Source organism: Denticeps clupeoides, chromosome 5, assembly GCF_900700375.1.
Source record: "Denticeps clupeoides chromosome 5, fDenClu1.1, whole genome shotgun sequence".
Taxonomy (NCBI): Eukaryota; Metazoa; Chordata; class Actinopteri; order Clupeiformes; family Denticipitidae; genus Denticeps; species Denticeps clupeoides.
This window is the reverse complement of record NC_041711.1, coordinates 4,983,453-5,527,541: the sequence shown is the minus strand read 5'-3', so window position 1 is coordinate 5,527,541 and position 544,089 is coordinate 4,983,453. Positions and strand designations below refer to the sequence as shown.

The 544,089-nt window shown below is 42.5% G+C and overlaps 38 protein-coding genes and 142 non-coding genes across 234 annotated transcripts; 161 read left to right on the top strand and 19 right to left on the bottom strand.

Annotated features, from left to right (window-relative positions):
• Window positions 1–2,940: 2,940 nt before the first annotated feature.
• On the top strand, window positions 2,941–10,840 carry slc2a3b (solute carrier family 2 member 3b). The gene is made up of 11 exons (XM_028981834.1): window positions 2,941–3,202; window positions 3,789–3,876; window positions 7,777–7,878; window positions 8,368–8,528; window positions 8,690–8,930; window positions 9,048–9,210; window positions 9,302–9,489; window positions 9,574–9,678; window positions 9,757–9,858; window positions 9,950–10,153; window positions 10,279–10,840. Exons 2-11 carry the CDS (start codon window positions 3,844–3,846, stop codon window positions 10,534–10,536), a joined length of 1,557 nt encoding a protein of 518 aa, XP_028837667.1. The 5' UTR covers window positions 2,941–3,202; window positions 3,789–3,843; the 3' UTR covers window positions 10,537–10,840.
• A 4,893-nt stretch (window positions 10,841–15,733) lies between these two features.
• ephb6 (eph receptor B6) lies at window positions 15,734–44,718 on the top strand. Of its 3 annotated transcripts, XM_028981832.1 has the most exons (19): window positions 15,734–15,855; window positions 24,025–24,089; window positions 25,309–25,581; window positions 29,063–29,226; window positions 29,410–29,705; window positions 36,266–36,421; window positions 36,521–36,792; window positions 37,090–37,171; window positions 38,899–39,023; window positions 39,119–39,281; window positions 39,512–39,626; window positions 39,716–39,771; window positions 40,335–40,451; window positions 40,559–40,806; window positions 41,167–41,385; window positions 41,509–41,658; window positions 42,308–42,492; window positions 43,159–43,314; window positions 43,712–44,718. In XM_028981832.1, the coding sequence occupies exons 1-19, from the start codon at window positions 15,798–15,800 to the stop codon at window positions 43,815–43,817; spliced, it is 3,006 nt and encodes a 1,001-aa protein (XP_028837665.1). In that variant the 5' UTR covers window positions 15,734–15,797; the 3' UTR covers window positions 43,818–44,718. The 3 variants fall into 3 exon arrangements, with proteins under 3 accessions (XP_028837665.1, XP_028837664.1, XP_028837663.1); XM_028981831.1 differs by having other exon boundaries at window positions 39,515–39,626; window positions 41,167–41,658; XM_028981830.1 differs by having other exon boundaries at window positions 41,167–41,658.
• A 3,263-nt stretch (window positions 44,719–47,981) lies between these two features.
• trpv6 (transient receptor potential cation channel, subfamily V, member 6) lies at window positions 47,982–56,321 on the top strand. Its single transcript, XM_028979971.1, has 17 exons — window positions 47,982–48,057; window positions 48,285–48,436; window positions 48,542–48,639; window positions 48,970–49,092; window positions 49,218–49,358; window positions 49,477–49,575; window positions 49,817–49,992; window positions 50,760–50,906; window positions 50,989–51,068; window positions 51,153–51,288; window positions 51,374–51,460; window positions 51,901–51,977; window positions 52,082–52,247; window positions 52,332–52,398; window positions 54,722–54,990; window positions 55,745–55,851; window positions 55,926–56,321. Exons 2-17 carry the CDS (start codon window positions 48,306–48,308, stop codon window positions 56,176–56,178), a joined length of 2,157 nt encoding a protein of 718 aa, XP_028835804.1. The 5' UTR covers window positions 47,982–48,057; window positions 48,285–48,305; the 3' UTR covers window positions 56,179–56,321.
• Window positions 56,157–61,746, bottom strand: LOC114790171 (CD209 antigen-like protein A). 9 transcript variants are annotated; one of them, XM_028979978.1, is made up of 9 exons: window positions 59,745–61,746; window positions 59,235–59,332; window positions 59,032–59,129; window positions 58,848–58,958; window positions 57,506–57,595; window positions 57,328–57,414; window positions 56,986–57,140; window positions 56,808–56,911; window positions 56,157–56,734 (listed from the first exon to the last, which is right to left on the bottom strand). In XM_028979978.1, exons 3-9 carry the CDS (start codon window positions 59,108–59,110, stop codon window positions 56,611–56,613), a joined length of 750 nt encoding a protein of 249 aa, XP_028835811.1. In that variant the 5' UTR covers window positions 59,111–59,129; window positions 59,235–59,332; window positions 59,745–61,746; the 3' UTR covers window positions 56,157–56,610. The 9 variants fall into 9 exon arrangements, with proteins under 9 accessions (XP_028835811.1, XP_028835809.1, XP_028835808.1 ...); XM_028979976.1 differs by lacking the exon at window positions 59,745–61,746 and adding an exon at window positions 59,614–59,722 and having other exon boundaries at window positions 59,212–59,332; XM_028979975.1 differs by having other exon boundaries at window positions 59,032–59,332.
• A 136-nt stretch (window positions 61,747–61,882) lies between these two features.
• On the bottom strand, window positions 61,883–64,010 carry LOC114790173 (gamma-aminobutyric acid receptor-associated protein-like 1). Its single transcript, XM_028979982.1, has 5 exons — window positions 63,839–64,010; window positions 63,483–63,572; window positions 63,312–63,390; window positions 62,726–62,844; window positions 61,883–62,319 (listed from the first exon to the last, which is right to left on the bottom strand). The coding sequence occupies exons 2-5, from the start codon at window positions 63,570–63,572 to the stop codon at window positions 62,254–62,256; spliced, it is 354 nt and encodes a 117-aa protein (XP_028835815.1). The 5' UTR covers window positions 63,839–64,010; the 3' UTR covers window positions 61,883–62,253.
• A 738-nt stretch (window positions 64,011–64,748) lies between these two features.
• u2af2a (U2 small nuclear RNA auxiliary factor 2a) lies at window positions 64,749–69,532 on the top strand. 7 transcript variants are annotated; one of them, XR_003749932.1, is made up of 12 exons: window positions 65,026–65,074; window positions 65,179–65,314; window positions 65,982–66,088; window positions 66,221–66,372; window positions 67,280–67,396; window positions 67,510–67,648; window positions 67,737–67,816; window positions 67,949–68,071; window positions 68,263–68,349; window positions 68,433–68,684; window positions 68,828–69,027; window positions 69,124–69,532. XR_003749932.1 is itself a non-coding variant. In XM_028981810.1 (11 exons), exons 1-11 carry the CDS (start codon window positions 65,026–65,028, stop codon window positions 68,960–68,962), a joined length of 1,374 nt encoding a protein of 457 aa, XP_028837643.1. In that variant the 5' UTR covers window positions 64,749–65,025; the 3' UTR covers window positions 68,963–69,532. The 7 variants fall into 7 exon arrangements, 6 of the variants coding, with proteins under 6 accessions (XP_028837643.1, XP_028837642.1, XP_028837646.1 ...); XM_028981810.1 differs by having other exon boundaries at window positions 64,749–65,074; window positions 65,182–65,314; window positions 68,828–69,532; XM_028981809.1 differs by having other exon boundaries at window positions 64,749–65,074; window positions 68,828–69,532.
• A 965-nt stretch (window positions 69,533–70,497) lies between these two features.
• cacng6b (calcium channel, voltage-dependent, gamma subunit 6b) lies at window positions 70,498–80,609 on the top strand. 2 transcript variants are annotated; one of them, XM_028979489.1, is made up of 6 exons: window positions 70,498–71,184; window positions 73,027–73,095; window positions 73,547–73,909; window positions 77,302–77,376; window positions 77,569–77,706; window positions 78,216–80,609. In XM_028979489.1, the coding sequence occupies exons 3-6, from the start codon at window positions 73,555–73,557 to the stop codon at window positions 78,434–78,436; spliced, it is 789 nt and encodes a 262-aa protein (XP_028835322.1). In that variant the 5' UTR covers window positions 70,498–71,184; window positions 73,027–73,095; window positions 73,547–73,554; the 3' UTR covers window positions 78,437–80,609. The 2 variants fall into 2 exon arrangements, with proteins under 2 accessions (XP_028835322.1, XP_028835321.1); XM_028979488.1 differs by having other exon boundaries at window positions 73,027–73,248.
• Window positions 80,375–98,167, bottom strand: cacng8b (calcium channel, voltage-dependent, gamma subunit 8b). Of its 3 annotated transcripts, none has more exons than XM_028979486.1 (7): window positions 97,850–98,167; window positions 96,215–96,358; window positions 88,955–89,209; window positions 88,642–88,866; window positions 84,357–84,440; window positions 83,047–83,187; window positions 80,375–82,789 (listed from the first exon to the last, which is right to left on the bottom strand). In XM_028979486.1, the coding sequence occupies exons 4-7, from the start codon at window positions 88,862–88,864 to the stop codon at window positions 81,957–81,959; spliced, it is 1,281 nt and encodes a 426-aa protein (XP_028835319.1). In that variant the 5' UTR covers window positions 88,865–88,866; window positions 88,955–89,209; window positions 96,215–96,358; window positions 97,850–98,167; the 3' UTR covers window positions 80,375–81,956. The 3 variants fall into 3 exon arrangements, with proteins under 3 accessions (XP_028835319.1, XP_028835320.1, XP_028835318.1); XM_028979487.1 differs by lacking the exon at window positions 97,850–98,167 and adding an exon at window positions 96,716–97,254; XM_028979485.1 differs by lacking the exon at window positions 96,215–96,358.
• Window positions 98,168–102,325: 4,158 nt separating this feature from the next.
• On the bottom strand, window positions 102,326–112,913 carry cacng7b (calcium channel, voltage-dependent, gamma subunit 7b). Of its 2 annotated transcripts, XM_028981881.1 has the most exons (7): window positions 112,794–112,875; window positions 112,052–112,122; window positions 107,158–107,353; window positions 106,645–106,731; window positions 105,890–106,030; window positions 104,540–104,685; window positions 102,326–103,289 (listed from the first exon to the last, which is right to left on the bottom strand). In XM_028981881.1, the coding sequence occupies exons 2-7, from the start codon at window positions 112,067–112,069 to the stop codon at window positions 102,834–102,836; spliced, it is 1,044 nt and encodes a 347-aa protein (XP_028837714.1). In that variant the 5' UTR covers window positions 112,070–112,122; window positions 112,794–112,875; the 3' UTR covers window positions 102,326–102,833. The 2 variants fall into 2 exon arrangements, with proteins under 2 accessions (XP_028837714.1, XP_028837715.1); XM_028981882.1 differs by lacking the exon at window positions 112,052–112,122 and having other exon boundaries at window positions 112,794–112,913.
• A 1,953-nt stretch (window positions 112,914–114,866) lies between these two features.
• prkcg (protein kinase C, gamma) lies at window positions 114,867–131,779 on the bottom strand. The gene is made up of 17 exons (XM_028980051.1): window positions 131,386–131,779; window positions 130,552–130,791; window positions 129,613–129,644; window positions 129,101–129,183; window positions 127,764–127,875; window positions 126,940–127,068; window positions 126,443–126,599; window positions 126,117–126,318; window positions 125,810–125,995; window positions 123,176–123,349; window positions 121,159–121,250; window positions 120,090–120,152; window positions 119,837–119,975; window positions 119,161–119,241; window positions 118,853–118,960; window positions 117,991–118,131; window positions 114,867–117,070 (listed from the first exon to the last, which is right to left on the bottom strand). Exons 2-17 carry the CDS (start codon window positions 130,779–130,781, stop codon window positions 116,909–116,911), a joined length of 2,091 nt encoding a protein of 696 aa, XP_028835884.1. The 5' UTR covers window positions 130,782–130,791; window positions 131,386–131,779; the 3' UTR covers window positions 114,867–116,908.
• Window positions 131,780–142,175: 10,396 nt separating this feature from the next.
• grin2db (glutamate receptor, ionotropic, N-methyl D-aspartate 2D, b) lies at window positions 142,176–166,274 on the bottom strand. The gene is made up of 16 exons (XM_028979229.1): window positions 165,951–166,274; window positions 164,394–164,660; window positions 162,042–162,370; window positions 161,344–161,458; window positions 155,448–155,653; window positions 154,588–154,756; window positions 153,163–153,316; window positions 152,731–152,856; window positions 151,851–152,080; window positions 150,196–150,356; window positions 149,563–149,750; window positions 145,989–146,221; window positions 145,101–145,697; window positions 145,017–145,019; window positions 142,455–144,986; window positions 142,176–142,355 (listed from the first exon to the last, which is right to left on the bottom strand). Exons 1-16 carry the CDS (start codon window positions 166,029–166,031, stop codon window positions 142,176–142,178), a joined length of 5,571 nt encoding a protein of 1,856 aa, XP_028835062.1. The 5' UTR covers window positions 166,032–166,274.
• Window positions 166,275–177,711: 11,437 nt separating this feature from the next.
• pitpnc1b (phosphatidylinositol transfer protein cytoplasmic 1b) lies at window positions 177,712–192,450 on the top strand. 3 transcript variants are annotated; one of them, XM_028981154.1, is made up of 10 exons: window positions 177,712–177,827; window positions 185,623–185,771; window positions 187,431–187,519; window positions 187,928–187,935; window positions 188,052–188,123; window positions 189,511–189,603; window positions 190,093–190,248; window positions 190,469–190,532; window positions 190,795–190,890; window positions 191,592–192,450. In XM_028981154.1, exons 1-10 carry the CDS (start codon window positions 177,765–177,767, stop codon window positions 191,765–191,767), a joined length of 966 nt encoding a protein of 321 aa, XP_028836987.1. In that variant the 5' UTR covers window positions 177,712–177,764; the 3' UTR covers window positions 191,768–192,450. The 3 variants fall into 3 exon arrangements, with proteins under 3 accessions (XP_028836987.1, XP_028836988.1, XP_028836989.1); XM_028981155.1 differs by lacking the exon at window positions 177,712–177,827 and adding an exon at window positions 183,367–183,689; XM_028981156.1 differs by lacking the exon at window positions 177,712–177,827 and adding an exon at window positions 183,367–184,365.
• Window positions 192,451–204,374: 11,924 nt separating this feature from the next.
• On the bottom strand, window positions 204,375–218,635 carry LOC114790784 (myocardin). Its single transcript, XM_028981117.1, has 15 exons — window positions 218,341–218,635; window positions 217,520–217,687; window positions 214,975–215,031; window positions 214,829–214,884; window positions 214,640–214,712; window positions 214,077–214,202; window positions 212,259–212,452; window positions 212,010–212,150; window positions 211,585–211,889; window positions 209,135–209,279; window positions 208,619–209,053; window positions 208,253–208,354; window positions 207,958–208,095; window positions 207,364–207,418; window positions 204,375–207,257 (listed from the first exon to the last, which is right to left on the bottom strand). Exons 2-15 carry the CDS (start codon window positions 217,572–217,574, stop codon window positions 206,842–206,844), a joined length of 2,298 nt encoding a protein of 765 aa, XP_028836950.1. The 5' UTR covers window positions 217,575–217,687; window positions 218,341–218,635; the 3' UTR covers window positions 204,375–206,841.
• Window positions 218,636–220,941: 2,306 nt separating this feature from the next.
• On the bottom strand, window positions 220,942–227,153 carry LOC114790780 (C2H2 finger domain transcription factor crzA). Of its 6 annotated transcripts, none has more exons than XM_028981109.1 (2): window positions 227,022–227,153; window positions 220,942–224,810 (listed from the first exon to the last, which is right to left on the bottom strand). In XM_028981109.1, the coding sequence occupies exon 2, from the start codon at window positions 224,693–224,695 to the stop codon at window positions 222,116–222,118; it is 2,580 nt and encodes an 859-aa protein (XP_028836942.1). In that variant the 5' UTR covers window positions 224,696–224,810; window positions 227,022–227,153; the 3' UTR covers window positions 220,942–222,115. The 6 variants fall into 6 exon arrangements, with proteins under 6 accessions (XP_028836942.1, XP_028836941.1, XP_028836940.1 ...); XM_028981108.1 differs by lacking the exon at window positions 227,022–227,153 and adding an exon at window positions 226,870–227,013 and having other exon boundaries at window positions 220,942–225,960; XM_028981107.1 differs by lacking the exon at window positions 227,022–227,153 and adding an exon at window positions 226,870–227,013.
• A 68-nt stretch (window positions 227,154–227,221) lies between these two features.
• On the bottom strand, window positions 227,222–232,440 carry ntd5 (ntl-dependent gene 5). Its single transcript, XM_028979228.1, has 8 exons — window positions 232,263–232,440; window positions 231,572–231,706; window positions 231,263–231,454; window positions 229,777–229,921; window positions 229,253–229,329; window positions 228,570–228,749; window positions 228,062–228,259; window positions 227,222–227,622 (listed from the first exon to the last, which is right to left on the bottom strand). The coding sequence occupies exons 1-8, from the start codon at window positions 232,438–232,440 to the stop codon at window positions 227,534–227,536; spliced, it is 1,194 nt and encodes a 397-aa protein (XP_028835061.1). The 3' UTR covers window positions 227,222–227,533.
• A 545-nt stretch (window positions 232,441–232,985) lies between these two features.
• dbpb (D site albumin promoter binding protein b) lies at window positions 232,986–240,420 on the bottom strand. The gene is made up of 5 exons (XM_028981148.1): window positions 239,939–240,420; window positions 239,520–239,778; window positions 237,954–238,412; window positions 235,520–235,752; window positions 232,986–235,067 (listed from the first exon to the last, which is right to left on the bottom strand). Exons 2-5 carry the CDS (start codon window positions 239,710–239,712, stop codon window positions 234,855–234,857), a joined length of 1,098 nt encoding a protein of 365 aa, XP_028836981.1. The 5' UTR covers window positions 239,713–239,778; window positions 239,939–240,420; the 3' UTR covers window positions 232,986–234,854.
• Window positions 240,421–241,414: 994 nt separating this feature from the next.
• Window positions 241,415–249,827, bottom strand: LOC114790777 (zinc finger protein 865). The gene is made up of 4 exons (XM_028981101.1): window positions 248,734–249,827; window positions 248,328–248,391; window positions 245,412–248,100; window positions 241,415–245,216 (listed from the first exon to the last, which is right to left on the bottom strand). The coding sequence occupies exons 3-4, from the start codon at window positions 247,471–247,473 to the stop codon at window positions 242,803–242,805; spliced, it is 4,476 nt and encodes a 1,491-aa protein (XP_028836934.1). The 5' UTR covers window positions 247,474–248,100; window positions 248,328–248,391; window positions 248,734–249,827; the 3' UTR covers window positions 241,415–242,802.
• Window positions 249,828–250,439: 612 nt separating this feature from the next.
• On the bottom strand, window positions 250,440–260,981 carry shisa7a (shisa family member 7a). Of its 2 annotated transcripts, none has more exons than XM_028981104.1 (6): window positions 260,594–260,981; window positions 255,808–258,245; window positions 255,410–255,561; window positions 254,714–254,779; window positions 254,374–254,562; window positions 250,440–254,278 (listed from the first exon to the last, which is right to left on the bottom strand). In XM_028981104.1, the coding sequence occupies exons 2-6, from the start codon at window positions 256,989–256,991 to the stop codon at window positions 253,266–253,268; spliced, it is 2,604 nt and encodes an 867-aa protein (XP_028836937.1). In that variant the 5' UTR covers window positions 256,992–258,245; window positions 260,594–260,981; the 3' UTR covers window positions 250,440–253,265. The 2 variants fall into 2 exon arrangements, with proteins under 2 accessions (XP_028836937.1, XP_028836939.1); XM_028981106.1 differs by lacking the exon at window positions 260,594–260,981 and adding an exon at window positions 259,769–259,912.
• Window positions 260,982–263,032: 2,051 nt separating this feature from the next.
• ube2s (ubiquitin-conjugating enzyme E2S) lies at window positions 263,033–266,396 on the bottom strand. Its single transcript, XM_028981161.1, has 4 exons — window positions 265,935–266,396; window positions 265,063–265,210; window positions 263,690–263,880; window positions 263,033–263,580 (listed from the first exon to the last, which is right to left on the bottom strand). Exons 1-4 carry the CDS (start codon window positions 265,935–265,937, stop codon window positions 263,230–263,232), a joined length of 693 nt encoding a protein of 230 aa, XP_028836994.1. The 5' UTR covers window positions 265,938–266,396; the 3' UTR covers window positions 263,033–263,229.
• Window positions 265,803–272,337, top strand: josd2 (Josephin domain containing 2). Of its 3 annotated transcripts, none has more exons than XM_028981162.1 (5): window positions 265,803–265,821; window positions 269,739–269,867; window positions 270,467–270,592; window positions 270,694–270,888; window positions 271,652–272,337. In XM_028981162.1, the coding sequence occupies exons 2-5, from the start codon at window positions 269,746–269,748 to the stop codon at window positions 271,761–271,763; spliced, it is 555 nt and encodes a 184-aa protein (XP_028836995.1). In that variant the 5' UTR covers window positions 265,803–265,821; window positions 269,739–269,745; the 3' UTR covers window positions 271,764–272,337. The 3 variants fall into 3 exon arrangements, with proteins under 3 accessions (XP_028836995.1, XP_028836997.1, XP_028836998.1); XM_028981164.1 differs by lacking the exon at window positions 265,803–265,821 and adding an exon at window positions 265,822–265,952; XM_028981165.1 differs by lacking the exon at window positions 265,803–265,821 and adding an exon at window positions 266,605–266,851.
• A 62-nt stretch (window positions 272,338–272,399) lies between these two features.
• On the bottom strand, window positions 272,400–286,294 carry ttyh1 (tweety family member 1). 2 transcript variants are annotated; one of them, XM_028981129.1, is made up of 15 exons: window positions 285,096–286,294; window positions 283,353–283,511; window positions 281,585–281,811; window positions 279,789–279,900; window positions 279,122–279,450; window positions 278,627–278,722; window positions 278,245–278,317; window positions 277,126–277,201; window positions 276,950–277,005; window positions 276,317–276,409; window positions 276,022–276,114; window positions 275,476–275,615; window positions 274,835–275,002; window positions 273,746–273,824; window positions 272,400–273,397 (listed from the first exon to the last, which is right to left on the bottom strand). In XM_028981129.1, exons 2-15 carry the CDS (start codon window positions 283,476–283,478, stop codon window positions 273,314–273,316), a joined length of 1,752 nt encoding a protein of 583 aa, XP_028836962.1. In that variant the 5' UTR covers window positions 283,479–283,511; window positions 285,096–286,294; the 3' UTR covers window positions 272,400–273,313. The 2 variants fall into 2 exon arrangements, with proteins under 2 accessions (XP_028836962.1, XP_028836963.1); XM_028981130.1 differs by having other exon boundaries at window positions 274,942–275,002.
• A 128-nt stretch (window positions 286,295–286,422) lies between these two features.
• On the bottom strand, window positions 286,423–290,444 carry leng9 (leukocyte receptor cluster (LRC) member 9). 5 transcript variants are annotated; one of them, XM_028981136.1, is made up of 7 exons: window positions 289,786–290,444; window positions 289,600–289,701; window positions 288,445–288,538; window positions 288,164–288,259; window positions 287,736–288,062; window positions 287,279–287,616; window positions 286,423–287,200 (listed from the first exon to the last, which is right to left on the bottom strand). In XM_028981136.1, exons 3-7 carry the CDS (start codon window positions 288,536–288,538, stop codon window positions 286,580–286,582), a joined length of 1,476 nt encoding a protein of 491 aa, XP_028836969.1. In that variant the 5' UTR covers window positions 289,600–289,701; window positions 289,786–290,444; the 3' UTR covers window positions 286,423–286,579. The 5 variants fall into 5 exon arrangements, with proteins under 5 accessions (XP_028836969.1, XP_028836965.1, XP_028836967.1 ...); XM_028981132.1 differs by having other exon boundaries at window positions 288,164–288,282; window positions 289,786–290,442; XM_028981134.1 differs by having other exon boundaries at window positions 286,423–287,182; window positions 288,164–288,282; window positions 289,786–290,441.
• flcn (folliculin) lies at window positions 289,918–298,882 on the top strand. Its single transcript, XM_028981131.1, has 13 exons — window positions 289,918–289,936; window positions 290,438–290,563; window positions 290,893–291,102; window positions 291,189–291,335; window positions 292,048–292,269; window positions 292,684–292,850; window positions 295,085–295,176; window positions 296,353–296,516; window positions 296,746–296,859; window positions 296,985–297,108; window positions 297,770–297,895; window positions 298,066–298,168; window positions 298,393–298,882. The coding sequence occupies exons 3-13, from the start codon at window positions 290,893–290,895 to the stop codon at window positions 298,598–298,600; spliced, it is 1,677 nt and encodes a 558-aa protein (XP_028836964.1). The 5' UTR covers window positions 289,918–289,936; window positions 290,438–290,563; the 3' UTR covers window positions 298,601–298,882.
• An 802-nt stretch (window positions 298,883–299,684) lies between these two features.
• On the top strand, window positions 299,685–301,970 carry LOC114790804 (uncharacterized). The gene is made up of 4 exons (XM_028981160.1): window positions 299,685–300,124; window positions 300,209–300,280; window positions 300,649–300,780; window positions 301,167–301,970. Exons 1-4 carry the CDS (start codon window positions 299,942–299,944, stop codon window positions 301,518–301,520), a joined length of 741 nt encoding a protein of 246 aa, XP_028836993.1. The 5' UTR covers window positions 299,685–299,941; the 3' UTR covers window positions 301,521–301,970.
• A 1,936-nt stretch (window positions 301,971–303,906) lies between these two features.
• Window positions 303,907–308,156, top strand: grwd1 (glutamate-rich WD repeat containing 1). The gene is made up of 7 exons (XM_028981141.1): window positions 303,907–304,126; window positions 304,328–304,445; window positions 304,817–304,973; window positions 305,061–305,271; window positions 305,608–305,753; window positions 305,868–306,059; window positions 307,265–308,156. The coding sequence occupies exons 1-7, from the start codon at window positions 303,907–303,909 to the stop codon at window positions 307,571–307,573; spliced, it is 1,353 nt and encodes a 450-aa protein (XP_028836974.1). The 3' UTR covers window positions 307,574–308,156.
• A 634-nt stretch (window positions 308,157–308,790) lies between these two features.
• On the bottom strand, window positions 308,791–311,591 carry cdc42ep5 (CDC42 effector protein (Rho GTPase binding) 5). The gene is made up of 2 exons (XM_028981157.1): window positions 311,381–311,591; window positions 308,791–310,640 (listed from the first exon to the last, which is right to left on the bottom strand). The coding sequence occupies exon 2, from the start codon at window positions 310,633–310,635 to the stop codon at window positions 309,772–309,774; it is 864 nt and encodes a 287-aa protein (XP_028836990.1). The 5' UTR covers window positions 310,636–310,640; window positions 311,381–311,591; the 3' UTR covers window positions 308,791–309,771.
• A 1,107-nt stretch (window positions 311,592–312,698) lies between these two features.
• On the top strand, window positions 312,699–320,295 carry leng8 (leukocyte receptor cluster (LRC) member 8). Its single transcript, XM_028981116.1, is given in 16 exon segments — window positions 312,699–313,162; window positions 313,598–313,724; window positions 313,819–313,962; window positions 314,311–314,385; window positions 314,534–314,692; window positions 314,695–314,944; window positions 315,371–315,545; window positions 315,785–315,955; window positions 316,032–316,274; window positions 316,465–316,611; window positions 316,699–316,993; window positions 317,076–317,177; window positions 317,272–317,340; window positions 317,513–317,642; window positions 317,871–318,078; window positions 318,175–320,295. Coding segments are annotated over 16 exon segments (2,499 nt in total). The 5' UTR covers window positions 312,699–313,121; the 3' UTR covers window positions 318,338–320,295.
• Window positions 320,296–322,905: 2,610 nt separating this feature from the next.
• Window positions 322,906–326,763, bottom strand: tpi1b (triosephosphate isomerase 1b). The gene is made up of 7 exons (XM_028981159.1): window positions 326,579–326,763; window positions 325,583–325,706; window positions 324,899–324,983; window positions 324,285–324,417; window positions 324,112–324,197; window positions 323,485–323,572; window positions 322,906–323,365 (listed from the first exon to the last, which is right to left on the bottom strand). Exons 1-7 carry the CDS (start codon window positions 326,688–326,690, stop codon window positions 323,247–323,249), a joined length of 747 nt encoding a protein of 248 aa, XP_028836992.1. The 5' UTR covers window positions 326,691–326,763; the 3' UTR covers window positions 322,906–323,246.
• A 465-nt stretch (window positions 326,764–327,228) lies between these two features.
• LOC114791385 (U7 small nuclear RNA) lies at window positions 327,229–327,285 on the top strand. The gene has a single exon (XR_003749994.1). It is a non-coding gene; the product is annotated as a U7 small nuclear RNA (small nuclear RNA).
• Window positions 327,286–328,315: 1,030 nt separating this feature from the next.
• On the top strand, window positions 328,316–336,926 carry lpcat3 (lysophosphatidylcholine acyltransferase 3). Of its 4 annotated transcripts, XR_003749868.1 has the most exons (14): window positions 328,708–328,951; window positions 329,278–329,383; window positions 329,833–329,944; window positions 330,049–330,142; window positions 330,251–330,288; window positions 330,960–331,138; window positions 331,677–331,785; window positions 331,920–332,006; window positions 332,225–332,391; window positions 334,199–334,346; window positions 335,049–335,204; window positions 335,537–335,661; window positions 335,851–335,903; window positions 336,644–336,926. XR_003749868.1 is itself a non-coding variant. In XM_028981140.1 (13 exons), the coding sequence occupies exons 3-12, from the start codon at window positions 329,897–329,899 to the stop codon at window positions 335,651–335,653; spliced, it is 1,143 nt and encodes a 380-aa protein (XP_028836973.1). In that variant the 5' UTR covers window positions 328,316–328,596; window positions 329,278–329,385; window positions 329,838–329,896; the 3' UTR covers window positions 335,654–335,661; window positions 335,851–336,926. The 4 variants fall into 4 exon arrangements, 3 of the variants coding, with proteins under 3 accessions (XP_028836973.1, XP_028836971.1, XP_028836972.1); XM_028981140.1 differs by lacking the exon at window positions 328,708–328,951 and adding an exon at window positions 328,316–328,596 and having other exon boundaries at window positions 329,278–329,385; window positions 329,838–329,944; window positions 335,851–336,926; XM_028981138.1 differs by having other exon boundaries at window positions 328,709–328,951; window positions 335,851–336,926.
• Window positions 336,927–337,245: 319 nt separating this feature from the next.
• clstn3 (calsyntenin 3) lies at window positions 337,246–350,050 on the top strand. Of its 2 annotated transcripts, none has more exons than XM_028981102.1 (19): window positions 337,246–337,374; window positions 338,234–338,300; window positions 339,533–339,655; window positions 339,865–340,075; window positions 341,217–341,425; window positions 342,239–342,388; window positions 342,579–342,764; window positions 343,653–343,940; window positions 344,010–344,122; window positions 344,383–344,542; window positions 344,993–345,052; window positions 345,185–345,333; window positions 345,758–345,906; window positions 346,349–346,575; window positions 346,791–346,952; window positions 347,772–347,917; window positions 348,014–348,149; window positions 348,252–348,436; window positions 348,558–350,050. In XM_028981102.1, the coding sequence occupies exons 2-19, from the start codon at window positions 338,234–338,236 to the stop codon at window positions 348,705–348,707; spliced, it is 2,871 nt and encodes a 956-aa protein (XP_028836935.1). In that variant the 5' UTR covers window positions 337,246–337,374; the 3' UTR covers window positions 348,708–350,050. The 2 variants fall into 2 exon arrangements, with proteins under 2 accessions (XP_028836935.1, XP_028836936.1); XM_028981103.1 differs by lacking the exon at window positions 337,246–337,374 and adding an exon at window positions 337,475–337,497.
• Window positions 350,051–350,182: 132 nt separating this feature from the next.
• On the top strand, window positions 350,183–357,491 carry pex5 (peroxisomal biogenesis factor 5). 8 transcript variants are annotated; one of them, XM_028981123.1, is made up of 17 exons: window positions 350,183–350,314; window positions 351,418–351,559; window positions 351,688–351,726; window positions 351,862–351,979; window positions 352,071–352,217; window positions 352,749–352,839; window positions 353,074–353,164; window positions 353,476–353,598; window positions 354,003–354,116; window positions 354,618–354,701; window positions 355,137–355,256; window positions 355,332–355,475; window positions 355,587–355,657; window positions 355,756–355,977; window positions 356,096–356,261; window positions 356,465–356,622; window positions 356,719–357,491. In XM_028981123.1, exons 2-17 carry the CDS (start codon window positions 351,446–351,448, stop codon window positions 356,951–356,953), a joined length of 2,037 nt encoding a protein of 678 aa, XP_028836956.1. In that variant the 5' UTR covers window positions 350,183–350,314; window positions 351,418–351,445; the 3' UTR covers window positions 356,954–357,491. The 8 variants fall into 8 exon arrangements, with proteins under 8 accessions (XP_028836956.1, XP_028836958.1, XP_028836957.1 ...); XM_028981125.1 differs by having other exon boundaries at window positions 350,186–350,318; XM_028981124.1 differs by having other exon boundaries at window positions 350,186–350,384.
• A 366-nt stretch (window positions 357,492–357,857) lies between these two features.
• cdca3 (cell division cycle associated 3) lies at window positions 357,858–361,133 on the top strand. Of its 4 annotated transcripts, XM_028981146.1 has the most exons (6): window positions 357,858–357,977; window positions 358,269–358,419; window positions 358,536–358,629; window positions 358,729–359,517; window positions 359,634–359,713; window positions 360,898–361,133. In XM_028981146.1, exons 2-6 carry the CDS (start codon window positions 358,282–358,284, stop codon window positions 360,991–360,993), a joined length of 1,197 nt encoding a protein of 398 aa, XP_028836979.1. In that variant the 5' UTR covers window positions 357,858–357,977; window positions 358,269–358,281; the 3' UTR covers window positions 360,994–361,133. The 4 variants fall into 4 exon arrangements, with proteins under 4 accessions (XP_028836979.1, XP_028836980.1, XP_028836977.1 ...); XM_028981147.1 differs by lacking the exon at window positions 360,898–361,133 and having other exon boundaries at window positions 358,834–359,517; window positions 359,634–360,589; XM_028981144.1 differs by lacking the exon at window positions 360,898–361,133 and having other exon boundaries at window positions 359,634–360,589.
• A 58-nt stretch (window positions 361,134–361,191) lies between these two features.
• On the bottom strand, window positions 361,192–368,649 carry gnb3a (guanine nucleotide binding protein (G protein), beta polypeptide 3a). 3 transcript variants are annotated; one of them, XM_028981153.1, is made up of 10 exons: window positions 367,456–368,649; window positions 366,000–366,217; window positions 365,008–365,145; window positions 364,595–364,740; window positions 364,124–364,187; window positions 363,728–363,890; window positions 363,452–363,518; window positions 363,136–363,337; window positions 362,352–362,568; window positions 361,192–362,241 (listed from the first exon to the last, which is right to left on the bottom strand). In XM_028981153.1, exons 3-10 carry the CDS (start codon window positions 365,062–365,064, stop codon window positions 362,135–362,137), a joined length of 1,023 nt encoding a protein of 340 aa, XP_028836986.1. In that variant the 5' UTR covers window positions 365,065–365,145; window positions 366,000–366,217; window positions 367,456–368,649; the 3' UTR covers window positions 361,192–362,134. The 3 variants fall into 3 exon arrangements, with proteins under 3 accessions (XP_028836986.1, XP_028836984.1, XP_028836985.1); XM_028981151.1 differs by lacking the exon at window positions 366,000–366,217 and having other exon boundaries at window positions 367,456–368,648; XM_028981152.1 differs by lacking the exons at window positions 366,000–366,217; window positions 367,456–368,649 and having other exon boundaries at window positions 365,008–365,982.
• Window positions 368,650–370,125: 1,476 nt separating this feature from the next.
• On the bottom strand, window positions 370,126–379,705 carry p3h3 (prolyl 3-hydroxylase 3). 2 transcript variants are annotated; one of them, XM_028981118.1, is made up of 16 exons: window positions 377,994–379,705; window positions 377,190–377,374; window positions 376,947–377,105; window positions 375,960–376,152; window positions 375,427–375,558; window positions 375,198–375,340; window positions 374,477–374,566; window positions 374,347–374,399; window positions 374,196–374,272; window positions 373,987–374,114; window positions 373,302–373,397; window positions 373,029–373,179; window positions 372,442–372,559; window positions 372,227–372,302; window positions 371,460–371,600; window positions 370,126–371,322 (listed from the first exon to the last, which is right to left on the bottom strand). In XM_028981118.1, the coding sequence occupies exons 1-16, from the start codon at window positions 378,292–378,294 to the stop codon at window positions 371,155–371,157; spliced, it is 2,211 nt and encodes a 736-aa protein (XP_028836951.1). In that variant the 5' UTR covers window positions 378,295–379,705; the 3' UTR covers window positions 370,126–371,154. The 2 variants fall into 2 exon arrangements, with proteins under 2 accessions (XP_028836951.1, XP_028836953.1); XM_028981120.1 differs by having other exon boundaries at window positions 375,427–375,490; window positions 376,030–376,152.
• Window positions 378,465–387,743, top strand: usp5 (ubiquitin specific peptidase 5 (isopeptidase T)). Of its 2 annotated transcripts, none has more exons than XM_028981113.1 (20): window positions 378,465–379,204; window positions 379,434–379,562; window positions 379,650–379,716; window positions 380,343–380,470; window positions 381,416–381,561; window positions 381,769–381,953; window positions 382,130–382,224; window positions 382,301–382,494; window positions 383,204–383,275; window positions 383,785–383,869; window positions 383,963–384,088; window positions 384,173–384,326; window positions 384,429–384,603; window positions 384,687–384,775; window positions 384,865–385,050; window positions 385,322–385,465; window positions 385,598–385,740; window positions 386,749–386,899; window positions 386,995–387,079; window positions 387,157–387,743. In XM_028981113.1, exons 1-20 carry the CDS (start codon window positions 379,097–379,099, stop codon window positions 387,248–387,250), a joined length of 2,556 nt encoding a protein of 851 aa, XP_028836946.1. In that variant the 5' UTR covers window positions 378,465–379,096; the 3' UTR covers window positions 387,251–387,743. The 2 variants fall into 2 exon arrangements, with proteins under 2 accessions (XP_028836946.1, XP_028836947.1); XM_028981114.1 differs by having other exon boundaries at window positions 378,467–379,204; window positions 384,865–384,993.
• A 2,347-nt stretch (window positions 387,744–390,090) lies between these two features.
• LOC114790793 (uncharacterized) lies at window positions 390,091–394,437 on the top strand. Its single transcript, XM_028981143.1, has 10 exons — window positions 390,091–390,158; window positions 391,645–391,708; window positions 391,807–391,968; window positions 392,228–392,368; window positions 392,495–392,728; window positions 392,857–393,125; window positions 393,217–393,352; window positions 393,579–393,700; window positions 393,975–394,042; window positions 394,129–394,437. Exons 2-10 carry the CDS (start codon window positions 391,675–391,677, stop codon window positions 394,247–394,249), a joined length of 1,287 nt encoding a protein of 428 aa, XP_028836976.1. The 5' UTR covers window positions 390,091–390,158; window positions 391,645–391,674; the 3' UTR covers window positions 394,250–394,437.
• A 732-nt stretch (window positions 394,438–395,169) lies between these two features.
• cd4-1 (CD4-1 molecule) lies at window positions 395,170–410,760 on the top strand. 2 transcript variants are annotated; one of them, XM_028981149.1, is made up of 10 exons: window positions 395,170–395,253; window positions 401,547–401,657; window positions 403,510–403,572; window positions 403,903–404,064; window positions 404,147–404,293; window positions 404,397–404,657; window positions 406,061–406,306; window positions 406,471–406,577; window positions 408,340–408,386; window positions 410,350–410,760. In XM_028981149.1, exons 3-10 carry the CDS (start codon window positions 403,518–403,520, stop codon window positions 410,381–410,383), a joined length of 1,059 nt encoding a protein of 352 aa, XP_028836982.1. In that variant the 5' UTR covers window positions 395,170–395,253; window positions 401,547–401,657; window positions 403,510–403,517; the 3' UTR covers window positions 410,384–410,760. The 2 variants fall into 2 exon arrangements, with proteins under 2 accessions (XP_028836982.1, XP_028836983.1); XM_028981150.1 differs by lacking the exons at window positions 406,061–406,306; window positions 406,471–406,577; window positions 408,340–408,386; window positions 410,350–410,760 and adding an exon at window positions 404,987–406,009.
• Window positions 410,761–411,260: 500 nt separating this feature from the next.
• cldc1 (C-type lectin domain containing 1) lies at window positions 411,261–413,906 on the top strand. The gene is made up of 6 exons (XM_028981158.1): window positions 411,261–411,628; window positions 411,885–411,995; window positions 412,078–412,230; window positions 412,390–412,541; window positions 413,174–413,295; window positions 413,545–413,906. Exons 1-6 carry the CDS (start codon window positions 411,535–411,537, stop codon window positions 413,729–413,731), a joined length of 819 nt encoding a protein of 272 aa, XP_028836991.1. The 5' UTR covers window positions 411,261–411,534; the 3' UTR covers window positions 413,732–413,906.
• Window positions 413,907–423,034: 9,128 nt separating this feature from the next.
• On the top strand, window positions 423,035–423,106 carry trnac-gca (transfer RNA cysteine (anticodon GCA)). Its single transcript has one exon. It is a non-coding gene; the product is annotated as a tRNA-Cys (tRNA).
• Window positions 423,107–423,654: 548 nt separating this feature from the next.
• trnac-gca (transfer RNA cysteine (anticodon GCA)) lies at window positions 423,655–423,726 on the top strand. Its single transcript has one exon. It is a non-coding gene; the product is annotated as a tRNA-Cys (tRNA).
• A 570-nt stretch (window positions 423,727–424,296) lies between these two features.
• On the top strand, window positions 424,297–424,368 carry trnac-gca (transfer RNA cysteine (anticodon GCA)). Its single transcript has one exon. It is a non-coding gene; the product is annotated as a tRNA-Cys (tRNA).
• A 344-nt stretch (window positions 424,369–424,712) lies between these two features.
• On the top strand, window positions 424,713–424,784 carry trnac-gca (transfer RNA cysteine (anticodon GCA)). The gene has a single exon. It is a non-coding gene; the product is annotated as a tRNA-Cys (tRNA).
• Window positions 424,785–425,127: 343 nt separating this feature from the next.
• On the top strand, window positions 425,128–425,199 carry trnac-gca (transfer RNA cysteine (anticodon GCA)). Its single transcript has one exon. It is a non-coding gene; the product is annotated as a tRNA-Cys (tRNA).
• A 573-nt stretch (window positions 425,200–425,772) lies between these two features.
• trnac-gca (transfer RNA cysteine (anticodon GCA)) lies at window positions 425,773–425,844 on the top strand. Its single transcript has one exon. It is a non-coding gene; the product is annotated as a tRNA-Cys (tRNA).
• Window positions 425,845–426,188: 344 nt separating this feature from the next.
• Window positions 426,189–426,260, top strand: trnac-gca (transfer RNA cysteine (anticodon GCA)). Its single transcript has one exon. It is a non-coding gene; the product is annotated as a tRNA-Cys (tRNA).
• A 960-nt stretch (window positions 426,261–427,220) lies between these two features.
• Window positions 427,221–427,292, top strand: trnac-gca (transfer RNA cysteine (anticodon GCA)). Its single transcript has one exon. It is a non-coding gene; the product is annotated as a tRNA-Cys (tRNA).
• Window positions 427,293–427,450: 158 nt separating this feature from the next.
• trnac-gca (transfer RNA cysteine (anticodon GCA)) lies at window positions 427,451–427,522 on the top strand. The gene has a single exon. It is a non-coding gene; the product is annotated as a tRNA-Cys (tRNA).
• Window positions 427,523–427,680: 158 nt separating this feature from the next.
• Window positions 427,681–427,752, top strand: trnac-gca (transfer RNA cysteine (anticodon GCA)). Its single transcript has one exon. It is a non-coding gene; the product is annotated as a tRNA-Cys (tRNA).
• Window positions 427,753–428,513: 761 nt separating this feature from the next.
• trnac-gca (transfer RNA cysteine (anticodon GCA)) lies at window positions 428,514–428,585 on the top strand. The gene has a single exon. It is a non-coding gene; the product is annotated as a tRNA-Cys (tRNA).
• A 158-nt stretch (window positions 428,586–428,743) lies between these two features.
• Window positions 428,744–428,815, top strand: trnac-gca (transfer RNA cysteine (anticodon GCA)). The gene has a single exon. It is a non-coding gene; the product is annotated as a tRNA-Cys (tRNA).
• A 158-nt stretch (window positions 428,816–428,973) lies between these two features.
• trnac-gca (transfer RNA cysteine (anticodon GCA)) lies at window positions 428,974–429,045 on the top strand. The gene has a single exon. It is a non-coding gene; the product is annotated as a tRNA-Cys (tRNA).
• A 1,606-nt stretch (window positions 429,046–430,651) lies between these two features.
• Window positions 430,652–430,723, top strand: trnac-gca (transfer RNA cysteine (anticodon GCA)). The gene has a single exon. It is a non-coding gene; the product is annotated as a tRNA-Cys (tRNA).
• Window positions 430,724–431,483: 760 nt separating this feature from the next.
• On the top strand, window positions 431,484–431,555 carry trnac-gca (transfer RNA cysteine (anticodon GCA)). Its single transcript has one exon. It is a non-coding gene; the product is annotated as a tRNA-Cys (tRNA).
• Window positions 431,556–431,713: 158 nt separating this feature from the next.
• Window positions 431,714–431,785, top strand: trnac-gca (transfer RNA cysteine (anticodon GCA)). Its single transcript has one exon. It is a non-coding gene; the product is annotated as a tRNA-Cys (tRNA).
• Window positions 431,786–432,129: 344 nt separating this feature from the next.
• trnac-gca (transfer RNA cysteine (anticodon GCA)) lies at window positions 432,130–432,201 on the top strand. The gene has a single exon. It is a non-coding gene; the product is annotated as a tRNA-Cys (tRNA).
• A 1,835-nt stretch (window positions 432,202–434,036) lies between these two features.
• On the top strand, window positions 434,037–434,108 carry trnac-gca (transfer RNA cysteine (anticodon GCA)). Its single transcript has one exon. It is a non-coding gene; the product is annotated as a tRNA-Cys (tRNA).
• A 1,067-nt stretch (window positions 434,109–435,175) lies between these two features.
• Window positions 435,176–435,247, top strand: trnac-gca (transfer RNA cysteine (anticodon GCA)). Its single transcript has one exon. It is a non-coding gene; the product is annotated as a tRNA-Cys (tRNA).
• A 1,192-nt stretch (window positions 435,248–436,439) lies between these two features.
• On the top strand, window positions 436,440–436,511 carry trnac-gca (transfer RNA cysteine (anticodon GCA)). The gene has a single exon. It is a non-coding gene; the product is annotated as a tRNA-Cys (tRNA).
• A 344-nt stretch (window positions 436,512–436,855) lies between these two features.
• trnac-gca (transfer RNA cysteine (anticodon GCA)) lies at window positions 436,856–436,927 on the top strand. Its single transcript has one exon. It is a non-coding gene; the product is annotated as a tRNA-Cys (tRNA).
• A 962-nt stretch (window positions 436,928–437,889) lies between these two features.
• trnac-gca (transfer RNA cysteine (anticodon GCA)) lies at window positions 437,890–437,961 on the top strand. The gene has a single exon. It is a non-coding gene; the product is annotated as a tRNA-Cys (tRNA).
• Window positions 437,962–438,119: 158 nt separating this feature from the next.
• trnac-gca (transfer RNA cysteine (anticodon GCA)) lies at window positions 438,120–438,191 on the top strand. The gene has a single exon. It is a non-coding gene; the product is annotated as a tRNA-Cys (tRNA).
• A 567-nt stretch (window positions 438,192–438,758) lies between these two features.
• On the top strand, window positions 438,759–438,830 carry trnac-gca (transfer RNA cysteine (anticodon GCA)). The gene has a single exon. It is a non-coding gene; the product is annotated as a tRNA-Cys (tRNA).
• A 344-nt stretch (window positions 438,831–439,174) lies between these two features.
• Window positions 439,175–439,246, top strand: trnac-gca (transfer RNA cysteine (anticodon GCA)). Its single transcript has one exon. It is a non-coding gene; the product is annotated as a tRNA-Cys (tRNA).
• A 2,225-nt stretch (window positions 439,247–441,471) lies between these two features.
• On the top strand, window positions 441,472–441,543 carry trnac-gca (transfer RNA cysteine (anticodon GCA)). Its single transcript has one exon. It is a non-coding gene; the product is annotated as a tRNA-Cys (tRNA).
• Window positions 441,544–442,110: 567 nt separating this feature from the next.
• On the top strand, window positions 442,111–442,182 carry trnac-gca (transfer RNA cysteine (anticodon GCA)). The gene has a single exon. It is a non-coding gene; the product is annotated as a tRNA-Cys (tRNA).
• Window positions 442,183–442,526: 344 nt separating this feature from the next.
• On the top strand, window positions 442,527–442,598 carry trnac-gca (transfer RNA cysteine (anticodon GCA)). The gene has a single exon. It is a non-coding gene; the product is annotated as a tRNA-Cys (tRNA).
• Window positions 442,599–443,559: 961 nt separating this feature from the next.
• Window positions 443,560–443,631, top strand: trnac-gca (transfer RNA cysteine (anticodon GCA)). The gene has a single exon. It is a non-coding gene; the product is annotated as a tRNA-Cys (tRNA).
• Window positions 443,632–445,117: 1,486 nt separating this feature from the next.
• trnac-gca (transfer RNA cysteine (anticodon GCA)) lies at window positions 445,118–445,189 on the top strand. The gene has a single exon. It is a non-coding gene; the product is annotated as a tRNA-Cys (tRNA).
• Window positions 445,190–446,149: 960 nt separating this feature from the next.
• Window positions 446,150–446,221, top strand: trnac-gca (transfer RNA cysteine (anticodon GCA)). The gene has a single exon. It is a non-coding gene; the product is annotated as a tRNA-Cys (tRNA).
• A 1,492-nt stretch (window positions 446,222–447,713) lies between these two features.
• Window positions 447,714–447,785, top strand: trnac-gca (transfer RNA cysteine (anticodon GCA)). The gene has a single exon. It is a non-coding gene; the product is annotated as a tRNA-Cys (tRNA).
• Window positions 447,786–448,129: 344 nt separating this feature from the next.
• trnac-gca (transfer RNA cysteine (anticodon GCA)) lies at window positions 448,130–448,201 on the top strand. The gene has a single exon. It is a non-coding gene; the product is annotated as a tRNA-Cys (tRNA).
• A 1,108-nt stretch (window positions 448,202–449,309) lies between these two features.
• trnac-gca (transfer RNA cysteine (anticodon GCA)) lies at window positions 449,310–449,381 on the top strand. Its single transcript has one exon. It is a non-coding gene; the product is annotated as a tRNA-Cys (tRNA).
• Window positions 449,382–449,539: 158 nt separating this feature from the next.
• Window positions 449,540–449,611, top strand: trnac-gca (transfer RNA cysteine (anticodon GCA)). The gene has a single exon. It is a non-coding gene; the product is annotated as a tRNA-Cys (tRNA).
• A 1,374-nt stretch (window positions 449,612–450,985) lies between these two features.
• trnac-gca (transfer RNA cysteine (anticodon GCA)) lies at window positions 450,986–451,057 on the top strand. Its single transcript has one exon. It is a non-coding gene; the product is annotated as a tRNA-Cys (tRNA).
• Window positions 451,058–452,010: 953 nt separating this feature from the next.
• trnac-gca (transfer RNA cysteine (anticodon GCA)) lies at window positions 452,011–452,082 on the top strand. Its single transcript has one exon. It is a non-coding gene; the product is annotated as a tRNA-Cys (tRNA).
• A 158-nt stretch (window positions 452,083–452,240) lies between these two features.
• On the top strand, window positions 452,241–452,312 carry trnac-gca (transfer RNA cysteine (anticodon GCA)). The gene has a single exon. It is a non-coding gene; the product is annotated as a tRNA-Cys (tRNA).
• A 344-nt stretch (window positions 452,313–452,656) lies between these two features.
• On the top strand, window positions 452,657–452,728 carry trnac-gca (transfer RNA cysteine (anticodon GCA)). Its single transcript has one exon. It is a non-coding gene; the product is annotated as a tRNA-Cys (tRNA).
• Window positions 452,729–453,525: 797 nt separating this feature from the next.
• On the top strand, window positions 453,526–453,597 carry trnac-gca (transfer RNA cysteine (anticodon GCA)). The gene has a single exon. It is a non-coding gene; the product is annotated as a tRNA-Cys (tRNA).
• Window positions 453,598–453,941: 344 nt separating this feature from the next.
• On the top strand, window positions 453,942–454,013 carry trnac-gca (transfer RNA cysteine (anticodon GCA)). The gene has a single exon. It is a non-coding gene; the product is annotated as a tRNA-Cys (tRNA).
• A 961-nt stretch (window positions 454,014–454,974) lies between these two features.
• trnac-gca (transfer RNA cysteine (anticodon GCA)) lies at window positions 454,975–455,046 on the top strand. Its single transcript has one exon. It is a non-coding gene; the product is annotated as a tRNA-Cys (tRNA).
• Window positions 455,047–456,532: 1,486 nt separating this feature from the next.
• On the top strand, window positions 456,533–456,604 carry trnac-gca (transfer RNA cysteine (anticodon GCA)). Its single transcript has one exon. It is a non-coding gene; the product is annotated as a tRNA-Cys (tRNA).
• A 1,492-nt stretch (window positions 456,605–458,096) lies between these two features.
• On the top strand, window positions 458,097–458,168 carry trnac-gca (transfer RNA cysteine (anticodon GCA)). The gene has a single exon. It is a non-coding gene; the product is annotated as a tRNA-Cys (tRNA).
• Window positions 458,169–458,512: 344 nt separating this feature from the next.
• Window positions 458,513–458,584, top strand: trnac-gca (transfer RNA cysteine (anticodon GCA)). The gene has a single exon. It is a non-coding gene; the product is annotated as a tRNA-Cys (tRNA).
• Window positions 458,585–459,462: 878 nt separating this feature from the next.
• trnac-gca (transfer RNA cysteine (anticodon GCA)) lies at window positions 459,463–459,534 on the top strand. The gene has a single exon. It is a non-coding gene; the product is annotated as a tRNA-Cys (tRNA).
• A 158-nt stretch (window positions 459,535–459,692) lies between these two features.
• On the top strand, window positions 459,693–459,764 carry trnac-gca (transfer RNA cysteine (anticodon GCA)). The gene has a single exon. It is a non-coding gene; the product is annotated as a tRNA-Cys (tRNA).
• A 158-nt stretch (window positions 459,765–459,922) lies between these two features.
• Window positions 459,923–459,994, top strand: trnac-gca (transfer RNA cysteine (anticodon GCA)). Its single transcript has one exon. It is a non-coding gene; the product is annotated as a tRNA-Cys (tRNA).
• Window positions 459,995–460,336: 342 nt separating this feature from the next.
• Window positions 460,337–460,408, top strand: trnac-gca (transfer RNA cysteine (anticodon GCA)). The gene has a single exon. It is a non-coding gene; the product is annotated as a tRNA-Cys (tRNA).
• A 344-nt stretch (window positions 460,409–460,752) lies between these two features.
• On the top strand, window positions 460,753–460,824 carry trnac-gca (transfer RNA cysteine (anticodon GCA)). Its single transcript has one exon. It is a non-coding gene; the product is annotated as a tRNA-Cys (tRNA).
• Window positions 460,825–461,621: 797 nt separating this feature from the next.
• On the top strand, window positions 461,622–461,693 carry trnac-gca (transfer RNA cysteine (anticodon GCA)). The gene has a single exon. It is a non-coding gene; the product is annotated as a tRNA-Cys (tRNA).
• Window positions 461,694–462,268: 575 nt separating this feature from the next.
• On the top strand, window positions 462,269–462,340 carry trnac-gca (transfer RNA cysteine (anticodon GCA)). The gene has a single exon. It is a non-coding gene; the product is annotated as a tRNA-Cys (tRNA).
• A 572-nt stretch (window positions 462,341–462,912) lies between these two features.
• trnac-gca (transfer RNA cysteine (anticodon GCA)) lies at window positions 462,913–462,984 on the top strand. Its single transcript has one exon. It is a non-coding gene; the product is annotated as a tRNA-Cys (tRNA).
• Window positions 462,985–463,329: 345 nt separating this feature from the next.
• Window positions 463,330–463,401, top strand: trnac-gca (transfer RNA cysteine (anticodon GCA)). The gene has a single exon. It is a non-coding gene; the product is annotated as a tRNA-Cys (tRNA).
• Window positions 463,402–463,559: 158 nt separating this feature from the next.
• trnac-gca (transfer RNA cysteine (anticodon GCA)) lies at window positions 463,560–463,631 on the top strand. The gene has a single exon. It is a non-coding gene; the product is annotated as a tRNA-Cys (tRNA).
• Window positions 463,632–463,976: 345 nt separating this feature from the next.
• On the top strand, window positions 463,977–464,048 carry trnac-gca (transfer RNA cysteine (anticodon GCA)). Its single transcript has one exon. It is a non-coding gene; the product is annotated as a tRNA-Cys (tRNA).
• Window positions 464,049–464,206: 158 nt separating this feature from the next.
• Window positions 464,207–464,278, top strand: trnac-gca (transfer RNA cysteine (anticodon GCA)). Its single transcript has one exon. It is a non-coding gene; the product is annotated as a tRNA-Cys (tRNA).
• Window positions 464,279–464,845: 567 nt separating this feature from the next.
• Window positions 464,846–464,917, top strand: trnac-gca (transfer RNA cysteine (anticodon GCA)). The gene has a single exon. It is a non-coding gene; the product is annotated as a tRNA-Cys (tRNA).
• A 1,185-nt stretch (window positions 464,918–466,102) lies between these two features.
• trnac-gca (transfer RNA cysteine (anticodon GCA)) lies at window positions 466,103–466,174 on the top strand. Its single transcript has one exon. It is a non-coding gene; the product is annotated as a tRNA-Cys (tRNA).
• A 158-nt stretch (window positions 466,175–466,332) lies between these two features.
• On the top strand, window positions 466,333–466,404 carry trnac-gca (transfer RNA cysteine (anticodon GCA)). The gene has a single exon. It is a non-coding gene; the product is annotated as a tRNA-Cys (tRNA).
• Window positions 466,405–466,978: 574 nt separating this feature from the next.
• trnac-gca (transfer RNA cysteine (anticodon GCA)) lies at window positions 466,979–467,050 on the top strand. The gene has a single exon. It is a non-coding gene; the product is annotated as a tRNA-Cys (tRNA).
• A 567-nt stretch (window positions 467,051–467,617) lies between these two features.
• trnac-gca (transfer RNA cysteine (anticodon GCA)) lies at window positions 467,618–467,689 on the top strand. Its single transcript has one exon. It is a non-coding gene; the product is annotated as a tRNA-Cys (tRNA).
• Window positions 467,690–468,034: 345 nt separating this feature from the next.
• trnac-gca (transfer RNA cysteine (anticodon GCA)) lies at window positions 468,035–468,106 on the top strand. The gene has a single exon. It is a non-coding gene; the product is annotated as a tRNA-Cys (tRNA).
• Window positions 468,107–468,264: 158 nt separating this feature from the next.
• On the top strand, window positions 468,265–468,336 carry trnac-gca (transfer RNA cysteine (anticodon GCA)). The gene has a single exon. It is a non-coding gene; the product is annotated as a tRNA-Cys (tRNA).
• A 345-nt stretch (window positions 468,337–468,681) lies between these two features.
• Window positions 468,682–468,753, top strand: trnac-gca (transfer RNA cysteine (anticodon GCA)). Its single transcript has one exon. It is a non-coding gene; the product is annotated as a tRNA-Cys (tRNA).
• Window positions 468,754–468,911: 158 nt separating this feature from the next.
• trnac-gca (transfer RNA cysteine (anticodon GCA)) lies at window positions 468,912–468,983 on the top strand. The gene has a single exon. It is a non-coding gene; the product is annotated as a tRNA-Cys (tRNA).
• A 151-nt stretch (window positions 468,984–469,134) lies between these two features.
• Window positions 469,135–469,206, top strand: trnac-gca (transfer RNA cysteine (anticodon GCA)). Its single transcript has one exon. It is a non-coding gene; the product is annotated as a tRNA-Cys (tRNA).
• Window positions 469,207–469,781: 575 nt separating this feature from the next.
• Window positions 469,782–469,853, top strand: trnac-gca (transfer RNA cysteine (anticodon GCA)). Its single transcript has one exon. It is a non-coding gene; the product is annotated as a tRNA-Cys (tRNA).
• Window positions 469,854–470,197: 344 nt separating this feature from the next.
• trnac-gca (transfer RNA cysteine (anticodon GCA)) lies at window positions 470,198–470,269 on the top strand. Its single transcript has one exon. It is a non-coding gene; the product is annotated as a tRNA-Cys (tRNA).
• Window positions 470,270–470,613: 344 nt separating this feature from the next.
• trnac-gca (transfer RNA cysteine (anticodon GCA)) lies at window positions 470,614–470,685 on the top strand. Its single transcript has one exon. It is a non-coding gene; the product is annotated as a tRNA-Cys (tRNA).
• Window positions 470,686–471,876: 1,191 nt separating this feature from the next.
• trnac-gca (transfer RNA cysteine (anticodon GCA)) lies at window positions 471,877–471,948 on the top strand. The gene has a single exon. It is a non-coding gene; the product is annotated as a tRNA-Cys (tRNA).
• A 1,067-nt stretch (window positions 471,949–473,015) lies between these two features.
• trnac-gca (transfer RNA cysteine (anticodon GCA)) lies at window positions 473,016–473,087 on the top strand. Its single transcript has one exon. It is a non-coding gene; the product is annotated as a tRNA-Cys (tRNA).
• A 158-nt stretch (window positions 473,088–473,245) lies between these two features.
• Window positions 473,246–473,317, top strand: trnac-gca (transfer RNA cysteine (anticodon GCA)). The gene has a single exon. It is a non-coding gene; the product is annotated as a tRNA-Cys (tRNA).
• A 151-nt stretch (window positions 473,318–473,468) lies between these two features.
• Window positions 473,469–473,540, top strand: trnac-gca (transfer RNA cysteine (anticodon GCA)). The gene has a single exon. It is a non-coding gene; the product is annotated as a tRNA-Cys (tRNA).
• Window positions 473,541–473,884: 344 nt separating this feature from the next.
• trnac-gca (transfer RNA cysteine (anticodon GCA)) lies at window positions 473,885–473,956 on the top strand. The gene has a single exon. It is a non-coding gene; the product is annotated as a tRNA-Cys (tRNA).
• A 961-nt stretch (window positions 473,957–474,917) lies between these two features.
• trnac-gca (transfer RNA cysteine (anticodon GCA)) lies at window positions 474,918–474,989 on the top strand. Its single transcript has one exon. It is a non-coding gene; the product is annotated as a tRNA-Cys (tRNA).
• A 1,603-nt stretch (window positions 474,990–476,592) lies between these two features.
• On the top strand, window positions 476,593–476,664 carry trnac-gca (transfer RNA cysteine (anticodon GCA)). The gene has a single exon. It is a non-coding gene; the product is annotated as a tRNA-Cys (tRNA).
• A 1,376-nt stretch (window positions 476,665–478,040) lies between these two features.
• Window positions 478,041–478,112, top strand: trnac-gca (transfer RNA cysteine (anticodon GCA)). The gene has a single exon. It is a non-coding gene; the product is annotated as a tRNA-Cys (tRNA).
• Window positions 478,113–478,456: 344 nt separating this feature from the next.
• On the top strand, window positions 478,457–478,528 carry trnac-gca (transfer RNA cysteine (anticodon GCA)). The gene has a single exon. It is a non-coding gene; the product is annotated as a tRNA-Cys (tRNA).
• Window positions 478,529–479,406: 878 nt separating this feature from the next.
• On the top strand, window positions 479,407–479,478 carry trnac-gca (transfer RNA cysteine (anticodon GCA)). The gene has a single exon. It is a non-coding gene; the product is annotated as a tRNA-Cys (tRNA).
• Window positions 479,479–479,636: 158 nt separating this feature from the next.
• On the top strand, window positions 479,637–479,708 carry trnac-gca (transfer RNA cysteine (anticodon GCA)). The gene has a single exon. It is a non-coding gene; the product is annotated as a tRNA-Cys (tRNA).
• Window positions 479,709–479,866: 158 nt separating this feature from the next.
• On the top strand, window positions 479,867–479,938 carry trnac-gca (transfer RNA cysteine (anticodon GCA)). Its single transcript has one exon. It is a non-coding gene; the product is annotated as a tRNA-Cys (tRNA).
• Window positions 479,939–482,566: 2,628 nt separating this feature from the next.
• On the top strand, window positions 482,567–482,638 carry trnac-gca (transfer RNA cysteine (anticodon GCA)). Its single transcript has one exon. It is a non-coding gene; the product is annotated as a tRNA-Cys (tRNA).
• Window positions 482,639–482,796: 158 nt separating this feature from the next.
• trnac-gca (transfer RNA cysteine (anticodon GCA)) lies at window positions 482,797–482,868 on the top strand. The gene has a single exon. It is a non-coding gene; the product is annotated as a tRNA-Cys (tRNA).
• Window positions 482,869–483,212: 344 nt separating this feature from the next.
• Window positions 483,213–483,284, top strand: trnac-gca (transfer RNA cysteine (anticodon GCA)). The gene has a single exon. It is a non-coding gene; the product is annotated as a tRNA-Cys (tRNA).
• Window positions 483,285–484,081: 797 nt separating this feature from the next.
• Window positions 484,082–484,153, top strand: trnac-gca (transfer RNA cysteine (anticodon GCA)). The gene has a single exon. It is a non-coding gene; the product is annotated as a tRNA-Cys (tRNA).
• A 575-nt stretch (window positions 484,154–484,728) lies between these two features.
• On the top strand, window positions 484,729–484,800 carry trnac-gca (transfer RNA cysteine (anticodon GCA)). Its single transcript has one exon. It is a non-coding gene; the product is annotated as a tRNA-Cys (tRNA).
• Window positions 484,801–485,372: 572 nt separating this feature from the next.
• trnac-gca (transfer RNA cysteine (anticodon GCA)) lies at window positions 485,373–485,444 on the top strand. Its single transcript has one exon. It is a non-coding gene; the product is annotated as a tRNA-Cys (tRNA).
• Window positions 485,445–485,788: 344 nt separating this feature from the next.
• On the top strand, window positions 485,789–485,860 carry trnac-gca (transfer RNA cysteine (anticodon GCA)). Its single transcript has one exon. It is a non-coding gene; the product is annotated as a tRNA-Cys (tRNA).
• A 345-nt stretch (window positions 485,861–486,205) lies between these two features.
• On the top strand, window positions 486,206–486,277 carry trnac-gca (transfer RNA cysteine (anticodon GCA)). The gene has a single exon. It is a non-coding gene; the product is annotated as a tRNA-Cys (tRNA).
• Window positions 486,278–486,435: 158 nt separating this feature from the next.
• On the top strand, window positions 486,436–486,507 carry trnac-gca (transfer RNA cysteine (anticodon GCA)). The gene has a single exon. It is a non-coding gene; the product is annotated as a tRNA-Cys (tRNA).
• Window positions 486,508–487,082: 575 nt separating this feature from the next.
• Window positions 487,083–487,154, top strand: trnac-gca (transfer RNA cysteine (anticodon GCA)). The gene has a single exon. It is a non-coding gene; the product is annotated as a tRNA-Cys (tRNA).
• A 567-nt stretch (window positions 487,155–487,721) lies between these two features.
• trnac-gca (transfer RNA cysteine (anticodon GCA)) lies at window positions 487,722–487,793 on the top strand. Its single transcript has one exon. It is a non-coding gene; the product is annotated as a tRNA-Cys (tRNA).
• A 1,185-nt stretch (window positions 487,794–488,978) lies between these two features.
• Window positions 488,979–489,050, top strand: trnac-gca (transfer RNA cysteine (anticodon GCA)). The gene has a single exon. It is a non-coding gene; the product is annotated as a tRNA-Cys (tRNA).
• A 158-nt stretch (window positions 489,051–489,208) lies between these two features.
• trnac-gca (transfer RNA cysteine (anticodon GCA)) lies at window positions 489,209–489,280 on the top strand. The gene has a single exon. It is a non-coding gene; the product is annotated as a tRNA-Cys (tRNA).
• Window positions 489,281–489,624: 344 nt separating this feature from the next.
• trnac-gca (transfer RNA cysteine (anticodon GCA)) lies at window positions 489,625–489,696 on the top strand. The gene has a single exon. It is a non-coding gene; the product is annotated as a tRNA-Cys (tRNA).
• Window positions 489,697–489,854: 158 nt separating this feature from the next.
• trnac-gca (transfer RNA cysteine (anticodon GCA)) lies at window positions 489,855–489,926 on the top strand. The gene has a single exon. It is a non-coding gene; the product is annotated as a tRNA-Cys (tRNA).
• Window positions 489,927–490,491: 565 nt separating this feature from the next.
• Window positions 490,492–490,563, top strand: trnac-gca (transfer RNA cysteine (anticodon GCA)). The gene has a single exon. It is a non-coding gene; the product is annotated as a tRNA-Cys (tRNA).
• A 345-nt stretch (window positions 490,564–490,908) lies between these two features.
• On the top strand, window positions 490,909–490,980 carry trnac-gca (transfer RNA cysteine (anticodon GCA)). Its single transcript has one exon. It is a non-coding gene; the product is annotated as a tRNA-Cys (tRNA).
• Window positions 490,981–491,138: 158 nt separating this feature from the next.
• On the top strand, window positions 491,139–491,210 carry trnac-gca (transfer RNA cysteine (anticodon GCA)). Its single transcript has one exon. It is a non-coding gene; the product is annotated as a tRNA-Cys (tRNA).
• A 798-nt stretch (window positions 491,211–492,008) lies between these two features.
• On the top strand, window positions 492,009–492,080 carry trnac-gca (transfer RNA cysteine (anticodon GCA)). The gene has a single exon. It is a non-coding gene; the product is annotated as a tRNA-Cys (tRNA).
• A 2,045-nt stretch (window positions 492,081–494,125) lies between these two features.
• Window positions 494,126–494,197, top strand: trnac-gca (transfer RNA cysteine (anticodon GCA)). The gene has a single exon. It is a non-coding gene; the product is annotated as a tRNA-Cys (tRNA).
• A 344-nt stretch (window positions 494,198–494,541) lies between these two features.
• Window positions 494,542–494,613, top strand: trnac-gca (transfer RNA cysteine (anticodon GCA)). Its single transcript has one exon. It is a non-coding gene; the product is annotated as a tRNA-Cys (tRNA).
• A 1,607-nt stretch (window positions 494,614–496,220) lies between these two features.
• trnac-gca (transfer RNA cysteine (anticodon GCA)) lies at window positions 496,221–496,292 on the top strand. Its single transcript has one exon. It is a non-coding gene; the product is annotated as a tRNA-Cys (tRNA).
• Window positions 496,293–496,637: 345 nt separating this feature from the next.
• On the top strand, window positions 496,638–496,709 carry trnac-gca (transfer RNA cysteine (anticodon GCA)). The gene has a single exon. It is a non-coding gene; the product is annotated as a tRNA-Cys (tRNA).
• A 158-nt stretch (window positions 496,710–496,867) lies between these two features.
• trnac-gca (transfer RNA cysteine (anticodon GCA)) lies at window positions 496,868–496,939 on the top strand. The gene has a single exon. It is a non-coding gene; the product is annotated as a tRNA-Cys (tRNA).
• Window positions 496,940–497,284: 345 nt separating this feature from the next.
• Window positions 497,285–497,356, top strand: trnac-gca (transfer RNA cysteine (anticodon GCA)). Its single transcript has one exon. It is a non-coding gene; the product is annotated as a tRNA-Cys (tRNA).
• A 158-nt stretch (window positions 497,357–497,514) lies between these two features.
• trnac-gca (transfer RNA cysteine (anticodon GCA)) lies at window positions 497,515–497,586 on the top strand. The gene has a single exon. It is a non-coding gene; the product is annotated as a tRNA-Cys (tRNA).
• A 568-nt stretch (window positions 497,587–498,154) lies between these two features.
• On the top strand, window positions 498,155–498,226 carry trnac-gca (transfer RNA cysteine (anticodon GCA)). Its single transcript has one exon. It is a non-coding gene; the product is annotated as a tRNA-Cys (tRNA).
• Window positions 498,227–498,384: 158 nt separating this feature from the next.
• trnac-gca (transfer RNA cysteine (anticodon GCA)) lies at window positions 498,385–498,456 on the top strand. Its single transcript has one exon. It is a non-coding gene; the product is annotated as a tRNA-Cys (tRNA).
• Window positions 498,457–498,609: 153 nt separating this feature from the next.
• Window positions 498,610–498,681, top strand: trnac-gca (transfer RNA cysteine (anticodon GCA)). The gene has a single exon. It is a non-coding gene; the product is annotated as a tRNA-Cys (tRNA).
• A 344-nt stretch (window positions 498,682–499,025) lies between these two features.
• Window positions 499,026–499,097, top strand: trnac-gca (transfer RNA cysteine (anticodon GCA)). Its single transcript has one exon. It is a non-coding gene; the product is annotated as a tRNA-Cys (tRNA).
• A 962-nt stretch (window positions 499,098–500,059) lies between these two features.
• Window positions 500,060–500,131, top strand: trnac-gca (transfer RNA cysteine (anticodon GCA)). The gene has a single exon. It is a non-coding gene; the product is annotated as a tRNA-Cys (tRNA).
• A 158-nt stretch (window positions 500,132–500,289) lies between these two features.
• On the top strand, window positions 500,290–500,361 carry trnac-gca (transfer RNA cysteine (anticodon GCA)). Its single transcript has one exon. It is a non-coding gene; the product is annotated as a tRNA-Cys (tRNA).
• Window positions 500,362–500,518: 157 nt separating this feature from the next.
• Window positions 500,519–500,590, top strand: trnac-gca (transfer RNA cysteine (anticodon GCA)). Its single transcript has one exon. It is a non-coding gene; the product is annotated as a tRNA-Cys (tRNA).
• Window positions 500,591–502,843: 2,253 nt separating this feature from the next.
• trnac-gca (transfer RNA cysteine (anticodon GCA)) lies at window positions 502,844–502,915 on the top strand. Its single transcript has one exon. It is a non-coding gene; the product is annotated as a tRNA-Cys (tRNA).
• Window positions 502,916–505,058: 2,143 nt separating this feature from the next.
• On the top strand, window positions 505,059–505,130 carry trnac-gca (transfer RNA cysteine (anticodon GCA)). The gene has a single exon. It is a non-coding gene; the product is annotated as a tRNA-Cys (tRNA).
• Window positions 505,131–506,327: 1,197 nt separating this feature from the next.
• trnac-gca (transfer RNA cysteine (anticodon GCA)) lies at window positions 506,328–506,399 on the top strand. Its single transcript has one exon. It is a non-coding gene; the product is annotated as a tRNA-Cys (tRNA).
• A 1,727-nt stretch (window positions 506,400–508,126) lies between these two features.
• trnac-gca (transfer RNA cysteine (anticodon GCA)) lies at window positions 508,127–508,198 on the top strand. The gene has a single exon. It is a non-coding gene; the product is annotated as a tRNA-Cys (tRNA).
• A 568-nt stretch (window positions 508,199–508,766) lies between these two features.
• On the top strand, window positions 508,767–508,838 carry trnac-gca (transfer RNA cysteine (anticodon GCA)). The gene has a single exon. It is a non-coding gene; the product is annotated as a tRNA-Cys (tRNA).
• Window positions 508,839–510,035: 1,197 nt separating this feature from the next.
• trnac-gca (transfer RNA cysteine (anticodon GCA)) lies at window positions 510,036–510,107 on the top strand. Its single transcript has one exon. It is a non-coding gene; the product is annotated as a tRNA-Cys (tRNA).
• Window positions 510,108–510,675: 568 nt separating this feature from the next.
• On the top strand, window positions 510,676–510,747 carry trnac-gca (transfer RNA cysteine (anticodon GCA)). Its single transcript has one exon. It is a non-coding gene; the product is annotated as a tRNA-Cys (tRNA).
• A 2,604-nt stretch (window positions 510,748–513,351) lies between these two features.
• trnac-gca (transfer RNA cysteine (anticodon GCA)) lies at window positions 513,352–513,423 on the top strand. Its single transcript has one exon. It is a non-coding gene; the product is annotated as a tRNA-Cys (tRNA).
• Window positions 513,424–513,991: 568 nt separating this feature from the next.
• On the top strand, window positions 513,992–514,063 carry trnac-gca (transfer RNA cysteine (anticodon GCA)). Its single transcript has one exon. It is a non-coding gene; the product is annotated as a tRNA-Cys (tRNA).
• A 2,713-nt stretch (window positions 514,064–516,776) lies between these two features.
• trnac-gca (transfer RNA cysteine (anticodon GCA)) lies at window positions 516,777–516,848 on the top strand. Its single transcript has one exon. It is a non-coding gene; the product is annotated as a tRNA-Cys (tRNA).
• Window positions 516,849–517,348: 500 nt separating this feature from the next.
• On the top strand, window positions 517,349–517,420 carry trnac-gca (transfer RNA cysteine (anticodon GCA)). The gene has a single exon. It is a non-coding gene; the product is annotated as a tRNA-Cys (tRNA).
• A 567-nt stretch (window positions 517,421–517,987) lies between these two features.
• On the top strand, window positions 517,988–518,059 carry trnac-gca (transfer RNA cysteine (anticodon GCA)). The gene has a single exon. It is a non-coding gene; the product is annotated as a tRNA-Cys (tRNA).
• A 3,298-nt stretch (window positions 518,060–521,357) lies between these two features.
• Window positions 521,358–521,429, top strand: trnac-gca (transfer RNA cysteine (anticodon GCA)). The gene has a single exon. It is a non-coding gene; the product is annotated as a tRNA-Cys (tRNA).
• Window positions 521,430–521,774: 345 nt separating this feature from the next.
• On the top strand, window positions 521,775–521,846 carry trnac-gca (transfer RNA cysteine (anticodon GCA)). Its single transcript has one exon. It is a non-coding gene; the product is annotated as a tRNA-Cys (tRNA).
• A 1,425-nt stretch (window positions 521,847–523,271) lies between these two features.
• Window positions 523,272–523,343, top strand: trnac-gca (transfer RNA cysteine (anticodon GCA)). Its single transcript has one exon. It is a non-coding gene; the product is annotated as a tRNA-Cys (tRNA).
• Window positions 523,344–523,888: 545 nt separating this feature from the next.
• On the top strand, window positions 523,889–523,960 carry trnac-gca (transfer RNA cysteine (anticodon GCA)). The gene has a single exon. It is a non-coding gene; the product is annotated as a tRNA-Cys (tRNA).
• A 345-nt stretch (window positions 523,961–524,305) lies between these two features.
• trnac-gca (transfer RNA cysteine (anticodon GCA)) lies at window positions 524,306–524,377 on the top strand. The gene has a single exon. It is a non-coding gene; the product is annotated as a tRNA-Cys (tRNA).
• Window positions 524,378–524,722: 345 nt separating this feature from the next.
• Window positions 524,723–524,794, top strand: trnac-gca (transfer RNA cysteine (anticodon GCA)). The gene has a single exon. It is a non-coding gene; the product is annotated as a tRNA-Cys (tRNA).
• Window positions 524,795–526,219: 1,425 nt separating this feature from the next.
• On the top strand, window positions 526,220–526,291 carry trnac-gca (transfer RNA cysteine (anticodon GCA)). Its single transcript has one exon. It is a non-coding gene; the product is annotated as a tRNA-Cys (tRNA).
• Window positions 526,292–526,835: 544 nt separating this feature from the next.
• On the top strand, window positions 526,836–526,907 carry trnac-gca (transfer RNA cysteine (anticodon GCA)). Its single transcript has one exon. It is a non-coding gene; the product is annotated as a tRNA-Cys (tRNA).
• An 844-nt stretch (window positions 526,908–527,751) lies between these two features.
• trnar-gcg (transfer RNA arginine (anticodon GCG)) lies at window positions 527,752–527,823 on the top strand. Its single transcript has one exon. It is a non-coding gene; the product is annotated as a tRNA-Arg (tRNA).
• A 2,135-nt stretch (window positions 527,824–529,958) lies between these two features.
• On the top strand, window positions 529,959–530,030 carry trnastop-uca (transfer RNA opal suppressor (anticodon UCA)). The gene has a single exon. It is a non-coding gene; the product is annotated as a tRNA-Sec (tRNA).
• A 157-nt stretch (window positions 530,031–530,187) lies between these two features.
• trnac-gca (transfer RNA cysteine (anticodon GCA)) lies at window positions 530,188–530,259 on the top strand. Its single transcript has one exon. It is a non-coding gene; the product is annotated as a tRNA-Cys (tRNA).
• Window positions 530,260–530,803: 544 nt separating this feature from the next.
• On the top strand, window positions 530,804–530,875 carry trnac-gca (transfer RNA cysteine (anticodon GCA)). Its single transcript has one exon. It is a non-coding gene; the product is annotated as a tRNA-Cys (tRNA).
• A 1,254-nt stretch (window positions 530,876–532,129) lies between these two features.
• trnac-gca (transfer RNA cysteine (anticodon GCA)) lies at window positions 532,130–532,201 on the top strand. The gene has a single exon. It is a non-coding gene; the product is annotated as a tRNA-Cys (tRNA).
• Window positions 532,202–532,539: 338 nt separating this feature from the next.
• On the top strand, window positions 532,540–532,611 carry trnac-gca (transfer RNA cysteine (anticodon GCA)). Its single transcript has one exon. It is a non-coding gene; the product is annotated as a tRNA-Cys (tRNA).
• The last annotated feature ends 11,478 nt before the right edge of the window (window positions 532,612–544,089 follow it).

Sequence of the window (544,089 nt, the reverse complement as noted above, 5' to 3'; positions counted from 1 at the left end):
CAGCAGCAGAGCAGATACAGTATGTGTATGTTTGAGTTAATAAGTGCTATTGCCTGGTTGTAAAAACTGTCCTGTAAAACTGTTCTATTTGTTCTTGACCTCAGTGCCCTGAATCTCCTGCCAGAGGGCAGCATCTGAAACACTCGATGTCCCGGGTGTGTGTAGTCTCTTGTGATGCTGTGTGCCCTCTTGACACAGCGGGTGTTGTAGAGGTGTTAAGGGAAGGACCAATTATTTGCCCTGCACTGTTGATGACCGTGTGTAGTGACGTCTTGCCTGCCATCGTGCAGCTCGAGCGCCACACGGATCAGCACAATTGGGTCAAAGGTTAAAAGATCTGCCTGACATACCACTGGAACGTCAGCATCTCGGCCTACTGGCAAGATAATCTTACATGAAAGGAACAGTTTGGAAAAACTTTAGTTTTTTGTAAATGAATAATAAAAGTGAAAGAAAACTGATTAGCACCACAACAGCTAAACTATTACTGAAGGCCCAGTCAGTGTTGTCACAGCCTTCAGCCTTGAAGTCACTAGAGGGCGCTAAGGCCACGTCTGTCACCTCACCACGTGTCTGTCTCCTCTCTTTTTATCCTCCATGTGTGTATGCAGGTACTGTTTTCTGCTCTGTTGGATCTGTGTGCCTTTTTTTGTTGTGTTTTTTGTGGGTAAAGTCCTTGCAGGTTAGGGTGATATCTGAAATGTACTTATAAGCAGGGCCAGTTGTTGAGCAGATGGAAATAGTACTGTGAAGGGTTGATATCAATGAAGCAAATGAGCGAAATGTTGGATGAGGTGTAGATGTTGACCCGGGACCTGCAGAAAACATCAAGTAAGGATGTCTCTGAGAGACGGTTAGGGTTAAGGAAGCGGGCCCGTAATCTTTAGGTGGCACTGAGCAAAGATAGTCTTTGAGACAGAGCTGCAGTAAATAAAGCCACAGCATGAAGTTAAAGTTAGAAGAAGCAAGGTTAATATCAGTTTCATGCCGTGAAAGAGCAACACAGTAGGTGTATCGACCTCTTTCTATCAGGCCCGAGCCCTTTCTAGTACGCCATTTCCTACAAGCGGCGGAAGTGAGATGGAGTGAGATGTGTGTGTGCACTGCAGCACGTAGTCATCACCACAGACTATCCCTCCCCTTCCCCCACAGATGCACTACAGTTCAGTGATCCAGATGTTACTGGTGGATGTAGGTCACATGACTGCTGCCCGTGTTTCCAGTGGGATGCTGTAGTAGAGGTGAGAAGATATGATGGCCTCATGGGAAATCAGCTTCAACTGGCCCTCATTAAAACAAACCTCTGCCGAAAGCCAATGAGATAACTTGAGATGGACGGGATCTGCTTGTAAAGCACGTAAACTACAGCAACATGGAAGTGTATTTAGATAGTTTGCACCATTACTGGGACAACACATTGACATAGAAACATGTCACAGTACATCCATATGCAGTAATATAGTACATAATAACTGCTGAATTATCCACGCACCTTTCTTGGACATCTTTAAAATTCCACAGATAAGAAGTGAATTCTCAGTGAAATGAGTGGCTGCATCACATCACTTGCCTTTTTTTTTCTTTTTCTTTTTCTAGCATATTCTGCATGTCCACAACGTCACAAGGCTTTTCATCCATGGGGTGAAACAATTTTTTTTCTTCTTGTCATCAGCGGTGAAGTCAGTAAAGTATACCAGTTATGAGAGCCCTAAAACTGGTATAACAATCCTGCAAGTGACATTCACCAGGACGCACATGCAGATTAGACCAACCTGTCGATCAGTGGGCAGTCCACAGTGATGAATATATGGTAGACATATGTTAAAAGTCTAATAGTAGGTCTTTCGATGCCCTATTGTCATAGCAATGCCATGGTATGCGCTGACTCTCAGTGTGTGTCTGCGATTCTTTCCCTCGTTTGGTGACACTTGTTTGGCTTGTGTGACTAAAGAATGTCACAGACACATACTATAACACAATTCAAACATGCTGAAATTTGTCCGTAAGAGCTGTGGTTAATATCTTTTGAGGTGGAACTTCCTGTGTAATGTAGGCCGTGACGTCAATAAGAAAGGCAGATGTCAAAATTGTGGTGCTAATCTTTAAACAAGCACATTAATAGCTGGAAAAGGCATGCATTGCCTTTTGAAGACGGTTGGGAACAAGGAATGCTTGTGATTCCATCATGCTGGTTGGATTATGTGAAACTGTAACCTGGTTGGAAACTGTAACCTCAGCTCTTTGTTCACTTTTGTCTTTTGTCCCACTAATAAATGCAGATAACAGGCTATTTTATACACACTCTGAAAAGGAATCCCGAGGAATCGGCGTGTGTGGGAGAGGTTGTACGGACGTGTGTGTACTGATTGCCGCTCAAGGTCTGAACATGCCTGATAAAAATTCCCACTATTCCGTCTCTGCTGACAGTGGGATGGATGGCATGGGTCATGACCCTTAGCTCTACTTTGACTTGACTGATTGGGCAAGACGGGCCTTTGGGTTTAATGAGCGGACGATGAGTGCAAAGAGAAGGCAAGCTGGACGTCAGAAATAAAAATGAATTAACAAGACATGCTTTAATCGATTCCTCGTATTGACTGAGAAACAGCACAATCTGGGAAAAGAACCGATCACCTTCCCGGGCATGCACACGTCCGCGGTGACGCAACGCGCCGGTGACGCAGAGGACGCGGAGCGTCGCACCAGCCGCGTCGTTCTGTGCACGTGTACGGCGTTCCCACTTGAAGCTCCTGTATTAAGGTCCGCACACGTGCCTGGCGCCCACGGAGCCCCTCATGACTTGCGCGTGACCGTGTTTTGTGTTTCGCGGATTATGTCCGACAATAAAGCACCTTTGTTCGCCGGATTCCGGTGGGATTATCGGGTGGGCGAAGCGCCTCGGATTCCTCTCCTTCACCGAGAGGCGGAGGACGAGGGAGCGAAATGCGCTGCGCGTCTACCACACGCGTTACGGCCTCGGGCGCAACGCGTACGGGCACGCGTGGCGAGTGGTAATGACTCGGGAGGTGACGGGTGGCCGCTGGAAACGACGGCGAGGGGGAGTGTCGCGGTCGGCCGGGGCAGACGTGCCGGCAGTCGTGCGCCACCGCCGTATATAAGAGTTGAAGGCGAGGCAAGTGCTGAACGTCCCCCGAACAGCTGCTAGGAGTACCACAAGGAATTCGTCCTCTCTTTCAAAGCGGTAAGAGGCACTTCATTTCGCTTTTTTTATGATTTCGTAATTCATTTGAAAATGTTCTTTTAAAAATTCGTTTTTTTTTATTTTGTCACGAACCTCCACTCTAACCCGAAACCGTTATCTCTGCCCTTCAGTGTGTATATACGACAAACTATTTTTATTACGTATACGGAATACGGCGATTCGCTTCCGGCGTTTTTCCCTCGACGCACTTGTTACACTTGGGCACTTTCAGTCACTTCTGGACTCAGCCCCCCCAGAATTTTTGCACCAATTTTCTTTTCGCTTTTCTTTCAGTTTACTTTACACATTTGCACACCTTCGCCATACCTGTTACACATTGTTTATGTTTAAAAACATGCAATTTGGTTATGTTTGCAATATTTGCATATTGCAAACTTGAATACTTGCAATATTTGCAATATTGAGGTCCATAGCAGTCGCTAAAGCATTTCACTGCATATCATACCGTGTATGAGTGTGTAGGTGGCAAATAAAATTTGAATTTGATTTGAAATGTGATTAGAATTTGAAATTTACAAATGACATTGTTATAACTTGGGACATTTACTTTTACATTTCCTGACAGGAAAACAACGTATCACAGCCTCCCTGTAGCCTTTCGAAAAAACCATCCAGCCAAGATGGAGAAGATCCAGAGTGGAAGTGATCCACGGGTGAGCCTCTGCCACATCTGTTGCATCTTTAGTCCATAGATAATTTTCCGGATTAAATATGTTCAGTACAAACCTGATGTCAATCGGATGGCTCTATTTCACCAGCAGTTAAACACAAACTCTTCAAACATCTCCCTCACTTTATCGTGGCCACTCCACAACTTAGCATGACCTTCTCCCGATTTCTCTTTATGGCAATAAAGCGAATGGGGAGATTGAAAACAGAGATGGATTCTGCTCAGGTTTGCATGCCCTAACAAGAGCATCTACAGACAACCCAGCTGCTGGCTTGTTTTTGCATGTTGATGCAGGACAGAGGGGAAACAGGAGACAGATGTTGTGGCCATGCTCTCCACAGATAACATTGAACCAACCCCCTTTCTGGACGTGAATTATATGCCACAAATGAATTCCTCCCAATGATCATGTCATTTTTTTTAATAGAATTTTTCTATAATTGAATAAACTATTAAAGTTGGCCACAAAAATAATTCTATGCTAACGTCTTTAGAACGAGATCCTTCCTATTTCCGTGTTTATATTAGCTGTGCTGTGTAAGTAAGATCACATGACATTCCCTGGCCACACCCCTTTTTAATGCAGAGGCGCTACACAGAGCGATCACGTTTGTGGCGTGTGTATGTGTTCTGACACGATCCTTACTCAGACGCAACAGCTTTTTGTGTGACCAGGTCCTGTGTTCCCGAAAATCCATAGGTGATGTGTAATTTCCTCACATGAAGCTCACGGGTAAAATAATGACTCTTGTGGTTGTTTGAAGCGCTTTAATGAGTACTGGTTTAGAAATTGTTGCAGCAGGTCTGAAAAACAGAAAATGCTTTTTTTTCCACCTCCTGTTTCTATGTGATGTATAGACCTCAGAAACCTCAGGTCACCAAGCAATGGTTTATTTCTGAGAAAAATTCTCCTGGATGAGAAGTAAAAGTCGTTTCACATCGTCCACTGGCAGAACCCGGTCCTACTCTCTGTTCACTGTAAGACTGAGTTTCAAGGCCAGCCTGACCTTAAGACACAGTGTTTCCTTCATCCACTGTAATGCCGCTATTATCACTTGAATGTCAAATGGATATTTCTTCTATTATCAGAGAGTAATGTACTTTAACTTGTGTACTTTGTATCTAAGCACTGCAGGTTCTTCTAAGGTCATGCAGCTTTCCAGTGAAGAGTGAGCTGCTATTGCAGCGCGCCACGTAATCTTTATTTCAGAGCAATGTATCGTGGTGAAATACAGCATTTCCAGTCTAGTTTGCGAAGACATGTGACAGTTGATTCAGGCTGTTTCCCAACAGGCTGTTAACATAGCAATGTTGCAAAAGCCACACTAAGAGGTTATGTTTGATGTGAAGATTTGTCTGTCATCTTGTTACCAACTCAGCAAATTGCGTCCAGTTCCCAGTGCTAAGAAAAAACATTGATCTGGAGGGATCATACTGAGAAGAACATTTGCATGCGGGTTGATCAGATTAAATGCATTTTTGAAAGGTTTTGTTGGGCAAAGAGATCAAAGACCTCATTAAAGCCTGAGTAAAAGAAAATCTCTTTCCAGGTAAAACCAACACTTTGTTACGCAATTATTCTATGTAACGTTTCACTCATCGTGGTATGCTCATAATTTCACAAATGGATTATGCAAAAAAAGTAATGAAGATTAGAGCATTTTTGCTGATTTGACCACCTATGTGTGTGTGAGGGCTTAAGGGCCTAATTAATCACATTAAATAGCAAGCCCTCCAGCGGCCCAAAAATTGTGAAATGTTTGAATGTTGGTCAATACGCAATGCATCATGTGCTTTTTTGTGATTGTCACTCTGAGACACAGAAGTAGACAAAGCAGAAATAGCCCAACTCTTTGTGCTTCCGATGACAACATGAGCTTTGTGGCAACTGTGCCACAGTAGAAAGACTTTGTTTATTGTGCACTAACTCCATCCACACAGTCACATGCAAGTTAAAATATCTGTTACTGTGAAATGTTTAGGATACAAAAAAAGAACCTATCACCATAATGGCCAGAAATTCTACCCTGATACGTTTGAGGTCACTTTTACCAAGGTTACATAGCTTCATTTAACTCATTGATCTGTGGTCTGTTCACAGTCACCATTAGGAAAGGTCAGGTGGTTTCAAAGCTTCTGCCTACTTACGTATTCAAAGTAACAGAAGAACCGTGTCTAGACAGAGTTTGAGAAGTGATCATACAGTTGCATGTTAAAAAAAAGGAAACAGGTACCATGACAAACCAAATTACGATTCCTGTATCTGACATGTCTAACCAAAGAGGACCTTCCCAAAACCCTGTTTTTAAGTCAAGTGGTTGACCTAAAACATAATATTATAGAATTCTGTAATATTTTAAAAATGTAAAATGCAATTCGACAATACACAAAGTACCGTCCCCACACACTGCTCCCTGGGTGACTTTCATGGCTGCCCACTGCTCACTAAGGTGCATATAATGAAAATTTCACTTTGTCAGATTATTTAACATTAATACTATATTTAATACATTTATATGAACATTATTTAACTTTAATTGTTATGGTCTATGGTCCTGCAGTGGAATTTGTCCACTTGTGCCATCATAAGGGGAAAGGATACTTTTTATTCAAAATAGAATCTCCACTGACCATCGTTGCCTGAAAAGATGTGATGCATTGCAGTTGCTCTGTGATTGGATGTAAAAACATATACAATATCTATCAACACAGGCCATCCAGCAATTGGTTCAGTCCTTAGTAATCTCACGACTGGACTATTGCAACTCCCTTCTAGCTGGTCTACCTCTATGTACCATCCGACCTCTACAACTCATACAAAATGCAGCAGCACGACTGATCTTCATCCTTCCCAAATTGTCCCACACTACCCCTCTGCTATGTTCCCTCCACTGGCTCCCAGTAGCTGCAAGCATCAGATTCAAAATACTGATGCTGGCCTACAAAGCCAAACATGGAGTAGCACCATCCTACCTCACAGCCCTTATTACACCTCGCACTGCACCTCGTATACTCCGAGCCTCCAGTACTGCTCGCCTGGTCCCCCCATCGCTAAAGACATTCATCTAGACTCTTCTCTGTCTTGGCCCCTCGGTGGTGGAATGAACTTCCCCTCGAGGTCAGAACAGCTCAGTCACTGAGCACTTTCAAAAAGTAGCTCAAGACTTTCCTCTTTAGAGAATATTTAGAATAATTTGTAACCTTCTTATTGTCTTAATTATGTATATAAACTACAACAGAGTGAATAAAAAGATTGTATCCATAGTTGGGGGTCCTAGTGAACCAGAATTGATCACTTCATTGATTGTAACATGGAAGCACGTTGTAAGTCTCTCTGGATAAGGGCGTCTGCCAAATGCCTTAAATGTAAATGTAAAAAAATGAGTTCAAATGTATTTTTTAGTTCCATCGCGTGAGACTCTGTAGAACCAGTGGGTTAATTTTATACTTTCTTAAAAAATGCCAACAGGCCGCTCTTCTCCTCATTAGCATCTAAAGCTACAGACACCAAATTGGCGCGTGCTGGGAAAATCTCATTGTGGGACTGGATCAAAGTGGCTGTAATTGTCCACCAAGGCATTTTGGAAAGACATTTCAGATACAGGGACCACTAAAGGCAGAAATATACTTGCTGTTAACTACATACGTATGTACAGTATGTATGTATGTATGTACATCCACGGTCTGTTTCCTGCGTTCAGCACAAAGGTTAACGTAGCTCACAGCAAGAATATTTCTGGCTTTAGATCTATATAAAAGCAAAAACATCCAATGTCAGTGGACCTTTAAAGGCAGAGGACACATTTCGTTGTGTCATTGTGTGTGCTGTGCTTTTAATTGTGTTTCATAATTACAACTACTTTTATATTTCTCTCTCTTTCAGAAGAAGCAGGTGACATGTTATCTCCTTTTCTGTGTGTCAACGGCGGTTATTGGATCTTTGCAGTTTGGCTACAACACCGGCGTCATAAATGCTCCTGAGGAGGTGGGTTGTGTGTATTTTCTGTCATATTATATATATTTGTGTGTTCAGGACCATAAGGTGTGTCTGGTTCTGTGCCATTACTATTTCTTACCATTTTCTGAACAGTGAGTATCCGAGCTAATATCTAAATGGGAGTATAGTGGAAAGCAATGTTCCCTTTGCTCAACAGGAAGACGTTGTCTTTTATTGTATTAGCAGCAGAGACTGTTAATGGCCTTTTGGAAAGAAAGTCAGGCTCATAAAACACAAATAATCTCCAGTAACACAGTTATACACAGCTCCTTGATTTCTTGAGATCACAGAGCTCCACTCAACTGTTGCTGTAAAATTCAACTAGTCTTTGTTTCATTTATTGCTTCTTTGATAGTGATGATTCGTTTCTCCTTGATACCATACAGTGGCAGTGTATGTCTGTCATTGCTGTCATTGATGACCAAAGTCATCCGAGTGGCTCCAAATACACAAATACATAATTTTGTATATCTTCAGAAATTGAAGACCTTCTTCCAGAATGTGTCACTGGAACGGTACGGAGAGCCCATGAAAGAAGGCACTGTCCTAATCCTGTGGAGCTTTGCTGTGGCTATATTCAGTGTGGGCGGCATGATTGGGTCCTTCTGTGTGGGAGCTTTGGTCAACATGTTTGGGAGGTAAGAATAAATCTTGCTACCACAATTGTGTTATGAAGTAGGTGATGTTTTTTTTTTTATCTTTTTTTTATTTTTTTATTTTTACATCCCTTATCTCATCCCTAATCAATCAGATATATCTGTGCCCTAATCCTTTCTTCTGTTTTTCCTCACCTCTGCAGGCGTAAGTCCATGCTGCTGGCAAACATTTTGGCTCTAGTTGGGGCAGTACTGATGGGTTTCTCCAAATTGTGCCATTCATTTGAGATGGTGATCTGTGGGCGACTGGTTATTGGCCTTTTCTGTGGCCTCTGCACTGGCCTGACCCCAATGTATTTAGGAGAACTCTCACCAACTGCCCTGAGGGGAGCCTTTGGGACCCTGCACCAGCTTGGTGTGGTTGTGGGCATTCTTGTAGCCCAAGTAAGCTCTTATTGTTTGATCTTGTTTGTTCAGACTTTTAATTCTGTTTAAGTTTATTTCCCTGTTTACATAATCTCTGTAATAACTGACTTTTTTACTTTTTTTTCTTTTTTACAGATCTTTGGTCTGGAATCATTGCTGGGTTCAGATGAACTGTGGCCGATCCTCTTAGGACTTACTGCTTTGCCTGCAGTCATGCAGAGCATCTTACTGCCTTTCTGCCCAGAGAGTCCCCGCTACCTGCTCATCAACCTGAACCTGGAGAAGGAGGCACGTCAAGGTGAGAGCAGAAGAGGCTGCCATATAGCACTCATGCCTAATAAAAAGGAAACAAGGACATCGTTATAAATGTATATGTCTCTGTGCTGTAGCCCTGGTGCGATTGCGTGGTTCGGAGGACGTCAATGCGGACATAGATGAGATGAAGGCGGAAGGGGTTAAAATGGCCAGTGAGAAAAAAGTCACCATACTTGAGCTATTCCGAAGCCCCGCCTACAGACAGCCCATCATCATTGCCATCGTGCTCCAACTATCCCAGCAATTCTCTGGAATCAATGCTGTGAGTGAGCGATAAACTCCTAAATTCGTTCGGGCCTTAATCTTTACACTTTCCATACTCACTTCCCGCTGTTTTCTGCTGCAGGTTTTCTATTATTCTACTGGCATATTTAAAACAGCGGGTGTGAGCCAACCTATTTATGCAACTATAGGAGCAGGAGCTGTCAACACCGTGTTTACTGTGGTGTCTGTAAGTATTTTACTCAATTCATATAGATTAGTGTACCTTGAATATGTCGCTTTACATACCTATAATTTTATTTTTTAGCTTTTCCTCGTGGACAAGGCTGGGCGTCGGACACTTCATCTGATTGGTCTGTCTGGAATGGCTGTCAGTGCTGTTATCATGACTGTTTCTCTTGCCCTGATTGTAAGTATCTTGTCAGGTTGTTAAATGTCTCTTGTGTAAGCGTTCTTGGACCTCGTTTGACTTCACCTTGTCCTTCGCTTTCCCTCCTCAGAAAGTCGAATCATCTCTCAGTTACCTTGCGATTGCTGGCGTCTTTGCTTTTGTGGCGAGCTTTGAGATGGGTCCAGGTCCAATCCCTTGGTTCATTGTGGCAGAGCTCTTTGCCCAGGGACCTCGGCCAGCTGCCATTGCTGTTGCCGGATGCTCTAACTGGACAGCCAACTTCCTGGTTGGACTTGGTTTTCCCAAATTAGAGGTAAAGAAATGGATTACGTTTACTTTCCTTTGCTGCTGATTTAATGATGCTTCATTTTGCTTCATTTTGTCTTGTCACTTCATCTTATCCACCCGTTCTCTCTATTTCACTCTCAAACACTCTAGGAATTGTGTGGGCCTTACGTCTTCATCATTTTTGTTGTCCTCCTTATCGTCTTCGTTATTTTCACTTACTTCCGTGTTCCTGAGACAAAGGGCCGGACGTTTGATGACATCGCCTGTGGTTTTGCTGCCACAGTCTCTGGTCAGTCTCAGCCCGAAGGTGTGGTCACAATTCCTGTTTCACCAACAACAGAGAAGGTTCCAATGGTTGACTTCCCACCCGAGGAGAAGAGCCAGAACAATTTAAGCTCTAACCCATAGGTACTAGAGACGTCCATGAACTGTAGACACATCTGCATTGGTGTGAAATGTTACAGTTTGCTACAGAGATGGAGCATTCTTGTCATGTTTAGTGTCATGGTGCATAATATAGGTTAGAATCTGAAACTACTGAAGGGCCAAAAAGGCTTTAGAACAAGCGGTTGTGCCTCCCAAGAAGCAAGAACTGTACTGAAACTGACAATTTTTGACATAGCACATCTAAAACATACAACAAATGAGAATGAGTTTCTAATCATGTTGTAAAAGTAATCTGTTGTTTGAATACTCACTAGAATAATTGTTCTTATTTGGGCCTGTCAGCATGACAGACCACTTACTATTGTGCTGGGAGCAGCAAAAAAGGACACGTCTTACGTTCAAGGCTGCCACGCAAAAACCGTTAAACGTACAGAAACAACGGAGTGGTCAGGCCGAAGGCCTGACCACTCCGCACAATATGACGTATTGTTTATTTTGGTAGGTCGTACGGCCCGCCCACAAATCGGGTTCAAAGTGTAAAAAGTACCGTTTACTATCGTGCTATGAACAAGTTTTTGGCTCCCTGTGACCAGCCGTAAAAGCTAGAGACAAGGGAGTCGAGGCGAGGCCGAAGGCCTCGCCGAGACACACAATCTGACATATGGGACAAGTCGGTGCCACCAACGGGGGTTTGGAAAACCCGGATAAATCCGGAACACTGGGAAAAAGGCAATAAAAGGACATGTCTCACGTTCAAGGCTGCCACGCAAAAACCGTGAAACGTACAGAAACAACGGAGTGGTCAGGCCGAAGGCCTGACCACTCCGCACAATATGACGTATTGTTTATTTTGGTAAGTCGTACAGCCCGCCCACAAATCGTGTTCAAAGTGTAAAAAGTGTGGTTTACTAATGCACAGAGGAAGAGGTTTTCAGCTCCCTGTGACCAGCCGTAAAAGCTAGAGACACGGGAGTCGAGGCGAGGCCGAAGGCCTCGCCGAGACACACAATCTGACATATTGGATGTGTTGCTACCAGCAACAGTGGTCAGGAAAACATGGGACATAGGGAAGAAGGGCAAAAATGCCATGTCTCGCATTTGTGGCTGCCACGCTAAGGCCGTCAGACGCACAAAAAAAACGGAGAGGTCAGGCCGAAGGCCTGACCTCTCCGCACAAAATGACATATTGATTGCTTGTTTGGGGACTACAGGAGGGCCACAAATTGTGATCAAAACATTAAAAGTGTGAAAAAATTTGGTTTCTTAAGATTTGCGAACAAACGCTTCACAGCACACACACAAGTCTCATATCACGTCGTGCGGCTTTTCCTTCCGCACGGTTTGACGTATGGCTCGGCTCGGCCGGATTTACGGTCGGCGCGCAATTCGCCAAAAAGCGTTTTCGGAACGCGTTTATTATCCTAGTCCAAAATTGGACTTTTTTGGACTTTGTGTCCAGATGGTTTGACATAGAAAAAAGATTTTGATGTTCTATCGTAGATCTCTCCAAGACCGACGCTTTGACGTATGGTTTCTCTCTGTCTGATTTACGGATCATTGACAAATTTGAAAAAACAAAAAAGTGTCAATGGGCGAAAAAAAGTTTATTTATTTATTTATTTATTATTATTATTTCAGCCTCGCTCTTCGGCAATTAATGCGGGTCGTACCGAACCACGCACACCGGCGTGCTATATATCAAAAATTAGTACTATATTGTGTGAGGTGTGCTATTACTTTTATAAGCGATCGGAGTGGGCGTGGCCGAGCTATTAACGCTCAAACAGGGTCATTTTCCCATTAGAACGCATTGAATGCTAATTTTAGCATTGGTAGCATTGGTAAAATGGGGCCCCTTTTAAGTGGTACTGCTACTGTGTCATTGCCAGCAAAGGGGGTCCTACAAGGGGTACTGATACAGCAGCAGCGACAGCACTGTAATTCAATGGCAGATTAAACCAGCAGCTTCATTAGGATGACAATCATCCACATTATTAAGACCCCCTGGTCCTTTGGCTGCTTTATTAGGGACATTGTCCAAACATCACCAAATCTAACATGACTCATCTCGGCCACACCCTGTTAGCGGTTTTGATGTTAGCATTAGCATGCTAACATGCTAATTGTTAAACATGCTCCAAACATCACAAAATTTAACGTGACGCATCTTGGACACGCCCTGTTAGCGTTCTTGATGTTAGCATGCTAGCATTAGCATGCTAACACGCTAATTTTTAAACATGCTCCAAACGTCACCAAATTTACAGTGACGCATCTTGGCCACGCCCTGTTACCATTTTTGATGTTAGCATTAGCATGCTAACATGCTAATTGTTAAACATGCTCCAAACATCACCAAATTTCACGTCACGCATCTTGGACACGCCCTGTTAGCGTTTCTGATGTTAGCATGCTAGCATTAGCATGCTAACATGCTAATTTTTTAACATGCTCCAAACGTGACCAAATTTACAGTGACGCATCTTGGCCACACCCTGTTAGCGTTTTTGATGTTAGCATGCTAGCATTAGCATGTTAACATGCTAATTTTTAAACATGCTCCAAACAACACCAAATTTCATGTGAAGCACCTTGGCCAAGCCCTGTTAGCATTTTTGATGTTAGCATGCCCGCGCTCCTACGAAAAACGCCCGGACAGGCCCATCAAAATTTCCCCTGGAATTTTGGCTTCTAGTTCGTATTTATTATACACGCACCCACACACACACAGCAGTCTTACAGCTGACCTGCTGTCAGTTCCAGATTTCCCACATTAAAATATTTAGAAGCTTTGGTATATTATGGTCATGTCAGTTCAAACAGACGTCTTTTTCTGTGAAAAAGATACGCTGTACAAAGATGATCTTGTGCATCACAAAACTGGCAGCTCACACAAGTCAGGATATAGCTTATATAATTTGTTGTCAATTAAAAGAAAAGAATGAACTAAACACTGCTGCATGCTGTGTATTGTCAAGTATTTAAGTTTTAAAAGAGCTTCCTTTATTTATTGACGCAAATATTTTGTCATTTTATCTATGAGAACCTGCTCCCAAAGAAAATTTAGGATTGGCCTTGCTGTTATAGAGACTAAACAGTCAGTTTTGCCCTTTTAGCCTAAATTATTGTTAGATCCGCACAATGAGGCAACCTGTGGTATCAGTCAATGATAGTAAGGACTGGCACATGCCTTTTTTTCCTGATATGAATGGTGAGAACGATCAACTGGACAGGCAGTCCCTGAGTTCAGGAACTATTTCTTCCCACAGACCATCCAGTCAGAGCCCACATGTATACTGAGGGCCTGTAGATTCAGTTTGTAGCCTCAGGTTCTAATGGGCAAGGATAGAACTGAAATGTGTTAAGGGCATGAAAAAACAATACAGTATTTACAATTAAATTACATCATTTGATTTTTGCAAGATGATCAATTATGATATAGAGATGGAAAATCATCTCGTGTGTCTTTTTCTGACAGCCATGTTTTTAAAGTCACCACTATATCATACAGAGTGTTTGTGTGAATGCATTTGCACTATTTGAAAATTATATTTTGTGACTGTAAATATAGTTTTTATTTTTATTTGTATATATTGTGTTTCAGATGACTCAATTTGCATGCTTGTATTTATTGTGTTTGTTTAAAATAAATAAAATATATTGTTTGTGTGAGAGAGAGGATTATCACAAAACTGGTAGACAGTCATATCCCATACTACTGAACATAATATAATCTAACTTGAGTATTATTAATAATTACACATTAATTCATACATTTTTTTGGACAATGTTTTTTTGGGGGGATTGAGGCAGAACCAGGATTTTGAATGTAATTTAAAGTTTAACTCAGATTGAGAACAGTTATAATGATGTGTGTGTATTTAAGGTGTTCAGTGCTCATCTGCTGCTGTCATTTGTCCATCCTGATCATCCTACATAGCTTTGCTTTTAGTATGTGTTTGTGTGTAAGCCAGTGTGTGTCCTTTTATTGTGGTTTTGTAATAAAGTTACAATAAACTTACTGTCTCAGCGTGAAAACAAAAAACAGCTTCTGAAATTGTTCTTACTTAATTAATTCTCAAGAAGGAGCTGCTGGTAATTGTGGTAAAGGAAGCCTGTAGTGAAACTCTTATATTCCCTGACATGGGGGAGTTAAGTGAGAAATAGGATCCTTGGTATGCCCTGCAACTGTAATACTGTAATACAGCCCCCGATTAACTAGTTTACAGTTGACGTATGAGTCTCTTTTTGCCTTATCAAATTCCACCACGTTTAGAGCAAGAAGAAGTAAAACACCAGTAAACGCCAGCAGTTGTTTCTTGGTTTTAGAATTGCTTTGGTCAGCATAAGAAATATGCCATGCCTCTAAATAAGAAACGCTACTCGTATTGACCAGAAGGAGGCGCCAGGCTCCTAGCAAGACGACAAGATGTCGTGTGCTTATTTTCTCACTATAGGACCAGTCTTCGTTTCAGTCACTTCCATACCAATTCTTAGTGGTATTGTAACAAAGTAGAAGCAACTGGACACAACAAAAACTTATCCATTATATGTCCGCATGTGTAGGCCGTGTAAAAGTGAATAGTCTGTCATGAAACGGCAGACTGTACAACACTGACAAAAACCACGATCTCAAGTCTTCCTGAATTTTTGACGATATAAATATTACCTCGTTACAAGAACAGTTGATAGTTTGTAGCCATTGGTAAAGCGTCCGGGAGCAGCACGCGGGACGACAAGCAGCTGCAGCGCCGCTTCTGGCCAGAAGAGGGCGCAGCGCACACGACCGCCAGGCCCGGAGTCTGCAGCTTCCCTGCCCGTGGATGGTGGCTGGGAGACCGGTGTGTGAGTTGGAGGGCGACGACGGGGAAAAATGTGCCGTGGAGGGAAAAGTACGTAACCCGTCACAAGCTTATTGCTGATTTGGACCCTGACTTGAGCCGAGTCTGCTGGGTGTCTGAGAGACGTGGGCAGGGCATGTCTAGACACTTTCTTTTCCTATATCATCTGCACACGTTGGCGTGGCTTGGCTCATTAAAGCCTCCCGCGTATTCTTTCCTCCATCACCTCCATTTTTTTATTTCTTCATAGCAACATTTTTTTCATATCTTCTTCTCTCTCTCTCTCTCCATCCCTTAATCTGAGGTATGAAAAAAAAGAGCAGACAAACTCCTCCTCCACTGGCCCCTCCCCTCTATCTCTCCTTCCATCCATCTCTTTCACGCTCTTCCTCCCTCTTTCCCTCCCTCTCTCCCCCTCTCAGTACTCATTCTGTAGTGGAAATGTGGATTGTGCTCCTCTCCTTCTCTCTGCTTCTCCAGCCCAGTGTAGCTGAAGAAGGTAAGAAACCAATTCAGCGTGTGCGTCCTGTTTTGTGCGTGAATGGGAGTTTAAGTGAACTTTCTCCCTCTGTGTGTGTGTGTGTGTGTGTGTGTGTGTGTGCGCGCCCAGAGTGATGCTGCTGTGACAGTCTGAATTCGCTGGTGGATACAGTCAGCGTTGCAATACCCCCGGCGCCCTTAACAAAAGAACACAAAATGGAGGCTTTGGGCGAGATGAATAATAAGTTGCATAACCTTTGTCTCCCCTGAACCCCCCCCGCGCCCCCTTGTCCTGATGATATTATGATTGTGACAGTGGGGATCCCCCTCCCTGCCTCAGCTCCCACACAGAACTGTAGGATCTCCCTCCCTCTGCCATTCAGCTGTGCGTCCCCCTCGGCCCGCTCTTCACAACTATTTGTTTCCATGGATAGATGAAAAGTTCTTTTTGAAAATGAGATTTCAGGGCTTTTTCACGTCGCAATGATGAATGTTTACGATGTTACTCGCTCCGCATCACATGTTATTGTCACTTCTGCTCATGACAGGCGGAGAGGAGTGTGTCCACACACTGTGTGTGTTTGGCGTGTTCCCGTGAAATCTGTACTGGGCCGGATTAGGACTGTGTGTGATGAAGGGAGAGATGCGCGCAGGAATGAGGAGAAGTGGCGAGGGCGAGTGGGGGTGGGAGGCGGGGGTCAGTGGCCTAGTGACTCTCTCTGCCTATTGACTGACTGGGAGTCTACCACTAATACTGTATTAACCCAGTAGCACACTTTACACGGGAGCCGCAATAACACTCACTTTACTGATATACTCGTCTTCCCACGTTATTAAACTCTATTTAAATTAGACCTGCCAACTAGGCCTAATTAACGGCTGCTTTAGGGCTTTGGTTGACTCAGATTAGGCTGGTGTCTGTGTCGAGATGTGAGTTATGAGTTATGTATGTGTGTGTGGTCTCTCAAGTGGTGCGGTCATCTTATTATATTGTCTTAAATAATGGGTTGGGATTTTTCTCTGTGTGTATTTAACACACACCCTACTGGCTACTAACAAACACACACACATTCACACACACACACACACACACACAGTAAGTGAAAAATTAATGGAAGTGAAAGTTGCCTTAATCACAGCCGATTCACAGGATCACTTCATCCTTTCCGGGAATTTTTTTTATGCCCGAAACCCTTTTAGCACCTTTTAAAGCATGCAGAGGGGGATTCGAGTGTATTATACACACACTTGGTCTGCAACCAATAGTTTGAGCTTTTACGGATGGTTCATGCTTTGCTAAAACAAATGTTTTAATTTCTGTAGTATACATTTTTGTAGTATCATATAATTTTTTTGCCTGTGTGTGTATGAATTTAATTTTTGCGTGTGTGTGTATGAATTTAATGGGGTGAGAGATGGTATTTAGGAGCTATACCCTAATATCACCTAATACCGAATCTCCCCATCATTTTATAGAATCAACCACCAATGCGTTTTAGAGACCAGCTCCCAGTTAAATGATCAGATTTGTTTACCACTTTGTATGAGACAGCACCATTTACTCCAGCATACCGAATACCTTTCAGAAGATGTGCAAACATGCACTTTTCTAAAGTGGTGCACTGTGTGGTCTTCGTGGGATCTTGGTTGGTGGTGGTTGTGACGGGAGCCTGCAGGTGCCGGCCGAAATCACAGCTCATTTCTACACCGCAGCGCATCTGCTGCAGGCCTCATCTCGGGCTTATGGTGGCTTATGAGGAGGGGGGGGGGAGTAGAAGAAGGAAAGCAGAAGAGCAGCTTTCTGCGCCTCCCAGTTCCTGCTGAGATGCAGATCCCTTCTGTTTGCCACAGATGGGAATCGTGTTTACGCATTTGTCTTTCGCCTGCGCAGTGCATTTGTAGGCATTATCTCATACATGCATTAATGTGTTTCAGTTTCTATTTAAAAAAATAAGTAAAATGATTTTTTTTTACCTGTGGGTCAGGTGAAGACTGCTGTGTCTGTTCATTATTAAATTGCATCTTTTTCGTATTTGTGGTAGTAGCCTAGTGGGTAACACTCTTGCCTGTGAACCAGAAGACCCAGGTTCAAATCCCACTTACTACCATTGTGTCCCTGAGCAAGACACTAAGTTACTCCAGGGGGGGCGACTGTCCCTGCAACTACTGTAAGTCGCTCCTCGATAACGGTGTAAATGCTGTAAAAGTAAAAAAGTAAAAGTAATTTCGGAGTTGCTGTGAAAGTGCCGCATTGTTGTATCGGACCCTCCTGCAGGGGAAAAGGGGCTTATCTCCGCGTTAGTCCAGTCGTCTGAGGCTTAGCGCCCTAAGGTCATTGTACTGGATTTCAGACACGGCACAGTTAACCTACTATTGCATTAATTAATCAGGAGCGTGACCTAATCATGGTTGATACTGAACTGCCCTTTTAAAGAGAGAGTTGGCAGAAAGCAGGTCATGTGGTTCATGTGGCTCCTGCAGGCTCTTTTAGAGGCCTGTTAAAAGCACCCGAGGCAGTGCCAGAGCCAGGCCCGGCGTTTCATCCCTTCATCCCCGTGCCATTCGTTTCAGGAGGACCCTCTGCATGAGATCCTGCCATAATGGGGCCGTGAATCCAAAACCAACTCTTGATCTCTGCCTCTTTTAACACTGTGGGGCTGTGTGGACCACCGTCTAGATGCAAGAAGCGGCCTTTGGTTCAACCTTGCTAGAGACAGAAGAAAATCTAACAAATATATTCAGATAAATGAGTCATATCAGTTTTAAAGGACGAGAGTTGCTGTTTGATGCCCTGAGTGGGTTAAATGGTTTTGATTGTGCTGTTTAATTCCTGCAGACTACAGAGCGGGGATTTCATAACTCTGTCTGGCATGTGCATGCTTATTTCTGGAATCGTGTTAATCCCCCCTTTTCCCCGTCTCCGTTCGGATCTCACGCCGCTCCCTCTCTCCCCTCTTCTCCCTGCGGTGCTGTGGTTGAGGATAATGATGGAGAGCAGTGGGTTCTGTCCTGGGGTGACTGTCTGTGGAGAGTGGCATCTGGAGCATATTAAAGCATGGCGAGCAGGAGCAGAGACATGGCCCTTATCACGCCACTGTCCACTCACCCTCCTGTGTGTGTGGGTGTGTTTTTAGATGCATATGCTAATTATTGTGCTGTTTGGTTGTCAATTGTCATTTTCATTCATTTGTGTATTATTTTTGTGTGCACATGAATATTTGTGTGTGTTGGTCTCTATGCATGCATATTCATATGTTCACTTCCTGTTCTATATTCAATTTGATTTGTTGTGTGAATGTATAACCACATTTAGTGTTCTTTCCTCCAGTGCTGTGTTGTCACTGTTCAATCGAATGGATTTTTCCACCGTGTGTGTGTGTGTGTACGTCTGCTGCTGAAGTGAGCAGTAAAGGTGTTAAAGTGCAATCTGCTCAGCTGGAGTGTACAACACTATTAACATTGTAAGGGTTTGTAGAGTGGCTGGTGGCCTAATCAGGCGGAAACTGAGGTGAAGCACATTAACACTTCTGGGAGATGAATATGACAGACACACACACAGCAGAGACGGGCAAGCTTATTATGCATTCATAGCAGAGGCACTGCTTAAAAGAGCCAGAATAAGTCCACTCAAGTGAAAGCCAAGAGAGGAGCTAATGCAACACCCCCATACACTCAAAACGATCAACACCCAGAGAGAGCGGGGCTGGGCGGGCGGAGGCGAAGATGAGAGGAGAAAAGGCTCCTGAAGTAAAACAGCACATTCACTCGGAGTGGGGAGCCATTAATATTAAGAATCGTAAATCTAAAATCACCATCTGAACTGCTCTCCACTGTCCTTGTATCACAATCTCTCCCCAAACAAACAGTCTTCACCGTCTCTCTCGCTCCCCATCCGCCGCTTTCATCAATAATGAAACTAAATGTGCCTCCTTGTTTGAGGTCCCTCCAAAAAGCTCCTTGTCACTTCAGAAATGAATAATACAGTCACAAAGAAAGGGCCAGGCCGAGGGGTGAGTGGATGTATAGAGCTACGACGAGAGAATGACCGGACACTACAATGCATTACTGCTGCACTTAAGAGTGGAACTGCCAATACAGCACTTTTCCTCGTCCAAAGTCAGAGCTGTCCTCATGTCCCGGATGAAGTTGGACCACACTTATGACAACGGGACAGAGTGTCAGGCTGGCCTGGGCTACATGGGTGACTTTGAGGGATGGAGAGGTATTCATTAATGCCTGAGGTCTGATGGCTTTTCCTCTCTGTTAAAGGCAGTCATGGTTTTCTGCATTGGAGGTTTCACTATTATGATCATTTAGTTTTGCTTTAATATAGGTCTTAGTGGCAACTAAGGAACTCATATTAATGTTAAATAGTCTCACAAAGTGAAATATTCATAAATATGTTTCCTCATACAGTCCATTTATTAACTTTGAAGATTGACCTGCCAGCCAAAAACATTTGCATGGTTTAATGCATCCAGAAATGGGTGAGCCGATTAATGTTTTAAATTTGAAATAGACATCTACACTATATGTGCTTTCCAATTAAGAGCCGCATGGTAGTTATTGGTCACGTTCCCGTCTAGGGTGAAGGAACGTGGACAATTTTTGCAAGGTGGACAGTGGAAGGGATTAACACACAGGACAAAACAATTTTTTTTTTTTAGTGAAGTGATTGTCACATGTGATACACAGCAGCACAACACACAGTGCACACAGTGAAATTTGTCCTCTGCATTTATCCCATCACCCTTGGTGAACAGTGGGCAGCCATGACCGGCGCCCGGGGAGCAGTGTGTGGGGATGGTGCTTTGCTCAGTGGCACCTCGGTGGTACCTTGGCAGGTCGGGATTCGAACCGGCAACCTTCTGATTATGGGGCTGCTTCCTTAAATGCCAGGCCACCACTGCCCGCTGTAAATAAATGCAATAAATGTGCATTTATTTACAGAGTGAGTAGTGTTATATACAACCAAACCAACTAGTGCAATGTACACCGTCACAAAACCCTCAACCAAACTCCTCTGTGAGCACTGGGCCGCTGTCTTCCTGCCTCCTCATATGATGACAGCAGGCAATCACCAGACAGTGGGTGGAGCCAGTACTCAAGAGCTCCTCCCCTACTAGGCCTGAAAGGGGAAAACACATACACACACATACTCTATATACAGCGCTAAACACCCAGGGACATAACATTATCTATATTGGGGCAGTGGAGGTTAAGGAAGCGGCTCTGTAATCAGAAGGTTGCTGGTTCAAATCCCAAGGTGCCACTGAGGTGCCACTGAGCAAAGCACCGTCCCCACACACTTCTCCCCGGGCGCCTGTCATAGCTGCCCACTACTCACCAAGGGTAATGGTTAAAAGCAGAGGACACATTTCGTTGTGTCATTGTGTGCTGTGCTGCAATGTTTCACAAAGACAATCACTTCACTTTCACTATATCTAAACCAACTACCATTTTATTGATGTGAAGTTATTTCTATTAATCAGAATATAATCTTTAATAAAACTGGAGGAGCCTGATGATTGACAGTTCTCACATGCTTATTCCACATCACTAAAGATTATGATTCTTTCTTGCTTAGCACCATTTCAGAAATAGTGTCCTCTGTGTCTTGCATATTTGATTGCCTGAGAACACATTTGTTTGTTCATAATAAGGTGATGCTAGTGCTTCATGATATCACACTGATTGCACAGTTTGTTAATGCTTATTTATGCGAGACAATATTTCCAAGTCTAGCACTTAAAAAGCTTCTATTTGTCAAAGAGTTTTCAGATATTGTGTTTGATATACTGTCCAATCTCTATAATTTGTGCAAAAGATAATCATTGGTATCCCTAATATCATTACAAAGCTGAATATATAGAACTGGAATATGAAAGTGTGTGAGTGTGTGTGTGTGTGTGTGTGTGTGTGTGTGCGCCGGTGTGTGTGTATACATAAACATATATATGTTTTGCTTTTCTGGCCTGGGTCAAATTCATACAAAATGGCCGTGCGTTCTAGGCAGGATATTATAGGTCATATTCATATAATGTAAAATGTTTTTAATCCAAATGGATGTTTTGTATCTTACGTGTTTACGTGTATCTTACGGGCACCCTCCCCTTACATAATGTTAAATTTAATGCAACGGACCACAGTTGCAATGTTAAGTATAGCCACAGGCATTTTATACAGGACCTGAATCCATGATCAGTGCTTTACATCCACATTCTGTTTTCGTCTGAATCACATTTGATCCCAAATGGCTGCAGGACAAAGTATGCACATGCACGAATTGAAATGCGCTTGTGTAGTCCGTGCTCATTATTTTTCTGGGCGTGCTGCACTCTATTTAGGGAGGAAGGATGGATGTATTATTTAACCATGCCACCATCCACAGTTCATTATACAGGCTTATTCAAATGCAGAAAGACCATATGCGAGTGTGTTTTATTATGATAAAAATAGTAGAGAATGAGATAATGAGGTCAGGAGTCAAGAATATTAAAAACACTCTTCATGTCAAGTTGTCTATGTATGTGTGTGTGTGTGTGTGTGTGTGTGTGTGCTGGCATGCTACTGAGGTTCCCAAAGCACTAAAAGCCCAGCAGTAATATTTAATCATTTAATCTAAGAGGATCCTGGATTAGTAGACCTTTGCACACTTGTGTGTATTTGTGTGTGTGCTAAAGTACTTAAAAGTGCAGGTCTTGCCCCTTGTTTATGGCTTTTGAGGTGTGTAAATTCTGGGTTATGTGGTACACTGACTGACTCATGACCGATACAAAGAATTTTATTTTTCTTTGACACATTTTATCAGCAAAAAAAAAAAGACACCTAAGCCTCTGCTTTAGCTCAGTGACGTCTGACTAGAGATCTGATAAGGGTTTGTAGACCTCAGATGTCCAGAACTCCTGTTCTGTTCCCAAACTAGGGTCAGTGTGTCGTTTTTTTTGCCAAATAAAGTCTCTTTCTGCTGAAGCTTTTAATACGCCACCTGCTGCCTTATCAGCCTGTCCTGTTTCTCTAACGCTGACATCTCTAAAAGGCAGAATCACTCCCAGCAAACAAATGTTTCTGTCCTTGAAAGACGGCGACAGACAGAGGGAGAAAAAGATATGGACAGATTGAGACAGCCGGGAAAGTGAGGGATTGAAGGAGAGATTTGAGGGCTCTCCATCTGTGTGCATAATTTCAAAAAAGGTTCTGTTTGCATTTATGAGGGGGGATGGAGGGAAGGGATGGGGGTGGATTTAGTGCTAAGCAGCACAATAATATCAGTTCAGGGGGTTTAATAGGAAAGCAGTCTGGTAAAATTGAGGAGAGGATTGCATTACAGGTGTGTGTGAGTGTGCAAATGTGTGTATGTATACATATATATGCTTATCTGAAAATTTAACGCTAATGTTAAGTTTAGTTGCATTTTACAAATGTGCATTTGTATAAAACAAAACATGATTTGTTTTTGTGTTCAGTGATTCTTTAATGCTTAACAATCAGTGTAATAAAACACGCATACGGTATATGTATTTTGTGTGTAACACAAATATGTATGAAAACAATTTTTAATATTTTTACAGGCATATATAACACACACACACCCACACACATGCACAAATAAGCTTTTATGTGAGGTGACAGTTTCCAGTTTTGGCGGAGACTGCGAAGTGCTTAATCTGTCATCTGGGAGAATTTTATATTACATTAATTTTAATATTTATGCATTTTTATTTGCATTAAATAAATATAAAGTGCCCCTTTCTGGGAAAATGTGGCATGTGAGATGAATCCTCCCTGTCTCTTCTGTAACTTTCTGTCACCGTTAATGCTCATTGAATAAATGTCAGCTGTGATCAGATGGGACAAGGAAGTAATTTGATCCTAATCGTGTTAGAATCACCTCATAAAGTCTGTTTTAATGACCAGTGTCTTGAGTGTATGTTCTTGTGATACGTTCTGCCCATGCTTGCTTTTTGAACATTTTATATTGTGGTGCAGTGCTTCCAGTGAAGACAATAAATAAAATAATCATTTGCATGTTCGTAGAGCAGCGGGTTAGAGTTCTCATTTGTTAAACTAACACAGACTGACACTTGATTTACATATTGTGGCCTTTAAGTGATGAATAGTTGACCTTCATTTCCATCCGTATTTACCACGTCCCTTATCACTCCCAACCTCCCCTCTTCTGTCCCAGTGATGCTGCTGGACACCACAGAATCCACCAGTGAGCTGGGCTGGACCACCTACCCGGACACTGGGGTGAGAGAGCTGGCCTGCAGTATTCTTCCTTCATCAGCGCTCACCATTTTAACTATACCACACTATACCATACTGCAGTTTAAACTGTACAGCCAGCTGAAAAGCATCTTAACAATGATCATGCAGCAGCCGCAAGCAGCTTCTCATGCTCTCATATTTTTTCATAATTTTGGGAAATGATGCAATACCTAGATATATATCTGTTCATTCAATTCTAATTACCATAAATTATAAGATAAGATCATTTGTTAGGCTGCTGTTGGCCAGGCTGTCATGACTCAGCTCTGTCTACTTGGTTAATTCTGTATATGCAATTTTATGTAACTGAGCTTATTAACCTAATGGCCGTGTTTTTATGATTGTGGAGTTGTATTTTGCTTTTTTTTGAAGGTTCCACACCATGTGTCATGTCCTTTTGTCTCCAAAGCGAGCTGCTTGTGTAGGCTTGACTCAGAAGCCTGTGGATTAGCCTGAGTGTGTTTTTCACGAAGTCAAAGAGACGAGCAGCGATGCTGAGATGGAGATATGGTTATTTGACCTCAGGCACCGAGAGAAGAGCGGAGGAAGGCATAGGAAAGAGAGCGAGAGAATTTTTCAATTAACTCTTTCCCTCCCCTCACTCTCTTTCTCTCTCTGCCTTTGTGTGTGTGACCTGTTTGTAACAGTGATTTGGATCTATCATAGATCTAGATTTCAGATGAGATTAAATCAGTCTGATGAGTTGGCGAGGTTGAGACACATCGCTCTTCTTATCAATCTGTCTGTTTTTTTTGTTATCCTTTTAAAAGAGACAGTGAAATGAAAAAGGATGAACAGAACATAAACAAACATTAGATGTGTCCTATTTCATTTTTTCCAGGTCTGCAGCATTATTTTAATATTTGTGTGAAAGCCATAGATGGGCAGGCAGCCTGTGTGTACATGACTACTAGGAATAGTCTTTTCATTATTCACACTATTCTGTGTTCTGCATTACCCCCTCCTCTTTATTCCTCCATCAATGCTTTTATCATGAACAAAAGTTGTGGACATAACATCATTTCAGATGCTGTTCAGATTCAGACTGGGTAGCAATCTCTAGTTTATTATGTATTTTGTCTTGTCAGATCTGTCATGTGGTTGTTTAATCTTTAACCTCTGATCCGCAGAATGAACAGCTCCTTCTAGTTCCTGGTTAAGTTCCACTGATGTCCCTGATTCTTCTTTATCTCCTTGACAGTGGGATGAGGTGAGTGTCTTGGATGACAAAGGGAAGCTCATCCGCACGTTTGAGGTCTGCAATGTCAACCAGAACCCTCGTCTCCAGGACAACTGGCTGGCCACGCCCTTTCTGTACAGGCAGTCGGCGCCACGGATCTTTGTGATGCTGCGCTTCTCAGTGCGGGACTGTGCCAGCTTGCGCTCACCATCCCCGACTTGCCGCGAGACGCTTACGCTCTATTACAGACAGGCTGACTCTCAGAGGGAGCTGGAAAGGTCCTGGGGGGCTGATGTAAGGATGCGGCATACTGTATTTCTCATCAGGCACAATCACTGAACACAACTTTAGAAGTAAAAACACCAAAACCCCCCAAAAAACTACATTTTCATTTTCAGTATACAAATGTTATTGCAATTCCCAATGCCTGTGCCACCATCATCTGATTTGGTGCAAAACATTTACAAAAAAATATAGCTTGAAATATGTCTTTTGACTTTCAGTGATAAATTGTGAATTACTTATCTGATTTTGTTCTTAAAAGTTTATGTTTTGATTTTAGCTCATTAGAGTCAATTACAAATCCTCAATAAGCTGCATTTCATGGATGCCTCATGTGCTCACGCCTGTGATGCTACGAAGTCCACCAACAACCAAGGCCATCATTTAAGAGATGCACATGCAAGAGCAGAACCTTTTAGGTGACAGACACCTGCACTCTGATTTCTGAAGGACTTCACTTGGGAAGATCAGCCCTACCACAGAAGCATCCTTGACTTTGAGAAGAATGCAGAGTTCATCCTTGTGTTAAATTTAAACCAGCAAGACCACTTCAGAAGAATTTGTTACACAAACATAAACTGTGGAACTATAATGCCGAAAATGTCCCGACAATAAGGCAGAACAGTGAGATGAACTCTGTGACAAACAAGACCTGTAGAACATCCCATCTGTTGGTTGGCTCTCTCCTCTCTCCGCCTAGTCATTAGTTTGTGAATGGTAGTCAGAGGAGAGACTTCAGGTGAAGCCGCAGAATGCCTTCCAAACAGTCGAGACGAATTGGGATGCCCGGACATAGACGATGTGGCCTTTGAGAAGCAATCCACTATAATATAAGGCCGTCAGCTTCTGGGAGTCTAGTGACAAAGTCTACAGTGAGGTGGGTCCAGGGATGGTGAGGGATAGGTTCTGCACAACTGGAGAAGTCAGTCTCTTGGCCCGGGCACACACATTATGGGTGTCGACGTAAGCCTGTACGTCCCTGACCAGAGACGTACAGAACGCCACCAGAACGCCTGGCGAATGAAGGTGATGGGCCATTGGCATCCTGGGTGGCCAGAGAGAGTGGAGGAGTGGCCCTAGTGCAGAACGGCTGTTCAACAGCTCTCAGGGATGTACAGGTGCCCAGATGGTGGCACCGGACCTGGATCTCCAGGAGCATGTTATCGTGAGAGCCCAGCCGGTTGGACAGGGTGAAATTAAACTGTTCAAAGAAGACCGTCCACCTCGCCTGACAGGGAATGTAGCTGTTTTGGCTTACGGATGGTGATAAGATTTTGGTGGTCGGTCCAGACCAGAAAGGGGGTGTCGCAGCTGTGCAACCAGTGCCGCCACTCCTCGAGCGCCCACTTGACTGCCAGCAGGTCCTGGTCCCCCACCTCATAACGCTGCTGCGTAGGAGTGAACTTACGTGAAATGAAGCAGCACGGGTGCAGTTTCCGGTCCGGACCCCGTTGAGACAAGACGGCACCAGCACCCACATCTGATGCGTCGAACTCCACAGTGAACGGAAGTGCGAGATCTGGGTGTTAGAGGAGAGGTGCAGTGGTGAAACGGTGACAGGGGGTGTAAGTAGGAATGAATAACCCCAGAGCGGAGGACGCAAGGAGTTTGGCGAATTTCTACCGCTTTGATCTACGAACGTCAACCAGCGCAAGCCGCAACATCCACGGATGTTGACATTCATGTGAAAGCCACAAAACAAGACTGGCGGTGGACAACAAGGCAGGAAACAGTTCAGGAACGGTAGACAGGAACAGTCTTACTTTGAGTTGGAGATCGGCTGAGTCTTTAAGCAGGAATTGCAAAAATGACTGAGCAATGGTCAACGGCCATCTTGGCTATTTATAGGAGTTGCGGCGCCTCGTTTGCGCATTGCTCCCGGTCACATGGATGGAATCAGGAGACAGAAAATGCGAGGACAGTGTTTCCTCCGGACTTGTTGGTCAGCCCTGCTGTGACTTTCTTTTTTTTACCATAATAGGTTCTCAAGTTCATGTTTGTTTAGTAGCGTTACACTCTTTTTGTTTAGTTCTATTACACATATTTTATGTTTAAAAACATAAAATTGTAATATTTGGTTATGTTTGCAATATTTGCATATATATATATATATATATATATATATATATATATATATATACTTGAATATGTTGCAAAATTAGCAATATTAGGTATATAGCAGTCGCAAAAGCATTTCACTGCATATCATACCGTGTATGACTGTGTACGTGACAAATAAAATTTGGATTACATGATCAGCATTTCCCATCTTGAACCTTGTTGCTTGGTCTCGTGGGATATGTAGTTGCTATAAATTGTCACTGTTGTCGTTGAAGATGGGGGTGGATGCAGAACCTCTGCTGGTTCTTTCTGTTGGGCTGTCAAAGGGTTTATTTGTTGATGGCTACGTTGCTTCTCAGGGGGGCTGCTTTAGTCTTTAGAAATGCAATTAGACACCCAGTGGCTGTGGAACATACACTGCATGCATCTGCCCTCTGCTGCCAAGCTCTGCTTGGGTAATGTGCTCACCAGTGAGCTGGGCAGCATCAGCTGGCCTACTTTTTACAGGAGATTTCTTACGCACAAAGCACCGAAACACAGAAGAGGAAAATTTCCTACTGGGCAATATGCATTAGTGCATAGGACAGGTCCACATTCTTTAGCTGCCATTAATCAGACTGACGAGCTGCATATTTGGTTTGGGTGTGGCTACATTGCCAAAGTCACACACCTAGTGAATAGATGACATGCGATTGCAGTGGAGAATCTTTTAAAGTTGTGTTTGTTAGTTCACATTCAAATTTCTTCAGTTATTTTATGATCATTAAGAAGAAACAATTTAAATAGTGAGATACAGTTCTGGCCAAACGTTTATAGATTTTTTAGCTTTAAAAACGACACTCTAAAGGAAGGGCAGCAACATCTGTGTAGAGGGGGTCAGGAGATACAACAGCGAGTGTGTACAGTTATCTATAAAACATGCCTGAGGCTCTGTGGTGGTTTGGGGCCACATGTCAGCCAGCGCTGTTGGGAACTACAATGCACTTGGCAGGAAAGTTTCTCAACACAAACTGTGTTAGAATCTCTGTACATAATGCACTTACGAATGTTAATCGCTGTACCTGAAGGGTGATTTTTTTAGGCCCTTAAAGATCACAATCTAAAATGATGTATATATAATCTGAAATAGTGAAGTTTGACAGCCCTCCCACAAGTTCCTTCTTCGTTTTGAATGACCCACACAGAAGACACATATGACTTTACACGCAGAGCACATTGAACTGTTCCTAGTGACGGTTTGCAAATACTGCCCTTTATGTTTGAACTACACAGCTTATTCTTTTCTTCCTCTTGCCTTTCAACAGCAGCTTAGGGCACAGAAAATGCACCCCTGACCTCACCCTTGACATTAGCTTCAGTTCTGTTTGCTGGTCTGTGTAATTGTAGAGCTGTGAACTGAGTTGAGACTCTTTTACATCATGCTTGTCCTCAGCCCTCCAGCGGTGAGACCAGAGAAGGATGGATAAAGATCGACACTATTGCTGCGGATAAGAGCTTCAGCAAGGTGGAGCCCAGCCTGCCTCACCAGTACAAGCCAGAGCGCACACGGCGCATCAACATCAAGACCCGAAGCTTTGCGCCCCTCACACGAAACGGGTACCATGGCAACTGCCCTTTGACCCTTTTCTCATGTCGCCCTGGAAACCTGTAGTTGGCTCAGGGATAATGTGTTGGTCGTCTCCTCTTAATGCACGCTCTAGACGTCAGCGCCACAGAGTCCTTGTTTTCAAACGGCCTTCATGTTCTCACCTTCTCTGTCTCTCCCACCCACCTTCTCAGGTTTGTCCTGGCCGTTGTGGACAGTGGCGCATGTGTCTCTGTCATGGGCGTGTCCATATTCTATCGCCGCTGCCCCACCACCAGTCGCTACCTGGCTTACTATCCTGCCACACCTTCGGGGGCGGAGCCAACAGCTCTCGTTCCAGTCACTGGCACCTGTGTACCCCACAGCCAAGCACAGGGTGGGGTTCCACCCCGGATGCACTGCAACGCAGAAGGTGACTGGATGGTTCCGGTTGGAGGATGTGTGTGTGATGAGGGGTATGAGCCCAACCACAACAACTCCGCCTGTCTGGGTGAGTTTCAGGAGGTTCTGACGCATCCCACAACATCCCCTCTACCCTGCATTCTCATTGCCTCAATCACATCACCTTGAGCTGTGAATAGGATCCACCTTACAAGTTTTAGGATGTTCAGGTGCTAAAAGAGCAAATGTAGGACATTTGTGGGGCAGCAAATGTGGGGCAGTGGTGGCCTAGCAGGTAAGGAAGTGTACCTGTAATCAGAAGGTTTCCGGTTCGAATCCTGAGCTGCCAAGGTGCCACTGAGCAAAGTACCGTCCCCACACACTGCTCCCTGGGTGCCTTTCATGGCTGCCTGCTGCTCACCAAGGCTGAGCTGCTCATCAATTCACTTGCATGGCGAGCAACTGAAGGAAGTCCACTTCCTTTTAGAGGAAGTGGACTATCCTGCCACACCTTCGGGGTGGAGCCAACAGCTCTCCTTCCAGTCACTGGCACCTGTGTACCCCACAGCCAAGCACAGGGTGGGGTTCCACCTCGGATGTACTGCAACGCAGAAGGTGACTGGATGGTTCCGGTTGGAGGATGTGTGTGTGATGAGGGGTATGAGCCCAACCTCAACAACTCTGCCTGTCTGGGTGAGTTTCAGGAGGTTCTGACGCCATCCCACAACATCCCCTCTTCCCTGCATTCTCATTGCCTCAATCACATCACCTTGAGCTGTGAATAGGATCCACCTTACAAGTTTTAGGATGTCCAGGTGCAAAAAGAGCAAATGTGGGGCAGTGGTGGCCAGAAGGTTGTGGGTTCGAATCCTGGTGCCACTGAGCAAAGTACCGTCCTCACACACTGCTCCCCGGGCACCTTTCATGGCTGCCTGCTCACCAATTCACTTGCACGGCGAGCAACTGAAGGAAGTCCACTTCCTTTTTGAGGAAAGCTTGCAAGTTAAAATGCTCAGCAATCCAATGTAATTGGCGCCTAAATTCACTGACATTCCATGACCTTCCTGTGGATATGATGCCTCATATATCACAGATATACACTCTGCTAATGTTTTTTATGGAAATGCAAACATTGAGGTCAAGCAGAAACCATCTGTTCCCATTTCTTATTGTTCCCTTCCTGGTGTAAAATGCCATGTGCCGTAGCCCTGGGTTAATTAAAACACACAGGCAGGAGTACACACACAACACACACACACTCCAACGGATGAGGACAAAGCGAGGAGACACACACCGGCACAACAATTTAGGCACAAGCAGATGCACAAAGACAAAGCGGAAAAGTTTCTGTGACTCCCGTCTCCTTCGGGCTCTGGCTTCCTGGTGTCAGTAGTGATCTGGATCAATAGTGCGTGGGGCGCAAGTCATCCCAACCAGCCTGTGGGGACTGGCGCAGGAACTGGGATGGAGAGACTACACTGGTCGTCTTTAAAAGAGCAAGTGATTGCTGGGAGTTTATCTGTTTTAATATGATCAGTTTGTTTCAGGATAAAAGTAGGGAAGTGATACTACATTACAGCTAGATGATTATAGGGTGGGGCGTGGGGAGGGGCAGGAAGGTTGTAGAAGGAGATGGTGAGCGAGATGACAGCAGAAGGATTAAATCTCAGGGGGTGATGGGTGCAGGATAAGACATTTTGTGAAATCGCAAGGAGAGAGAGAGGATCAAAAGAAAGGGATGATGAGTGAGGGAGTCAGGGAAAGAGAGGAGGAAAAGAGCTGGGGAAAAAAAGATGGATGTGACACATTTAGGTCATAGTGATGTAATGGCCACTCGTCTGTGAACTAGTGACAGAAACCGCAGGGGAGAGTGATGGAGGGAGGAGCGAGAGTGAGAAAGTCTGAATTAAGAGATGAAGAGAAGGAATACAGTAATTTGTCAAAAGTTATTGGCTCAAGGAGCTGAGCAAGTAAAAAAAATAACACAATTTCAGAGCATTTATGGCATTTATCTCAGCAGGGACAGGGAGAGTCCCCCATGAAGACACTCAGGGTTAAGTGTCTTGCTCAGGGACACAATGGCTACTTGTGGGGGATGAGTGAGAGGGTGAGAAGTGAGGGAGGAGTGTGTAACGCTTGGCAGTTTGGGGTGAAGTTTTGGGGTGCCGGCAGTCATGTGTCCGAGCTGGTTTGGGGGCTGTCCTGCTTCTAATTAATCCCAGTGGTCCACGCTTCAGCAGTCTGGGAAATGCTCTACCACTCTCCCGGCCCATGTCTCACTGAATTAGTGCACTGTGGCGGCCTGTTCTGCCTTCACTTGCCAACAAAGGGAGCCCCAAACAGCGCATGGGGCAGCCTGCCCCAGAAATGAAGGTACAGTACGACCGAGCTGAGGCGCACAGACACTAAATCAAAGTGCCGCTATTCGGAAATTTGCAGCGCTCCGCGACAGTACAGGGACCCTGGGACTGTGGCGCTTCACATTTACACATTTTCACGAGGCAGCCACTTTTATCTGCTGGGACTTTCCAGCAGAATGTTTTCCTCGCTATATCCCTCATTGTCTGTCAAAGTGGGGATGCATGAGGCATCTGTCCCACTGTTGGACCAAGCACATTGTGTGACCTTCATGTTTTCTTCCTTGTTGTTGTTGTTGTTGACCTGAAAAGCGTGTACGTTAATGCAGGACTGAGCATGTAAGGCAATTGCACCTGACTAATGCTCATCGGCAAATCAAACATGAGGTCATGCTGGAGATGTTAGCAGGTCTTACTGGAAATATCAATTTGTTCTTCAATAAAGTGTTCCTGTTCTTATCAAAACAGTTGGTCAAAACTGGTAAAAAATAAAATTAATGCAAAGCAAGCAACCAACCAAAGCAGTGGTCCTATAACCTTTCCTTGTTTGGTGATCATCTAAATCAGTAGCTCTTCATGCTGAAGATGATGTGTTGGTGCTGGAATTCAATGAATAATAGACATGAATGGCTGCCATAGAAATAGATGATTTAAGACTGTGGGGGGAAAAATGTTCACGCACACACACACACACACACACACACACACACACAAACACTGTACATTGCCATTTGATAAAAAATGATCACCCCTTGGTCATTACCAGTACTTCCATTCCAAACCCTTTCTTTCTTCTCAGCGAGATGACTGGGTGCTGCAGTTGCATTAGCCGCTGTCTTCCATATTACATTATTGCGGGAAATTGTTGTTTTTGCATTCGGATTTATGAGTAGCTTTTTATGTTAAGGAACCACAACAATATTCTAATACCTCTGCTGAATAATCCGCTGAAATCTTAGAAAATGTGATGGGTACACAGTCAACATAAGTCTGCGCTGGCCTTTGCTGGCTGGTCAGGAAACTCTTTAATCCGGCATTATTCCGATGGGAAAATGCAATAAGGAGTATTGACAGAGATGGCGGGGAATCAGTGTGTGACATTAGACCTTATTAGAGAATATTACTGTAGAGATGAAAATGTACTTCCTGCAGGGTGGGACAGACTTTTTTAGTATAGTATCTAGTATATGTGGGGTATACCTTTGTTTGTGTGTGTGGGAGAGAATATGTCTGTTTATTGGGACTGTAAAACAGACAAATAACATAATATTGCAAGTGGAAGGATGGAATGAGCACAGAGAGAGAGAGAGAGAGAGAGAGAGAGAGATGTAATAAACATCTGACTCACTGTTTGCATCTATGTGTGTGTGTGTATGTGCGTTTGCATTTATTTCTGTGCCTACATCTGTGTCCCTGTTTGTTTCTGTGCTCTGTGTGTGTATGTAAGTGTGTGTTTCTCTCTCTGTGCCTATATCTGTGTCTCTGTGTACCTGTTTGTGTGTGTGGAGAGTGTCTTCAAGCGTAGTTGCGCTTTTGTGTCAGAATACAATGCTACAAGCAAAAGATAGCAAGAACGCAGCGAAGGGGGAGAGAAGGAAAGGAAGTAAGGGCACAAGAGAGAGAGAGAGAGAGAGAGAGAGAGAGGGAGTAAAAGGGAAATTGGGTCAGCCGTCTAAATACCAAGTACCACGTCAACGTCAAATTATGCACCTCGCTGCAGCCTATCTTTCCCAGATCGGCACGTTGGCTGTCTTTTCTTTTCTAATTATCCTACTCTTTGTCTCTTATGTATAATGCGAATACACACACACACGCACATTTCATATGCCAGTCTCAGCATTGGTTTGATGTTCTTATATTTATCTGCCTGTGACTTCAAATTATTCAGTCTTTAGATCCTCATCCTCTCAGATCTCGCTGTCTCTCTGTCTCTATAATGCCCTTCTGTTCTGCGTTCTCCCTGGCTGCAGACATCCTCCCTCTACCCTCCACAGAAGGGACGGAAAGGGCCCAATGTTTCCTTTTTCTCAATTACTTTAATTACCTTAAATACACATGTGACTTTGGTTTTAATTTTGCTTATTAAAAAAATCATTAAAGTTTATCTTGGTTTCATAAATAATGACTCAAACAATAACAGCTATGTCAGTATACCTGTTTATAAAGACATATGGACACTGATACTGTACCATCTCTAAAAATTGAAGACCCCTGTTGGCTTTGGTGCCACCCATGCTCAAATTTTTCAGTAGTAAAACACCAGATTTTCGGTCTGAATTTTCATGTCCGTGCCAGAATTTTCATGTCTCTATACCAGAAACAATTCAAAAAATTGCTCAAGGTTCCCACTCTTCTGTCTGCTGTCCAAATTTGACAAGTAGGTGGCGATCTTGTGACATTATTTCTATTGAATGGAAGGCAACTGAGGTATAGAATCATGTTATTTACAAGAGCATCTCGTGTTCTCCTGCTGAATCTGACTACTTTGAGATGGTGAGAATGGCTTCTAATGGGTTAAACCAGAGTGTAGACAGGCCTCAGCGCAGCACAGCGGAAATTTGTATCAGAGTATCCGTCGCAGCGCAAGCTCTGATAATGCGATTCAACAGCATAAAAGATGGATTCAAACACTCCTCCACCTCCTTCTGTCTCTCCTCCCTCCGCTGCGTAACAATCCTCTCCATCTGTATTCCCTTCTTCTGAATGCTTACACCTGTGTCCCCCGGACTCTTTCACCTCTCCTCTCCCCGTCTGCCTCGCATCTTTTATTCTCCCTTTCTCACTTTCTCACTTCGCACCATTGTGTTGGTCCCGAATCAGGAATTTGATGGACAAGTGAGAACACGGAAAACCTTTTACCAGTTTAAACATCCCCGCACTCTTTCTGAGGCTCTCCTGGGCTTTCTCTTCCTCACACACACACACACACACACACACACACTCGTGCACACACACACACACAAGAACTAAAAAAAGTGCTACACAGGTATGACAAGGTTATCCAAATAAGGTCAGAGGACGCAGACTTATTTCAGGCAGCGCTTTGCCGCAAGTCGGGTGCCTGCGGAGTGTTAATGTGAATCAGCAGGTAGAGGAGCCGCACCGCCGTTCCCTCGGGCCGCAGGCCTGCAGTGGCTTATTACCGTGCCAGCATCACAGCAAACACAGGAGCCCTCAAAACCCAGCGTCAAAACCCAGCGTGGGAGAGGGAGACCACCGGGGGTTTCCTAAAACAGATTATTCATGCAGATGCAGTTAGGGCTGAAGTGGCCTTATATGGACAACATGACCTTATATGTGCGTCCTGAGGAGCAAAATTCAGCAGAATATGAGGCCGTGGCCAGTTTTCTCGGCCCATTTTAATTCGCGGCACATATTCCATCTGCATTATCTGTCCATGAGTCACTGTACAGGCGCCATAAAGAGCTGCCAAACTGATGAGAAATAATGGAGAGGCATCCTTTCTGCAGAAACATGTTACAATATCCATGTGCTGGTCAAGATGAAGACTTGGGGGGGATGCTGTACACGCTGTGCTTTTTATTTGAAAGGTCTTGCCGCATCCATCTCGTGTTGCCACATGCAGCAGAATAAATGTGCACCAGCCTCCAAAAGCCCGCTTAGTGCAGCTTTAATGAGTAAGTCATAAAGAAAACTTGACGGATGAATCATGTTGTGCATCAAAGGGCAATTATTCTAATGCTAAAAAATAGGATTTTCATTCCTTGGATGTGACACTTTGCAAGAAACATGGACAGAGTGGCACCATTTTGGATTTTATTAATCTCATATTTAATCTCATGATTGCCATTTTTTTTATTAGCACTTTGTTGTCAGACTACAGTTTAGGGCAAATAAGATGTCTGTTTTAACGTTGGGTGTGTTGTGCTGCAGATTGCAGCGTGTGGTTAGACTTCCTCATGCCGTGTCACTGTAAATGTCTTGATGGCCGCTGTGGTGTCATTGCACAACCTCAGAATTACACGTTTGCAATTGGCGGAACGTGCGTTTTCAGTTGTTGAATGAAGTTTCTCTTTCACGCCTCATATTTCTGCCTTCATGGTCTGTGGAAAAGGATTGTGATTTGGTGCTATTTAAGGACATGCAGTACCACACAGTTTTGAAAGGGAAATTACAAGACAGTCGCATTCAAATGACTCCACTGACCGGACAGAAAATTCTTTGTTTCAGTCTATAATTTTGTGTTGTGTCCTTACTGTCATTTGCATGATTTATTTGCCCTTTTTTTACTGGAAATTGCTCTGTTTTCTCTAACTTTTCTTCCTCTGTCTCCTCCTGCTCCTGTCCTCAGCCTGCCCTGTCGGGTTCTTCAAGGCCGTGGCAGGGTCCGATACATGCACCCTGTGTCCTGGTAACAGCAGAACCAGCATGGACGCATCCAGAGTCTGTGAGTGTCGTAGCAGCTTCTACCGGGCGCCCAGCGACCCCAACACCACGGCCTGTACAGGTCAGCAGTGCCACCTTCTCAAGAAGAACTTAAATACAGAGAGGGACAAGTGTCCATCAGGAAAGAATTAAACTGCTGTACCCCCTCGTCCTCTTCCAGCCCCTCCCGCCGCCCCCACTGCCCTGTCCTGGGAGTACGAGAGCGCCGAGGGCGGGGTGTCGCTGCGCTGGCGCCCACCACTGGACATGGGCGGCAGGAGCGAGGTGTGGTATGGGGTGGTTTGCCGGATCTGCCCCTCTGCCTCGCAGACGCCGCCCTCCATGTGCTCCTGGTGCGGGGAGACGGTCACCTACACGCCGTCACAGACCGGGCTGCGGCTCAACAAGGTCACCCTCCACAACCTGCTGACCAGAGTCACCTACCTCATACAGGTACAGCTGCTGCAACCCTTTAACAATCTTTATTAACAATCTATGTATTTATTTTAATGCATTTTATCCTTTTGACTATGACCAAAGAATCTTCAGGGATGCTGAACAGTACACTCAAGGATCTTGGAGAATGTGCGTGTCGAAATTGCACAGCTGGGACTGTGGCTGCATTAAAATGCTCAGTCTGCTGTTTGAAGACTGACATAAATAATTGAGTTCATGGTTTTATTATGCCAAATGAATTTCTCTGTTGTTTTGCCACAGCTTCAGGCGCATTCTTTTTATTTTTATTCCCAGGTCCAAGCTTTCAACGATGTGTCCTCTTTAAGCCCTTTCCCACCTCAGTTTGCCAGTATCAACTTCACCACTAGCCAGTCAGGTGAGTGTCAGCATGAAGTGCATGAAGTGCACAGGCCAATAAAAAAAAAAAAAAAAGCCCACTCATGAGGGGCAGTGGATGGCCTAGCGGTTAAGGAAGCGGCCCTGTAATCAGAAGGTTGCCGGTTTGAATCCCGATCCGCCAAGGTGCCACTGAGGTGCCACTGATGTGCCACTGAGGTGCCACTGAGCATAGCACCGTCCCCACACACTGCTCCCTGTGCACCTGTCATGGGTGATGGGTTAAATGCAGAGGACAAATTTCACTGTGTGCACCATGTGCTGTGCTGCTGTGTATCACAATGACAATCACTTCACTTTCACTTTAACTAACCACCAAAATATGTCATTTATATGACATATATTAAATATTACATTACATAAATATTATTATAGTATATGACATTATATTAAATATTGTGATGCGTCCTTTTCTGTGATGTGTCTGTTTTTCTATTGTGAAACACTGTGGCTATTTATTGAGAATTTGCTCCCTCCATGTGTTTAAATGTTTTGGAAAGCTTTGGTCTATCTGTGTCTGTCAGTTGTCGTCAGTCTCCCTCTTTCTCTCTCCCTGTCCACCCCCTCTTCTGTTTGTTAGACTCAGGTGGCTCTGGGTCACAATATTCTGTCAGCTCACATAATGGTCAAGTGCGCATTGAATGAACAGAAAGGGAGTGAGAGAGAGAGTGAGTGGGCAATCTGCAGCAGTTCAGAACAAAAAAAAATTTGGTGGAGAAAAGCTGAATATTTATTCACCAGTGTATACTGACTGAGATTTCTCTCTCTCTCTCTTTCAATGCAGTTTCTTAGTAGACAGATACCTGTGCCACTGTGGATCTTTTTTCAGGGCTGGGTCTGCATCATGGGCAATTGTGCCATTTCATCAGTTCAAAGTTCCATAGTGAATATAAATTCTGCAGTGTGGCTGCACTGCTCAACATGCAGATGGCAGTGGACTGGGCACTGCTGCCCCCAAGTGGCAGAATGACAAAAACAGTGCACCCTGCCATGTGAGGACTTGATTTACATATGATGTACAGTCATAAAGATTATAAGCATAGCACAACAATCATAAAGTAAATGTGAAAATCTCATGGTGAATATGTATGTGCACCGTGTTTGCAATATTTCTGGCATATTTACCTTAATTATCATTCACCTTTTTATGAAAGTGAAAGTGAAGTGATTGTCATTGTGATACACTGCAGCACAGCACACGGTGACAAACAACAACATGTGTCCTCTGCTTTTAACCCATCACCCTTGGTGAGCAGTGGGCAGCTATGACAGGTGCCCGGGGAGCAGTGTGTGGATGGAGGTAGTAGCCTAGTGGGTAACACACTTGCCTATGAAACAGAAGACCCAGGTTCAAATCCCACTTACAACCATTGTGTCCTTGAGCAAGACACTTAACCCTGAGTGTCTCCAGGGGGGACTGTCCCTGTAACTACTGTAAGTCGCTCTGGATAAGGGCATCTGATAAATGCTGTAAATGTAAATGCTTTGCTCAGTGGCACCTCAGTGGCACCTTGGTGGATCTGGATTCGAACCGGCACCCTTCTGATTACAGGGCACTAACCGCTAAGGCCACCACTGCCCCAGTGTTTTTTTATAGTTAAAAAAATCCTGAGGACAACTAAAACTCTGCCATATTTATTTGATACAATCTTGTCACTGTGCTTCCTTTTGTGCTTCATTTGTCTCTCTGTCTGTCCTGCCATTCAGTGCCCTCTTTGGTTCCCATGATGCACCAGCTGAGTCGTGCCCCTGACTCCATCACACTCTCCTGGCCACAGCCAGACCGGCCAAATGGGGACATCCTGGAGTACCAGCTCAGATACTATGACAGGGTCAGCCCACAGTGACTCTGCCTGTGTCCTCCTGTGTCCTCTGTCACCATTTGAACTCCTCCCTGCCCTAATCACCCTTCCGCTTTCATGTGCAGGGTTCAGATGAGGACACAGCTATGAGCGTGTTCAGTGAGACCAACACAGTCACCATCTCATCGTTGGCCCCGGGCTCCATCTACGCCTTCCAAATCAGAGCCAGGAACGAGCGAGGCTATGGACCCTACAGCCATACCATCTACTTCAGCACCCTCGCCATGGGTACGTCATGCAGAACTTTTCATTATTACACACAAACAGTTCTTTTTTCCTCACAGTAAATCCCCTTCTGATGGAAAGAAGTGTATACATTTTACACAGAATTAAAATAGTCTACATGTATAATGACTGCTGTTGTATGACTGCAATGTTAAATGCTTATTCTTATAATGAGTATACATATTTACATGTACATTTATGTACATACTCACATCTTTCCTTCTGATGCCCAGAAGAACACTCAAAGCAAATCCAGAGTCGTCTGCCACTGCTGGTGGGATCAGTGATGGGTGGCGCTGCGTTCCTCCTGGTCGTGGCTGCCATAGTTGTCGTGTTTGTTTTCAGGAGGTGGGCTAAAGCCAGTCATTCAGATATATTAATTAATGTTTTGTGAAATGACACTGATGAACAGTCGATTTTCTCTTCTTGAATTTCAGTAAAAGGAGAGAAAGTCCATACAGTGACAGGCTGCAGCGATATATAAGTAACCGTGGTGAGTCCAGATGTATGATAACTCTCTCTCTCTATACACACACACACACACACACACACACTGTGTAGACAGTACAGAATAATTCTGGTGCATTTTTCAAAACAATCATAACAAAATACTTTTGACAACCATGAATATCCTCTAATGCTTTTGGCTCCACACTAACACTGCACTAATACAATTCAATGCATAAAGATAAACCACTGGGTTTTTGGAAATAAATACAGATGATAAATTAACCTTCTGAGTAACCTTCTAGTAGTATATTCTATTAGATATAATTTTATTTTACACTTGGTATCTACACTCACCTGATATCGGGAAAGCACTGTTTCTTAATGTATCTTAATATCTTATGCCAGTTGGCTTTTGCTACACGGAGAAACAGGAAAGATGAAAACTGGATTGTCAGCATCTTCTGAACATCCCCAGGCAGTAGCTCATGCCACGTCACCAAGCCCTATCTCTGAGTCGGAGAGACAGAGGTGGGGCGCTGCCCTTCCTGACAGCCGCCTCACTAAACCGCTGAAGTGTTTAAAGTCGACCTTCTGTGCACCCCACAGGCGGAGTGAAGTACTACGTGGATCCATCAACTTATGAGGACCCCAGTGAGGCAGTTAAAGAGTTTGCCAGGGAGATAGAACCTGCCCACCTCAAGATTGAAGAGGTCATTGGTTCTGGTACGTCAGATTCTTTTCTTCATTCATTGTTTGAAATGTGAATAATTTATATTTTCAGCTCGAGAATTCCTCAGCATCTGAGTCTCTCTTTAACCCCCACTCCCCAGCTCAGTTTGGAGAAGTGTCTAGGGGGGGGTATCGTCCCTTGGGAAGGAGGGAGGTTCTGGTGGCAGTGAAGACCCTGCGCTGGGGTGCGACAGACCGGGAGAAAGCGCTGTTCCTGAGTGAGGCAGGGGTAGTGGGTCAGTTCGACCACCCCAATGTGCTGAAGCTGGAAGGGGTGATCACGTGCACCCCTCCTGAGAGGATCGTCACTGAGTTCATGGAGAACGGACCACTGGATGCTTTTCTCAGAGTGAGTAAAACTAATTTAAATTTACAATATTAAACCCACTATTAACTGTTTAAATACACTTGTTTACAAATGCCTTAGTAAATTAAATAATTCAACATCAAGTAAGAAACTACATTTTTATTCTGTTATTATCATAGTTGTTATTATTAATTGATAGAATTTAAGTTTTTGCACATAAAGTTCCTAAAAGTAAACAATGTGTGACTGATAATATATGAGGTCATTATCAGATAACTTATGTTGTGTGCTTTACATTGTGATCATTAATTGTTGAAGAATTGTTTAAGTAATCCAAAGTTATTAGTAAATTGTGAACATTTCAGTGTTCATGTTCAGATGTTTTTTCTCCATCTGTCCCAGGAGAACGAGGGTCAGTTCAGCGTTCTGCAACTCGTGGGGATGGTGCGGGGGGTGGGTGCTGGGATGCGATATCTCTCTGAGAGGAACTTTGTACATCGGGACTTGGCAGCTCGTAACGTCCTGGTCAACTCCAATCTGGTGTGTAAGGTGTCTGACTTCGGTCTTTCGCGGCTGATGAGGGGGCTGGACCATAACATGCCCACCTACACCGCCTCCCTGGTACGTTCTGGAACAGAAGAGAGCCGCATAGAACAGTGCCTCATCCACCCACCCACTAATGCTCCATCCTTCTCACACCTCCTCCTATCCTGTCCTCTATCCTACCATTCTCCTGTCTCACAGGGCAGCAAGATTCCAGTAAGGTGGACAGCCCCAGAGGCATTCCAGCATCGGAAGTTCAGCTCAGCAAGTGACGTATGGAGCTTTGGTATCCTCATGTGGGAGGTGATGTCCTACGGGGAGCGTCCTTACTGGGACATGAGCAACCAGGAGGTGAGAGATGTGTTTGTGTGTCTGAGAATTGAGCGGTAGTAGCAAAGCAGGTGGCACACTAGCCTATGAACCAGACCACCACAAAGACACACCTACTATACCTTCAAACCCCACCTACTATGATTGTGCGCCTGAGCATGACACTTAACCCTGAGTGTCTCCAGGGGGACTGTCCCTGTAACTACTGAATGTAGTTGGAGAAGGCCGTCTGAGGCAGCGGTGGCCTAGCGGTTAAGGAAGCGGCCCCGTAATCAGAAGGTTGCCGGTCACCTTGGTGGCCACTGAGGTGCCACGGAGCAAAGAACCGTCCCCACACACTGCTCCCTGGGCGCATGTCATGGCTGCCCACTGCTCACTGAGGGTGATGGGTTAAATGCAGAGGACAAATTGCACCATGTGCTGTGCTGCTGTGTATCACAAGTGACAATAACTTCACTTTCACTTTCATAAATGCTGCAAATGTGAACGTAATTGTGTATATTTGTATGCAGCATGTTTTCAAGCCGTGACATAAACCCTGACAGCTGTTGGGAATTTTCAATGGCGTCTTTCTCTCCTAGTGCAGCGGCTGATGTTAAGCTGCTCTTTAGTCTGCTTGTGTAACTCTTCTCCTCTTTCTTTTGCCCTCCGTTGGTTCCTCTTTCCCTAGGTGATGAAGGCAGTGGTGGATCAGTACCGCCTTCCTGCCCCACACAACTGCCCCCCAGCGCTGCACAGCCTAATGCTACAGTGCTGGCAGGCTGAACGGCAGGACCGGCCAGGATTTGATTCCCTCCTCTCCTCGTTAGACAGGCTCATTCGCCACCCGGCCTCGCTCAAATCTGAACACTCACGGTGAGACTAACTCAGTCAAGTTACAATCTAATTACTGCAAATTCATTTTTTTATTTATACAAACAATTACATAATTAATACTTTTATTATTCCTCATTGTGACATGCATAAGTACTAGCTTAAATCTGTAACTGTGAATTGTTAAGTGTCGAATATAAACTGATCACCAAAACCAATAGTTAGTTTTCTTTTGTAGTTAGACTCTTTCAGTTCCTGATAGGGGATTTTAAGGCATTGCAAAAGGCTTCTAATTCTCCAAGAGCCTTTGGCCGTTTGCATGCACTGCTCTTTTGAGATATATCCACACATTGTGTTGAGGTCTATGGATTGATGAAACTCATTTGTGATGCTCATTTCTACTATTTATTGGGATTGGTTTGAATATGATCTTCTCTCGATCAGTGAAATGTTTTCTGTTCCACTGGTTATTACATATTAAGAGTTAGTGAGGTGTAGAGCACCTTTTGTTCTTTTTTGCAGAGTGAGGCTGAAAAGTTCTGAAAAGAACCTCATTCGTCCTGCATAAATCACTTATTGTTCAGATCAGTTAACTATTCACAGTACAGACCTTAAGCAAGGGTGCCCAACAGTTTGTGTGTCACAGTAAATGTGAGCAATTCATTTTCATTCAAGCATTTCTAATTTATTATTATAACTATTCTTAAGCCCCACACAGCCCCTTCTGAGCCCCACTACAACAGACCTGTCATCAGTAGCTACAGTCAGTGATTGGTTAACAGCCCTCCGAATGGAGAGATATAAGGACGAGTTTGAAAGAGCCCATCTCAACACCCTGGAAAATGTTAGCATGCTAACCATGGAGTAAGTACTCACTTCTGCAGAACTAAAACACAAACTGAACACTGAAACACTGAATAATTGTGCACTGTGCTGCTAAGTCTTACACTTTATGTTCTTTTTATGGCCATAGAGGGCAGGAGTGAGTTACAGTCCGCAGAACAGAATGTAGAACTGTAATGAAATCTGGTGTACAGAGTACCATGTCATAGAATTAGGATTATTTCAGCCCTTTTGTACCCAGCAATATTGTACCCAGCAAGTAAAAATTATATTTTGTATCCACAACACAACTCACTACCAACCCCAAGATTAAATTGTAATAAAATCTTATTTCCAGATCATTCATCTTCGCAACCAACCTTCTTCTTCTTCTTCTTCTTCTTCTTCTTGCTCTTTTTCACTTTCTTCTCTCTGTCAGGGATGTACAGAGTCTGGGCATAAACCTTTTTGGCCACCAGAGAAAGATCTTCAACGCTGCCCAGCAGCTCAGGGTTCACCTCACGCAAGGGCAGGAGGAAGTGTAAGACAGAGAAAATTTCTCTCTTATTCCTGTGGGAACTGAAATTTTGTAAGTCCAAGTCGGTCCATGGAGTGAAGAGGACAGTCACAGAGGGCCTGGATTGATTCAGAAGAACGAGAAAAATATGTATTCTAGGGATCAGCTTTGTTTCACTTATTCACCTTCCCAAGTGTCCCTAGCAAGTCCCCCAATCTCACGCTGCCTCTCCCTTTTCTTATCTGTATTTTTTCAGTTAATGAAAAACAATAATATGATCGTGTGATCATGTTTTATACATAAATACCAGCATCACAAGCAATCACAAAAGACAATCATTGTCATCATTATCGTGTCTGATATACTGCATCCTGTGTGTGAAAATTAATGAGTTTGTCATTATTGCCAAGAAACGTGTCCAGCGCGCTCCATCAATGCACTAGCGTGAAGTGGAGTGTGAAATTAAAGGCAGCCGGAGGTAAAGTAGTGAGGGTCCTGATGTTTCATTTTCAGTTACAGCGGGGATTAATGAACAAAAGGGAGTTGCTCCGGAAGTGGAAACACTACATGCCACAGTCTAGGCTCACCAGGATGGTCACTTCCAACTGACTTGAGGCACGTCCACAGCCTCTCTCCTACCGCAGCACTTTTGTATGATTCTCACCCCTCACATGTAATTCAAAAATACGAAATGTAGCACAAGGTACAGTAAGTAATTTGAGCGTTGTCAAAGTGAAACAAAAGTCATTATTTGTGGTTATACTGCCAACTGACAAAGGGAGATAAAGTGTAAAGCAATGCTAGAGGGTATGTGTGTGTGTATGAATGATTTGTTGTGGGTTTGTATTTGTACATTTGTATGAGAACTCACCACCGATCCACTACTGTGCAAATTTGTAAAATAAAGAAAGTGATTTTATTTAAAGTCATGTTGGTGTTTTTTGTGCTTACGTGTGTTCAGACGATCTGCATAATTGACATAATTGTCGCTTCTCTCCTATTCCCAGAAAATAACACAGGTCAGCACTGTTCTCTGACAATCAGACGGAGCAATCAGTGGATGTCAGCGTCAAAGCAATGATTTGGAGATCAGATAGAGATCCGGCATGAGGGCACATCACCGCCTTGATAAGCATGTTATAAAACACCGCTTCTCCATACAGGTCCCCAGATAATGTACACCACATAATAATAATAATAATAATAACAACAACACCACCACAGAAGGACTGATTCAGAATCACACTCGCCGTCTTTCACTAATCCTAATGTTACTGTAACCGCAACACAGCAAACCGCATGGATTTGTTCAGGTCCCCAAGCACTTCTTAACAAAACAGCTCCAGCCTAACTAACTGAAAAACAATTATTAAGACAACAATACAACCCCACTACAGATTCTATTGCATGACACCAGCTTCAGACCACAGTAATCCCTAAATTAGCTGCTGGTTGTGCAGCCATTGCTCATATCCTATATATGGTACACCAAAATTGGCAAACAGCGGCCCGTGTCTAAACAGTAGTACCTATGTTGACTAGTATGACTAGTAAATGTTGACACGCATTTAAAGTGTCCGCAGAATGGAATGACTGCTACAAGCGGATCTTTGTGCATTGGTGAATGTGAATGATTAATAGGATTACTTCTCTTTAAATACATTTTCAAAAAATGGTTTACCACCATCAGGTTAGGGTTATTGATTTCACGTGGTACCCAAGACAGAAGAAACATCTGACAAACTGACCAACCATGTAATTTAAATCTGTTTACCCTGCTGCAGCCTCTGCAAAACATATACTGTCATAGCTTTTAATGTTTGGGAAAGCCCAGTATTATACAGAATGAAATACAATTTCAGCCAAGCTCAAATCTGACCAAATGTGCAAAATATATGATTCCGTGATTTTTCTTTTATTGGGAAACTAGGAGTCATAATACAAAATCCACGAAGTCCCATAAAATATCACACAGAAATAAAATATGTGGTATTCAAAAAACATAGATAGCTACAGATAGAATGTTATTTTAGCCATACGAAATCCAAACAACGCTGTAGGTCCTGAAAATATGTGAGTTATGGTGGCCAACAACGTAATGCTGTTGACATGTACATAAACTGTCAAATGTATTGCACAGCATCTTTGGTGATCATTACATGCATCATTACATAAAACCTAAATACTACTACTACATATGCCATTAATTTTCGTAAAAGGGTACAAGATTTGGTGATTATTAATAGTGCAGTAGGCAGTATAAAACAGGACATGTCAGTGATATTTACTGCATTCAGAAAGGGTTAATTTTCATTTAACTGAAGACACAGAACCGTTTAGGGACTAGACAATTAAAGATTTTTTACAAGTCATCAAAACTCTCAGACCTAAAAACTAGATTAAACTGTCCACCTAAAAAAATTTATTCATTTGCTTTTCCTCAAATACTTCCAGGTCAGTCGACACCTCTAGATAAGCTGCAGTCTTAAGCTTCCACAGGAAGTGCTGAATCCAGAGGTTAACTCAGGACACTGAAGAATACTCAGGTGTAAGTAGTGGGGTGTAAGTATACAGCACGGTCTCTGACTCGTACCCTGAACACATTAAGCTGATACCTGAGGTCAACAGCACAAAATGCAAGTTTTATTATGCAACCTCTTTCAACCTTAAATGTGAATTTTCTAAATGGAGGTTGGGGTGGAGGTAGGGTAGGGCTGCTGGGAGGGTGAAGGTCAAAATAGGGCCGTGGTGGGCTAGCGGTTAAGGAAGCAGCCCCCTAATCAGTAGGTTGCCGTTTCGAATCCCGATCTGCCAAGGTACCACTGAGCAAGGTGCCAGCATCCCCACACACTGCTCCCCGGGAACCTGTCATGGCTGCCCACTGCTCACCAAGGGTGACGGTTAAAAGCAGAGGACACAATCTTTCTTTGTGTCACCGAGTGCTGTGCTGCAGTGTATCACAATGACAATCGCTTCACTTTCACTGAAAGGGACGCTTCATTAAAATCAGTGAGTTTGATGGATCTGCTTTAAAATAAGTTAAACATATGATAACACACGTGACTTCATTTAGTTTTATCCCAGACATTTATACTGTTTTATATAAATACAGATTTATCTGGGAAATGTTCAAAATACAGTGGCAGAAAATATTGCAGTTGGATCAGACAGGTCAGAGGCTGCGTGCGCGTGCTGTGGGATTGAAATTGATTCCAGATCAATTGATTTTACTGTTTAACACCATCGTCTGCTGCCGGACACGTCGGCCCTGACACATCTGAAGGTAAGTTACTGCAGAGTCTTTGATCCGAATCCCAACTGGCCTCAAGGGATGTAGTCAGCGATTCACAGACCAGCTCCTGTGATGATTTCAGTGATGCGGAGAAAAGAGCTGAGTTTATTCTGTGACGGCCATGCAGGTAGCGTGGGTTTAATGCTGGACTCAAGAGGAACTGAGCATGGCAAAAATTTTCGAGGATAAAGGGTCCCTGTATTCATCATTTTCACCACATGCACTATGCAGACCATGACTGTGTCCTTCTGTAATTGGATTTGCCAAAAGTTTCATATTTTTGCATTGAACCTTTTACCTGTTGAACCAAAACAGGGAAGAATCTGTTTCCACTGTTTCAGTGCACACATAGAGGCCAAAATTCATTCTGCAGTCAGGGGTTGAAATCATTAATGAAAATAAAGTACAATAATATTAATAATTTAATAGTATATTATGATTCTGCATATACTATGGAAACGTTAACTTTATATATAATATAATGAATAAATGCATTTTGCATTCATATATAAATTGAACAGAACCCATATTTTATGCCTTTAATAACACATTGTTTTGTTTACTGATTAATAAATGAATCATGGACCTTCCTGAAAGAAGCTGCAAACCAGTCACATAACTTGAGATGGATTTTTAAATTAATGTTTGTGAACTGCAGGCCAATTTTAGTGTAATTTAAAAAAAAATTGTAAAAAGTTTAACATGAATGGCATCAGTAAAGCACTTAAGTTTGCTCAATCTATCCAGAATCTGTCCAGAATCCCTGGGATCACTGCTGTCTCTCTGTGCCCCACTGATTTCTGTCTCTCCTTCCTGCTCCCTCCTCCGCTCCTTTTCTCCTCCCTCTTTTTCCCATTGTGCCTGACTCCGCATTTAAGACATCACACCTGTACCTTCTCCCTCACTGCCTCACACCACAATGCTCAGTTCAAACAAGAGCTTTAAGTAGAGTGGGATTACGTGTAAGGTTTGAACGGTAAGTTGATGTCAAATAATAATATGCCATGAGAAGTGTTTACATTATATTTGGTCAATTGTATTTCTCTTATTAAAACTGTCAAGTATCCTCAAAGCTACAAAAATGAAAATTATATTTGTAACAGATAATTTACATAAACAGTTCATGAAGGCATCTTAAATCTGATGTTAGAATGGTTACTTTTGTTCTTTTTCTACACATCTTTTTGTTCTCATTCTTTTCAGTCTGACCCTCCACCTGAAAAAATGGCCCTGTCTCTTTCACGGGGTGCTCCACGGGATATCAACCACTGGTGGAGCAAGCTGCGGTGTCGCCTCCAGAACAGAAAAGGATGGAACGAGATGTTTGACGAGACGTTTTTTCAGCAAACACAAAAGTGAGATTTCCAGTAAAATTTGATTTTATTGCACTTTCTGCAGTTCAGATTGTCACATAGAGACATTATTTCCAAATGATATGAATCCCTCCCTGTTGGTTGCAGAATCGATGAGACCCCCCTGTTTCTTGCCACTAAGGAAAATAATGTTGGGTGCATAGAGAAACTCCTGAGCTGTTCATCCTCGAATGTCTTTGAAAGGGGTGAGTTCATTTGAAACCTCTTCTGACCGAGTTTCTCACCAGCCTAGTGGGTAACACACTCGCCTATGAACCAGAAGACCCAGGTTCAAACCCCGCTTACTACCATTGTGTCCCTGAGCAAGACACTTAACCCTGAGTTGCTCCAGGGGGACTGTCCCCTGTATCTACTGATTGTAAGTCGCTCTGGATAAGGGCGTCTGATAAATGCCATAAAATGTAAATGTAAATGTAAATCAACACACATACTGAAGAACAGCAATGGGCAGTGTGAGCTTGAGCACGATGCTTTACAGCGATGGGACGGGTTTTTGGTGTGTGTGTCTGTATTAGGGGTTCTTGGAGAGACCGCTCTTCACATCGCTGCACTGAATGACAACCTGGAGGTGGCCATTGCTCTGATGGACAAGGTTCCTGAACTTATCAACGAACCAATGAACTCCGAATTCTACCAAGGTCAACAGAAAACTCCACAGACACCCCAGCCGCTCACCTGTAGTATGACTATAAATGTCATACTAGCCAGCTCAGATGATTTCAAATCTGGAGATGATCTAATGCCATGTGTTCGTTACGATCAGGGCTGACAGCTCTTCACATCGCTGTGATGAATCAGAATGTGAATCTGGTGAGGGAGCTGATTAAACGTGGCGCTGACGTGGCTACACCCAGAGTCACGGGGAGTCATTTCCAAAAATGGAAAGGAGCACTTTTGTACTATGGTGAGGGGCACCATTTTTTTTTTATTGCTTGAACTAATTTGGAATTATTACAAGCTATTCCAATTCAGTTAGAAGTTGGGTCAGATTTGACTTTCTCACTCTAATACTTTTATTTCAGGAGAGCACATCCTGGCATTTGCCTGCTGTGTGGGGAATGAGGAGATTGTCTCAATGGTGATTAAAGGCGGAGCCAACATTCGCGCTCAAGACACTTTTGGTACGTTCTTCATTTAGCTGACGTTTGTCAAATCCCTTGAATTTCGTTGTGTTAATGGGGTTAATGCGGGACCGATTAATGGCTCTTTTACATGGTCGACATGGTCGACATAGGGCAAATATACACTTTTTTTTCAGTCTTGAGTACACCACAAGATTATTATTTTTTTTTTTTTTTTACAAAAGCTTTTTGAGGTTCACCAGTGCATCCTTTTCTGATGTTGTTCACACTCTCTCGACAGGTAATACAGTCTTGCACCTCCTGATCCTACAGCCTATGAAGAATATTGCATGTCAGATGTTGGATCTACTCTTATCTCACGATGAAGAAATGGAACCGTCTTTACCATTAGATAAGGTGCCCAACTACCGTGGGCTTACTCCCTTAAAACTGGCTGCTAAAGAAGGCAACATAGTGGTGAGAGAACTTTTTTTTCTTTACCATTAGATAAGGTGCCCAACTACCGTGGGCTTACTCCCTTAAAACTGGCTGCTGGTGTGGACTTTGACTTTGACTTTGACTAAAGAAGGCAACATAGTGGTGAGAGAACTTTTTTGGAACCGTCTTTATCCTTCATCCTTTACACTCATTCTGTTCTCTCATCAATCCTGTCAGGACCAGAGCAGGACTGACACTTAGGTCTTACAGGCAAATGCTGGAATTTTTACTAACATTATATCAAAACTATAATTCAACAGTTACAAAAAAATACAATACTATAACTTAGACCCTTAAACATCACACACACCCGACATCAGTAAATTTTAAACTGGAATATGAAGTCATATCAAAAAGAACATTGTGTCTGGTCTCCAAAACACTAAGACAAATGAAGAGGAGGAAAAACTAACAAAATACAGAGGTTTTGTGAATTGTTATAATGTATTTAAGCCTTATTCTCTAATGTATAAAAATAAAATAATTTTATTCATGGTTTTGAGTCCTAGTGAACCAGAACTGATTACTTCACGGATGGCAACATGAAAGCACGTTGTAAGTCGCTCTGGATAAGGGTGTCTGCCAAATGTAAATAACTGACATATTACAAAGCTATAGTGCTTCTGTCAGTCGGTCAATGTTTGGTTCAAACGCGAGGCATCAGCCTAAAACCTGCCTAGGGCACCCGAAAGATTAGAGTGGAGGTCATTGCTTGAGATTAATACAGCTCATTCGGCATCTCACAGATATTCCAGCATCTGGTGAACCGCAGACGGGTTGTGCAGTGGAACTTTGGCCCACTGTCCTCCAAAATCTATGACCTCACCGAGATAGACTCCTGGTCAGATGATCTGTCAGTGCTGGAGATCATAGCAAGCAGCCAGAAGAAAGAGGTGAGGGAACGGAGACAGTTCTCAGTGTTACAACAAGTGCAGTGATCATCCTCTGTTCTGTGTCATCCCATGTCTCTCTCAGTCCAGGAGGATTTTAGAGGTGACCCCTGTACAGCAGCTGATCAACTTGAAATGGAATCTTTATGGAAAATATTACTTCACGTAATTAGCACATTTAAATCACAGAATCTCTAGAAATATTTTTATTACTATGTTAATAATGCATATTTCTTGGTTGTGGTTAAGGGTGCTGCTGATGATTTACCTGGTCTACATCGGGATCTTCACACTTTGTTGCTTATTCCGCCCCCTAAAGGACGTGCCTGTGAACTACACCGACTCTCCTGCAGACAAAACGATCAAAATAGAGAAAACTCTGGAGGTGGAACCTAACCCAGCATAACCCAAACACACGGAACGTTGCAACAATCACTCTTAAAATATTTTTCTGTCACTTTCTGTTGCAGGAGAGCTATGTGACATATGATGATCACTTGCGTTTAGTTGGAGAGATAATAAGTGTTGTGGGTGCAATCCTCATTCTCCTTCTTGAGGTATATTATTCTTTATTTGTATTGTTGATCTTGCCTTGTCACTTGTATTTAAAGGGCAGACTTTCCACAAATTTCATGTAATATGTAATTCTAAATAGTGATCATCATGCTCATTTTTATCTATACTACAGGGCAGAGGCTTGGGCCCACCTCATTGATACACTTTGATGTTTAATTAAAACCAAATATAATTAACTGGTTGTTGAAGTATAACATAAAAACACTCAATATAAATGTAATTTAAATGAATGGGAATGTTTGAACACTGGAAGTTTATGTTCATCAAAATAACCACGCGTTGCCATGATCACAGCAGCACAGATTCACTGCAAGCAGGCAGAGCAGATGTCAGTGTACTACACACAAACCCAACTTATGCAATATAGTGTCCATGGAGCCAACATTTTATGATTTATACATAATTTCTTTTGTCTTCATAGATTCCTGATATTCTATGGGTAGGACCCAAGCGATACTTTGGACAGTCAGCCTTGGCTGGCCCCTTCCATGTAATTCTGTAAGCTTTTAAATTTACATAAAGCAAAACAAATGTACATTTTTGTCTTTCTTGCCAGGCCATTTTACACCTTGACAACTGTCCTAATTACCTCTCACCCTCAGGATTGTGTTTGCTACGCTGGTGATCATCCTGTGTGCACTGAGAGTCAGCGGGTGTAGAGGAGAGTCTGATGTCATGGCCATCTGTCTGGTCATGGGGTGGTGCAATTGCCTGTACTTCACCCGTGGCTTTCAGAGTCTGGGTCCCTACATGATTATGATACAGAAGGTAGAAACTGAATCCTCAAATGCTGTCGTCATTTGATCTAGTGTAACGTTAAGAAAAGTGACCTTTGTTATTTCTTCCTTTAAGATCATTTTTGAAGACCTGTATAAGTTCCTGTGGCTCAGTTTCATAATGATCATTGCATTTTCCACAGGTGAGAAACATTTCTCTTACCTGCCACAGTTTATTCTCAATAACATTTAATGCACAATTTAAAACATGTTAAGTTTGATTTATCTGAATATCTCTAATGAAAATGTTATTTTATAATTTTATAAACTCTTTATAGATATTTTTGTAAATTACAGACATTTTGGTACAAAAAAAAACAGCACGAATATAGTATGAACAATGTATGATGTATAGTATGTATAGTATACAATGTATAGTATGAACCTTAATACTAGAAACCAGTATTCCAGGAGAAATTTTGATGGGCCTGCACATTGGTCGCAGGAGCGGGCATTGTGACAAGAGTGGTTGTTAGCTGTAGTTGTGAGGCGGTAGCAATAAAGTGGACAAAGGAGCAGGTGGTCATATTAAAAAGGTTGAAGGTATAGGCGGCCTTAATAAAGTTGGTGAAGTAGCAGGCGGTCTTAATAAAGTTGGTGAAGGAGCAGGAGGTCGTAATAAAGTTGTCAGAAGAAGTATATATCCTAATGAAATGGCAGGTTTGTGATTGTGTTGAAGGGCAGTGTTGGTAATGATTCCGTAGTATTCAATGCATTCCTAGGACAATTTAGCATGCATTCCTATGGGGAATTGACCCTGTTTGAGCGTTAATAGCTCTGCTACGTTTATAAAAGTACTAGCACATGTCAGGGTGTCTCCAAGATGCTCATTTCAGTCAAAATCGTCTGTTTAAAATGCTACCTATGCTACAATTTGCATTCAACGCTCGACCACGCTCACTCATATCACTTATAAAAGTATAGTGCACATGCTGTGGTATGACCGGCATTAAGTGCTGGAAAGTGGCTGAAATAATAAGTAATAAAGAAATTAATAAATAATCTTTTTCTCCTTCATTGACCAATTTTTTTTCTAATATTGTGCATGATCATTAAGTCAGACAAAGGCAAGCCATATGTCAAAACGTAGGTCTTAGCATGATCTACGAGTCAACACCAAATTCATCTTTGTATGTCTGACTATCTGGCCACTAAATCTGACTTTTTATATTCCGACTAGAATAATAAACGCGTTCCGAAATAATTTTTGGGGTTTTGAGAATTGTGCGTTTATTTTACCGAGGCAAGCCATATGTCAAACCATGCAGAAAGCAAAGCCCTATGACTTGTCATGAAAGACGTGTCAGCGCAACACTGTGCGGACACTCTCCACTATCCGTTCTTTCTGTGCGCTGCAAGGGCTTAGCGTGGCGTCCTTGAATGTAACACGTTTTTGCGGCACTGACACATCCGATATGTCGAATCATCGCCAGGTCCCAGGTTGCTAGCTTCAATGGCTACCCACAGGGTGCCAGGAAACCTGTTGCAACACAACAATAACTGGTCTGTCATACTGACAGGTGCAAATTAGCAACCTTCATCCAACAATCAATCTAACACATACAAAACATGACAGACAAGACCAACACAAGAAGAAAAGAATCACAGATCCAGATCCGGAAACCCGGGTCATATAACAGGGCCCCAATATTTAATTGAATTTATGACTAGAACCTCTCAGAGTGCATCTTATCTTTTCTAATTTTATATTTAGCATCATATCCCTGATCCACTGATTATGCATTGGCGGTGTTGTATCCTTCCATTTAAACAGAATGGCATGTCTGGCACTAAAAGAGCAGACCTTGTGAAGGAGGGAGGACTAGGTCATTCAGAGATGGCATGGTACCAAAAATACTAATTATGGGATGAATCTTCCAGTCTTGGATATGAGATATAGAGGGTCTAAGTGTTTCCATGATCAGGGAATTAATCATTGAAATCCTACCTCTTTTTAGCATATTTATAGGAGGCCTATTTGGGAAATTATCACATTTCTTGCAAGCAAAATCCCAAATCTGTAGATAGTAAAAGTTAGTTTAGTAATTAGTTAGACTGTATCTGTAGGATATCTGTTCAAAGCGGGCAAAAGTGTCTTCAATATATGTCAATATTGCAAAGGTTATGAAAGCCTTTGGAAAAGGCGATTGTTATAGGAAAGTATATATATATATATATAGACATAGTCTCAGAATGCATAGTGATTGAGTTACTATTACTTTTCCATTCCCCTTGTTAATTATTGAGGGTAAAAAAACAGAGTAGAGCACGGAGTGAGTGTGGATCCTAAGCCAAGCAGTGATTCTACCATTCCAGTCTTTTAGCCACAATGAGATAGCATTAGGATTGATCTTATTTCACTTAATAAATAATATTTTCATTCCTAATTATAGGAATAAACACTGGACTGTGGTCAGTAAATTGGTAGAAAACATAGTAATAATAAATATTTCTGTCCCCCATCAGGATTGTGGGTAGTGTACATGACCCAAGAGGTCGACTCTCTGCCATCTTTCCGCTCCTTCCGTGTCACACTCTTCTCTGAACTTGAACTGAGTATTGGCAAGATTGACCTTCCGGTGGACCAAAGCCTGAAGACTCCGCCCATCGTTTGCGTGCTACACATCTGCTTCTCTGTGGTCACCTGCGTCCTGTTGTTCAACCTGCTCACTGCCACCATGGCCGACACACAATTTCGAGTGTCCCAGGAGAAAGATGAGCTGTGGAGGGTTCAGGTAGGTCTGACTCGGTTAGGAATTGGGGACCCATAGGTTATTGTGGATGCAGATGAGATTTCTTTAAATTTGCAGTATGCACCAATTACATTATGACAGGTGAAGTGAATATTTTTCATTGTCTTGTTACAATATTCCATCACCCACAACCCTGAGTAGGACAAAGCAGTTATGGAAAATGAGTGAGAATATAAGCATCTCCAAAACAGCAGCTCCTGTCGGCCAAAGTGGACAATGGATAGGCTCAATGACACACTCTGGAGTTACTGGCTGGCCCATGTTGTCTGATCCCATCCTTCAGAACTGGACCACAGAGCAGCGGAAGAAGCTACACTGCCACATAACTTCAGAGGTCTAGTGTTGTCCAGTCCTCAACGAATGACTGTTTTGGCAGCAAAAGAGGGTCATAATATAGTTTTGTGTTCTTTCTTCTCACTGGAAAGTCCTCATTGGATTTGTGGCGGTTCATAATGATCTACAGGGAACTAAATCTGCTGAGATAACCAATAGCGATGAGGACAATAGTGATGATTTCTGGTTTTTGGAAGTGGACACAAAGGAAGAAGCTGTAGCTGAGTTAGATGGGAAGAAGACGTCTAACTAACTCTAATCACGTTTTATTTAAAACATTATGCTGTGCTTTGCCTTGAATTTCTCTGATGCAACCCAAACAATGGTTTTTATTTTTTCTGTGGACCTTGAGGGAGGGACAGGACGTTTTGCAGGCTGATTTCTCCCTCCTGTGCTGGTGCAGGTGGTGGCCACCACTCTGATGCTGGAGAGAAGGTTACCCCGTCGCCTGTGGCCTCGTCTCGGTATCTGTGGATTCCTGTATGGCTTGGGTGAGCGCTGGTACCTACGGTAAGTTCAGGATGCGAAAATGTGCATTTCCAGTTACGTTCAACCAGCCCCTGTACGCTGTTCTCCCGCTGCAGTGTGGAGGAGCGCAATGACGCCTCGGTACACAAGCTCCGGCGCTACGCTGAAGTGTTCACCAAGAAGCTGGAGGAGGAGCCAGAGAAGACTGATGCTTCTGACTCAGCATGTGGAGACCCACGGGCTAAAGCTGTCAAGAGAGTAGCACCCATGGGGCTTAGGGAGCAGAGGGGCTGGCAGATTATTCGGATGAGTACTTTGGGTTTAGGCATTGAGGACAACTGTGAACGTCAGGAAAAAGAAAATATTTAATAGCCTGTCAGATGATGGGGAATTATAATTGCATAGTTACAACAAAAGGTAGATTTTGTCAGTTCAGTACTACTATGAATACTATTACAGAAAACCTGTGTGTGCTAGATGTTACATTTCCAATAAAATACAGGCCAGAATCAGTAAGCTGTGAAGGTATTTTGTATGCATGTTGGCACAGTACATCACACAAGAGCATCTTTACAATATATACCAGAGCACAATTAGAAAAAATATTATGCAAATATAAAAGTGTTCCATCTTACAATACTACAAGCAATGGCTAGCTCAAATTTTAAGAAGTAGTCTTTTACATTCTTTGGCAAATTTAACATTGTGTTAAGTAGAACTAAGCTGAAATATATGTGTGAATATAAAGAGATGAAGCTGAAGCCGTAAGTTGTGGTAATGTGTGTGAGTCACAAGTCCTCGTCAGTTCTTTTTCTGACAGATGTAGAACGTGGCTGAGGAACACTTAGAGGTGCCCCAGTTACTCAGAGGCAAATCTCCATCCAGAAATGCGCAGTCCCCGGCTGTAGTAGGTCCAGCCCAGTAGCTATGCCAGGGAAGGAGGAAGATGTTCAGTCATTTCAAAGATAAAAAGCCACACACAGCTCAACAGGTCCTACCTTCCTTTCAGTGTCTCACCGGTCACCCAGGACCAGTGTGCAGAACCGGAACTTCGTTTAAGACCAATCCAGTACATCATGTAGCCTCCTTTGGTCAGGAATTTCTGAACGGGGACAGATTTTGCGTTTATAGAAGTGACCACATAAAGTATAAACATTATTTATTAATTGAACTGACCTGCACGTCGACGCTGTCAATGACAGCCAGGTCCCCGTCTTTCCTCTGGCAGTCGGCCCTGCTGTCGTTCCAGGTGTGGCGCAGTGTGGAGAACAGGTAACAGGATCCCTTATAGTCCAGCCAGTCCTTCCCACACCGAGAGCACTTCTCGGCACCTGAAAAAGACAGACGCCATTGGACGGGGCACTGAAACAAAGAGCCTCTGGTTCTTAGGTTCTACTGACTTCTGACATAGTACAGAATTAAGGGGATCCCCTGAAGGGCAAAAAACAAAGAACCATCTGAATGGGTAAGAAGTTGGGCCTTGTGCGCCTGTGAATATCAATTGAGAAAAGGACTCACCAGATCGTTCAGGGTACAGTGCCTGGCATTTCTCCTGGTTACAGACGTCATTGGGCTCGAAATGCTGACAGACAGGCCGGTTTTGCACTAAAGAATTTCGGGGACACGTTCGGGGTCCTTTATCATGATCACGTATTTCACAAAAAAAAACAAAAAAAAAAAACTACTTCTTACTTACACTTGACGACCAGGGCAATAACCACGACGAGGAGAGACAGGCACAGCAAGGACAGGAAGGCGATCACAAGGCGGTGCCGGTGACCGCGGTCTGCGGGGGTAAAAGGTGAGCAGAATAAATCGACCGCGCCGAACCGCTAACTGGGCTCGAACACGCCGGACAGGAAGACGCTGCTGCTGCTGCTGCTACTGCTGCTACCTTCCACCGCTGCGTCCGCGGCCTTCGAGTCGGAGTGGATCCCAAAGGTGCACAATTTCACGTACATCTCGTACGTCTGCGGAGCGGCTCTGCTCCTGCGTCCGCTGATATGATGAGGTGACGTGTGGGGGCGGGGCGAGCGGGCTGGACACGCCCCCTCTCCGTCACTCACATTTCGTATCAGTTCAGATCAGAATCGTATTCTCTTATCGGCCCTGGATGCTCTGCAACTATATTCATCTAATTACTCAAAGCGCGGGAAATGGGTTTTGGGTTCAGACTGTTGATTAAATTTTACAGCATTAAATCCTGCACTGAATGGGATCTGGGCTGTGAATTGTAACAACTATCTGACATAAAGTCAATACATTGCATAAAATGGTTAATAAAGCAAATCTAAATCTAAATAGAGAAAAATAGCTAGATGTCTTTATTTGGTCCAGCCAAAAATGGTGGGAAAACTGCAAAAAACGACAGTGGTGGAAAATATGCAAAAACATGTTCTTTCCACATTAAGACAGAGGGAGACAGAGAGTACTTTGGAGGCTCACAATCTGGAGCTACTGTGGGGGTTATTGTGAACACAAATGAGAACATTTTTGTCTTTGTGTTGAGGTGAGAGGACTGCAGTCAAAAAAGTGGATTTCACTTTCACTTAGCTATGGATGGTCAGCGGGTGGCCAATGTTCTGCCTACATTGCAACAGAAGTGCAGAAAAAGTGCACAATAACCTCAACCTCGGTTTATGACTTCCAGAAGAGTTCCTGGAGTACTTCTGGAACTCTTCTGGAACTCATAAACCAAGGTCGAGGTCAGTAGAGTAAGGTTACGTTTTTAAAGCATGGCAGCTATAACAGACGATGTCCGATGACTTGACTTCATCTTTGCTGCATTTAAGAATAAGGAACAGCTCTCTTTCAGAAGTTCTCACTGAATTACACTGATAACATTCTCAGCATTTATGCCCTATTCCTCTTTTCTGCTGTCTGATCTTAAGACAAGACAAAGGCAACATTCTCAAAATCCAATTTACGACATAATAAATACAATTGTAACAATGCAACAAACACAACTCAGTTATAAACTCAGAAGTTAATTACATCTCAATTATGTTTCAGGTTTAAGAAAAGCAAGACACACGTACTTAACTGTCCTTTCGTGGTCATACCGTACACATCCTCAGATGGTCTTTGTAGTTTGGAGTAAACCTCTTCGCTTTCATGCTCTTCCTTCTCCTCTACAATTGTGTATGTGTCTGCACAGACAGGAAAGTCACTGGACAGGATAATAAAAAAAAAAAAAAACAGAGTAATTAATTATTTTCCTACCTTGGGTTTCCAGAGGTTTGTTTCCTTTGGATTCCTTCTCCTCAGCTGCCACTTTCGCTCCAATCTCCTCCATCTCCATGTTCTGAGTCTGAAGTGCTCTGAGATGTCAGAGTACTTGAAATCAGTTCTGAGCACCAAGAAGCCCCCGCAATTTCATACCACAGATACACACAGACTGACCAACTTCCCTGTGGTGGAGTTACCAGAATCATCTACACTTCCCCATCTCGCACTCTGTCTGCACTTCTCAAGATGTCAGTTGTTTTGTGCAGTTGCTCCCAATTTGAAAAGAGTTTCACATCTACAAGGAGATTTCAAATAACCGTACAGAGCCAAATACAAATCTCAAAACTTTTCAGAATTCATTTTTTAACCCACTTAACGTTCTATTTCACAATTTCTTAAACCATCAAATATTTAACTAATAAACATTTAACTAACTTTAACGAAATCTTATTCGTGCACTCACCATACTTAATATAACCAAAATAGAGCCAGATTCATATACATCCCTGAGACCTACTCACAACACCAGACAGATTAGCAAAGGGGCAATTACGTTAGCACCAAAGCAGTACTTACGGCATTTACGGCAGCCTCTCCCAACGACCCAGACAGATGAGGAAAGGAAGAGGAAGGAATAAAAGAAAACTTTCTATTGTTTTGTTGGTGGCGCACCTATTCCCTTTCAGTGCACCTCACAATGCACCTACCTGTTCTCTCTCAAAGCGCATCGCAGGAGAGTCGTCACACACGACGCTTCATTTTACTTCACAGCAGCTGCTGACATTAACCTGGAAAAATGTGTCTCAGACATGTGAGCTGAAATGACAAAAAAAAAAGCTGGGAATGAATCGCCCTGACCTCTTTCCCCATTGGTCTGTCCCAAACAACTCTCAGTTCTCTGAGGTTCGAACTGGTCTAACTGGTTCTAGTTTATGAATGGTCTTATCTAATCCGTCCCTACACACTGCTCCCCGGGCGCCTGTCATGGCTCCCCCCAACCCAAGGGTGATGGGTTAAATGCAGAGGACACATTTCACCGTGTGCTGTGCTGCTGAGTATCACAATGACTTCACTTTACACTTTACTTTATAAATCAGGAAATGTCACATCTTGCACACATCTCGCAGCTCTTGCAGACACTTTCCATGAGAAGGGTTAGCTGATCTTTTAGTGGTCTTGGAAACAGGGTTCGAGAATGCATCTCAGTACTGTTTTGCCAGTTGGTACTCTACTCTACTTTTTTATCTTTTTTATGGGGCTCGAGATTTCCTCTTATTTTGCAGTCCTGATCTTTGCACAGGAATGTGGAGTATGTTTCTTTCATCATGAACTTCAAGACACCTCATACATGCCCCAAGCTTCTCTATTGCAACTTTCATCTCTACTAGCCATACTGCTTGAAACTCTTCCATCTCTTCAGACTACACAGGCTGCATAACCATCCACAGCATAATCATCATCATCTAGCCTGTCTTGGTTCAGGTCTCATTCCTCGTCTGCTTAATCACAGTAGATCAAGATGATCATATTTGTCATGTCTTTCTTGCTGTTTGAGAAAGGCCAACAGATTAACAAACCTGTTATATGCTGCTTCATCATTCTTCCCATTAGAGACTCTGGAAAATTACTTTCAACTGCTAATTGATTCTTCCTAGCACCCGTGTCGCCAAGGTCTCTCAGATTTTGAAGCACCTTCTCAACAGTTCACCATTTTGCATGGTCGATTTCCTCTAACAGCTGACATCTACTATAATTAATTTAATTTATAGACTTAGGAATATTTTACATCTATTCCTATTATTGACCATACATTTCATTTTCTTTTCCAATTCATTGTAAAGAGTGTCCAAAGGATGCTTTTTCTCCCAGCCATCTGCTAACCCACCAGCAGTATTCTGAAATCTAAATAATGCCATGAACGGGGATTCTTATAGTAACATAACAGATTAAAATGACATCCTTTTTTATGTAATGCTCTTCCCCGTCTATTGGAAGACATGACTATTTGTCACTGTGAAAAGTTAGCAAAAGATTAACTGATCACCAAAAGATGACACATTTTAATATTTTCAGCAAGATTATATTTGGATCAGCAGTTGGATAGGTCATCTGCGATGGCCCATTGGCTGAGAGTGTGTATGTTCTGTTTGTGTGTGTGTGTCTCTCTCTCTCTCTCTCTCTGTAATGTTGCAGGGTGGCTCCCCATGATTGGACCCCTGGGCTGTAGTAGGGTAGAGGGCTCAAAATGGCATCTGCTTTGAGACAAGAGAAGAGGGTGTTGGTGTGAGGCGAAGAGGGCGAAGAGGGTGTTGGTGTGAAGTGAAGCGGTTGTTGGTGTGAAGCGAAGAGGTTGTTGGTGTGAAGCGAGAAGGAAGTGGTGTGAAGTGAAGGACAAGAATAACATAGACTGTGAAGTGAGTGACCAGAGGACAAGAATAACATAGACTGACCAGAACTGTTTTGTGTGGGTTTTGCTTGTTTGTCTTTGTAATAAATGGTTAGCCATAAGTGCAATCGCGTCATTTTGGAGTTTCTGCTCCTTTGTCCCATTTGCTATGTCCCTGACCCTAGACCAGGGACGTAACATAATTTCTTCTTGGAATTCGGCAAAAACACCTTTAATCCTGGTGTCCAAAAAGTTATTTTGACTTTTCCACTCCAGAAATTTTCAGTTCTCTCAGAAGGTTTTCTTGCCTTCAACTCATTGTACCTGTTATGAGCCATCCATAGGCTAATTAGGGTATTGAAAAAAGGTACCCAAGGATGTTCCTTTACTTTTTTCACTCTATAATTGTCAAGCCCATACTTCTGCATTCAACTGTAACAACCAGAACTCAGACACAAATAAGTCAGAAGTTTTTTTTTTTTCCCTCAAAGAATCCTTGATACAAGTTTACAAAAAATACTATTTGCATTAAATACAGAGGTTCACATAGGTTTAAGAGAGAAAGATGAGCAAGCTCTTTTTTGACCTTATACGCCTCCCTCACCCTAATTCAACACCCCTCCTCCATCTACCCTTCTAAGTTAAATTGAAGACGTATTACTGACACAGATCATGTACATTGCACACCACTGCAAAATACTGACATAGTGTAGCACCCTCTCACCATCATGCTTATCTTATATGGGACTATAGTGGTAAAGTATTAGGAAATTGGTTTTTGTCCACTCTCATCATTCCTCCTGATCCCTTCTTTCTCTCTTCATCTTAGCTCAGGCACCATACACACTTTCATTACTGTATGTCATATAAAGAAAGAGGTCCTCTTCATGATGCTCCTGCAAGAAACAGTGACATTAGTACATCTTTTGATGTGCATTTTGCATTATATGATTCTAAACATTGAATATTTTTAAACATGATAGGTTTGTTTGGTGGTAGTAGCCTAGTGGGTAACACACTCGCCTATGAACCATTGTGTCCCTGAGCAAGACACTTAACCCTAAGTTGCTCCAGGGGGGGACTGTCCCTGTAACTACTGATTGTAAGTCACTCTGGATAAGGGCGTCTGATAAATGCCGTAAATGTAATGTAAAATGTTTGCCGTAAATTGACTTTTTTTTTTTGTCTGGGGCTAGGTTTCATTCATAAATGGGAAACGGCCCCAAAAATGACCCATGAATGACAATGGCTAAACACAGTACGAGAATGTGTAAAATTAGATCAAGGAAGGAGCGCTGTTACCTCATAAACAACAGAAAGAGGCAAACTGGATGGAGGAAGCGAGTTTTTGACGAAGAAGAAAAGAGCCTCTTCTGGTCTCATAGACACTCGCTGTCTGATCAGAAAACACAGCTGGCCGACTGGAAGAGAAAAAAAAAGAAAGGAAAAATGGAGGGATTGAAAAAAGGAAGAGGAAGGAATAAAAGAAAAAAATATGCAATATTTCCCAGCAAACAGGGAAGAACATTCAGATCGAAACCGAACAGTTCAGCATTTGTTTTTTCTGAAATGAAAGATCCTGTTTTTTGTATTCATTCAAGTATTAGATAACTTTTTCAATAAAACCACAGGAAATGTCAGAATGTGAAAACAGAAGTTCTCTGGGTTTAAATGAGCCATGCAAAAATGCCCATAATATTTTAAGTGTCCAATCAACCTAATTATTTAAGCTTAGTAAGTGAAGTGCTGAATTGCTCCCTTTCAAATGAAAATGGGAATATTTTATGCCATTGGAGGCTGTGTGCAAGTTTTCTGCTCACTTAGAATAAGTGAGTTTAGTAAAGGTGGTACTATTTGCTTGTTTTTGTCCAAAAGTAAGTGTTCTCACCGGTGAGATCTGAGGGAACCAGGTACTTCTTTTTGTCCAGTTCAGGGGCTTGTGACCTAGCAGCCCTCTCCACGATAATCTTAAAAAAAGAAAGATAAAAAAATTATATTACATTATATGCCTACACTAATAATCAATTAGCAGTGAATGCAAACAAAGCAGGGGACTTACTGGTATTTTGTCGGGATGTTTGGCCCTGACCCTCTCCCCCTCCGCCCTCCTCACTTCCAAAGGAACACTGCGCAGGAACTGGCTGCTCATCTACGGACACGGAGAAGGGACACGTCAGCCCTGAACATTACCTGAGGCCACAACAGCTTCTTCAAGCAAGCGTAGTCATTAACAAGCTCCCTTCACTATAGTTCAAAACAGCCCGTTAGAATGTAATACAGGCGAATATTAGGCATAATTCATATTAAATGTAACCGCCTGGTAAAAAGAAGGCCCCGCCTGCTGTGTAGCCGATGCTAGACAGGCAGCTAGTCAACTCAAGATTGTGTAAAACAAAACAACAAAAAAAAACTCACATTGGAATTCCAAATGCGAACACGAATCCTTATTGGAAGAACGTTTGTTCACGGCAAACGGGAAAATGTTGGAGAAGTTTTAGGAAACAACTCAAACTGCTCAACCCTGGAATCTATATTTAAAATGTCGACTGGTCCACTTTTCGCACGGCAACAACAATGCTGGCCCCGCCCATGTGGCGGCATTTTGAACCAATGGAAATCCAACTCGGAGACTGACGGGAAATCTGACCTCTCGCGATCAAGAGGAAGGCGGGTCTACGTCTGTTGACATGTCCTCCATTGGATGCGTTGCTGTCTATCCTTGTGTGACTCGCAGCACAAGAACGAACCAAAACGAGAGAAAGCTGACCCGAAGAGCAGCGCTGTTTGGTGAACTCATGCGATACGTGCGATACATGATCTTTCCCCCAGGCTGTACTGTGAAAACAGGAGAGTTCGAGCTGTTCGGCGAATCGCCTTCATTTTTCCTGCGCCATCGACTCTGTTCTGTACGTTGAATGTGTCAAATGGACTCATTGTGCTTTACATCTAATTACTATTACACGAAACTACCTGAACTGACCCTGACCCAGAGCTCAAACGAGTTGGGCTTTCCGGTTTTCAGCAAAGAGTTTGCACAACAAACTTAAATGTGACTGTTGTGCAGTGAAAGCATTTCACATGAATGGTCACATAACATTTTTGTCCGAGTATGACAGAAATTATAGACAAAACTATAAAATACAACTTTGTGTCCAGTCGAAAGCACCCAATTTTATCTTTTTTCTCATACGGTTCCGTTTTTTGTGTGTGTATTTTTGTAATTCCAATAATTTCCTGAAAATGAACACTGATGTTTGAAAACGAAATCCTCCCGTGTATGCCGCGTCGCTCGTCTGAACGCGAATGTTTACCTGCTGACCCGGAAGTAGTCGCTACTGCTGACAGGGAGGGCGGACCGCGGCGGTCTTATCCAGGCTTCCGTGTCAGCGCGGCGTGCACATACCAACACTGCACACCAGATATTTTATACAAAGTCGGCGGTGTCCCCCTTTCACCGGGACGTCCGTGTTACTTCTCCCGCGCCGGGCGGCTAGCTGACTAGCGTGGTGCCCTCATCGCTCCTCTGTGGGCGTTTTAACGTCTGCGGCGCGCATCTTTCACCTCGGGAGTCCCGCGTCAGCCCCACCGCGCCGACGACAACGATGTCGGATTTCGACGAGTTCGAGAGGCAGCTGACGGAAAACCAGCAAGGTAAGAAATTCCGCGAGTTCAACTTCGTTCTGCGCAGCCGCTGTTAGTTTAATATAAAGTTTCGTATTTTTCGCTGTCGTCCATCCGCGCATTCACGTGTGAAGCAGAGCGGGACAAGGAGAACAAGCACCGGCGCAGCGGGTCGCGAAGCCGGAGCCGAGAGAGGAAGCGGAGAAGCCGGGACCGGAGGGGCAGCAGGGATCGTCACGGCGACAGCAAGGACCGCCGACAGAGGCGCAGGTGGGGTCCGAACCAGCTTTCAGCCGTGGCCCGCACTGACACAGCCTGTTGTCGAACGCGGTGTTGGTCCACTCCCACGTTAACAACATGCTTCGGCTTTCAGAATAACCCGAAGGGAAAGTTTTCATGGCTTCCTGGCGTTATTCCACAGACTCTCACAGTCCCACTGAGAAAGTTTGGCCTTCTAAGGTTGACTTCAGAATTTAGATCTGGACTGTAACCTCATTTCACTGGTGTGTTTTTTTGATATAATTTCTGGAACAAAGGTGGGTTCAACTTTGGCATCAGCTCCACACAAGAGACTGGTGGCTTGACATTCTACTGTAAAACTGTGTAATACTGACCAGAATTCATGTTTCTTTCAATGATGGCAAGTCACAGACTGGGCGAGTGGCCAAATATCCTCTCCGCACTGTGAGGGGCTGATCAGTAACTGCAGGAAAGGTCAGCTGCTTTTCCACACCAGGACATTCAAATTGAAGCAAACATTTTGGCCCCTATAACTCAAACACAAGACAAATCAGTCACACACATTCATAAACACACCGTGAACAATTTCAACATTCTTTCAACTCACAAAACACATTTATGTTACATTATTGTGTAAATGGCGAATGTAATACTTGGTAACAGTATGTAACTTGTGTCTGTCCGTTTTGTTCTCTAGCCGCTCCCCACGCCGTGAACAGAAAAAAAAGAAGATTAAGAAGTACTGGGATGTCCCACCACCGGGGTTTGAACACATTACGCCCATGCAGTACAAAGCAATGCAGGGTGAGCTGCTGCATGTGTGTGTATTGCTATAGGCCACTTCATCACAGTTGTCTGAATGTGATATTTGTTCTGTTGTGTCTAAATCTAGCATACTTTCAACAGTTGAAATTGGGTTCTTAATCTGTTCCTCAGCTGCAGGACAGATTCCAGCCACCGCCCTGCTGCCTACAATGACCCCCGATGGCCTCGCAGTCACCCCCACTCCTGTGCCAGTAGTGGGCAGCCAAATGACTCGACAGGCCAGAAGACTGTATGTGGGAAACATCCCATTTGGCATCACTGAAGTAAGTTAAACTTTTTTTTTTTTACTTTGGATAAAAAGATTTGCCTATAATCCTTAAATACCACGTCATGTATTGTCTACTCTGGACTACCACGTGTTTATACTGGGCAAACTACCATCTACAGCTGGCAACCTTCTGATTACGGGGGCCGCTTCCTTAACCGCTAGGCCACCACTGCCCCTATTGAGGGGAATAAAGTTGTTATGATCAGCCAGTCTCTCTCATACTTCTCACTAAGCATCACACACAAGTGTACAGATACACAGAGAGACAAGATTGCGAAGACATTGTGCACTGACCTATCATATAGTGCAGTTTGAGACAAAATAGACAAAGGTCTACTACATTCTTTAAATTTAAAGTGAAGTGATTTTCATTGTGAAACTGCAGCACAGCACACGGTGACACACAACAAAATGTGTCGTCTGTATTTAACCATCACCCTTGATGAGCCGTGGGCAACCATGAAAGGTGCCCGGGGAGCTGTGTGTGGGGACGGAGCTTTGCTCAGTGGCACCTCGAACCGGCAACCTTCTGATTACGGGGGCGCTTCCTTAACCGCTAGGCTACCACTGCCCCAGCATGGTTAAAAGACAGGCAGACAAAAATTAACATTTAACAGCATGGTATCGGGAGCTCTGTAAGCACGGGTACCGCCATCTTGCTACACTATCTACCTACCGCATTTCCCCGGTTTTATTTCAATAAACAGGCAAGATTTGTCATGAAATATTTTGGAGTTATTTATTGAAACTTGCAGCATAATACACAGATAGTCACACAAGTGTCATTTATAAGAATGCACAGAACAGGAATGCCATTTTTTGTAAACGAGGCTTGATACATTAATACAGACAATTACAGTTATTAAATACTTCTGAGCTTTGTTAACTGTGTCTGTCTGCAGGAATCCATGATGGATTTCTTCAATGCTCAAATGCGGTTGGGAGGTTTAACCCAGGCTCCTGGAAACCCTGTTCTCGCTGTGCAGATCAATCAGGACAAGAATTTTGCTTTCTTGGAGGTCAGTCTAAATAAAGAGTATAGTCCTTATTTTATCATGTCTTGCCTGATCACACCAAAGGAGGTGGATGTTTTTATTTTGCTGTAGTTTTGTGACTTCCTGGCCATTTGCAGTTCCGCTCTGTGGATGAGACGACCCAAGCTATGGCGTTTGATGGCATCATCTTTCAGGGTCAGAGTCTGAAGATCCGCAGGCCGCACGACTACCAGCCACTGCCAGGAATGAGTGAGAACCCCAGCGTCTATGTGCCAGGTGCCATGAACTGTGTGCCCTTGCAGACGTGTAGGTTTATCTGTTTAACATTTAACAATTTCTGCCATTTTCTTAACTTTTTTTGTAGGTGTGGTGTCCACAGTGGTGCCTGATTCAGCTCATAAGCTCTTTATTGGCGGCCTTCCCAATTACCTTAATGACGATCAGGTGACAAAGATGGTAGCTTTGTGGCCGTCTGTTTTTTGGAAATGTTCCTGTCTAAATGAACGATGACTTTTTTTTTTTTTTTTTATAACTTATTATAACTTATTATTAATATTAGTATTTTATTACTCCTAGGTGAAAGAGCTGTTGACATCATTTGGACCCCTTAAAGCGTTTAACCTGGTTAAGGACAGTGCCACTGGACTCTCCAAGGGTTATGCCTTTTGTGAATATGTTGATGTAAATGTTAGTGATCAGGTAACCTGCCCACTGACATTGTACTTATCACCTAACTCTGCTTGCAACACAATGTGCCTTCCGTTTAAATTGCTCCTGCTGCGGAGAGTACCATTTTCTGTACGAGCATCAGTGTGTAGTTCAAGTGCTTCATATTACTCCCCGTTACACCATGACTCCTGTATTGACCTTTCCGATGCACACTGTCACAGGCCATTGCTGGGCTTAATGGTATGCAACTGGGTGACAAGAAGCTCCTGGTTCAGAGAGCCAGCGTGGGCTCCAAAAATGCAATGTTGGTGAGTGCGAGTCTCTTGGTTCTTTTCTTTGAGTGAGGGAGACAATGGCTTAAGTGGCAGAAATGTGTTCACTTCCTTTTCAGACGAGTATAAACCAGACTCCGGTGACACTGCAGGTTCCGGGTCTGATGAACAGTTCGATGAACCAGATGGGAGGGATCCCCACTGAGATTCTGTGCTTGATGAACATGGTGGTTCCTGAGGAGCTGCTGGACGATGAGGAGTATGAGGAGATTGTGGAGGATGTCAAGGACGAGTGCAGCAAGTATGGCCAGGTGAAGAGTATTGAGATCCCACGACCCATCGATGGCATAGAGGTGCCGGGAACTGGCAAGGTAAAAACACACACACACACACACACACATTTAATATGTATTCAAATCGATTTTACATTAAAATATCAGTGCAGGGGCTGGTGGATTAACAAAGAATGGGAATCTTGAGCATCAACGATTTTCGTTCATTTTCTTTCACACAGATCTTCGTGGAGTTCATGTCTGTATATGACTCCCAGAAGGCCATGCAAGGTCTGACTGGGAGGAAGTTTGCCAATAGGGTGGTGGTGACAAAATACTGCGACCCCGATGCATATCATAGCAGAGACTTCTGGTAGAGGGCAGTAGAGGGTGAGAAAGGAGTCATTTTCATCAGGAAAAGCGAGGGATCAGAGAGAGAGAGGTGAGGTCTCCATCGCCATGGATTGAAGAGCAGCATGATGAATAGAAGGGGAGAGCAATGTATAATTTTCGGCAATGTGGTCTGTTCTGTTTGTAGTTTGAGAGATGGCTGTTTCTACCGTAACGAAGTGAGGTCCGGTGGGGACTAGAGGATATTTTATGGATTATGGATCTATGGATTAAATCAGTCTTTCCATATTTCCTCATTTTGCTTGTTCTTTTTTTCTGTGTGTCTGTCTTCTCTGTCTTCCTTCTCTTCTTCTGCTCTATTAGTATGTCATGAATTGGTCTGAGTGCTTTGGCCCTTCCTTCATCTAACCAAATTTGTACACAGCAATGCATTTAAATGAAAGAAAAAAGAAAAGCATTCTATTTTATATAGACTCTAAATGTTCTCTGCTGTTTTTTAAACTGTTGTGAACTGTATCTCTGTTAACATGCTGCGTTGGTGTTTGAGGACCAGTAGACTGATTTGAATTAATAAACTCGATGCCTTTGAATATGTTTCCCTGTGTATGCACTCTTTTACTTCACAAAATCAGTTCTGCCAGCCTTGATTACTCACTGGTATTCACCAGAACGTTTTCAACAGAGCAACTTTTTAATCTGTGTTATTTTTCCTTTCTTAAATCCCACCTGACTGGCAGTAGAGCGCATGGCCTAATTTGTCATTCCACTCTTCTACAGCAGCTCATTTTGGCCAGAAGACAAATGAGAGAGATTGTGCTGTTATAATATCAAAATCCAGCAGGGGGCATCTTTTCATGTTTTTCACATGATTTTCCTCATCAGTCATTTTAAAATAAAATCAGTGGCGAGACATATATTATGATCAGAAATGTTGTTTATTGATGCCTGAAAAGTGATTACAAAGGCATCAAGCTCCCGATACCACAGTGTTAAATGTTAACATTATATCACGATTTTGCAAAGAAAATAGTCTATAAACACAAAAACTGATATGTCAAGGGTGAACAGAAGCATCTGTTAAAATATCATTCAATCATGTGACCTGCAACGTCTGTTTTGGAATTGTGGTATCATGGATGGCACTATTTCATTGTTGTACTTTAAATGTTTTTTTTGTCTCAACAGCCAAGTGGCTAAATTGTGTTGGCTGTATGGTGCCATGTGTGGATACGACATCCCCTGTTTGGGCCCAACACTGTACTCTGGGTTGACCAACATTCTTTTGTCCACACTAATAAACACACACGCACCCCTCTTTTTAGGACAGAAAGCTGTATATGCTTTTGAACACCCGGACACTCATTTTCAAGCTAAACTAATTATAACAAAACAGAATTTTGGGTCCCTCTCATTTACAGCATTTATCAGACGCCCTTTTCCAGAGCGACTTACAATAAGTAGTAACAGGGACAGTCCCCCCCTGGAGACACTCAGGGTTAAGTGTCTTGCTCAGGAGCACAATGGTAGTAAGTGGGATTTGAACCTGGGTCTTCTGGTTCATAGCCTGTTGTGTTACCCACTAGGTAACCCATCTCTCTTTTTTTGCACGCCCAATCATGATATGAACATTAGATTTTTGTCTCATCATTTCTTCTCCAGTGTCTTTTCTCCTTTAAGTCTTTCTGTCTCCTGCACTCCTACTCTCTAATAATCACTGCCTTAACAGTTGTGGGGAAAGACAGTCTTGGCCTGTCACCCGCTCGCCACCTCCCACAGCCCACTCCTGATACAAACAGTCTATCTCCTGCCTACAATCCCTGGCTCACACACACTTAATGTCATTAACAGGTGGCTGCCCAAAATAGACGAAACACACACACACACACACACAACGCTGCTCATACTGACTCAGTTACTGGCATATTGTGCTTGGCCCCACACATGCAGATTCATCATTCAGGGCTACACTTACTGTCTCTCAATATGCACTATTTCTGTGTAGGCATGTACTTACAGACACACACACACACACACAATAAACTGGAGCTCCTTCCTGTTGCAATCACCTTTTGAAAAGTGATCCAGAACCCATGCCCCTCACTCCGCTCTCCCTGTCAGCCACTTTTCTCCCTCCCTCCCTCCCTCCTCTCTCTCTCTCTCCCAACCCGCTTTCACTCTCTGCCCCCCAGTAGCCCCCCGACAGCTTCATGTGTCTCTTCCTCAGAACTGAACAGCACACGCCAAGCAGGTCAGAACGAAAACTTCTTATTGTCATTTCAGCGCGGGTAAAACATCCTAAGAAGCAGTGTTCACAAACTGGGAAGTTGTTCTTATTAAATATACATTTTCCCCCCAATGCTTTATAATAATCTTAATTCAATCGTTATCTTTTTGCCTGCCTGTTGAGTCAATGTGCAGTTTTTCTTTGCATCATTGCAAAACTTTGATTCAATGAGCATGTTTATAATTTAAATGCATGATATATACCAAAATTTTCCTTGCCGCGTGTCTCTTTGTGAATGCATGCTTGTTAAGATTTTGCTGATGGATGAAAATTGATTTTTTCCATGTCACTTGCACTTCCCTGACCATTAAGGCAGAGATACAGGAAACAAACAAAACAGCTAAATCTTTTTTTTTTCTGTAGTAGATTGTGCAAAAATCCGAATCGGCATAGCCTCTATATAGGTAGTGTAAATCGGCACTCCTCTTCATGCGTCGTCCCACTTCTAGGACATCCAGAACAGGCAGTCCTTGATTTCACATGATATAATGCCATAATAAAAATAGCTGGTTAGTGTTTAGTACTAAATGACACAAATTGTTGTCATTTATGGATTATTATTTACAGTAAAAGACCATTTCTATGTGATACTTAGATTGTGCTCTGCTTGATAAAAACACTGCAACATTTACATATGTGGCCTTGGTGACCCATGTCACAACCTCAGTCAGTAACAGACGCGGTGCTAATGACTTTAGTCCTGCCATCTATCAACCAGAGCAAGAGGTGAATTAACACCTCTCACTCACACACGTACACATACACCACACACACTCTCCACTCTCAAGACATTATTCATCTATCCATTTGCAAGATCCAATTGAAATCAGGATCTGTTGTGAATGACAGCGATCTCACAGCCAGGAAAGCATGTGGCACAGAATAATGCTGCCAAAACATTCCCAGTAACTTCCAGTACACGTAATGCTCCGGTATCCGTAGGCCCTTAAAATGGCATTGGCTCAAACAGTGGGGAGGCGTTTTGGACATGCTTTATTCCACTGTTGAAGGCTGTGGGTTCTGAGATTAGAATGAAGCTGGGTTACGACCTGGACAGACCCTGAACTCCTGCAAAAACTCGCTGGCAACCTACCATGATCTAGTAACACTATATATTTTTTTTGAAAAGGCATGTATGTTCTCAGTTTCACAGTCTATTTATATTTCTTATGTGGGTGATAGTTAGATGATTTTTCACTTTATTTTGAGTTGTTGCTGTTCAATAAATCCTCCCAATACATTATAATAATATAATACATTTATTTGTATTATATTTTGAAAAAAAAAATAATTTGACATTTCAACATTAACATTTTTAGACCATCTCATTATTTGATTTGGTCATAACAGCAATACACACCATACACAGACAAAAAGTCCAAAAACACATTAATGTTTGCTGGTGCACACTGGTGAATTAACACTACAGTGTCTCTGTAAATGTTAATGTTCGATATAGACCATGTGTGCGTGGTTCACATGGTGCAAACCATTTGGACTGCAACAATGGATAGAGAATCAAATGTATTTTAAAATAACATTTTGGAGAAATACATTACATAGAAAATGTTAAATACATTATATTGCAATGAACAAACAAATAAATTAGATGATACATCAGCAGGTCCCACTTAATGGGTTAAGGGCCACTTATTGGCTGTAATTGTGATTCAGATGCACATTCTTGTGTCTTTTGTGCATCAGACTGCTGTTGGATAGTAAATTTGGAGGAACCAATTCAGTCCGGGATGACTTGTGCTCAATTTTGGAACATCAGAGTAATTTGCGCATTTTCCCTCTTTACAGGATTGGGATGCAGAAGATTATTTTCTACAATTAATAAAGGCTGTCTCCATCCATCGCTCCTCCATTCTTGTATCTTTTTTCTCCTTTCTTCTGCCTGCCTTCCCTATTCTACCCATATAAAACTTTACTCTTTTAATCTCCTGCCCTGTTCTCTTTTTTTGATTTTTTTTTTTCTCCCCTTGACCAATCCCTGTGTCCTCTGGTCCCCACTATATCATAAGAGTAAGCATCCCCGCTAACACTTCTCTCACACACTCACCTGGACACTTTACTTTGTTGCCGAACTCCTCTAATTCATCTTCACACCCCAACCCCATTCTGTAAATGCGTTGCTATCCCCACCATTTATCCACTTTAGCATTCTCTTCTTATTTTATTTTTCATCCACAATTCTAATACGACTGTCTTGCAACGTTCTCTTTCTGATTCTTCCCTGTTTCCTTTTCTCTCTCCTGACCGTCCTGTAACACTTTCTTCCATCGCTCTGTCTGTACAATCTCCACGTTGGCGAACCTCACAGAAGTTGCGATGTGGTCGAACTTCTTCATGCAGCAGGAGGAGGATGGTAGAGTGGGTGTAACATCTGGGGGCGGGGCCGGGATGAAGGGCGGGCGTGGGGGCAAGAGGAGGAATCCGACGATAAGTGACAGCCAGGAGGGCAAGATCAAGCTGGCGTTCTTTGTGGCCATCGTGGGCGTGACGCTGACTGTGCTGGGCATGGGCACGGAGTTCTGGGTGGAGCTCGCACAGCCCAAGAACCTGAGCAACAACCAGACGTGTGAGATGGCCCACTACGGCCTGTGGAAAAGCTGCAGGCGCACCCTCTGGGTGTCTGACATCGACCCCGAGAGAGAGAGCTGTGGCCCGGCCGAGCTGCCCGGAGGTGAGGCTGCACGTCCCGCACCGCTGACCGCTCGTTTCAGCGCCAGGCTGGGCGGGGAGAAGGGAATTCATCTCTAGCTGTCAGATGCTTGCATGCACCGAATCTGAGGGTGGGGGCGTGGCCCAACGTGTCTTTCAGCTAATGTCTCCATTTACAGTGGAGGCTTCCGTAGAAATGATGCGGCACAAAACGACTAAACATGTGACGCTCCATTTAATGGCGTTGATTCCTCTGTGGCGGTTCGCCTGGCGTGTGCTGAATGGGCAGGAAGTGTGGAAGTGGCTCAGGCCGCTGCTGGGTTTCTGGCCTGCTGTGAATGGGAAGACAGGTGGCGGCGAATGTGGAGGGGAGGGGAGGAGAATGGCCTCCTGATTAATTGACTGCGAGTTACAGACAGGGCTTTAATGATGGGTAAGACCGCTGCACGCGCCCTGCCTGCGTCTGCTGTGTAATGTATGCATGCGTTTATGCATGCATCTGGGTCAGGCTGTATACAAGAAACATTTCATTCCTTCGGTTCAGAGTGAGTAAATAACCCTCCGCAGCACATCTGTGAATCATTCGCAGTGAGGGCTGTAAATGTCTTTATTTAGTGTCTGGAAACGAGAGGATGATATTTTATAGCACAGGTACAGTGTGTACTCTGTCTGGCTGCACCACTGCAGCGGCCCTTGGAGCAGTCATGCAGCATGCAGTTAGGACACAGGAGCAAATGAAAGTGAAGGGTCGTATTAAGAAAAAACTGGTCCCAGACGTCACGCAGGCAAATATAAAGACAGCGCTAGGGAATGTAAACACATACCAAAAATGGACATTTACCGGGCCCATTCGTTGGCGTAGCTTCCTGTTAGACGAGGATCAGAGGTTGCAGGAAGACAAAAATGTAAAAAGATCAAGCCCTAGGTTCAGTAGCAGAAGTGGACAGTAATAAACTAAATGTAATTTGCCCGTCAGATACTTTACTTGTTACTTCACTACTTTATGCAAAATCCATTTCGAGTTATTACGTAGTGACATAATTGTTCCACTGTTTTCTGTTATGAGGCTTTATGAAGAAAAATCAGGAGAAGAAATTAAGATGGAGACTCTGTTTATCAGAATCCGGTAGAGAATAAGATGAACAGAAAAGTGTAAAATGAAGAAAATGCATGCCACTTCCTTCCTGTAATGTCTTCAGTAATCAGCATTACCATTCGGGAATTTAAGGACTTGTGGCAGGTTTGGAGGAGACTGGCGCTCACTGCGGTTTGTGTTTGGCATGGACCGAAATATCATTTCAATGCGGTTCACCATGGAAGGGAATCTGGCATCATTAAGGACAATTAACCACTCAGCGTCAGTCATGACGCCCGTCCAAAAAAACCTGCTGCCATTTACAGCGCGGTGACAACCAGCACCTTGACATACACCCTCGACTGCATCCGCAAAGTCGCCTGTCTCCTGTCGCCATGTTGAGCAAGTTGAGAACCTGGAGGCTCCTGTAGAAGGGATCTAAAATGGATGTGAAAAATGTTGGCAGCTTGGTGAGAGGTCCTGTCACATGAAAAAGCTGGATTAAAAAGAGCAATTAGTAACATATTTAACAACAAGGATAATAAATGCATGATAATATGCATAATTAGATACTTAGTGGTCTCAGATGAAAAGCCCTGAAAATTTATTACACTATTCATATTATGGTTGTTTCACTGATTTAATTTTATCCTGATTAAACTTATTCTATGTAGATACTTATTATACTCTCTTCAGGCTTTATTAAGTTTATTTAGTTTTTACTATTGTAATGATCTCACTCTCTATTCTTACATTATTCTACTATCTTTCTGTGTCTGTGTGATGTGGAAGACTAGGTTTTCCTGGTTCTAATTCTGATTCTGAAATAGACTTATGTTTAATCTACAATTGTGTCGTGCCGTTGTGCAACATTCAGCTTTCTGACAGTGCGTCTCCCCAACACTCCAGACTCTGCAAGGCAAGACAAGTGTAGTGGCAGCACTTGTGTTCCTGGGCTGAGTCCGTTATTAAAGCCCATAACGGGACCGATTCACAGCTCATTCCAGGGGTTGGCAGATTGCAAAGTTCTGGTGTTGTAGAGACGGTTGTCTGCGGAGTGACACTTCCTCTAATTGGGTCTGTAGGACACCCAACTAGTGACAAATGATGTGCAACACATGACGGTTTAGTAAATGCAGTGCAGTTGCCGGGGTGATTCAAAGCTCTGCAACTTTTTCCTTTCTGTTGAAGTGCACGCCTTCGGTTGTTTTTCTGGCTCTGGCAGAGACGGCCTACTGTAATGCAGCAGGAGTATTACGAAATTGAAACTATACTTTAACGAGTCTGAATGCAGCCAAAATTAATATTTAAACTTTATATAGAATAGTGCAAATTTTGCAGAAATGCCTCTTTCTGTTGCTCATGTATGTTGCTCAAGTGAATAACTTACACAAGCACTTCAACAAATACAAGACTTTAACAACCATAAACTTGATTCATTGTGGGAAATGAATTATAATGTCACAGAACATTTTATTTGTCATTACAAGTCGTGACATTGTATTTCTGATACCTGTTTATCCCCGGATTTTTTTTTAACTCATCTGTCAACTTGCCCTGTATTTGTCTGTCTGTGTTTGTGTTGCTCAAGACTTGACCGCTTGTGCTCAGTCAGTCTAAAGAGTGACCCCCTGGAAGCCCTTAACCCTTGTCCTTTAAAAATGTGTTAATTAGTTAGTGTTATGGTGCAGGTTTGTCTATGGCGGTATTATCTCGCTCTCGTGTGACATATACATTTAAGCCGAGTGTTTGTGTGTCTACGTGTGTGTTTGTGCGAGAGAGAGACTAGGTGGTCACAGTTCATGCAGAGTTGCCAGTCATCACTATGCACGGGTAAAGCTGACAGGAATCTGACTGCTTCACAGTTTCACATCTAAATATAGTGAGAAAGAAAGAGGGGCAGAGACTGGAGAACAGTCTGAATTTTAACCAAGTGGAAACTTTTTCCTTCCTTTCTTTCTTTCTTTCTTTCTTTCTTTTGACGCTTTTCCACTCACTGTCCTTCAAACATACAAATTCCCTTTCCATCTGTCTTTCTTTCCCCCTGCCTCTCCATCTGCTCTTCTATCTCTTTTCACATACTTCTCTCTCCCCCTCTTTCTCACTCACTCTACCTGCCTCTGTTCTCTCTCTCTGTGTGTGTGTGTGTGTGTGCGCGTGTGTGTGTAAAACATGTTTCTGTGTGGCCCAGGCTAATCTCCCTCCCCGGGCTCAGGGGTTATAAATAGGGGATGATGCCTCCAAGGATGAGAGGAATTCAGATGAAGTGCATTTTTCTGCCTCACTCTCCCTGAAAGGCTAACATGACTTCTCTCCTCCATCCTGTCTCTCCAACGCAGAATCCAACTGCACGTATTTCAAGTTCTACACCTCTGGAGAGAACGCTGTCATTTTTAGAAAGACAACAGACAAGAGTAAGTCAGGCCCATGCTGCTGCTGTAAACACAAAATGCAGTGATTTTCCAGAGGTGAATGACGAAATGTTGATGTTAAAAAAAAAGAATGTGTCATTTCACATTAACATCCATTCAGCACTGTTATTTAACTGAATAAAAAAAAAACAAAAAAAAAAACAGAAGTGACCCATTTAAATCCTCTCCTCTCAGGTCTCAGTATCGCAGCAGCTATGCTGGCTCTGCTCAGCCTCACTCTGATGGTGATGGGCTCCATTTGTATCATCATGGCTCTTAGTAAAGGAGTCCTGTTCTTCCTCAAACCCGCGTCCTTCTGTTTCATCACCTCAGGTGACTCCAGACATTTTTTACCTGTATAATGCAGAAACCACAAGCTCACTCTGTCTACCATACAAAACATTATTAGCTGCTGAATTCAAATCAGTGTCATGGATGCCAAATCTTATTCTAGAACATTAGGTGCAGGGAGGGGACACGCCCAGGGCATGGCACCAACCCACTGCAGAGCACACACACTCACACACACACAGCATCCACTCACACACTCTAACCTACAGTCTATTTAGAGTCGTCAATTCGCCCAGTGAATAGGCATTTGAGCGAAAGCAAAGGAAACCCACACTAACACATGGAGATGCACATACACACACACAAGGTCTGAGCTGGGATTTGGACTCAAATCCACCTAATTACAAATGATTTGATCTTTGTAAATTAATTTTAACATCATCGGAAGTTTCCTGAACATTTACATGTTGAAGTAGTTTACCTGAAGCAGAAACACACCTCCATGTTGTCTTCATCTGTCTCCTGCTGACCAGTGTCCCTTCTCTCCTCAGGTGTTCTGGTCCTGACCTCCATCATTGTCTTCCATCAGTCTGTGATCGCACTGTTGGCCAGTGACCACTCCATCCCCCTCCACCATGAGCTCTCCTGGTCAGTCACGTGTGTGGGGTCAGCAGGTGCCATCCTCATTGTGGGTGGGGTCCTCTTCCTGTTGCTGTCACTTCCCTATAGTCCCTGGAAGAAATGCTTTCAGCAGCAAAGTGGAAGCACCTAGCCCTTCAGAGGACCAATTGCAGGGGAATTCAAGACGAATACATACTGATGAATAATGTTTACTTAATGCAATCAGATGCTATATGAAATTACGATGCCACGTTCAGGCTCTTTAGTGCACATTTTTGTATATTTGCATGGGGCTTAAATGAACTTCTCACTCATATTAAACATGCACCTAATTAAAAGGAGAAATGTAGACATGCAGTCAGATCCTGTTACAGACACTCTGTCCCAGTGCTCAATAGCAGCAAAAAATGGAAAACAATAGGAGGTCAATTCCAATCTAAGGAACTGAAGAGAAGAGAGCTGCATTTCTCAGAACATCAAGTGATCAAAAGTGTTTTTCTGGTATGTGATTCAAATGAGTTGTTTGTTCTTTTAACTTCCGTTACTGTAGAGCCTTATTTTATGGAGGTTTGTGTACATATACAAGTGGGCACACATAGTGTGCTGCACTGGCATAATACCTCATGTTTATCCGTGTCATTAGCAGTAAGTACTTGAACTTACGTAAGTACTTGAGCAAAGGGGTCTGTTACATAGATTCAGGGCATGATTTTCAAGCTTGGGCCCTGTTTGCTAATGCAAGGTCAGAGGCTTCAGCATTTACATAAATAGGTAGAACAAGAAAGAACCACTTTGTAGTTACCTTTAAGAAGATAAACTAACTACCCTTTTATAAAAACTCCTCATTCTGGATTATTTACCAGTGATGGTCAATATGTTGCATGCACAACCATCATTAAAGATTGTGTTTCTTTCCTATTTTATCTATTAATTTAAAACTAAGGACAATCTTTGACCTTACACTAATGAACTCTGCGCTTAAGGCCAGTTTGAAAATAGTGCCCTCAGTGGGTTTGACCCTAACCTTATCATGAAATTTTACTGTAAGCCTTTTTCAACCCTGCATCTTTGTATTTATTGTGTGAGTTATGGTCGAATGCTGTGTATGTCTGCCTTAACGTTCACTTGTACACATTCTAATATCACAGTTCTGTATATATATCTTACAAGATTTTGTTTTCTTGATGTGAGGCACTACAGGGATGCTATGCAATATCACTGCTCATTTACTGTTTTTATTCCCAGTGATGATATGCAATGCCTTTGATTGATGTGTCTTGTCTTTTTTTTTCTCGCATCTCCCTGTTTTCTACATGCATGTTTCTGTTTATACATGATATGAACGATAGATTTGATAGATTTCACTCTTTCTGTTTTCCTTCCGTTGCTTTATCAGATTTCCTTACTTTCCCTAGTGCTACTCTTGTTTCCCATCCTGTCAAGTCTTTTCCACACACACTTCTAATATTAGTGCATTGCACATCCCACTGAAGTTGATGAGAAATACAATCCTTGAATGTGAGCTATTTTGTCCCTCCCCACTCTGCCTTTTCTTAGCCAAGAGTCTGTGTGTATGGCAGTCCTCTTTAGGGGAAGGGGCAGCGTCTCTTGTGTCACCTCCAGTTCCCTCTGCCCAGCCTCATTCATATTTAAATAACCTACAATAATGTTGAGGCCACCGTTCCACGTTATGAAATGGAATATTTTTCCTGGTTCTCCCCGAATCTGATCCCGTTAGGTTCCTTGCCGCGTGAGGAATGGCAGGCGCTCATCTGCACCCGAGCGGCCACTGCACTGAAACCAGAGAGGCCTGCCGTCACTCGAGCCTGTGGCCTTGTTGTATATATAGCAGTTTAATCGTTTGTGTCAGACCCACTGGCTCTTCTTTCAGCTTCCCTGACGTACAGGAACATTACAGGAATTTGGGGTTTGAGTGCCTTGTGATGCTTGTGTGGGAAGGTGCATGCGTGGGCTTTTTTTTTTTTTTTTTTAATTAGTAGTGCCATCGGGGGAAGAGGGGGGGTCACTCTCCCTTATTGTCTTGGACTCTGCTTGTGTGTAAAAAAAAAAAACACACAAACGAGAGGAGTCTGAGATTGTCAGTTGTTTTATATATAAAACTTTTCGTGCAGTACAGTGTTTGAGTTTATCACACCTTTCGATAAACCACGTTATTTTTTGTCTAGGTACCTGTAGATCTATTCTCAACTACACACTATGTATAATCGCCCACATAAATGCTGTCTGTGCATTTTTTTAAAATAGTTTTTTTTTGCAAGATTCGCTTTTTTTTCATGAATAAAAAATGACCCCTGTTTACATTAGATTCAGTCAGTTGGTCTCTGTTGCATTCTGAGGTTGACAGTGTCCTGTGATGAACCTACACGGGGGGGGGGGGGTGTTCTGCAAAGTTAAAGGATCGCGAGAATGCTATTGTGGGTTTACATTCTCTCACAGAAGCAGAAAAGGTCGGACGATTGGACAGTCATGTGCAGCACAGTGAATGTTTTCAAGGGAGCATCGCCATGGTGATTCTGTAATGATCACGTGACAAAGAAAGGAACACGGATGACACAGAACGCTCCTAATCAGAACTCAAGGCAGCCTGTGTCAGTACACAATCAAGAAAGCAGGCCACACCCATCAACAAAGAAAACAGGATGGTCGTTGCAAATACTTTTACAATTTACATATTAATGTCAAAAAGTTTCTCCAATTTTGTCTATTGCACAAATACATTTAAAATAACATATGGAGGACATAACGTTTTTAAATTTACAATATTCCTTCCGTGCTTCCTCTGTACAAATATATTTATTGGACTGCAGTCTTCTGATGAGGGTATAATTAATGCCCCAAAGCAAATGAATCCGTAAAACTACGACTACCTCTACGGCTACCAGTTATAATAAAATAATATTGGTGTCGATTCATATAAAAAGTCACTTTTCACTTGGTCATTGAATCATTATTCAATGAGTAATAGAATACTGAATCATTCTGTTGACAGTATTGGAAGACATTATACAGAATACACAGAAAACTAAACTGCATGTTATCAAAGGGTAAAAAAGTAACAGTTAAAATAAATAAAATATTCCCCACCTAAGTATGATAAAAAAAATCAAAACAATAACGACAATAATAATACACTCATTCTTCCACACAATACTTACACTCATGCTGGACAACAGTGGCACAGTTGCAAGCCCATGTGTCACTGTGTAAGTAAGTCACAGTTAATGTCTTCAGAAATAAAAATCAGCCTTTAAAACAAGTCATTCCAAAAATAAACTACCAGCTAATTATCATAAATAATAATCACAATAGCAAATTAGTGGAACAGGATCCATATTAATTATTAAACTAGCAGTGTTAGTAAAATAAAAGAGGATCAGCTTCACAGTATCCCATGATTGTTGTCTGTGTTTTAATAGTGTTAAAAAATAAATAATTTATGGCACAAATACCAAAACAAGTGTCATGTGGAAAAGCGTGGTTGTTGGCATCAGTATTTTTTTTTTTTTAGTATTACTACATGGAGAAAGGAGAAATAGATTTTTCTTTTTTACTATCACTCCTTTTTCCAGATTCTTCATCCTCTGATCCCGATGCCCTCAAACCCTGTTCCACCTCCCTTCAGCTCATCTCTTTATTTCCAAACTCTCTGTCTATACAGGCGTGGTCTTCCTGTTCAGGGTGTTGGAGTTGCTCTCTCTATCTCCTTTCCCTAGTCTATCCAACGTTCCCATCCCCCTTTCCCGCTCCATGGTGGAGGTGGAGAAAGGCGGAGGCTGAGAGGAAGGGATGGAGTTGGGAAGAGGGGCATTGGAATTAGAGGAATTCTGCACTGAAGGATTGTGGGATTTCAGCGAAGGAAGTGTGCCACTCATCATCATGTTGCCTCCACCACCTCCACCTCCCTCTTTGGGGAAGCAGTTGTGAAGCTGGTAGAGTGTGGCGCGGTCCACCGTACCGTAGAGCGGGGGCGCTCCCATGCCCCCAAGCCCGCCCATCTTGGGGTCACGGGACAGAGTGTAGAGGGAGATGTCCCCCCCAGGCAGGGTGTTGTGGGAGCGGGAGTGCGGGTTGGGCAGCGTGGACACCGAGATGGGACCTTGGGCCAGCAGGGCAGAGGTGGGCAGGCCGAAGTTCTTTCCTCCGGGGGCTCCGACGGGCGAGGGGTCCCGGGAGCGCGAGGGGTCGGTTGAGCGGGAGCTGGAGCGGGACCGGCGGCGGAAGCGGTAGCTGGGCAGGCGCAGCATTGCGTGGGTGGTGCTCTTAAAGATGTCGGTGCGCGAGCGGCAGCGGAGCTCCTTGTTCTTCTCAATGTAGATGTTGACGGCCAGGACTCCCACCATCTCGGCCAAGATGAACGACAGGCCGCCGAAGTAGAAGGACCAGCCATAGGAGTACTGCCATTTTTTGTCCTCGTCCTTCTTGGGGGAAATGTCTCCCAGCGCGGCGGAGATGTACACAATCACTCCGATGATGTTACTCAAGCCTGGACACGGCAGAAGGCAGAATCACACAGACCATGTGATGGAGCATTTATATGAAATCTGTAACGTCACTACACACACCTGCCCCAAGTGTATACAAGGGAACAACATTTTTTTTGTATTATGAATGTCTAGTCATGTTGATGGGATTTCTTGCCTTTAATTTTATGGACTTACACATTACACCTTCAACCTCAGTAACTAAAAATGCACCCATTTTCCCAACACACACACACACACACACACACACACACACTACCTGCAGCGACAAACAGAATGCCAGCCCCCAGGACAATGTTCCTCTTGCTCTTGTAGAAGCGACTGGCAGCGATGCACATGCCACCCATGAGTAGCAGGATGGCACTGAGAATAGGGAAGATATTAGAGGCCCTGACAACCCCTACAGAGAAAAAGAGAGATAGAAAAGATGATAGAAAAATCAGGTTAAAATTACAATAAAATTATGAGACTGAATAATTAAAGCATAATCATCTACAATAAAATTGAGAGTTGATGAAGAATCTTCTCTGATTTTTCATGGCCAAATGGGACCTGCATTTCTGGGAAATGCCAGCTAAATACCACCCAAATGCCACCCAGCATATGCACACCACTCTGGACCTGTGTGTGTGTGTGTGTGTGTGTGTGTGTGTGTGTGTGTGTGTGTGTGTGTGTTTAAACATACTTACAGTGCATCCAGAAAGTATTCACAGAGCTTCACTTTTTCCACATTTTGTTATGTTACAGCCTTATTCCAAAATTGATTAAACTCATTGATTTTCCAAATTCTACACATAGCACCCCATAACGACAACATGAAAAAAGTTTGCGTGAGGTTTGGCAAGTTCATTTACAAAACTAAAAATTAAAAATGAAGCTCATAATTGAGCTCAGGCGCACCCTGTTTGTATTGATCATCCTTGAGATGTTCCTGCAGCTTAACTGGAGTCCAGCTGTGAATAAAACAGATGATTGGACCTGACGCTTAATACTTTCCGGATGCACTGTACTTCAAGATGTGTGGTGAAACATCACCGCTGCAGCAAATTACCAGCAATAATTGGCAACCCATTAATTATGCACAGCAGATCTCAATGTGGGACAAATATGAAAACTGCCCACTTCAAGCTGGAAGCAGATAAATAAACAGATCTGCATTCAGGAGTGAAGAATTAAAGCAGAAGTCCCACATCAGTCCAACTGAACACCTTCCTCTCGTGACAAATTCAGACTACATGACTGTCAGTCATCAGATCACTGAAGAGTTTACACTACACAACCTTTGGACAACTTTTCTCAGTTCATAAAGGTTTGGACTTTACAACTGATCCAGGTTGAGAGGGCAGACTTTTCTAATAGTAAAATTTGAGGGAAACAAACGTTACGAGTTGTTTCCACAGAAACACATAAAAAGAAAATCTAAAGGGCTACGGGACAATAAATAGTTTGTCACTTCCAACCAGTCAGTGCAGGTTGGAGGTCTCCGCCGCTTTCTATGTCACTCTCAGTGGATGTAGCCTATTGCCCTCTGAGTTGTAGAACTGAACAGATCTGGCGAGCCTCTCTTACGTAAAACGTATTCGGCCCCGTCGTGGTCGAAGTCCGCATCCTCAGGGAAGTGGTTGATCTGTGAGCAGACGCCTCTCTTCACTCCTAAGCGCAATCAGAGTGGACAGGATTAACCACACACATAAACATTAATTAGTATTTATTATTTGTGAGAATAATAATCCCAGTTATGCATGGATTTAATATTCTTTCCCCAATAAGCCATGAACACCCATGTAAACATGCACCCACACAAAATGTTAAACTTTGATGCTTGTTGGACAATTAAAATAATCAAACTGCAGTTTGCCAGTTTCAATAGAGATGGACATCATCTCTAACCTGACAAGCATACACACACACACACACACACACACACACACACAGATACAGACAGACAGAGCAGATCCCCGGAGACATGCAGGCAGATGGATAGCTACCCGCTCCAGTCCCGAGGGTCTGCTGCAGTCACACAGACGGACGGACGGATATGGTGACAGCGTGACTGGTGTTGTTGGATGGAGTGAGGGTGTGATGGAGAGATGAAACACATGGAGGGAGATGCGGACAGAGGCCTTTGTCTCTCACATTTTTTTTTTTTTTTTTTTTTTTCCGCTCTGCAAGAGAGAGATGGGAGGCACAACAGGAAAAGAAAAGATGTCAGCTGTGCCCGACCGACAGATGGCGCTTGATAGGCTGGCCTCACATCAAAAGAGCCGCTGCCGCTGCTGATGGAAACAGATTGGCAAAGCCAAGCGCCTGGTGTTACAGTCACTGTATATGAATCCTACCTCCCTGTCAAATCTGTGTATGTGGGGTGTGTGTGTGTGTGTGTGTGTGTGTGTGTGTGTGCGTGCGTGCACGTTCATCAGACTGAACATCACAGCTTTCTGGCCACAGTTGCTTCTCACATCAATCCCAATCGCACCGCAAGGTGAGCAGCAACATAAATTATTTAGAACCAAAATGGCCCCCATTTCCACTCATCTAGCTCCTCCTTGCATCCATCTTGGCTCGGTGCTCTGCGGACATCAAGGATTACTTGACCTCTAAGGCATGCCGTGCCCTGTGCATCTGCTCGCCGCTTTCTAGAGACCGAAAGAGGCGAGGAGTCGCAGTGCTTACAGGCCAGTCTTATCTCTAATTGAAGGCTTCGTTATCGAACAGCTTAGGCGTGAGGGCAAATTACCTTTAAACAATGAACTGCTGCAGAAGATGACTACAGTATGCAAGGCAGGGGCTTGGATATACCCAGACCATCTATAAACAGCCATCTCTGCAGACAGTGCCTAGTTTCACAGTAATATAATTCATCAGCTCCAGAAAAGGCATTTTCTGGGTTAACACATGTATGTCGGGCCATTGTCCTTCACAGTGTTAGAGGAGACCCCATGTACATACTGATGGAGCATTGAGGCAAAACACACAGGCATCAAAACAGAGACACTTTGAGCCCTCTTCTGTCTTTTTTATCATTCTGGCTGTTATAGAGCCTGTGGCAGGAATTTCTACAGGAATTATTTTTAATCTAGTGTTTTTTTAGTCTTAGATGTCATCCATAATCTGTGTATGCACTTCGCACCCTCTTGCACTCACACTTTGTTTTAGTCTAAATGAATTGCAGACATATGAGAATACTTTTTGTTTTATACACAAAGATTTTGAGAGGAAACCTACACAAAAAATAATAATGCAATCAAATAAATTTTGTTGCTTAAGATTCTAATTACTACCAATGCCTCACCCCCCAACTATTAATCAAACAATTAATCTATATAATCATACAATATTGTTTGTGTGTTTCTAAATAATCAATGATACAAATGAGTAAAAATGTCGCTTAAATTGCATTTAAGGATTAAAATACGGAAAAGTTTGTGAAGGGCTCAAGTTGATTAAGTGATTTATGAAAAAAATATATATCGATTTTATGGGTGATTTTGTGTGTGTACGTTGTTGGTCACATGTGGTATGAAAGAGTTTTTAACACTACACAAAAAAAATAATGCAATCAAATAATTTTGGTTTATTGACATGACCAAGACTTAAATGATAACCATTGCCTCATCTCCAAACTATTTATTATATAGAAAATATTTATAGTTTTTTTTATATATATAAATAATCAGTGATTCAAATGATTAAATTGGCATTTAAGGGGTTAAAATCTTGAAAAAATTTAATGTTTGATTATTTTGTAAAGGGCTCAAGTTGATTAAGTGATTTATGAAAAAAAAAGGACTTAGTATTTTATAGCAGATTTTGTGCGTGCGAAGAGGGCGAGAGGGTAGTCCTGAGGTACAGGGCACAAGGATTAGGAGAAACAAAGCAGGAATTATAAAACAAAATACAAATACATTCCAGACAATCAAATAAATAAAATATAATGTCCTTTTGATGCAATATCATGAACATAGACATAATCAGACGGATGAGGAGTAAAATGGGATTTTGCTTTTTTTTTAATTCCACACATGTCCAGGAAAGTGAAAAACAGACTGAGGAGGTGTGGAGGATGGGAAGGTTGGAGTGTGCGTAATGCAGAAATGTTAAAGGAGGCGGAGGTGTGGTCTTCCTGTACTGCATGCTTTTATGTTTAGGGGAACGGACATGAGTAATGAACAGGAAATCAAGGAAATTAAATTAACATCTGATTATGCATTAGGATTCAGCCTAAAAACTGTGTGTGTGAGAGAAAATGATGCCATGGAACCTTTGTAGGTGCATAAGTGTGTTTGAGTGCATATGAAATCTGCCGGCACACAAACCGCATTGTGAGTGGGAAGTAGTGTTGCCAGATATGCACAAAAGCACACAAAACCACTGAAACAATCTGACCAATATTTTACTGTTGGGACTCCATAATCTAACATACAAGAGAAATCGGTTCCTCAATACCTGTTCAAGACTTTGTCTTAAAATATCAGTAAAAACCTGCCCAATCTGGCAATACCACTGGACACCCATGAACTGAAATGCAATGTTTTGTCTAAAGATGCGTCTACATAGCTCACTGAGTGCCATTGTCACCGATAGCCATTCTAGCTATTTCCACCACTGTTTCCATCCCTACTTACTAGAAACCAATTCGATGCATGGAAACCTGTAAATAAATGCATCAAATTTATATCCTGAATAAACACAATTGATATCGGACATGCCATTATTGAGGCTTTACATTTGTACTGGATATTAACAGCATTACTTTTTTTGCTGCATTTATTTCATGGAAACCAAACGTAAACCGCATATATGCATCTACAATAAAATGAAAATGATATGAAAACTGATTACATGTATGGAGATAGTTTAGTTTAAAAATTCACGAATAAATATCACATCATTCACAAATATATTTCTTGATTCATAAACAACTGTAGCAAGATTCACAAATATAATTTATGACTTACAAATAAATAAAAAGCCCATGTGATTCCACAACAAATCAGAGCACCATCATACTGTCTGAGTGGAAATGTTTTGTTGAAACATTTACCTAAATCATCTCCAGCCACTTCAGTCAGCCTTGTGTCTTGAAAGATTTTAAAATGAAATGTGTTGCAACTGCAAGCTGAATATCAAGACTTAAAGGATTTTAATTATTATGAAATGAATGAGAAAAAATATGAAAGGTCTTGCAAATGTTGTTGCTGCGGTGAGAAGACTCAAAAATTCACACAGTAGATTCTTTGGACTTCATTTCATAAATGTGTTTCTGAATAGTCGAAAAATTGCTAAGTCTTACAGACACAAAAAAACTGACTTCATTTCATTGTTGCCTCCCTAAGTGAGAGCTCATGCATACCTCTGCACAACTGTGTAAAAAAAAGTACTGATTCGGCTTGCACTGGTGATTGCTTAGCAAATCATCACTGAGGGCAGCACATCACCAAACACAAGGTTCAAAATATGACCCAGTCGACATTAATTATTGTACTTTCTCAATTCAATGACACCACTCATGGAGCTGGAGTGTACTGCATTCAAATGGAACTGATGAGTTAAAATGACATTTACAAAGCGTGTCCACAAACCTGTGAACTTCTGAAAGTTGTGAGTAAAAGAAACGATGAAAATCATCCACATATTAAATGATATTGACTTTAGAGTTTCTTGGAAACAGCTTATGCTTGATGATCTGGTCTGATATCTATGGTTGCTTCCTCCCACATGGAAGAATGGGGGGACATATTCATACAGAAGGGGACATTCTGAGTTATCAGGCTGATTCAGTAAAAAACTCCTCACTAGGTGTGTATATAATGTGACATTTACTGTATGAAAAAGAGCTGAGACTGAGTCTGACCCTCCAGGCAGCAGATCCTCCACAGGCCAGAGTGGGTGAGGGCCCCGGGATCCTTCTTGTCCTTATTGTGGGGGTCGTCCTGAGAGACGTTGGCCGTGCTGTTGCAGATGAGGGCGCGGGAGTACAGCCAGTAGTCCGTGCCGATTGCCACCGTCATCAGGCCGAAGGATGCGAACGCACCCACGATGGTGAGAAGGATCTGAATGCCCTTCTCACACACCATGCCTGGTAAAAAAAGAGCATCAGTCTATTTATCTCTTTCGCTGGTGAACACCTGACCCACAAGTTCACAAAAAACAACAAGGAGTCTTACCTGATGGCGAGTTTCTGTCCTTCGACTCAATTTTGAAATCTTTCTTTTCCTCGTTAATGAAGAATCTGCTGTCCCTTCAATCCGGGCAGCATCCATCGACTGTCTTCACCTTCTCCCGCCTCTTGCTTCTTGCACGGTTTCCCCCTCGGACCTTCGTTCGCGTTCCCTGATGCACGGCTCTTGTGAGGTGTTTGGTTTGGTGTGGAGCCCTTATTTTATTTATTCCCTTCGGAGAGCATAACTCTTCAATTCATCCTGCGAGGGAAGAAGAGAGGCAGTCATGAGTTTTTTCGGCCAGTTGTAGGCCGTCCTACCGCTCCATTGGACTGTCGAGCACTGGGCTTATCCGAGTCAAAAAGGAAGAGCGTGGCTGAATGAAATGGAGGGGGGGGGTGAAGTCTATGTGGTCGCCATGGTAACATTGACTTCCAAAGTCTAGATCAGAGCGATGAATGAGTGATGAAATGTATGTGTGTGTGTTTGTGTGTGTGTGTGTGTGGGGGGGGCTCTGTAATAGAGAAGATGGGACACGGTCAGGAGGAGGCGGGTTCAGGTTAAAGAGTGGCGTGTGAAAGGGAAAACGTGGGAGGAGAGGGAGGAGGAGAGGAGCGACACTGACTCATCCACTTTCAGCTTTACACTGGGGGCGAGCGAGTGAACCACAACATAAACAGGGACATGACGCCACAGCGCCAACAGGAAATGATGCAATGCTGCTTTGTGCCACTTAGATCAAATGTAATGGCAAATGAGATTGTGTCAGCACTAGAGAGCTCTTCAGAAACAATCCACAAACCACAACTGTTAAACCTGACAACAACCATCTGATACACATCATTTAGCAAACACGAGTTAGCAAACACAACGCTGCCCCAGACCAGACGATGCATAATTTATGATGCAATATGGCACTCTGGTCAAAATAGGTTATTTAACTTGCCCTGTCAGAGTTTCAGGAAGAATCAATGTAGAGTACTATTTATGGATTTATTGAATTTTGCCCACTTAAAACATGAATGTCAGAGATGTAAAAAAGATACTAGGGCTTCTTGGTAAGCATTTGTTACATTGGTGAAAATCATCCACATATTATTCACTTTAAAGTTTCTTGGAAACAGCTTATGCTTGATGATCTGGTCTGATATCTTTGGTTGCTTCCTCCCACATGGAAAAATTTATTCATACAGAAGGGGACGTATTCGTACAGAAGGGGACGTTCTGAGTTATCAGGCTGATTCAGTAAAAAACTTGAGGAACTCCTCACTAGGTGTGTATATCTGTGACATTTACTTTATGTTTTGCATGTTCCTGTTCTGGAAAATGAGCTGAGACTGAGTCTGACCCTCCAGATAGTAGGGCTTCTTGGGTAAGCATTTGTTACATTGGGGCATGGTGGCCTAGCGGTTAAGGAAGCGGCCCAGTAATCAGAAGGTGGCCGGTTTGAATCCTGATCCGCCAAGGTGCCACTGAGGTGCCACTGAGCAGAGCACTCTCATGGCTGCCCACTGCTCACTCAGGGTGAAGGATTAAATGCAGAGGACAAATTTCACTGTGTGCACCATGTGCTGTGCTGCTGTGTATCACAATGACAATCACTTCACATACTTTACATTAATTCTATAACATAAGTGTGGGAAGTCTCAGATCTGGGGGGATGTTCTGCTCTTTTTTTAATCAGACACCCTGCCAAGTTCTTTCTTTATTTCCATCTAAGAGCCATTCAGAAGATGCACCAAAAAACACAGGACACAGTACCACTCTCTTCATCACAGATTCACTGTAAGTGTGTTGCTCTCATGTCTGAGCACCTCGGCAGCTGTGCGTGGCCTAAAACCCCTTCAAAGCCTGAGTCCTGCTTTATGTACCGGTTGCTAGGGTGGATTTTGCATCCATGTCCTAGAATAAGTAAATTAATAGCAGTGGTTACCACATTCATTTTACCAGTATTACTGATTGCTGTTAATGCACCAGATAAGGATATGTCCAATCCCTGATCCGGAAAACGACGTCTTCAAGACTATATGCTACGTGTGGACCAGGTGATAACCCGACCCCCCTGAAGGAGAGTACAGCAGAGGTCTTCCCTATCAATGCCCACCGTACACGCCACTGTGATCAATGGTCTTGGCTGCTGAACCAGAAAATCTGGCTGATATTCCCCAAACCATTGCTCAACACATAAATCATAGTCTGAGGAAAATGGGAAATGTCACCCTAACACTGAAATATGTTGGGGAGCTGTTATGTTGTGCACGGAGCAGTGCACCAAGATTCAGAATATTCGGTGCGTGGAAGATAAATATACTTTTTTTTTTAAAACAAAAAAATACGTTTGCTACTACTACATGCTACTGGTGAGCGAATGGTTACATTTACATTTACCGCATTTATCAGATGCCCTTATCCAGAGCGACTTATAATCAGTAGTTACAGGGACAGTCCCCCCTGGAGACACTCAGGGTTAAGTGTCTTGCTCAGGGACACAATGGTAGTAAGTGGTGTTTGGTTCATAGGAGAGTGTGTTACCCACTAGGCTACTACCACCCATGGTTAGATCTAAGTTCATGCGGAATCTTTATAGTAGAATCTGACAACACTGATTCTGTTATTTGGCAATGGTTTGGATATTGCCAGGACGACCTTGAGCAAAACACAGTTATCAGCAAAGAATGCTACAGATAGCGTGACCAGATTTGAGCTTTGGGATTTAAATAAAGCTTGCTATATTATATTTCGTAAAAAGCATTTATGATGTTAAACTTTCATTAAATTCTTTGTTGTTGTGTCATTGTATGCAATAAAGAAAAAATGCATTTATACAGTGATTTAGAGTGATTCAAGATATCAAGATATATAATGTGTATCACAATATATCTTTAAAATACTGCAATATTATGTTTAGGTCATATCGTGCAGCCGTAGTGTGCACTACATGTGGAGAGGGACTGTCCCTGTACCTTCTGACTGTAAGTTGCACTGGATAATAATGGATAGTAATAAAATGTGTGATGCCTGTCTGATAAATGCCATAAATGTTATGTAATGCATAAATGTGGAAATGTTTCACGCCTCCTTGCAATTTCTGCAGTGCTAATATTTGTAGCGGTAGCAGCCACAGAAATGAAATACTAGTATCGGATCGGTCCTCGGGATCAGCCGGGATCGGTGACCGATCTGGGAAAGCTGGATCAGTGCAGTCCTTCCTGAAGCCCCTGTCCAGATTGTGTTTTTCACAGCCATCTGATAATTATGAATGTGCAGGAACACAGACATGTGGCCGGTCCCAGACTGGCACATTTATTTATATTAATGGCTCCGCACATGGCCTGCCTCTTGGGCACCAAGGAAATTTATGCACAAACCATCCAGCATTCACCAAATCTATTTTACAACCCAACTATACTGCCACTGTTAACGCCGCAGCAATTTTAATCATTACTGTGTCACGCTGGAGTCAGAACAGAAATGGCTCACGGTTTAATAGTCACATTTTCTGAAGTGTCTTGTCAAAAGGAGAGGCCATGATTATTTGATAATGAAATGATATATTGTGACAGACCCGTAATTCATAATCATGCGCAGCAGATCTGAATGAGATGAATCACACTTGTTACAAAATAATTCTTTGTAAGGATCATGACAGAGTACGGCAATTATAACTTGGCATAAATGGTATCATAGGGATGGAGGGAAGAGTATAATTGTTTTTGACCATTAACACCAGTGCCAGAACCTATTTTACTTGACTATTCAGTACTCTCCACAGGTTGTGTAGAGCTGTGAAACGACTTTGCATGTGTGTGGAATGAGTACACACACCCCCACACACACCCACACACATGCACTGCTTTAACTTGTTTTTACAAAGCTTTGAGTTCATCCTAATTTCTAGCACAATGAGACCGAAGTTAATGCAAGGAATTGTGTCTACGTGACTTTATTTTATTTTGATGTCAAAACCTAGCATTCAGATTATATATATAAGAAGCCTTGTAATAAGATGCTTTACTGTATGTGTATGTCCGGTGCACTGTGCAAAGCATAAACTCATACTTTCACCTGAAAAAACAACGCGTAAAACAAAGAGTCTAAAAATATCAGCTATTGGGGGTAAAAATGAAGCGTGTCGACCGCACACCTGAGCTCATGCCGCCGCCGTGCATGGATGTAACCTTGAGCTACGATCCTGAATTGTGCTCAGGAGGCAAACAACAACACAAGCACCAACGGCTCTGTGTGACTGACTCGACGCCTCCTCCTCCTCGCAGGATGCCCTGTCTCATCTCCTTTTCCTCAGTGCTGCTGACAGTCACCATTTCTGATGCACACACACACAGGCGTGTGGAGAAATCCAGATGGAGCTCACGTGTCGTCCATCGCGTTGAAGGGCGACAATGAACGCCACTCAGATAAGCTGCAACGTTACTGTCTAATCAGCAAGGCGCTTATTTAAAACAAGCCCTCAGACCCGTGCCTCGGGACGGCCTCCACATGAATGAGCAGAGCCGGGTCTCCGAAGACAGAACGGAGTGTCCAGCAGGCCTGCAGGGGGAACTCACACTTTACCGTCTCATAACATTACATACCTCAGCAGACACGGCCCTAATGATGGCCCAAAATACCTCCGCTATGGACACAGCCGAGCGGCAAAATTCAAACACTCAAGTCCTCATACATGCAAGCCACACTGGTGCTTTTAATAGGCTATGAAATGAAGCGGGCGCTCGAAAAAGATATGTCACATTATTACGTATTACGATCACGTTGGCTAGTTTTTCATGGTTCATACAAGCTGCAACTGCAGTGTTTATTCATTATGAAGATTGAAATATGCACAGAGGGACATATACCACTTCCTACTGCTGTGACACGACACAATCTGTTTCTTTCAAAATTCTTCTCAATATGCAGTTTTCTTCTTTTGGCAATTTTTTTTTCTTACTTTTTCTACTTTGCCATCTCCATCTTGCGCCCGCTGTCTGTCCCCGACCGCCCATGCTAATAATAAGCCAACATCACAAGTGCCTTCATGGTCATGCACCTTTGCACCCGTCTGACTGGCCCTCGCTTGCTGACAGGCCTCTGTGTCGGTGCAGTTACAGAGGGCAGCAGTGTGGTTTTTTTACACCCATGAAGGGAACAATATACTAGATGTATAAAATTTGGAAATTGTCACCCATTGAAAATATTGTGTTATATCTTTTGTATTGTGTAATATAATGTGTAATATTTTATGCATAATAATTACTGTCATTCTAAAAAAAAAAAAGGATGCATTAGGGATGCAACGATCCATCTTCCTCAGTTACGATTCCGATACCGCTTGGATATCGGCTGGTCCCGAGTTCCGATCTGATGCTATCTAATGAATGAACTGTCTTGTTTCTGGCATAACATATAAGGAAACGTCAGTATTAAATACTACACTCAAATACTTGTAAACCAATATAACAATGACGCAAGCTGAACAGATCATTTTTATAGTTACGCTGTAACCGATACCCGGTCCAGGTATTTGTAAGGTTGTGATGAGGTCTCACAATATTTCAATGTGATGATAAAACTCGTCAGTTGTCTCATGAAGCATCCAGCATGACTTGTGAACCAAGCAGACGAGTCGCCGCCACTGCTTTTAAGTCATTCGTGTGGCAGCTATCTGGCTACTCAATCGAAATAATAAATCCTATTTTGACATCAGTTTCATGGCCAGCTTCAAGTCATGGCCAACACCCCTTTCAGTGCCTTTAGCTCCACTTTCAGCCATTCCGCTCTTTTCTAGCTTTACCTCCCCTGGCAACTTCCACAGCGGCGCTCACCCATACGTAGTAAAGGGCACGAGCACGGTGAGACCACGTGCCACCAGACGGAATTGTGGGTCCATCACATCACATCATGCTTCGACGATGCTTCAACAATGCTTCAGCGGTGCGGCACAAGTTCCAGCCAGTCAGTGGCACCGTGTTGTTGCCACCAAGAGCTGGTCGCTCCCTGCACGCCCAAAGTTAATCATCATACATGATCTAATCGGCGTCATGTGTTAACATCAACGTGCAGACCAGAAAACCCCACCATGAAGATCCAGAGGTGCGCAGAGCGAGAGTAAAATGACACCACATACGATCAGTAGTGACTGGGAGATGGCAAATGTCTCACACAGGGACAAAGAGCCAGCTGTCGCTGAGAAATGTGTTAAAAATCTTGTCTCGTCTCATGAGCCGTGCTGCATGTACCGTCACACCCTTAGTTATTTGAGCCATTCCTCGTATCAAAATGGTGCACTGCAATTAAAGTGATGTGTAACGTATAATAATCTCACTCACTGAACTACGACTTGCCATGACTTCAGCAACCTATGTTTTATTGTCTGTCTAAACAGAAGACTTGGTATTTCTCAGTATTTCTTACACGTCCAGATAAAATGTCTCATTAAGCACAAGCTAATTTGTGATTCTATGATAACATGAGTGTCACATGATTAGAGACCTCGTGGTGGATGTGTTCAAACGAACAAATGACTATAACAGACTTATTATTCACAATTAATAGCAAAGTGATACGACCCCAAAATGCTGCGTGCTGTGTGTTGAGATCTTTTCATCAGTCGCTCCTGATTTCTGCTCTCTGTATGATGCAGACACACCTCGGCAGATGGGCAGAACCAACGCATCAAAAGACGCATCTGAATCTCCTTCACTGTCCCTGATTGTCTCTGGTTTGTATGAATTTCACATTCATGTCACAGATCAGACCCACAAAGGAAGTAAACAAACCCCATGCACTAGCATTATTGTGTTCATTTATATGATATTATTATATTATCATTAATTGTAGGGATTCATGTCTGAATTTTGACAACTCTACTTTGTTTAAATCAGCGCAAATATATATTTGCTGTTAATTTTCATTTAATTTAATTGTGATACAGTGAAAAAAATATCTATATGGCAAAAAAACAATTAATCGCTAATAATGATAATCCCGAGAGCCTCTAAAACCCATTATTTGGTTTCCCTTTCCATGTCTTTATTTCATAAAGGGGTGATATCTATGGTGCTGATTCCTTTTATATTCCTTTAATAATGCATATTTTGTCAGGAGCACATTGTTCCACATAATAACGCTGCCTCAAGATTCTGAGGTACGACTGAGTTGTGAGTGAAGCATTTTAATGAAACTGTACTCATGCAAAAATCTTTCCCTAAGGAGGGCAAAGTGAGTCTTAGAGTTAATTATTGTAATCCCTCTCAGAGGTCCCTTTACCTAAATTCTCTCCCGCTTTCTCTCATTCCTTCTTCGCCTTTCTGATGAATAGAGCTGCCCGGCGCCACGCGCTGAAGCTGTTCTGCAGGTGTCAGGGAAGGAGGTGTGGAATCACCGTGTACCCACTCCTTCTCTCCAGCAAACCTAACATGACAGAAGTGATGATGACAGCAGAAAAGGCCGAGCAAGCGATGGGAATGGAGATATCGGAGGGTGGAGCGGGATTTACGGGTAGAGGCACCCGACACGGACGTTCGCCGGGGATTATTCGCAGTAAATCTAATACTGACACGCGTGATGCACGCGCGCACACACCCACGAGACAAGTCCATGAGACTTTCAGGGGCCACATTAGACTGCGCCCTGACACCGCAGCAGAATCCGTATATTCTGCCGTTAACAGGGGCCGATAAGGACCATAAAGGCTAATTAACCTCTGTCGTCTGGAATCACCACAGCATTTCAAAATGTTGAACTAATTACTTCACAGAGCACATTTACCGCGTAGATAAAGATCTGTGCATCAGTGCCGGGCCGCTGGAAAAGTCACACTGGCGAGCGAGGCCTTTCGGTGGCGAGGCCGTGGGTCACCCGCAAGCCCGCAAATGAGCACGGGGGGGTGGAAAGATATTTCGCTTTGATGAATTTGACGGGGGGGAATGCGGGGGGAAGCGGATTGCTCCGTTTTTTCGGGCGCATTAAGCCCACCGGAGCGTAATCCGGAAGCAGGGTGCATTTTGAAGGAACCTTGACCGGGATGAGACATTTTTTCTTCTTCTTCTTCCTCTCCTGGCATTCGCTGTAACCGCCGTCCGACCGGCACAAAGCGGAGGCGTGTATTTTTAGTATTAGCCCCCGTTTTTTCACATAATTACATGTGAATGCTTTCTCCTCGGGGGGGTGAGTGGGGGACAGAATGTCTTAGAGGAGAATCAGCATCTTGGGCCAGGAACAGCGGTGGCTCTGCAGAGATGAGGAGGAGGAGGAGGAGGAGGAGGAGGAGGAGGAGAGGCTCATTCTGTATTCTCCACAGTCTTCATCTGAAGTAAATATCCCGGCCTTTTAAAGGAGCGGCGGGTCTAATGAAAACCATCCCATCAGCAAGTTAAAGACTGCTGTAGATGAGGTCATCCAGATGCCTCCCCTGCACATCAAAAAAAAAAAAAAAAAAAGTACCACGTTCTAGGTCACGGCTCGAGCACGCGATTTTTATTATTATTATTATTATTAATTCCCGGGACGTCGGGAGCGCGCCAGGGCTACGCATGTTGGGGATGTGGAGGGGGGGGGGGGGGCACGGCGACCCCCGAATCACCGCAGCGCCTTCATTACAGCCTAAGTACCGCAGAGAGACCCTCGCTGGCGGAAAATGGATGCCTGGGGTGGAGAGGGTGCGTGTGATCGGGACGCCCCGCGTTTTTATTCCTCGCGGAACTTCGCGTCCCCGAGTCAGGGCAGAAGAACACGGATGTAGTTGAGCTTGCAGTTTTTTTTTTTTTTATTCTCTCTCTCCTTCCCTCTCTCTCTCTCTATCTATCGATCGCCGCACACCAACGCACTAATGCGCGCACATGTCATCAACACGCGTCGCCAAATACACGCAAGTGCTTTTAGGTGATAAATAATCGGTCTTACCAGTCCTGCCGGTGTTCCCGGGAAGACCGTCGCACTCCCGACAAGGAAACGGCGAGGAATGTGGGAGCACCGGCAGTGGAGCGCTCTCTCTCTCTCTTTTTTTAAATATGCGATTTTAAATAAAATCTGTAGGTTCTTGCAAAAAAATATAAGTGGCTCATATAGGGGAATGGGTTCGAACCGATGTCCAGCGCACTCGGGGACACGTCACTGGAACGCCAAATTGTGCACGGTCCACGCAGCCAATGTGCGCGCGTCTTCGGCGAGATGCGTCCAGGCGGCGGGCATTTCGGCTCTTTCCAGGGATCCGAATCTCTTGACGATTCGTTTAGCGAACGGATCTTTGTGAAGTTCAGCCCGGGGCTGTGCTTTTATAGTTCTTCTGTCATCAGTTTCAAAATGTTCAGCTATAATTATTACTGCCTCAATAAAAAACAATAAAGACATAGGAACAATACATTATAATAATTATACTTGGTTTTAATGATTAAACATACATTTTGAACCGTGAGATAGAAACAAATGTTAGTGCATATAAGAAATGGGTTTGGCAAAAACAAGTAAATCATTTTTAATCTTGCCTGTTTTACGGTTTAAAAAAAATGCTGGTACCTTGCAATAAAATATTTTACTCTGAAACAACACGTTCTAAATAAGAAATACAAATCACACATCTACTCACACACACACACTTATTTATTCATATATTTAGTCCTCAATGATTAGTCCCCAATGATAATAAAGTTGGGATAATACGGCACATTCTTTTTACTGGGTAAAAAAGGGGTCCGGTCGTTCGTTAAAAAGAGCCGTTCTTTCGTGAACCGACTCACCCCGCCACCGCCGGCGCCCCTCCCTCGTTGTCGCGCTCTGTCTGCCCGCCCGTCCTCTCGCTTCTCCGTCGACGCGCGAAAAAAAAAAAAACTTGTCGCATCTCGAGTCTATACACACGGAACGGTGGAAACGAGCATTACGACACCCGACACCCGACGTTGCGGGGTCCGTCTCACTCCGGCCGAGGCGACATTTTATCCGCCAATCGCTGCGCGCCTGACATGATCGCCGGAGCGTGTGTACATGGCGTGTCTCTCTCTCTCTCTCTCTCTGCACTGTGGCACTGCGGACCCCCTCAAATGAGCAGTGACCCCCAGTGAAAATGAAGGGGAAGAGAGGAGCTGTGATCCTGTCGGAACAAGAACTGTGTGTGTGTGTGTGTGTGTGTGTGTGTGTATGTGTGTGTGTGTGTGTGAGCTGGAGGGAAACAGACAGGCTAACTGAGTGTTGACAGATACAAAGCTTCTCATGACAAGTTCTAACCCATTTTTGCTTTCTTGAACCTTCCTCCTGTAAGGCTGAAGTGGCGCACCAGAGCCACCGTGTCACCTCACATCAGATTATCTTCATTCAGAATGTGGAGCCGATGGGTCGTAACATCTAACTGGTTCCAGTTTTATCATTATCATGGTGACACCAAGAGCATTGGTGACCAGCCCGTGGTCCTTTATTGCTCTATGACCTTCAGTGTCTCTCACTCTCTCTCTCTCATGCTCCCATTCTCGCTCTCGTTCGGAAAAAGAGGGGAGCAGAGGAGGACTAATGCAGAGTGACAGGTCTTTCATGCAGTAATGGTGATGGTGAAAAGAGAGATTCACTCAGTCCCATACCATACCACACACACACACACACACACACACACACACACACAGACCGCAACCACATGTGCAGCACAAGAATGAGCCATGCATATAAAGCGAGTAGCATGGTCATGCATATCTGTTGTATACACACACACACACACACACACTCAGGCACACATAGTTTAAACTTCTACACAAAAGAAGCTCTGAATATTTGCATAAATGTTCTTCTAATACAGTGGTCCAACGAGGGTTACGTGGAACGTTATCTGACTTAAAAAAATAATATGAGCCTTTTGATGTTTTCACTTTAATACACAGTGACAAACACACACGCACAAACCAGTCCTGATCAATTGGACTACATGCTGCCCTTGGGCTATGGTAGCCGGCGCCATCACAGACGAGAGGAAAGGAGCAGCGTTTTAATTTAACACTTGCAGCACTACTGCAATGCAGGTGCAGTACACTGATCAGCCACTACATTATGACCACTGACAGGTGACGTGAATAACGAAAGTGAAACACTGCAGCACAGCACACGGTGACACAAGGAAATGTGTCCTCTGCTTTTAATCCTCACCCTTGGTGAGCAGTGGCAGGCACCATGGCAGGCGCCCAGGGAGAAGTGTGCGGGGACGGTGCTCAGTGACACCTCAGTGGCACCTTGGCGGATCAGAATTTCAACCCGCAACCTTCTGATTACGGGGCCGCTTCCTTAACCGCTAGGCCACCACCTGTCATGGCTGCCCACTGCTCACTCAGGGTGATGGGTTGAACGCAGAGGACAAATTTAACTGTGTGCACCGTGTGCTGTGCTGCTGTGTATTACATGTGACAATCACTTCACTGTCACTTTCTCTCACTCTCTCTCTCATGCTCCCATTCTCGCTCTCTCATTCGGAAAAAGAGGGGAATAACACTGATAATCTTCTTACAGCGTCACCTGGCAGTGGAGAAAGAACGGCAGAAGAAACGGCAAGTGAATGTTGAAAGTTGGTGTTTTTGAATCAGAAAATTTGAGAGATTTGAGTGGCTTTGACAGGCTCCAGATTGAGTCATAGCATCTCAGAAGTTTATTTCTTGTGTGAGGTTTCTGGTCTGCAATGGTCTGTAGGACCTGGGAAAAGGGGTCCAATGAAGGCCAACCAAGAAACACATTTAGTATTTTTATAGCAGGAGAAAGTAAAGTATATTTGATGAATCAGTTATTTTCAGAGTTGCTTCTTTTTACCTTCATGGCTGCTTTGTTCACTGCTGTCATCAGCATCAAAAGCCATGATTGTGTTTAATTTTTTCATTCATTACATAACCTCACGTGTGTTGTTTCACAGTCCCGTGTCTTCAGTTTTGCTCTATAATGTTGAAAATACCAGACCCATAAACGAGTAGGTGCGCCCCCACTTTTGACTGGTAACGTATGTGAACGTGAAGATTAAGCAGCCAGTTGAATCATATATTCAGCCTCCACAGCACCTCTGTCTCTCTCACCTCAGTGTCTCTCCCTGAGCCGAGCCCAGTTTGCACACTGCAATATAATAAAGATCTGCAGTGAGTCAACGCTGCCTGGATCAGCCCAGTGCCACTCCAGAGGACTAAATCTGTGCACCACATACACACACATGCAGCCACTGCACACGCATATTCGCAATCACTTCGTTTCAAAAACATAGAGAGGTGCCAGGCGTGCACCACATACATCACATGTTACAAAGCTGCAATTCATCTCATATGTTTGTGAATATATTCATGTGTGGCCCACAGAAGAGAAACGTCATCAAGGTTCAGACACGTTTCACCGAGATAGAGAGAGTGAGAGACAGATGCCACATGCAGCAATGGCTGCCAGATATGGGATCAGGTGTGAGTTGTACTGCATTCTACACACACACACACACACACACACACACACACAGACCCGCTGGTAAACACTGTGGCACTGCATTTTCAGCACCATGGACAGGGCCTCTCATGTTTAATGAAACGTCCCAACCGCTAGAGGACGCCTGCTTTAGACAACATGGGCTTTACACCAGCTGCCCTCTGACCACACAACCTACAGAATGCTTAATTGCAAAACGCAGAATATCATATCACTTATTATGGATGAAAGATCAAGACAGTTTAACATAAAACATTTAGAGGCAGACTGCCAACAGACCGATAGAGAATCATTCCCTACTGAGGCAGGAGGCATCACTAATTATACTTAGATTGAATATTGTATTGAAATGAAGATATTAATACTAATACTGGACTGCCATTCTGATTGGTTGAGAGGTCCGAGTGTAAATTTATCTCATGATAATGACGCATCTCTTTAAACCTCACTGCTTATGGCCACAGCTACTACCTGTACAGTGTGGCATCTCTGTGTGTTTCAAACAAGAGATTCAAATAAATGTTGTCACAAAAGCCAGAAATGAACAGAACATGAATGAATTACAGGTAATGTGAGGTTTTGGAACTGAACACTTGGTGCCAATCTATTAAAGGTCCCCAATTATTAAAATTTTACTTATAATATGAGTTTCCATAGCCTGTCTATGGTCCGGCACTGCCAAAAATGGGGATATGTATAAAATGTTTGGCACAGACAGGAAGTCGTGTATATATATATATATATATATATATAAACACACACACACACACACACACACACACACACACACACACACACGACTTCCTGTCTGTGCCAAACATTGTGGTTGGTGAATGGTGGGGCTGGATTTAAGTGGCTGTAATTCAGGACCAAGGAATTTGAAATACTTTAAAATTTCCAAGCCAGCCCAACCAAGTGCATATTTTTATGTATTAAGTCACAATGCACACTGAGAAGTAGAAATACAATATTTATTATTTATGAATTGTTTACATTGTGGGCTAGTTTCCCAGTTATGTTGTATGGACGATTTCAAGAAATAATGTAATACAGTTAAACTTAATATATTTTAAATAGCGTTTCCCTCATTAATCCTGACAAAAGTAGCTGTGACAAAATGTGTGCAGTTGTTGTGTTAACAAAATAATTATCTTATAACTAATCTCATGACTGCACATAGGAAAATGAGATAAACTGTCAACAAATTTGTGATGAAGGCATCATATACACACATTAATGTACAGTACACATAAAAAGGTCCACCGCCCACCAACCTTCCTCTACATTTTATGCGTTTCAGTCTTGGGCAACAGGAGTCTCTGAGGGTAACATCTGAGCCAGGACAGAGCTTTGAGACATTACGGGCGCCCAGTCTCATCCTCTCTTCATCCTGCGTTCCACTTGTACATTCCCCCCCAGTCATCACTCGCACGCGCTCTGTCTCACTGTCTCGCAATCTAGCTTTCTAGCACGGAGAGGCGCTAATGCGCATGTGTGTGTGGTAGTGTGGTGGAGGTCCGGCGGTGGGGGGCATGGACAGGGGCAGGCTCTGGGACGCAGCCGCGACATGTGCAGGGTGAAGTGGGTGGGGGTAGGAGGGGCTGGTAGGCGAGGGCAGCTGATAGCCGGACCCTGGGGAAGGGAGGGCGGAGGACTGCATGCCGCCCACAGCAGCGCCTGGTTGGGGGTTGTTCTTGGTGGGGGGTGGGGTGGTCTGGTTGAGCTGGATGGAAATGTCGCTGGAGACTTCGGAAGCACTGCGCCCACGCTGGGGAGGCGGCCACGTCTCCGGGTGGAGGTACTGACCACTGTAGTCGCTGCACTCGGACAAACGGGGGCGGTAGAGAGCTGGGTGCGGCCGGTACATCTCCTCTTCAGCATAACGCTTCATGAAGAGATACACAGACATCACTCCAGCCCCCTGAGGCAGAGAAAAACAGAAAGAAAGCAAAAGGTCCAGGTTGAGGAGGTAATCATCTGACCGAGCTGCTCCCATTTTAAACATCATTAGAGATAGAGATAAGTTAGAGATACCAACTGGTCATTTCTAATTCATTTCTGCGCAGGTTGAAAGAGGCGTACAGAAAGAAAGAGAAGAGTTGTAGAGTGGTTTGGTAGGAAGAGCAAAGGGTGGGAAGGCTGTGAAAACATTCTTCAGACACAGTGACAGGAGAACAGTTGTGCTGACAATGAAAATGTATCTGAAAGCAAGGCTATCTCTCTCTATCTCTCTCTCTCTCTCTCTCTCTCTATCTCTTCCTTCCTTGCTCTCTCTCTCTCTCTCTGTGTGTGTGTGTGTCACACAGAGCTGAGTGACTGAAATGCAGAATAACCAAAGGAACACGTCTCCCACCCCACACAGCTGAGTCAGGGGATTAGAGGCTGAGCTCAAACTGCAATATCCACACTTGATCTGAGGAGGCTGAAAATGGCTGCCTGCAGTACAATCTGCAGTCCTCGTTTCTGCACTGTTAATTACACTCAGAGGAGGTGTGGCATCCATATAAGCAATTTGAAGACCAGTTTGACACATCGTTTGACTAAACCTGCACCAGTTTATGATTAAACTGCAAGACAATCAGACCGTAAGAGTGACAGCATTGTCTTAACCAATCAGATGGCATATAAGGAGGACTCAGATAGGGTTCAGTTTATCGCTCAAATTCATCATTACTTTAAATTAAAGGAATTAAGAGTTCTATATGGTACTGTTCTACCGGGGTCACAAACATGAGACCAAAGCTCAAAGAACAAGTGCTGATGTCACTCAGGTTTTATGACCATATATGGCATAATGGCATTATTAAAATAATGCTGACAAAAATGACATCACCCTTGGTGAGCAATGGGCAGCCATGACAGGCGCCTGGGGAGTGTGGGGGGACGGTGGTTTGATCAAGGGGACCTCAGTGGCACCTTCGTAGTTCCGGAATTGAAGCCGCAACTTTCTGGTTATGACTCCGCTTCCTGAACCACTATCATCACTGCCCTGATGTTTGTGGTATTTTACCACAACAGTAAATACACACAAAGACATGAAGTGTATATAAATCCTGAGAGAATGTCCCTGAGGAATGTACCACCATGCAAGCCCAGACATGCTCATGTGAAATAGAGTGTAACAATCAGCATTCACCATCCCATAATACTGTCCAGTGGTTGAACTCTGACCTCTTTCAAAAGGAAACTGCTGGCAGCAAAAGCAAAGGACCATCCGTAGTGGTAGTTAAAGAAATGCTCAGGCTCTCTGGGTCGGTTCATCACCTCATCATTTATGCTGGAGATGTAGAGCACCAAGCCCACCACCAGACTCAGCCCTGAGAAAGAGAGAGAGAGAGAGAGAGAGAGAGGGTGGGAAAATGGAGACGAGTCAAGGAGTAAAGTGTGAAAACCCAAGACAAAAAGAAAAGCATACCAAAACAAGTACTGAAAACTACCCACAAATTATTGATCTGTGAGAGACTGTAAGCGAGACGAGGAGAAGAGCACTGGCAAGTCAACAGAAACATTTGTGTGCGTTCATGTGGAGCACTCAGCTGGGCTCTACAGACATCCTCCCCACGCCCACGCTGGGGAAAGGCCCTGCCTCTGTCCCACTGCACCACTCGCTACAGCAACGGCTGAATACATTACTGCTGCTGCTGCTGCTGGAGCGCCGAACATGCGGCAAGGAGGAGAGGGTGGGGAACAGAAGGCATTCAAAAAGCCAGGTGGGGGCTGGGGGCAGTGGGTGGGTCACCTGTATCACTGACTGTGTCTCATTTAGAAGAATAATCAAATGATGCTAAATCTGTATATTGTCTCTGGTAGTCAGTTTCAGATCAGTTGTACTTGAGACACATATGGAGAATAGTCGAAGAATACAGACTTTTATGTGATGCTAATATATAATGCTAATATTTAAGCTAATATGGATCAGAAGGTATGATGTCATGTAATATTAGAATTTAAAATGAAACATTTCAAATTGGACTATACATAAGACAGCTGTTGCCGAGTTGCTGCAGCAGGGTCAGGTAAGGCTTTATTGCCACCTAGTGGTTCAAGGCAGAAAATGCAGCTCCACGTGTAGCAAAAAATGAAGTCTGTCCTAAAATATGACGTTCAAAGTCAGAGAGAGAGATCAGTCGGCTCAGGTTCAACATAAATATCTATACACTCATTCATTAATTATATCAACAGAACACTAACGCCAGTGTCCTACATTTCCCCCTTGTGTTTTATTAAAAACTTTCTGCTGATTAATCCACTTTGATTGAGTGTGTGTGGATTACAGTAGACTCTCTCTTTCTCTTTCTCTTTTATATATATATATCAAAGGATTAATCAGCACAGAGTTTTAAATAAATCACAAGGGAATAAGAAAATAAGTATGCATAAAAAATTCTTCTTCTTTAGAATACAAAAAAAATAAAATCTTCATGCTTAGGATGTGAATGTAACTATGTGAGGCCCTGCTGAAATAAGGATTAAAGGTTCTGTTCTGAAAGATCACACATAGCTTAAACTGCTTCTTGGCACCTGAGAGAATAAAAAATATTCCAGAAACGAAGGCCAGGATGGTGCGCTGTGGTCGGATGTGTCCAATGTTACTGATGACGAAGGCGGTGAAGACAAACAGAAGGGACACCATGGGGAAGGGTGTAGCTGTCCGCACCATCTCTAAAAGAACAGGGAAATGTACAAAGAAGTTGGCTGGTGTGTTACAAATAAGAATTCAACGATTCCATAGTGATAATCCTGTTACTTTTTTCGTTTTGTTCTCTAGTGTGGTTTCTACGGTGGCGGGCAAGAAACGTTTTAAATACACATTTTGCATTTTGTTCATGTTAATTCATTGCCCTTCAAAATAAATGGCTAATTTAACAGACAAAAGCTGTCAAATTTTGTGTAGGTGCCCCTTATACACCTGTGATGGTGTCCTGGGAAATCAATTACTGGGGTAAAACAATAGTAGCAGATCCTTTAAGCCTGGTAACCTGCAAGGCGGCACCTCCCACAGATGGCAAATTTGGAGGCCACGTCAGGCATGGCTCATACTTGACAGATCTTTGTATAGTGGCAGGGCACCTTATCTGTCTGAATTTAGCTGCCGCCCTGAGGAGGTGTGTTTCTAGGTATGTGATACCAATTTCACCCACCCCTTGTTAAGTAGCATTATCAGCATTCATTTCACTGATTTCCACTCTCAGTCGTTTAATGTGGAAACTGATCAGTGAAACTGATACCATGTATAATACCAATAAATACCATAACAGTACTGTATTTACACTCACTTAAAATATTTGCTGTGTTTTCAGTGGTGATTTCAATTTCAGGCTCGTTGAAGTATTCTGCAGCAACACACCTCCCTTTCTCTGAACCTAGGAAAGTGACAAAAGAAGAAAAAAGATCGTACACGGTGCACTCTGTAATGGACTGAACTATACAGGACACCCATGCGAGGCTCAAGGCGCAGGATCACAGGGGAATTATGGACTGTGGGAGATGCACAGACAAGTTGAGTGCCAACCCTGTTTAAAATATATGAACCGGAACCACATCAAATCCCTTTATGGTGTCTGAGTCCATCTACGAATATGGCAGGCACCGTTAGACGAGAGCTGACAGAGCTCTTGCTGGACCACTGGGACAGAGGTGAGGAAGGGTGGTAGACCATTGTCCCAACATGATTGGGGTTTGCAAGTTTTTGCAAGGTTTTCTACTTTCAGGTTCCTCCCCCCTCCACTCCAGAACCAGGGTGGAACCAGGATGTGACGACAAGGCAGTAACAAACACACGGTTCTAACCAGCCACGAAGCAGGTCCTCCACAGGCCGGAGTGCAGGGCCATCTTGACCTCCATGGTCTGGTTGTGCTGCAACACTATTCCCTCCTCCATCAGCAACCAGTAGTCTGTTGACACGGCAACCCCCACCAGGAGCAGCCCGCACGCCCCGAACACAGACGACAGCAGCGTCAGCGCCCGGCTGCTGCACGAGCTCATCTGCAGAGGTTAGAAACACACGGTTAAAGAACGTGCACACAGGGAGACGCTGGGAGACAACACAGGCGGCTGTACCTCATCTAGCAGGGAGAGACAAAAACACCATACCCCGGTAGTTCAAACACACGCTGACCCCACCAAACTACATTCAATCAATCATTCATCCAGGGACAAATAAACTAAAGTAAGCGCCATGAACTTGACTTTGTGTTGTGGTCCGGGTTTGGAGTGTGGTGTTCCGTCTATTGACACCCCGATCACCTGACTGTTTTTATCAGTGTTTACGTGTACAACTGTATCCTGCGCATGTCCGTGTCCGGTACTTGATGTTTTACACCGTGTCTGGTTCACTGTATCGATTATTTCAGTTTAGTAAAGTAACTTAGGGAACAGAAAAAGACTTTTTTCTCCCTGACACTAAGCACAGTAAAAGGTGCAGAGCTACACGGAAGCCAATTTAGAATCACAGCGCACGCCGTGCTGTTAATTACGTCTTTGCAAAATTTATGGCTGACATTCAGCAGTTACAGGGACAACTCTGTAACTCTGGGTTAACCATTGTGTCAGTGGGGTTCGGACCTGTGACTTCTGGTTTAAAGGGGGGGTGTGTCACCCAGTAAGTGTCTACCTGGGAAGGAAGAAGGAGGTTCATGTAAATGAGCTTGTGAAGGAGGAGCTTTATGAGAGAAATTGAGCTTTATGAAGAAATCTTAGAGCTCAGATGTTTTAATTTGGATCAGAATACATTTGAAGGCAGATGTGGTGGTGCCCAAGTGTCTACAGGCAGGGGTGGTCCTATGTAATCCTGAAGAGGACTGTAAAGGTCTCGGCAGGTCATGGTCCATCCCAGTCAGCATCTGGTTTCTGGACCTCAGTAAGAAATAAAAATCCCACTAAATTGTCCCCTCCCAGTCCCATTAAATAAACATCTGCGTTGGGACATTCCAGCATGCAGGATTTCCCAGTTCATTGATAAACCAGTGACATCCTACCTTGTACAATAATCTACAGTTTATTTTACCTCCTTCACTTTCGACAGAACACAAACCAAAGTGGCAATATGGATATTCGTGGATTCCCTGGGGTTCTGTGTATAATATCCTAACCAGTCGTAATACTACAGTAATGAAGTCGTGCTGTGTTGTGGTGAAGCGGATCAGGACAGTACGACCTAAAAAGCTCAACAGTGATGGAGGATGGAGGATGAGGCCGAGTGGAATACTGAATATGTCACAGTCAAATGGCTGTAAAATGCTTTAAATTGTGTCAGAGTGATTAAAGCATGTGACACTGCTTTTGACTGTAATGTTTGTGGAGCTGCTTATGAGGTTCAGTTGTTGATTCCATCTCTTTATTTGTTCAATGACTGCATAAAAAATGGCTCTTTTTTGGGGCAGGGTGGTCCACAAAATGAAGAGTAATACAACAAGTTTTATCAGCCCTGACTTCTTGTGCAAGATCCCATATACATGAACACAGTTGAAAATGTTCTAGTTCATAGCGTTAGTATGTTCTTTACATGCCCCTGGCTGAGATGATGGGGCGCTTGCATGCTGCATGAAGAAAATAGGGAACTGTGTGTCAGCTGGGTCACAATGAGTCAACCAGACAAAAGGTCAAAGTTCACCAGCAAATATGGTGATGACCAGTCAAGCACAAAGTGAGATCTTATCAACTGATGCCTCACAAATAAAACCCTACCAACAACTGATTCACAACACACACACACACACACACACACACACCAATAAGGGCACAGCATCCACACACACACTCACTCACTCTCTCTCTCCTTCAGCAATTCATGACTCAGACATGGAGGTCCTAGACTTTAAATCTGCCTCACTGCTTCACCGCAGAGCACCTATTCATCCACAGCTACTAACATACACACACACACACACACACACAAATACACATATGACACACAAATAATACAGAGAGAATGAACACACATACACCAACGTTGGTAACAGACACTGAGTCATGCACCACCACAGAACAGCTCATTCTAACAGATGTGTCTGTTGCAGCGGTGCAGGCAGCTGGAGAATCGCTCAAGGTTAAATGGCCATTCTGCTGCTGATCAGCCTGCTGGTGCAGCAGTGGTGCAGACGACAGAGATGCATATTGTGCAGTGAATAGTGAGGGTGGTGAATGGTGGGTGGTGGAGGAAAATTCTTTTCCACCAGAGAAAAATAAAAAAGTTGGCCCAAATATAACTGGTGGCATGTCACCTCAATTTCATCTTTTCAGCTCCAGATTGCAATTTCCATCAACTGAAAAAAATGTTCTATAACCTTGGTTCCCAAACTGGGCTACATTCCTCTAGTGGAACTCCAGGAGTAGTGTCAATATTCTCAGCTGCTGTGTGTTTAAATGTAGTGTTAATATCTTTCAATGACAGCTAACGACCAGCAATAATAATTCATATTCATATTAGGAATACCATTGCTTCCCCTGTTCACTATTAAATAGGCTGCAGTTTTTAATGTTGGAATGGTAATTATTTGAGAGTCACAGTTCTGTAGAAACTACACAATTTGGAAGCAGAGATTTAATTTCATATTTTTCTGCATGGAAAGAAAATGATATTTAAAAATGGAAAAGGGGCTGTTTTACCACTGAAACATCAGTGATGCAGAGACACCCCCCAGCCAGTGGTTGAATAATAAGAGATGTCCACATGGGGTTGGTTTTTGTGGTAATATGGCTTTTGCAGCCAATTGAGAAATTCTAATGGCATTTTGGCAGGTGTCATTTGCAATGTATGTAATGTCTTTAGGTAAATGGATCAAATACAAATGCAACTTGAGAAGGAAACAATACTAATTTGTATGTCTCACAGATAGTTTTGCAACATTAAATTAGTGGGTTGTATTACAATTAATGAGTGTTGTGCCATAAACCTCCATTGTTTTATTCTGTTTTTAATTTGATAGTTGCTTCTTATCACACCAGGAGCATGATGTGAATATGCTACTCATTTACAGTAAAAGAAGATAAAACACACAAGGTGTGTTTTTTGGTGGGTTGTTTTGTGGGTTCACCAGTAGATCCCTAACACCAGCATTTCACAGCCAGGAACAAGTATGGGAGTTTCATGCGGAACATAGAAACTGTGCCTATTGGTCAAATGTTGCGGTGACCAGGAGGGAGGGATGGGGGAGGAACTGGCTCTGAGGAAAGTTACATGAGAGACAAGACTAAAGCATCCATATGTTGACTGAAAGCACAAAAATACTAAATAAGGTGACATGACATTGTGAGATTTTCGTCGAAAAGGACAGTCGGGTCATTTCAACGTTGTGCCGGACACAGTTACGGGCAAACTGTTCTTCTGTTGCTACAGCAACATGTTGCTCTCTGGGCATCAGCTGGCCTGACCCTGTCAACCACCCGGTCTGATCTATAGATGCAACACTCAGATCAATTTTTAATTAATCAAACTAGCTTGCTCATAAGGACTCATGCCAGCTGTGTAGTAGAGGCTGTAATTCTAGAGAATCCTTTCGCAAGAGTTATGTGGCGCATGTGCAGCTCCTATCTGCTTTGATGGATTGTCATTTCATTAAGTTCACTTTTTCATTGTGATTTTTCGTGTAATGAATTAGTGACTTTTTTTGCGCTAGGAACCGAAGGAACACACTGTGCTCTCGGTGTCTATATGAGAACGTGTGTTGGTATTTTTTTGTCTTGTCTTGTTTTCACCCTGTCATTTCCTGTCTGTCTTCCAATGCTGGTGACTCAGATCAGCACCCCGAGCACTCCAGCGGAGTGATGCTCACATGAGGCGGGCTGGAGAAAGGAGGGCTGCAGAGGCTGCACCCAGACAGACCACTTTCTGAACATGCCTGCTGCTGACAGACAGGTGAGCTGGGGCTTCACTTCAGACATATTACGTTATTACAGTTGATAAAAATCCACTACTGTAACCGTCATCCGCGGGAGAAACTGCTGGTACGGATAATTACTGAGTGATGCATAAATAGAAGGAAAAAGAATGATTCTGCAAAATACAAGATACTGAAATAGTTGAAATTTCTTATTTTCCATCGTTCAGATTTGTTTTCCAGCCAATGCGTTACTGAATAATAAAAAATGGTGCTGATTTCCATGGTTATGGCTTTTTGGGCAGTAAAGTGCAGGATTTTTCCAAAATGCACGTGCAGCCATATGCAGTTACAATATTGGAAACAGTTATAATGTGACAGTCATCTGCAGAAGAAACATGACAGATGGTACCGACCCCACTGTGACTAAAAGGTTATCAGTGGGTTGATTTCTAGAATACTGACAGCAAGAACAAACTGTCAACTCAAATTTACCATTAACAGCCTTTTTAATCATATCTTCCCTAAAAGCCCAGTGCACAGCGTAAGAACATGCGTGGACAGAACTCGGTGACTTCCTAACGTCCAAAAGAGACAAAAGAGGAAAAGAAAACTGCCGGAGCACCGAAACCACCGCATCAGCGTGGGCCATGCATGCGGGTGGCAGACAGACTGACAGACACAGAGTCCGGGAGGAGTCATGTTGATGTCACGGCACAGTCACACGGCAGTCACAGCACAGCCAGAGGCTCCAGGGCAGACGTGAGCACGCTGCCTGTGCCCGCCACTGTCACGCCGCTCAGGGAACAGGGGGGACACGAGGGCAGAGACAGGGGGAAGTGGAAAATGAGGCTTAAGTTCTCACAGCTGTCTGTTGTTGCATAATGTCAGCGGCAGGTCGGCCTGGACGGGGAGGCGGAGCGAGAGAGGGCAGCTCTGGAGACGGGAGATGATACAGTAGATCAGAGAGAATGCAGAGCCCAAAAACTGCTGCAAAAAAAAACCATACAAGAGAGCGGAGAGCGGACGCGTGGGGCTCGGCGAAGAAGAGAGAACAAGTGATGGAGAGGAGGTAGAGAAGAATGGATGTAGGCTAAGAGGTAGAAAAGACCTTGGCCCAAAAAGCCAAGGAGTACCCACTTCACATTAATGTCTCCTCAGCAGACCAAGACATTGCTGCACAGCCAATTAATATCAGTCCACGAACCCGTGGAAATATACAATTCAGGATAAAAAAGAAATTGCATGAAAATTGCACAACGCAACACAATAAAAAATTGTTTGCACAACATAACCCAAATTTTACATGTAACGAGCACTGACAGAAATGAAAATGCAGAATATTATTATTACTATCATTATTATTTGTCACTTTTCGAATTAGTGCATATATATATTCTCTCGAATGCTGCACAGAAGTTTCTCTGCTAATTATAATGAGTGAATCTGAAGTAGAGGAAAGCTCAGTCCAGATTTATCCCACGCGAGTTCAACACCACGCACACACACGCAGGAGCATGCCGAGAAACGCCGAGTTCCTGCACCAGTGGCGGAGTCTGCGACATCACGGGACGTTTGAATAAAGGCGTTAAAAGACGCGCACTCACCCTTCGCCAGGCGACAACTGCGCGCACACGGAGCAGCAGCAGCAGCAGCAGCAGACAGGAAACCCACGCGGGGACGCGCGGTACAAATAGCGGTTCAGCGCGCGCCCTGCTACCGCTCTCTCTCCCTCCCTCTCTCTCTCCCACAATCCCTCTCTCCCTCTCTCTCCCACCATCCCTCTCTCTCTCTCTTTCTCTCTCTCCCACAATCCCTCTCTCCCTCTCTCTCCAACCATCCTCTCTCTCTCTCTCTCTCTCTCTCTCTCTCTCTCTCTCTCTCTCACCATCCCTCTCTCTCTCTTTTTCCCACCATCCATCTCTCCCTCCCTCTCTCTCACCATCCCTCTCTCTCTCCAACCATCCCTCTCTCTCTCTCTCTCTCCCACCATCCCTCTCTCTCTCTCTTTCCCACCATCCATCTCTCCCTCCCTCTCTCTCACCATCCCTCTCTCTCTCCAACCATCCCTCTCTCTCTCTCTCTCTCTCTCCCACCATCCCTCTCTCTCTCTCTTTCCCACCATCCATCTCTCCCTCCCTCTCTCTCCCTCTCTCTCCAACCATCCCTCTCTCTTTCTCTCTCTCTCTTCCACCATCCCTCTCTCTCTCCCACCATCCATCTCTCCCTCCCTGTCTCCGACCATCCCTCTATCTCACTCTCTCTCTCTTCCCCACAATCCCTCCCTCTCACTCTCACTTTCTCGCCCACTATCCCTCTCTTTCACTCTCCCTCTCTCTCTCCTACCATCCCTCTTTCTCTCTCTCTCCCTCGCTCGGCACTGCAGATAACTGGTGGTAAGAACTGGCTGCAAGGCCAATGGAACTTTGCGGAAGAGGAATAGAAGCAGACGGAGGGGAGAAAGTGAGGTGTTTGAATCGTAAGATGAATACTATACACCAGAATTACCTTCTTCCCAATCCGAGTCTCCGATGTGGTGTGTATTCTCTGCATCTTGTACCGTATGAACAGGCCAAAACTGTCCCCTTACCCACATTAAGTGACATGTATGACACTTAATGTGGGTTTTATCAGTTCATAATATTCATTTCAAATCGGAGTGACACAGTGAGACTGAAAACATCAATTTCTCACGACAAATATGGAGGTGAACGAAACGTTTGTAACTTACACTTTAACTGACCGAGGAAACCTGTGCTGTGCTCCTTCTCCTGGATATGTACGCTATTCACACAAAATGGATCTTTTCTCCTTGTGAGAACTTTGGGTTATTATTTAACAAGATAACAAACTAAATCCATTTTGTGGAATACCATTTGTATTTAAGATGTTTTTCCATTTGGACGGACTCAGAAACGTACTGGGCCAGTGGATGTCCGGCCAGAGCCCACACAGCCTCAGCTCGCGCTCCTTTCCCTGCCTCTTGCCCTCACTCCGATATCGCCATCACATGGCCTATTTTTAGATGCACGGTGGAGAAATCCTATATTTTTAGAAGCGATATCAATAGCACATTTGGCACGCCGTCACCTCAGGGAGGGAGAGGGAGCGATGGTGAGGGGTTAGGAAGTCTTTCATCTGCCTGTAAAATGTCAATTGACAGGCTCGCACGTCCCATTTTCCTTACGCTTTTAATTCTACATTTGTGGTCATTGCAACATTACAACATTTATGATCAGTCATAGCTGTATGATTTAAATCTAAACCTGAAAGGAATCCCTCTGAGCCCCAACCAGTGGTTCGAAGTCCAAGTCCAGAGAATGAAAGGAATCCGAAATGCCGGGGAACTCATGAACTTGACATGAAAGAGTCTCCGACTTTCCTACAAAGAGGTTGCATTAGATCTGAGTGTCTGGATATCTTGTTTTATTCAAATGATCCAGATGGAACCAAGTCGAGAAAGATGGAAATGGCGGTGGGACAATGGGAGAGCGAGAGAGAGAGAGACTGATAACATGGTTCTGCTGTATCAACAACATCACAGTAAATGGAGAGGTCAGCAACTTAGAACCGAGGGCGAGAATGAGACCGAGACAAATCTACAATACAAATCAAAAGATACGAAACTTTTGGTTTTATAGATGGCAAAGCCACTTTATTATATTTCTTAATGCACTGGAGGGAAGTGGCATGACATTATAGTGACAATAAACACATCTGTCTATCTATCTAATTACTCAAACATAAAAATAATAAATACAGCAAATATATTTATTTCCACCCTTGTCTGTATGTGTGGATTGACAACTGATGCAGATTTCATTACATTCATTTTATTGTCCATCTTCTAAAAGGCAAATCGGGATTTGCAAAACAAAAACTCACTACAACTTTATTATTATACGAATAACGCAGCGCAGATTTATTCACAGCACATGCTACACGGTTGCCTCACATTTACTAAGGCCATGTTCTCAGGTCAGCTGTTCTAATTCAGGGGTCGAAGGGGAAAATGTACGAGTATGGTATGGAAAGGAGGTAACTGTTGCTTTCACGTTTTCAATTGTGCACTAAAATTCCAAACTCATAATCGCAAATTTGCCAACTCTAGTTCTGCCCCGAAGATCCCAGATAAGATTGTAGGTCAGCGATCCCATCAGTTTGGTCTCTTTCCTACTTTCATCTTTCTTCCTTCCAGCGAGGAACAAAGAGTTCCTGTAACTTTCACATCTTGTCTGTTCTCCCGTGGAGTGACAGCTTTAATTTAGTGTACTTGTGACATAGATAAGTTTCAAGGTCACAGCTCAATCATGAGCTCTTATGTCACTTTACTACATGAGGGAGGAAGACACTCAGTTCTCTCTGTGGGACCGATTGCGCAGCACAGCCCAGTTTTCATTTATAACCAGTAATGCATGTGCTGTTCGCGAGCAGATCACGTTGCTGTGGCAAGAACACTGGCTGAAACAGTCCAGGATGAATCTGACAACAATGGGGATGCTGAGGTGCTGTAGGACAGTAGTTTCATTCAATGTTGCATTCCCTCACACACACAGAGAGAGAGAGAGAGAGACTGTAGATTAGCAGAGTGGCGCTTGAGATCACTTCAAACCTCTGATATCACCTGTGGCCTTGCTGAGGAGCAGTCCGACCTTCTCAAAGATCACGCATTTCAGATCAGGTCAGGAACCTGGGATTTCTCTGACCGGGCTGGTTTTAATACGGAGGAGGTCGAGGACGGTGCAGGCCCACTGGTGTCTGCAGAATTATTTTATTTCAGTTGCTCAACGGTCAACAGATTCCAACAGATACTGTGAAATTCTGAGAGATAATTTGTCATATTTTTCACCATACCAACACATGCACTTAACATTTGACGAGGACCAGTTGCTTACAACACAGCAGAAATTTAAATATTTGTACCCAGTATTTTTTTTTATCCGTGGATTAGTATTAATACACTGAAATAAATGCTATCTGCTACAAACCATATACAATATGTCAAGCTGCAATGCTAGAATACCTAAATCTCCAAAATCTTCAAAAATCAAACACAAAGATCACATATTCTGGACTACTATGCCTGTTATGGTCTGTCCAAATTTAGGTGAGAGCAAATCTCAATTTTCATCTACGAAACCATGGCCGTATGTTCATGATTGAATTTATAATTAAAATAACTATATTATTAATTTACTGTTACAGAAATATAAATTGTATTTGTCAGAGCTTTTTGGTTATTTTAAAATGCATAATAAATTGCCTTATATATTTTAAATAGCTAAGTATAACAATACAGTCAGGCCACTGCTCTGCATGTTGGTTACTTTCAGTCAAAATGAACACATTAGGTAACACTTTAGTTTAAGGCTTGGTAATGAACTCTTTATACGCATATAAGAACATATACATTTGGTAATTATTTACTGATTACTAACTTCTACTAATTGTATGTAATTGATCCCAACTAAATGCGTGGTAATTGTTTTGCAAGCGGGTAACATGCAAGTCAGTCATTATTAACTAGTAATCTGTTACTCCCTTACTCTTGCCTACAAATAGCTAATTATCAAACCTTACAATTTAAAGTGTTACCAGAACTAGTTATTAGGTCACCTTCTATTAGGTCAGTTTTAAAGTCCTGATAGAATAATGACTTTTCTGAGTAAAAAAAATCTGTTGGCATTTCCTGTATTGAAAGTTAGTTGTTACTGTGCAGCTCTCATACTGCAGTAAGTGGAGTGGAAGGGAACTCGGGGTTGATGAAGGTGAAGCCCTGGAAGTCTTCCTGTTCTATTGCAGCTAGAACGTCTGGGTCGGATGGCGTGAGAGCAGAAGGGGCAGTGGTGAAGAACTTATCAAAGTTCTCTCCTTTCTTTCCACCCTGATAGAAGAAGAAGCAGAGAAGCAGAGAGCGAGAGATGGACAGATACAGAATGTGATTAAAATATGCATATAATATGCATATACCTTGTATTATTCATGAATTATATTTTTTTACAGTAACGAAGACATTAAACAGGTGAAGAATACAAGTTGTCCATGTTGCATCACGGTCATTTCATCACTCCATGCTGGTAGAGGAGCTACTCTCTTTTCTGCATGTGTTTGCAAAATAGAATTGTATTAACCATTACTTCCATATTAGTATGCTGTAAAAAAACTGCAATCATTTTTCTCAAACTGCCTTAAAAATTCTTCAACCTTTGACTTCAATTTTCTCGAACTGCCTTACAATTTCTTTAACCTTTCACTTGAATTTTAAAGAGATTTTCTTGGGAATAGTTTTGAAATAGCATTACATTGTCATGTTCCAAGAATGCTTATTCACTCTAGGCTGAGTTTGGCCTTTGGCTTGTAGGCAGAGGATCCCTGGCGAGATTATTGGCAGCAGGAATCAACTGCGTGCTTCACATGCAGAATATGAATTTCAGTATATTGGAATCATCAGAGAAAAATGTAATTATTGTACACACACACAAACAACAGATTGCACATGCATTTAGGGCTAGAGTCTCAGTGTGTTTTGTCAGTGTACTGATGGCTTGCTGATTTGCTTATGGGTTGAGCAGCTGAGCCCAAATCAGTTCAGGCGGTCCACCACAGCGGCATGATGGGAGAAATCTGGTCGTTATTTGCATATATGATTCAAATATATTAAACTGGGCTTCTGTTGAACATGCACTGTTCATGCTTATGAATGACATACAAATCACACTCACACACACACACAAACAGCAGAGGGAAAGGTAACATGGAGGATGACATGAAGACAGACGGCAGAACAGAGGGAGGTGCACTGACAGTTCTGGGCTTGAACGGTGGCTGGACCTCCAGCCTCTCCAGTCTGTCCCAGTCAATCCAGCGGAAGAAAGGATGCTCCCGAATTTCTCTCTCCGCGTCCTCCCCCCCGCCGAGACGCTTCCCGGGGTGCTTAGTCAGGAGCTTCAGGGAGAGAAGAAGTGTGAAAAAAAGAGGACTGTGTGTCTGAGGACAACAACGCCAGCCTGACTGCTGATGGTGATTCAATAAATGATGAAAAGGATCACAGTAACAGACAAAAAAGAGTTCAAACTGGGTGATTCTAGTTCACACAGAAGAGATGTAAGCTCTGTACAACATATAAAGCTGAAGTGGAGGGACCATTAAGACCACGCTGTTCATGCAACTTCAGGCTTAGCCCCGGGCTACTGCTACCTCCAGGCCAGCACTAGCTCAGGTCAAACAAAATCTGCATCCAGGGTCTGAAGTGTCCTCGGATTTGCTTCTGAAAGTGCAAATTACTTCAAGGCTGAATGGAGATCAATTAAATGCTTCCCTACATAACCCCTTCCTTAACCTTACCGTATTCTGTATTCTGTGAATGCGAGTGATTATAAGTTATAAGATCATATAAATAGTGGATAGACTTGTGGAAACCGCTGCTATGAAAAGGTACAGACATGAACAACCCTAGCCTTGGAGTGAAGGACACAGAAGAAGCTGTCTTACAATCCAGTTTACTTCTTGCACATTAAGTTCAGTTGGTACGAATACTTTATGCTCCTGAAATTGAGTTATCTTTGCGTTCAAACCAATACTGAGTCCCTGTGATTAAGCTGACATCCTGCTATCAGTTTTGAGCTTCCAGTGGACTGGGATTTTAAAATGGCTGGGAGGAGATTACCCCTTTGCAAATAGACACCGCTTCACGGGTAAGGTTCTTGGGATAGTTGACACTTTGCTCCATGATGGCCTGGAAGAGGTCCTCCTCATCAATTCCATCGAAAGGAGGCTGGAGATCAGAGAAAGAGAGGCAAAGATGAGTAGAGGGGGACGGAGCTCAACCATCAGCCAGCTGACCTTCAGAACCAACGTGAGACCTCACTGTTAAAAATTCTGCAACCACCACCATGACTGTGAGTCCTGCTCTGGAGAAGTATCACAATGAACACATGCTATCGTATAGTGCGGGTCCAAGGTTGCTATAGTTACCTGACCAGCAAGCATCTCATACAGCAGCACTCCATATGACCACCAATCCACAGCCTTACCATAGGGCTGATATGCCACAATCTGAGGAAGAGGGAGGAAGAAGATACAGGGGTCAGAGGTCTGGTGGGAGTGTGTGTGTGCGTGTGTGTTGTGGTTACAGTGCGCGTTCTGTAGGAGAAACTGGGGGATAGATGGCAAATGATGAGGCTGGGGAACGATTCATTTCCCCGCCTCCAGGGAATTATATTGTACCTCTCGCAAAATGACGAGGACAGCAAAAAAATCAATGGATATTTTACATAATGCAATCGATGGTACTGAGCTTAACCGCTGGCATGATGACATGATGCTGACGCACGCGGCGCTCGTGCTTGCGAACTCCGAAACAAACATGTGCACATAAACACAACACTCTCACTTCGTCCATACTTTCCAGACGGCATTACGAAGTAGCGCACACGATGAACCGTCCCACTCGATACACGCGCACGCAAAACGCACATTACGCCGAGTGCTGACCGATTCCATTACGAGAGCCGAATTATTCAAACACACCGGCAAGGTCAGAGAGGAGAAGGTGAACTCCACAGACACAATGAAGAGGGGAGCGGGAGGAAGGGAGACAATGTGGACAGGAAGCATGGAGGGGCCGAGCGATGGAGGGACGGAGGGGAACCTCGGGGGCGATGTAGTCAGGCGTCCCGCAGAAGGTGCGTGTGGTGTCCCCCTCCATCATCCCCTCTCTGCACATCCCAAAGTCAGCTATTTTTATGTGTCCTTCACTGTCCAGCAACACATTATCCAGCTTCAGGTCTCTGAGGGAAGGAAAGCGGGGCGGTGGGACAGAGGGGGAGAGATTAATGAGAAAGTCATGTATTTGAGTCCATGTGCTGGTGTGTGTGTGGGTGGGGGGGGTTCTGAAATTTTACCTGTAGATGATTCCTTGGTTATGCAAGAAGAACAGGCCAATGGCTACCTCAGCAGCATAAAACCTGAAGAATGAAAGAAACAGAAAAAGAAGTGATGATGATTTGAATGAGTTCCTCCGTGCATCTATCTGTCAGTCTGTCTGTCTATTGCGGGGCCTGAAAAAAAGAGTGTATCGTGTCACTTTCATGATACACACCATTTTATCTGAGTAAGAGTCTCTAGTTTGTCTGTCAGAATCTAGCTGTATGTTTGGGACGTTAGAAAGATTACAGGGCCGAGAGGACGTTTTTTGGCTGTAAAAAAGGAACCAGGGGAAGCAAGAGAAGAAAGCAGGTGATGGGAGTTCATGCTAAGCCCAGCATGCGAGACTGATTAATGAGAGGGACATTAAATAATAAAAAATGAGGACGTTATAGATACAGGAACACCACATTTTAAACTCTATTAAACGCTTTCCAAGCGTCAGAAGTAATTACCTAATAGGGTGTAATACAGAAAACTGGCGAGCAGTCCTTTATAGTTATAGAAATATAGCATGTTTCTGTAAATCCTGATGATTGGATTGATGTTCACTCTCCATGCACTGATTCTATCATTGCATCCAGAAAACCGGGACACGTCACAATCTATATTCAGGGCTAGTAGATTTCTGAGAAATCGTTATCAGATCATGAATACTGTCTGCACATGAATATTCATAAACTTGCATATCATAGGCCCCATTACTTGTATATCATTAGTCCTCAGGTCCAATTCACTTTCACTCTAGTAATAGAATTTGCTCTTGTTGTCAAAAGTGTAAGTGCAATGAAGCACATGTTTTCGCTTGATTTAGCAGGAGAGAAAAGGGATTTTCCTGCAGGCAAAAACTTACAAGGTACGACAGGGGGTACAGGAAGAAGGAGAATGGAGGTCGATAGATGGATAGAAAGATCATGTCATGTACCTTTTTTATAAATCATGAGGAAAGTTTTTAGAGAGGTTCATTTAAGAGGAATGTCAGTGAAAAGAAAACGAGAAGTGGAGCAAAAAATTAGACAGAGTTTAAACAAGTGGTGCTGTACTCACGCAGCATGTGGCTCCTTGAATTTGCCAACAATCTGAATATGGAACATCAGGTCACCGCCATTTACATATTCCATCACATAATACAAACGATCCTGTCCCAACACAAAGAGCCCATCATTCATAATCCAGCAGCAGTTCTCTACAGAATCATGTCACAAGTAATCAAAGATGACTTGAAGTCCTCGGCAGTGAAGCGCTCTGACTAAGCAGCATGTTCTTAAGCAATTAAAAAGCAACAATGGACACATCAACACAGTTCATAACATTACATAGTTAGTAATTGTTTAACTAATTACATAATTCATTTAGATTATTCAGAGTTTAGGTAAACCTAACATTTGTCTTTTTCAGCACCCAATCTCCTGTGGCTTTACTTACAGGCTGGGACATATAATTACAATGCTAGGCAAAAAGCCTTTATTTCTTTAAAACTGATGAATAAATATGTAAATATGTGACATTATGTATTGTATCATGTGAAAACGTGTAAAACAAGCTTTTGCGTCAAATATGATATTGTATGATATTGTATCAAAATCTGCATTTATAACTCCATTTTTCCTGTTCTTCAGAGATTCACTGCAGCACAGCACATGGTGACACAATGAAATGTGTACTCTGCTTTTAACCCATCCAATGAGGGAGCAGTGGGCAGCCATGTCAGGCGCTCGGGGAGCAGTGTGTGGGGATGGTGCTTTGCTCCGTGGCGCCTCAGGGGTACCTTGGCAGCTCGGGATTCGAACCGGCAACCTTCTGATTACGGGGCCACTTCCTTAACCGCTAGACCTCCACTGTGAACCAGCGAAATTCAATTCCAGGTCTGCACAATGCCTGGACCAATCTAATGACGGATCCTAAAAATCCTTTATCTTTTTGTGACCTTCTGTTATATATCATCCCGCATTTACCCTCATGTGTGTCTGTTTAATTATTGTGGGCAGGATCTTAACCCCTCAGTGCTGGACACAGCTCTTTTTTCAGTTATTACCTTGTAATTACAACAAATAAATAACAGCAAGGCCTGTCAGGAACCATCAATGGGCATTTTTTCCAACAAGGGGATAAGATTCACAGACAGTTTAAGTGCTCAATGTGGATGTTTTATAGGCACAAATTAGAACATTGTTGTAATTATACCAGAAAAACAAATGCAGAGACTCACCAACACACACACACACACACACACACATTACGTAATCCCCTCAGTCAAAATTAAAAAGCAATCTGTTCTTGTTAAGTAACCCCTCCCCCTCAGGAGGAGTAATGACCTTGTAAAGAGCACAAAGCTAATTAATTTATTTATTAATGTTAGTGTAAATCTAGGTCAATCTGCGTACAATATAATTAAAATAAAACGCATTCTAAATGCCTGCAATGTTTCATTAACGTGACCCGACCGCTGCAGCTCCTTCACCCCACCTGATTATTAAAGCAGGGAGGTCAGATTAAAATCCACCAGCCATGATCTGACACCTCTCCAGGCCAGTAAAAAGCAACAGATAAGCTGTGGAGGGACACTTCAGTGCATATTTTTTGTACAATATTTGATAATTCAATCATCATCAAGCTCTGCATGGGCAGTCCAATTCCTATCTTCCATCCACTTTGTCATCTGTCTCTACAAGGCCCTCTATGTCACTCAAGCAGGTGCAGGACACCTTCAGTAGTGAACTTCCTTTTAGCCATCTATAAAATTTTCATTGCATAGAAATGTATGAATTCTGAGTGAAGGGTGGTAGGTAACACACTAGCCTATGAACCAGAAGACCCAGGTTCAAATCCAGCTTACTCGCCTATGAACCAGAAGACCCAGGTTCATATCCTGCCTACTACCATTGTGTCCTGAGCAAGATACTTAACCCTGAGTGTCTCCAAGGAGGACTGTCCCAGTAACTACTGATTGTAAGTCTCTCTGGATAAGGGTGTCTGGTAAATGCTCTTAATGAAAATGTAACATCTACTGCCATGTTATCATTGATAGCTGGAACACTACTGGACAGTAGATGCGGACACCCACCTCTGTCTGGAAGGCACAGTAGAGGGAGGTGAGGAAGTGCGGCCGTCCGTTCAGCGCCAGCACCCTCCTCTCCACCATGGCGCTCTCGGTGTCCTCGTCCTGAAAGAGCACGTCCTTCTTCAGCACCTTCACCGCAAACAGACGCTCACTACCGCGCTCTTCTGCCAGCAGTACCTGTGCGGTGGAGAATGAAAAGTTCGGTGGGATCCACAGACTCTTCACAGGTTCCTTCACTCTTCCTGATGTTTTCAGATGGTTTTAGTCTATGCTAATGTATTGCAAAAGTTTGGACACGATTGCTTTACTTGGTAAACCAGATCACAGGGAAGTAAGAAAACAGAAGAAGCTACGAGACCAAGACAGAGAGAAACAATGCCGTGGATGCATTGGGGTTGACGAGCAGACATAAATAAAAAGATCAATTTTTTCACTGGTAAGCCTGAGTAAAAAATACATAAGACACAGAGGGTGTAGAGGATAGATCACGCATTCGTCCTGCATTCAAACCTTGTGCACTACGAATTCATTTTTCTATTTTCTATTCATTGATTTCCACAAGGAGAACGAGAACAAAAACCTACACCTGCTGCTTCATTTTGGCAGATAAAAGTTTTTAATTAACCACTTTATTCTTTTAATGCATGTATGCGGGAAGAAGTCGGGGTTGGGGGGATCCTGGCTTGTCTTGGACACAGGCCTCGGGAGGGCTTCAGGGTAAAAAGGTTGCAAACCACTGTCCTACACTTTGACATCCTCTAACGTTTCCTTTTTCCACGTGTTAGATAACCAGCCCAAAGGTCTCCCTGTCCAGACAGTTCTTGCTCATTCTCAGACGCATGCAGCTGGTTGTCTTTACATCTTAATAAAGGTCTAGGGCCATAACAATGTATACCACGTATTGTTAAGTTGCCAGTACCTTTATACAAGACAAAATCCAGCCCTACCCCTAAACCTAACGTCAGCGATCAGCAATCGGTACCACGGACAGCTCCTACTGCAGCTTTTCACAACTACATTTTATTCATACAGTAAATATTGAAAACATAAACATGAAATATTCATCTGCATCGGAAAAGGACCCCATATACCGGAGGGTCCAAAGAGTGTGAATACACAAACAATAAGCCATGTAGAGTATACCAGCAGCTCATGCAAAAACATCAATTACAGTCGGCAGTGAAGCTTCTGTCTCTGCACAGAGCCGTGTGAAACGGGTGTTTGATCCTGTAGTTTCAGGCTCAGACAGCCGTCAGTCGGTCAATAACATGAATGATTCCTTTTGAACAGGCATTGACGCTGCTGAGAAAGTACCACATGCTCATGTTCTTCCCCTAAAGCTGTCAGAATGGGGATCAAGACCTTGAACACCAAATCGATAGACTGGGGGAAAAAAGATTGTTGGGGGGAAAAGAAAGTCAGAATCCCCCAAAGAACAACAGGCTATGGCCTCATTCCACATCAATAAAAAGTGTGATGGAGCTGTCAAATATTCCTTAAACTTTTTTGTTTTGATTTTCATGTAACTGCAGTACTGCAATGTGTATCACATTTCATTTTTAAAAACTAAAGCAGGTTTTATGTCAAAACAACAGTCTATATACAGTACAGGCCAAAAGTTTGGACACACCTTCTCATTCAATGTGTTTTATTATGACCATTTACGTTGTTAGATTCTCACTGAAGGCATCAAAACTATGAATGAACACATGTGGAGTTACGTACTTAAAAAAAAAATAACTGAAAACATGTTTTATATTCTAGTTTCTTCAAAATAGTCACCCTTTGCTCTGATTACTGCTTTGCACACTCTTGGCATTCTCTCGATGAGCTTCAAGACGTCGTCACCTGAAATGCTTCTCCAACAGTCTTGAAGGAGTTCCCAGAGGTGTTTAGCACTTGTTGGCCCCTTTGCCTTCACTCTGCGGTCCAGCTCACCCCAAACCATCTCGATTGGGTTCAGGTCCGGTGACTGTGGAGGTCAGGTATCCACTTTTTGTTAAGTACATAACTCCACATGTGTTCATTCATAGTTTTGATCAGTGAGAATCTACCAATGTAAATGGTCATGAAAAAAAAGAAAACACATTGATTGAGAAGGTGTATATATATGAGAAGAGATATATATATATATATATATATATATATATATATATATATATATATATTGTTTTTATTAATGTTTTTTTTAGTAGAGTACCCAGAAATAATACTTATTTAGAAAATATTACAATAAAGTCTTTTGAATCACTTTGTGTCTCTTCCACAAAGAGTACAGGACATAATGAACACTATCTCTACAGAACATGATTGTTGAAGATTTATTAATAACGTGTACATAAAGGTGTATTTAAGGTAAAGATTAGTGTCAAACAGTAACTGTGTTGCACAGTGGTAGCACAGAAAAAAAGCACTTTATTTTACCCGACTTTCATTGCCAGATTTGTTTTACTTTAATTTAAACACATAAGAATCAGAATCCAAACACATGAGGGTCTTAATGAGGGTGATGCACAGTTGTACAACAAACTAAAAAAGTTAGATTTTATTTTGATATGTTATCATAAATGTCATGTTCTGTGGTATTGTTCTGCACTGTTTGCTGTTATGTGTTCCATTCATCTGACTGCTCTGTACCTTCCCAAAGCTGCCCTTCCCTAGCACCATGAGGAAGGTGAAGTCCTGCATTCCGACGTGACCCTTCACAGGGGAGACCACAGGGGGGCAGGGGGACATGGCAGGGGGGCTGGCAACAGGCAGGGGAGTTGGAACAGGCGATTGGACAGGAGAAAGAGTGGGAGAGTCACCAGCCGGCTCTGGATCCTACAGGGAGGAGGGGAAACACATGGGCCTGGTGGGATACTCTTGCCACCAAGTGGTGCAACAAAAATATTTAACCCTAAACAGAGATCAGAAAAGTTGCAAGACTCTTCAGATTGTTCACCTGCGAGTCGAAATCTGGTACTGGGATGTTGTAGTATTCCCCCTCGTCCTGGTTGAGCAGCTTGAACCAGCCGCTGACGGAACGGCGAAAGATCTCACTCACGCCGAACGACAGCGCCCCCATGAAGTCGTTCCGCGACGTGCGATCCCAGTCCCACACCTCTATAGACAAGCGCCGATCCCACTGCCGACCTCGCACAGAGCTGAGAGAAGGATGCCAGAGAGGGATTAATCGCTCATGTCATCAACATCACAAATATCACCAAACCAGGTGGAATACCCCTACTAATACCCCTACCCCTACTAAATACCTAATACTAAACTCACAAGGTGAAGTTCTCGTTCCACACTGGATTGAGGGTGGAGCGGATGGTCTTTGTTTTCTGTTTGCTTTGGCTCTTGGGGTCGGGGATCAGTTTGAGCTTCACATAAGGATCAGACAGGCCATTAGGGTCCATGGGGATCAGGTTGCGGGCCTCATGCACTGAAACACATAGAGCCAGCATCAATCTACAGTGTGTGTGTGTGTGTGTATTTGTGCTACATAACCAGTAGCTGAAGTCTGTCTTAGTGAACTGCTAATTAACTACTGAGGTTCTTTACGAACAGTGTCCTACTTCCCCTGTTAGAAATGCACACAGCAGTAATTACCTAAACTGAATGGAACTGATTTAGGCAGCAATGGCCTCTGACCTTAAATCATCCATCCCACTCTAAAGGCAGAGTGTAGATGAGCTAATTACCCACTAATTGCGGATTTCAAATGCAGAAAAAACGGCTTGGTGGAATTCAGCCCTCAAGCCATGCTGAGGGGATCTTCTCACCTGTGACAAAGAGATCCTCACTCTCCCCCCGCACGGTAAGTTGGATGCGGCCCCTCTTCTCGGTGTGGTCGTGGCCACAGAGGCTGGGGACACTATTCTGACAGCGCTTGTGAACGTTCATGTCACAGCCTCAACACAGACAAAACACACATTCACATTGTTACTAAAAATAAATAAACAAACAAACAAACAAACAAACAAATAAATAAATATATATATGTGTGTGTGTGTGTGTGTGTGTGTGTGTGTGTGTGTGTGTGTGTGTGTGTGTGTGTGTGTGTGTAACAAACAAACAAATAAATAAATCAAATGTCCGGTTTTGCTGGAACTTTTATAAAAAAAGTCTTTAAAATTGCAATACAAAGAGTAAATTGTTTCCAGCATGAGCCCGTCCATGACTAGCATTTATATTTATATTAATGCAATTTATCAGACGCCCTTATCCAGAGCACCTTACAGTAAGTAGTGACAGGGACAGTCCCCTTGGAGACAGCGTGTCTTGCTCAGGGATACAATGGCAGTAAGTGGGGTTTGAACTTGTGACTTTGCGGACTTCTGGCTCATAGTCAAGCGTCTCTCATCATTTGAGTGGAAGTGGCAGGTTCAAATGACACTGAGCAAAGTTTCGTCCCCACACACTGCTGCCCGGGCGCCTTTCATGGCTGCTCACCGCTCACCAAGGGTGGTGGGTAAAATGCGGGGGACACATCGGAGCATGTTAATATGTGACCTGCTCAAGCTAACAAGGAACACTTCACTTTCCGACACTTTCCTTGTAGTTCAAAAAAATCCACAATTCCACCACACGGCTTACTGCTACTCACTGGTGCATCTCATGCCCTGGTGTATGAGTCCATACAGCAGAGAGCCGCAGTGGTCGCAGAAGGTGGGGCTGGCGTACGTCTGCAGCTTGAACTTGTGCTTGCTCTTCAGGTCCTGGGCGACCGGAACGAGACAAGAGTGACAAATGACATGTTGCAAAATGCACATTTCTCGGGTAAATCCGCGAGGGGGACGGGATCGTCTGAGGGGAAGGACATTTTGCAGATCGGAGAGGGTGCAGAGGGGGGATTAGTACTGATTTAAATGAGGCGTCCAGCTAATGCTGAGTGTCTGTGTCTGTAATTGAGGGATTTTGGTGTGTGTCTGAGGTTTTAAACTAAATACAGCAACAGTGGACTGTCAGCACAGACACCTGCGTTCACACACACCCGTTGGCTCTGTCTTCAGGGTGGCTGGGTGGAAAGGGGGTCTTCGCTCTCGAGTGATTTTGTTCATTGAAAGCCCAATTACAGAGTCATTTAGAGAGGCCTAAACGGGAAACGTATAAATGGAGTTTCACTCAGCTGTGAACGCTGAATGGACTCTATCACTCCTCTTCAGCTTGTCATTTTCTGATACGCCTTCCTTCAACGTCAGTCATTCTTCCTCCTCTCCATATCTGCCTGCTCTCCATGCCCACCCTCCTCTTTCTTTCTCTTTCTCTGCTCTTTCTCGCTCGCCTTTTTCACTCCGTGCCAATCTCCCCCTCTGTCCCCATTCCACTTGGAGACAAACTTCTCCTTTATATCCCTTTATCTCCCCCTGTCACTTTTCTCTTGCTTTTCTTCACTTCCCTCTTGGTTTTGGTCTGTCGCTGACACGTGAGCACAAACACACACTCATTCACACACTCTAATTTTCTCCTTGACCTGCTTTCTGATTTTCTTTAGCGTAAGAACACAAGTATCCTTAAAATCCCACAGAGAGGAGGAGACAGAGCAAGTGAGAGCGGTGCCAGAAAGAGGGAGAGGTGGAGAGGGTGTCTGTCCTGTTCTCCCTCTCGAGCTGTCTCTCTCATGTTCCATCTCTCACTGTGGTACCCCCTGACTCTCACTGTCTCGCTCCTTCAGTGTCACTGTAACAGTGTGGCACCAGGATATCACCGCAGCAAGGTGACATCTCCGGCAGAGGAAGGGAGGGGGGGGGAAGCCGGGGAGACGGGGGAGCCAGCAGGGATTGTGATAAAGGAAGATTGAGAGAGGGAACAGGTACAAGGTGGCTGCTCGGAATCTGGTACCAAGTTAGATGGTCTGGTTACTAAAGCACCTTTATTGTGACAGGGGAGAAGAGATGTGAGTGTGTATTTTGGGAGAGGGCCATGGAGGAATGACACACTTACCTCTGCTTTGGGTCCAGTGATGGCTCCTGGGCAGGTGAACGTGACAAATTCATGGCATCGTTTATGGACAACAAAACTGCACACTAAAGGGGAATGATGAGAGGAATGAAACTGAAATTAAACACGAAATTCAGAACTGAAATAAAGCAGATTAGTTAGAACCCAGGGTGGCCAATCTTATCCTGAAATGTCCTGAGAGTGAGTGTGTGTGTGTGTGTGTGTGTGTGTGTGTGTGTGTGTGTGTGTGTGTGTGTGTATGCGGACATGATATCATTCTAACTCTCTAATTAGATGGTAATTAGAGGCCTGATTGCTGAAGAGCCCTCACACCTGGGCCTGAGCATGTGACCCAAAAGTTTGCCCAAAATCTGCCTGCACACCGGCCCTTTTCAGGTAACATTGGAGACCCTTGCTTGAAATGCACACCAAAACCAATGGGAAAAAAATCATGGAAAAAACACTGGTGCTCTATTTGTTCATCGTTTAATTGCTTTAATTCATGAAGTACTTGCCTTGACATTGAAATCCCTGCTTTCCAATGCCCCTGAAAAAAAACCCCACATAGATCTATTAACACAACTCGCACATGAAATAACTGTCCACCAGAGGGCACTGTGTAAAGAAGTAAAGCCAAATAACAACTGCAGAAACAGCGACTCCCAGTGGACACTAACAGCATATCCACCATTTCAAACGCGGCCTTGCGTGTGTGTATATATAACCTCACTGACCAATCTGCTGAATAGACCCTGATCTTGAGAACGTATGGATAAGTTTGGATCATAAAAATAAAAAACAAAGCAGAAAAGTGAGGCGGAAAAAATTGGAAAATAAGCCACAAATACAAAAAAAACCTATGGATCTCAAGTTGCTTTAACAAGGTGAACTTGTCTCCTCCTTTATGATGATCCTTTCCAAAAGAAAATGTCCTCAGAAGTAACCGGGAGCTTTTGGCAAGAACACACGGAAACATTTGGTGTGCCATATGTGCTTTGTACATCAGAAGCAAGGTCAGGAGCAGAGTAGAGAACAAAAAGAGATGATCATGGATCTTTATGAAAAAGACAGAACGGAGCAATTTAGTCTTCCATATGTATGTCAGTGAAAAATAAAAGAGGAGATGAGCTGCAACAACTTTATAAAGACGTGAAGGGCCAAACTCATTACAGCAAGCAATGTCCTTTCCAGCAATGTGTGAAATGTGTAATGTTATATAATTCACTTCATAATGAAACTGCATGGACAGGGATCAACTCAAGAATGAATCACCAAATGATGATCCAATCCCATATAAGTGTAGAAAAACTGCGATATATTTATAATGGTTTCTTTGATGTTTCCAATGAAAGGTGCAGATGCATGTAAGGGGGTAAAGTTAAGATCTAAAGTGGATCCCCTACAGACGAAGGATTTGAGGATGTGAAGATTAAGTGTACGATGTGGTGTGTTACCATATAAAGTCAGTACAGTGACTGCAGAAGGTGGGCTGCTTGAAGAAGCGAGCGGTGAACTGGTGGTCCTTCACCTCGATAATCCTCTTGTGTTTCAGCGCACCTTTCCTCTGGAAGACAGGAACTCTGGGTGGAGGAGAGAGTGGGGATGGGAGGGGGGACGCAGATGGTGAAGGTGTGGACAGGGCCAGGGGAGAGAGAGATGGGGAAGGGGACACTGGGGTGGACATGTTGCCTCTACTGGAGGGGGAATGATGCAAGAAAAGATAGAAAGACAGACAGAGAGAGTCGAGTTAATGCACACAGCACAAGCTGCTCCTCCTGAGAGCCTCCAAAGCACACAGCGATTAGTGCAACTCCTGCCCTACTTCACACACCCTCCACACATCTCCCATCACCATGTCAACCAGCCCCCACCCACAGCACTCAGATCCTCAATTCCTGCAACCGACACCGTATTTATTCAGTCTCACTATGATGCGATGGACTTTATTCCCGTCCACCCTTACCACCCTGACATCACATCGACCCTCATCTGACGATCAGGGCACCACCTCTACTGCCGCCATTACCCAACCCACGGCCTAGTAGACTTAATCCTGGAGTGGTTCAAGCTAATAGAGACGCCCACGAGAAAACAAAAGAACTGGGGACGAGCAACATGACGGCCAAGAAATGAGGTCACAATCACAAGAAGGAGAAGGAAAACAAAGAATGTAGGGCACCTGCGTAAAATGACATACGTTAATAATACATACAGGTAGAAAAAAGTTGACTAAAGACAAAACTGGTGCGAGCGAGAGAGAGAGAGAAAAAGAAAGAGCGAGACAGTACCTGTATTTATGGTTGTTTTGCTGACAGACTTGATCAAAGACTGGGTCTCTCCTCTTCCTCTCTCCCCCTCTCTCCACCTCTCACTTTGAAAGTCAGCCTGCTATCTCTCTGCACCTGTCTTTCTTTCAGGGGGAAAAATTGAAAAACCCAACAAAAAAAAAAGAATGAAAAGTCAAGGCAAACTGTGGCAAAAGAGGAAGGCCTCCCGCACCAAAAAAAACGGAATAAAAACTGTCAACCAGTGGGGGGGGAGAAGAGGAAGGACAACGGAAGTGAAGAACAAGACTGGAGCTTTCCAAGAACGAACGAAGACGGAGGAGGAGACGAGCGCTATATATTCCTTTGCCCAATGGAGAACGAAGTGGGGGAGAGACCGAGAGGCGATATTCTCTTTCCAAGATTGATTCTGTTTTTACCAAGAGAAAGGGGGGATGAGTTAAAGAGAGAGAGAGAGAGAGAGAGAGAGAGAGGGGAGGGTGGTCGGTGAGGGAGGGGACGGAAAGAAATAGGCAGCGATTCATTTGAAAATCTGGGTTACCTCTCTCTGGAGGATGAGTGAGTGAGGGAGGGAGAGGCCGAGGTAGGGGGACGTAGACACAGATAACCGCTAACCGTCGATACGGACGCCGTCGAGCGCCCCTGTCGCCCGTGGCGACCAGGTCGCCCCCACCGACTGCTTAGTTGTGTTGTACCATCAGGATAAGACCTGAACACATGTAGTTTAGCGGCGGTGGAGCAGAAGGGAGACGGAAGGCTGGCAGCGGGACGAGGCCACCACGCCGTCCCCCGCAAGTAGCACAAGCGCAGCGGCCGCAGGAGATCCGAACCGGGTGGTGAGGCGGCGGTGGCTACATCACCCTCAATCCAGGTCAGTGTGTGTGAGACACAGACACCAGCGAGACTCCGGCCGCCCAGAATATACCAGAAAGAGGAGCGGGGGGGCGGGGGGGCGGGGGGCTCCAGCTAGCTTCATGTTTATTGGTGGCAGGCGAGGACATGGCAGGACATAACACCGAGACCGACGCTTCACAGCGAGAGGGAGGCAGGGAGACAGGGAGAGGAAGGGTGAAGGCAGGGTGCAGGGTCTAATTAATGGAAATGTAGGTTATTAGTCTCCTGATGAAGATGCTGTGAGAAAATTAATTAACAATTATAATTAGCAAGATTGTTAGAGAGCAAAATGGTGTCACTGCATGTGTGTGTGTGTCTGTGTGTGTGCGTGTGTGGGGGTGACACGAGTCATGCTCTGTAGAGGTCAGTGTGTTTAGATTTACTATTTATCTTTTGCATTATGGGGCCTCTGACATCACTTCCTCCATGAACCAACCTCGGCTCTCTGAGTATTTATGCTGCACAGTTAAAATGCAAAGAAATGAACATCTATCATCCCACGATCTAATGGATATGAGATACTCTTCAGTAGCTGGACTGAGTCCCAAAGCTGGGACCCACACAGTAGCCCATAAAACGGTTTGGAATTGAGAAATAAATAAGGTCAGCCGTGCACATGTGGGGGTGCGGCAGCGCATTAAAGAATTTCTGAATTAAATTACTCAGCTTGCCTGCGCCGAGCCGCCTTTCCACCGCCACCCCTCCCAAAATATCTCATTCTCGATGCTTACTCAGAGGCTAATTTTGGGGGTTGGGAGGGTGCAGTTAGAACCCCCCTGAGCTGCAATCAGTACAGACTGGACTTGATGAAGAAGAGGTTGGGGTGGCAGAGGATGGAGGGAAAATGATTTTCTTCACAGGAGGAAAAAGGAAAACACGAGATGGAATTCATTTGCGGCGCACGAGTCACATGTGCATTTCAGTATACTTTAACCAAAAATGACACGAAAGTGTGATTTCGTTGATCAGAAAAGTCTATTAAAAGTAATAAATAATTTTACCCTGCGCTGAGCGCTTCACTGTTCTCTCTCAGCATGCTTTCCAGTGGATGATCACAGGCTGTAAAAATGAGCTACGGTGAGTCTGAGCTGAAACACATTACACACATAAACCACAGGGGAAGATGCGTCCGGCACCTGAAAAAGAAAGCATTTATGGATTGCTTAAAAAACAAGTCAGTGTTGCTGGTGTGGTCACATGACGCTTGTCAGAATTAGAGGCCTTTGACAAATAATGCTTAATGTCATCCGACTCTTCACCTGATCGATGCTGCTGCACTTGGCATCCTTCAGTGCCCTTTCAGACACAACAATGGATTGTGCTCCCTAACACCAGCAAATAATGACTTTTTAAAACTTGTACTGTAACTTGCTGTGCTGTTTTAGACGTGTAAAGTTGGACCCTGCAGCCTTATTTCTGGTTTGCTCATTATTAACATGGTGGGTAACACAGATATGCAAGGCTTACTCTGTAACTACAGGTGTTTACATATTAATTAAAAAAAAATACCATTTATGTTTTCATATTTATATACTATTTATGCCTACTGCTCCTTTGAATAGCTAAAATGTATGAAATTCAAGCCACCATGAACAATTACTGTATAAAGTTCCGTTGCAGTCTGTTGGCATTATAACGAAATTGTAACATTTTTTCGCTATTTCATAATTTCCAACATTGTAAAGTAGTAACCTTGTACATGTGTTTTGTTATCAACGTGTAAAAGCAAACAAAAATTCAACATACTATTAAACTATAATGAGACATGCTATAAATAATGCTCAAAAGTGGCAGTAAAATTGGCATTATTTGCAAGACAATGAAATATCAACTACAATGTCCTGATTGTAACAGGGCAGAACTTCTGAGATGAAGGGCTGATCCTCTGACTTCGGAGGATTGCTCAGCTCTGCTCTGCGGAGCTCCTGCTGCTGACTGACGTTGCAGAAAGTCCATTTCCGAAAGCGCGAGTATGTGAATGGAGTTCCGACCCAATCAGTCAAACCTAATGGGTCAGTGAAGACGTGTGGTGGAGCTCATGAAACAAAATGGCCTTGACACAACAAAGGCTCTCACAACACTGGCCTGCTCTTTGCTCCTACCCCCTTCATCATAATTAAAAGACCGCCTCATCTCTGCATGCGCTGAGCAGTCGCCTGAACATGGCCCCGTGTTCCGAGCATCAGGATGATGCAGTATCTCCTGCACATGGGAAACTCAGAAGCGACGCGCTGGAAAGTGAATGGAATTTCTAAATCCCTTCTGGCTATAATTGAGCTTGAGACGGGAACGTGTGCAACACCGTGACTGCACATCCCTTCACTCAGGGCTCAGGAATCCACGTGAAGGTCAGTCTCACAACCCAAGTTTGCTGGAGTGGAAAAAACACAGCGTCTCTGGAGACAGAATGCTTTTCTTTGCGAAGTGGAGGAGGTTCAGCATGAACTTTTGTAATCGTCTATTACATCAACTTATTACCGCCTCTAATGAGAACATCTTCATGTGTCTGTGTGTGTTTTTCCCTGAGTGAAATTGAAGCCGAAAATCATAAAACAGCAGAAATAAAAAGGGGGAAGGACAAAATTGCAAGGCGCGTGTTTCCCTGCATGTGAAATGGGAACATTCGCCATTGTCTTTTCAGAACCAATTAGGCCCACGCCCGCTGCAAATATCAATCTCTGCTAATAGGTTTTCATTTCGGTTTAATCAGAAGTGTCTTGGCGCGTTTGAGCAAATATCATGGAATGATGTGTGGAAATAAAAAAGAAGGAGCGAGAAAAGGGGGGGGGGGGGGGGGGGGGGGGGGGGGGGGGGCTGTTAGAGGTATGTCAGACAACATGAATTCAGCTCTGAGGCAGATAACCAGCGCACTGACACAGATGCCTCTGAACCTGCAAATGAAACAGAACGTATATATATATAAATATATATATGTGTGTGTGTGTGTATATATATATATATATATATAACACAAGCTCATTCATAACTACTTTATGGTGTTAAGTGGTTTTCTTTTCCCATAAAGGGTTTCTGGCTTAACGAGGGGAAAAAATGCTCACGGATGGAAAGTGTACATCAATAATAATATAGGGAGCACATTTTAGCATTGGGAGGCAGGTTGCTAATTTACCACTCCACCTCGATGTAGTATACGCCACAGAAAAGAAAGACGAGAGGATTCGCCATGTCAATGAAAAGATGATTCGGGCCTGTTTTTTCTTCTTCCCCGTCGAGAGATCAAGTCAGCGTGCTGGCGGCGCCCACGGCGCCCGGTGCAGATGATGAAAGGGGGTAACAGGGAGGGAGAGACCTAAAACACACACCCGCGCACAGGGGAGACGAGTTCCTAACGCAGTGGAAGGGCTGAGCAGCGGATCAATCTGAGCCCAGCATCCCCGCGACCCACCGCACTGCGTCCCGTGGCCTTCCACAGACCACAACATCAATAGCAAACGGCTCAGCGGTGATCAATGCCGCAGAGCGAGACAGATCAAGTGTATCCCAGGCTATCGCTCCCCAGGCTGTACTAAACCCGCGTGCGTGTTAACCGATGGCTCGTGGTGCGGCCACACAGGCCTTCCACTACCTGAACCTCTGAGGAGCGAGACCAGTGTTGCCAGATCATCAAGGTATCGTACCAGCATCTTAAAATTATGGTGTATTGAGTATTGCACGCACGAAATTTCCATTCTGACGTTGCCCAGAAAATCTGCTTCAATAACACATAGTTTATTAGAAGCTATATTATAGTGTGTAATGCAACTTTTAACTAGAGAACCTTTGTAAAACCCACCTCTGGGCACAACAGGGCCTCTACCTGTGTCGAGTGCAGGATGAATCTGAACAGCCCAGAATATCATTTACACCTTGCAACAGTGACAGGAAGCTTACTGTTAGTGCTAGCTACAGACCACCAAGTAAAACTAGGGTCTTTCGCCCATTCGTTTCTGTACGTCTGATAAGTATGTTGCGTATGCCTACTTTTTGTGTCTTCCGTAACTGCAATTCCACGCCATGCAAATCCGTGCTTAAACCACTCATTATTTTATATTTTACGTGTCACCACGAGTTACATTGCACATTGATTGGCTGTAAAGGTATTGCAGTGCATAAACAACCCAAACTACGTCTGCGCAGCAAGATGAAAACAGAAATCTGTACCTGGTCATGGTAATGAAATAACTAATCGATCCTAATAATACGAGAATTATCATACATCTGGCAACACTGAGCAAGCCTCTCTAAAAAAAAAAGGCAATAGAGGCAGGTTTGTGGTTTGCTGCGGTATGTGGGAAGAGTTTAGTTCACCGGTTTGCATAAGTTCAGTTTAGTCTTCAGAGATCAAAGCACATATAACCCATTCAGAGAGAGGCAGAGAAAGAGGATTATTTCAGTGGTGAAGCACACACACACATACACACACACACACAAATTCATAAAAACACACAGGCATCAGTCTGTTCTTAATTAAAGAGAATAATTTTTATGAAGCAATTCTCAGGAAGTGCAGCACTTGCCCCTCCAACCCCGCCCCCATACGATGATGTCATAACCAACAGAAATGTAACTGGGGGATGGAACAGTCTGGACTGTACAGTACAAAGGCCTTGCACATACGCAGATATTAACAAAACACACTCGCGTCCATCTGGCCATCAGTACAGAGACATACTGTAGTACAGTATCATGCACAACAGTGCATTTGTGGGAAAAAAAAAGTGATTTACAAAAAAAGAAAAAAAAGAATTCAATTCAGAAAAAGTATGGGCGCTGTTTGGCCATTTCATGTCAAATCAGAGCAATTAAAACAGTCATTGCTGCTAAATGAACATGTGCTATAACAAATCATGAGCCCTGTGATTAATGCATGTCCAGGTAGGGTGATCTACTAATGATCTGGCAGAAGTCAACATCTGGATCTCCTGGTTCCTTAAAAATTATTTCAAGGTGAAAGTAAAAATCACCTCGGGGGACCCTGTTTGAACACTGGAGTCCTGATGCTGTGGGCTGCCCGCTCAGAGGCAGATCCAAAATAAATGGCATCATAAGCAATGCAGGACATGTGGATAGCACTTGTTAATTAGAGCAACATTTGACATCACAGATGTTAGGTCCATTTAACAGAATTGTCTCATTAAAAAGTAATAAAGGAACAAACAATACAGTAATAATACAGTAACAATGTGTAATGTACTCCCAATTTTCTAGAGCATCTGTGATAACACCACGTCAGAATCCTGCTTGAACTGCGCCTCAGAGACAGAGGACCACTGCAGGAGCAGCAATGCCTGGCTGGGGTGAACACGGCAACGTATGCAGCCCGGCACAGGAGATATTGTGCAGTACTGAAAAAGACACACACACACACACACACACACACACACACACACACACACACACACACAGACAGGACATGTGTACCACTACAAAAACATTCAAGGTCATCCACAAAAAAAAAAAAAAAACACTGCAGGCTATACAGAACCTTTTCACCAGATCCAGACACACAAACACACACACACAGAGACACACACACCAATTCATTTAATGGGACAAGCAGCAACATACACTCCATTCAAACATCATTTAAAATATAATCAGTGTAAAATTCTAAACTGAAAAGCCTTGACTGCATATGTGTGCACACTGCAGACATGCAGGTAATTCACCTTTCCCTGACATTGGTAGAAGTGATTCAGATTAGCCCTAAATTTCCCTAGATTTCCCTGAAGGTGTTTTCCTCGAACAGTACTGGGGTAATAATATGCTTGGCACCGGATCCACTGTTGATACAGATAAAAAGAAAAGACTGTGATGGAACACAGCGAGGAGCATCGTGAAGGAAAGACCCCACCACCGTGGTATGAGTGGCTGAAGGAGGAGCTTCTTCATGGAGGCTGCAGGAATTTATGGCAGCAACTGGTCACTCCCCACATCGCCATCGCAACCACATCGCATATTCTCCACAAGTCTGAGCTGCCTGGGGAGTTCTGAGATGAAAGCCATTTCTCTTGGAAAAAAAATTTAAATACTGGCTGACGAAACGACTTTTGGCCTTAAATCCTGGATGCTGTGCTTGATGCCGTGCAGCTCAACATACACACACATACACAGAATACTACCATGCATGGTGGTGGCAGCTACATGTGATGGAAGCAGGGAACTGCATACATGCAGAGTGTGTGGGCCACTTCCTCTCGATACAAAACCATTCCAGGCCACCCCAGCCAGTAATACACATGTACTATCGTTACCACATATAAAGCCCATGCGGGGAGTAACAATTAAAGAATCTTTCCATTTCAAGAATCAACAATCAATACTGCCAATCAATAAAAAAAACCTGTTCAGAACGTAAGAAAGATTCTGGATTGAATCAGAATTTTGGCACAAAGACAAATAGGGTAAAACTGTTCAATTTAAATAAGCCTGGTGCAATCATGGAACAAAAATGCATTTCCACTGAGCATATGAGGTGTGCAAACATATGAAACCAAGGCAGTGTAGTTCGTTTGCCTTAAAAACATCTACATCATTATAGGATAAAGAAACCTGGGATGATCTGTCTTTACATCAGTCCATAATCAGTACATAAACAGTTTCAATTTCAATTAGAGGGTAAGCAGACTGACATAAACATGAGAGCATCTACACACACCAACACACACAGAAACCTTTCAAGTTCAGTCAAATTAATCTATCTTCAGTGGTTGTGCTGAATCGATTCAATTCAACGCAGAGTGATATCCCATACACATCACTGTCCAATATACTCCGGTGCAAGGCTGCATAGTACAAACTGCATGTGTTCACATACACACGCACCTCAGAAATGGTCTGACCCAGGTCTCAACGCTATGCCAATACATACATAATGCATTTTTTCACATTAGGGCCAAATATTGACAGTGGCAGTTCAGTTCCCCATCATATATAAAAAAAATAACACTTCATCTGGCCCTGAAAAGGCTAAACACAGCATACTGTATACACTGTAATAATCTACATGTTTTGCTTTACACATCACACATAACCTCAGATTTCCTGCCAGTCGTGCCCTTTTAACATGTGCTACATTGTATTACCCATCGTGCACATTCTCATCTTTCCTAGGTCACTGTGGTAATACCTAAAGTCTGGGGTTCTTAGGAGTACATACAGCCAGACACGTGCTACAGTGGCATGGTCATCAGAATTACATTAATTAATTTGATCATCTTTCATAATCAGTTCAAAGGAGCAAGAACACAGTATCTACTGGTCTCTGTTTTTTTGCTAGGTGAGCAACATATAGAGGGATACAGTGGTCAAAAAAAAATGACCATAGACTGAAAACAAAAAAGAGAGAATGCTGGAACAAAAAAATTTTATAAGAAAAAAAAAATCATATCATATAAAGGCAAATCATTACAGATAGATAGATAGATAGATAGATAGATAGATAGATAGATAGATAGATAGATAGATAGATAGATAGATAGATAGATAGATAGATAGATAGATAGATAGATAGATAGATAGATAGATAGATAGATAGATAGATAGATAGATAGGTAGTATTCCAGTTCCAAAATAAAATATAGAAAAAGATTCAAATGAATGGACAGATAGAAACATAGAGATTAGACGTTTTTCTTGTCTTTTTTCACAGGCACTAATGTCTTCACAGTCATATAGGAGGAATTAAATTTCAAAAAGGATTTCAGTGTCTACAATTGCTACAAAGCTATAACATTGAAAACTAGTTATGTAACACTTCCTCCAAATATACCAAAATTAACTCATTTTATATATATATACCATTATGTATATATATTTATATATTTACTTATACATATATATATATATTGTAAAGATAAATAATATAATTTAAATTATAATTTAATACAATGGTCAATAAAATACCTAATTTAAATCACAGTATAACATGGTACATTCTCAAAAACATAGTGGATATATTCATGTTGATTTTTTTACTATAGCTTTTTTTCTGAGCAAACATAGGGTCTTTGAGAGTCAGTCCTGTACATGCAATCTTAATTTTCTGAGAGTGTTTTCTCTTCAGCATCCTAATTCAACACAGGTCAATAACAGATCAAGTTTAACCTTAACACAACTCAGTTTGTTCAGTCATTTTGATGTCCTCCTTGGTGAAGAGTCGTGTCGCCATTCCAAATGATGAAGACCGAATTTCAGATGAAAACCAGGAACCTCTTGATGACACCGGTTTGATTACACAAAGCCACATTCCAGTACCTGAGCAGGTTAGTCGCTCACACATGCAATGGTTGTCTTGAGTTTTTCTGTGGGGATTGGGGGAGGGGCTATCACGCTTGATAAATAATAACCAATCTTTTCCAAAAGAACAAATAAACAAGAAATGCCCCAAATGGCCTAGCCAAAGCAAGAGATACAGGAACGAGACATCATCCTAGTTTAAAAGCGGTGTTCAGAATAGAAGGCAGTCTAAGCACGCTGTGGAGACGTGTGTGAACACGCACTGTCCCTCACGTTGCAAGATTAGTCCTAACGTCCTATATTAAATATCAGCATCCAAAAGGCTACAAAATCTAAAAGTAGTTCTACTTCTGCTACATCATGTCAAAGCTACATTCAACTACGAAACAGGGGAAGTCGACTGTGACTGATATCATGGAGACCTTGTGATGCAGGGTTTAACGCCTCATCCTCATTGAACAACTGCTATGCTGCATACTAGAAAAGACTCTTTAACTTCTAAAAAAAAAAAAAGAAACAAATTGGTATGTTGGAGACATTTACAGTTGCTTATGTGAGAGCGTCAGCATGTGCATTCATGTACAGCACATGTACTGTGCTGTGTCAGGAGACGGCCATCACATCATTGCAAAAAATTCGATAATGATGTTCCTGCAGGAACCTTTGTGCTTAATAAATATGACCCCTTGGAATATTTTTGCAGTAGTCATTAAACATTCATAAATACATAAATCCAATTTTCTTAACCTTTTCTTCATTCACAGCCACAGTGTGACTGAGAGCAGCACGCTTACATGCTGTCTGTTTCAATTTTTAAAATATAATGTAGCCATCTAGTGCCAATTAAGAATATTACAAGCAATCATGCATTTATTATAATGTAATGATATATTGCTCTTTTCTGAAGTACTGTGGAGCCAGGCTTCAAAGAAAATGATGGAGACGTGATATAACAGTTTAAATGCTTGAAAAGAATTGGTCCCAGTGTTCAGTGCTCCCTTGTCTAACATCAGTCACAGTCAATTTACCCTGCTTTTAAAATACTGACACAGTGAATGCAATATATAGAAGAGAGAGAGAGAGAGAGAATAAAAAGAAGGAAAGGGGAGATTGGTGTAAGAATAGAAATGAATACAGGTAAACTGCTACATGTTTTTGTTCTTTTTGTGTCTTTTTAAACTCTGTCTTTTTAACGCACTGTGACAGATGCTTCATGTCACAGCGACACAGTTTCATTTGCAGTTCTGGTAGGACGATGGTCATGTGCGAAGCTCCAGTGAACTGAACAAAGTAAATTGGAACAAGAACAAAGCCCATTATTTTTGTGAGGTCAAAGGTCATTGTCTGAGAGGACATCGCTTTCCACTGTGGCCTAGAGAGCGTAGGACAAATGAGTGAGGTCAAGAGATAATTCATTTTAAAATGAAATAGAAAATAAGAGGAGTGCTTTGCTGCAGGTTATGAAGATGATGACCTGTCTCTCCCTCAGCTCACAAGGGATCAGAAACCTCCGGTGCCTCAAAACAGAAACCACAGGTTAACCGCAAAACGGGCGTGAGTTTCACCATGTCTTGTCACCGTGAATGAGTTAGTGTGTCGGGAGTGTGTCTGCGTGGGGGAGTGTAAACATGACATCATTACTCACTGGTTGGGGAAATGCCCTACCCACTGTTCTCACTGGAGGAGAGGAGGACGGTGGATGACATCGTAATGCTCAGTTCAGACTGCAGGCGGAGGACGGCTGGGGCGTCCCAGTTGACAGAGGTGGATGACCCCTCTGTGCCTTTGTCCCCTGCGCTGTCACTGTGGTAGCGCTCGTCCTCCAGCCTTTGGGTGTGTATCTGTGTGACGCTCCAGCAGCGCCTCACGGTGGAGCAGACACGCACACGCAGCTGTCCAGGAGCCCCGCCCTCCTCTCGCTCGCTCCCCCCGTGTCATACCTCGCTCTCCAGGCTGGAGAAATGGGCGGAGCCACGGCGGGAGCACAGGCTCTTGGCTTTGAGCGGCAGGTGGGGCGAGTAGAAGCGGCGAGGCTGTGGAACAGAGCGCAGTCTCTGGTACTGGAGCTTGGCGCTGGCGGTGGCCTTAGCCGCGGTTGAGGCGGAACCAGGGGAGAGCACCCCCGGTGGGGACATCGAGGACGACGAAGGTGGTGGGGGGACTGGCATTGGCAGGGAGGAGCATCCACTTGGTGGGGCCAGTGAAGGCAGAAGAGGTTGTGGGGGCGATGGAGATGGCTGGGTAGCATGTTCTCCCAGCGCTGGCTGCTGCGAGCTGAGGTTGGTCTGACTACCGGACTTTGGCGTGTCGGGTGTCGGGGGCAGGGGCTTGGAGCAGGTACTTCCACTGAAGCTGTGGCAGTGTGGCAGCAGCTCCTCCTGGCTGTGGGAGGGGGCGCCAGTGCCTCTGCGTTTGGGGTGGGCGTGAGGTTGGCCGTGGGTGTACTGGCCACAGGAACATGGGCCTTCCGGATCTCGATCGCGAACTCGGCCCTTCCCCTTACTGCTACCTTTCTTCTCGCCCTTCATGGTGAGCTTATCAACTGACCAGTAGCGCCTTGGGGGAGGAAGGATGGTCGGTGGTGGGGGCCACTGAGGTCCCAGACCTCCGCTCCCTCCACCAGAACCCCACCCCACTCCGGTTCCTGAGCCCCAGAAATCTCCGCTAAGAGCCCATCCTTCTGAGCGGCCTAAAAGCGAGTCATCTCTGCTATTGATGCTCCCCCCTTTTTCCCTAGCGGGGTATGTTCCAAAAAACCAGCCCCCCCCGCCGATCCCGCTTGCCCCCCCAGCCCCGCTACCCTCCCAGTACCTCTCAAAGTGACCAAACTCACCTGATGAGCCCTCGTCAGAGTAACTGTCCTCCGCCTTTACCCTGTCCCTCTCTGATTCGGAGACTGCTCCTCGGCCCCCTGCTCTCATCACCCTCCCCTCCACCTGCTCCCTCTCTTCCTCCTCCTCTTCCTCCTCATCCTCATTTTCGTCCTCGGAGTCCCACTCATGGAAAGAGAGGCCCTCTCTGGTGTGTGCTCTGCCCCGCTCGTAGTGGAGGAGCAGCGGCCGCCTTTCACCTCCATGGCCCCCCGCCTCTCGATCGCCCCCGCCTCTCCGGCGGCGTTTCGAGGACGGGAGGAGGGTGTGAAGAGAGGAGGGTGGAGATCCCGCGGAGGGGACAGCGGCCTCGGTCCCTCCTCCGCTTACCCAGAACTTGACAGAGGACGGTAGCTTGTTGAGGTTGGGGTAGCGCTTGCTGGCTGGCCGCTGTCGGGGGTGTGAGTGGGAGCTCTTGGGTCGTCGCTCTCGACTCCTTCTTCTGCTTTCGCCGCCTTGGTCCTCTCCATCCTCTTCACCTCCATTTCTCCTTCCTCGTTCCCTGTCTCCGTCCCAGGCTGAATCTCGGCTTTTCTCGCCAAATGTGCCGCGGTACTGAGTGGAGAACGAGGAGTACTCTCCCTCTCTCTCACCATCACCCTCTCCCTCTCTCTCGAGCTCCACATCCCCTTCCTCGGGTTCGGAGCGCTTGCTGCCAATTGATTTCTTCCTCTTCTTTGTCTTCACTGCTTTCTTCTTCTTCTTTTTCACCTTCCGGCGTTTCCTCTCCCTGGCTCTCTCACGCTCGCGCTCTTCGCGCTTCTTCCTTTTCTTGTTCTTTTTCTTCTTTTTCTTCTTTTCCTTTTCCTTCTCTTTCTCCTTTCGATGTTTTTTCTCTCTCTTTTTGTCAGTGACGTCAGCCCCTCTGTCCCTCTCTCTCTCACCCCAGGCAGCCCACCACTCCTGCAGCTGAGAGAGCTGGCTGCCACCCCTCTCCCTCTCCCGCTCTCGTTCCCTCTCCCGCTCGCGCTCTCCTTTTGGTCCTCGCGGTTTGCGTGGGGGTATGGGAGGTGGCGGAGGTCTGTGGGTGAGAGAGCATGGGGAAAGAAGGGAGTGATCTCGTTCTCTCTTCTCTGATCGTCCCTGCAGAAGGCTTGACTCCTCGGTCAGCTCGTCCAGGTCCTCCTCTTCTTCCTCCTCAGGTTCATGGTCTCTAGTGCTCCGTGAGGAGGTTGTGGATGTAGAAGAGGGAGAAGTGGAACGGGAGGAGGAGGCTGATGAGGAAGTTGATGTGCTGGAGGTGGAAGATGATGAGGAGGATGTGTACGGGAGTGAGGGAGAAGGGGAAGGCGGAGAGAAAGTAGGGGACAAAGGGACAGGTACAGGGAGTGGGAGAGGGGGCGAGTGGTGGCCCCTTCGGCCCCCTGGCTCCCTCACCCTGTCCCTGCCTCCTCCCCGCCGGCCCAGGGGCAGGATATTTTCATACAAGGGTCCCCCAGAGTCTTTTGGCTTCTTTGGGCCATCTTTGGGCCTTCGTTTCCTCCAGAAGGATGAGGAGAGAGGGGGAGAGGGGTGCAGCAGTGGAGGGTTAGGGGCAGGCGGTGCTGGGGCCTGGCTTTTAGGAGGCAGCCGGGGGGTCCCCAGAGTCTTCACCCCCTTCCCCTGACCCCCTCCGCTGCTACCCACCCCCACCTTCTTCCCTACCCCATGGTCCATGCCCTTCTCCTGATAGAAAGCCACCGTGGCAGGTGGGGGCTGCGGGTGGCCCCTGGGAACAGTTTTGGGGGTCTGGGAGCCTGTTTGCTGTTCCACGCAGGGTCCCAGTCCTTCTGGGTCAATTGGTCCATAATAGCGCTTATATCCATCCAGACCACCTGGCCCTCCACCCCCTGCCCCTGCAGCACCTCCTGCCCATGTAGGGGGCACTTTCTGGGCATAAGGTCCCATGTCTGTGATACCACCTCTCACCCCCATAGGGGTGGCTGCTGGGGCCGTGGCAGTTTTGGGAAGCCTCCAGCGATCCACCACAGCCAATCTACGATCAGGACGTGGGAGAAAGGTGGAACAAGGGAGCGGGGCGCCCATAAGTGGAGCACTGGAGGGCCCATGGACAGGCCCAGAATGTACAACGGCAGGTGGAGACCCAGGAAGGGGGGATTTGTAGGTTTGTGGCGGCTGCTGGGGTTGCTGCTGCTGCGGTTGTTGCTGCTGCTGTTGCGGCACCATGGCGATGGTAGGGTTGCTGACTGCTGCCGTGATAATGTGGGAAGAAGGAGGGGCCTGTACCACTGATGTGTGGTGGGAGGATGGAACAGCACCTTTAGCTCCACCTTGTACAGTCTCGTCTTCAAAATTGCAGCAGCTATACATGCCCTGAATAAGAAAGAAAGAGGGTGTGAGAGCAAAAATGCTTCCTTTTCTTTACCAGCAAATAAATAATTCTCCTCAGAAGATTTCAGGGCTGGCCAAATGTTCCTCGGCATGGATTAAATTTTAATTTTGAGGGATTATGAGACATTAAATCCCCTACAGCCATTGTCTACTCCTAGCAAACTACTGTTCACAACCAGAATGTGAATTTCTTATAAATACATATTGTCTGTGTCACTGTATTGAAAAGAGAAATTCTTTATCCACACCCGCCCCATCCTTGCTCTCTCTCACCCTGCTAAATGCCAGGAGGAAATCCAGTTTTCCAGAATGGGCCATGCAGTGGCGCAGCCTCCAGTAAACCAGGTGTTCCCAGGCAAACACCAATAGGCTCAGACCCATGGCCACCAGCAGCATGTAGAAGACACCAGCCATGTTATCGATGTCCAGCTTGGAGCTCATCACCTCAATCTTATCGTTGTGGCAGATGCCCGAGAGCCAGAGGCGCTCTAGCATTTCAATCTCATCTGGGAGGGGAAAAAAGGCGAATGTTGGAGGAGGCAGGAAAGCAGTGAGAGGTTTTTTTTTTAATGATTGTTATAATATTATAAAGAATATTATGCTAACATAAGACAAGGATGAACATAAGAAGTCAGATATGAAATAAAGAGTGAGACTACATTGTAATAATGTAATGTAATGTAATAATGCAGGGTTCAAAAGAGCAGAATGGAGGAAAAGGACATGGTTGTACAAAACGCCACACAGGGCAGCTCTATTTGTTTGTCATCTAAGCGTTCTTAAGATATTAAAGGTCAAGGGTCAAATGGTTTAGACGAAAGAAACCCAATTTATTTTCTAAGGATATTTAGTCAGAAAGGTCAGCTAGGCCTATAAGATCGACAAGGGCAGTGTTTTTTTGACCGCCAAGGTAAAAAAAAAAAAACATTTCAGAGGGTTGAGGGCTTTTTGTTTTTTCTCAGAGACACAAAAACAATGATTTATATATTCATCATGAATGTAACCAACAGCTGCCACATTTCTAGATTTAAGAGATTCCATTACGTGAAGTTTATTATATCAGACTCATGCAGTCCGACAAGATATCAACATTCTACCATGGTATCGGGTGGAGTGGGTCAGTGTCCACATTACCGTTTTGTTCATATTCTATCATGAGAGCAAGGAGGGGAAGGAGGGGAAGAAGGAGAGAGAGGGGGAGTAAAAAGGTATTTCTTTGTCTTGACATTGCCGCATTGTATCGAGGGAAATGAGTGGATGGAGGGAAAATGAAAAAAGAAAGAAAATGGAGGGAGAGTGGGGCTGAGATTGTGTCATTATGACAAACAGCAGGATCTCCACTTTGGAGAGTGAAGTTTAGGGAGGATAGAGTTTAAGCCCAATAGGACAGTGAGGGCTACAGGCAGAGAGGGTGAAAACATGCAGAGGCTATAAAGGAATAAAAACTGTTGCAGGAAGAGTGAGTGCTGTGAGAGGATGGGTGTGAGTTTGTGAGTGAGAGAGAGAGAGAGAGAGGGAGAGAAAACACTCCAAGGAGATACCTGGTGAGAGAAAATAAAAATGTGACAGCAGGTAAGAGGGAATAAAGAAGCAAAGGAAAAAACAAAGGAAGATGACTAAAGAGTGTGAGATGGTAATCATTTAATTGCTGAATGGTGGTCATCTTGTCAAGGTGGTGAAGTGCACATGTGGCAGGGGAGGCACTCTCTGCGGACTCCTGAGATCTCCACAATACGGCCATTAATCTACAGGAGTGCAGACAATCCATTTCCAGTTGCAATAACACATAAAATAAAACGTTTTGCATTAGCTGCAAGGTAATAAATAGCTTCTCGAAATGTAAAGAAATGTGTAACGCGTAGCCAATACATTAAATGTGTCGTTTTTTTATGTAATGTTGAGGACCCGGAAAGATGGATGATAACGCAAGGATTATAAAATAATAATTATATCCCTCAGATAACAATGCAAATTTATTGACGGTAGAAGGGAGCATTTCTAGTTCCCCAAACCACTCAGGCCAAGTTGAAGCAAAATTCTATTTTTCCCACTTTCAGATCCTGAAATGTCCATCTATGTGTTTTCTGACGCAAAAAACATGGCAAGATAACGGATCATCAGGAATTACAAATCAGCTTCTGCCAATGCACCAGGCCCTCTGATGCCCACACCGACCATGCATCCTGCCCTCCACTATCCTTGCCGTCATCACAAACAAAACCAGTTTTACCTTCTCAGAACCACACGTGACATGCGCCCAACCCTGTGGGAGTTGAGAGGCCAGTTGGCAGCTGGCAAGGTGCTGGCAACCCCTCATAGGCATGTGGGCATGCTTCAGTCAACGTGTTTTACTGCCACCTGAGCTGGGGACATCTGAATGCACGCCACAACAACACTGGCAGGCTGGACTGTTTTTACTGTCTTGTATTAGTCTGGTCCTTTATGTGATCGTATTTATAGCTGACCAGAAAGTTTATAATGTAGTATATGTTACAGCCTGGATATAAAATATATATATGGAAAATGTATGACTCAAACTCTTGCATTACCACTGACAAATTCTAAATCTATGGAAACACTCACATTCCGTAATTCATAGTAATATGTGCATTTTATCAAACAAACAGCCAAATATCAGGTACTTTCCTGTATGGGTTCTTAGCTAAGAAAAGACCTCTGATACAGAAGGATATATGAGGCGATAAGGTTAATTCGGTAAGAGCTTCAAAATGACTGCCTGGGCTTTTAAAGTAATGCTTAACATTTGTAATCCCTCCTGCTAAATATAACGTTCATTGTGCTCCGGAGGATTTTTGAGCACAGCAGAAAAAACAAGAACGGAACGGGGGTAAATTAAATAAAAACGCTTCCATTCATTTCGCATGTAAAGCCGTTTCTCCTGCTCTTGCTGTTTAATAAGGGTGTTAGTTAATCGAACCTGGCACCACACTGGCGCAATGAGTGCATGAGCAGCTCGAGAGGACTCTGGCAGCTGTGCAGTGGGCTTTGTTCCACTCAGCACAACCGAAAGAGGATTTAAAACACACACACACACCCAAACAGAGCGCCGAGTCGAGACAATACGTCGGCGCGTGTGCGGCGAGCTGTGCAAATGACAATTAAAGTGTTTGCCATCAGACAGCCACGGCCGCGTCGAATCAGCGGTGCTCCAACGTGGCAAATCTTCATCCCTCAATCCGTTTTCACTACATTCGGATGGCTCGTGATTGAACGGAGGATACATGACGTATGCCGTAATCGCAATTATCCTGTTATGCTGCAGCCGCATGCCGATACGAAACAGTCTATTATACCGAGAGAAAAAAAATGTTCAGGTTACATCACACGCGAACGTCCTCTTTCCAGACGACCCACCCCCTCCATCCTGACCCGGGTTCTTCGGCTAATCTGCAATGACTATGGCAGCAACGCCAGACATGGTGTGATGATCCTGTAGAACAAGTGACCCCTGAACTAAAGCCTTTTCTTTCCAGCAATCACAACAGGCAGGAGACAGAGATGGAGACAGTACCACTGTCACATGGAGACGCAGCGAGGAAAGCAAGGAAAGTGAGGACAAGAAAGCCACGTGCTCACAAGGACAGCAAAGGAACAATGCGTCTGAGACAGACGTTAGACAGACAAAGGAATGGGCAGGAAGTGACAGAAAGAAAATAGACGTTGGCTCTCCGCTTCCTGTCCTGTTGGGCAACTTCAATCCGCCGCTCTCTTTCATATTTTAGGCTTTGCCTCTTCAGATCTTTGCCTACTGATCCATCTGGCACCCTCTACCCCTCCCCCCCAGCAGCCCTCGAACCCCACACGCCCCGCCGAAGCCGGCGCTCACCATCTCCCACCAGCTGCAGCAGGGCGAGGTCGAGGGGCCGCTTCCAGCGGGAGTTTTTGATCAGCGCAATGCCGTAGCCCGTGGTGGCGAACACCTTCCCCGAGCCGATGGTCATCACCTTACAGCCCTCGTCCTTGCGGGCCATGTAGTTAAGGACGGCAGCATCGTAAATGAACGCATCCAGCTTCCTGCACGGGGGGGGGACAAGAGGACAGTCAGGGTGGACAGAACTAAAACGAGGGACAGAGAGAGGGACAGGCTGAAGGAGAGAACGAAGAACCGAAGGCAGGGTGGAGATAAAGGAGAATCTAAATCAGACACAGGCAGAGGAATCACAGTCACACAGATGCAGACACGAGCCAGGAGAGAAACGGGAGGGAAACGGGGGATTAAAAGTTGAAGCGTATGCATTCGGAGAAAGTGTGCGGTGTGGAGAGGGGGGGTGGCAGGCGAGTGACAGAACACATCTCGTGTTGTGGCACTTTAACTCTGACTGTGAACAGAGCGGTGGGCGGCGATAGCAGCAGGCAGATAGCGGCGGAGATTTAGGAGCGCAGGATTAAGCGCTCGGAGCGCAGGGAGTGACAGCGATGGGAAAAGAAGCTTCTTTTTATTTTATGTGGTGACACGCACCCGGTCTTCAGGTTAACGATGGCCTCCTCCACACCCTTCTGGTTATACTTGACCATGTACTGGTGCATGTCTGGGTAGTTGCTGCGAATGTTCTTCTCCGTGCTGCCATTTGGAACCGTACCGAATTTTAGAGGGGGGTACTGTTCTGTTGGATGCTGAAACTGTTGAAAGAAGAGAGAGAGAGAGAGAGAGAGAGAGAGAGAGTATAGCCATTATTGCAGTTACTGTTATTCTTTTATTAAATTATTCTTTTAGTAGCTGCTGTTCTTCCTTTTGACAATTCAGCGGTAAATTGTTATGCCAATAAAGCACAAGGAAAGAAATGTGAGGCTATAGGCGGAAGAACGGGGAGAGTCAGGATGAGGCAGAGGGGCTGAAGAAGAGCAGGCTTTTCAGGTCATCTTTCCTAGCACACCAGTTCAGACTTGGCAGAATTCACCCACAAACGCGTCCACCGCATACAACTTGGAAAGCAGAACATCTGTAAAGCCTCCGTCTCCTCCACCTGCCTCCAGCATGTAAAGAATTCCATGCGGCAAACGAATTTGAGACAAAGGAAAAATTGGACACTGGGCCCAATTGCTGGAGCATGAAACCACGAGCTGAAGCAAATCACCATAGCATCAAAGGATGACAGTTCACGCCCCAAGAGGGCAGGCCGCTGCGATTGTGTACTCACACAGAACTGAGATATCACCGCAGTCGGTCAGTCCCTACGGGAAATTTATCCTGGCTAAATTGGAATTATAATACAATTGAGCAACAGGTTAATAAGCTGCTAATAGCCTGCCAATGCATCTCTGGAGAAGTGCTGGTGCAAGGCAAGAATGATTAAAAAAAAACGAGCCAGAGCACCAGAAATACATTACAAAGCAACACATTTATCACTCGATGCAATCCCATCCTTAGAGTCATTCCAATAAATTATATCAAACAAAATAATACAATGTGGGTGCCATGCTCTTGTGTTGCTATATAAGGATCCTAAGGTTGTGAAATGTTTACAATGTCCAGGGGGACCTACTGGAACTGCAGTCTCTCCAAGTTTTTACAATTAACACAAATTCATCCAACCTTGAATTTTTGTCCAATCGACACAATCTTTTCCCAAATTGAACCGATATTTATTGTCTCTCGTGAGATTCATCAATCATGGCTGCTGTCACTGCCACCATTCTGCTGCAAATGTAACATTTGCTAATACGCATACACTGGGAGTTGCAATTTTTTACCCAAAAAAACAGTAATGGGTTCTCACTCATTCTAATAGATTTCTCACTGATTAGGCACGAGCCTCTTCTCGTCAATATACAGCACTTTAAATGTAACATTTGTACTCATGCACAAATCCAGCGGGTATCGCAAAACAGACATCCACATGTGTGACAAAAATTCCAACAGAAATGCAGCTAAAGACAATACTATGTCATTCTCACTGGAATTTTTTTTATTCAAACGTTGATTTTTAATTAATTTTAATAAATGTTTGAGTGCAATTTCACTGCAAACGAAGCCTAAAAACATTGCAACGTGCATTGCAATTTTTTTTTAGAAAATTCTGGCATTTCAGGCTGTGCCAATCCCCCCAAAAAACCCAAAACCCTGGAGGGTCTGTGTAGGGACACACAATCACACACACACACACAGTCTCTCACCTTCTTGTCACTAAGGCCAGACACGGTATCAATGTACTCCTCCTGGATCATGAAGGCAGCCAGGTTGGCGGTGTAGCTGGCCAGAAAAATGACAGCAAAGAAGGCCCAGACCAGCACCATGATCTTGCTGGTGGTGCCTTTGGGGTTCTCCACCGGCACCGAGTTATTAAAGACCAGAGCCCAGAGCAGCCAGATAGACTTCCCAATGGTGAACTTGGAGCCGCCGGCCTCTGCATGAGGCAGAGACAGAGAGCAGGAGGGATAGAGAGGGACAGGTAAGAGTGTCAGGGAGGAGAGAAAGGCACGGGTAAGAGGAGCGGATGAGTTAAAGAGTAAAGAGACCTGTTGCAACGCATCGATTTGACACACAGATCGCGCTGAATCGATTCCAAACACATGGTCGACGTGTGAGACCATTTTGTTCCCTCGTGTTTTGTGCACCTTGGAGCACCCTTAAGTTTAATAATGCACTTGAGCACAACGCACAACAGGATGGATGAGACCATGGATTCCAAACAGCATGAGAGGAGAAGTGCAAAAAGATGGATTAGAGAGAAGAAAGTCAGAAAGAGAGAGATGGGGGGAAAGATGGAGGGGGGGCGGGAGGCATATATAAAACCGCAGGAGAAGCACCTGCAGTGTTAAATTATACATAGATCTGAGAAAGTAAAAAAAGAAAGAGGGAGGACTGCAGCACACTGAATAAATAAACAAATGAAAAAATTCTGGACAAGTGATAAATGCTTCCACCGCATTTTTTCGATAACAAAACACACTTTATGACAGCCCACGGCTGCGCTTGGGTACCGAAAGGCATATTTCAAACGGCCCGTCGCAGGCACGTGGCTCAGGACCATCATCAGGAATGACCAGCACTCACTCTTGCCACTCTGCAGGCTACGGTTGTATCCGACGGGGCTGAAAAACTCAAAGATGAACACGGTCACGGCGACAACCGTCAGGCACATGACAAACATCATGACCCACACAGCGGGACTGTAGGGCTCTGGGGGAGAAAGGAACAAGAAAAAAAAAGAAAAAGAAAGAAAATTAAATCAAAGCAACCCTTGAGCAAATAAGAAAGGACAGGCCTGTATCAAATATACCAGAGAATTTAGTCGACTGTCATTGCTTATTTATTGCATCACGTTGACTCTTACAGTGTGTGTCATGAATGGCAAACGTGTGTCTGCGTGTCAGCGCAACAGCAGGTACCACAGCAGCGCCATGAATCAAAGTATCAAGGACGTTCAATAATAGAGTGGACATCATATGAATGGTGGCCTTGGTGCACCCAGTCCAGCATACTCACCGAGGAAAGCAGAAGGGGAGACGGTGCCGTTGCTCCGGGAAACCATGACGCTGATGCCTGTCTCCACGAAGGGTACTGAGAAGTCCACAACCTCCGACCTCTCCTCGTTGATGGTGAGGGAGCCGATGGCCATGTCGGCACGCTTATACACCACCTAGTGCATTGGAGGGTCATCAAAGGGTCGTGTGGTAGTCAGTCCCTTTGCAGGTCATTATGTCTGTACATAATTTTACTTATTGTACACAAAATATCTGGAGAGAAGAAAATTCAGCTGGCACGTTAATGTAATTCTGCCTCCACAGTTAATGAAGGACTGCTGCATTTTTCATCCAGAATACATTTGGCATTTGGCAACCTGACACAGCTTTTTGGTCCTAATAAATAAATCCAATAGCTGTGTTCGCTGAACTCCGCTGGACAGAATTTCATTCCCTCTTAATGATTTAGCTGAGGTCATTGATCAAATATCAAATAAAGGCACTTGCTTTCATTAGTCAATATCGCGAAATCATTAAAAGACCCCATAGTCCCTGTCCTTAAGCCCATGGTGTCTAAAGTTAACACTAAATGAGACCTCTGCTGAAATAATGATGCTATTTCGACGATAGCTGGTGATACGGCTTCTTTAAAAAAAATGAAGATCTCCTCGAGCATGTAAAGATGTTGTAAGAGCCGACGCCTGCCGGAGCCCCAGGGCCATTTCGCAAAAAAAAAAAAAAAAAAAAAATCGAAGAAACAGGGAGGAAAAAAATGATCGTGAGAAAGTAACCTTTAGCCCGACACCCTGGGGGTGCACTGTCACGTCATTGGACGCGCGGCTCCAGGGGAAGATGCTAAAACAGGCTGCAAGTGTGTTGGCGCTAAAAAAAACAGATGCTTCTGATTCCCTAGCAACCGGCTTCACAAAGTCTCCCCCGAGGTTTTGAACATCGCAGCGGGAATTCTCTCGCAAAACAACGGGCCCCAGCGCTCCTCACACCGGGCAAAAGCGTCTCATTCTGCTGGAGAGGACGGAAAGCGTGAGGGGGAACATGAGGATGCATGCGATCGTGTTTGCTTGTGTACATCAGACACGGAAACAGACGGTGAGAGGTCGAGCGCCCGGACCATCATTAGCGACTCATAAGTCCCCAGTGACAAGAAGCGTGGTATTTCGCTGCTAGGCCCGAAGGCACAAGCCGCATGAGGACGCGGTATTCCGGGAGGACAAGGACATCCAACCAACACGCCATCGGGCAGGTCCGCCACTGTGCCTGCCACAAACTAAACCAATTAGCACAGGTCAAAGGACCAGAGAGAGACACAATAAAGCGGTCCTCTAATGCCAGCCTTCACCTCTTCTCTACACACATCCAGGAGCACGCACAGCAGCAGGTCACTGAACATCTCCAAATAGAGAGGATTTGTTTTTTACCGCAGCCTTACCTCTCCCACCATGCCGTTCCAAACCCCATCAATCTTTTTTCCATGCTTCCCATTGGTCACCAGGTAGAGGTCGTAGGTGAAACCCACAATCCTGGCCAATCGCTTGAGGATATCGATGCAGAAGCCCTTGCAGCACTGCTTCAGAGGAGCCACGCCTTCCTGCAGTGCACTGGGGAACACAGTGGGGATGAGACAGGAGAGAACACAACAACCGTAACACGATGCCAAGTTTTAAAAATAAATAAAAGGTGAAGAAGTGCAGTAAATGGATTTTTTTTTTTTTTTTACGGGGAGAGACAGGAAAGGAGATGAAGGTTGAAAAAAAATGACAACGTGCCATCTCTTTACCCATCTATATTCCAGCCCCGGTCGCCTTTAAGGTTAATTCATCCTGTGTGTCTGAGACATTGAGATGGAGACATTTGTCCTTTGGGTGAAGCGCAGAGGCAGGCATTACATCGGCACGTCACGCCGGCCATTAAAACATATTAATCCTCTCGTACCCTACACACGTTCCCAGAAGCGGGACAAATTACACGCTGGCCTGGGTGTGAAAGGAAGTGTCAGGAGGCAAACTCAACACGAGAAGGAATCTGAAAAGGTATGGGGGCTTTACACGGCCTCGAGTCCCTAACATCCCCGGTGGTGTGACCCAGCACTGAAGGACAGAGGTTAAAAACAAATGAAAGGCTGCCCTTCGATTGAAAGAGAATTCCTCTCTACACATTTCTGAATTCGTTTTGGGAAGACAGAGATCCACTTTGATGTAGAACTGACATTTTTTTTTGCTTAAATCACCAAACATTTTTAATCAAAATTTAATTTAAAAAAGAAAAAGCTCGATTCTTTACAGGTCTAACCTGATATTGAGAGATCGTCGACAGGGCACGGAGTCTCGGATGCAGGTTCCCGATGCCGGGTCGGCCAGTTCAACGATGACAAAGGGACGTTCCTCCAAGGTGACCACGCGCAGGTGTTGGGCATCGTCCGGGGGCTGCAGGAACGGGCCGTACCGGGACCAGGACATGTACCGCAGCCGCAGCGCCCCGTTCTCCCACGATCCTACCTGGGACCACACACAGCACGGCTCAGCGCAACTTTGTGCCAAGCCCGGCAGATAAGGGCAAGCGGCGCAGGTTGGCTCCGGCACACATCTAGCTTTAATTATGAAGCCCTTTTCGCGATGCCGTGGCAGTGACTAAGGACTCTATGGTGAGCAGCCCCACGGCCGGGAGGCAGTGAAAAATGAGCCGCGGTTTTATGCACTTTCCTCTGCAGGCGCACTGCTGGGGGACTGAGTGTTTCGTTAAGTGCTCTGTGACAGAGAAAGGTCAGGGACTCTCCTGCTCTGATGCCGAGCAAGGAGGGTCCAGCCAACGCACGGTGCACGGGGAAGTTGGATTGTTGTGCCGTGGGACTGCATTTTGGAGGTGTGTTTGAAGGACACTGCTGTATATGGTAGACGTGACGTAAACAAGGCCACAGCAGTTGAACCGCGGCGTCATCCGAATTAAGCTCAATTCCATTCCATTCCATTTACTATACTGAGAACCATTTCATCCACTGAGGGCATTTTTCCAGCAATTGGGCATAAAGATCAAACGCTGAGTTAGTCTTGGAAATGAAAATGAAAAAATACACAAAAGCAGCAGTGAGCATACGTCGAGTATTTCCATCTCAGATATTACAGATGACTGCAGCACAGCTCACTTCTGAATTGATGCAGGGTAAGTTACTAAATGTTCACCCTTGTCATCATGCACTTACATTCGAAAAAAATGTATGGGAATAGAATATTTTAATACTATTATAATACAAATGCTGTAATTTAAATCTCTATGCCTAATATTTAGAATTAGGATATAGACATAACATATAGACATAGAAATAGCTGGTGAGCTTTCTCCATATAGCATGAAAAGCTGCCATTGCGAGGTACTCTTTTCAGCTCAGCTTTTTCCTTTGCACAATATGAATGTGGAAAAACACAGAAATAATGCTTGATGGCTTGTCAGCCGTCTAGTTGAAAAAGTTCTAGTTCTACTCTTAATGCCATCATGTCAGAAATGCTTCTGTGTTAGATTGTGGATAATGTGTTCTGTCTGCCATAATTACATGCGTCATTAGTGGAGTTTGTTCTGTCCTCACTTGCAGCGTCTGACAGAATATTTTTAAAGTTGATCAGCAGTGAAAACTGCCTTTTTTACAGCAGCAAATAAATAAATACAGCAGAGAAAGAAAAGGCAGCTGAACGGGTCATGTATGAAAATCCCTGACCACGGACATTAAGAAGGCACATTTAAATAATTTACCACATGATGCAACAAAACCCAAAAATCCGGTGATTTAAGCCATTGTTTGTCACTTTTCTTAAAAGCACCCTTCTCCTGTGTTTTATGCAAATTCTGAATGAATAACAGGTCAAAGATGGCCTGATATGATTAAATATTAAAAAGCACACTTCATTGAAAAATACCTTTTAATGCATCAAATACTCAGATTTTCCTTTTTACAGCTAGTATTTACCCCAACACCACGTGACATTTGACCAAAAGATTTAGCATAGAATGATATTAATTATGATTGGTATTAGTCATTTCGGAGCACCATATTATATTAAAATTACAGATCTCCTAAATGTCACCCTTTCGGTCTTTAGTATCTACTGTAGTAATACTGTAATGTCTTGCATTCTAAATTATTATAACTGTAGTTCCTAAAATAATCCACATCAAAATCTACACACTGAACACAAACCCCCAGAGGCACTACTGACCTGAGCTAATCGTTGGCAACGGTCTACAGACCTCCTTCCTCAACCGTGCCCAGGCAGAAGCCAAGGTAATCGGCCGAATCGTTTTGAAGAGCCCATTAAATATTCAATAAAACCCGAGACAGCGCGTATAAGGTAGGTGTAATGGGCACATAGCTGGAGTGAAATAAGTGTCTGTCTGTCCCCTTATTCTTATTCGGCGCTCAATGAGACTGGAGGGCCGAGGCAGAGGCTAATTGAAAGGGATTCAAAAGAAACGTCGACGGCCTCTGCGGGTTGACTCCTGTAGGGCCTTACCTATGTCGAGCGTAATGGTTTTAGAAGCCATGGTGGTGCCGTTATTGTAGTTTGAAATCTTTGCAAAAGTCCAAATTATCACGGCGGCCCAGGTTCCTTTGTACTTGGTCTTGAGTGTCAAATGAAATCACTGAGCAAGTCATTTTTTGGAATAAAAAAGCAACGTGGAATTGGGATAGATGCACAAGTCGTGAATATCATTTCATAGAAAACCCGAAGCATGAAAAACCAAAAATAGATGCAGAGGTGGTGAGAGGGGAAATGCTGTTTTAAGCTGAGATGTGTATCATGACATGAGCCAAGCGCCCAGCCGTACAGGTGACATCCACCTGTACCTCCGCATAAAACGCAGCTCTGTAAAATATGCATGGCATTTCAGAAGTAGCGGAGCTGTGCAGGCTGAGGGATTGTGTGAGGGTTTCTTTTTTTTTTTACCCATTCGAGCAGGGGGGAAAAACTTTGCTTGCTCAGAGATCTAAATGCTAATGACATGATGCTCTCACTGTCATGTCAGGATCGGCCTCTTTTCTGTTTCCAAATATTCTTTGGGGGATTTTTTTTTTCCCTTCCTCTCACACTGTGCTGAGGGCCTTGCGTGTCAGAAACAGGAAGACGTCTTAACTCATGCAGGCTGAGACCAAGGGCCAAGAAAATGATCAAAACCATGAGAGACAGGAGACCTGACCAAGAATAACAAAGCGCTTAAAGTGAGTCTACTGTACACACATGCAGCAATGAAGGAAGCAGCACTGCAAAAAGATCCGATCGCTCGATGAGCACTTGGTGTTGATCCTCACAACACGCCTGCAAGCTGTCGTCCTACAGTAATTCGGGAGCAGAAATTATTTTAGGAAAGCCACCACTGGCCTACACGTTTCCATTTTTAAACCTCGCCCTGCACATATCTTGTTGTCAGATCAAAGCTCTGACACGTCTTCTGTGTACGTTTTTTTTTCTACTTTGACCATTTCCACTTTTCATCAGTCACACTTGAACTACTTTCATTGAGAGAGCTAATGCAATAGAAAGGGGTGTAATAGAAACTCCAGGCTGAGTTTAAAAACTGAGAAGAAAATGGGAGTGACAGTAAAACAAAACGGGACTTGAAAGAAAAATCAAAGACAAAATGAAAACTTGTATAATTATCACATGATTGTCAGAACCTTGTAAATAACAATAGAATTGCAATATAACCCAATACGCTTCATCATTAATGTATGGCTGCAGGTCTACCTCTGAATGCCATCCAGGATCTACAACTAATACAGGTTTTCAACCTTCCCAAATTCTCCCACACCACCGCACTGCCACGCTCCCTCCACAAAAATACTCATTCAGATTCAAAATACTGATGCTGGCCTACAAAGCCAAACATGGAGAAGCACCATCCTACCTCAGACCCCTTATTATACCTCGCACTCTCCAACCCTCCAGTACTGCTCGCCCTCCAGTACTGTTCCCTCAACTGCTGAAGGTACGAAGAAGACACTCATCTAGACTCTTCTCTGTCTTGGCCCCTCGGTGGTGGAATGAACTTCCCCTTGAGGTCAGAAGAGTTGAGTACTTTCAGACGGCAGCTTAAGACTGAATAAAGGCTTCTTGCAAATGCCATAAATTTACATTTACGGCATTTATCAGACAGCCTTATCCAGAGCGATTTACAATCAGTAGTTACAGGGACAGTCCCCCCCTGGAGACACTCAGGGTTAAGTGTCTTGCTCAAGGACACAGTGGTAGAAAGTGGGATTTGAACCTGGATCTTCTGGTTTATAGGTGAGTGTGTTACGCACTAGGCTACTACCATCCTTATTGTAAATGTAAATCTGCAATATCGCCCATATTGTTGCAGTCAGGTGTCATAGTTACGGGTCATTAAACTCTAATTAGAGTTAGAGTTTAACTAGAGTTTAACTACTAATTAGGGCTATACTCCACTATACACAGTGGTGCATGACACTGAGACACTGAGACACTGAGACACTGAGATACTGAGATACTGAGACACTGAGACGAAGACCTGGAGCGAAAAGCTAAATGAGCGTCTCTCAACCTTTTAGCGAGCCTGAGGCAGCGTGATTTCGGAGAAGCCTCGCCGTGTACTTTCACCCTTCCTCCCACCCGGGGGTGTGCCGCCACATTCGTCCCACTCTGTGCCTCTTCCTCGTGGTATTGTGCTGATTCCTGCACCCCCTCTCCACCACCGCCTCACTTCTCTTGATAGTTCTACTGCGCGGCACTGAGTCTTGGTTAAATCCTTCCCCATTCAGCTTAATTTCAAGTGGGGAAAAAAAAAAAAAACAATTCAAAGAGCAGACTGCAAAATCCATTTCCAATTTCTCTCCTAAAAGAAATGGACTTTCTCCCGATTCCAGGCGAGCTGAAGTGGGGTCACGGCGCATGACTGTACTGTATCACCACTCTGTTACCGTTCTATTGATTTTGTTCTGTCCGCTTTAGTGTAGCTACATATGCTGAAGCGTATTCTGACTTTCAGACCAGCTCACTCTCTTGTCAGAGGAATCCATACAATCACACATCTTTTTATATTGCTCTGCTTTTATATCAACACAATTCACAATTCATCATTTACCAGATGGCCTTATCCAGTAGTTACAGGGATAGTCCCCCCCTGGAGACACTAAGGGTTAAGTGTCTTGCTCAGGGACACAATGGTAGTAAGTCGGGTTCGAACCTGGGCCTTCTGGTTCATAGGCGAGTGTGTTACCCGCTAGGCTACTACCACGCCATATCAAATTGTGTTTTCCTATTTCTGGGTGCCGCCACAGAACGTCTTGCTTGTTTTCTGATGGGGCAGCCGCGTCGCTCTCTGCTCTTTGTTTAATAGCTTTTGTGTGTTTGTGGGTCAGGCGGGTCTCCAAATACGCTGCCACCGTGGGTGAAGCACTGCCCTGAACGCCACTATCTGCCCTGCCAAAAAAACAAGACAACAACCATAAGCCGGTCAGGCTATAATTTACACAGCTAATCAAGCAGGCCTTGCCGACCACTGAGGGCAAAGCCTTCATCCGCAACCGTGGCGCCCTGCCCTGGGAACTCATGATGTAATCGATAGTTCCGCGTCTGTATTTGTGAAATGTCATCCAAGAACTGCTCTCGGTAAAAAAAAAACTGCATTAAGTCAGGTACATATGGAATTCCCGGAAGTGTTTTCATTTACATTTACGTCATTTATGAGACGCCCTTATCCAGAGTGACTTTAATCAGCAGTTACAGGGACACCCCCCCCATCCCTGGAGACACTGAGGATTAAGTGTCTTGCTCGGGGACACAAGTGGGATTTGAACCTGGGTCTTCTGGTTCATAGGCGAGTGTGTTACCCACTAGGCTACTACCACCCTCGATTTTTGGGTTTTACCAGGGCTGCATCAAGTGGAGACTAGTGTGGACAAATATCCCAGAATGCATTTCCCAAATAATTGGATTGAATGGAAAGGGTGGAACTGACAACTCAGCGGCTCTGTAAATGATAGAAACAGAAACATAACACCAGCTTGTGTGGCCTCGTTTTCATTTAAACCGTATTGCGTATTGGTCATATTTTTGCAGCGCTATACGTTCTTCACAGAAAACAAGCCAAAGCCGAGGAATTTTAAATGTGCGGACCACCAAGACAACGCTTTGACAACCTATTTGGTTTCATATTAAATCGAATGTTTGGTTCTTACGTCCTCCCAGCCTCTGTCAGGGTTGTAGGAAATGACGTCCAGAAATGGGTTGGCCAGGTAGCCATCGCTGTTGAAGGAGTAATCCCGCCCTGCGATCGTGATATTGCTGAAGTATCTGAGATAGAGGGGGGAGGGGAAAAAAAAAAACCAATCTCTAAATGAAAAGACCTCAAAAAGCATAATGACCCGTGCCGAAAAACAGGTTATGCGGAGACCCCAAATGCATGCTGGGATGCTCCGCACACATTTAGATGAATGTTTGTGCATCCAGCCACCGTGAAAACCCACACCCTCCACAGCCGACCGCAGGAAGTGACAGTAAACAGTGAGTGGAGTGGAAAAGCGGGCCTCGTTTATCGAGCTCGCCGCCCCTACTGAGTCGGACGTTAGTCGTGCTATTTTACCCAGCACCGCCTCGCCCTCCTCGCGATCTATAGTTCCATCTGAATAGTAAAATATCAGGGCTCGTTTTGCAGATCGTTTTACCCCTCTGGTTAAGCTGATATTTACAGCAACCGTGAGAAATTGGCAACGCGCCCTTCGGGGGGGGTTGTAAAAACCCGATAAAACAGGTTGTGATGAATGGAATCAGAGGGAAGTACATAAATGACTCATTTGCCGCGAATGGGATCGAGGACGGGAAATGCACTTAGAAGAAAACAGGTGTCGCGGCACCATGCACAGCCCCGCTGCCTTACTTCATCCTGCCGTGGATTCGATGTGTGCTGTTGGCGTCCGTTTGGCAGTTGGTGACAAAGTTGGGCCCTCCCACCCCGCCGTAGTCCCTGCGCAGCGCCACGGCCGCGTGGGTGAGCATGGACACGCCGCGCGCGATCCTCTTGCGGGGCTCGTCCCTCCAGCCCTGCGGCCGCACGGCGAACAGCCGCTTGGGGAGGCCTTCCAGGTCCAGGCCGGACAGGGCCGGCCCCACGGCGAACCACATGTGGGAGGGGCCGGCCTGACCCGCTGCCCAGGCAGCCCGAAACACCAGCTCGGCCTCCTCCTGAGAGCAGTACAACAACCTGACCTGGAGGAGAGGAGAGGAGAGGAGAGGAGAGGAGAGGGAGAGGAGAGGAGAGGAGAGGAGAGGAGAGGAGAGGAGAGGGAGAGGAGAGGAGAGGAGAGGAGAGGAGAGGAGAGGAGAGGAGAGGAGAGGAGAGGAGAGGAGAGGAGAGGAGAGTCACAGGCCACGATCAAAGGAGAAGAGGAAGGGGATAAAGGGGAAATGCAGAGAGAGGAAAGAGAAAAAGAACAGAGTTATAAGGGGAATAATAATATTTGCATACATGTCTGATGACTCTGGAGCAGAGAAGTCATTACTTCTGTGCCTGAGGATCATCTGAGAAAAAGAAGGAAGGAAAAGAAAATGGAAGGAAGGAGAGAGAGAGTAAAATGAGAAAAGAAAAGGACAAGACAGGAGAGAAGGAGATGGAATGTACGGAATAATGGGAAAGCAGAAGGAAAATAAGGGGGGGGGGCCTGAAGGACGGGAGACGTTAAGTAAGAATTTTGACTGTTGAACCTTTATTGAATTTCAAGCTGTAATGTTTTGGCAAAAACAATTCCAGTCGACCATGCCAATAAAGTTTCATTTAAACAGAGACGGGCAGAGAGAGGAACAGTAAAAGGAAATGCCAATGAGAGTGACGGAAAGGAAGAGGGGAACTTAATGAAAATGCATATGTGCGGTGTGGGCGAAGCAGAGTGTGTCTGTGTGTGAGGGACAGACAGAAAGAAAATTAATGAGGATGTGAGTGTTTCTGTGTGTGTGTGTGAGAGAGAGATCTGAAATGATAGAAAAAACACAGAGAGGTGGAGAAAAGAGACGTTCGGTGCAAATGGACCCGGCTTGGCCCTGGAGAGCAGTGGCCGTGAGCGGACGGGGACACGATTCGGTGATATTGCGAGTGAAGGAGAGCTGCTTCGCCGTGATGCCGCGGCCATAATTGAGCGAGTCCAGCTGCTGGTTCCAGGCAGGGTGAGGGTTAATTCGGCGCGCCGCAATGGCCACTGTGTTATATTAACAGTGACATGGGCCCGGACAGGACCCAATGAATAGAATAACACAGGCGGCTGGCTGCACAGGCCACATTAGAATGGTGGCGCGGAGTCTCAAACTAACGTAGACAAGAACACAAAGCACAGAGGCGAGACAGCGAGAGGAGGAGGAAGGCAGCAGGGGAAGAGGAAGAGGAAAAATACACAAGGGCAGAAAGGGGGAGAGGGGAGAAAAGAAGGAAAACGAGGAGGAGGCAGGGGCTGAACACAACGAGAGAGGAAATACAGACTCGGAGAGGACAAAAGGGAAACAGGATGGAGGAGAGGAGGAAAAGAAGAAGAAGGAGGTGCAGGAGCGAGAGACGAGATTGATGAATGGAGAGGAAATGCTAGGAGATAAAGACACACACCAGTCACTGAATGAAATATGGGAGAGAAAGCGAGTGAGAGAATGGCCAAGTGAGTGAATGAATGAAGGAATGAATGAATGAGCAAACTAATTAATTAATAAACAAACTACCAAATTAATTTATCAAATGCATCAATCAACAATGTATGAAGGATTGAATGAACGACTCAATGAATTTACATGTGAATTAACTAATGAATGATTCCATCAATTAATTAACTACTAAATGAAAGAACGAATGAACTAACAAATTAACAAAAGCAAGTGAGAACAAATGGATAGATGAATGAATCAATCAGTGAATAAGAAGCAAATAAACAAATTGATTTATTTAGTAAATATTTAAGAAAATAAATGAATGAATGAAGAAAAAATTAATGAATTAACAAATTACTGAAATTACCAAATGAATGAATTAATGAATGAGCACATGAATGAAATTACCAAATGAATTAATGAATGAATGAATGAAGAAAAAATTAATGAATTAACAAATTACTGAAATTACCAAATGAATGAATGAGCACATGAATGAAATTACCAAACGAACGAATGAATGAATGAATGAACAGATTGCTGAAATTACCAAATGAATGAATGAATGAATGTATTAATGAATGAATGAATGAATGAATGCTCATACCTGCGCCTCGTTCTCTTTCAGCAGCCGTCGCGTGCGCGCCCCCCCAGGGTCATCAGTCAGATTCAGCATCACCACGCTCTTCTTCTCCCAGCCAATAAACGAGCCATCCGTCAAGCCTTCCACCACTGACAGGAAGTCCTGGTAACCATGGTGACGGGTGGTCACCACAGAGAAGGCCGTCCAGTCGTACTCCTCCAACACTTCGAAGATCACCTCCAGCTGGAGCGCAGTGGAGGAGCTGAACTGTAGGAAGATGGCACCTGTCTCCTGCGAAGTGGATTATAGCCTAAATGAAAACTACATTTCCCAAGACAGCAGTCTATTTATTAGCTGAGTGTGGGTCCTGGGGAATCGTTCTTTATGGTTCTTTTTATGAGAAGCAGCCGTAGTAACTGCGGGCGAGGATGTTGAAATTGTGAAGACGCGGTGGTCTCTCATGACCACTGAAGTAAGTCGCATACGGATCTAAATTTTATTCGGAGGCAAGCAGCGCACAAGAGAGGACGCTTCAAAGGCACTTTATCAAACAGATCCCGCCATTTCTCAAGAGAAAATCGTTTTTAGACATGTTAGAGACAATGTAGTTAAGTTTCTTAGTTTTGTTTCCTTGGCTTGGCAGCAAAGGGCCCGTTCAGATGTGCCTGTGATGTCAATTGGCCACACAAATCCCGCACACGCTCGCCGCCGCTCAATACGCTGAGGCCTAATCAAAGGCCGCTAAATGCTAGCCCGAGCGAGGGTGTTTACAGAGCAAAAAAAAAAACCAGACGAGGGATCGACCCAAAACCCTGCGGCGATGATGTCTAACCCCCGACTCTCCCAACTCGGCTTCATCCACCCTCCAATCACAGCCGCCCCGCGGCCCTTGCCCCTCGCGCCGCCGCTGAGGCGGGGGGGAGCGGACAGGCCTCCACATTACCCACAGCAGGGGCCCTTTGCCAGGCTTAACTGCCAGGCGCAGGGTCCTTGCATCACACTACGCCGCATCAAAACTCACAGCGGCGCGCCTAGCACTTCCAGTGGCAGCTGAGCATCCGCGACGTGGCGGCTCAGGATGTGAGGGCTGCTTGCGAGCCACCCGGCCCATTGTCCCGCCGGTGCTTAAACCGTGAGGGTAAGCAATGTAAATAGGCTGCTTCTTTTGCAGCGTATTAGCTTGTTGATCCAGATGCTTTCATCGTATGTTCCAGATGCCTTCAGTTCAGGACATCTGGCTCATCTGTTTCCTTGCAGTTTCTTTTGGGGATTGGAATATGATTTGATTCTGACGACTTGCACTGGAGTTAGCAGGAGGATCTTATTTTTTTATACATTTTACATAATTTATCAGACAGCCTTATCCAGAGCGACTTACAATCAGTAGTTACAGGGACAGTCCCCCCCTGGAGACGCTCAGGGTTAAGTGTCTTGCTCAGGGACACAATGGTAGTAAGCGGGATTTGAACCCGGGTCTTCTGGTTCATAGGCGAGTGTGTTACCCATAATGACGAGCACAAATCTTAAGCGAAATGTGACAAGTAAAAAAAGGAAAGGGAAAGAAACAAGGCTGCGGCCTACCTGTGGGATCCTCCCCAGGCCTGCGCCGCCACCGACAGCCACAACCGGCAGGCCCGTCTGGGCTGAGACGAACTCTAGCATGGGGGCCAGGGGTCCCCAGGCGTGGGGTGGGGGTCTCTCCTCCTCATACACCAGCCCCTGGAGTGGCCTGGCCGCCAGCAGGTCACACAGCTGAGAGAGCAGCGTCCTGGGACTGCTGTCATTCACCTAGATTCACGTTCAGCAAACTTCTCATTACATTAAACATGAAGCAACCAAATAAATCACGTTGAAATGACTGTGAGCTTTGTTGTGAGTTTTCATTCAGAAATTCACAAAATTGGACTGAGCTAATTAAACTTTAACTTGTGAAGTCAGGAGAAAGGCCCTGCCAAAAATGGCCAAGCACCATAAATGGACAGGCGGCCACGTCCCCACCAACTGACCTGCAGCCAGATGACATTGGCAGAGCCCCACTGCGTGACCACACTCTCTCCCAGGCTGCTATGGACCCGGCCGAACCCCGGGTACAGGACCCTTCCCCCAGACCCTGACGCAGCCGCCTCCGCCTGTACGGTGGCGCCGGCGTGGATCACCACGATGTTGAAATGCATGGATGCGGCCGGGTCGCGCTCGCGCTCACGCTCCCGCGGGCGGAGCAAGAGGTGAGGCGAGGAGTCGGCCAGCCCCGCCCATTCTGTGAGGATCAGTAGGAGAGAGAAGGCGGGTATCACAGCCATGACAACTGACCGGGAGGGGGGGGGAGCTGAGCTGCGGAGTGCACAACAAGACGGTGCCTGGAGAAAGAGAGGAAGACAAAGACAAAGGGGATGAGTGTGACCCGACGGAGGAGAGGAGGAAGACTGAAAGTGCAAAGGAAAATTACAGGAAGACGGGACAGAGTGCCTGTGGTGGGAGCTATTTAGACAATAATAGAGTGAGGTGGCAATGAGTGGAGGAAGGGGGGGACAAAAAACAAGAAGGGACAGGGAGACGGGGGAAGAGGAAACAAGAGCAAATAAAGACAGGAGGAAAATACAGAAGGTGTAGTAGAAATGGGGTACATGTTGAGGGAGCTACACGAGAGGGGAAATATAAAAACCCAGGGAAGAAGAGACAGACCGAGGGAGGGATGGATGGATGGATGGATGGATAGAGTTATAGTGTGGGCGTGTAAATAGCAGACAAAGATAAGGAGCCTGCATAGATTATAAGGACAATTAAGATAACCATAATCTCCCACGCTCGGCATTAAACGAACACATAGGAACCCGCTGCAGACATTCACATGACAAAATGATTGACTGAAAGATATGGGGGTTAATGCGGTGCGTGTATACACACACACACACACACACACACACACATATATATACTCATGCGCATTGTAACAAATCATTTTTAATTTACATGCGATGTCAATCCCCCCCAACCCTGCCCGCCCTCGTTCTCTGCTCCAGCCTCCCCATCGCTCACGCCCCCTTTCTCTCTCTCTCTCTCTCTCTCTCTCTCTCCTCGCTCTCTAACTGTTTTTCATGACTTCAGGTGCTAATGCAATTGCTTTGAATCACAGGGTTTGCTGACATAATATTCTGCCTTCCTCCCTCCTCCTGCTGTTCACCCACTGTGTTATCTCTGGGCCTGTGTGTGACTGTTGCATCCCAGGAGTTCACTGGAGGCGCGCTTTAAGAATTAATAAGGAAAAGGGGAATGTGAAGGGGGAAACCAAGGGGGCGAGAACGTTTTTTTTTTTTTAAGTTGATGTACGAAGAACACCAAGCAAGGGGCCAGAGCTAGACTTGCCATAATAATCATTTTTATTGGTTATCAAGATATTTTGTATCAAAAATGTTGCTAAAAAATACAATGTTGCTAAAAAACACAGTGAATGTATTTGTAACAGTTGTAACAGGTGCCTTGGCCAGAGTGAGGCTGTACCCAGTGTCCCAGGTTGGGCTCCAACACCCACAAGGCAACTGTCTTGGATTAAACAGTAATTGAAGGTCCGTAAGTGAGGGATTTGAAACCGCAGGGATTTGAAACTGATACGTGGAAAAATACCTGTATAGCACTTTCACTCGGGTAGCATTTATCAAATTAGATTATCAAGGTATCAATATTGAGAAATCCAATATCTGCACATACCTAGTGAATGAGCCAATCATTAAAAGGGCTTTAAGAGTCTTGGCCTGTCCAACAGTTAACCCCTCAGGACACCAAAACACTCCTCTGATTGATGCATCTAGAATCTTGGAATACAAATTTATCATAGATACTGATCATCCCATAATTCCAGTACCACTTGGTTCCACTGAAAGGCTCAATGAGAAACGTCCCATGTAACTGGGTTACTTTGCAAGTTACATCCCAGTCGTGAGGCAGACAATTTACATTGTTAGTTAGTAAGCCATCACCGTTGCTATGGAACATCATGGTCATGACATCACACATGGAATAACATCTATTGTGGCCAGTTCCAAGTGCTCCCTGAAACTAATTCACTTGTCAAAACCACCCATAAAATTATACATTTACTTATTCCAAAACATTTGGTTCTAAATTCCACAAATACAAGCAATTCTAATTTGAAAGTGAAATAATGAAAGTGAAGTGATTATCATTGTAATGCACAGCACAGCGCACGATGACACAACGAAATGTTGTGTCCATCACCATTGGTGAGCAGTGGGCTGCCATGACAGGCAGCAGTGTGTGGGGTAGGTGCTTTGCTCAGTGGCACCTTGGCGGTTGGGGATTCGAACCGGCAACCTTACCAACTAGGCCAACCACTGCTGATAGTAATAACATTGCAGAATAATTTAGGAAGTGATTAATGACAATCTCAAATAAGCATTTCATCAAATTTGACATTCAAATGCTTAAGTGGGACCCAATTTGGGAGAGACTTTCAGGTATGATCGGTAAAGCCAGAGTGGAGCTGCAGCAGATACTCCACAGATTCCTCCAGGAGCTTCCATTGAAGTCACTGGCATGTTTCATGTTTCAGGAAGTACCACGTAAAAGATAAAACACATCACTTCATTATATTTGAAGCTTTCGGGCACTTGTAAGGGGAGCCTGTTAGAAAGTGTATAATTGCCTGCAAAAGTGCCATAGATGTTTTGTGATTTGTCTTTTTTCTTCTCCAAAGCTGTGTGGAACTTGCCATTGACTTTGGCGAAGCCTCTACAGCCAGCGTCTCAGAAGATTTAATCGGCACGGTTGCCCTGGCTATTTACTGACAAAGCATGACAATCCAGTCCAAGAGGGTGCAAATCAGGCCGTTTATCGCAGTTGTACTGTATCACAAGCATAATTAAAACATGCTAAATGCTCATGAAATGATTGAGCGCCAAACTTGAATAGATCATGAAGACTATACATTTCGGTCAAATCATCTTCTGTTGTTTAGATGGGAAAAGATGTACTTTATTGATCCCAATGTGGAATTCTGGAGCAACATCTGTTGCTCCAACCTGTTGGCAGATTTCTCCAATTTCTGCCGTCCTATTTTCTGACCTAAAACGTGAGGCTAGGCCATCTAGTGGGAAATGTCCGCAGAGGTATCGGTTAATTTGCTGTCAACCTACAGTGGCGATGTCTTAACACCCACAGATGGGAAGAACATACCTAGGCTCGGCTCTGAATCCGGGGAGAAGCATTTTGCTTCTATTTGCCGCCCCTTGTGAATAAATGATGTTTCTATCCCTTACATTGCATTCTTTTGGCTGGCAGTCAGTACCCCACTATTATTGGCCTTTTTTTTTTTAGTATTAGAAGTGGCAATATACTATAAATTTGGTTTGATTAAAGTCGTAAAGGTGGCGTGCACTCAAGGGGGCTTTAGAGGGAAATAAAAAGGCCGAGCGGGCAGAGCAAGCGGTCTCCAATTTTAACTTGTGCTAATTTGACGGTGGCAAAGCGGGGGACAACACTAAACAGAGAAAAACCCGAGGCATACATATTTGCATAGGCGTGGGAAGGGGGACACAGACCCCCCCCCCCCCAAAAAAAAGCCCTCGTTCGTTGTCCATCCACTGTCGCCGGAGGATTTCCGCCCACGGACAGGAAGAGGGGCGCGGTGCGAGGGGGGAAATTGAACGCCGCGCGTGGAAAAGTGGTAAATATAGGCTTTAGCACTAATGACTAAGAGGATGGGACACAGATGCGGGAGAGCGGAGGAGAAGAGAGGAGAGGAGAGGGGCGAGCGGCGGAATAATGTATGGGGGGGGGGGGAAGGAAAGAGATAAATATTGATTACCGCGACCGGTGTACGTGTTCGGCCTAAACAAACACGCCGGCGTGCCACCGGTGCTGAGAGACGTGGGCAGGGGGGGGGGAGGCGGGAGGCAGCCGCTATGCAGGATCCAGTAGTGGTGTTTACGGAGCACCCATATGTTTTGTGGTGTAAATCGCAGATCCTCTCTTCTGATTTAACGCTGCCATGCCGTAACACACTCTTCCACACACTTATTAGAAAAGTCTACATGGCTAATTATCCCGCCGTGTGGTGATGTGTTACTCCGCGCGGCTGATTATGCCGCAGTGGGCCGGGGCGTAATTCCTCGCCGCTGATTATACGGGCCCGCCGAGCCGGGCGCTGGAGGCCCGCGTGGTGGCTGCCTCGCCAGCGCCTGGATTAATTGCCCCCGCACTTCAATCATTGTCTTCAGAGGGTCAGGAGGGGCAGCGTGTCCGCGGACATCATTAGAGCCCATGCGGCACATGCACAGGCTGGCGGGCCGTCACGGGGAAAATAAGACACGCCTGCGCACATGCATGTGAAATGTAGCATTAGATTAAAACCATTTATAATAAAAGAGACAAACATAAAAGGCTTTCCAGTAGAAAGATATTAAACACACACACACACACTGCAGCGGAGGCAGAGCAGCGATTGGGCAGCTGTGTTGATGGCACACTGAGTATTATTGATAGCACCCCGGGTGTGTGGCGATATTGCAGCGCCTCGGTGACACGTGCAGAAACGTTGGCATTCTTTCTTCCTCCTCTCCGTCCTTCCGTCCCTCTCTTTCTTCCTCTCCTGCTCGTTTTTTTTTCCTGTATCGCTGTAAACACCTGCTGTCATAAACCGTCACGCCCACGCTTTGATGACCAAGCCTATCAAAAGCAATTCAGGTGACAAACGACTCCCTAATCCATCAGTGCTGGTGACAACGGGAGCCGCTCTGTGCTGCACAGCGCGCCCCACTGTTACACGGTACATAAAAATTAACACGCGGGCCTGATGCGCGCCCCGCTTTATGGGCCCTAATTCCGATGTTGGGCTCACGAGTAACCTTCAGCAGCCGCCTCATGACGGCGGGACGCTCCGACAGGTTCCGCGCGCTGGAAGGCCAGAGCATCTGCTGCATACCGACTTCCGTCATGTCGGCTGTTTGTGCTCGATTGGCCTCAACCGTTAATCATTCATTGCAGTAGGGTGCGGCGTGGCGGAGGTCAGGTGCAGCTTTAAATCAGAAGATCAATCACGCCATAAAGAGAATTGCCATAATCTCATATACAGAGATCATTTATTTGTTTCTTCACGCGTGTCCATTTCTTCTGCAGTGAATACGTGTGCATATTACATCACAATAATTACCTACATTGCATAAAAAGAGCGTTGTTGTTTTTTAGTTACTGTACATCATACACCATTTCAGCCCAAAAAAAAACTTCTTTACTTCTTTACATTTACAAGTTGTGGGATCCTGTTTAAAAGATTTTGTTAAGTGAGTAAACTGTTCAGCACAAACTAAATACTGCGCATGTGTAAAATGAGCTTGATAAAATGATCTGGAATAGCTGAGTTGGGAGAGTGTTAGACTGAAGCTGTAAAGGTCCCTGGTTCAATCCTGGGTTTTTGGCAAAGCTTGTTGGACTGTGTAGGGTGGTAGTAGCCAGAAGATCCAGGTTCAAACCCCACCTACTACCATTGTGTCCCTGAGCAAGACACTTAACCCTGAGTGTCTCCAGGGGGGGACTGTCCCTGTAACTACTGATTGTAAGTCGCTCTGGATAAGGGCGTCTGGTAAATGCTGTAAATGTAAATGTAAAATAATGCATATTGACATTATGTCTCTTAATAAAAAGTATAATGCACTCCGTCGGGACCGCCACAGGCATATCACAGAGAGCATATTTTACCAGTACATTCGCCTCCGCTGATATAAACGAATGTAGGTTTGCGGGTGATGTTGCGTATTACATGTATCAAAGCAGATCCTGGCCTTGTAGCATCCAGCCTCTCGCTTCGTATCCCCTTTCCACACACACACACACACACACACAGAGAGAGACAGACAGGCTCTTATTCAGCACCATCAAAGAGCACCTGAATGTATTCAGTCCCCGCTCCGCTGGCAGCCGGCCAGCCTGCGAAGGGAACTTAAATACGGTGTCTGAATGTCTCGGCTGCTGTTGAGGAGGACCGCGGAGTTGTGCGCTTTGTGCAGCTGCTCGCGGCGCCCTTACCCCAACTCTACTGACACGGGTGTGTGTGTGTGTGTGTGTGTGTGTGTGTGTCTGACATAAACAGGATCCGCGCAGGACGTCTCACGCTGCTTCTGTTGATGATAATACAACTCTAATTTCAGCCGCAGCGGCAGGAGAGGATGTTCGTGGTAAAAAATTAATGATGTTATTTCTAATATTCATACCTCGTGTCATGTCATCCCAGCTGTGACACTGAATGAATTGTTACTGGCACCATAATTATGACAAATACATAAATGCAGTATAATACATGTATGTGGTAAATGTAGAAAGTTCAGCAGCTAGAGCTAAACTGTGAAGTTGTAGAGTGTAAATGTACAACGTTTTTCTTCAGGTGAGCAAGAATTTGCTTGGGACGTCAGGCTTTGGGCATTTTTTGGTCTGGGAACCTTGTGGAAGGAGTTTTTCACTGGATGTGAAAACTAGTCGTGTTGTGTTGTGTTGTGTTCCCTCTGTGATATGCACTGTAAAGGGTGGAGAGGAGGAGTGTGTATGTGTGTGTGTGTGTGTGTGTGTGTGTGTGTGCGTTACTTTACATACACTGCTCTGCACGACAGCTTTTTGAGTAATGAGGGGAGCATATTAAACTGGGTGCCAGATGCACACAGACCCAGACACAAACACACACACACACTCACACCACATCTGGCCTTTTCCTCACACACTCCTGGGTGCCAGAAAAGTCGGCGGATGCTCTCTGCTCACACCAAACCCGCTGGTCACGGATGCAGCCAGATGCCAACTTCCTGTAGATATAAAGGAGGTGGGCGCACACCAGCGTCAGATCACACACACACACACACACACACACACACACTGACGGGCGCACAAAGGCCCGCTGCAGCTCCATCCAAACGCGGTGTATACCTCAGGCGGTACACACACGCACGTGCACACGCTGGCATAACCCTCGTGTGGTACACGCTTGACCATACTGGCCCACACTCAAGCCACATATCACACAGGCACACGTGTGCACACACACACACACACACACACAGGAACACAGATTATGCTAAGCTCGTACACACCAATACACATCACAAACCTTTCTAACACATGCCTGGCTGCCAACCAACAACCGCTCCTCAGGCATACACACAGAGAGAGAGAGAGAGAGAGAGAGAGAGAGACAGACTGTCTCCACATACATCAAAGGAGCAGCACAGGTAGGTCAGGATCTATATGAGGGCCTCTGTAATTAATGCCGCCGTAGGGGGTGCGCAGGGTGGCGACGGCGATGCCGAAACGTTCAAATGTTTTCTGGCTGCGTCCGGCCCTCATAACCAATTCCAGTTACAGCTGGCCCAGGATAGGCGCTCCACGCGTCCTGTCCATCACCGGCCGGACCTGGGAGCTGACCCGGGACCCCTGGCTAACGGCGGAGAAAGAGCCTGCATCTCAGCTGCCGTCAAAAAGGAACGACGGGGCGAGCCGGTTGCCGACACGCCGGCACAAAACACACCAAAAGCTATCCTCAAACCGTACAGATGAAAGCCATGAAACCTCTGCATCCAATCTATTACGGCAAGTGGAAATAAAAAGAAGAAATTTGGTAAAATATGTGCAAATCTACAGCCGTATCATGATTTCACTTCTTCACATTATGACAGATACATTTAGAAATGTAGATTTTACAACGTCACAATACAGATTTTTCCTCACAAAATCGCAAGAATTTAATGTCACATAACACGCAGGCTGCAACTTCGCCCATTTTCGCTCGTTGTAATCTTGTATTCTAATGTTTTATTTCCACGTGATCTATTTTAAAAATGTGTGATTTAATGTGTTTTAGACCTGATGGAACTGAAAAGAACAGCTCATATATATAAAAACCCTTCCCTCGGTAAAAAGATCGTCGTGTATCGTATAAATCGCTCCCCACCCCTTCCAGTGTCACCCTTCCCGGCGAACATCTGCAGATGTGGAAGAAATCCGAGCTCCATCTCTAAAGATGCAAGTCCGCAGATTTGATTCTCACAAGATCGTAAAGTATCTCATGTGACATAAAAAACGTAGGCTGCAACTTTGGCCACATTCGGTTGCTGCTCTACGAAAGAGCGCGTACAAATATTACGTAACACGAAGCGGGAAAACGGGAAAAGTTTGTCCTTCACTAGTAAACATGGCGCAATCACTTTTTCGGGCAATTGATTTTTCCGATTGATTATAGAATTCACTTGCTGCACAGATGCGTATTTATTCTATATACGCCTAAAGCCAATAGCTACCTGTAATTTGCCTCTATATCTATAATAAAATGTGTTTCAATCTCGATAACGCTGCTCTGCTCTTTTTTTGCTCGTTGTAATGTTCCATTCTAATGTTTTATTTCCACGTGATCTATTTTAAAAATGGGTTTTAGACCTGATGGAACTGAAAAGAACAGCTCATATATATAAAAACCCTTCCCTCGGTAAAAAGATCGTCGTGTATCGTATAAATCGCTGCCCACCCCTTCCAGTGTCACCCTTCCCGGCGAACATCTGCAGATGTGGAAGAAATCCGCGCTCCATCTCTAAAGATGCAAGTCCGCAGATTCGTTTTCCTCCTCCAGAAATCCAATCAGGAAACTACTGTTCAGACACAAACCCATTTCTTTATCTGAAACTCGGGCGAAGTGAGACAACAGTCTGATTTGGCGAGTGCGGCCCTGGCGTTGGGGAGCCCTGCTTTGTCGCAGGTGCCGTGTCGCGGCGCGATAAGCCCGAGTATTCTGGATTTTTAATTAATGCCCGCGTTTGCCGTTATGAGACATTGCTGCGGCGTGTGTGTGTGTGTGTGTGAGTGTGTGTGTTTTTGTGCGGTGCCATTTGTTCAACATGTGCCATCCAGGGGTCCTCAGGTCCACGGCCCCTAAACTGTGACCATAAGCTAATGTGCATTAGCATGGTGTTTATCAATGCGGCCCAGACCGGGCCACCAGAGACCAGGAGGAGAGGGGGGCGCGGTAATCTCTTTAAAACACCAGCCTCTGATCTTGTTAAAGACTAATTGATGTTCTATGTTAACGAGCTTTACCTTAATTAGTCACATTTAAGTGAACAGGGGGTGCTTGAGGGGGAGGAGCTGGTTTAGGGTGTTGCCAACGTCTCCCTGGTGCTACATTGCGGGACAGGAGGAGAGCAGCGGAAAGACGAGTTGGAGAAGAGCTGGAGGGAAGGGGGGGGTTTCGAGGATGAGACCATTCAGTAAATGTGAGAAAAGTAAAAGAATCGATGATGTGAAATTGATGAAGAGAGAGTGAGACGGAGGAAAAAGAAGCCGTACAAATGTTGACTCGCTCTGACCCCCATCTTTCTTTGCGAGCCCCCCAACCATGTCCACCCTCTGACATTCAATCCCAGCAGCCCCCTCTCGCCCCCCCTCGCTCCCCCCGCAGTCTTCTTATCTTCTCCTCTCCTCCGCTCTCCCCCCTCGGTGTGCAGCGTACGTCTCACTCCTCTCCTCCGTCCACATCTCCGTCCCCTCCTGCCTTCCTCTTCATCTCCCAGCGCTCTGCTCTGCGCCGTTCCGGTCTCCCTCTCCCCCTCTTCATCTGTCTGGACGTCCTCCCTTCCGTCTACCCCGCACCCAGCGCCGATTCCGGGCTCAGCCGGTCCAGCGGAGCCCGGAGAGCACCGCGGAGAGATGGATTTGGGCGGTGGGGCTTTATTGACAGCCGGGGACATGTGCGTCTCAGCCCTGCAGTCGCGGTGTGTGTGTGTGTGTGTGTGTGTCTGTGTGTAGGTGTGTCCGTGATTAATATCAGCACTAAATCCTTTAAAGGAGAGATTAGTATTTTTCGGATTACACGAAACACCAAAATGAGCTGAGAAAGAATTGAACGGCATCACACTGTTGGATCCCTCCTGCTTCTTCTTCCTTTAAAACACCCAGTCGTGGCCAGTGTCGGGCAACAGGGGTGCATAAATGTACAAAAAAATCCAACAGGGGCTTTTCTCCAGACCGCAGCGAGTGATGTAGGTCGGACGTGGGCCTTTTCGGTGCAGTAACAAGTCCTCTGAGCCCGGTGGGTCCAAGGGACGAAGGGAGGAGAGTGGCGGGGGCTTCTTGGTACGGTATCCAACACGTAGGGTGATGGCATTTTGAACATTGCCAAAGTTTCTTTTCCTTTTCTTTTCTTTTTTTTTTAACACCAGCAATACATCGGCTCGATCGACGGGATTAAACGAGTTTACTGCTCCCGCTGATTATAGAAAAGGACGCGGGGGTCTGTTTGCGGGGGTCTGATTTCTACCCCTCTTCGCATGCGGAGGTGCGGATATAAATAGAAGCTCTTGAGGTTGACGGACAAGCGCGGAGGGGAAAAAAAGCCCCGATTTTATCTGCGCAGGGACGCGCACCCCGCGAAGTGTGGGCTGTGCCCACGGCCCCGAGCACTTACACGGACGATACGTGCATATATACCTATATAAATATATAGAAAATACAGATATATACAATCCGCAGTTGCACAGGCTGCACAGCTGGAAGGGACCCGGGCTGCGGTTTAATATTCCGCCGCCTCCACCAATCCGCTAATTGGGCTGAGGGTGTCCCCTCTCCGCGCCCCGCGCACGAGTGTCGCCTGCGCACCCTGCGCCGCATGTGCGTGGCGTGCGTGCGTGCGCGAGTGCGTCGGGAGATGATGAAGAAGAAGAACAAGAAAAAGAAGAAGAGAAAAAAAAAAGGGGGGGGGGACGCCGGTCGGGCTGCGCCCGCCTCTGCTCCGCGCTCGCAGCAATGACAGAGGGGTCAAAGCCCCGCGCGCCGGCCGTCCCCACCTCTCCATCCCCGGCCGTCCATCTTACCCGGCGCATAGCGCACCGAGACGCCGCAGGAGCATCCCGGGGAGCGCGTACTTACTGCTTTTCACCAGCCTGTCCCCCCTCTCTCCCTCCGTCTCTCCATCGTTTTCACATCGTTCCCCTCGAGGTATCCGTTTTTCGCGACTCGTCCCCCTTGGAAAAAAAAAAACCTAAATAAATATCCTGGACATGTATCCAATTTCTTGAGATCTCTCTACCTATCTCTCTCCCTCCCTCTTTCCCCTCTCTCTCTCTCTCTCTCCTCCTCTCCCTCTTCCCCGTTCTTTTGTTAAAATTCAGTATATGCGCCCCGTCGCCTAGCAACCGTCAACCTCCCTCTCTCTCTCTCTCTCTCTCTCCCTCTCTCGCCCCCTCCCTCTCCGTCGCCGACGACACGTGTTGAATGCTAAACTTGTCGGTCTCCCGGCCCCTCCTTCCTGCCAGTAATAACGCGACGGGAAAAAATATATATATTTACTGAGCGAAGCCGCTCGGGCCCGATGCCGCACCGGCGCCCACCGCGTCCGCCCCCTCCCGCCCCGCGATGCCCCGGCGCCGTATCGCGCTTTCTGCTTCCGCAAGCGAAACGGACGTCCGTCGGCGACATGTGAGTGTATCTATAGGATGCTGTGTGTGTGTGTGTGAGCGTGTGAGCGTGTGTGTACGTGTGAGTGTGTGTCTGTGTGTGCGTGTAGTGTGTGTGAATGTGTGTGTGTGTCTATAGAATTTTGTGTGTGTGTGTGTGTGAGCGTGTGTGTCTGTGTGTGCGTGTGTCTATAGGATGTTGTGTATGTGTTGAGTGTGTGTGTGTGAGTGTGTGCGTGTAGTGTGTGTGAATGTGTGTGTGTGTCTATAGAATTTTGTGTGTGTGTGTGTGTGTGTGTGTGAGCGTGTGTGTACGTGTGTGCGTGTAGTGTGTGTGAATGTGTGTGTGTGTCTATAGAATTTTGTGTGTGTGTGTGTGTGTGAGCGTGTGTGTCTGTGTGTGCGTGTGTCTATAGGATGTTGTGTATGTGTTGAGTGTGTGTGTGTGTGTGAGTGTGTGCGTGTGAGTGTGTGTGTGTGCGAGCGTGTGTGTGTGTGTGTGTTTTGTTCTGTGCCGCAGTTGATGAAGATGAGGTGTCCAGTTATCCAGGGGCTGGGTGACGCAGTGAACTCTCTCCTCTCTGCATGTAGCTCGTAACGTGTGAAAGAGAGCAAAATGTGCAAAGATAATTCTCTGCCTTCTTTTTTTTCAATTATTTTATTTTATTTTTGATATACATTTTTTTATCATTTCCAACTTACTTCCAACAACCAATCTGTGGGGCTTTGTAACACGTGACTGGAGTAACATCGGTCATGTGTTAGAATGGTAACCTGTTACGTTCGGACCAGGGCTGATGTAAAAGCGATGAGGGTTTCATGGCTTAATGGACATGTAGATACTGTAGAGCCACGAGTTCCTCTTCAATGAACATTCATCAATGCTCTCTCTCTCTCTCTCTCACACACACACACACACACACACACACATACTAGACTCCTAATTCGTAGACCCTAAATCCAGGAATCCTAGACTAGATCATTTATTTTACAAGTCCTACGGTGAGATCTTGAGATCTTTTGAGAAGTGGAGTGATGCCTGATATCTTATCCGCATCTCGTGCCTGTTCGTTGTTCATATTCATCGGTCTATTAATCTCCCACATCTCACATCTACACTGTACTCCACTGGCCTCACAACAGGCTGCTGTCAGCAGAAAAAGAGAAGCCTGCATTCTAAAGTAGTGTTAAGGAAAATATGCGCGCTGATAGAGCTGCGCTGATCTGTCTCCTGCTGTGCATGTGTGTGTGTGTGTGAGAGAGAGAGAGAGACAGAAACACAGAAAAAGAGAGAGAATTTTGTGTATTTGCAGTCTGAGTGTGATTTGAATTGTTTGGCTATCTCTGTTTGCTCACCTGTTTTCCTCTGAGCTGATGCTGAACCACCAAACAGGAAAATTCATACATGGACACACAGCACTCTCTCTCATACACACACACACACACACACACACACAGAGAAAGCTAAATTTTTTTACTTAATATAAACTCCATTGTCATTACCGTATGAGACTCGGCACACGGAATCAGATATGACTGTACGTGGGTTATCTCTGTGGACCTCTGCGGAAGTCAAGTGCGTTAATATGTAAAGATGTTTTCACTTTGGAGCAAAAAACTGGTTTTACCGGAACTGCACTGTACCTACAGTCAATCCTAAAAGACGGAGAACTACGGAAGAAATGCCATTGTGAAAATACCAAGTCAGGCGGCTTTAGGCGGAATGCTGATATAAAGAAGGGTACACTCATCCCATCCCTGGAGTGCTGAATTGTCACTTTGCACTGAAACAGGAAATATAGGACAAACAGGACTTCACTGCAGCAATGGCAGTTGATGACCTTAAGAACTTAATGGAGCTAATCCATTAAGTTGCCTTTCTCGATGAATTTGCATGCAAATCCATTCATTTTATATAACTTGCCCTTTTTACAAGTGTGAAGACTCCAGCCTGGCCACTGAGGACCAGAACCTCTGGTGCCGGATGTTCAAATAATATAATCATATATGAATCAGAAGGGCTTTTTTCCCATGTGTAGCATACTGAAAAGGCCTGTGCCATTATCTCCACTGATTAGTGTAAAAACATCACAGTACGTCGCTTTGACAAAATACTATTTATAATTTATCGACAAACCTAAGTAAAACAAAATAGCTCGCACTCATGAATATTCATCACCTTCATATGAATTATTCTGTTTAGAGACTAATGACGGCCCTTGCTCGGTTACGGCCCCAACATGGCTCGGAAGATTCAGCGATCCCAGCGGCCGTGTTGTCAGGGTCTTTCGCACACAGCTCGGGGCAAGAGGAATAATTATGATCCATATGGGCATATATATCCCATATATGGTGGAGGTGAGTTGCATCATCCGGCCACAGGCTATTCGTTCTGGATGCCCGGGTGAGGAGAAGGGCAGGGCAGTCAGAACACCACCTACATCTGCGCTGGTTAGATTGGTCCGTAGAGCCGACAGAGAGGGACTGGCAGGAGAAAAAGGCTACATACACCTTACATACGAAGGCCGATATTTTCTGAACGTGTCACATGACTACGTCTGGTCAGGGAGCAGTCAGTAAAAGGGAATATGTGTGTGACCATGTGAATCAATGAGTGACCCTGAGGAGGTGAGAGGTGAAGACATGCTGTGCATTATAGCGCTCTGCCTCTCTCTCTCTCTCTCTCACTCTGTTATAGTCACAAGCTCGGGGCGGTGACCTAAAGACACATACACAAATACAAGCGGTCAAACCAGAGTTCCTCCTGATGGGTAACCGGGAGGGTCCACTAATCATGTCAGGATGGGGTGCGGCATTAAACAGGCACTTTACAGAAAAAAAGCAATTTACAAAAAAAGGGTTATAGTGTTAAAAAAAAAAACCTGTCTGACTTTAAACCTTTCTATCCCTTCTATTAGATGAGGCCCAGGGAGGAATTACGTAAGTGAAACCCTACTAAACGTTTTGTGCACTAGAGAAAAAAAAATGGAAAGGGGATCATGAGCAGATTTCACCAATTTCACTGTAAAAAGTGAACACCGGCTAAACTTCAGAAAATGTATGTGATCTGTCACACCTAATATTTTAGGCACCAGCTTACAGCGGGTTTGATTGGAAATGCTGAAATAATCTATGTGTGTGGGTGTGTCAGCGATTTTATATCAACATAACATTATTTTACATGCACAAAATCATTTATATTTAAACTGTATAATTTATCAACTCGCTAAGAACTAGTGAGGGGAAATGGGGTATACAGGAACAGAAACAAATTAATCTTCTGTCCAGAATCATAGCGAGAGAAAATCTTTAAAAATCCCTGGTGTATATCAGAGCCAACACAGTGGCATATCTGGTATATCCAAAAAAGTCTATGAAAGCCTGGGGATCTGCCAGGGGGTGTGGGAGGAAGTTGACAGCGAAGAAAAAAGCCAGGCTCTGCTTGTCTTGGCATGAATTGATAGATCTGTCAGAGATTCCATAAATATTGAATCATAAATTCAGATTTATCCTCTGAACAATCATCATGGAGCATCAACAGTTTATGTACTCCCATAAACACAGCATAATGTTCTGCTTGTGGCTTTATGTTTTACTTGCCATTATTTTTTCATCAAGGTGACGTTGAGAAAATATAATGATTTGCTATAGAAAAAGAAAATATTGTTTTATATTGAAATTTTAAATTTCAGTATTTTACTATTTACATTAATACTTAATGCTTTCATTTTAGTTTATTATTTTTGTGAGGTATTTGTGAAAATGGGAAAAATTTGGAACGAACTTTACGGTTTCTGCTCAGTGTTGTGGGAGAGCTGAGCTCATCGATTTTCCTGTTACTGTTTCCTGGAGAATCGCCTCTCTGACTTGTTGTGGCATGCCTATGAACTCCACGACCTCAATTCACCCCTGACCCCACCCCCCAGCCCTCCCGCCATCTTTACAGCCTGACAGAATAGATTGGGATTTGAAAGCTTAGATTTGACGAAGACAAGTGAAAGCTTCACCTTTTGGTCTCCTGGAGGATTGTTTCTCTCCCAGTGCAGGGTATCCATGGAGCTATCAATTAAAAGGACTGACCAATCAATGCCTCGGCTGCACTACAATCCCCCACAACAAGCATTATGGAAATCAAGCCAGCATCACCTCTTTATTGGAAGAGGAATTTAGGACAGAAAAAACATTTTCACCGAAATGTTTTACACCGTTTTTTACGAAGGCCACTATTGCAGGCAACGAGTGTGTTACAGCAATGCAGGCTGGGAATCTATCTACGTTATACATAAGTTATAAGTTGTGCTGACTGCCTGCGTCAACATAAAATGTAAATGGCCATTGTATGGCCAAAGAACACCGCGCTGCTAAACGCTCACTCCTGATTATTGGCTCCCTCGCCGTATGAGGCACATTAGGAATTAAGGTTTTATTGCGCTGAAGAATCCGACTGCTCTCCTACAGGGTCAGAATGCCGGCTATTAAAACTTTTTTTTACCGTTAAACTGCACATGCTGCATGTAACCTGCACCATAAAGTGGTTGGGCGGGGGATGGATTTATCCCTCGTACTCAGAGGGAGGGCGGGGCAGGTCACGATGTGCAACCGGCAGCCCTATAAGGGCCCTCACCGCGCCCCCTGGCTAGGGCAATGCAGTGAGATTCCGGTAGTGGCTCTAATCCCGCAGGCATTCGGAGGCCGGGATCCAAATGACTCACGCGCTGACGTTCCCCGTCCCCAGGTGCTCGCTATTGAGCGACAGCACTACAAGCGCAAAGTATAGGCAGTACGTGCCACGAGCTACGCTGCCTTGATGTGAAATGTTAAGTGCCATTGGCAAAGCAATGACAAGTGTTTGTTAGGCCCTGCAATTGATCCAGTTAAGGAAATAAAGAGGTGCAACTGGAAGGGGGAATAAAGTGTTTTTACTTATTTATTTATTCGCATGAGTAGATATGGTGGCTAACAAATGTTGCAGAATTTACCTTTTAAAAACGTCACAGTGTTTTACACACTGTGTCACACGCAGAGTTTCGTGGCACGAGCTTGTTAATTCTCCACACGCTCAGCCTTGGAACTGAATCGTTGTTGGAACTCCTGGTCTCTAATCCTGCCGGAATGCCGGTAGGTGTTCACCCGAAGGTCTGTAAAGCTTTAACCGTCCATAAAACAGCGGCTCCGCGGCGAGAGTGCGAACCGGCCTTTTATGACCCAGATCCAGGTGACACGTGCGCGTCGTGCTTCAGTACGAAACTGGCTCACTCACTTTATTTCCCACACATGCAAATCAGGCTTTCCGTGATGCTGCCGCCCTGCGCAGGATTACAGGTAGCTTGAGTTGCACTGAGAGAGAGCGTGTTAGAGCGAGAGGGAGAGGGAGAGAGAGAGAGAGAGAGAGAGAGAGAGAAAAAGAAAAAGAAGATTGGAGAGATTAACGTTTGTTGTGGGAGTTCAGGTGAAGCTCGGAGGAGGATGAGGAGGAGGAAAGAGAAGGGGGAGGGTAAGTGAGATAAATGAAGTGAAAGAATTCCCTGACGGCTCAAGGTAGAAGGCGGGTCCTGCCGAGGTGACAGGGAGGGGCTTTCGAAGTTACACACAGGAAAAAAAAAAAAAAGTTACACATGACAATAGCAAGCAGCCAGAGAAGTTAAAGGGAGAGAAAGCGGAGTGATGAAGCGATAAGGTTCCAGAAGAGGAGGTGAAGGCCGCAGCAGCTGCATCGACACGGTTACAGGAGATAACCGACATCGGCGGAGGGGACGGAGGATCGGGCCTCGGGGGGTGCTAACATGAGAGCCTGATACAGATTAGGAGAAGGTCACCCCCAGGTCCCCGGTTCACAATGTTGATGAAGGAGTACAGGATCTGCATGCCGCTGACGGTGGACGAGGTAGGCGTGGGACGCGGGGTGGAGGTGCAGATGGGATGGGATGGACTTGCTCCTGCTTCCCCGCTGAAGTGGTTTGTCTCGGCGGTTTCAGCATGGAACGTAGAATTGCGTCGAATCGGCGGGAATTACATGAATTTTGTTTTCTCAGGACGGCCGCGATTCGTTGTTTCACGTTTGACGTCCTGACAACCATTATTTTACTTTGAGAACAATAAGAACCGGCCAGCGAGAGGAGCCGATACGAGAACGTCGGCGGCATGTTGGTATTTTGACAGTGTTTCTGCTGCTTGGCAGCCAGAGCCGGTATTTCATTTCCCCCCCATCTGTCCCGCTGTCTTTGTTTGGTGCTTAAACAAGTTCAACCGGTTCCTTTGTTTAACTACAAATCTTCCACATAAGCACACGCCGTAGTGTTCTTAACCCTTTTGAAGCAGAGAACTCTGTCTTACACGGCCTATCCTACTTCGGCAAACAGAACCGGCAAAAAAAAAAAAAAAACACACACACGCTGGGCTTTTATTTCAGTCGGTTTGTTTACTTCTCCGATGACTTCAGATGAGAGAAAATGAGGTATCATTACAGGTTTCACGCTGTAATGGGAGGACACACCGAAAAGCAAGGTTCAAGGGGTTAAGAACAAGGAGGTTTTGGCTCCTGGGCAATTTAAACAGATTTGGTGAGTCTGGAAATGCGATTGTTTTAGATATTTTTCTTGTTGGCATGGGGAAACCGCAGTCAATGTCTGACCCTGACATGTTCATGGTGCTGCAACAGACACCTTGCTGGACATCCATGTCTTGCATAGGGGAAGCTTTAACTACCCACTCGACCTTTTACTGCTTGAGTGTAACCATTTCTGACACCCATTAAATGAACTAACGATTTCTTTCATAAACACAGTTTAAAATGGAAGGAGCCCATGGTGATGATTGACAGCTCTCATGCGTTCTGTATCCTCATCCTGGACCATTTTAACTCCTGCCTGTCAATACGTTTCAAGCAGCAGTGACAGATATTTGACTGTTTCGGCCCCAAATCATCCCAAAACCCACACAAAAAAATCACACAATGCGTGTCCTTTGCTCATAATGCCACTTGTTCCTGGGGTAACAGATGAATCGTATTCATCTCAGAGCCACGTCCACTACCAGACCGGACATGCGAACCTGAGATATATTTCTCTGTGTTGTCTGTCAGTTAAATGTGTCTGGAAAATGTCAATTATGACTATTAAGCAATATGCACTGGGCATGTCCCTCTTAATACCTGAACCCTGAGTGTCACCGGGGGGGACTATCCTTGTAACTACTGATTGTAAGTCACTGTGGATACGGGCGTCTCCCCTAAAATGTAAATGTGATGTCCCTATTCAGGCCAAATCCTGGAAATCCAGGAAGTCCCGCTGAACTGGTAACAGCACGACCTGTTTTTAGTGCACCACAACTAAAGATTAGCGTCTTTCAAACAGGTTCGAACAAGTCGCGTCTGTGGCCACTTCCGTTCTGCGTTAAATCCTGATTCGCATTCGTGGCTGTATCGTTTCCTCATGACCACTGGGCAGGTCTTTGTGTTTCTCAGCAGCAAGATGAGCCATCAGCCCGTGACTGAGAGTAATGATTTTTCAATGTCTTTGCAGCACCTCCACCCCCCCTCGAAAAAAAAAAAAGAAAAAATTACATAAGCCACATCAATAACAATTTTGCCCAGTAACCACGGTAATTGTTTTGCTTACTTCCTTAAAAAGAAGTCACACTTCACTCTCTCATTCACAGAAGAGAGAATGAAACTTTTTCCTTTGACAAATGACAGTGTGTGTGGAAAGATATTGACTTGAAGTAAAAAAAAAAAAAAAAAAAGAAAGAAAGAAAAACTTCAGTTGTATGAAACAGGGCGGCCAGAAGAGGAGAGTTGAGTTTTTCGCGTTTCTCCACAGTACAAGATTGGTCAGCTGTACATGATCAGCAAACACAGCTGTGAGCAGAGCGGCGGGGGCGAGGGCGTGGAGGTGGTGCGGAATGAGCCGGACACACACCCTGTGCACGGGGTCGGCCAGGTCACAGAGAAACGCATCTACCTCAGCAGGTAAGGAGCTCCAGCTGATCCAGTTTACACCAATGTCCTTTTCACACTTAACATGGAGGTAAAATGGGTGCACAAATTCACCTCAAGGAAAATTCGTCACTAGAATGACACAGGAATGACACAAAGTGTGTAATGTCCAATATCTAGGAAATGAATGGCACTTTTTAAATGAAATAATTGTGATTAATGTAGCTAATTATGATAAAGCTTCCTAAAATGCATATTTTAAACTGTGACAGAGACAAGTATGTGAAAGAGGCTTAGATGGGGAGTGATGGGGAAATTATCTGGTTCTTTTTTTTTTTTAATAAAACACCCTGCCGACTCTGACAGTAAAAACTATGGAAATAAAAATTTCTATTTCAAACACTAAGAATAGTGCATTATATCTCAATATGATGGGGGGGAATGAATAAAGTGAAGTGATTGTCATTGTGATACACAGCAGCACAGCACACGGTGCACACAGTGAAATGTGTCCTAAGCATTTATCCCATCACCCTTGGTGAGCAGTGGGCAGCCATGACAGGCGCCCGGGGAGCAGTGTGTGGTGACGGTGCTTTGCTCAGCGGCACCTCAACGGCACCTTGGCGGATCGGGATTCAAACCGCCAAAGTTCTGATTACGGGGCCGCTTCCTTAACCGCTAGGCCACCACTGCCCCCATGAATGATGTCACAATTGGTGACAACTTGAGTTTTTAATACTGTAACGTACATCAGACGAGCACTGGATGCAAATAAATGAAAAGTTGTTTTTTTTGCCTTTTACTACTGTTTATATTAATATGGTCTTCATTAATATAGATGCAAATCCAACAAAGTCTGCATAGTTTCATTTCCTATACTTGCCACAATGACTAAAATGAGAACATCTCCGGTCAAGGCATTAAATCTCTAATTTTTTGTTTTTTTTTCTGCTGCAAGCCCCCCAGCCTCCACCCTCTGGTATGCATGTCCCTGACAGTAACCTATTCCTGCTGCCTCATGACACAGTAATTCTCTGTGTCCTCTCCTAACCCCTTTTTTGATATTTGCCACCCTACTTTCATCACCACGGGGGTGCTGGAGATCTGTTAATGACCTTGCCTGGCTTAATTACTTGACTTGTCTAAGGCCCAGGTCTGAAATGTCCTAAAGGTACTGGCCATTTTCCGCCTCCGAAAGAGGCCTGGATGCAGCCGAGAGCCACAATATGTCCCATGTCACCCTAATCCGTCTTTTCCAGTCATGCCATCCATGCATCTGACCCTCCATCCACATCACCTTTTGACTGAAGTCCAGAAAGCAGGCCCTCTCCCACCTTGTCTTATCGCGCTCTTTTTTTATTATTATTATTCCCCCATTCCCCTCACGATGTTTATGCCCTCTGATACAAAGGGCATATTTACATACCGCTTTAAAGGCGTCCTGCCGCGTCAGCCTGAGACATCCACAGCATGTAAGGCATTATCTATCGGTGTATTACCCAGCAGCAGACCAGTGTTTCAATCTCTCTCGGTGTGTCTGCACCTGCACACACACACACACACACACACACACGCAGCAGTGCTCGAAAGCCTGTAACAGCACCACGTTTCCTGACTCTACAGAATGCCAAGCATCAATCATACTGTACCTAACCCCCCCTCCCCTACTACCCCTTCCTGTATCCCACACAGCAAGCTTCCCGACTGGATGAGAAGATGGATTCCGAGAATTTTCTACGTGACGGAAAAGGCCTGGAACTTCTACCCGTACACTGTCACCGGTACGCTGGCATCCACGCTCTCTGGTTTCTGCGCGCACGCAGACGCAGAAACACACAGAGCGCTGCGAACGGAGTCAGCGCTGCACTCACAGCCCATCCATCTCTGCTAATGCACGGCTAATGAACCGCGTGTGCAATTTACTTTAGTCACCGTTAATGCATGCCGTTTAAAAAATGATGCAGCCAGCGTGTGCATGCCTGTGTGTAAATGAATCTGTATCCTTTTTTTTTTTTTTTGCTGGACACATAGGACGGTTCTAGAAAAGTCAATGTGAGCGCGTATTTGTGAAAAGCAAACCTGGTTCTGCTTCTGTGCTTTATCGCACTGGCACTGTTAACAGAATGTATCTAACCACTCCTTTCCCTGTCCCTCTCTCTGCTCACATGCTAAACTCTGCGCGGCTGCAGAGTACTCGGTAAGTATTCCCACCCATCATCTCAGAGGCCGACGCGCCATTAATGCATTGCATTTACTAACTGGACTCTGAATGTAAAACCCTCCCTGGCTCTCTCTCTCTCTCTCCTTTCTCAGTGCTCCTTCCTTCCCAAGCTTAACATATGGATTGAGACCCGCTTTGAGAATAACAATGGAAGCAACGATAATGTGAGTCTCTCTCTCTCCCTAGCACACACACGCACACACACACACACACACACACACACATACAACATCCAGACTGTTTCCCCTGGAAAAGGAATCAGTGCTTTTAAAGTGTGTGGCGCCATCAAAATGACCTTAAATGACCTTGAGAAGTTGCTCGCTGCAATCTTATCTCGCCTCGCGCCAGTGCGAGATGAAAAGTCCAGGAACGCTGTCACAGTCGGACCGTAGCAGACAAGCTGTTTATTCCCATGTTGCCCTCCCTGATCCGGCTGTTTCCACGTAATTGAACGTCTGAGAGGCAGCCTATGAGAAAACAAGACCTGGCCTGCCAGGGCGCTCCGCGTTTAAGCGGCCCGGCTCTTCGGCGGGTGGGGGGGAGGGGAGGGGGGGTGCCGCTTTCTGTCGTTTTCCCCACTCCGCAATCCCATTGTGACGCGGACGCCTAAACGGACGTGGGTAGCGTCACGCAGCAACATCCTCCCCGCCACAGGCAGCGGGAGGGCGGGTGACGGAGTGTCGGGGTGCCCGGCCTGTGTAATGTTTAATGTGACAGCTATTAAAGCTGCACAAGTGCCACCGGCCTATAAAAGCCCGGCCTGTTGCGACTCGGGACCTAATGATGCTAAATAGCAGGTTAACCGTTGTGTCTTGTTCCCCTCGGCGAGTGGCGGCATGCAAACACCTCAAGGGGCTCAGACAGGTTAATGCTCCGTCTCGGCCGCTTGGCCTAATTACAGCGTGCGTCTTTATTGTTGTTGCTGATGAGTGAAGGGCGGGGTTTTGCGTAGAACGTCTTGAGGCAAATGAAGGGCCGGGCCATATGACCAGGATTCTCAAGAGGATTTCACGGGTTCACTGAGCGTGTTAGAACTGGCGTGTCACTCGTTTTTTTTGTCCTCGATGACAGGAAATCATGACGAGTTTTATGACAACCGGCCCAGCCCCACCGTGTGAAGGCCTCCGGGTGAAGGTTGCCTACCGATGTCATCCCCGAAAACCAGTTTCTGTAACGACCCACTTTCCGGAATAATCCCACAGCACACACCCTATTCATCCTATTTGCACCTAAAAAGACGAGCAGCCCCAAAAGTTCACATGCCACTTAACACGGAACTACTGACAGTTTCACTGTGCAACAGATGCTAATTAGCATCAACATTTTAATTTACATGGAACAGCACCTCTGTCCGGAATAACCGCGTTTTTCCACACCACACCTGTTCTGCAAAGCAGCTCAAATGAAAAACTGTACGTCGTAATTGTCCAATAAGAACTAAATCCAGTTTAAACTCCCAGTGGTCCAACTGGTGGGGAAACAGTGTTGTGTAGTGTTGAGTTGTATGTGGCTGTTATGACTGACGATTGTGATCTGATGATGGTTGCCCAGGTTTTTGCAGATAGCCCAACTCCAAAAGAGAATGTCTGCTTCCTGGACATTCTGAGTGACCCGATCCCTGACAAGCACTTCAAGTCAGAAGAGGTACACACACACACACACACACACACACACAGGAACTAATATGTCATGTTCCTGAATTATGTGCATTTAGCATTTATGTGCTTCTGAGCCTCGAGTAAAAGTCCAAAGGCCACTGATTCATTTCTAAATTTTTCAAACAGCTCTGCAAAACCCAGCATATACATCTGAAGACAAACACGTTGTTAAAAATGTATTACAATCTGTGTGCTGTTTGAACCTCATCTGAGAACAACTGACCCTCTTAAAGGGGGAGCCTGTCAACAAACACCCCGCTGACCCCTACATTCAAAACATATGGAGAACATTCGCAGACATCTGGTGAAGATACGCAAAAGCAGCCACTTGCAAACGTCCCTTAAACACACGCGCGCACGCACACCTTCTCAAACACAAGTCCCATATTGAAAGCCGTGCATAATCATATTCGCTCAAACACACGGCGCGTTGTGCCCACTCAGCGGGTAATCTGTAACCGCTTAACCTCGGCAGGACCTCAGCAGCTGGGTGTCAAAGAAGACGGCCCGCGGCCCCCTGGCGGCCGGCTGGAGGAACCGCACCGAGCCCGTCATGTGCTCCTACAAGAGGGTCCACTGCAGCTTCGAGGTGTACGGCTTCCAGACCAGGACCGAGGAGTTCATCCACAAGGTGCGGCGGAAGTCCGTATTGCCACTTGATCAGGGTAACGAGATGGCACACTTGCCGGAAAAGGATAAGGAAATGTATTGGAAATCAATGTCAGCCTCCCAGGGCCAGCTGGAGCAATCTCCTCTCCTAATAAAATAATACAATTCATCAAAGCCAGATATTCTACAAACTCAGTCAGAAGTGCCGTTCCAGTCTCTCAATCATGGATGCTCCTTTGCAGAACATTCGTGACATCCTGCTGGTGGGGCACAGACAGGCTGTGGCGTGGATGGACGAGTGGCATGGTAATAACCGCACATCATCTCCTGCAAGGCACCTGCAAGGCACGGCCGACATGGCAGCACTTGCGCTCTGCACAATGAAGACTTACGAGCCGCCGCCTCGGGGCCTGCCGCTGGTTAATGTCCTACTTGTGTTCCGTAGTTAAAATCTGCAGCGCGAACGGGTAGCTGTGCTTCGTAAATGCTTTACGGGCCGCGGTGAGGGGCGGCGAGGGGTGCTGGGTGCGGACACTGGAGAGACTGGCCTTTTCATTTGCCTCGACAGGAATGAGCCTGGAGGAAGTCAGGGAGTTCGAACGAAAGCAGCAGGAGGAGACCAACAGGAGGATAAAAACGAAGAGCACGGACAACAACAACTCAGGTACGCCGAGCCGGTGCGAGGTTGTTGTGTACCGTGAGCGAGGTGTGATCGAGAGAGTGTAATATGGAGTAAGCCGTGTGGTGAAATGGTAAATGGTGGTAAACAGCACGACGCAGCCACCCTCCTGAACTCAGTGCCATAAATATCCAGGCAGCGACGCACTCGTTGTAAAATGTGGCAACGCTGAAGCTGTTTTTTAGTGTAATTTTGGAATTTGCACAACTGTGTGAAGCTCCTGGTTTTGTTAGACTGCCCTCTGCTGGCAGACCTGGGATATGGCGCCACCGTAGTAAATATCCCTGTCAGCTTCCACAATATGGCCAGCAGCAGCCTGCCACTTTCCCCTCATGATGGGCACCATCGCTCCGTAATAGCCCTGCAGTTATTGCTTGTCCCGCGGTGGCGTATCGCTACTGCCACCTACAGAGGGCCCTGTGCTACTGCGCGAGGCCACTGCGGTTGTCAAGTTCTGGGAATAGGAGCATCTGCTTAGCAGACCAGTTCGTTCATGAAAACGAATGAAAGACTGCAAATATGAAAAAGTATAAAAGTATATGAAAAGTGGCAACCCTCCTTGCCTAATTAACTTATGTAGGAGTCATGTAATCGATGCTCCCGAGGGATGTTCTTCTTCTGTGAACTGTCATTTTGACGATATGTTCTCTCTCTCTCTTTCTCTCCATCCCTCCATGGATCTTCAGAAGTGGATTCAGCCCCTCGTCCTCCGTTCTTACGCTCAATCTCTGTCCAAGATGAGAACTCTTTAAAGAAAATAGGACTGAAGCCTGCAGACATTCCTGACCCATCCTCCTCCTCCTCGTCTTCCTCTAATGCACCGCCAGCCGGCCCAGTCAGAATGCATTCCATGCCAGAATGAGGACTCGCTGCAATGTAGACATCCTGGACACACTTATACGGTCATTAATTACAGTTCAGCAGATGTCCCTTGCTCCTCCAGCGCATGGTTCAGCTCCCACAATCCCCCTCTTCCCACAGCCCACCATCCACAGAGAATTGTCCAATACCAAATGCCATGACCTCAATATGATAGAATATAATACAGCGCCTCTTCATTTGTAAATATGCCTTCCCTATGGAGCACAGCAACTCCCACCAAGATGGCGGGCCTTTGGAAAGATGCGGAGGCTAATTTGCATGCAAATGGAATTGCCTACTTTGGACCAGCTCAGAACAAACCGTTTGAATGGCAGATGAGTGAGGTGTGTAATGGGACGCCCAAATGATACTCGAAGCATCACAAATTGGTATCCAATATATTCCGTTAGGTTACCAAGGGAGCTTATTGAAGCCTTGTATTCAGGATCTTCTTAAGATAGGCAGCCAATGGGTTGAGCGCAGCTAAACTTTAAATATCCATCGATGCTCAACAGTACCATGGCATACACACGTTGCCTTGCTGGTTTCAGCCAAGTTCTGGAGTATATGCCAACTTTCACAGAAACTGGGTGCCTTTTGAGAACCAATTGTCTCAGGTTCACGCAGTTAACTGCATGCCTTTTGTATTTCTGGGTTACAATAAAATGATAATTATGGAAAATAGCCACACTTTCTTTATTCAAAAAGCTTCTACAAATTTGAAAACTGTGTTAATGGTGGCATCTTCAGGAAACAAAGGGGCGCTTCTGACATGTTTAGCAGATCTTACCAGAGCTAAGCAGAGGTGAGGAAAATGAGGCTGCAATTAAAAAGGAACTTGGATGAGAAGACTCTAAGATGCAGAAAGAAAAGCAATACAAAATCTTTTGCTTTCTTTTTGCCATCGTCGGCAACTTCTGTGCGATTACACCGAGGCACGCTCATCCCATCACTGTCCCCTCAGCCAGCTCTTTAAATGCTTCACCCTGTTTTATCTTCATGATAAAAGAATGGCAAACAGAGTGTGTGTGCACCAGGGGAAACTGGGAGGGCCCAAAAAGACCTCATGCGGCTACAGGACTCGTTTTCAATCTTCTTCACTCTTCAGTCTGCTGCTATCTTCCGATTTGCCACCACACTTTTATCTCTCAAGAGAGCATTTCCGAAGGGCATGATGCATAGGTTTCATTATATCCTTGTTGCTTATAAAATATCTTACAGTAATGTCTTATCAAGGGACACTGAAATATTAATGCAGCGTGAACAGGATGTGCATGTCATCAGTTCTCTTTTAATCTGCCCTTCTTCCCATTCAATTATGAACTTGTTCATTATCCTCCCTTTCCATTCTGATCATTTAGAGCGATTGATTCTGAAGCCCCTGCCTTTTTTGTTTCCTTTGTGTATAAGATGGAGAGTCTGATCCTGGTGCAGTGCAGCACATGAGTGCAGTGAGATTAACAGTGTCCTTTCAGATAAATGCCCCCTCCTGCAGTGCTTTTGTCCTTTATATTAACCCTATGTGATATACGAGCTTACCAGATCAATTCATCAATACGTCTTGTAGTCAGTGCACGGAATCCACGGTGTAACCATCAACAGCTCTGTAACGTCTCATTTCAATGTCCGCCTCACATCAGGTTCATCAACGTAGAACACTTACATCTTCATTTGCGCCTCTCTGTCTCTGTAATTCTGCTGTCAGGACCAATTTCCGCTGTTCTGAGATCAGCTGTTTTCAGTTTTTTTTTCCCTCCTCCTCCTCCTGGCCCGCAGGAGAAGCCCCTGGTCACTGATCCAGACGCAGACCTTTAACAGAGATTTTATAAAAAATTACAGCAGAGTAAAATGCAGTTCAAGGGTAATTTATGAGGTGTAATTATGTATCTCACACATGCTTGCCCACACTCACACACACGCACGCGTACTCTGCGCACACTCAGACACAAACACACACAAAATCTCTAGCGCTCCCTGAGGGAGAACTGTGTGAATGTTTGGAAGGCACTCATTGAAATTCACACCCTAAATATCCTAATCAGCACGCCCATAGAGATCCCAACTTTAATTGGCCCACCCTGCCCATTAATTTGGAAAGGCGAGCGGCAGTGGGATGCGGCATATGCTCTTTAATGAAGCTGAATGGAGCATAATAGGACACTTTTTATTGATCCACAAAGGTGGAATTACGCTCTCCAGTTACTCTAAGACACGCCAATTATGACATACATCATAACATAAACAGATAAGCATGGCGAGAACATGTGGGGGCATTAACCAGGCCGTAATGGATGAGCCTCATACCGGTAATAAACGTGGAAAAAAAAGGGTCTCTGAAAATCAAGAGTGAGCTGAATAGCAATGAGAGAGTGAGAGAGAGAGAGAGAGAGAGAGAGAGATGCACCATGGAGGAGAAAAATCTCATGAACATCTCATATGTGTATTTTTTGCTTCTTATTTTAAGCTGGCACTGAACAGTTCTATTAAAACATTAGATAGCTGGAGGCGAATCTTCATTTTTCTTTTTTCCCTCCCCCTTGTTCTGCTTCTCCTGCTTCCAATTTTTCCCACCCTTACTCTCATCTCCCTAACTCGCAGCCATACATTATTTGCATATAGACTCATATTTCTGTGGTGAGGGCTTGTCTTGGTTCTTTATTTTGTAGGCACTTGGATTGCTGACATGAACTCCGTACCAGTCGAAGGTTCTGAGCGGGCGTGTTTGCTCGCTCCCTCTGCGAGTGGACGCAACGTGCGGACGAGAGCGAGTGTTCAGCACGCAGCAGTGTTAGGCGGCTTTCGTTGAACCCTGTACTGCGTGTTCTGACCTTCGACTGGACCAGAGGACAAACACAGACCTCTCCCCGCTGACCTCCTAGCCCCCAACACTGATTTTAATGAACATTAAGGACAGGTCGGGATGGGGGGGGGGGCTGTAATCTTTACAGATTTTCTGTCATAGCTGTACATGTCCTTAGGCACACAATCCACGTCCATGTGAATACTAAAAAGGAGGGTATATCTGTTGAAGCGCTGCTTTCTCTTAAAAAAAAAAAAAAAAAACATGCATGTTTTAAATAAAACCCTCCACCACAAGAACGTACTTGGTGCCGTGGGGATTATAATTCAATTCAACGTTGCCCCCGAACATGCAGTATCCACTGCATGCATAAAATATACAGAAAATACATCACCATGCCAAGGACATAAGGATCATCCACCGTTAACATACAGAGGCACTCTGACCAGTTTTTTTTTTTCTATCACTGTCACCAGCGTAAACTGAGTGAAACTAATGTCCATAGTGCCATGCGATGTAAAAAAAGATTTCACATGCAAAGGAATTAGAGAAAAAATTGCTGCCACACATCAATTTGGCAGCAGCTTTTCCACACAGATGACTTCCTGCTCTCGTGTCATCAATCAAAGGGGACCGAGCAGGAAGTGTTAGCGGCTCACACCCCCCCGTCAGTCTCTGTCAGTGCTGTTTTACAGGCCAGCGCGCACGCCACACGAGCGGCTGCGGCAAACGGAAGGAGCCACGTGGCCGTCGGGATCTTCGCTCCCCGCTTCTTGGGAATTTGGATGAAACAGATTTGAAGAAATTTAGGTCACAGCAACCATGGAATGTTCCGGTGAAGCCTCCCAGTTTTCCCTGTCATTATATTAGTGTCGTCAGAGACAAAATGAAGAATCCTATTGTTCCAAATTTAAATCATCATGTCGGTTTTACTGCAAGAAGCCATTAAAATGGACAACTACTAATTAAAAAATCTATAGGAGCATGGTAACTAATTACAACACATTTTGAAGGTCAATTCTTCATTGCTGAGACACAGTTTAGAACAACAATGCATGTTTATGAATCGCAAAAATTACAAAAATTAAAACCCAAAATGTAAATGTACCCTTTTTTATTAAAAACAAACTATGCATCACCACAGTCAGTATTGACAAATGGTTTTAACATGATGTGTATGAATGGTACATTGGAAGCACATTGTTAGCTCTCTCTGACCTCTAACTTCAATCCATAAATCCATAAATTAAAACCATTTTTTTGGTTGAAAAGAGACAACACTGACATGGCAATATCCTCTCCATTTAGACTGGAAAACAGCAAACAGGATCCGGTTTGACCTTGTCGCATTGCAAGTGATTGTCATTGTGAAACACTAGCCTATGAACCAGAAGACCCAGGTTCAAATCCCACTTACTACCATTGTGTCCCTGAGCAAGACACTTTACCCTAAGTTGCTCCAGGGGGACTGTCCCTGTAACTACTGATTGTAAGTCGCTCTGGATAAGGGCGTCTCATAAATGCCGTAAATGTAAATGTAAATGTCTACTTCCTTACCCACTAGGTCACCACTGCCCCATGTATGTATGTATGTACAGCGATGGCAATCTGACCAGAACTGAAACTGTTTGCCCCCCCCCCTTCACTCACAGGGACCCTGTATGAGAATAAGCCCAGAGTTGCCGTCGGCAGAGTGGGAACTATAGAGAAAAGCACCACCCAGCACGTTTCTTCACAGCCTGGAATCCAGCGCCCTTACGCCCCGACTGTTTTTTCACCTGGTGACCTCTCTGGGCCGTGTTAAACCTGACAAAAGTGTCTGTGCTTTTCTTCCTACAGCCTTCCGCATAGCTTCCACTCTCCGGTTTACGGATTTACTGGGGAGGAACACCAACCAGCTGTCAGATGAGGTGGTGGGGCTTGTGGAGAATCATTTACATTTACATTTACAGCATTTATCAGACGCCCTTATCCAGAGCGACTTACAATCAGTAGTTACAGGGACAATCCTGCCCCTGGAGACACTCAGGGTTAAGTGTCTTGGTCAGGGACACAATGGTAGTAAGCGGGAATTGAACCTGGGTCTTCTGGTTAATAGGCGAGTGTGTTCATAGGGCAGCTCATGAGCTTCTCATGAAGGTAACTGCTGAAGATGACACGAAGACTTACCTCAAAACATCTGGCAAGAAAGAAGTCTGGGATGAGCCCAAATGGGCCAACATCCTCGCTCCCTTCCTTTGTGGTAAAGCCAAATATGACCCAGTCGAACCTCAGAACCATCCTTCAGCTGACCCGTCGCTGGCTTTGCCCATCAAAGCGGACTGCGGACCCGGTGTTGGAACGGGTGGCCATCGAAGGCTACATATGGGGGCCCTCCCATATGCGGTTCAGATCCACCACCCTCACACCCATACTGTTTTTTCCCTTGGTGACCCTATTAAATGGCCTGTTAAAACATACCCATATAGCCACCTGCATACAGTGGTGGAGGAAGTACTGACGCTTAGTACTTAAGTAAAAGTAGAAGTGCTACATCAACAATCTTACTTAAGTAAAAGTCCTAAGTACTTACTTTTAAATTTACTTTAAAGTATATTTTTAAGTAAAAGTATTCACACAATGGTTTGTCTCAACATCTGGGGTTTGCCATATTGTAAAAGCATAGTACATATACTGACTTATGCCTGTACTGATGTCATTGCTCGTAATAATTACAAGCAATTATACAGTATATGTGTATTGGAAAGTTTGGTGTGCTTATTGTGCGTGCGCTCTGCAATACTGTGTGTACCTTAGAATTATGTGTATGACAAGTTATCTACTAGGTATGACAGATAGAAGAAGAAGACTGAAGGAGGTTCAGATAAAAGGACGTTGTATTGAAAATGTTAAAAAAGAAAAAAAAAACTAAAGAACGAACATGAACTAGTTCCTTTTTTGAGCTGTGAACTTGGTTCAAACTTTAAAAAAATGAACTATGAACGTGAACTAGTTCTTTTTCAGTGTGAACTGGCACAACACTGAGCTGGACATTATGCTAGCAAAGACATTAAGCTATCTTCTCTGAGCTAATAAACCAGTTTTATCGTACCACCGTGTTAAAAAAATAATGAAGCTACACTGGTGTGATTTTTATACTATTTCTGTATGTCAGTATACATTTCGCTAGATAATAGTATCATAACATGTCATAACATACCCAAAAGCAAAGCATACCATAGCATAGCTTACCTCTATATGATTTTTCAAATTTGAAGGGGAGTTTTTAAATGCCAACAATTCTTTATGTTGAGGCAGGCATGAGATGCAAAGAAATCACAAGGACTCATTCTTTGCTCCTTTGTACTCAAATACATTTCTGTCATGATCCTGACCTGCAGGGGTGACTCCGGATCCGGAGTCCGGACCGGAGTTTCACGTTCGTCTCGTGTGATGTTCCCTGCTCGTGTTCACCTGGTGTATATTTATATCATTGTATAAAGCTATCCTGTTCGTGTCTGTTCGCCGTCAGGTCACTACGTGTTAATGTTCCCTTGTCGTGTGGAGTCGTGCATACGCGTCCTCCTTCATCGCCACGTCCAGCCCCCACGTGACAATTTCTTAAATCCGGCCAAGGATCTCTTTGTGCTTCAGAGCTCAGTAGACGCAGCTCTGGGTCCATGTTGAATGTCTCGTCTACCAGCTCGTGCTGCTCTGCCATCATTGGAGCTAATAAACCTGATTGGTAGGAAATGGCAAAAAACGCCAGAATGCAATAGGCGAACTGTTATTTCATGCAAGATTTTGAGGAAATTGTGTTCATAAAATGGAACGAGTAACGGCATAAATTGTAGAAATGTAGTGGAGTAGAAAGCACAGATAATTGCCGCAAAATGTAATGGAGTAAAATAAAAAGTATGCATTATTATTTTTACTTAAGTAAAGTACAGATACGTAAAAATGTACTTAAGTACAGTAACGAAGTACAAGTACTTTGTTACATTCCACCACTGCCTGCATACACACATATAAGTCATTCAGTATATAGCATGCATTCCCTTTGCGGGTACTTATACATTTAATAATAATTTCAAAATATATGAATATATGTATAAGAGATTTATCAGTGGAAAGCTTACATTGATAAGAGCAGCAAAAAAACACAATTGCATAGGCAAGATGTCGACTGTATAATATAAAATGAATTCTCAATAGAACTAGACTATTTATGTGGTTAATATTTTTCAGCAGAGTCTCAAGAATCAGTGAGCTGTAATGTGTAGAAGAGGAGCTGCGTTAACAATTCTGCCAAATCTGCAAAACCAACTGGATATGGTCGGCCCGTAGGATTCACTCTGGAGCAAAGGTGGTCTGACTTCAAGCCGTGTCCCCTGAAATGCTGAGACAGAAATTTTGCAGAAGTATTGCTTTCTATGGATGCTAGTGTATAGTCATCTTGAGATTTGTACCGACTGGCCAAAAGCAGATAATCCCCTACAGCAGATGAGCCATTCTGGTCTGCTGAAATGTCATGTAGACCTTGAGTGCTAGACCTCCTGAACCACACCTGATTCAGCAAATCAGGATCAGATTAGAGCAGGGTCATAAACCGAGGCACCTGTGACTGACAGGTTCTGTAAAATGCTTCAATCTTGCACATAACATTGTTCTTGATTGGAAACAAGAAAAGTGCAAGCTGGTCCTGGCACGGATCAAATAAAACAAAATCCCCACCAAATCAACTCCTTTTAAATTGACCATACCCACCATCGCAACCTGCTGGAAAACATAATTACCATTCATTTTGTCAGAGGAAATACGACTATTATCTGAGGGAGATCGGAAAGAGTAAAGGAAAAATAAAAAGGTGAGAGGGGAGCATGACAGGCAGACGGAGATATGAAACAGAACAGAGAGGGAGAATACGAGAGAGAGAGGAGCAAAGACAGAGCGAAGCAACTGATGCCTATCACAAACACTGGTGAGCGCTAGATGCAAATCGTTTGATTCCCTTGTCTGTGTGCTGCAGTAATTACCAGTGTAATATGGGACGATCGCTATCTACAGTAAGTACAGTCTAAAATCACTGCCATTAGCGTGCCTCGTCTTGCTCCCGAAATACGGAAGGCCGTCCCTGCTCCCTTCGAACTGTCTTTCTAATCCCTTTCCCTGTGGGTTTGAAATTGGCCACAAAAATTGCTCAGCATAGCTCAGACTGTTCCACGGTGGTTTTCACGTTCAATTAAGATAATCCCGACCAAACGCAACTGGACTCCCATTCACTGAGCTGTGTGATCAGAAGTCCAACAAAATCCAAACAAGCCTCCACTTGACCCTCGGTGGCCTGCCGTGGTGACATATGTGCAGTGATTATGAGCGGGCCGTTGTGCAATCATTTTCATTTGGGCCGTTTGGCTGCCATGATTCCACCTGTTCAGACAGGCACCCAGCAGAGGAAACAGATTACACGGTGTAGCTGTACGCAGTACTGAGCGGCTGAGACAGAAGGAGACATAAAGGGTAGGTCAAATGTAAAAGTAGGAGAGAAAGATGGGGTTATTCCCTCACCTTTATCACTCTGACAGCCCCACAGCCTGTAAACTGCACCCACCTGCAGCAGGACACACTCCTGCGCTCTGAGCTGCTATCTGAAATGACCAGAGAAGGGAAAGGTCACTCTTTGAATTGACCACAGACGGTGACATACATCAGACTCAGATTATTAATCACACAGGTCACTGCAGCTCACAACCAGGCCCATGTACTGGCTTTGGCACATTACTGTAACATTACTGTCAGTGGGAATAGAAGAGTATGGGGCACCAGGGCAGTGGTGGCCTAGCAGTTAAGTAAGTGGACCCGTATTCAGAAGGTTGCCGGTTCAAATCCTGATTTGAAGGTGCCACTGAGCAAAGCACCATCTCCACACACTGCTCCCCTGGTACCTGTCATGGCTGCCCACTGCTCACCAAGGGTGATGGGTTAAATTCAGAGGACAAATTTCACTGTGTGCATCGCGTGCTGTGCTGCTGTGTATCACAAGTGACAATCACTTCACTCACTTAAAATGGTTAAAAGCAGAGGACACATTTCGCTGTGCCACCGTGTGCTGTGCTTCAGTGTATAACAATGACAATCACTTCACTTTCACTTCAATAGCTATAAATGATGACAGAGAACAGCAGCTTGATAGAAATGTTCTGTGCTGGGACGCTCCAGGAACCAGCACCGTAGACAGCTCCTCATCATTAATCTACAATTTACAAATGCAGCATGAATAAATACACTAGTCAGGTATGTGACAAGACTTCTGAGTAGTAAACAGCTTATTTTACACACTTGTTAGAGATTCAAGATTCAAGACTGTATTCTTCACATGCATAGTTGTACCATTACAACATGCAGTGAAATGCACTGAAGTAAGTTCAGGGTAAATGAGAATTGGTATAAAATGTTCAAACAAGAACAACTGTGAGGATCTTGATGATGCCACTACATTACACAGTGTATGTTCTGATTGGGTTTTCACAATATATCATTTATAAAACATTTTAAATGACAAACTCAGTATCTGTAATATTTTGCTTACAGAGACAGGCCATCATTTCATTGTTCATTCCAAGCTGCCATGAGCAATTTCGATTTATTGCAAATTTCACCTTTCTCAGCATCTGATTGATGACCTATATGCACATTGTAATATATTTGTTCCCTCTGTGTGGCGTGAACAGTACCGGGTCTGTTTCCTGTGGATTTCTGAAGTATTGACATTGTCTGGAATGTAGATCCTTCGAAGCAATCCTTCCGCTTCAGCCTTATGAAATTAATCCAGGCTAGTTTCTGTTTGTGTGAAATATGTAAAACACAAAAGAGGGACAAATAAGTTCAACAAATGACTGACAAGTGACTTCAATAATTGTCTCTTTTATTGAGAACAATGGCCTAAAGATAGAGCATTTATTCCAGTTAGGCTGCTCTGATCCCTGCCTTTCTCTGGTAAGAAAGGTCTCTAGTAAGACGGCATTACATGCAAACAATTTTTATACTAAACAGCAAGCAACAACTGGAGTTTAGGCAATTAAACGTACCATAAATGCTGCTCAATTAGTTGTAACATTCATCTCTCCATTTTCATCTGACTTTGTATGCTGAAAATGCTCATTTCTTTAAACACATAAATAGCATTTCTTAAAAATTAAAAAATACCAACAAGCTTAAATAAATCAACTTGCCCAGAGAGTCCCTACGTCCTTCATTCTCCAATTGTGGTACACTGGCTCTCTTTAGAGGTACAGTCGAACACAGTTTCTCAATTTGGGCTTGACTGCAGCGTTCTCAGAGCAGTACTGCTGATATTCCCCTCGGCTGCAAATGTCACGCCCCCAGTTCACCAGTCCTGTCCGCCCTCACCCTCCGTCACGCCCTCACCGTGTCGGTCCTGTCTGCCTGCACCGGGATCCTGTCCCAGCTACCAATTACCCGCACCTTCAGCCCCAATCAGCCCCTGCATTATCCTGCACCTTCTCAGTGTATTTAAAGACTTGGTTGGTTTAGGTCTCTGTCGTTGTTTCTAAAACTGCCTTGTAAAAAGCTGAGTTTACTTTTCAGCTCCTCCCACCAGAGGACCAACTGGTCTCCCAGTGGAGACCAGCGTGGTGCCACTTTGTTGGCAGAGCAAATTGTCGTGCTCCAAAGGAAAGTATGCAGCGCTCCTCCTCGCATCTCCCTAGCTGTAACCACCCACGCGCCCTACTCAACCTGTGTCCCCATGCTGAGAGGTGAGTGCAGCGCTTGCCCTTCTCCAGTGGGGCCGACAAGGAGGAAGAGCCACCAGGCTGCGTTCTCCACTACTACAGCCAATCCTGAAATGCGGCCAGGCAGCAAACATGCGCATCACCATCCTGAAGCTGCTTGAGAAGGAGGACATTCTGAGGTGGGAGGAGGCTTGGGACTTTGTTCCTGGGATCCTGGAGGAATCTCTATCAGCCACCTTGTCAGGTCCTCCACAGCCTGTTTTATCTGCCACTCCTCCCCCTTCTCCAGCCCACCCATGACTCGGCCAGTGACTCCAGCCTGAGGCTCCAGCCGGTTGTTCCCCATGGTTTCCCCCGACCCTCACCTGACCCTCAACTTGTGCCACGGCACCTCTGCCTGCCTGCCTGTCTGCCATGGGCCGGCCCTGACCAAACGGGAAACACAGGTAACTGGCACAGGAAATAACACAATCTCCATCATTTCTTTCGTGTTCAACATTGGTTGCTGGTGAATTATGCAATGATAATAAAGGTAGTTTCCCTTTTTTTTTTTTTTTTTTTGCACAATGCAATGAACCCACTAGTGCCGCCAACCATTGCTGGAGCACCACAGGTGTTGTGGAAATTCAAAGGGGCAACTGGCTCTTAATAACAAATTCCATGAAACTGTGGAAATTATCTTCACCCCTGGTGTGTTATTTTAATCGTAAAATGATCAGCAGCTCTTCTTCGGCACTCATATCTCCAAAAACCATTCTGATAAACATACAACGCTGTGCAGCATTCTTCAGATCAGTCAACTGATCAAAACTGGAGAGAAGCACTCATAAGTGACAGTCTTTTTTCAGTTGCTCCATCAACATGTAACTCTGCTCCAAGATAAATGCATGTCCTTAATAGCATCCATCATCTCCGTTTTATTTTAAAAGCCAGTAAAGAGTTCACCTGCAGTCTCTACAAATGCTTCTTTATTTTCACCATGCTTTTGACTTAACAAGCATGTGATTTATACGATATGATGCTACCATATTGACCTGGTAAAAAGGAACTACTGTGAAAATGTGTCCTCTGTATTTAACCCATCACCCTTGGCGAGCAGTGGGCAGCCATGAAAGGCGCCCAGAGAGCAGTGTGTGGGGACGGTGCTTGGCTCAGTGGCACCTCAGTAGCACCTTGGCAGTTCATGATTCGAACCAGCAACCATCCAATTATGAGTCTGATTCCTTGACCACTAGGCCAAGCACTGTCCCACTGACTACTGCACTGCTAACTGACAGCAGGGACCTCAGTCTTGAACTACTCTTCAGTAACCCATCAGTGGTGGCTTTCGGCGGCAGGATACAGGATCTGAATACATCAGCAGGGCTTTGTAAACATGAGTCTTTAAATTACACATGTCCTACAGTAATGTATCAGATTACAATTATTTTTGTAATTAAACTACATAATGCTTGTTACCCCCAAACCTTGTTTATTGATTACTTGTATGTGAACAATGGATTTTTGTTAGTTCAGTAAAGAACACTTTTTTTCTTTATCATTACTCTGTTTTTATAGACTTCAGAAGTCCAAAATAACATCTATTGTACTCACCAGCATAATAAACCGAGACACAGAGACCAAATTTTGTACTGAAACGGCAGAGCAATAATTGGGCATGAGAATAATCTACTGGACCGCAGGATAGTGGGATTAGCTTTTTTAAATGTAACGGTTCCATAACATTTCAGATCCCATTACGCTTCCTACAATTTGCCTTCCCATGGCAACAGACAACCTGCAAGGGGCAGGGAAAATACCACAGTCCTGCACAGTCCATAGCAGCAACATGTCTCAACACTCTCCTGCAGGCAGCATCCAAATACAGTCCTCCTCGTGCCTTTTTTCACTTTGAATTCCCATGAAATTCTGGGTGAATGAGTTGGTCTCTGCTGAAACACTTGTGAAGAGCTTGATCTGCGTGAGCACAGGATTCATTACATGCAGCTCACACATGTAGTCCAGAGAAGTGACCCTGAGAAAATGCACCAGTCCGGCATCTTTTTTTTTTTAAAAGATCCCCTTTCCAGAATTCATCGTTTTCTTATTTCTTTATTTTTACAACAGCATACCTTTACAACAATGCAACAATGTGTGGCACAGAACTACAGCAACTTGGGGCAGTTATTGCTGCTTTACTTCATTATTACTGATTGTTACAAGGGTTGAATGAGTGAACGAGTGGTTGGTTAGAATACAAACAGAAATACAATGTAACTAGCAAATAAACAAAAATATATTTACATGGTTACATGTCACATCATGAGAATATCAGACAAATCACATAAAGGTAAGGAGACTTACAGGTCACAACTACTGAGGGCTACCGGTGTCTCTGATTTTTAACAGCATGTATGAAAAAAAACAAGTAAAAAGCAATGTGGGCTCAGGATCTGAGTCCTGAATTTTTGTGCACTAGAACAAGGGTCTAAAAGGTTGTACATGGTTGTCCAGATGTCTTAAAACTGCAATTGCTTGACCTGATGTGTTGATTACTGTCACTATATCTGTATATTTACTTTACTTTACTTTAATGATTGATTAATTGGATGTCAGCTGCACTCATAAACAGCTTTGGTATACAATCTTAAATATGCATTATGCCCCCAATCAAGAAACATGAGATGAACATTAATTAAGATTTAATTATTATTTGGTGATTTCAATGAATATTAATGTAATCTGTAATCAGAAATGTTCAAATTAGGAGGTGACATTTCAGTATTGATATGCCCTGTTTAAGCAAAAGCAGTCTAAATGTATTTTATTTCACTAAATCCACCATTATACAACAGGATAAATCAAAGGTGTGTATATACATACTGCATGTTCTACAGACCACAAGAAATCCCCAATTTTAATCAATTTGCCATATTTTACTCAAATCAGTGTAGTGTGTGTGTGTGTGTGTGTGTGTATATATATATATATATATCTAGCTCTACAGGCATGTGTCTGTATGCAAATCCTCTTTGGAAAGTGTTAGAAATATGAGGAAAGTGAAGGGAAAATCAATTAAGACTTTAATTTTAGCAAATGTGTACAATACAGATTTAACATTAATTACTCAATAAATATAACAATGAACAAATCAAATTCAACAGTGAAAACTTTTCATGTTTCAAAGCAGAGACACACAGATTCTCCAGTGCCTCGCTGCATTCTAAATGCAGACAAAACTTCTGATTATCAGATTCATTGTCCATCCAATGCTGGATCTTGTTACGAAGGTAGGGCTTATCCAGATGTGACACAAGTTATCACTTGACCATGACAAGGACAACCTTCTTTCCTGATAACTTCTACTGGCATATGTCCTTCACATATTCACATGTGGCGTTGTCATTGTCCCACGTTCATAAGGGGCATTTAATTAGAAGTGTATCGTCTTGTGTGTAGTCCCATTACAAAGCATTCAAAAAGGCAAAAAGAATAACTCAAATAAGGACAAGGTCAGTTGTGTTATATCATTACTGGACCATACGTTGCCCTCGACCCTTGCTTCAGTCAGCACTTAAGGGGAAATTTATGAGGGAACTAGTTAATGGTTTTACGGTTCGCGGCGAGGCCATTCAGTTTGATTAAAGCCATGTCATCTCACCGAGCTCAAGCTGATGCCTTGCGGTTCCTGCTACTGGCAGTCTCCAGTGCAGTGTTGTTCTGTAGTATAGCATGTCTGCCTGTACAGTTCAGCACACCGCTGGTCAAAATGCGGTATGCTCCTTTGGAAAGCTAGGCTTCTGTCCCTGGGTCCAGCCGGAGTCCAGGCTTGGAGCCAGGGTGCTCTGCATAAATCACTTAGTGCCTGACCGTCTGCTAAGACCATACAAACACGAAAAATCCAACATTTCCATTGCATACGGTGAACATAAGAAATTTACATGAACTCCTTGTTTCAGTGAGTGAATAAAATGCAGGTGCTTGGTGATAAGGGTGCATGTTTGAACAAACAGAGAAACATTAGCACACACACACACAAAAGCAGACCAGTGCAGCACACACACACACACACACACAAAAGCCACTTATACTTCCCTGTCAGAACACACAGTGCGCATAAAGCATTTGCTGGCACACACTCCTGCCTCCTGCCGACTGTTCGTCTGGCACTTTGGCAACCACCAATCCAGCACATGTTCCTTGTTCTAGATTAGAATATGAACTTTTCAAGTTTGGTATGTGTGTACGTTCTAGGCATGTGATAGGTGAGTTGAAATATTTTGGACATGATTTTGTAAAAAAAAAAAAAAAAAAAACGCCTCCCTCTTTCCATAAATCTCTCTCAGCAGTGTCTGTTTCTCGACATTGCGTGGAACACAGGCCTGCTGCCAGTCTCTTTGGTCACATCAGTGGGAAGTATTGAATGGAGGGATGGGTGGATGGACAGACACAAGACAGACAAGAACATTTGATGATGGCTTCTTCTGAAAGAAAGGTGCCATTCCAACAGACACACACACACATACATACATACATAGAGAAATGCCCACAGCTGCTCGCTCCTCACCACTGTGCTATCATCAGATCCAAAACACGGTTGACATTCAGATCTGAATCAAGGCCGAAATCGGTCTCAAAAAATGGAGCAGCTGGAGGGGTCAAAGGCTGGAAGCCCGAGGTCAGAGACTCCAGCCATTCAGCAGGGTCAATGGTGGCAATGTGGCGTCTCTTCCTGGACCTGGTGATCGGGGGTGGGGTGGTGCAGATGGGAGGAGGAGGGGGTACAGGTGTCATGGGCACAGAGGTGGATGGGGAAGGAGGGAGCTCTAGGAGGAGGGAGGAGCAGAGAGGCGACGAAAGGAATTCTTCCTCCTTAGCGGCATGCTGGGAGGGCTGTGACTGGTCGGTTTGTGGGGATGGGGAACAGCTGGAGGACACAGTGGCAGTGGACTGGGTTTCCGGCTCAGAGGAAATCTTGTCTGAAAGAGCACAATGATTGCGTAAATAGCAGGACAGTGAAACATTTCGTTTTCATTTTACACACTTGCTTTAATATTCTTGAAAAAAAATTCATGTTTCACCTACCTGTGCAAGCAATGGTTTCCTCCAAAATGTCTTCTATGGACTGATTTGGATCCATCTATGAGTCAGGAGAAAAATCATTTAAATGATTTGAATTGTTTGAGTGAAGTGATTGTCATTGTGAAACACTGCAGCTCAGCACACAGTGACACAACAAAACGTGTCCTCTGCATTTAACTCATCGCAGCAGTGGGCAGCCATGAAAGGCACCCAATGAGCAGTGTGGTAGGGTGGTAGTAGCCTAGTGGTTAACACACTCGCCTATGAACCAGAAGACCCATGTTCAAATCTGACTTACTACCATTGAGTCCCTGAGCAAGACACTAACCCTAATATTGCTCCAGGGGGGGGACTGTTCCTGTAAATACTGATTGTTAGTCATTCTGGGTAAGGGCATCTGATAAATGCTGTAAATGTAAATGTAAAATGTGTATGGGCACAGTTCTTTGCTTGGTGGCACCTTGGCAACCTTCCAATTACGGGTCCACTTCCTTACCCACTAGGCCACCACTACCACCATACCACTGAGTTATGAAAAACATTTCCATAACTCTGTGGAACAATGCATGTTGATCTACAACACACAGGCTGACAGACCTGAACTCTCTGGATGGCTTCCTGCAGCTCCTCCTCCAGACTGCGAGCACCAGGCTGGGCCTGCACGGGACTGGCAGTGATTTGCATAGGCAGTTCGAAGTCCTGAACAATCATATCGCGCGGCTGGCAGCAGAACACCTAAGAATGGGTTTGTTAAGCAGAGGAGAGGTTAGTCTTCCTGAAAAGCGACAAACACTTTAAATTGGTCTATTCTTGCTTCTAGTTCCCGTACAAAGCTCATCAATCAGAAAACTTCCAACCGTGTTCTAAATGACATGGTCACAGGGTCAAGTACCTGAGTGAAGACCTGTGTGTCCTGTCCATCTGCCCCATCCTCTTTTCCTTGGGCGAATCCTGGATCCTGTTGCAGGAAGGGATGTAGGGAAAGTCCTCCACACTGAAAAGGGAGAAGAAACGTGTTCTTGTCACTTATCCGTATGTAATTTGGATCAATGTTGAGGACGAGGTGAGAGAAGATAAATTGGCAAAAAGCTTTAAAGAACTGTAGTTATACTAGTCAACGTATTCGTTTTATTTTTATAACGAGCAGTTCACATTCTAAATGGAGTGCGCGAAATGCACCTCGCTTGTCAGTGTCTTCTGCAGCCAAGAGGGATACGCAAAAGTCAAGTTAATTGTCATCTAAGTCCCCTTCCCTCACCTCGCTGCCTGTTTCGTGCCGCCTGTCTCGGGGCCGGCTCCTTATTCGCTCCCTCATCTCCAACTCAACACTCAGCTCCTCTGCTGCCTGCTCGGACCTCCACGGAGTGCCAGCAGACAGCGGAGAGGAGGCCAGAAGGCCAGGGCTGGAGCCTGAGGGGGGCGTGGAAGGGTTGAGGAAGCTCATATTGGGCTTGTCGCGCGCAACGCCTGATGCTGGTATGTATTTGTGACCAGGGTTGGTTGGAGGGTCTGTGGTGGGCTTCACAGGAAGGCTGGTAGGGTGTGGGTCCAGGGTGGCACCAAGCTGGCAAAGGGGTGTGGGGGTGAGGCAAGGGCGGGGAAGCTGGAAGGGACGCAGGCGCTCCAACAGGGCAGGTTTGGTGCCGGACACGTGAAGGCCACGTTTACGTAGCTGCTTACGCAGCTCTGACACCTGGGGGAGAAGCAGGAAGTGAGAGGGGCACTGGGGTAAAAATGAAACTGGTTTTCCTTCTCTATTACAGATGCATCTTACTGTTAGGTCATCTAAGTTTGGAGGGAGGAGCTCGGGCTTCTGGATAGGACTTGTTTCTGGAGGGGTGGGGTTTGGTGCTGTGGGTACAGACTGAGGGCAGCTCTGGGTGGTGGCTCCGGTGAACCTCACCAGTTGTTTATCACCACTGACACACACAAAATGATTGAAGACGGGTGTCAACAAAACTGAACATGATTTTTTTTGCCTATTCCAAAGTTTCTTTATAAAATTTTGCATTTGTTGCTTTGAAAATAGCTGAATGGGCAATTTACCGATGCTGTATTTAATTTGAATTCAAATTAATGTGTTCTGTATTTTAAGACAACTAAAACCCCTGAAGTTGAAATTTTCATAAAGTTAAAGAATCTTCATCAACTCCATCCTCAAGTCTTCACCTATAGTCAATTTCTTCCCCTTCCCTGAACACTAATACTTTAAATTACTTTATGCAGTCCAATTTCTGGTGACACATTGTGACAGACATTGTATTTGCAAAAAAATGACTTATTTGGTTGTTCTAAACAAGTTTTAAAAACAGCATCTATTTTCTAAAGAAACATGTTAGTTTGATAGAATTTTAACATCTACAGTACAGGCCAAAAGTTTGGACACACCTTCTCATTCAATGTGTTTTCTTTATTTTCATGACCATTTACGTTGGCAGATTCTCACTGAAGGCATCAAAACTATGAATGAACACATGGAGTTATGTACTGAAAATAACTGAAAACACGTTTTATATTCTAGTTTCTTCAAAATAGCCACCCTTTGCTCTGATTACTGCTTTGCACACTCTTGGCATTCTCTCGATGAGCTTCAAGAGGTTGTCACCTGAAATGCTTTTCCAACAGTCTTGAAGGAGTTCCCAGAGGTGTTTAGCACTTGTCTGCCCCTTTGCCTTCACTCTGAGGTCCAGCTCACCCCAAACCATCTTGATTGGGTTCAGGTCCGGTGACTGTGGAGGCCAGGTCATCTGCTGCAGCACTCCATCACTCTCCTTCTTGGTCAGATAGCCCTTACACAGCCTGGAGGTGTGTTTGTGGTCATTGTCCTGTTGAAAAATAAGTGATCGTCCAACTAAACGCAAACTGGATGGGATGGCATTTCGCTGCAGGATGCTGTGGTAACCATGCTGGTTCAGTGTGCCTTCAATTTTTAATAAATCCCCAACAGTGTCACCAGCAAAACACCCCCACACCATCACACCTCCTCCTCCATGCTTCACAGTGGAAACCAGGCATGTGGAATCCATTCATTCACCTTTTCTGCGTCTCTCAAAGACACGGCAGTTGGAACCAAAGATCTCATATTTGGACTCATCAGACCAAAGCACAGATTTCCATGGGTCAAATGTCCATTCCTTGTGTTTCTTGACCCAAACAAATCTCTCCTGCTTGTTGCCTCTCCTTAGCAGTGGTTTCATGGCAGCTATTTGACCACGAAGGCCTGATTCGTGCAGCCTCCTCTTAATAGTTGTTCTAGAGATGGGTCTGCTGCTAGAACTCTGTGGGGCATTTATCTGGTCTCTGATCTGAGCTGCTGATAACTTGCGATTTCTGAGGCAGGGAACTTGGATAAATTTGTCTTCAGAAGCAGAGGTCTTCCTTTCCTTGGTTGGTCCTCATGTGTGGCACTTCGTTGTAGCACTTGAAGGTTTTTGCGACTGCACTTGGGGACACAATAAAATTTTTGCAATTTCCAGACTGACTGACCTTCATTTCTTAAAGTAGCGATGCCCACTCAATTTTCTTTAGTTAGCTGATTGGTTCTTGCCATAATATGAATTTTAACAGTTGTCCAATAGGGCTGTCGGCTTTGTAGTAACCTGACCTCTGCACAACACAACTGATGGTCCCAACCCCATTGATAAAGCAAGGAATTCCACTAATTAACCCTGATGAAGTGGAAACCAGTTCAGGTGACGACCTCTTGAAGCTCATCGAGAGAATGCCAAGAGTGTGCAAAGCAGTAATCAGAGCAAAGGGTGGCTATTTTGAAGAAACTAGAATATAAGAAACTAGAATATATCAGTTGTTTCACCTTTTTTTGTTAAGTACATAACTCCACATGCGTTCATTCACAGTTTTGATGCATTCAGTGAGAATCTACCAATATAAATGGTCATGAAAATAAAGAAAACACATTGAATATAAAGGTGTGTCCAAACTTTTGGCCTGTACTGTATATCTAACTCAGTTCTGGATAATTGTACTTTTTAGGAGGTGGAATGAGGTTCAGTGCTTGGAGTTGATGGGAATTCCTGACATTAACCCATTACAGATTCAGTCCCATCACAAGTGTGATCGTCATGGATATTTCAGGATTTACCAGCAGGATGGAGCAGTGATGGCTTCAGTTATCGGTGGGTCGGCAGGTTTAATTCAGTTTGAATTCACCCCCAGTAAGGAGTATAAAGAGCACATACTAATGGCCACTTATGTAACAGTTACCTGGTTGCCACGGTGAGCTGCTGCTGCTGGTTGAGGATTTGAAGCTGTAGGAAGACCTGCTGTTGCTGCAGGAGGCGAGAGTAAGCAGGGTCCGTGGGGTTGCTGGAGGTGGGATTCTTCTGGGATGATGCATTCCCAGACCCGCCCCCTGCACCACCACGTTGGTCAGGGGGAATGTACTGGTGGTATTTCAGTTTCCTCATTTTAGGCTTGGAATCCCTCAGCTTTCGCGGCCGAGGAAGTTGTGATGAAGTGACGGAGGAACCCAGAGCCACATCAGAAGGAGAAGAGGTGTGCTGAGCTGTCTGATAGAGGTAATGGGAAAGAGAGAATATAAAGATGCAGGGTTAAGGATTTGAATGTACAGTATATATATATATGTGTGTGGGTGTGGGTGTGGGTGTGTGTGTGTGTGTTCAGAGTACCTTAGGCAGCAGTGGAGTGGTCTGAGTGGTCATATACATTCCCTTTGATCTCCCGGTCGTTGCCATGGAGTTCGACTCAGCCACAGTCATGGTCACTGGTTGGCTGATGCTCTCAGTTGCTGGGAGCAACGCCAAGCTACTCTACATGTTCCATAAATAAAAGTGGTGAACTCATAAAGCTCATAGCAATTACACTAAATATTCCCCAAACACACTTCATCTGGGCATCATGGTAAACAAGCCCCATACCTGGATGCTTTTGGGGCTGTGGTTTGGGGACGTGGACACAGGTGACAAATCACTCAGTGATTGGTCGCCAGCCAGCCCTGGAGACGAAGAAGTACTAGGTGATTGGTGCATCCCAAGTTGGTCAGGAGACGAGGATGAAGAGCAGGAGATGTCATCTTCGAAGACATCAGAAGCCAAGGGGAAGGTGACAGAAGCTGAAGGAGAGAGAGAGAAAAAGGAGACTGCGGCTTTACTTTGTCCTAGCAGGTGCGGTAGGCGGTTCTGTGGCTGACAGTTCAAGGACTGTCAGGAGGACATCATTTACATAGTAAAAGGCAAAGGTTTACATTAAATAGCGTTTCATATAAAGTGTGCAAGATCTGACAATTCATGCATTTGATTTTCTCTCCTGAGCAGTAAATGGTTTATTAATTTCAGGATGTGTTGAGTTTATTACTGCTGATATGATTATTATAATTTACAAATGCCTTTCATCATTACTCCAAACATTGCTTTTCACTTCAAGCCAATCAATTTGAATCGGAATCAGAATCTTTATTGTCATTGTAACAAGTACAACAAAATTAGGCGTAGTCCCTGAGCCGGAGAGGTATCTTAAATACTGTGTGTAAAAAAAGATAGCTTAAAAGAAGATATATACTAATGTAATTCAAAATATAATAGAAATATAATACAGAATATTATACAAAATGTAAAATTCTAATTAAAGCCTCAAAGCTTCAAAACCTCATCACACATGAAAAAATACCTTATTGCAAATGGAAAAGAAATTGAGTTGGAGGTTCAAAGATGGATTAAATGACATTATGTGCCCTGATGGCAACAGGGTAGAAGCTGTTGTGTAGTCTGTGTCAGTTCTAATGCTCCTGTATCTCTTGCAGGAGTTGGAACAAAATATTGAATCAAATTTTTTGTTACAGTTATTCAAAAATATTATATAACAACAGCACTTCTGGACAATTTATTTCTGTTCCTGTGGCAGCTATTCCATCTTCATTGTTTGTTGAATCTCACCAAACATGAAAAGGTTGGAGAAGCACATCCTGTTTTGATTGTTAAACCCTTACAAAGTTTCAGTGTTATTCTTTAATGACAATATTATTTCATGTTTATATTATTTAATATTGTAATAATACAATATCTTTATTTTGATTCATATGTAGTTTATTGAAGAATTTACAGAACATGTTATATTTTACACGTTCACAACCCATGGGTTTTCAAATAAGAGCAATATAACTTAATACCTGCTACACATCATAGCATAAATTGAACAAATTTTATTCCGATGCTGCTGCTCCTGTTGCGCATTGAACGCCCCCAGGTATACAGCGCTGTGCGGTGGTCCCGACATGACACCACTGCCACCTCAGGTGTGAAATAGGGTTAGGTACAGTGGAGATGTAATACTAATAAAAGTATACTGGATGATATTACACTGGTGGGATTCCAGGAAGTGGCGATATTCCTCCGAGAGACTCAGCCAGTCCATATGTTCATGTTACAGCTCACAGCGCACCTGGGAACACTGATTTCTTGGTTCAGACGTGACGGTAGATGAATACATGTCCCTAAGGACAAGTTTGGGAGCCAACTGTGTAATTATTTACCCTTATAGCACTACAATAGAGTCCCTGGCAGGGGGTTTTTGGTCTCATTTAAGGGCAATTCAGTCATGAATCTAATGAAAGAGTATTATCGTGGTAATTATAATAATAGTAAGGTGTATTAAAGTGTGCTGCTCAGTTCTGGACAGTGCTGTGTGTATTGTATATGGAGGAAGGACTGTATCTAGGCACATATGTGAAGGCCACTTACAGTTCTCCAGTGGCAAAATATTTTTGTGAAGGAGCTCCAAGGGCCTGGGGCGATGCGGAAGCTTCTCACCCAGGTTCTCTACAAGTCTTACTTTCTTATGCCTTAGAGCACCCCCAGCAGTCCTCTCTGTAAAGAAGAGAACCAGAAGGAGATGGGAAATGGGAAAAGAGAAAGAAAGTTAGATCTCTCTTGGCTGGAAAGGACAGTTGATTGCAAGTTTAGGATTATATATACGAATGACCTGCTTAACCCAGCCACTGGACAATATGTTTCTGGATGCCAGTCCTCAGCATGGGTAAATGGGGAGGGTTAACTGAGGAAGGGCATCCGGTGTAAAACTTTTGCCAGATCAATTGTGCGGCCAGCCAGACCAACTGATCCGCTATGGGGAGCAGCAGAAGGAAGCAGCATACTAATGAAAGGTCTATTCAACACACTGAAGACCAAAAAAAGGGAATAAGATATTCTAGGCACACAACTAATCACAATAATAGGCTGAGACATGTGATATGTGTAATCTAAAGTGAACTGAATGGTATTTGCTCTCTGGTTCAGCTCCTCACCCGGTGCACTTTCGGCGGTGTGACCACTAGGGGGCAACTTCTGATTGGCTCCATCGTCTGTTTGGCGCTGCAGCTGCATCAGAACAGCAGCAGATCAAACATACACAAGCAACAAGTCTTTTGTTTCTCACTTAACAAACAGGCGAGTGGCAGTCAACAGTTTGTCAGTCGGATGTTTGCAGCACTCACCACGCCTTCACTTTGTTCTTTCTCCCCTGGCTTAGGAAGGCAAGAGCTTTTTGATCCTAAAGAATGAACACCCATTTGAATGTCACACAAATGCTACTGGAGACACAATAAACTGATCAGAAAGCGGAAGGAGTCGCCGCATGTACCGGAGTCAGCGTTGATCTCATTCTGTTGTCTGCGGTTCTGGATTCTCAACTGCAGCACTGAAAAGTAAAAAAAAATGGAAAATGTTCATGAACAACATGGAGGATGGCTGTCAAAAGTCGACCAGAAGTGTAGCTTGATACACCACAATCATCCGGGGGGGGGTGTAGTATAGAGTTTTCATGGATCAGACTACTCTCAAGATAAATTAATGTGTTCATATTAACACACACACACACACACACGTGTGCGTATTCACAGCTTTGGACACTGGCACACACACACCAGGCCAGGTCAGTTTGGGTGGAGGAGCAGCACAGGTTATGAGGTACGGTGACTTTACCCAGCATGCTGAGTGCTGAGATCTGAGGGGCGGTAAATAGGGGGGGGAGAAGGAAGAGAGGAGTGTAACTATTTATCCATCAGTATTTCTATTTCGGTCGTCCCATCCCCCGTCCAGCTGTCCCTCTCTCTCTCATCCCTGCACCCTCCCTGCTCTACCCCTCTTCACCCCGCTCGCTCATGCCTGCTAAGTAAATTCTTCCTCCGGTTGCGTCTATCCGGCCATCTACCACTGATAAAAGAGGATCTCTTGCACCAACAGCAGCAAGCTTGCAGACTTACAAACGTTCTTCTGACCACTAGACACTGTCTGACTGAGAGATCAATGAATCAAGATGCAGGAGAGGCCAATGTAGTAAGATATTATTTAGAATTAGATTAAGAGATAGATTATAAAAGCTCATAAAATGGGTTGGTAGAGAATTAGCTGAATGCCATAACATCATGTGCAAATAAAAAATCTTTTAGAAAACCCCGTCAAGCTATAGTATCTATTGATGTCATTGGGTCACACCACACTATAGCAATTATAGCTAAAAAGAAGAAGAAGAAAAAAACGTTTTAAAGTCTAATTATTCATTGAAGATGTTCAATAGAGCAGATGAAACTGGCAGAAGTTGTATTCTTATCTCTCTCAAACATCTCCGGATGGATTTAATGGGAAGTATTCAGGCTGTACAGTTTCCATTTGTTCTGTAATCTCACAATAAGCATGAAGAATGCAGCTCCAAATAAAAGGATCAAAGCCATAAAATCACACTCTGACCAGAAGTTAATTAGAGACTACAATATAAAAATTCTCAATCAGACAATGCCAGCTCCGGCATAATATGATTCATTTGGCTGAAACCTACATCCTTCAAAAGAGAACAACTGGCATCATAAATGCGTTTCCTATCCTGCCTTTCGATGTAAATTAAATATCTTCCAAAATAATTATCTTCATCCTGAATTATACTGGCTTGTTTAATATTGTCCTCATTGTGCTAAAACTCACCAGGGGCCGAAATAAATCAAAGTTTTCAAATGTCACGAATGAAACAGTGATGAAAAAGGCTGGGCGGCCACGTCCGCGATGGTTCACAGCCATTTATCAAACCCCTGGTCTTGCATGTTTGGCTAATTATTTTTATTGACCAAGAGCATGAAAGGTCACATGTGTGGCCAGGCCTTTGGCTGCATAGGTACGGGTAAATGGGTAAAAATGTGCCAAGATGCCCAGTTGGTTGTTTGTTTGAGCGCGCAGCCAGGCTTGTCTTTAGAGACGCCCAACGCGGGGACGCTGGGCTTGACGTGCTTCCAGCACGTAGGGTGGCCCACAGAGCCAATCTGTTTAAAGCCCACACGCCCTTCAGCGTGAGGGGACACCGCCACAATGTCACTCACACACATAATGGAAAGAAAAATGCTGCTAATATTAATGCACTTCTGGACGCAGACACACAATCTCACTTTTATCGACACATAGGCACAGACACGCCTATATATACACATCATTAAGAGCACATTCTCACATAAACATAATAAAACCAATAATACTTCACAATATAATGCAACTTAAAGTTCAAAACATTTGTAGCTTTTATACCATTTTGTTATCAATAAACACATAATATATGATATTATATATTAGAATAGAATAGAATGTCACTATGTACAGTATCATGTACAATGAGATTTAAAGAATATTTCAAACAATATATTCTAAACAACATGCATCATTTTTAACGAAACCCATAAATAAAGAGAATATTAACACAAGACTATTATCCCAGAATGTGCAGTCCACAATGACTGCACATAACAGAAAAAAAGATTTTTATGATTACTGTGCCGTGCTAAAGTAATTTTTGTGCCACGTTACTTGGGGTCCTGTAAATAAGCAGTGTTTGTGGGATCCCTGAGTCCTGATTCAGGTTTCATTCCGGGCTAAGTGGGGTGAACATTTACACCCCCGACGATGCACATGCACTCTCTTGATGACAGTCCTTTTTGTGAGGAGACAACTTAGAAGTATCACACTCTAATAATCAAATAGCGATCCAATATCAGCAACATCGAACATTGTAATTGTAAAAATAAATGAAAATCAGCTGGTTCAGAGGACTAGTGTAACAGGCTAGCTAAACTCCCGAGCCTGATCCAAAATGGCCGCCAAACAAGCTAGGGCTTCCCCGGACGAAATATCCCTCCTCACGGGCTTACCTGACCGGAATTTGTTGCGGATCAGAAGTGACCTCTCTGAGGCGAGCAAGGTCATGATGACAGGAGCGCGTGGAAGAGAGGAAGAAGACAGAAGGGCAGAAAAAGGGGAGCCTGTCAGCCCAGACAGGATGGAAATCAGGAGGAATGGACACTTGTGTTTCTGTCGTCCTGAGGAGCAAAAAAAAAAAAAAAAAACATGGTACAGGACGCTCGACATGTTACACTGCTGCAGAAGAGCTTGGCCGCGCTGCCTCGTAAAACCAAGCATCATAAATAAACATTTTTCCAGTTTTCCATGACACCGTTTTTCTCTGAAATAATGTGAGATGTTCAGACATGCACCAACATAGGATTCAGGATATAATGCTGACAGAGCCTCGAACGAGGGACGGACGGAGGGTGATGGAGACGGAGACGCGCTGGGGAGGGTGACTGACAGAAACAGAGGCTGCGGTCGCCCCGGCATGTCACATTCAAAACAAGAAAAACTTTATTCGGCAGGGCAGAGACGCTCGCTAATACAAGTATCTCAGAAGCGTGAGAGAGCGCTGGTTGGCCCTGGTTAAAAGTGTTTGCCGAGAGAACCCAGTTTCCAGGGAAACGACACGATTCGCTGGGGCTTTATTGTGGTGCCGTGCGATGTGCTGCCATTCACCGTGTCACAGCTAACCTTCATCCCAGAATCACTGTGATTTAAAAGCTGATCGCAGAAGCTGCTACCAGAACCTGTCATCCAGAGTACCAGGGGACGTCTCTGCGGTGTGACATTCGCACACTCGGCCAGGCATCGGCGGAGCCGGAGAGTTTGTGAGAATACTTACAGAAAGCCGAGGTCCCTCGAGGCAGGAATACCGAGTTGAAGAGTCGAGGCTGGGCTTCAAAGTTGGAGAAAGAGGTATTCCACAGAGGAAGAGCTTCATTAAACAGCATTCAGCCGTGCTCTGATCTCATGGTAGCTCTTGTCGTTGACTTCTCTTCTCCCCCCGCAGAAGTGTTCCCCTTCTCTGATGAATCTGGGGAGAGGAGGGTCCAGAGTTCCTTCCCCTGCACCTTCACACAAGCTTCACCCTCTCCCTCCTTCTGTCCCCTGCCGCTCTCTCTCCAGGCTCTATACCCCACTGGGTCCAGGGTCATGCCAACTGTGCAGCGGCGAGTTCCCTGCCCCCCGCCCCCTGCAGGCACACCCCGACACCCCACAGGCCAGACAAGCCCACTGAAACAATACACATTACGGTCAGCAATCAAACTTTTCTCTCCACGCCGAACAGATGGTTTTTCAATAAAGGACATCTAGAGTTCCGGGGTAACGTAAGCCAGCTATAAGCTCACATCGCACCGTATATTTACATTTACAGCATTTACCAGACGCCCTTATCCAGAGCGACTTACAATCAGTAGTTACAGGGACAGTCCCCCCTGGAGACACTCGGGGATAAGTGTCTTACTCAGGGACACAATGGTAGTAAGTGGGATTTGAACCTGGGTCTTCTGGTTCACAGGCGAGCGTCTTACCCACTAGGCTACTACCCACCGTTTGTGGCGTAAAATAAATATCGGCCCAATAACTGGACCACCCTGCATCAGAATCTCAGCTTTAGGTGTGCGGGACGTACGCAACGCACGTAACGCGTAAATATAAAGCTGATCGCTTGTGAGGAGGAACGGTGGCTCGCGAGGGCGTACGGCGGGCCTGCACGTGTGTGGGCAGCGGGGACGGCGAGGTGGGGTGTGATAGCAGGGCGTAGCTGGAGGGGTGGGTGGGGGAAGGGAGCTCATTACCCAGCCACCTGTTGGCTCACTTTGACGGACAGGCCGAGGTGGTGCTGCATCAGCAGGTCACTGAGAGAGAGAGTGAGGCCGCCAGGCAGCCAGGACATCACACCCAGCAGAAGAAGCCTCTCACAAACAAAAGTTGCCGTTTCGAACGCGGGTGGTTTCGAACGGAGGGACCATCTGTTGCCGAAAGCGTGGGGCGCACGAAATAAATTCGTCTTTCAGTAGTGCAGGGTGATGGTGCGTGTCCACGCCGCGCCGGTGTGCTGCCACGTTGGTCTATAAGGGGACCGTGATGTAACCTCGTTTTTCGGGGATCCCTTTCTGATTAGCACCTGCTTCCCTCCTTCACCCCCCACCCCCCCTTCCTGTCTCTCACAGACACAGCTGACATTTCGCACAGTGTGGCGGCCAGCCTGAGCGCCGCGGTGCTAAGCTACAGATGTCTGAGGTGTCCGTAATGATTCAGAAATACTGATTAGTCACGTCGGTGCGCACTCTGCTTAAGAAACGCAGTCTGGTCGACTGAGAGGCTGGTTGGCGTGGACATTTGCATTGTGGGGGTTTGACATTGTGTTAAGTAGAGGAATGCGTGCTTTAGAGGAATAAAATAAATATTCAAGTGCAGCATAATCTCAGAGGTTAAGACTTCAGAGTGGGATTTTTAGAAACAAGAAGATGGAATGCTGAAAGTGGTTCTGCCCTGTCCTGTATTTAATTTTCCCATTCCCAAATGTGTGGTCTGCCACAGGCCTGGTGCATATTTGTAGAATGAGTGTGCCCCCTACTGGGAATGAGGTGAAACTACAGGAAAAGTAGCACAGTAAATCTTCCTGTATCAGACCATATGCAAAAAAAATGATAATAATCAAACATATTAAATGTATTTTAGACACTGTAATAGTGGAATGAAGACAGCAGTGCATCAATGATGCATGTGATTCTTGAACAGCTAAATTAAACAACATGCTATGTATTTTTATAGATAAATGTGTGCATTTTATGTAGAAAGTTAGATTGATTTGTGCTGAATAGTAACAGGCAGAACAGGTTTCATACATGGCCTTATAGCAGGAAAGCATTTACATTTACAGCATTTATCAAACGTCCTTATCTAGAGCGACTTACAATAAGTAGTTACAGGGACAGTCCCCCCCTGGAGACACTTAAATGTCTTGCTCAGGGACACAATGGTAGTAAGTGGGATTTGAACCTGGGTCTTCTGGCTCATAGGCGAGTGTGTAACCCACTAGGCTACTACCACCCACAGTTCAACATAAATGATTACAGATGAATGCTTCAGCAAATCCCACCTTGTCTTGTTTCATTACATAGAATTCATGTGGAGCAGGGGGCCGAGATTCTGGTCACTCGCTTTCTAAAGGCCCCGGTCACCTTCTGCTATACTCCTCTTTTATCAAATAACTGCTGCTCCTTTAAAGATCTTGACAAACAGGACACTAGGCTTAAAGCAGCCTGCATCTGGCAGGTCTGGGTCTAAAAAGCCTTCCTCTCTTCCAGTTCCCTCCTGACAGACAGAATGGAATAATATGGCATATTTTCACTAATTATAATGTATGTGTACTCCCTATACATTAAATGTAAAAATAACATCAGTGGCACACAAGTTACTAAAAAATATAAATACATTTTGTGTGATCAGACTCAGTTTTTATTAGTTCTGAATTACAGAGCAAAATTGATTGCATCAACAGTAATTACACATTTCCATTGAGAAGTGACTTTAATAGATGACGGTGCACCTGATATTTTTCATCCATGAATTTCCCTGCACTTATAAATAATTTTTTACCGTTTACACATAAAACAAATGTAATAATATATTAAGTGAAACCAGCGGCCATTTCCATCCGTGTGAATAGCGCAATGAGGGACACAATGAGAAAGAACGTCAGTGATGATATTCCGGGGGAGGGGGGCAAAGCATGTCTCCCCTTCTCTGCCCGCTAGTGATATGTAGTGAGACAGATGGATGATTGCCCATGGGCACGTGGAAGGGGGAAAAAGAAATAATAAAAAAAAAAAAGGCGGCTGAGACAGGCGGGTTAACAAATGAGGCCTAATCACATTGCTCAAATATTGTTCCATACAATTAGCAAGACACAATCTGACACAGCCTCGGTAATTTCTCTATGGGTAATATATTATTATTATTATTATTTAGACAGTTATTTGTTTGAGCACTGTCTAATAACCGGGATTAGCGTCAGTCAAGATGCCAGAGCACCGCAGCAGCAACTGTTGGGCGACCTTACAGCTCCTGTGGATTGGCTGCTTTACGTAGCTACAGTGTATGCACACGTCAATGTATTAAATAATAAATTGTTTCTGGGGGGAAAAAAACACCACATATAAATAAGCAGATTAAAAATAACTTTAAAAAGCAATTAAAAGTCATAAATAAGATAAATAACGGGGGGAACGCACAGATAAAAAAAATTTTTTTTAAAAATGTCCTGTGTTGCTGGGTACGGAACAACGGGGCGTGTCGGCGCATTTGTCCAAACTGCGTTTGCACTTACATTTTGTTGTAAAAGCCCCCCAAAAAGTGCCGTTTTGAGTGCAACTGACAAAACGCATGTGAGTAAGTGCCACGTTGGACAACGGCCGAATAAAAGGCATGGAGAAGACACTGTGGAGAAGAGCAGATCACGTCATTAAAAGGAGGTAGAATATTAACTTAAGAAAAAGCTTCTCTCGACTTTAGGGCTCACACCAAAAATAAATAAGAACCACTCGTAAAACTGGGTGGGGTGGGGGTGGGGGGGGGGGGGGGGGGGGGGGGGGGGGGGGGGCGTCCTTTCAGTCCACCTCAGAGTCGGAGTCCAGCTCGGCCATGGCGGAGCTGTACCACTCGGCGCTCTCCTGCTGCTCCTGCGCCGCGGACGGGTCCCCGCCGTCCGCCTCGGCCTCGCCCGGGCGGCGGCCCTGGTGCTTGCGCTTGGTGTGCCGCCGCAGCGTGTTGAGCTCGGCGAAGCGCATGTGGCACAGCGGGCACTGGAAGGGCTTCTCGCCGGTGTGCACCCGCTGGTGCCGCCGCAGCTCGCCCGCCTCGCGGAAGCGCTTGTTGCAGATGGCGCAGACGAAGTTCCTCTGGCCCGTGTGGATGTGCTTGTGCCGCTCCAGGTGGCTGGAGCGCTTGAAGGCCTTGCCGCAGAGCTGGCAGACGTGGGGTTTGCTCTGGGAGTGCGTGATGGAGTGGCGCTCCAGGTCAGACAGGTAGTAGAAGGCCCGGGGACAGTAGCGGCAATACAGGATGCGGCGAGGACAGGACGCCGGTGAAGAGAGGGACAGGTTTTTGGGGTGGTTGGTGGGGAAGATGAGATTGGTCGGAGGAGACAGGGGAGGCGTTGGGGAAGAAGAGGGCAGGAAATGATCGTATTTCGTGGGGTCAGAGTCTGATGCGTCTTCAGATATGGGAATCTGGTCTTCGTCTCGGTCACGATTTGGGGACATTTCTTTGGGAGTGGAGAGATTGGATGTCCTCGTGGGGGATGAAGGAGACCGGGAGGGTTTAGGGGACGAGGATGTAAGTGGAATTGGAGATTGGCTTTCGTCCTTCTCCTCTGTGGGCGGGCTCGCTCTGAGCAGAGCTTCTCTGAAGGACTTGGGTGTCCAGGAGTCAGACGAGACGTTGGTTTTGAGATGTTTAAGAGGACCTGCAGACGTCTCGGGGACGGCGGCAGGCGGCGGGGATGGTGAAACGGAAGCAGCGGCCGACGACGGACCGATGGCTTGACAACACTCGGGCTCAGAAACCGCATTAAGGCCAGCAAGTGGAGAATTCGGGGACACAGCCGGAGACCCCGCACGAGGCAAATTCGAGGTGGAGGGGAGCGCAGCGGGCATGCTGTCGATGACGGTCTGGGCAGGGGACAGGACGAGGACCACCGGGGGCGGCTGCGAGTTCTGGGCCAGGGCGAGAGGAAGGGACAGACTCACTAGGCCGCCATTCACCCCCCCTGTAGACGAAGACGACTGGAGCTGAGCGGAGGGCAGGAGGAGGATGTTTGACGTGCCGCTGGCCACGATCTGGATGGACTGTGAAGGCAGACCAGGTAAGGCGGGCAAGAGAGACAGATCGGGGCCTGGACCTGGATTAGAAACCGTGTCGGGTGTCTCGCTCACAGGAACTGGACCAGAAGACAAAATGTCTGGGTTGGGCAGTGAACTTTGGTCAGATTCAGGTCCCACTGGTAAAGACTCGGGCGAGCGCCTGTCTTCCTTCACGTAGTCCAACGTGAGGCCTGGCTCTTCAGCGGGACCTTCTGAACTCACCTGTGGGACTTTGACGCCATCCGCCGTGAGCGTGTACGGAATTCCTTGGTCATCGATGAGCAGCACGTCCTCGGGACTCGTGTCGCTGAGGGGGGAATGAATGGCGGAGAGGAAAGGCTGCTGCTGCCGAAAGGCTTTCGACCCGCTCAGGCAGTCCTCCTCCTCCACCTCCTGCTCATTCCTTTCATCTTCTATTTCGTCAACTTCCATTAGCAATGAGCTTTCGTATCCAGTGTCCTCTAACGCCGTCCTTTCACATTTCCTTTCCTTGTCTCGTCTCTTTTTGGGCAAGCTCAGGTCCAGAGCCTCTACGGCATCTCCAACCATTGCTTGGCCGGCGCTCTCCCATGTCATTTCGTATTGATAGGTTTGTCCGAACATTCTCTCAGTGCACAAGCCTCCGCTCACGTTCATGTTCTTATGCAACTCGTGGCCGCTTGTTGTGATAGTTCGATCAAACACCAAAGCCATCTTTTCCTCCTCGTCCTTCACACGCATGGCAAGGCTCACGTTAAAGAGCTTACTGTCACTCAGAGACTTCTGAACCATGTTGGTTTGGTTTTGCGCCGTCAGTCCTGGCACAATCTTTGGTAAGTCTTTAAGAGAATCTTCCCAAACATCGATGCCTTTGGCCGTATTTTCGTGGTTGCCAGATATTACAGTTTTGAGGTCCGTTTTGGGGATTAATAATGTGCTATCTGAGATGTTGCACCGTGTGCCGATGGGGTCGATCACATAGCTCTTGTCAATAACGTCTGACCAGTGCCCTGCTTCTTCTTCGACCTTTAAACCCATCTTAGAGACCGGGGACGGCGCACCCACCGAGATGTCGCTGCACACCTTCTCAACTTCTTTGGATGCGAATGTTTCCGGCTGGATGAAATCAGAGGAGTTTATTTCTTTGGTTAAGCTGACAGCAGTGTTGTCAATTTCCTGTCGTCCTGACCAACCTGCCATTCCCTCTCCATCACAGGAGAGCTCCTCTGATTCGCTGTTAGTGGAAAGTGCTGATTTGTTACTTTGAGGCTGAAGTAGGCCGGCAGGTACTAGTGTTCCCTTCGAAATATCCTGTGTGCATTCTCGGAGTCCAGCAGGCCTTGCCATCTCCTCCTCTTCTACCGCAGCATTAATGTGGTGGGGTCGGACCACAGCTCCTCATGTACCACTGTACAGAACGGCTGCTGTATGAGTTCCCATCCTCACACATCTTCAAAAGTTGCTGGAAAATAAGAAACGTGTCGTTATGTATTGTTATAATGCTTTATGGTCATTAAGGAACAACACGAATTCAACAACACTAAAATTCACTCATAATTATGCATACAGTATAAAGAGGTGAGAACCAAAACATCATGCATTAGATTACATTTTTAGTTTTAAACATGGAAAAATCCAAATGCATCTATTAGGTGCTGGCATTTCAATCCATTTCAGATATCCTGATCTATACAGGTTAATGTGGTTATGAATTCTGGAGCTTTCATCTGACATATCTGGGTGATCAGTCTAACGGCGTAATGCCTCCCACAATCACAAACCTACAGGCCCGCTTTAAGGGGAAATGATCCTTTTGGTCCATTTCCCAAAGTGTCCTGAGCGAGAAGTAAACCAAAGTTCACAGATTCGAGGTACAGTGTGCAATAAAATGGCTTTCAGCTGCAGCCTAAACAGGAGGCCAGGAGTCTCCCGCGTTAATACTAGTGTTCACAGCTTTTATCAGTTACAGTGCAGTGAAGTTATTCTTCTTAATATCTTCTGTGCAGTGCAGTGTCCTCGCTTGCTGTGTGTTTGACTGGGGTGTTAACAGTGCAATAATAATTGGTATTTATTATTGCGGTACTTGGAAAGATAAATGTCTCAAATATCGGCATGTTTAAACAGTAACAGGTCAAAATAAGGAGGGTCCCTTAAACAAAGACTGTGAGCACAGTGTGGTTCAACGCTAACAAGGTCACACAAGAGACACAAAAACTCTACATTCCCACAATATGGGTGGTCAAAAATACCCTTAATACTATAAAAAAAACATAGCCTGGCCCAATTTCTTTGCATTAACTGGCAGATAAATACATATATCAGTGCTGCCATAAACATAACTATCAAATCATTATACATACAATGTTGTCATTGTACAATAAACGTTGTCATAAACTGTAATAATTAAGACGGCCACGCGTTCACACCAGGAAAGGATTCAAATAAATTTGCATTCGGACACCACTTAAACGCTGAATCCCTGCTGTAGGCTGACTGGTCGGCGGAATATTATCATTTTTACATCATTAACAGCTTAATCCTCTGCTTTTAACCAATCGCAGGTCCCACTCAGCTTTAAGGTAGAGTAGTGGTTCACAGGCCAGTTCTTCCCCCTAGTAACGACAACAACCAGACATTTCATCATCAAACCAAAACTAGTTATACTGCGATTTTCTTTTTTTTTTTTTCAAAGTTTAAATTAATGATGCAGCTGAACCCACATCCACTGAGACGTTAGATTCTGTACTAGTGTGACAGGCTTTAAACGCTTCTTTTGATCAGCGCAACTGTTAGTTTGATAAAATAATTGGTTTTCTAATAGTGAAGGAAGCCTTTAAAGTGACAGGCGTTATTTAACAAGCACAGCGCGAACTAGAACTCAAGTGTAATGTAACAGTTGCTGATGAAGTTCCTCTTTACGTGTATGCAGATGTCATCATCATCATCATCATCATCGTGAACAGACATTTCCAGCTACAACATGTGTAAGGACGGGTACGGACCACCAACTTTTCAACGGTTGTGTATCTTAATGTTAGAAATATAATGATGTTCTTTGTGATGGACAAATTGTCAGATTCGTTTAAATTAGCTCGCGTCGCTCGTGGATGGAAACACGTCACCGACGTGGTTTTGACACTCGATTCACCACGTGTCGGTTTTCGTTCTAAAAACGCGTCGCGTCGCGTCGCGGCGGCGGGTTCGAGCGGCCGCCCATCCCACTCGGCGCTTCCTACTCACTGCCACGGACGCGGCCCGGGGTCCGAAAGTTCGAGAACGGCCGCGCGCTGACGCGGACGGCGACACGGCCGGACGCCATTACGCCGAGTCGGAGGTCCGAGGCGACACATCCCCCATGTTCCCCGACGTCCGTCCACCTCTCTCCCTCTCCACCTCCCTCTCCCTCTCGGACCCGAGGCTGCTTTAGGCGCGCAGCGCTCGGGCAGCGGCCGCCTCCCCTAACGTGGTCGCCGCGAGCGCTGCACTCGGACCTTCAACCGGCCATTTTATGTGCAGCCTACCGAGGGTCCGAGCCGGCGAGCCTTCCCGAACTCGTTACGACGCGTCGCGGCGCCGAGCCGGGCCGGGCCGCACGTGACAGCGAGCGGCGCGTCTGTCGCCGGCCGCCATGGCGCCTCGCGTCGGTTCCCGAATCGAACCCGAAACTGCTTACTCTCCACGGGAGCGCGTCCCCCCGCGCAGGCTCCGGCGCACCCGACCCTCGGTCACTTCCGGAAGACCAAATATGAGCGCGGCGGTGGCGGTGGCGGCGGCGGCGGCGGTGCCGCACTGTTCTGCGTCCGACGGGGACACACGCCGCGTCCGTCCGGTCAAGAAAAATCACACACAAGCACCACAGACAGACTCGCCTTCTTCTTTTTTTTACTCTTTCATTTGTTGCAAGCTAACTTTGCTAACACGTCACGGGAATGGACAAGATTTTAAAATGAAAATATGCATTCGACAGTCAAATATTAATAACAACTGGCATAACGCTTCGAATGTGTGTCAGTTGCTATTTGAGCACCAACATATAAACGACAGTTAACAAAAAAAAAAAAGTAAATAATGCAGAATTCGTTGGTGACAACTACGTCAGACAGACAACAAAAACATTCCGCTTCATCCACACATCAGTAGCTGATGTTTCATCATTACAAATGATTCACTCAGCCGATAGACAGGTCACAGGTCAGCAAGGTCAGCGGGGGAACACGCTTCCAGTTCTGAAACGAGCCGATGGGGGTAAAATTTGTACTGCAACCAGGTTGGCTCTAAAAAAAAAAAACACAATAAAGCGCATGTTTACATCAATGTGAAAGTGAAGTGATTGTCATTGTGATACACAGTACAGCACACGGTGACACAACGGAACGTGTCCTCTTGCTTTTAACCCTCACCCTTGGTGAGCAGTGGGCAGCCGTGACAGGCGCCGGGGGAGCAGTGTGGCATCTCAATGGCACCTTGGCAGATCGGGATTCGAACCGCCGACCTTCTGATTACGGGGCGCTTCCTTAACCGCTAGGCCCCCACTGCCCCCAATGTATTAACATAGTGGAGTTTCACATAACCATCACATGCCATTTCAAATGAAAGATGTTAAAACATGTCGCAGTTCTCATTAATTACAGGTAACCTTTGTTGTAACGATGTAACGGCCGTCATGGAGGCGCCACGTCGAACCTGTTAGAGACCAGCACAATCCGGACTCACCGAGGAAGCATGAAGGCGCATTCAGCTGCCCGTCGAAGCAAGATGCGCTTGCTGTGTAGCTGCAGTGCTTGTATGGGTGTTTGCAGTAAAATGTCACGCTTGTCCCGTGTTGGACGACCCCATCCGTCAGGTCATACGGCCACTGTTTCACCCCGTCAATTGTGACCCTGCTTCTCTGAGTTGGAACCGGGCAGCGTGCTGTGACCAGAAACAGATTTATGTTGACACGTGTTGCTTAGGTAAATTTAAGTGAAAGTGAAGTGATTGTCATTGTGAAAACACTGCAGCACAGCACACGGTGACACACAACAAAATGTGTCCTCTGCTTTTAACCATCACCCTTGGTGAGCAGTGGGCAGGCATGACAGGCGCCCGGGGAGCAGTGTGTGGGGACGGTGCTTTGCTCAGTGGCAGGATTCGAACCGGTAACCGGGTCCGTTTGCTTACCCGCTAGGCCACCTCTGCCCCCACTTCCCTAAATGGGTGGATTTTTGCAACGCGCCCTCACCTCGACAATACGGAACACCACTCCAAGAGCCATTTGGCAGGCAGGTGACACGGTTCGGCCCATCCAGCGTGAACGTCTTCTTGCACAGGTAATAGATGGTGTCGCCCACATCATACACGTTCCTCTGAATAGCCACCAAGTAGCCCTGTGCCACCTCTCCTGGGTGGGGACAAAACACTCCTACAGGAGAACACACGTGTTATTTTTGTACAGCCGCTCACGGTGGTGTAGCTTGAGGTTGCAGGTGTCACTTGAAGGAGAGTTAAATCGCAGAATGCCACCAGAAGGTGGCAGTAGTGCACCAACGATGAGATAAGGCCGTGGTGTTCAGGACAGACCTGTGTCTGAGGTCTGGACCATGGGAAGATCAAGAAGAGTAACCCTCGTCCAAAAAGTATATATATAATTAAACAGACGTTTGGCCAAAGGGGGGCAGTAAAATATACAGTAATAATGGCCAGCTTCCCCTCCTCCACACATAACTCACACACACACACACACACACACACACACACCACTTTATTCACCTACACTCAGCCGCCACCAGAGCATCTCTCACCCTGCTCTTTCATGCCGTCTGTATGGTACGTTTCTCACACGTATACTCCTGCAAACAATCCCTCCACTTTCACAGCAAAGCGTCTTCTGCCGCGCGCAAGTGACACAGATGAGCACACACTTACGCTGACAGATGGGATGAGGGTAGTGCCAGGTCTGGTTCAAATGACAGAAATTCTCACTGTTTCCAACCAACACATCTCTGCTTGTTAGAGAGAGAGAGAGAGAGAGAGAGAGAGGAAGAGTGTGATGGCAGGAGCAACTTGAAATGAGCACAAGTGCTTCACGTAAAAGACACAAGTGTGTGTGTGTGTGTGTGTGTGTGTGCGAGGGAGAGTGTACATATCCTGTACTCCTGTTGCTGAGTAGAATGTGCAATAAAAAAAAACATGGGGTTGACTCAGAATATTTGGACTAGCGAATGGCGTTGGACCAAAGCCCGATCAGAAATAGTCACAAGGAGCGACAAAATGTGGGGAAAAGGAACGCATCTGTGAAAGAAGGATCTTCCAGCTCGATGGTGCCATAGTACCACGAACTACAGTTTAACTAGGGATGAAAATGTTGAATTTAAAAACGAAGCCAATTCTTCACCTGACAGACGCACTGAAGGCTGCGACCAAATTCCTTTTCTCGTTCTTTCACTCACCCTGGTGGGCAGCTGTAATGGATGAAGTAGCCCACCTCAGGGTCTTCCTCCACTACCACCAGGCTGACGTTCACGTCAGGCAGTCTGCATGGCAGCGTGGGGGCAGCATCGACAGCAGCCGCAGGACCAGGTGGTGCGGACGTTTCTCGAGAGGGGAGAGCGAGAGGTTTCAATGATTCATCAAACGCCATGTACACAAACCCGCCATGGTGGAAGTGGAGAGGGGGACCATGCTGGTCTGAGGTGGTTTGCATTTCCATTCTGAGACTCTGTTCATTGTGTTTCTAAAGTGGGTGAGGCTCAACCTCTTCGGTCTGAGGCCATGTGCATACTCCTGTGGCCATATTAGAAGCAACTGTGATAAAAAAAAAAAAATAATAATAATAATACTGTAACATTCAGTGTGGTGTTTCCGGGCATTGGGGAGGATAACAGCAGGGAGCCAGCGCAGGCTGGAACATGCAATACAGTACAGAGTGTTCTTAAATAGCATCGGCACATTTATGTGATGTTTGAGTCAGAGTCGTTTTTCACAGCAGTGTCTGAGCGGTCAGTTCTAGAATATGTACATGTGAGAGTGTGAGTGAGAGAGAGAGAGAGAGAGAGATACTTCTTAATTTCACTGAGGATGGAAAATCATCTTTGCTTCAAAGTGGAAATTAATTGAAAGCATAGGAACAGCTGACACATGCATTTAAAAGTGTGTGTGTGTGTGTGTGTGTGTGTGTTCGGCTCCTGCTGAAAATGCCCTGACAGGACGGCGCTGCCCTCTCACTCTCAGTTGAACCTTTCAGTGTAATTCCTGGTTACACACGGGCTCTTTTCAATCTGCAGGTAAAGCACTGCTCTGCCTGACCGTTTGAGTAAGTTTGTGTCAGTTTGTGTCAGGGAAGAGTTGTTCAGTCTCACTTTATTATTGACTAAGCTAATAACACATTTACATTGTCTTTCTAATATATTAATACATATTCCAATATGTTCTAATATATATGTACTGCATGTCCCTGATCTATCTCTCTCTCTATCTATCTATCTATCTATCTATCACTTGCTCGTTCTCTTTTTAGGAGAGCGTGATCTGGAGGGGTTTGAATGCATCACCACCCACCGACTGCTGCAGGATATGAGTTAGTACAGTACGAGCCACTCATCTTCACACTGAATGCTTTGCCAGGGCGAATTGAATTTTTTTTATTTTTATGTTATTTTTATGGTCAGTAAGAAAACAGCAGTGAAAAATTCCCATGCATGTACCGATTAATGTGAAACACTAATGTACTGTAGGTGCTGACAAAATGGGAGATAATAATGACTGCATGTTTATGCCTGACCCATAAAAAGACAACCGATATGAAAACGTGTGTGTGTATATGAGTGTGTGTGCGTGTGTGTGTGTGTGTGTGTGTGTGTGTGTGGGAAAAGAAAATTAAATAAGTACAAACTAAATAAGTGGAAATGGCCAGACACCGGATGAGATTCAACTCACCTGTGCAGACTGGATCATCCCCACTCCACTGGCGGTCACCTTGGCAACGGCGAATGGTGACATCCAGGCCGTTGGACATGGCGTATCCCAGGTGACATCGGACCTCCAGAAGTGCAGAGAAGGATGGCGTGGGTGAGAGTAGGTGGGCTTCAGAGTTGCCTCCCAATTTTGCCGGCCAGGGGCAGGTACGGCCTACAAGAGAGAGCAAGAGGTCTGGGAGGAGACAGGAAGGCCCGCACAACCACCTCGCTAAAACAGTTCTAGTTTATGCACTTTTGCATAGAGCGCCAGTATACAGGCAGTGCTTACTTGTCACCACACAGCTGAGACCACACTGGCCATCACACAGGCATTGGCGTTTGCCACCACAGTCCTTGTCTTCCTTGCAGTTTCGGGGACAGCTCCGTTGCCCCTCATTACCCAGAATCCTCTCCGGGCACTCCTCTGTTGCGACACATGCGATTGTGGACAGAAGTGTGTGAGTGTGCATCAGTCTGCATCGGTCACTAAAATACTCAGGGTCAGGCATGTGTATTTCAATTCTTTCTTTCTTTCTTTATAATAATTCTTTTCTGCTCAAAGATTTCCAAAATATGTCTTTTTCCTTGCACTGACTAATTCCAATTCTATACAAAGAGACTCTAGATTCAGCCTGACCAAGCACATTAAGCATATGATTTGCATAAAATGCTTAAAAACCACTAAACAATTCTGTAAAACAACTTGTTGTGGGCATGCCGTCAGAGCATTTCAATGAAATGTTCAATTTTCTGTTCATGTTAACACCCCATTCAAGATAGACGCAGATAACTTGTATATTTAAGAGCACAATGATATTTAATGTTTTTCTGTACCAGCAAAATTGGTTCAGAATTGCATGCTTGGTAACCACTCACATGTCAGCGCACCACACACAAAGCAACGGCGGTGAAGACACCCGCGGCCGAGTAGAGCCCACCTGGCTCCCTCATAGCACCAAATGCTGAGGCGTGTGACTCACCTGCCACCAGGAGAGCGATGGAGCTGCCGAGGGCCCACACAGAGAGAAAGAGGAGAAGAGAGCGGCCCATCCTCCTGCACCGGTCACTGGAGACGTTATGAAAGAGGCAGCGGTGAAGAAGAGGAGGATATTGAGTCAGGTCGGGGGGGGGGCGAGCCGAATAACACATCTGGTTCATATTGAGTGTTTCCAAGTCGGGTAAAATTCCACTGAAAAAAGACCTTTCACCCATTTCTCTGTGAGCGCCGTCAGCCTTAACAAACAAAGCCGACACAACAAACAGCAAAACACACACTCACACTCAGACACACACACACACACACACACACAGACACAAAGCATCCAGTAACACCAGCTCAAAAACAAACAGACACCCCTCCCCATAGTTACAGGCAATGTCCAAATCAATCTGGCTAAATAAGGGCCGGAATTGTTAGCCTACTGCATATCAGGGCTTTGGCTTTCCAGAACGTTCCCACAAACCACAGCCAGTCAATAATGCCAATAAGTCGTTCGGCGCGATGAGTGAGGGGTTCCTGACACCTTTACGTTTTAAAAGTGGTTTTTCACTTCAAGCGAGGGACTGCTGCACCGGCCTGCAACTCTGCTCGTACTCTGGAGAGCTATACGTGCCGATACCACCTGCTTGATCACCCGATGTTTAATATACCGCGTCATAAGCGCATTACGAGAACTCAAGAAAACCCACACATTCAGAGGAAATAAGAACAATAGTTTATTTTGTGTTCTCAGAAAGCCAGTATACATTCCCCAGCATTCCTTGAGTCTAGGAAAAGTGGTCGTCACTGACGCAGTCGGGAAGTTGCAGATTAGAGATCACAATACAAAATGTGCAATACCATCCATTTGGAGGGAAAAGGACAGGATCAACATTACCCACAATCCAGTTGAGGCATATTGCCACCTAAAGGAAGTTAGGCCGCAAACAACAAAAGGAAAAAGTGTGAACATAAGAGTCAGATGAGCGGAGATCACAAAAATCACGTAGGATCCGTCTCAGTCCGTTTCTAGCGGAAGGTCCATGTTGCACACAACTTGTGTCAAAGGGTCTGAAGGTTTTTTGAGTCTTAAATATATTTCACAGAATACAGAAATCCGCAGGGGCTTCTTGAGGGCAGGACCATGGACTGGCATAAAAATCGATACAATCTGAAAATGGCATGAATCTGAGGCCCTGGGGAAGCTTTGTATTCAATCATAATGAGGAGCATGTGAGAAACCATGAACAAAGCAAGTCTCTGAATCGTAAGAACAACAGCAATAAAATTATCTGCATCAATAACAATGACATTAAAGTCTTAGAAAGTACTTAAAAACTGATCAGAGGAAATAAGATGTACAGGCCGAAGTGGAACCGTCACATTCGTTGTTTTTTTTTCTAGGGCGAATGAAGAGCAATGACTGCTGGCAGTGCATGGCTGGCACCACGTCCTTCTCGAGTTTTTACCTTAGTCAGGAACGTGAATGGCTGAAACTAAAATGGAAATGTGCTCTACAAAGCGATAACTAAACCCACCAATGTGTTAAGATTTCCCCCGGGAAAACACACACATACACTATACATATACATAAATAATTCCTAATATATTACAGCAAGAACTGAATGATGCTTCAGGGTACTCTGAATAAAAGTGTATATTTGTGCACGTTGGTGAAGAGTTATGTGCGAGAGTTTTTGATTATGTGCTGCCATTAAGATCCTCAAAATGGCCGGGTGTGAACCATACGACATGCAGAAAGGGCTGGACGGGCCTGTTGTATCCCGGCAACTAAGCAATAAAGTACAGGAGAGAATAACAGTCTGAGACCTTGAGACCGAGCTGCAGCCTGGGTAAAAGTGCAGGACAGAGAGACAGAAAGAGAATAAAACATAAATGCCCATTCGTGTCCCATTCGACGTCAGGCTCTACTCTATTCTCTCTCAGCACTGACGGAATTCAAATAAAAGCTCAAAGTGAGTATTCCATTACACCACATAACAGCCATTCCTATAAGTGTGTGTGCGTGTGTATGTATATGTATAATTATAGAATTTATTGATTTTAAACCAAGACACCTCCTGTTGTACAGTTCATTCTGACCTGATTTAATGATGCTCTTCCTGTTTCACTCCCTGCTTCTCAGAGCTCGCTAAAAAAAAAAAAACTGTTGCTAAACCTTTATTTCATTCTGTTACAACCAGATTTTTAAAATCCATATCCACATCTCCTTTGCAACCATCTTTCATAGAAAACATACAAAAAATTATTTGAAAAATTATTTCCGTCCCCTATCTTGGATTACTATCATATAAAAATATACAGTTCTCTCCAATATGAAAATCCAATTTCCGGTAATTCACTAAGATCATACTCCAGAAAACAGAAAAGTGCATTTATTTCTTTTTCTCTTCTTTTGTCCTCCTTGCAAAGGGACGATACTCTGTCTGTGTCTGCCGCCTTCCGCAGTCATTTTTCATTCTGCTCCTCCATCACTGCTCCGTCCACACAAGTGTTTCGTGTTTTGTTTTTTTTGCCTCCTCTTCTCTCAACAGATTCGCTCGAGAGCTTCGCGACTCCGTCCTCTTCTTCACTACTCCCCGTGTTGACTCTCGTATTTGCTGAGGATGTTCCGGCAGCGGCCGAGCTCCTTGCGTATATCAGCGACTTCCTGCCGCAGGGCGGCATTCTCACGCTCCAGGAATGCAGCACGGACCGAGATCTGGTTCTCTTTCAGGCGGCGGGCATCACGAGAGCGCTTGGCTGCTTCGTTATTCTTACAGCGCCGACTCCAATACTTATCATCCTAAAACACAGCATTACAGAAGAAATTGATATATTTATTAACATATAAAGATATAGTTTACAGGATATAAAGAACGTTGTCTATACTTCTGTCTATAAAAATATCCTTATTTCCAAGTTTCAGAACATAATTTAATAATCCATATATTGTTACTTATTCTGCATTGTCTTGCACATAGGTGGTCCTTCTCGCCACTGCTTTAATCACTGCAGTCAGTAAGTCCCTGTTTTTGACACCACGGGTTCTAGACCTTACAGCAACATCTGATAAACATACACCTTTGCGTCTACTCTAAGTGTAGATAGAAATGGAATGTACCACGAGATGATTACCAGATAAATAGTACAGGGTAGATAATGCTGATCCACCCTGACCCACCCATATGGATAACGAGTGAATATTAGAAATGTGATTTTAGATCATTAGAATTAGAGCATCTCTGGGGTCCTCACCTTCAGGTCTTCCGGAACCAGCGTCTTGCGAGCCTTCTTAATCATTGGCTGTGGCTTAAGATCATCCTCTGTGAAGCGGTGCTTCCGTGGGTCAAACGCTTCTTGACCCGGAATACTGGACAGAGCCAGGTCGGCAGGGTCAGGGTCAAAGTTCGCCATGAGGTCATTTACATTTGTTGGGGGCAAAGTGGGTAGGGGGGAATGGATGGGCTCCATGGGATTTGATTGAGAGCCTGGAATAAAAGAAAAAAAAAATCAAGAAAGTTTCAATATTTCAATATTGTTTGAATAACAGTTATAACTTATTTATTAATTACATTTGCAGACTGCAAATTTGCCACATAAACACACCCATATCTATCCTTTGCAGACCAATACATCCCAATATTCAGTGAAATGTCACAGCTGGTGATGCAAATAGAAAAAACTGTCCACATCTCATTAAACAACGCTCAAAGACTGAAAGTGGGTGTGTCTTATTAGATCTCCCCAAGTCACCATGATTTGCCAGCTTACTTCACCCGGAATGGGTAGAAAGAACAGACCCCCAACCAAGTCAACCTCAAGCTTCCACATGACGATGCCTCAATTATCTGTTCACTTCCATGTCTAATCAATGTCGCCGAATTCTTCACTCTGTCTGTCCCAGCCCCATCACACACAGAACACATGATTCTTCTTAGTTCGGCCCTACTCCCATAACTTAGTTATCCTCACCCACACTCGTCGCTAGTAAATTCCATCTCTGCCACCCTGAGCTGTACATTTTCCACAGAATCACAGATCTCCTGCCCTTGATCACATATTTATCCCTTCTCCGAACCTGAAATCTAGAACCCGTTTTCTCTGCTCTTCAGTCGTCACTGAGGAAATCCTATCCAGCACCAGTCCACAGCTCAGTTCAGACTTGTGGAAGGCCTTCTTCTGTGGCTTAGAAGCACTCAACCCAGACACAAAAACCAAGTCATAGTCAGAGCACACACAGGACTCCCTGTGTCACTTGTGTCACCAGCCTCTGCTACTTCACATTTCTAAATACTGTCCTGAATATTCGGTCGAAGCCACGTTTCTGTGCTGGACAGGCCTGTAATGCGCTATTCGCGCCACTAGGGGTCATCAGTCGGAAAAGAAATTGCATTATTATGGAAAAATAAAAAAAAACTGCAGACGCCAGTGATGCTTTAGACAAACGCAAAAAAAATATGATTATCCTCCTCAGCGCAATGTACTAAATTTAGTGGTTATAGGGCGCCCACGAGTCATGCCAAAATTTGTGGTTAAACCGACAGACCACGAGCGTCACTAAATCTCCAGCTACAGCAAAATGCGCCTGTAGGTGGCGTGGTCGAAGAGGGAAACACTGGGGCAACACCACGATCCCACCGTGTCGTCTGCAGCAGTGACTCAGCAAAAAACAAAGCCTTTCAGCGTCTTGTGTACGATGCATACAAACAGTTTTACATGCAATGCATCAGTTTCCACATCCAGAGCAAATATGACATTCTGATCAAGTCACCAAAAAGAAAAAAAAAAAAAAAATTCTTATCCACAAGGAGCTGACATAACGGTTAAAAAGGCAAATCAGCACGGTGACTTCCGTTTAAAATAGCAGGTGGATTCCGCCAAACAATCGTTTCATCAAAATGTTCAGAATCTCCTCCGCCACGTTTTTTTTTTTTTTTAGCTCGCCTCCCTCCCCACACACTCCTCCCACTCACGCCCCGCCCATCCCCTCACTCCTGTGCCTCCCACTCTTGTGCCTCCCTCCCTCGCCCCATGCGCAGCAGTCTCGTTCCCTGCACGTGAGCGCCCACATGCACATGGCCCAAGCGTGTGAGAAGGGAAGTGATTTAAAGACACGAGAACACAAACACCCTCCACGCCGTGCGTGTCCACGTCTCGCTTTCACTTTGCACTCCCCGCTCCCTCCCAGCCTTTTACAGTACGCCGAGACTACAAATTCCTCTATCAAGCAACAATGACACTCTACTGAATCCTTTGTGCGACGTGATACGCGCCATTAGCCCTGTTCTCAATTTCAATTTGTCACCATGCAACGAATACGCAAAATAAGACTGAAGACTACTGAATACTACACATTTTTACTTATTGTTGGTGACCAACAGGCACGGTGACAACGTCTGCATTGATCCCCGATTGTGATCTCTGGCTGAGAATTTGCCTGTACATCTGCATGCCATTTTTACATAGATACTGTCGGCGTCGGTATTGTTATAACAAGTGGAATCGCGTTGCATTTTACTGCGGTGCAGTGTTTCCCAGTCCGGGTTCTGATCCACAATTCCCACAATTCTCCGGGAGCACAAGTGCGAAACAATTCTGACGAATATCGTGGTGTTTCTGCTGCAGGAACAAGCGACAAAAAGGAACTACTGTCCCCATTGTGTCAACCCTCCAATTGAAGTGAACTCACCATGCAAGCAGTCGGGAGCTCCCATCATGCTTTGTGGCATCTGCATGTCAAGGCCCAGCATCGTGGGCGACGAGGACGCAGAGGCCGACGACATTGAGGATGAAGACGAGGAGGAGGAAGAGCAGGGCAGCGGGGAGGTGGATGGGCACTGCGAGCTCTGGTTGGGCACGGCCGACTGGGGGCTCTGGGGGGGCACCTGGGCCGCGCTGGAGCAGCCGGCGGCGGGGTGCATGCTGCCCATGCCGTTCTCCATCAGAAACTCCTCCAGGTCCATGTACTGCAGCTGGAAGAGGCCGCCGTCCACCGGCAGCGTCCGCTCCCACAGGAGAGGGCCGGGGAAGTTGCCGTTGGAGTAGCTGCCGTCGGTGCCGGCGGAGCTGCTGCCGCTGCTGCTGCTGCTGCTGCTGCTGCGCCCGGAGCGACTCGAGTCGTCAACCAAGTCCAAACTTCTGTCTTTGTCTGCGAGGACAGTAGACCAGACGTTAACGTCCCCGAATTTGCCTAAATCAACCGCAACTGCAGCGTACGGCGTACGAATCTCACGCAAATTCACAATCATCTGGCGGATCTCCTCCGAGCAGAAGCACAACCACTTGGCGTTCCAAAATAAATAAATCATGTCATTACCCTTCACACCTTCACAAACCCCATGAGGAAGAGCAAAAAAAAAAGTTCACCTGAAATGAAGTATTAAACGTGACTTATTATCTCATCTATATTATTATGTCTGGGCGCTAACTTCGCTCTGATTTTGTCAACCTTGAGTTCAAGCGTTCTTACGGTGACCCCAAAACTGTGAAAATGTGCTAAATGGGCAGGTTTATATCACAGACACTGAAGAATAATACAGTCACAATGCACAGCCAAAAACCGGCACGTTCATTTCGGCATATACCACGATGAGCAAACGTAATCGCAAAGTCCCCTTTGCGCACAAATCTCATCCCTCCTCATATTCCTGAGTAAGGAGATTGACAGACAGTCTGGCTTAATGATTTTCCACCCCATAAGCTGCTGAGCTTTGATCCTTACAGGTAAATACTGGCCGAAAGAAATCGGCGAAATTCATCAAACAGGATTAGGGCAGGACGGAAGACCGGTTCAGGTGTGGTGGGTGACCTTACACGATGGAATGGAACGGGAATGTATTCATTTGCACATTTGGCTGAAACCACAAGTATTCCACCAGCAAAGTTTCCCACCTTGCCAAGAAGGGCGTGGCCAGTGCTTGGTTGACCTGGTTAGACCTCTCAGCTGATTCACCAGAGACCAAACCACCTGTTTGATTCCCATGATGCACAGGCCTCCTCTATACTACACCGTATCAAAAATATAAATACATAAATAAATAATAATAATAATAATAAAATATGACATTTAAAACCAAGTGCTGTGGAGTTCATTCTAATGACTGGTTTTAAATAATGAGAAATAATAAGAACCCCACTTAAACTGCCAGCGACCTGACAACTCACCGATGTTGCTGTCGTCTTCCTAATAATTCATCATTCATAAATGTGAATACACAGTTGTCATCAGCTGACGCAGTACAGTGGAAATGCTCACCTTTCATTTCACAGCAGTCTTTAGCGCGCTGGTCGCTTTTCATGGGAATCTGCAGGAGGGATCGCAGGTTGGCTACAGAGTTCAAGTGGTCGCTACCAAAGGAGCATCCGGACTGGCTGCCACTTCCGAACAGGGGGCTGGCGCCGGTGTGGGGGAAGTCGGGAGGAAGGTGCTGGGCGAGCGGTCTGGACATCACCCGCCGACGGCTGCCTCTGGCTGCTGGGATCGGGGCGTCGAGCTGAGGTGACAGATGTCGGCGCTGCTTAATGAACAGAAGTCGATCAGTCACGTGGAGCGGGAGCCGCCGTGCTCTCCGCCGTCAAAACACGTCAACGTAAGCTAACCATCATTCGAGCAAGGAAAACGCTGCACTGCATTTGCCAAGATCCCATAAACCAAAAGGAAAAACGCACTATTACCTTAATCCTACGCAAAGTTTCCAGTGAATAAGCTAATGAGCCTCATTCCACAAAGAACGTTCCAGTTGGAAAAAAGAGAATAACATTCCAGCAAGTTTTGCATCTAGCAATGCAACTGCATAATTCCTCTTCGCGGATCCAACTTAACAACGACGAACGAAACCGCGACCGATCGATAACTGAGTGAGGAAAGAAACGGAAACGAAAAAAAAACACGTCTACCGAAACAAAGTTACGGATCGCAAAGGGAAACAATGTCCTCCAAATATGACAGATGAAAACAAATGTCAAAACAGAGTAGTCGAGGCGGCTGCGGCAGCGCGGTGTGATTGGTCGGGGGATCGACTTGTTTTTTTTTTTTTTTTATTCTCCTCCTTCTTCTTCTTTATTCCCATCCCGTCACTCCATCCCTCCTCCTCCTCCCCTCCCTCGTTCCTCTCACGGCTCGCGCCTGAGCCGCGGCTCAGCTGGAACGAACACGGGCCGCTCACGTGACGTCACGCGCGCCTCCGGCGGCGGATCCCGCGCCCGTCAATATTCATGAGGCGCCCCCCCCCCCCGAGCCGAGCACGCGACTGCCGGCGTGCACGCGCGCCGCCTTACCCGGCGGGACGCGGCGCGCTCACGTTCGGCCCGGGTCCGCGACCGCGGCCGGGGCGAGTTCGCAAGGTCTTTTTTTTACCCCCCCACCGCGCCGCCGACAGGCCGCAGGCTTCCCGCGAACTGGCCGCGCGTGACAAGCGCCGGTAATCCGCGGAAAACGTGACGCGCCCGTCGATTCTCGGCCGGCGGGAGCGATACACGTTCCCACCCCCCCCCCCGCCGTGAAACAGCAGCGGCGCCTCGTCGCGCACATGGCCAGCGCACGCGGGGGACGAGGCGAGCGGCGCGCCGATTGGCGCTCCTCGGCGCTGGCCCCGCCCTCCGGCCGATCCCATTGGCTGAAAGTGGGACGGGCGCCACGCCCTCGCGGTGCCCCATGCCACGGCCGCGTGAGGCGGCGGGGCGCTGGAACATGAATGTGAGGCCGCTGAATGAGAGTCGCTCCACCTCCCGCCCCGTGGTCAGGAGGAGCCGCTTTTATTATAAACACGGCCCCACGTCTCAGGGTGACAGAAGTAAATTGAGGTCTCAACTTTTTAACTTTCGCACCACCACATTTCATTGTCCACACCAGCTTATATTGATAACTGATAGCCACGTTTAAAAGCTCCATTCATAAGATGGCTCCTGAAAAGGCACTTCCACGACACGATCACATCATGATGGCATAAAGCCGGAGCCGTTTGGGGACCAATCGGGCATGCGACGGGGTTCCTGGGCGAGAGAACGGCATGTACGATCAGTGGGTGCTCCGGTTTTCTGCTGCGAAGTGCCATGTGACGATGGACTCTTCCACGTGGTGTGAAAGTGCCGCCCTGACACCTGGTGGCGACGCGCGGGACTAACCCTTTCTCAAAGAAGAGAGAACACGAACATCGTTTACATTTTTATTAAATGCTTAAGTAGAATCGACAACCATTTGTATCATATGTAAATAAAGCAATAGAAACGTACTTTGAATTATTACACTTTTCTCTTGAAGAAAACTTGATATGAGTAGTATGGCATCTCTACTTAAGAAAATGTGATAAATGTGTAAGGGCTAAAGTTTAAGATTTAACATACCGTGTCATACACATTAATACATTAAATCATCAGCTGATCTACAGTAACTCCTAACATTCTTACTCCACCTACCTTTAAAGTAGCAACAGTAGGAACTAAATATTAGACCTTCGATTACAAAAAATGTAACAGTAATAAAAGAACACAGTTGTACATTACACTGAGCATCAACCTCAAAGTATAAAAGCTTACATTGTGGTTTACACTGTTTTTATGGTTTAAGGGTTTTTAAATATAGGCATTTGTCTTACAAGAACATTTGGCAACAAAGTGTTTTAAAAAAAAAAAAAAAAAAACTCATATCCTTAAGTAGCTTCTTGCTGTAGTTGGGGTCCTGGAATCCTTTCAGAATTCTGGTTAATACTTCCAATTACAATATAATTTAAAATAAATACCTTATTTTGCGATTGTATCAGTATTTGATAAATTGACATGGTTTTACCACGTCTCTTCATGATCGAGCTCTTAACTTAAATAGTGTCCTAATCAAATTAGTCCAATTTGATTGACGTTCTCTGTAACAACACATGATTAACGTGAGGTGTCCAACATGCAGATGAGAAACTGAGTGCCAAATGAAAAGGCTGCGTTTTCCTGCCAGCACTTCACCTAAGGTCCTGTTCTCCTGCTAACGCGTCCGAAAAGTAAAGAGGTCACATCTCCACATCAGCTTTAAGTGAACACTCACAACACATTATACACACCAGAGACAGAATACTTATACAGGGAGCTTGTTGAATTGCCGTATGGGGGAGGTGGGGGGGTGTGGGGGCGCTAGACAAGGGGAGTGTGTTAGCAGGTTAAGGTACCGACTTGTCTAAAGCCACAGTCAGAGTCAAGAATAGTGTCAATGCAGTTATTGATTATATGGGGAAGAAAGGAGGGGGGGAAAAAAATAGTCCTTCATAAAAGTTTCCCATGCAATCGGGATATGGGTGCTTTTTTTTTTTCTTTTCTTTCTTTTTCTTTTTCGAGTTCAGGTTAGTTAAGGTTATTAGCATGGTCCACAAATTTTAAAAGGCAAAAAAAAAAGCACTGTCTAAAACTCTAATACAGAGTCAATGAATATATGAGGCATTGGTACCAAGCTGTCACGTAATCCCCCTGGGGTCATTCATATATTTTTTGCATGCAAATACCAAACCTCATTTGTTTTTTTCCTTTTCCAAAGTCTTCATTAAATACCAAGAGAACACTTAGTGTCTGTACGTCATATGTATGTTGAACGGCTCACACTGGCCGTCTCCCGTCTTGTCAGACGATCCTGTCTGTAGTTTCAAATTAAGAACTCGCGCCCTCCGCAGTCCGGCCGGTTTTCCGCGACAGGATGTTTTGTGCCTTTTGAGAAGCGCCGGGCTCCAGAACCGCGAAGGGCAACGTTTACAAGAGAAGGACCCCTTGGCCAAGTGAGACCACCTATGAATGTACGCGGACACGAACCTGCGGGACTGCTTCCCGCAGACCGGGCACCTCAGGCGCTCATGGGGGAACCGGGCTCTGGGACGGTGCTTGGCCGCCCTGTGGACCACGAGCGCGGCCCGTCGCGAAAAAGCGGTGCGGGGGCAGAGGGAGCATGAGAAGCGCCTTGTGGACGTCTTCAAAGACGAGAAGCTGTGGAGCTTGAGCCCTCCCGCCGCTGCCAGTTCGCACACCACGCCTCCCCCGCGCCTAATCCTTAAGAGCAGAGCCATCCGCCTCTTGAATCGGCGCTGCCGTCGGCGAATCGCTCTCCTCTTCTTCCTCAGCAGTTTCCTCCTCTGATCTCTCGGCCTCCCCCCGCCCGAAAGATCCATCTGCTCCCTTCCCACTCGCTCATCCCACTTGTACGCCCGCCTCTCTCGGCTCTCCTTCTTTTTTTTCCTCCTCTTCTTCTTCCTCAGCTCCTCCGGCGCCTGAAAGCTCACGTGGTGCTGGTGGTGAGGCTGCAGTTCGGACAAGTGATGGTGGTGCTGGTGGTGCTGCTGGTGGTGGTGGTGGTGGTGGTGGTGGAGCAGCTGATGCTGGTCGCTGGGCGGGGGCGGCAGCCCGAGGAGCGGGTGAACGGGCGGGTTGACGTTCAGAGAGTGGAGGGAGCTGGTCTGGTAAATCGGCTCCCCCTTCACGCCTGCCAGCGACTGCTGGTGGCTCAGAGGGGGAATGCCGGAGCTCGGGGGCAGGTGGTGGGAGAAAGGGGAGGCGTTGGAGGAGGACGGGTGTGGCGCGTTCGTCTCGGGGACATAAAACAGCGGCGAGAAGCCGGCCTGGGGCTGCGGGGCAGGCTGCTGGTGACAGTGGAGACCGGCACTGTGCGGCTGCGGCTCCCCGTGTCCTCCGCCAGGGGGAGCGAGCTGGAGCAACGCGTTGGTTGCCGCCTCGCTCTCCGACACGCCGCTGTTGCTCCCTCCAGGACCGCCCGAGACCGTCTGAGGATTTGCCGGTCCCGCGCGCGTCAGGCCGTGCTGGGACAGCCGGTGTCTCGTCAGGCTGTTGGAATAAGCGAAAGCCTTGCCGCAGACCTCGCAGGAGAAAAGCTTCTCGCCCCCGGTCTCGTGCACCGTCTGATGGTGCGCGGTTAGATGGAAGTGGTGGCGGAAGGACTTCCAGCATATTGCACAGGTGTAGAGTCTTGGTGGAGGAGGCTGGGCGGTCGAACCTTGAGGTTTAACGTCCTGGAGGTATGAGTAGTAGGACGAAGAGTTCCCTTGGCCCCGGTCTTGGCTAATCGCGCCGGTGTTGGTGGTGTAACTGTTCAGGTTTTCCCCGCCAGGTGTTGTGGGCACCTCCTCCATCTCCCCTTTCTGGTGCAGCTTCCCGTGCCGCTTGAGGCTCTGGGCGTAACCAAAGTCTTTACCGCAGAGCCCGCATTTGTAGTTCTTCTCGCCAGAGTGAACCGTGTGGTGCTTGGACAGGTGAAACGCTTCGCGAAAGTATTTCCCGCATATCGTGCAATGGTGAGGTTTCTCCCCGGTGTGGATGCGGTCGTGCCTCCGCAGCGTCTCCCGTCTGGCAAATCCTCGACCGCAGACGCTGCACAGATATGGCCGCTCATCTCCGTTGATCCCCCTCTGAGAGGGTGGCCTCCTCTTAGGAACGTCCGTGCCACCAGCGCCGGGTTCCTTCTTTTTCCGGGGCTTGCGCGGACGTTTTGGCTTGGCGCCCGGAGCTTGTGGGTTCTGGGGCAACGAGCCGCCCATGCCACCTTGGTTACCGCCCACTCTGAAGGACTTCTCCATTCCGGATGTGGACGACGGAGAGACCCCGAGAGGTCCCAAGCCAAGTCCGCCAAGCAGCCCACCGATAATGTCCCTGCGGTCGTCCCCTCGACCCCCGCCGCTGCCGAGGTCCCCGCTCATGCAGTTGGCAGCCGCGGCAGTGATCGCAGATATGGCGCTGTTGACGGAGCTCGTGACGTCATCCTCAGAGTCGTCCAACAGAGAGGACAGGGGAAGGTGTGGCTGTTGGTGGTGCGGCGGCGGCGGCGGCTGGCCCTGAGGGTGCGGGTGCAGAGTTGGGGCTAAAGGCGCCTTCCTAAGTGCCGCGCCACTCGCACAGGACGAGGTCCCGGAGTACAGGCTGCTCTGGCTCCGCTGATCTTTGAAATCTTCACCGTAGGCGTCGCTTCGGTAAGGTCCTGCAAAAATGATCACAAGTAGTTGTAACGGCTGGTTTCTTACCGGCCGGCCACATAATTGTCCGTTATGTGAACATTTGAACTATTTTCAAAGCAGGTACAGAGCTGCAAATGTCTAAAGTGACGTGATCGCATTATTTATTGATTTAAAATGCATCGAATCAGTTAAACTTATAATTCCACTTGAAAACTTACCTACACCACTAATTCCTATCCCCCCCTCACCAGCAACTCCACTTTTATTGCTTTTGCTACCGACCATGGAATTACTGGTGCCGGGGCTCCGGGGTCTTGGTGGCCTTCCCGGTTTACCACAGGTACCGGACGCCGCGTGGTTCAGTAAAGAGGTGCTCTCGCGAAAGCAGCGGCCACAGGCCGGGCAACGGAAGGGCTTCTCTTCGTGGATCTTTTCGTGGCGCGTGAGGGACTCGCGCCGGTTGAAAGCGCGGCTACAGATGGTGCAGGCAAACGGCCTCGCTCCGGAATGGATGACGCCGTGCTGAAGGAGGTGTCCCTTCTTCTTGAACCCCTTGCCGCAGTCGGAGCAGTGAAAGCTCTTTTCTGGGCTGGGGCACGAGGACGTGGCGGCGGCCGACTGGGTGGAGTGGGGGACGCTCCGATCGGAGGGATGCTGCACCGGGTTTGAAGTGACGCCCCCGGCAGTGCCACTAGTTCCCGCCGTCGTCAGCTCGTGGCTTCGTAAGTGCCGCCGGAGGCTGGAGAGGTGGGTAAAGGTTTTGCCGCATTCTCCGCAGTGGTAGAGCGGTTCGGGTTCCGGGTGGGATGCGGGGGGTCCCATGGAGGACAGAGCAGCCTTTGAAAGGTGAGAGCCGTTCGTTACCAAAACGGATGCCGAAGTCGAAGAAGGGGCTGAGGAAGATGACGAGGAAACGACAGACGAGGACGAGGAGAGCAGGGAGGACGGCTCCCCACCAATGACGGACACGCCCCCGCCAACAAGGCCGGATGAGGAATCTTGATTGAGGTCTCCGGCACTGCCGCTGCCAGGATTGGGATTTGACGTGCCACCGCTGTTACTGCCGTTGCTGTTACTCTCCGATTTCCTTTGTGGCAGGTATCCGGCCATCGCTTTTTTCCGTCTACCTCCACCAGTGCCACCGCTCCCTCCTCCACTGTCCCCCTTCGAGTCATCCTTCGAAAGGGACAGGTGTAGAGGGAGAGGCAGGGGCAAGCCAGCTTCCTGTTGCATTAGCGTGGCAAGCTGATTGGAGGAAAGCACCGGGATCCCCTGAAAGTCAAAGCTGCTCAGCGAGGACGGCTGGGAGGAGGAGTGAAGTGGGTGGTGTGGGTGGGAGTGTGGGTGGGACAACGTGTGGGGCGGCAACTGTTGCTGCTGAGGTGGCTGTGATTGCTGCTGGGGACTGGAGTGAGGATGCGACGAATGAAGGCCAGGGGGTGGCGCAAGACCCGAACCCGATTCCGAACCGAGGCCGAGGTGGTTGTGGCCTCCTTGTTGGACCAGGAACTGTTCTAAGCTTGTATTTGTCGGAACACCGGAGAGGAAGTACTGGTTAGCTGCCAGCATGCAGCTGAACTGCTGATGAAGGCTTCGAGCATCAGACTGCGTTCCCACCAGCTGGTGACCCAAAGTAGTCACCGCGCCGCTGCTAGGCGGGTTAATCGTGGTCGCAACCGAGCTCGACGGAGACGGAGAGGACGAAGACGGTCCTGGGGACGCCTGGGGAACCGACAGCCCAGGATGCAGTGGAGGAGGCGGCGGCGGAACGGAGGACACGATTCCGCCAATTCCTCCTGTGCTTCCGCTGCTTCCACTGGCACCGACGAAGTGCTCGAAACGGGCCACTCCCGGATGAAGCTGGTCCTGAGCTAAAGCTGCATCGGCCGGGTGAAACGAGCGCAGGAACTGAGGGTATCCGCTCACGTGGCTTCCAGCACTGCTGCTACTCCCAGGCATTTTGCTGGACTTCCGGGAAATATGTGACGATGAAGAAAGCGACTGCTGCTGCAGAGGCGGGGGAGGGGCGCTCATTTTGGAAAAAATGGACGTCGAGTCTGCAAATGCGTTGCTTCTGGATCCCTGGAGGGGTCCAAGGCCAAGTCCAGACAGAAGTGCTCCAGATGTTTCTGCTTGCTGCTGCTGTAGCTGGTGCTGATGAAGTTGCACTTGTTGTTGGTGCTGTAGCTGCCGTTCTAACCCAAGACCTTTGAACTGATGTGCTTGATGTCCACTCAGCATCTCTATGATGTCCAAATTGTATTTGCCAAACTGGAACATTTCCCACTTACTGGAACATGGAAGTGTGTTAGGCACACCACCAGCTCCAGGAGCGGTGACAATGGTTCCAATTCCACTTAATGGCGACCTCCAATAGGCAACATTGAACTAGAGAAAGTCCTAAGGCTCAAATGCCTTCACAGACAGCTACTGGCGCTAAAGCTCATGAACAGATCTTCAAGATCTGTTTTCGACTGCTAAACTCAGTGTTGTTCTGTAACTCTCGATCCATGTGGGAGAGCATGTTTGTCATCCTCTTGGAACACATCTTCAGCCGTTAATATAAAATTTTAATAATGTGCCATTTCACAATGGCATAAAATTGCAATGCATCTGGTGACGGGGTCATTTTAGGTAGAAAATCAGGGCATTTGCTTTTCATTCAATGCATCTATATCCTGCCAGGGTCAGCTTTTGGGGGGAAAAATAGTAATTTCCTAATCTTTAGGTCAACTGTTTCTTCTGAATGTAATTTTGAGTTGCTCCTTCCATTAGATGATGCTGACCTCCTGGTGTAAAAATGTATCAAAGGCCAAGCTGTTTCACAGCTGTGGATCTTTTCAATCATTTTCCATTTTCTGAACAGATGGCGGTTATTCAGTTCTTTTTAAAATTTCCAATGTAATTCTGCAACAAAAATATTATACATTTATGACAACTTACTTGAATGACTTATTTGTAATATATTATGTACGTGAGTGAAACGAAACACATGTACAGTTCATATGACACCTAAAAAAATACATACTTTGTGGTGCATACATCATTTATAAAATAAAATGAACACACAAATTAGAAAGAAAAAAAAAAGAAAAAAAACTCACATAAGTACAAGAACAAAATACACCACTCACATGTGATTGAGAGAGGCTGCAGCACAAATGTGGATTCATTGCCTTGGAGCGTGTGACGGTGAACCTGGAGGGAGGTGGATTTCGAGTAATTATTACATCTCATTACTTCGTCTGGCGAATTCAGGGGGCAGAACCGTCGTCGATGCAGTTAATGTGGCAACGCCGGGGTACCCAAACTAACGTAACCCGCTAGCGCGCAAAACAGCTGGCTAAAAGCGACGCGGGCGATTTGTTGTGCTCGCCAAGTGGACAACGTTGGCCCACAAATGCCAGAGCCACGGCAAAGCCCACTTCGCGCCTGTGCGTATACACATGCACGCATGCACTCGAACGGAGTGGCATCCTGCAGAAAGGAGCACGCCGCAAAACGACCCGCGCAAAAACGAGACAACGCGCTCTGCGTTACCTATGTGTCCATTTTGAGCCAGGGCGAGGTGGACGAGGCCTGTTCCGCTCCCCCTCGCTCATCTGCCCGCCTCCTGCCCGCTGTTTTCCAGTCGCCGTTAGCCAGTCGGCTAGTTAGCCTGCTAGCAGGAGCCCGTTTCCTGTACGACGCCGCGCCGACGCGAGGGCGTCCAGCGTCTTGCGTGTGTGTCACGACTTAAGGATGTGCGAAATTTCCGTCGATTGGTCGCTATCGGCTTCCATTACGACCGATTTTTTTGTCGGCCAGATAGTTTTTGGACGGGCTGTGTTAATTTTTCTCTTTTTTTTTTTGTAAAGGGGGAATGACGTGTTCTCACTTAACAGTGGTCGTTTCCGGTCGCTGTGGCGGCTACTTCCTGTACACTTTTTTTTCCTGTGTTCGCCCGAACATGAAAATGTTCTCCCCAGCGAGGTCGCGATTTAAAACCTTAAACGCTTTTAATCCCAGTGAAATGTTTAATTCACCATGCGTGTCGTCGGCGCAGCGCGCAACAGCGCCCAGTCGAGTAATGCTGGCGGACTGGCTAACGCTACTTAGCCTGGAGGCTAACGAACTCTAACGGTGCAGACCGCGCCGTCAGTTCGGGACCCGTTTATTATTATTATTAATTATTTCTTCACGCGTGATCTGCGCTGTACAAGATCGGCTCAACCCGAAGCCATTTTATTATTGTCAGCGTACGCCCGGCGTATGTCGGTTAAAATGGCCGCCGCCGCCCGTAATGGAATCTAACGCGACATTAAAGCCACCGGCTGCTGGTCGTGTTGGAATCTAACGCGACATTAAAGCCACCGGCTGCTGGTCGTGTTGGAAACTAACGCGACGTTAAAGCGACCGGCTGCTGGTCGTGTTGGAAACTAACGCGACATTAAAGCCACCGGCTGCTGGTCGTGTTGGAAACTAACGCGACGTTAAAGCGACCGGCTGCTGGTCGTGTTGGAAACTAACGCGACATTAAAGCCACCGGCTGCTGGTCGTGTTGGAAACTAACGCGACATTAAAGCCACCGGCTGCTGGTCGTGTTGGAAACTAACGCGACATTAAAGCGACCGGCTGCTGGTCGTGTTGGAAACTAACGCGACATTAAAGCGACCGGCGCTGGTCGTGCTGAAAACTAACGCGACATTAAAGCGACCGGCTGCTGGTCGTGCTGAAAACTAACGCGACATTAAAGCGACCGGCTGCTGGTCGTGTTGGAAACTAACGCGACATTAAAGCCACCGGCAACTGGTCGTGTTGGAATCTAACGCGACATTAAAGCCACCGGCTGCTGGTTGCGACATGTCGTGACATTAACGCGACCGGCCCTTGTCGTGTTGTTAGCAGGACGGCGGTGAATTCTTTGCATGTGACCCTTTTATAAATAATTCATGTGACGGTCCGTGTTTCTCCTTTTTTAGACCCCCGGAACAAACAACACGCAGACTTAACGTTTCCCATTTGTTCAGTTTTATTTCTACAAATAAGAGAATTTCCACAATAATACTGAAAATACTGTTATGAAAGCTCATTAACTGAGATTGTATTAAAGTAGCCTGTTTTTTTTTTGTTTGTTTCTTTAAAATCATCAATTAATCATTGTGCCCCCCCCCCCCCCCCCCCCCCCCCCCCCCCCCCCCCCCCCTTTTTAATTGAACCAACAAAAAATACATGCAAATGAATGCTTTCATGTTAGCCCAAAGCTCGTCATTAAATTTTGTAATATTTTAATCAATTTTATACTTATGGCTTGTACATACAACACTGAATAATTGCTACAGACGTATTTAGGTTTTAGGCATGTTTTAGCGGTGTTTATATTCCCTGAAAGAAACATTAAATAATTAAGATCCCATCTATAAATCTACAATGAGACATTCAAGATACACACACCATACTCACACGCTATGACCATAGTTATAGAACATAAATGTTCTATGTAACATCTATGGCATAGGATACAAAATCCCATTATGATATTACCACAACGGGTTGTGACATCAGCAAGCGTTTTTAACATAGTTAAATGACATCATATTAAAGCACGCTCAGTGCATCCCATGTAGTGACAATTTGCTGTGAATGAGTGGCCTGTTTTGTTGTGCTTCCATTTTCTACTATGAATTATTTAAGATCAACATTCATGAGAAAGGTCGATATCTTAAAAAAAACTGAACACTTAAATTCACAGGAAAAAACATCACCAGAAATATAAGGTACTTAATTCTCATAACAACAGTAATCATAACTACCAATAATTATTATAGTATCTGTCATAATAATGACAATGACAAACACTTACATACCATAGTGTATAGGAAGATTGTCTGCAAGTTTCATGTACAGTTACATCAACATTTCCAGCAATACATACACCAATTTAAATAATTTCTCTTCTCTTGTTCTTGCTGGAATGAGTGAAATTTTACAGATGACAAAAACATGACGCTTATCAGATTGCCTACATGGCAGTTAATAATGATGGCAGTTATTCTATACCCCATATTAGGCACAAACATATCCCAACTTTACAAAACAACTATAATATTCAAATCATATTTTAATGCTTATATTTGTGCAATATTTCATTTGTATAATCATCGTTTCATGTTTTTGGGGCAGATACAATATATAGACTTTCACTCATATTTGTTATCCTACCGATCATTGGATAAATACTGATTTGTAATAGTGTCACCACAAAAAAAAACAATAATAATAAAGAATAAGATTTAGGCAAAGCATGTACCACGGACACATGTAGGATAGCCCTTAGTATTGATAAGCATTATTATAAATAGTAATATGTGATAACCATTCTACTGTTGGCTAAAGAAAGCAGTCCACTATTACAAAGACAACTCTATAGCTGTCCATAATTGTAGATTTTAGAATACCATTTAATTAAAGGATTTGGATTCATTAGGAAACAGAGGTTAACAGGGCAAACCTGATTCTATATGAGTGTTAAATGCAACCTCCTTTGGAGGAGCAGCTGCCCGCGCAGGGGTTGCTCATGGCTATATCACTGGAGTCAAGGCCAGATCCTGGAGGTCCCTGCGCACCATGTGTTTCTGCTCACAACTGTGTTGGAGCACAAAGTGAGTTTCACTGGTTTCAATTAAATGAAAAGGCTTTTTAGGCTCTTAGCGTAGTTCCTAATGCTCACATCAGAACAATGCTGTATGAGGCTGTATTCATCTCTTTTGCTAAATTTGGTTGGTATAAATACTACAGGATTGCAGGACTTCCAGGACTGCAGTTAAGACACCCTACAACTTGAAAAATGTTTTGTGTGCAGCACTTTCTTATTAAATCCCTGCAGACATACATTGTGTTAATGTGGTAATCTTGAACTCGGCATCAAACAAAGCCTTCAAGTGTTCATAAGTCCATTTCCAACAGAAGACAAAGATGATTGTCAAAGTTTCTTTTTCTGTGAGGCGTTTAGTCCAGTATCATCCATTAATGACTTTGATTGACCGCTCCACAAGTCCAGACTGTGTTTTAATTTCATACGGCCTTAATTATATAAAAAGGTGATTGGCATGCCACTGGCAGATAAGGATGTATAGCATGTACAGCTAATTGTGCACTATCAAACCACAACATAAACTGCAAATAATCCCCATTGAATAATCCAAAATTAAAATAAGACAATCTGCAAAGAACTTGTCACTACTACTAAAATTCATAGCAAAAGAATATTAATCCAACACCTTAAGGAATACAAAGCTGTGCCAACTTCAAAAAAATCAATTTCTATGGCACATCACAAGTCCCTTTGAGGCCTACATCCAGGAATATTGGATTTTGGCAGGAAATTGTGTCTGAATCTGTTATTAGAATGCAAAGGTGAAACCACTAGGCAATGACCAAAAATCACAGACGACACACCTTTTCATGTATGGCAGTGTTTTAGTATGAAAAAATTCCATTTGCGCAATTTATTCCCATAACGTCATGTCGACTGTCAACGTCCTTTTTAAACGTGCTTATAGAGCTCTCGCTCCCTCTTGTTGTAGCAGCTTCGCAGTCCAAAAATAGGCAAGTCACCTTTGGTCCAATAACGTCTCATAATACAAAAAGTCCTTGTCCTTGCATTTAATGTCCTCTCAAACAATATGGCTCAAAAGTTGTCAACTTTTACCTATGACTGCTTTAAGAAAATAATAATTAAATGGAATTACTTCATTTATCTACTAATTTTTCTGATTTTCTATTAGAATGGCATAATATTAACTTATTTATGAACTTTGTACTTGGCAGTAATATATATTTTATATATATATATATATTAGTGCCAAGTACAAAGTTGATAAATTTACTAAAATATGATACTAATAACTATGGCTGATATCTAACATATATGTTTTGAATATAAAAGGACACCAATTTCTAAATCCATCTATCAAACTCCTCTAGAAGTTGGAATATGATCACATTTTCAGATGATAAATGCTATTTACATCTTATGCTTCCCTTTTTTCCTCTGTCAGCATTTTTTCATCTTTCTAATCTCTTTTATTCTCTCAAACAGTCACTTCATTCTTACTCCCTGTTCTCACGCCCTGATTTCCGGTCCCTGCGCCCCCACTGCCTCCTCCTCCCCCTCCGGGTATAAAGTGTAACTGTTCTATAGTATTCTGTCTCTTGGCAGCAAAAGCTAACCTTCTGGCACTGTGACCCGCTAAAGTGCCTGTGCCCATCACAACCCCTGTGCCTGGCATCTCCGACCATCCCACCCCTCCTGCCCCCCCACCACCACCACCACCACCACCACTGCCCATGTGACTAGACACGGTGGTTGGGTTACGTTCCTGCTCCCGTCCAGAAGTTGGGTGGGAGTTCATCTTGATCATGTGGTGCCGATCAAAAGATGGGGTGGCACATACATTCTGCTGTGACTGGGCCTTCTGGTGCTGCGTGAGGCGGGGCAAAGTTGGGACCATACCCCCAGAACTTGCGTAGTCGGGCATTCCCATGCCCCCACCGCCTCCGTATTCAGGAACACCCATGCCTCCACCGTCTCCATAGTCACCCATTCTTCCTGCTCCACCCCCTCCAAAATCACCCATGCCTCCTCCTTCAATCCTCTCCTCCAGGTGTTCAGGGGACATGAGCAGCCTATCATGGGATTTGCGCAATGTATTATGGGTGTTTGAGTTCTTGGGAGCTGCTGTGTTCATGGCCTTGTAGTACTGGTGCTGCTGGTTCTTGGAGAGCCTGGATAAGGTGCTGCCATCTGCCAGTGCCAGCAGCTGGTCTGTAGATTTGACTCGTCTTGGGGGTTTAGACAAGGTATCATAGTTGGGGCTGAAATGAGACTCAATGGGTGCAGCCAGGGGTAGAGGGTATGGGTTTGGAGTTGGTGTAGGGGCCGACTGAGGGTGTCTCCGGGGTCGGGTTGGTAGTGTACCTCGGCCTCCAAGGGTGTAATCACCACCCCAGTGGAGGTGATTCTGAGACGAATGAAAGTTTGGAGGAGCATTGTTGGGCCTGCGTTTAGTGGTACAGTATCCAGAGTAGTCTTCCAACCCTTTCTCTGTGATCCAGCAAAACAGGAGGAGATAAATCGCTTAACAGCTATTCTTTTCGGAGATAAAGTGTCACAGAAAATGCTTCACAAGAAGAACTCACCGAGACGCTTGAGGGAGCTGTATCTGTTCATTTCTGGCTTCATGGCAGACTCATAGGATGGAGGCAGCTGTGCAAGGTTGTGCAGAGAATGATGGAACGAAGGTTGGGGCTTCATGGCGTTGTTGTGCTTGCTTGGTTTAAGGGTACCCCCTTGGGCGAGCTGCATGTTGTTCATTCGTGGTGCTCGTTCTGTGGGGAGTAAAATCACCATCGTTGAAACATGTTCACATGCTCTAGAGTGAGATTGCACATTCCACTTGGGAGAAAAGTACGCATTAAACCTAAACTGCAATAAAACATTATTATTAGCGTAAGTGGAATATGCAGTCATATGTCTTACCTATTGTGGCTGTGTGCTTAGGGCTAGAACCCGAAGAATGGATGAAATTGTGCTGCAAGTTTCCCACTAGAAGACATAACAGAAACGATATTAGTGGATTTTTTTTCATTATCACTCTTGATGAAGCGGCCCATCAGGGGAATTGTGGTGTTGTGGGTGTGACTATTGCTCTCTCTCTTTCGCCCTTTCTGTGAGAGAGATACTGCAAGTACAAAGATGTGCACTAAAGATTGTCTTTAGATCAGCCTTCCACAACACTATTATAAGAAGACATGTAGTTTCATGTTTTCAAATAATTAGGTGAATTCCGGTGCCAAGGCAGTATCATTCAACCTCCCAATACTCCCAAAGTGTGCACAAAATTCTCTAATTCCTTTTCAAGGAATATTATTTGTCTGCTTTTCGCTTATTGACCAAAATGTGATTCTCCTTTCAATCAGAACCAGCATTAGCCATTTCAGTAATTTGGACATGGACATTGCTCGGACATGGTCAATCTGTGTGCCCACACTGGAAGTCTTACACCACATTCCAACACATCAACAAGTATAAATGTTATTCACTTTACCTGTTAGAGGTCAATGTTATGGCTGCTCAGTCTACATCATGCCACATGAAAATTTAATAAAGTAGAAAAAGATGCTCTGTTCTTCAATATGTGGCATAAAGAAGTAAAAAAAACATATTCATGCTTACATCTATTGTCTTTGTTCTGCAGTGTTGGGTAGAGGTTTTTCGGGGGCCGTCCCAGGGTACCCTCTCCTCCTCCAGACCCCAAAGCAACACTGTTATTCCTCTCTCCCTGCTGCACAGGGCTGGACTGGTGACGCAACATGTCCACCAGAGCTCTAACAAACAGGAGGTTGAAAATATGTTTAGAGAACAAAATAGCATGTCCACCCTCATGCCGAAGTAAAGATTGAATTGGAATTGGATTTTGATATAAAAGCAAAGAAAAGTGATTATCTGTCCATCAAGTTTATATGGCGCAAATGTAAATAATTAAAACAATTTATATAAAGATTTTAATTATACATTCATGTTGTCATGCTAATGGGCGATTTGCCCCCAAATCATTGGTGGCTGGGTCTCACCTGGGCATGTTCAGCTCCCTGTTCCGAGGTTGCCGTGAAGCCTTATGGAAGGCTACCTTAATGGCTACTGCAACGGCAACTGTGAAGGATATCACCCCCCCAATAACATACACTGTGTTGTTGCTGTGCTGCTTAATCCGGTCAAAGCCAGGGCCAGGGACTAGATACATGGGATGTGTCCCAGGGGGTGCAGTGTTGGCCCAGACCGGAGAGTTATAATTGTTGCAGCTGTTCTGGTCCAGCCGCCGAGAGCGGTCTTGACAGCAGAAACGGTAGTGGCAAGTGCCACAGCAGTAGATGAAGTCATCCTTGGTGCAGTTAAAGCTGAGGTCATACTGTCCCATGACATCGTAGTAACCCGCGCACTGGTCCCCCTCCACCAACTGCCTTGGTTGGGACTCCATTCCATGAACGGCTCCATGTGGAGGCTTAAGGGCATCCACCGTAATGTTTTTGGGGTGCATGATCTGTGGTAAGGGCTTGGGCGGGGTCTCCAGACCTTTCAGCCCTTGCTGACTTGGAGAAGCAGTTTGAACTTTTCCTTTGCTCATCAGCAGAGGCAATAAGAACCCTGCTTTCGTGCTAGAAGTTTCTGTGATTGCCTTTTGGGTGCTTCTGGGCCTGGCTGGGCCCAGGTAGCCCACATGGGTGCGTTCAGTTGGTGCTGTGTTTGGCCCACCTGAAGAGTCAAAATTCTTACAGCTCCTTTGCTCCAGTCGACGAGAGTGATTGGAACAACAGAAACGGTAGAGACAAGTGCCACAGCAGAAGATGAGGTCATCGTTGGTGCAGTTGAAGCTGCGATCATAATGGCCCATGACGTCGTAGTAACCCCAACACATTTCTCCCTCCACCACTTGTACTGGGGGACTGAGGCCATCCGTTGTGACGCTTTTGGCCGGTGAGGGCCTAGCCTCCAGACGTTTGAGAAGAGACCTGAGCTGACCAGGTGAAGCTGTTCGCTCTTTTGCCTGGTTCAGGAGAGGCCATAACGGACCCTGTCTGCCATTTGCCACAGGGGGGTCAGCGTCGGCGCCCTGGGCGCTTTTGAGTCTGGTAGGGCCCCCATGGGTGTGTTCAAGCCTGGGGGGGTCTGTAAAGCTCGCTGCGGAAGCATTAAGTGGGGCAGCAATTAAAATGAGCAGGGTGACGACACGCACTCGGAGCACGGAGGTGGGCATCATCTTTACATGACTAAGACGTCTATTTTCTGTGGTTGACTCAACACGGCACAATGTGGCGTCCTCTTTTAAAATAAGCCTTCTCAAAATAACATTTTAAATATTTCGTTTGTGACTTTACAACATTGGTTAATCCCTTTTAAAGAAAGAAACATGTGAAGATAAAAATCTGCAGTAATTACATGTAGTGGCGTATTGGCCAGAGCAAAATTAAGACAAATTAATAGTCCCAGATGATGGTTATAAACACAATGAAAAGGGGAAAAACAGGATTATGAATTATTCTTTTGATTCAGAATCAAAATGTAAACGCTTCCTTTTGTTGTTTTTTCAACTGTTCCAGAATCTCCCGACTTCAGAGCTCCTGTCCTGTCGTCCTCAAATGTGTGGATAATTTTGATCTTTCCTGAGTGGATAATGTCCGGTAGTTCAAGTTAGATATAGGCCTCAAAAGGATCTTCAGTTCAAGGTATTCTGCTTTCTCCAGGAGGCATGTCAATGCAAGTGCTGAAGGATTGATGCCTGTGTCGATTATTGTAAACTTTTTAAAAAGTCCTTGTTATGTCCATATGGTTTTGGCACTTACAAGAATCTTTTTAAGAGCACAGGACAGTTGTAAACATTTGAACACATAAATCTAATACGTATGTGCTCCTGAAGGAGACCACCCTGTTATGGCACTGATTACATTCAACATTGGCACTTAGTCAGTTGGTTCATTATTTTGACCCGTAATGGATTCAAGAATCGAAGAAAATTCTTACGTTTATGAACTATAATTTTGTCACATATATGCATGTAAACATTTTTTTGTCTATAAAAAGTAAACAGTAGCTTTTAAGGGTCAATGTAAAACTCATTTATACATGGGCTTAATTATATTAATAATTAATTTAGGTCAATCAGTGCTATTTGAGCCAGTACCAAAAAAAAAAAATTATATTGGATTTAGATGGCTATGATACTAATAATCAATCCAAACCCCATGTAACTTTCAGTTACAGCTTCCACTCGATTACTTTAACTGATCATCGGTCTACATAAGGCAGATGGGCAGATATGGTGAGATTCCGTCCAGTCGTTAATCCAAGGCTCCAGTGAGGATGACAACTGATGGTGCTTTAACCAGATTATTAACTGTCTCTCCATAAATTCTTCTTTTCTTTCTTTTGTTCCAGCAGTTTTCCCTGATTGTCTTCTGTTCCGGATGTGATCAAGCTTTGAAATAGTCCACAGGTGAAATTTTCAATTGATTGCCTGAAATACAAAATAGATAATCAGTTTTTAAAAAAATGCTCATATTGCAGACATTAACAAACCAGATGGGTGGTAGTAGCCTAGTGGGTAACACACTCGCCTATGAACCAGAAGACCCGGGTTCGAATCCCACTTACTACCATTGTGTCCCTGAGCAAGACACTTAACCCTAAATTGCTCCAGGGAGACTGTCCCTGTAACTACTGATTGTAAGTCGCTCTGGATAAGGGCGTCTGATAAATGCTGTAAATGTAAATGTAAATGTAAATCTCTTTTGTTCAAGTCTGACGCAAGAGTCTGGCATTTGCAACCATTTAAAAAAAAAAAAAAAAAAAATTCCAGAATAGAGAAATCCAGGCAAGCGAAGCTCTGATGCACTACATCACGTTGCACGGAATATTCGAGGGGAATCGAGCTTCCACTGCTTGTCTCAGACAAACAGGAAGACATAACGCATCCATAATCGCGATCAGAAGAGAGAGAATATTTGTGTCAATGTGTTTGCGTAGGAGTAAGAATGTATGTACGAGTCCGAGTGTGTGTGTGTGTGTCTGCATACAATCCATTGTGTTAAGTATGAGACCTAAGGGGAATGCAAATTTCACGTTTCCTCCATCTCTTTTTTATTTAGTGAACAATTTTCCATGCACACACGGATACAGTCGTACCATTTTCTCCATCCTTCCTATGCAGCGTGTAACAATCCCCCAACGCCTGTGTTTTCAACACTGTGTGAACGTGTGAGGAAATCACCCAGATTAATTATAGCTGACAGCGCCACACCACATCAGGTACAGTTCATCATATTGATTCTGTCATATGCGCCTTATTGCCCAGGAAATAGTTCTTAACAATCAGCTGCAAAAATGAACTGCCTTTTCCACTCATACCATATTGAATTTGTTCTTCGCCACCTTGTTCGTGTGTAAATTCATTTGTGGCGGGGTGTGTGTGTTCTCAAAGACCGACATTGAGGGTCAACGTGAGAAAATAAAGAGAGAGTGTGGCAGAGGAAAAGAAAAGGCGATAAATGCAGGGTAGGGATTTAGATGAGAGCAAAGCCGAGCAGGAGTGAACAGAGCCAGGGGTATGGATGCGGAGAGGCTGCCTCTGTGTGTGGGAGTGCAGTGAGTGGGTGGCAGAGAACGGAGAGCTTTCTGTGACACCACTTATCAGCAGCACAGCTCGCAGACAATATACGGCACATACAGATCATACGAACACGACACCGCAACGTATAGCGCATATACGCACGCAGGCGCCAGCGCACCAGCCCCTCGCACCCACACGACACAGAACAGCGGGCACAGCGCATTCTCCAGATGACGCTCCTTCAACACGAACTGCGGCGAGAAATCAGAAAATCGCTGCAAACCTGGCAACAGGCCTAAATGCCACACTATACAAAACGTGTAACCAGCAGTATGCAACCCCCAGAATGGGACCTCGACACCCACCCCGTTTCCATTCCATCACCAACAGAAATGTAAAAGAAAAAGCCTGCGTGACCTGGCAAAACATACAATACATGTAGCAGGAATGAAGGAAATACGTGGAATTCGGTTATTCTTCCATGCAACAATTATATTAAGTTGCCACTGGATTCCTCTGGGTTGCGTCTCCATCTCCTTCTCCCCGTCTCAGCCTCTCTCTCAATCTCGCGCTCTGAGATGCCGTGCGTGGGCTGGAGCAGCTAACTCTCTGAGAATAGCACTGCTGCAGAGCTGCCTGGTGGCAAAGGGAGAAAAGCGAGATCGGGGAAGGTGCGCGCGTGTCCACCCTCATGCCGAATCCCGCCCCATGTCCAGCACACGTCCCCTCCAAAAGGTCTACGCCTCGGCCTGCAGGTCACTGGACCAAAGCCGTACCCCACGGATGTGCCAAGCGCTCTCTCTCCCGTGAAGACTACGCATTGCACTTCGCCATCAAAGGCACGATTCCTTTTCTTAAAAAACAAAGGCACATATGCATTCCAGCCAAAAGTGGGAGAGGAAGGCTGCAGATCATGAATGAATGAGTGAATGAAGGAAGAGGGGTACCATGGTTGATCATTGCAATTACTCATCATTGCCAAAGCATCTGAAACAACGCGACATACATCAAGACAAAAAAATGATAAAACCATGCATCATATAACAGGTTACAGTCCAGAACGATATTCATTTGTAAGAAATGATAAAAGGTGGAATTCGCAGCGGTTCGTTCATGTGATGAATGGGGGGGGGGCGACTGCGCATTTGTTCGAATTCGGTTCCGTCGACATGTTACAGTCGGACTACAGACCCCCGGTTTGCATGTGTGTAGTAATGCACGAGTAGGTGCGCGGCGCCGCGAATCAACTTCCTTACCTGCGCGGAGGTGACGAGCTGCTCGCGGACCGGGGGGTCGTCGGGAAATGACGGGCAGCGTGCCGGTCGCCTGTGTCGCTCCCCGCGTCTCGCTCCCTGACATCCCAAGCCCCCTCCACGCAGGATCGTGCGCCGCCGCACCGGGTACGCGCGGCGCGACGCGGACCATATACTTTCACCCCCCCCCCGGACGCTGGGTTTATGGCACGTTCCTTTCTCGAAAAAACGCGAGTTGAGAGAGGACCCGTCGCCGAACGCCGGGCGGAGTGACCGGGGCTGGGGTTCTCACGCAGGTCCGCCGATCCGCTGCCGCTGATTGGCTGCGCCCCGGCGGCCGCTGCTGGCGGGAGTGTGACGCGGAGCCGTCGGGCCGCTGCGAGTTCTCCGGCGTCTCATGAGCCTCCCGACTCCCTCCGCGGTCTCGCCGCGGATGCGGGTGTTACGAAAGCGCGTTGCCACGGCAACCGTGTTGGCCTGTTGGATGTGGTGTGAGGATGGAGACGCCGCAGATACACGTTCGTCCCCTGAAATAATGGACACAACCGAGAAACGGGACAACGAAGCGGATGAGGACTGAAAGGTCCTCAAAGGCTGCGAAAAGCGTGACGTTGTTAAGCCCGTGCAGGGCTGGTAGTAACCTAGTGGGTAACACACTCGCCTATGAACCAGAAGACCCGAGTTCGAATCCCACTTACTACCATTGTGTCCCTGAGCAAGACACTTAACCCTAAGTTGCTCCAGGGTGACTGTCCCTGTAACTACTGATTGTAAGTCGCTCTGGATAAGGGTGTCTGATAAATGCTGTAAATGTAAATGTAGTAGCATAGTGGGTAACACACTCGCCTATGAACCAGAAGACCCAGGTTCAAATCCCACTTACTACAATTGTGTCCCTGAGCAAGACACTTAACCCTGTGTCTCCAGGGGGGGACTGTCCCTGTAACTACTGATTGTAAGTCGCTCTGGATAAGGCAGTCCGATAAATGCTGGAAATGTAATGGAGAAACGGTGTGAACCCAGTCCAATTCAGAAAGAAAGGCTCAATTATGGCCCAAAAAACACTTTATTGTTCATTTAAATGGATATAGACATAAGGCCTTTTGTGAGAATTGCACCATAGGTTCCTCATAAAAGTTTTTTCCCCCATCTGGAGTTCAAAGACATTTTCCCTGGGAAACGCCAGCCCATCGTGAGAACATCCAGGTGAAAAGCTGGAGAGGAAGACTTGAGCAATGTAATGCAGAAAGTGGGGAGTGACAATGAACCAGGAGATGTGTTCCCCCACAAGGGAAATAGAGGTAAGGGCAGAACAATCCATATCAAATAAAACAAAATCTGTGACAAAAGAGCAGCACAGCAGCACACTCTTGGCATTCTCTCGATGAGCTTCAGGAGGTCATCACCTGAAAAGCTTTTCCAACCGTTTTGAATATAAATAAAAATAAAGTGAAGTGAATGTCACGTGATACACAGCAGGACAGCACACGATGCACACAGTGAAATTTGTCCTCTGCATTTAACCCATCACCCTGAGTGAGCAGTGGGCAGCCATGACAGGCGCCCGGGGAGCAGTGTGGGAGGACGGTGCTTTGCTCGGTGGCACCTCAGTGGCACCTTGGCGGATCGGGATTCGAACCCAGCAACCTTCTGATTACATGGCCGCTTCCTTAACCGCTAGGCTACCGCTGCTCCTGAAGGAGTTCCCAGAGGTATTTAGCACTTGTTGGCCCCTTTGCCTTCTCTCTGCGGTCCAGCTCACCCCAAACCATCTGGATTGGGTTCAGGTACGGTGACTGTGGAGGTCAGGTCTCCACTTTTTGTTAAGTTCATAACTCCACATGTGTTCATTCATAGTTTTGATACCTTCAGTGAGAATCTACTAATGTAAATGGTCATGAAAATAAAGAAAAAACATTGAATGAGAAGGTGCATCCAAACTTTTGGCCTGTACTGTATGTTTATACTAGCATAGACCACATTTAGCTGGACATCTAACCTCTTTCAAGCCAGATCAAAGAAAGAGTACAACAGTACATAGAACTCCAACATATTTTATGTTAAAGACGTAAAAGTGTAATATTTGGTTATGTTTGAAATATTTGCATATCGGTTCATTGTATACTTGCAACATTTGCAATACTGTGGTCTGTAGTAGTCGCAAAAAGCATTTCACTGCATATCATACCGTGTATGACTATATATGTGACAAATAAAATTTGAATTTGAAAGAAGGCTTACCTCACACAGTACTCTTTGAATAATGAAGAATAGTGCAATTCCATAATTCTCTCCCCACACCCCATATGGCCAGACCAGAAGCCGCTTCAAGTCTTTTGCCACCTACAACTGTCAGCAGAGCCTTTCAATATTCTTACATCCCAAAATGAAACACTGACAACGGCCAAGGTGACAACAGGCTTTAGCACAAGTGGGAAAATGTGGTGGAAAAACATTTATTCTGACCTCACATAAAAACCAAGTGGTTTTTAAGAACATCCTCTCCTGGACAAACAGAGCAAACTGATTTGCAATGGATAAGAAAGACTAAAACAGGAAGAAAAAGCGGTCTGATTCACTTCAGTATTTATATATATATATATATATACATACTCTCATACATAAAGTACATCTTACTACTAGAGTCGCCTCAATGCACGCTTTTTATCAGTTTTCTTCTTTGTTACTGTATTATTACTGCTACTGGTATTAATGCTGCTGCTATTTGCACCATTAACCCCCGGGATAGCAGGGGCTGCTCCCGCACCCACGGCTCGTTTGTTGGGGTCTCCTGCATGTTTTTTGGGCTGAGGGCCGTCAGCAGGATCTTGCGGGTTGCCCGACGTTCCTCCGTTCCCACCCATAGCGTGAATTTCAGTGAGGAGGCGGGCTCGGGAGGCGTACTCAGCATAGTCCTCCAAGAGCAGTCTCCCGGCCTCCTCGTTCAAAGCAGACTCTGGATTTGGGTGGATCAGTAGGCACTTAATAGTCTAGAAAAGAGTTGAGGTGCAGAAGAAACAGAAAATCACTTAAATCATATCTAAATACAATAAAAATAAATTATTTTTTTTCTGAATATCATAACATTATGTCTCTTACTAATAATACGTGTCTCAGTCCCAGCTCTGCTCTCCAGTCCTTCTTCAGCACATTGACACAGATCTCACCCTTGTGGCCAACATTGGGGTGAAAAATCTTCGTCAGGAAGTAGCCTTTTGGTGGCACGGCAGGAAAATCCTTCCCCAAGACTAAGCGCATTCGGAATACACCTCCAGCAAATGGAGTTCCTTCTGAGCATGGGGAGTGAGAGAGAATAATATTGAGAATACAACCCATATTGTTACAAGTCTCAATCTCAAATTCAGAAGAAAGAGTTGCCCCGTTATCTTACATTATGTATACACTTGGGCTTGCACGGTCAGAACTAGCACAGGGTTCTTACACATTTATACAAAAGATTTTCCATGACATTTTAATTACTCTAGGGCAATTTTTCATGACCATACAGTGCTCAGCATAAATGAGTATAGCCCACTACATTTATCAGAAAACCTTTAGTTTCCCTTCAGAATCAACATTTCCTATGAGATACCATACTACAAAACACTCCCACAACTGTTTTGATTGCAAACAAGATTTGTTCATTTGCATAGCATCGTAAAGGTGAGTATTTCAAAGAGAAATGCATGGCATCACTTTCACCCACTCTCCATTTAGCATCCAGGCTCTAAGAGATTTTTCTGGAAGAATGGAACAAGATGAATGTTGCAATATGTCGCCAACTAGTTCATTTCATGCCTAGAAGACTTGGTGCTGTCCTTGAAAATCACGGTGATCATACAAAATACTTGATGTAGTAGTTGTTGCATGATTTATTAATTTTTTGCTTCAACCAATTTTATTAAAACTAAGTTATATTATTAACACTAATTTCATGGAGTTAATCAAGTGTTCAATAAAACCCAGCCTGATCATTTCTGGAAATTGTTCTTTTGTTCATTGAGCTACTGATAAAATTTGTACTTTTTAAAGGGGGTGCGCTCATTTATGCTGAGCACTGTATGCTCTGTGTACTTGTAAACGCAGAAAAGGGTTTCTCGTGTGGCCTTAAACTGACTTCCTCAGATTGACAAAGTTCTGTGGATGCAAAAATGAAACGTATCTACCTAAGAGAAAGAAGTCCAGAGGCCATGACTCAACTTTCAGACAATTTCACCTGGATGACTGAGAATCTTCACAGACTTACGGGAACTATGTGCTCCATGTTATTTACGTTCATTTCAATTACTTTTCCAGAACTCTAAATATTTCATAATCCAAAACTTAAGTACTTGAAAATTCTCATTTCTGTTACAGGTTTTTAATGACTGTAGGAACTAGTGGAATAAATGTAGATAGAGGAGGTGATACAAAAAAAAAAAAGTTAAGAGAAACTTTTTTTTTTTTTTTTGCGGCATGGTGGCACACCTTACCTGGTCCCTCTATAGCAGTGAGTAGTTCTGTGATGTCCTCCTCACTGGGGTAGATCTTGATGCCTTCCGGAGGATCTGCGGCCAACGCTGAGACTTCTTTATACACCAGACGTAAGACCTGGGGCGGCAGGTTCTCCACATTGGAGTTCTGTAGCGAGGAAATTACCAGTTGCAATGAGCCCAAGTTACAAAACGTCCTTACGAGATCGAATAAAACCGCCGAACAGTCCACGTGTTTTGACCGAAGGTTAGAAAGCAGAATGGGAAAATCGACGTGTACAATGGCTGCTAAGCCAGCTAGCCACTTACATTTACACCATTTATCGGACGCCCTTATCCAAAGCGACTTACAATCAGTAGTTACGGGGACAGTCCCCTCTGGAGACACTCAGGGTTAAGTGTCTTGCTCAGAGACACAATGGTAGTAAGCGGTGTTTGAACCTGGGTCTTCTGGTTCATGTTACCCACTAGGCTACTTGCCACAAGCTAGTCCAGTTGGTTTCATTTGCAAGGTAAAAAAAAAAAAAAACAACATTTCTTGTGCAGAATCATAGAGACGTTATTTTCCCGAGCTACATCCACGGCAAAAGCGCGAGTTAAAAAACGAAATCGAGAATGTTATTGTGTCTGTCGCAGACGTGTCATCGTGGCATAACGGGTACCTGACGACACCCACCCCACTCAAATCGAGCGGTACACACGTAAAAAAATGTTTTGGTTTTTTTTATTACTGAAACCCCCCGACACGCCGCGGCTCAGGTAACACCAGCGCCGGACTAATGAAACGGACCACGTCGGCCGGTTTAAGGGAACCGGGGAACTTTCAAGTTAGCAGGTCGAACGCGGAGTTTAACCCCGGAGTCGTGACTTACCATGATTCACGCCGAAAGGCAAGTAAAGAGGCGGGCGACTGGCGGACGGCTAGCTAACGGAGACGAGAGCCTGGCCGGGTCCGACTGTTTCAGTCACGCCGGCTCCAGGTATTCGTGCTAGCGTTGGCTAACAAGCTCCTCCGCTGCGGACACAAACTCGGAATCCGGCTAAATGGGTTTCGCTTGAATTTTCTTTATCACCTTCGCCAGGCTGCTAAATGATTAGCTGGCTCAAGAAGGACCAAAGCTAACTGCTACACCTGGATATACAAGTCAGAGTTTTTGTCATTGGAGCGAAACCAAAAAAAGAAAAAAAATCCGCAGCTTGTTAATGCGTTAAGAGCATAGTGCACGCCAGCGTGGATCTTTTTCTATATTTATAGTGGTTTTGGTCAAGCCAACTCTCGCAGTTGCTCTGGCTAATAGCTAGCTTCCAGTGTAGCTCCTCTTTGACACAGGAACAAAAATACGATTTATCAAAAAAAAGAAAACGCACAACCAATCGTTTTATCGTCGTTGTAATGCGTGTACAAACACCGATCCCGCCTGGCCAATCACGCATCACAAGCGTGTTGACGTCAACGTCACCGGCCGAAACACTGGCCAATTAAAGAAGAGGATATAAAACGATGCCAACCATTGGTGGGTTTGAAAAACTCAGGCCCGCCCCCTCTCCCAATTCAATTCCAATGCGAGGAAATGTGACTGGCTACTCCGTTGAAATTTTACATTGTTTTGATATTAAAAGTTCTTTTTTTCTATCTTACGTCGTTGTTTTCGTGTTGAATCAAAGGCGCAAGCAGGGATGAAGCTCAGAACTGTACCTGAGCAGTCTCTGTGGGTCCCTTTACCTGCAATTCCCCACCCCCTTGGCATCAAGTCCTAAATCTCACTGGCTTCCGCTGATCGACTTGCAGGTCAGAGCAGACCTTTTGACATCAAATCATCAATTCGCTTCTCTATCAAAGAAACCACTTTAAATACTCCAATGTTTTAATTCCAATGTTTTCTTGTGATGGAATTTTAAAAATCGCTGTTTCATTAACCAGTGGCCATTCTGAGGCGCTGATGACTGCAAGTTGTTTAATAAGGTTATACTTATATTTCCTGCTCAAACACGTTCTACAAAATTTTAATTAAACTCCATACTGACTTCCTTTGACTGGTTACTGTACGCTTCTGTAATTCAGCTGTCTGTTGCTTACCGATGCGAACCAATTAAGCGTTTTAATGAAGGAATACAGTCTTGTGCTGGGCAGAAATGAGATGCCTCCTGATCATATTTCTTTGTTGCCATTAGGAGGCGCTCTCACTCTGCATTTTACAACATGAACCTGGACATGCATATACAGTCGTGGCCAAAAGTTTTGAGAATGACACATACTGGTTTTCACAAAGCTTGCTGCTTCACTGTTTTTACATCTTTTTGTCAGTTGTTTCTTTCGTGTATTGAAGAATAATTACACAGGCTTTTTTTTAAATCAAGTTTTTGCAAAGAGTTAATATTTGCAGTGTTGGCCCTTTTTCAAGACATCTGCTATTTGTCCTGGCATGTTGTCAACTTCTGGGCCAAATCGTGACTGATGGCGACCGATTCCTTCATAATCAGTGCTTGGAGATTGTCAGAATTTGTGGGTTTTTGTTTCTCCACACACCTCTTGAGGATTGACCACAAGTTCTCGATTGGATTAAGCTTCAGGGAGTTTCCTGGCCATGGACGCAAAATTCTAATGCCCGAGGCACTTCCATCATGCTGGAAAAGCCATTGTTCTTCACCAAACTGTCCTTGGATGGTTGGGAGAAGTTGCTGTCAGAGGATGTTTTGGTACCATTCTTTATTCATGGCTGTGTTCTCAGTCATAATCGTGAGTGAGCCCACTCCCTTGGATGAGAAGCAGCCCCACACATGAATGGTCTCAGGATGCTTTACTGTTAGCACGAGCTAGGACTGATGGTAGCGCTCACATCATTTTTCCAGATGCCCCAAACAAACGGAGTCCTCAACATCATTGTAAATGTTGCAAATGTTGTAAAAGTTTCCTCCTGTGCTCCCCATGCATGCACTATGGGATCTTAAGCAGGCAGCCTGCACATGTTCTCACCAGTCCAATCCCTGCACTTTTTCTCACAGAATATCAGTCCGTGATGTTTTTCTTGGAGAGAAGTGGCTCTCCAAGGGTGGCAGTACTTGTCTATGAACCAGAAGACCCATGTTCAAATCCCACTTACTACCATTACTACCATAAGTTGCTCCAGGGGGACTGTCCCTGTGGCTTCTTTGCTGTCCTTGACAGCCGGCCATCCTCCAAAAGTCTTCACCTCACTGTGCGTGCAGATGCACTCACACCTGCTTGCTGCCATTCCTGAGCAAGCTCGATTTCCTTGTAGTTAATTATGCAGGTAATTATGGTGAACAGAGGAAGAACAATGATTTCAGGCATCACTTTCTTTTTAAAGCATCCAGTCTGCTATTCTACGTCCCCACGCACTACTCCACGGGTCCCCTTTCATTTACATTTACAGCATTTATCAACCACAACATTTATTTCTTATATAGCCCAAAATCACATACAGTATGTCTCAATGGGCTTTGACAGGCCCTACAGTTGACACCCCCCACACTTGACCCTTCTGCACACAAGGAAAAACTCCACACAAAAAAAACTCTTGGAGAGAGAAAAAAAGAAAGGAAGAAACGTTGGGAAGGAGTGATACAGAGAGGGACCCCCTTGCAGGGTAGAGTGAGCCTGCAAATGGTGTCTGTGCAGGGTTGGGGATGATTTGTACAATATAATAATAAGGTTGGAGAAGTCCAGGATGTAGTCCAGTGTCATGGTCTAGATTACGTGTCCATAATGATGCTACTGGTCCACTTGAAGATCCCTGAAGCTGTAGTTGTAACAGTGGTGGTGGCTGTGGTGACCCTCTGGTTCGTTTTATGCTATGTCCTCGTTTAGCGGTTGTCAGGAACCAGGATTTATCTGCTAGTCTCTTCACTGGAGTCTGCCGGTAGTCTGGGTGCTTGATTCCGTGTCTCGGAGAAAATCAAACAGAAGCAGCGGCAGACGGTGGCACCGTACGACCGATACTGAAATATATGGTGATAGTAGTATATTGGTGCTACAGTGGCCCGGTACCCAAACTAGGACAGCCTAACTAGGGTGAATTTAACTTTGTCTGTGTCTAACAGGGGGACTGGACTTTATAATTGACACTGTGTCAAAGTGAAGTGAAAGACGCCCTTATCCAGAGCGACTTACAATCAGTAGTGACAGGGACAGTCCCCCCCTGGAGACACTCAGGGTTAAGTGTCTTACTCAGGGACACAACGGTAATAAGTGGGATTTGAACCTGGGTCTTCTGGTTCAAAGGGGAGTGTGTTACCAACTAGGCTACTACCAGCCCCTTTAATGGCTGCCCACTGCTCACCAGGGGCGATGGTTAAAAGCAGAGGACACATTTCGTTGTGTGTCACCGTGCGCTGTGCTGCAGTGCATCACAATGACAGTCACTTCACTTTCACTTCGGTGCGATTGCAGTGATTGGACGGTTTCCTCCCACGTCACGACTGCGCGTTGCGGCGACGAGATGCGCAACTGGCTCTGCGCAGACGGGGCGTCGCCAACACTGAAACAACAACAAAGCCGTTTCCGGCCACCGCGGTTCGCTCCGGCGCAAATGACAGATTAGGTCATGTTTCGCAACGTGAAACGATAGTTCGCCCTCGTGCGTGTTCGAACGCCGTATAAAACCGTGCCGGTCTCAGTTTATTGGAATTCGCGGTTTTCCTGCTCCGTTCTGCAGGTGGAGCATGAGTGAAGCTGAGGTGTTTCACGAGAAGCAGAGACTGGAGTTGTGCGCCATCCACGCTCTGAACAACGTGCTTCAGGAGAGAGTGTTCACCAAGGAGACCGCGGATGACATCTGCAAGAGGTGATATTTACATTAACTTGTACATTTACGGCCCTTAGCCAGATTAACTTACAATCAGTAGTTACAGGGACAGTCCTCCCCTGGAGACACTCAGGGTTAAGTGGCTTGCTCTGGGACACAATGGTAGTAAGTGGGATTTGAACCTGGATCTTCTGGTTTATAGACTACTACCACAACAACTTGTAACCTTCTTATTGTCTGACCTATGTATAGAAACTACAACAGAGTGAATAGGGTGGTAGTAGCCTAGTGGGTAACACACTCGCCTATGAACCAGAAGACCCAGGTTCAAATCCCACTTACTCCCATTGTGTCCCTGAGCAGGACACTTAACCCTGAGTGTCTCCAGGGGGGTAAATACTGATTGTAAGTCGCTCTGGATAAGGGCATCTGATAAATTCTGTAAATGTAAAAAGATTGTATTCATAGTTGGGGGTCCCAGTGAACCAGAATTGTAGGTCGCTCTGGATAAGGGCGTCTGCCAAACGCCTTAAATGTAAATGTTTCCTCCTGCGCTCCCCATGCATGCACTACGGGATCTGAAGCAGGCAGCCTGCACGTTTACATGAATAACGTTTGTGTTCCACTTTATACCCTAGACTCGCTCCGCAGTGCGTTGTGAATCCACACCGATCAGTGTTGGGGACGGGGAACTATGATGTTAATGTCATCATGGCAGCTCTGCAGAGTCGAGGCCTGGCAGCAGTCTGGTGGGACAAAAGGAGGTCTGAGCCAAAGAATCACAGATTAACTGAAATACTTGCCACCAAGCAGTAAAAGCGGCTGTTTATAATGGGTTCTCTCTTGTCTCTCTTAACCCTGACAGATCCGTACAGAATTTATGTCTCGACAAAGTCCACGGCTTCATCCTCAACGTTCCGTCCCGCGTATCACTGGGAATTGTATCTCTCCCGCTCAGGCGTCGACACTGGCTGGCCGTGCGACAAGTCAGCGGGCGCTACTATAACCTGGACTCCAAGTTAAAGGGCCCGGTTTGTATTGGAGGGGAAGAAGAACTACGGTGAGCGGGGACCATCCGCTGCAATACTGCACATATAGTAGAAAAGACACCTTGTATCCCTGTAGAATTAGGCTAAACTATAAAAAAAATGGTTCATTAGTGGATGAAACCCTAGTCTAGCCTGAAAGTGATCTTAAGTGACTGTTTATACCACAATCAATCTTGCACACAACGAAATGTGTCCTCTGCTTTTAACCGTCACCCTTGGTGAGCAGTGGGCAGCCATGACAGGCGCCCGGGGAGCAGTGTGTGGGGACGGTGCTTTGCTCAACCTTCTGATTAACTGCTGCACAAAATAGAATATAGAAGCTATGTTAAGTTATTCAAATAAATTGATATTAAAATCTTGAGATTTTTTTGTAATATACTAGCAGTTTGCTTACTGTGACAAAATATTTATATCATTATATGTAGCATCGCAATATGTGTTCATATATTAAAAAACAATCTGTATGCTGTATAGACCATTTTACAGGAGATGGCTCTATGACTCCATACTGGCCAACTGATGATTGATGTAACTCTTTTGTAATTCAGACCATTGTCTGTCATTGTGTGAGCCACTATGAGTTTCTCACATGATTCTCGTGGACAATGGCTTGGTTTGTTAGTGCTTGCACATTTATTTCTTTTTATTGCTTATCTATTAATGGTCCACGTTGTTGCACCCTCTCTGGCACGTTCTTTGTATCCATTGCATTCGTGGTATCTATCTACAAACATCTGTGTTTTATTCTCTCTTTTATGCTCTTCTTTCCCGTAGCACTTTCCTCAGTGAGCAGCTCTCTCAGGATGTCACAGAAATGCTTCTTGTAGTCCGAAAGGAAGTGGAGGATGATGGAACTTGGCTTAATGCTGATGACAGTAGGAAATGATCTCTCAGGAAAGGACTTTCAGCTCCACTCAACAAATAACCAAATATTCAATTGGGTGTGTTTGACCAGTGAATGCACTCCTAGTAATTGCTGGTGTATGTATGGGCTCACAGATACACACATACAAGAAAGTGGGGGGAATAGCAATGCTTTTATCACGAAGGACTGTTTCACATGACTTGATGCTGAACTGTTGCATTAACTGTCCTCTGTCTTACTCTTCCACTACCCTCCTCCCTCTCTAGCCTCCCTTTCTCTCAGGACAATAAGTACTTGATGAAGACATGTGAAAATAATTGATTTTGTCCTGTGTTTGTCTTTTTATGCATCTATGCATTGCACTGCTGAAGTGATTGTGCTGAAATCAGCTTCTCTTATCCATCTATGCACAAAAGAGTTTCACAATGGCGCATAAGGCCGCCAGAATCTACATCAGTACCACCTTGTCTTATGTGGTTGTCTGCCTTCACTATAACCATGCCTTTTACTGTCTAAAGAGACTAACTTCTACGCCCATCTGTCCTTTTTCTGTCTTTCTTCGTCTTCTAATAAAGTGACCTGATGTTATTTATAAGAAGTTGTATTGATTTTGTGGCGCTATAAATTTCATTTAGAAATCAACAACCATGTCCACTGTTAATAATTTATAGTTTTATTTTGTTTGAATTAGACTCTGTAGTGAAAAAGGATTCATTCAAAGGAGCATTAATACCACAGTCAATATTGAAGAGTTACATGGGGTTGGTAGGCAAGAGGGAGGGTGTCAATGCAATCTCCAGTGTACCATATATACACACACACACAATATCCACAGTTGTTTGTATAATGTCTGCCATATTATTGCTGTTTACGTCATGACCTCTGCTCTGTTGTAAGTGGTTTTGTCTGTATTGCTCAGTAGCAAGAGGGAAATGTTCCACTTATCCAACAGTAAGAAGATATGGCCTATGTAGCCCTCAGTTGAATGTTATATCCAAAAGGAAAAGTGCATCAATACTTAAACATGATATATATCATATATTATTTCAGAAAGGTATATACGGTAGTACAGGATTTCCACTTATAAAAAGTACAGTAAAAGGTTTTTAAAAAGTTTGAATAACATTGTGAGGAACACTGCATAATCGTACATTGAAATTGTGCCATTTCTGCTATATATCTGTGACTCTACATTACGACAATATAAAAAAACTCAAAAATAAAGTGATGATAACATTGAAAAAATAGATAACTACAGTAACGTCAATACCATCCATCCAGGCTTCCAGAGCAACTGTTCACAATAACACTTGACAGGCCATGGTACATCGTAAAATGGACTTAAAAAGGACAAGGCTTACACCTCTCAAGCAGACCAGAGGGCTTACATCATTTTTTTAAGCAATCCATCTCACTAAGTGCTTCTAATATTCAATGGTACTGACGTTACAAACTTTATTCCATGTCTAGCATTCATAATTTCCTTTAAATTAGTCTTTTGTCTTAATAAAGCATTCATCCATATGAAAACTAAACATTTGCTATATTTTCAACACTATACATAAAAATAATTAGTGTGAATATAGGTTCCTTGAATGGGCGGGGTTGGGGTTTGATTGACTGCCACCATAGCCGGTCAGCATGCTGGGAGAGTACTGTGCTTCCACGAAGCAATTACGAGATTGGACAGAAGAGATGCCAGATGGGACGAAGACATCCACCATAAATGCACATTGAGGGAAGACAAAAAAGAGCTATCAACATTCTCGTTCACTGCCTTAATTTGATATATCAGCTCTGTAGGGTGTTTCATGAAAGCAATTCATTAATTTCTATATCTGACTTCTTTTTTTCGAACACAATGAAATTAGAAGGTCCCTGCATTACTTAATTAATACTATGATAATGCCAAACCAAAAAAAACTACATTTACAATGTCAACAAAGTTGCAGCAATGAAAATGCCACAGATTGTGATGGTTTCACAAAGACAGAGGAACTCACAGAGGGGGGTGGGGACTGCCTGTCAATCAAGGGCAGGCTCTCATAGCCAGGGTTGCCATTGGAGGAAACGTTTGGAGTCCTGCATAGAGACAGAAAGAAAGGGACAGCAAGGACAGAGGGAGGAAAAGAGGTACATAAGGAGAAGATCGACAGGAACAGATGAAGACCAGGGACCGGAGGAAGGACCGAGGATGGATAAAAGAAAAGGAAAGGGGGGTAAATTAGAGAGATGGTGATATTCAATGTGCTCCATGGCGTTGTGAATGCTTTTGACTAATGCTGCAAATGAAAGGTGGTAACTGGGAAATGGGGAGATGGATGGACTGGTCTGTCTATTATGGAACCTGCTGAACTTTGCAGTGCGCTCTAGATGAGAGAAGGTACTATAGGGACCTGTGCTAAAGTCTCAGAAAGACTAAAGTGTCTAATGTTCTGTGTGAAAAGAATAAAAGAAAACAAAGACATAGAGTGCTGATAGAAAAACAGAGCATCGGACACCATGGTTTGTATGGTAGATGATGGTGAAATAGGGCGTTTACCTACATAGTTTGACATTTTGATCCTTCTCTTCTTATATTGATTCTGATTGATCGATCTATGTCTGTCTTGGAATGAAGGACAGACTGACAGACAGACACACAGACAGACAGACTTTCTGAGTTGTGTCTGTTTCCTTGCCTAAGCTACACGGACCTGTTTGTGTGTCTGTCTGTGTGTGTTAGCAAGGTCAATGAATGTCATGTGGAATTATTCTAAGGCTTCTTTTCACAGTGATGGTGGCAGCGCGCGTTGTCCAGGTCTTCGAGCCCTGCAGACTCGCTCCCACATGCAAGCTACATCGGGGAAGTGTGAGCCGGCTGGTAACTCCTCCGGCATATGTGTGAGCGGTTTACTCAGCATGTGCATTTCTGCTCCTGTTCTGTGTAGTATGATGCGAGTCCTCCCTCGGTGTATACTTAACAGCGGCCCTGAGTCAGTCTGTCTGTGTCTGATGCTGTCGTGCGTGGATGCCGGCCGCCGTTTTGGGTGGGGTCACTCTGTCTGTCTGTCTGTCTGTCTGTCTGTGTGCCTGTGCACTGTGTTACTCACGGGAGGGGTGGCGCGCTAGAAAAGGGGGGTGTCCAGCCGGCCCCCTGGTAACTATAGAAGGGGGGCAAGGCCCCTCGCTGGGAGCCCATGGCCGTCTGTCTACGTGCCTGATGAGATGTGAAGGGGTCCTCACTCTCACTGTCAGAGTCTTCATAATCTTCTGAGTCGCTAAGCATTTGGAGGAAAGGAAAAATATATAAGCATGCATAAACTTGCTCTTTGTGCCATATTCCCCCATTAATAATAAAAGCAATTTTCAGATAAGAAAACATTCTAGGTTAGAATCCCTTTTATCTTTCCTTTGCTGAGGCACACTCGTGATCACTGTGTTTCTGATGATGGATCAGACCTGAACATTTCTTGAGTACAACAAACAATGATGTTTTACCTTCAGCGCCAGCAGCCACAGCTAGATCACATACAAGTACACAATGCAGATCACATGGACACAATCCCTTTTATATACCCAAAGTTTTTAAAATGCACTGGAAAAGTGTGATCGTGGTGGCCATTCATTTCTCCATCACTGCACTGCTGAAATAAACATATGCAAAAGCATAAAACAGAACCTATACCACTTCTATCATATTTTCACATGTCCTCGTTAGAAAAATAGAAGAGAGTCCTTAGACGACACTCACCCAGAAAAGCTTCTCCAGGCCCCAGGTAGTGAACACAGGATGGCCGTGAAAGCCAGGGCTGAGAGGAATGAGTACAGAGATAGATAGAGAAGTCCTTCCATTCCATCATAGCAGAGGCCTTTAAGAGAGTCGATGTAATCCTGTGAGAAAACACAGATATGATTTAGATACAGAATACAACACTGACAGAGAAGGCAGTGGTGGCCTAGTGGTTAAGGAAGCGGCCCTGTAATCAGAAGGTTGCCGGTTCGAATCCCGATCCGCCAAGCTGCCACTGAGGTGCCACTGAGCAAAGCAACCCCACACACTGCTCCCCGGGCGCCTGTCATGGCTGCCCACTGCTCACACAGGGTGATGGGTTAAATGCAGAGGGCAAATTTCACTGTGTGCATCGTGTGCTGTGCTGCTGTGTATCACATGTGACAATCACTTCACTTCTTCTTCTTTTTCTCTTACTCTTAAAATGACCATGGCCTTCATCAGTCGCATCAATTGTATCCTATGCAGGAGTTTTGAATGGTTCACATGTCACATGTAGTCAAGTACCTTGTTGAGCCCTCGACAGTTGAGCAGAGCCACTAACTGGTGGAAGTTCCCTTCAGTCGAGTTGAGCACCTGCTGAACCTCCCTCAGGGACTTCTGCAAAGGCCAAAAAAACATACGTTTTGACATTTGACATTTTGGTGGTGACATTCTGCAATCAGGAGGCTATTTTTGCCGTTTGTTAAACAGTTGTAACAACATTCTCTAAATATCTCTCTTCTCCATATATCAGTATTGGAATTGATCTTTATCCTCTAAATTTGCATTGAACGGGACTGCATGTCACTTGTTCACATACCTCCGCCTTTGGAAACCGTGGCAGTGCGTCCCTCTCCAAGGTGGCGAGATGGGAATGAATACTGGACAGTGCCCTCTGTGACTGGGTCAGTAACTGATGACATTTCAAAACAGAGAGTGTGATTCTGACATGTCTGAAATGCATCTGTGCTCGGTTATAAAGCACTTCCTCCCTACAAATACACCCCCAATCACCATAGATTGGCAAACCAATGTCTGGTGATAATGTGGATGAGCCAAGTGACCAATTCTAATGACAGACATATAGGCATGCTCAATATTCCACAATGTCATGAATAGGTGCCATGACATTACTGTATAAATCAGAGGAGCTGTCTGTGGTGCTGATTCAGGAGCTATTCAGTCCAAGTAGAATCTTATTTTTACTGTGCACATTTCTTATAACGGATAGACAGGTGGTAGTAGCCTGTCTATCCGTTTATCCCACTTACTACCATTGTGTCCCTGAGCAAGACACTTAACCTTAAGTTGCTCCAGGGGGACTGTCCCTGTAAATACTGGTTGTAAGTCGCTCTGGATAAGGGCGTCTGATAAATACTGTAAATGTAAATGTAAATGTAAATGTAAATGTAGAAAACGGTCCATTCTGTGGTTTGTGCGATGTTGGTTCTACCTGCTGGAATGGACTACTCATCCTTCTGCTGCACGTCAGGTAGTAGTCCAAAACGTCTGACAAGGAAAAAAACGCAAATATAAACCGAACTGGTTCCAGCGTGTATTAAGATGTGTGAGTTGTGTGTTGTGGTTCAGTGGTGTGTATTATCAATGGAACACTTCTGTCTCCGGTACCTCTGCTTGTTCCAGAGTTAAAATGAGTTGAGTTCAGAACAAATGTGTTTGGGTCTGAGCAGAAGTCACTGAGAGCCTAAAAGAGAGAGAGAGACAGACAGAGGCGGAGTTAGGCGCACTGGGAGTAGATGTTAGCGGTGACACAGTGACCAAGTGACACACTTACATCCTCACATTTCACTGACTGCTCGATGGCAACTGGCTGCTATCGATTTACAGTATGTCACTTGCTTTCTCTCTGTAATTTTCAGAATCTCTACTTTTGACTGACATTTCTGTTCCCTGTCCTCCACTGGTCCCTATGGAACATGGGCATGTAATTAATCAAAGCGTTAGTTTTAAACGAGAGAAAAGAGGAGAGGAGAGGACAGCCAGGGGATTGTTCCTGTTCACTCGCTGCATACAGTGGAGCTCTGTGTTGCCGGTCAGGCCCTGCTGTCTCCTGCTGCTTCTCTGTGACACTGGCCCTCCACTCCCTCTCCTTGCCCCAGCTGTTGAACTCACTCTGGGCCACTGCTTGACTGACAGCCACTCGGCCCACACGGAGTGATGCGTGTGAGGGGGGGGCGGAGATTCTGTATCTCCCCTTTCAGCAAACGTCCAAGTGACTCCCCCATTTTCATCCATCTCATTCTTCCAGTCTCTCCTTCAAAAACCTCTTGTAATCATCTTCACACCCCCAGTCACACACAAACTCTCTATCTTTCTCACAAACTCGATCTTGTAATTTGCCTTTTGGGACCTTGCCATGGCTGCACTGTTACCAGGAGGACAAGCCTTTCACAGTTTAGCACAAAGAACTAACGCACATACACACACTCACAATTCACAGAGGTGAAGGAAACGCTTTCATAGATTAACTGAAAGAAACACACACACACACACACACACATACATCAATGCAGTGAGGTCCAGCCTTTCATGCAAACGCAGTGTGTGGGAGCAAACCGACAAACAATGGCACTTATGCACTCACACACTGTCGCGCACTCACACACACACACACACTAACAAAGTGACCATTCTGCTCTCTGCTCCGTCTCTCCCCCACACTCCCCACTTCTGAGTTCTTTTCCGGCAATCTCTGTGGGCAGCCGCTGTGGGGTCCTGGCCACTCACCACTACGGTTGCTGTCTCCAGACCCAGTGAGCCCCAGCTGAGGAACAGAGCCAACCAGGCCAGCACCGTCATCCTAGAATCACAGCACGGAGCGTCCGTCACCATCTGTGTGTGTGTGTGTGCCATCATCTGTTTCACTAACTCAGTCGCGGTACAGCAAAAGGGCACCATATTTACAGATTAACAGGACTGCATGGCTGCGCAGATGCACAGCCAACACAGGCACTGCAGCTATTTATCTCTGTGGGATGCTCAACAGCTTGGTCTACAAACGTGCTTGTTAAACGGCCAACAGCTTTGCATACAAAGTTTAAATGATTCATGCGGTCCACCAGGAGAGTTTGATTAACACACATTGCTAATTGCATGGTGTATTACTTACATTATAAGCAGCCATCGGGCCTGTTTGGCCAAACCCAGCAGAATGAAAAGACACACAACTGTATCCAGTAGCAGCAGCAACACATACGACAGCCACCTGCAGCGAAAGACGTAGCAGAATTTGCCCAATCACGGGTGCAGAGGCATAGTTGCAATGGGTCAATGGGTCAGTCTAGAAAACAGACATGGCCCTAACATGGACATGGACTTAACATCTGCATAATGTACATAATCCCTCACAGTGAAGGGCATAATTAAATGCAATCTACAAAATATAAACTATGTAAGGTATAATCCTTTAATGCACGCTTTGGAGTGGGTTATCCTGCTTATAGCATTCTCAGTTAAATGAATGATCATCTTTTTATTTTTGTTTTGTTTTAATAAAATATTAATAAGGCCACTTCAGATCCAGGATTTCTATGGTCTTTCTATGAATTTATGGAAAAAACAAATAAATTTGTTAAACCCGAAATGTGTATCCGCTTCCTCTCACCTGTAGTCTTCATTCACCATGAGGGTGCTAGCAGCCCAGCCTGGGGAGAAGGGTGCTGGTACGGAGGAGGCAGGGGAAAGAGTGGCGGTGAGTGTTGGGGCTTGTGTAACCAGCCCAACGATGGTATCACTGCCATTCCCTGGGCTTCCATCACTCGAAGTGAGTCCTCGTCCCAGGGTCACAGATGACAGCAGGGACACCACCCTCTCAGAGAGACGGCGGCAGGAACGCGTGGAAGCCAGTGCAGGCTTATTGCCACTAAACAGTTCCTCCATGGATGTCAGGGGTCCTGAGATGGACTGCTGGAGCCCAGTGATGGTGTCCCAAACCTGGGCAAGTCAGAGAGTGTTTTAACAGAGGAAAGGTCGCTGGTGAAAAGGATGAACAAAGACAGTGGAATGTGGAAAAGTCATAAGCAAAAGCATGAATAAAGAAATAAATACATTTGGCTGAGGATTGATTAGCCTTGAATTAAAATAAAAACAACCACAACAGAGAGGTCATGTACAAACGGAACAGACCAAGTACACAAGCAAACAAGTTAATCAATATGGGCAGATCACATTTTGTGATTTGGACACACTGCTCATGCACACAAACACACCACACAACAGATAATCGTTGCTCAGACTCTCTTCTGACATTTAGAGTTGCCGTTGCCCCTCACCAGCAGATCGATGGACGCCAGCGTGTAATTGGCTGTGAGCAGCGACGAGGTCAACTGATACATCCCATCATTGGCCTCGCTGTTGCCATAGAAACCAATGCCTATGGCAACACTGCAAGAAGGGAGAAACATTAAGCGGGACTGAGATAGAGAAAAGGAACAGAGGAAAGAGCGTGGGTGGTAGGGAGGGAGCAAAGAAAGTGATCTATAATTCAGTTTGTATGTACATATTAAATGGATTTGACATCCAGACAGAGACTACATATAAAAATCTAACAGCTCTTGTGCACTTTTGCTTCTTCCCCTCTCCACTTAAAAAAAAAAAACATTAACAGACAACTATAGTGTCCTATTTACACATCTCTTTCATATTCAAATATTCAGATTAAGGTTTAGGCCAGATGTTTGCCAAATCCCCTCGACCCTGGGAGAAATGGTATGATCCAATCTCTAGTAGCAAAGTATGTGACCCAGATTGTAAGCAGAGGGGGGAAAGGGTGAGAAGCATTTCTGTTTGGCAGAGTTATTCCCATTGTACAGTATCACAAGCAGAGTAACAAATGATGACATGCAAGCACTAAGTCACCATTTCCCATTTGTAGTCCACAAAATGAGGAAGTCAGACGTGAGAGAACTGACATCATGCCAACCTCAAGGGAAATGTAAACACATCATCAGAAATTGTGCATATAATGACATCATCCTTCCACGCTCCATATGCTGCTATATAGCCATCACAAATATATTGTCAGTCTGAATTGTGCATAGTTTTTATAAAATATCAGTATATTAGGCATATATAATTACAATTTAAATACAAGGTAAATCTTGCAATTGAACGCTGATCCTCAGAGTTGGCCACAGTTTATTTGAATGCACTATATTGCAATTTACCTACCTAAGTGCAAGATGTCCTTTTACACTTTACAGAAAAAACATAATGCATCAATACTGTGCACGATATGGATTCATAAGGGCTCAGATGAACAGCATTAATGTGAATCCATTTAGCTGAACCCCAAATGGCTTCAAGAGTGGCCCATCCCTGTATTAGATTTCCATCAAACGAATAGATGGTTTAATGCTTCCACCTCAAACCAGTGCTACAACTACAGATCCAATCCAGACTGAATCCGTCTGCACTCATAATCATATATGAGATTTTATATATTTTATATATAGAATTATGCCATAGTGGGATAATGCATTAATAGCATGGTTAACAAGCAACGTTTATTTGTGCGACACGCTTACTAAAGGCCACCCTACTTTCTGACATCATGAGGTGTCAGTGGTGATTATGGCACATTTGCATCCCTGTCAAACGCAAGCAATGGAAGTAACGAGGTTGCGCTTTGCGGTTATAGACGGCATCAATCAGCAGATTTTTTAATGAGCCAAACCCAGATAAAGATGCTAACATAGCAACTATGTCAAGAATGTAGAGTTGTGCTCCACACCTCCCACTGCTTTACATGCACAGAAGCTGAGGAAAACTGTCAGGGCCCTCAGAGAAAATTTCATTTATGAAGTCATTCATTCTAATTCATTTATTTTCATAATTCCTAATTTAAACAACGATTCTGAGTTGGATCATGACCTATGAAAAAGATAAGTCCCTTTGTCTCCCTGTCAGAATCTCACCACCTCTCCATATTGAATAAATATAAATTCACAGATTGTTACCGCTAACTTTGTGACAAGTAAAAAGTAGGCTGTTAGTTGTAGTGTAATATCCTGTACTGTCATTACTTGTTATTAAAATGGACATTTTGGTTGCTTGTTAATGTCATTACCAGCACAGGGTGACTGCTGCCACAGATACCCATGTGACACAGCGGATGCCCCGTCTCTTCTTGCCACTATAGCCATGACCACTGGCATCATCGTCTTCCTCTTCTTCATCGGAACCACTACCTGAGTCACCACGACGGCAGCAGCAGTAGTGTATAAGAAAGGAGAGGACAACGAGAAGAGAGAGAATGAGAGCGATGGCAGAGAGACTGGAGAGGACAAGTAGCGTCTAGAAGAGAGCAAGAGAAAGAGGGGATGGGGGCGGGGGGCAGAAAAAAATGCAATTATTATCATCCATAGAATGAATTAATGGAAATTATATATGTAATTTATTTATAATAAAACCTCTTTATTCAGTGTGCCAGTTCCAGCCAGTGACTGGGATCCAAACTTTAATTAAAATTGTAATTAAAACTAAAAATTTAATTAACCCACTTTGTGCTTGATGATTATAGAAGAAGAATAAAATAACTCAGACCCTATAATGTTCATAAATGCAATATGATCCTTCTCTAACCACACATCCTTTTTTTTCTCTTTTTGTATCCACTCTATTCATTATTCCTCTCACTGCCAGCTTCTCTACGACACCATTCCTTTATCCCAACATTTGTTCTGTGGACTGCTTGCTCTTTCCTTCCCACATTCGTCCCCAGCTTTCACACTCTGCCTTGCTCAGTCTTCCTCCCTTTCTGTCTATCCACGCCATTGGATCTCTATTAATAATCTGTGACCCACTTAAATACATTCGCTGCCACTCTCTCACTCTGTTCCCCCCTCGCTTCCCTCTCTCATTCTTCTGACTAAGTCTTGTGTGCATTTAACTACTTCCCCTCCCTTCATGATAGCCATTCCCCAACGTTTCCTGTGTAACTGGTCGCTGTTCTGTGATCTTTCTTTTTTGCAGCAAATGTACACTGTGGTTACAGTTGCAGTGAATAATTCTTCTTCCCCCGTCTCTATAACATGATAGCCGCATGTTAGGCTTCCAAAATTAAACATAAAATGCTAAGAGGGAATATTTAATAACCACCAACATTATGTCACATCCCATTAAATAAAAATATTGCTGTGAGCTAAAGAACTGCAGCTGCTGCCGAGACAGTCGTGAATTGCTGTCCCCCCTAATGGAATCGAAAATATCCAACTGATAAAACACATCTCTGTTCACATGTATGTGCTGTAAATCGTGAGATTTTACTACTCTTAAAACATAAATTACAGATTTTTTAAAATCAAATCTATGGAAAGCTTTGGAAATTTTGAATAGGGGTTTTGTGGGCCTACAGAAGGCCCTGCTACATCTCAGGAAGCCGGGAGCTCACCGCTGAAGAGAAGTTTCCATCTGAATTTTCATCCTATCCAACTGGAATTCACTTATTCTGCACTCGGTCCCTGTTTTTGTTAACCACTGCCAGCTGACCAACACTGGAGGCCAAAATTTTACATTGGCATACGAAAGTTTGGGAACGCTGGCTCCAGTGAAAGTAAATTTTGGGCAATTAATCTGATGCGGTAACTTAAAACATTAGACATACATTAAATGCAGCGACAAATATGCTTGCTTTGGTAGTGGCTGGTCTCAAGATGTCTAAACCATTGGGGTGTCTGCTGGTGGTATTTCGAGAATGAGGCTATAACGTGCCGAGCATATTTGCACAATGTAATAATATAACACACACAGATTCCACAGCAAACTGTGAATAAATCCACACCGAATCTGGATCTGTGGGGTGTGTGCGTATATATATACTGGCTGCTGAGGTTTACCTGCTGATACTCCCAGCTGTCCGGAGTAAAGACGCTATCTCGTGTTTGCATGGTCAAATCCAGTCTGGGAAGGGCGTGACACAACCGGACCCATACTGATGGGGTGTAGTTGGGAACAGTTGCCATGGCTGTGAAAACTCCGGTCAGCTACCCCCTAATCTGTTCATATGGAGGGGGGGGCGGACAGAAGGAGAGAGGGAGAGAAGAAAGTAGGTTAATTCTGAGGCGAGGGAACATGCTGTTGAGAGCGATTTCCATTACAATCACCCTATCCGACGACAACACCGCTGCTGCTGTGTAGATTAAGACGTCGGGATGCTGCTGTTTAAAACATGACTGTGTACATGCGTCATACAGACCTTATACAAATCGAACCAAGCAACATTTGGTGCATTTCAAATGGCAGTGTAGGGAAATGGGAACTGCTACTGGATATGAAAACCCGTAATGACTATAGTGCATAATATAAAAGTGAATTTCTATGCTGTTCCAGCGCCGTTTCACCTGCTTTCGTCTTACTTAACAGAGCAGGATGACAATGAAACGAGCATTTACATGTATTCCTTTGATCCTCTCGCAGCAACGTACGGTTAAAGATGCCGCTCGGCGGCGCAATGTCAACAGCAAGAATGTGTAAGAGTAGGCTGTGGTTTTGAGCAGAATTTTCTGTCTACTGCTGAAGTGTAATCTCAGCTACCACAAGACCCCTAGTGGGATTTGACGTGTGCCTGGAACCGTCTGTCAGACAAGAGCTGCGTGAGTAGCGAGAAAAGAGGGTAAGAATGTAAGAAATACATAAAGGCAGCTACAACACACTCAAAAGTAACACACGTGACGAAAGCCCTGGGTCTGCAAGATGCAGGCAGTCAGGTCCCATTTATAAACTGTAGCCAGACGGTCAAAATGTGGGCTTTGAGACAGTAAATGAACTTAATGAATTCATTAAGCAGGAAGTGGGTGACTCATCCCCGTTAGTGGCGGTGGGCGATGGTAAAAACCACCCGACGTGGCGTTACAGGACAATGCAAACATTACAGGGGTCCCTAGAACAGAGGCTCCTTGCCTTCTGCAGGTTTAAGGGCAACACTAATGCAAAAACGCATCATACTCCCAATACTCAGGTCATTTGGACAGGCAAGATCTGCTGATCTTCTGAACCGAGACCTTCCAGATTTCAGAAGACAATGCCTGACCATAACTCATGCATCTTTTTTTTTTTTATTTGATACGTGTGCGAGGCTCCTTAGAACAAATCTAGACATATAACCTGTGTGCTGGATTAGTATGGCACCTGCTATCCGCAATGGTGTGCAGATGGGAAGAAACAAGCCGTCCGTTCTTATTTCTTCTTTTCCAGATCTTAATAAACCTGCGACGAGCAATAAAACAATCCCTTCCCGAATTAACGAGATGCCCGTTAATTGTCCACAAATGAATGTGGAGGGTTGGAAGCCTTACGGCACCGGACCAGCGACCATCCAGCTAAAGTGGGCTTTCCGAATATCGAATTTAACAGCGGCGGCCCGGACAGATTTTCACCATTTAAAAAAAAAAAAAAAAAAAAAAAAAAAACAGCACGACGCGACAAGTTCACGGCCAGAGAGCAAAGTTGGGTGGTCAGCTCACGATGGACGACGCACAGCGCGAAGCCCCGGCGCGCTACAGGCGCCCTGCGTCCACGGAACGTTGACGGAACGTTGACGGAACGTTTTCTTTTATCATAAAACGCACACGGCCACTAACCTTCGACTGCAGGTCGGCGGATTCAATCCTTCTTTTCAAATGCAGTCAGTGGTGAGTGTTTATCATCGTTAACCCGAGCCGTCCGGTGGGGGGGAAATCATCCCGAATAACGGGCTGTCGGGCACATTGTAGAGGAAAAAAATACGATGTTTTAATGATGAGCGTTATTGCAACCAGTGGACGGCTCGCGTTGAAGGATGCGAGGACGATCTTGAGGTGGAGAGGAGGATCCCGGGAGGATTTCTTTTTTTTTTTTTTTTTAAAGTGGAGGAAAACGAGCTCCTTAAAATCCCGGGGCGCTTCAGTCACTAACACAGCAAGGCGGCTGGAACGTAAAATCCAGAAAGTTCAGTCACAACTGGATACCAGAACAAAATTCGGTCCAGCGCAGACATTTAAAAAAAAAAAAAAAGGATCGTAATAATAATAATAATAATAATAAAAAGACGACAGTGGCTACGTTGAAATGTCCAGAATAGAAAGGCCAGGTCCTGTCAGATGGGGGTCCGGAGATGAGGACTGGAGTTGGCCGGGGGTTCTGGGCAAGAGGATGAGGGAGGCAGGGATGCACATATATTTAGACAGACAGAGTCAGAGAGCAGAAGAACACACTTGGATGGCGCCTGAGAGAGAGAGAGAGAGAGAGAAAGAGAGAGAAGAGAGCAGGGAGAAAGCAGCAGAGATGGGGCTTGGTCTTCATCCCAGCACGCACACAAAGGGAAAGCCAAAGCAAAATGCTACTGTTTTGTTTTTTTTGTTTTTTTGGGAACAGGACCCATGTTTGTGGTCCGCTGCAGAATACCGTCGGTGGCGAATCGGATCAAATGAAAGGGCGAGGGAGAGTGAGAGAGATGGGACCACGAAAAGATGTTTTCTCTTTTACAGCCCAAGCCGTCTGACCGAGAAAGAGGGATTTAAAATATACAATAATAACCACAACAGCGGCCTGGCGGGCGGGAGAGGAGAGCCGAGCTGGGTGTTTGTGTGCTATGGGAGATCGGGAACGGGGTGGGGGGGATGTTGCATGAATGCACTGTGCGCGAGAGTGTTTCTGTGTCACTGACAGTGAAAGAGTGGGGGAGGGGAGGATGGATGGATGGAGAGGGGGAGAGAGAGAGAGAGGGAGAGAGAGACTCTGTGCACCCTGACTCATATGTGCAGTGTGCGTGTATCTGGGAGGAAAAAATGGAATGTAGGAGAAAATTGTATTATGTATGCAAGAGCTGCTCCTACTGCACGAATTCTGTGTAACATTTACAGCATTTACCAGGCCACGACATCGCAGTTTCATCAGATCTTACAGATTATTTCAAACAAACGTGAAAAATAGGTTGGAGTAATATATTATATTACACTTCGCCAACACATTACTATTTTTAAATAACAACGCATTCAGTTTGTATTCAGCTACCTACATGGTTATGCACATGAGACAATGGTTGTAAATTCTAGCATGATGGCATCCAGAACTTAACAGTCCATTTTCACACATCTGGGATGGTTGTCGCACACACACTTTCATAAAAGCCACCCTCTGTTCTCGGCCTGCCATTGACACACAGATGCAGCTTTTTTACCTCCAGCTTCCCAAAGTTAATGTCCTTCCCCAACTTTATCGTCCCCGCACCCTCAAACGGTCTGTCCCCCCCATCCACCTTGGCCAAAGTTAAGTGATAATTGGGCGATCTGGAGTGGCGGTGCAGCCAGCCCTTTTCCCTATAGGCCTGCTGAAGGGGCGCGTTGAGGGCCTGGATCTCCGACAGCGGCCGGGGAGCGAGGTACAGCACTTTCCCTCCAAAATGTTTCAGCTTCGGACTGAACGAGACCGACACCGGTGGCTTATGCAGATTCCTGACGACTTTCTGAAGAAGCTCGGCTGCTTCGCTCACTTCTGCTGGTCCAGAAAGCACCAGAAGGCACAAGGTGACATGGAGCGTGGGAAGGCTGGCCCAGTGAGGCCCTGATTCGGGCAGCATGGACAGCACTTTCCCTTGCACACGCTGGAAGGCGTGAGTGGCAGCGGGGGAATCAACTCGGAAGGCGATGAAGTGGGTGGGCTTCCGTTTGCCCCCGACATGCCTATGTTCCTGAGAATCAGATGACAGCTGTGACAAGATTGACAACAACAGAATATTGACAGTATTGAATGGCAACAAATGTTTTTTTCATCTGCAGAATTTTACCTGCTTTTGTGGAGAGGTGATAGCCCAAGAAAGATGTTCCCTATCTTCATATCCATCCCAGCTTCCTTTCCATTCGGCCTGCTCGCCAGCATTAGTTGCCTCATGGTTCTCTGAGACAGACAGATCTTGGGTTAAACTGTCTAAAGAGAGATCTTCCACTGCTTCTGCTTCATCTGATGAGAAGTCACTTCTCATTCCTGGTCCACCTGGATCATCTAGAGGTCTGTGCTCATTTATACATACAGTGGGACGTGCTATTTTTTCCACACAATCTTCTGGTGGGACGTGATCTTCAGCAGCTTTCAGATTGTTGCTTTGAGCATCTTGAGTCACATGTTCTGTTGAATAAAACAGTGAGCACATTATTATGACAGAATTGATTGACATAATACGGAAAATAAAAAAAACATGAATACATTTAAGATATTATTTATTGTATTCTATTTCTTACACACACCCTGTTGTTTTACAACCCCACCAAAGGGGGGCAGCAGAGTTTGTCCTGTAGAGCCAAAGACCCTATCTGTCCTACTGTCTCGATCCCACACGCGTTCCCCTCGGTAACTGAAGTACTGAATCCTGTGTCTTGGCAATGCCAGCTCCTCTGTGAAATCACACTCAGTTACGGAGATGTCCCAGGAGAATTCCGAGAAAGGTCTCTCCAGCAGCCCCAAAAAGCGATCCAAGTGGCCAACTACAAAGTCTGCAGGGTCCACAGAGTCGTCCCAAAGGATTCTGTTAATGACATCATCAGCAGTACGCATTCGGGGCTTCTTGTGAGTCTCTAATGTAAAGAAAAAGAAAGAAAAGATTTCCATAAAATCTTTAAAGTCTTGCCACTTCTGGTAAGACCATACAGATAATCATTAAGACTTTTATCTTCACCTTGGTTCTCCTTGGTTTTGCCTCTCTTCTCTGACGAGCAGATTTTCTTTGGGGTTTTATGTTGGTCCTCCCATTCTGGTTCTTTCATTAGAGTCTCTGTGATGGCAGAAGCAGGTGAACTGCAAAGGCGGAAGCGGGGAATAAAAAATTCGTTCTATAAATGAATATCTACACCTGCACTTAGACAAATGTTTATGTAACTCAACATGTCACTGGGATAAAATTAACAACATGATGATTTAGCACACTGTCACCATGGCTACCGCAGGCTAGAGACAGACCTGTGAGACAGGCGACATCTGTCCCCGAAATGGCACCTGCCCAGTAGGAAGTGCTGGCAGAGGTTCCTACCCTCTGCCTCCTGTCCGATCCCATCTGTGGCAAACAAGGTGTTCTAAAAGTTATTCATGACGACCAGAAGTAAATGATGTGATTTATGCTGCTCGCTTGGCTGTTATAAATGTACAAAATACTGGAGCCTGTGAATAACACAAACACAGCACCAATTATAAAGTATTTACAGAGTACATAGAACATGGGATGTTCTGTCAAGAATTAGGTCTTTTATAGGTGGTAGTAGCCTAGTGGGTAACACACTCGCCTATGAACCAGAAAACCCAGGTTCAAATCCCACTTACTACCATTGTGACCCCGAGCAAGACACTTAACCCTATGTTGCTCCAGGGGGGGGGGGGGGGGGGGGGGGGGGGGGGGGGGGGGGGTGGTCCCTGTAACTACTGACTGTAAGTAAATGTAAAGTGTAAATGTCTTTTTAAGATATGAAATGCTCAAAATAAAACAACGTTTTCACATTAAAAGATCAGAGGCACCTTCATTTGCATTGACAGGAGCAAACACGCAGCACAACACAATGCTAGCTAACTAACTTCATTCCCTCCACAGTTTGATCCTTGTTTGATCAGAGATATTTATATTATTTTTCATCAACAAATAATTTTTCATTATGATGAGATCTATCTAGCCAAGCAAGTTATTTACATATAATAATAACACAATAAGCTGCATATCATTTTCAGATGAACATCGACTGCAATTCAAGCACCACATTTTCCAGGTTTGTACAGCACAAACATTTCTGCTGTCATACTGTCCAAGCATGTGAGATATGGAGGTGCAGTGTCTTACCTTTAGGTCACATTCAGGCAACATGTTGCTCAATCAAACCAAACACACCCACTATTTACAACGGGTTCCATGGCAACAGCAACACGTCTGACATGGTAATGGTACCTTAATGGTACCTGAACACCTAAATCATTGTTAAAGAGGGCCGAAAGTGAAATGGGCCTGCATGTACAGAATATACCAGGACAAAGAAAGTAGGCTCGATCCGCTGATTAGTGGTATATAATGAATTAAGTCGGTTTATTAATATTCATGTAAAATAAGTATAAACGTGTACATGGTCATCTCACCTGCGTTCCTGTCGCCGGTAACAGTTGGCTCGGAAGACACCGGGACGGTGATTTCGGAACTGTCACTCACGACAGTAGCCATGGACAGTCTTTTTAAGACAGCTGTAAGGCACAGAGGTAACCCTTCACAGAACACTGATTGAACTAAACTAATTTGTGTCTAACCAGTAAATAATAATACTATACCGTATTTTCTGTCGTAGATCTGACGATCGGAATAATATACCAGCGTTATAGCAGCGTTCTACACTTTGGTCCGGCTGAGTCAATGAGGAAGACAACGCTATATTACGTCACACGTTAGACGTGTGAAACGTAACATGGAGGAAAAACGGAGGTAAGGAAGGTCAAAAACGTATGAAGGGGCGTATATTAATAAATCGCACATGCAAAAGAAAAGCAAAATTTGGACTGCAGTCAAACACTTCACCTCAACAAAAAAACTTTATATGTGAGAATACGTTACTTCCGGGTTGGTTAACGTAAGAAAAGGGATTCTGGGAAATGTATTTTTTAATCAAAAAGCTTGTTTGGACGCACGCAAAAGTTAATTACACTCATTAAAACTGTTTGTATTTACACGACGTTTCATTGAGCTCACTATTTGCGACACGACTCAGAACGTGGTGCCTGTGCCACTATAAACCCTATTTTTGGCCCCGCGCATTCAAAATAAAAGTCCCTACCCTCACACGACCTGGTCATTGTTCTCATATTAGCGCGCATAAGGTTAATGTGTCGGAAGTGTAAACCCGACCATCGGCGTGATGCAGACATTTTAACTGCATTTGTTTCCCGCAACGAACCGGTCCTACGTCGACGGCGCTGACCGGAAAAGCCACGTGACCCACGCGCACACCCACGAGCGCGTGACCGCCGTCATCGCCTGACAGAGGGGGCTCTTGGCGACCAGAAGTGCTCGGCGTCAACACACAAGAACGTGGCGGAGAACGCAACTAATGAGGTAAAACCGCGAAACGCTCCCTTTAACGACACTGCTGCACGTGCTTTTGTGCGTTCGGCGTTGGTTTGCTGCGCTGTGTTGTTGTCCGGGCGACTGTCCTTTGTCATGTTCCTTAACTGATAAGATCATAAGCCAAGGTAAGTGGAAATTGCTCTTGTTGTTATTATTATTATAATTCTGTCATTTGCTGCCTTTGCATTCGACGAGACCTGGTTGATAACTGTGGCTTGTTATGTTTTTCCGAGCTACAAGTAGTTTCTAAGCAAAGTTTTGACGCGCTAGTCGTGGACATGACGTTTTTAATCATTCGTCTGAATATTTCTGCCCAGATGAACGCCCTTGTCGCCCTCTGCCATTTCTGCGAGCTCCATGGACCCCGTACTTTATTCTGCACGGAAGCCTTGCATCCTCCGTCCCCGTCTCCGCCACAGGCAGGACAGTCCATACCAGGGGACAGGGACAGGGACGGAGACCGAGAGGGAGAGGGGCTCACGATGAGAGCCAACAGCTCAACAACCCAGAAGGCAGACATGTGTGAGGTTCGCCACAATCGATTTTGTTTAAGATTTGAATAAGTCATCCGTGACCGTACCACAGTTTCAGAATGTCCACCGTGTCGTCTCAGGGTTGCCAGTCTCTCCCCGTGGCCCATCCAGGCTTCGTGAGCGTGGACGCTGAAACAGGGATTCGCTTCTTGAGCCACCAGCACCCCCGACAGCCTCAGCTCTTCAGCGTGGTGCGGCAGGCATGTGTGCGCAGCCTCAGCTGTGAGGTGTGTGAGCGTCTAAAGCAGGATTCCTTGCCGTATGGGACAGAAGAGTCATGCCAATTCTATTTATGGTAACAAGTGGGGCAGTGGTGGCCTAGCAGGTAAGGAAAGTGGACCTGTAATCAGAAAGTTGTGGGTTCAGAGGTGCCATTGAGCAAGGTACCGTCCCCACACACTGCTCCCCGGGTGCCTGTCATGGCAGCTCACAGCTCACCAAGGTGATTGGATAAAAGCAGAGGACACATTTAGTTGTCACCATGTGCTGTGACACAACAAAATGTGTCCTCTGCTTTTATCCAATGACACCTCAGTGGCAACTTGGCGGATTGGAATTCGAACAGACAACCTTCTGATTACGCTTACTCAACCGCTAGGCCACCACTGGCCCCATGACCGGGGGCCAGTAAATGGCAACGTGTTGTTTTATGCTCATCAACAAATGCTGCTCGTTGAATCATTACATTTATTGTAATATTTTAACTTATTTTAACAAAATAAAACTAATTAAAATATAAGTCTTAAATATAAGTCTTAAATAAAAACATTAAATAAAAAAAATAAAAACATTAAAAGCACAAGATTAGCTGCTCACTTGATATATAACTTAATTACTAAATAAATAAAAGAGAATTAGCATGCCTAATATTCTTAAGTAGGGCCTGTTCCATTGACATGAATTCATATTTTGATGCACCCTCTTTCCTTTTCACAACAGGTCTGTCCAGGGAGAGAAGGTCCCATCTTCTTTGGCGATGAGCAGCACGGTTTCGTATTCTCACACACATTCTTCATAAAGGACAGCCTAGCCAGGGGCTTCCAGCGCTGGTACAGCATCGTCATGGTTGCCATGGACCGTATCTACCTCATCAACTCCTGGCCCTTTCTGCTGCGCCACCTCAGACTCACCATACAGAGTCTACAGAGTACAGCACTCAAGGTACATACCACACCGCGGTCACATTTCTATCTACTTCCTTGTGTTGGGAGTGGTTTGTGACCTTTTTTTTTCATGGGCGGATTAATAAAAAAAATAGAGATTAGGATTTGTACTGGAATTGTGAGCATTTGGGCTTTTGAAAGGTCCATAGTCTCAGGTGGGATTTCAGCGTGTTACGTTGTGTGATGCAGAAAATGTGGAAATGATTAGTACCTTCTGTGTCGGCCGTTGGTGTCTGCACTCCCACAATTCCTAGCTTACGATAATTGAAAGGTTTGATGGAATGCAGAGTTGGAAAGGATTCAAATATTTCCTCAAACATTAGAGAATGAAAGGCATCTCTGGGGGTCGCACGTAAAAACGAAGTGTGGGGGTTTGTGAAAAACATTCTCTCTGTGACCTTTCACCCTGCAGGTGTTTGACAATGAGCAGTGCGTTTGTCCTCAGAGGGCTGTCCGGATGAACAGCACATTCTCGCCAGCTGTCTTCCCACATCAGAGGAGTGGGAATGCTGCTCGCTCCCTCTGCTCCCTCACTGAGCATCCCAACCTATGGGCTAGCCTGCACACCTCCTTCAGCTGGTGAATGTCTCGCTCTCACTCCCCTCTCATCCCTGTTCCCCGGAATGGAAAATTTCACGCCGCATACTTACACAGGATGTCACGGCAGAACATACCCCCCCCCACCCACCGCCAAAGAGAATCCCAGTACTGGAATGCACTGTGGGGGTGGTCAACCACTATCCCCCTCAAGCCTTTTTCTGACAGTTATGCCATGACTGCAATGGTTTACCTAACACGTATTGAAACGGACCCATAATCGGAAGGTTGCCACTTTGCCAAGGTGCCACTGAGCAAAGCACCGTCGCCACACGCTGTTCCCCGGACGCCATTCATGGCTGCCCACTGCTCCCTCAGGGGATGGGTTAAATGCAGAGACCACATTTCACTGTGTGCACTGGGTGATGTGATGTGGTGTGTCAACTAATCACTTCCACTTCACAGTAAGTGTTGAGAAAAATTGCTGAAATTTTATTGACAGGATGTCCTTCTCTTAATCTCTGGACTTTGGGAATGTTGGCCAGTTAGTTGAAGATGAGCTTTATTGTCATTTCAGCTACATACATAGGGGGGTGGTAGTATGAACCAGAAGACCCAAGTTCAAACCATTGAGTCCCTGAGCAAGACACTTATCCCTAAGTGTCTCCAGGGGGGCGGTCCCTGTAACTACTGATCGTAAGGTGCTTTGGATAAGGGCGTCTGATAAATGCTGTAACTGTGACATAGTGAAACGAAACAACGTTTCTCCCGAATCTGATACAACATGTAACATTTAAACAATTTAACAAAAACCATGTAGACAACAATGAGACAGACACGGCTTAACTACTGAAATGAAAAATAAATGTGCAAAGTAAAACAATTATGTTAACAAACTCAAGGAAGTTTGTTTCGACCATTGGTATCTCTCAAGCAAGGCAGTACAATTTTGTTAAATATGATGTAAAAATGCACAATCATTAAGATTATAAACAAAACAACTCCGTATATAACATACCATTCCAGCATTTAGAAAACAGGGAAAATCAAATGGACTCTTGAAGTGAGCTGACTACAACAAAGTAAATTAAAATACAAAAAAGCTGCAGTATCCACCAGCGGACCTGGTAATTCTTTTGGCAGTGAAGGCTGATTAACTGTCATCAGGTTGACCTACATTTCCTCATGTACTACGCTTTGCAACATGTTTCAGCAAGACAGGTGTCACTGGGATCTTTTGAATACATAAATTTGGTGTCAGTGGCTGATTCATTTTTTTAAAAAGTGAAGTGATTGTCATTGTGAAACACTTCAGCACAGCACATGGTGACACAACGAAATGTGTCCTCTGCTTTTAACCATCACCCTGAGTGAGCAGTGGGCAGCCATGACAGGCGCCCGGGGAGCAGAGTGTGGGGAAGGTGCTCTGCTCAGTCGCACCTTGGCCGATCGGGATTCAATAATAAAGTGATAAAGTGAAGTGATTGTCACATGTGATACACAGCAGCACAGCACACGGTGCACACAGTGAAATTTGTCCTCTGCATTTAACCCATCACCCTGAGTGAGCAGTGGGCAGCCATGACCGGCGCCCGGGGAGCAGTGTGTGGGGACGGTGCTTTGCTCAGTGGCACCTCAGTGGTACCTTGGCGGATCAGTATTCAAACCTGCAACCTTCTGATTACGGGGCCACTTCCTTGACCGCTAGGCCACCCCTGCCCCAAATTGACCTGAGATTTCAAGCAACGACTTGGTGGATTACTGAACCTGATCCCTTACATACATAAAATTACATTCAATGCAGGGGGATCCCAACCACTTGTCAGATGAATGAAAAGAACCTGAGCATGCACACACAGGACATTGAGGATTAGGAGGTATAATGGAAAATGAAAGGTGGTGTAACTAGAAAATATTCATTGCTGTACCACATTTTTATAATCTCAAAACCAGAAAAAAATTTCATGGCTGGGCTTAGTAATAAAATTAACATTTAGTATTTATTTTAAATGTCCATTTAGTCTGGACACAATTAAAATGCATTTAGACTTCATTCCAAATCCCAACCTGATTAGCAAAGATTTCCTGATCTGGATTTTAATTTCTTTCCCTGTGTTTGTTGTTCCCGAATGATTATTGAACATCTGAAATATTAGGCAGTATTTGTGTTTAATGTACACAATGTGTAAAGTAATTATTCACTTTTGTCAACTGCGTTCTTTATAAGTGCTTTATAAATAAATTCAAACTTGAACATCTATTCTCCTCTCCTACAGGTTGTTGAAAGCTTGTGGGAGTCGGCTAACAGAGAAACTACTAGAAGGCGCTCCCACAGAGGACACGCTTGTCTTAATTGAAAGAGAGGAAGGTAAAGAGTACATTTAACTGTATATGATAAATACTACTTACTGACATACAACCATTTTAAAGGTGCCCCACTGTTGATGAAGTGGTTAGTGAAAATGACTGAAGGATATTAATGCACCACTATCTAAAGGTGTGGCAGAGCAGATAGAATGTAGTTATTTACTCAAATGACTCATGCTTAGCCAAACATTAAGTCTTTGGATATGGAAATGCACAATATTTTATTTGATTTTTTTTCTTTCCAACCTCAATTTTTTTTTTGCTAAAATTCAGAATCAATGACCATGATTTTGGGTTATTTACAAATATTTATTTGAGTGGAAAATCTGAACAGCCTAAAATATTCAGAACTCAAAGAGAGTATTGAAGCATTCAGTGTGCATGTAATCTTAACCTTCCCAGAACTAATATGAATTTTTGATCGTAAGGTGTGACTACTGATTAATTCTAGTTGAATTAATGATTTGTGATTAGTTACACGCACAGTCCTAGAATGTACCACAAGATCTTAGTTTACATTTGAATTTTACTCATTATGCATATGGGGTTATCAGTAATTGAGTTATAATAATAAATCAGGGGGGGTGGTGAATTTTATCGTTTACTCACAATAATACGGTACATGCATACAGTGTTTTTTGGAATAGGAAGGCAATTGCATTGGTGTGATACACACCTCATTTTGTGTTTCCATGTAATTTGTAACCTACTTATTGTCTTACTTATGTTTAGAAACTACAACAGAGTGAATAAGGTTGTATTCATAGTTGGGGGTTAGAGTGAACCAGAACTGATCACTTCATCGATGGTAACATGAAAGCACGTTGTAAGTCGCCCTGGATAAGGGCGTCTGCCAAATGCCTTAAATGTAAAACCACTTACCACTAAGCGGCCTTGACGATTGAACCACGTTTTTACGCTGCTTTCTTGCTTTTTACCTTTTAAAACGCATTGTGAACCTTTTCGACTATTGACCCTGTTTGCTCGCCGTAGTGGAGAGGGAAGAGAAGGGGGCACTGCGGTGCCCTCTGAGGAATGTTACCACGCTGTGGTTATTCTTCACCCAGAAACACGTTTTATTTCCAGCAAATGCCATGAAACATCTAGTGTGACAAAAGTTGCACTGTGCTCCTATAAACCAAAATGTAGAGTGATAATGTGGACTTTCACCCTACAGAACAAAAGGAAGAAATGACCGGATGGGACGGGGCTGAGGGGGGTGGATCTAAACCGCAGCGTGAGCAGGCATCAAACGAATTCAGCCGAATTTTCCAGTTGGATGACCCGAAAGAGGAAGATCTTCCCGGTCCAAAGTTTAAGTCTTTGAGGCATTTAAGACAGGTCATTAGCACTGCACTTGTTCTCATTGTTGTCTCGTATTGTCAAAGTTCAGCCTCTAATTATGAGTTCCAAACCCTAACTATTAGGGTTTAGGCCTATTAGGTATTAGACCCTTATCAATAGTCCCTATAATTTAAATATTACGTAAATATTATGTAAAAGTGTTTTATTATTATTATTATTATTTGTAATCCTTGGAAATGAAAGAAAAATTTGCATTGGCTGGCAGGTCCTTGGAGCGACAGATTTCCGGCAGTTGACGTGGCATGTTCTCATGGGGAATCAGGTGATTTGGAGAGGAGCTGATCCTATCCTCATCCACTCTGCTTTCAACACGCTTAAGGTGAGCAGTTGACATACATGTAACTTTCTACAGTTCCTGCAACATTCTTTTAACCCAGCGAGAACATCAGAATTCTGCAAACTGATCTCAGTCCATGCCTGATGGAACTTCCTGTCTCCTGTCAGGCGTTGCTCCCTGTGGGTTGCGTGCGGTCTGTTCTCTACAGCCCGCAGTACGTGGAAGCGTATCGCTGTAACTTCCTGGGCCTAAGCCCCGACGTCCCCATCCCTGCCCACGTTAGCTCCTCAGGTACCTCCACTCGACAGAACCACAGAAGTGTAGAAGTTCAGACATGCCCACCCACCAAAACTGCCTCGCACAGCAGTTCAGCAGCACGCTTCTGTCTGAACTGACCCCGAACCCCTTTTATTAGCAGCTCTGCTCTCTTGTCTCCTCTGGGACAGAAGGCTCAGAGAGGGGAAAACAAAACATGCTAGTTCACGAGGTTCTTACTGCAATGAGAGCAGCCATTAAAAAGCCATTCTGATAACATAACTGGACACAGGCGTGCACATAAAAACATTTTTTTTAATATTCAAAAGCTTCTACTAAAATCAGCTTAGGGTCATGTGCCACAATTCTCTTATATGACCCATGGGCAAAATTGACCCAAGGGTCAAAGAACACATGTTCTGCCGTTACTGCAAACAGTCTGCTGGCAACAAAGAATTGGTACAAAAACAAGGATCTTACTTACTCAAGACTCCAGGATGCTGAGCAGGCTTCCTTTCAGGGGATTGTCTTCCTTTTTTTCTGCTCTATGAGTCCAGGCTTCCTTTTGGCAAATGAGTTCAGTTATAAATTTTCCCATCAGGCTGCTGGAGTGCTATGAAAAGAACTGAAATACCTTAAGTAATACAAGAAAAAAACGAAATTGTGCGCCCGTCTGACTCCTGTGTTTCCGTCCCAGAGTTTTCTGTGCTGGTGGATGTGCTTAATGTTGACAGAGGATCTGGGCACTCTGGGTCTGAGAGTGACATTCTTTCCATGTACCAGTACAACATCAGCAGTGCCAATACACAGCCTGTGGATAAAGGTATGTACCCAAACACACACACACACACACACACACACACACACACACACACACAGTAAACTGACAGTTAACAGAATAGCAGTGGCATAGACAAGGTTTTAATCAGTCAAACTTCTTAAATTGTTCAAATTCTCATGCCTTTAAACTCCGCTCTCTCTCTCTTTTTACAGGCCCAGCTCTACTGAATAAGCTGGAGGTCGCTCTGTCTAATGAGAATCTCTCAGTGGAAGTGGTTTCTCACTGCTTGCTTTGTCTGAAAGAAGAATGGATGAAGTGAGTGTATTTGACAACCCAAAGTGGTCTTTAATGTCCTGCTCTGGACAAAAATCGATTAATACTGTGCACATCCTCTGGTCTGTTGTGTTTCATTTTCTCCTTCTCTTTGTCTTTCGGTTTCCTTTCTCCTCATTTCTCTGTGGCCCTAAACCCCATTCCTTCCAACTGCCATTGCACCCCTCCCCCAACTTCTTTCTGCCTTGTTCTCTTTTCTGTTGCAGCAAAGTGAAAGTGCTATTTAAATTTTCTAAAGTTGATGGACGTGGCCGCGAGGACACACAGAAGGTTCTGGCGCTTTTGGGGGCCACCGGTCCGGGTGAGGAGGACAACGTGCGGCTCCTGAAATTCTGGATGACTGGTCTCAGCAAAACGTACAAGAGTCACCTAATGACGGCAGTCAGAGGGGGCGAGAGAACAACTAGCCAGTGATGGGGAGCATGAAGGGTAACCTGACTAATACTCGGAGTTGGGGGTGGGGCTCCCCAATTACTGAGACTGTGTGTGTGTATGTGTGCTTATGAAAGGAAGAAAAGTAATAAAGTAGCATGGGGGGATATTGTGTTGTGTTGCTTTATTCTAACTATTTATTGTAAAGTTGAACGTTTTCAACATGATAATGAATTGCCCATCATACTTTTTTAAGAGCTGCTCGTTTAATAATACTTTGTACATAGCATCTTTATTACAAAATAAATATATAAATAAAAACCACTCTTCTGTGTCTTTTTTTTTTTTTGTGATATGGTTTTTGTTTTACTCCTTTTTGGGACCTTTTTTACTATCTTTGGCAGTTGTCCAGACACAGAACATGCCTCCTTACAGCTTCAGCTAAACCAGCATCATAAAACATGTTGCATAAGACCCCGATCTTAACATTCCACACAACTCACTCTGCAAATTTTATAAATTTATAACCCAGAGTGCCTCTACATCCTTTCTCGACCTCTTGACATCTAAGTTGATATTTGCCCGAATGAGGGAGGAGGGGGAGGTGTAGAGTCTTTCCTCTCATTTCCTCCCCTAAAGGAAGAAGATGATTCCTTTCGCCCACAAAGCATGTGGCCTTGTTTCTCATGTTTCTTCTGGGCCTGATCCAAAATTTCATCATCGTCCCTCTTAAACGCTCCCACGTTAGTAAAAAAAAATGGCTGGAGGTAGCCTAGTGGGTAACACACTCTCCTATGAACCAGAAGACCCAGGTTCAAACCCCACTTACTACCATTGTGTCCCTGAGCAAGACACTTAACCCTGAGTGTCTCCAGGAAGGGACTGTCCCTGTAAATCGCTCTGGATAAGGGCGTCTGGTAAATGCTGGAAATGTAAAATCTACTTTAGGAACATGGGGGAGCCTATTCTAATCCATCCTTTATCTGAGCGTTGCGAATGTGTGTCCACTTATTAATATTTAATATTATTTATGGTGTCCACCATAAACATGGGAAGTGGGTGACGTTGGCGACTGCCCTGCTCTCCCTCTCCGGGAGTCCGGGATCCTTTGTGCGGCGTGCATGACTAAGCCTGTCCCGGCCCGGAGAGACGGGCTGCGGGGAGGGCGGGAGGGGCGGAGGCTTGTCGCTGCTTTCGCTTTCAGCACGCGCTCCGGGGGACAGCACGGGACCCGCGCGCCGCCGCCGGCCAGCGGAGAAAAGTCCGGGAATTCTGCAGGAAAGTACCGGAGCACCGGAGGAGGGGGAGGATGTGAGGCGTCGCGTCGCGGTGGGACGCTTCGACCGACATGGAGTTCGCAGCCGTCGTCGGCAGATAAGAGCGATGTCACCGACAGGTAAGCCCGCGACGAGGCGCGACGAGACGAGCGTCCGCCCGATCTGCCCCCCGGCGCCGCTGCTGCTCCTGCTGACGCTGACGGTGCCGGTGAGCGGCTGCGCGGACGACCCGAGCGCACAAGGCGTCACCTCCCTGCTGGTCACCATCGGCTCCGAGCTGCGCGCCTTCGTGAGTTCCGATCCGAACCGAACCGAACCGAACCGAACCGAGGCACCGCGAGCCCGGCTGACCTCACTGTTCCCTCACTTGCAGCCAGAAGTTTTCCCCACGAACTACTACGTCAGCCACCGCTACAACGGCAGCTTGCTGTGCGACAAGGACCCGGTAAGGGCCGCCGAAGTGCGACATGCAACCTGTTGCGACCCCGGAGCTTCAGTGTGCATCCCATTTCAGACGCGTTTCTTTCCTCTCCTCTATTCCTCTACTCCTCTATGAGTGCTACATGTCTGTCGTATTTGCAGACATTATGGGCCAGAGGAAAACTGGGCTTGTAAGTGTGTGTTGCACAATTGCAATTTAACTGCTCCACCTATTCCAGCAGTCGGCAAAACTGCCAGAATAACTACTAAATCTGGACCAGGTTCACTGGCTCATTTGCTTGCGTGTAAGTCTGGATGATTCTTCTGGAAGCCTGTTGTTCATACCATCCCTCTCTCTCTCGCTCTCTCTCTCTCTGTGTCTTCTTCATCTAGTGTTGTGTGTTTCAAGCAGCTGTGGTCCTAAAAGACTCGTGGTCCCGGCTTCTGGTCCACCTGCCTGCGGTCCACCTGAAACAAAATTTTGTTCTGCAGCTCACGCACATGCTGCTGACTTTAACTGACCCGGTACGTTGCGCATGTAAATCCTAGACCTGGAAAAAAAAATCCTATATACCACCGTGCAATTGTAAGGTGATCTTTAAATAATCTGTTTAAATGTTCTGCATGCATTATGGGGCATTATGGGGCAGTGGTGACCTAGCGGTTAAGGAAGCGGCCCCGTTTCTGGTTAGAATCCCGGATCCCCATTGGGGTGCCACTGAGCAAAGCACCGTCCCCACACGCTGGTCCCCGGGCGCCTGTCATGGCTGCCCACTGCTTACTAAGGGTGATGGATTAAATGCAGACGACACATTTCACTGTGTGCACTGTGAGCTGTGTATCACAATGACAATCACTTCACTTTAACCGTCTTATCACTTTTTCCCTCTTATCTTATACATTCCGAACAGAAAATCCAGGGGAATAAGGACTTGTCCAGCTTCCCACACGTGCACTCCACTCCTGAAGAGCTCCTGCACTACACCCATTCCGTCCTGGCAAGATGGCTGAAGTTGGACTGCCCGTCCGGCGCGGGTGGCTGCGCTTTCCCCACGGCGGCCGCGATCCAGGGGGACGCCGGCGTGGACGAGGAGGCCGGCGGCGAGTTCGCGGGACGGCGTGAGGCCGAGCGAGGGAAGCGATGGAGCAGTGTGTTCCACGTCCCGACCAACGCCGGGATGGTGCGCTTTCATTTCCCCGGACTGCCCCTATGGACCGTCTCTCTTTTATGGACCACGCTGGACGCGATTGTGCGGAGGCCGTGAGAGGCCGTCCTCTGCTGCTTCGCAAAAAAAGCCTCACTCGCAACGGGCTCTCTCGGTCGGCCCACCAGCAGCGGCCTGGATGCATGTATGCAAATAAAGCTGTGTACCAACCGACTGCACTGGCCCGCTGTAACCGCACTACACCATTACCACGCAATTAGCCACATTAAGCATCGCTGGCATGCGCCGACGCCTAATTATCGATGAAATCTCACGACATGGCTACTGATGTGGTGCCCGAACGGGGTGCTTTTTAGCTCCAGAACTGTGTGTGTTTGTCTTGGTTGTTGTTGTTGTTGTTTTTATATCAAACTGTTTACAAACTGTGGAAGTCCCCCCCCCCCCCCCCCCCCCCCCCAATATTCACAGTTTTCTGCTGGTTTTAATGTCATGTGTACCCAATAACTGTGTATGGCATTTAATATAAATAAAAATGAGGAACAGATCAGACTAATTCTCGGAAGTTGAACTGTACAAATGTATTTGTCTGTCTTGTTAGCGCACGTAACTGATAAATGCACCATTCTTGATTTTGTAACAAGAAATGGTCATCAGACTGACAACTTCTTGTTATGTAGGACTGTGATTCATGGAGATGGGACAAACACACACACACACACACACACACAACAACAAAAAGTCTTTTGTTTGCTTCCAGTAACTCACCCTGCACTTCACGCTGCAGCTGCGAGAGACCGAGTGGTCAGGAATGCGATTTAGAGAGATTTTGGACCCGGAAATGACAGTGACATCGCGCGCACATGTACATTGACAGCAATTATCAGACGCACTTATTCAGAGCGACTTACAATCAGTAGTGACAGGGGACAGTCCCCCCTGGAGACACTCAGGGTTAAGTGTCCTGCTCGGGGACACAATGGCAGTAAGTGGGATTTGAACCTGGGTCTTCTGGTTCATTACCCACTAGGCTACTACCATGTATACGTTCCATGTATATGTTCCATGTGTGCCATGTGCTGCAAACATACATTGACATTTACGGCATTTGGCAGACGCCCTTATCCAGAGCGACTTACAACGTGCTTAAGTTACCATCGATGAAGAGATACATGCATGCGAGGCACCATTTAAATAGACGTGCACATCCAAGCGCTGGCATCCTGCTGTGTCTAAAAAACTATTAAAGTTGTGGAGCGCGCAGAGGTTATTTTCTGCCCTGTTCGAAATCTGTGGACTTTAAAAACACAGCCTTGTTTGAGAAGGAATGTGAGAGCAAACAAGGGCAGGAGCGCCTGCTGAAAGCAGCCAATGTCAGTTCATCGTTCTTTTTTAAAGTAATAGGATTATGGACGAGCTGCAGTGTGTGTTGTGTTAAGTGGTGGTTCAGTATTGAACTTTTACATTTTACATTTAAGGCATTTGGCAGACGCCCTTATCCAGAGCGACTTACAACGTGCTTTCAAGTTGCCATCGATAAAGTGATCAGTTCTGCATCATTAGGACCCCCAACTATGAATACAATCTTTTTATTCACTCTTGTTGTAGATTCTGTACACAAGTTAGACAATAAGAAGGTTACAAGTTAATCTAAATATTCTCTAAAGAGGAAGGTCTTGAGCTGTTGTTTGAAGGTGCTCAGTGACTGAGCTGTTCTGACCTCAAGGGGAAGTTCATTCCACCACCGAGGGGCCAAGATTGAGAAGAGTCTAGATGAGCGTCTTCCTCATATCTTCAGAGATGGGGGGACCAGGTGAGCAGTACTGGAGGCTCCGAGTATACGAGGTGCAGTGCGAGGTGTAATAAGGGCTGTGAGGTAGGATGGGGCTACTCCATGTTTGGCTTTGTAGGCCAGCATCAGTATTTTGAATCTGATGCGTGCAGCTACTGGGAGCCAGTGGAGGGAACGTAACAGAGGGGTGGTGTGGGACAATTTCATGAAGGTTAAAGATCAGTCGTGCTGCTGTATTTTGTAGAATTCATTATGTGAATTGCATGAATTCCTAGAATCCAGCAGATGCAACATGTGCAACAGCAGCAAAGCTCAGTTTGTTTATGAGGTCTGTTTCTTTTTTCTTTTTCTTTGCTGAGCTTAAATTTCTATGATGCAGCACATGCAGCATGGATGTAAGCCTTCCTTGGTGAGAAAAGTGTGAGTTTTGGCCCTCAGAGCCATGTGATTTTAGTCTGTGTGTAAATATCGATCCACCAGTAAGAAGATCAGAGGTCCTGTTCTCTCCTCATTAACAGCAATGTTGAGCTTGGGACGATGCGTAAAATTAACGACCGAATTCAAACAAAATAAAATACGATTTCCAATACAGAAGCGTCAGCGGCATGAGCGCAGTCGCGCAGCTGGACGCGTTTAAAGCCCGCGGCTCACGTGACCCCAGCCGGAAGTTGGCTTCACGTGGCGTCACCTTCCAAAATGGCGGCGCCCGGCGAAGACACGTTTCCTAGCGAAGATGGAGATGCGGTGCGTATGGACGACAGCGGCAGCGACGAAGATGAAGACGAAATGGACGCCGACGTAGAAGGGGCGCAGGAGGCGGCCAAGGTTTATGTTCCCGGCCTGGAGCCGCTGAAGCCCGGAGAGGAGCTGGAAATGGACACGTCGGCTTACCGCATGTATCACGAATGCCAGACAGGTCTGTTTCTTAGTGGGTAAACACGCACTGCGTGTGAAGCAAACATATAATATTGTATAATGTCACCTTTCCACTTTTTTTGCGTCGCTTGATTTGGCCATTAAAAATAAATAAGATTGCGTTACGGGTTTGACGTGTACATTCATACAGAATGTAATACGAATAAAGCATTTAGTACATTCTACATTTCTTTGATCGTAGGTGCCCCTTGCCTGAGTTTCGACGTTGTCAGAGACCGAGAGGGAGATGGGAGAGAGAACTTTCCCTTGTCCATGCTGCTGTGCGCTGGGACACAAGCTGACTCCGCCCTCAGCAACCGGTGGGTTCAGGTGCCTGGAATGATGGAATTGTGAATGATTGACTCTCTAGTTGTATTCCTGGTGATCAACCGTTGTCCATGAAGTTTGAGTTATAATTGAAGCGCAATCATTTAAAATTGCTTAATTGATTTTTACCTGAACACCCCTTTTATGGATGGCTAGTAGCGGGTGTTTAAGTGGCATTTACTGGACTGATTGGGTATAATGCTAGAACACTTCACTTTGTTTGATGTTCTCTTGTTACTCCTCTCTTGCACTGCCGATGTCCCCTGTTTGCACTTTATGTCAGTATTTGTTTAAATGTTCCATGTAACACCAGGTTCCGGAGAAATGTACTGTACTGAAATGACAAGACGATCATCCTTTTCAGGCTGATTGTCATGCGCATGCACAACCTTCATGGCACAGAGCAGAAGAAAGATGATGAGAGCAGTGAAGAAGAGAGTGATGATGATGAAGATGAAGAGAAGAAACCTCTGATGGAGTTAGCTATGATTCCCCACTATGGAGGCATAAACCGAGTGAGGGTGAGTGGCATCTGCTGGATGGACCTTTCTTTTAAAGTATTTTGGACTTTGAAGATGTTCACACAACATTGAATGATTTGCTGTCAGGTAACCCAGCGTGGAGAACAGTCATTGGCTGCTGTCTGGTCTGAGAAAAATCAGGTGGAGATCTTTGACCTTCAACCTCAGCTGCGGGCAGTCCACAGCTCAGCAGTGATGGCTGCATTTGTTAAGCAACCAAAGGAAGCCACGCCTCTCTTCAGTTTCTCTGGGCACATGGCTGAGGGATTTGCTATTGATTGGTCACCTAAAGTACCTGGTCAGTATGCTGCTAATTCAAATAAATAAACTGTGTGAACTGTTATATAAAGTAATGTGCATAAGGGACAGTCAATTTACAATTTTCTAGTTTCAATCTATGAAGATTTTTTCCAGGTAACTATGTTGTGTGAAATAATTCCAGGCACTTGCATGCATTATCACTATAAAGTGAACTGTATCGACATTTTATTAAACTTCCATTTTACAAATAATGATTTCTTTACTAAATAAGTAAATAAGATAACATAACTTATCAAAAGACCATCCATTTTTGTAAGCTTTTCATGTTCATTATTGTTTAATTGATTCCAGTCTTTGCCATGTTTGTCTACAGGACGCCTAGTCAGTGGTGATTGCAAAAAGAATATCCATGTCTGGGAACCACGAGAGGGCGGAACGACCTGGCAGATTGATCAAAGGCCATTCTGCTCTCATAGTAAATCTGTTGAGGACCTCCAGTGGTCACCAACAGAAGCTACGGTCAGTTGAAAGAATTGTGCTGTTTGAAGAATTGGTCCGTCAAATTATTATTATTTTTTTCCCGTCTTCTTCATTTGGGTGGCACAAAATATTTTCCACTGTTTCCACCCTAAGGTATTCGCTTCCTGTTCTGTGGACCAGTCCATAAGAATCTGGGATATCCGGGCACCGCCAAATTCAATGCTGTCAGCCAATGGTGCACACACTTCAGACATCAACGTCATCAGTTGGAACCAGACTGAGCCGTTCTTGCTTTCAGGTGGAGATGATGGCATTCTGAAAGTATGGGATCTGAGGCAGTTTCAAGTATGTACATATCTTTATTGCATTGTTCTTCTTTATTTCTCAAAGCTTGGTTACCAGCACCTGAACTCTAGTAAGACTAGAGACAGACTATTATAAAATACTGTTTTTACATATATATTACATGTAAGAAAAATGTAATGATTGCATAACATTGCAATAAAGTGAATTATTTTGAACCAGCAGGAATCAAAAAATGATTCACAGTACAGAAACGTTCTCTATTAATAGTCAATAATTGGCCGTTTTTGGCTGAAGGTTTCAAGGTGTTAACCTTGAATACATTTTTTTTTATTATGCATTAGTATATTTATAGCCAAACTTGTTTCATCCTAGTTGCTAACGAATTTAGTCTCTTTGATGCCATGCTGAAGTTGTATTGAGATCATTATTCATCAGATCAAGGTCCTTGATTTTTTTTTTTTTTTTTTTTTATAGTCATAAGTATAAATGGCTTATTGAAAGCATTTATTTAGTGTAACAATAAAACATTTCTGTCATCTGTGAGACAGTGAGCTTCTGTAAGACCTGTTAAATTTTTTTTATAATAAAAATGATTTTGATCCATGTATCACAGTGGGTCTTGAATTGATTTACTTTAGGCTGGAAAGTCCCTAAAAAAAAAAAATGTGCATTTTGTGATAAGTACATGAACCCTGAGAACATTTTTACATGGTATTTATTTGAATTATTAAACAGCAAAATAATTTTGAACAATACCTTGGCAAATTGATTATTTTTGCATGAAAGGATGTTTAAGTGACTTACACTAGTGTTTTATAAATGTTAAAGGAATTTCCTTTCATGAATATTCATAAATGTATCACAACTCCCTGTCCCCATTTTTATTATTATGTTTGTTTTTGTTTTGTTTTTAGATAAAAATATCAAAATTATATAATTCCTTCAACTTTTTTTTTTTTTTTTCCACATTTAGCCGGTTGTGAAATATGGATATTCAGATGGAGTACAGGGATTTAGGGCACAGCCGCAGACTGTGGCTTATGCTGTGTCTCAGGAGCAGCTTTAATCTCTTAAAACTGTGTGAATCTAGGGTTACAAAATACACTTTATCCTCCTGAACACTTAAGTGGGGGGGGGGGAATCCAAATGTACTAATATTGATTTAATGATTCTTCTACATTTTGTCAAAATTCCTTACTCCTTTTTTTTTTCCCTTCTCCCTTTGTCCTTGTGCTTTTTTGCAGTCCGGCAAGCCAGTGGCCACTTTTAAACAGCACAGTGCCCCAGTAACCTCTGTGGAGTGGAACCCCGTCGACTCCAGTGTCTTTGCTGCATCTGGGGCAGACGACGTGGTCAGCCTGTGGGACCTCTCCGTGGAGTCATGTGACACGGGCGCACAGGCGGAGGGTGTAAAAGAGCTTCCCCCGCAGCTGCTCTTCCTGCATCAGGGCCAGACGGAGGTGAAGGAGATCCACTGGCACCCACAGATACCCGGAGCTCTCATCACAACGGCACTGTCAGGCTTCAATGTGTTCAGGACTATTTCTGTGTGAATGTGTGTGTGGTTGTGAGAGGTGTGGAGAGACTGTGCATTTTTAGGGTGGCTCATCACCCCTGTTTAATCCCACTAAATTGCCCACGCTTAGACATGTAACATCATCAGATGTCGTTTCTTTTTCTCTTTGTAGAAATAAATATGTATACAAATCTGTTTTCATGTTGGAAATCTGTAAATTCATGCATCGCGTTGCAGTAGCTCGGGTGGTAGTAAGTGGTAGTAATTTTTTAATATATATTCCCCACTTTTTTTCAGTCATGCCTGTTTCAGGCAAATGCAATGTACAGGGTTCTTCCACATTTTTAGAAAAGAATTACCATGACTTCAAATTTTTTAAACGTATTAAAAGTTTTAAACTTTAATTATAAATGTAGAAAAAAAAACACATTTCTTGTGCAGTCTTATGGGAACTATGTACTTTGTGATCCATTCATGTGTCAATCCAATCTCAATTACTTTTCTGTAACTTTGTGTTTATTTTGTATTCCAGAACTTTTCAAGGTTTTCCCAGGTCTTTAATGACCGTAGGAAACCCTGAATGTATTAAACTTTCTTCCACACAATTACAGTAAACAGATCAAGGATAATTGTTATGTGACATTTTTCTCTCCTCTTTATAAAGACATTTTTTCCACCAATGCTTGAAGGTTCTGGATTTGAGTTTGCTGAGGCTGCCGTTCAAATAAAAGCACAACAAATCGAATGAGATGGCATCATGGCTCCACCATCACGAGCCCAAACGCAATTCACTGTGGAAAAAACTATTACATATTAATTCTAACGATTCCCAGACAGTGGCGTCAATTAATGAATGTTCCGTGGTCTAAACCAGGATGATCCCAGGCCATCGGTTTAAATTGATGTACCAGACCAGAAGCAACACTATTTCAACATTTCCAATGCACTCCAGAGGCAAGCTATGGCAGGACATGAAGCTAGCAGCTTATGCATGAAAGCCCACATATGGTTTTGGTTACAGTGTGATTTCATACATCGCTTGGAAATGTAACCTGACCAGTTACCAAGCGAGAAGGTTGCATAATTTTCACAAATAAATAACAATCACATGTCTCAACCGATCACACATATTATTGTAATAGTAACAGGTTATTAATCTTTTGACTAATAAAATTGCAAGCTGGATCAACCAAGGTATCCGGATATGGCAAACTTCGAAAAAAATCCAAGTGAAAAAAGCTACCGTCACCTGGATAAAATTAAATATACTTTATTATGAAATTTTAAACATTGACAGTGGTACTGGTGAAACTGAAACAGGCTCTGGTGTCAGGACTTCTTTTTTAATGCCGAATGATCTCCAAACTACAGTAACAGTTGTAACACAGTTGTAAAATGTGTAACCGGAACCTGGCAAGCTTCCTGTCACAAAAAAAAAAAAAAAAGGTTTGGACCTGTCTGAGTGTGAGAGAGGGTGTATGCATTCTCTCTGTCTCTGCCCTAAGCGCTGTGATGCCATTGCAATGCTCTGGCTCTGGCCACTGCTGTGACAGGTGACGCCGAGCTATTCCAGCTATGTAGTGAAGGTATAAACCTGTATGACTACACGTCAAATTACACACTTACAAACTTACAATATATATCTATATATAGGTATAATTAGGTACAAAAATAAAGGGTGTGTGAGTACTTTAGGGACGGGTGGGGCTCCCTTCAAGAAGGTATTCAACATTTGGTTATTATATCACTTCTATTTATTTAACAAAAGATCATCTTTGGTCTATAATGTCATTACTAAAATACTATTAAGTATTTTAAAATACTAAGGCATTTTCTGGTTTTTAAATTTTCTTTTCAGTTTGGTCATACATTTCAACCAGTGAGCACTGATAATAAACCTTCCAGTTTATTGGGAAAAAAACAAAACAAAATTAAAGTGCCCCAAAAACGACTGAAAATTTATATTTCACATCTCAATACGAAGCTATTCTTACCTACAGTTATTTTATTTGCATGGCAGATATATTTGCAACATGATCCCTCTTTAAGAACTGAGATATGTAGTCCATCGAGCACAAAGGAATGACTGGTCTGTAAACTTTATCTGACTATGATTTTCAAAACCTTGTTGCTGAGACCATGCTGTGAAGTTAGCGTAAATCTCCCATTCTTTAAAGATACGGCTGTTAGACGGGCAAGCTCTCTGGCGGCTCCTATAACGTCTATTCTTCGCTCCTATAAGCCAATTTCATCATCGGAATCATCTTCAAACGAGTAACCCTGCTCCTCAACCCCCTCCTCTTCAGAATCGGTCTCCGAGTCCCTCTCCGCGCTCCCGTCCAGCGAGTTTGAGCTGAGTAAAGACGTGGCCCTTGGTGGGGAATCTGGTCGGTAAAAGGTAGGCTCTGTGAGAGGTCCCTTTTCCAACTTTGGTGAGACGGGGCACTCGGCTTCCTCGCCTTCACTCTCAAAACCTTCTCCTGACTCCTGGCGACCAATGATCTCTTCCCTTTTTTCACTGAACCTTACTTTGGGCTTGAAGCCTTTTATTTTTAATCCACCTTCTTCATTTGTCACCTCCTTCTCCTCACCGTTCACACTGCCTAGAGTCTTCTTCTCGTTCACTTCATTTCTTGCCCTCACATGCGACTCTCCTGCAGGCATTTCTACTGCGCTTTTTCTACTACTGACCACTTCCTCATCTCCGTCACCCGCTGTCCATTTCGAGTCCAGGATTAATCCATCCATTACTCCCAGGACATCCCCCAACATGGAAGGGCCCAGGTCCAGGTCCAGGTCAAAGGACGATACCGACTCTGCATGCCGCAGCTCGCCGGACCTTGGTGCCTCTTTGGTGGGACTGTCGGTGGCAGGAGAACTGTGGTTCGCCAGCGGTTCCGACTCAGTACTCGGTGTCTGGACTGGCGTGGCTGGTTTGGAGGCGTCTAGAGGGGCAGGCCCGTGGCTGGACAGGAAGGAGGTGTCCCCAAAGACGTCACCGCCCCTCCCAATGTGCATGGTGTGCCGGAAGTCTCCCAGTGGGGCAGAGATCATGGTGGGGTCCAGGCGTGGTGCCCGGGACGTCTTGTGTAGAGGCATGTCAACTAGAAATGTTAAAGAAACCATCGACAAGTTCAGCCATTCAGAAAGTCCGACACCCCACAAAGTGTCATTCTTCTATATATCGAAAACACAAGCTTAGGAATATTTCATTAATTTTAATAGCTCATTAATTTTCTAACTGCAACGGTGTTATGCAATATCTGCGAGAAACGAACCCGCCGTTGGCAGCAGGTGATGCCAAAGCCATGCTCAGACTTGCAGGAAAAAAACACGAGCATGCAAAACAGGCGCAAAATTCCCAGCTACTTCCCCACGGGGTCCGAGGGACCCAAATGCACCGAACACCCCCCGAAGTAAGGCACTATTTCGGCCGGATCGAACGACAGTTCACGCACCGGCGACCGATGGTGTGGTTCGGGGGGGAGCAGGAACGCGACCGGCCGCCGCTTCCCGCGCCCCTGCCCCGGTTAAAAACACGCGAGTTTCTCAGGTGGTCTGGTCACACCGCAGCGGACCCCCGCAGCAAAATTTCCACGTCGCCCTCCCCCATATCCTGCGACATTCCAGCAGCTCCAAACCCCTTTCGGGCTTCCTTCGTCAGGCCAAAACACAAATGAACCTCGTCCGCGGGAAATATGTGTTAATAACGAAAATGATAATACGCTAGTAGTAAAATGGTCATTAAAAAGACGCTGCGCCAGCTCCGACTAACTTTCGGACTTTGGATTCCCACCAGGAATTTATACATAGATATATACATATAAAAAAAACACACACTTACATTTGCGTATTTAACTTTATGACTTGCTTCCTCCCTCCTAACTATTCTTCTTTTCATCTGGCCACCTCTTACAACCTCTCCTCCGTCCTTTCCTCGCACTTTCTCGGCGTCGCTCTCGTCTTTCTAACAGTCTTATTTCTTTTTTTTTCCCCTTCTTTTTCGGGGATGGGCGAGGAAGTGACGCGCCTTTATTAGGGAGCGTGTGGCGTGAGAGGAGGGGACGCGGCTTTCCGATGTCCCGAATCTTCGGAATCGCTTCGCAAAAAAGAGTCACTCGAACGATTCGTTCCGCCGAGGCATCGGATCGTTCGGCGACTCCGGCTTCCTCGACCGAGTGCGGCTGCGTGTTGTGTCTATTGTGTTCCTTTAACAAACACATTTGTGAAAATGAACTTGTTTATCCATCATGATGTTTTCAGTGTCCTGTCCTATGCTATTTAACTGCTCTACTCGGGTAGTGATTCACCCACTGAACATTCGCCGTTTTCTCCAACCTCGGGTTTTTTTTTTTCCATTAAGCTATTTTTCTCCTAGGTACACTTGACCACAACATCAGGACATGTCACCCCCCTCACAGCCCGACCATCTGAACGTTCACTGTTGCTCTTCTCATCTCTACCCTGCAATCTATTACCGCTGCACTGGTGAATCTGCTAGGAAAAGAGTCGGCTCAGTTCGTTCCCTTAAAAGATTCGTTCTTTTTACACAAGACTGATGCAGATGTTGGCCAGAGGTCTTACGAACACGTAATTCACATCATTCGTGGTTTTAAAACCGACATATTTAAATATTAACGTTATAGATGTAATGTCGAGAGAGAAGCACGGCGCTTCAGCGTGGTAGCGTGTCCCTGCTCTGGTCTCAACAGGCTCACTTTATGGGCTTTTAATTGCTAAGTGCAGCAATAAGTGCAGTTGTCTGGAATGCAGCCTCGCGACATTGCGTCCCTGCTACATATTTTTTTTTGGAAGTTGACTTGTTGTCCGGAATTATGAGGATTTATTACTGCGGTTCCAGTGAATAGTCATGCAGCACATCGAAGCTCGACTAACGTCACACGCCCGGAGACAATAGTAAAAGGGTGGAAGTGTGTCACACCAGATGAGATCACACACAATAAAATGTCCGGAAGAGGGCTGAGTAACAGCAAGGGTATCCTACTCGCTTGAAGGAAAAAAAAAGTTACAGTCCCAAAGTTGAACATAATTGAACACGTAGTAATAGTTTTATTTAGGTAATTTGACGCGCATGGGACGCGCCAAATGCCGTAAATGTACGCGGCAACGCGTTCGCGGACTCCCGTCAACATTTACCGACACCTGCCGGGGACGCGCGTCCGACGCCCGAACCACCGCGTCTACGCCCGCCGTTAATTCGGTTATCTGTGTATTTATCGAAGCGCCGCACATTGCGTGGGCAGAACGCGTGTTTTGGCTCCACGCAGGACGTTCTCCGCTCCAATGGGAGGGACGGGCGGAGCGGGGCGTCGCGCCTCGGCGCCATTTTGTCCGCCGTGTTGATGTTGTTCCCGTCACTTCGCGCTTGATCCGCAGCGCGGCGGCCATGGGCCTGGACGGTTAGTCGACGCGGTCGCCGTTTTCCGCCGGAACCAGCGGCTCTCGTCGCGTGTTGTTGGCTCGAAGATTCGACATTCGACGTGGAGCGTCGGTTCTGGGTGATATTCGGGTCAAAGGAAGCCCTGGTCGAGTCGAAGCTAGCTTGCTAAAGTGCTATTGGCAAAATGGCGGCGAACACGACCCAGCCAGCACCGCCGGCTACCTGGTAAGTTTCCCGTTGGTTAACCGCTGACTCGTTTGTTACATGTTGTTACACAACGCGTTTTCCCCTGACTTGATTAACCACTGTAAATCTGTAATTCTGTTGAATAAACTAGTATTTGCTACGTTTTTTGCTAGCACCGCTTGCTACTGTTCGCGTAGCATCGCGTCAACGTCGACAGTCCGGACGTAAATTTATTTGCTGCCAACGGTGTCCGGACTTGTTTCTTCTCGTTTTTTTTAAGTGGTTTGTTCCTGTCTCTTGTTAGACGAACACAATGGGGCCCAGTTCTACTCGTGTTTGTACTGTCTTTTTTTGTGTGTGTGTTCTGGCTTTTCCGGATGGTTCGCTTTTTTTGATCTGTTGTCTTGATATCTAGACTGTGTCAACTGCACTGTTTTTAACTACTTCTCATGTTTGGTGATCGCTTCTCTGCAGGCCATTTGCTGGCAGCTCGGGAGCAGATTCTGCGGTCCACGAGAACCCGGAATGGGAGAAGGCCAGACAGGCACTGGCCTCCATCAGCAAGAGTCAGAGTGTGTCCAAAACCTCCCAGGTGTCTCCGGTGAGAGGAGAACTAACCTCTGCTCCCAGGGATGTTTCTTTTTTTTATGACCGAATTGGGAGTTAATTGTGTGCCTTTCTTCATGTGCATTCAGGCTGGGCAGTATCAAACGCCCATGAACGACCCTGCGGCCCTACAGCAGCAGCAACACCAGCAGCAATACTACCAGTGGTACCAACAGAACCAGCAATATGCTGGTTATTCGTACCCTTACAACTACTACTACCCCATGGGTCCAGTACGTATTTATTTGTTTACTGCTTGTTGTCAATAAGGGTGTAATGTGAGTCCATAGAGGCTACTGAACAAAAATAGAGGAGCTGAGCGGAGTGGTGAAAGACACTTTGCCACATTAAGTGTTGTGTTCACTGACTAGTCATTGGGGTTACAGTATTGCCTTCAGTGCCTTGGTTCTTTGAGACTGTAGTAGCTCACCGTTGCCTCCTGAGGTACATGGTGGTATTACGAGACGGTGCCATCCACTGCCACTTACTGCACGTTTTTGCCATTTTCTTTTAAATCCACAAAAATAGTTCACGTCGTGCCTTTAAACTTCTTTTTTTTTTTTTTTTTTTTATTTCCTCAGTATGGAGGGGTTTACCCTCAAGGTCAGTATAGTGTTCCATCAGCCTACCAGACACCAACCACCCCCACTGGACAGGTAACTTTCTTTTTTTTTTTTCTTCGTTTTTAAAGAAACATCTGCATAAATAGTTTATTCATTAAAATGAACTTCTTTAAAGTCCCCCTCCTCCATTGTTTATATATACACAAACTGTCTTCTTTTTTTTTTTCTTTCATCATTCTAGCCCCCTTCTATGCCAATGATGGATGAGCAGTCCTCAGCATACCCCCCTCAGCCACCTCCACCCGCTGTTCCTCAGCCGCCATCCCAGAACCCCACTGCCTCTGAGCAGCCACCTCCCCCACCACCCCCTCCAATTCCCCCTCCCCCAAATTCCCAGTACCCCCCCTCCCCCCCTCCCCAACCCCGTACAGCCCCGGTGGATCAATGTCCTTCCACGGAAATGACTCGTTACAGATGAAAGGCTACAGCCATAATCAGGCTCATCCTGGGTACGGCCAGGGTTACCAGGCACAAAGCTATCAGGTCTGTCAGGCTACTGCCCAGCAGCAAAAACCATATGGTATAACAGGACGAGGTGATCCATCCAAGAAGGCCAACAAAGGAGGGCAACAGCTCTGGCATAGGATGAAACGTGAGTAATGGAGTATTGGAATCAAACCACTCACATCTAGTCTAAACAGCCCAAATGTCACGGTACACAAATGGTGTGATGTGGTTAGTGATTTGCACCTTGTAATAGAGGTGTAGGTTTTTTAATTACTGTAAGGCAGTCTATAAATAAATAAACGATCAGTTATATACGATCAGTTAAATACACTAGCTGTGAGTGCAGCCAAGGTGTTTGTGACAGTTCTTAGGGTGAATGAATTGGAAAGTGAAAATATTAACATGTGCTTGTGATATGTTTGTGTGTGGGTCAGTTAAATTGTAGCTGTATAGTTAAAATTGTTTTAATTTGGTTTCAAAAGCTGACAGAGTACTTTGTCAAACTCAAGCAAATGTCTGTTTACTTTACCGTTTTGCTAATTTATCTTCTTACTATTCTCTTTGAATGCAGAAGCCCCTGGGACGGGAGGAGCAGTTAAATTCAACATTTCAAAACGTCCATATGTGATATCCAATCAGAACTTCGCTACTGGTGACCAGTGTCCTGGAGTGCCAGTGACGACATCAGTAGCCCTCTCCTCTGTGTCTGCGACTGCTACTGTGCTCGCGGGCGCTGCTCAGACACGGTAGGTCCTGTGCAGAGAACACCTCATCTGCAAAGGGTTTAATAGTTTTCTGACTGATCAAGCTAAACCCTTTAAGTGCAATTCCTAGTAACTGTAACTGAAGTTTTTACCCGAGTTTTGCTCCAGCATTGCTATTTTTGCTATCTTCAATCATTTAGGAAAGTCGAAGGTTAAATAGTTTTCATGAAATTGTTCAAAGTAATTGTTGGTCTGTCATTTTCTCCCATTTTGTGCTAAAGGCCACAAGACTGGCCACAGGCAATGAAGGAGTATGTCCAGCGCTGCTTCACAGCCTGTGAGTCCGAGGAGGATAAAGACCGCACAGAGAAGGTGCTGAAGGAGGTGCTGCAGTGCCGTCTGCAGGACGGGTCGGCTTACACCATCGACTGGACTAAAGAACCTTTGCCAGAGTGAGTCCCTTTACTTTTTTCTGAAGTTCCTGTTTTTGGATTAGCGCTGTCATCACTTCCTTTTCCTTTCATGTAGTCTGAAGGCAAAGCCGTCGCGTTGGGAGGCGGTGCCTCCTCAGCGTGCTCAGGAGAGTTCTGTAGGGAGAGGCGGGGCAATGCGAGGCCGAGGTGCGGCGGGCCGTGTGGGTTACTACCGAAATGTGTTTTCTCAGAGAAACCCCTCCTCCAGCTCCTCCCACTCGTCGTCCTGCTCGCGTTCTCGCTCCCCCTCTCCCCACAGTCAGCACCGGGACCGCGGAGGCCAGAGACACAGACGCAGGTGAGCATTAGACCCATGGGTCGCCTTATGTTAACTGCAAAGTAGAAAGGCTTTAGCAATGAAGGTAACGTTATTAATGTTGGCTCAGTATGCAAATGTGCAACTTAATTTTAAAGGGATTGGCATAAATAAATGAAATAATACAAGTCATTGATAAATAAAGCACTGACTTTTTGTCCTTTTTTCTCAGTGATTCTGGCTCCCATTCGGACAGCAGTTTATCCAGTGATAGACTGCAGATTTCTCACAGAAACCAGAAAGGCGGTCGTGGTCGAGGAGGTGATAGAGACCGCGGCCGTGGAAGAGGCAGAGGAGGAAGAGGCAACCGAGGAAGAAGGTGAGGAACAGTGCAGCTTGTAGTCCAGGTACACACCTCTTAACCTGCCTTTTATTACTGTTGTCATTATTGTTCTCTTGTGCTCAGAAACATGGAAGAGCAGAATAATACACCGGGTAAGAAGCGTAAAGGTGGGAACGCCGGCTTGGACTTCCATGACCCCAATCGCGAGGCGAAGAAACAGAGTCGTGCGGCACGCTTCCACACCAAGCTTCGGACCGAGCCACTGGTGCTTAACATCAACACACTGGAGCTGCCTAATGGCACACAGGAGGGCCTGAGTTGGGAGGACTGTCCCATTGTAGGCACCTGCCAAGACATTACTAAAAACTACCTGCGCCTTACATGTGCCCCTGACCCGTCTACTGTGCGGCCTGTCCCTGTGAGTGCGGGTCGGAATTTGAGTTTGTGGGCGCTCTTTACCATAACATATTCACCACCTGATCGTTTTTCTCCCGCCCCAGGTATTGAGGAAATCTCTTGTTGCAGTGAAGGCCCATTGGAAAACCAACCAGGATTACCAATATGCCTGTGAACAGATGAAATCCATTCGACAGGATCTCACTGTGAGTGCTGCTTTCCTCCAATGTTTGATTCCCTTGAGCTGTTGATGCTTTGATTTAACGGAGCTGCTTATTTCCAACTCCTCTGCTTGAACAGGTTCAGGGTGTGCGTACAGATTTTACAGTTGAGGTGTATGAGACCCATGCTCGGATTGCTCTGGAGAAGGTAAGACCTAGGTTGTTTTTTTTTTTTTAAAAAAAAAAAAAAAAAAAAAAAAATATATATATATATATATATATATATATATATATATATATATATATATATATATATATATATATTTTTTTTTTTTTTCAATTCTGAAAAAACTAAAGTGTGTCCTACTTTTGATTGTTAGGGTGACCATGAGGAGTTTAACCAGTGCCAGACTCAGCTGAAGGCACTATATAAGGATTGCCCCTCTGAGAACGTTGGAGAATTCACTGCCTACAGACTTATATATTATATCTTCACCAAAAACTCTGGAGGTATAAAGCTGAGTTGTGATTTTTATGGCATTTGTTCCATTATCCAGGATTACTTACATTAGTCCCCCATGAATTTGAACCTGTGACTTTGTGGTCTTCTGGTTCAGTGTGTTACCCACTAGGCTGCTTAGAACAATGTGTTCATGCAAAGTGTTTTCGTTGAATAATCCTGATAAGTGTGTACGGTGATTTTGATGTTTTTTTTTTTTTTTTTTTTTTTGTCCTCAGACCTGACCACTGAGCTGGTGTACCTGACTCCTGCCCTGCGTGAGGATGTGTGTGTTTCCCATGCCCTGTCTCTGCGTGCTGCATGGGCACTCGGCAACTACCACCGCTTCTTCCGACTTTACAAAGAAGCGCCACGTATGGCAGCTTACCTCATTGATAAGTTTTTGGACAGAGAGAGGAAGCTTGCCCTTAGTGCTATATTAAAAACGTGAGTGAGGTCCATGATTGATTTAGTCAAGCGCATGCAGTTTCATTTCTTTTGCATAGTTTCTAACACTCCTCTCTTTTTCTCTCTGTTCTGCAGGTTTAGACCGGCAGTACCGGTGGAGTATGTGCAGTCTAGTCTGGCCTTTCCTTGTTTAGACTCTTGTTTGGCCTTTCTGACTGGCCTGGGGGTTTCATTTATGCCCACTGACCCTAGTAAGATAGACTGCAAAGCCAGCTCAGCCTGCGTGGCTGCTTCCTGATTGGGAGTGGGAGAACATGGGATCTGAGCAAAGAAATAGACAAAAGTCATGGAGTGTTTTTTAGAAGAGTTCAGTCAGGGATCTAATGCTGCGTTCATAGCTAAGCTGGAAATCCACACGTTCAGTGATGGTTAGACTGAATTTCTGATATCTCTTATAGAGTGATAAATACATATATGCATATTGTTATACACAATTTAGGCAGGCAAGTGTCCGGTATATATTATTTGTATTCCTCAAATTTAATTAGATGAAAGGCACACAGTCAGTGCATTACACAAGTTGCTACCGCTGATGACCTTAGAAATACACTTCAAAGACTTGTAGAGGGGCCTCACCACAACTCAGACAGGCTTGTAGATAGAAGAGTAGCTTAACCTTCTCCCAGGGTCTAGCTCTCTCCGATTAATTCTACGCTAACAGTGTTTTGTGTTCTCATATTTTCTCCCTTAAGCAAACAGTTCCAAAGCTCAAGTCAGTTCCTGAAAGTCAGAGCTGAATTCCAGTGATTGATGAAAGCCAGTTTCTGCTCCGTTCCAGTTGTATTGGCTTCCAGGTGTCCACAAGCTCCATGCACAGACCAAGTCTAAAGCTTATGCCAAGAGACTGTCCTAAATTCACCAGGAGTATTCAACAGTGAGAAGACAACAGCGGTTTGTATAGCCTAACCTGCCGTGATCCATCCCATCACAAGATGTCTGCAGTTTTTCAAGAGCTGGTGAGGATTTGGAGCTTCTGCTTCCCTATTTGTGTCCATTTGCAACCATTGACTGAAAGCTAAATGGCTGAAGTGGTATTCAGGCCTGTCCTTCTCAAAGAGCCTTTACCGTACCCACCTCCGCTCCCTGACCAGGCCTAGCAACATGCCTACTCAGGAGTTCCTGCTTCACATCATTTCCGTCATGTCCCACTTTGCCATACTCATTCCAGTGATGTGAGCAGTTATAGCAATTTTGGCTCTTTGTTGGGCAATGACTCCAAAGGGCAAAGAAGAATACATATATTTGGCCTTCAGAAGAAGCTTGCTGCCCTAGTTCTTACCTCCACACATCCCCCACTCACAAAAATGGTTGTGCAGTCTTTCTGCTCACCTCTTATCAGCATCTGCTTCACAAAGATGGCATCTCCACCGTCGCTCCATAGTAAGATGCTGGATCCAGTGCCACCTGCCACCAGTGCCAAGATGGTATCTGCAAGTAGCTACAAGCTCCTCTACCCTCATGTTGTCTTCAGTTTTCCTGGATGACCACGTTGGATGTGAAGCTCAGCAGTACACCAGCATCTGCAGCAGACCAAAATGGCAGAAGCAGCTGATTGGAAAAGCAATCATCTTTGTTGAGGAGCTTGTCAAGTCCAAGATGAAGCTTGCAGGTTTCGGGTTTGTATGAATGCACCTCTACAAGCACCACTTCCGTCACCAGAGCCTGAGTACGTATGTATGGCTGGTAAGGAGAGAGAGAGGGGGAAAAAAAAGACAATCTGTTTTCTGGAATAAGAGTGGATTGATGAGTACATAGCAAGTATTCATCAAATATCTTCTTTTTATTATACTTTCTGCTTAGTCAGATTTCTCAAATCAGATGTGCCCTCCTAACAAGGAAGGGATTTTTAAATGCAGTACACCATGCGAATGTAGGCATATTTTGGCTGTCTGTATTACCTTAACTTCGGCTTTTTACTGGCATTTGTGACTAAAATGATTTCATTATGCTATGTCTGTCCATATGACGCAATACATCGTATTGTTTTTTTTTTTTGTTTTTTTTCTCCAGACTTCCCCAATCTCATTGAATGTTTCACAGTATTTCCCATATTTACACTCTCTTTTTTTTCTCAGTTTTTTCCTTCTTGAACTTTGCTTTTGTGAATTCTTCAAGCAGTATTTTAAAATAATTTGGTTACCTAGTTTACTCTGTCCTGTATATTATTAACATCTTTGGGTATGAAACTTAAAGGACCCTAGATTTTTTTTTTTTTTTTTTTGCAGTGCCGTATCCCTTATTCTACTTCACAGGCCTGTCTGTGTAAATATTGTACAGATATATATTTTTTTTGGTTATTTTAATTTGTACTTTACATGCATATTGGTAAGTGTTCATGAAATGTTTTTGAACACGAGTTGAAGAGATTTGGTATTTTCCCAGTAGCACCCCAGCCACATTTTTAGGACCAGATTACCTCAGGCTTTCTGACTATATAGAGATAGTAACATACAGAATTTTGGTGAAGTAAGAGTAATAGAGTAGGTGTGGTCCAGCCTTAGGTATAGCAGTGGTTGGGACTGCTGTAGAGAGAAAATACCCTCCAGGTGTCTGCAAAATTTAAATTAATCAATTGTTTATATTTGATTGCAGTCAAACATCAGCACTAGTCAGCAAAGAGCACACAAAGGCATTGTAATAAAGACTTTCTTTAGTAACACAACATTAGTTATTTTCTTGTCCTGAATGTTTTTTCCTTTGCAACTTTTGGCCATTCTTGCACATGCCCTTATGTATTATAGTCCTTTGAACTCCAGTCCAATCTCCCTTCGTATTTTTCCTATAGGCTTACATTTGTCTGTGACTGGCCGATTTAAATATCTCATAAAATGTACTATACTTTCATCAGCCACAATAATAGTTTGATTTACATTTTGTCTTAACTATATAATTTTGAGTCTGTGTATGGTATGGCTGATGTTTGTATAGTGCAAACCAGTTTGCCTTGCATTAATTGTGTTAGTATGGCCGCTCATTTCTCCAGCAACAACCTTTGGAAATGTGAAATTCTAGGGAGGCGGAGTGTTTTGAATTACAAAGTGTGACACATCTGTACATGAAATTTGATTGTTACCCTTGATGTCATCTACCTTTCATCTTCCTTCATTTCTCTCTTCTATGTCTTTGGCTTATTACCAGATTTTCTTTGTCTTTCTGCAGTAATGCATAGTTGGTGCAAAAGGAGGGCTAAAAGAGGGAGCACTGTCCAGAGGACATCTGCAGTGGGACACGTTTGAGCTCTGGAAGGCGTGGTGCAAGATAACAAACCTTGTTTGGCCTATTTGTATACCTTGCGTTCTGAGTATATGAGCTGTGTGTTGCTGTGTAATGTGATGTATTTTCAATTGTGTTCAATTTTGTTCCCTGCTAGCTCTCTGCCGCCCCTTACTAAAATCCAGATTTTGCAGCATATTTGCTGCTTGTCCATAAACATTTGCATCTCTTAAAATGACTTAGGCCTTTGAGTTGATTTTGTAGCAGTTACAAGCTGTTCCTGTTAATATATATTTGTGCGTTTGCATTTATTTTGATTTTTAATTTTTATTTATTTTTTTTATCTCTCCCTTTTCTTTTTCTGTGGATTGAGTTTTGTGACTATTTAAGTGCCCACACCAGACTGAGATGCATAATGTTTCTGGACCTTTGCTGCTCCACTTGCGAATACCAAAATATCACACGTTTTTATATATTTAAATGTTAATAACCCCATGCCCTCTTACTTCCTGATGCTAGTCTTAGTTTGAAAGTATGATTCTTAATGACAAATTGAATTAGTTGTGTATTAGTAATCATTGTTCTCTTTTAAAATGTCAAATCCCCCCCCCCCCCCCCCCCCCCACACACACACACCCTTCCACCAGATACTTGTCTTCTGTTGTCTGAAACAATGTGTCCTCTGCATGTCTTCCATTCATTACGCCTTAATTTACATTTAGTTGAAACCTTTTAGAATGCATGCTTTAACAGTTTTTTTTTTTTTTTTTTTTTCTTGGCTGTATTCACTTTTCCACCCAGTCATTCCCTCTTCCATATCTCTCTGGCTTGCATTTGTCCTGTTCTTCATTCCTCTGTCTCCCTTTTTTTCCTCGTCTAGTAGTTTAACAACTGTAGTGCTACTAGCTCATTCTCCGGTAGTAAGTATTGCCCTGTGTACTTGTGCTTCCGACGAAACTCTTGCAGCTGACTGGTTTTGAACGTGATCGAAAGATGTAGTGACACTAATGTTGGATATGAAAACTGTGTATATTTGCTTTTTCCAGATAATAAATACCCAAATTAAAAGCAAGGTTAGAATTTCTTTTTAACCACTTGTGGACTGACCATGTAGCACAGACATCCATTAATTGGAATCCATTCCTTTTTTCTAGACTAAGGTGTTTCTATACTGTCAACACTACATTTCCAGCATTTATCAGACGCCCTTATCCAGAGCGACTTACAACCAGTAGTTACAGGGTCAGTCCCCCTGGGGACTAATTGATATGTCCTGCTCAGGGACACAATGGTTAAACCTGGGTCTTCTGGTTCATAGGCAAGTGTGTTACCCACTAGGCAAGTACCCACCCATTCAATACATTCAACCTTGATATTCAGTCACATAACCTGGTCACTGAGAGCTTTCTCAGGCTTAGCAATGATTATCAGAGTAAATATTACATCAAGTCAGAAAAGAGACAAGTCAGGCTGCAGAACATCTACATGTTATTTATTACAACCTTTTTCCCCATCATTGGCCAGGACTAACTTGTGGGCAACTCACTCTTGGCACAGTGGCTAATGAGAAAGTGGAACATGTACTACAAGAGAAATAACACACGTTAAGTTATAATTGCACAATGAGTCACACACACTCATAAAAAGACATTTTTGGTTGGCTTCCTGCTGCGGACCACTGCTTATACAGAATGTTGGTACACTTTCAAGTAAAGGCAGGGAGTTGGTACTTCTTCCTCTAGTGATTTATTATTTTGTTAACACAAATGCTCACCTGTAGTACAGTATATATGCATTCATCCCTTCCAAAAAGCAAATATACAAAGAAAACGCAGTCTGACATCACAAAAGGCATGTTGGGGACGACATAATTAAAAAATAAAGTGGAGGTTTAGGATAATGGAGTTGGCCAGACTTTTTCCACTACTGTAAGTTCAGGCTTTTGCATTAATGATATCAACAAACTCTGGTTTCAAAGATGCCCCGCCCACAAGGAAACCATCCACATCCTTCTGAGATGCCAGCTCCTTGCAAGTTCCTCCAGTAACAGAACCTTAAAAATAATAAAAAAAAAGAATAAAGTAAATTAAAACCCCCGCTTTTTTTTGCATTTGATAAAAGTAAGATATCCCAATCCACGTCAAACACGGTGATTCCAGTGTTCATACTTACCCCCATAGATGATCCGGACAGAGCTGGCAACCGCTTCAGACACGTTAGCCTTCACCCACTGCCGAAGCTTGTCATGCACCTCTTGAGCCTAGATCATCAAATCATTATATTAATGAGTGTTCTAAATCATCTCTGTCTAAATCATATATCTAGCGTAGTGTAATCGCCTATATTATATTCACTTCTTGTAAAGAAACCCTCAAAGCCACGTCACTGAAATCGGAATTAGAGTCGTGTTTATTGGCCACGTTAAGTATGTGAGAGAACACGTGCAAGAAATTTGGTTGCGGTCGGCGGCGTTTCTCGAGAACAGCAGTACCGAACAATATAAAATATAATAGTGATTAAGGAAGTGGCCCTGTAATCAGAACGCCAAGGTGCCACTGTCCCCACACACTGCTCCCCGGGCACCTGCTCACCAAGGGTGATGCGTGAGAAGCAGAGGACACGTTTCGTTGCGTCACCATGTGCTGTGCTGCAGTGTTTCACAACAGCAATCACTTCACTTTCATATACAGAAAAATCATTTCTGCCACTCCCCCATTTTGTGATGTCACAGTTGCCACCACAGCGAGGAAAAGATGATGCATACGGATTAATGAACGGAGTGTTTTACAGGGAACATACCTGTTGTGGCGTGGCCGTTTTGCCAGTGCCAATGGCCCACACAGGCTCGTATGCGAGGACCACCTTGCTCCAGTCCTTCACGTTGTCTGCAAACAAAATGTGCCGTCAACGTGTGATGTTACGTATTAACAAAATGGCAAAAACCACCGACGCCTGCGCTGATCGCAAGGTACCTGCAATGGCCTTGGTCTGTTCGAAGACAACTTTTTCTGTGATGCCTGCTTCCCTCTCGTCCAGCTTCTCACCAATGCAAGCAATCACACCCAGACCGCCCTCCAGGGCATGAGCAACCTTCTGACCAATCAGCTATCAAAGAAAAAGATGAGACAGATTACAGAAAAATTTGTTTTTGACAAGGCGATAAGTTTAAGTCAATGGGGTCAAGACCCATGACCCTTTAAAATGAACCGGTGTGCATACATTTACAGCATTGATCAGACGCCCTTATCCAGAGCGACTTACAATCAGTAGTTACAGGGACAGTCCCCCCCTGGAGACACTCAGGGTTAAGTGTCTTGCTCGGGGACACAATGGTAGTAAGTGGGGTTTGAATCTGGGTCTTCTGGTTCATAGGCGAGTGTGTTACCCACTAGGCTACTACCACAACCTAAAAAAAAACGATCTTGTTCCGTTCCAAGGAAATGAACACAAATGACTAAATACTGCAAGCTTAGCTGGCAACACGAACAGCCTCAAACTGTCGGCTGTGGACAGAATAAGGAATATCTTTTTGAAAATCACTTGAATAACGAGCAAGGAAGGAAGGAGAACATAAAAGTTCGCACACCTCATCATTTTCACCAAACACGTGGCGCCTCTCGGAGTGTCCCAAAATAACCCACTCCACACCGCAGTCCTTGATCATGGCAGGGCTGTGGACAGACAGAAAGCATTTTTGATGTTATATATACAGTACAGGCCATAAGTTTGGACACACCTTCTCATTCAATGTGTTTTATTATGACCATTTACATTGGTAGATTCTCACTGAAGGCATCAAAACTATGAATGAACACATGTGGAGTTATGTACTTAACAAAACGTGGATACCTGGCCTCCACAGTCACCGGACCTGAACCCAGTCCAGATGGTTTGGGGTGAGCTGGACCACAGAGTGAAGGCAAAGGGGTCAACAAGTGTTAAACACCTCTGGGAACTCCTTCAAGACTGTTGGAAAACCATTTCAGGTGACGACCTCTTGAAGCTCATCGAGAGAATGCCAAGAGTGTACAAAGCAGGAATCAGAGCAAAGAGTGTCTTCAGATATTTCACCTTTTTTTTTTGTTAAGTACATAACTCCACATGTGTTCATTCATAGTTTTGATGCCTTCAGTGAGAATCTACCAACGTAAATGGCCATGAAAATAAAGAAAACACATTGAATGAGAAGGTGTGTCCAAACTTTTGCCTGTACTGTATAATATAAATAAACATTACACTATATTAGCCTCTGACTTGGTAAAAGAAATACCTGATCTCCCCAGTGAAGGCACCCTTGGCGACCTTGTAGCAGTTCTGTGCAGCGACGCCGACCTTCGCCTCCAACCTTGACCTGGCAAAGTCCAGGTAGATGGCAGGAGCCCCGCACACCACCTCTGCACACAGGACACAAGTGGAATACGCGATCTGGATCATGTAAGACTATCTCGGGCCAAGCAAGCGGGGTCTAAAATACACCGCAGCTGGTAAAAGGCCACTTATTCCTGGGTGCGCCTGCCTCCCCACAAAAAGGTCCAAGTTCAGTGTACATAAAGGTCACGGACTCTATTGGACACCGCAAAGGACAAAGGTCACCGGGAAGGAACAGCGGCCACAAATGGCAGTCTCCAAAAGTCATTATTCTACACTTATCACGCACACACTATGACTTGTCGGATATTACACAATTATTAAGAGGCAAACGGGACAGTGGAAGAAATTCGAATAGCGGGGTCTGGTTTTGCGGCACCATTTTACGCAATTCGTTTCGGAAATCTCGCGATAACTCGAAAGATGGGGGAAGAGGAAAAAGAGAGCCGCACTTTCCTCAAATTAAAAAAAAAAGTTCCACCTCGGCGAACCGCGAACTTCTTTATGCACAAATGAGACGTTCGGTCGCAGCGTTGCTTCCGTAATGTCGACGACGAATCGAGTCGATGGACCGACGACAAACGCCTATATCGCCGGGTGCATACGTGCGGGCAGACACACACACACACGGGCCCGGGAAGAAACCGGCTTGCACGTGTTCCACGGAATAACTCGTTCATTCACCCGTCCTGGCCGTGTAGCCACGCAAGCGGCCATTCGGCACAAGAACCTGCCGGGTGAAAAACGTGCTAGACGGCGGTACCCGGCGGCGGGGAAGGGCACCTTCCACCATCCGCGCCGCTTACGTAACCCCAGCATCCGCACGGCTCTCCTCATCATCATCCCCATCCCGCTGTGCGCGACACGGACCGTACGGCGCAACTCGTCCGGTACGCACCGGTGTCCGCGGGGACCTTTGCGCCGTTCAGAGTGTCGATCAGCTCGCCCAGACTTTTCTTGTCGCCGTTCATCTTCCAGTTGCCACCAACGAAAAATTTCCTTCCGGCCATGGCTGTGGGCGTACGACTGTCACGGTCCGAGGGAGAGCTGCTGCTGCTGGACGCAGAGAGACGCGGGGAAACGCCCCCCGCCCCGCTTTTATATTAACAAGCCGCGCTCGACTCCACCCCTCCGACTTCTCATTGGCGCATTTCAACACGCCCGCAAAACCTTTCCTTTTTCGGGACAGAGCGCTTCGTCACCACGTGTCACCGTTTCAGTCGGAACGACAGAATACGCGACGGAGCGGCCTGCGCGTCCGTCCGCTAAAACATCCCGCGACGTCCCGGTTTGAAGCTGCGACTCGGGCGCGGTGGGCGTGGTCATCTCCGTACCCAGCGTGCCTTGCGCGGGACTCACAAGGGACCGTACGAAGGGCTCCGTTTCGGCGACGCGACCCGCGGGCTTTTGACGCGCGCCACCGCTTCGCGCGCGCGACCCGCCGCGGAGAGCGGTGGCGAGACCCGGGTCCGAGGCGAAGGGTCGCGCCCACCGTCACCCCGCAGTACACGCAGACGCGTGGGGCGGCGCCGCGGGCGCGCGGTCGTCAGGAATTCGCTTTTTTGTATTTGTCTAGTAGGCTCCTAGTAAAAAATAGGAGCCCCCCCCAAACTTGTCCGAAAAGCAAGAACTGTTCGTGACGGTACCGAGACGTCCTGAGACGCACTCGGACCTAAATGTCGCAGGACAGGTGTGGCGGATGTTACCTTCTCGATCCGACGATCTCCCAGAAACTTAGGGTTTTCCCTCAAAGTGCTTTTAATATTGTTCTCTTCAGCCCTCCCAAATCTTTCAAGGTTAAATCCTGTTATGCACTTTTATGTCATTTTCGTCAGCCTCACAATTCTTTACGTATCTATTTATATTTATTTATTCATTCCTATTTGTTGGCTTCCACCAGACGGGCACCTTCCACCATCCGCACCGCATTTTATTATCAAGGTCTAGTTCTTACTTACTCTAGACCTGGCTGATCTGGTTTCTTTTCCATTTTTTAAAAACATGGATTTAAATGTTTTAGATCCTTTGCAATGGCCTTCTTTTTATTTATTTACTTATTTTTTAATATCCCCTAAGACACTGAAAAAGGGCACTAACGGGGGGTAAACCCGTGCTGGTTGGAGCTTAAGCTTTACCCCAAATATAAAGAGTTGGCACTGTAAGCTGCCGTTAAAGCGCTCTAGAAATAAAGTTGACTTGACTGGACTCGATTAGAGTAAAATCCAAACGTGATTGGAAAGTCGAACTGCAAAAAGTGTCTGTCCATTTTCCTCCGGGGGCGGGGTTTGTGCGCGCCCCTTTCTGTGACGTCACGGAGTCACGTTGACGTGCGAGGAGCAGCGTTTCTACTGGCACGTTTTACTCTCATTTGGAACGTGGTACAAAAACAGCGAATCAGACGAGCGAAAATGTCGACACCGTTGCGCTAGTATCGATAGTGACGATATTCAGGATCGATCCGCAGATCCCCATGTTATACCCCATTCTTGTCCGAACAAATTAACACACACAGCAATTTATAGCACGCAGTTCAAAATGTTCCCCTTATCCTGATTTTTAAACATCACTCCATGATCATATCTGATGTGTTAATTTTCTCATCGATATTTGTCATAGCAACGCTCTGTTTGTCCGGTCTTTTCTCACTCCGGCCACTGGGGGGCAGAATAGTGCCAGGTGTGACGGCCATTCACCAGCACCTGGTGGGACGTGACACTCTCAGGCTTTTATCCAAGTAAAGCTTATTCAATGCATCTTACACACACCCCGTATAATTAATCGTTTATTTCCTTGCTGCTTGAAGTATGGTTTATTTGAACATTACAGTAACAATTGGTCTACGGAAATATACCTCGATATAACATTATTACAACGTTGAGGCCGCGTTGTAACAACGTTGTCGAACTGGAATAACCGGTAAGGTAATTCCGTCATAATAACGTTAATTGCTCTGCCGCACTAATGAGATCCCTTTGATCCGGGACTGCGCGACCCTTCCCCCGGTTTCCACCGCGGTTGCGAAATCGTCTCGGCCGAGAGGGCTGAAGGTCGCCGGCGGTAGCGGGGAGGGGGTAAGGAGCGAGCCGGGGGGGGCAATAAAAGTTCGGGGATAAAGGAGCGCGGCACAGGCGCGCCGGCGCTCAGCCTCGGAAGCAGCCGCCGCCGTTACTTCCGCCCACACGAAACATGGCGGCCCCCTTCATGGAGTATCTGTCGGAATATTTGGGCTCCCCGGAACCGGCGGTGCGACTCATCTTGTCGATCTTATTAGGTGAGTACGCGGCCCGACGCCGACCGCCGCACGCCGACGCCGCGCCCGGCGCCGGACCGGAGCGGCCGCCGGCGCGTCTTTCGTCCGGGACGACGGGGCGAGCGCGACCGCAAGGTCGGAGGCGGCTGTCGCCCGAACCTGCAGCCCCACGTGGCTTCCAGCGGGCCGCCTGACAGCCGCCCGGCGGGGGGGGCTCGGCCCGGGGGGCGGACAGAAGGGGACGGAGGGGACCGCGGCGTGAACTTTGGGATTAAGGAAGTTCCCCTCGTCGTGTCGTCTTCTTCGTTTGCTGATTTCTTGACTCTGTCTCTCTCCCCCCCCTCCAGGTTACCCGTTTGCTCTCATTTATCGGCGCTTTGTCTTCCACCGGTCCCCGTTCGTCATTCACCTGTACCACACGTTATCTGGACTGGCGCTGGCGGCTTTCAACTTCGGTGAGTGGCGAGGGACTTTGAAAGGGATTAAATGCTTCTTTAACAGTTTGAACGCGTGGGGACGTGGGCTGGAGTTCGTGGCGGTGGGTTCTTCCTTTGGGATGTTTGTTGTCAGGGTGAGGACGAAATGTTCGAGGGGTGGGGGTGATGTGACCGAATTCTGCCGCGCTGACGAACAAATTTCTCTCCCATTTCCTTCCTCTGTGGTCAATGCTGCGTTTGGACATCACAGCAGGTCCGTTACTCCGTCTGGCCCATCCCGTCCTTCCATTCCATTGTCTTTGTCTCGATTTTGAGAATTTAGCATGTTCATGCCCTGACGTAGAGTGATGTCCTCGTTTTACTGGTCGCTCTCAACCAAACTAACTTCTCCACCTTCCTTTTTTTTTTTTTTTTTAATTCATCCTCTCTCTCCCCTTCCATCTTCTTCTGTGCCTCGCTCCTCTCCGCAGGCTCTCAGGTGTATCACTCAGCATTATGCATTCTCGTCCAGTTCTTGTTGCTGAGGCTCATGGGAAAGACGGTGACCGCGGTTCTGAGCAGCTTTATCTTTCAGATGGTGAGGGGAAAAAAAAAATGCCGCCCTGCAAATTATTGTAACCCAATAATGACCATGATGTGGTCTCTCTCTGTGAAAATGACGCCACTTCCTGTTCCCAACAGACATATTTGCTGATGGGATATTACTACACTGCCACAGACGAGTATGACATTAAATGGACCATGCCACATTGTGTCCTGACCCTCAAACTGATTGGTACACTCCTCTTATGATGTGTTACTCTTAGTTTTTCCCCATTTTTATTTGTCATTATACACATGCATTCTAATAACGCGGATTACATTTTGTTTTTCTCTTTTGTAGGTTTGTCGTTTGATTACTATGACAGTGGAAAAGATCCAGTGAGTTGATCGCTGATCAGAAATGTTTAATACAAAAGTGATTTTGTTCAAGAAAGTGATATGCAGCAAATATCTATTTTTTTCTTTATTATTAATGAATATTAATGCCATACCCAACAATGCCTGCACATAATTTCACACGAATGTTGCTGGAATGCTCTAATTATTCTGAAATTTCTATAACTTTGTGTACATTTTTGACCTTTGCTTTCTATTTGTGTGTTTTTATGTGTAAAATGCATCTAAATGATATCCGCTGTGTGAGGTATTCACTCGTGCAGTGTAGTAATGGCGCCAGTAGCTTGTGCTCTGAGGTCTTCGTTCTTTTATTCGCTGTGTGTGTGTGTGTGTGTGTGTGTGTGTGTTTAGCATGTCTTGTGTATCTTAGCTCTGTTTTGTGTAAGACATCCTTTTCCAACACATAAGTAAAAGCATCTCAGTGAAGAAGTTGAAAGATAAGGCATTGACATTGCTGAAGGTTTTAACGTCCGGAGGCCAGCAATGACCCTGTGTAACCGTGATTGTGATCAGTGTAAAGAGAGACGTGTGTAACCCTTACCCCTGTGAAATGCTTGCCTAGGCACTAGATCAGTAACAGTAACTGATAATATACTCAGTTAAAACAATTAATGCCATTTGTGATTTTTAAAAAATTTTTTTTTCCCCCACAGTCTCAGTTGAGTGCAGAGCAGAAGAAATCAGTGATTTCTAAGGTCCCCACTTTAATGGAAGTCTGCGGTTTTTCATACTTTTATGGCGGCTTTTTGGTCGGGCCTCAGTTCACGCTGAACAGCTACTTGAAGCTGGTGTCCAAAGAACTATCAGACTGTCCAGGACAACTTCCCAACAGGTGAGATCATTTACCGAAGCCCTGAAAGCTGCAGAGGCGGTGCTGCCAGATGGACCAGATCTTATAATGAATTCCAGGTCACAGCACAAAGCAGACCTCTACAAAAAAAAATAATATCAGGGATCATGGTCCAGCCTTTCTTTTAGCTCCAAAATAGGGTGTAGTATGGTAATAAGTATATTGGTGTGAAACAAAGACTGCAAATGAGGGCAGACCCCCACCCAGCAGGATCTGGGAACAGGGGTGGTAGTAGCCTAGTGGGTAACACACTTGCCTATGAACCAGAAGACTACAGAGTCACAGGTTCAAACCCCACTTAATACCATTGTGTCCCTGAGCAAGACACTTAACCCTAAGTTGCTCTAGGGGGACTGTCCCTGTAACTACTGATTGTAAGTTGCTCTGGATAAGAGCGTCTGATAAATGCCGTAAATGTGGGAACACATTTGACTGAGTGCAATTTTGAACTGAATGGGGGGGGGGCGCAAATTTTTATTTATATATTTATTTTTGACCTTTCACCCTTTTTTCCGTACAGCATATGGCCGGCAATGAAGCGCTTCGGTTTAGGTATGCTGTGCCTGGTCATCTTCACACTGGGTGGTCCCTACTACCCAGACAGTTACTACCTGACCGATGAATATGAGGTAGGTTCTGTGAGGTCATGTTGCAATATTTATGTCTATGAAAACAAAGATATTTTTGATTGAATCGTTTTACGGACCCCGGAAATAAGTAGTTTTTTTTTTTTTTTTCTCTCATCCCCCACCCCCCTCCACAGGCACAGCCGTTCTGGTATCGTTGTGTGTTCATTCTACTTTGGGCCAAGGTCAACCTATACAAATACGTCAGCTGTTGGCTAATAGCTGTGAGTATATCCTGGTTGAATTTGTGAAGCCTTCCTGAAGTACTAGTGGATAAGTTGCCTTGATTTGAGAGAATGAGACTCACCTCTTTGTCTGAATGGGACAGCTGACCAGATTGTCTGGTTGCCTGTTCTTGTTGTACTAGTTGTTCAAGCCGGATTTTCTTCTTGTGCTTTTCTTGTTAATTTCACATCCCTTCGCTGAAACTTTCATTGTTTAGGAGGGGGTGTGTATACTCTCGGGACTTGGCTATAATGGACGGGACCAGAAAGGAGAGCACCAATGGGATGCCTGTGCCAACATGAGGGTGTGGCTGTTTGAGACTACTCCTCTCTTCACGGGCACCATCAATTCCTTCAACATAAACACTAATGCGTGGGTTGCCAGGTCAGTGCTCAACTGCTGTGTCTTTGAATGAATTAGTCCCAGTTAATTGGGCCACATGTACACTACCAGTAAAAAAGTTTAGACACACCTACTCATTTATGGGTCTTATAAAACAAAACTGAAGACACTGGACCATGAAATAACACGTGAGAGGTTAAGCAATAAAAAAAAAAAAAAAAAAAAAAAAGGCAAGAAGTTGAACATTTGTCTCCCTTTCTAAAAAAACTATCTTGCATTGAATTTTTCAAAATGGCCTCCTTCTTTAGAGTAGGTGCGTCCAGACTTTTGGTAAGTTTTGATAATGCAGTTTATGAAGAACGACTCGTATGATTCTACCACAGCAGTGTCGTTGCTTAATGAGATCATTTTCTATTTTCTGCGTTATGGGTGTGGTCTTTATGGACTACCAGATAATCAACCTTGTGTCTTGTGGTCTGTGTTTAAACGCTGTTCTTTTTATCAAAACCGACTTGCAAACTGTGTAGCAATTACAAATTATGCCACTACCATATACTTTTTATGCTTTGACTTTTTGTTGATTTAATGGAAGAGTCAAACCACTGTGTAAAACCTTCAGCAAATTCCATAGGTTCATATTGGGGGTAAGGTCGGGACAGGTCTGCGGCAGCCAATCACAATTAGACCTTAATGAGTCCACGCTTTGCCATCTTGAAATATGCCCGTAGCATCCATTATGGACAATCGTACGTTTTCAACATATTCATGTAGTCAGCTGATTTAATTTTATTACCATGTCAGTTGCTAATGCCAGACTTGACCAACTGAACCAAGCAGATCGTAATAACAGGCTAATAGAGAAGGGAATATGCGTGATGTCCATGTGTCATGTGTCCACCACTCAGGAAAGGGGTCAATATGGACTCGCCACACAGCAATTTTGTATTGGACATAACATGTGGGTTTGCACCTTGGGATTGATATTTTTTCTGATTCTGCCGGTTTAAGGGCAAGTTTCTGGACTGAAACCTAAACAAAGGGTGGGTGGTAGTAGCCTAGTGGGTAACGCACTCGCCTGTGAACCAGAGGACCCAGGTTCAAACCCCACTTACTACCATTGTGTCCCTGAGCAAGACTCTTAACCCTGAGTGTCTCCGGGGGGGACTGTCCCTGTCGCCACCGGTTGTAAGGCGATTTGGATAAGAGCGTCTGATAAATGCCGTAAATGTATAACATGCATGCACATACTTTTTATTGTGAAATCTAAACATTGTAAAAACATTTAACCAACATATGAAGCAAGAAAACGTGCCTTACAGTTCAATTTGTACCATAAGACCCGTAACCAGTCCATCATCAACGATGAAATCAACATCAAATCAATCTGTTGGTTTGGGCTCTGCATTCTGCTTTTTTTCTTGGATATTATCTTCCACAGAAGCTCAGGCTGTGCTCACATGTAAGCAGTGGCCACGTCGGCGGAGTGAACTGAATTGTGGGTCCGTCGGATCGCGTTGTTCCAAGCGCCAGCCTCGCAGTATTTAATCCGCTGTGTTGTCTGGATAAATGCACAGTCAAGCTTTGATGTGACTGGAACCAGTGAGCGTTTGATCCCAACGGAAATGGCGCAAGGAAGCTCTAATTGGCAGTTGTTGGGCAAATATCTGCCATGTTTGATGGGCTGAATATGCCCAGAGCTAATGATCGTAATCGACCTGAATTATTCTTGTGATGGTACAATCGGCCATCCCTAACTTAGACGCAGGTACACATCTCCTGTGTTTGTCCTCCCAATTCAAACATAACCTGCGTTTTCTCCGTCCTGACTCGAACCATCTCTCCCCTTCAGGCACATATTTAAGCGGTTGAAGTTCTTGGGGAACAAAATGGCATCACAGATGGGCGCGCTGGTGTTCCTGGCTATCTGGCACGGCCTTCATTCAGGATATATCATGTGCTTCTCCATGGAGTTTATCATTGTCAACATTGAGAAGCAGGTATTTGCTGCATGCTGCAACTGTTGCATTTGATATTCTCTGAATCTCACGAATACACAGATGGCTCGTTGCATATTTGGTTATAAGATAGAAACATAGTTCAATAAAAGGGAGAATAATGTTATCGCCACTCAGTCTGTAATCGTGAAAAGGAACGGATTTCTGGTGCACAGGAGGAAAGCAACCACTTGAGAAAAGCAAATCAGGGATTTTGGATTTTCTTTCCGTGTCCTTGAGCTTCTTCTCTGGTTGCTTTTTGATTGATTATATGGGCCATCCTTCAACAGACAATGTAGCATTCACCATCCTGGCTAAGAATGGATTCGTATTCATTTTGAGGTATTTCTTGAGTCTATGACTGTAGATTTAATTTCTGTGCCCAGAGCCACCAAAAGCTAAAATGTCCCAGTGTTCTGTCAGATTTTCCCCTTGCGCAAGCAACAAGAGTAGTGTCGGTGTTTTGGTCCAATTGTAAAGTAATGGGTTAGTGTAAAATTCCAATTGTTGCTCGAAAGACGGCCTGTATAACAGCATGTGCTCAATGAAGAAAGGTACATTTTATTTTAAATCCCACATGTGTGATCTTTTCACTGTTTTACATTGTTTAATGCTAAAGAATAGTCGTTTTGATACAGTGTTTCAGCAAATGGCAGAACTATGTGCCGTGTTTTTTACCAGTCCGCATATTGACCCCTTTCTCAGTCCCAGGCTCTGGTGAAAGACAGTCCTCTGCTGACCAATCTGGCCAATGGTCCCGCCTATCCTCTCATATATGGGGTTCAACAGTTCATCCACTGGCTGTTCATGGGCTACTCCCTCATGGCCTTCTGTCTGTTCACTTATGACAAGTGGCTAAAGGTATGGTTTGTCTCACATGTACTCACATGCTTGTTTACTTATCTTATGGGTGATTAACGTCAAATTACTGAACCACGGGTGCAAAATGCAGACGTGACCACCCAGATCAGATTAAAAACGTGATCACTGTTGATTTGATCAAATGTACAGATAGCCACACATTCTAAACGCATTCGTGATAGTAAATACTAAAGTCCTGTTTGAATTAAATCAGTCGATCTGTGTGAAGAACTGAGCCAGCGGGGCAAGGAAGTACATAAAGATAAGGCAGAACTAGGTTATTGGGTGCAGGTGTGGAAATGCAGTCATCAAACTGTTTTTGTGCGTTTCAGGTTTATTCGTCGGTATATTTCTGCGGGCACATCTTTTTCCTCACTGCCTTCCTCACTTTGCCGTACCTCCGGAAGATTTTGCTTCCCAGGAAAGTAAAGAGCAACAAAGAAGAGTAGAAATAATGGTATTTGAGTTTTTCATCCTATTGCTGCTGCCTTTAATATGTGTACTTTGTCTAACGTACTTACTACCTTTTAATTGACATTCTATGATTTCTTTTTTCCATATTTTATTTTGATACTTTAAAAAAAAAATATATATATATATATAATTATTTCACTGTAGCCCTGACTTGCTCCCCCTTTCATTTCAGATTTCAGTATTCGGGATTTCTGCCCTACACCTGACTGAATGGAATCAAAGAAGGTGATGGACAACAAGAAAATATTTTAATGCGCGTATATATATATTTATTATATGTATATATAGCGCTTCGTGTACAGATTTTTAAAAATATGTGTACTTGGATATTGGGTGGGTGGATAAGACCGCTGTGCCACTCTCACTTAGCCAGTGATGGTATTGAGAGAATTTCTCAATTTTGAGAGATATATATATATATACATACATAAAAAGGTGTGGCCGACACCGTACTGACTGTTCGGTGCGGTGTACAGGTTGCACTCGGTACTGAAGGGTTCAGAGTCACCGAACGACTCTTGATTTACTAATTTTTTTGTGTGTCAAACCTCTGTCCGTCACTGAACACGAACAGGGTCCAAGCTGCAACACGTGTATTTTTTTTTTTTTTTTTTTTTTCCTTGAGCAAAAGGAAATTTGCTGCTCAAGAGTATAACTTTATTATTGTTGAGATGGTTTTATACACAAACAACCCTTTGCCAATTTTCAGATTCACACAAAGCACTGTAAGAAACACAACAGACTCAACAATGCCTTGCGAATATTAATGAATGTTTGTTTTTTGTTTTTTTGTTTGTTTTGACTGTTGGTTTTATTGTTGTTATTTCTGTTATTTTATCTGTTTTATGAGGATTTCATAATAAGTTGTGTTGGAACAGACTGTCATGTTCTCATTTCTTCATTCTTTATTTGATCTCTTCTTGCCTCATCCTTTATTTTATTCCCCCTCTTCTCGGTTCCACCAGACTCTTCTTAAACTGGAGCACAAACTGATAACCAGTTTTTTTTTTGCAAGGGACCCTCACCTTCAGCAATGTGATTTCCAACCTTCTTGTGTGAGTGAGTTATTCTGAAACAGGGGGTCACTGTAGCAATGATGAAATTTTATTAATATTTATACTTACTGATGACAAGCTTCAGTGTGATGTGAACTCATTTTAATTCCAGAGACTACTTTTTGCCTTATTGCTACCAAATGTACAAAGAAGAAATCAGTTTTATAATGTTAATTAAAATGCTGGATTTGAAGAGAAACGCGTCATGTTTGTGTGTTGGCCCGGCGTTATGGCGGGTCGCATGACGTCATGCTGCAGTCTGCGGCGCCAGCGTCGCGCCGTCCGGTTCCGGGGCGGCAGGACCGGTATTCGGCGTCCTGCGTCCTGGCGCGGACCGGTAACCGGGACCGGGACCGGGAGCGCGTGAAGGCGCGGAGGGGCGGGGCCGAGAGAGAGAGAGGGAGCGAGAGAGACGCAGTGTGGGCGGGCCAAGAAGCCGCGAGAGGGGCGGGGCTCCGGCGTTCTCGCACAGTCGTAGGATTTTTTTTTTTTTTTTTCTATTTTCAATTTTTTTTTATTTTTACCTTCGCTGCGCGGCGTGTGCCGAAAACAAGGGCATCCGATCCTCATCACCCCGATCTCACGCCGGAGGTTGGCGCGGCGCAGCTGCACCCCGTCGGAGGAGGACGCAGGCGGCCAAGGTGTGTGTGTGTGTGTGTGTGTGTGTGTGAGTGAGTGAAGGATGCTGTCAGCTTCGGTACCCGCACCACATCCTTTGCCATACGATCGCCCCGTGTTTTTTAAACTACGTTTCGTTAAATGTGGTAAGAATGTGGATGCGGTAAATATCGACCCGTCGCTGTCGCATGCGGGCTGCGCATGTGTGTGTGCGCCCATCGTGACAGTTCGTACGCCCGCAACTCGTCTTTTTCGGGTTTTTTTTTCTCGCATATGGCGCGCAGGGCTGGTCCCGTTTTTGACGCCAGAATTCGGACGTTCCACGGAGCAGCGCCCCAAACACGCGTCCACGCACACGCACGCCTGCCTGCCTGCGTACGAACGCCGTGGCCTAAAGGCTTTATTTTCTCGCTCCCCGTTATACGCGCGTTAAAAAATAAAAAATGTAGACGATCTGCGTTTATTTCGTCTGTAAGCTGTATATAGATTCGTCAATGTGTGTCGGATGGTCGAAAACCTCCAGGGCTGCAGGGAAAAAAAAAAAAAAAACCCACCCCATCATATCAGGTTCTGGGCGTGCGGCGTGGCCATTTTTTTCTCAGACTTGCCTCGGACAACGTTTTAACGTTTTAACAGCGTTTTTCACTTTATTCATTAAGCACACGGTCCACACTGTGCCAAACTGATCGTGACGGTTCCCTGTGGACTGCAGTAACGACCATGATGAAACTGATCTGTCTGTCTGTCCGTCTCTCTCTCTCTCTGTCTCTCTTCTCTCGTGTTAATGTCCTTTTTACCTCTGTCTGTCTTAACAGTGGTGGCTGCTTTAATGCATGTCTTCCCCCCTGTCCCCTCCCTCCCACCTGTCCCTTCCTCCCTCAGATGGACAGAATGAATTTTCTCTCCTTTCTCCTCCTTTGCTTGACTTCGGTTGCCCTTGGCAACAAAGGTCAGTTGCTCTTCCATTTGACTGTTGATCACGAGCATTACAGTAATTATGTGTGAGCCTGCTGTCCGGTCCTAATAAGCGGTAAATGCCGAATGTATATGAGATGTTGGATGATCTGGCCAAAACATTCACGCACCAAACAGGTTATGAGAATTAGTTTTAACGATGTCAACTGAATAGACCTGAATTAAACTACATTTAATGCTGCTAATGTGTGAATGGAAATATCTCCAACGTTTCATGCACGTTTCCTGTTGAGCATCATCCACACCTTCATTTATTCATTCATTCATCTGAACCGTTTTTCCAGCTCACCTCCTGTGGTGAGGTGGCGTGTTTTGGGAGTGACAGGTCGGGGAGAAGAGAAGTCGGCCGAGTGACGGGAGGAGACCGTTGCGGTGAGGGTGAGGGAGAACGGCAAATTAGGACTGAGGAAGCAGGCAGTGCCAAGCGTGCTGATGTCTGAGAGGGAGGCAGGAATGAAAAGTGCTGTCTCTCGGCCTGTAATCCGGGGTGTAATCCACGGCCCTGATGTTCAGATTAATGCTTCGTTGCCGAGGGCCGGGCAGTGATGGAGGGAGGGAGTGGGCGGCCGGGACGTCCAGAGACTAATAATAACGTGAGCTACGGAGCAGAAGGGTGAGGAAGATGAGGAAGGGGTCTGACCACACAGAGATGATGAATGTAAAGTGAGCAGGGGATAACCGTTCCAAGTGGATTAGCCACCACAGGAGCAGTGGAGACGTGTTTACGCTGCATTCAATTTGCAGTGCGAATGCATTCAATTCATCGGTCTCAATATCTTTATTTTAAATTTTTTTTTTAATGAAACACTCAGAGCTCTGAATTAAGCAGTTGATATCAGATTTAAATTGAACCGAACCGAACGTCCAACCAGCCTGTCTGGCTTTTTTTTTTTTTTTTTTCTCCCCCCTTTCTTCTGTACGTTCTGCGCCAACGACGATTGGGGTGACTGATAGGTTCAATATAACCCTCTGCATGCGATATGTCCGAAGCGTCTCTGTACCCCTTCTTATTATTCTGTCAGGCGGTAGCCAGTGCTGAGTGGCGTCTGCTGGGAACAGGCGGAGGAGGGATCTGGAACACGGTTTGGATCCGTGGCTTTCCTGTGGCTTTTGTCATTGGCATGCGTGTGTTTCCATCACTCCTCGCTCGCCCTCAGAACCGTGCAAATTTCTTTTAAAGGCTCATGGTCTCCCTTCTGTTCCCAGCCAATAAGCATAAGCCATGGATCGAGACAGAGTACCAGGGAATTGTGATGGAGAACGACAACACGGTTCTGCTCAACCCACCGCTCTTCGCGCTGGATAAGGACACACCTCTTCACTATGCAGGTAAAACGGAGAACCCTCCTTCATCCTTCTGTGACCTTAATATCATTGGCGCCCATGTGCCGTGTGCTTTGGTTACGCCTCATTTCTTACAGGTTTTGTTTTTACCGGAATGTTACTTTCCATCTTTCTCCGTTTTATCCATCTGAAGGGTAGAAATGAGCTTTTCAACGTACATGACAATCAGACCAAATTGTCCATCTGATCTGTAGGTGAGATCTGTGGCTTCAGAGTTCACAATGTCCCTGGTGGTTCCGGGTCGGTCCAGTTTGAAGCGGTGGTGTTGGACCGGTCGACCGGCGAGGGCCTCGTCCGCTCCAAAGAGCCGCTGGACTGCGAGAGCCAGCGAGAGCACAGTTTCACCATCCAGGCGTATGACTGTGGGGAGGGCCCAGATGGAAGCAACAGCAAGAAGTCTCACAAGTTGGTACCGCACCGCACCGCAACATGGCAAAATGTCAAATACCGTACGGCAGGGAGACTGCGGCAGCGTGATGGCCACAAATAACCAGTCTGTGTTCTGTTTCAACCGATGTTTGTGTGCTGATTGTAATTAGTGCTGAACGCTAGACTCTAGAATTGGGTAAAATTGTTCCTATTTGTGTCATTTTGGGATGTTTGTTAGATATTCAAATCAGTTCCAGTATAAGTGGAACCTGCAGACGACTTCACTACTAATTTAAACGAATGTGCGAATTTTCAGACCCTAGCAAGTAAGAAGCTATATCCAGTCTTGATTATTACGTTTTGCAAAGTAGAATTTCTTTGGGTTTAACAAAATGCATTTACATTGAATAATTAAGGTAAAAAATGGTATAATTACTCCCATGAGCTATTGATTTGTTTAAAGATTTCGTCCGGTTTGTCTAGTTGGAACTGTTGCTGTTGCTATTGATGGAGGTGCGGGCTTTGATTTTACTGTACCCAGACCAATCCAGGTCTCTCGCATCTTTCTAGAGCTGCTCCCACGTGGAATTTCCTTTCCCATTTATTTTGGGGCATCCTCCCTCGTCCCACACTGCGGCAGCGTCTCTCTCAGGATGACTCTTTACCTCGCTCAGTCCAGCAGCTCTCTATTTTTACTAAAAACCCCCTGCCCCCGGGCCGCTGGAGCTGCTCCGTACCATTATGCCTTTGCCAAAATATTTCACGGTGAGGATAGTATGCTCAGGATGATGCGTCGTGTTAGGCACCGAGGCTCCGTCATCAGAACGTAGAGTCTTCTAGCGTTTGATCTTATTTTTATGAGCACACGCACTAGAAGTCTTTTTGGCCCCCCAAAAATTAAATGCTTATTTACTGCAAAGCTCAGATTTTTTTAAAAAAGTCCAGGCTATTTTTCCCACAGAAACTGCAGGCATACAGACATGGTATTTATTTATTTCTAGCCTTTCATCTGTATTTACTGTTGAAGTATTTGCATTTGGGAATGTCACGGTTGTTTTATTCATTATCTCAGACGAGTTATTTTTGGTCTTTGGTCCAATGTAAAGCGGGCCTCTGTTTTTAATATAAAAGTTCACATAAACCCCTTTATTAATTTCCTCACTTCTCTGTGTCCTAGGGCCACGGTTCATGTACGTGTGAACGATGTGAATGAGTTCTCCCCTGTGTTCGTGGAGCGCCATTATGAGGCGTCGGTCCCAGAGGGCCGCCTGTTTGACCGCATTGTCAGGGTGGAGGCTCTGGATGCTGACTGCTCACCCCAATACAGCCAGATCTGCTTCTACGACATCATCACCCCCAACGTGCCTTTTGCCATTGACAATGACGGTAAGGCTTTAAAACTGATCTGTATAAACTGTACATGACAATAAGCCAATAGGTCAAAACCTGGGGATCCAGCTGTATTTTTTTTTTGTATTTGCACGCACATGGTCGCTATAGTTCCATTTTTAAAACTTTTTTTTTTATATATAATTAAGTCAGCATTAAAGTATGCAAGTTGGTTTACGTTCTTGAAGATTAGTAGCCTGTCACACGTTGTAAAATTCACCCTGGTCAGCATCTCAGGCGCCTGAAAACCCGCTCCCAACATCCAACTTTATGCCAGTTCCTTTTGACTCATGGAGTCGTTTGCTTTCATGGTCACTATATTAACGCCACCTCAGTGAGAAAGGGAGACAGATTAATGGGACACATTTTGTGGAGTGGTAAGCAAGGGATATTGCAGTAAGAGGAGTGTCGAAAGACTAAATGTGTGTGGTTTTAGTATCGTTGAGCAGGCTGAGTTTTTTTTCTTCTAGCTTTGCATGAATGCATTGGTATTGTTATTCGTTGTTCTTTCCTGCTGTTTAAACGGCTTCTTTTTGCCAAACCAAATAGCTTTCTGCATTTTCTGAGATTTAGTGAGTGGATGAATATTTTTACTTTCGCAAGAATCTTTATGGAATGCGTATATGGCTTTGTGTCATTCCTTTTCAGTACACCTTTCTTCAGTCATGCCCTTGTCCTCTTCATTGCTTTCCCCACACTTTCCTCTTTTTGAGCTCAGTGCATGAAATGTGCAGAATTGAGGAGGAAGAGTTCTAAATGTAAAAAATGCAGTTCTAAAATGTAAATCTAAAATTTTGCTTCTTTTGTCAGGTAACATCAAGAACACCGAGCCACTGGACTCCAAGCGCCAGCGTGTTCACACCTTCTGGGTGACTGCGTTCGACTGTGGGAAGAATCGTGCCCAAGCAGATGCCCAGGTCACAGTCACCGTCAAGCCATCCTGCAAGACGGGCTGGATTGGTAATCTTTGCTTAGCACTTAATCAATGGTGCATTTAAAGACTTGTGAGTCTTTGTTCTTCAAAGCTGTGGAGGAGAAATCGACACTCAGACAGTCTGGGCTTTTACATTACAAAAGCATGTCCTTAATCTAATGTTCAAAAGGCAGGCTTTAAAAACCAAAGAATTTCTCTTCGATGTTCAATTTTTAGGTTGGTCCAAGAGGGTTGAATATACTCCGGGGTCCGGCAGCATCCCACTCTTTCCTAATTTGCACTTGGAGACGTGTGAAGAGACTGTCTGGAATATCCAGGCTACAGTTGAGCTACAGACTGGCCATATTGGAAAAGGCTGTGACCGGGACAGCTACTCTGATCGATCTGTGCGAAGACTGTGTGGTAAGCAAGCATGTGCTACATATTATATAGGACAGGCCAAAAGGTTTGGACACACCGTCTCTTCTGTGTTTATTTTCATGACCATTTACATTAGTAGATTCTCACTGAAGGCATCAAAACTATGAATGAACGCATGTGGAGTTATGTACTTAACAAAAAGTGGATACCTTTTTGTTAAGTACATAACTCCACATGCGTTCATTCATAGTTTTGATGCCTTCAGTGAGAATCTACCAATGTGAATGGTCATGAAAAAAAAACCCATTGAATGAGAAACCTTTGGCCGTTGCTGTATATCACTGTATATGAAAATGATTTAGTACACCTTTTAGTGCAGAGGTTACATCCATGTTGGTGGAGTTTCTGATTATTAATCTAACATAACAAGGGCATTGCAGTTCATAAAAATGCCACACAATCTCCCAATCATGGGGGCAGAATCATCACAGACCAATAGGAAACATAACATTTTTTGTTTGGCATGGCAAAACTTTCCTGGAGACAAACGGCTGCGAAATCTTTGAAAAGCCCTAAAATATTTAGAAAGTTGCAGAGAATACTTCCCCAAAATATCTTCCATGCTGTGACCCGTATCCTAACCGAAGTGTGGAAGTAGGGTGGTAGTGGCCTAGTGGGTAAGACACTCGCCTATGAACCAGATGACCACAAATTCATACTCTTGTGTCCCTGAGCAAGAAACTTAAACCTGAGTGTCTCCAGGAGGACTGTCCCCATCACTGCTGATCATAAGTCCCTCTGGGTGTTTGATAAACGGCATAAATTTAAAGGCTAGTTGTTGGTCAACCCTGGTCTGATATTGGCCACTGATTTACAAGTGGTGGAAATGATTCTATCTGTCTTTTAATTGTATGTCCTTTGCCTTTTCAGGTGCTGTAAGGGGTGAGGTTGACTTGTTACCCCCACCTTCCCCAGCAGCCAACTGGACGGCAGCTCTGCCCACCTTACCCTCTTCTGATTCATCCCTCGTCTTCTCCTTCAATGGCTCCACCCATGTTGCCGTGGTTCCAGAGTCTGTCGCCTCGACTGTGTCGGGAGACCACTTCACGCTGCAGCTGTGGATGCGAAGGGGGGGGGCCAACACTCAGACGTCAACCAGTCAGGCTCGAGGTTTCCGCAAGGAGGAGGAAACCATTATCTGCAGCACAGTGAAGAACGGTACGTTTCACCGGTTCTTCAGCTCTTCTAGTGGAGAAGGGCGCTTAATGTGGTCTCTGTGTCCCCCAGACGACTCGTACTCCCACTACTCCCTGTCTGTGCACGGTTGCCGACTGTCTTTATTCTACTGGCCTGATGTCTCTGCGGCCCGGCCTGTCAAATTCCTCTGGAAACTGGAGCAGGTACGGAGCTTGAAAGGAATCAGGAATTCTGCCTCACTGTTGCGGTATGATAAACATGCTACTTTCTATTTGTGCGGTTGTGGGCTCATCATAAGGTCGTTTAAGCGAATTGGGAGTTGTTCAAATTGGCTAATGTGACAGATGGATTTAACTATACGGGGCCGCGATCTGCCTGTGGGAAGGGTTTGGCCAAACCCCTCCCCCTCTGGCTAACTCAGCAGTGTTTATATGCTGTGCTGACCTTTGAACCCTCTTGCCAGGTGTGTGACAGCGAATGGCATCACCTATCGCTTAGCGTGCAGTTCCCCTCTGTTACCCTCTACGTTGACGGCGTGACCTTCGACCCTGCTCTCATCCATGATAACGGGGCCATCCCCAACCCTGCACCCCGTCAACGGCTGGTCATCGGTGCCTGCTGGGGTACTTACTGCTCTAATCACCCTCTGCTGCGCTGGATCTCGTGCTTTGTCAAAGCAGCCAGATTAAGTCATCAGCCAATGAAAAAATGACAAGCGTACCATAAACAGTCCAGTTTAACTTCTTCTAAAGGGATCCGTCTGCATCTTGTCATCTATTAATATCTCCTGTCTCATCAATTATTCAGCTGAAGAGCGCAACAATGCAGTTTGACAGTTAAACCACACTGACTGGTAAAAGTGGACACAATGCCAGTCAATTACTTATGAAAATGCCACACCGGTACTGTACCACTATACCAGTAAGGCCAGTAACCTGCTGTTAAGGTGAAGTTTTGCTGTGCTTGTCAGTTAGATTTCTTTATGGAGTGTGTGTGTGTGTACGCTGCCGATTCCTCATATCCATGCCACTACACGTCTCTGTGCCCATCCAATCATCCTTTCTGCTCAACAGAACCAGAGGAAAAGCAGAAAGATATCCTCAACAACACCATCCCGGAAGGTAGAGACATAGGTGAGGAAGAGAGGTTGTTGAGAGCGCCACAGGGAATGTGTTTAGTCTTTAACATCTGTACATGTCTTGAGTGGAAGACTCCACTCCATGTCCACCTAGATCTCCCTCCCTGTCTCTGTTGTATTTCCGCAGGGAAATATGTGGGTGGGTATCGGGGCCTGTTGTCTGGAGTAACGGTTCGCCCAGGCAGTGTGGAGCCTCACAGTGTCGTGGAGTGTCTGTATGCTTGCAGGGAGGGGCTGGACTTTGGAGACCTGGAAACCCTTGGCTCTGGAATGAAGGCACGTTAGTTCTAGTGACCCCAACTGTCTTTACCTGTTCTGTGTTGCTAGAAAAAAAAAAAATTAGCACAAGGTTTGCCAAGTTTTCAAGTTTGTTAGTTTGGAATAGATAGATGTCAAATGTCTCTTGAAGGTGATCTAATTAATAGGAATTGTGGAACCTTCTTTTGCCAAATTTGGACACCCGTGGTAAACAAATGAGTTATAATGGATAAACTGTAGGAAGAACCCATAATGATTTTATTAATGCTGGGGTCAGATGCTAAAGCATTTTACTGGCTTTTTACTAAGACCGTGATGTTAAAGAATCATTGTAAGCAGTGGACTGACACATGAATTCAAATGGCCAATGGCTGATGTCTCTCTTTCTCACCTTTTAGACAATTAACAAGCCTTTTGGATCTCTCTGCATATTCCTCCTTAGGTGCATGTAAACCCCAGTCAGTCAGTCCTGGTGCTGGAGGGGGACGACATCGAGAGCTTTAACCGTGCTGTGCAACAGGTGACCTACAGGAATTCACTTCGGTTTGCCACCCCAGGGGTGCGTCCCCTCAAACTCACCACTTCACTCAGGTAAAATGCTCATTTGTTATAATTCTGTAGGCACAAGCCTTTTTACAATGTCCGACAAAATGTACAATAGCGTTGCAGGTGGCATTTCATATCATGTGTGGTCAGCAGTCCTTTACACCATTTTACTAATACTATTCTCCATGAACTCCATTTCCTGGTGTTTTAAACGAAATCTTATTAAAGCCAAGGACAATTTAGCATGGAAAACCTCAGAAACCCTCCCCATTGGACACATACAATTTGTTGTTTTTATTTTTTGACTCATCAGACTAATCAGATTAAATGTCACGAGTTTGTGACACCCATCTGGTAAAACAGAAGTCACTGGGTTCAACGAAAAGTGACCAGCTGCTCCCAGATCCCCACGCATTCAGACGCCAATAATTGTCATTTCACCGACTCTGTTGATAAATCCCTCCACTGCCTCTTCTCCCCACCTCAGGTGTTTCAATGAAGAGAGCTGTCTGTCCCTCAGGCCTCTGGAGAGCTACCTTGTGGTCCTTCAGCCCGATGCCCCACAGATCTCCCTGTCTGGGGTGGGCCCTCACCTGGCCCGGCCTGCCCCTGAATTTGAGAGCCCTCGTGGTGTGCCTCTCTTCCCCGAGCTTAGGATTGTTTGCTCCCTCTCTCATGCGGTGAACACTGCTGCCCAGGGCATGGAAGGAGGTGGTAAGGCCAGATCTTCGTGTGCCACCATGAAGCATAAGCTATTCATAAAGCAGGAGAAAACCCTCAATTAATGTTTAACTTGCTGGAGTAAGGGACTGATTATGTAGAATTGTCTTTTGAACTTCAATCCATTGCCAGATCCCATTGGTTTGTGAACTCTGTTTCTTATCTGAGGTGATATAATGTTGTGTAATGAAGCACTTTCTCTCTCTCAGCCCTGATGTCGGATGCTGTGGCACACACATTAGATGGCTGTGAAGTTCAGCCCTTGGGCGAGGAGCTAAACCCAGAGAGGGAGGAGCTTTTGGTTGACATGGATGCACTTAAAGAGAGAGGGCTTGACATCATTAACACAACAGCTTACATTGCAATTACAGGTATCGCTTCTCTGTTCTACATTTAGCAGTTGCATGACTTTTGCATGATTTAGGGCATTTTTCCTTGTCTTCAGTGTGCCTTCTACCTCATTTCCAGAGCCTATATCTAAAATGCACGTTGCTGCTAGGTTACCAGTAGAAACGTTGTATGCTGAGGGTTTTTGCACTGAGAGCTTTGAGCACTCCCAGTCCTGGACATGGGATTTATATGGAAAAATGGACCCAACTCAAATATCTGTTTGGTGGACGCTGGCCATATTCAATGATGGGCAGTTCAGACCAGGTATTGTAGTTGGAGGATAAAGGAGGATCTAGCTGTGCCAGGATGATAAATGAGAATGAAAGTGAAGTGATTGTCATCGTGAAATGTGTCCTCTGTCCGTCCATCACCTTGGCGGGCAGCCACGTCAGGCACCCGGGGAGCAGTGTGTGGGGACGGTGCTTTGCTCAGCGGCACCTTCTTTACCCGCCAGGCCACCACTGCCCCTCTTGTTTTTTGTGAAACATCACATATAACGCTAACACAAGGAAAATGTTATAGTGTGTCATATGTTGTGTCTATTGTGACAAGTGTTATGTGTGAGCTGCTCCACTGTGCCTTCTAAATTGCCCGTCGGGGACAAATAAAGCTCATTGAAATTGAATCGGGGCAGACAATGATTTTACTATTGTAATCTTTACACACAATAGGGTAGGAATAATGACCAGTTTAAATTGGGAATGTTTTGACATACTAAGTCGTTGTGGAATTACTAATTTATTATTTTATTTGACTGCCGTCTCCTATATAAGCAATGTGGCCTGTTTACGTGCTCTCAGGTGCAGAGTCGATTTCTGTGTATGAGGATGTCTTGCGTTCAGTTCGTTACCGTTTGGCCAAGGGATCTGCCCGGTTTGAACGCCGCTTCAGACTGTCATGTTCGGAGATGAACGGGCGGTACACCAGTAACGAACTCACTCTTGAGGTACTCGCCCATCAGCATGGTTGAACTGAAAACCTCTTAAACTTTGCATACATCTTATGTCATCTTTCGCTATCCTCCCCCAACATTCTATTTCAGGTGAACTTCCTGCACTCATTGGACAGCCTGTATCATCCCTCACACCTGCTGGCCTCTCAGCAGCAGTTCCTGCATCCGTCTCATCACACTGGAGAGCTGAGTGGGCACACGTTACCCAACCCTCACCGCAACTCAGGTGCTCGCGCGTTACATCACCCATGCCGCGGTCGTCCTCCATATCCAGCCATTCTCCTATGTGTGCCTGCATTTCTGCTAAATCTTTGAATTTCTCGTTCAGTGGTACCAGGCGCAGCTACTGTTATCATCATGGTGTGTGTCGGGTTCCTGGTTGTCATGGTTATCTTGGGTGTCTTCCGAATTCGTTCCATCCATCGTCGCGGTGATGGAGCCAGGAGTGGCTGCAAAGAAGGCAGCAGTCAGTGGGATGACTCTGCCCTCACCATCATTGTCAACCCCATGGAGGTAAAGTGCATTTTGAGATGATTTTCAGGGAACGTATACTGAATAATGATTTATGTGTAAACAAATTAGTGTGGGTTTTGTTGTCGAGCCTTTATTCTATTTTACCTTCACCCTGGCTCAGTCCTACGAGTCTCGCATGGGAATATCAGCAGACACGGAGGGCGAGGGCGATGAGGACGAAGAGGTGGTGGACACGCCCGATGACGGTAGTGACGACCAGCGAATAATCATCAAGAAAGAGGGCCGAGATGCTAATACCCGACGTTACTGAGCCAACTAAAAGCCTGCACATCTACGGATACCACGGCAAATGTCACATTCACACAAACTCAGCACTTATGCGTTCATTATCAGCCTCTTCAGACATGGCACTTGTCTCTGGAATGTATGCTCAAAAACACAACGCACAATTCACACTGTATTACTCACAGCCAGAAACATGAACATCATAAAGGCCACATTATATTATGATTTCTCAGATAATGCACAATGACACATTTCCAGCAAAATTGATCTAAAACATTCTATCATATCCGCTGTCACTCTTTCAGCCAGCCCTTATTGCCAGACTGAGCAGTGTATTTGTATTTGTAATTATGTAGCTAATAAGATAAAGTAATTACATAAGATGGTTTCACAATAGAAATCAATATATTGGCCTGTTGTAGTAATTTAATGTAATTGAGTCCCCTGATTGTACACTTGGAAATACAACTTGGTGTGATCAACTTGTCTTTCAATCTCTTATTTTTCCCTACACGTTCCTTTGTTTCCAAATGTGTGCCCAAGAGTAGATGGCGAATTCAGAAAAGATTGTAAAAATGCTAAATTTGTGTGTGTGTCAATTCTCTCATTACCCCCAGTATGTCCCCCAACCAACAAACTGAATGAACACACAACACGACACCCGCCAACAACACTTAACACTTCTGCTGTATCCAGAATGTCAGCTCAGCCTGGGCAGTTTTGATTGTATTGAATTTCTGTAAATATGTTAAATACATATTATTATTTACAAAGGGAGCTTGTATTTTTTTCAGTGTTATCATTTTGCTTTGTTTCAATATTATACACATTACAGTTATAAGAGATACAGTGTCATAATAGTAGTAGTAATATGAATGATAATGGTTGGCTTGACGAGTGTCTATTGTTTGTGTGTTGAATTGTGTAATTTAAAACTTGTTAATATCTGAATCAGTGAAACGGAAGGCACATTGTTGTTATTACCGGTTCTGTCTTATATTTGATTGTTCCCTTGTTCTTACCCGATCTAAATCTTCCCATCTAAATTTCACTTTTATTATCGCTGTCACGTCTCCCATGAGCCAGTTTTCAGAATGTACAGCTCTGTGCTTCTCCTCACTCTTTCTTCGATGTCTTTAGATCTGTCTGTGTCGGTGTGCAGTGGTATCCTGTCAGTTAAGAGCCTGTTTTTTTCAGTGTACTATTATGAATGGATAAAATCGCATTAATAACGTATATTATTGCTATGGTAAAATATTGGGACCGTTATCTGTACTTATTGATACAATGACATGGGTTTTTGACTGTACTTGATTATCGACTTCAAGGGTCAAAATTAATAATAAAAACACTCGGGTGACGTCAAAATGTCGGCATTTTGGTTTGCTTTTTTTGTACGCAAAGCGGAGTTTTGCGGAGTGATTGGCCAGATTAGTACCAGATTGGTTGTGCGGCCCAGTACACGGGCCAACAACGTGATTACTGTACAAAAACCAACAAAAATCCAGCCGAGCGCCGCAGAGGAACGAGAGGAAGAATGCGAGGAGGAGGAGGAGGAAGAAACAGCCCGCACGGAGCGTCCCGCGGGCCTGCCGGTGAAGCCGGGCCGCGGGGCGTCGTTGGCGCAGCATCGTGCGTAAGCCGCGTCCGTGAATACCGCCCCGGCGCCGCGTCCGCTAATCGGCTAGCGGGTCGCGGGGAGGTAAATAAAGGCAGGCGGGCGTCCGGCTAGCCGCTTAACACAGACGCGGCCGCGGGGCTTTCGCCGTCGGCCCGTTCGGTGAGGCTACAGGCTTCGTTGCAGCGGAGCGCGTTTTCACCCGGCCACGTCCGTCGTTCCGGCGAGACCGGTTTCGGGAGCGGGACCGGTGCCCCGAGTGAGGTGGGAGCTGGCTAGCCCAGGCATCGTTTCTGCTCTGACGGTGGCTGGCTGCATGGAGTAGCCGAGCCGCACCATTTTCTTTCCGCGAGTTGCCTCGCCAGGTTCGGTAAAGCCGCGTCGCCGCCCAGCTATCTTTAGCGGGAGGACCGAGAGCCGAGAAGCGAGTCCCGTCTCTCTGTATTTGTTGCCCGAGAACGTTCGTGAGCGACCGGAATCGGGAAGTTGCGGTCGGGCGTCCGGCGAAGTTTGACGCAGCGTCGTACAGTTTGCCCACAAGTGGCGAAGTAGCACGGCTGCTAAGGGGTCAAAGGCCGCCGGCCTGAGGAAAAATACAACGTGTTCGAGCGAAGGGGACGTGGACGCGTCGATTATTATCTGTCGTCGTTTCACAGCGAGCGCCGTAGCACAGAAACGTGCTGCTAGCTGTCAGCAGAGTGTGTGGTACATGGCCATCGATTAGTATTTTTTTGTGTTTATCTGTGTCTGTTCATAGCTGTTGGACTAGAGCTCGTCTTGCTGTTGGTGTAAGTCTCTTGGTGTTAGTGTGTAAAGTATAATCCTCTTTGCTTAACCCCTCTCATGATTATGCCGGTGGAAAATGTCAGACACAAGTCGCTTTGTTAATAGTAACTGTATGTTCACATTTCCAGCATTTAGCAATCAGTAGTTACATGGACAGTCCCCCTGGAGACACTCAGGGTTAAGTGTCTTGCTCAGGGACACAATGGTAGTAAGTGGGATTTGAACCTGGGTCTTCTGGTTCATAGGCGAGTGTGTTACCCACTAGGCTACTACCACCCTTTGATATTTGGATCTTAGACGCTGAGCTTCTACTTAATACTATTATTTGTAGGTTTGATTGATAAAAGCCCGGTGTTGCCATGGCGATGCGGGAGTTGGTTGAGGCTGAATGTGGGGGTGCCAATCCCCTCATGAAGTTAACTGGTCATATGACTCAAGAAGGTGGGGCTTGGAGGCACAGATCAACACCAACTGTGAGTTAATTTCATGCTTCTGTAATCTGTCTGTACCGTAACAGTATACACATCAAACACGCATACAGTAGAACGTTCATTTTCGCTGCCATGTCTGTAATAAAATATGTATTTCTTTTGGTTCCCAGATTCCACCTACGCCAATAGAAATTGCCACAGAGGAGGAGGTCTGTAGACCTTAATCAATACACCTTTATAGATAATCTTCCATGCCAGCACTCTTTTAAGGATGCATTTATCGAATATTTATTCAAATGAATGAATGAGAAATGAGTGCTTAATAAGAGTCCCTCTCTCCTCAGTTGGTGAATGAATTCTTACAGGCCCCACCACGGCCCCCCCAGACGTTTGACATGGGCCAGCTACTGGAGGAAATGCAACAGATTGATCAGCAGAGCTACAGACAAGCGCCACAGAGAGGTACTGAAGCACAGAAGCTTCTGGTGGAAATTTCCACACAGAAAGAAACGTGCACAGCGTCACATTTGAACTCTTCTGTTTCCCTCTGTAGCTCCAGGGGTCGCAGCACTGGCATTGTCAGGTGACTGGGCAGCAGAGTTCATGTCTGGTGCAGACTCTGTCTCCTCGTCTGGGCAGGCGGGATTGGTTGATTCAGCAGACGTTGATTGGACGAGAGAATTCATCAGTGACGTGGCAGGTGAGTACACTACTACACAGGACATAAATATTATTCGATTAGCTTGTAAAGCAATAAAAATAAAATTTATATTAAATTTCCTTGGGCCAGTGTTCGCCTAGCATAGGCAAGGGAAGTGGTGGCCTAGCGGTTAAGGAAACAGTCCCGTAATCAGATGGTTGCCAGTTCGAATCCCAGTCCGCCAAGGTACCACTGACCTGGGCGCCTGTCATGGCTGCTCACCAAGAAGACACATTTTGTTGTCACCTTGTGTTGTGCTTCACTTAAGGGAACGTTTCTCAAACTGTTGAGGTGCCACTGAGCAAAGCACTGTTGCCACACGCTGCCCACTGCTCATCAAGGGTGATTGTTAAATGCAGAGGACCCATTTTGTTGTGTCACCGTGTGCTGTTTCACAATGACTATCACTTCACTTTCACTACATACATATAAACACACTACCACTATGGCTGCACCTACTCTGTGGCCTTGTATTCGATGCTTAATGCTATCTTGCAGGGGTTTTTATGTATTTTTTTTTTTTTCCGTCAGATCCTGGTCGGTGGGCAGAAGAGTATCTTGAGCAGTCAGAAGAGAAGCTGTGGTTGGGAGACCTGGGAGAAAAGGAAAGAGAGACAGAATGGTGAGGGATGGCGAGACCAATAATTAGTAAACTATATGTGTAAACAATACAGAAATCAGATATAGATTTTTATATATATATATGTATATGTATCACGTATTTGACCGACTTTAATACTGTTACCTGGTGTGGTTTCTAGAACCTTGGAACAGATTTGAGTGTCAATTCTATAGTTCTGAAGCAGAATAAGTTTCCCAACAGCACAGTAAATCGTTTATTTTGTAAACGAATCAGGACACAAGAATACCAACCTGGGGAGGAGCTTAAGCAGACCGCCAATGAGCTTCTTTCCAAGGTTGACGATCCAAAATTACAAAATACGGAAGTAAGTAAAAGACCATCCATTTTGGAGATTCATTCTAGTGTGTTGTGTTTTTCTTCCCCTCTTGCATGTGTGATCTGTGTGCCTTTGTACATACTTTACATCTGTCCCCACTCTTTTTAGCCATTCTTTTTATTGTCCCCACTAGCATCCATTTAGTCACGGTGCCAAGCTGTTAGCACTGTAACACACGTGTCGAGTGGTGTTCAGTTTTTTTTTTTTGTGCTGTAGACACACACCTTGTTGTGATTAAGAGCTCTGCCATGTGGCTGTAGTAAAACTGCCGGTGTGTTGCTGTTGTGTTTTGTGTGTAGTTCCTGCGGTTCATTAGGCAGATTGGCGAGGGCAGTGTCACAGTGGAGGACAGAGCAGGCAAGCAGGAGACAGATAGAGCTCAGGCCAAAGAGGCTGAGCACTGGGCCTCCACATTCAACCAGGTACGACTCCTACTCCTCCTTCACGTTGAGGGAATTCGGTGAGGACTGCAGCCCGGAGCAACAGCTGCATTCATAATGTCCTTGCCAGTTTGCAGTCATGATTCTTTCATTATATACGTTTCTAGAAATAAGCATGTCAGTGCCTTGTGTGAAACAGCCTCTTTACAGCTTTTCACCAAGATGCTATGTAGCCCCACCCCCCCCCCAAGTTCAAACCTAAGTTCCACATTCTGTTTCACCCTGACAACATATCCTTTTCCTCCTCCTTTAACCTAGCATTAATTTTTTTTTTTAAAGAACAGCCTTGTAAAATGATTGATTCCTTTAAAACCCAACCGAACCCAAATACCCTTCCACCCCTTAAAACCAAATCAAAAATAAAACCCACACCATGGCTATGCCAGTTCCTGGAGAAGGACGGGGCAGTGACTATCGAGGTCGAAACGAAAGCGGTGAAAGAGAAGAGTGACAAAGCTAAAGATAAAGAGGCACAACAGTGGGCTACTGTCGTCAGGCAGGTAGGACCCCTGGCATATAGCAATATCGGTACAGTGGTCCTTTTTTTTTTTTTTTTTTTTTTAAATGGCAGTTTGTTCTTTGTTTGCTGGACTCAACCTAGTTTGCTTCTTTTTTTTATTGTACCATTTGCAGCTGTCCTGTAGTTTTATTTATTTACTTACTATTTTACATTCTTCCATCTTGCGTAGTGTGCTGGTACGTCCTGAAAAGGTTGTTAGAATGCAGGTATCATCTCTTGCCAGTGGGAGAAACAGTAGGTGCCTATAGAGTGTAGATTGCTTGCTGCTCAGGAGGGTAGAAGAGGGTAGAAAAAGTGGTAAGACATTTAACACAATGTATTTGTCACTCTCCCTTTTTTACATTTTATTTCTCATTTGTAGTTCCCCTTTTCCTCTTCTTGCTGATCCTTTACCCTCTTTGTGTGTGATTTTGGTGTTTTAATTGTTTCTTTTTAGGAAAATCCCTACCCTCCTTTTAACCATGATGTTTTTTGTGTGTAGGTCTCGGTAGAATCTGCTGAGTCATGGGTGGATGAATTTGCTGCAGCAGGGCCAGATTTCCAGCAGGCTAAAGCAGCGGTAGAGGTGAGACACAACGGCCTCTTCCGGTGCAGCGGAAGGTCAAGATTTCAAATCTGGCTGCACAACAAACCTTGATCTTTTTCAGAATCGGAATATCTTTGTCATTGTGACAAGTACAACGAAATTGGTCCATGTGGCAGAGGTATCTTGAATACGGTGTAGAGGGGAAAAGAAAAAGAAGACATATACTAGTATAATACAAATAAAATACAGAATATGATACAAAATGTGAAATTTAAATGAAATGGTGAGGTAGAGGTACAAACCTTATTGCACACGAGAAAGGAATTAGGTTGGCGCTGGAAGAATGGATTAATGTCACAGACCGTTGTGTTGGGGAAGAAAAAAGTATTTAATAAATGCTAAACATTTAAATCTTGCAGTACAGCATAGGTTATGCGATGTCATTTTAGTCGTGACGGGCTGTGCTCTTTCCAGAGTGACGTTGACTTTTGGGAAAAGTTGCAAGAGGAATGGGAGGAGATGGCTAAAAGGGATGCAGAGAGCCACCCTTGGCTTTCTGACTTTGACCAGCTACTCAGCACTTCATATGACAAGGTATCCGTGCAGTATACATGGCTTACTACACTTTACCTACCAGTTCTCTCACTCCTGACACATTTCTCTTTTTAGGGCTACCAATTTGAAGATGATAATCCATATCTTTCCCATGAAAATCCCCTGGCTGAAGGTGTAAAGCGGATGGAAGCAGGGGACATTCCAGGGGCGGTGCGGCTGTTCGAGAGTGCAGTACAGAGAGAACCAGACAACCACCTGGTGAGCTGCTCATCCGTTGTAACAAGTTAAATACGCAAAGTGTTGTCCATGGCTCCTTGGTTTTCTGTTCGTACTGACTGAGCAGCCATTGAACTGAACTTTGTTTCGCAGGCTTGGCAATATCTAGGAACCTGCCAGGCTGAAAATGAGCAGGAGTTTGCCGCCATTAGCGCCCTCCGCAGGTACGTGTGGGTAGGATTTGTGAAAATTCTGAAGCCCTGTCATATATAAAAATTACCCATGTGTTTTTTTTTTTTTTTTTTTTTTTTTTTTTTTTTAGGTGTATAGATCTTAAGAAGGACAATCTGACTGCTCTAATGGCGCTTGCTGTCAGCTTCACCAACGAATCACTGCACAGGCAGGCCTGTGAGACACTACGTGATTGGCTGAGGCATAACCCAAAGTATCGGCACATCCTCGAGCAGAGCGAACGGGAGAGGGAGAAAGATGTGGCCAGAGAAAGGGAGAAAGAGAGGGAAAGATTTGGATCCCTTTTGCCTGAGTCCGTAAACCTCTGTATTTTTCTTTTTTTTGGGTGCTGGCTCCTGGAGAATACAGAAAACTAAATCTTGAAATAATATAAAAAAACACGTCTTTTTGGCATTCCTTTGTCCTTACAGGGCCCTGTTTAACGAGGTGCAGTCTCTTTTCCTAACCGCAGCGGCCTCTGACCCGACCCACGTGGACCCCCAGTTACAGTGTGGCCTGGGCGTTCTGTTTAACTTGAGTGGAGAGTATGATAAAGCTGTGGACTGCTTTACCTCAGCCTTGTCGGTCACTCCACAGGTGTGTAATCGGATGCAACACATGCATTATGTGATTATGTGTCACAACCATTGCCATATTTGCAAATTACTGACAATAAAAGCAAGGCCAGCCAGCTGCTGATGGAACAAGAGTTAAAATATTAAAAGTTAATGCTACATATGTTGCTGTATTGGACCATTGGTTCTCTTAATGAAACATGCTTGTATACCGTTTCTCCTCAGGACTATCTGCTTTGGAACAAACTTGGTGCTACCCTTGCCAATGGAAGTCGCTCTGAAGAGGCTGTTGCCGCCTACAGGAGGGCGCTGGAACTGCAACCAGGCTTTGTGCGCAGTCGCTACAACCTGGGCATTAGCTGTGTTAATCTGGGAGCTCACAGGTCAGTACTTTCATGTAAAAGTTTCATGTAAGTGTCTAAATATTAATTCAGAAAATGACCTGACAGTAGTACATATGCCCTTCCGATGTTCTACAGAGAGGCAGTGGAGCACTTCCTGGAGGCGTTGTCTCTTCAGAGGCAGGCAGCGGGTGAAGCGGAAGGGCCTGCACATAGAGGGGCTACCATGATGTCTGACAACATCTGGTCCACCCTGCGCATGGCTCTGAGCATGATGGGAGAAAGCTCGCTATACGCCGCAGCAGACCGCCGCGACCTGGACACGCTGCTTGCTCACTTCTGCCAGCGAGAAGGAGAACCAGGAACTGAATGAGTGCAAGAAAGGGAGAGCAGAGGGAAGAGTGCAGCAATTGATTGCGAGTGTGGAGAAAATTGTCTTGGAAAGGTTGAAACGTATTAATGTACTTAAAGCACTAAAAATAATTGCTCTTGCATAATTAAAGAGTCGCGAAGGAAGCTGTGCAATGGTACGTGAGCAGAAGCTGACAGTGGACTGGCTACCTTTTTACCTTCCTGAAAAAGCCAAACCCTTTCTGGCACTGTACAGGGACATCAAGAGAGGCGTTTTGAGTTTCCAGGCTCTGCTGCACCAAACCAGAAGACGATAAAGAGTAAAGGATTACGTTTTTGCAACAAGATGTCCCATCCCCCCCCCCCCCCCCCCCCCCCCCTTCTTGCGAGATCTGTTCACTCGTGTTGATTATGTCTGTAAAATAATTTGCTCAGATGTAAATGCTGCCTGCCATACTGTGTATTGTATCATAACTATTGTTTTCCATACAGTAACCCATAAACGTAATGATGTGCTACTTAATCAAAGCAATAAAGCACTGAATTAAGACATGACATTAGATGGTGTAGATGTGATTTTTATTTTTATTTTTTATTTTTAATTAAATTGGAGAATAATGACAACGAGTGTGTGTATATGTGTGTGTATATATATACATATTTTTGCAACCGGCTTCTAAAGGCAACGGTCGCTCTCAATTTTTTTATCAAACAACTTGCTATCGCACAACTTCTGGCCACCTGCCCAAACTCAAACTCATACCTCCTGACGTTTTTATTCTTTCCCGGTAGAAGATTGTGGTTTAAACGGCGTGGTCCCGCCCACAAAAGACGCTCAACCAATCCGAACCGGGAAGGCGGGGGCTTCAACTCTCTCTCTGATTGGCTGGTTTGAAAGTAGCCAGAAACGTGTTCCATTCGATTTAAATGTTCCTGCGCGATTGGGGACACGCAGTGGATTCAGCTTGTTGTTCCACAGGAATACAACTACACACGGAAAACACAACCATCACAGCGCGTCCGAGAGGCATTTAAGCGACTTTTCTGTAAGTAAGCCAGCTTGCTTTGTAACGCATGTTTTGTTTGTTTAAGGTTTTGTCTTTATCTGTTAGCCACTGTATATATTCTGAATATATTGAGAATTTGACTTTCATGTCGTTTTCTTCACACAACTTTGTCGGCTGGTGAAAGGTAAAAAAAAAAAAAAACATAAGAAAATGTATTGGTCTGGCAACATGCAAGACGATAGATAATTTATTGATCGCAAAGGGAAATTTTGGAAATGCGTCACCGTGGAACCTGCACGAAGCCCCTGTCGAAAACCCCTGTCCATGCAGGTGAGGCGAGAACATGGGTTCCAGCGAGAGTAAAATTGCTCCAGTTTCAACACCCAAAGGCGTCCCGCCGGAGAGCGTCAGACCTGGGCGTGTGGCCCAGCTGGCAGACCCGCGCTCTCCCACCACTGGCATCGAACGCACACCCATACAGGTACTTGTCCACGAAGAGCCTGCTGGCTTTCTCCTCTGATCTTCTCTGATCTTCTTCTAAACGTGTTCACAAATTCTCATCATTCTTGTCTGCATAATTGGACTTTTGTTTTCTAGGCCTCCAGAGGTTCAGGAGAGGGAGTAACAAGCACCGACCCTCGCTCGCCCACTCATGGAATCACTCGCACCCCGATGAAGGACATTGTGAGAGGTGGGACAGATGCTGGATTGTGTGTGGTGTTTTAAAAAAGAAATTAAAATTATGTTGCATAAGTGATATTTGGGGGGGGGGGGGGGGTTCTCTTTGCAGTCACCATGAACTCATTCGCCCGGCGCTTGGGTGTGCTCTTCCTTGGTGAAAACGGCACGGATTCTGATGCTCCCCTTCCCCGCGTTACATTTTCGAACTGTCCAGAACCGTCCCTGGAGGAGCTGGGCCCCGCCCACACCCAAGCCCAGGAGAGTCCGTGTTGCCCAAGTGAGGGATCCATGGCCGCCAGCAGCCCATTTATGCTGATAAGTGAGGTGGAGTTGGAGACGCGAGCACAAATTGTATTGGAGGAGGCAGTCGATCTGCTGACCACTGACAACCCACCCTTTAAGAAGGATCTCAGTCTCAGTCTTCTCACATGTCACGATGGAGTCCATCCGTCTGTAGTGTCCGAGGACGAGGACAACAGTCTGTCTGAGGCATCGTGCAGCCAAGAACATTTGGACCATTCATATGCTCATCCGTCTCTTTCCTCTCTCCCACCAACCATGGTGGCTCCAGAGCAATCTGAAGTTCATGCCGACACCGCTTCTTTGACACCGCTGCAAGCCGACAGTCCCCAACAGGATCCCGCTGTCTCCCTTCCCTCAACCACACTCTCTGCACCCACAAGCTTGGCCCACACTGGCCTATGTTGCCCCTCGTTTGACCCCCGAAGCCCCAGTCAGTTGGTGTTTAAACCACAGTGGTTGGCTAAGGGGTTCGGGGTGACTGAGGCGAAGGCCAGAGGACTGCATGTGAGGAGCAAAGGGGCGTGTTCACCACTCACAAGTCGAAAACTCTGTGAAAATGAAAACAAGGGGGCGCTTGTCAAGACTAAACAGAGAGGTATGTTAACAATAACCCGTTTATGAGATGGACATGAAAAATGCTCCACACACATCACTGTGACTTCAGAATATGTTCCCTTCCTCATTTTATTTGGTGAACTCTGTTAAAACTAGGTAAGGTTCCCGTTGGTGAGGGACGTTCTCCTCTGAAGATGCTTAAGGAGACTAATTCACCCAGGGACCATTCCTCCCAGGTAACAAGGATTCTGTGCATTCATGCAGTGTTCCTCTACAAGCCTACGTGGAGCACGTTTAAGGCAGAATCTGTGTTAACAGTCCTTAATCTTAATGGTGATCTAGTCAGTCTTCAGAGCAAACGTGTTGTACCAAGTTTTGGCATCTCGCATACACTGTTCTACCAATAAAACCGCACACTCCATTTAGTGAAAGTGAAGCGATTTGTCGTTTTGAAACACTGCAGCACAGCACACGGTGACACAAAAAAAATGTCCTCTGCATTTCACCCATCACCCTTGGTGAGCAGCGGGCAGCTATGAAAGGCGCCTGGGGAGGGCACGGTACGTTGCTCAAGAGGGAAATCTGTGGCACCTTGGCGGTTCCTCACCCTGTAGGCCACCACTGATTTACACTTGATCACAGCATGACATGAAAGATTCTTGGTGATGTTAAGGTATGGACTGGCCTGGTGGCCATAAAATTATATCTCGGGATTCATGGAACATCCTTTCACAGTTAGATCCTGATGCATCCTGGAATTGTTGTATACCTGTATCAGAGATACATTTTTTTTTTAAATAAATTAAAAAGTGGGCCTGACCAACTGAAACAACATCAGGTCATAACTCTGCATCCACAGGTTCTTACAGTAGGGACCGTGCATGATGGGCACATTGCTTCATGTTTCTCCCTTCTTATCCTGATTCCCCCTTTACTCTGGTACAGGGCAAGAATCAGACCACATGACCTGGCTCTGTAGCTCCAGAGACCAGTCTTGGTGCTACCTTGCAAACTGAAGGTCTCCTCCATTAGCCTTGTGACCACACAGCTGTTTACTTCTACTTTGAATTTTACAGTTTAGCCATTCATTTTCTACTTTTTGATATGTAAGTATTTATTCTGATCATGGTAGTTCAAGGGTGTTCTTTCCTTATCCAATGTAGAGCAGTTCTTATTATTAAATTATATATAGTGATATATTTTTAAAAATCAATTTATTTTTTATTATCTGATGCAGGGCAATCATTTGATCTTTCCACAGTCATGGGACTTCTTCTGACGGGGTTATTTCAGAAATTCTAAAGTTTCCACTGCATCAGATGAAATAAAAGACTGAAATCTTAATCACTGCAGTAGTTAACCGCTCGGAGGCTCTTGTCTGTCTGCTCAGTTAATTTGTTTCGATCTCATTTGTCTTCAGGTCAAGCTGAAGGTCTCCACCTCAGACAGGCAGAGGATTGGGCAGGTGGACCGGAGAGCCCTTGTCCTCTCCATAAACAAAGAAAACCAGAGATAAAGTGCTGGCCTGAATGCCAGAAAAACGATGTAAATAATCAAACTGCATTTTTCAATATGGTTGTGTGTTTTTTCTTTTTTAAATGTCTCTGGCCATGTTGTCTGATATATTTGTCTGTAAATTAAAGCATGTGATTTTGATTGGTTGTCTTGGGCGTTCTGATTCTTACGCGCACGAAGAAAGCAGGCGGAACAGGAGTCTGAAACAGACGTTATTTTTATTTAGAAAGTTGATAAGAAAGATCTCAGTTTGTATATGACGTGTGAATTTTGTTGCAGGTGTCTCAAAGGCATTTTCTTCAGGCAAGTGTGAGTGGGGAAACATTACATCCATTCCAAAGCCATAAAATGTTTTGCCATTGAAATCACCAAATTACAAGTATTGCTGTTTATTCTGTTTACAAAGACGCATCACGTTGTCTTGTCCTTTAAAGGAAAAACTCGGCAGGAAGCCTCCCTTGTATAATCTGAAAGCAGGTCACCTCATTTCCTTATTGTTGCTGGCCATTGAACCATAGGATCAGCCCATCTGTCAGTCGGAGGTTTTGGTTGCCAAACTTAGTTTTGGTGGTGCTTAAGTCTAGAGGTTCATGACATATTACACAAAACTAGCACACTAAATAATAATAAAAAAAAAACAAGAATCAAGGGAACTTTGCAAATTAAAGCATGAAACACGTAACATCAACTTGGAATCTGAACATCACTGTACTGTATATAAAATTTTTTTTTTTTTTACCTATTGTAAACATGGGTTGACAATCTAGTCTTGCACTAATTCTTTTGGCAACTTCTGAGAAGACGTTTATTCGGTAAGCATAGAGAATGTATACCAACTAATGTGAATATCCCACGTGATTAATGACCTTTTAAAAAATCTTTTTGAATGATGCCTCCCCACTTTAGCCAGAAAAGAGGGAAATGAGACCTTGGGTTCTCACAGTCCCTCTTCCAAACCTTTCTTAGGCCTTGGCACAAAACGCGCTCATTGTGGAAAAAGCCTGGTTCTTCAAAGCTCCTTGACTAGCTATATAGCCTCTTCCTGCTGTTCTTGCTGTGATACGTTCACATAATATTAATAATAGCTCTATCTATCTCCCCCTATGTTACATTGTTTCATATATTGCTTTTGGGAAGAGGGTTCAGTTCCATATCTTCAGGAAGCTATCCCAGGATCCAGTGCAGCAGGCCATTCCATCAGTACTCACTCCAATGCAGCTCACTCTATTGTCATGGCCAGCCAAGACTCCTACAAAAAAAAAAAGACAGGCTTCCTTCAGATTCTTGGAGGAGGGATGGTTTGGCAAAACTGCTCGCACCCTCGCTCGTCCTGTTGTTTCATGAGGTTCACTCACTCACCCACTCTCTCAGCTTTCAGCGAATCCCAGATGTTAACGTTAAAGTCATCGTATCCTGCCAGTATGAGCCTGCCTGACAGGGAAGGTGCGATAGAGGTCACGCCGCACATGATGCTGGAGTCCTGGTAGGTGATGAGCTCCTGGTCGGACCTCAGGTCAAACAGCTTACAGGTGGCATCATCAGAGCCGGTGATTACCGCATTGCCGTTCGGGAAGAACTATGAAATAGAACAAAAGTATTAATCACAAGCAAACATATTACATTTACATTTCATGACCATTTACATTGGCATATTCTCACTGAAGGCATCAAAACTATGAATGAACACATGTGGAGTTATGTACTTAACAAAAAGTGGAGACCTGACCTCCACAGTCACCAGACCTGAACCCAATCCAGATGGTTTGGGGTGAGCTGGACCAACAAGTGCTAAACACCTCTGGGAACTCCTTCAAGACTGTTGGAAAAGCATTTCAGGTGACGACCTCTTGAAGCTCATCGAGAGAATGCCAAGAGTGTGCAAAGCAGTAATCAGAGCAAAGAAACTAGAATATAAAACATGTTTTCAGATATTTCACCTTTTTTTGTTAAGTACATAACTACACATGTGTTCATTCATAGTTTGATGCCTTCAGTGAAAATCTACCAACGTAAACGGTCATGAAAGCACATTGAATGAGAAGGTCCTTTTCATCTACGTGTTAACGTAGATGCACTGGCATTAAAAGCTGTGTGGGGCTGCTGGACACCCCCACACAGCTAGAACAACTAGGAGAGGTCTCACCGCAATAGCGTTGACATCACTCTCATGCCCACTGAACGTGTGTGTGCAGTTGCTGTCCCGGATGTCCCACAGCTTGGCTGTGAAGTCACACGCTCCTGATACGAAGGTCTTGAAGTCCCCAGGCACAGCCAGAGACATGCAGTCACCCAGGTGACCTGCAAAGGTTGTCTTCTGAGTGCCTGTCTCGATGTCCCACAAAAGACTAGGAAACAGTGGTAAGTTGTGTGAAGTGAGAAGCACATTCCTCTACTAACGTTCTGATTTATGAAGTGTATGAAAATGTGTAATATTGTAAAAGACGGTAGGAACTCTTTACCAGGTGCAGTCGCCAGAGCTTGTGATGATCTCACTGTCACTCAGGAAACGACAGCAGGACAGGTAACCTAGGCAACAGACGAGACAGAGCTGTCATTTTAGAATACAAAATACATAAATGTAGAAAGGAGGGTAAAAGAAGTGCATTCATTATTTCCTTTGCTTTCAGACGGTATCTGAAAAAGGTGAATGCTTTTCATGGCCACTACATCACTAAAGGTTTACATCACTAAACCACTGCTATCAAGCACACAGACTTGTGTTGTTTTTTTTTTACCTGTGTGAGCTGCCAGCTCACGCATAACCTTGACGTTGCCGTCTTTGCCTTTCAGGTTATAGATGGAGCACATGTTATCCAGACCGCCACACGCCACCATGTTCCCTGACGGTGCATATGCGCATGTCATCACCCACGAGGACTTCAGTGGGATGGCATTCACCTGTAAAAGACAGCACACAGTGACACCACGAAATGTGTCCTCTGCTCCTTTTAACCATCACCCTTGGTGAGCAGTGGGCAGCCATGGCCACCACGGCCCATAGTAACAGAGAAACAGACAGTCCAGCCATGTTGCTCATCTGCAGTGTGATCACGAGCATCCAAGGAACCACAAGAACCATACAGAAAAAAACCACTGGGCCGCACAATATAAAATGCCCGCTCAGTCAGTACCTTGTTGGTGGTTAAGGTGTCCCAGACAATAAGTTTGCCATCCTGCGAGGCACTCACACACAGCCTGTAAAAGAGATAAGACGCATTAAACAGATTAATAAAGCTTGGGACGTTTTGCTTTTTGTACATATGCTTGAGAAAATAAGCCAATGATGCAAACTGTTTTAAGGGTAAGACACCAGCAAGCACTCATCCTGTTATTCAAGCCCAAGTACCATGATTACCGACCCCAATCAACTATCAAACTAAGCTTCTTTAGACAGATCTAATCTTCCTTAATGCTGCAGAGAAAATGAGATCACAGGTCCTTTACACGTCTGGGAAAGCGGCGACGCATATGCAACGCTTTAGGACAATTAGCACAGATGGGACACGGGCTGGATTTCTGTCGAATGTTGCGTCGTGTTGCGTAGAAGGCTGACTGGCCTTCAGAGGTCCAAGCAAGAGACATGCTGTTCCGCAGCCACTTACTTGGCGTCAGTAGCCCAGTGCATGGCATAGATCTTGGCTAAGTGTCCCCTCAGAGTCTTCCTGGTCTTCAGCTGGACGCGCCCCACCACAGCTGTGCTGGAAACCGTGTCCGGCAGGGTGGCGTCTGCAACAGCTTTACGGGCTGCCTGTCGAGGGGTCAAGTGTGAGGTTCAGGGTCAGTTTTTAAAATGACAATTAGTACAACATACCAATGTAAACGTGCATCAAGGTGATTGTGAACAGTCATTGAAAATGAGAATCAGTTGACCAAAAAAAAAGTTATTCTGTGTGATGACATTTGTCTTGTAATTAATTTTTATTTGGAATGTGGAAATCAGCCAGCTTTGCATGCTGTGGTGTCTGCATGAGGTGTGTGGTCGAGCTTTGTGCTGACGGCAGGTAACAACACGAACAGTGATCTGGTCTTTCAGACTCTCTGCCTCCTTTCGCAGCTGCTCCATTTCGCCCATAGCAACGGTTGTCAGGCACTGTCACCAGCTATTACAGACTGGACCGGAGATCAGGTATCAACCGAGAATTATGGGTAAATTCTAAAAGAGAACAGAGACATAGTTTTAATGCTGTTCATTCTTTGGTCCTGTTTATAGTCACAGTCATTAAAATACATTGTTCTTGCGGCGTTTTATTCCATTTCTGCTGAAACATTCTTCGACCTCTTCCCCACATTTTTTTCATGCATTAATTTGCAATTCAAAAAACCCTCAACTGCTTTGCAAATATTCACAAACAAGGAGGCACGCACGTGTGTACGTAGCTACATCCAAGGTTTCACGTATTCGTACGGACAGACAAAAATAAGCACAGGTACATCAAGCTAAAAGCCCTCTTTTTGAAGGTTCGTTGAACAATTACAGGGTTTTTAACTGGGATTAAAGTATGAGAGATTCTCCCCTATCCCATCAGCAATGTGCCAATAATTTGCACGGAATGCTGTTAACCACTAAAGTACAAAACACGGAGTAATTTAATATTGGAATGGCACTTGAATGATGGTGCTGGTCAATGCAACCCAGAGAAATCATTCACATAGTCACTTGAGCAGCAATATTACCATGAAATACGAAAAATATGAAAACAGCTTATGTCTGCTGGAGCAAATCAAGATATTGTTGTAACTTTACACAGCAAAGAGCACAAGCCATCGCATTAGGCTTTTACACATTGTGTAATTATCGTCTGTGTCCTTTTAAAGACATTACATAATGAAAATATTTTAACGATTAAACCTAGAAATTAAAGCTATGGGCAAATATTTAGCGGATACGCGGAAGACACCAATTTGTCACGTTAGAAGTAAAAGTAAATAATTACACCAGACTATTGAACCTCCCGCACTTGCTCAGCAAATCTGTTAACATTCAATGTCTGTTTTATATGGTCTTACCTCATAGGAAAAAGGTCGAAAATTCACTTTAGACCCACGTGTAGATATTTTGTGTTGTGTTGATCGTTCCCTCAATCTGTGTACGCGCCTCTGTCGAATTCTCATGTCAGAATGTTTTACATACGATTTGTTTGTGGGGAAGAGGAGGGAGGTCATGGCAGAAGGGAGTGACTGTGACACTGATTCTTTTCCCTTCTGAAGAATGAAACCCGGCCGTTCTTTTAAAAGAATTAAAAAGAAAAAAAAAAGGAAGAATGAAATACTTGTCCCCTCCAATGAGCATGCGTTTTCCAACCTATCAAATATGACCGTACAGCACTGCACCGGCTGAAAGACGCCGTTCGGCCCTTTTCGCTCGCACGCTGAAAAGGCTGACTTGCAGATGGCGGCGTCAGGCCCTGTCAGGTGCACGGCACATTGTTCTGTCACCGGCCCGGGCACCGGAGCTATTTGAGTGATTACATGAGTGAAATGAGTAATGAGGCGCAGGAGCTGAACGGAGTGGGGCGGAGTTGGGGGGTGGGGTGGGGTGGGGTGGAGGGGTGCTTGGGACGCAGGAGGGCAAGAGAGAGAGAGAATGAGTCTAAATCCTTGTGGCTGAGATTTTAAGGGAAGCTGTTTGAATCAAATCTGCTCTCATCCGATTACTGACTGCTCTTTGCATCTGGGATAAGAGTAGCAGTGAACAGGGGAGGGGAGGATGGAGAGAAACACAGGTAGATAGAGGAAGGAAGCGGGATGCACTGGTTTTTGTTTGCATGGCCATGTAAAACCATTACATTTTACTTAATCAAAATGTAATTTGTGCTTGTATCTAACTTAAATGTACAATTACAGGTACAAACTTACAATAAAAACTTATACATCCCAGAATTATCCCAAATATTATCTAATAACTTGTCAAAATGCATTTTTTAAAGATAGGCGACATATGTGAACAATTCAGCTATCAGAAATTACTAATAATTTGCTAAAATGTCAAATGGCTTATATTAATGCCAATATCAATACCAATCTTTAAAATAGTTATATTGCTCACTGCAAATACATGCAGATTTCAAACAATACTTGTCCTATTTACTACTAGTTCTAGTTTTATTACTACTTTATTAGTTTTAGTACTACTACTTCCACTATTTACTTCTTACCTAGTTATACAGTAGATAATGATAAATATCACTGTAAAATTACACCCCTATATCATTTTATTTCTTATTCATTTGTTGTGCATGTACTTTATAAATATGTGCTTTCACACATCATTATTTTAAATACTAATCATATGTACATTGTATGTATATAAGTATTGTTATAATAAGTGCTGCATTTGAATTCTGGTTTTAGTATTAATTCATTAAAATACATGGAACTGATAGAACAATGAGTAAGGACATTTATGACACATTTCAGGATTACACAGAACAATACACAGAAGTAAGAACAGAACGTCACTCACCAGTCTCGGTCTGCTTGTTGGTCTCTATTTGAAAAAGTTTAGCTTGATTTCCCCCACTCTATCTGCAGGTTTATTCCTGCCTTTCCCCAGATTCCTCTCGCTCATTCACTTTTTCTGTAATGCAAAACTGTCAGAAATTCCTTTCTCTCCCTCCGTTGCTTCTGTGAGGGACAGATGAGGATTGGAGGGGATGAAGGGAGATAAGGGATGAGGGATAAATCCAGCGATGGACAGAGTGAGAGAGGGAGGGAGGATAGAGTGTCTATGTGAGAGGTAGAGAGAAAGAGAATACACACCAAATGGAGCATGGAAGCGGGTCAAGGGGTCAAACGACACCAAACACAAAACTGTGTTAGACAAAGAGTTAAAATCATACTTTTGGGGTCTTCCACATTTTACAGACCACTGTGCCAGCGGCTTCTTAAATCATGGATGAGTGAACTTGACTTCCACAACACAGAAGCCCAATGTTCTTCCAGATTTTCATCAAGAGAGGGACACCAGTGACATGGAAAAAAAGAGTGTTCTGAGGACATTTCTATGTATGGCGCGGTTAATGGTGGACCCACTGTGCTTTGTAAACGTTGGAGAAATCTAATATTAGCACATCCAGAGAGAGACAGAATGGAACAGTAGAGGGACCAGACAAGGTGACACTGTGGGTGACTTTACCCTGAATACAAAGAATCCCTGGGGTTGCCAGTAATTTACAGTTCCATGTTCAGTTTTTCTGTCTATCGGTTTTTTATTCCCCCTATAATGCCAGAAAAACACCAGAATAAGCATCCAGCAGACTGATAAAAAAGGCAATGCTCAAAAAAACACAGCTCTTGTCTTTTTTCATGTTTACTGACACAACAGAAATTATAGTCTATTATTATCATTTTCAGACCTCATGGTCAATGGAAAACTACTTGTTTTGGAACCTGAAAATAACTTTTCCCCTCCGTCATTACAACAGTTTGATGGTTTGTATGCACTTCTCACACGTTCCGGTGGCCCAGAAGCTCTGCTGCTGGATCAACCTGCCCCACCAACAGCAAGATGACCAAACGTCTCCTCACAGATAAGGCTGATTTATGATTTATGTATATATACAGTACAGGCCAAAAGTTTGGACACACCAGGTCACCGGACCTGAACCCAATCGAGATGGTTTGGGGTGAGCTGGACCGCAGAGTGAAGGCAAAGGGGCCAACAAGTGCTAAACAAGTGCTAAACGGGTGGTGGTGGCCTAGCGGTTAAGGAAGTGGCCCCATAATCATAAGGTTGCTGGTTCGAATCCCGATCCGCCAAGGTGCCACTGAGCAAAGTGGCGTCTCCACATACTGCTCCCCAGGTGCCTGTCATGGCTGCCCACTGCTCACTCAGGGTGATGGGTTAAATGCAGAGGACAAATTTCAATGTGTGCACCGTGTGCTGTGCTGCTGTGTATCACAAGTGACAATCACTTCACTTTCTTCTAAACACCTCTGGGAACTCCTTCAAGACTGTTGGAAAACCATTTCAGGTGACGACCTCTTGAAGCTCATCAAGAGAATGCCAAGAGTGTGCAAAGCAGGAATCAGAGCAAAGAAACTAGAATATAAAACATGTTTTCAGTTATTTCACTTTCTTTTTAAGTACATAACTACACATGTGTTCATTCATAGTTTTGATGCCTTCAGTGAGAATCTACCAATGTAAATAAAGAAAACACATTGAATGAGAAGGTGTGTCCAAACTTTTGGCCTGTACTGTATGTTCCCCTCTTCCCCTTGAAGAGGGACCCGAGACCAAGTTATAATGGATCTGACTCATTAAGAGCTCCCATCCTTACAACATCTCTTTAGCAGGGACAAGCATGAAATATCCAGTCATAATCATAGGATTCAGAAAAGGTGGGATGACCCACAACATGTGAGAATGAGGATTTGCCCTTTGGATGAAAGCACAGTAGAACATTACCAAGCGTTTGCATGTTTCTGGGCAGCATGTTTCTGTTTCACGTTCCAGTGCTGTTATTGTGGGTTTCCTCTCATGAACTGAATGGACTTACAACTTACAACAATTGGTGACATTAAATTGGCAACAAAATTGTGTACGTTCACCTCATGTCACTGTCTGGGGTTATTCTGGTGACTCCAACTACCCACTTATAATACTCCACTTATATGTGTATAGAGAAAATGGATGTATGCATGGCTGGATGGATGGATGAGTATTAGACCTTTGGAGTATGATATCAGATAAAACAAATCCTTTCGCATACCATAAGCCTCTGCAGTCTGAGCATCAATTTTCATGAGGCACTGTGATATAAATTGCATTTATGGAAAGTTATATTGAGGAAGACCTCAATATACCTTGTTTAAACTACCGTTTAACTGTGGGGAGAACTACAGTATAAAATTACTGAATTTTAGTGAAAATTTTTAGGCTATGAAAAAAGCAGAAACAGTGCTGGATTCAGAGAAAGCAACACCACAAAAGGCATATTATTTACTTGAATAATTCCAAATAAAAAAAAAAAAAAACAGACACAAAAAACCACAAACGCAGTGTTGGGCTGAGATTGCATCAGCGAATTACCCAAAGCAGTGAGAGTAAAAACATTTAAAAACAGAAATACGAAGCGAAAGAGGCATGGCCAGAAAGAAAATGGCCCAAAGCATCTTATGTCACGCCATGCTGAATGATGCAATTTTATTATTATTATTATTATTTTTTTTTTTTTTACATGGCTGCACTGATGCCTTATGTTACACCTTATGTAATGGTTGAGAATTTTCCGATCGCCTACAGAGATGGAAAATTCTTCGTGGCTCAGCTGTGGAGTTGTCAGGGCAGTGCAACCGTTAGGTTTGGAATTCCTGCTGCAGTGTTGTTTAGGTGCATGTAATTCAGACTGGCAGACGGGGGAGGAAGGGGGTTATTAATTCACCACCCATTAACGCCGCTCTTGACCCAAAAGTGTGCTATGCACAGATTACAAGAGAAGCATAGAGCGGGCGTATGTGGGTTGCCACAGACTGGGTTTGACAAAAGCATCATCTTGTTATCCTTAATCCATGGAATGCAAAAGCATCTGAGGATGGCTTTAAATGGGAAGAAAATGGTGTTGAGATACGGGGAGGGGGTGAAGAGTTGGGACGTGAATGATTAAATGATTTCTTTTGGATTATTATTCCATATTCTAAATGGAGATTTTAAGCTTCATAAACAAATGCGCTCGTTTATGGGGGGATTAACTGTAATCTCGCTTTTCTATCCCGTTCTCCCCCACTAACCAGGCGCATACCTCCCTCTGTTTTGTCCCTCACTCTCTCCATCAGTGTTAATGTGCTGTAGAGACCCATCAGCCCTCCTCTCCATCCCGCTCACTCTCTCACTGTTCTGTTTAATGTTCTGCTGTAATGGAGCTCAGATGAAGAGCATGGATGCGGTCTGGAGCATTAACCCCCTGCCTGCAAATCTTCAACCCTGTAAACACACACACACCAAAAAAAAAAAAAAAAAAAAACACTCGAGTGGAGAACATTTTCTATAGATTGTTGGGGGGGTAACAGTCACAAAATTGAACCCTCTCAGACACACAATTTCCGTGAGAGCAGCCATGGCTGGGCCGCTTCTGGTGTAAAAATGACATTCCGAGAGACAGACTACAAGCAGGGAGGCATGGAGTGGGATGACGTTGGCTGTTCCACCTGTCGGTCAAGTTCACAGTTCGTCCCGCCTTATTTCCCTCTTCACCTCTTTACTCCGGCCCGCTGACACCTGGCGCCTCCCACTGCGGGACGAAGCCGGTGCCGCCCCTCCATCTTTCGTCTTCTCCTTTACCACGCTCTGTCCATCCGCAGCCCACAAACCCTCAGCCTCTTCCCGCTCCTGTTAGGAACATTCCCAATAAACAGAGGGAAAAATGTGCACTCTTGGCATCTTGGTTTTGGTCTTATTGTTTTATGTTTCAGAGCTTGGAGCACTTTTGCCATGATATCCATCTGAAATAAAACTGATTAACTTACCATGTCTCTGTGGTGTTTCTCCTTCGTAAACCACAGGGCCAGTGCACATCGTCGACCGGACGTTACTGCAGTGACACCATGTGGGTTCACAGGACCTGAAGAGAACCCCAGCAGTCGACCGCACTTAGGCTTAACTCTGGCCTGGGAAGAGAAATGAGAACTGAGTTACGCATCAGCCAACAACACTGACTCTGATATCAAGTTTGGATAATTATTGATGATGTGCGTTCACAAGCTTCATCTAACGGGGCATTAACGGGGCAGTGGTGGCTTAGCGGTTAATGTTCACCATGGGTGATGGTTAAAAGCCGAGGACACATTTTGTTGTGTGCACAGTGTGCTGCGCTTCAGAATGACAATCAATTCACTTTCACTGCATCATGGAAGACAACCAACACTCAATAAGGTCTACTCAAGAAAGGCTTACTTCTAATGGCCCTTTCCCCAACATGGGACTGGCTAAATACAATGTCTCTAGCTTGCTGCTCCAGCATATCATATCCACCATAACCAGGTTTATACTTATCGTAATGTTCTCTTCTTGCAAATTTTAAATGACAACATGTAAAACATGCAGAGTGCCGTTGAGAAGGTGCATCAGAGATGACGTTACAGCCATTTCAGGTGAGGCAATACACAACATAGTAGTGAGACCACTTGAGAAGTCAAGCACAGTCGAGTCAGGACCATGCAGTGTAAAGGGTTCAGAACTTTTAATTCAATTCCCTCAAACTCAAACAGTAAACCGTATCCGTGAGTTGACGTACAGTGACTGTTTTGGCATCTTTGTTCGTGAAGAAGAATTCACCCCCTTCAAAGTCTTCGTTCAGATATAAAAGTGCACTGAAACAAAGCAAGAGAGCAAAATGGCTTTAGATAAAGAAAACCCTGTTTTAGTTCATAGGCTGTAAAACGGTGTGGATTAATGTGGTTGTCGGTCTTCAGCACGACCCAAGCCTGATTCAGGGCGAGCATGTTGCACCTCAGATCTCGGTGCGTGAATGCCGGTGCTTCTCTCCAGCACTGTCTGGTCTCTGGCTCCAGGATGCAGTTGTCCACGTGGACAGGGTGAGACAGGTCCAGCCTGCCTTCCTGGTGCCCTAAGCGAAGGACGGCATTAAGCTTCTTTTGTGCAGGGAGTGAGCAGCTGTCAAGTTACATTGGTACAAGTGTAATAAAGTGATGCATTTTGTGCTTTTTATCTATGTGACAAGCAAATCTGCACAGTTCCTGCTAATGAAACAAACCCTGGCAAGACCGGGTAAAATAATATCTTCCTTAAAAAAAAAAAAAAAAAAAAAAAAAAAGCAGCTCCAAAAGCACTTTTTTTGTGGAATGTTTCAGAAAGAGAACAGGAACATGGAATCATGATTTCCACACTGCTTACAAAGTGCTCCCAAAGGTAATAAAAATCCAAATAACTTTTTCCTACAAGCCTGTGCCAATGTACCAAGCATGATGAAATTCCTGCCCGAGAACCATCTCTACTGAACGTGGAACACGAAACAGTGCAACAGTACCAAATAGTGATTCGACGGAGAGAGAAGCGCGGCGTGATTTGAGCCGAACCTGCAACGGCGCTGCGGCAGACCAGGTGGCTGAAGGAGAAGAACAGGGCCGACGGGCTCCTGAAATAGGAGTGCAGGAGGGTCCTCGCTCTTTCACCAACCTCATGCAGCAGCCTGGCATCTGACTGGTTCACCATGCCGGTCTGAGAAAACTGCGGGGGGAGTTTGGGAGAGGTTACGCGATCTGGACCTGAAACGAACATTTACCGGGCAAAACGTAGACTTTCCCATCGTTTAATAGCAAAAGAAAAAAAAAAAAAAGAACCGTGCCTACCTTTAGAGCTCTGAGAACAGTCAGGCCCTCAAACTTCTCGTGGGGGGTATGTGGGGACTGTCTCCCTTTGTAACCATCCCCTGCCAACGTAGCTGCCTACCAACAGAAAACAAGTACTGTATACAATATGCAAGGCCACAATATACAGTACAACGCTCATCAAACACTCATCAAACATGAGTTTGCATTTGCATTACCTAAACCAGTTATTGCAGAAATGTCCTTATTTTTCACAAAACAATAAGAAACTAGAGTTTAAGCAGGTGGAAGTATGACTTAAGGTCGCAGTTTCGAAGGTGCCACTGAGGACTCCTTGATGGAGGCACCGTCGCCACACAGTGCTCCCCGGGTGACGGGATCACATCACTTTCACTTCACCTCAGACACACTGTATTTACATTTACAGAATTTACCAGACGCCCTTATCCAGAGCAATTTACAATCAGTTGTTACAGGGACAGTCTCCCTGGAGACATTCAGGGTTAAGTGTCTTGGTCAGGGACACAGTGTTAGTAAGTGGGGTTTGAACCTGGGTCTTCTGGTTCATAGGCGAGTGTGTTACCCACTAGGCTACTACCACTGTATAATCCTGTCGTTTTCTGAGCAGCACAATGATGTTCTGCATCTTTAGGTATCAACAACGCACGAATGTCGTGTAACTGCTCGATGCTGGAATGACACCTACAGACGCCAGCTGCTGCATGGCATCGCATTCAGCTTGAGACAGGACTCCGTCCAGAACAACTCGATTGGTTCCATTCAAACTTCGGTCATCCATGGCGATGGTGACTCCAACCTGGGGCACTGGACCTCCTGATGGAGCCAGATAAGGGCTGTTAAAATAACGAAGGGAAGGCGTAATCCGTTGTCTAAAAAAACCACTCGGTCGTGCACCTGCGTAAAAGCCACTGTCGTCCGTCTCTTCCCTCTCGTCTTCGTTCAGTCTCTCCCGCAGCATTTCCTTCTCTGCTCTGGTGACAGAACGACAGAAAGGTGAACTCCCTCAACTTCATTCTCATGCGGTTTTCCATCTTCTTCGGCTGACCTCCACGTTTTCCTTAACGATTCTGGGACGATGTCCTCCGGTGTCCACAGATCCTGTGAGAAACAGACAAGAGCTCGAACGCCAAAGAGCAAAAGGCTAAACGGCAACTTCAAGATAAAGAGCTCCTTACAGGGTCGGAGAAGCTGAAGTCCAGGTTTTCGACTCCGAAGTACAGCAGTTTCTTCTCCAGCAGAGATCTGTTCACGTATCTGGAGATTTCCTGAGTGGATTTCAGAATAAAACCCCTAACAAATGTCCTAATTTGTGAATTTTATTGGTTAATTGATAGCTATTATTGTGGAAATCATGTTTGTGTGCGTGTGTATGTATGTGTGCGTGTTTGTGTATGAGCGTGCGTGTTTGTGCGCGTGCGTGCGTGTTTGTGCGCGTGTGTATGTATGTGTGTGCGTGTTTGTGTGCGTGCGTATGTATGTATGTATGTGTGTGTGTGCGTGCGTATGTATGTATGTATGTGTGTGTGTGCGTGTTTGTGTATGAGCGTGCGTGTTTGTGCGCGTGCGTGCGTGTTTGTGCGCGTGTGTATGTATGTGTGTGCGTGTTTGTGTGCGTGTGTATGTATGTGTGTGTGTGTGCGTGTTTGTGCGCGTGCGTGCGTGTTTGTGTGTGTTTGTGTGCGTGTGTATGTATGTGTGTGCGTGTGTGTATGTGTGTGCGTGTTTGTGTGCGTGTGTATGTATGTGTGTGTGTGTGCGTGTTTGTGCGCGTGCGTGCGTGTTTGTGTGTGCGTGTATGTGTGTGCGTGTATGTGTGTGCGTGTATGTGTGTGCGTGTGCGTGTATGTGTGTGCGTGTATGTGTGTGCGTGTATGTGTGTGCGTGTGTGTATTATACCAGAGAAGGAGCAGCGTTCTGCAGTTCAGCGTCGCGCCCCAGGGACGCAGAGTAGAGGCGCAGGTTGCCCAGGGCGCCCGGGTCGGACGGGTAGAAGAGCAACAGGGAGCGGAGGGTCTGCATCGCCCCCCGCAGGTCACCGGCTGTAACGGCACGGAGGAACTCGTGAGGAACGCACCGCCGCCTTTTCACGCCGGTTTTCACGTCGGGCCCGGTCCTGCCCTCTGACCTTTAAACTGTGCGGTGTGCAGATGCTCCAGCTGCGTGGGCAGGAAGTCCTCATGAGGCGAAACCCTCCCGGGACGCGTCGCGACGAGCGACACGCAGGATTGTTGGCAGGCCAGCAGAGATAAAGAGAGCGCTAAAGTAAAGTGAAAGTGAAGTGATTGTCATTGTGACAGACAGCAGCACAGCACACGGTGCTCACAGTGAAATGTGTCCTCTGCTTTTAACCATCACCCTTGGTGAGCAGTGGGCAGCCATGACAGGCGCCTGGGGAGCAGTGTGTGGGGACGGTGCTTTGCTCAGTGGCACCTTGGCGGATCGGGATTCAAACCGGCAACCTTATCATTACGGGGCCGCTTCCTTAACCGCTAGGCCACCACTGCCCCAAATATACTCTTCAGGGGGCACCAGTATTTGAACCTGGGACCTCCTGATCTGCAGTCACAACTGTTTTTTAGAGGGGGGAGCAGGGAAAGGAGCGCGGTTTTGGTTGCGTGTCAAAGCAACAAGTTATGGTTATTATTAGCATAACAATACCTGCTGCTTTTTCGTACACGCCGTCGCCCCGATTTGAGTCGCTATTCTCCGGGAGGGTTCTCGAGGAAACCACACACTGCGCCCTACAATCCTCTAACTGCTGCAGTGTTACGTTCACACAGTCCTTCCAGTTCTCGACTGCCCGCTCCCAATCAGACAAGGCCTCGGCGTGAAGGGCGGAGTCATGGATGTCCTGAGTAAAGGGGAACAAGGTCACAATCCTGTCAACAGATCACAGCATTAAGACACCATGCAAACAGTGTCAATTAAAGATGATCCATTTCCAGCACAGCACCAGAAGTTTTATTGTTTACAGCATTTATCAGACGCTCTTATCCGGTGTCTTACAATCAGTAGTTACAGGGACAGTCCCAACACATGACCAAAAATGGGGAAATGTCCAACCTGCACACCATCGCTGGTCTCACTACTGTACTGACCCGCCAGTCACAAATCACGCCTGAAACTCTTCTCCATTTACAGCATTTACCAGATGCCGTTATCCAGACCAATTTACAATCAGTAGTTACAGGGACAGTCACAGGGATTTGAACCTGGGTCCTCTGGTTCACAGGCGAGTGTGTTACCCACTAGGCTACTAACTTTTAAGTATATTGACTCCCTGAAAACCTGCGTGAACAGATGAAGCTCCACGGCAGCAGGGACGGCAATAGTATTTTGGTGAGATGCTCTTTAGTCAGAGTTCGCGGTGGCCAGTAGGGACATTCCGCCTCACACTGACATCCCGGTCACCATGTCTAGATAGGGTGGTAGTAGCCTAGTGGGTAAGATACTCGCCTGTGAACCAGAAGACCCAGGTTCAAATCCCACTTACTACCATTGTGTCCCTGAGCAAGACGCTTAACCCTAAGTTGCTCCAGGTAGACTGTCCCTGTAACTACTGATTGTAAGTCGCTCTGGATAAGGGTGTCTGATAAATGCTGTAAATGTAAATGTCTAGGGACTCGTCCCGTCCACTCCACTCACCCAGTGCCTCTCCGGCTCGCGCTCTCGGTCCGTAAATGCGTCGTCGGTCACCTCGCCCATGCGTCTGTACTTCTCGATGTTGTTCCTCATCTCCAGGTGGCTGGGATTGGCTACAAAGAACGTCTGTGCAGCGGAGGCGGCCTTCGACGCTTTCCCCAACTTGGCGCATGTGGGCGAGACGGCGTGGACGTGAGAGAGGCGAAAGCGTGGTCACGGCCGCTCTTTACATGCGGGACGGTTTACCTGGTAGTAGGTGAACTGCAGGAAGTTGTAAGGGTTCCGGGTCCCGAACTCATATTCGATGGCAGCAGACACGGGCAGCTGTCCGGCAGGGGTGACGGCTCTGCCCAGGCAGAAGCGGATACACTCGGCCTGCCGCTGGATCCAGTCCAGAGCCCAGAGGTCCCACATGCTGCCGGTCTCTGTGTCTGCACACAGTTACAGTCACACGACACAACTCACCCTAAACCTCGAAAACTTTGAATATGTTGCTTGAAAATATGGGCGTGCAACATACAGTACAGGCCAAAAGTTTAGACACACCTTCTCATTCTATCTGTTTTCTTTATTTTCATGACCATTTAAATTGGTAGATTCTCACTGAAGGCATCAAAACTATGAATGAACACATGTGGAGTTATGTATTTCACAAAAAGTGGAGACCTGGCCTCCACAGTCACCGGACCTGAACCCAGTCCAGATGGTTTGGGGTGAGCTGGACTAAACACCTCTGGGAACTCCTTCAAGACTGTTGAAAAAGCATTTCAGGTGACGACCTCTTGAAGCTCATCGAGAGAATGCCAAGAGTGTTCAAAGCAGTAACCAGAGCAAAGAATCTAGAATATAAAACATGTTTTCAGATATTCACCTTTTTTTTGTTAAGTACATTTTGATGCCTTCAGTGAGAATCTACCACTGTAAATGGTCATAAGAAAACACGTTGAATGAGGTGTGTCCAGACTTTTGGCCTGTACTGTGTGAATATTTTAAAAGAATGCACGAAGTCGAACAACGCGTATAGAGTTGGCAAATTGTGCCAGTTTGTACCCAGTCTGTGAAGCCTGTCGCTCCCCGCGGCTGCACACTCGTCGCGACACCTCCGACGCGTCCGAAGGAGCGACTGGCGGGTGGCGATCGACTTCTCCAGGTACTCCGCCGCCTTTTCCCACTCCTCCTGGAAATAGGCCCGCACTCCCAAATAGTACTGGAGGTCGTACTGGCTTAAAAGTCCGGACTGCGCGTCGGAGGACAGGCGGCTCCCAGCAGCGGAGCGCGGACCGTCCGGAGGGAAGAGGAGCGGGACGCACAGCGCCACGTACGCACACCAGGCCTGCGAGCGCAGCGCCATAGTCGCGGCCGGGAGGAGGGACAGGGCAGAGAACTGAGCAGACTTGCCCGAGAGTCCAGATATAAGGGAGGGAGGGAGGGAGGGAGGAGAACGCGTCCAGGTGGGTGGAGAATGATGGGGGGGGATATGAATATGACAAAATTATAAATGAATACTTTAATGGGTAAACATAATTCATGATTCAATGCATAATGTGTTAAAATAGGTAATTCATTAAAGTATGGAAATGTCTATCCACGAGCAAAAAAAAAATTCAATTACTAATACGCCTCCAGGACGTATGGTGGCGCTACCTATATTTTAAAACGTAATATAAAAAATACGCTTTCTCATGCTCGGAACTTTGGGTTGTCGAATTTTGTCGTAAAGCATGAAGTAGTTGCGCAGTCGGTCAGCATGAGAGTCACCAGGTTAATAGATCTGGACAAAAATAACTACGATTGAGCTTCGAAAAACGCTCGGTTGTAAACTTCTCCAACGAACACTTAAGCCCGCCGATGATGCGGGGATCTCATTAATTGCGATGTTTAAAACCGATTTTTTTTCGGACGCGTGTACTGCACGGATTACGACCGTCCACCGCGACCCCAAGCGTGTGCTGCGAGCCTAGCGAGCCTAGCGAGTCCGGCCTGGCCTCGGCTGTAGCGGCGGGGACCACGGGGAGGCACCAACGGCGGCGGCGGCGGCGACCCACTGAGAGAGACGCGGAGAGGCTGAGCGGAGGACAGCAACGCCGGACACACGACCGCTGGCGCCCAAACCGAGACGCTCGGGCCCGAGGGACGGAAGCAGCCTGCTGGAGATGGCGGGCGTTGGCGAGGTGCTGATGTCGGTTCTGTCCACGATCCGGGTTCCGAGGGCCGGAGACCGCGTTCACAAAGACGAATGCGCCTTGTCGTTCTCCTCTCCGGTTAGTTCCGCCGCCGCTCACCGGCTTTCGCTGTATTTTTAACAGCCCGCCGAAGGGACGGACCATGTTTTTATCCACTGTTGTTATTTTTTATATAGTTCTAGTTTGACGTTTTGACGTCGTTAATAAAATTCTGATGGCGTCATGTTCATCACCGGCTAAAAAGCGAACAGAATTTCCGGCCACCCGACGTGTCCCGACCATTCGCGCGTCTTTTCTCCCCCTCCAGGAGAGCGAAGGCGGCCTGTACGTCTGCATGAACAGCTTCCTGGGCTTCGGCAGCCAGTACGTGGAGCGGCACCACGCCAGGACCGGACAGCGGGCGTACCTGCACATCACCCGGGTCCGCAAGGCCACGGTAGGCGGCAGCGCTCTTCTTTCGGGCGTCCCGTGGCGTCGGGTTTTTACAGGCGACGACTTTCTGTCTCCATAATTCTCCTTTCAGAAGGAGGACGATGGCAGCTCCGGGTCTGAGGACCCGCCCAAGAAAAAGCCCACACGCCTGGCTATAGGTGAGCTGGAAAGCCGGAACCGGTGGTTACCTTTTGTCTGTCCTGTTATGGTGCAAGTGTTCTCAGATTGCTAAAACTATAAGGCTTATTCATTTTTTAAGGGTCCCGTGACATGATTTTTTTTGGCTTTTATATCCACCTTGTTGGTCCCCTTATACTTTATCTGAAGTCTCTGTCCGAAATTCAGCCGTGGTGCAGAATTAAAGCCACCTTGATCCAGTCCCACAGTGAGATTTACCCAGGACGCACCGTTTCGGTGTCTGTAGCTTTAAATGCTAATGAGGAGGAGAGAGGTGGGACAAGAAGGAGAGCAGCCAATAAAAGTTGAGCAGGCATTTGTGGAAATGATGTAATCAACACCATTCGCCAACCACAATGTCTGGCGCAGACAGGAAGCCGTGTCGGCTTCCAGAATAAACATATCCCCCAAATTCCAGATCTGACCAAAGCACTCTTATAAGCATCACCATTTCTAACCTTGGGGAACTCGTATTAATGTTAAATAATCTCACAAAGTGAAATTGACTCCTCATAAAAAATAATCATGTACGAAAAGTGTATATTTCCTCAGAACCCTTTAGTAATGTTGTTACTTGTGTGTAATTGATATTTGTGTTCATCTGTAGGGATAGAGGGAGGATTTGATATTGAGCAGGAGCAGTATGAGGAGGATGTGAAGGTCGTTCTGTTCCCAGAGAGACTGGAAGTGACATCAGATGATCTAGACTCCATGCCCGATGTTGTCATGGAGCGGGTGAGAAACCTTAATAGTTTCTTCTTTCTTTTTTTGATTGATGTGAAATTAATGTAGAGCAGCTGTATAAATGGTATCTGCAGGAATGCCATATTCTGTAATTTGTTTTGTTTTTTTGTGAGAACCTGGGGCGACTCGTCCCAAAATTATATGTCTCAGAGGACTTGTCCTCTTCCTTCGTATGGTAGAATTGTCCCCATTTAAAGGGAATTGGAGTATCTGGGTCTTTTATCCGTAGCCAAATGCTTTTTTTCCTGTGAAATCATACAAAGGCTTCTTGTCTTCTTAACATATTTAAGAATTTTGCCCTGCAGCCAATAAAAAAAAAGTGCTGCCCGCTTGTTAAACCTTTGAATCCTCTAAACATGTACAGTAGAGGCCAAAAGTTTGGACACACCTTTTCATTCAATGTGTTTTCATTGGTAGATTCTCATTGAAGGCATCAAAACTATGAATGAAAACATGTTTTATATTCTAGTTTCTTTGCTCTGATTACTGCTTTGCACACTCTTGGCATTCTCTCGATGAGCTTCAAGAGGTCGTCCCCTGAAATGGTTTTCCAACAGTCTTGAAGGAGTTCCCAGAGGTGTTTAGCACTTGTTGACCCCTTTGCCTTCACTCTGCGGTCCAGCTCACCCCAAACATCTTGATTGGGTTCAGGTCCGGTGACTGTGGAGGTCAGGTATCCACTTTTTGTTAAGTACATAACTCCACATGCGTTCATTCATAGTTTTGATGCCTTCAGTGAGAATCTACCAACGTAAATGGTCATGAAAATAAAGAATGAGAACATTGAATGAGAAGGTGTGTCCAAACTTTTGGCCTGTACTATATACCACTTTTTATGTATATGTATTTCTTTGCACATGTGTGCGTAATTGAAGGGGAGGAGCTTCCAGATTACTCCTAATCACTCCTGATGTGTGTCTGCTTTCCCGTGTGTAGGTGTCTCTCTCCATGGCAGGTCTAATGGCAGCTGACTCAGTGTCACACGCTCTGCAAGTGCAGCAGTGGGATGGAGAGGTGAGACAGGAGTCCCGGCATGCAGCAGACCTCAAGCAGCTAGATAATGGCATTAAGATCCCACCAAGGTCAGACATTATCTTCAGAAATGCCTGTTGTTGATTGGCAGTTGAATTTAAGAGCAGGTGCATCTTTAGTGCGCCTGTTCTTTTATGGCCATGATTGAGTGTGTGTGGTGGTTTATCTGTATTGAAAACTGTGAAGTGATGTAATTGTGCATATGCTGCATTAATATTACGTATTAATGTGAAGCTCTGTCTCTCTCTGACTCTCAGTGGGTGGAGGTGTGAAGTATGTGACCTCCAAGAAAACCTGTGGATGAATCTGACTGATGGGAAAGTTATGTGTGGAAGGAGGTACTTTGACGGCTCTGGAGGCAACAACCATGCCCTCCAGCACTTCCAGGAGACGGGACACCCCCTTGCAGTTAAACTGGGCACAATCACACCTGATGGGGCAGGTATGTAGGTTCAGCAAGCATTTGTGTCAACTTGTACATGTACAATTTGAAGAATCCAAAGCACTATTGCCGTCATGAAAAGCCGCTTCATGAGATGCTCATTAACACAAGTTTGCAGTTTGTTTTCCTCTTGTTGAAAGATCCTTATTGAATACTAGTCTTGATTACTGCTTCAGATGTATACTCATATGATGAAGATGACATGGTTCTGGACTCCAAACTCCCAGAGCACCTTTCTCACTTTGGCATTGACATGATGACTATGGAGAAGGTAAGAATCGTCCGTGTACCCACATTACCATGATTCCTTTCTCCATTATTACTCTACCGTCCTCTCGTGTCCCCAGACCGAACGCACTATGACAGAGCTGGAGATTGCAGTGAATCAGCGTGTGGGGGAGTGGGAAGTGATCCAGGAGTCTGGGACCACTCTTAAACCCCTGTTTGGCTCTGGCCTTACTGGCATGAAGAACCTGGGAAATAGCTGCTATCTCAACTCTGTCATGCAAGTGCTCTTCACCGTACCAGACTTTCAGACCAAGTAAGCATCTGTGAGAATTTGTGTTCAAAATTGTGCATGTATGCTACCAGTCAAACGTTTAAGGAGGAGGACACTTTGAAGAATCCAATGCAAGAAACATGTTAAGCATTTTTTATAGCAGGAGAAAGTGAAGAGTCTCCTCTTTTTACCTTCATGGCTGCTTTGTTCACTATTGTCATCATCAAAAGTTGCTTAATGAGATGCTCATTAACATGATTGAATAAGAAAGTGTTAAGTATAAACATTGGAAACCATCCCCGTTGTCCAACTTAAGGTGGTGGAGTGAAGCTGCCATCACAGCATAAGCTTCAGTTTTTTTTCTAAAATGCAAAATGCAAGTCCCATAAATGATTAGATTAGATTCAACTTTATTGTCATTACACATGTATAAGTACAGGGCAACGAAATGCAGTTTAGGTCTAACCAGAAGTGCAGTAAGCAGCAAGTGCAGGATAAAGGTAGGATAAGTTATGATATACATAATGTGATGTGTACAGAAAGAGACTGAATAATATTTACAGATGGATGTACATTACAGATGGCTGAGTGGATGTTTCCAAACTTTTCACTGGTAGCATATTTATATATATAGAGAGAGATAATTTTGGTGTTGCAACTGATAAGCAATATATATTAAGTATTATTTTGAAGTAAGTAAATGCTATAAATGTAAGTAAGTGAATGTCCCATCTACATCCTTTTTGCTCAGGTATGTTTCCAACATTGACAAGATCTTTGATGAGGCACCCAGTGACCCTACACAAGACTTTAAAACCCAAGTGTAAGTAAATCTCTGCTCCCATGTGTTAGTTGATTCTGCACTGCTGCAGCTTGCATTTAGTGACTGTAGTGGCATCATTTCACCAGTAGATGTCTGTATTGTTTTTCATGGAGTGATCCATGTGATCTGTTGAGAATGTACAGAGGATGAACAGGTCGTGATTTCCAGCTAGCAGCTCTCATTTGTGGTTCTTTTAGATAAGTGTAGCCTACCGAGTTTCTGTCACGTAGCTTCTTACACACACACACACACACACACACACACACACACACACACACACACACACACACACACACACACACAGCCCCTTGGGGGCATCAACAAACAGCAGGATCCCACTTTAGGCTGTCTGGTCTTTAAAGATGCATCACACAAAGCTGTTCCTGTTGGAAGTGAGATTAGTATTTTGTATATATTGTAAGCAGATTTCAGATTTATTGGTTTATTGTTAAATCCTACATTTAATAAGTAATGTCTTTCTTAAATGTATTTAAATTACATTTTTCCAGAGCAAAGTTGGGTTATGGACTGCTGTCTGGAGAGTATTCAAAACCAGCACTCGATCCTGTTGATGACCCTAATGCCGAACCTAGAGTAAGGATGTTCCTGTTAAGCAGAAACTTGCACAATGTCGGCAGCATTGAATAAACCTTTTTTTTTTTTTTTTTTTTTTTTTTTTTTTTGTAGGGTGATCAGGCTGGAATAGCGCCCCGTATGTTTAAAGCACTTGTTGGGCGGGGCCACCCAGAGTTCTCCACTAATCGGCAGCAAGATGCCCAAGAGTTTTTGCTTTACTTTATAAACATGGTGGAGGTAAGAGTCTTTGACGAACGAAGGAAGGATTCTGCGTGTTAGTTGTTGGGTCCAATTTTTACTCTCCCTCTGCCCTCCCCTCAGAGGAACTGTCGTTCAGGAATGAACCCATCCGAAGCCTTTCGCTTTTTGGTGGAAGAACGAATTGTGTGTCAGCAGTCGCAGAAGGCAAAGTACACTCAGAGGGTGGACTACATTGTGCAGCTTCCAGTGCCCATGGACCAAGCCTCCAATATAGGTGGGACACAATTTGTTAAAAATTTGTAATGCAATAGCTGTGTAGGCTTTCTTGCTTTTAACCCTTACTTATTATTTGTTGTTCCAATCATATTTGTGGCAGAGGAGATGCAGGAGACGGAACGTCGGCGAGAAGAGGCGGAGTCCTCCGGCGCCCCTGTTCCTCCAGCACCGCGAGCCTGTATCCCGTTCTCTGCTTGCCTTGCAGCGTGGAGCGAACCAGAGACCCTTACCGACTTCTGGAGCTCTGCGGTTCATGCTAAGACCACTGCTACCAAGTAAGACATCGGGAATGTATATGTATTCATGTGTTGGAGTTCATTTTGCTCAGCCCTTTCATCCACACATCCTCGTTTTTCAGGACCACCTGTTTCGCCTCCTTCCCAGACCACCTTGTTATCCAGATCAAGAAATTCACTTTTGGCCTTGACTGGGTTCCAAAAAAGTTGGGTGGGTGCAACATTTGAAAATGTTTTATTGACATTGAGGAACGCATGAAACAATTAAAATACCCGATCGTACAATCCTTCTGATTTTAGATGTAAGTATCGATGTGCCCGACACACTGGACCTGAGTGCTCTTCGGGGAATGGGCCAACAGCCAGGGGAGGAGCTTCTTCCAGAGGTGGCCCCACCTCCTCTAATGACTCCGGATGTGGAGGTCAAAGGTATCCTGGGTCCCCATGGCAACGAGGAGGACGACTCTCTCTACTCCCCACTGCTGTGTCAGTCTGTCTGTCTTTTCTCCTCTGCCCCCGGTCCTTCCATCTCTGGTTTTGTCCGGCCACACCTTTCATCCCTCTTTTCTTTATTTACTTCTTCATATTTACTATATTATTTCTGGTGATATTGTTACTATTAAAAATCCGCACGTTGATTGGTTTATATTATTTTAAATTGTTTCCATCACCCAGTTACATGATTATTTAGTCATATTTGCATTCTAGTGCTAGTATTTAATTTCTTTCTCTTCTCTGTCCCTCACACATTTTTTAGCCCCTGTGCTGGATGACTCCACTGTGTCTCAGCTGTGTGAGATGGGTTTTCCGCTGGAGGCCTGTCGGAAAGCTGTTTATTACACTGGAAACACTGGGATTGATGCTGCCATGAATTGGGTCATGGGTCACATGGATGACCCAGGTGTGTGTTTTTTTTTTTTTAATTAGTTCTGGTAGTGTAGTGTTGAAATTTAAGTTGACCTGTCAAAGTATGCAGAGTAATGGTTGATGAGCCTGCCAACCTGATTCATTCTTCTTCTCTGATTGGATGCAGATTTTTCTGCTCCCCTTGTATTGCCTGGCTGCAGTTCTGCCCCAGGAACCACGCCCACGGAAAGTATTTCAGAAGAACACCTAGCAACTATAGTCTCCATGGGATTCAGCCGAGAACAGGCTACACGGGCTCTAAGGGCAACGGTGAGAACATTATGCCATTGCGAATGCATACACCAGTGTATTTCTTCGTGCCTTTCCCAAGGAGTTGGAAATTGAAGGAAATTGGAAATTGCCCCAAAGGTTTGTGGTCAGATGGGTCAAAAATATAAGTTCTAGAGTGAGATGAATGAGGTAGTGCAGAGTGTACCCAAGGGAGAGAGAGCAGTGTTTGGGGCAGACTTTAAAAAGAGCTGATGGGCAGGTATGGTTTGCAGAAGGTTAGATGGTGGTAGATTTTGTGAAAGGATAAAAATGGCTGTGCTGAACACATGGTGATGAAGAATAAGAATGGAAGATGATGCACACAGATTTATTTATATCTTATATAAGGTACCCAGGATCTAGTGGTGAACTGAAGAACACTACTGTAAGGTGGATTTCAGGGGGCAGGTAAGACAGGCACTAGGTGGCAGGCAGGAGTTATCTGAGAGCTGAAGAGGGTGGTTGTAGCCTAGTGGGTAACACATTCTCCTATGAACCAAAAGACCCAGGTTCAAATCCCACTTACTACCATTGTGTCCCTGAGCAAGACACTTAACCCTAAGTTGCTCCATGGGGGGGACTGTCCCTGTAACTACTGATTGTATGTTGCTGTGGATAAGGGCGTCTGGTAAATGCTGTAAATGTAAATGATTTGATCAATCAAATGACAAAGTGAACAGCAGTGTTGTTACATGCTTGAAAAGAGCAACAGTTACGTGTTTGCTCTCAGTGTGTAAATGCAGACGTATAGAGAAGGTCGGAAGGAGCTGCATTCATGGGTTGTGGTTTATATGATTAAGTCTGGAGAAGTATGTGAAAGTAGTGCAGAACCACTGGTGAAGGAACAGGAGTTCAGATAATTTGTTTCAACTGTCCAGAGAAATGAGAAGTGTGGAAAAGAGCATGCAGTGTGTGTGTTGTGTATTTGTGTGTGTTGTGTATTTGGTAGGGAATGAAAGTGACATTTCCCCATTTTTGCTCTTGTGATTTGCTCTTCTTGTTGTCTAGAGTAATATTCTAGAGAGGGCAGTGGACTGGATCTTTTCTCACCTTGATGACCTGGAATCAATGGAGGTGTCTGAGGGGGGGCGATCTGCTGCAGAGAGTGAGGGGAGCAGGGAGCCACCTCCTGGCCCACGAGTCCGTGATGGAGCAGGAAGTGAGTTGCTGCAGTCTTCCACTCAGCTCTCCCTTGTGTGCTTTTGCACCGTCCTTCACAACGCTCTCTTCTTTTTTTTTTTTTTTCCCCCCCAGAGTACGAGTTGTTTGCCTTCATCAGTCACATGGGCACAAGCACAATGTGCGGTCACTATGTTTGCCACATCAAGAAGGACCAACAGTGAGTATTACTGATCCGTATTACTGATCCACACTGTTAAAACGTGAGTGTGAACACTTGCTCTCTCCCTCTCTCAGGTGGGTTATCTTTAATGATCAGAAAGTGTGTGCCTCCGAGAAACCGCCCAAGGACTTGGGTTACCTGTATTTCTACAGGAGAATGCCTGAATAAAACAGAGCGATGTCTAATAAGGGGGTTAGGTGACACTCTTGCATCTCACTCATACTCAAAGAAGACACACACTCGCACACCATGAGCTCCTGTGAGATACACTCAGACACCCTTCAGAACTCGCACAACAAAGACATGATGTTTTTTTTTTTTTCTTCACCCTTCACTTGTCCATGCCGCACGCAGTGAGGCTGTTGAACGGTTGTCCATGCACGTTGCAGACTGCGGGGGTGTTTTAAGGGTTGTTTGTGGAGTGGGTCCATTAGAAAAAAAAAAAAACACAGCCTGAGTTTACATTCAGCCACATACTTTCCCCAAATGTTTATTCTTCACATCATTTTTCACTTCCTTTGGGTAGTGGCTGTTGTGATGTCATCGCTTCTGTAGCTTAACACAACCCAGCTTTCCCTTGAGTCCCAAAATGTTCCCATGGGACTGCTGATGGAGAGGTCAATTAAGGATTATACATGAAAATAAAAACCATACCAAACAAGTTGGGTGTGATGCAGTGATTTGCTTTTTATTTTTATTTTATTGTTTTTCTCTGGGGAAAAAATTAAATGATGTCTTTGCCTCTTCTGACCCATTGTTATGTCATTTCTTCAGTATTGAATTATCGGAATTATTAAGTTTTGTTTTTATGCTTATTTTTATGCTTGTTTTTATGCTTGTGCTCCAAAATAAAAATGGAGTGGATGATTAATTGCAATCTGAGGAGAAAAGTACAGAGTTACTACAGCTTCATAGAACAAAAGAAAAAATGCAATGAAAGCAACATGGTGCTTATGAAGCAGCAAAAAAAAAAAAGACAAACGTTATATTTATGTGGCATGCACATCAAACTTGTCTAATGGAGAAATCAAAGGCTAATACTGAGCTGCACAACTTTTCTTGGGTCTCTCTGGCATCTGTCTTAACATGCAATCATTTTTGATGGGCTGCCTCACTGGCAGGCCTTAAAAAGCAGAAACAAAGGTCATGCTTGATCTGGGCAGTAGCTCGGGAGGTAGCAGGGTGCCCTTCACCTTAAATCCATTGTGAGGGACACCAAAGGTGCCACCAAGGACAGCAAGCAGGCCTGGCCATGCAAACTCTTCCCTTTATGGTAGGCTTTTCCTTGGCACCTGTTGTTTCTGTCCATCACAGAAGTGATGCTGCTCTTCCACTTGTATTATGTGTCCAGGAAACCAAAATCAGGCAGCACATAACCAACTCACTACATACTTGAAAAATACTATACGCTCCTTCATATTCTAAAATGTTTCCTAAATATATCTGTTTTTTTCCCAAATCCAAACGAGTTTAGCGACTTTCCTTTCATGCTCTGTAAGGAAGTACAACCAACACTGGTTATCAATCAATTTCACATGCTGCTGTGCATACGGGATAGACGACAGGTGGAAATTATAGGCAATTAGCAAGACGTCCCCAATAAAGGCGTGGTCCTGCAGGTGGGGACCACAGACTACTTCTCCGTTCCTGTACTTTCTGGCTGATGTCTTGGTCACTTTTGAATGCTGGCACTTTCACTCTAGTGGTAGCAGGAGACGGGAGTGGCTCAGGTAGTGCAGCTCCTCCATGATGGCACATCAATGCGAGCTGTGGCAAGAAGGCAGTGTCTGTCAGCATAGTGTCCAGAACAGGAGGCACTACCAGGAGACAGGCGAGGACATAGGAGGGCAACTACCCAGCAGCAGGACTGCCAGAGCCCTGCAAAATGACCTCCAGAAGGCCACAGATGAGCATGTGTCTGCTCACTCGGTCAGAAACATGAGGGTGGTATGAGGGCCCCACATCCACAGGCGGGGGTTGTGCTTACAGTCCAACACTGTGCAGCACGTTTGCCATTTGCCAGAGAACACCAAGATTGACAAATTCGCCACGTGTGCAGGTTCACACTGACCACATGACTGAGTCTGGAGACATCGTGGACATCATTCTGCTGCCTGCAACATCCTCCAGAATGACCGGTATGGCAATGTGCTCACCAGAGGTAGCCTGTCTGCCATTAGGTACCGGGTACCTATGCTGGTGCGGTTGGCCCTGGGTTCCTCCTAATGCAAGACAATACAAGACCTCATGTGACTGGAGACATCGATGCTATGGACTGGCCTGCTCGTTCCCCAGACCTGAATCCAATTGAGCACATCTGGGACACGAAGTGAAATGTGCAGTGATTGTCCTTGTCAAAGTGTGTCCTCTGCTTTTAACCATTACCCTTAGTGAGCATTGGGCAGCCGTAAAAGGCACTCAGGGCGCAGCGTGTAAGGATGGTACTTTGCTCAGTGGCACCTCAGTGGCACCTTTTGATTATGGGTCCATTTCCTTACCTGCTAGGCCCCCACTTCCCCAATGGACTCGCTCACATCATGTCTGGCTCCATCCACCAACGCCACGCTGCGTTGCTTTAGTCCAGGTCTGGGAGGAGATCACTCAGGAGACCATCTGCCACCACATCAGGAGCATGCCCAGGCGTTGTAGGGAGGTCATACAGGCACGTTGAGGCCACACACACTTCTGAGCCTCTTTTGACTTGTTTTAAAGACATTACATCAAAGTTGGATCAGCCTGCTGTGTGTTTTCAATTTTGAGTGTGACTCCAAATCCAGATAAATTTGAATTCCATCGATAAATTTTGTGTGATTTTGCTGTCAGCACATTCAACTATGTAAATAGCATAACATAAGTATTTAATACTTATAATTTTTTGAACATTGTAATGTAGTTGCATTTTACAAAATAACATAAAATGCAACTACAAGACTCTTACAGACGTCATGTCAGTCCGCGTGGTTCGAGTAGATGTGTAGGTGTTTACCATCGCCGGGATTCTTTTCTTCCGCCTTGATTTGCTTTTGCTTCCTTCAGCCTGAGCTGCGCTTCTGCATTTTTCAAAGCTTGTTCTCATGTAAGTAGACAATGAAATAAAATATGAAAAACATGACTTAAGTTTAGACTTTTATTAATTATTTACAAATTATGAACGGTAAATTACAATTGTTTTATATTAACTATATTGTATTTTCATTGTATAATATACATTTATAATATTCACACTTGCAGGTAAATGAGACTGCATAGTTATTTTGAATTATTGTATGTATAATTATGGGGATTATAAGTATTTTTTTTATATTATGCAAATGATCAGAATACATCATGTTTTCCTAAAAATGAAACATTCAAAGAAATATCATAATATCACCCACAGACTATTCGTCAGGTACCTTTCATAGCTGCTAAACAATCACTTTCAAATCTCTCTATGATAATATTTATCACTGAAATAAAACAATTTAGTGACGTTTGTATTATTGTCATGTCATTACATCTTAATGGCCATTTTACATTTTATTCCTGTTAAAATATTTGTGCCAAATATTTCCAGAACTTTCTGCATACGCTAATATTCTTGAGATGCTAGATGTAAAGATTTAAAATATGCAACTTATTTTTAAGTTTCGTTTCACATCAAAAGTTATAGTAAAGATTAGGGATTTTACTGTAATTTAAGTAACAAATCATGCAAAATTCATTTTAAAATATATAGTGCATTAAGGGATAAACACTTTTTTTTACTAAATGTTAATTGCTATGTCAAAGTTAAAACCAGATGTGAACGGAAGCACGATCTGTGGTCTGAAACCACTTTCAGCTACTTGAATTTTGCAGAAGGCTTTTTTTTTTTGCATTTGTTTTATCTCTGAGCTCTACAAAAATACTGAATCTAAAACAGAGCAGCAAAGTTAGATAAATGAAATCTATTTAATCTATTAATTAAACATTTATTACCACTTTCAAGGAAATGGAAATCAACCTGTTATAAAATACTTGCCTGTTAGTTCTGTCAACAGAATTTCAGAGCAGAGAATCAGGCGTCAGTATAGAATACCTGGTCTTTTGGTTTATAGGTGAGTGTTTTACTAGGCTTGTACCACCCTCAAGAAAATGTTTGGATTTGAGCATGGAAGGTCAAAAAAACATTCTGTCGGGGTTATCACCACAAGATGAGATTAAACAGACCTGGTCTGAAAGTAGTATAACTACTGCTGTAGTTATTTGGAGAAAAAAATCATTTCATCTATATAAAAAGAAATACATGTCAGCATTACATTGGCATTAATGGTTGACATTACTGACTGGCAGCAGAAAGAGAAAAAAGTGGAAATCCCATTTTCTCTACCTACATCTACAAGAGACTCCTCCCATTTCCTTCAAATTGTGCGAAACTTCAAGAACAGCCATTTCCAAACAAAGCCAGCATTCACCCTGATGGTCTCTCTTTCAGATGTTGAACAAGACATGAGGAACAAGACACAGTTTTAATAATCCATCAACATGACAAAGACCGTCACATTGTGTTCATTCTGTTCATTCTGTTCATTTTTATTCAGATATTATAGAAACCAGACACTGGACAGAAGATGCTAAAAGTCCAACGTTTATGGATTCTTTTGAGTAAGTAATGTAAATGTGAAATATTTTGCAAATGTTAATTTCAATTTTACAATATTGGTAATGATATTTCTAATGCCCTATTTCTTTATGTGTTTAAGGCTTTTGTGCAGTCTCTATAGACAGTGATCTGTTTTATGCAGCAGAATCTGATCCGATTTCGATTGAGTGTAAAACATACATAAAAGGAGGGATCTATGAGTGGCTTCACAATAATCAAAAAATTCTGACTGTTAACGACAAATCTGGAATGACGCAAAAAGGTAATACATAAATAAAAGTCTAGTATGTAACATTTTCCAGATATTTAATACTGTTTTCATTATTAATACAGGCAAAGAGAAACATCTGACTTATTTCCTTTAAAGACATCAAAGACATTTTTATTTCTTTGTCGTGATGCTGCTTATATAGTATTTATGTGTTCACTGCTTCACATTTTTAAATTGATAAATGCATGACATATTCCTGTTTTAGAAATGTATCTCCAGATCAAATCGAATGATTTGGTTTCTTTCTAAGGCAATATCCCAATAACTTCAAAGGTGAGGGCTTTGGGGAACTTATTGAAAATCAGTAATCTACAAAAAGGGGATTCAGGACAATTTGTTTGCAAAGTGCCAGGCCATCCAGATGATGTGCACACTCTTCATGTGATTTCAGGTAAAAAAAAACAACAAGAAAAAGACACACGTTGTGTACTTGATGTATAGCACTTCACATTGTAGCAGCAGCGGCATGAAGAATCACGTGATTTAACCCTGTCTTCTTTCTCCCGCCACGCATCAGTCTCTGCCAGTCCCAGCGGGGCCTGGCTGCTGTCAGCACCGGCAGAGCTTCGCTGTGAGACTGGCCAAAGCTCTGAGGCTAAAACTGAATGGCTGAAGAATAATGAAATTGTGCACAGTGAGGGCGTTAAGACCATCAAAAGCGTAGCCCGATCTGATGAGGGAAGATGGACTTGTAAAATAACCACGGAGGACAAGCGCATCTTTACAAAGACCCTGGATATTACAGTTATTGGTTAGTTTCCTACATCAACATTTCCTTTCATAGTTTCCTGTGTAAATTCTACACAGGAAGCCATTCAGGTCAGCAGACCTCATATTAAAACCGATCACTTCGCCTTCACTTCATTATGATTCTGGCAGGTCTGTCTGGCTCTCAGAATGTGACAGCCCGGCTGGGGAACAGCGCCACCCTCCCCTGCTCCCTTACCCCCCCTAACCTCGGCTCCTTGCGTGTGGTTGGCGGTGGGTGGAAGCAGATGAGCGGGGCCCAGCGCAAGCTCTGCTTGCCAACCCTGAACGCGTCTGCAGGTCTACACTGGACTGCAGAAGAAACACACAGTGACTGTGAGCCAAGAGTCAAAGGCCTGAAAGGTGCTCTGAGTACTAACTTCTCAGTGACTGTCAGTCATGTGAGTCCCTAAAAAAAGCCATTTATGGAGAACGCGTCTCTTCCCTCTCTCCACTGCTCTCCGCTGAGTTTTACCCTTTCCTCATACCCAGGTTGGAGAAGATGACGCTGGTCAGTACATCTGCTCTCTGACGTTTCAACAAGGAGAAATTAGCACTGAGGTTACACTGCAGGTTTCGAAAGGAAATAAAATCGATAAACCTGATAAGAGGACTCCCTACAATCCAGGTACACCGAATTTAAGGGTGGTCCGCTGTTGTTTTTCAGAACAACATTGTCACGCTGCACAGTGCACTTGCAGGTGACATGGCCCCACAGTGGCAGACACCCATGCAGTAGACAAATATACACAATCATACACATTTCTTTGTGCAAGTATTTGGTAGTAAGTTGTTAAATACACCGAATCAAACAAATCCCTCCAAAATGTGTGTGATAACTGTTCTTCTTACAGATAAAGCCAATCAGTTCTGGCTGCATTGGAAAATTTGGACCTGGGTGGGTGTGGGAGTTCTTGCTTTCGTGATCATTTTACTCGTGGTTGTTCTTTGCTGTTTGAGGAACAAGAGAATGAAGGTGAGATGAAATGCTTAGGAGAAAAGTCTAAAGAAAAGAAACATCATGCTGGTTTTGTATTGTTGTCAAATGAATCAAAGAAACATAATCTGATCTACAAATAATCCATGACAAAGTAAATCAACACATTTTGACTATAGGGAGCATATAACAACTGCATGTAGCTCTGCTGAGGTTGCCATGTTTGTCCTGTGATGCTGAAGATTCATTTTGAAAAAAGCACAAGCTCAAGAGACTTGAGACTTGTGACCTAAAACTATGTTTTCATGCACAGGGGAGAAGGAAGAGGCTGAAAGCTGTCAGACCACCACTGACGGCGAATGATTACTGCCAGTGCAATCGGTACCTACTACGCCATACTATAATAATCACAGTGAATGTTAATTGAGCTGCATATTTATGTTGTCCATATTCTTTTACCTGAAAAGGTTAGCCAGACAGCCTCAGAGAAGCTCAGGGGAGAGGCCATTATGTACCCCGCAGCCACATCGAAACTCTGAGAAGATGGAAATAAAAACGACGAAAGGAAGAAGAACACAGCACATGTGAACACTTGGGCAAACAAATAAAGATAATGCAAGTGTTATGTTCGTATGTTTGAATGTATGTCTTAAATGAGTTTTTCATTTATTTTTTTCTCTAAAAATGTCTTAATCTGCTTAAATGTTTATAATCAGGGTACAGTTAACATTACATTTTTAAATACCCTTAAATGAATAAAAGCATGTAGAAAATCATTGTTTAGGTCCCTGGCTAATTTTGCACATGCACAAACACAATATGGTACTGGTGCAGGAGACTGCACACAGGTGGTCTCATATCGAGATCATAAACCAGCACAGCACAGCAGGAACCCCAGCAGATGTGCGGGATTCACTCAACTTTGCACCTGATCTGCATGTCTGAGTGTGTTCGTATTTTTTGTATGAGCACATGACTGCATGACTTTGTAGCAATGTGAAATATCCGCTGGCTTATACATCATGGTGCAATTACCCAAAGATCTGTCAGTAGACTTGATACCTGGCTGTAGGCCTAATTGACCTTACACTCAGTGATAAGTGTCTCACTCAGGGACACAATGGTAGTAAGTGGGATTTGAACCTGGGTCTTCTGGTTCATAGGTGAGTGTGTTACCCACCAGCCAGGGACAACAAAGGAGAATAGAGTTGAGAGAGAGTTACAACAATCCAGTTTAGAGATGACCATTGCCTGGACGAAAAAAATTGTATATACTGTATATACTTCTATATTGGAAAGTACACGATTAACATCTCATGTTATACCAACTGCTTGTCTCAATTTATATCCAGTGTTATTTTATTCCCAACTAAAGTGGAGTTCAGATCCACCAAGGTTACACATATACTGTGTTTTACTCTTTGCATTGGCAGACAGCCTCACACATGGTTAGTAATGGTAACAGAAGGAGAGAGAGCAAGAGTGAAAGAGAGAGAGAGAGTCAGTACAAGCTGCTTCCTCCCTGTGTATGACTTGTAATCTCACTCGTCTTTAGCCACAGACAACTTCGAACTTCAAGATCAACTTATTTAGTAAGTACGCACTTTGTTTTTAAATGTCATATAAATATGATATATACCTGATACATGTATGATTGTTTTGTATGCAATCATCTGCTTTATATGCAGACAATAGTCTAGACAATAGTGCAGAAATATGACAAGGCCATAGTAGGCCCACATTTAAGGTGTATCTATAGATTAATCTGTACACATTTTCTCTAGGAAACAAGGTCTTGTTCTGTTTTTTTTTAATACGTTAGTTAATTTCAAGGCAATATGCATTCCTTGAATCCTAACATTTACAGTATCTTTGCAGCTTTTGCACATTGGTACTGTCCCTACAATCAGTCTTAAAACGAAATGTTAAAACTGTGGAACAGAAAAACAGTGTAACTAAAAAAATGAGTTTCTGCTACTCCAAGAATTTCTTCACTTTGTTATTCACTGTTTAGCGATGTTGCCATGATTTATGTCGGCCGCGCTGCTTGGACTTTTTTTCAGCCATGTACCCCCTAGGGAAGTTAAATGTGAGGCATTTAACAGCATTTTTTATGTCAGCATTCCACATGCCGAAAGAGAATACATGAAAAGGCCTACATAAATGCTGCTTGAAATTCCTCAGAGTTTAATCGTATACAGAAGTGCCATGGGTGCCATTTTACACCAATGTACACCAAATCTATACTATAGTGCAAGCTATGGTCAAAGTATTAATTCTCACCACCAACTGACTTTAGCAGTTTTATGAAGAAAACCTCAATATATATTCTCACAATTCAATTTCAGTTTATTGTGACGCTTATCCGGGTCCTTGAGAAAACCAATGGAACGCAGGTTCCCGCATTTAAGACAGCTCTGCAGGTTCCTATGGGAGAAGCGTGTGCCAGAAACTGGTGACCTGCGCTGGTTAACTGTCAAATTAAACAAAGCAAAGGAATCATTTGTGTCCTTTGTTTATTAATGCAACTTGTTAATCACGGTTCCTTACGGCGGATAAATGTGGGTAGAAGTAAAAAAAGCAACTACTTACACACGACACCAAACTAGATGACAAGAAATCAAGCAAATCTGCGTATTGTGAACGGTTCCTGCTGCGCGTTTACCTGCTGGTTATATTTTTTACGTCACCTCTTTTTACCTTCATGACTGCTTTGTTCACTGTTGTCATCATCAAAAGCCGCTTCATGAGATGGTTATTAACGGGTGAATGATAAGAAAGTGTTCAGCATGAACCTTCAGGACTGTTGTCCCTTTTTTATTATTACACAATCTCATGTGTGTTATTTCATAGTCCTGTGTCTTCGGCTTTGTTCTTTAATGCAGAAAAAGGAAGGGCCATGAGCAGGGGCATCACAACGTTCTACTAGTAGTTCTACATTTCGTAGTTAAAACAGGGCGGCAAAATACCTGATAAAGCAACGTTGTTGTAATTACGCGCATCAGAGATTAAAGGCTTTTATGCCGCACAAGGTTGTCAGACAAATGTATTGTTGTGTTTGCCCTCTCATAAGTCATTCGGAATGCATCACATGTACAATACAAACTCTGTCATTGCTATTACCTGACTGGCTCTTTTTGAACAATCATGTTTTATGCCTTCACACACCATCTGTAATGGTCTGCAACACACAACAAAATAAAAAAGTAGCCTCAAACTGTTAAAATGGGTATTTATCTGTATCCAGAAATTTGTATTTATTTGCTCTCTCTCTCTCTCTCTCTCTCTCTCTCTCTCTCTCTCTCTCTCTATCTATCTATCATATATATATATGTTTTCTTCATAAAACTGCTAAACTCAGTTGGTGGTGGGAGTTAATTCTTTGACCATAGCTTGCACAATAGTATAGATTTGGTGTACATTGGTGTTCCCTAGGGGGTACATGGCTGAAAAAAAATCCAAGCAGCGCGGCCGACATAAATCATGGCAACATCGCTAAACAGTGAATAACAAAGCGAAGAAATTCTTGGAGTAGCAGAAACTCATTTTTTAGTTACACTGTTTTTCTGTTCCACAGTTTTAACATTTCATTTTAAGACTGATTGTAGGGACAGTACCAATGTGCAAAAGCTGCCAAGATTCTGTAAAAAAAAGAATTTGACCACCCCTGTACCCTGTTAATGAAGACCCCCATGTACAAATAGAGACGTGGTTTGATGACCATTACAATAGGATAATTTATCACTCATTTATCACTTTCTTTAATTCAAGTGAATTCCAAGGGTAGCGCTAGTAACATATGTACCGGTTACTACTAATAATCATCCAGAGGAAAAAAAATAAACACGTAAGGCACTCATTGCTAAACGATTCTATAGGCTTATTATTCACTGGCTATATTTAGCGACAATATATTATATTGTATAGATACACAGGGTTCTATAAACAAAACTGTCATGGTAAATTATTAATAAGTTTTATTATATTTTTATGCCTGCCCAAAAGTTTTGCATATGTATCTGCAAAGAGCTTCAGGTGAGTTATTAATAACTCGGACACCTATCCATCCTTGTGAGGGTTGGGGTGGTGCGGTACAGTGAGGTGTCTTCTCTCGTTCACTTGTAAATACATTGAATCTGCTCAGACGCTTCATCCTGTGAGTCAGTGAGTGCTTTTCATTTTGAAAGACAAGGATTCCCTTTTCAAAATTTTTAAAAAGAAACAGATACCAGTGTCTCTCCCACTCTGTCCACACTGTCACCCTTTAGACCCTTTTCTCTTATTTACTTCTTTATTCATTTATTTACCACTTTTGTTAAAAATGACTTTTATCTTCATTTTTACTCTTTTGCTCCTGTCACCGTGACTTTCCTACAGTTTGGTGCCTTTCCAGGTTAGGTTTTATGTTATGTTTTATTTGTCACATACATGATGTACATGTGCAACATGCACTGAAATGTGTCTCTATTTTTATCAGCATTTTTTCCAGAATGAAAGAAACTGAAATGCTTAGCTGACATTTTGCACTCCCTCTGTATTTCCACTTCATTTACGCAACTTTTTCTTAATTGCAAGCTCTCACACTGATGACGAACTAGAGCTCGTAAAGTTACACATACACATACACATGCTTGAACACATTCAAAAGAATTTTTAAAGAAATGATTTCCGAAGACCTTGTAGCATGCAAGGTCAGGATGTGCAACAAACGTAGAAAACAGAAACGGTCTTTGGTGATGTTTACACAATGTTTGGGTTCTTTTGATAGACGGCAAAAATATGTGATGCACAATAATGTTGCAATGCTTTTCCCTCATTTCATAATGTAATTTCGTGTTTAAATGGTATTACAACACACAATATGTGTTGAGCAAATCATGCCAACCCGTGACTTTTGTCTTTTGGACTCACGTATAAAACTAGATGGAAGCATTATGGTAACATTTGCAAATCCATTACTATGCCTTAATAATGTGCAACATCAAAGGTTCTGCAATTATTTAATTACAATATCATCTGTCACACTGTGGAATATGCGAGCAAGATGATGTGCATCTAGCTAGAAAAGGGTCACAGCATCACCAAAACAGAGCAACAGAGCTTCGGGTGTTTTAAGGCCCATTGATATGCTTGGGGATTGAGGTCTAGTTCATTTGTTTTGCTCCCCTTTAAGAGTGTAAAGAGTGTAAACTTTCACACTGATGGAAAGGGCTATGATTCTGAGGCCGGTCAAAGGTCTCATGTTGTGCCCAACGAGCTTGCGAGCATGGAACCTTGGAGGAAGAGGCGAAGGCGAACTGGTCTGATGAATACTGATTCCTTTTAGATTATGTGGACAGCTGACTGCATCTATGATTTATGCCTGGGGGTGAAACTGCAGGCGAAAGTATTATAGCAGAATGCAAGACAGTGGGGACAATGTGTTGCTTTGAGCAATGTTCCTGTGGGACATTTTGGGTCCTATGTATTCATATGGATGTTGTGTAACATCACTTGCTCTTTAACGTCGTTGGCTGCTACTATACAGCTATTCAAATGAACAGTAATTCATTTTCTTTTCCCGCTTACATGACGTCAATTTCACAGAAATAATAAAAATATTTCTCAGATGAGAAGTTGTGTTGTTTTTCTAAGTCAAAGTGATGTTCAACACAGAAGACATTATCAGCAAGCAAGTCGTCCTGTGAATTTGAATTGTAAATATATTTATTACTTTATATTTAAAGTAATTATTAAATTGTGTTGAATTTGTCTACCACTAGTCGACTTTCTGAATTTATCACAACGTTATTGTCCAGAAGATTCTTTGGCTATGTACACATTTTGTCTGTTTTACTGGGGCACACATTCAACACCAATAAAGTAGATGTCTGTTCTGTAATACAATAATTCATGTGCACTTTTAAACACAACGAAAAAACACTAAGCACCAGAAATGCTATACACAGTGAGAGCGCAGACTTAGTTAAGCTTTAACGTGCCTTGATGGGGAAATGACGGGGCCAAGGGGATATACGAAATGAAAACATGTGGGGACGTCACCCACTCCTTCTCTGTTTCTGCTGTGTTTATGTTCCCCTGTATTTTCTGAAAGGTGCAGTTTGAATCACTCTCTTTGTGACTAACTAGGGATCCCTCATACATAGGTGTTTCCCATCGGAAAGAGAGAGTAAATATGAAGTGTACAGTTAAAATGTGTGGAACTTTTATCATGTATGATCATTTAGCAATCAATACATAATCTGTGCAAGTGAAATTTTTAGTTAATCACTGATGAACAGTGCTGGCGAGCCAGACAGCTCCAATTTGAACTAAAGATGACTGGAGGAATGATTTAACCCATTTTTTCGTAGAGGCAGGAAGATAGTATGAAAGAGGGGTAAACCTCAGAGAGACAGATGTGAGGCAGGTTGCATGTTTGTTTTGTCCTTTATGTGGTTCCCTGCTGTAAACCACTCCAGTTGTCCCAATACATGAGACTTTGCTCTAAAAAGGCCTCATTTTTCAGTTGAAAACACAATATTTAAGAAGCATTAAAATGAGCTGTTTTGGTCAAAAAACTAGAAACACCATGTTGAAACGCTGCCATAACGCAAACATAATTTTAGAGCGGCAAAAAAATCTTGTTCGGTTCTATGGTCAGTTGTTTGTTAAATAATGCAAGAATACAAGGAATTCAGAAAATAGGTAAATGGTACTTACGAATAATGATAGGAAATAAGAAATGCATCTTAAGTGCATTATTACTATATGAATATAGTAATAATCTGTTCACAATTCTGGTTAAACCTGCAAATTCTTTTCTTTTTCCTTATTGTAATAACAGAAGCCACATATTTTGTGGATTTTGTAATAACAGAAGCCACATATTCATCTGAATTTTGTTGAATGTGTTATATATAATTAATGAAGCAAAATCATTTTACATTGCTGCAAAGTGACAATGACGTCTGAATTGTCATAGACTGCTGGTTATATTTTTTACGTCACCTGTCATAGACTGATAAATTTACCACAATTGAATAAAATACATATAATAAATTGAATAAAATACATATGTAATTCTTCATTATAAAAATGTTCTTTTCCTGACAAGTTAGGCCTTCTCAGGGCTCTTAGTTTTGTAACTCAAAATCTATAGAAACCGAATGAGAATTGCTGGTGTCTTCCTCTTGTAAGCCGCTTTGGATAAAAGCATCTGCTAAATAAAGTAAAGTAAAAGCTAGTGGTTCAAATGTTATTATATATTCTACCAAATGTATAAGTGAAGAACATGTAAATTTCTGGTAAATTTGGATTATTTGGATTATACCACATACAGTTACTTGCTGGGAATGTTACATGTAAACTGATGTAATAAAAATCCCAATGAATATTATGGAAAGAATTTATTCGATTTTATTTTTCAGATATATGAAAAAAATGTAAGGAATAACTGGAATTAAAACAGAAATAAAACAGTTCTCACTACATACACAGCGTTGCCAAAGATAAAGGTAATATTGTGAATATTATTATGAAAATGAAAACTTCATTTTTGTCATCCACATTTGTGTTTCTGGGATGCTCGGAAATTGAGCATTGGTGACCGACTGTTTTTACTCTATCCAATGTATTTTCTTTTCTTACCATTTAACAAAATTGTTCTCTTAATGCTACCTAAACAATATTCTGAGAGGTAAATATCCAGGGAATCTGTATTGATTTTGGCAGCCAAACAAAGATATTTGTTTAAACGGACACAAATTCACATTATGAATACACTTTGAGCCTGCTTTGTAGCCAATGATGAAGAGACACGCCTCAGTATCTTAGTCAATATTCCACCCATTGATCAGTCTTGATGTTAGTAACCAATGGTTTATAACTTCCTTATTTCTTTCAGACAAATCAGAGGTGAAGGGCTAGCCAACGAAGGTACAAACAGGGACTTTTTCTCTGCAGTTCGGCATATCAAGCTTTCAACTGTATGAAGACAACATTGTGACGAGTTAAAGTAAGTATGTAAAACTAAAATCAAATACTGTTTTATGTTCATGAATTGCGTTAGCAGTTTCGAAAAATGTAATAACTTCTGACATTGTGCAAATTCCGGGGCCAAGTGCATTTATAAAATGTAGACGATGATGAGACAACAACGGCAGAACGACAACTCTGACGGCAACAGAAAAAAACACGTTTTAGTTACCTTAACAAGACAACACTTCTTATTTCCATGCCTTGTTTGGCATCTAAAGTGTATTGCATACTGTATTTGCATCAAGCAATGGCCTACAAGTTTAAGTTAAAGAAGAAAATGTACCAAAAGATTATTGCATTACGATAATTTTTTCTGTTCAAATTATGGTATGCAGTTTGCTCAACGCCGATTGTTAATCATAGATTAATAGGTTATATGGACAACTACGACTACTGAGGTCACTGCATGTAAGTTTTTGTCCAGGTTTTGTACAGAGAGGCTTGATGATTTTATGATTTATCCCTTCCCCCATGATGTAACAGGACTACCACTAGTGACTAGTGATGTTTAAAATATAGCTTAGAAATCCATCACTAGGAAATAACAGGCAGCAGTTTGAATACCCTCTAGTTGCCTCTTTCTTTACCCTTTTCCCTCCTGCTCACATGCTTCCTACTGTTTAACCTCCACCCTGACCACAGGCTTGATCATCTGTTTATCTGGGTTAAGTCTTCAGGTGTCTTCGCTCATTTCTGTAGAGCAACGTCTCTTCTGACGTAGAGCAACATATCCTTCCCTATTTCACAAATTGCTAAAGACACAGTTAACTGAGATAACTGATAAAACACCATCAGATTATGCTTCATTAAAAATGGACTAACATGTGATTTATGAAAAAGAGGTTGAGTGAAAATTAGGAATTTGTTTATTCTATATAAATGTATTTTTGAGCTAACCTTATAGAAAGTGTATTGGATATTTCTATAATTTTAAATGGTTATCCACTAGACAATGTATGTGTACAAAAATATCATGTTTATTTATACATTTATAAACAGTTCACACATAATTTTACAAGATTTTACAACATTCTAAAGACCCTTTAAGAATGTTGGATAGCCGATCGGCGGCACTGCCTCAGATATTTTCATTAATTTCTCTACTCTAAGTTTATATTTGTGTATAGTAACATATACACATATTTACATGATTAATTAATAAATAAATTAATTAATTAACTAACCTAAACATAGACTTACTATACTGGTATGGGTCAATCAGGCACACGATTTAAAGAATAAGAAATAATCTATGTTGCAGGATTCTTTTTTTTTTTCTTTGTTAAATACATATAATTACATAATGCACTTATATATTTTTTTATTAATTAGTGTAGTACCAAAGTCTGTCTTTTTGATTGTGACACAGAAGTAAAACCTTTACAGTCTTTAAACACACTTTCTTTCGTGTGTCTTATCTTCCTCAGTCAAACAGATACAACACGTGCCTTTCACCACACTCCTAACCAAGCGCAAGCAGTGTAGCGCCATACATCTCTTTTTTCTTTTTGTGTATGTGTGTGTGTGGAGAAATCCGCCTTTCGTGGAACAGGGCAGGAAGACGGGGCGTAAAAGGGAGAGGCGGTGGTGAAGAAAAAAGGAGTAAAATCTACACTTCTCCAAATCACAGCCCACCACAACCTCCTTCTCTGCACATATCTTTTTCATGTCTTTTTTACCCACCTCCTTGCCTTTGCTTTAGGGAAGACCACCACATGTCTTTTTTTTCTTTTTCTCTTCCGGCTCACAAAAAAATCTGTGCCACCAAAGGCACGCTTTTTGTGTTTTGTTTGCATTAAATTGATCTTTATTTAATTATTTATTTACAGAGCGCAGAATGAACTGTGTTCAGACAGCAACACTCCTGCTGATTTCAACATATTCTCTGGCATGTAAGTTATAGTATAAATCTGGGTTCATTAGTTCACATTTTGCAGTTCCTTATCAAAATATGCACAAAAAGTGGGTAAAACATAAATCAAGCCTGCTTACTTGTTTCTGTCTGTGCGCACTGTTTAACGTGCTCTGGTGAGGTTTTAAATTTCCATATCAAATTAAAGGGACACAGAGTATCTGACATTTCTTTAACATTTTTAACCCTTAACTCATAGCATTCATATAACATTGATTCCATGTAGTTACATTAACAATATGAACTTTTAAGAAGGAAAGGTGTTAAATGTTATTAGCCACTCATTTCCCATTTCTAACATTTTCATCAGGTGTGGCTCTTCCTCAGTACGATGTGGTTTATGGTCAAGTGGGGGGTGCTGCCTCATTTAATTGTGAACAATGGGGTGATTATCTTAATTGGTACTTTGGAAACACCAGCGAGGAGACAGCGACATTGATATATAATAAGCATGCTTTGGGCCCGATAAAAGGTACAGTCAAATGCATATCTACGTATTTACATGCATTCATACATGCAAACCTGAATACCACTAAATACCACTGTTGTTTCAGAGACTCCTGAATGGAAAGACAGAATACATGTTTCTGACATATCATTAAAAATAAAAAAAATCCAGGACAGTGACTTTGGTTACTTCAAATGTGAGCAGTTTCAGTCTACACAACAACCGAAAACCAAAATTTACCATCTAATGAGGGGTAAGAACATTACACACAAAATGTAAACAATAAAGGAAATATATACCACCATCTTTTCTTCTCACATCTTTGATTCATTGCCTTTACCCCTTTACCTTGTCAGTGACATTGTCCGACCCTCCCTCTGTCTTTATTAATGACATGTTAACTCTGAATTGTGACGTGGAGACAAACGATCCCATGCCCAAAATTAGATGGATCCCCCCAGATTCGGTGACAGATCAACGGGCAAAGTATGTGGCTCAGTTGAAGGGACCCGAGCTATCTTTCAGAGATCCTACATGGAAAGATAATGGTGTGTGGACTTGTCTGCTGAAATATGACAGCAAAAAAACCAACGCCACAGCCACTGTCCGTGTACTCGGTGAGTACTGTCCACAAAACTTCCCCAGCTCTACATAATGATTTGTGTAGATGATTTAAAAATGTACATTTTTAAATGCTACTAATATTAATTACATTACACATTACACATAATTACACACATTCTCTTCTCACTTTATTTTTACTTAGAGCGTTTTAACAGACTTTTTTTAACAGACAGTCACTTATAAGCATGAATAACGACAGCATAACAGAGACATCAGATAGATTGTTTAATATTTGTTATTTAATGGTATTTTTTGCTCAGTTTTCCCCTTCCCATGATTGAGCAGTTCTGTGCTTCTCCTCCATCTCTTCATGCACACCAAGATCTTTCTCCACCACTGTCGAAGACCGTCTATACTTCTGTCTCTCCATCTTCCTCCTTGATTCTACCTTGTTCCCTGTCATCGGCCATTGAGTGGGCAACGGTGATGGATAAAGGACTCCAAGGTGGAGAGTGGAATTTTAGGCCATGGCCGAGCCACAACAATTCCCCTAACAATTCCACGAAGATTGCCAGCCTCTCCCTCGGACCCCCTGTTAAATGGGAAACTCCTTCAAACCTTAACTTTGATGGCTCTTTACTGCATCAAATCCCAGTGGGAAACCTATCCCTGGTCAAAAAGGGGGTGGGAGCGGAAGACAGAGGGACATACATTTGTGTACATACATTTCACTCTCAGTGAGAGTGATACTTAAAAACTCCAGGCTGATGGCATCAGGAGGCATGAAAACTATAAAACTGCACAGCAGTTTGCTCTGTCCTTGGAGCAGAAGGACATTTATTGTAACATTCATTTAAAATAAACTTTTATTATGATCAAAATAACAAAATGAATTTGGTCACAACAATGAATTTAGTCATGGATATTTGATGTTCAAGAACCATATATGTAATGAATACAGCAGTGTATAATTTTTTAGAGGTAGTTTTTTGGGACAATTTTATTGAACCTCAGCATTTTTATTGGTGGAGAGGACTACAAGAGTGACATGAATTCAGCATATCACTCCACCTTATATAAGCTATTAAATAATACATTTTGCACTATATTGGTTGATTTTGTACTTTTCAGTTGATTTATAAATGAAACAGCCCTAAATTAATGGGTAAATTGTGGGAAAATCACAATAAAGGACTTGAGGCCATGTTTCACATTCATTGTCAATAGTTGTAATCATGGAGATAAAGGCCAAACTATATCTGACAGTCTAACAGTTTAATATATTGGATAATTATATTTCATGATGCTTGTGGTTGTGTAGATCTTGCAAAATGTATAAATGTGAAAGAACAATCATCAAAGCACTCTTACTTATTTTTAAAATCTCTTTACCTTGCTTCATTCACCATACTCAAGGCACACAACTGTAGATTTAATTTTTTCACTCTTTTGTCAGCTTTTGTCGATCCAGGTCCCACAGCCTTTGAGGGTGACACTGTCAACCTTACCTGTAGTCTAGGACATCCACTCACGTCTGACCTGAAAGTGAAATGGGTCGCACCACGTCTCGGATCAAATGAGACCCCACACCTGAACTCTCAGTTCATTTTTACAGCACGCCAAAGCAAAGCGGGGAAGTATAAGTGTGAGCTATGCAAAGGTGAACATATTGTGACATCAGCCGAAGTGAAGCTTAAAATAGGTGAGGATGGAAACTATATTTGGAATAATGTAGAAGGTTTACATTATTTTAACTGTGACAGATCATTATCTTATAAGTGGTGCACTCTGTACAAGTGTTGCAATCTTTACAAAACAATGCTGTTTTTTCTTGATGTTAATGTCTATTTTGTTTGTGGTTGACAGAAAAAGCCCCAGTGGACACATGGTTATGGGTGGGCATTTGCAGCACAGGCTTGATCGTCATCATGCTCATTTTCATTGGTACCACCCTTCTTCGACGATACAGAAAGGTAAATATCAATGGATGAAGTATGAATGTTTGAAGCCTCTAATTCCTTTCTTTATTGCATTACCTGTATTTGTCCAACTCTGAAGGACATGATAACACCTGAGAACATTTATAGAAACACCACATCATAAATGGTTACATATGATGGAGCTGATCTAAGTGATCTGAGTAAACTAATTTTTTACTATATTTTGAACATACTGGTCAAAAGTTTTAGAACACTTGTTTAAGTAGTTAAACAAGTCAAAAACAAATTGTGTAAACTATTTATAATTCAAAATGTATTCTAAACTGTTGGATCATCCAGAGGGTACTGCATGCCGCTCTGCAGAATACTGTGGTAGACGTTTTTGTTCAGGGTTCCTCTGTCACCGACCCTGGATCCAGCAAAACTGCTGGTGCCGGTTCCAAGCCTGGGTAAATGATTAGGGTAGCATCAGGAAGGGCATCCGATGCAAAACTTTTGCCAAGCCAATTGTGCAAACAACCAGACTGACTGATCCGTTATGGCAACCCCTAATGGGAGCAGCCAAAGGAAGACAATGAGACCATAATTCCTTCTTCCACTTTTTAGTAGTCCACTGGCAGTGTTTCATGGCCCAGGCAAGCCTCTTCTTATTCTGACGTTTTAGTAATGGCTTTCTTGGTGCCACTCGACCTGTCATACCTCCAAGTCTCTTAGAAGTTGAGACTGAGTCTGCCAGGGTCTGCCAGATTTCTTACAGTCAGAGATTCCCTCAGTTTCTGAAAAGTCATCAAAAGCTGAAGCAGGTTGTACACACCTTGACAATTTTTGCACAATTTCTCTATTTGAAAGACCAACACTTTTAAGTTTTATAATGGCATATGGTCCTTCTTATGTTTAATGTTTTACTTGCGATTTTGATAGAAATACACAGTACAATACGGGACAGTGGTTAAGGAAGCGGCCCATTAATCGGAAGGTTGCCAGTTCAAATCTCGATCCGCCAAGGTGCCACTGAGGTGCCACTGAGCAAAGTACCGTCCCCACACACTGCTCCCCGGGCGTCTGGCTTGGCTGCCCACTGCTCACCAAGGGTAATGGTTAAATGCAGAGGACACGTTTCGTTGTGTCACTGTGTGCTGTGCTGCAGTGTTTCACAATCACTTCACTTTCACTTTTAATAATGTTCCAGAGGGCATGGTACTAAAACTACTGGATTCCAACACTGCTTTTATGCAGACAGAGGAGGCTGTAAGTAATCAACAAAAGTTGGGACACCAGCTTTTGTTACATTTAAAGCTATTCATGGAAATTGAACTGCTTACATTTCATATGTAAGCAGTGACATTACATATTGTTAATTGCCTCTGACTGTCTGCACCTGAGTCTCGTTCAATCATGAGCACCGGCACTTGCTAGCCCCAGTCTGCCCCGGCACGTCCTTGTTTGTCCACAGTGTATAAAAGGACTATTTCATCAATTTAAATGTGCCATTAGTCGTTAAATCGTTAAATGTGCCATTATACGCGCCAATAGGATAGGCTTATTTGTAAATTTGATCCCATCTTGATCCAACAATGAATCCCTGACCTTGATCCCATCTGAGTTGCCATTTTATTGTGTGAATAAATGTCCGTTTGTGTTTCTTGCACTCAAGTCCACACGCAACAGGGTCCTCTGTCCTTTGTCCGTGACACATATGTGCATGGTTTTCCATTCAATTTTCATCTAAAGGAAATAAATTTAATGCAATTTACCGAGGAACGAATTTTAATAAAATGTTTGTTTAATGTTTCAGAGGATGATGATGCATAGGCGTAAGACCAGATTTTGCTGCTGCAAAAAGTGAGTTGTGGCCTATGCTTCCTGCATTCACCTAACCTCACAAAACCACATGTTTCACCAGTTATTTCTTCTCTGCTCCTTCCCTGTGCTGATCTTGACACCTAGCTGTTCAGTGCACTCCTAAATTTATTTCAGTTCAATTTTGTACAAAATAACTTTTCAGGACATTTATTACGAATCACAGAATATGCATTGAGTGAGTTTTTAGGACAAAGAATTTCCCTCTGGATAAATATAGTTTTTTTCTTATCTTAAAATCTTTATGGACATTTGTTTGTTTGATTCTCTAAAGAAATGTCACTCATATCAGCAATGTACAATACTATATGCAGACTAAGACACATGTAAAATTGCAATTAGGAAAAAATACTAAAATGACAAATAGTACATTTAGTCATAATATAGTGCTTTATCAGAAAAGTTAACAACTCAAACAGCAGCTGATAATATTGATAGCACTAACAAAAGGGCTGTCTAAATTACATTATATACTAAAAGATACGCACCCAGAGGGCAATATCAATTTGTGTGCATATTTCTAGGTCTATGTATAAGGTTGTGTGTTCTCTGGCCTAAAATGCTTTTTCAAATTAAATGTACTCTTTAAGGGGGCACCAGGATTTGAACCTGGGACTTCTTGATCTGCAGTCAAATGTTCTACCACAGAACATCCATGGCCTTATTTGAGAGACTTTTTTGAAGTTGTAGAAAAGGAGGAATATGATAATTATCATACGTCTGGCAATGCTATTTTTTCAGTGATAAACGTGATAAAAAGCAATAAAAGTGACTTCAGAGTGACTTTCAGAGAGGTGTGTATTTTACGTGTGCTGGATTAACTGGATTTAGGTTATTGTCTTTACAGTCATTTCAAATGCGTAGACCACATATCTAATAAATTAAGCTTATATTATATAATTCAAGCCATTAAATGATATAATGATCACCCAAAACAATTATATTGTGAATAAACTAGTAGATGAAAAACAAAATGTCCACTTGTCTATTAAAACCTCTTCATCAGTTCTCAATATCGGCGAGCACTCAGTAACTTACACTCAGTACTAACATTCAGTCCTACAATTTTCACAGATTCAGCTTCCAAAGACTGTCTGTGCTAAAATATAAAGTTGGTCTCGAGCCACTGTCACTGAGCAAGACACTTAACCCTGAGACTGTCCCTGTGACTGCTAATTGTAAATTGTTCTGGATAAGGGTGTTTGATAAATAGCTATCAGTGGCATAGTAATTAAGGGCATTCCTCTAACAATTGATGTCAAAATGGACCTAAAACTAATTGATTTAATCAGTAAATTAAAATTAGACATTAGATAATGTCAAATGCCAAAATAAATCACTGTACTTTTACTTTTGATACTTAAGTACATTTGAAGGCAGGCAAATACTTTTGTACTTTTACTTAAGTAAGAGCCAAGTTGGACTTGCTTTTACTGGAGTAAAATTTTACCCTGGGTAACTTTTACTGAAGTACATAGTTTGATCATGCTCTGATCATGCCAGAAGAGAACTAAGGCAACTTAAAGAACTGTATATTAACTTGATGCTTAATATACTCAACTAAATTATAAAAATATTGCATCACCACAAAGGATGTGTTTTTTATGAAAATATGCCACCTTGCAGTTGTCATGTGCACATTTATATGTTACAGAATCACTAATATGTTGCAATAATCAATTGTAAATGATGTGCTTTAAAGTGTTTGTCACAATGTATCATTATAGATAATAATTTTTCTATTTTAGTACCAGCGTTCATCTATCTTTCTGTGAAAGTCAGGCAGTTTACATTGATTCAACCATGTGGTATGACTGTTTGTGGAAACAGCTGTACTGCTACTTGAATGCTATGATCCGTCATTGCTGGTGAAAGGCACACATTTCTCAATGGTGTACAAAAAAAATTCTTTCAGTAACTCATTCTCTCTCTTTTTCCTGCTCAGTCCAAAGCCACAGAAGGGATTCTACAAGACCTGAGCAAAACAAGGAGGCAAATGAAATTGGATTTAAAGGGTCACTATGAAAGTTTGGTTGCAGCCAGCATCTGTCACTTTTCATCTGAGGGGAATGTTTGAAGGTCTAAAAGATGAATATGTCACATTACTATTGGCTGTGTAAATGACAAGCAATATTGTAACTATAACCAAGTTATAAATGTTAAAAAGTAATTGTATAAAGCAAAAGTATATTGCTATTAGAGTAAACGTTGTACATATTTGAAATGTAATTTTCTAAATGTGCTTATTTTTATATTACAGCTTTTACAGTCAATATTTTAGGATTTTAACAACAACAAGCCATGTGTGATAACCATGTGTTACATTAATGACAATTTAAATAAAAAGTACAAGGAATCATACATTGTCATCATCAGTGAGTTAAAGGCTTATAGCATACCCCTTTAAACATTGTGAATAAATAATGTTTGTATAGCTGTTCAATATTTTGCAGTCTCAGTGTCAACAAGACATAGAGCAGCTGAAATACATCCTAAAAGCCAGACTATGACTCAGAAGATTACGAACTGTTTGAATGAATCCACCCAGATTTGCAATAGGCAGGATCATAGTTTGGAACCAAATTTTCAGTTGGAAATATTGTTAACCACAGAATTGTGAAACTGTGTCATGCTTTAGAGAACATGATGTTTGTTCTGTTTAGGACATCTGGCATGAACTTTGTTCCTCATAAAAAAAGGAAAACACAAGAGGAAAAACACAAGACATTTTTCTGAACAAAAATATGTAATATGAAAAACTATTGTAGAACCCATAAAATATTTTGATTTTTATTCACAATCTTTCTCCACAGCTCTTTTCACTTTTTTTTTTCACGTTCAGCTCAGTTTTTGGCACTTCCTTCATCCTATCTGGCAGCATTCCCTAGTTAAGGTCACACAGTTCACACTCCTCTCTCTCCTGACTCACTAATCGTTACCATATGTAAGTGTGTTTGTCTCAGAGAGACAAAAAAGGAGTGAGAGTGAGTGAGTGAGTGAGTGAGAGAGAGAGAGAGAGAGAGAGAGAGAGAGAGGGAGAAGGAGTTTAAGCTGCCAGTGAGAATAGCAAGAAAGACCAACCATCTGAACTAATAAACAGAAGTTAAGAGTGCTTTTCCTGACTTTACTAATGGAGGAGGCAGACAATTACACAACATTACAGGATTTTAGTGAAGACATCTCACTCAGACGACCAAAATCACCTTTCATCAGATCCAGCCAAGGTTTGTTTTGGATTATGGAATGGTGACTGTTTGTGAATAGAGATATAAATGGAGACAGACTAGAGAAACAGTACAAAAAAAAAAGAGCAAAATGTAGCTATAAGCGTAGGATGTTACTGCTATCTATCAATTGGCATTATGTGCTTGGGTTTGTATACATACTATTTACTACAGATATGGTATTGATTTTAAGGATTTAGTGATATTATATTACTGTTATCTATATGTAATACTATCAATATATATATGTTGGCAGGAAACTCAAAAATGAAGATGTGGGTGGAGTGTTATAAAGGACAGACTGCTCTTATTGTGCTTGCTATTTTGGTGGCATCAGTTTGTGCAAATATTGTACTGGGCATACTTTGTAAGTAAATGAAACAATTGAAGTTTTCGGCATGTAGACAGTCAATCAGTCCTTAACTTCTGTCTGCCTGTGCCTGTATCAGTGTACAACAACAGAACCTCTCTCAGTGCAGCAGTTCAACCTAAATCAGAAGAAACACATTTGACAGGGGAGCTGAAATTAAACTCACTGAGGGTACGGTATGACCGTCTTTGTCAGGACTACACAGCACTGAGTGCCAGCTGTTCAAAAACAGGTAAAAGAACATAACATGTTGCTTTCCAGCATGACAAACAATTAAAAAAAATAATCATTTGTTAAAGTTGTTACTGTATTTTATATATTAAGTATTGTATTTTTGAGAAAACCTTATTGTTTACTAATCATCTACTGCAATTTCCACTCAAATGTGCAGTGAGAACGTGTAAACCCTGCCCAGAAGGCTGGTTACACATGGAGGACGACTGTTTTTATTTCAGCCCAGATAAGATGAACTGGGAGCAAAGCAAGGATAGCTGTGACTCAATGGGCAGTCATTTAGCCATCCTGCTCACACACAAGCAGCATGTGAGTATGAGACATGAGGAAATTTAATATCAATTAAATGATGCACTTGTTGAATTGCATATTTGGAGCTGAGTGAATAAGCAGGTGAGGGATAATGGGCAGATAGGCTGAGGATGTGACAGGAAGAGGGCACACCACTGGGGTTTTGTATACATACTATTTAAGAGTCCAGGAGGAAGCTGCACAGACAAAAAAAAGGCTTTGGTGGGGCAGGTGACAGCAAACACAGGCCGTCTGCAGATCCAGACATGGCAGGCTCAGAAGCCCTCCGATTGCATGTCCTGGCGGGAAGCAGCGCCTTTGACTGTCTGTCCTTGGGTCTAAGGTTGTGAACGCAATCTCCTGTTTCCTCCAGAATCCAGGATGTAAGGCCCACTCCACTGTCCTTCATTGTCCACCCCTAATTTACCTTGTTAAAGAAGTGTGCGCGAATGTGGGTGTGATAATGGATTTGTTTTATATTCTATATTTATATTCTATAAGTCGTCTTGGGAACTTTTTTCAGGATCATTATGGGTTTAGCAAATTCATAAATTTCAATGCTTTAACTAACCTGCTATGATCATGTTAAAGTGAATTATATATAAAAAAAATATTAGACTGATTTCACTCTCCTTAATCATACCCAACAGGATATGCTGGAGAAAGAAGCAAAGAAAATTGGAAGCTTTGACTATCACTTCTGGATAGGGTTATCAGATCAAGAAACAGAAGGAGTTTGGAAATGGGTTGATGACAGCCCTGTCAACAACACGTAGGTAGACATATTATCCAACAAGCACAATTATCTTAAAGAGCTTAATTGGGAGTTGGTCTTCATTTGGTAGGTACAGACACAACAATTGATATATTACAGCTGAGTTGTAAGCAGAATTGTCATTCAATAACTAATACATAAAATAATTCGCTTTGGGTGATAGTTACTTCTTAAAGCGGCTAATATTTGATATTTAGAATTAATACTGGCACCATGACTGCTGACTATCAATTCTGCCACCTTCAGGTACTGGGATGCATGGCACTCAGAACCCAATAACCACCAGTCTGGAGGAATACACGGAGAAGATTGTGCTGTTCTGAGTTCCCACAGCAAATCATGGTTTGATGTTCCATGTGATCACATTTACAAGCACATATGTCAAATGGATGCATTTGGAGTGGATGGAATAAATAATCAAAAATTACAGTAATTAATTATTATATTACATTCATTTGGTAATAGCTGGTTCTATCAGCTCAGTTGGTTAGACAACACACTGCTATGTATTGTGTTTTTTTTTTAGTCATTGTTTGTGAAATAATTGTTTTTGTTAATTGTTGTCTAGATAAGCCACTGAATATAAAAATAAAATATCTAAAAATCTATGTTATTTAATCTGTCTTATTTTCTTTAACTACATGCCTCATGCGGAGTCGACTGCACCAAAAATGGAAGGGACCAAGTTGAACTTGTGTATAAAAACACAACAGTCCATGTACTAATACCTTGTTGCTTAATTTTTCTTCAGTGCTTCTAGCCATCTATCCCTTGCTCCTTGTTACTCCGCTTGATCCTCGTTCACGACCGCCATGCCTTTGGCGCTTCTTCTGGATCATCCACTTCTGTTTACTATGCCCCTCATGTTGCCCAACCATCTCCCCATACCTAGCACAGAGATCGCCTTATCCTCTGAAAGACCAGCCTCCAATTGTGAAGAGCCACGCAGTCCATGACTCCTACAGCCAGCCACTTTTCCCTGTGCCTAAGCCACAGTAACCCCAACCTTCTCTGCCTTTCCGAGCTCGCCACTGTCCACCATGGACGCTCTTCAACGCCACTTAAATTCTATTGAAATAAATGAACAACATTCAGACATGAGATGAACAAACCCAGTATAAACCTATATTTAAATTAGCATCTGCGTGCAGAGCACCAGAGCTCTTGAGGCCCTGGGCTTGTTCAGTAATCAATCCCTGCTTTAACTAGGTCACTTACATTTACATTTAAGGCATTTGACAGACGCCCTTATCCAGAGCGACTTACAACGTGCTTCCATGTTACAATCAATGAAGTGATCAATTCTGGTTCACTAGGACCCCCAACTATGAATACAAACTTTTTATTCACTCTGTTGTAGTTTCTATACAGAATTAAGACAATAAGAAGGTTACAAGTTAATCTAAATATTCTCTAAAGAGGAAGTTTTTGAGCTGCCATTTGAAAGTGCTCAGTCACTGAGCTGTTCTGACCTCAAGGGGACGTTCATTCCACCACCGAGGGGCCAAGATGGAGAAGAGTCTAGATGAGCATCTTCCTTTTACCTTCAGAGATGGAGGGACCAGGCGATCAGTACTGGAGGCTCGGAGTATACGAGGTGCAGTGCGAGGTGTAATAAGGGCTGTGAGGTAGGATGGTGCTACTCCATGTTTGGCTTTGTAGGCCAGCATCAGTATTTTGAATCTGATGCGTGCAGCTACTGGGAGCCAGTGGAGGGAGCGTAGCAGAGGGGTGGTGTGGGAGAACTTGGGAAGGTTGAAGATCAGTCGTGCTGCTGCATTTTGTATTAGTTGTAGAGGTCGGATGGTAGACCAGCTAGAACAGAGTCACTTAACTGGCCAGATGCTCTTCTAAAATACAATATTAACTATTAATATATTATTTGATATATTAATTTTCCTTTCTAATATCTACTATTTTTGTCAATGTTACCAGACAAATATTACCTGCACTATATGAAACCATGAGGAGGTGACTGCAATAATTTTGGTTTCTTATTTCAGGGCGGCACGATTTGGGGAAAAAAATATAGTTTGATATTGTGATATGCGATTGCATATATGATAAATGGCATGTGCTTACCTATCAATAAAAACTCACATAAAATGAATAATTACGAAATCTTTATATCACTGTAAATGTTATTTCCCAATACTGCAGATTAATAAAAGTAAAAAATAAATAAAGCAAAAAATAATTTTCTGAAAAACAGGTACATTTAAAAAAATATGGACTACATATAGTCATATAAAAGAACTTGCTTGGAGCAGGGGCACACTTGCAATAGGGGTGATATATAGGGGTGAATGGGGCTGGAGGAGTTCACTGGAGGAAACCAGGGTTCCCGTGGCATAAGCGCAAGTGAAGACTGCAAAAACGGTCAGAATCTGGAGGGCTTGGGATGTCGGAGACAGAAGACAAAGATAATCCAGAAATAGTGGTCGAATAGCATGCAGTCAGTAATTCAGGGCAACAGGATCAAGAAACGGCTCACTACATTGTGAGGTTAGTCGTCGATGAGTTCGCATTGTTTGGAAGGTTTGTGGTGTTTTTATCCTGGGTGTTGACTTTTGAGTTGATCACTTCCAGGTCAGTGTCTGCAGGTGCGAGAGTGCTCCCCCTGTGGTGCCTGGGTTGGAGCTGAATCCATGACAGAACTGTTCACCGTTGCCCGACTTCATATCCATCCCCACATGGGCTGGATGTCACACATCAAAGTTTGTAAAATGTGCGGGATAATTTAAGAGAACAGTGCTGTTCTAAGCGGGTGCTGTGTTGCCAGATCCTAAATGTTGAAGTATCGTTCCAGCTGCTTAAAATTATCGCATTTTAAGAAAAAAATTCATACAATCTGCATATCAGGATAGACTGTGCATATTATAGTGTATAATGGAACTTTTACTTACAGACCGTCTGCAACCCCAGTGCAAAGAGGCTGGCGAATCCCTACCACTTTGATATATGAACGGGAACCATCGAAAGAGACGATAGACCAACAAGGCAGGACAAAAGGCAAAGAATGAAAAAGGCGAGAAATAACTGGAACAGTCTTACTTGAGGATGATGAGGATCGGCCAAGTCTTAATGGTGGAATTGCAATAATGACTGAGCAATGAATGACGGACATCTTGGCTATTTATAGGAGGTGCGTCACCTCGTTTACGCATTGCTTTGAGTTAAGGTTACTTAGTTACCTTCAAAAACTTGATTTAAAAAACGACGAGACATAAATCCAATCCAGCACTTCTTGTTTTATTAAACTTTTAGGCAGTATAATATAGAAACTATGTGCAGACCACCAGTGATCTCTTAATACTGTATTTAAAGTCTCTTTCCGAAATTCAGTCTTGGTGCAGATTTACAGCCACTTTTAGCCAGTCCAACAATGAAATTTACCAGGACGTGCCATTTAGATTGGTAAGTCTATAATGAGCACATGGGAGACAGCCTGCTGGAAGTTAGTAACACGTTTACTAGCTTCTTTGAGCCGCCCTTATTTCCTGATACAGCTACCAGGGTATAGCAGAGCACCATGTCCGAAATGTCCATTAAAACAAGTGTCCAGAGAGGACATGCTGAGTGCAACAATGGCCCTGGTGGACTACCTAGAACAGCCTAGGTGAGACGAGCTTCATAGTATTTGGGAGTTACTGTTTTGGAATGCTTGGCTAAAAAGATGTGTCGTTAGCCTGGACTTAAATATTGACACTTTATCTGAGTTCTTAAAAGTAGCAGGAAGGCTGTTCAGAAACAGGGGAGCTCTGTGGCTGAAAGCTTGTCCACCTGCTGAGAATTTGTTAATTCTTGGTAGCAGTAAGAGCCCGGAGTCTTGAGAGCGTAATTCTCATGTAGGGCAGTTGCTTTGTTAACAAGACACTTAGGTAATCAGGGATATATGGAGATAGTTTTGTTTGAAAATTCACAATGAAATGTCCCACCATTCACAAATATATTTCTTGATTCAGCAACAAATGTAACAAGATTATATCTAGCCGGTACCATTGATGTTCCATGTCCCAATAGCCAGTTTCCATGTCTAGGGATCGGACCGCCAAAGCTCCCGCCTTGGTCTTTACTTTACTTGGTCTTTTACTTTACTTTATCCAAAGCGACTTACAAGGTGAAGTCTCATTTCGTTTGCAGATCTGTGTGGTGTGCGGGAGTGTAGCTAACTAACAGCATGTTGATATAAGAGGGTGCACTTCCATTTACAGCCCTATAGGCAAGCATCAAAGATTTAAACTCAATGCGAGCAGCTACCGGGAACCAGTGGAGAGGTGAAAAGAGGCGTGACATGAGTGTGTTTCGGCTGGTTGAAAATGAGGTGGGCTTCCACATTTCAAACCATCTGGACGGGTTTTACATTTACATTTACAGCATTTATCAGATGCCCTTATCCAGAGCGACTTACAATCAGTAGTTACAGGGACAGTCTCCCTGGAGCAACTTAGGGTTAAGTGTCTTGCTCAGGGACACAATGGTATTAAGTGGGATTCGAACCTGGGTCTTCTGGTTCATAGGCGAGTGTGTTACCCACTAGGCTACTACCACACCGCATCTGGTTCAGCTGGTTCAATCTGTTTTCTCTGGCCTTCTGTTAAAGGCCCAGAAACCCAGTTCACTTCACTCTGACACAGTGTCAATTATAAAGTCCACTTTATCACACAGTCCCTCTGTTAAGCACAGTGCTTAACAGTTAAGCTGTCCTAGTTAGGGTACCAGGCCACTGTAGCACCAATATACCACTATTACCACATATTCCAGTACCAGTCATAACACCGTCAGTAACATCATAATGGACACGTAATGTACACCATGATACTGTACTACATTTTGGACTTGTCCACCTTTACAACTGCAGGACTTATTTTTTCTTATTGGACATTCACAAACCCTGCACTGACACCACTCTACCCTGGAAGGGGGTCTCTCTCTGTATCACTCCTTCCCAAGGTTTCTTCCTTTCTTTTTTTCTCACTCCTAGAGTTTTTTTTGTGTGGAGTTTTTCCTTGTGTGCAGAAGTTCAAGTGTGGGGGGTTTCAACTGTAGGGCTTGTCAAAGCCCATTGAGACATACTGTATGTGATTATGGGCTAAATAAGAAATAAATGTTGTTGTTGTTGTTCTTGTTGTTTTATGGTGACTGCAGAAGCTCCAGCCAGGAGAGAATTACAATAGTCGAGTTTAGCGATGACCATTGCCTGGACGAGGAGCTGCGTAGCCTGTTGTGAGAGGAAAGTCCTAATCTTGCGAATGTTGTAGAGAGTGAACCTGCAGTATCTGGAGATCGCAGCAACATGATGGTTCAGACTCAGTTTGTCGTCAATCAAACTCCAAGGTTTTTTGCAGATGCCGTAGGTGTTAACATTAGTGAGGCAATTTCAATTGAGAAGTTTTGCTGAGGGGAGTTGTTGCCCGGCAAAATCAGAATCTCAGTTTTGGATAAATTAAATTGGAGGTGTCGCTCAATCATCCATGCTGACATGTCAGAGAGACAATAGTGGTATCTTCTGGTGGGAAAGACAAATAGAGCTGGGTGTCATCAGCATAGGAGTGATAGGAAAAGCCATTTGAATGAATGATGTGACCAAGTGAACGAGTGTATATTGAGAATAGTAGGGGGCCAAAGACAGAGCCTTGTGGAACCGTTGTGGTTACCCTATAGAGAGCAGATGTCTCACCTTCCCATAATACCTTAAAGGACCTGTCTTGAAGGTAAGAGGTGAACCAATTTAGTACAGTTCCTGTAATTCCTAAATCTGAGAGTGTGGTGAGAAGAATTTTGTGATTAACAGAGTCAAGGGCAGCAGATAGATCAAGTAAGATGAGGACAGATGATCTGCGGGCAGCTCTTGCAGCACGAAGATCATCCACCATTGTCAGGAGGGAGGTTTCAGTTGAATGTCCTTTCCTGAAACCAGACTGAAAAGGGTTGAGTAGATCATGCTCAATTTTTGAAAGAAAAGGAAGGTTGGAGACTGGGCGGTAGCTGTCCAGTACAGATGGGTTTAGTGTGTTTTTTTTGAGCAGGGGAACAATGACAGCATGTTTGAAAGCAGTGGGAAATGTTATGAGTGAGGAATTTAAGACATGTTTCAGAGCAGATGTTATGGTGGGCCGTATGGACTGAAGGAGGTGTGAGGAGATGGGATCCAGCGAGCAGGTGGTGGGATGACTTGACTGGAGAAGTTTAGACAAGTCTGATTCAGAGAGCAGAGTGAAGGAAGACAGTGTTCTGGTTTCAGAGGTAACAGTGAGATGAGGTCTGGGGTTAGGGGATGAGAATTGTTTGCTCATGGCAGCCACCTTTTTTCGTGAAGAAGGTAGGAAGTCTTCAGATGAGAGAGAAGTAGACGGGGGAGGTGGTGGAGGATTCAGGAGGCGGTTATAGTTTAGGAGAGTCTGCCATCCGTTCCACATTGCACCATACCCTTCATGTTCCTCCTGCGGGTGGTGGGTCCACAGTTATATGAGCCCATATATTCATTTACATTTACAGCATTTATCAGACGCCCTTATCCAGGCGTCTTACAATCAGTAGTTACAGGGACAGTCCCCCTGGAGCAACATAGGGTTAAGTGTCTTGCACAATATTAGTAAGTGGGATTTCAACCTGGGTCTTCTGGTTCATAGACGAGTGTGTTACCCACTAGGCTACTACCACACCGCATCTGGTTCAGCTGGGCCCGGCTGGACCCCAGCCGCTGGCTTACAGGCCCCAACCCCTTTCCGGGTCAGTTACACTGACTCTTTGTTGTTCCTTCCATGAAAGATCATTCTTTGCCTCAACCTTTACCTAAGACCAATTTGTCATGGGAGACCCTACCAGAGGCAACAAAAGTGGGTCAGACAACATAGTTCCTAGGATCATTAGGGCTCTCAAGGAGGAGCTAATGCAGATGTCACATATAGTAACTTTTGATAGGACATTTTTGATCGGACTTTTCTAATAGACATGTAACATAAAGTCACTTTTTATAGGAATGAAAGCCTTAAAAGATCAAGTAAAAAAAAGGAATCATGTGGAATCATTTTAATTTGAACATTTGAACAATATGATTTTCATAATAGACATGTCACATGTAGTCCTAAGAAGTTGTACCCTAAGTTGATAACCTAAGAAGTTCAAGAAAAAATGGAATCATGTGCTTTCACATTCCAGAAATTGTCGACTGCCAGTTGGCTCTTTTACAAAACCATTTTCAACGCGTGATGAGCAAAAGAAGTTGTGGGGGTATATTTCAGTGGTAGAGCAATTGACTGCAGATCAAGAAGGCCCAGGTTCAACTCTTAGTGCCCCCTGGTAGAGTACATTTTATTTTATTTTTTTTTAAGGATTCATGTGCATTCACATTCCACAAATGTGCGACTGTCAGTTGGCTCTTTTACAAAACCGTTTTCGGTTTTATTTCAGTAAAGCAGTTGTGGGGGTATAGCATCTGACTGCAGATGAATAGTTCCCAGGTTCAAATGCTAGTTTTGATAAGATTTTCATAATAGACATGTCACATAAAGTCTTTTTTTCTAGGAATGATAACCTAAAAAGTCCAAGAAAAAATGGTCGACTGCCAGTTGGCTCCTTTACAAAACCATTTTCAAGGTGCGATCTGCAGAAGAGTTGAGGGGGTATAGCTCAGTGGTAAAGCATTTGACTGCAGGTCAAGAGGCCCCAGGTTCAAATCTTAGTGCCCAATGGAAAAGTACATAGGATAGGATTTTCGTAATAGATTTTTCACATAAACTAACTTTTTGTGGTCATGACAACCTAAAAAGTTAAAGAAAAAAAATATTCATGTGCTTTTCACGTTCCAGAAGTTGTCGACTGCCATTTGGCTCTTTTACAAAACTGTTAACATTGTGTGATCGAACAAAAATTTGTGGTGGTATTGCTCAGGGGTAGAATATTTGACTGCAGATTAAGAGGCCCCAGGTTCCAATACTTGTGCCCCCTAGGAGAGTACATTTATTTTTATTTAATGTTTGATAGGATTTTTCTAATAGGAATAATAACCTAAAAAGTTCAAGAAAAAAGGTATCATGTGCTTTCACGTTCCAGAAATTAACAATAAAAGCTGTTAACAATATGTGTTCAGGCAAGAAGTTGTGGGGCTATAGCTCAGTGGTAGAATGAGTGAGTGTAAACTGATGAAGAGATCCCAAGTTCAAATCCTGGTGCCCCCTGTAAGGGAGCATTATATTTGAAAAAAAAAATCCATATGATTTTTGTAATAGACATGTTGCATAAAGTCACTTTTTCTAGGCATGATAAAATTAAAAGTAAAAAAGGATTTTTTAATTTTTACTGAAAGTAAAAGAAAAAAAGGATTTATGCGCTTTCACGTTCCAAAAAATGTCGACTGCCATTTGGCTATTTTACAAAACTGTAACTAATGTGTGTTCAGCAAAGTGTTTCCGGGGGTATATCTCAGTGGTAGAGCATTTGACTGCAGATCAAGAGGTCCCATGTTCCAATGCTGGTGCCCCCTTTAAATAGTGCATATATTCTTATTTAATTTTTGATAAGATTTTCCTAATAGAGATGTCATCTAAAGTCCCTTTTTTCTAGGAATATTAACCTCAAAAGTTCAAGAAAAAAAGGATTAATTTGCTCTCACGTTCCAGGAATTTTCCACTGCTGTTTGGCTCTTTGTATACAGGAAAGCAGGAAAGCGGTATAGCTCAGTGGTAGAGCATTTGACTGCAGATATAGAGGTCCCCAGTTCAAATCCTAGTGACCCCTTTTAATTTAAAAAAAAAAATTTGCTAAGATTTTTGTAATAGACATGTCACATAAAGTCACATTTTCTAGGCATGACAAAACTGAAAAGTAAAAGAAAAAAAGGATTCATGTGCTATCACCTTCCAGAAATTGTCTATTGCCATTTGGCACTTTTGCAAAACTGTTAATAATGTGTGATAATGAGATCAACTCCTAGTGCCCCTTTCGAAGAGTACATTATGCATTTATTTATTTATTTATTTTTTAACTATTCGTGTGCGTTCATGGTCCCCAAATGTATGACTGTCAGTTGGCTCTTTTACAAAACTGTTTATAATGTTTGTTCAACCAAGTATTTCTGGGGGTATAGCTCAGTGGTAGAGCATTTGACTGCAGATCAAGAGGTCCCCGGTACATTCCAGGAATTGTCAGCTGCCATTTGGCTCTTTTATAAAACTGTCAATAATGTGTGATAATGTGATCAACTCCTAGTGCTTCCTTGGAAGAGTACATTTCCCTTTTTTCTAGTAATAATAACCTCAAACGTTCAAGAAAAAAAGGATTCATGTACTTTTACGTTCAAGGAATTGTCAATTAACAATTGGCTCTTTTACAAAACTGTTAATAATGTGAACTCAGCCGAAAAAGGTGTGGGGGTATAGGTTCAAATCCTGGTGCCCCCTGTATACGAGCATTTAATTTTTTTTTTTTTACAAAACCGTTTTCAATGTGTTGTCAGTGAAAGTGTTGTGGGGGTTTAGCTCAGTGGTAGAGCATTTGACGGCAGATCAAGTGGTCCCAAGTTAATATCTGTGTCCCCTGTAATAGTGCATTCTTATTTATTTTTTAATTGGATTTTCCTATTAGAGATGTAATATAAAGTCCCTTTTTCAAGGAATAATAACCTCAAAAGTCCAAGAAAAAAAGGAATCATGTACGTTCACGTTGAAGGAATTGTCGACTGCTTTTTGGCTCTTTTACAAAACTGTTAATGATATGAAGTCTGGCAAACAGTTGTGGGGGTATAGCTCAGTGGTAGAGCATTTGACTGCAGATCAAGAGGTCCCAGGTTCAAATCCTGGTGCCCCCTGTATACGAGCATTGCTTTTTTTTTTTTTACAAAACCGTTTTCATTGTGTTGTCAGTGAAAGTGTTGTGGGCGTTTAGCTCAGTCAAGACGTCCCAGGTTCAAATCCTGGTGCCCCCTGTGATAGTGTGTTCATTCTTATTGAATTTTTTAAGGGATGTTCCTAATAGAGATGTCTTATAAATTCCCTTTTTCTAGTAATAATAACCTCAAAAGTTCAAGAAAAAAAGGAAACATGTCCTTTTACGTTCCAGGAATTGTCGATTGACATTTGGCTCTTTTACAAAACCGTTTTCAATGTGTTGTCAGCAAAAGTGTTGTGGGGGCATAGCTCAGTTGTAGAGCATTTGACTGCAGATCAAGAGGTCACAGGTTCAAATCCTGGTGCCCCCTGTGATAGTGTGTTCATTATTATTTAAATAGGACTTTCCTAATAGAGATGTCATGTAAAGTCTATTTTTCTAGGAATAATAACCTCAAAAGTTAAAGAAAAAAAGGATTCATTTACTTATACAAAACTGTTAATAATGTGAACTCAGCCAAAAAGTTGTGGGGGTATAGCTCAGTGGTAGAGCATTTGACTGCAGATCAAGAGGTCCCAGGTTCAAATCCTGGTGCCCCCTGTTATAGTGTGTTCATTCTTATTGAATTTTTTAAGGGATTTTCCTAATAGAGATGTCATAGAAATTCCCTTTTTCTAGTAATAATAACCTCAAAAGTTCAAGAAAAAAAGGAAACATGTGCTTTTACGTTCCAGGAATTGTCGATTGACATTTGGCTCTTTTACCAAACTGTTAATAAAGTGTGATAATGTGATCAACTCCTAATGCCCCCTTGGAAAAGTACATTTAATTTTTTTTTTTTTTCTAAAGTATTCGTGTGCATTCATGGTCAACAAATGTATGACTATCAGTTGGCTCTTTTACAAAACCGTTTTCAATGTGTTGTCAGCAAAAGTGTTGTGAGGGTATAGCTCAGTGGTAGAGCATTTGACTGCAGATCAAGAGGTCCCAGGTTCAAATCCTGGTGCCCCCTGTGATAGTGTGTTCATTATTATTTAAATAGGACTTTCCTAATAGAGATGTCATGTAAAGTCTATATTTCTAGGAATAATAACCTCAAAAGTTAAAGAAAAAAAGGATTAATTTACTTTTACAAAACTGTTAATAATGTGAACTCAGCCAAAAAGTTGTGGGGGTATAGCTCAGTGGTAGAGCATTTGACTGCAGATCAAGAGGTCCCAGGTTCAAATCCTGGTGCCCCCTTTGATAGTGTTTTTATTCTTATTGAATTTTTTAAGGCATTTTCCTAATAGAGATGTCATAGAAATTCCATTTTTCTAGTAATAATAACCTCAAAAGTTCAAGAAAAAAAGGAAACATGTGCTTTTACGTTCCAGGATTTGTCGATTGACATTTGGCTTTGTTACAAAACTGTTAATAAAGTGTGATAATGTGATCAACTCCTAATGCCACCGTGGAAGAGTACATTTAATTTGTTTATTTAAATTTTTTAAAGTATTCGTGTGCATTCATGGTCAACAAATGTATGACTATCAGTTGGCTCTTTTACAAAACCGTTTTCAATGTGTTGTCAGCAAAAGTGTTGTGGGGGTATAGCTCAGTGGTAGAGCATTTGACTGCAGATCAAGAGGTCCCAGGTTCAAATCCTGGTGCCCCCTGTGATAGTGTGTTTATTCTTATTGAATCTTTTAAGGGATTTTCCTAATAGAGATGTCATAGAAATTCCCTTTTTCTAGGAATAATAACACCAAAAGATCAAGAAAAAAAGGAAACATGTGCTTTTACGTTCCAGGATTTGTCGATTGACATTTGGCTTTTGTATAAAACTGTCAATAATGTGTGATAATGTGATCAACTCCTAGTGCCACCTTGGAAGAGTACATTTAATTTGTTTATTTTAATTTTTTTAAGTATTCGTGTGCATTTACGGTCAACAAATGTATGACTATCAGTTGGCTCTTTACAAAACCGTTTTCAATGTGTTGTCAGCAAAAGTGTTGTGGGGGTATAGCTCAGTGGTAGAGCATTTGACTGCAGATCAAGAGGTCCCAGGTTCAAATCCTGGTGCCCCCTGTGATAGTGTGTTCATTATTATTTAAATAGGACTTTCCTAATAGAGATGTCATTTAAAGTCTATTTTTCTAGGAATAATAACCTCAAAAGTTAAAGAAAAAAAGGATTAATTTACTTTTACAAAACTGTTAATAATGTGAACTCAGCCAAAAAGTTGTGGGGGTATAGCTCAGTGGTAGAGCATTTGACTGCAGATCACGAGGTCCCAGGTTCAAATCCTGGTGCCCCCTGTGATAGTGTTTTTATTCTTATTGAATTTTTTAAGGCATTTTCCTAATAGAGATGTCATAGAAATTCCCTTTTTCTAGGAATAATAACCCCAAAAGATCAAGAAAAAAAGGAAACATGTGCTTTTACGTTCCAGGATTTGTCGATTGACATTTGGCTTTTGTATAAAAGTGTCAATAATGTGTGATAATGTGATCAACTCCTAGTGCCACCTTGGAAAAGTACATTTAATTTTTTTTTTTTTTTTTCTAAAGTATTCGTGTGCATTCATGGTCAACAAATGTATGACTATCAGTTGGCTCTTTTACAAAACCGTTTTCAATGTGTTGTCAGCAAAAGTGTTGTGGGGGTATAGCTCAGTGGTAGAGCATTTGACTGCAGATCAAGAGGTCCCAGGTTCAAATCCTGGTGCCCCCTGTGATAGTGTGTTCATTCTTATTGAATTTTTTAAGGCATTTTCCTAATAGAGATGTCATAGAAATTCCCTTTTTCTAGTAATAATAACCTCAAAAGTTCAAGAAAAAAAGGAAACATGTGCTTTTACGTTCCAGGATTTGTCGATTGACATTTGGCTTTTGTATAAAAGTGTCAATAATGTGTGATAATGTGATCAACTCCTAATGCCACCGTGGAAGAGTACATTTAATTTGTTTATTTAAATTTTTTAAAGTATTCGTGTGCATTCATGGTCAACAAATGTATGACTGTCAGTTGGCTCTTTTACAAAACCGTTTTTAATGGGTTGTGAGCAAAAGGTTTGTGGGGGTATAGCTCAGTGGTAGAGCATTTGACTGCAGATCAAGAGGTCCCAGGTTCAAATCCTGGTGCCCCCTGTGATAGTGTGTTTATTCTTATTGAATCTTTTAAGGGATTTTCCTAATAGAGATGTCATAGAAATTCCCTTTTTCTAGGAATAATAACCCCAAAAGATCAAGAAAAAAAGGAAACATGTGCTTTTACGTTCCAGGATTTGTCGATTGACATTTGGCTTTTGTATAAAACTGTCAATAATGTGTGATAATGTGATCAACTCCTAGTGCCAACCGGAAGAGTACATTTAAATTGTTTATTTTATTTTTTTAAGTATTCGTGTGCATTTACGGTCAACAAATGTATGACTGTCAGTTGGCTTTTTTACAAAACAGTTTTCAATGTGTTGTCAAAATAAGGATCATTTACTTTCAGGTTCCAGGAATTGTTGACTGCCTTTTGGCTCTTTTACAAAACTGTTAAGCATGTGAACTCAAGCAAAAAGATGTGGGGGTATAGCTCAGTGGTACAGCATTTGACTGCAGATCAAGAGGTCCCAGGTTCAAATCCTGGTGCCCCCTGTATATGAGCATTTTTTTTTTTTTGTTTACAAAACCGTTTTCATTGTGTTGTCAGTGAAAGTGTTGTGTGGGTTTAGCTCAGTCAAGACGTACCAGGTTCAAATCCTGGTGCCCCCTGTGATAGTGTGTTCATTCTTATTGAATTTTTTAAGGGATGTTCCTAATAGAGATGTCTTAGAAATTCCCTTTTTCTAGTAATAATAACCTCAAAAGTTCAAGAAAAAAAGGAAACATGTCCTTTTACGTTCCAGGAATTGTCAATTGACATTTGGCTTTGTTACAAAACTGTTAATAAGGTGTGATAATGTGATCAACTCCTAATGCCCCCTTGGAAAAGTACATTTAATTTTTTTTAATTTTATTTTCTAAAGTAATCGTGTGCATTCATGGTCAACAAATGTATGACTATCAGTTGGCTCTTTTACAAAACCGTTTTCAATGTGTTGTCAGCAAAAGTGTTGTGGGGGTATAGCTCAGTGGTAGAGCATTTGACTGCAGATCAAGAGGTCCCAGGTTCAAATCCTGGTGCCCCCTGTGATAGTTTGTTCATTATTATTTAAATAGGACTTTCCTAATAGAGATGTCATGTAAAGTCTATTTTTCTAGGAATAATAACCTCCAAAGTTAAAGAAGAAAAGGACTCATTTACTTTTACAAAACTGTTAATAATGTGAACTCAGCCAAATATTTGTGGGGGTATAGCTCAGTGGTAGAGCATTTGACTGCAGATCAAGAGGTCCCAGGTTCAAATCCTGGTGCCCCCTGTGATAGTGTGTTCATTATTATTTAAATAGGACTTTCCTAATAGAGATGTCATTTAAAGTCTATTTTTCTAGGAATAATAACCTCAAAAGTTAAAGAAAAAAAGGATTCATTTACTTTTACAAAACTGTTAATAATGTGAACTCAGCCAAAAAGTTGTGGGGGTATAGCTCAGTGGTAGAGCATTTGACTGCAGATCAAGAGGTCCCAGGTTCAAATCCTGGTGCCCCCTGTGATAGTGTTTTTATTCTTATTGAATTTTTTAAGGCATTTTCCTAATAGAGATGTCATAGAAATTCCATTTTTCTAGTAATAATAACCTCAAAAGTTCAAGAAAAAAAGGAAACATGTGCTTTTACGTTCCAGGAATTGTTGATTGACATTTGGCTTTGTTACAAAACTGTTAATAAAGTGTGATAATGTGATCAACTCCTAATGCAACCGTGGAAGAGTACATTTAATTTGTTTATTTAAATTTTTTAAAGTATTCGTGTGCATTCATGGTCAACAAATGTATGACTATCAGTTGGCTCTTTTACAAAACCGTTTTCAATGTGTTGTCAGCAAAAGTGTTGTGGGGGTATAGCTCAGTGGTAGTGCATTTGACTGCAGATCAAGAGGTCCCAGGTTCAAATCCTGGTGCCCCCTGTGATAGTGTGTTTATTCTTATTGAATCTTTTAAGGGATTTTCCTAATAGAGATGTCATAGAAATTCCCTTTTTCTAGTAATAATAACCTCACAAGTTAGAGAAAAAAAGGAAACATGTCCTTTTACGTTCCAGGAATTGTCGATTGACATTTGGCTTTGTTACAAAACTGTTAATAAGGTGTGATAATGTGATCAACTCCTAATGCCCCCTTGGAAAAGTACATTTAATTTTTTTTAATTTTATTTTCTAAAGTAATCGTGTGCATTCATGGTCAACAAATGTATGACTATCAGTTGGCTCTTTTACAAAACCGTTTTCAATGTGTTGTCAGCAAAAGTGTTGTGGGGGTATAGCTCAGTGGTAGAGCATTTGACTGCAGATCAAGAGGTCCCAGGTTCAAATCCTGGTGCCCCCTGTGATAGTTTGTTCATTATTATTTAAATAGGACTTTCCTAATAGAGATGTCATGTAAAGTCTATTTTTCTAGGAATAATAACCTCAAAAGTTAAAGAAGAAAAGGACTCATTTACTTTTACAAAACTGTTAATAATGTGAACTCAGCCAAATATTTGTGGGGGTATAGCTCAGTGGTAGAGCATTTGACTGCAGATCAAGAGGTCCCAGGTTCAAATCCTGGTGCCCCCTGTGATAGTGTGTTCATTATTATTTAAATAGGACTTTCCTAATAGAGATGTCATTTAAAGTCTATTTTTCTAGGAATAATAACCTCAAAAGTTAAAGAAAAAAAGGATTCATTTACTTTTACAAAACTGTTAATAATGTGAACTCAGCCAAAAAGTTGTGGGGGTATAGCTCAGTGGTAGAGCATTTGACTGCAGATCAAGAGGTCCCAGGTTCAAATCCTGGTGCCCCCTGTGATAGTGTTTTTATTCTTATTGAATTTTTTAAGGCATTTTCCTAATAGAGATGTCATAGAAATTCCATTTTTCTAGTAATAATAACCTCAAAAGTTCAAGAAAAAAAGGAAACATGTGCTTTTACGTTCCAGGAATTGTTGATTGACATTTGGCTTTGTTACAAAACTGTTAATAAAGTGTGATAATGTGATCAACTCCTAATGCAACCGTGGAAGAGTACATTTAATTTGTTTATTTAAATTTTTTAAAGTATTCGTGTGCATTCATGGTCAACAAATGTATGACTATCAGTTGGCTCTTTTACAAAACCGTTTTCAATGTGTTGTCAGCAAAAGTGTTGTGGGGGTATAGCTCAGTGGTAGTGCATTTGACTGCAGATCAAGAGGTCCCAGGTTCAAATCCTGGTGCCCCCTGTGATAGTGTGTTTATTCTTATTGAATCTTTTAAGGGATTTTCCTAATAGAGATGTCATAGAAATTCCCTTTTTCTAGGAATAATAACCCCAAAAGATCAAGAAAAAAAGGAAACATGTGCTTTTACGTTCCAGGATTTGTCGATTGACATTTGGCTTTTGTATAAAACTGTCAATAATGTGTGATAATGTGATCAACTCCTAGTGCCACCTTGGAAGAGTACATTTAAATTGTTTATTTTAATTTTTTTAAGTATTCGTGTGCATTTACGGTCAACAAATGTATGACTGTCAGTTGGCTTTTTTACAAAACAGTTTTCAATGTGTTGTCAAAATAAGGATCATTTACTTTCAGGTTCCAGGAATTGTCGACTGCCTTTTGGCTCTTTTACAAAACTGTTAAGGATGTGAACTCAAGCAAAAAGTTGTGGGGGTATAGCTCATTGGTAGAGTATTTGACTGCAGATCAAGAGGTTCCAGGTTCAAATCCAGGTGCCCCCTGTATACGAGCATTGATTTTTTTTTGTTTACAAAACCGTTTTCATTGTGTTGTCAGTGAAAGTGTTGTGGGGGTTTAGCTAAGTCAAGACGTCCCAGGTTCAAATCCTGGTGCCCCCTGTGATAGTGTGTTCATTCTTATTGAATTTTTTAAGGGATGTTCCTAATAGAGATGTCTTAGAAATTCCCTTTTTCTAGTAATAATAACCTCAAAAGTTCAAGAAAAAAAGGAAACATGTCCTTTTACGTTCCAGGAATTGTCGATTGACATTTGGCTTTGTTACAAAACTGTTAATAAGGTGTGATAATGTGATCAACTCCTAATGCCCCCTTGGAAATGTACATTTAATTTTTTTTTTTTTTTTTCTAAAGTATTCGTGTGCATTCATGGTCAACAAATGTATGACTATCAGTTGGCTCTTTTACAAAACCGTTTTCAATGTGTTGTCAGCAAAAGTGTTGTGGGGGTATAGCTCAGTGGTAGAGCATTTGACTGCAGATTAAGAGGTCCCAGATTCAAATCCTGGTGCCCCCTGTGATAGTGTGTTCATTATTATTTAAATAGGACTTTCCTAATAGAGATGTCATTTAAAGTCTATTTTTCTAGGAATAATAACCTCAAAAGTTAAAGAAAAAAAGGATTAATTTACTTTTACAAAACTGTTAATAATGTGAACTCAGCCAAAAAGTTGTGGGGGTATAGCTCAGTGGTAGAGCATTTGACTGCAGATCAAGAGGTCCCAGGTTCAAATCCTGGTGCCCCCTGTGATAGTGTTTTTATTCTTATTGAATTTTTTAAGGCATTTTCCTAATAGAGATGTCATAGAAATTCCATTTTTCTAGTAATAATAACCTCAAAAGTTCAAGAAAAAAAGGAAACATGTGCTTTTACGTTCCAGGAATTGTTGATTGACATTTGGCTTTGTTACAAAACTGTTAATAAAGTGTGATAATGTGATCAACTCCTAATGCAACCGTGGAAGAGTACATTTAATTTGTTTATTTAAATTTTTTAAAGTATTCGTGTGCATTCATGGTCAACAAATGTATGACTATCAGTTGGCTCTTTTACAAAACCGTTTTCAATGTGTTGTCAGCAAAAGTGTTGTGGGGGTATAGCTCAGTAGTAGAGCATTTGACTGCAGATCAAGAGGTCCCAGGTTCAAATCCTGGTGCCCCCTGTGATAGTGTGTTCATTCTTATTGAAATTTTTAAGGGATTTTCCTAATAGAGATGTCATAGAAATTCCCTTTTTCTAGTAATAATAACCTCAAAAGTTAGAGAAAAAAGGAAACATGTCCTTTTACGTTCCAGGAATTGTCGATTGACATTTGGCTTTGTTACAAAACTGTTAATAAGGTGTGATAATGTGATCAACTCCTAATGCCCCCTTGGAAAAGTACATTTAATTTTTTTTTATTTTATTTTCTAAAGTAATCGTGTGCATTCATGGTCAACAAATGTATGACTATCAGTTGGCTCTTTTACAAAACCGTTTTCAATGTGTTGTCAGCAAAAGTGTTGTGGGGGTATAGCTCAGTGGTAGAGCATTTGACTGCAGATCAAGAGGTCCCAGGTTCAAATCCTGGTGCCCCCTGTGATAGTGTGTTCATTATTATTTAAATAGGACTTTCCTAATAGAGATGTCATTTAAAGTCTATTTTTCTAGGAATAATAACCTCAAAAGTTAAAGAAAAAAAGGATTCATTTACTTTTACAAAACTGTTAATAATGTGAACTCAGCCAAAAAGTTGTGGGGGTATAGCTCAGTGGTAGAGCATTTGACTGCAGATCAAGAGGTCCCAGGTTCAAATCCTGGTGCCCCCTGTGATAGTGTTTTTATTCTTATTGAATTTTTTAAGGCATTTTCCTAATAGAGATGTCATAGAAATTCCATTTTTCTAGTAATAATAACCTCAAAAGTTCAAGAAAAAAAGGAAACATGTGCTTTTACGTTCCAGGAATTGTTGATTGACATTTGGCTTTGTTACAAAACTGTTAATAAAGTGTGATAATGTGATCAACTCCTAATGCAACCGTGGAAGAGTACATTTAATTTGTTTATTTAAATTTTTTAAAGTATTCGTGTGCATTCATGGTCAACAAATGTATGACTATCAGTTGGCTCTTTTACAAAACCGTTTTCAATGTGTTGTCAGCAAAAGTGTTGTGGGGGTATAGCTCAGTGGTAGAGCATTTGACTGCAGATCAAGAGGTCCCAGGTTCAAATCCTGGTGCCCCCTGTGATAGTGTGTTCATTCTTATTGAAATTTTTAAGGGATTTTCCTAATAGAGATGTCATAGAAATTCCCTTTTTCTAGGAATAATAACCCCAAAAGATCAAGAAAAAAAGGAAACATGTGCTTTTACGTTCCAGGATTTGTCGATTGACATTTGGCTTTTGTATAAAACTGTCAATAATGTGTGATAATGTGATCAACTCCTAGTGCCACCTTGGAAGAGTACATTTAATTATTTATTTATTTTTTCTAAAGTATTCGTGTGCATTCATGGTCAACAAATGTATGACTATCAGTTGGCTCTTTTACAAAACCGTTTTCAATGTGTTGTCAGCAAAAGTGTTGTGGGGGTATAGCTCAGTGGTAGAGCATTTGACTGCAGATCAAGAGGTCCCAGGTTCAAATCTGGTGCCCCCTGTGATAGTGTGTTTATTATTATTTAAATAGGACTTTCCTAATAGAGATGTCATTTAAAGTTTATTTATCTAGGAATAATAACCTCAAAAGTTAAAGAAAAAAAGGATTCATTTACTTTTACAAAACTGTTAATAATGTGAACTCAGCCAAAAAGTTGTGGGGGTATAGCTCAGTGGTAGAGCATTTGACTGCAGATCAAGAGGTCCCAATTTCAAATCCTGGTGCCCCCTGTGATAGTGTTTTTATTCTTATTGAATTTTTTAAGGCATTTTTCTAATAGAGATGTCATAGAAATTCCCTTTTTCTAGGAATAATAACCCCAAAAGATCAAGAAAAAAAGGAAACATGTGCCTTTACGTTCCAGGATTTGTCGATTGACATTTGGCTTTTGTATAAAACTGTCAATAATGTGTGATAATGTGATCAACTCCTAGTGCAACCTTGGAAGAGTACATTTATATTGTTTATTTTAATTTTTTTAAGTATTCGTGTGCATTTACGGTCAACAAATGTATGACTGTCAGTTGGCTCTTTTACAAAACAGTTTTCAATGTGTTGTCAAAATAAGGATCATTTACTTTCAGGTTCCAGGAATTGTCGACTGCCTTTTGGCTCTTTTACAAAACTGTTAAGGATGTGAACTCAAGCAAAAAGATGTGGGGGAATAGCTCAGTGGTAGAGCATTTGACTGCAGATCAAGAGGTCCCAGGTTCAAATCCAGGTGCCCCCTGTATACGAGCATTGATTTTTTTTTGTTTACAAAACCGTTTTCATTGTGTTGTCAGTGAAAGTGTTGTGGGGGTTTAGCTCAGTCAAGACGTCCCAGGTTCAAATCCTGGTGCCCCCTGTGATAGTGTGTTCATTCTTATTGAATTTTTTAAGGGATGTTCCTAATAGAGATGTCTTAGAAATTCCTTTTTTCTAGTAATAATAACCTCAAAAGTTCAAGAAAAAAAGGAAACATGTCCTTTTACATTCCAGGAATTGTCGATTGACATTTGGCTTTGTTACAAAACTGTTAATAAAGTGTGATAATGTGATCAACTCCTAATGCCCCCTTGGAAAAGTACATTTAATTTTTTTTGTTTTTATTTTCTAAAGTATTCGTGTGCATTCATGGTCAACAAATATATGACTATCAGTTGGCTCTTTTACAAAACCGTTTTCAATGTGTTGTCAGCAAAAGTGTTGTGGGGGTATTGCTCAGTGGTAGAGCATTTGACTGCAGATCAAGAGGTCCCAGGTTCAAATCTGGTGCCCCCTGTGATAGTGTGTTTATTATTATTTAAATAGGACTTTCCTAATAGAGATGTCATTTAAAGTTTATTTATCTAGGAATAATAACCTCAAAAGTTAAAGAAAAAAAGCATTCATTTACTTTTACAAAACTGTTAATAATGTGAACTCAGCCAAAAAGTTGTGGGGGTATAGCTCAGTGGTAGAGCATTTGACTGCAGATCAAGAGGTCCCAGGTTCAAATCCTGGTGCCCCCTGTGATAGTGTGTTCATTATTATTTAAACAGGACTTTCCTAATAGAGATGTCATGTAAAGTCTATTTTTCTAGTAATAATAACCTCAAAAGTTAAAAAAAAAAAGGATTAATTACTTTTACAAAACTGTTAATAATGTGAACTCAGTAAAAAAGTTGTGGGGGTATAGCTCAGTGGTAGAGCATTTGACTGCAGATCAAGAGGTCCCAGGTTCAAATCTTGGTGCCCCCTGTGATAGTGTGTTCATTCTTATTGAATTTTTTAAGGGATTTTCCTAATAGAGATGTCACCGTGGAAGAGTACATTTAATTTGTTTATTTAAATTTTTTAAAGTATTCATGTGCATTCATGGTCAACAAATGTATGACTATCAGTTGGCTCTTTTACAAAACCGTTTTCAATGTGTTGTCAGCAAAAGTGTTGTGGGGGTATAGCTCAGTGGTAGAGCATTTGACTGCAGAACAAGAGGTCCCAGGTTCAAATCCTGGTGCCCTCTGTGATAGTGTGTTTATTCTTATTGAATCTTTTAAGGGATTTTCCTAATAGAGATGTCATAGAAATTCCCTTTTTCTAGGAATAATAACCCCAAAAGATCAAGAAAAAAAGGAAACATGTGCTTTTACGTTCCAGGATTTGTCGATTGACATTTGGCTTTTGTATAAAACTGTCAATAATGTGTGATAATGTGATCAACTCCTAGTGCCACCTTGGAAGAGTACATTTAATTATTTTTTTTTTTTTCTAAAGTATTCGTGTGCATTCATGGTCAACAAATGTATGACTATCAGTTGGCTCTTTTACAAAACCGTTTTCAATGTGTTGTCAGCAAAAGTGTTGTGCGGGTATAGCTCAGTGGTAGAGCATTTGACTGCAGATCAAGAGGTCCCAGGTTCAAATCCTGGTGCCTCCTGTGATAGTGTGTTCATTATTATTTAAATAGGACTTTCCTAATAGAGATGTCATTTAAAGTCTATTTTTCTAGGAATAATAACCTCAAAAGTTAAAGAAAAGAAGGATTAATTTACTTTTACAAAACTGTTAATAATGTGAACTCAGCCAAAAAAATTGTGGGGGTATAGCTCAGTGGTAGAGCATTTGACTGCAGATCAAGAGGTCCCAGGTTCAAATCCTGGTGCCCCCTGTGATAGTGTGTTTATTCTTACTGAATCTTTTAAGGGATTTTCCTAATAGAGATGTCATAGAAATTCCCTTTTTCTAGGAATAATAACCCCAAAAGATCAAGAAAAAAAGGAAACATGTGCTTTTACGTTCCAGGATTTGTCGATTGACATTTGGCTTTTGTATAAAACTGTCAATAATGTGTGATAATGTGATCAACTCCTAGTGCAACCTTGGAAGAGTACATTTAATTTGTTTATTTTAATTTTTTTAAGTATTCGTGTGCATTTACGGTCAACAAATGTATGACTGTCAGTTGGCTCTTTTACAAAACAGTTTTCAATGTGTTGTCAAAATAAGGATCAATTACTTTCATGTTCCAGGAATTGTCGACTGCCTTTTGGCTCTTTTACAAAACTGTTAAGGATGTAAACTCAAGCAAAAAGATGTGGGGGTATAGCCCAGTGGTAGAGCATTTGACTGCAGATCAAGAGGTCCCAGGTTCTAATCCAGGTGCCCCCTGTATACGAGAATTGTTTTTTTTTGGTTTACAAAACCGTTTTCATTGTGTTGTCAGTGAAAGTGTTGTGTGGGTTTTGCTCAGTCAAGATGTCCCAGGTTCAAATCCTGGTGCCCCCTGTGATAGTGTGTTCATTCTTATTGAATTTTTTAAGGGATGTTCCTAATAGAGATGTCTTAGAAATTCCCTTTTTCTAGTAATAATTACCTCAAAAGTTCAAGAAAAAAAGGAAACATGTGCTTTTACGTTCCAGAAATTGTCGATTGACATTTGGCTTTGTTACAAAACTGTTAATAAAGTGTGATAATGTGATCAACTCCTAATGCCACCGTGGAAGAGTACATTTAATTTGTTTATTTAAATTTTTTAAAGTATTCGTGTGCATTCATGGTCAACAAATGTATGACTATCAGTTGGCTCTTTTACAAAACCGTTTTCAATGTGTTGTCAGCAAAAGTGTTGTGCGGGTATAGCTCAGTGGTAGAGCATTTGACTGCAGATCAAGAGGTCCCAGGTTCAAATCCTGGTGCCTCCTGTGATAGTGTGTTCATTATTATTTAAATAGGACTTTCCTAATAGAGATGTCATTTAAAGTCTATTTTTCTAGGAATAATAACCTCAAAAGTTAAAGAAAAGAAGGATTAATTTACTTTTACAAAACTGTTAATAATGTGAACTCAGCCAAAAAAATTGTGGGGGTATAGCTCAGTGGTAGAGCATTTGACTGCAGATCAAGAGGTCCCAGGTTCAAATCCTGGTGCCCCCTGTGATAGTGTGTTCATTCTTATTGAATTTTTTAAGGGATTTTCCTAATAGAGATGTCTTAGAAATTCCCTTTTTCTAGTAATAATAACCTCAAAAGTTCAAGAAAAAAAGGAAACATGTGCTTTTACGTTCCAGGAATTGTCTATTGACATTTGGCTCTTTTACAAAACTGTTAATAAAGTGTGATAATGTGATCAACTCCTAATGCCACCGTGGAAGAGTACATTTAATTTGTTTATTTAAATTTTTTAAAGTATTCGTGTGCATTCATGGTCAACAAATGTATGACTGTCAGTTGGCTCTTTTACAAAACCGTTTTTAATGGGTTGTCAGCGAAAGGTTTGTGGGGGTATAGCTCAGTGGTAGAGCATTTGACTGCAGATCAAGAGGTCCCAGGTTCAAATCCTGGTGCCCCCTGTGGTAGTGTGTTTATTCTTATTGAATCTTTTAAGGGATTTTCCTAATAGAGATGTCATAGAAATTCCCTTTTTCTAGGAATAATAACCCCAAAAGATCAAGAAAAAAAGGAAACATGTGCTTTTACGTTCCAGGATTTGTCGATTGACATTTGGCTTTTGTATAAAACTGTCAATAATGTGTTTTAATGTGATCAACTCCTAGTGCCACCTTGGAAGAGTACATTTAAATTGTTTATTTTAATTTTTTTAAGTATTCGTGTGCATTTACGGTCAACAAATGTATGACTGTCAGTTGGCTTTTTTACAAAACAGTTTTCAATGTGTTGTCAAAATAAGGATCATTTACTTTCAGGTTCCAGGAATTGTCGACTGCCTTTTGGCTCTTTTACAAAACTGTTAAGCATGTGAACTCAAGCAAAAAGATGTGGGGGTATAGCTCAGTGGTAGAGCATTTGACTGCAGATCAAGAGGTCCCAGGTTCAAATCCACGTGCCCCCTGTATACGAGCATTGATTTTTTTTTGTTTACAAAACCGTTTTCATTGTGTTGTCAGTGAAAGTGTTGTGTGGGTTTAGCTCAGTCAAGACATCCCAGGTTCAAATCCTGGTGCTCCCTGTGATAGTGTGTTCATTCTTATTGAATTTTTTAAGGGATGTTCCTAATAGAGATGTCTTAGAAATTCCCTTTTTCTAGTAATAATAACCTCAAAAGTTTAAGAAAAAAAGGAAACATGTCCTTTTACATTCCAGGAATTGTCGATTGACATTTGGCTTTGTTACAAAACTGTTAATAAAGTGTGATAATGTGATCAACTCCTAATGCCCCCTTGGAAAAGTACATTTAATTTTTTTTGTTTTTATTTTCTAAAGTAATCGTGTGCATTCATGGTCAACAAATGTATGACTATCAGTTGGCTCTTTTACAAAACCGTTTTCAATGTGTTGTCAGCAAAAGTGTTGTGGGGGTATAGCTCAGTGGTAGAGCATTTGACTGCAGATCAAGAGGTCCCAGGTTCAAATCCTGGTGCCCCCTGTGATAGTGTGTTCATTATTATTTAAATAGGACTTTCCTAATAGAGATGTCATGTAAAGTCTATTTTTCTAGGAATAATAACCTCAAAAGTTAAAGAAGAAAAGGATTCATTTACTTTTACAAAACTGTTAATAATGTGAACTCAGCCAAAAATTTGTGGGGGTATAGCTCAGTGGTAGAGCATTTGACTGCAGATCAAGAGGTCCCAGGTTCAAATCCTGGTGCCCCCTGTGTGTTCATTATTATTTAAACAGGACTTTCCTAATAGAGATGTCATGTAAAGTCTATTTTTCTAGTAATAATAACCTCAAAAGTTAAAGAAAAAAAGGATTAATAACTTTTACAAAACTGTTAATAATGTGAACTCAGCAAAAAAGTTGTGGGGGTATAGCTCAGTGGTAGAGCATTTGACTGCAGATCAAGAGGTCCCAGGTTCAAATCTTGGTGCCCCCTGTGATAGTGTGTTCATTCTTATTGAATTTTTTAAGGGATTGTCCTAATAGAGATGTCATAGAAATTCCCTTTTTCTAGTAATAATAACCTCAAAAGTTCAAGAAAAAAAGGAAACATGTGCTTTTACGTTCCAGGAATTGTCGATTGACATTTGGCTCTTTTACAAAACTGTTAATAAAGTGTGATAATGTGATCAACTCCTAATGCCACCGTGGAAGAGTACATTTAATTTGTTTATTTAAATTTTTTAAAGTATTCGTGTGCATTCATGGTCAACAAATGTATGACTATCAGTTGGCTGTTTTACAAAACCGTTTTCAATGTGTTGTTAGCAAAAGTGTTGTGGGGGTATAGCTCAGTGGTAGAGCATTTGACTGCAGATCAAGAGGTCCCAGGTTCAAATCCTGGTGCCCCCTGTGATAGTGTGTTCATTATTATTGAATTTTTTAAGGGATTTTCCTAATAGAGATGTCTTAGAAATTCCCTTTTTCTAGTAATAATAACCTCAAAAGTTCAAGAAAAAAAGGAAACATGTGCTTTTACGTTCCAGGAATTGTCTATTGACATTTGGCTTTGTTACAAAACTGTTAATAAACTGTGATAATGTGATCAACTCCCAATGCCACCGTGGAAGAGTACATTTAATTTGTTTATTTAAATTTTTTAAAGTATTCGTGTGCATTCATGGTCAACAAAGGTATGACTGTCAGTTGGCTCTTTTACAAAACCGTTTTCAATGTGTTGTCAGCAAAAGTGTTGTGGGGGTATAGCTCAGTGGTAGAGCATTTGACTGCAGATCAAGAGGTCCCAGGTTCAAATCCTGGTGCCCCCTGTGATAGTGTGTTTATTCTTATTGAATCTTTTAAGGGATTTTCCTAATAGAGATGTCATAGAAATTCCCTTTTTCTAGGAATAATAACCCCAAAAGATCAAGAAAAAAAGGAAACATGTGCTTTTACGTTCCAGGATTTGTCGATTGACATTTGGCTTTTGTATAAAACTGTCAATAATGTGTGATAATGTGATCAACTCCTAGTGCAACCTTGGAAGAGTACATTTAATTTGTTTATTTTAATTTTTTTAAGTATTCGTGTGCATTTACGGTCAACAAATGTATGACTGTCAGTTGGCTCTTTTACAAAACAGTTTTCAATGTGTTGTCAAAATAAGGATCATTTACTTTCAGGTTCCAGGAATTGTCGACTGCCTTTTGGCTCTTTTACAAAACTGTTAAGGATGTAAACTCAAGCAAAAAGATGTGGGGGTATAGCCCAGTGGTAGAGCATTTGACTGCAGATCAAGAGGTCCCAGGTTCTAATCCAGGTGCCCCTGTATACGAGAATTGTTTTTTTTTTGTTTACAAAACCGTTTTCATTGTGTTGTCAGTGAAAGTGTTGTGTGGGTTTTGCTCAGTCAAGATGTCCCAGGTTCAAATCCTGGTGCCCCCTGTGATAGTGTGTTCATTCTTATTGAATTTTTTAAGGGATGTTCCTAATAGAGATGTCTTAGAAATTCCCTTTTTCTAGTAATAATTACCTCAAAAGTTCAAGAAAAAAAGGAAACATGTGCTTTTACGTTCCAGAAATTGTCGATTGACATTTGGCTTTGTTACAAAACTGTTAATAAAGTGTGATAATGTGATCAACCCCTAATGCCACCGTGGAAGAGTACATTTAATTTGTTTATTTAAATTTTTTAAAGTATTCGTGTGCATTCATGGTCAACAAAGGTATGACTGTCAGTTGGCTCTTTTACAAAACCGTTTTCAATGTGTTGTCAGCAAAAGTGTTGTGGGGGTATAGCTCAGTGGTAGAGCATTTGACTGCAGATCAAGAGGTCCCAGGTTCAAATCCTGGTTGCTCCTGTGATAGTGTGTTTATTCTTACTGAATCTTTTAAGGGATTTTCCTAATAGAGATGTCATAGAAATTCCCTTTTTCTAGGAATAATAACCCCAAAAGATCAAGAAAAAAAGGAAACATGTGGTTTTACGTTCCAGGATTTGTCGATTGACATTTGGCTTTTGTATAAAACTGTCAATAATGTGTGATAATGTGATCAACTCCTAGTGCAACCTTGGAAGAGTACATTTAATTTGTTTATTTTAATTTTTTTAAGTATTCGTGTGCATTTACGGTCAACAAATGTATGACTGTCAGTTGGCTCTTTTACAAAACAGTTTTCAATGTGTTGTCAAAATAAGGATCATTTACTTTCACTTTCCAGGAATTGTCGACTGCCTTTTGGCTCTTTTACAAAACTGTTAAGGATGTGAACTCAAGCAAAAAGAAGGGGGGGGAATAGCTCAGTGGTAGAGCATTTGACTGCAGATCAAGAGGTCCCAGGTTCAAATCCAGGTGCCCCCTGTATACGAGCATTGATTTTTTTTTGTTTACAAAATCGTTTTCATTGTGTTGTCAGTGAAAGTGTTGTGTGGGTTTAGCTCAGTCAAGACGTCCCAGGTTCAAATCCTGGTGCCCCCTGTGATAGTGTGTTCATTCTTATTGAATTTTTTAAGGGATGTTCCTAATAGAGATGTCTTAGAAATTCCCTTTTTCTAGTAATAATAACCTCAAAAGTTCAAGAAAAAAAGGAAACATGTCCTTTTACATTCCAGGAATTGTCGATTGACATTTGGCTTTGTTACAAAACTGTTAATAAAGTGTGATAATGTGATCAACTCCTAATGCCCCCTTGGAAAAGTACATTTAATTTTTTTTGTTTTTATTTTCTAAAGTAATCTTGTGCATTCATGGTCAACAAATGTATGACTATCAGTTGGCTCTTTTACAAAACCGTTTTCAATGTGTTGTCAGCCAAAGTGTTGTGGGGGTATAGCTCAGTGGTAGAGCATTTGACTGCAGATCAAGAGGTCCCAAGTTCAAATCCTGGTGCCCCCTGTGATAGTGTGTTCATTATTATTTAAATAGGACTTTCCTAATAGAGATGTCATGTAAAGTCTATTTTTCTAGGAATAATAACCTCAAAAGTTAAAGAAGAAAAGGATTCATTTACTTTTACAAAACTGTTAATAATGTGAACTCAGCCAAAAATTTGTGGGGGTATAGCTCAGTGGTAGAGCATTTGACTGCAGATCAAGAGGTCCCAGGTTCAAATCCTGGTGCCCCCTGTGTGTTCATTATTATTTAAACAGGACTTTCCTAATAGAGATGTCATGTAAAGTCTATTTTTCTAGTAATAATAACCTCAAAAGTTAAAGAAAAAAAGGATTAATAACTTTTACAAAACTGTTAATAATGTGAACTCAGCAAAAAAGTTGTGGGGGTATAGCTCAGTGGTAGAGCATTTGACTGCAGATCAAGAGGTCCCAGGTTCAAATCTTGGTGCCCCCTTTGATAGTGTGTTCATTCTTATTGAATTTTTTAAGGGATTGTCCTAATAGAGATGTCATAGAAATTCCCTTTTTCTAGTAATAATAACCTCAAAAGTTCAAGAAAAAAAGGAAACATGTGCTTTTACGTTCCAGGAATTGTCGATTGACATTTGGCTCTTTTACAAAACTGTTAATAAAGTGTGATAATGTGATCAACTCCTAATGCCACCGTGGAAGAGTACATTTAATTTGTTTATTTAAATTTTTTAAAGTATTCGTGTGCATTCATGGTCAACAAATGTATGACTATCAGTTGGCTGTTTTACAAAACCGTTTTCAATGTGTTGTTAGCAAAAGTGTTGTGGGGGTATAGCTCAGTGGTAGAGCATTTGACTGCAGATCAAGAGGTCCCAGGTTCAAATCCTGGTGCCCCCTGTGATAGTGTGTTCATTATTATTGAATTTTTTAAGGGATTTTCCTAATAGAGATGTCTTAGAAATTCCCTTTTTCTAGTAATAATAACCTCAAAAGTTCAAGAAAAAAAGGAAACATGTGCTTTTACGTTCCAGGAATTGTCTATTGACATTTGGCTTTGTTACAAAACTGTTAATAAACTGTGATAATGTGATCAACTCCCAATGCCACCGTGGAAGAGTACATTTAATTTGTTTATTTAAATTTTTTAAAGTATTCGTGTGCATTCATGGTCAACAAATGTATGACTGTCAGTTGGCTCTTTTACAAAACCGTTTTTAATGGGTTGTCAGCAAAAGGTTTGTGGGGGTATAGCTCAGTGGTAGAGCATTTGACTGCAGATCAAGAGGTCCCAGGTTCAAATCCTGGTGCCCCCTGTGGTAGTGTGTTTATTCTTATTGAATCTTTTAAGGGATTTTCCTAATAGAGATGTCATAGAAATTCCCTTTTTCTAGGAATAATAACCCCAAAAGATCAAGAAAAAAAGGAAACATGTGCTTTTACGTTCCAGGATTTGTCGATTGACATTTGGCTTTTGTATAAAACTGTCAATAATGTGTTTTTATGTGATCAACTCCTAGTGCTACCTTGGAAGAGTACATTTAAATTGTTTATTTTAATTTTTTTAAGTATTCGTGTGCATTTACGGTCAACAAATGTATGACTGTCAGTTGGCTTTTTTACAAAACAGTTTTCAATGTGTTGTCAAAATAAGGATCATTTACTTTAAGGTTCCAGGAATTGCCGACTGCCTTTTGGCTCTTTTACAAAACTGTTAAGCATGTGAACTCAAGCAAAAAGATGTGGGGGTATAGCTCAGTGGTAGAGCATTTGACTGCAGATCAAGAGGTCCCAGGTTCAAATCCAGGTGCCCCCTGTATGCGAGCATTGATTTTTTTTTGTTTACAAAACCGTTTTCATTGTGTTGTCAGTGAAAGTGTTGTGTGGGTTTAGCTCAGTCAAGACGTCCCAGGTTCAAATCCTGGTGCTCCCTGTGATAGTGTGTTCATTCTTATTGAATTTTTTAAGGGATGTTCCTAATAGAGATGTCTTAGAAATTCCCTTTTTCTAGTAATAATAACCTCAAAAGTTCAAGAAAAAAAGGAAACATGTCCTTTTACATTCCAGGAATTGTCGATTGACATTTGGCTTTGTTACAAAACTGTTAATAAAGTGTGATAATGTGATCAACCCCTAATGCCACCGTGGAAGAGTACATTTAATTTGTTTATTTAAATTTTTTAAAGTATTCGTGTGCATTCATGGTCAACAAAAGTATTACTGTCAGTTGGCTCTTTTACAAAACCGTTTTCAATGTGTTGTCAGCAAAAGTGTTGTGGGGGTATAGCTCAGTGGTAGAGCATTTGACTGCAGATCAAGAGGTCCCAGGTTCAAATCCTGGTGCCCCCTGTGATAGTGTGTTTATTCTTACTGAATCTTTTAAGGGATTTTCCTAATAGAGATGTCATAGAAATTCCCTTTTTCTAGGAATAATAACCCCAAAAGATCAAGAAAAAAAGGAAACATGTGGTTTTACGTTCCAGGATTTGTCGATTGACATTTGGCTTTTGTATAAAACTGTCAATAATGTGTGATAATGTGATCAACTCCTAGTGCAACCTTGGAAGAGTACATTTAATTTGTTTATTTTAATTTTTTTAAGTATTCGTGTGCATTTACGGTCAACAAATGTATGACTGTCAGTTGGCTCTTTTACAAAACAGTTTTCAATGTGTTGTCAAAATAAGGATCATTTACTTTCAGGTTCCAGGAATTGTCGACTGCCTTTTGGCTCTTTTACAAAACTGTTAAGGATGTGAACTTAAGCAAAAAGATGTGGGGGAATAGCTCAGTGGTAGAGCATTTGACTGCAGATCAAGAGGTCCCAGGTTCAAATCCAGGTGCCCCCTGTGATAGTGTGTTCATTCTTATTGAATTTTTTAAGGGATGTTCCTAATAGAGATGTCTTAGAAATTCCCTTTTTCTAGTAATAATAACCTCAAAAGTTCAAGAAAAAAAGGAAACATGTCCTTTTACATTCCAGGAATTGTCGATTGACATTTGGCTTTGTTACAAAACTGTTAATAAAGTGTGATAATGTGATCAACTCCTAATGCCCCCTTGGAAAAGTACATTTAATTTTTTTTGTTTTTATTTTCTAAAATAATCGTGTGCATTCATGGTCAACAAATGTATGACTATCAGTTGGCTCTTTTACAAAACCGTTTTCAATGTGTTGTCAGCAAAAGTGTTGTGGGGGTATAGCTCAGTGGTAGAGCATTTGACTGCAGATCAAGAGGTCCCAGGTTCAAATCCTGGTTCCCCCTGTGTGTTCATTATTATTTAAACAGGACTTTCCTAATAGAGATGTCATGTAAAGTCTATTTTTCTAGTAATAATAACCTCAAAAGTTCAAGAAAAAAAGGATTAATTTACTTTTACAAAACTGTTAATAATGTGAACTCAGCAAAAAAGTTGTGGGGGTATAGCTCAGTGGTAGAGCATTTGACTGCAGATCAAGAGGTCCCAGGTTCAAATCTTGGTGCCACCTGTGATAGTGTGTTCATTCTTATTGAATTTTTTAAGGCATTTTCCTAATAGAGATGTCATAGAAATTCCATTTTTCTAGTAATAATAACCTCAAAAGTTCAAGAAAAAAAGGAAACATGTGCTTTTACGTTCCAGGAATTGTCGATTGACATTTGGCTTTGTTACAAAACTGTTAATAAAGTGTGATAATGTGATCAACTCCTAATGCCACCGTGGAAGAGTACATTTAATTTGTTTATTTAAATTTTTCTAAAGTATTCGTGTGCATTCATGGTCAACAAATGTATGACTATCAGTTTGCTCTTTTACAAAACCGTTTTCAATGTGTTGTCAGCAAAAGTGTTGTGGGGGTATAGCTCAGTGGTAGAGCATTTGACTGCAGATCAAGAGGTCCCAGGTTCAAATCCTGGTGCCCCCTGTGATAGTGTGTTTATTCTTATTGAATCTTTTAAGGGATTTTCCTAATAGAGATGTCATAGAAATTCCCTTTTTCTAGGAATAATAACCCCAAAACATCAAGAAAAAAAGGAAACATGTGCTTTTACGTTCCAGGATTTGTCGATTGACATTTGGCTTTTGTATAAAACTGTCAATAATGTGTGATAATGTGATCAACTCCTAGTGCAACCTTGGAAGAGTACATTTAATTTGTTTATTTTAATTTTTTTAAGTATTCGTGTGCATTTACGGTCAACAAATGTATGACTGTCAGTTGGCTCTTTTACAAAACAGTTTTCAATGTGTTGTCAAAATAAGGATCATTTACTTTCATGTTCCAGGAATTGTCGACTGCCTTTTGGCTCTTTTACAAAACTGTTAAGGATGTAAACTCAAGCAAAAAGATGTGGGGGTATAGCCCAGTGGTAGAGCATTTGACTGCAGATCAAGAGGTCCCAGGTTCTAATCCAGGTGCCCCCTGTATACGAGAATTGATTTTTTTTGTTTACAAAACCGTTTTCATTGTGTTGTCAGTGAAAGTGTTGTGTGGGTTTAGCTCAGTCAAGACGTCCCAGGTTCAAATCCTGGTGCCCCCTGTGATAGTGTGTTCATTCTTATTGAATTTTTTAAGGGATGTTCCTAATAGAGATGTCTTAGAAATTCCCTTTTTCTAGTAATAATAACCTCAAAAGTTCAAGAAAAAAAGGAAACATGTGCTTTTACGTTCCAGAAATTGTCGATTGACATTTGGCTTTGTTACAAAACTGTTAATAAAGTGTGATAATGTGATCAACCCCTAATGCCACCGTGGAAGAGTACATTTAATTTGTTTATTTAAATTTTTTAAAGTATTCGTGTGCATTCATGGTCAACAAATGTATGACTATCAGTTTGCTCTTTTACAAAACCGTTTTCAATGTGTTGTCAGCAAAAGTGTTGTGGGGGTATAGCTCAGTGGTAGAGCATTTGACTGCAGATCAAGAGGTCCCAGGTTCAAATCCTGGTGCCCCCTGTGATAGTGTGTTTATTCTTATTGAATCTTTTAAGGGATTTTCCTAATAGAGATGTCATAGAAATTCCCTTTTTCTAGGAATAATAACCCCAAAACATCAAGAAAAAAAGGAAACATGTGCTTTTACGTTCCAGGATTTGTCGATTGACATTTGGCTTTTGTATAAAACTGTCAATAATGTGTGATAATGTGATCAACTCCTAGTGCAACCTTGGAAGAGTACATTTAATTTGTTTATTTTAATTTTTTTAAGTATTCGTGTGCATTTACGGTCAACAAATGTATGACTGTCAGTTGGCTCTTTTACAAAACAGTTTTCAATGTGTTGTCAAAATAAGGATCATTTACTTTCATGTTCCAGGAATTGTCGACTGCCTTTTGGCTCTTTTACAAAACTGTTAAGGATGTAAACTCAAGCAAAAAGATGTGGGGGTATAGCCCAGTGGTAGAGCATTTGACTGCAGATCAAGAGGTCCCAGGTTCTAATCCAGGTGCCCCCTGTATACGAGAATTGATTTTTTTTGTTTACAAAACCGTTTTCATTGTGTTGTCAGTGAAAGTGTTGTGTGGGTTTAGCTCAGTCAAGACGTCCCAGGTTCAAATCCTGGTGCCCCCTGTGATAGTGTGTTCATTCTTATTGAATTTTTTAAGGGATGTTCCTAATAGAGATGTCTTAGAAATTCCCTTTTTCTAGTAATAATAACCTCAAAAGTTCAAGAAAAAAAGGAAACATGTGCTTTTACGTTCCAGAAATTGTCGATTGACATTTGGCTTTGTTACAAAACTGTTAATAAAGTGTGATAATGTGATCAACCCCTAATGCCACCGTGGAAGAGTACATTTAATTTGTTTATTTAAATTTTTTAAAGTATTCGTGTGCATTCATGGTCAACAAAAGTATTACTGTCAGTTGGCTCTTTTACAAAACTGTTTTCAATGTGTTGTCAGCAAAAGTGTTGTGGGGGTATAGCTCAGTGGTAGAGCATTTGACTGCAGATCAAGAGGTCCCAGGTTCAAATCCAGGTGCCCCCTGTATACGAGCATTGATTTTTTTTTTTTTACAAAACCGTTTTCATTGTGTTGTCAGTGAAAGTGTTGTGGGGGTTTAGCTCAGTCAAGACGTCCCAGGTTCAAATCCTGGTGCCCCCTGTGATAGTGTGTTCATTCTTATTGAATTTTTTAAGGGATGTTCCTAATAGAGATGTCTTAGAAATTCCCTTTTTCTAGTAATAATAACCTCAAAAGTTCAAGAAAAAAAGGAAACATGTCCTTTTACGTTCCAGGAATTGTCAATTGACATTTGGCTTTGTTACAAAACTGTTAATAAGGTGTGATAATGTGATCAACTCCTAATGCCCCCTTGGAAAAGTACATTTAATTTTTTTTTTTTTTTTTCTAAAGTATTCGTGTGCATTCATGGTCAACAAATGTATGACTATCAGTTGGCTCTTTTACAAAACCGTTTTCAATGTGTTGTCAGCAAAAGTGTTGTGGGGGTATAGCTCAGTGGTAGAGCATTTGACTGCAGATCAAGAGGTCCCAGGTTCAAATCCTGGTGCCCCCTGTGATAGTGTGTTCATTCTTATTGAATTTTTTAAGGCATTTTCCTAATAGAGATGTCATAGAAATTCCCTTTTTCTAGTAATAATAACCTCAAAAGTTCAAGAAAAAAAGGAAACATGTGCTTTTACGTTCCAGGAATTGTCGATTGACATTTGGCTCTTTTACAAAACTGTTAATAAAGTGTGATAATGTGATCAACTCCTAATGCCACCGTGGAAGAGTACATTTAATTTGTTTATTTAAATTTTTTAAAGTATTCGTGTGCATTCATGGTCAACAAATGTATGACTGTCAGTTGGCTCTTTTACAAAACCGTTTTTAATGGGTTGTCAGCAAAAGGTTTGTGGGGGTATAGCTCAGTGGTAGAGCATTTGACTGCAGATCAAGAGGTCCCAGGTTCAAATCCTGGTGCCCCCTGTGATAGTGTGTTTATTCTTATTGAATCTTTTAAGGGATTTTCCTAATAGAGATGTCTTAGAAATTCCCTTTTTCTAGTAATAATAACCTCAAAAGTTCAAGAAAAAAAGGAAACATGTGCTTTTACGTTCCAGAAATTGTCGATTGATATTTGGCTTTGTTACAAAACTGTTAATAAAGTGTGATAATGTGATCAATTCCTAATGCCACCGTGGAAGAGTACATTTAATTTGTTTATTTAAATTTTTTAAAGTATTCGTGTGCATTCATGGTCAACAAAAGTATTACTGTCAGTTGGCTCTTTTACAAAACTGTTTTCAATGTGTTGTCAGCAAAAGTGTTGTGGGGGTATAGCTCAGTGGTAGAGCATTTGACTGCAGATCAAGAGGTCCCAGGTTCAAATCCAGGTGCCCCCTGTATACGAGCATTGATTTTTTTTTGTTTACAAAACCGTTTTCATTGTGTTGTCAGTGAAAGTGTTGTGTGGGTTTAGCTCAGTCAAGACGTCCCAGGTTCAAATCCTGGTGCCCCCTGTGATAGTGTGTTCATTCTTATTGAATTTTTTAAGGGATGTTCCTAAAAGAGATGTCTTAGAAATTCCCTTTTTCTAGTAATAATAACCTGAAAAGTTCAAGAAAAAAAGGAAACATGTCCTTTTACGTTCCAGGAATTGTCGATTGACATTTGGCTTTGTTACAAAACTGTTAATAAGGTGTGATAATGTGATCAACTCCTAATGCCCCCTTGGAAAAGTACATTTAATTTTTTTTTATTTTATTTTCTGAAGTAATCGTGTGCATTCATGGTCAACAAATGTATGACTATCAGTTGGCTCTTTTACAAAACCGTTTTCAATGTGTTGTCAGCAAAAGTGTTGTGGGGGTATAACTCAGTGGTAGAGCATTTGACTGCAGATCAAGAGGTCCCAGGTTCAAATCCTGGTGCCCCCTGTGATAGTTTGTTCATTATTATTTAAATAGGACTTTCCTAATAGAGATGTCATGTAAAGTCTATTTTTCTAGGAATAATAACCTCAAAAGTTAAAGAAGAAAAGGATTCATTTACTTTTACAAAACTGTTAATAATGTGAACTCAGCCAAAAATTTGTGGGGGTATAGCTCAGTGGTAGAGCTTTTGACTGCAGATCAAGAGGTCCCAGGTTCAAATCCTGGTGCCCCCTGTGATAGTGTGTTCATTATTATTTAAACAGGACTTTCCTAATAGAGATGTCATTTAAAGTCTATTTTTCTAGGAATAATAACCTCAAAAGTTAAAGAAAAAAAGGATTCATTTACTTTTACAAAACTGTTAATAATGTGAACTCAGCCAAAAAGTTGTGGGGGTATAGCTCAGTGGTAGAGCATTTGACTGCAGATCAAGAGGTCCCAGGTTCAAATCCTGGTGCCCCCTGTGATAGTGTTTTTATTCTTATTGAATTTTTTAAGGCATTTTCCTAATAGAGATGTCATAGAAATTCCATTTTTCTAGTAATAATAACCTCAAAAGTTCAAGAAAAAAAGGAAACGTGCTTTTACGTTCCAGGAATTGTTGATTGACATTTGGCTTTGTTACAAAACTGTTAATAAAGTGTGATAATGTGATCAACTCCTAATGCAACCGTGGAAGAGTACATTTAATTTGTTTATTTAAATTTTTTAAAGTATTCGTGTGCATTCATGGTCAACAAATGTATGACTATCAGTTGGCTCTTTTACAAAACCGTTTTCAATGTGTTGTCAGCAAAAGTGTTGTGGGGGTATAGCTCAGTGGTAGTGCATTTGACTGCAGATCAAGAGGTCCCAGGTTCAAATCCTGGTGCCCCCTGTGATAGTGTGTTTATTCTTATTGAATCTTTTAAGGGATTTTCCTAATAGAGATGTCATAGAAATTCCCTTTTTCTAGGAATAATAACCCCAAAAGATCAAGAAAAAAAGGAAACATGTGCTTTTACGTTCCAGGATTTTTCGATTGACATTTGGCTTTTGTATAAAACTGTCAATAATGTGTGATAATGTGATCAACTCCTAGTGCCACCTTGGAAGAGTACATTTAATTTGTTTATTTTAATTTTTTTAAGTATTCGTGTGCATTTACGGTCAACAAATGTATGACTGTCAGTTGGCTTTTTTACAAAACAGTTTTCAATGTGTTGTCAAAATAAGGATCATTTACTTTCAGGTTCCAGGAATTGTCGACTGCCTTTTGGCTCTTTTACAAAACTGTTAAGGATGTGAACTCAAGCAAAAAGATGTGGGGGTATAGCTCAGTGGTAGAGCATTTGACTGCAGATCAAGAGGTTCCAGGTTCAAATCCAGGTGCCCCCTGTATACGAGCGTTGATTTTTTTTTGTTTACAAAACCGTTTTCATTGTGTTGTCAGTGAAAGTGTTGTGGGGGTTTAGCTAAGTCAAGACGTCCCAGGTTCAAATCCTGGTGCTCCCTGTGATAGTGTGTTCATTCTTATTGAATTTTTTAAGGGATGTTCCTAATAGAGATGTCTTAGAAATTCCTTTTTTCTAGTAATAATAACCTCAAAAGTTCAAGAAAAAAAGGAAACATGTCCTTTTACGTTCCAGGAATTGTCGATTGACATTTGGCTTTGTTACAAAACTGTTAATAAGGTGTGATAATGTGATCAACTCCTAATGCCCCCTTGGAAAAGTACATTTAATTTTTTTATTTTTTTTTCTAAAGTATTCGTGTGCATTCATGGTCAACAAATGTATGACTATCAGTTGGCTCTTTTACAAAACCGTTTTCAATGTGTTGTCAGCAAAAGTGTTGTGGGGGTATAGCTCAGTGGTAGAGCATTTGACTGCAGATCAAGAGGTCCCAGGTTCAAATCCTGGTGCCCCCTGTGATAGTGTGTTCATTCTTATTGAATTTTTTAAGAGATTTTCCTAATAGAGATGTCATAGAAATTCCCTTTTTCTAGGAATAATAACCCCAAAAGATCAAGAAAAAAAGGAAACATGTGCTTTTACGTTCCAGGATTTGTCGATTGACATTTGGCTTTTGTATAAAACTGTCAATAATGTGTGATAATGTGATCAACTCCTAGTGCCACCTTGGAAGAGTACATTTAATTTGTTTATTTTAATTTTTTTAAGTATTCGTGTGCATTTACGGTCAACAAATGTATGACTGTCAGTTGGCTTTTTTACAAAACAGTTTTCAATGTGTTGTCAAAATAAGGATCATTTACTTTCAGGTTCCAGGAATTGTCGACTGCCTTTTGGCTCTTTTACAAAACTGTTAAGGATGTGAACTCAAGCAAAAAGATGTGGGGGTATAGCTCAGTGGTAGAGCATTTGACTGCAGATCAAGAGGTTCCAGGTTCAAATCCAGGTGCCCCCTGTATACGAGCATTGATTTTTTTTTGTTTACAAAACCGTTTTCATTGTGTTGTCAGTGAAAGTGTTGTGGGGGTTTAGCTAAGTCAAGACGTCCCAGGTTCAAATCCTGGTGCCCCCTGTGATAGTGTGTTCATTCTTATTGAATTTTTTAAGGGATGTTCCTAATAGAGATGTCTTAGAAATTCCTTTTTTCTAGTAATAATAACCTCAAAAGTTCAAGAAACATGTCCTTTTACGTTCCAGGAATTGTCAATTGACATTTGGCTTTGTTACAAAACTGTTAATAAGGTGTGATAATGTGATCAACTCCTAATGCCCCCTTGGAAAAGTACATTTAATTTTTTTTGTTTTTATTTTCTAAAGTATTCGTGTGCATTCATGGTCAACAAATATATGACTATCAGTTGGCTCTTTTACAAAACCGTTTTCAATGTGTTGTCAGCAAAAGTGTTGTGGGGGTATAGCTCAGTGGTAGAGCATTTGACTGCAGATCAAGAGGTCCCAGGTTCAAATCCTGGTGCCCCCTGTGATAGTGTGTTCATTATTATTTAAAAAGGACTTTGCTAATAGAGATGTCATTTAAAGTCTATTTTTCTAGGAATAATAACCTCAAAAGTTAAAGAAAAAAAGGATTCATTTACTTTTACAAAACTGTTAATAATGTGAACTCAGCCAAAAAGTTGTGGGGGTATAGCTCAGTGGTAGAGCATTTGACTGCAGATCAAGAGGTCCCAGGTTCAAATCCTGGTGCCCCCTGTGATAGTGTGTTCATTCTTATTGAATTTTTTTAGGCATTTTCCTAATAGAGATGTCATAGAAATTCCCTTTTCTAGTAATAATAACCTCAAAAGTTCAAGAAAAAAAGGAAACATGTGCTTTTACGTTCCAGGAATTGTCGATTGACATTTGGCTCTTTTACAAAACTGTTAATAAAGTGTGATAATGTGATCAACTCCTAATGCCCCCTTGGAAAAGTACATTTAATTTTTTTTGTTTTTATTTTCTAAAGTAATCGTGTGCATTCATGGTCAACAAATGTATGACTATCAGTTGGCTCTTTTACAAAACCGTTTTCAATGTGTTGTCAGCAAAAGTGTTGTGGGGGTATAGCTCAGTGGTAGAGCATTTGACTGCAGATCAAGAGGTCCCAGGTTCAAATCCTGGTGCCCCCTGTGATAGTGTGTTCATTATTATTTAAATAGGACTTTCCTAATAGAGATGTTATGTAAAGTCTATTTTTCTAGGAATAATAACCTCAAAAGTTAAAGAAGAAAAGGATTCATTTACTTTTACAAAACTGTTAATAATGTGAACTCAGCCAAAAATTTGTGGGGGTATAGCTCAGTGGTAGAGCATTTGACTGCAGATCAAGAGGTCACAGGTTCAAATCCTGGTGCCCCCTGTGTGTTCATTATTATTTAAACAGGACTTTCCTAATAGAGATGTCATGTAAAGTCTATTTTTCTAGTAATAATAACCTCAAAAGTTAAAGAAAAAAAGGATTAATTACTTTTACAAAACTGTTAATAATGTGAACTCAGCAAAAAAGTTGTGGGGGTATAGCTCAGTGGTAGAGCATTTGACTGCAGATCAAGAGGTCCCAGGTTCAAATCTTGGTGCCCCCTGTGATAGTGTGTTCATTCTTATTGAATTTTTTAAGGGATTGTCCTAATAGAGATGTCATAGAAATTCCCTTTTTCTAGTAATAATAACCTCAAAAGTTCAAGAAAAAAAGGAAACATGTGCTTTTACGTTCCAGGAATTGTCGATTGACATTTGGCTCTTTTACAAAACTGTTAATAAAGTGTGATAATGTGATCAACTCCTAATGCCACCGTGGAAGAGTACATTTAATTTGTTTATTTAAATTTTTTAAAGTATTCGTGTGCATTCATGGTCAACAAATGTATGACTATCAGTTGGCTGTTTTACAAAACCGTTTTCAATGTGTTGTTAGCAAAAGTGTTGTGGGGGTATAGCTCAGTGGTAGAGCATTTGACTGCAGATCAAGAGGTCCCAGGTTCAAATCCTGGTGCCCCCTGTGATAGTGTGTTCATTATTATTGAATTTTTTAAGGGATTTTCCTAATAGAGATGTCTTAGAAATTCCCTTTTTCTAGTAATAATAACCTCAAAAGTTCAAGAAAAAAAGGAAACATGTGCTTTTACGTTCCAGGAATTGTCTATTGACATTTGGCTTTGTTACAAAACTGTTAATAAACTGTGATAATGTGATCAACTCCCAATGCCACCGTGGAAGAGTACATTTAATTTGTTTATTTAAATTTTTTAAAGTATTCGTGTGCATTCATGGTCAACAAATGTATGACTGTCAGTTGGCTCTTTTACAAAACCGTTTTTAATGGGTTGTCAGCAAAAGGTTTGTGGGGGTATAGCTCAGTGGTAGAGCATTTGACTGCAGATCAAGAGGTCCCAGGTTCAAATCCTGGTGCCCCCTGTGGTAGTGTGTTTATTCTTATTGAATCTTTTAAGGGATTTTCCTAATAGAGATGTCATAGAAATTCCCTTTTTCTAGGAATAATAACCCCAAAAGATCAAGAAAAAAAGGAAACATGTGCTTTTACGTTCCAGGATTTGTCGATTGACATTTGGCTTTTGTATAAAACTGTCAATAATGTGTTTTTATGTGATCAACTCCTAGTGCTACCTTGGAAGAGTACATTTAAATTGTTTATTTTAATTTTTTTAAGTATTCGTGTGCATTTACGGTCAACAAATGTATGACTGTCAGTTGGCTTTTTTACAAAACAGTTTTCAATGTGTTGTCAAAATAAGGATCATTTACTTTAAGGTTCCAGGAATTGCCGACTGCCTTTTGGCTCTTTTACAAAACTGTTAAGCATGTGAACTCAAGCAAAAAGATGTGGGGGTATAGCTCAGTGGTAGAGCATTTGACTGCAGATCAAGAGGTCCCAGGTTCAAATCCAGGTGCCCCCTGTATACGAGCATTGATTTTTTTTTGTTTACAAAACCGTTTTCATTGTGTTGTCAGTGAAAGTGTTGTGTGGGTTTAGCTCAGTCAAGACGTCCCAGGTTCAAATCCTGGTGCTCCCTGTGATAGTGTGTTCATTCTTATTGAATTTTTTAAGGGATGTTCCTAATAGAGATGTCTTAGAAATTCCCTTTTTCTAGTAATAATAACCTCAAAAGTTCAAGAAAAAAAGGAAACATGTCCTTTTACATTCCAGGAATTGTCGATTGACATTTGGCTTTGTTACAAAACTGTTAATAAAGTGTGATAATGTGATCAACCCCTAATGCCACCGTGGAAGAGTACATTTAATTTGTTTATTTAAATTTTTTAAAGTATTCGTGTGCATTCATGGTCAACAAAAGTATTACTGTCAGTTGGCTCTTTTACAAAACCGTTTTCAATGTGTTGTCAGCAAAAGTGTTGTGGGGGTATAGCTCAGTGGTAGAGCATTTGACTGCAGATCAAGAGGTCCCAGGTTCAAATCCTGGTGCCCCCTGTGATAGTGTGTTTATTCTTACTGAATCTTTTAAGGGATTTTCCTAATAGAGATGTCATAGAAATTCCCTTTTTCTAGGAATAATAACCCCAAAAGATCAAGAAAAAAAGGAAACATGTGGTTTTACGTTCCAGGATTTGTCGATTGACATTTGGCTTTTGTATAAAACTGTCAATAATGTGTGATAATGTGATCAACTCCTAGTGCAACCTTGGAAGAGTACATTTAATTTGTTTATTTTAATTTTTTTAAGTATTCGTGTGCATTTACGGTCAACAAATGTATGACTGTCAGTTGGCTCTTTTACAAAACAGTTTTCAATGTGTTGTCAAAATAAGGATCATTTACTTTCAGGTTCCAGGAATTGTCGACTGCCTTTTGGCTCTTTTACAAAACTGTTAAGGATGTGAACTTAAGCAAAAAGATGTGGGGGAATAGCTCAGTGGTAGAGCATTTGACTGCAGATCAAGAGGTCCCAGGTTCAAATCCAGGTGCCCCCTGTGATAGTGTGTTCATTCTTATTGAATTTTTTAAGGGATGTTCCTAATAGAGATGTCTTAGAAATTCCCTTTTTCTAGTAATAATAACCTCAAAAGTTCAAGAAAAAAAGGAAACATGTCCTTTTACATTCCAGGAATTGTCGATTGACATTTGGCTTTGTTACAAAACTGTTAATAAAGTGTGATAATGTGATCAACTCCTAATGCCCCCTTGGAAAAGTACATTTAATTTTTTTTGTTTTTATTTTCTAAAATAATCGTGTGCATTCATGGTCAACAAATGTATGACTATCAGTTGGCTCTTTTACAAAACCGTTTTCAATGTGTTGTCAGCAAAAGTGTTGTGGGGGTATAGCTCAGTGGTAGAGCATTTGACTGCAGATCAAGAGGTCCCAGGTTCAAATCCTGGTTCCCCCTGTGTGTTCATTATTATTTAAACAGGACTTTCCTAATAGAGATGTCATGTAAAGTCTATTTTTCTAGTAATAATAACCTCAAAAGTTCAAGAAAAAAAGGATTAATTTACTTTTACAAAACTGTTAATAATGTGAACTCAGCAAAAAAGTTGTGGGGGTATAGCTCAGTGGTAGAGCATTTGACTGCAGATCAAGAGGTCCCAGGTTCAAATCTTGGTGCCACCTGTGATAGTGTGTTCATTCTTATTGAATTTTTTAAGGCATTTTCCTAATAGAGATGTCATAGAAATTCCATTTTTCTAGTAATAATAACCTCAAAAGTTCAAGAAAAAAAGGAAACATGTGCTTTTACGTTCCAGGAATTGTCGATTGACATTTGGCTTTGTTACAAAACTGTTAATAAAGTGTGATAATGTGATCAACTCCTAATGCCACCGTGGAAGAGTACATTTAATTTGTTTATTTAAATTTTTCTAAAGTATTCGTGTGCATTCATGGTCAACAAATGTATGACTATCAGTTTGCTCTTTTACAAAACCGTTTTCAATGTGTTGTCAGCAAAAGTGTTGTGGGGGTATAGCTCAGTGGTAGAGCATTTGACTGCAGATCAAGAGGTCCCAGGTTCAAATCCTGGTGCCCCCTGTGATAGTGTGTTTATTCTTATTGAATCTTTTAAGGGATTTTCCTAATAGAGATGTCATAGAAATTCCCTTTTTCTAGGAATAATAACCCCAAAACATCAAGAAAAAAAGGAAACATGTGCTTTTACGTTCCAGGATTTGTCGATTGACATTTGGCTTTTGTATAAAACTGTCAATAATGTGTGATAATGTGATCAACTCCTAGTGCAACCTTGGAAGAGTACATTTAATTTGTTTATTTTAATTTTTTTAAGTATTCGTGTGCATTTACGGTCAACAAATGTATGACTGTCAGTTGGCTCTTTTACAAAACAGTTTTCAATGTGTTGTCAAAATAAGGATCATTTACTTTCATGTTCCAGGAATTGTCGACTGCCTTTTGGCTCTTTTACAAAACTGTTAAGGATGTAAACTCAAGCAAAAAGATGTGGGGGTATAGCCCAGTGGTAGAGCATTTGACTGCAGATCAAGAGGTCCCAGGTTCTAATCCAGGTGCCCCCTGTATACGAGAATTGATTTTTTTTGTTTACAAAACCGTTTTCATTGTGTTGTCAGTGAAAGTGTTGTGTGGGTTTAGCTCAGTCAAGACGTCCCAGGTTCAAATCCTGGTGCCCCCTGTGATAGTGTGTTCATTCTTATTGAATATTTTAAGGGATGTTCCTAATAGAGATGTCTTAGAAATTCCCTTTTTCTAGTAATAATAACCTCAAAAGTTCAAGAAAAAAAGGAAACATGTGCTTTTACGTTCCAGAAATTGTCGATTGACATTTGGCTTTGTTACAAAACTGTTAATAAAGTGTGATAATGTGATCAACCCCTAATGCCACCGTGGAAGAGTACATTTAATTTGTTTATTTAAATTTTTTAAAGTATTCGTGTGCATTCATGGTCAACAAAAGTATTACTGTCAGTTGGCTCTTTTACAAAACTGTTTTCAATGTGTTGTCAGCAAAAGTGTTGTGGGGGTATAGCTCAGTGGTAGAGCATTTGACTGCAGATCAAGAGGTCCCAGGTTCAAATCCAGGTGCCCCCTGTATACGAGCATTGATTTTTTTTTTTTTACAAAACCGTTTTCATTGTGTTGTCAGTGAAAGTGTTGTGGGGGTTTAGCTCAGTCAAGACGTCCCAGGTTCAAATCCTGGTGCCCCCTGTGATAGTGTGTTCATTCTTATTGAATTTTTTAAGGGATGTTCCTAATAGAGATGTCTTAGAAATTCCCTTTTTCTAGTAATAATAACCTCAAAAGTTCAAGAAAAAAAGGAAACATGTCCTTTTACGTTCCAGGAATTGTCAATTGACATTTGGCTTTGTTACAAAACTGTTAATAAGGTGTGATAATGTGATCAACTCCTAATGCCCCCTTGGAAAAGTACATTTAATTTTTTTTTTTTTTTTTCTAAAGTATTCGTGTGCATTCATGGTCAACAAATGTATGACTATCAGTTGGCTCTTTTACAAAACCGTTTTCAATGTGTTGTCAGCAAAAGTGTTGTGGGGGTATAGCTCAGTGGTAGAGCATTTGACTGCAGATCAAGAGGTCCCAGGTTCAAATCCTGGTGCCCCCTGTGATAGTGTGTTCATTCTTATTGAATTTTTTAAGGCATTTTCCTAATAGAGATGTCATAGAAATTCCCTTTTTCTAGTAATAATAACCTCAAAAGTTCAAGAAAAAAAGGAAACATGTGCTTTTACGTTCCAGGAATTGTCGATTGACATTTGGCTCTTTTACAAAACTGTTAATAAAGTGTGATAATGTGATCAACTCCTAATGCCACCGTGGAAGAGTACATTTAATTTGTTTATTTAAATTTTTTAAAGTATTCGTGTGCATTCATGGTCAACAAATGTATGACTGTCAGTTGGCTCTTTTACAAAACCGTTTTTAATGGGTTGTCAGCAAAAGGTTTGTGGGGGTATAGCTCAGTGGTAGAGCATTTGACTGCAGATCAAGAGGTCCCAGGTTCAAATCCTGGTGCCCCCTGTGATAGTGTGTTTATTCTTATTGAATCTTTTAAGGGATTTTCCTAATAGAGATGTCTTAGAAATTCCCTTTTTCTAGTAATAATAACCTCAAAAGTTCAAGAAAAAAAGGAAACATGTGCTTTTACGTTCCAGAAATTGTCGATTGATATTTGGCTTTGTTACAAAACTGTTAATAAAGTGTGATAATGTGATCAATTCCTAATGCCACCGTGGAAGAGTACATTTAATTTGTTTATTTAAATTTTTTAAAGTATTCGTGTGCATTCATGGTCAACAAAAGTATTACTGTCAGTTGGCTCTTTTACAAAACTGTTTTCAATGTGTTGTCAGCAAAAGTGTTGTGGGGGTATAGCTCAGTGGTAGAGCATTTGACTGCAGATCAAGAGGTCCCAGGTTCAAATCCAGGTGCCCCCTGTATACGAGCATTGATTTTTTTTTGTTTACAAAACCGTTTTCATTGTGTTGTCAGTGAAAGTGTTGTGTGGGTTTAGCTCAGTCAAGACGTCCCAGGTTCAAATCCTGGTGCCCCCTGTGATAGTGTGTTCATTCTTATTGAATTTTTTAAGGGATGTTCCTAAAAGAGATGTCTTAGAAATTCCCTTTTTCTAGTAATAATAACCTGAAAAGTTCAAGAAAAAAAGGAAACATGTCCTTTTACGTTCCAGGAATTGTCGATTGACATTTGGCTTTGTTACAAAACTGTTAATAAGGTGTGATAATGTGATCAACTCCTAATGCCCCCTTGGAAAAGTACATTTAATTTTTTTTTATTTTATTTTCTGAAGTAATCGTGTGCATTCATGGTCAACAAATGTATGACTATCAGTTGGCTCTTTTACAAAACCGTTTTCAATGTGTTGTCAGCAAAAGTGTTGTGGGGGTATAGCTCAGTGGTAGAGCATTTGACTGCAGATCAAGAGGTCCCAGGTTCAAATCCTGGTGCCCCCTGTGATAGTTTGTTCATTATTATTTAAATAGGACTTTCCTAATAGAGATGTCATGTAAAGTCTATTTTTCTAGGAATAATAACCTCAAAAGTTAAAGAAGAAAAGGATTCATTTACTTTTACAAAACTGTTAATAATGTGAACTCAGCCAAAAATTTGTGGGGGTATAGCTCAGTGGTAGAGCTTTTGACTGCAGATCAAGAGGTCCCAGGTTCAAATCCTGGTGCCCCCTGTGATAGTGTGTTCATTATTATTTAAACAGGACTTTCCTAATAGAGATGTCATTTAAAGTCTATTTTTCTAGGAATAATAACCTCAAAAGTTAAAGAAAAAAAGGATTCATTTACTTTTACAAAACTGTTAATAATGTGAACTCAGCCATAAAGTTGTGGGGGTATAGCTCAGTGGTAGAGCATTTGACTGCAGATCAAGAGGTCCCAGGTTCAAATCCTGGTGCCCCCTGTGATAGTGTTTTTATTCTTATTGAATTTTTTAAGGCATTTTCCTAATAGAGATGTCATAGAAATTCCATTTTTCTAGTAATAATAACCTCAAAAGTTCAAGAAAAAAAGGAAACGTGCTTTTACGTTCCAGGAATTGTTGATTGACATTTGGCTTTGTTACAAAACTGTTAATAAAGTGTGATAATGTGATCAACTCCTAATGCAACCGTGGAAGAGTACATTTAATTTGTTTATTTAAATTTTTTAAAGTATTCGTGTGCATTCATGGTCAACAAATGTATGACTATCAGTTGGCTCTTTTACAAAACCGTTTTCAATGTGTTGTCAGCAAAAGTGTTGTGGGGGTATAGCTCAGTGGTAGAGCATTTGACTGCAGATCAAGAGGTCCCAGGTTCAAATCCTGGTGCCCCCTGTGATAGTGTGTTCATTCTTATTGAATTTTTTTAGGCATTTTCCTAATAGAGATGTCATAGAAATTCCCTTTTCTAGTAATAATAACCTCAAAAGTTCAAGAAAAAAAGGAAACATGTGCTTTTACGTTCCAGGAATTGTCGATTGACATTTGGCTCTTTTACAAAACTGTTAATAAAGTGTGATAATGTGATCAACTCCTAATGCCCCCTTGGAAAAGTACATTTAATTTTTTTTGTTTTTATTTTCTAAAGTAATCGTGTGCATTCATGGTCAACAAATGTATGACTATCAGTTGGCTCTTTTACAAAACCGTTTTCAATGTGTTGTCAGCAAAAGTGTTGTGGGGGTATAGCTCAGTGGTAGAGCATTTGACTGCAGATCAAGAGGTCCCAGGTTCAAATCCTGGTGCCCCCTGTGATAGTGTGTTCATTATTATTTAAATAGGACTTTCCTAATAGAGATGTTATGTAAAGTCTATTTTTCTAGGAATAATAACCTCAAAAGTTAAAGAAGAAAAGGATTCATTTACTTTTACAAAACTGTTAATAATGTGAACTCAGCCAAAAATTTGTGGGGGTATAGCTCAGTGGTAGAGCATTTGACTGCAGATCAAGAGGTCACAGGTTCAAATCCTGGTGCCCCCTGTGTGTTCATTATTATTTAAACAGGACTTTCCTAATAGAGATGTCATGTAAAGTCTATTTTTCTAGTAATAATAACCTCAAAAGTTAAAGAAAAAAAGGATTAATTACTTTTACAAAACTGTTAATAATGTGAACTCAGCAAAAAAGTTGTGGGGGTATAGCTCAGTGGTAGAGCATTTGACTGCAGATCAAGAGGTCCCAGGTTCAAATCTTGGTGCCCCCTGTGATAGTGTGTTCATTCTTATTGAATTTTTTAAGGGATTTTCCTAATAGAGATGTCATAGAAATTCCCTTTTTCTAGTAATAATAACCTCAAACGTTCAAGAAAAAAAGGAAACATGTGCTTTTACGTTCCAGGAATTGTCGATTGACATTTGGCTCTTTTACAAAACTGTTAATAAAGTGTGATAATGTGATCAACTCCTAATGCCACCGTGGAAGAGTACATTTAATTTGTTTATTTAAATTTTTTAAAGTATTCGTGTGCATTCATGGTCAACAAATGTATGACTATCAGTTGGCTGTTTTACAAAACCGTTTTCAATGTGTTGTCAGCAAACGTGTTGTGGGGGTATAGCTCAGTGGTAGAGCATTTGACTGCAGATCAAGAGGTCCCAGGTTCAAATCCTGGTGCCCCCTGTGATAGTGTGTTCATTATTATTTAAATAGGACTTTCGTAATAGAGATGTCATTTAAAGTCTATTTTTCTAGGAATAATAACCTCAAAAGTTAAAGAAAAAAAGGATTAATTTACTTTTACAAAACTGTTAATAATGTGAACTCAGCCAAAAAAATTGTGGCGGTATAGCTCAGTGGTAGAGCATTTGACTGCAGATCAAGAGGTCCCAGGTTCAAATCCTGGTGCCCCCTGTGATAGTGTGTTCATTCTTATTGAATTTTTTAAGGGATTTTCCTAATAGAGATGTCTTAGAAATTCCCTTTTTCTAGTAATAATAACCTCGAAAGTTCAAGAAAAAAAGGAAACATGTGCTTTTACGTTCCAGGAATTGTCTATTGACATTTGGCTTTGTTACAAAACTGTTAATAAACTGTGATAATGTGATCAACTCCCAATGCCACCGTGGAAGAGTACATTTAATTTGTTTATTTAAATTTTTTAAAGTATTCGTGTGCATTCATGGTCAACAAAGGTATGACTGTCAGTTGGCTCTTTTACAAAACCGTTTTCAATGTGTTGTCAGCAAAAGTGTTGTGGGGGTATAGCTCAGTGGTAGAGCATTTGACTGCAGATCAAGAGGTCCCAGGTTCAAATCCTGGTGCCCCCTGTGATAGTGTGTTTATTCTTATTGAATCTTTTAAGGGATTTTCCTAATAGAGATGTCATAGAAATTCCCTTTTTCTAGGAATAATAACCCCAAAAGATCAAGAAAAAAAGGAAACATGTGCTTTTACGTTCCAGGATTTGTCGATTGACATTTGGCTTTTGTATAAAACTGTCAATAATGTATGATAATGTGATCAACTCCTAGTGCCACCTTGGAAGAGTACATTTAATTATTTTTTTTTTTTTCTAAAGTATTCGTGTGCATTCATGGTCAACAAATGTATGACTATCAGTTGGCTCTTTTACAAAACCGTTTTCAATGTGTTGTCAGCAAAAGTGTTGTGGGGGTATAGCTCAGTGGTAGAGCATTTGACTGCATATCAAGTGGTCCCAGGTTCAAATCCTGGTGCCCCCTGTGATAGTGTGTTCATTATTATTTAAATAGGACTTTCCTAATAGAGATGTCATGTAAAGTCTATTTTTCTAGAAATAATAACCTCAAAAGTTAAAGAAAAAAAGGATTAATTTACTTTTACAAAACTGTTAATAATGTGAACTCAGCCAAAAAGTTGTGGGGGTATAGCTCAGTGGTAGAGCATTTGACTGCAGATCAAGAGGTCCCAGGTTCAAATCCTGGTGCCCCCTTTGATAGTGTTTTTATTCTTATTGAATTTTTTAAGGCATTTTCCTAATAGAGATGTCATAGAAATTCCATTTTTCTAGTAATAATAACCTCAAAAGTTCAAGAAAAAAAGGAAACATGTGCTTTTACGTTCCAGGAATTGTCGATTGACATTTGGATTTGTTACAAAATTGTTAATAAAGTGTGATAATGTGATCAACTCCTAATGCCCCCTTGGAAAAGTACATTTAATTTTTTTTGTTTTTATTTTCTAAAGTATTCGTGTGCATTCATGGTCAACAAATATATGACTATCAGTTGGCTCTTTTACAAAACCGTTTTCAATGTGTTGTCAGCAAAAGTGTTGTGGGGGTATAGCTCAGTGGTAGAGCATTTGACTGCAGATCAAGAGGTCCCAGGTTCAAATCCTGGTGCCCCCTGTGATAGTGTGTTCATTATTATTTAAATAGGACTTTGCTAATAGAGATGTCATTTAAAGTCTATTTTTCTAGGAATAATAACCTCAAAAGTTAAAGAAAAAAAGGATTCATTTACTTTTACAAAACTGTTAATAATGTGAACTCAGCCAAAATGTTGTGGGGGTATAGCTCAGTGGTAGAGCATTTGACTGCAGATCAAGAGGTCCCAGGTTCAAATCCTGGTGCCCCCTGTGATAGTGTGTTCATTCTTATTGAATTTTTTTAGGCATTTTCCTAATAGAGATGTCATAGAAATTCCCTTTTTCTAGTAATAATAACCTCAAAAGTTCAAGAAAAAAAGGAAACATGTGCTTTTACGTTCCAGGAATTGTCGATTGACATTTGGCTCTTTTACAAAACTGTTAATAAAGTGTGATAATGTGATCAACTCCTAATGCCCCCTTGGAAAAGTACATTTAATTTTTTTGGTTTTTATTTTCTAAAGTAATCGTGTGCATTCATGGTCAACAAATGTATGACTATCAGTTGGCTCTTTTACAAAACCGTTTTCAATGTGTTGTCAGCAAAAGTGTTGTGGGGGTATAGCTCAGTGGTAGAGCATTTGACTGCAGATCAAGAGGTCCCAGGTTCAAATCCTGGTGCCCCCTGTGATAGTGTGTTCATTATTATTTAAATAGGACTTTCCTAATAGAGATGTCATGTAAAGTCTATTTTTCTAGGAATAATAACCTCAAAAGTTAAAGACAAAAAGGATTCATTTACTTTTACAAAACTGTTAATAATGTGAACTCAGCCAAAAATTTGTGGGGGTATAGCTCAGTGGTAGAGCATTTGACTGCAGATCAAGAGGTCCCAGGTTCAAATCCTGGTGCCCCCTGTGTGTTCATTATTATTTAAACAGGACTTTCCTAATAGAGATGTCATGTAAAGTCTATTTTTCTAGTAATAATAACCTCAAAAGTTAAAGAAAAAAAGGATTAATTACTTTTACAAAACTGTTAATAATGTGAACTCAGCAAAAAAGTTGTGGGGGTATAGCTCAGTGGTAGAGCATTTGACTGCAGATCAAGAGGTCCCAGGTTCAAATCTTGGTGCCCCCTGTGATAGTGTGTTCATTCTTATTGAATTTTTTAAGGGATTTTCCTAATAGAGATGTCATAGAAATTCCCTTTTTCTAGTAATAATAACCTCAAAAGTTCAAGAAAAAAAGGAAACATGTGCTTTTACGTTCCAGGAATTGTCGATTGACATTTGGCTCTTTTACAAAACTGTTAATAAAGTGTGATAATGTGATCAACTCCTAATGCCACCGTGGAAGAGTACATTTAATTTGTTTATTTAAATTTTTTAAAGTATTCGTGTGCATTCATGGTCAACAAATGTATGACTATCAGTTGGCTGTTTTACAAAACCGTTTTCAATGTGTTGTCAGCAAAAGTGTTGTGGGGGTATAGCTCAGTGGTAGAGCATTTGACTGCAGATCAAGAGGTCCCAGGTTCAAATCCTGGTGCCCCCTGTGATAGTGTGTTCATTATTATTTAAATAGGACTTTCCTAATAGAGATGTCATTTAAAGTCTATTTTTCTAGGAATAATAACCTCAAAAGTTAAAGAAAAAAAGGATTCATTTACTTTTACAAAACTGTTAATAATGTGAACTCAGCCAAAAAGTTGTGGGGGTATAGCTCAGTGGTAGAGCATTTGACTGCAGATCAAGAGGTCCCAATTTCAAATCCTGGTGCCCCCTGTGATAGTGTTTTTATTCTTATTGAATTTTTTAAGGCATTTTTCTAATAGAGATGTCATAGAAATTCCCTTTTTCTAGGAATAATAACCCCAAAAGATCAAGAAAAAAAGGAAACATGTGCTTTTACGTTCCAGGATTTGTCGATTGACATTTGGCTTTTGTATAAAACTGTCAATAATGTGTGATAATGTGATCAACTCCTAGTGCAACCTTGGAAGAGTACATTTATATTGTTTATTTTAATTTTTTTAAGTATTCGTGTGCATTTACGGTCAACAAATGTATGACTGTCAGTTGGCTCTTTTACAAAACAGTTTTCAATGTGTTGTCAAAATAAGGATCATTTACTTTCAGGTTCCAGGAATTGTCGACTGCCTTTTGGCTCTTTTACAAAACTGTTAAGGATGTGAACTCAAGCAAAAAGATGTGGGGGAATAGCTCAGTGGTAGAGCATTTGACTGAAGATCAAGAGGTCCCAGGTTCAAATCCAGGTGCCCCCTGTATACGAGCATTGATTTTTTTTTTTGTTTACAAAACCGTTTTCATTGTGTTGTCAGTGAAAGTGTTATGGGGGTTTAGCTCAGTCAAGACGTCCCAGGTTCAAATCCTGGTGCCCCCTGTGATAGTGTGTTCATTCTTATTGAATTTTTTAAGGGATGTTCCTAATAGAGATGTCTTAGAAATTCCCTTTTTCTAGTAATAATAACCTCAAAAGTTCAAGAAACATGTCCTTTTACGTTCCAGGAATTGTCAATTGACATTTGGCTTTGTTACAAAACTGTTAATAAGGTGTGATAATGTGATCAACTCCTAATGCCCCCTTGGAAAAGTACATTTAATTTTTTTTGTTTTTATTTTCTAAAGTATTCGTGTGCATTCATGGTCAACAAATATATGACTATCAGTTGGCTCTTTTACAAAACCGTTTTCAATGTGTTGTCAGCAAAAGTGTTGTGGGGGTATAGCTCAGTGGTAGAGCATTTGACTGCAGATCAAGAGGTCCCAGGTTCAAATCCTGGTGCCCCCTGTGATAGTGTGTTCATTATTATTTAAAAAGGACTTTGCTAATAGAGATGTCATTTAAAGTCTATTTTTCTAGGAATAATAACCTCAAAAGTTAAAGAAAAAAAGGATTCATTTACTTTTACAAAACTGTTAATAATGTGAACTCAGCCAAAAAGTTGTGGGGGTATAGCTCAGTGGTAGAGCATTTGACTGCAGATCAAGAGGTCCCAGGTTCAAATCCTGGTGCCCCCTGTGATAGTGTGTTCATTCTTATTGAATTTTTTTAGGCATTTTCCTAATAGAGATGTCATAGAAATTCCCTTTTCTAGTAATAATAACCTCAAAAGTTCAAGAAAAAAAGGAAACATGTGCTTTTACGTTCCAGGAATTGTCGATTGACATTTGGCTCTTTTACAAAACTGTTAATAAAGTGTGATAATGTGATCAACTCCTAATGCCCCCTTGGAAAAGTACATTTAAGTTTTTTTGTTTTTATTTTCTAAAGTAATCGTGTGCATTCATGGTCAACAAATGTATGACTATCAGTTGGCTCTTTTACAAAACCGTTTTCAATGTGTTGTCAGCAAAAATGTTGTGGGGGTATACCTCAGTGGTAGAGCATTTGACTGCAGATCAAGAGGTCCCAGGTTCAAATCCTGGTGCCCCCTGTGATAGTGTGTTCATTATTATTTAAATAGGACTTTCCTAATAGAGATGTCATGTAAAGTCTATTTTTCTAGGAATAATAACCTCAAAAGTTAAAGAAGAAAAGGATTCATTTACTTTTACAAAACTGTTAATAATGTGAACTCAGCCAAAAATTTGTGGGGGTATAGCTCAGTGGTAGAGCATTTGACTGCAGATCAAGAGGTCCCAGGTTCAAATCCTGGTGCCCCCTGTGTGTTCATTATTATTTAAACAGGACTTTCCTAATAGAGATGTCATGTAAAGTCTATTTTTCTAGTAATAATAACCTCAAAAGTTAAAGAAAAAAAGGATTAATTACTTTTACAAAACTGTTAATAATGTGAACTCAGCAAAAAAGTTGTGGGGGTATAGCTCAGTGGTAGAGCATTTGACTGCAGATCAAGAGGTCCCAGGTTCAAATCTTGGTGCCCCCTGTGATAGTGTGTTCATTCTTATTGAATTTTTTAAGGGATTTTCCTAATAGAGATGTCATAGAAATTCCCTTTTTCTAGTAATAATAACCTCAAAAGTTCAAGAAAAAAAGGAAACATGTGCTTTTACGTTCCAGGAATTGTCGATTGACATTTGGCTCTTTTACAAAACTGTTAATAAAGTGTGATAATGTGATCAACTCCTAATGCCACCGTGGAAGAGTACATTTAATTTGTTTATTTAAATTTTTTAAAGTATTCGTGTGCATTCATGGTCAACAAATGTATGACTATCAGTTTGCTCTTTTACAAAACCGTTTTCAATGTGTTGTCAGCAAAAGTGTTGTGGGGGTATAGCTCAGTGGTAGAGCATTTGACTGCAGATCAAGAGGTCCCAGGTTCAAATCCTGGTGCCCCCTGTGATAGTGTGTTCATTCTTATTGAATTTTTTAAGGGATGTTCCTAATAGAGATGTCTTAGAAATTCCCTTTTTCTAGTAATAATAACCTCAAAAGTTCAAGAAAAAAAGGAAACATGTCCTTTTACGTTCCAGGAATTGTCGATTGACATTTGGCTTTGTTACAAAACTGTTAATAAGGTGTGATAATGTGATCAACTCCTAATGCCCCCTTGGAAAAGTACATTTAATTTTTTTTGTTTTTATTTTCTAAAGTATTCGTGTGCATTCATGGTCAACAAATATATGACTATCAGTTGGCTCTTTTACAAAACCGTTTTCAATGTGTTGTCAGCAAAAGTGTTGTGGGGGTATAGCTCAGTGGTAGAGCATTTGACTGCAGATCAAGAGGTCCCAGGTTCAAATCCTGGTGCCCCCTGTGATAGTGTGTTCATTATTATTTAAATAGGACTTTGCTAATAGAGATGTCATTTAAAGTCTATTTTTCTAGGAATAATAACCTCAAAAGTTAAAGAAAAAAAGGATTCATTTACTTTTACAAAACTGTTAATAATGTGAACTCAGCCAAAAAGTTGTGGGGGTATAGCTCAGTGGTAGAGCATTTGACTGCAGATCAAGAGGTCCCAGGTTCAAATCCTGGTGCCCCCTGTGATAGTGTGTTCATTCTTATTGAATTTTTTTAGGCATTTTCCTAATAGAGATGTCATAGAAATTCCCTTTTTCTAGTAATAATAACCTCAAAAGTTCAAGAAAAAAAGGAAACATGTGCTTTTACGTTCCAGGAATTGTCGATTGACATTTGGCTCTTTTACAAAACTGTTAATAAGGTGTGATAATGTGATCAACTCCTAATGCCCCCTTGGAAAAGTACATTTAATTTTTTTTGTTTTTATTTTCTAAAGTAATCGTGTGCATTCATGGTCAACAAATGTATGACTATCAGTTGGCTCTTTTACAAAACCGTTTTCAATGTGTTGTCAGCAAAAGTGTTGTGGGGGTATAGCTCAGTGGTAGAGCATTTGACTGCAGATCAAGAGGTCCCAGGTTCAAATCCTGGTGCCCCCTGTGATAGTGTGTTCATTATTATTTAAATAGGACTTTCCTAATAGAGATGTCATGTAAAGTCTATTTTTCTAGGAATAATAACCTCAAAAGTTAAAGACGAAAAGGATTCATTTACTTTTACAAAACTGTTAATAATGTGAACTCAGCCAAAAATTTGTGGGGGTATAGCTCAGTGGTAGAGCATTTGACTGCAGATCAAGAGGTCCCAGGTTCAAATCCTGGTGCCCCCTGTGTGTTCATTATTATTTAAACAGGACTTTCCTAATAGAGATGTCATGTAAAGTCTATTTTTCTAGTAATAATAACCTCAAAAGTTAAAGAAAAAAAGGATTAATTACTTTTACAAAACTGTTAATAATGTGAACTCAGCAAAAAAGTTGTGGGGGTATAGCTCAGTGGTAGAGCATTTGACTGCAGATCAAGAGGTCCCAGGTTCAAATCCTGGTGCCCCCTGTGATAGTGTGTTCATTCTTATTGAATTTTTTAAGGGATTTTCCTAATAGAGATGTCATAGAAATTCCCTTTTTCTAGTAATAATAACCTCAAAAGTTCAAGAAAAAAAGGAAACATGTGCTTTTACGTTCCAGGAATTGTCGATTGACATTTGGCTCTTTTACAAAACTGTTAATAAAGTGTGATAATGTGATCAACTCCTAATGCCACCGTGGAAGAGTACATTTAATTTGTTTATTTAAATTTTTTAAAGTATTCGTGTGCATTCATGGTCAACAAATGTATGACTATCAGTTGGCTGTTTTACAAAACCGTTTTCAATGTGTTGTTAGCAAAAGTGTTGTGGGGGTATAGCTCAGTGGTAGAGCATTTGACTGCAGATTAAGAGGTCCCAGGTTCATATCCTGGTGCCCCCTGTGATAGTGTGTTCATTATTATTTAAATAGGACTTTCGTAATAGAGATGTCATTTAAAGTCTATTTTTCTAGGAATAATAACCTCAAAAGTTAAAGAAAAAAAGGATTAATTTACTTTTACAAAACTGTTAATAATGTGAACTCAGCCAAAAAAATTGTGGGGGTATAGCTCAGTGGTAGAGCATTTGACTGCAGATCAAGAGGTCCCAGGTTCAAATCCTGGTGCCCCCTGTGATAGTGTGTTCAGTCTTATTGAATTTTTTAAGGGATTTTCCTAATAGAGATGTCTTAGAAATTCCCTTTTTCTAGTAATAATAACCTCAAAAGTTCAAGAAAAAAAGGAAACATGTGCTTTTACGTTCCAGAAATTGTCGATTGACATTTGGCTTGGTTACAAAACTGTTAATAAAGTGTGATAATGTGATCAACCCCTAATGCCACCGTGGAAGAGTACATTTAATTTGTTTATATACATTTTTTAAAGTATTCGTGTGCATTCATGGTCAACAAATGTATTACTGTCAGTTGGCTCTTTTACAAAACCGTTTTCAATGTGTTGTCAGCAAAAGTGTTGTGGGGGTATAGCTCAGTGGTAGAGCATTTGACTGCAGATCAAGAGGTCCCAGGTTCAAATCCTGGTGCCCCCTGTGATAGTGTGTTTATTCTTACTGAATCTTTTAAGGGATTTTCCTAATAGAGATGTCATAGAAATTCCCTTTTTCTAGGAATAATAACCCCAAAAGATCAAGAAAAAAAGGAAACATGTGCTTTTACGTTCCAGGATTTGTCGATTGACATTTGGCTTTTGTATAAAACTGTCAATAATGTGTGATAATGTGATCAACTCCTAGTGCAACCTTGGAAGAGTATATTTAATTTGTTTATTTTAATTTTTTTAAGTATTCGTGTGCATTTACGGTCAACAAATGTATGACTGTCAGTTGGCTCTTTTACAAAACAGTTTTCAATGTGTTGTCAGCAAAAGTGTTGTGGGGGTATAGCTCAGTGGTAGAGCATTTGACTGCAGATCAAGAGGTCCCAGGTTCAAATCCTGGTGCCCCCTGTGATAGTGTGTTTATTCTTACTGAATCTTTTAAGGGATTTTCCTAATAGAGATGTCATAGAAATTCCCTTTTTCTAGGAATAATAACCCCAAAAGATCAAGAAAAAAAGGAAACATGTGCTTTTACGTTCCAGGATTTGTCGATTGACATTTGGCTTTTGTATAAAACTGTCAATAATGTGTGATAATGTGATCAACTCCTAGTGCAACCTTGGAAGAGTATATTTAATTTGTTTATTTTAATTTTTTTAAGTATTCGTGTGCATTTACGGTCAACAAATGTATGACTGTCAGTTGGCTTTTTTACAAAACAGTTTTCAATGTGTTGTGAAAATAAGGATCATTTACTTTCAGGTTCCAGGAATTGTCGACTGCCTTTTGGCTCTTTTACAAAACTGTTAAGGATGTGAACTCAAGCAAAAAGATGTGGGGGTATAGCTCAGTGGTACAGCATTTGACTGCAGATCAAGAGGTCCCAGGTTCAAATCCAGGTGCCCCCTGTATACGAGCATTGATTTTTTTTTTGTTTACAAAACCGTTTTCATTGTGTTGTCAGTGAAAGTGTTGTGTGGGTTTAGCTCAGTCAAGACGTCCCAGGTTCAAATCCTGGTGCCCCCTGTGATAGTGTGTTCATTCTTATTGAATTTTTTAAGGGATGTTCCTCATAGAGATTTCTTAGAAATTCCCTTTTTCTAGTAATAATAACCTCAAAAGTTCAAGAAAAAAAGGAAACATGTCCTTTTACGTTCCAGGAATTGTCGATTGACATTTGGCTTTGTTACAAAACTGTTAATAAAGTGTGATAATGTGATCAACCCCTAATGCCACCGTGGAAGAGTACATTTAATTTGTTTATATACATTTTTTAAAGTGTTCGTGTGCATTCATGGTCAACAAATGTATTACTGTCAGTTGGCTCTTTTACAAAACCGTTTTCAATGTGTTGTCAGCAAAAGTGTTGTGGGGGTATAGCTCAGTGGTAGAGCATTTGACTGCAGTTCAAGAGGTCCCAGGTTCAAATCCTGGTGCCCCCTGTGATAGTGTGTTCATTATTATTTAAATAGGACTTTCCTAATAGAGTGTCATGTAAAGTCTATTTTTCTAGGAATAATAACCTCAAAAGTTAAAGAAGAAAAGGATTCATTTACTTTTACAAAACTGTTAATAATGTGAACTCAGCCAAAAATTTGTGGGGGTATAGCTCAGTGGTAGAGCATTTGACTGCAGATCAAGAGGTCCCAGGTTCAAATCCTGGTGCCCCCTGTGTGTTCATTATTATTTAAACAGGACTTTCCTAATAGAGATGTCATGTAAAGTCTATTTTTCTAGTAATAATAACCTCAAAAGTTAAAGAAAAAAAGGATTAATTACTTTTATAAAACTGTTAATAATGTGAACTCAGCAAAAAAGTTGTGGGGGTATAGCTCAGTGGTAGAGCATTTGACTGCAGATCAAGAGGTCCCAGGTTCAAATCTTGGTGCCCCCTGTGATAGTGTGTTCATTCTTATTGAATTTTTTAAGGGATTTTCCTAATAGAGATGTCATAGAAATTCCCTTTTTCTAGTAATAATAACCTCAAAAGTTCAAGAAAAAAAGGAAACATGTGCTTTTACGTTCCAGGAATTGTCGATTGACATTTGGCTCTTTTACAAAACTGTTAATAAAGTGTGATAATGTGATCAACTCCTAATGCCACCGTGGAAGAGTACATTTAATTTGTTTATTTAAATTTTTTAAAGTATTCGTGTGCATTCATGGTCAACAAATGTATGACTATCAGTTTGCTCTTTTACAAAACCGTTTTCAATGTGTTGTCAGCAAAAGTGTTGTGGGGGTATATCTCAGTGGTAGAGCATTTGACTGCAGATCAAGAGGTCCCAGGTTCAAATCCTGGTGCCCCCTGTGATAGTGTGTTCATTCTTATTGAATTTTTTAAGGGATGTTCCTAATAGAGATGTCTTAGAAATTCCCTTTTTCTAGTAATAATAACCTCAAAAGTTCAAGAAAAAAAGGAAACATGTCCTTTTACGTTCCAGGATTTGTCGATTGACATTTGGCTTTTGTATAAAACTGTCAATAATGTGTTTTAATGTGATCAACTCCTAGTGCCACCTTGGAAGAGTACATTTAAATTGTTTATTTTAATTTTTTTAAGTATTTGTGTGCATTTACGGTCAACAAATGTATGACTGTCAGTTGGCTTTTTTACAAAACAGTTTTCAATGTGTTGTCAAAATAAGGATCATTTACTTTCAGGTTCCAGGAATTGTCGACTGCCTTTTGGCTCTTTTACAAAACTGTTAAGCATGTGAACTCAAGCAAAAAGATGTGGGGGTATAGCTCAGTGGTAGAGCATTTGACTGCAGATCAAGAGGTCCCAGGTTCAAATCCTGGTGCCCCCTGTGATAGTGTGTTCATTATTATTTAAATAGGACTTTCCTAATAGAGATGTCATGTAAAGTCTATTTTTCTAGGAATAATAACCTCAAAAGTTAAAGAAGAAAAGGATTCATTTACTTTTACAAAACTGTTAATAATGTGAACTCAGCCAAAAATTTGTGGGGGTATAGCTCAGTGGTAGAGCATTTGACTGCAGATCAAGAGGTCCCAGGTTCAAATCCTGGTGCCCCCTGTGTGTTCATTATTATTTAAACAGGACTTTCCTAATAGAGATGTCATGTAAAGTCTATTTTTCTAGTAATAATAACCTCAAAAGTTAAAGAAAAAAAGGATTAATAACTTTTACAAAACTGTTAATAATGTGAACTCAGCAAAAAAGTTGTGGGGGTATAGCTCAGTGGTAGAGCATTTGACTGCAGATCAAGAGGTCCCAGGTTCAAATCCTGGTGCCCCCTGTGATAGTGTGTTCATTATTATTGAATTTTTTAAGGGATTTTCCTAATAGAGATGTCTTAGAAATTCCCTTTTTCTAGTAATAATAACCTCAAAAGTTCAAGAAAAAAAGGAAACATGTGCTTTTACGTTCCAGGAATTGTCTATTGACATTTGGCTTTGTTACAAAACTGTTAATAAACTGTGATAATGTGATCAACTCCCAATGCCACCGTGGAAGAGTACATTTAATTTGTTTATTTAAATTTTTTAAAGTATTCGTGTGCATTCATGGTCAACAAATGTATGACTGTCAGTTGGCTCTTTTACAAAACCGTTTTTAATGGGTTGTCAGCAAAAGGTTTGTGGGGGTATAGCTCAGTGGTAGAGCATTTGACTGCAGATCAAGAGGTCCCAGGTTCAAATCCTGGTGCCCCCTGTGGTAGTGTGTTTATTCTTATTGAATCTTTTAAGGGATTTTCCTAATAGAGATGTAATAGAAATTCCCTTTTTCTAGGAATAATAACCCCAAAAGATCAAGAAAAAAAGGAAACATGTGCTTTTACGTTCCAGGATTTGTCGATTGACATTTGGCTTTTGTATAAAACTGTCAATAATGTGTTTTAATGTGATCAACTCCTAGTGCCACCTTGGAAGAGTACATTTAAATTGTTTATTTTAATTTTTTTAAGTATTCGTGTGCATTTACGGTCAACAAATGTATGACTGTCAGTTGGCTTTTTTACAAAACAGTTTTCAATGTGTTGTCAAAATAAGGATCATTTACTTTCAGGTTCCAGGAATTGTCGACTGCCTTTTGGCTCTTTTACAAAACTGTTAAGCATGTGAACTCAAGCAAAAAGATGTGGGGATATAGCTCAGTCGTAGAGCATTTGACTGCAGATCAAGAGGTCCCAGGTTCAAATCCAGGTGCCCCCTGTATACGAGCATTGATTTTTTTTTGTTTACAAAACCGTTTTCATTGTGTTGTCAGTGAAAGTGTTGTGTGGGTTTAGCTCAGTCAAGACGTCCCAGGTTCAAATCCTGGTGCTCCCTGTGATAGTGTGTTCATTCTTATTGAATTTTTTAAGGGATGTTCCTAATAGAGATGTCTTAGAAATTCCCTTTTTCTAGTAATAATAACCTCAAAAGTTCAAGAAAAAAAGGAAACATGTGCTTTTACGTTCCAGGAATTGTCGATTGACATTTGGCTCTTTTACAAAACTGTTAATAAACTGTGATAATGTGATCAACTCCCAATGCCACCGTGGAAGAGTACATTTAATTTGTTTATTTAAATTTTTTAAAGTATTCGTGTGCATTTACGGTCAACAAATGTATGACTGTCAGTTGGCTCTTTTACAAAACCGTTTTTAATGGGTTGTCAGCAAAAGGTTTGTGGGGGTATAGCTCAGTGGTAGAGCATTTGACTGCAGATCAAGAGGTCCCAGGTTCAAATCCTGGTGCCCCCTGTGGTAGTGTGTTTATTCTTATTGAATCTTTTAAGGGATTTTCCTAATAGAGATGTCATAGAAATTCCCTTTTTCTAGGAATAATAACCCCAAAAGATCAAGAAAAAAAGGAAACATGTGCTTTTACGTTCCAGGATTTGTCGATTGACATTTGGCTTTTGTATAAAACTGTCAATAATGTGTTTTAATGTGATCAACTCCTAGTGCCACCTTGGAAGAGTACATTTAAATTGTTTATTTTAATTTTTTTAAGTATTCGTGTGCATTTACGGTCAACAAATGTATGACTGTCAGTTGGCTTTTTTACAAAACAGTTTTCAATGTGTTGTCAAAATAAGGATCATTTACTTTCAGGTTCCAGGAATTGTCGACTGCCTTTTGGCTCTTTTACAAAACTGTTAAGCATGTGAACTCAAGCAAAAAGATGTGGGGATATAGCTCAGTCGTAGAGCATTTGACTGCAGATCAAGAGGTCCCAGGTTCAAATCCAGGTGCCCCCTGTATACGAGCATTGATTTTTTTTTGTTTACAAAACCGTTTTCATTGTGTTGTCAGTGAAAGTGTTGTGTGGGTTTAGCTCAGTCAAGACGTCCCAGGTTCAAATCCTGGTGCTCCCTGTGATAGTGTGTTCATTCTTATTGAATTTTTTAAGGGATGTTCCTAATAGAGATGTCTTAGAAATTCCCTTTTTCTAGTAATAATAACCTCAAAAGTTCAAGAAAAAAAGGAAACATGTCCTTTTACATTCCAGGAATTGTCGATTGACATTTGGCTTTGTTACAAAACTGTTAATAAAGTGTGATAATGTGATCAACTCCTAATGCCCCCTTGGAAAAGTACATTTAATTTTTTTTGTTTTTATTTTCTAAAATAATCGTGTGCATTCATGGTCAACAAATGTATGACTATCAGTTGGCTCTTTTACAAAACCGTTTTCAATGTGTTGTCAGCAAAAGTGTTGTGGGGGTATAGCTCAGTGGTAGAGCATTTGACTGCAGATCAAGAGGTCCCAGGTTCAAATCCTGGTTCCCCCTGTGTGTTCATTATTATTTAAACAGGACTTTCCTAATAGAGATGTCATGTAAAGTCTATTTTTCTAGTAATAATAACCTCAAAAGTTCAAGAAAAAAAGGATTAATTTACTTTTACAAAACTGTTAATAATGTGAACTCAGCAAAAAAGTTGTGGGGGTATAGCTCAGTGGTAGAGCATTTGACTGCAGATCAAGAGGTCCCAGGTTCAAATCTTGGTGCCACCTGTGATAGTGTGTTCATTCTTATTGAATTTTTTAAGGCATTTTCCTAATAGAGATGTCATAGAAATTCCATTTTTCTAGTAATAATAACCTCAAAAGTTCAAGAAAAAAAGGAAACATGTGCTTTTACGTTCCAGGAATTGTCGATTGACATTTGGCTTTGTTACAAAACTGTTAATAAAGTGTGATAATGTGATCAACTCCTAATGCCACCGTGGAAGAGTACATTTAATTTGTTTATTTAAATTTTTCTAAAGTATTCGTGTGCATTCATGGTCAACAAATGTATGACTATCAGTTTGCTCTTTTACAAAACCGTTTTCAATGTGTTGTCAGCAAAAGTGTTGTGGGGGTATAGCTCAGTGGTAGAGCATTTGACTGCAGATCAAGAGGTCCCAGGTTCAAATCCTGGTGCCCCCTGTGATAGTGTGTTTATTCTTATTGAATCTTTTAAGGGATTTTCCTAATAGAGATGTCATAGAAATTCCCTTTTTCTAGGAATAATAACCCCAAAAGATCAAGAAAAAAAGGAAACATGTGCTTTTACGTTCCAGGATTTGTCGATTGACATTTGGCTTTTGTATAAAACTGTCAATAATGTGTGATAATGTGATCAACTCCTAGTGCAACCTTGGAAGAGTACATTTAATTTGTTTATTTTAATTTTTTTAAGTATTCGTGTGCATTTACGGTCAACAAATGTATGACTGTCAGTTGGCTCTTTTACAAAACAGTTTTCAATGTGTTGTCAAAATAAGGATCATTTACTTTCATGTTCCAGGAATTGTCGACTGCCTTTTGGCTCTTTTACAAAACTGTTAAGGATGTAAACTCAAGCAAAAAGATGTGGGGGTATAGCCCAGTGGTAGAGCATTTGACTGCAGATCAAGAGGTCCCAGGTTCTGATCCAGGTGCCCCCTGTGATAGTGTGTTCATTCTTATTGAATTTTTTAAGGGATGTTCCTAATAGAGATGTCTTAGAAATTCCCTTTTTCTAGTAATAATAACCTCAAAAGTTCAAGAAAAAAAGGAAACATGTGCTTTTACGTTCCAGAAATTGTCGATTGACATTTGGCTTTGTTACAAAACTGTTAATAAAGTGTGATAATGTGATCAACCCCTAATGCCACCGTGGAAGAGTACATTTAATTTGTTTATTTAAATTTTTTAAAGTATTCGTGTGCATTCATGGTCAACAAAAGTATTACTGTCAGTTGGCTCTTTTACAAAACTGTTTTCAATGTGTTGTCAGCAAAAGTGTTGTGGGGGTATAGCTCAGTGGTAGAGCATTTGACTGCAGATCAAGAGGTCCCAGGTTCAAATCCAGGTGCCCCCTGTATACGAGCATTGATTTTTTTTTGTTTACAAAACCGTTTTCATTGTGTTGTCAGTGAAAGTGTTGTGGGGGTTTAGCTCAGTCAAGACGTCCCAGGTTCAAATCCTGGTGCCCCCTGTGATAGTGTGTTCATTCTTATTGAATTTTTTAAGGGATGTTCCTAATAGAGATGTCTTAGAAATTCCCTTTTTCTAGTAATAATAACCTCAAAAGTTCAAGAAAAAAAGGAAACATGTCCTTTTACGTTCCAGGAATTGTCAATTGACATTTGGCTTTGTTACAAAACTGTTAATAAGGTGTGATAATGTGATCAACTCCTAATGCCCCCTTGGAAAAGTACATTTAATTTATTTTTTTTTTTTTCTAAAGTATTCGTGTGCATTCATGGTCAACAAATGTATGACTATCAGTTGGCTCTTTTACAAAACCGTTTTCAATGTGTTGTCAGCAAAAGTGTTGTGGGGGTATAGCTCAGTGGTAGAGCATTTGACTGCAGATCAAGAGGTCCCAGGTTCAAATCCTGGTGCCCCCTGTGATAGTGTGTTCATTCTTATTGAATTTTTTAAGGCATTTTCCTAATAGAGATGTCATAGAAATTCCCTTTTTCTAGTAATAATAACCTCAAAAGTTCAAGAAAAAAAGGAAACATGTGCTTTTACGTTCCAGGAATTGTCGATTGACATTTGGCTCTTTTACAAAACTGTTAATAAAGTGTGATAATGTGATCAACTCCTAATGCCACCGTGGAAGAGTACATTTAATTTGTTTATTTAAATTTTTTAAAGTATTCGTGTGCATTCATGGTCAACAAATGTATGACTGTCAGTTGGCTCTTTTACAAAACCGTTTTTAATGGGTTGTCAGCAAAAGGTTTGTGGGGGTATAGCTCAGTGGTAGAGCATTTGACTGCAGATCAAGAGGTCCCAGGTTCAAATCCTGGTGCCCCCTGTGATAGTGTGTTTATTCTTATTGAATCTTTTAAGGGATTTTCCTAATAGAGATGTCTTAGAAATTCCCTTTTTCTAGTAATAATAACCTCAAAAGTTCAAGAAAAAAAGGAAACATGTGCTTTTACGTTCCAGAAATTGTCGATTGACATTTGGCTTTGTTACAAAACTGTTAATAAAGTGTGATAATGTGATCAATTCCTAATGCCACCGTGGAAGAGTACATTTAATTTGTTTATTTAAATTTTTTAAAGTATTCGTGTGCATTCATGGTCAACAAAAGTATTACTGTCAGTTGGCTCTTTTACAAAACTGTTTTCAATGTGTTGTCAGCAAAAGTGTTGTGGGGGTATAGCTCAGTGGTAGAGCATTTGACTGCAGATCAAGAGGTCCCAGGTTCAAATCCAGGTGCCCCCTGTATACGAGCATTGATTTTTTTTTGTTTACAAAACCGTTTTCATTGTGTTGTCAGTGAAAGTGTTGTGTGGGTTTAGCTCAGTCAAGACGTCCCAGGTTCAAATCCTGGTGCCCCCTGTGATAGTGTGTTCATTCTTATTGAATTTTTTAAGGGATGTTCCTAAAAGAGATGTCTTAGAAATTCCCTTTTTCTAGTAATAATAACCTCAAAAGTTCAAGAAAAAAAGGAAACATGTCCTTTTACGTTCCAGGAATTGTCGATTGACATTTGGCTTTGTTACAAAACTGTTAATAAGGTGTGATAATGTGATCAACTCCTAATGCCCCCTTGGAAAAGTACATTTAATTTTTTTTTATTTTATTTTCTGAAGTAATCGTGTGCATTCATGGTCAACAAATGTATGACTATCAGTTGGCTCTTTTACAAAACCGTTTTCAATGTGTTGTCAGCAAAAGTGTTGTGGGGGTATAGCTCAGTGGTAGAGCATTTGACTGCAGATCAAGAGGTCCCAGGTTCAAATCCTGGTGCCCCCTGTGATAGTTTGTTCATTATTATTTAAATAGGACTTTCCTAATAGAGATGTCATGTAAAGTCTATTTTTCTAGGAATAATAACCTCAAAAGTTAAAGAAGAAAAGGATTCATTTACTTTTACAAAACTGTTAATAATGTGAACTCAGCCAAAAATTTGTGGGGGTATAGCTCAGTGGTAGAGCATTTGACTGCAGATCAAGAGGTCCCAGGTTCAAATCCTGGTGCCCCCTGTGATAGTGTGTTCATTATTATTTAAATAGGACTTTCCTAATAGAGATGTCATTTAAAGTCTATTTTTCTAGGAATAATAACCTCAAAAGTTAAAGAAAAAAAGGATTCATTTACTTTTACAAAACTGTTAATAATGTGAACTCAGCCAAAAAGTTGTGGGGGTATAGCTCAGTGGTAGAGCATTTGACTGCAGATCAAGAGGTCCCAGGTTCAAATCCTGGTGCCCCCTGTGATAGTGTTTTTATTCTTATTGAATTTTTTAAGGCATTTTCCTAATAGAGATGTCATAGAAATTCCATTTTTCTAGTAATAATAACCTCAAAAGTTCAAGAAAAAAAGGAAACGTGCTTTTACGTTCCAGGAATTGTTGATTGACATTTGGCTTTGTTACAAAACTGTTAATAAAGTGTGATAATGTGATCAACTCCTAATGCAACCGTGGAAGAGTACATTTAATTTGTTTATTTAAATTTTTTAAAGTATTCGTGTGCATTCATGGTCAACAAATGTATGACTATCAGTTGGCTCTTTTACAAAACCGTTTTCAATGTGTTGTCAGCAAAAGTGTTGTGGGGGTATAGCTCAGTGGTAGTGCATTTGACTGCAGATCAAGAGGTCCCAGGTTCAAATCCTGGTGCCCCCTGTGATAGTGTGTTTATTCTTATTGAATCTTTTAAGGGATTTTCCTAATAGAGATGTCATAGAAATTCCCTTTTTCTAGGAATAATAACCCCAAAAGATCAAGAAAAAAAGGAAACGTGCTTTTACGTTCCAGGATTTTTCGATTGACATTTGGCTTTTGTATAAAACTGTCAATAATGTGTGATAATGTGATCAACTCCTAGTGCCACCTTGGAAGAGTACATTTAATTTGTTTATTTTAATTTTTTTAAGTATTCGTGTGCATTTACGGTCAACAAATGTATGACTGTCAGTTGGCTTTTTTACAAAACAGTTTTCAATGTGTTGTCAAAATAAGGATCATTTACTTTCAGGTTCCAGGAATTGTCGACTGCCTTTTGGCTCTTTTACAAAACTGTTAAGGATGTGAACTCAAGCAAAAAGATGTGGGGGTATAGCTCAGTGGTAGAGCATTTGACTGCAGATCAAGAGGTTCCAGGTTCAAATCCAGGTGCCCCCTGTATACGAGCGTTGATTTTTTTTTGTTTACAAAACCGTTTTCATTGTGTTGTCAGTGAAAGTGTTGTGGGGGTTTAGCTAAGTCAAGACGTCCCAGGTTCAAATCCTGGTGCTCCCTGTGATAGTGTGTTCATTCTTATTGAATTTTTTAAGGGATGTTCCTAATAGAGATGTCTTAGAAATTCCTTTTTTCTAGTAATAATAACCTCAAAAGTTCAAGAAAAAAAGGAAACATGTCCTTTTACGTTCCAGGAATTGTCGATTGACATTTGGCTTTGTTACAAAACTGTTAATAAGGTGTGATAATGTGATCAACTCCTAATGCCCCCTTGGAAAAGTACATTTAATTTTTTTATTTTTTTTTCTAAAGTATTCGTGTGCATTCATGGTCAACAAATGTATGACTATCAGTTGGCTCTTTTACAAAACCGTTTTCAATGTGTTGTCAGCAAAAGTGTTGTGGGGGTATAGCTCAGTGGTAGAGCATTTGACTGCAGATCAAGAGGTCCCAGGTTCAAATCTGGTGCCCCCTGTGATAGTGTGTTTATTATTATTTAAATAGGACTTTCCTAATAGAGATGTCATTTAAAGTTTATATATCTAGGAATAATAACCTCAAAAGTTAAAGAAAAAAAGGATTCATTTACTTTTACAAAACTGTTAATAATGTGAACTCAGCCAAAAAGTTGTGGGGGTATAGCTCAGTGGTAGAGCATTTGACTGCAGATCAAGAGGTCCCAATTTCAAATCCTGGTGCCCCCTGTGATAGTGTTTTTATTCTTATTGAATTTTTTAAGGCATTTTTCTAATAGAGATGTCATAGAAATTCCCTTTTTCTAGGAATAATAACCCCAAAAGATCAAGAAAAAAAGGAAACATGTGCTTTTACGTTCCAGGATTTGTCGATTGACATTTGGCTTTTGTATAAAACTGTCAATAATGTGTGATAATGTGATCAACTCCTAGTGCAACCTTGGAAGAGTACATTTATATTGTTTATTTTAATTTTTTTAAGTATTCGTGTGCATTTACGGTCAACAAATGTATGACTGTCAGTTGGCTCTTTTACAAAACAGTTTTCAATGTGTTGTCAAAATAAGGATCATTTACTTTCAGGTTCCAGGAATTGTCGACTGCCTTTTGGCTCTTTTACAAAACTGTTAAGGATGTGAACTCAAGCAAAAAGATGTGGGGGAATAGCTCAGTGGTAGAGCATTTGACTGAAGATCAAGAGGTCCCAGGTTCAAATCCAGGTGCCCCCTGTATACGAGCATTGATTTTTTTTTTTGTTTACAAAACCGTTTTCATTGTGTTGTCAGTGAAAGTGTTGTGGGGGTTTAGCTCAGTCAAGACGTCCCAGGTTCAAATCCTGGTGCCCCCTGTGATAGTGTGTTCATTCTTATTGAATTTTTTAAGGGATGTTCCTAATAGAGATGTCTTAGAAATTCCCTTTTTCTAGTAATAATAACCTCAAAAGTTCAAGAAACATGTCCTTTTACGTTCCAGGAATTGTCAATTGACATTTGGCTTTGTTACAAAACTGTTAATAAGGTGTGATAATGTGATCAACTCCTAATGCCCCCTTGGAAAAGTACATTTAATTTTTTTTGTTTTTATTTTCTAAAGTATTCGTGTGCATTCATGGTCAACAAATATATGACTATCAGTTGGCTCTTTTACAAAACCGTTTTCAATGTGTTGTCAGCAAAAGTGTTGTGGGGGTATAGCTCAGTGGTAGAGCATTTGACTGCAGATCAAGAGGTCCCAGGTTCAAATCCTGGTGCCCCCTGTGATAGTGTGTTCATTATTATTTAAAAAGGACTTTGCTAATAGAGATGTCATTTAAAGTCTATTTTTCTAGGAATAATAACCTCAAAAGTTAAAGAAAAAAAGGATTCATTTACTTTTACAAAACTGTTAATAATGTGAACTCAGCCAAAAAGTTGTGGGGGTATAGCTCAGTGGTAGAGCATTTGACTGCAGATCAAGAGGTCCCAGGTTCAAATCCTGGTGCCCCCTGTGATAGTGTGTTCATTCTTATTGAATTTTTTTAGGCATTTTCCTAATAGAGATGTCATAGAAATTCCCTTTTCTAGTAATAATAACCTCAAAAGTTCAAGAAAAAAAGGAAACATGTGCTTTTACGTTCCAGGAATTGTCGATTGACATTTGGCTCTTTTACAAAACTGTTAATAAAGTGTGATAATGTGATCAACTCCTAATGCCCCCTTGGAAAAGTACATTTAATTTTTTTTGTTTTTATTTTCTAAAGTAATCGTGTGCATTCATGGTCAACAAATGTATGACTATCAGTTGGCTCTTTTACAAAACCATTTTCAATGTGTTGTCAGCAAAAGTGTTGTGGGGGTATAGCTCAGTGGTAGAGCATTTGACTGCAGATCAAGAGGTCCCAGGTTCAAATCCTGGTGCCCCCTGTGATAGTGTGTTCATTATTATTTAAATAGGACTTTCCTAATAGAGATGTCATGTAAAGTCTATTTTTCTAGGAATAATAACCTCAAAAGTTAAAGAAGAAAAGGATTCATTTACTTTTACAAAACTGTTAATAATGTGAACTCAGCCAAAAATTTGTGGGGGTATAGCTCAGTGGTAGAGCATTTGACTGCAGATCAAGAGGTCACAGGTTCAAATCCTGGTGCCCCCTGTGTGTTCATTATTATTTAAACAGGACTTTCCTAATAGAGATGTCATGTAAAGTCTATTTTTCTAGTAATAATAACCTCAAAAGTTAAAGAAAAAAAGGATTAATTACTTTTACAAAACGGTTAATAATGTGAACTCAGCAAAAAAGTTGTGGGGGTATAGCTCAGTGGTAGAGCATTTGACTGCAGATCAAGAGGTCCCAGGTTCAAATCTTGGTGCCCCCTGTGATAGTGTGTTCATTCTTATTGAATTTTTTAAGGGATTTTCCTAATAGAGATGTCATAGAAATTCCCTTTTTCTAGTAATAATAACCTCAAAAGTTCAAGAAAAAAAGGAAACATGTGCTTTTACGTTCCAGGAATTGTCGATTGACATTTGGCTCTTTTACAAAACTGTTAATAAAGTGTGATAATGTGATCAACTCCTAATGCCACCGTGGAAGAGTACATTTAATTTGTTTATTTAAATTTTTTAAAGTATTCGTGTGCATTCATGGTCAACAAATGTATGACTATCAGTTGGCTGTTTTACAAAACCGTTTTCAATGTGTTGTCAGCAAACGTGTTGTGGGGGTATAGCTCAGTGGTAGAGCATTTGACTGCAGATCAAGAGGTCCCAGGTTCAAATCCTGGTGCCCCCTGTGATAGTGTGTTCATTATTATTTAAATAGGACTTTCGTAATAGAGATGTCATTTAAAGTCTATTTTTCTAGGAATAATAACCTCAAAAGTTAAAGAAAAAAAGGATTAATTTACTTTTACAAAACTGTTAATAATGTGAACTCAGCCAAAAAAATTGTGGAGGTATAGCTCAGTGGTAGAGCATTTGACTGCAGATCAAGAGGTCCCAGGTTCAAATCCTGGTGCCCCCTGTGATAGTGTGTTCATTCTTATTGAATTTTTTAAGGGATTTTCCTAATAGAGATGTCTTAGAAATTCCCTTTTTCTAGTAATAATAACCTCGAAAGTTCAAGAAAAAAAGGAAACATGTGCTTTTACGTTCCAGGAATTGTCTATTGACATTTGGCTTTGTTACAAAACTGTTAATAAACTGTGATAATGTGATCAACTCCCAATGCCACCGGGGAAGAGTACATTTAATTTGTTTATTTAAATTTTTTAAAGTATTCGTGTGCATTCATGGTCAACAAAGGTATGACTGTCAGTTGGCTCTTTTACAAAACCGTTTTCAATGTGTTGTCAGCAAAAGTGTTGTGGGGGTATAGCTCAGTGGTAGAGCATTTGACTGCAGATCAAGAGGTCCCAGGTTCAAATCCTGGTGCCCCCTGTGATAGTGTGTTTATTCTTATTGAATCTTTTAAGGGATTTTCCTAATAGAGATGTCATAGAAATTCCCTTTTTCTAGGAATAATAACCCCAAAAGATCAAGAAAAAAAGGAAACATGTGCTTTTACGTTCCAGGATTTGTCGATTGACATTTGGCTTTTGTATAAAACTGTCAATAATGTGTGATAATGTGATCAACTCCTAGTGCCACCTTGGAAGAGTACATTTAATTATTTATTTTTTTTCCTAAAGTATTCGTGTGCATTCATGGTCAACAAATGTATGACTATCAGTTTGCTCTTTTACAAATCCGTTTTCAATGTGTTGTCAGCAAAAGTGTTGTGGGGGTATAGCTCAGTGGTAGAGCATTTGACTGCAGATCAAGTGGTCCCAGGTTCAAATCCTGGTGCCCCCTGTGATAGTGTGTTCATTATTATTTAAATAGGACTTTCCTAATAGAGATGTCATGTAAAGTCTATTTTTCTAGAAATAATAACCTCAAAAGTTAAAGAAAAAAAGGATTAATTTACTTTTACAAAACTGTTAATAATGTGAACTCAGCCAAAAAGTTGTGGGGGTATAGCTCAGTGGTAGAGCATTTGACTGCAGATCAAGAGGTCCCAGGTTCAAATCCTGGTGCCCCCTTTGATAGTGTTTTTATTCTTATTGAATTTTTTAAGGCATTTTCCTAATAGAGATGTCATAGAAAATCCATTTTTCTAGTAATAATAACCTCAAAAGTTCAAGAAAAAAAGGAAACATGTGCTTTTACGTTCCAGGAATTGTCGATTGACATTTGGATTTGTTACAAAATTGTTAATAAAGTGTGATAATGTGATCAACTCCTAATGCCACCGTGGAAGAGTACATTTAATTTGTTTATTTAAATTTTTTAAAGTATTCGTGTGCATTCATGGTCAACAAATGTATGACTATCAGTTTGCTCTTTTACAAAACCGTTTTCAATGTGTTGTCAGCAAAAGTGTTGTGGGGGTATAGCTCAGTGGTAGAGCATTTGACTGCAGATCAAGAGGTCCCAGGTTCAAATCCTGGTGCCCCCTGTGATAGTGTGTTCATTCTTATTGAATTTTTTAAGGGATGTTCCTAATAGAGATGTCTTAGAAATTCCCTTTTTCTAGTAATAATAACCTCAAAAGTTCAAGAAAAAAAGGAAACATGTCCTTTTACGTTCCAGGAATTGTCGATTGACATTTGGCTTTGTTACAAAACTGTTAATAAGGTGTGATAATGTGATCAACTCCTAATGCCCCCTTGGAAAAGTACATTTAATTTTTTTTGTTTTTATTTTCTAAAGTATTCGTGTGCATTCATGGTCAACAAATATATGACTATCAGTTGGCTCTTTTACAAAACCGTTTTCAATGTGTTGTCAGCAAAAGTGTTGTGGGGGTATAGCTCAGTGGTAGAGCATTTGACTGCAGATCAAGAGGTCCCAGGTTCAAATCCTGGTGCCCCCTGTGATAGTGTGTTCATTATTATTTAAATAGGACTTTGCTAATAGAGATGTCATTTAAAGTCTATTTTTCTAGGAATAATAACCTCAAAAGTTAAAGAAAAAAAGGATTCATTTACTTTTACAAAACTGTTAATAATGTGAACTCAGCCAAAAAGTTGTGGGGGTATAGCTCAGTGGTAGAGCATTTGACTGCAGATCAAGAGGTCCCAGGTTCAAATCCTGGTGCCCCCTGTGATAGTGTGTTCATTCTTATTGAATTTTTTTAGGCATTTTCCTAATAGAGATGTCATAGAAATTCCCTTTTTCTAGTAATAATAACCTCAAAAGTTCAAGAAAAAAAGGAAACATGTGCTTTTACGTTCCAGGAATTGTCGATTGACATTTGGCTCTTTTACAAAACTGTTAATAAAGTGTGATAATGTGATCAACTCCTAATGCCCCCTTGGAAAAGTACATTTAATTTTTTTTGTTTTTATTTTCTAAAGTAATCGTGTGCATTCATGGTCAACAAATGTATGACTATCAGTTGGCTCTTTTACAAAACCGTTTTCAATGTGTTGTCAGCAAAAGTTTTGTGGGGGTTTAGCTCAGTGGTAGAGCATTTGACTGCAGATCAAGAGGTCCCAGGTTCAAATCCTGGTGCCCCCTGTGATAGTGTGTTCATTATTATTTAAATAGGACTTTCCTAATAGAGATGTCATGTAAAGTCTATTTTTCTAGGAATAATAACCTCAAAAGTTAAAGACGAAAAGGATTCATTTACTTTTACAAAACTGTTAATAATGTGAACTCAGCCAAAAATTTGTGGGGGTATAGCTCAGTGGTAGAGCATTTGACTGCAGATCAAGAGGTCCCAGGTTCAAATCCTGGTGCCCCCTGTGTGTTCATTATTATTTAAACAGGACTTTCCTAATAGAGATGTCATGTAAAGTCTATTTTTCTAGTAATAATAACCTCAAAAGTTAAAGAAAAAAAGGATTAATTACTTTTACAAAACTGTTAATAATGTGAACTCAGCAAAAAAGTTGTGGGGGTATAGCTCAGTGGTAGAGCATTTGACTGCAGATCAAGAGGTCCCAGGTTCAAATCTTGGTGCCCCCTGTGATAGTGTGTTCATTCTTATTGAATTTTTTAAGGGATTTTCCTAATAGAGATGTCATAGAAATTCCCTTTTTCTAGTAATAATAACCTCAAAAGTTCAAGAAAAAAAGGAAACATGTGCTTTTACGTTCCAGGAATTGTCGATTGACATTTGGCTTTTGTATAAAACTGTCAATAATGTGTGATAATGTGATCAACTCCTAATGCCACCGTGGAAGAGTACATTTAATTTGTTTATTTAAATTTTTTAAAGTATTCGTGTGCATTCATGGTCAACAAATGTATGACTATCAGTTGGCTGTTTTACAAAACCGTTTTCAATGTGTTGTCAGCAAAAGTGTTGTGGGGGTATAGCTCAGTGGTAGAGCATTTGACTGCAGATCAAGAGGTCCCAGGTTCAAATCCTGGTGCCCCCTGTGATAGTGTGTTCATTATTATTTAAATAGGACTTTCCTAATAGAGATGTCATTTAAAGTCTATTTTTCTAGGAATAATAACCTCAAAAGTTAAAGAAAAAAAGGATTCATTTACTTTTACAAAACTGTTAATAATGTGAACTCAGCCAAAAAGTTGTGGGGGTATAGCTCAGTGGTAGAGCATTTGACTGCAGATCAAGAGGTCCCAATTTCAAATCCTGGTGCCCCCTGTGATAGTGTTTTTATTCTTATTGAATTTTTTAAGGCATTTTTCTAATAGAGATGTCATAGAAATTCCCTTTTTCTAGGAATAATAACCCCAAAAGATCAAGAAAAAAAGGAAACATGTGCTTTTACGTTCCAGGATTTGTCGATTGACATTTGGCTTTTGTATAAAACTGTCAATAATGTGTGATAATGTGATCAACTCCTAGTGCAACCTTGGAAGAGTACATTTATATTGTTTATTTTAATTTTTTTAAGTATTCGTGTGCATTTACGGTCAACAAATGTATGACTGTCAGTTGGCTCTTTTACAAAACAGTTTTCAATGTGTTGTCAAAATAAGGATCATTTACTTTCAGGTTCCAGGAATTGTCGACTGCCTTTTGGCTCTTTTACAAAACTGTTAAGGATGTGAACTCAAGCAAAAAGATGTGGGGGAATAGCTCAGTGGTAGAGCATTTGACTGAAGATCAAGAGGTCCCAGGTTCAAATCCAGGTGCCCCCTGTATACGAGCATTGATTTTTTTTTTTGTTTACAAAACCGTTTTCATTGTGTTGTCAGTGAAAGTGTTGTGGGGGTTTAGCTCAGTCAAGACGTCCCAGGTTCAAATCCTGGTGCCCCCTGTGATAGTGTGTTCATTCTTATTGAATTTTTTAAGGGATGTTCCTAATAGAGATGTCTTAGAAATTCCCTTTTTCTAGTAATAATAACCTCAAAAGTTCAAGAAACATGTCCTTTTACGTTCCAGGAATTGTCAATTGACATTTGGCTTTGTTACAAAACTGTTAATAAGGTGTGATAATGTGATCAACTCCTAATGCCCCCTTGGAAAAGTACATTTAATTTTTTTTGTTTTTATTTTCTAAAGTATTCGTGTGCATTCATGGTCAACAAATATATGACTATCAGTTGGCTCTTTTACAAAACCGTTTTCAATGTGTTGTCAGCAAAAGTGTTGTGGGGGTATAGCTCAGTGGTAGAGCATTTGACTGCAGATCAAGAGGTCCCAGGTTCAAATCCTGGTGCCCCCTGTGATAGTGTGTTCATTATTATTTAAAAAGGACTTTGCTAATAGAGATGTCATTTAAAGTCTATTTTTCTAGGAATAATAACCTCAAAAGTTAAAGAAAAAAAGGATTCATTTACTTTTACAAAACTGTTAATAATGTGAACTCAGCCAAAAAGTTGTGGGGGTATAGCTCAGTGGTAGAGCATTTGACTGCAGATCAAGAGGTCCCAGGTTCAAATCCTGGTGCCCCCTGTGATAGTGTGTTCATTCTTATTGAATTTTTTTAGGCATTTTCCTAATAGAGATGTCATAGAAATTCCCTTTTCTAGTAATAATAACCTCAAAAGTTCAAGAAAAAAAGGAAACATGTGCTTTTACGTTCCAGGAATTGTCGATTGACATTTGGCTCTTTTACAAAACTGTTAATAAAGTGTGATAATGTGATCAACTCCTAATGCCCCCTTGGAAAAGTACATTTAAGTTTTTTTGTTTTTATTTTCTAAAGTAATCGTGTGCATTCATGGTCAACAAATGTATGACTATCAGTTGGCTCTTTTACAAAACCGTTTTCAATGTGTTGTCAGCAAAAATGTTGTGGGGGTATAGCTCAGTGGTAGAGCATTTGACTGCAGATCAAGAGGTCCCAGGTTCAAATCCTGGTGCCCCCTGTGATAGTGTGTTAATTATTATTTAAATAGGACTTTCCTAATAGAGATGTCATGTAAAGTCTATTTTTCTAGGAATAATAACCTCAAAAGTTAAAGAAGAAAAGGATTCATTTACTTTTACAAAACTGTTAATAATGTGAACTCAGCCAAAAATTTGTGGGGGTATAGCTCAGTGGTAGAGCATTTGACTGCAGATCAAGAGGTCCCAGGTTCAAATCCTGGTGCCCCCTGTGTGTTCATTATTATTTAAACAGGACTTTCCTAATAGAGATGTCATGTAAAGTCTATTTTTCTAGTAATAATAACCTCAAAAGTTAAAGAAAAAAAGGATTAATTACTTTTACAAAACTGTTAATAATGTGAACTCAGCAAAAAAGTTGTGGGGGTATAGCTCAGTGGTAGAGCATTTGACTGAAGATCAAGAGGTCCCAGGTTCAAATCTTGGTGCCCCCTGTGATAGTGTGTTCATTCTTATTGAATTTTTTAAGGGATTTTCCTAATAGAGATGTCATAGAAATTCCCTTTTTCTAGTAATAATAACCTCAAAAGTTCAAGAAAAAAAGGAAACGTGCTTTTACGTTCCAGGAATTGTCGATTGACATTTGGCTCTTTTACAAAACTGTTAATAAAGTGTGATAATGTGATCAACTCCTAATGCCACCGTGGAAGAGTACATTTAATTTGTTTATTTAAATTTTTTAAAGTATTCGTGTGCATTCATGGTCAACAAATGTATGACTATCAGTTTGCTCTTTTACAAAACCGTTTTCAATGTGTTGTCAGCAAAAGTGTTGTGGGGGTATAGCTCAGTGGTAGAGCATTTGACTGCAGATCAAGAGGTCCCAGGTTCAAATCCTGGTGCCCCCTGTGATAGTGTGTTCATTCTTATTGAATTTTTTAAGGGATGTTCCTAATAGAGATGTCTTAGAAATTCCCTTTTTCTAGTAATAATAACCTCAAAAGTTCAAGAAAAAAAGGAAACATGTCCTTTTACGTTCCAGGAATTGTCGATTGACATTTGGCTCTTTTACAAAACTGTTAATAAAGTGTGATAATGTGATCAACTCCTAATGCCCCCTTGGAAAAGTACATTTAATTTTTTTTGTTTTTATTTTCTAAAGTAATCGTGTGCATTCATGGTCAACAAATGTATGACTATCAGTTGGCTCTTTTACAAAACCGTTTTCAATGTGTTGTCTGCAAAAGTGTTGTGGGGGTATAGCTCAGTGGTAGAGCATTTGACTGCAGATCAAGAGGTCCCAGGTTCAAATCCTGGTGCCCCCTGTGATAGTGTGTTCATTATTATTTAAATAGGACTTTCCTAATAGAGATGTCATGTAAAGTCTATTTTTCTAGGAATAATAACCTCAAAAGTTAAAGACGAAAAGGATTCATTTACTTTTACAAAACTGTTAATAATGTGAACTCAGCCAAAAATTTGTGGGGGTATAGCTCAGTGGTAGAGCATTTGACTGCAGATCAAGAGGTCCCAGGTTCAAATCCTGGTGCCCCCTGTGTGTTCATTATTATTTAAACAGGACTTTCCTAATAGAGATGTCATGTAAAGTCTATTTTTCTAGTAATGATAACCTCAAAAGTTAAAGAAAAAAAGGATTAATTACTTTTACAAAACTGTTAATAATGTGAACTCAGCAAAAAAGTTGTGGGGGTATAGCTCAGTGGTAGAGCATTTGACTGCAGATCAAGAGGTCCCAGGTTCAAATCTTGGTGCCCCCTGTGATAGTGTGTTCATTCTTATTGAATTTTTTAAGGGATTTTCCTAATAGAGATGTCATAGAAATTCCCTTTTTCTAGTAATAATAACCTCAAAAGTTCAAGAAAAAAAGGAAACATCTGCTTTTACGTTCCAGGAATTGTCGATTGACATTTGGCTCTTTTACAAAACTGTTAATAAAGTGTGATAATGTGATCAACTCCTAATGCCACCGTGGAAGAGTACATTTAATTTGTTTATTTAAATTTTTTAAAGTATTCGTGTGCATTCATGGTCAACAAATGTATGACTATCAGTTGGCTGTTTTACAAAACCGTTTTCAATGTGTTGTTAGCAAAAGTGTTGTGGGGGTATAGCTCAGTGGTAGAGCATTTGACTGCAGATTAAGAGGTCCCAGGTTCATATCCTGGTGCCCCCTGTGATAGTGTGTTCATTATTATTTAAATAGGACTTTCGTAATAGAGATGTCATTTAAAGTCTATTTTTCTAGGAATAATAACCTCAAAAGTTAAAGAAAAAAAGGATTAATTTACTTTTACAAAACTGTTAATAATGTGAACTCAGCCAAAAAAATGGGGGGGGTATAGCTCAGTGGTAGAGCATTTGACTGCAGATCAAGAGGTCCCAGGTTCAAATCCTGGTGCCCCCTGTGATAGTGTGTTCAGTCTTATTGAATTTTTTAAGGGATTTTCCTAATAGAGATGTCTTAGAAATTCCCTTTTTCTAGTAATAATAACCTCAAAAGTTCAAGAAAAAAAGGAAACATGTGCTTTTACGTTCCAGGAATTGTCTATTGACTTTTGGCTTTGTTACAAAACTGTTAATAAACTGTGATAATGTGATCAACTCCCAATGCCACCGTGGAAGAGTACATTTAATTTGTTTATTTAAATTTTTTAAAGTATTCGTGTGCATTCATGGTCAACAAAGGTATGACTGTCAGTTGGCTCTTTTACAAAACCGTTTTCAATGTGTCGTCAGCAAAAGTGTTGTGGGGGTATAGCTCAGTGGTAGATCATTTGACTGCAGATCAAGAGGTCCCAGGTTCAAATCCTGGTGCCCCCTTTTATAGTGTGTTCATTCTTATTGAATTTTTTAAGGGATTTTCCTAATAGAGATGTCATAGAAATTCCCTTTTTCTAGTAATAATAACCTCAAAAGTTAGAGAAAAAAAGGAAACATGTGCTTTTACGTTCCAGGAATTGTCGATTGACAATTGGCTCTTTTACAAAACTGTTAATAAAGTGTGATAATGTGATCAACTCCTAATTCCCCCTTGGAAAAGTACATTTAGTTTTTTTTTTTTTTTTTTCTAAAGTATTCGTGTGCATTCATGGTCAACAAATGTATGACTATCAGTTGGCTCTTTTACAAAACCGTTTTCAATGTGTTGTCAGCAAAAGTGTTGTGCGGGTATAGCTCAGTGGTAGAGAATTTGACTGCAGATCAAGAGGTCCCAGGTTCAAATCCTGGTGCCCCCTGTGATAGTGTGTTTATTATTATTTAAATAGGACTTTCCTAATAGAGATGTCATTTAAAGTTTATTTATCTAGGAATAATAACCTCAAAAGTTAAAGAAAAAAAGGATTCATTTTCTTTTACAAAACTGTTAATAATGTGAACTCAGCCAAGAAGTTGTGGGGGTATAGCTCAGTGGTAGAGCATTTGACTGCAGATCAAGAGGTCCCAATTTCAAATCCTGGTGCCCCCTGTGATAGTGTTTTTATTCTTATTGAATTTTTTAAGGCATTTTCCTAATAGAGATGTCATAGAAATTCCCTTTTTCTAGTAATAATAACCTCAAAAGTTCAAGAAAAAAAGGAAACATGTGCTTTTACGTTCCAGAAATTGTCGATTGACATTTGGCTTTGTTACAAAACTGTTAATAAAGTGTGATAATGTGATCAACCCCTAATGCCACCGTGGAAGAGTACATTTAATTTGTTTATATACATTTTTTAAAGTATTCGTGTGCATTCATGGTCAACAAATGTATTACTGTCAGTTGGCTCTTTTACAAAACCGTTTTCAATGTGTTGTCAGCAAAAGTGTTGTGGGGGTATAGCTCAGTGGTAGAGCATTTGACTGCAGTTCAAGAGGTCCCAGGTTCAAATCCTGGTGCCCCCTGTGTGTTCATTATTATTTAAACAGGACTTTCCTAATAGAGATGTCATGTAAAGTCTATTTTTCTAGTAATAATAACCTCAAAAGTTAAAGAAAAAATGGATTAATTACTTTTACAAAACTGTTAATAATGTGAACTCAGCAAAAAAGTTGTGGGGGTATAGCTCAGTGGTAGAGCATTTGACTGCAGATCAAGAGGTCCCAGGTTCAAATCTTGGTGCCCCCTGTGATAGTGTGTTCATTCTTATTGAATTTTTTAAGGGATTTTCCTAATAGAGATGTCTTAGAAATTCCATTTTTCTAGTAATAATAACCTCAAAAGTTCAAGAAAAAAAGGAAACATGTGCTTTTACGTTCCAGGAATTGTCGATTGACATTTGGCTCTTTTACAAAACTGTTAATAAAGTGTGATAATGTGATCAACTCCTAATGCCACCGTGGAAGAGTACATTTAATTTGTTTATTTAAATTTTTTAAAGTATTCGTGTGCATTCATGGTCAACAAATGTATGACTATCAGTTTGCTCTTTTACAAAACCGTTTTCAATGTGTTGTCAGCAAAAGTGTTGTGGGGGTATAGCTCAGTGGTAGAGCATTTGACTGCAGATCAAGAGGTCCCAGGTTCAAATCCTGGTGCCCCCTGTGATAGTGTGTTTATTCTTACTGAATCTTTTAAGGGATTTTCCTAATAGAGATGTCTTAGAAATTCCCTTTTTCTAGGAATAATAACCCCAAAAGATCAAGAAAAAAAGGAAACATGTGCTTTTACGTTCCAGGATTTGTCGATTGACATTTGGCTTTTGTATAAAACTGTCAATAATGTGTGATAATGTGATCAACTCCTAGTGCAACCTTGGAAGAGTATATTTAATTTGTTTATTTTAATTTTTTTAAGTATTCGTGTGCATTTACGGTCAACAAATGTATGACTGTCAGTTGGCTCTTTTACAAAACAGTTTTCAATGTGTTGTCAGCAAAAGTGTTGTGGGGGTATAGCTCAGTGGTAGAGCATTTGACTGCAGATCAAGAGGTCCCAGGTTCAAATCCTGGTGCCCCCTGTGATAGTGTGTTTATTCTTACTGAATCTTTTAAGGGATTTTCCTAATAGAGATGTCATAGAAATTCCCTTTTTCTAGGAATAATAACCCCAAAAGATCAAGAAAAAAAGGAAACATGTGCTTTTACGTTCCAGGATTTGTCGATTGACATTTGGCTTTTGTATAAAACTGTCAATAATGTGTGATAATGTGATCAACTCCTAGTGCAACCTTGGAAGAGTATATTTAATTTGTTTATTTTAATTTTTTTAAGTATTCGTGTGCATTTACGGTCAACAAATGTATGACTGTCAGTTGGCTTTTTTACAAAACAGTTTTCAATGTGTTGTGAAAATAAGGATCATTTACTTTCAGGTTCCAGGAATTGTCGACTGCCTTTTGGCTCTTTTACAAAACTGTTAAGGATGTGAACTCAAGCAAAAAGGTGTGGGGGTATAGCTCAGTGGTACAGCATTTGACTGCAGATCAAGAGGTCCCAGGTTCAAATCCAGGTGCCCCCTGTATACGAGCATTGATTTTTTTTTTTGTTTACAAAACCGTTTTCATTGTGTTGTCAGTGAAAGTGTTGTGGGGGTTTAGCTCAGTCAAGACGTCCCAGGTTCAAATCCTGGTGCCCCCTGTGATAGTGTGTTCATTCTTATTGAATTTTTTAAGGGATGTTCCTCATAGAGATTTCTTAGAAATTCCCTTTTTCTAGTAATAATAACCTCAAAAGTTCAAGAAAAAAAGGAAACATGTCCTTTTACGTTCCAGGAATTGTCGATTGACATTTGGCTTTGTTACAAAACTGTTAATAAAGTGTGATAATGTGATCAACCCCTAATGCCACAGTGGAAGAGTACATTTAATTTGTTTATATACATTTTTTAAAGTATTCGTGTGCATTCATGGTCAACAAATGTATTACTGTCAGTTGGCTCTTTTACAAAACCGTTTTCAATGTGTTGTCAGCAAAAGTGTTGTGGGGGTATAGCTCAGTGGTAGAGCATTTGACTGCAGTTCAAGAGGTCCCAGGTTCAAATCCTGGTGCCCCCTGTGATAGTGTGTTCATTATTATTTAAATAGGACTTTCCTAATAGAGTGTCATGTAAAGTCTATTTTTCTAGGAATAATAACCTCAAAAGTTAAAGAAAAAAAGGATTAATTACTTTTACAAAACTGTTAATAATGTGAACTCAGCAAAAAAGTTGTGGGGGTATAGCTCAGTGGTAGAGCATTTGACTGCAGATCAAGAGGTCCCAGGTTCAAATCTTGGTGCCCCCTGTGATAGTGTGTTCATTCTTATTGAATTTTTTAAGGGATTTTCCTAATAGAGATGTCTTAGAAATTCCCTTTTTCTAGTAATAATAACCTCAAAAGTTCAAGAAAAAAAGGAAACATGTGCTTTTACGTTCCAGGAATTGTCGATTGACATTTGGCTCTTTTACAAAACTGTTAATAAAGTGTGATAATGTGATCAACTCCTAATGCCACCGTGGAAGAGTACATTTAATTTGTTTATTTAAATTTTTTAAAGTATTCGTGTGCATTCATGGTCAACAAATGTATGACTATCAGTTTGCTCTTTTACAAAACCGTTTTCAATGTGTTGTCAGCAAAAGTGTTGTGGGGGTATAGCTCAGTGGTAGAGCATTTGACTGCAGATCAAGAGGTCCCAGGTTCAAATCCTGGTGCCCCCTGTGATAGTGTGTTCATTCTTATTGAATTTTTTAAGGGATGTTCCTAATAGAGATGTCTTAGAAATTCCCTTTTTCTAGTAATAATAACCTCAAAAGTTCAAGAAAAAAAGGAAACATGTCCTTTTACGTTCCAGGAATTGTCGATTGACATTTGGCTTTGTTACAAAACTGTTAATAAGGTGTGATAATGTGATCAACTCCTAATGCCCCCTTGGAAAAGAACATTTAATTTTTTTTGTTTTTTTTTTCTAAAGTATTCGTGTGCATTCATGGTCAACAAATATATGACTATCAGTTGGCTCTTTTACAAAACCGTTTTCAATGTGTTGTCAGCAAAAGTGTTGTGGGGGTATAGCTCAGTGGTAGAGCATTTGACTGCAGATCAAGAGGTCCCAGGTTCAAATCCTGGTGCCCCCTGTGATAGTGTGTTCATTATTATTTAAATAGGACTTTGCTAATAGAGATGTCATTTAAAGTCTATTTTTCTAGGAATAATAACCTCAAAAGTTAAAGAAAAAAAGGATTCATTTACTTTTACAAAAGTGTTAATAATGTGAACTCAGCCAAAAAGTTGTGGGGGTATAGCTCAGTGGTAGAGCATTTGACTGCAGATCAAGAGGTCCCAGGTTCAAATCCTGGTGCCCCCTGTGATAGTGTGTTCATTCTTATTGAATTTTTTTAGGCATTTTCCTAATAGAGATGTCATAGAAATTCCCTTTTTCTAGTAATAATAACCTCAAAAGTTCAAGAAAAAAAGGAAACATGTGCTTTTACGTTCCAGGAATTGTCGATTGACATTTGGCTCTTTTACAAAACTGTAAATAAAGTGTGATAATGTGATCAACTCCTAATGCCCCCTTGGAAAAGTACATTTAATTTTTTTTGTTTTTATTTTCTAAAGTAATCGTGTGCATTCATGGTCAACAAATGTATGACTATCAGTTGGCTCTTTTACAAAACCGTTTTCAATGTGTTGTCAGCAAAAGTGTTGTGGGGGTATAGCTCAGTGGTAGAGCATTTGACTGCAGATCAAGAGGTCCCAGGTTCAAATCCTGGTGCCCCCTGTGATAGTGTGTTCATTATTATTTAAATAGGACTTTCCTAATAGAGATGTCATGTAAAGTCTATTTTTCTAGGAATAATAACCTCAAAAGTTAAAGACGAAAAGGATTCATTTACTTTTACAAAACTGTTAATAATGTGAACTCAGCCAAAAATTTGTGGGGGTATAGCTCAGTGGTAGAGCATTTGACTGCAGATCAAGAGGTCCCAGGTTCAAATCCTGGTGCCCCCTGTGTGTTCATTATTATTTAAACAGGACTTTCCTAATAGAGATGTCATGTAAAGTCTATTTTTCTAGTAATAATAACCTCAAAAGTTAAAGAAAAAAAGGATTAATTACTTTTACAAAACTGTTAATAATGTGAACTCAGCAAAAAAGTTGTGGGGGTATAGCTCAGTGTTAGAGCATTTGACTGCAGATCAAGAGGTCCCAGGTTCAAATCCTGGTGCCCCCTGTGATAGTGTGTTCATTCTTATTGAATTTTTTAAGGGATGTTCCTAATAGAGATGTCTTAGAAATTCCCTTTTTCTAGTAATAATAACCTCAAAAGTTCAAGAAAAAAAGGAAACATGTCCTTTTACGTTCCAGGAATTGTCGATTGACATTTGGCTTTGTTACAAAACTGTTAATAAGGTGTGATAATGTGATCAACTCCTAATGCCCCCTTGGAAAAGTACATTTAATTTTTTTTGTTTTTATTTTCTAAAGTAATCGTGTGCATTCATGGTCAACAAATGTATGACTATCAGTTGGCTCTTTTACAAAACCGTTTTCAATGTGTTGTCAGCAAAAGTGTTGTGGGGGTATAGCTCAGTGGTAGAGCATTTGACTGCAGATCAAGAGGTCCCAGGTTCAAATCCTGGTGCCCCCTGTGATAGTGTGTTCATTATTATTTAAATAGGACTTTCCTAATAGAGATGTCATGTAAAGTCTATTTTTCTAGGAATAATAACCTCAAAAGTTAAAGACGAAAAGGATTCATTTACTTTTACAAAACTGTTAATAATGTGAACTCAGCCAAAAATTTGTGGGGGTATAGCTCAGTGGTAGAGCATTTGACTGCAGATCAAGAGGTCCCAGGTTCAAATCCTGGTGCCCCCTGTGTGTTCATTATTATTTAAACAGGACTTTCCTAATAGAGATGTCATGTAAAGTCTATTTTTCTAGTAATAATAACCTCAAAAGTTAAAGAAAAAAAGGATTAATTTACTTTTACAAAACTGTTAATAATGTGAACTCAGCCAAAAAAATTGTGGGGGTATAGCTCAGTGGTAGAGCATTTGACTGCAGATCAAGAGGTCCCAGGTTCAAATCCTGGTGCCCCCTGTGATAGTGTGTTCAGTCTTATTGAATTTTTTAAGGGATTTTCCTAATAGAGATGTCTTAGAAATTCCCTTTTTCTAGTAATAATAACCTCAAAAGTTCAAGAAAAAAAGGAAACATGTGCTTTTACGTTCCAGGAATTGTCTATTGACATTTGGCTTTGTTACAAAACTGTTAATAAACTGTGATAATGTGATCAACTCCCAATGCCACCGTGGAAGAGTACATTTAATTTGTTTATTTAAATTTTTTAAAGTATTCGTGTGCATTCATGGTCAACAAAGGTATGACTGTCAGTTGGCTCTTTTACAAAACCGTTTTCAATGTGTTGTCAGCAAAAGTGTTGTGGGGGTATAGCTCAGTGGTAGAGCATTTGACTGCAGATCAAGAGGTCCCAGGTTCAAATCCTGGTGCCCCCTCTGATAGTGTGTTTATTCTTATTGAATCTTTTAAGGGATTTTCCTAATAGAGATGTCATAGAAATTCCCTTTTTCTAGGAATAATAACCCCAAAAGATCAAGAAAAAAAGGAAACATGTGCTTTTACGTTCCAGGATTTGTCGATTGACATTTGGCTTTTGTATAAAACTGTCAATAATGTGTGATAATGTGATCAACTCCTAGTGCAACCTTGGAAGAGTACATTTAATTTGTTTATTTTAATTTTTTTAAGTATTCGTGTGCATTTACGGTCAACAAATGTATGACTGTCAGTTGGCTCTTTTACAAAACAGTTTTCAATGTGATGTCAAAATAAGAATCATTTACTTTCAGGTTCCAGGAATTGTCGACTGCCTTTTGGCTCTTTTACAAAACTGTTAAGGATGTGAACTCAAGCAAAAAGATGTGGGGGAATAGCTCAGTGGTAGAGCATTTGACTGCAGATCAAGAGGTCCCAGGTTCAAATCCAGGTGCCCCCTGTATACGAGCATTGATTTTTTTTTGTTTACAAAACCGTTTTCATTGTGTTGTCAGTGAAAGTGTTGTGGGGGTTTAGCTCAGTCAAGACGTCCCAGGTTCAAATCCTGGTGCCCCCTGTGATAGTGTGTTCATTCTTATTGAATTTTTTAAGGGATGTTCCTAATAGAGATGTCTTAGAAATTCCCTTTTTCTAGTAATAATAACCTCAAAAGTTCAAGAAAAAAAGGAAACATGTCCTTTTACATTCCAGGAATTGTCGATTGACATTTGGCTTTGTTACAAAACTGTTAATAAGGTGTGATAATGTGATCAACTCCTAATGCCCCCTTGGAAAAGTACATTTAATTTTTTTTGTTTTTATTTTCTAAAGTAATCGTGTGCATTCATGGTCAACAAATGTATGACTATCAGTTGGCTCTTTTACAAAACCGTTTTCAATGTGTTGTCAGCAAAAGTGTTGTGGGGGTATAGCTCAGTGGTAGAGCATTTGACTGCAGATCAAGAGGTCCCAGGTTCAAATCCTGGTGCCCCCTGTGATAGTGTGTTCATTATTATTTAAATAGGACTTTCCTAATAGAGATGTCATGTAAAGTCTATTTTTCTAGGAATAATAACCTCAAAAGTTAAAGAAAAAAAAGATTTATTTACTTTTACAAAACTGTTAATAATGTGAACTCAGCCAAAAATTTGTGGGGGTATAGCTCAGTGGTAGAGCATTTGACTGCAGATCAAGAGGTCCCAGGTTCAAATCCTGGTGCCCCCTGTGATAGTTTGTTCATTATTATTTAAATAGGACTTTCCTAATAGAGATGTCATTTAAAGTCTATTTTTCTAGGAATAATAACCTCAAAAGTTAAAGATTAAAGGATTCATTTCCTTTTACAAAACTGTTAATAATGTAAACTCAGCAAAAAAGTTGTGGGGGTATAGCTCAGTGGTAGAGCATTTGACTGCAGATCAAGAGGTCCCAGGTTCAAATCCTGGTGCCCCCTGTGATAGTGTGTTCATTCTTATTGAATTTTTAAAGGGATTTTCCTAATAGAGATGTCATAGAAATTCCCTTTTTCTAGTAATAATAACCTCAAAAGTTCAAGAAAAAAAGGAAACATGTGCTTTTACGCTCCAGGAATTGTCGATTGACATTTGGCTCTTTTACAAAACTGTTAATAAAGTGTGATAATGTGATGAACTCCTAATGCCACCGTGGAAGAGTACATTTAATTTGTTTATTTACATTTTTTAAAGTATTCGTGTGCATTCATGGTCAACAAATGTATGACCATCAGTTGGCTCTTTTACAAAACCGTTTTCAATGTGTCGTCAGCAAAAGTGTTGTGGGGGTATAGCTCAGTGGTAGATCATTTGACTGCAGATCAAGAGGTCCCAGGTTCAAATCCTGGTGCCCCCTTTTATAGTGTGTTCATTCTTATTGAATTTTTTAAGGGATTTTCCTAATAGAGATGTCATAGAAATTCCCTTTTTCTAGTAATAATAACCTCAAAAGTTAGAGAAAAAAAGGAAACATGTGCTTTTACGTTCCAGGAATTGTCGATTGACATTTGGCTCTTTTACAAAACTGTTAATAAAGTGTGATAATGTGATCAACTCCTAATTCCCCCTTGGAAAAGTACATTTAGTTTTTTTTTTTTTTTTTTCTAAAGTATTCGTGTGCATTCATGGTCAACAAATGTATGACTATCAGTTGGCTCTTTTACAAAACCGTTTTCAATGTGTTGTCAGCAAAAGTGTTGTGCGAGTATAGCTCAGTGGTAGAGAATTTGACTGCAGATCAAGAGGTCCCAGGTTCAAATCCTGGTGCCCCCTGTGATAGTGTGTTTATTATTATTTAAATAGGACTTTCCTAATAGAGATGTCATTTAAAGTTTATTTATCTAGGAATAATAACCTCAAAAGTTAAAGAAAAAAAGGATTCATTTTCTTTTACAAAACTGTTAATAATGTGAACTCAGCCAAGAAGTTGTGGGGGTATAGCTCAGTGGTAGAGCATTTGACTGCAGATCAAGAGGTCCCAATTTCAAATCCTGGTGCCCCCTGTGATAGTGTTTTTATTCTTATTGAATTTTTTAAGGCATTTTCCTAATAGAGATGTCATAGAAATTCCCTTTTTCTAGTAATAATAACCTCAAAAGTTCAAGAAAAAAAGGAAACATGTGCTTTTACGTTCCAGAAATTGTCGATTGACATTTGGCTTTGTTACAAAACTGTTAATAAAGTGTGATAATGTGATCAACCCCTAATGCCACCGTGGAAGAGTACATTTAATTTGTTTATATACATTTTTTAAAGTATTCGTGTGCATTCATGGTCAACAAATGTATTACTGTCAGTTGGCTCTTTTACAAAACAGTTTTCAATGTGTTGTGAAAATAAGGATCATTTACTTTCAGGTTCCAGGAATTGTCGACTGCCTTTTGGCTCTTTTACAAAACTGTTAAGGATGTGAACTCAAGCAAAAAGATGTGGGGGTATAGCTCAGTGGTACAGCATTTGACTGCAGATCAAGAGGTCCCAGGTTCAAATCCAGGTGCCCCCTGTATACGAGCATTGATATTTTTTTTGTTTACAAAACCGTTTTCATTGTGTTGTCAGTGAAAGTGTTGTGGGGGTTTAGCTCAGTCAAGATGTCCCAGGTTCAAATCCTGGTGCCCCCTGTGATAGTGTGTTCATTCTTATTGAATTTTTTAAGGGATGTTCCTAATAGAGATTTCTTAGAAATTCCCTTTTTCTAGTAATAATAACCTCAAAAGTTCAAGAAAAAAAGGAAACATGTCCTTTTACGTTCCAGGAATTGTCGATTGACATTTGGCTTTGTTACAAAACTGTTAATAAGGTGTGATAATGTGATCAACTCCTAATGCCCCCTTGGAAAAGTACATTTAATTTTTTTTTTTTTATTTTCTAAAGTATTCGTGTGCATTCATGGTCAACAAATGTATGACTATCAGTTGGCTCTTTTACAAAACCGTTTTCAATGTGTTGTCAGCAAAAGTGTTGTGGGTGTATAGATCAGTGGTAGAGCATGTGACTGCAGATCAAGAGGTCCCAGGTTCAAATCCTGGTGCCCCCTGTGATAGTGTGTTCATTATTATTTAAATAGGACTTTCCTAATAGAGATGTCATTTAAAGTCTATTTTTCTAGGAATAATAACCTCAAAAGTTAAAGAAAAAAGGATTCATTTACTTTTACAAAACTGTTAATAATGTGAACTCAGCAAAAAAAATGTGGGGGTATAGCTCAGTGGTAGAGCATTTGACTGCAGATCAAGAGGTCCCAGGTTCAAATCCTGGTGCCCCCTGTGATAGTGTGTTCATTCTTATTGAATTTTTAAAGGGATTTTCCTAATAGAGATGTCATAGAAATTCCCTTTTTCTAGTAATAATAACCTCAAAAGTTCAAGAAAAAAGGGAAACATGTGCTTTTACGCTCCAGGAATTGTCGATTGACATTTGGCTCCTTTACAAAACTGTTAATAAAGTGTGATAATGTGATCAACTCCTAATGCCACCGTGGAAGAGTACATTTAATTTGTTTATTTAAATTTTTTAAAGTATTCGTGTCCATTCATGGTCAACAAATGTATGACTATCAGTTGGCTCTTTTACAAAACCGTTTTCAATGTGTTGTCAGCAAAAGTGTTGTGGGGGTATAGCTCAGTGGTAGAGCATTTGACTGCAGATCAAGAGGTCCCAGGTTAAAATCTAGGTGCCCCCTGTATACGAGCATTGATATTTTTTTTGTTTACAAAACCGTTTTCATTGTGTTGTCAGTGAAAGTGTTGTGGGGGTTTAGCTCAGTCAAGATGTCCCAGGTTCAAATCCTGGTGCCCCCTGTGATAGTGTGTTCATTCTTATTGAATTTTTTAAGGGATGTTCATAATAGAGATGTCTTAGAAATTCCCTTTTTCTAGTAATAATAACCTCAAAAGTTCAAGAAAAAAAGGAAACATGTCCTTTTACGTTCCAGGAATTGTCAATTGACATTTGGCTTTGTTACAAAACTGTTAATAAGGTGTGATAATGTGATCAACTCCTAATGCCCCCTTGGAAAAGTACATTTAATTTTTTTTGTTTTTATTTTCTAAAGTAATCGTGTGAATTCATGGTCAACAAATGTATGACTATCAGTTGGCTCTTTTACAAAACCGTTTTCAATGTGTTGTCAGCAAAAGTGTTGTGGGGGTATAGCGCAGTGGTAGAGCATTTCACTGCAGATCAAGAGGTCCCAGGTTCAAATCCTGGTGCCCCCTGTGATAGTGTGTTCATTCTTATTGAATCTTTTAAGGGATTTTCCTAATAGAGATGTCATAGAAATTCCCTTTTTCTAGGAATAATAACCCCAAAAGATCAAGAAAAAAAGGAAACATGTGCTTTTACGTTCCAGGATTTGTCGATTGACATTTGGCTTTTGTATAAAACTGTCAATAATGTGTGATAATGTGATCAACTCCTAGTGCCACCTTGGAAGAGTACATTTAATTTGTTTATTTTAATTTTTTTAAGTATTCGTGTGCATTTACGGTCAACAAATGTATGACTGTCAGTTGGCTCTTTTACAAAACAGTTTTCAATGTGATGTCAAAATAAGGATCATTTACTTTCAGGTTCCAGGAATTGTCGACTGCCTTTTGGCTCTTTTACAAAACTGTTAAGGATGTGAACTCAAGCAAAAAGATGTGGGGGTATAGCTCAGTGGTACAGCATTTTACTGCAGATCAAGAGGTCTCAGGTTCAAATCCAGGTGCCCCCTGTATACGAGCATTGATTTTTTTTTTGTTTACAAAACCGTTTTCATTGTGTTGTCAGTGAAAGTGTTGTGGGGGTTTAGCTCAGTCAAGACGTCCCAGGTTCAAATCCTGGTGCCCCCTGTGATAGTGTGTTCATTATTATTTAAACAGGACTTTCCTAATAGAGATGTCATGTAAAGTCTATTTTTCTAGTAATAATAACCTCAAAAGTTAAAGAAAAAAAGGATTAATTTACTTTTACAAAACTGTTAATAATATGAACTCAACAAAAAAGTTGTGGGGGTATAGCTCAGTGGTAGAGCATTTGACTGCAGATCAAGAGGTCCCAGGTTCAAATCTTGGTGCCCCCTGTGATAGTGTGTTCATTCTTATTGAATTTTTTAAGGGATTTTCCTAATAGAGATGTCATAGAAATTCCCTTTTTCTAGTAATAATAACCTCAAAAGTTCAAGAAAAAAAGGAAACATGTGCTTTTACGTTCCAGGAATTGTCGATTGACATTTGGCTCTTTTACAAAACTGTTAATAAAGTGTGATAATGTGATCAACTCCTAATGCCACCGTGGAAGAGTACATTTAATTTGTTTATTTAAATTTTTTAAAGTATTCGTGTGCATTCATGGTCAACAAATGTATGACTATCAGTTGGCTGTTTTACAAAACCGTTTTCAATGTGTTGTTAGCAAAAGTGTTGTGGGGGTATAGCTCAGTGGTAGAGCATTTGACTGCAGATCAAGAGGTCCCAGGTTCAAATCCTGGTGCCCCCTGTGATAGTGTGTTTCTTATTATTTAAATAGGACTTTCCTAATAGAGATGTCATTTAAAGTCTATTTTTCTAGGAATAATAACCTCAAAAGTTAAAGAAAAAAATGATTCATTTACTTTTACAAAACTGTTAATAATGTGAACTCAGCCAAAAAGTTGTGGGGGTATAGCTCAGTCGTAGAGCATTTGACTGCAGATCAAGAGGTCCCAGGTTCAAATCCTGGTGCCCCCTGTGATAGTGTGTTTATTCTTATTGAATCTTTTAAGTGATTTTCCTAATAGAGATGTCATAGAAATTCCCTTTTTCTAGGAATAATAACACCAAAAGATCAAGAAAAAAAGGAAACATGTGCTTTTACGTTCCAGGATTTGTCGATTGACATTTGGCTTTTGTATAAAACTGTCAATAATGTGTGATAATGTGATCAACTCCTAGTGCCACCTTGGAAGAGTACATTTAATTTGTTTATTTTAATTTTTTTAAGTATTCGTGTGCATTTACGGTCAACAAATGTATGACTGTCAGTTGGCTCTTTTACAAAACAGTTTTCAATGTGTTGTCAGCAAAAGTGTTGTGGGGGTTTAGCTCAGTCAAGACGTCCCAGGTTCAAATCCTGGTGCCCCCTGTGATAGTGTGTTCATTCTTATTGAATTTTTTAAGGGATGTTCCTAATAGAGATTTCTTAGAAATTCCCTTTTTCTAGTAATAATAACCTCAAAAGTTCAAGAAAAAAAGGAAACATGTCCTTTTACGTTCCAGGAATTGTCGATTGACATTTGGCTTTGTTACAAAACTGTTAATAAGGTGTGATAATGTGATCAACTCCTAATGCCCCCTTGGAAAAGTACATTTAATTTTTTTTTTTTTATTTTCTAAAGTATTCGTGTGCATTCATGGTCAACAAATGTATGACTATCAGTTGGCTCTTTTACAAAACCGTTTTCAATGTGTTGTCAGCAAAAGTGTTGTGGGTGTATAGAACAGTGGTAGAGCATGTGACTGCAGATCAAGAGGTCCCAGGTTCAAATCCTGGTGCCCCCTGTGATAGTGTGTTCATTATTATTTAAATAGGACTTTCCTAATAGAGATGTCATTTAAAGTCTATTTTTCTAGGAATAATAACCTCAAAAGTTAAAGAAAAAAGGATTCATTTACTTTTACAAAACTGTTAATAATGTGAACTCAGCAAAAAAAATGTGGGGGTATAGCTCAGTGGTAGAGCATTTGACTGCAGATCAAGAGGTCCCAGGTTCAAATCCTGGTGCCCCCTGTGATAGTGTGTTCATTCTTATTGAATTTTTAAAGGGATTTTCCTAATAGAGATGTCATAGAAATTCCCTTTTTCTAGTAATAATAACCTCAAAAGTTCAAGAAAAAAGGGAAACATGTGCTTTTACGCTCCAGGAATTGTCGATTGACATTTGGCTCCTTTACAAAACTGTTAATAAAGTGTGATAATGTGATCAACTCCTAATGCCACCGTGGAAGAGTACATTTAATTTGTTTATTTAAATTTTTTAAAGTATTCGTGTCCATTCATGGTCAACAAATGTATGACTATCAGTTGGCTCTTTTACAAAACCGTTTTCAATGTGTTGTCAGCAAAAGTGTTGTGGGGGTATAGCTCAGTGGTAGAGCATTTGACTGCAGATCAAGAGGTCCCAGGTTAAAATCTAGGTGCCCCCTGTATACGAGCATTGATATTTTTTTTGTTTACAAAACCGTTTTCATTGTGTTGTCAGTGAAAGTGTTGTGGGGGTTTAGCTCAGTCAAGATGTCCCAGGTTCAAATCCTGGTGCCCCCTGTGATAGTGTGTTCATTCTTATTGAATTTTTTAAGGGATGTTCATAATAGAGATGTCTTAGAAATTCCCTTTTTCTAGTAATAATAACCTCAAAAGTTCAAGAAAAAAAGGAAACATGTCCTTTTACGTTCCAGGAATTGTCAATTGACATTTGGCTTTGTTACAAAACTGTTAATAAGGTGTGATAATGTGATCAACTCCTAATGCCCCCTTGGAAAAGTACATTTAATTTTTTTTGTTTTTATTTTCTAAAGTAATCGTGTGAATTCATGGTCAACAAATGTATGACTATCAGTTGGCTCTTTTACAAAACCGTTTTCAATGTGTTGTCAGCAAAAGTGTTGTGGGGGTATAGCGCAGTGGTAGAGCATTTCACTGCAGATCAAGAGGTCCCAGGTTCAAATCCTGGTGCCCCCTGTGATAGTGTGTTCATTCTTATTGAATCTTTTAAGGGATTTTCCTAATAGAGATGTCATAGAAATTCCCTTTTTCTAGGAATAATAACCCCAAAAGATCAAGAAAAAAAGGAAACATGTGCTTTTACGTTCCAGGATTTGTCGATTGACATTTGGCTTTTGTATAAAACTGTCAATAATGTGTGATAATGTGATCAACTCCTAGTGCCACCTTGGAAGAGTACATTTAATTTGTTTATTTTAATTTTTTTAAGTATTCGTGTGCATTTACGGTCAACAAATGTATGACTGTCAGTTGGCTCTTTTACAAAACAGTTTTCAATGTGATGTCAAAATAAGGATCATTTACTTTCAGGTTCCAGGAATTGTCGACTGCCTTTTGGCTCTTTTACAAAACTGTTAAGGATGTGAACTCAAGCAAAAAGATGTGGGGGTATAGCTCAGTGGTACAGCATTTTACTGCAGATCAAGAGGTCTCAGGTTCAAATCCAGGTGCCCCCTGTATACGAGCATTGATTTTTTTTTTGTTTACAAAACCGTTTTCATTGTGTTGTCAGTGAAAGTGTTGTGGGGGTTTAGCTCAGTCAAGACGTCCCAGGTTCAAATCCTGGTGCCCCCTGTGATAGTGTGTTCATTATTATTTAAATAGGACTTTCCTAATAGAGATGTCATGTAAAGTCTATTTTTCTAGGAATAATAACCTCAAAAGTTAAAGAAGAAAAGTATTCATTTACTTTTACAAAACTGTTAATAATGTGAACTCAGCCAAAAATTTGTGGGGGTATAGCTCAGTGGTAGAGCATTTGACTGCAGATCAAGAGGTCCCAGGTTCAAATCCTGGTGCCCCCTGTGTGTTCATTATTATTTAAACAGGACTTTCCTAATAGAGATGTCATGTAAAGTCTATTTTTCTAGTAATAATAACCTCAAAAGTTAAAGAAAAAAAGGATTAATTTACTTTTACAAAACTGTTAATAATATGAACTCAACAAAAAAGTTGTGGGGGTATAGCTCAGTGGTAGAGCATTTGACTGCAGATCAAGAGGTCCCAGGTTCAAATCTTGGTGCCCCCTGTGATAGTGTGTTCATTCTTATTGAATTTTTTAAGGGATTTTCCTAATAGAGATGTCATAGAAATTCCCTTTTTCTAGTAATAATAACCTCAAAAGTTCAAGAAAAAAAGGAAACATGTGCTTTTACGTTCCAGGAATTGTCGATTGACATTTGGCTCTTTTACAAAACTGTTAATAAAGTGTGATAATGTGATCAACTCCTAATGCCACCGTGGAAGAGTACATTTAATTTGTTTATTTAAATTTTTTAAAGTATTCGTGTGCATTCATGGTCAACAAATGTATGACTATCAGTTGGCTGTTTTACAAAACCGTTTTCAATGTGTTGTTAGCAAAAGTGTTGTGGGGGTATAGCTCAGTGGTAGAGCATTTGACTGCAGATCAAGAGGTCCCAGGTTCAAATCCTGGTGCCCCCTGTGATAGTGTGTTTCTTATTATTTAAATAGGACTTTCCTAATAGAGATGTCATTTAAAGTCTATTTTTCTAGGAATAATAACCTCAAAAGTTAAAGAAAAAAATGATTCATTTACTTTTACAAAACTGTTAATAATGTGAACTCAGCCAAAAAGTTGTGGGGGTATAGCTCAGTCGTAGAGCATTTGACTGCAGATCAAGAGGTCCCAGGTTCAAATCCTGGTGCCCCCTGTGATAGTGTGTTTATTCTTATTGAATCTTTTAAGTGATTTTCCTAATAGAGATGTCATAGAAATTCCCTTTTTCTAGGAATAATAACACCAAAAGATCAAGAAAAAAAGGAAACATGTGCTTTTACGTTCCAGGATTTGTCGATTGACATTTGGCTTTTGTATAAAACTGTCAATAATGTGTGATAATGTGATCAACTCCTAGTGCCACCTTGGAAGAGTACATTTAATTTGTTTATTTTAATTTTTTTAAGTATTCGTGTGCATTTACGGTCAACAAATGTATGACTGTCAGTTGGCTCTTTTACAAAACAGTTTTCAATGTGTTGTCAGCAAAAGTGTTGTGGGGGTTTAGCTCAGTCAAGACGTCCCAGGTTCAAATCCTGGTGCCCCCTGTGATAGTGTGTTCATTCTTATTGAATTTTTTAAGGGATGTTCCTAATAGAGATTTCTTAGAAATTCCCTTTTTCTAGTAATAATAACCTCAAAAGTTCAAGAAAAAAAGGAAACATGTCCTTTTACGTTCCAGGAATTGTCGATTGACATTTGGCTTTGTTACAAAACTGTTAATAAGGTGTGATAATGTGATCAACTCCTAATGCCCCCTTGGAAAAGTACATTTAATTTTTTTTTTTTTATTTTCTAAAGTATTCGTGTGCATTCATGGTCAACAAATGTATGACTATCAGTTGGCTCTTTTACAAAACCGTTTTCAATGTGTTGTCAGCAAAAGTGTTGTGGGTGTATAGAACAGTGGTAGAGCATGTGACTGCAGATCAAGAGGTCCCAGGTTCAAATCCTGGTGCCCCCTGTGATAGTGTGTTCATTATTATTTAAATAGGACTTTCCTAATAGAGATGTCATTTAAAGTCTATTTTTCTAGGAATAATAACCTCAAAAGTTAAAGAAAAAAGGATTCATTTACTTTTACAAAACTGTTAATAATGTGAACTCAGCAAAAAAAATGTGGGGGTATAGCTCAGTGGTAGAGCATTTGACTGCAGATCAAGAGGTCCCAGGTTCAAATCCTGGTGCCCCCTGTGTGTTCATTATTATTTAAACAGGACTTTCCTAATAGAGATGTCATGTAAAGTCTATTTTTCTAGGAATAATAACCTCAAAAGTTAAAGAAGAAAAGGATTCATTTACTTTTACAAAACTGTTAATAATGTGAACTCAGCCAAAAATTTGTGGGGGTATAGCTCAGTGGTAGAGCATTTGACTGCAGATCAAGAGGTCCCAGGTTCAAATCTTGGTGCCCCCTGTGATAGTGTGTTCATTCTTATTGAATTTTTTAAGGCATTTTCCTAATAGAGATGTCATAGAAATTCCCTTTTTCTAGTAATAATAACCTCAAAAGTTCAAGAAAAAAAGGAAACATGTGCTTTTACGTTCCAGGAATTGTCGATTGACATTTGGCTCTTTTACAAAACTGTTAATAAAGTGTGATAATGTGATCAACTCCTAATGCCACCGTGGAAGAGTACATTTAATTTGTTTATTTAAATTTTTTAAAGTATTCGTGTGCATTCATGGTCAACAAATGTATGACTATCAGTTGGCTGTTTTACAAAACCGTTTTCAATGTGTTGTTAGCAAAAGTGTTGTGGGGGTATAGCTCAGTGGTAGAGCATTTGACTGCAGATCAAGAGGTCCCAGGTTCAAATCCTGGTGCCCCCTGTGATAGTGTGTTTCTTATTATTTAAATAGGACTTTCCTAATAGAGATGTCATTTAAAGTCTATTTTTCTAGGAATAATAACCTCAAAAGTTAAAGAAAAAAATGATTCATTTACTTTTACAAAACTGTTAATAATGTGAACTCAGCCAAAAAGTTGTGGGGGTATAGCTCAGTCGTAGAGCATTTGACTGCAGATCAAGAGGTCCCAGGTTCAAATCCTGGTGCCACCTGTGATAGTGTGTTTATTCTTATTGAATCTTTTAAGGGATTTTCCTAATAGAGATGTCATAGAAATTCCCTTTTTCTAGGAATAATAACACCAAAAGATCAAGAAAAAAAGGAAACATGTGCTTTTACGTTCCAGGATTTGTCGATTGACATTTGGCTTTTGTATAAAACTGTCAATAATGTGTGATAATGTGATCAACTCCTAGTGCCACCTTGGAAGAGTACATTTAATTTGTTTATTTTAATTTTTTTAAGTATTCGTGTGCATTTACGGTCAACAAATGTATGACTGTCAGTTGGCTCTTTTACAAAACAGTTTTCAATGTGTTGTCAAAATAAGGATCATTTACTTTCAGGTTCCAGGAATTGTCGACTGCCTTTTGGCTCTTTTACAAAACTGTTAAGGATGTGAACTCAAGCAAAAAGATGTGGGGGTATAGCTCAGTGGTACAGCATTTGACTGCAGATCAAGAGGTCCCAGGTTCAAATCCAGGTGCCCCCTGTATACGAGCATTGATTTTTTTTTTTGTTTACAAAACCGTTTTCATTGTGTTGTCAGTGAAAGTGTTGTGGGGGTTTAGCTCAGTCAAGACGTCCCAGGTTCAAATCCTGGTGCCCCCTGTGATAGTGTGTTCATTCTTATTGAATTTTTTAAGGGATGTTCCTAATAGAGATTTCTTAGAAATTCCCTTTTTCTAGTAATAATAACCTCAAAAGTTCAAGAAAAAAAGGAAACATGTCCTTTTACGTTCCAGGAATTGTCGATTGACATTTGGCTTTGTTACAAAACTGTTAATAAGGTGTGATAATGTGATCAACTCCTAATGCCCCCTTGGAAAAGTACATTTAATTTTTTTTTTTTTATTTTCTAAAGTATTCGTGTGCATTCATGGTCAACAAATGTATGACTATCAGTTGGCTCTTTTACAAAACCGTTTTCAATGTGTTGTCAGCAAAAGTGTTGTGGGTGTATAGATCAGTGGTAGAGCATGTGACTGCAGATCAAGAGGTCCCAGGTTCAAATCCTGGTGCCCCCTGTGATAGTTTGTTCATTATTATTTAAATAGGACTTTCCTAATAGAGATGTCATTTAAAGTCTATTTTTCTAGGAATAATAACCTCAAAAGTTAAAGAAAAAAGGATTTATTTACTTTTACAAAACTGTTAATAATGTGAACTCAGCAAAAAAAAATGTGGGGGTATAGCTCAGTGGTAGAGCATTTGACTGCAGATCAAGAGGTCCCAGGTTCAAATCCTGGTGCCTCCTGTGATAGTGTGTTCATTCTTATTGAATTTTTAAAGGGATTTTCCTAATAGAGATGTCATAGAAATTCCCTTTTTCTAGTAATAATAACCTCAAAAGTTCAAGAAAAAAAGGAAACATGTGCTTTTACGCTCCAGGAATTGCCGATTGACATTTGGCTCTTTTACAAAACTGTTAATAAAGTGTGATAATGTGATCAACTCCTAATGCCACCGTGGAAGAGTACATTTAATTTGTTTATTTAAATTTTTTAAAGTATTCGTGTCCATTCATGGTCAACAAATGTATGACTATCAGTTGGCTCTTTTACAAAACCGTTTTCAATGTGTTGTCAGCAAAAGTGTTGTGGGGGTATAGCTCAGTGGTAGAGCATTTGACTGCAGATCAAGAGGTCCCAGGTTAAAATCCAGGTGCCCCCTGTATACGAGCATTGATATTTTTTTTGTTTACAAAACCGTTTTCATTGTGTTGTCAGTGAAAGTGTTGTGGGGGTTTAGCTCAGTCAAGATGTCCCAGGTTCAAATCCTGGTGCCCCCTGTGATAGTGTGTTCATTCTTATTGAATTTTTTAAGGGATGTTCATAATAGAGATGTCTTAGAAATTCCCTTTTTCTAGGAATAATAACCTCAAAAGTTCAAGAAAAAAAGGAAACATGTGCTTTTACGTTCCAGGAATTGTCGATTGACATTTGGCTCTTTTACAAAACTGTTAATAAAGTGTGATAATGTGATCAACTCCTAATGCCCCCTTGGAAAAGTACATTTAATTTTTTTTGTTTTTATTTTCTAAAGTAATCGTGTGCATTCATGGTCAACAAATGTATGACTATCAGTTGGCTCTTTTACAAAACCGTTTTCAATGTGTTGTCAGCAAAAGTGTTGTGGGGGTATAGCTCAGTGGTATAGCATTTGACTGCAGATCAAGAGGTCCCAGGTTCAAATCCTGGTGCCCCCTGTGATAGTGTGTTCATTGTTATTTAAATAGGACTTTCCTAATAGAGATGTCATGTAAAGTCTATTTTTCTAGGAATAATAACCTCAAAAGTTAAAGAAGAAAAGGATTCATTTACTTTTACAAAACTGTTAATAATGTGAACTCAGCCAAAAATTTGTGGGGGTATAGCTCAGTGGTAGAGCATTTGACTGCAGATCAAGAGGTCCCAGGTTCAAATCCTGGTGCCCCCTGTGTGTTCATTATTATTTAAACAGGACTTTCCTAATAGAGATGTCATGTAAAGTCTATTTTTCTAGTAATAATAACCTCAAAAGTTAAAGAAAAAAAGGATTAATTTACTTTTACAAAACTGATAATAATGTGAACTCAACAAAAAAGTTGTGGGGGTATAGCTCAGTGGTAGAGCATTTGACTGCAGATCAAGAGGTCCCAGGTTCAAATCTTGGTGCCCCCTGTGATAGTGTGTTCATTCTTATTGAATTTTTTAAGGGATTTTCCTAATAGAGATGTCATAGAAATTCCCTTTTTCCAGTAATAATAACCTCAAAAGTTCAAGAAAAAAAGGAAACATGTGCTTTTACGTTCCAGGAATTGTCGATTGACATTTGGCTCTTTTACAAAACTGTTAATAAAGTGTGATAATGTGATCAACTCCTAATGCCACCGTGGAAGAGTACATTTAATTTGTTTATTTAAATTTTTTAAAGTATTCGTGTGCATTCATGGTCAACAAATGTATGACTATCAGTTGGCTGTTTTACAAAACCGTTTTCAATGTGTTGTTAGCAAAAGTGTTGTGGGGGTATAGCTCAGTGGTAGAGCATTTGACTGCAGATCAAGAGGTCCCAGGTTCAAATCCTGGTGCCCCCTGTGATAGTGTGTTTCTTATTATTTAAATAGGACTTTCCTAATAGAGATGTCATTTAAAGTCTATTTATCTAGGAATAATAACCTCAAAAGTTAAAGAAAAAAAGTATTCATTTACTTTTACAAAACTGTTAATAATGTGAACTCAGCCAAAAAGTTGTGGGGGTATAGCTCAGTGGTCGAGCATTTGACTGCAGATCAAGAGGTCCCAATTTCAAATCCTGGTGCCCCCTATGATAGTGTTTTTATTCTTATTGAATTTTTTAAGGCATTTTCCTAATAGAGATGTCATAGAAATTCCTTTTTTCTAGTAATAATAACCTCAAAAGTTCAAGAAAAAAAGGAAACATGTGCTTTTACGTTCCAGGAATTGTCGATTGACATTTGGCTTTGATACAAAACTGTTAATAAAGTGTGATAATGTGATCAACCCCTAATGCCACCGTGGAAGAGTACATTTAATTTGTTTATTTAAATTTTTTAAAGTATTCGTATGCATTCATGGTCAACAAATGTATGACTGTCAGTTGGCTCTATTACAAAACCGTTTTCAATGTGTTGTCAGCAAAAGTGTTGTGGGGGTATAGCTCAGTGGTAGAGCATTTGACTGCAGATCAAGAGGTCACAGGTTCAAATCCTGGTGCCCCCTGTGATAGTGTGTTCGTTATTATTTAAATAGGACTTTCCTAATAGATATGTCATGGAAAGTCTATTTTTCTAGGAATAATAACCTCAAAAGTTAAAGAAAAAAAGGATTCATTTACTTTTACAAAACTGTTAATAATGTGAACTCAGCCAAAAAATTGTGGGGGTATAGCTCAGTGATAGAGCATTTGACTGCAGATCAAGAGGTCCCAGGTTCAAATCCTGGTGCCCCCTGTGATAGTGTGTTCATTCTTATTGAATTTTTTAAGGGATGTTCCTAATAGAGATTTCTTAAAAATTCCCTTTTTCTAGTAATAATAACCTCAAAAGTTCAAGAAAAAAAGGAAACATGTCCTTTTACGTTCCAGGAATTGTCGATTGACATTTGGCTCTTTTACAAAACTGTTAATAAGGTGTGATAATGTGATCAACTCCTAATGCCCCCTTGGAAAAGTACATTTAATTTTTTTTTTTTTATTTTCTAAAGTAATCGTGTGCATTCATGGTCAACAAATGTATGACTATCAGTTGGCTCTTTTACAAAACCGTTTTCAATGTGTTGTCAGCAAAAGTGTTGTGGGGGTATAGCTCATGGTTGAGCATTTGACTGCAGATCAAGAGGTCCCAGGTTCAAATCCTGGTGCCCCCTGTGATAGTGTGTTCATTATTATTTAAATAGGACTTTCCTAATAGAGATGTAATTTAAAGTCTATTTTTCTAGGAATAATAACCTCAAAAGTTAAAGAAAAAAAGGATTCATTTACTTTTACAAAACTGTTAATAATGTGAACTCAGCCAAAAAGTTGTGAGGGTATAGCTCAGTGGTAGAGCATTTGACTGCAGATCAAGAGGTCCCATGTTCAAATCCTGGTGCCCCCTGTGATAGTGTTTTTATTCTTATTGAATTTTTTAAGGCATTTTCCTAATAGAGATGTCATAGAAATTCCATTTTTCTAGTAATAATAACCTCAAAAGTTCAAGAAAAAAAGGAAACATGTGCTTTTACGTTCCAGGAATTGTCGATTGACATTTGGCTTTGTTACAAAACTGTTAATAAAGTGTGATAATGTGATCAACTCCTAATGCAACCGTGGAAGAGTACATTTAATTTGTTTATTTAAAATTTTTAAAGTATTCGTGTGCATTCATGGTCAACAAATGTATGACTATCAGTTGGCTCTTTTACAAAACCGTTTTCAATGTGTTGTCAGCAAAAGTGTTGTGGGGGTATAGCTCAGTGGTAGTGCATTTGACTGCAGATCAAGAGGTCCCAGGTTCAAATCCTGGTGCCCCCTGTGATAGTGTGTTTATTCTTATTGAATCTTTTAAGGGATTTTCCTAATAGAGATGTCATAGAAATTCCCTTTTTCTAGGAATAATAACCCCAAAAGATCAAGAAAAAAAGGAAACATGTGCTTTTACGTTCCAGGATTTGTCGATTGACATTTGGCTTTTGTATAAAACTGTCAATAATGTGTGATAATGTGATCAACTCCTAGTGCCACCTTGGAAGAGTACATTTAATTTGTTTATTTTAATTTTTTTAAGTATTCGTGTGCATTTACGGTCAACAAATGTATGACTGTCAGTTGGCTTTTTTACAAAACAGTTTTCAATGTGTTGTCAAAATAAGGATCATTTACTTTCAGGTTCCAGGAATTGTCGACTGCCTTTTGGCTCTTTTACAAAACTGTTAAGGATGTGAACTCAAGCAAAAAGATGTGGGGGTATAGCTCAGTGGAACAGCATTTGACTGCAGATCAAGAGGTCCCAGGTTCAAATCCAGGTGCCCCCTGTATACGAGCATTGATTTTTTTTTTGTTTACAAAACCGTTTTCATTGTGTTGTCAGTGAAAGTGTTGTGGGGGTTTAGCTCAGTCAAGACGTCCCAGGTTCAAATCCTGGTGCCCCCTGTGATAGTGTGTTCATTATTATTTAAATAAGACTTTCCTAATAGAGATGTCATGTAAAGTCTATTTTTCTAGGAATAATAACCTCAAAAGTTAAAGAAGAAAAGGATTCATTTACTTTTACAAAACTGTTAATAATGTGAACTCAGCCAAAAATTTGTGGGGGTATAGCTCAGTGGTAGAGCATTTGACTGCAGATCAAGAGGTCCCAGGTTCAAATCCTGGTGCCCCCTGTGTGTTCATTATTATTTAAACAGGACTTTCCTAATAGAGATGTCATGTAAAGTCTATTTTTCTAGTAATAATAACCTCAAAAGTTAAAGAAAAAAAGGATTAATTTACTTTTACAAAACTGTTAATAATGTGAACTCAAGCAAAAAGATGTGGGGGTATAGCTCAGTGGAACAGCATTTGACTGCAGATCAAGAGGTCCCAGGTTCAAATCCAAGTGCCCCCTGTATACGAGCATTGATTTTTTTTTTGTTTACAAAACCGTTTTCATTGTGTTGTCAGTGAAAGTGTTGTGGGGGTTTAGCTCAGTCAAGACGTCCCAGGTTCAAATCCTGGTGCCCCCTGTGATAGTGTGTTCATTATTATTTAAATAAGACTTTCCTAATAGAGATGTCATGTAAAGTCTATTTTTCTAGGAATAATAACCTCAAAAGTTAAAGAAGAAAAGGATTCATTTACTTTTACAAAACTGTTAATAATGTGAACTCAGCCAAAAATTTGTGGGGGTATAGCTCAGTGGTAGAGCATTTGACTGCAGATCAAGAGGTCCCAGGTTCAAATCCTGGTGCCCCCTGTGTGTTCATTATTATTTAAACAGGACTTTCCTAATAGAGATGTCATGTAAAGTCTATTTTTCTAGTAATAATAACCTCAAAAGTTAAAGAAAAAAGGATTAATTTACTTTTACAAAACTGTTAATAATGTGAACTCAACAAAAAAGTTGTGGGGGTATAGCTCAGTGGTAGAGCATTTCACTGCAGATCAAGAGGTCCCAGGCTCAAATCCTTGTGCCCCCTGTGATAGTGTGTTCATTCTTATTGAATTTTTTAAGGGATTTTCCTAATAGAGATGTCATAGAAATTCCCTTTTTCTAGTAATAATCACCTCAAAAGTTCAAGAAAAAAAGGAAACATGTGCTTTTACGTTCCAGGAATTGTCGATTGACATTTGGCTCTTTTACAAAACTGTTAATAAAGTGTGATAATGTGATCAACTCCTAATGCCACCGTGGAAGAGTACATTTAATTTGTTTATTTAAATTTTTTAAAGTATTCGTGTGCATTCATGGTCAACAAATGTATGACTATCAGTTGGCTGTTTTACAAAACCGTTTTCAATGTGTTGTTAGCAAAAGTGTTGTGGGGGTATAGCTCAGTGGTAGAGCATTTGACTGCAGATCAAGAGGTCCCAGGTTCAAATCCTGGTGCCCCCTGTGATAGTGTGTTTCTTATTATTTAAATAGGACTTTCCTAATAGAGATGTCATTTAAAGTCTATTTATCTAGGAATAATAACCTCAAAAGTTAAAGAAAAAAAGTATTCATTTACTTTTACAAAACTGTTAATAATGTGAACTCAGCCAAAAAGTTGTGGGGGTATAGCTCAGTGGTCGAGCATTTGACTGCAGATCAAGAGGTCCCAATTTCAAATCCTGGTGCCCCCTGTGATAGTGTTTTTATTCTTATTGAATTTTTTAAGGCATTTTCCTATTAGAGATGTCATAGAAATTCCATTTTTCTAGTAATAATAACCTCAAAAGTTCAAGAAAAAAAGGAAACATGTGCTTTTACGTTCCAGGAATTGTCGATTGACATTTGGCTTTGTTACAAAACTGTTAATAAAGTGTGATAATGTGATCAACCCCTAATGCCACCGTGGAAGAGTACATTTAATTTGTTTATTTAAATTTCTTAAAGTATTCGTGTGCATTCATGGTCAACAAATGTATGACTGTCAGTTGGCTCTTTTACAAAACCGTTTTCAATGTGTTGTCAGCAAAAGTGTTGTGGGGGTATAGCTCAGTGGTAGAGCATTTGACTGCAGATCAAGAGGTCACAGGTTCAAATCCTGGTGCCCCCTGTGATAGTGTGTTCATTATTATTTAAATAGGACTTTCCTAATAGAGATGTCATGGAAAGTCTATTTTTCTAGGAATAATAACCTCAAAAGTTAAAGAAAAAAAGGATTAATTTACTTTTACAAAACTGTTAATAATGTGAACTCAGCCTAAAAGTTGTGGGGGTATAGCTCAGTGATAGAGCATTTGACTGCAGATCAAGAGGTCCCAGGTTCAAATCCTGGTGCCCCCTGTGATAGTGTGTTCATTCTTATTGAATTTTTTAAGGGATTTTCCTAATAGAGATGTCATAGAAATTCCCTTTTTCTAGTAATAATAACCTCAAAAGTTAGAGAAAAAAAGGAAACATGTGCTTTTACGTTCCAGGAATTGTCGATTGACATTTGGCTCTTTTACAAAACTGTTAATAAAGTGTGATAATGTGATCAACTCCTAATTCCCCCTTGGAAAAGTACATTTAGTTTTTTTTTTTTTTATTTTCTAAAGTATTCGTGTGCATTCATGGTCAACAAATGTATGACTATCAGTTGGCTCTTTTACAAAACCGTTTTCAATGTGTTGTCAGCAAAAGTGCTGTGGGGGTATAGCTCAGTGCTAGAGCATTTGACTGCAACTCAAGAGGTCCCAGGTTCAAATCCTGGTGCCCCCTGTGATAGTGTGTTCATTATTATTTAAATAGGACTTTTCTAATAGAGATGTCATTTAAAGTCTATTTTTCTAGGAATAATAACCTCAAAAGTTAAAGAAAAAAAGGATTCATTTTTTTTTACAAAACTGTTAATAATGTGAACTCAGCCAAAAAGTTTTGGGGGTATAGCTCAGTGGTAGAGCATTTGACTGCAGATCAAGAGGTCCCAGGTTCAAGTCCTGGTGCCCCCTGTGATAGTGTTTTTATTCTTATTGAATTTTTTAAGGCATTTTCCTAATAGAGATGTCATAGAAACTCCATTTTTCTAGTAATAATAACCTCAAAAGTTCAAGAAAAAAAGGAAACATGTGCTTTTACGTTCCAGGAATTGTCGATTGACATTTGGCTCTTTTACAAAACTGTTAATAAAGTGTGATAATGTGATCAACTCCTAATGCCACCGTGGAAGAGTACATTTAATTTGTTTATTTTAATTTTTTTAAGTATTCGTGTGCATTCATGGTCAACAAATGTATGACTGTCAGTTGGCTCTTTTACAAAACCGTTTTCAATGTGTCGTCAGCAAAAATGTTGTGGTGGTATAGCTCAGTGGTAGAGCATTTGACAGCAGATCAAGAGGTCCCAGGTTCAAATCCTGGTGCCCCCTGTGATAGTGTGTTTATTCTTATTGAATCTTTTAAGGGATTTTCCTAATAGAGATGTCATAGAAATTCTTTTTTTCTAGGAATAATAACCCCAAATGATCAAGAAAAAAAGGAAACATGTGCTTTTACGTTCCAGGATTTGTCGATTGACATTTGGCTTTTGTATAAAACTGTCAATAATGTGTGATAATGTGATCAACTCCTAGTGCCACCTTGGAAGAGTACATTTAATTTGTTTATTTTAATTTTTTTAAGTATTCGTGTGCATTTACGGTCAACAAATGTATGACTGTCAGTTGGCTCTTTTACAAAACAGTTTTCAATGTGTTGTCAAAATAAGGATCATTTACTTTCAGGTTCCAGGAATTGTCGACTGCCTTTTGGCTCTTTTACAAAACTGTTAAGGATGTGAACTCAAGCAAAAAGATGTGGGGGTATAGCTCAGTGGTAGAGCATTTGACTGCAGATCAAGAGGTCCCAGGTTCAAATCCAGCATTGATTTTTTTTTGTTTACAAAACCATTTTCATTGTGTTGTCAGTAAAGGTGTTGTGTGGGTTTAGCTCAGTCAAGACGTCCCAGGTTCAAATCCTGGTGCCCCCTGTGATAGTGTTTTTATTCTTATTGAATTTTTTAAGGCATTTTCCTAATAGAGATGTCATAGAAATTCCATTTTTCTAGTAATAATAACCTCAAAAGTTCAAGAAAAAAAGGAAACATGTGCTTTTACGTTCCAGGAATTGTCGATTGACATTTGGGTCTTTTACAAAACTGTTAATAAAGTGTGATAATGTGATCAACTCCTAATGACACCGTGGAAGAGTACATTTAATTTGTTTATTTAAATTTTTTAAAGTATTCGTGTGCATTCATGGTCAACAAATGTATGACTGTCAGTTGGCTCTTTTACAAAACCGTTTTCAATGTGTTGCCAGCAAAAGTGTTGTGGTAGTATAGCTCAGTGGTAGAGCATTTGACTGCAGATCAAGAGGTCCCAGGTTCAAATCCTGGTGCCCCCTGTGATAGTGTGTTTACTCTTATTGAATATTTTAAGGGATTTTCCTAATAGAGATGTAATAGAAATTCCCTTTTTCTAGGAATAATAACCCCAAATGATCAAGAAAAAAAGGAAACATGTGCTTTTACGTTCCAGGATTTGTCGATTGACATTTGGCTTTTGTATAAAACTGTCAATAATGTGTGATAATGTGATCAACTCCTAGTGCCACCTTGGAAGAGTACATTTAATTTGTTTATTTTAATTTTTTTAAGTATTCGTGTGCATTTACGGTCAACAAATGTATGACTATCAGTTGGCTCTTTTACAAAACCGTTTTCAATGTGTTGTCAGCAAAAGTGTTGTGGGGGTATAGCTCAGTGGTAGAGCATTTGACTGCAGATCAAGAGGTCCCAGGTTCAAATCCTGGTGCCCCCTGTGATAGTGTGTTTATTCTTATTGAATCTTTTAAGGGATTTTCCTAATAGAGATGTCATAGAAATTCCCTTTTTCTAGGAATAATAACCCCAAAAGATCAAGAAAAAAAGGAAACATGTGCTTTTACGTTCCAGGAATTGTCGATTGACATTTGGCTTTGTTACAAAACTGTTAATAAGGTGTGATAATGTGATCAACTCCTAATGCCCCCTTGGAAAAGTACATTTAATTTTTTTTGTTTTTATTTTCTAAAGTAATCGTGTGCATTCATGGTCAACAAATGTATGACTATCAGTTGGCTCTTTTACAAAACCGTTTTCAATGTGTTGTCAGCAAAAGTGTTGTGGGGGTATAGCTCAGTGGTAGAGCATTTGACTGCAGATCAAGAGGTCCCAGGTTCAAATCCTGGTGCCCCCTGTGATAGTGTGTTCATTGTTATTTAAATAGGACTTTCCTAATAGAGATGTCATGTAAAGTCTATTTTTCTAGTAATATTAACCTCAAAAGTTAAAGAAAAAAAGGATTAATTTACTTTTACAAAACTGTTAATAATGTGAACTCATCAAAAATGTTGTGGGGGTATAGCTCAGTGGTAGAGCATTTGACTGCAGATCAAGAGGTCCCAGGTTCAAATCTTGGTGCCCCCTGTGATAGTGTGTTCATTCTTATTGAATTTTTCAGGGGATTTTCCTAATAGAGATGTCATAGAAATTCCCTTTTTCTAGTAATAATAACCTCAAAAGTTCAAGAAAAAAGGGAAACATGTGCTTTTACGTTCCAGGAATTGTCGATTGACATTTGGCTCTTTTACAAAACTGTTAATAAAGTGTGATAATGTGATCAACTCCTAATGCCACCGTGGAAGAGTACATTTAATTTGTTTATTTAAATTTTTTAAAGTATTCGTGTGCATTCATGGTCAACAAATGTATGACTATCAGTTGGCTCTTTTACTAAACCGTTTTCAATGTGTTGTCAGCAAAAGTGTTGTGGGGGTATAGCTCAGTGGTAGAGCATTTGACTGCAGATCAAGAGGTGCCAGGTTCAAATCCTGGTGCCCCCTGTGATAGTGTGTTCATTATTATTTAAATAGGACTTTCCTAATAGAGATGTCATTTAAAGTGTATTTTTCTAGGAATAATAACCTCAAAAGTTAAAGAAAAAAAGGATTAATTTACTTTTACAAAACTGTTAATAATGTGAACTCAGCCAAAAAGTTGTGGGGTTGAAGCTCAGTGGTAGAGCATTTGACTGCAGATCAAGAGGTCCCAGGTTCAAATCCTGGTGCCCCCTGTGATAGTGTTTTTATTCTTATTGAATTTTTTAAGGCATTTTCCTAATAGAGATGTCATAGAAATTCCATTTTTCTAGTAATAATAACCTCAAAAGTTCAAGAAAAAAAGGAAACATGTGCTTTTACGTTCCAGGAATTGTCGATTGACATTTGGCTCTTTTACAAAACTGTTAAGGATGTGAACTCAAGCAAAAAGATGTGGGGGTATAGCTCAGTGGTAGAGCATTTGACTGCAGATCAAGAGGTCCCAGGTTCAAATCCAGGTGCCCCCTGTATACGAGCATTGATTTTTTTTTTGTTTACAAAACCATTTTCATTGTGTTGTCAGTGAAAGTGATGTGTGGGTTTAGCTCAGTCAAGACGTCCCAGGTTCAAATCCTGGTGCCCCCTCTGGTAGTGTGTTCATTATTATTTAAATAGGACTTTCCTAATAGAGATGTCATGTAAAGTCTATTTTTCTAGGAATAATAACCTCAAAAGTTAAAGAAAAAAAGGATTCATTTACTTTTACAAAACTGTTAATAATGTGAACTCAGCCAAAAATTTGTGGGGGTATAGCTCAGTGGTAGAGCATTTGACTGCAGATCAAGAGGTCCCAGGTTCAAATCCTGGTGCCCCCTGTGATAGTGTGTACATTCTTATTGAGTTTTTTAAGGGATGTTCCTAATAGAGATGTCTTAGAAATTCCCTTTTTCTAGTAATAATAACCTCAAAAGTTCAAGAAAAAAAGGAAACATGTCCTTTTACGTTCCAGGAATTGTCGATTGACATTTGGCTTTGTTACAAAACTGTTAATAAGGTGTGATAATGTGATCAACTCCTAATGCCCCCTTGGAAAAGTACATTTAATTTTTTTTTTTTTATTTTCTAAAGTATTCGTGTGCATTCATGGTCAACAAATGTATGACTATCAGTTGGCTCTTTTACAAAACCGTTTTCAATGTGTTGTCAGCAAAAGTGTTGTGGGGGTATAGCTCAGTGGTAGAGCATTTGACTGCAGATCCCCTGTGATAGTGTGTTCATTATTATTTAAATAGGACTTTCCTAATAGAGATGTCATTTAAAGTCAATTTTTTTTAGGAATAATAACCTCAAAAGTTAAAGAAAAAAGGATTCATTTACTTTTACAAAACTGTTAATAATGTGAACTCAGCCAAAAAGTTGTGGGGGTATAGCTCAGTGGTAGAGCATTTGACTGCAGATCAAGAGGTCCCAGGTTCAAATCCTGGTGCCCCCTGTGATAGTGTTTTTATTCTTATTGAATTTTTTTAAGGCATTTTCCTAATAGAGATGTCATAGAAATTCTATTTTTCTAGTAATAATAACCTCAAAAGTTCAAGAAAAAAAGGAAACATGTGCTTTTACGTTCCAGGATTTGTCGATTGACATTTGGCTTTTGTATAAAACTGTCAATAATGTGTGATAATGTGATCAACTCCTAGTGCCACCTTGGAAGAGTACATTTAATTTGTTTATTTTAATTTTTTTAAGTATTCGTGTGCATTTACGGTCAACAAATGTATGACTATCAGTTGGCTCTTTTACAAAACCGTTTTCAATGTGTTGTCAGCAAAAGTGTTGTGGGGGTATAGCTCAGTGGTAGAGCATTTGACTGCAGATCAAGAGGTCCCAGGTTCAAATCCTGGTGCCCCCTGTGATAGTGTGTTTATTCTTATTGAATCTTTTAAGGGATTTTCCTAATAGAGATGTCATAGAAATTCCCTTTTTCTAGGAATAATAACCCCAAAAGATCAAGAAAAAAAGGAAACATGTGCTTTTACGTTCCAGGAATTGTCGATTGACATTTGGCTTTGTTACAAAACTGTTAATAAGGTGTGATAATGTGATCAACTCCTAATGCCCCCTTGGAAAAGTACATTTAATTTTTTTTGTTTTTATTTTCTAAAGTAATCGTGGGCATTCATGGTCAACAAATGTATGACTATCAGTTGGCTCTTTTACAAAACCGTTTTCAATGTGTTGTCAGCAAAAGTGTTGTGGGGGTATAGCTCAGTGGTAGAGCATTTGACTGCAGATCAAGAGGTCCCAGGTTCAAATCCTGGTGCCCCCTGTGATAGTGTGTTCATTGTTATTTAAATAGGACTTTCCTAATAGAGATGTCATGTAAAGTCTATTTTTCTAGTAATATTAACCTCAAAAGTTAAAGAAAAAAAGGATTAATTTACTTTTACAAAACTGTTAATAATGTGAACTCATCAAAAATGTTGTGGGGGTATAGCTCAGTGGTAGAGCATTTGACTGCAGATCAAGAGGTCCCAGGTTCAAATCTTGGTGCCCCCTGTGATAGTGTGTTCATTCTTATTGAATTTTTCAGGGGATTTTCCTAATAGAGATGTCATAGAAATTCCCTTTTTCTAGTAATAATAACCTCAAAAGTTCAAGAAAAAAGGGAAACATGTGCTTTTACGTTCCAGGAATTGTCGATTGACATTTGGCTCTTTTACAAAACTGTTAATAAAGTGTGATAATGTGATCAACTCCTAATGCCACCGTGGAAGAGTACATTTAATTTGTTTATTTAAATTTTTTAAAGTATTCGTGTGCATTCATGGTCAACAAATGTATGACTATCAGTTGGCTCTTTTACTAAACCGTTTTCAATGTGTTGTCAGCAAAAGTGTTGTGGGGGTATAGCTCAGTGGTAGAGCATTTGACTGCAGATCAAGAGGTGCCAGGTTCAAATCCTGGTGCCCCCTGTGATAGTGTGTTCATTATTATTTAAATAGGACTTTCCTAATAGAGATGTCATTTAAAGTCTATTTTTCTAGGAATAATAACCTCAAAAGTTAAAGAAAAAAAGGATTAATTTACTTTTACAAAACTGTTAATAATGTGAACTCAGCCAAAAAGTTGTGGGGTTGAAGCTCAGTGGTAGAGCATTTGACTGCAGATCAAGAGGTCCCAGGTTCAAATCCTGGTGCCCCCTGTGATAGTGTTTTTATTCTTATTGAATTTTTTAAGGCATTTTCCTAATAGAGATGTCATAGAAATTCCATTTTTCTAGTAATAATAACCTCAAAAGTTCAAGAAAAAAAGGAAACATGTGCTTTTACGTTCCAGGAATTGTCGATTGACATTTGGCTCTTTTACAAAACTGTTAAGGATGTGAACTCAAGCAAAAAGATGTGGGGGTATAGCTCAGTGGTAGAGCATTTGACTGCAGATCAAGAGGTCCCAGGTTCAAATCCAGGTGCCCCCTGTATACGAGCATTGATTTTTTTTTTGTTTACAAAACCATTTTCATTGTGTTGTCAGTGAAAGTGATGTGTGGGTTTAGCTCAGTCAAGACGTCCCAGGTTCAAATCCTGGTGCCCCCTCTGGTAGTGTGTTCATTATTATTTAAATAGGACTTTCCTAATAGAGATGTCATGTAAAGTCTATTTTTCTAGGAATAATAACCTCAAAAGTTAAAGAAAAAAAGGATTCATTTACTTTTACAAAACTGTTAATAATGTGAACTCAGCCAAAAATTTGTGGGGGTATAGCTCAGTGGTAGAGCATTTGACTGCAGATCAAGAGGTCCCAGGTTCAAATCCTGGTGCCCCCTGTGATAGTGTGTACATTCTTATTGAGTTTTTTAAGGGATGTTCCTAATAGAGATGTCTTAGAAATTCCCTTTTTCTAGTAATAATAACCTCAAAAGTTCAAGAAAAAAAGGAAACATGTCCTTTTACGTTCCAGGAATTGTCGATTGACATTTGGCTTTGTTACAAAACTGTTAATAAGGTGTGATAATGTGATCAACTCCTAATGCCCCCTTGGAAAAGTACATTTAATTTTTTTTTTTTATTTTCTAAAGTATTCGTGTGCATTCATGGTCAACAAATGTATGACTATCAGTTGGCTCTTTTACAAAACCGTTTTCAATGTGTTGTCAGCAAAAGTGTTGTGGGGGTATAGCTCAGTGGTAGAGCATTTGACTGCAGATCCCCTGTGATAGTGTGTTCATTATTATTTAAATAGGACTTTCCTAATAGAGATGTCATTTAAAGTCAATTTTTTTTAGGAATAATAACCTCAAAAGTTAAAGAAAAAAGGATTCATTTACTTTTACAAAACTGTTAATAATGTGAACTCAGCCAAAAAGTTGTGGGGGTATAGCTCAGTGGTAGAGCATTTGACTGCAGATCAAGAGGTCCCAGGTTCAAATCCTGGTGCCCCCTGTGATAGTGTTTTTATTCTTATTGAATTTTTTTAAGGCATTTTCCTAATAGAGATGTCATAGAAATTCTATTTTTCTAGTAATAATAACCTCAAAAGTTCAAGAAAAAAAGGAAACATGTGCTTTTACGTTCCAGGAATTGTCGATTGACATTTGGCTTTGTTACAAAACTGTTAATAAAGTGTGATAATGTGATCAACTCCTAATGCCACCGTGGATGAGTACATTTAATTTGTTTATTTAAATTTTTTAAAGTATTCGTGTGCATTCATGGTCAACAAATGTATGACTGTCAGTTGGCTCTTTTACAAAACCGTTTTCAATGTGTTGCCAGCAAAAGTATTGTGGTGGTATAGCTCAGTGGTAGAGCATTTGACTGCAGATCAAGAGGTCCCAGGTTCAAATCCTGGTGCCCCCTGTGATAGTGTGTTTATTCTTATTGAATCTTTTAAGGGATTTTCCTAATAGAGATGTCATAGAAATTCCCTTTTTCTAGGAATAATAACCCCAAATGATCAAGAAAAAAAGGAAACATGTGCTTTTACGTTCCAGGATTTGTCGATTGACATTTGGCTTTTGTATAAAACTGTCAATAATGTGTGATAATGTGATCAACTCCTAGTGCCTCCTTGGAAGAGTACATTTAATTTGTTTATTTTAATTTTTTTAAGTATTCGTGTGCATTTACGGTCAACAAATGTATGACTGTCAGTTGGCTCTTTTACAAAACAGTTTTCAATGTGTTGTCAAAATAAGGATCATTTACTTTCAGGTTCCAGGAATTGTCGACTGCCTTTGGCTCTTTTACAAAACTGTTAAAAATGTGAACTCAGCAAAAAAGTTGTGGGGGTATAGCTCAGTGGTAGAGCATTTGACTGCGGATCAAGAGGTCCCAGGTTCAAATCTTGGTGCCCCCTGTGATAGTGTGTTCATTCTTATTGAATTTTTTAAGGGATTTTCCTAATAGAGATGTCATAGAAATTCCCTTTTTCTAGTAATAATAACCTCAAAAGTTCAAGAAAAAAAGGAAACATGTGCTTTTACGTTCCAGGAATTGTCGATTGACATTTGGCTTTGTTACAAAACTGTTAATAAAGTGTGATAATGTGATCAACTCCTAATGCCACCGTGGAAGAGTACATTTAATTTGTTTATTTAAATTTTTTAAAGTATTCGTGTGCATTCATAGTCAACAAATGTATGACTGTCAGTTGGCTCTTTTACAAAACCGTTTTCAATGTGTTGTCAGCCAAAGTGTTGTGGGGGTATAGCTCAGTGGTAGAGCATTTGACTGCAGATCAAGAGGTCCCAGGTTCAACTCCTGGTGCCCCCTGTGATAGTGTGTTTATTCTTATTGAATCTTTTAAGGGATTTTCCTAATAGAGATGTCATAGAAATTCCCTTTTTCTAGGAATAATAACCCCAAAAGATCAAGAAAAAAAGGAAACATGTGCTTTTACGTTCCAGGATTTGTCGATTGACATTTGGCTTTTGTACAAAACTGTCAATAATGTGTGATAATGTGATCAACTCCTAGTGCCACCTTGGAAGAGTACATTTAATTTGTTTATTTTAATTTTTTTAAGTATTCGTGTGCATTTACGGTCAACAAATGTATGACTGTCAGTTGGCTCTTTTACAAAACAGTTTTCAATGTGTTGTCAAAATAAGGATCATTTACTTTCAGGTTCCAGGAATTGTCGACTGCCTTTTGGCTCTTTTACAAAACCGTTTTCAATGTGTTGTCAGCAAAAGTGTTGTGGGGGTATAGCTCAGAGGTAGAGCATTTGACTGCAGATCAAGAGGTCCCAGGTTCAAATCCTGGTGCACCCTGTGATAGTGTGTTTATTATTATTTAAATAGGACTTTCCTAATAGAGATGTCATTTAAAGTCTATTTATCTAGGAATAATAACCTCAAAAGTTAAAGAAAAAAAAGATTCATTTACTTTTACAAAACTGTTAATAATGTGAACTCAGCCAAAAAGTTGTGGGGGTATAGCTCAGTGGTAGAGCATTTGACTGCAGATCAAGAGGTCCCAATTTCAAATCCTGGTGCCCCCTGTGATAGTGTTTTTATTCTTATTGAATTTTTTAAGGCATTTTCCTAATAGAGATGTCATAGAAATTCCATTTTTCTAGTAATAATAACCTCAAAAGTTCAAGAAAAAAAGGAAACATGTGCTTTTACGTTCCAGAAATTGTCGATTGACATTTGGCTTTGTTACAAAACTGTTAATAAAGTGTGATAATGTGATCAACTCCTAATGCCCCCTTGGAAAGGTACATTTAATTTTTTTTTTTTATTTTCTGAAGTATTCGTGTGCATTCATGGTCAACAAATGTATGACTATCAGTTGGCTCTTTTACAAAACCGTTTTCAATGTGTTGTCAGCAAAAGTGTTGTGGGGGTATAGCTCAGAGGTAGAGCATTTGACTGCAGATCAAGAGGTCCCAGGTTCAAATCCTGGTGCACCCTGTGATAGTGTGTTTATTATTATTTAAATAGGACTTTCCTAATAGAGATGTCATTTAAAGTCTATTTATCTAGGAATAATAACCTCAAAAGTTAAAGAAAAAAAAGATTCATTTACTTTTACAAAACTGTTAATAATGTGAACTCAGCCAAAAAGTTGTGGGGGTATAGCTCAGTGGTAGAGCATTTGACTGCAGATCAAGAGGTCCCAATTTCAAATCCTGGTGCCCCCTGTGATAGTGTTTTTATTCTTATTGAATTTTTTAAGGCATTTTCCTAATAGAGATGTCATAGAAATTCCATTTTTCTAGTAATAATAACCTCAAAAGTTCAAGAAAAAAAGGAAACATGTGCTTTTACGTTCCAGAAATTGTCGATTGACATTTGGCTTTGTTACAAAACTGTTAATAAAGTGTGATAATGTGATCAACTCCTAATGCCCCCTTGGAAAGGTACATTTAATTTTTTTTTTTTTATTTTCTGAAGTATTCGTGTGCATTCATGGTCAACAAATGTATGACTATCAGTTGGCTCTTTTACAAAACCGTTTTCAATGTGTTGTCAGCAAAAGTGTTGTGGGGGTATAGCTCAGTGGTAGAGCATTTGACTTCAGCTCAAGAGGTCCCAGGTTCAAATCCTGGTGCCCCCTGTGATAGTGTGTTCATTGTTATTTAAATAGGACTTTCCTAATTGAGATGTCGTGTAAAGTCTATTTTTCTAGGAATAATAACCTCAAAAGTTAAAGAAAAAAAGGATTAATTTACTTTTACAAAACTGTTAATAATGTGAACTCATTAAAAAGTTGTGGGGGTATAGCTCAGTGGTAGAGCATTTGACTGCAGATCAAGAGGTCCCAGGTTCAAATCCTGGTGCCCCCTGTGATAGTGTGTTCATTCTTATTGAATTTTTTAAGGGATTTTCCTAATAGAGATGTCATAGAAATTCCCTTTTTCTAGTAATAATAACCTCAAAAGTTCAAGAAAAAAAGGAAACATGTGCTTTTACGTTCCAGGAATTGTCGATTGACATTTGGCTCTTTTACAAAACTGTTAATAAAGTGTGATAATGTGATCAACTCCTAATGCCCCCTTGGAAAAGTACATTTAATTTTTTTTTTTTATTTTCTAAAGTATTCGTGTGCATTCATGGTCAACAAATGTATGACTATCAGTTGGCTCTTTTACAAAACCGTTTTCAATGTGTTGTCAGCAAAAGTGTTGTGGGGGTATAGCTCAGTGGTAGAGCATTTGACTGCAGATCCCCTGTGATAGTGTGTTCATTATTATTTAAATAGGACTTTCCTAATAGAGATGTAATTTAAAGTCTATTTTTCTAGGAATAATAACATCAAAATTTAAAGAAAAAAAGGATTCATTTACTTTTACAAAACTGTTAATAATGTGAACTCAGCCAAAAAGTTGTGGGGGTATAGCTCAGTGGTAGAGCATTTGACTGCAGATCAAGAGGTCCCAGGTTCAAATCCTGGTGCCCCCTGTGATAGTGTTTTTATTCTTATTGAATTTTTTAAGGCATTTTCCTAATAGAGATGTCATAGAAATTCCATTTTTCTAGTAATAATAACCTCAAAAGTTCAAGAAAAAAAGGAAACATGTGCTTTTACGTTCCAGAAATTGTCGATTGACATTTGGCTTTGTTACAAAACTGTTAATAAAGTGTGATAATGTGATCAACTCCTAATGCCACCGTGGAAGAGTACATTTAATTTGTTTATTTAAATTTTTTAAAGTATTCGTGTGCATTCATAGTCAACAAATGTATGACTGTCAGTTGGCTCTTTTACAAAACCGTTTTCAATGTGTTGTCAGCAAAAGTGTTGTGGGGGTATAGCTCAGTGGTAGAGCATTTGACTGCAGATCAAGAGGTTCCAGGTTCAACTCCTGGTGCCCCCTGTGATAGTGTGTTTATTCTTATTGAATCTTTTAAGGGATTTTCCTAATAGAGATGTCATAGAAATTCCCTTTTTCTAGGAATAATAACCCCAAATGATCAAGAAAAAAAGGAAACATGTGCTTTTACGTTCCAGGATTTGTCGATTGACATTTGGCTTTTGTATAAAACTGTCAATAATGTGTGATAATGTGAACAATTCCTAGTGCCACCTTGGAAGAGTACATTTAATTTGTTTATTTTAATTTTTTTAAGTATTCGTGTGCATTTACGGTCAACAAATGTATGACTGTCAGTTGGCTCTTTTACAAATCAGTTTTCAATGTGTTGTCAAAATAAGGATAATTTACTTTCAGGTTCCAGGAATTGTCGACTGCCTTTTGGCTCTTTTACAAAACTGTTAAGGATGTGAACTCAAGCAAAAAGTTGTGGGGTTATAGCTCAGTGGTAGAGCATTTGACTGCAGATCAAGAGGTCCCAGGTTCAAATCCAGGTGCCCCCTGTGATAGTGTGTTCATTCTTATTGAATTTTTTAAGGGATGTTCCTAATAGAGATGTCTTAGAAATTCCCTTTTTCTAGTAATAATAACCTCAAAAGTTCAAGAAAAAAAGGAAACATGTCCTTTTACGTTCCAGGAATTGTCGATTGACATTTGGCTTTGTTACAAAACTGTTAATAAGGTGTGATAGTGTGTTCATTATTATTTAAATAGGACTTTCCTAATAGAGATGTCATGTAAAGTCTATTTTTCTAGGAATAATAACCTCAAAAGTAAAAAAAAAAAGGATTAATTTACTTTTACAAAACTGTTAATAATGTGAACTCAGCCAAAAAGTTGTGGGGGTATAGCTCAGTGGTAGAGCATTTGACTGCAGATCAAGAGGTCCCAGGTTCAAATCCTGGTGCCCCCTGTGATAGTGTGTTCATTCTTATTGAATTTTTTAAGGGATTTTCCTAATAGAGATGTCATAGAAATTCCCTTTTTCTAGTAATAATAACCTCAAAAATACAAGAAAAAAAGGAATCATGTGCTTTTACGTTCCAGGAATTGTCGATTGACATTTGGCTTTGTTACAAAACTGTTAATAAGGTGTGATAGTGTGTTCATTATTATTTAAATAGGACTTTCCTAATAGAGATGTCATGTAAAGTCTATTTTTCTAGGAATAATAACCTCAAAAGTAAAAAAAAAAAGGATTAATTTACTTTTACAAAACTGTTAATAATGTGAACTCAGCCAAAAAGTTGTGGGGGTATAGCTCAGTGGTAGAGCATTTGACTGCAGATCAAGAGGTCCCAGGTTCAAATCCTGGTGCCCCCTGTGATAGTGTGTTCTTTCTTATTGAATTTTTTAAGGGATTTTCCTAATAGAGATGTCATAGAAATTCCCTTTTTCTAGTAATAATAACCTCAAAAATACAAGAAAAAAAGGAATCATGTGCTTTTACGTTCCAGGAATTGTCGATTGACATTTGGCTTTTGTATAAACTGTCAATAATGTGTGATAATGTGATTTGGCTCTTTTACAAAACTGTTAATAAAGTGTGATAATGTGATCAACTCCTAATGCCCCCTTGGAGAAGTACATTTAATTTTTTTTTTTTATTTTCTAAAGTATTTGTTAGAGTTATCCGTCTTATCCAACACTTATAAAATAGAGAGATATGACACGAAGCAGTTGAGCTCTCTTTTTACTTGCAAGGAGAGCGATCAGAGACGACCATGCCTCCAAAAGCTCTGCCGTCTCTTCCGCTTCCTCTCTTTTTATATAATAAAAGGCGGTACATTCATCACAGGATCACACCATATAAGCTTATAATTTGCATGTAGGGTTGTCTCTTGGTAGACGCTCCATCGCAAGGTCCTCTTGTTTTCTTGCTTCGCTGCGGCTGCAGGCCTCTTCTTATCAAGTCGCGGGCATTCTGTTCTGCAAACAACCTTTAGCCCACCAGTTTCTCATCCAAGAGACTAATGATTAAATATAGTGCGCATATTAAAAAGAATAATACAGTTTAATACATGTGAGATATAAATGTCAAAAAAGGAAATAAAAGGTAATTGCATGATAACTTATATATATTTTCCAACAGTATTCTTGTGCATTCATGGTCAACAAATGTATGACTGTCAGTTGACCCTTTTACAATACCAATGTGTTGTCAGCAAAAGTGTTGTGGGGGTATAGCTCAGTGGTAGAGCATTTGACTGCAGATCAAGAGGTCCCAGGTTCAACTCCTGGTGCCCCCTGTATTAGTGTGTTCATTCTTATTGAATTTTTTATAGGATTTTCCTAATAGAGATGTCATAGAAATTCCCTTTTTCTAGTAATAATAACCTCAAAAGTTCAAGAAAAGGAAATATGTGCTTTTACGTTCCAGGAATTGTCGATTGACATTTGGCTTTGTTATAAAACTGTTAATAAAGTGTGATATACATTATACATTATATATACATATATAATAAATACATTATAATTTTTCTTAGTCTAACACCTAACAATCTCTGAGCATGCTCTTCACTGACAAGTCTAAGCCTTATCAGGGCTCTTAGTTTGTAAACTCAATATTCTATAGAAATCGAACAAGAATTGCTGGTGTCTTCCTCTTGTAAGTAGCTTTGGATAAAAGCGTCTGCTAAATAAAGTAAAGTAAAGTAAAGTGATAATGTGATCAACTCCTAATGCCACCGTGGAAGAGTACATTTAATTTGTTTATTTTAATTTTTTTAAGTATTCGTGTGCATTCATGGTCAACAAATGTATGACTGTCAGTTGGCTCTTTTACAAAACCGTTTTCTTTTTTTTTTTTTTTTAAACTTTGTTTATTTGAATTAGAGCATAGGCAATAGCAATATTCTCAAAGGTTACAAAAGAAAACAGCTCAAACTCTCAAACCTAAACAACCAAACAGAAGAAAAAGGATAATAATAATAAATATATATATATATATTGATACATACATAGACATTCAGATATACCCAAAAAAATAAATAAATAAAATAAAAAGAAAAAAGAGGGGGGAAAAAAGAAAAAACACAAAACAAACAAACAAAAAAAAAGCAGCCTACAATCCACCCCCACCATCAACCTATACAAAAATAAATAAATAAGTAAATAAATTTAAAACCACTTCTGCAGAGCTCCACCGAGACGCGGACTGTATCACCCAGGACCAGAAGGGAAATTCTTATTCTTAACCAGATCAAGGTTATCTTTTTAAATGTCTTAAGGGAACCCCTAAGTGAAAGTCTTATCCTTTCCAGTTTAACAAAATAAAGAATATCTCGTATCCAGTGAATTTGGCTGGGAGGTTTCGAGGATTTCCAGTTTGTTGTAATTAGTCTTCTTGCCAGTAAGGTAGAGAAGGCCAGCATGTCCCTTTGATGAACAGATAATGAAGAAGGTGAGGAGAAAACCCCAAACAATGCCCCAAGTGGGTTGGGCTCTATTCTTTTCCCCACAAATTCTGACAACATGTCAAATATTTCAGTCCAGTACTGGTGTATTCAGCCAGAACATATGAATAATATTGGCAGGGGACTGCTGACATCGGTCACACAAAGGACTGACGCCCTCATAGATTTGTGATAACCGCAGCTTAGTGTTATATGAACGGTGTAAGATTTTAAACTGTATGAGGCCAAGTCTAGCGTAAATAGATGATCCATGAACTCGCAGCAAAACCTCCCCCCAAATCTCATCAGGAATTTCCTGTCCCAAATCCTCTTCCCAAAGTGTCTTCAGAGGGGTTAGTGAATTAGTACAAAAAAAAAATCTGATTATAAGTATGAGAAACCAAACCTTTCAGAGATGGAGTTGGTTTAAGATGGTCATCTAAAACAGAGTCTGGGGGTAGATTGGGAAATGTGGGAAAGGTATGATGAGCAAAGCTACGCACCTGCAAGTATCTAAAGAAATGATGCTGAGGAAGAGAATATTTCTGAAGCAGTTGTGAGAAAGAGGCAAAGACATTGTCTATGTATAGGTCTTTAAAACAGTGAATTCCAGCTTTTGACCACATAGAGAACAGATCAACCAGAGATGGAGGGAACTGGTGATTTGCCGCCAGCGGGGCATAGGTGGAAGAAGTTTGTAACCCAAAGTACCGTTTAAACTGCACCCAAATTCTGAGAGTAGTTCTAACAATCCTATTTTTAGTATAAGGCAAAGTGGAAGACAGAATAGCAGAGTGCACTAAAGCTCTCAGAGATGTAGGTTTGACCGAATTTTCTTCTATTGCCAACTAATTGATTTGAGCATCTGATGGTTCGGACTGAAGCCAGTATTTGAGGATCCTAATATTAGATGCCCAGTAATAAAACCTAAAATGTGGTAAGGCTAACCCACCCAGTTTTCTTGGTCTTTGTAAGTATTGTTTGCGTAGTCTTGGAACTTTCTTGTTCCAGATAAACTCAGAGATCACAGAGTCAACTTTCTGAAAAAATGACTGAGGCAGAAATATTGGTATGCATTGAAATAGGTAAGAAAAACGTGGTAAAATATTCATTTTCACCGTATTAACACGTGCAGTCAGGGACAGATTGAGAATGGACCACCGTTCACAATCCTCTCGAACCTTAGATAGCAAGGAAACAAAATTAGCCTTTAAAAGATCTTCAAATTTAGATGTGACACAGACACCAAGATATGTAAAATGATGGGCAATTTTGAAGGGTAAGCTATAAAGAGGGTAATTCCTAGCAGCAGTACTAATGGGAAATAATTCACTTTTATTCAAATTTAATTTATAACCAGAAATCTCAGAGAATGATTGAAGAATAGTAAGAGCAGCAGGGATTGAAACTGGTAAATTAGAGATATATAACAAGAGGTCATCTGCATAAAGGGACACTCTCACCTCCCGCCCATTCCTAACAATTCCAGTAATCTGAGTGTTAGACCTAAGTGCAATTGAAAGAGGTTCAACTGCAAGCGCAAATAATAAAGGGCTTAAGGGGCAACCCTGTCTAGTCGAACGATAGAGGGGGAAATATTCAGAGTGAGTATTATTTGTTCTAACAGATGCTTGCGGTGAGGAGTAGAGTATCTTAATCCATGAAATGAAGTTTGTTTTAAAGTCAAACCTTCCCAGTGTATGAAAAAGATAGGGCCATTCCACTCTATCAAAAGCCTTTTCAGCATCAAGTGATATGAGGACCTCCTGAGCTGAGGGATCCGGAGTGTTATAAATTGTATTAAACAGACATCTAAGGTTAGAGAAAGAGTGTCTGTTTCGGATAAATCCTGTTTAGTCTGCAGAGATGATGCTTGGAAGGGTAGATTCCAGTCTTACAGCCAACAATTTTGATAAAAGTTTAAAATCTGCATTCAACAAGCTGATTGGGCGGTAGGATGAGCAGCACAAAGGATCTTTGCCCTTTTTTAAAAGCAGTGAGATGGTGGCTTGTGAAAGGGTTTGAGGAAGGCAGCCAGAGTCAAACGATTCATTATACATGTCTAGCAGTAATGGAGCCAGTTTATCCCAGAACTTTCTATAGAATTCACAAGGAAATCCGTCAGGTCCGGGACATTTTCCACTTTGCTGAGACATCAGTGCCGATCTAAGTTCTGCAATGGTGATTGGCTTCTCTAAATCCTCAGCAATGGATGTGTCTATGGAGGGAATATGCAGTTTGTCAAAAAAATTATCAAACTAAGCAAAAGAAAATGTAAGATCAGAGGAGTAAAGAGACACATAGAATTCCTTAAAGGCTTTGTTAATTTCCAGGGGATCAGAGGTTTTGCCCGAGACTGTTTGGATCTGTAGTATTTGACGGGAAGCTGCTGTCCGACGTATCTGGTGTGCCAATAACTTGCTGGCCTTGTCTCCATGTTCATAATAGTTAGCTCTGGATTGAAGTATCATTTCTGTAGCTTGATGTGTCATAAGAGTGTCATACTCTGCTTGCACAGAGAGACGCTCCTTGTATATGTCTGGGGATTGATTGATGGCGTATTCATTATCTAAATGAAAAATATGCTGCAACAACTCAGTCTCTTTTCGCTTTCTAAGTTTTTTCTTATAGCCTAAGTAAGAGATAATCTCCCCCCTTATATAAGCCTTCAGGGTTTCCCACAACAGAGACGCTGATATATCAGGGGTTTTATTGAAGCTAATAAATAAGTCAATCTGTTGTGAAATGAACTTATTAAACTCTTCATTCAAAAGAAGTCGAGTATTAAGCCGCCATGGTGCTCTAGTGTGATTAAATTTCTTGAAAAATATATTAATTGAGATTGATGCATGGTCTGATAAGGCAATGGCATCATATTTACAATCTGATGTGGATGAAAGTAATCTATTATCCACCAAAAAAAGATCAATGCGAGTGAAGGTATGGTGAACTTGAGAAAAAAAGGAGTATTCACGTTTAGTAGGATTGAAGAAACGCCAGGCATCAGAAACTGCGTATTCTTTCATAAAAGATAAAATAGCCTTAGCCGACCTAGAAGGAGCACAAACTGTATAAGAAGAGCGGTCCAAGTGGGGATTAAGCCAGCAATTGAAGTCACCCCCTAATATTAGATAATGTGTAGACAAATCAGGAATCAATGAAAAGAGACGTTTGAAGAAACCCTCATCGTCGTAATTGGGGGCATATATATTAATTAGAGCCACAGAAGTATTATGAATTTGGCCCGTAACAATCACGAATCTCCCATTAGGGTCAGATACTACACTTGTATGTACAAAAGGGACAGATTTATGCAGTAGTATGGCTACTCCTCTTGCTTTCCCTGAGAATGAAGAGTGGTAGGTTTGATTGATCCAGCCCTTCTTAAGTCTGACATGGTCTGAGGGTTTGAGATGTGTTTCTTGTAAAAATATTACATGGGCACCTGCGTGATGAAGATAATGAGCCCCCTACAGTTGAGACTAGCAAATAAAATGTTGCCCCCACCTGGGATCGATACAGAATTAGCCCTGGTCATAAATTAGAGTAAAAAAGGAATGTTGTCTCAAAGTGGAACTCTGCAATAAAGTGGGAAGTGAAGTTGAATGTAAAATAAAGTTAAGAAAGCATAATAAAACAAAAAGGAAAAATAAATAACTGAAATAAAAACCAAGACCCCACCCCACCCAGCCTAGCAGAAGCCTCTCCCAAAACTGGAGGCGCGCCACCCACCCCATAACACACCATCTTCTTGGCACGTCCGTGGATGGTGCAAGTAACCTACTGCCCATCACTACAAGACGTTCCTAATGAAGAGTGACAAATTGGAAATCCAATAACCGTGCACAAAAATAAATAAATTAAAGTTAACCCTTTGTAACAAATTGCACTAACCCTCAGTAGGAAAAACAGGATTAGTAAGTGAAACATAAACCTACAACTTGAAAACACCGGCAATATTAATACGCATTCACAATACCTAAAGGAAGGCACAGTATATCTTAAAAAAGAAGAGAATAAAATAACTACACACACACAATCTAAATTTCGATATTTCTAAAGGTAGCACCAAGAAAGAAAGATCGACATCATAGCTCTATTAGAGTACATAATCAGATCTTCTTAAAAGAATATAAAGCTCACCTTGTGAGAAAGTTTTAGAACAACACCGGGAACATGAATTCCGCGATGTTACCAGCAACAATGGCACGTTAGCTAATTATCTAGCTAGAGGGAATCTGGAATTCTCTTCGTAGAATCTGGTTCCGAACCTGGAACAGGTTAACTCTAATAATAAGTGGACGCGGAGGTTCGCCATCTTTGGACCTGGGACGTAAGGTACGGTGAGCACGATCTAGCACAGGTTTCTCATCAAGACCGAATAGGTCCTGCAGGAACTGCGCCACAAACTCAGTTGGTCGTGGGCCCTCCAGACCCTCGGGTAGTCCCACCAAGTGAATATTATTTAATCTGGAGCGACTTTCCAGGTCTTCACATTTCCTGGACAGGTAATCTACCTGTGCTGTTAGCGTGCTAACGTTAGCTTGCAGCTCGGTTAGCTTACCATCATGATCGTTCGCCGAACGTTCGAGATTCGCGATTGTCTCTCCTTGTGCAGCTAACCTGCCATCAAAAACTTCCAGAGCCACCGTTATCTCCCTTCGGACAGTTTCTGAAATAATAGAGTCAAATTTGTCAAGGATGTCGGTTCGCATCTCGTCCATCATTCGTCTCATACCCAGCAATAAACTTTCATTAGCGTCCGACTGTGAAGTAGCTTCCAGCTCAGGAGAAGACCGATGTTTACTGCGGCCTGACTTAGATTGCTCGGTTTTTCCGCGGTTAGCCATTGTGCCATACACTAAAAATTAAAATAATAGGCGAGCAGCTTTGGCACTAAAGTTTGGTACGAAAAAGAGGGTAAAACAAGTGCACTTAAAAAGTAAAAATTATATAAAAAGTCACCCTTCTGAGGAGCCACTGGAAAACACCTCTACATCCCCCTGTCTCCGCAGCGCCCCCCCCCTCAAAACCGTTTTCAAAGTGTTGTCAGCAGAAGTGTTGTGGGGGTATAGCTCAGTGGTAGAGCATTTGACTGCAGATCAAGAGGTCCCAGGTTCAAATCCTGGTGCCCCATGAGATAGTGTGTTCATTCTTATTGAATTTTTTAAGGGATTTTTAATAGAGATGTCATAGAAATTCCTTTTTTCTAGGAATAATAACCCCAAAAGTTCAAGAAAAAAAGGAATCATGTGCTTTTAAGTTCCAGGAATTGTCGATTGACATTTGGCTCTTTTACAAAACTGTTAATAAAGTGTGTTAATGTGATCAACTGCTAATGCCCCCTTGGAAGAGTACAATTAATTTTTTTTATTTTATTTTGTAAAGTGTTCGTGTGCATTCATGGTCAATGAGCATTTCACTGCAGATCAAGAGGACCCAGGTTCAAATCCTGGTGCCCCCTCTAAGGGAACTTTAAGTTTAAAAAAAAGAATTTGATAAAATTTTTGTAATAGACATGTCGCATAAAGTCATTTTTTTCTAGGCATGGTAAACTGAACAGTAAAAGAAAAAAAGGATTCATGTGCTTTCACTTTCCAAAAAATATGTCGACTGCCATTTGGGTCTTTTACAAAACTGTTAATAATGTATGATAACTCCTAGTGCCCCCTTGGAAGAGTACAATTTTATTTGTTTGGCTTTTTACAAATCTGTTAATAATGTATGATAATGTAATCAACTCATAGTGCCCCCTTGGAAGAGTAAATTTTTTATTTGTTTGGCTCTTTTACAAAACTGTTTTCAACGTGTTGTCAGTAAATGTGTTGTGGGGGTATAGTTCTGTGGTAGACCATTTGTCTGCAGATCAAGAGGTCCCAGGTTTAAATCCTGTCCATTCATTCTTTTTTAATTTTTGATAGGATTTCCCTAATAGAGATGTCATATAAATTCCCTTTTTCTAGGAATAATAACTTCGAAAGATCAAGAAAAAAAGGAATCATGTGCTTTTACGTTCCAGGAATTGTCGATTGACATTTGGCTCTTTTACAAAACTGTTAATAATGTGTGATAATGTGATCAACTCCTAGTGCCCCCTTGGAAGAGTACATTTAAGTTATTTTTTTTTGTTTTTTAAAGTATTCATGTGCTTTTACAAAATCGTTTTCAATGTGTTCTCAGCACAAGTGTTGTGGGTGTATAGCTTGTTACGTCCTGTTATTTTGGGTGTGTTTCTGTTCTGTGTTTTGTGCTGTTTGCAGGTGCCTGGTGATTGTAAATTGAGCCCACCTGTACCTGCTGTGGGACAGACAGAATAAAAGGAGCCTCAGTCTCCTTTTTCGGGGCTGCACTTGCCGTGCCATCCACCCACCCACCTTCCTACCCTTTCCCTTTGACATCACTTCCGGTTTCCCCTGCGCTTCCCCTAGGAGGCGACGCAACTTGTTGTGTCGGCCTGCTTCGGTGTTTGTTTGTTTTTCTCTGTTTTCCTGTTTTGTTTGCTGTTATTCGTTGTAATTCGTTTTGTATGTGTTTCTTCTTTATTTATATAATTAGTAGTTAATAAAATACTTGTTAAAACTATCCGTTTCGTCTTAGTAGGTTTACGTTTGTGTCCTTTCTTTTGTTACGGGCCGGAGCCCCTAGACTGGTTCGTAACAAGCTCAGTGGTAGAGCATTTGACTGTAGATCAAGAGGTGCCAGGTTCAAATTCTGGTGCTCCCTTTTAATAGTGCATTGATTCTAATTTAATTTGTGATAAGATTTTTTTTTCAGCAGAAGACCTATGGGGCCATAGCTCAGTGGTAGGTCAAGATGTTCCCCTCGATTTAGTTCGAGAAAAGTTCACATAAATGTGGCACCCTCTCAGGTGCACTGATTATTTTTGTTATTATCTGTACAGCAAGTGTATTTTCGTTTCATTATATGTTCATATAATATGTTATATCTTGTTTAAACTGTATAATTGTATGCAGAGTTTATTTTGTGCTGTCCTATCATAGAGGGGGATAGAGAGCATGTGACAGGAAGAGTTGGGAGAGAAGAGACAGGAGACAACGTGGTGGCGGCGTTTTTTCTTAGTTTTATTTAATTAGTGAAGTTACACGCTTTTGGTTAAAAGAGAAAATGCATGCACATGCATTTATGTTGTACTAGTTTGGGAGTTAAATATTTTTCATGCATAAGGGTGCATAGTGTATGGCGGAGGTTCGCTGACTTCTAGAAAAATAGCAATTGCTATAAAGGACAGAAGTGCACATGCTTCGGTGGGAACTCTACACGCGGCGGAGGCCAGAGAGACCAGCGCGACGCGGGACGGCCTGGTGCTGTGGAGGCGTTGGACCACGCGAGGAGCGTTAATTTTACATTAGGAGCTGCACCGACGAAAGGTTTGTTTTACAGACGGCAGAAGTGCAGCGGATCGTTGGTACTATACTGGAGGAAGTAGTGAGTAAACTCAACACACCAGTTTGAACTCCACCAAGCGCGCCAACGATATTAAAAGGTACCTAGACGGTGTGAACATTTAAAACCCGGGTATTTTATTTCATTTGTGTTATTGTTTTAATGTTTATGTTTTAATGTTTCCCCTGTATAATTGTTGGGGATGGAAATAAATGTTCAGTTGTAATATATAGTTCTATTGTACCTGTGTTTTCATGTGTTGTGGTTTTATGGGAATTGAATTATAAATTAGTGCAAGGGAGGTGAATTGCATACAGCTATAGCCATTCCAACAGGCTAACCTGAGCTCTTCGACACACTGCGAGATCATAACCCTAGACAGAAATTAAATGTGCTTTGTGACTTCCATTTAAACTCCTTCCTTGGAACATATATAGGTGAATCTGGTGGTGGGTTCTCTAAATTTTTGTCATTGTAAAAACAAGTTTAGTGGGAGTGTTACATAAAAGTCACTTTTTCTAAAAATGTTGAGATAAAAAAATTTATAAAAAATCCTAAAAAAAAAGTACATTTATAAATCTAGTGTAACCACATCACAACCACTTTCCTTTGCGAGGGGTTCCTCCGGGATTTGAACGCGAGACCTCTCGCACCCAAAGCAAAAATCCTACCCCTAGAGCAACGAGCCAATATGCCTAGGATTAAAGAGTTTTATTGGTGGGGCTAAATGAAATATATCAAAATTGATTTGCCGACTGGGCCAACCATTAGCAGATGACGCTCTGCGTGTCTGAAAGAAACGTGTAGCAGATTAAACACGGTTCAGAGAGTAAAACAAAGGATGCTCTGCTTGCTGCTCTTGCTGAAAGGTTTTAAAGACACACAAGGAGGATGGGATTCAAACACACTCTGCCACCTCATCACAGTTAAGAAATATTGATCCAAAATAAACTGCGCAGTCTGTTATCTGCATTCAAAAGCCTGACAACGAGGATGAGATTCAAACCCACACGTGTAGAGAACCATAGTTTAGCAGTCCTTCACCTTAACCACTCGGCCACCTCGGACAGTTTAGAAAAGTTGGTTTAGCACCAACTGGTTCAGGACATTCTGTAGTGTTGAAAGTATGATGGTTAAGTTTAACCTCAGGCACAGAAAAAACACAATATTAATACATGTAAAATGCCGGCACTGCCCTCTCCTCGTTAATATACACTGTAAAAAAAAATCCGTTGAAATTACGGTAAAAAAACTGGCAGCTGTGGTATCCAGAACCTTACTGTAAAATATACGGTGAGAACATTTTAGTGATGACGGAACAGTACTGCAGACACCATACATTTTACAGTTAAAAACTGATATAAATACAGAATATAACACTAATCTTTCTCTGCAGTTACCGTAAAGTTTGAATTTAATAATAGTTAAAAATACAGTATATAACAGTGATAATCACTATTATATTCCCTTTACTTAACACCTATAAACTGTACATTACACAGTGATAACAGCTAAGCGTCGCTGTTAGATTCTGTAATGAAAACAATTATTAACTGTAAAATATAATGTCTAGAATCATTACCGTTATCACAAAAATGGTTATAACCTTAAAATTTGCAGTAAAGTTCTGGTTGCCACAGCTGCCAGTTTTATTTACCATAAAGTCAATATAATTATGCAATTATTTGAAAAAACCTTGCTTTTACATTTCTACTACATTCTACTATAAAAATTACAAAGACGAGAGAAACCAAATCTTTATTCACAATATTAGAAGAAGAATATAAGACAAGTTGTCTGTATATGTTTGTGTCTGTGTGCAAAAATGTTAAATACTATCACATAAAAGTTGCAACTGGCAACTATTAGCACATTTCTAAACCATTTCTAAACTACTGGCACATTACTAAACAATTTCTAAGCTACTGACACATTTTTAAATTTCGAAACTACTGGCACATTTCTAAACAATTTCTAAGCTATTGGCACATTTCAAAAACAG

Bases quoted from the DNA above. Each gene is read 5' to 3' on its own strand.
- leng9 (XM_028981132.1), bottom strand. From the start codon at position 289,681: ATGGCTACTGTCGTGAGTGACAGTTCCGAAATCACCGTCCCGGTGTCT. The intron at 288,539-289,599 runs GTGAGATGACCA...TGTTTGCCACAG, and splicing joins TACCGGCGACAGGAACGCAG to ATGGGATCGGACAGGAGGCA. The intron at 288,283-288,444 runs GTCTGTCTCTAG...CCGCCTTTGCAG, and splicing joins AGATGTCGCCTGTCTCACAG to TTCACCTGCTTCTGCCATCA.
- slc2a3b (XM_028981834.1), top strand. From the start codon at position 3,844: ATGGAGAAGATCCAGAGTGGAAGTGATCCACGG. The intron at 9,490-9,573 runs GTGAGTGAGCGA...TTTCTGCTGCAG, and splicing joins AATTCTCTGGAATCAATGCT to GTTTTCTATTATTCTACTGG. The intron at 10,154-10,278 runs GTAAAGAAATGG...CAAACACTCTAG, and splicing joins TTGGTTTTCCCAAATTAGAG to GAATTGTGTGGGCCTTACGT.
- LOC114790793 (XM_028981143.1), top strand. From the start codon at position 391,675: ATGCTAAAAGTCCAACGTTTATGGATTCTTTTGA. The intron at 392,369-392,494 runs GTAAAAAAAAAC...GCCACGCATCAG, and splicing joins CACTCTTCATGTGATTTCAG to TCTCTGCCAGTCCCAGCGGG. The intron at 393,701-393,974 runs GTGAGATGAAAT...TTTCATGCACAG, and splicing joins TGAGGAACAAGAGAATGAAG to GGGAGAAGGAAGAGGCTGAA.
- usp5 (XM_028981113.1), top strand. From the start codon at position 379,097: ATGGCGGGCGTTGGCGAGGTGCTGATGTCGGTTCTGTCCACGATCCGG. The intron at 383,276-383,784 runs GTAAGTAAATCT...ACATTTTTCCAG, and splicing joins CAAGACTTTAAAACCCAAGT to AGCAAAGTTGGGTTATGGAC. The intron at 385,741-386,748 runs GTGAGAACATTA...CTTGTTGTCTAG, and splicing joins CACGGGCTCTAAGGGCAACG to AGTAATATTCTAGAGAGGGC.
- pex5 (XM_028981123.1), top strand. From the start codon at position 351,446: ATGGCGATGCGGGAGTTGGTTGAGGCTGAATGTGGGGGTGCCAATCCC. The intron at 351,560-351,687 runs GTGAGTTAATTT...TTTGGTTCCCAG, and splicing joins GGCACAGATCAACACCAACT to ATTCCACCTACGCCAATAGA. The intron at 356,623-356,718 runs GTCAGTACTTTC...GATGTTCTACAG, and splicing joins GTTAATCTGGGAGCTCACAG to AGAGGCAGTGGAGCACTTCC.
- ephb6 (XM_028981830.1), top strand. From the start codon at position 15,798: ATGTGGATTGTGCTCCTCTCCTTCTCTCTGCTTCTCCAGCCCAGTGTA. The intron at 25,582-29,062 runs GTAAGGATGCGG...GCTTGTCCTCAG, and splicing joins AAAGGTCCTGGGGGGCTGAT to CCCTCCAGCGGTGAGACCAG. The intron at 39,772-40,334 runs GTGAGTCCAGAT...TGCACCCCACAG, and splicing joins GCGATATATAAGTAACCGTG to GCGGAGTGAAGTACTACGTG.
- pitpnc1b (XM_028981154.1), top strand. From the start codon at position 177,765: ATGCCCCGGCGCCGTATCGCGCTTTCTGCTTCCGCAAGCGAAACGGAC. The intron at 177,828-185,622 runs GTGAGTGTATCT...GTTTCTCCACAG, and splicing joins CGGACGTCCGTCGGCGACAT to TACAAGATTGGTCAGCTGTA. The intron at 190,891-191,591 runs GTACGCCGAGCC...ATGGATCTTCAG, and splicing joins CACGGACAACAACAACTCAG to AAGTGGATTCAGCCCCTCGT.
- shisa7a (XM_028981104.1), bottom strand. From the start codon at position 256,991: ATGATGCCCACCTCCGTGCTCCGAGTGCGTGTCGTCACCCTGCTCATT. The intron at 255,562-255,807 runs GTGAGACCCAGC...CCTGTTTGTTAG, and splicing joins AGGGAGCTGAACATGCCCAG to AGCTCTGGTGGACATGTTGC. The intron at 254,563-254,713 runs GTAAGACATATG...TACTCCCCACAG, and splicing joins TAAGCACACAGCCACAATAG to AACGAGCACCACGAATGAAC.
- josd2 (XM_028981164.1), top strand. The intron at 269,868-270,466 runs GTGATATTTACA...TTTATACCCTAG, and splicing joins GCGGATGACATCTGCAAGAG to ACTCGCTCCGCAGTGCGTTG. The intron at 270,593-270,693 runs GTCTGAGCCAAA...TAACCCTGACAG, and splicing joins GTCTGGTGGGACAAAAGGAG to ATCCGTACAGAATTTATGTC.
- LOC114790171 (XM_028979972.1), bottom strand. The intron at 58,959-59,031 runs GTAGGAAAATAA...CTGTCTGTGCAG, and splicing joins CAAACCTCTGGAAACCCAAG to ACACATACACAATTGTAGAG. The intron at 57,415-57,505 runs GTAAGTAAGAAG...GAAATTCTTTAG, and splicing joins TATTGCCCTGGTCGTCAAGT to TGCAAAACCGGCCTGTCTGT.
- cdc42ep5 (XM_028981157.1), bottom strand. From the start codon at position 310,635: ATGCCTCTACACAAGACGTCCCGGGCACCACGCCTGGACCCCACCATG.
- LOC114790780 (XM_028981109.1), bottom strand. From the start codon at position 224,695: ATGGCAAGGCCTGCTGGACTCCGAGAATGCACACAGGATATTTCGAAG.
- p3h3 (XM_028981118.1), bottom strand. From the start codon at position 378,294: ATGGCGCTGCGCTCGCAGGCCTGGTGTGCGTACGTGGCGCTGTGCGTC. The intron at 377,106-377,189 runs GTAAACCGTCCC...ACATGCGCCAAG, and splicing joins TGCAGTTCACCTACTACCAG to TTGGGGAAAGCGTCGAAGGC. The intron at 373,398-373,986 runs GTAGGTGTCATT...TTCTGTTGGTAG, and splicing joins CCATGCAGCAGCTGGCGTCT to GCAGCTACGTTGGCAGGGGA.
- LOC114790777 (XM_028981101.1), bottom strand. From the start codon at position 247,473: ATGTTCCAGTTTGGCAAATACAATTTGGACATCATAGAGATGCTGAGT. The intron at 245,217-245,411 runs GTAAGTTTTCAA...TCATTTTTGCAG, and splicing joins GATAGGAATTAGTGGTGTAG to GACCTTACCGAAGCGACGCC.
- ube2s (XM_028981161.1), bottom strand. The intron at 263,881-265,062 runs GTAAGGTGTGCC...CCCCATGCTCAG, and splicing joins CACTGCTATAGAGGGACCAG to AAGGAACTCCATTTGCTGGA. The intron at 263,581-263,689 runs GTAAGAGACATA...ACTCTTTTCTAG, and splicing joins GACTGAGACACGTATTATTA to ACTATTAAGTGCCTACTGAT.
- prkcg (XM_028980051.1), bottom strand. From the start codon at position 130,781: ATGTCCACCCCAGTGTCCCCTTCCCCATCTCTCTCTCCCCTGGCCCTG. The intron at 125,996-126,116 runs GTGAACAATCTG...TCCTCCCTGTAG, and splicing joins TACCAGATTTCGACTCGCAG to GATCCAGAGCCGGCTGGTGA. The intron at 121,251-123,175 runs GTGGGTGTCCGC...GTGTTGGGACAG, and splicing joins ACTGTGCCTTCCAGACAGAG to GATCGTTTGTATTATGTGAT.
- LOC114790804 (XM_028981160.1), top strand. From the start codon at position 299,942: ATGTCACCGACAGGTAAGCCCGCGACGAGGCGCGACGAGACGAGCGTC. The intron at 300,125-300,208 runs GTGAGTTCCGAT...CCTCACTTGCAG, and splicing joins GCTCCGAGCTGCGCGCCTTC to CCAGAAGTTTTCCCCACGAA. The intron at 300,281-300,648 runs GTAAGGGCCGCC...TTCTTCATCTAG, and splicing joins TGCTGTGCGACAAGGACCCG to TGTTGTGTGTTTCAAGCAGC.
- lpcat3 (XM_028981138.1), top strand. From the start codon at position 328,867: ATGGCGGCCCCCTTCATGGAGTATCTGTCGGAATATTTGGGCTCCCCG. The intron at 330,289-330,959 runs GTGAGTTGATCG...TTTCCCCCACAG, and splicing joins ATGACAGTGGAAAAGATCCA to TCTCAGTTGAGTGCAGAGCA. The intron at 331,786-331,919 runs GTAGGTTCTGTG...CCCCCTCCACAG, and splicing joins ACCTGACCGATGAATATGAG to GCACAGCCGTTCTGGTATCG.
- cd4-1 (XM_028981149.1), top strand. From the start codon at position 403,518: ATGAACTGTGTTCAGACAGCAACACTCCTGCTGATTTCAACATATTCT. The intron at 403,573-403,902 runs GTAAGTTATAGT...CATTTTCATCAG, and splicing joins TTCAACATATTCTCTGGCAT to GTGTGGCTCTTCCTCAGTAC. The intron at 404,658-406,060 runs GTGAGTACTGTC...CTCTTTTGTCAG, and splicing joins AGCCACTGTCCGTGTACTCG to CTTTTGTCGATCCAGGTCCC.
- trpv6 (XM_028979971.1), top strand. From the start codon at position 48,306: ATGGCCCTGTCTCTTTCACGGGGTGCTCCACGGGATATCAACCACTGG. The intron at 49,993-50,759 runs GTGAGAGAACTT...GGCATCTCACAG, and splicing joins CTAAAGAAGGCAACATAGTG to ATATTCCAGCATCTGGTGAA. The intron at 51,069-51,152 runs GTAATTAGCACA...GTTGTGGTTAAG, and splicing joins TATGGAAAATATTACTTCAC to GGTGCTGCTGATGATTTACC.
- clstn3 (XM_028981102.1), top strand. From the start codon at position 338,234: ATGGACAGAATGAATTTTCTCTCCTTTCTCCTCCTTTGCTTGACTTCG. The intron at 344,123-344,382 runs GTACGGAGCTTG...CCCTCTTGCCAG, and splicing joins TCCTCTGGAAACTGGAGCAG to GTGTGTGACAGCGAATGGCA. The intron at 344,543-344,992 runs GTACTTACTGCT...TCTGCTCAACAG, and splicing joins GGTCATCGGTGCCTGCTGGG to AACCAGAGGAAAAGCAGAAA.
- LOC114790784 (XM_028981117.1), bottom strand. From the start codon at position 217,574: ATGACCTTGCTCGCCTCAGAGAGGTCACTTCTGATCCGCAACAAATTC. The intron at 214,203-214,639 runs GTGAGGAGCTGA...TCTTCTTTACAG, and splicing joins CACCGCCGAAAGTGCACCGG to AGAGGACTGCTGGGGGTGCT. The intron at 209,054-209,134 runs GTAAGATGCATC...CTTCTCCCCCAG, and splicing joins CAAACTTAGATGACCTAACA to GTGTCAGAGCTGCGTAAGCA.
- cacng6b (XM_028979489.1), top strand. From the start codon at position 73,555: ATGTGGTCGAACTTCTTCATGCAGCAGGAGGAGGATGGTAGAGTGGGT. The intron at 73,910-77,301 runs GTGAGGCTGCAC...TCTCCAACGCAG, and splicing joins CCCGGCCGAGCTGCCCGGAG to AATCCAACTGCACGTATTTC. The intron at 77,707-78,215 runs GTGACTCCAGAC...TTCTCTCCTCAG, and splicing joins CTTCTGTTTCATCACCTCAG to GTGTTCTGGTCCTGACCTCC.
- grwd1 (XM_028981141.1), top strand. From the start codon at position 303,907: ATGGCGGCGCCCGGCGAAGACACGTTTCCTAGCGAAGATGGAGATGCG. The intron at 304,446-304,816 runs GTGGGTTCAGGT...CATCCTTTTCAG, and splicing joins GACTCCGCCCTCAGCAACCG to GCTGATTGTCATGCGCATGC. The intron at 306,060-307,264 runs GTATGTACATAT...GCTTTTTTGCAG, and splicing joins GGGATCTGAGGCAGTTTCAA to TCCGGCAAGCCAGTGGCCAC.
- ttyh1 (XM_028981129.1), bottom strand. From the start codon at position 283,478: ATGGCAACTGTTCCCAACTACACCCCATCAGTATGGGTCCGGTTGTGT. The intron at 277,202-278,244 runs GTGAGTGGCCAG...TCTCTCTTTTAG, and splicing joins TGGAGACAGCAACCGTAGTG to GCTCTCAGTGACTTCTGCTC. The intron at 275,616-276,021 runs GTACTTGACTAC...GTTTTCTCACAG, and splicing joins ACTGTCGAGGGCTCAACAAG to GATTACATCGACTCTCTTAA.
- ntd5 (XM_028979228.1), bottom strand. From the start codon at position 232,440: ATGAACCAGATGTGTTATTCGGCTCGCCCCCCCCCCGACCTGACTCAA. The intron at 228,750-229,252 runs GTAAGTGTGTGC...GTTCTCCTGTAG, and splicing joins CCCTCATCCCATCTGTCAGC to GAGTGTTTTGTCCCCACCCA. The intron at 228,260-228,569 runs GTGAGGGCGCGT...TTCTGGTCACAG, and splicing joins TGGTGTTCCGTATTGTCGAG to CACGCTGCCCGGTTCCAACT.
- cacng8b (XM_028979486.1), bottom strand. From the start codon at position 88,864: ATGGTGTGTGAGAAGGGCATTCAGATCCTTCTCACCATCGTGGGTGCG. The intron at 84,441-88,641 runs GTCAGACTCAGT...GATTGCGCTTAG, and splicing joins GAGGATCTGCTGCCTGGAGG to GAGTGAAGAGAGGCGTCTGC. The intron at 83,188-84,356 runs GTAAGAGAGGCT...TTTTCTCTGTAG, and splicing joins CGGGGCCGAATACGTTTTAC to GGGTTGTCAGGGCCTCTAAT.
- grin2db (XM_028979229.1), bottom strand. From the start codon at position 166,031: ATGCTAGAGTTCGTCTCAGCCCAGACGGGCCTGCCGGTTGTGGCTGTC. The intron at 149,751-150,195 runs GTGCGTGTCACC...CCCCCCGTGCAG, and splicing joins ATCGTTAACCTGAAGACCGG to GAAGCTGGATGCGTTCATTT. The intron at 142,356-142,454 runs GTATGACACGGG...AGCGTCACACAG, and splicing joins TCTCCAGCCTGGAGAGCGAG to ATACACACCCAAAGGCTGGA.
- dbpb (XM_028981148.1), bottom strand. From the start codon at position 239,712: ATGTCCAGACCGCTCGCCCAGCACCTTCCTCCCGACTTCCCCCACACC. The intron at 235,753-237,953 runs GTGAGTTCACTT...CTTTTATTCCAG, and splicing joins AGCTCCCGACTGCTTGCATG to GCTCTCAATCAAATCCCATG. The intron at 235,068-235,519 runs GTGAGGACCCCA...GCTGTGTTTTAG, and splicing joins TGGTTCCGGAAGACCTGAAG to GATGATAAGTATTGGAGTCG.
- cdca3 (XM_028981144.1), top strand. From the start codon at position 358,282: ATGGGTTCCAGCGAGAGTAAAATTGCTCCAGTTTCAACACCCAAAGGC. The intron at 358,630-358,728 runs GTGGGACAGATG...TTCTCTTTGCAG, and splicing joins GATGAAGGACATTGTGAGAG to TCACCATGAACTCATTCGCC. The intron at 359,518-359,633 runs GTATGTTAACAA...TGTTAAAACTAG, and splicing joins TGTCAAGACTAAACAGAGAG to GTAAGGTTCCCGTTGGTGAG.
- LOC114790173 (XM_028979982.1), bottom strand. From the start codon at position 63,572: ATGAGCAGCCAGTTCCTGCGCAGTGTTCCTTTGGAAGTGAGGAGGGCG. The intron at 62,845-63,311 runs GTGAGAACACTT...TTTCTCTTCCAG, and splicing joins GGTTCCCTCAGATCTCACCG to TCGGCCAGCTGTGTTTTCTG. The intron at 62,320-62,725 runs GTAACAGCGCTC...TGTTTCTTGCAG, and splicing joins CTCTTTCTGTTGTTTATGAG to GAGCATCATGAAGAGGACCT.
- gnb3a (XM_028981153.1), bottom strand. From the start codon at position 365,064: ATGGGCGAAATGGAGCAGCTGCGAAAGGAGGCAGAGAGTCTGAAAGAC. The intron at 364,741-365,007 runs GTTCGTGTTGTT...ACCCCTCGACAG, and splicing joins GTCTGAAAGACCAGATCACT to GCAGCCCGTAAAGCTGTTGC. The intron at 364,188-364,594 runs GTAAGTGGCTGC...TCTCTTTTACAG, and splicing joins CACTGGGCTACTGACGCCAA to GCTGTGTGTGAGTGCCTCGC.
- flcn (XM_028981131.1), top strand. From the start codon at position 290,893: ATGAACGCCCTTGTCGCCCTCTGCCATTTCTGCGAGCTCCATGGACCC. The intron at 292,270-292,683 runs GTACATACCACA...TTCACCCTGCAG, and splicing joins TACAGAGTACAGCACTCAAG to GTGTTTGACAATGAGCAGTG. The intron at 298,169-298,392 runs GTGAGTGTATTT...TTTCTGTTGCAG, and splicing joins CTGAAAGAAGAATGGATGAA to CAAAGTGAAAGTGCTATTTA.
- cacng7b (XM_028981881.1), bottom strand. The intron at 106,031-106,644 runs GTGAGTGTAAAT...CTGTTCTTTTAG, and splicing joins AAACACAGCAAATATTTTAA to AGATGGTGCGGACAGCTACA. The intron at 104,686-105,889 runs GTGCCAAGAAGC...TCTCTTTCTCAG, and splicing joins AATATTTTTTATTCTCTCAG to GGCTGAGTCTGGTGGTGGGC.
- cldc1 (XM_028981158.1), top strand. From the start codon at position 411,535: ATGGAGGAGGCAGACAATTACACAACATTACAGGATTTTAGTGAAGAC. The intron at 412,231-412,389 runs GTAAAAGAACAT...TCAAATGTGCAG, and splicing joins TGCCAGCTGTTCAAAAACAG to TGAGAACGTGTAAACCCTGC. The intron at 412,542-413,173 runs GTGAGTATGAGA...CATACCCAACAG, and splicing joins TGCTCACACACAAGCAGCAT to GATATGCTGGAGAAAGAAGC.
- tpi1b (XM_028981159.1), bottom strand. From the start codon at position 326,690: ATGGCCGGAAGGAAATTTTTCGTTGGTGGCAACTGGAAGATGAACGGC. The intron at 325,707-326,578 runs GTGCGTACCGGA...TCCTGTGTGCAG, and splicing joins AAAGGTCCCCGCGGACACCG to AGGTGGTGTGCGGGGCTCCT. The intron at 324,418-324,898 runs GTGTGCGAACTT...TTTCTTTGATAG, and splicing joins TGTTTGGTGAAAATGATGAG to CTGATTGGTCAGAAGGTTGC.
- u2af2a (XM_028981809.1), top strand. From the start codon at position 65,026: ATGTCGGATTTCGACGAGTTCGAGAGGCAGCTGACGGAAAACCAGCAA. The intron at 67,397-67,509 runs GTCAGTCTAAAT...GGCCATTTGCAG, and splicing joins AGAATTTTGCTTTCTTGGAG to TTCCGCTCTGTGGATGAGAC. The intron at 67,649-67,736 runs GTGCCATGAACT...CTTTTTTTGTAG, and splicing joins CCCCAGCGTCTATGTGCCAG to GTGTGGTGTCCACAGTGGTG.